Raw genomic sequence first — 576,716 nt, 5'->3', positions numbered from 1 at the left:
CAAAAATGTTATTTTAGTAACACACGATGTGAACCATGATTTTAAACCAAAAATACTCTTCTGGTTTAATGTGAGGTATTTCTCTTATCTTAGAGTGTGGTTATTTATTGCCAGAATTGTCTGAATGGATTAGCTGGAGACGCAAATCTAATAGAGACACACTGTGGAGGGATCAGCCTCTAGGGCAGTGTTTTTGAAAGTGCTCTGTGAAACCACTTTGAGAAACACATTAACTGGCCGCCCCGGTTTGTTTATTTACTGGCGCCGTGGCCACGGAGCCTCGCAGCTCCCATTGGCTCCATTTTGCTCTTTGCAGCCAAGCGGAGCAGCAGGAAGTGGTGGCCCGGCCCACGCCGCTTCCCACAGCTCCCCTTGGCTGCAAAGGATGAAACGGAGCCAATGGGAGCTGCAAGGCTCCGTGGCCACGGCACCAGTAAATAAACAAACCAGGGCAGCCAGCTAATGTGTTTCTCAAAGTGGTTTTGCAGAGCTCTTTCAGAAACAGATCTGCTCTAGGGTCACTGGGCAGATCCCTTCAGTTTCATGAGATTGCACAGATTTTGGCAGACTGGATGTTTCCTCAGTTGATAATATGCTCTGAAATAACTCAAAGGAAAAGACCAGTCTCTGAGATGTAAATATCAAATCTATGGCTGGTTCAGCTTTAACCAGCAGGATACAAGGTCCCATGGTACCTGTTTTAACAGTCACTCAAAGGACCAACAAAAATTGGTTGCTTAACACAGGTAGTCTTCCTGTAATGATGGGACAGAATTATTGTAGTTGTTGCACTCAGAGATATTTTGGATGTTCTCTTAAAAACACAAGGCTGCTTAGTAAGGATGGTATTTTGAATAGATTTCACTGTACTTTGTAGATGAATTTCAGCTGGGACTACCAGCAGAAACCATAAGCTTTGACCTTAAAGCTTTGGCTGTCCTTAGTATTGAGTTCTGTGTGCTGCTGTTACACTTGACTGAGTACCGTATATACTCGAGTATAAGTCGACCCGAATATAAGCCGAGGCACCTAATTTTACCCCAAAAAACTGGGAAAAAGTATTGACTTGAGTATAAGCCTAGGGTAGGAAATGAGGCAGCTACTGGTAAATGTAAAAAATGAAGATAGATACCGGGTCTAGCCCCGGAAGTCGGGGCGAAAGCTGCTCCGGTGCCCCTGGTCTGCTGGAGACCGTCTCCAGCAGACCAGGGGCACCGGGCGGGTTCCCACGCTTCTGAGGCTTTGCCAGAGCAAAGCCTCAGAGGCGCGGGACCCCCCGCGGCTGCGGCTTCAGTCCGGGAGCCTGTGGTCTGCTGGGGACAGTCCCCAGCAGACCACAGGCACCCAGATTGAAGCGGCAGCAGCGGCGGTTCCCCGCGCCTCTGAGGCTTTGCTCTGGCAAAGCCTCAGAGGCGCGGGACCCCCCCCGCGGCTGCGGCTTCAGTCCGGGAGCCTGTGGTCTGCTGGGGACGGTCCCCAGCAGACCACAGGCACCCAGATTGAAGTGGCAGCAGCGGCGGTTCCCCGCGCCTCTGAGGCTTTGCTCTGGACGGTTCCCAGCAGACCACAGGCTCCCGGACTGAAGCCGCAGCCGCGGGGGGGTCCCGCGCCTCTGAGGCTTTGCCCGCCTCAGTTCTCGAGATGCTGACTCGAGTATAAGCCGAGGGGGGCATTTTTCAGCACAAAAACTGTGCTGAAAAACTCGGCTTATACTCGAGTATATACGGTACTTGTAAGTGCTGCCGAGGGCATACTGACTGTGCTCTGTCCTGGGGGTACCTCTCATTTCAATGTGTAACTAATGTTAGAGAAGAATATTTCCATAAGGTTAAGACCAACCGGTAGGTGAAAAAATAACTAACCAGACTTCAAACCCAAACAGTAGCCGGCTACACCTCTCAATACAGGCCATTATTGTCGCCCTGCTTTCCCAAAAGCTTGGTTCAAGCAATGTCTGTTGTTCAGTAAAGAATGCCAGGTGATGTGATTGCTTGGAAGACTACATCTTTTCTGTCAGTGCAAACAGAAAAGAGAACAAAGCCCAGTATATAAGATAAATTAATCCAGTTGCTCTGTGTGTAACTAACTGAATTTCTCTTGAACTTTCCCATCAGGGTCGGGACTGCAATATGCCTATTAATGCCTGCATTCAGAACCCATGCCAGAATGGAGGGACCTGCCATCTCACCGAGGCAAATAAAGACGGATTCAGGTATTGGAGGGTGAATTGTATTTAAAGCAAGATGAGATTAATTTACCTTACATTTGTCTATTGTAAACTAATGAAGTCTAATGGCTGCTTTACTGAAACTGCCATCCATGACAAATAATTCTCTTTGCCAGACATGAAATTAATTTGGTTTCATTGGTGACATATCGTTTCCTCTAAAACAGGCCCCTTATTTTCTCTTAACAGGATTCACTCTAAAAGCTGTTTTGAGCATTTCCCTGATCTGCTTTGTATTATCCAGAGACTAATTCTCCTTAGGGCATTTCAAACACACATACACCCTTTTTAAATTTGTAAAATGAGCATCTGTTGCTAGACAGGCAGATGCAACATATTTTCATGCTGAAGAATCTCATAATCAAAGAGGCTTTAAAGAAACAGTTGAACAAGAGGTTATGTCCATTCATGAGTTTAGTGCCCATAAGAGAATAACCACTATAACTTAACATCTTGGGCTTCAATCTCCCCACATAAACAGTGTGCAGCCTAGGCCTTGCTCGGTTTGGAGACCTCCAACGATTGCATGAAGTGCTGATGGTGGTGATTTAGGAAAAGATGCCTTTGCCTCAGTAGTAGTGGTTTTGCAACTGTCCTGTGCATCTAAGGGACTTTGACTGCACAGAGTGGGTATTTTTCAGCTGAAACATAACATGAAAGCTTTGGCAGCTTATCTGCATTAATGATGTTAGTATGCTTTTTGGGAATGAGTTGCTGCAATCATGAAAAATGCTACTAAAGCATTGATGCTATCATTTAGACAAAATTCACCGTACCGTAGTTCCATTTGCATACAGGACAAAAGACTTTGGTTTCCTGCTGCAGGAATGACTGGTTATGCCTTTTCCCATATCAATGATGGCTAAAGTGAATTGTAAGGGTTACAGATGGGGAAAATGCTCTCTAGGTTGCCTAGGACACCTTCTGCCAGCTCAGGATATAAACCATGTTATACATCCTCAGAGGCATTTTCTAGTCTTACTTTTAAATGCGTCCGGCTTTAACAGCTGATCAGAGAAACCTTTCACAGTATTTTACTGATTTTTTTCGTCAATTTTTTGTCAAAAATTGAAAAGCTTTGTGAAATTGAGTCAGTTTTACCAGAATGTTGTTTAGGGAGGGGAAAAGCAAAAAAGGGTCCAATGGTATCCAAACATCATATTTTGACATGTTGAAATGTCTCGGTTTCTCATTGTGAAATGTCATTTCATCTTTTTATTTTGTATCATATTATATATTTATAAAAAGTCTAAATTGAAAAAACAGAACCATTTTTTCCACAATATATAATGTTTCAGATGACCCATAACCATTTTTTTTTCCTTCATGGACAGTTCTGAAGTTTTCTGCTTTTGCTCCACTTTGGAATAAAGTCAAATTTTGAAATCTTGAAATCCTCTGCAAAAAGGAATGTTTGTCCCCCCCACTTCTCTGCTTTCCATCAATTTTGTTTTCTGTATTCAGTCTAAAACATAGTTACTGAGTAGCTCGCCTCTGTGAGTAGACCAGGCCCACCACCCGCGAGTCAGAGTGAGTGGGCCTGAGTGAGTTAATTAAAGGAAACTGGGCTAAGCCCTGTCAGGGAGCAGAAAGAGGAGGAGTGTTTGGGACTAGCTGTGCCTGCCTGAGAAGAGGAACCACTGTGGGAGCTTCCTGGAACAAATGGCCAAGTCAGGGGGGTAGCCCCACGGCAGTGTTTTCAAAGGGGAGCAACTGGCTGAGAGGAGAGCTGACTGAATGAGATCTGTCTGTGAGGAGGGGGCTAGTTGAGAAGGGAAGACATCTAGGGCTGGTAAACTGCAAAAAGCACCATTACCAGAGACCCTTGGAGGGGAGGCCATGAAGCCTTGGGAGAAAGGGTGAGCTGAGGGACTCTATTTTGTCAGTTACAGGCTTATATTGGAACAAATAAACCTACTTAAAGGAGACTGGGCTTGGCAGTGAATGCTTATTTAGCTGGGAAGAAGATCTGCTGTGTTCCACATGCTGGGAATGCGGCACTCAGATGAGTCCCTGATACAAGAGGTGGATCCTTGGTGACCCATGAAGATGGGGAAAACAGAGTGTTGCAGAGCAAGCTTTGTCCGTGAGGAGTTATTCAGAGGGTGGCCACCATGTTACGAGTACCTGGGGCTCCTGTCCTGCTGGAGATGTATTGTAGAAGTATAAAGCATTATCTAAAGGCATCCGTGCTAATAGAGAAGTAGAGGAGGAAGAAGAGGAAGCAAGTTGAGCTCCTGTTGTCCAGAGGGAAATCTCTCTCCAGTGGATGTGCAAATCTTGTTAGAATCCACTGAAGCTACACGCATAAATGTGTATGCATCAAAATGAGAAAATACCTTTTTGGTTGTATTCTGTGAGGAAGTGAATGTCAAAAAAAAAGTTTTAATGAGAGGCCTCCTTAGAGTTTTTCAGTTGTATGGCCTGTGAAAGAAATTACATCTTCTATAGATTTTCTTCCTTGGAGGAATATATTAATACACAAACTCAGCTGCCAAGCTTATCCAGTCTTTACTCTTGTAAAAGAAACCTAAGACAAAGTTTTCCTCCTTATAAAATGCCAAGCGTTTTAACTCTCAAGTTTCTGTAGTCACAAATGAAAATTTAAATAATGATAAATTGGTGACATAAGCCAGCCAAGGGCAGAAAATTCACAGTTAGGGCTGAGGCTCTATTGTCTCACACATGCAATGCCCTGGCTGTGCCTAGGTAGGGTAAGGGGATCTAAAGAGGAGGTGATTTCACTTCTCTTTTTTGTTGCTGTAATAGCTAGCCACAATGGGGTGGGTGAATGGCTTAGGAACTCCGCTGAAGTTCTCAAATCCATTCTCTTGACAGCGCTTTACTTTGAAACATTTTTTTTCCTCTGAATCATTTTCATGGTGGATTTGTTTTCTGTCCAAATAAATAACTAAGCCCTGGTGTACAGTAGGAAGTTATTTCAAAATAACCCACTTAGGTTGAATTTATAAGCAGAGCATCCACACTACCAAGCCCGTTATTTCAAAATAAGGGGACACTTGTTTTGAACTCTGTACTCCTGCTTTCCTCGTGGAATAACACTAATTTTGAAATAGTTATTTCGAAATAGTGGTAGTGTGGATGTGCCACTATTTCGAAATAACTGTTCCCAAGATTAATTTGAACTATTTACTCCTATTTACTTGGGAATCTGTCGAGGTAGCAGGTCCACATTAACAAAGCCTGCCTTGGACTAATTTTGAGGCTTCCTTGTAGTGAGGACCCTGTAGTGGTCCTATCACTTAATCAACAGCAGGCTAGAGCCCAGAGAATTGTCAATAATAATAATAATTAACCAGCTCTTATATTACACTTTTTCATCCGCATATCTCAAAGCTTTTTGAAACAGCAGCTCATGCTATCTCCATGCTACAAATGGATAAACTGAGGCACGTGGGAGCCACTTCAAGCTAGGAAATGCTGTTGTACTCCCAGCACCTCTAGTTCCAGCACTTAGTCTTGCACCCAGATCTCTGAATCAGCACAACAAAGCACAAACTGAAATAAAGAATGACACATAAATAATAAAGCAAAGACTTGCCCTAGAATAGAGTAGCTGGTTGCCAAATTTCATTAATCCTGGTGACATTTCCATTCTTAACATGAACCTAACAAACCCTCCTATTGCAATATTGCACAGTAACAATCTAACATACTGTAATGTCCCTCTTGTAAACTTTGGTGCGCTGGCCAATTACGATAGCAGTGTTTAATTGCATACACCCAAGCTGACCCCGTCAGGATATGGCAAGGGGCAAATGAAATATTAATGTGCTATAAAAATCACCAGCACAATCTCTTTTTGTTGTTTTGTTTTACATTAAAAGAAAGATCTCTCCCCGCAGACTGGGACCTTGAATGCCAAGTTGCAGCCTGGAGCACATTTTTAAGGCTGAGTTATAAACCCCTGAAAAATGGGGTTGTATAATGGAAATGAGTGACATGATAAATGCACAACGTTGTTCGGTTAGATTTCTTTACCCTTCTTCCACTCCCATTGCCACAAAAGGTGCTGTGCTAGCTCTTCTCTGTCTTATCTGCCTCCTGCGATCCCCTGGATCATTGCAGGGTCAGAAAGAGGACATTTTTTAATGGTACTAATGAGGCAGAGCCAGATAAAGACAATATTTCATATTGATTTATTGTGTTTTAAATTGAATTGATTTGAGTCGTTTGTTTTTAGTCATTTGCTCTGAACATTTTCCCCTCTCTTGTCTCTCTCATACCCTTTGAATGGTCAGTAGAGGTCTGAAGGAATGTAGCTGTCTGCTTCTAAGTTATGCTCTTGTGCTAATCCCCTTCTAGAAGCTCTTCCTGTCGTGACCAGGTCCAGAGTGCGCTCTCTCTCACACACACACGCACACACGCTCACTCACTCCCTCTTTCCATCACAGTTTTTATTCCCTGGGTTTTCACTGGAGTCGATGTTCTGGCTGCCTGTGTTTCTCTTCAAGGTCATGCGTGGATGTTCCTGTGCAGCCAATCCTTAGAGCACAGCAGGAAGCAGAAAAGCCAGTGTCATACTGGGTCCAGGCACCCAGCCTAGAAGAGCTGTGGCTCTTCTAACAGCTACCAAATCCTTCCCTGCTTCCTCATTGCAGGGCGTCCACAAGAGCATCATCCCTTGACTACCTGCCTCAGTCCTGCCCACACCTCCATACTCCCTGACCCCCTAAGCAGTACACACTACCGTCACACACACAAGCCTGGCCTGGATTCAGCACTCAGTGGCCAGCGATTGATATAGCAGCACGATGCTTTCCCTAGCTGGCAGTAGGTAGTCACAATTCTTGAAATAATAGTGCCAAATTAATATTTACCTATTCTTTAGAATCAGTCTCAAAACGCTTTACAAACCTGGTCAATGTCAGTATCACCATTTTAGAGGTGGGGAAGTGGAGGTGCAGAGAGGGGGAGTGACTTGCCCAAAGTTCCCCAGCAGGCCAGTGGCAGAGCTGGAAATGGAACCCAGTATTCCTTAGTGCTCTGTTCACTTGGCTTCACTGTCAATGGCAAGCCAGGATTTGCTTTTCAATATGGTTTTGAAATTTTGCTTTATTGACCCATTTGAAACAATCGCCCCTACCAAATGCCCTAGCCTGTAAGGCAGCTATATAAATTGCTATTCCTTAGTACAGATGAAGCCACATTCTCCCTGAAGTCTCTGAACCAGCCATCTCCTAAACTTTGCAATTCATCCATTTTCCTCATATATGTAAACTATGAAAGCCTGCCTGCCTCCATCCTCAGCTGATTCTACACTGGACCCCACAACCTCAGATCCTCTTTGCTCTTTGTAGAGTTTAAGGTGCTCTTCAAACTCAGGCACATCCCTCTGCATTGTTTTAGACTTGGGTCACATTTTCAAGGTTTTCTTCACAACCATAACAACTAGATGTCCTAAAAATTGGAAGTGGAGACTCTGACAGTGGGTGCACTCTACATTTTCAGAAAATACAGTATTTAGTGCAGTAGTTCTATGTCCAAGTCCTTACAAAGCCAGTATTTCTGCCCTTGCTTATTGGACCATTGTAGTGTGTTACCAAGATAGTCAGAGACAAGGTAGGTGAGGTAACATCTTTTATTGGCTCAACTTCTGTTGGTGAAAGAGACGTACACAGAACTCTTCTTTGGGTATTGGGAGTCATAGATCCTTAGGATGTGGACTGTCATACCATTTAATTTTTCTTTCCCACTTTTAGGCCTGCCAACAGTGTCAGTAGTGGGGGCCAGAATTCCAGGCCCTTTAAGTGGCTGCTGGAGCCCTGTGTGTCCTGCTTCTGATGGCTCTAGGTTGCCTTAGGAGGGTGTGGCGTGCTCTGGACTGTGCTGAGGGCTGCCAAGGGGAAGTTAGCTCAAACTCTGCCCCTTCTGCCTGAGGCCCCACCCCTTTTAAGATTCCCCCACCTGCCTCACCTTGCCCAGGGACCAAGCAATGCTGTCAGCCCCACTGCCTGGTTAATACTTCATGGGTACTGAAGGAGCTGGAAAAGTGCTGGTATCTTAACACTGAAAGTGCTCTGTTCTAAAGAGCCATTAACAAACATTAATTGTTGGAAGCGGAGAGAAGGTGGTAATTAGAAAAAACCTTTCTGCATCATTAGCTCAAATCCAGTCCAGGTTGTCAATGGTGAAAGAGTTAAAACCATTTAAGAGCTTTCCTGTTCAAGTGTGATGATGGGTGTTGGTGTCCTCAGTCCGGTTCTTGGTGAACAGGTGCCACAACAACTCTGTTGTAGCAGTCGACTCCCTTGCTTGCTGTCTCAGCAGAGAAGCCAAGAATTTGATTTGCCTTGGTGAGCGACCTTACCCTGTCACCCTATGGTTGTTCACTCCAGTTCCGGGATGAGGCATATCAGCTAGCAGGGCAGTGGAGGTGCTGTGTGAAGGGAGATTCTTCTGCCCATTCTGTATCTTTTCTGTAGATAGGTAAGGAATCTTACTTATCTCCAGACGTGCCACAATGGTATTTTTCACCAAACTCACTGGTCCCCAATTCACTAGTAATGTGAATGCTGCAGCGTTGCAGCCGCAGAGTGAACAGCTCGCCTGTATCAGTTTTCATCTCACTCCAGTACCTCCTTTCTGCTCAAAGCAAAATCTGGAATCCAAACTAACTTGTCCTCTGTTTTTCTATCTCCTGTCCCCCACCACCACTCCCACCCCCACAGCTGTTCTTGCCCTCTAGGATATGAGGGGGAGAGATGTGAAATCAACCCAGATGACTGTGAAGATAACGATTGTGAGAATAACTCCACATGCATGGATGGAATCAACAACTACGTCTGCCTTTGCCCTCCTAATTACACAGGTAAGGAAGGACCACTGCCAAGGGGCATAGGGTGCCCAGAGGGGCAGTTGAAGGAACTTTCATCCACCTGGGGCACCATAAGAAACTGGTGAACTCCCACTTGGTGAGATTATATGCATGGAATTAGCCTAGGTTCTGAGTAGATTTTAAAGTATCCAAACTGCAAGTGTGTTGTCGGTGAATTCCTGTTCACTGAGGCCCCAGTAAACAGAGGCAAGAAAAGGAGATAGTTTTGCAATGATGCTGCACCAGCAGTATGTCTGACCCTTAATCCAGAGAGATCACTGCTACTCCTGAGTGAGTGTAATTCATACAAGAAGGAAACTTTTGAGAAGAGTCATAGGGAAAAATCTATTACCATCTTGGCATATTTTGCACTCATGCACTTGCCTGGGTCAGAAGTACTCATCCCAGTCACTGGAACTACAGTATAAAATACATAAACAAGACATTCTCAAGTTGATGTGTTGATTAGAGAAATTTGTACTTTTCCACAAAAGTTTTTACTAAAGTGTTTCCGCTACTGAGCTTAGCTCAACATACATCTGACTTGTGTTTCTGAGAATAAAAGCAATTCCTGATTCAAATTATACTGTAATAGTAACACTTGCAAAGTGACTTGCATCTCAAGATCTCAAAGCCTGCATGTATTAATAGACCAACCATGACAATACCCTGGTTAAGTCACCTCCATCGTACAGATGGGGAACTAAAGCATAGAGGCTAAGGGATTTTCCCTCAATCACAAAGTGAGTCAATGAGAGAAAATAGTACCCAGAAAATAGTTGTCTTCCTTCCTGAGTCTTCTGTAAGGCTAGAAACACTGTTAACACAAAGACGTAAAAATCTGGCCTTTCTGGTGCCTGATAGCGTGGATACCTTACTCATCACAAGCTGAACTCCTTCACTCATTCTACAGGGGTGAGAAAATATCCATGTTTGTTCCTCTTTTGATGCTCTGAGATAGGTTTGTTATTCTGTGAGCATGGAGCACTGATGATGGGCTTCTCATACACTGGAAGATATTGCACATCACAGACTTAGTCCATATAAAGTTGGAGCGGATTGGTAAGTGAGAGGGAAGTCTTCCAGAATTTCCCAAACTCTTTTTAAATGCTTTTTGTGGCCACTATGAGAGGCCCGTGCACTTGACTGGGAAAAGCCTTTTGACTTGAATGAGAATTTATTTGAGTTTTTATCTACTTCTGCCAAAATACTTAGCAATGCTTAGATGGGCCCAGAGCAAAGACCTTTGTTTCTAGTGTGTTGAGCCAATTATTCTTATGTGCACTGTATATACGTGAGCCTTGTGTTGCTGATACCAAATAGAACTCCTTATGTGACGATAATGGCTTTACATTTACAAAAGGAAGTGTCTTGGAGCAGCTAAGCAAGAGATAGCCAGCAAGGAACTGAACCCAATGCACATATTCTGTCCTTTTTAACAGCCTCATCGTGGCTTATAGCAGAGAAAAGCCCCAGAAAAGGGGCAGGAATGGGATTTTGCTGCAGATAGTGCCTCTCAGTGAGCCATTTCTGGTCATGGGCAAAGAATGTTTATGACCCTTCGGAGTCACATTTGCAAATATTTTAATCATATTCCATCTCACTCTTACCAGAATGTATGACTGAATATTGGCTATTGTAAGCTGTTCATCAGCTACAATGCACTAGTTCATCACCCAGACATGCAGTTAAATGCCTTGGACCAGATTTTAGTTTCAGATGCATGACACACTCTGCTTGATATAGTATATGATATCTGGGGCCTAGAATAGTAACCTTTTGTACAGAAAATAACTATTTGATTGCAATTGAAACAAATTTTATTATAATTATAAACAAGGCTAAAAGTCTGAAGAACAGCAGTATGCATGGTTTTAGAGCCGCATGTGACAGGTCTTGCATATAACAAAAGGCTGAAAAATTTAGACTCATTTCACCTGGAAAAGAGAAGAATTAGAGGAACTTTGTGTTATTTAAAAAAATGAAAGACCTAATGAAATATGAGCTCTATGTTACTCAAATTAACTTCAGGCTCATTTTAGTACAAAAGAGAATGTATGTTCACACCTTGTAATCATTCTGATGAATTTGCTGCATCAAAAATTCTTGTTGGGTAAAATACTGGTATTGTGGGGATTGGGTGTCAAGGAAACTGAACCCAGTACATGATGGATGTGCTTGGTTAAAACCGTTCAGGTCAAAAGGGATAATGATACCATGGCTATATCTTTAAATGATTGAATAGGATAACCTAATAACTACTGGCATGGGGTTGCAAACTAAAATAAGAATAATTAAATATGTTTCAAAGACTCAGCTGACCAGTGTGAGGTCAGAAAGGAGTTTTCTCCCATATTCAAATCCTCCAATATGGCTGCATACATTCCAGGATTTTGCATTAGGCTGGTCTCTATTGGAAGTATGCAAGGTTTTCATTATTTCCTCAGAATCACCCTCTTTTGTTATTCTGTCTCTTTCTAATTTGACTGTTACACCCTTTTTGGGAAAAATATGCCAAGTATGACTCTTGCTTTCATTGGTTAAAAATAATGAAGGCTGTAAATCTCTCTTCACTGAATAATTTTCCCAATGCTTTCCTTTTCTGGCTGATCCTAAATGAAAAAATGCCCAGGATGGTAAATGATTGTAGAGAGAAGGAATTTCCCACACTCAAGGCCCCATTTTGGTTTTATTACAAATATTCTTGACTCTCTCATATCTCCTTCCCATTCAATGATCTGAAAGTGCTTTACAAGCATAAATGAACTGAGTCTCATGGCCCTTGTTTGAAATAGATAAGAATGATCTACAGACAACCATATTGAGGTACAGTAATGTCATGTGACTGGCTGAATGTGGCAGGGAAATTCAATGGCTGAAGCAAAAGGATAAGGCCAGAACTCATGGTGTTAACTGGAAGATTGCTGATGTTTTTCTTTTTATTCATTAAGCTCAATCAGTGTGCCTATATTTAAGCAATTAAAGCCATATTTAGACTTTGTGACACGGTGTCTTTAACTCCTCCTGCCTCAGATTCCCCCTCACTGGATGGGTAGGTTGGCACTACAGTTAAACAAAAAGCTCTACTTCTTCCAGGATAGACACTTCAGAAGAAGTGTAAATATGGACCAGAAACTAGATGAATAGTTTGTTGGAGCCATCTATGGCCAGAGCATTCTCTTGCTGGTCTCAGTAGTCTTCCCTCTTGATTCACAGAAATGCAAGTGAACTCCTAGCCACAGAGTTGGTCCCTTTTCCAAACTTTCTGATCTTCCTTTGTCTGTGTCTTCTTTCCTCACTCGGCTGGTGTCTTAACTTCCTTCCTGAAACTTAGATTTGTCTTGTATAAAACTATCCCCCTCCTTGTATTCCAGAAAATGGTAGCCCTACCCACCCCAGCAGTGCTGCCCCAGATGTCCTTAACAACGCTCACAAAGTTTCCCTCTCCCTGAAGTTCTTTATCATTCGGTCCATCTTCCTCCAAGGCTTTATTTTTGATCCCCTTGCCAACTTGTTCTCATGTGTGGGTGGGGAGGAGGTGGAGGGTTGAGAGAGAAAGACCCAGATCTTGTTCTTACACAAGACACCACCTCATCAGCTTGCATGTCCTGTCTCACTGTTTTAATGGTGGTATCTAGACATTGTCATCCATGTGGGATTGACAGCTCAAATGATCATACATGAATTTATGTGAACCTTTGGCCATAATCGGACCGGTCCCAAACCTGAGCTTATCTTTGACGTTTTTGAAACATTTTGGTTAACTTTGGTTTGTTGGTTTGTTTGTTTTACTTTCTCCTGCCCCTGCATTCTGTGTTCTTAGTCAGAAAAATAAGTAGATGCTAAAAGGAATTTGGGAAACACTAGAAATTTCTTTTAAAGAGCCTGATGTAGCCAGTTGCAGCAAATATATCCAACCTTCTCTGGTCTGGAAATTAGGATCAGATTTGGAGACCAATTCAAAAAATGGCTCATATTCAAGAAAAGGGCCTCTTTCTAAAACAGATGGCATCCCAGGAAAGAGGGGGCGAGCAGGGAGTGGTTCCTGTACGACTATCATCTTGGAAACATAAATATTTTTAAATACTCCATTTCCTTGTGAAAGATTTGTCCCATTCGCTGGTATCACAGAAAAATCAGTAGAAAGCTTGTCTGGTGTCACATGTTAGCAAGACGAGTCTAATCCATTTTATATCAGGGGACCTTGCAGAGTTAGATTTTGTTGTTGTTCTTCCCCTTTTCATCTCAATACTGTTCATTGTTTGTGAGCAATTACTGCGCCTGCCTCCAGCCCAGCTTATTGCAGGGCTGTTGCCTGTCCAAAACCAAGCACTTAAGTAAGCAAAAATACTCTGGAGGAAAGATGCCGTGTAACTATGGAAGTTTGCAAGTTTGCTTCATACAACTAACCATTGTAGTGAGATGGTCCCGAATAATCTGAGCTCTTTAGATTGGTTTGCTGCCTCGGCATGGTTATAGTTTGTGTGTCCCACAGACAAGCCAGAAGTTATTCAGGGTATGGTTTCAAGTGTTTCTTCTGTAAGTACACCAAGGATTTGAACCATTATATGTGTTGTTAAGGCCTAAACACATTCCTAACTATTAGCCTGTTTCAGAACTAGGGGGCCTTAGCCATAACTGGGTTGAAAAAGAGGGTGAGCGATTAGGGTTTGGTGCACTCATCATTTTGTCCAAGAGATTCTTGTGCTCAGTGAAAGTTTTCCAGTTTAGTGACTTGGCAAATGTGAAATGTGCTTGCTTTCTGTATAGAAGACTGAAACAAGAACCCAAGATTTTGCTCGCAGAGTCAAAGAATGTGAATAGTCTGATTCCTTAGCATAAAAGCCCATGAACAATGCATTACTTTGGTGCTCTTCACTCTACCTTGGCTCCCAGCTGGCTTCTGGTGCCAGTTCAAATCCTTAAACTTAACTCTTAATGCCGCCCATGATTGGGGGCCCAAGTGGCAGACTTCCTTGGCATTTATGGCCCACCAAGAGAACTACATATCTGTGGAACAATGAGACTAACACCTCTAGGAGGATAAAGCTTGTGAGATTTGAAAACAGGGTGCTCTTGGTGGATGAGCTCCAACCTGTGAGTATCCTGCCAGAGAATTAGTTGCCATACACAAACCTAACTGCTTAAAGAGTAAGTTTTAATCTACTATATGATTGAGACAGTTTGTGTGTCTGACAATCTCTCTCTGTGTGTCCAAGTTGTTTGTTGAAGAACTCTTTCAAACCAGTAAGATACCACCAAATTTGGTAAACAGCATCCTCTTATCATAACTTAAAGCAAGGTCAGGGTTTGGTTTTGCCAGGAAACTTGCTTCTCATAAACCCATACAGAAAAGACGCAGAATCACCAGGCAGGGGAAAGAGGCTGGCTGGTGGCACATCCCCCTCTGGGTCTGGGATGGCTCCAGCCCCAAACCTCTCACCACCCAGATGCCCTTTCAGGAGGGTGAAGGATGAGGAGGAGGGTCTGAACCTCCATCACCCTTAATGGCTGTTCTCCTTTGTCAGGGAGCAAGGAGAAAATGCAGTTTGTTGCATTCTTTACTCCACCCTGGGCCCCTCCTCACCACCAACCCTCCCTCTCATCCCCCCCTCCCCACCCTGAGCCTGTCCTCAATCCCCACCCGACTCCTGCACCCCTCACACTACCGGTCCCCTGCCATGAAAGACCCAGGCAATGCTTGGTAAGTCTTCTAATACACACACACACACACTCTGACCCATCAACATCTGTGATCCAGCATGATTTTAGTGAGCCAGATGTCCACTTATTATGGATGTGGTCAAGTTTCTCACGGTCCCATAAAGTTTGTTTGCAGCCACTAGTCCTGGCTTTCTGTTATTTAGCTCTAATTTACCCCTAAATGTCTTCTAAGAGCCCAGTAGTGGAAGTGTTGGTAATGCTGCTAAATAATATTGACCTCCTGTGGTTCAACAAATTCTCCGATTCAGCACCAGTCAGGTTCAACCTGTGTTGGGTGGGTGGGTGGGTGTGTGTGTGTGTGTGTGTGTGTGTGTGTGTGTGTGTGTGTGTGTGTTTTTGCTCTTACCAATGTGGTCAGAGTTAGAGCCCTTTTTTGGCTCACTAAGCAGCGTTAAGAGGATTGGTACATACTACTAAACAATCCAATTCATTCGCCAGCTGTAAAAGTTAGACCAATAGCTAATGACCAGTCTGTTTCCATCCATTGCTCCATCCTAAAACCCACATTACATAAACAGTAATGTTAATGCCCTAAAATCAGGCAACTCTCCCCATGAACACTTTCTTTTTTCCTATTTCATCTTGTGATGTTCTTAACATTTGTACCCTTCGCCCTTAGGTTCTGCAAAAGTTGTTTTCACATGAGGCTGAGAATATTTCCCTAGCTGTGTTATTAATTATTTTGATTAATATTATGACTGAGAGCAAAGGACTGCCTAAGTGACAATGCAGGCAATAACACTGAGGAGCACATGGTACTTGGCAGAAAGTTCCAGCAGAGTGTTAAGATCCTTTCAAAGCTGGGATTTTCTTTTTAAAGATGTTGACACACCCCACATCCCCTTTTTTCCCCATTGGGAAGGAACAATATAATTCAGATCATGACTTTAAAAATCTAACATGCTGTGAAATAAATAGCACATTTGCCAATGTGGCCATTTAAATAACAAACAAAATAATTAAATCAAACCAACTGCGTGCAAAAGGTTTTTGTATTGCTCTGTTGCAGTTCTTATGGTTTGGTTTTGGGCTTGTAGAAGATCACAAAGCTGTATAAACACGCCAGCCTGGCAGCTATTTCTAAGTGGTGAGGCTTGTGAGAAGGGATTACTTTAGTATGACCAGTGTCCCCTCGTGGGGATTTCGCTGAACCAAATAAAAAAGGCGGAATGCTGTAGGAGTGTGGTAATTACTTTGTTGTGGCTTTGGAAGGGTCAGTGTAGTGAACGGTGCCAGATTGACATAGTCAAGCATAGGATAAAGCACAGTGATCCAGGGCATGGTTCATAACAAGGCAGGTTTAACCCATGTGGCTCCACCATGGGGTCTCCACACAAGCCGGAAGGTTCTGGTTCCAGACTAGGACATCAGTTTATTCCCCTTGCTCATTCAGCACTTGGTCTCTGGTAGGCTATGAGCTGCACACGCTACCACTCTGTTCCAGTGTGCAATTCCGAATCTTAAACATCATACATTTAATGCATGTAATGTAATGCCTGGGCACCTGCTTAGGTAAACATCTTCTCTTAGACTCATAGACATTAGGGTCAGAAGGGACCATTATGATCATCTAGTATGACCCCCTGCACAATGCAGGCCACAGAATCTCACCCCCCCACACACACACACACTGCTAGAATAATCCTCTCACCTATATCTCAGATATTGAAGTCCTCAAACGATGGTTTAAAGACCCCAAGATGCAGAGAATCCTCCCACAAGTGACCCATGCCACATGCTACAGAAGAAGGCGAAAAACCTCCAGGGCCTCTGCCAATCTACCCTGGAGGAAAATTCCTTCCCGACCCCAAATATGGAGATCAGCTGAACCCTGAGCATATGGGCAAGACTCACCAACCAAGACTCTTCATATCTTGCCACAGCTTGTTCGCCCAGCTTGATGACTGAGCTAGTGCCCCGCTACTTTAGAAAGGAAAAGGCTGATGGCTCAGTGGTTTTCAGTGAGACTTTCAACTTGCTTCTCCTTCCTGGTCTGACATAACCCTATTCGGCTGACCAGCAGGGTATGCAAAGCCATGAATTCTCATGGGCTTTGGTAGAAAAGGAAGGTGTGGGATGTACAATGTGGGTTTTCTATTGGTTGGCTGAGTAATGAACATGCTGGTTTTACGTATGTATGTTAGGTGTTTAAACCTGTATGTACCTAGGGAGGAATTACATAGGGGAAGTGGGGTGGAAGACGTTGGTGAGGGATAGGGAAGGCATTATCAATGGTGAGTACATTTCTTAGGCCATGTCTACACTGGTGATGGAGTCTAAGGTATTGTGTCGCTGCATGTCATGGTGAAATCTGAAAGCTGGCTGCATCTGCGGTGTGTAACTGTGGAGGCAGTTGTGCAGATGTGGGAGGCAGTACTTTGGTGTAGTGACCCTGTAGGGTACATACCCTAAGGTTCTGGCATGTGTTGACTCTACTCCCTTAAACTAGGCTTCACCATATGCACTGCTATGCATCCCTGTTCTCTGGGGTGGGGGAGCATATACAAGCTGCTGTTAGTGTAGCCGTAGCTTTAATGTAGTGGAATGCCCTCTATATAAAATATTTTTGATAACATTTTCAAAAGCTGCATAGAGCACAGCATATCGGGTGTGCAAATAGATAACAAAATGACACAACACGCTGAAGTATCATTTTGAACCCAATACCACTATTCAAAGAAAAACATGAGACAGATCATTCGTTGCTATAATAACTAGGAGCCCAAAGCCATGCACAGAAGTAAAATGGGCCAGATTTTCCCCTCAGGAACATGCAGGCAGATGGCCAATGAATGATGCATACCCCTGTTTGAAGACAGATTTTTGCCCCAAATATTTTCTAACTGAAGGAAACAGAATCTTTATTTAGATTGCCTTGAGAATCGCCATTTAGAAAATGTGTTCTTTCCCTCCCATGCTGTGTGCCATTCAGTAAACATTGGTGAAGCCTGTTCAGTTATCAACAGGAATTTTCTTCCCCAATATGAGGCTGTCTGAGTTGCATCCCATTCCCAAGAGAAATCTGGAAATGTTGAAAACTGAAATGAGAGAGAGATGAGAAAAAATAAGTAAAGGAAGGTTCCTGAAAACTTCCAAGTTTTCTGTGAACAATGATAAATTAGTTGGATGCAGTGTTTGGTACCATGCCTGAAATCCTCCTACATTTTGACAGTGGTGTTTTCAGCATGACACAGTGAGTCATAATATTTGACAAGTGTATATATTTTGGGGGAAATTTTACTGGATTTCTATGCATTTGTCAGTTTTCCAAGCCAACTGAGAAAAATACTTTAAGAAGAATTATGATTTCCTTTGGAAGTTTACACCACAATTCTGACTTTTCCCAAAAGTCTGTTTTCCTTTAACTTTTTTATCTTTTTTTTTTAAATAAAATTTGTATGGATATTGTAGCAAAGTTACAACTTAAGGCATCTATCTCTAATGCAGCCTATTAACAAAAAAGGATGCCTTTCAAGAAGATACTGGGAGGCTTTAGAGCGCTATGCGTTCCTGTCATTGAACCATGCCATTGGAATGTCTCTTGCATTCGTTTTAAGGAACACTTGTCATGTTTAAAGCTAGTAGAAATAGACGAAAAGGGCAAACTGAGGGAAGTCAGAAGCCAAGGTTGGCCTCACAGGGTATACCTATGCAGGGACCAAGAAGCTGTGGATTCCCTGGATCAGCTGACAAAGTCATGGGGTTGGGTTCTTGGGCTGAAAAATTGCTGTGCATATATTTGGGTTTGGCCTGGAGCCCGAGCCCTGGGACCCTGCAAGAGTGGGGGTCCTAGATATAGACTCTGAATTTTATTTTTCCCTGGGTGTACTGTTCCCTAAGGCCACACCCTCTCTCTGCCTTTTTCCTAACCCCACTCCAAGCCCTCCCCTGCGCCCAGCTTGCCCATTTGCTGCTCCCCACCCTCTCCCAGCCACCAAACAACTGATTAGCCTTGGCTGGTGGGTACTGAGCACATACTGTTTGTGGAGCACCCCAGGAGTCGGCACCTATGGTCCCAAAGCTCAGACTCAATCTGAGCCTCCATCAAAACAGCAATTTTCAGCTTGGCAGCCCAAGCCCTGGGAGCCTGAGTCAGTTGATCCAGGCCAGCTGCAGCCATGCTGCGGGTCAGTTAGCACCATGTAGCCATACCAGGTTATCAGTTTCTCGGCTAGGTGAATAAATTAGGTTGTGGAGGTAAAAGTAAACTCAGCCATTTTGGAGGCAAAAGTAAACTTCCAATTGTTATTGGATGTCTTCAGCAGTCGTGTCAGTAGTCATACAGGCAACAACTGAATGTGCCAGCTTGCTTTGGATGGAGAATGCGGTGCAAGAACAAATATCAGAAACTCAATCCCATCAGAATATTGGCTTTGATTTCTCTGACGTCCCTATGGATTCAAAGATGGAAAGTACTTTGGCATATTGCCCATTCCAAACCAGATGCATTCCTTGTATTTGTCCAAGATATTTCAAGTCCAGTGCTATGTCAGAACTAAGTGATGATTGTCAAACTGTCTACAGTCAAACTAATGACCATGAGGGTTCACCTCTGGTTCAGACTGGCTAGAAAAAGGGCACAAATCCTGAGAAGGCTATTACAGTGCTTTTGGAGGTCACACTTTTTATTTGGACATTGCACCAAACAAACGAACACTAGATAGGGAGGGCTCTGAGCCTTCACAGGGGTGCCCTGGCCAATGCCCCCTTTTTCCTAGTCATGCCTCCCATACCACCAGCTAGGAGAGAAGACAGGGTGGGAGCAGCTACAATGGATGTGAACCACATGAGAGGAGCCCCCATGCAGAGAAATTTTCCAGGGATTAGGTATGTTGGCCTTTGGACCAGTTTGATTGGTGCAGTAGCACACGGCAGGCCTTAGCAGAACCCATGGTCGGAGTCACAGTGCAGAAAACATTGATAATAGTGCAGGCTGCTGTGTTAGATAATAGATAATAGTACAGGCTGCTGTGTTGTTTACTTGCTATGGGGCCATTTTGTGCCACCCTGAACTCGGAAGGCTTTATCAGAGGATGTCCAGAGAACATCACTTTTACAGGTTGGTTGTTACTTCCAGAGGAACTGTGTGCGCACACACATGAACATATGTATGTATTGTGCATGCATGTATCCTTGAAATTGTGCAGATGCAGTCATTCAGCATTACTGCAAAAGGAGTGCTGGGACTGAATTTCGTTTGAGTGTTTCCATAGTGAGGATAGTTGACCTGCCCAGCCTCTTCAAGAAGTTTGTTTCAAAGGCAAAAGTTTATGCTCCGTCTCTGGCAGGTTCTCAAGACCTGAGGTACTGAAGTGTCACCTAATAATTTATGGCTCAGCAGAAGGATAGTGCTTAAATAACCTCTCTGGTTTTGAATAGTTCATTATGAAAAGTTTACACAAATCCAGTGAAAGGCACTGAATTCTGCACACAGTCCCTAGAAACAGCTGACCAGTGCTTGCATTTAAGAACCTTTTATAGAAAACAGTATCTTGTATTAGTACAATAGAGTTAGTGCTCTTCTTGTAAATATTGGGGGTTGTATAATTATGTGCAGCCCTAAAGCTGTTCCTCATTACTGAAAAGCCATTTTTCTGAATGACGTCAGATCATCTCCTAGGGCTATGATTAAAGTATTGCTTGGTGTGAAAAGTTTAAGGATTCTGTTAATGTGCCTATCCACATGTATGTTACGGGTTCTCTTTGATGCTTGTGGCTTTGGGGTCAGCAACTGACCCTACAGTCCTTACTCTGGCAGAACTCCAGCTGAAATTGAGAGGGCTTGAGTGCCAGGGCTTTTGAATCAGGCCTCTCAGGTTTTTATGAGATAAGCTTTGTACCCAGAGTACTCAGTTCTTGAAGAGTGGCTAAGTGTAGCTGAAGTTGCACTGTCCAGTACGCAGCAAGCTGAGCCTTAATCAGTTTGTCCTGCCATAACCACAGTTGTCCTGGGGCTGCCTCTTGACCTGCTGGATCCCCTCAGTTTAGTAAGACCTGTAGTCATAAGGGCAGGTGTGTTTATCATCCCTGGACAGCATGGTTGGAGCGGTTTCAGCAAAGCTGTGTTGGTAGCAGGTGTGTTACAGCCTTATTAATTTTCTTTTCCACAGGTGAGCTTTGCGATGAAGTGATCAACCACTGTGTTCCTGAGCTAAATCCATGCAAGCATGAGTCCAAATGCATCTCCTTTGACAAAGGACTCAGGTGAGTGTTTCTGTATCCTTGTCACACATTGGGGCAGCTTCTTCGCCTGACTTCAGAGCAGTCAAACTGCTGATGACTTTGCCCTAAAGAGCCAAACTGAAAAGTAATATGTGTGAGGTGGTCTGCTCCTCAGAATTTAAATTACGTTATTCCAGAATAATTAGTGTCAGGGGCAGCCCGTCTATATAGGCGAACTAGCTGGTTGCCTAGGGTGCCAAGTTAAATGAGGCGCCAAATAGTGGCGCAATATCATTGAGGGGTTTGGAGGTGGGAGTGCCTATTGCATGGTTCGCCAAGGGCGCCAGTTGCTGGCAGCTAGTCTAGGGCCGCTCCCAATTAGTGTGTTTCCAAAGCTGAGTATTATCAAATAAAATCAAGTGAAGGACAGCAGTCACCCTTTCAAAACACCTGCCACTTCCTCTAGATAACTAATGAGTCCTAGGGACATGTGGGGTCTGTAGGTCTCCCTGTGGTAAATATAATGAAAATGGCAAATACTGAGGTAATAGGCAAGGTTTTAAGGGTGGCCGCTCTGTCAGGCTGACATATCAACATCACTTTAACCTAGGGGTGAGGAATCTCAGGTATCTGGCCCCAAGCTTGTACGAATCTGGCTCCTGAGGCTCAAGGATCCCCAAACACTGAGGAGCCCACGCTGGTGCTCCAGTCCCCCTGCCACCCACCCACAAAATCTACTAGCCTGGGCCCCTCTAGGCTCTGGTCCGTGAGGGGAATGTGAGGAGTGTCTTTTTCCTTCTCAGTCAGGGGCTTCTCACTTTGCTTCTCATGTGTGACTGATTTTTCTGTGGGTCAGTGGCCCCTGATCCAAAAAAGGTTCCCCACCCCTGCTTTAGCCATTCCCACATTGCAAGAGTCCTTTGTTCTCCTTGGTCCAAGGAGAGCAGGATTCACCCCATATGGAGTGACCTCTACATAACGTACAGAATAGATTTCAACACATGGTGATTAATTCTGGCAATTAATCATTTAGCAATTGTAAAGCCGGTGTTGTGATTAGAAAAGCTATCACACACGGTAGATGTAGCTAACAAAAATGACAGCTAAACGTGGCTGTACCATGTATTTTATTAATATTATAGTTATTCATATTTAGATAGCAGAAATGAACTGAATGTAAACAGTACCTATTTTCAAAAATGAGTAAATATTCCCCTACCTCACCTCCAAAATTTAGGAAAAATTCTGGCTAGCCCCTGAAAACTGGATGCCTGGATTAGATTTGCACTCCTTTCAATTTTAGGCATATTAAATCTTGTCTTTGGAATGTCATTCCAGATGGCTACATACTACATTTAGGAATGGGAAAATTGGAAGTAAGGTCATATGACTGCAGAGCATGGCGAGTTACTCAGGGATGGTGTTTCCAGTACAGAATACACATAGATTCATAAATTCCTAGATACCATGTATCCTCTGTTTTGGAACTGCTAGTGCATTCTGATAGCATGAACAGTTCACCGTACTCTTCAAACATATGACGGGACAGAGGACACATGACAGTCTGGTGGTGTTCAAAAAGCCTGCTCTTGCTTGAATGGATGAACATTGTCCAGCCACACAAGAAACAATTTAGGAAACTGAAAATAAGTCTTCTCGTTAGCAGAATGAGTTGGTCTCATATTGATATGGAGAGAAATATAACTGACACTTCCCAGAGAAATGCAACTCCTAAAACCAGGCTCACTTCAAACATTAGCAACAAGAAGTCCTGTTGCACCCTAGAGACTAACAGATTTATTATTCCCAGTCCTTGGATGGTACACTGCCACCACCCAGATGCTCTAATAAATCTGGTGCCACAGGACTCCTCGTTTTTGCAGCTACAGACTCTACCCATTTGAGATGTCAAACACTAAAAAATAACCATGTAATTTTCCTCTGAGAGAGTGTCAATATTTTAAAAAAATCACATTTGCATCAAGAAGAGAAGGATGGTCTTGTGTGTCCAAAGCACAAGGACGGGAATCAGGAGATCTGGATACTGTTCCCAGCTCTCATAAAGACTTCCTGAGGGACCTTGGACAAGTCACTTCTTTCTGAACCTCCTCTGGGTAATGTGAGTGATACTGACCTACAAGCCAGAGGTCAGGGAAGGCTTATGTCACTAATGTCTGTAACGCATTTGGAGAACCTTGGATGGAAGATGCTTGAGATGAGCATGGTACATTCTTGACAAAGATGGGCTTCCAGAAGAAAACAGCGAGAGTGAGAGCCCTACTTCCACTGCTGTTAATAGGATAAGTCACACCAGAGGTTCAAAAATGGAGGCCAGTTGTGGGAAGTTTGGAGGAAACACCCACACACATTCTAACATGGAAAAGGGCAAGGAGGTGGGAGGAGATCAAGAAAGTTTATACAGGTTGACTACTCTGTAATCTGGACTTCCCTAGTCTGGCAACACCCCTGGTCTGGCATCATCAGAGTGACCCTGTGGGGCCAGGAGCATTGCCAGACGAGGGTAAGTGGAACGCAGAGTCTGGGCTGCAGCCGGCTGTTGGGGAGAGACCCTGGCAGCAGGAGGACTGCTGGGCAGAGCGTGAAGTTCCAGGCATGGGGCTGCTGGGGAGAGCATCTGGCGGCAGCAGAGTTGCCAGCTGGAGCGCAGTCCACTCTTCCAGGTGGCAGCAAAGCCACAGGGAAAAAGCAGAATCCTGAGTGGCAACAGAGCCGGGGTGGGGGGGACAGAAGCAGAGCTTCCCCATGGGGAGAACAGAGTCCCAGGTGGCAGCAGCGTGACCAGAAGGAAAAGTGGAGACCCCAGTGCACTGACCTCCCCAGGTCTGGCAAATTCCCTAGTCCGGGACCAGTCAGGGCCCAGGAATGCCGGACCAGAGAGGTGCAACCTGTCGGGAAGCTGAAGCCAGCTTGTGCTGCGCTCCCCACTCCCAGCCAAAGCTGGCAACATAGTGCCTTAGTCCCTTCCTTTTGATAGAAAGAAAATGGGGAGACCATGGAGCAGGGGATTTGCCCACTCCAAACGGGGGCAGGGGACGGAGGTATGTATGCTGCAGTAGCATTCTTGGTCTGACCGTTATGAGGGTCTAACTTAGCATGTGTTGTGGCAAGGAGTTGTGCCTTGTGAAGCACATAACACATTTCTGCTTACTACAAAATAATAAATTAGGATAATGAATTTCATAGCAGTTAAGGGGAGTGAGAGCTAAATTGTCAGGCAGCCACGCTACAAACAGACATTTTCATAGCACTTTCAGAGAGCTGAACCCACGGTATTCTCCACTAACCAGATGTTCCATGCTGGGTCGCCCGGCTTTTTGACAGGTGAAGGACTTCAGGAAAGAGCCCCTTCCAGCTCCTGGAGGCAAGGAAACTCTTAAATGATTTAGGACAGTTCCTGAAGTAACCTCCTTGAGTGGCACAGCAGTACATGCTGACAACCTGACATTGCTTCACACATCCTCATTCAGCTAATCCATCATGTAGTTAATTCATTAGCTGCAGCATGTTACAAAGGGACAGGGAGCATGTCATTTCCTACGCCTGCTTCAAAGTCCTCTGACAGGTTCCAGAACTGAATATTCATAAATTAATTCAAGGTGTTCGGTATCACTAGAGATTTGAGAGGATGGAGACAGCCTTAGACCCCAACTGTTGCACCATTCCTTTGTGTGTTCTCGGAAGTATCCACCGGGGTGGAAAAACCCCGCCTCTCATTAATCGCCAGCGCTGAATGGAGCTAACACACTCCATTCACTCTTTTGCAAAGCAGTGACATTGTAGCAGTTGTAAGTTCTGCAGTGCAGGATATTTTCTTTATGATGTGTGCCATATACAGTGGAGGTCTGACCCTCATCCAGGTACTGCTGTAAAAATAGTAATGAAATTACAGTGCAAAAATCTCCCACAGTGAGATGTATTCAGAGACCAGGCACTTAACAGGTAATGGTGAAGCAGGCTTCTCCACCACTTTGTCTTACATCAGGGTGTGGACTTTGTCCAGGCTTAAGGGTAGTTTAGCTCCTGTGCCCAGCCAGTCCTTGGCCTCTAGTCAGAATGTCAGTTCTGTTTTTTATTGTTACAACGACCTCTGCCCACTCACAAGTAGACTGAGACCACTTCGTGATTTCACATGGAACAGCTTCTGGTTGGGATGTTTGGGCCCTATTGAGCTGGGCCAAATTCAAACCAGCAACACCATGATGGAGAGCATCTTATCCTGTTACCAGTCCACTCAGAAGTCTGCTTCCCTGGTACATATTAAATATCGCTGTGATCATGCCTTGTGTTTAATCTGAGGTACTAAAATGGTGCTATCTACAGAATGACACCGGCTCAAGCAGCAGTGTGGCCATTTTTATCCACCACTTCACTTGTAGACAATAAACCCAGGAGAGAAGTGCCAGTTCGGTCATCAGCAAGTATGTATTTGGACTTATGAAAATCAATTAGTAATTAATTGATGTTTACGATGACCCATGTCTGAAAGTCTTAGGCTACGTCTAGACTGGCACGATTTTCCGCAAATGCTTTTAACGGAAAAGTTTTCCGTTAAAAGCATTTTGCAGAAAAGAGCATCTAGATTGGCATGGACACTTTTCCGCAAAAGCACTTTTTGCGGAAAAGCGTCCGTGACGATCTAGACGCACTTTTCCGCAAAAAAAAGCCCCGATCGCCATTTTTGCAGTCGGGGTTTTTTTGCGCAAAACAAATCTGAGCTGTCTACACCGGCCCTTTTGCGCAAAAGCTTTGCACAAAAGGGACTTTTGCCCGAACGGGAGCAGCATAGTATTTCCGCAAGAAGCACTGATTTCAGACAGTAGAAAGTCAGTGTTCTTGCGGAAATTCAAGCGGCCAGTGTAGACAGCTAGCAAGTTTTTCCACAAAAGCAGCTGCTTTTGCGGAAAAACTTGCCAGTCTAGACACAGCCTTAGAGTACCTAAGAAAACACTGTCAAAGCTAGCGTAGCCTAATAGCTGGTTTAGTAGAACAAACCTCTCCTACCCATTCTCCAAACATAAGACTAAGTAAAATGTCTTTCTAATCCCTGTATTTAAGAGCCTGAGCTCCTGCCCAAGCTGCAACATCCACACTGTGATTTTAGCATGTTAGCTTGAACCCCTCTAGCATGAGTCTATCTGTCCAGACTGGGAGGCTTGTTCCCAGCTGTGATGGAGATCTATCTGAAGAGGCAGGCAATGCAAATCAAGTATAGGCAGACGGGTTTTGCTGATGATGTGATTGGGGATGTAAAAGAGCAGTTGATTAGTCAACTACCCAAGAAGCTAAGATTATCTGGTAGTCAAGTTGACTACTTGCATCCCCTCTTATCCCTTGCTGCCTCTATGTCAGAGGCAGCAAACAGGAAGGGGGAGCTGGCTTAAAAACTGGTTCCCCTCCAGCACCGACTCTGCAATGCCACTTGGCCCCCCTCACACACACACACACTGCTGCCTCTATCAGCAGTGTGGGGGGGGGTCAGGGGAGCCTGATCCAGCAGCAGCACGGTGAGCTGGGACCCCCCATAGACAGGGACTGCTGGATCTGGCGAAGCTGGGAGTGAACAAGCCTAGTCTGACCAGGTCTGAGAACTACCCCTGCTGCAGCTCTGCAGTTTAAATGCAGTAGGAGCCAGGTTGCCTGCATGCCCGGGTCTTACTACATTTGAACTGCAGAGCTGCAGCGGGGGTAGCACCTTCCCTTATCAACTAATTGTGTAGTCGATACAAATTGTATCCACCACACGATTATCAAATTACCTGCCTCTTAACATCCTTAATAGTGATAATAGTAGTGAGGTGGGTTCATGAGGGAAGTGGGAGAGAGAGAGAAAGAGAGAGAGAGAGACCATACACCAATGAGTGCACAGTGTGACCCTGAAGAAAGCTAGAAAGTGTGAGCTTTTGAGTCTGACATTGGCTAGAAGCTTGGGGCTGTAAACTAAGAAACTGCTTTTTCTTCTTGGATCCTCTGGTGTTCAGAGAAGCAGAACTTTGTACATTCCTTGTAAACAGATAACTGGGATATTCCCAAGGCCCTGAAATGTGAGGAGTTGCTCAGGTTGAAAGAAGGTGCCTCGAGTGTTTGGAGGGTTGTTCCAAATTACCCAGCCTAGAGGTTTACAAAGTTTAAAAAAAAATCATTACAGAACAGAAAAGAATTCTGTGCTTCTAAAGGGCCTGGCCACATCACAGCTTGGGAAACAAACTGACACGCTATGTGCTTTTGCCTCCCTGAGCTCTTTTTTCTTTTCTTTTTTTTATTTTAATGCTAAAATTGCAGGTGGCTTTCTTCAGTTCTAGGCTCCAGATCTTTAGTGTGCTGTTCTGATTAGAAGGCCAGATTTCTGTATCCCAGACTAAAAAATTAGCTAATGCAAGGAAATGCCATTAAAAATGATTGCAGGAAAGAAGCATGTTTTTCCACTCACCGTGGCTTTGTTAGAGCACAATATGAATATGGTTTATTATTCCAAATCATGGAATTATTCCCTGACAACATGCAACGGTGATTTAATGCAGCCCTGCAGAGAAAAGTGGTGGTCCCATCATTACCGTGATGGCCAATACACATCACAAAAGTGACACATGGCAGCTTTATCAACAGAAAAGCAACAGGGACTAAATGCTGCATTTCCCCCCACAACGTCTTTAGATGGCCATTATTTGCATGTGTGACAGAAACATCACTGAAAAACATTGCTCAGCTCTTACAGAGGTGGGGGAATGGATGGTCTTCAGTTGTGTTTTATTCTCTCTCACACTATGTTATTCATACTGCTCCTATAGCCACCAAGATGTACTCTATGCCATTAGACTATCAAGAGGTGGAATGTCAACTAAAGAATGCCTATGTATGGTTGTTACAGGACCCTTACCACACTGATATACCTATCTCATAGAGCTGGAAGGGATCTTGAGAGGTCATTGAGTCCAGTCCCCTGCCCTCATGGCAGAACCATGTACCATCCCTGACAGATTTGCCCCAGATCCCTAAATGCCCCCCTCAAGGATTGAACTCATAACCCTGGGTTTAGTAGGCCAATGCTGAACCTAACCATGCCATGCCTCACCTATTTTTGGCCCCTGAAGGCTGCTTCAATTGCAGAATCTAAATAATTAGGTTTTGCTCTAGTGGGGCTACTTTTTAGTTGCATTTTCATATAAGCTTCTTTGACTTTGATTCATTTCACTCAGCCATAGCATAGTGCTAGGAGTGTGACAGGTGGCTGTAGATGCCTAGATACTATGATGCTGCCTGTTTTACAAACCACGTCTATGCATAAAATGTGCCATGTAAGTGTCAATAATATGAACACTTACATATGCTTAAAAGAGAATTTTAATATATGGTTTAACTCACTGCTGGGGCACCTCCTACTGGCCATGTCTGGGGATTAGCACTGCCAGGCTGACACCCCTTCCTGTGGTTTCACCCTGTCTCTCTTGCTATGTCTTACTCTCTCAGGACTGAGCTGCTTCCACTCCATAGCTTGGCCATCTAGCCAGGGCACTGTAGTTTCCCTTTCTGGGGTGGGGAGGGAGTGTTGTGTTCTCAGTCTCTTGGGACCCACTGTCCCAGGTTGTCTTCTCTTTCACTGTCCCTCAAAGGCCTGGTAAGGAACCCCAGGCTTCCCTCTGCACTGGGTTCCACAACAAGCAGCTGAAAGCTGCATAGTCCTGAATCATATTCCTTGGACTACTTCCTACCTTGCCTTCTCTCACTCTGACCAGTGACTGCCACCTCTCTCTGTAGCCCCTTATACTCTCAGCTACTGGTGTCATACAGGTCCTTCCTGTTCCTAGCCAAGTTACGCCCCACCTAGCCACCTTACCTCCCTCAGGCATTGTGTGCAGTGGAACAGGGGCCATTCCTGCAAAGTGGTGCGTGCCCTTGACTCCCATTGCTTTCAGTGGGAGCTCATGGTACTTGGCACTGTGTCAGTGTGGGCCCATATTCCCTGATGAGCGGATACTACGTGATAATTAATCACATACAGGTTCTCATTAAGGAGCAAATCCTAAACCCAGCACCCTGTCATTGTCCATGGAGTGGAAAAATCCTTCTTCTACCCTCCTCCCATCTCCCTCTCAGGATTATGGAGTCTCTGCAGAGACTTCAGTCTAATATTTGAAGAAGCATCTTATAATGCGGGGGCAGGGAAGGACGGGACAGGAGTATCTGCGTAGCAGTGAATCCTCCAGTCCACCTTCTTTGGCTTGCTTATGCCTCAGTCCTTCCTACCCTTGCACATGTCCCCACACATCCTATGTGCCACATAGGGTACATGTCCCTGCAGAGCCTACCTCGATCCATCCTCTTACTGCCCATCCCCAGTGGAGCCACACCCATTCAAGAGCCAGCTAGGAAAGGGGTTACATTTGCCCTTCAGTGTGTGAGAGCTGTGATTAAAATCACTCCCAGGGGTAATCCAGAATTCAGGGAGAGCTAGAGCTAATGTGCTGTAAAATGCACGTGCACATTGGGAGATAATTGGGGCTCCCCCTTTGTTTTGGTTTATGCTTATTATTATTATAAGGGATATGCTTATTATTTTCCAGCTGTGGAATAAAATCCAGCTGGGAGAAGTGAAATGTGGTTTATGGACTAAAATGCCTTCAAGCCAAACTAAAATTTAGTGTCTGCAGGCTCAGATCGAGTATGCTCAACTTTCCAAAAGGATCTGCTCCTGGCCTGAGACCTCGGATGCCAAATTTCAGCCTAGAGCACATTTTTTATGGTCAAGTTATAAACCTCTGAAAATAGGGTTTATAATGGAAATGCTGACACAACCTTAACCCAACAAACTGAACAACTGTAATAAAAAATAATAATAATAATAAAAAAGCCAATGCTTGCAGTTTTGGTTGCATCCCTTCTCAATTCTTCCTAAGGGTGAGTTGCCATCTAATGGCAAGAAAGTGGCATTGCACCAGTATTTCAGCAGATGATGTGATTTGGAATTGTTACTGCTCCCATAGAGTATCTACCATGGAAATACAAACAAGTGGAGGACTAAAAACTGATCATCATCTCCTTTAAATCTGCTTTTGCCTCTTAGAGTTATTTACATGATTGAGTTTTATTATTTGTGTGCAAATTCCCTTTTGTCTGAAGCTCTCTCTGTCCCTTCTGGCTGCTATGAAGTTCAAATCACAGGAGAGATGTAATCAGGATCCTCTTTTCCCATTCTCGCCAGGACTGTACTACTTCTGCAATGTGTCTGGCCACCCTGGCCCGGATCTGTCAGTGTGGCTTCCAAAATAATATTCCTGTATATCACCTGTGTACCTGGCAGCCCTGCTGGGATTCAGAGAGCTGAACAGGTCATGTTAAAATAGAAACGAGAGTCCTCCTAAAGGTTGTGTCAGTAACATGTCAAACACTTGCATAAGCTTAGCCAAGTGAACTTTGTTATTTCAAAGAAAGTTCGTACTTAACCACTCTGAGGCAGACTTGGAAAAGCAAAATTATATGGTATTCTATTTGCTATGATGGCCTAAGATGTGTAACTCCAGCAGTCGGAAAGAGCTCAAGCCATTATGAAAGCTGATGGTTAGCATTGCTGTTTGCCTGTTGTCACAGCGTTATCTCTGCCATCCTTGATCACATTGGGCATTGCCCTGTGTGTGTTATTATCACCATGGACACTAAGCCTCCTGATGATCTTCCTTGTATTTCAGATGTGAGTGCCTACCTGGCTACAGTGGCAAACACTGTGAAACTGACGACGATGACTGTGTAGGCCACAAATGTCGTCACGGTGCTGTGTGCGTAGATGCAGTCAATGGCTACACCTGTGTCTGCCCCCAAGGGTTCAGGTAAGCTAAGAGCTGTGCTTCCCTTTCAGACTGCATGTACTCGCTGCGATAATATCATGTCACATTCTACAGTTGCTTTCAGACTCAAAGATATGGTCTTTATACATCATTGACTGTGTGAACTGATGGCTTGCTAATACTCTTAATCTGGGTGATGGTCTGGGGATAAGAGTTTAACCAGATACTCAAGTATTCTCTCCTTACTTTGAAAATAAAAAAGATCTCAAGGCCTGGCCTCTTGTCCAGCACTCAGATACTATGTGAGAGACCTGGGTTTCAGTGCTGGGCTAGCAGCAGTGAGAAGAGCTTGGAGGGCAGAGGGGGGCTACCCACTCAGACCAGAGATGAGACTGCTTTGTATCACTCTGCAGCAATCCCTGTGTATGACAGAGGCACACCAGTGCCGTCAGATAAGAGGAATTGCATCCAGCCCAACTTGCCATTATGATGCGGGGTACACAAGAAGGGCAAAGTGGGGAGCAGAGAACCTGAAAAAAGTGTGCATGAGGATGAAATTCAACTCTAGAGTGGGGGGCTCTTCACACTGTGGGGGTATGTCTACACTACCACCCTAGTTCGAACTAGGGTGGTTAATGTAGTCAATCGAAGTTACAAATGAAGCCCAGGATTTAAATATCCCGGGCTTCATTTGCATCTTGCCGGGCGCCGCCATTTTTAAATCCCCGGTAGTTTGGACTCCGTGCCCACGAGGTGTAACGGTAGTTCGAATCAGAAAGCCTAATTTGAACTACCTACTCCGTGCCGCGTGTAGCCGTGGGCACGGAGTCCGAACTACCGGGGATTTTAAAATGGCGGCACCCGGCAAGATGCAAATGAAGCCCGAGATATTTAAATCCCAGGCTTCATCTGCAACTTCGATTGACTACATTAATGACCCTAGTTCGAACTAGGGTGGTAGTGTAGACATACCCTGGGATACTAGAGCAAATAAAGGGTTGTGCTCACACATCAAGTGAAAGAGCTAGATTTCCTCTTGTCACTTGTTCTAACTGCTCTTGGACCAGAACTCTCCTACATTATCCAGCCTTCCTAGGAAAGCGGATGATAGAAATAAGCTTACCGTGCTGGCAATCTGCCAACCCTTGAGAAGGCAGGAGTGGTAAACACACTTACTAGGAGTTCTGTACTGTAGTCCAATGAACAGAGGAATCTGAGCATCTGCTCGTGAGGGTAATTCCTGTAGCCTTCATTTAGAACAAACACAAACAAATGCATTGACTTTTCGGTATAAAGTCTCTTATTGTGGCCCCAGTCATGCTGTTCCAATCCCATTTTAGGAATCTCTATAAACTTGCCATAACGTTCATATCAAGAAAAAGTTTGGTGTATAAAATCTTAACCCAGCAGTGGTTTCTTTCCTACATCTCACCTTGCTAGTATCTGTTGAACTCCATGGACTTCTTATTTTCACTGGTGTGTGGGTGATCAGAGTCAGGCTCATATACACTCTGTACATCTCTAGCACTATAGGTATGGCTCTTCCCATACCCTATAAAGACTTATTCCCTACCCAAAGAATTTGCAGCCTAAGGAGACAATCCTGCAGACACCTGGTAACCAGCACTGCACTTAAACCATGAGCAGTCCCTTTGAAATCCGTACAACAGTAAATATTAGTAATTACTGCACCAGGAAGTGGGCATTGGTAGGATCAGGCTCTACACTAAGTCAAGACAACAGAAAATGATTATAAGGCAGGGAAAGAGGAGAGCAAAGTTGTCACTGAGATGATTAGTGTGCATGCTTTGAAGACAACTCTGTGTATTTTTTATATCTGTGTGTGGTTTAACAGTCACACATAAAACACTTGTGTTTGCTGACACACACATGCACAGAGCAGGTGGGTGAAATATTTGCAATGGAACAGAGAACTGCAGGGTTTTTAACTTGGTCCTTTGCTATAAAATTTTCTTACGAACATGGGATCATTTTCCCCAGTGATGTGCAGAGTTTTACAGGTTTCCATGTTTTGTTACCAAATGAGCTGTTTGTTAAATTTCACATGTTTGTAGAAATGACTCTTTGTTATAGGGAGCCTTATAATGAGATCTCATGAGATCCTGGATCCAAGTACTGTGCTCATGCCACTAGATAACATGCAAGTTCCATCAGAAAAACAGCTGGGCTGTTCGAGCATGTGATGGCCTAACATCTTTTCAGTTGAGATGTCTACCCACTGACACACAACATATGCAGCCCTAAAAAGAGAGGAATGTTCTGTGTCTGTTGGTGGAACTCCGCACAAGTCAGCCTGCACATTTCAAGTCTCCAACTCTGACAGCTGCTGATAGATCAGACTTTTGGAGATCTTGCTGTCTGTCAAAGATAAGAGTGCTTCTCCAAACGGATTCACTAATCATTGCCTGAGGTTAGATGCTGGCTTCCTTCCAACTGAATCTTTTCTGTATTTGCAATAAACAGAGAGAGATGGGGGGAAAGGTTACATGAAAGGATCAGCCTGGACAAAACAAAAATTGCATCAGTATTTATAACCCCTATTCTGTGCATGGCAGTTTTTTTAGTCTTCCATTTCATCTTTATTCTTTTTTTATTTTGAACAAGTATTTTTATTGCCAAGCAGTCAGCCTCACATCAAACTGACACTGATAATTATAACAAAGTAAATATGCAGTTTCACAGGACTAAATCTCAAAAAGATTATACAAACCCCTGAATTTCTTAGGCCAACCTTTTCCACCATGTTCCATTCCCTATTTACATCCCCTGGTGAGCACATCCCTACTTGGGCTGAAGTAGAAATGTTCTTGGTAGAATTGCAATCACTAAATAGCATTGCTGTCTGCAAGAATATTCGAGTGTTTGGACTGCAGATCTTGCACCTCTGCATTGGCTTTTAAATCCAGCTCAAGCCAGTTATCAGATGATAATACCTCTAGGAGACTCCAGCTAGATAGGTAATCTATGTTTTAAGAAATGTTCCTTAGTGCTCAAGAGGGAGGTTCAAACAGGTATTTAAGAGTGTATCATCAAGAAATCACTCTAAGGATGACATACTAAATAGAGTTGGTTGGAAATTCTATGATCGAACATTTTCCCATAGATATGTAAATGAGTAAAAAATGAAATGTTTCATGCAGATATTTCAATTTTGACCCAATTGCAATGGAATCCAAGATCATGCATTGCTCATGGAACTGTCTTTGGTTTCTTACAAACTCACCTGCCTGGCTCATTGGTAGCCTGTCCTTTCTGGCTTTCAGCTGTTTGGCAACCCATGAGCCTGGAAGCCCAGCTCCAAAGCACCCGGGCTCCTTGTCAGCTCACCTGGTGGTCTGCCACAAAGTGGGGCTTCCAGGATCATGGGTCCTCAACTGCTCACCAGGTTGGACTGTCCCCAAGGTGGCTACCCCAAAGTGCTCAGAATCTGAGGCTCTGGAATGGCCCACTCTGCACACTGCCTCAGTACTGGGGCTCCCTTTCCTTTTGTGGAGAAGTTGAAATTTTTGGCCATTGTTCCAAATCAGACTGAAATCAGATTTCCAAATATCAAAAGCCATCGCGGTAAAATGGCGTTACCATTTTCTGCGCAGCTCAACGATTTTCCCTGATAGAACACTTCAGCCACAGGATGGACCAGGTAGGCAGCATTATCCTCATTTGACAGAGGAGGAAATGGCACAGAGAGCTTAAGGGAATTCCTCTCAGGCACATGGCAACTTGATAGAAGAGCTAGGATCCTAGAACATTCAGCTCTGTGGTGCATTGCTCTCAACTCCATCACCATCCTCAGGCTTTGATTCTGACGTCCTACATGATTCTACACAGTGGATAAATAAATCACTGTGAGAAAGGTCTGCTTTTGAAATCAGCTTCTGCAATTTTTCTTACAGGTCTTATAAATCGCCTTGAAGGTAGATGCAATCCCAACTGCCAACTTGTGTGAATTGAGTTTGGTGGTTTCCATTCAGATCCTGGTGGTATCCACCGTACCACTGTCCACTAAAATCACTGGCCAACTCACATCCCAGTAGGCTCAGAAAAAGCTTATGGGTTAACAGGGAGTGGAGAATGAGTTTGCTCTTTGAGATAGTCCGCTCTCACTGCCCATGCACAATAGTATCTGGTCTTTTTCAAATGGAGCATTAAAATTCAGCTAACAAAAACGATCTACTCATTATTCTTTTCATGCCTCTGGCCTTTTGTAGTTTCAAACGCACAGCCCTGAAGGGGAGTCTGACTTTTTTTTGTTACGATTGTAATTGCAAACATGTTGAGGGACAGAGTTCGGATCTGTGATGTGCAAGCAAGTAAAATCACCTGCTGTGCATTTGCAAGATGAGTGGTGATGTATGCCATAGGTCTCTGATTACTAAGGGGAAACTTTGCAAATGTTTAAATACTAACAAAGGGAGAGCAGTTTTGGGGTGGCATAAGGAAGATAACAAAGGAACTATGAGATGAAACTGAGCATCGACATGTTTGGATAAATACCAGGGAGCATTTATGGGAGTGTATGGAATAATCTCCAAATAGTGACTATCCTATTGTAATAGAGGCATGGTCCCTCTTAGCTGCTTTACATCGTGATCACATGGGTGGCACAGTAACGGTAGGTTTAAGCCCATATTCCTCTGCTAGGAAGCGAATTTGGACAAGGGTCAGTCACCATTAGCTATAGCAGTCTAGGGCCTCAGCTACAGAGTTAAGCACCTGCTGGTAGATCCTGGTGCATCTGACAGGTGATCCTGACTGGTTTGGCCAGGAAGCTATCAAGCGCTGGCATTTCAGTTGCCCCTTCACCCACTGTCATGCTGCTCCTACCCTCTGCCTTGGAGCTGCCCTTCTGGTCGCCTCCTGCTTGCAGTGCAGGCTGTGGGAAGGACAAGGGGGGGGAGGTGGGCGCTGATGTCAGGGTGTCCGTCCCCCCTACTCCTGTACCTTATCTCCTCACAGAGAGAAGGGGATGGAGGGAGCTTGGCAATGCCAATCTGTCACTCTCACACCCTGTGTGTGTTTCTGTCATTCTCACAACACACACTGTTCTTCACTTTCATGTCCCAACACATACGTGGGTAGTTGTTACTTCTTTTACTGCTTGCAAAGTGTATTATTTTGGGGGTTTGACTGGCCTGTGCATTTCATAATTTTCATTTCTCTCTTATCATAGAATCATATAATCCTAGGGCTGGAAGAGACCTCAGGAGGTCATCAAGTCCAGCTCCCTTCCCAAGGCAGGATCAATCCCAACTAAATCATCCCAGCCAGGGCTTTGTCAAGCCGAGACTTAAAAAACCTCTAGGGCTGGAGATTCTACCACCTCCCTAGGTAACCCATTCCAGTACTTCACAATGCTCCTAGTGAAATAGTTTTTCCTAATATCCAACCTACATCTCTCCCACTGTAACTTGAGACCATTGCTCCTTGTTCTGCCATCTGTCACTACTGAGAACAGCTTTTCTCCATCTTCTTTGGAACCTGGAAGTTGAAGGTTGCTATCAAATCCCCCTTCACTCTTCTCTTCTGCAGACTAAACAAACCCAAATCCCTCAGTCTCTCTTTATAGGTCATGTGCTCCAGCCCCCTAATCATTTTGGTTGTCCTTTGCTGGACCCTCTCCAATGCGTCCACATCCTTTCTATAGTGGGGGCCTGTCGAGGGGTGCTGCCCCTCGCTCGGGACCTCCCTCATCCTGGCCAAGCCTTTTAAAGACCCGCCCCCTGGATAAATACAGCCTTCTGGCTCAGTCTTTGAAAGCTCCCCCTCTTGGGGTAAATACAGCCTTCTGGCTCAGTCTTTGAAAGCTCCCCCTCTTGGGGTAAATACAGCCTTCTGGCTCGATCTTTGAAAGTTCCCCCTCTTGGAGTAAATACAGCCTTCTGGCTCGGTCTTTGAAAGCTCCCCCTCTTGGGGTAAATACAGCCTTCTGGCTCGGTCTTTGAAAGTTCCCCCTCTTGGAGTAAATACAGCCTTCTGGCTCAGTCTTTGAAAGCTCCCCCTCCTGGACTAAATATGGCTTTCTGGCACAGTTTTGGGAAGTCCCCCCTCTTGGGGTAAATACAGCCTTCTGGCTCGGTCTTTGAAAGCTCCCCCTCCTGGACTAAATATGGCTTTCTGGCACAGTTTTGGGAAGTCCCCCCTCTTGGGGTAAATACAGTCTTCTGGCCTAGTCCTTAGGCTGGCCTGCAGGCCCTTCTGGACTCCGGGGCTTTGCAGAGGAGGAAGATGGGGGACCCGGGCCCTCCCACGCCACTGGGTCCCAGCCCAGGGCCCTATTGGGGAGGGGTTCCTCCCCTCAACCTGCTGAGCACTCGGGGCTGTATTACTCCCTGCCCTGGGCTGCTACCTGCCTCCCCGCCTCGGACCTCTCCACGGTCTCCAGGGCCGGGGTTGGCACAGCAGCTGGGGCTGTAGCGTTGGTTCCAGCTGCGTGGACTCCTCTGGGTCAGGAGCTAGCATTTTCAGTCCTTCCCCTTTGGCTATCAGCCCCAAGTGAGCCAGCTCAGGGTCTTTTATAGTGTGGCTCACCAGTGAGCATGCCTGGCAAGGCCATGAGGGAGGGGCACTCTCTACCAGCTGGACCCTCTCAGCAATCTGAGCCCTGCCCGTGGGTTCATTTATAGAGTGGGGCTGGGCTGCCCCATCATAGGCACCCAGAACTAAATGCAATACTCCAGATGTGGCCTCACCAGAGCCGCATAAAGGGGATTAATCACTTCTCTGGCAATGCTCTTCCTAATGCAACCTAATATATATATTGGACAAACATCTCAGACACTTCGCCAAAGGATCAATGCCCACAAAACAGATATTAGACAGGATCACAAAGAAAAAACAGTTTCTTGCCATTTCAACAAGAAAGGACATTGTCTCGACGACTTGATTACCTGCATCCTGCTTCAAAGGCCTTTTCAGACTACACTTGAAAGAGAATCCTCTGACACTTTACGCCTAAGTTTGAATAAAGACTCTAATTATCTTACCCATTACAAAGATAGCTTCCCCAATTATCACTCTAATATCATTAGCTCACAGACATTTACCCCCCCCCCCCCCCCGCATCCCTCGTCTGTTCTGAAATTTGATTTGTCCTTTTCATATGTGTTCATTTTTTTAATTGTATCCTTTGGTATATATGGTTGTGACTATTTTCTTCAACTATTTGATCTGAGGAAGTGGGTCTGGCCCACGAAAGCTCATCACCTAATAAACCAACTTGTTAGTCTTTAAAGTGCTACATAGTTTTTCCTTTTGTTTTTGCAAGGGATGTGAAGGATATCAAGAAAGGTTTCTACAGGCATGTTAGCAAGAAGGTGATCAGAGAGGGTGTTGGGCCCCTACTGGACGATGGCAGTAACCTAGTGACAGATGACGTGAAAGCTCATCACCTATTAAACCATCTTGTTAGTCTTTAAAGTGCTACATAGTATTTCCTTTTGTTTTTGCAAGATCAGACTAACATGACTACCTCTCTATTACTATTCACATCCTTTGCGAATCGCAATTCCAGTTGCTCTTTCGCCTTCCTTATAACTCCCCTGCATTGTCGAGCTATACATTTATACCCCTCCCTAGTCATCTGTCCAAGTTTCCACTTTTTGTAAGCTCCCTGTTTGTGCTTAAGTTCACCAAGGATTTCCCCAGTAAGCCAATCCGGTCTCCTACTATATTCGCTTATCTTACTACGCATTGGAATGGTTTCTTTCTGTGCCTTCACTAAGGCTTCTTGAAAATACTGCCAGCTGTCCTGGACTCCTTTCCCCTTCATGTTAGCATCCCAGATGATTCTGCCCATCAGGTCTCTAAGGGTATGTCTACACTACAAAGTTAATTCGAACTAACGGACGTTAGTTCGAATTAACTTTGATAGGCGCTACACTAGCACTCCGCTAGTTCGAACTTAATTCGAACTAGCGGAGCGCTTAGTTCGAACTAGGTAAACCTCATTGTACGAAGACTAAGCCTAGTTCGAACTTACTAGTTCGAATTAAGGGGTGTGTAGCCCCTTAATTCGAACTAGTGGGAGGCTAGCCCTCCCCAGGTTTCCCTGGTGGCCACTCTGGCCAACACCAGGGAAACTCTATTGCCCCCCTCCCGGCCCCGGACCCCTTAAAGGGGCACGGGCTGGCTATGGTGCCCGTGCCAGGTGCAAGCCTGCCAGCACCCAGCTAGCAGACCCTGCACCTGGCACGGCTCGAGCCAGCCACCCGATGCCCCCCAGCCCAACCCCTCTTCCCAGGACCAGGCTGGCGGCTCCCGGGAGCTTGCCCGGGACCGCAAGAGGCGGGCACCCGCCTGGTCTAGTGCGGACATCGTGGACCTTATCCACGATCTCCGCACTAGGCACAGGAAAGTGGCCGTCTAGGGCAGGAGAGCTGCCAGCCTGGCCACCCAGGAGCAGGTTTGCATGAAAATCAAGGTGGTCCACTGAGACCCCCGACCCTGAGCCCTGAGCTTACAATGGTCGTACTGGGTCAGACCAAAGGTCCATCTAGCCCAGTAGCCTGTCTGCCGACAGCGGCCAACCCTAGGGACCCTGGAGGGGATGGACCGAAGACAGTGACCAAGCCATTTGTCTCATGCCATCCCTCTCCAGCCTTCCACAAACTTTGGGCAGGGACACCACTCCTACCCCCTGTCTAATACCACTCCATGGACCCAACCTCCATGACTTGAGCTCACTTCTCTTTAAACTCTGTTCCAGTTCTAGCCTTCACAGCCTCCTGCAGCAAGGAGTTCCACAGGTTGACTCTTTGCTTTGTGAAGAACAACTTTCTGTTACTAGTTTGAAGCCTGCTACCCATTCCTTTCCTTTGGTGTCCTCTAGTCCTTCTATTATGGGAACTAATGAAGAACTTTTCTGTATGCACCCTCTCCACCCCACTCATGCTTTTATAGACCTCTATCCTATCCCCCCTCAGTCTCCTCTTTTCTAAACTGAAAAGTCCCAGTCTCTTTAGCCTCTCTTCATATGGGACCTGTTCCAAACCTCTGATCATTGTAGTTGCCCTCCTCTCTCCCACCCTCTCTCTTCCCCTCTCCCACCTCTTTTTCCCAGTCTCCCCGAGTTTTGTTCAATAAAGAGAGATTCTATTTTTGACCACACATTTTCTTTATTTTGTACATCAGGAAGGGGGGCTAGGGAAGGGTAAGTGGAAGGAGGTGAGGGAGGAATGGGGTATGAGCCCCCGATGGGGAGGACTGGGCTGGCTCTGCGGGCTTCTGGGGGTGGAAGCTCTCCTGCAGCCCCCCAATTGCCCCCTCTCCCCAGATGGCAGCCTGCGGCAAGCACAGCCGGTCTGATGGCCGAGTGCTGTGATGTGCCCATTGTGGGCACTCAGGGCAATCCAAGACAGGACTGCTTTGTAAGCGGGGAACCCTGAGAACTGTCTGTCCGGGGTGGGGGTCGGATCCCTTTAAGCACAGTCCTCGGCTAGCCCTCGGCAGCAGCTCACTGTTTCCGGCCATCCTTAACCCCTGTTCAGGGTCCACTTAATGTGGACATGCTAGTTCGAATTAGCAAAACACTAATTCGAACTAGTTTTTTAGTCTGGATGCGTTAGTTCGAATTAGCTTAGTTCAAATTAACTAATTTGAACTAAGTTAGTTCGAATTAGCGCTGTAGTGTAGACATACCCATACAGTGCAACTCTTCCTCCTTTTCTCCCCTGCCTGTTCTTCTTGTAGCATCTTCTGTGTGTCTTCTGTCCTGAGTGTGATTGTTTACCCTGCTCATGAGCTCCATTTCATGAAACCCCATCGGGCAAAATCTAACTTGTCAAAAGTTCCCTTTAGCGAGCCACAGATCAGCTGTGTTGTTCTGATAAATGTTGTTTGAGATGGGAAACATCTATTAAGGCTGCTGAGCTTTACATAAAACATGTTGGTTTATGTCACCATTGTGTGGATGTTTCAGAGCTCCCCCTTCGGATACCTTGCTGCAGGAAACACAAGAGTGATTATTCAAATAAATGAGGATTATACAGTCCCATAGAATCCTGCCCTGTGGACTCAGCTAGCCTGGACATGCAGGGGCAGACTTTGACTTCCGGTCCTTAGGGATACAAAAAGGCCTTGGCTTCTAGCCTATAGTTTTGAGGACACACTTATGTTTAAATGGGGAAACATTTGAATAGGTTGTCCAGTTCCTCAGTAAAACTATGCTGTCTGGATAGATAAAGGGCTTCAAGAGAAATGTTCTCCTCAGCCTGCGCTAAGTCCTGTCACTGTGACTCACTCAAGGCACAGCGCATCTGCTCCAAGAAATGGAACAGATTCTTAATTAACTACTACTCTTCCCTGTGTTGTTCCCTAAGCACAGAGAATCCGCGCTGAAGTAGTCCTGTGCACATGTGGAGTCCGGCTGTGTAGCGCGGCTGTGTTTGTGTGGCAGATGACAGAAGCATTTGGTAATACAATAAGAAGAGTGTTGAAATGTAGTTTATCCTGGAAAGCACGGAGAGATGATGGTGGCTGACAAGGCGGAAAGAGTATTTATCCACATTAGTATATTTTGATTTTGTGTCATGCTGGCTTTGGACTGGGGAAATCCCCAGGAGTGATACATGTTGTGAAGTAAGCAGAGGCACCATGAGCACTGAAGGGTGGGCCTGTTGAACAGTACTTTGCCACCGTTTTTCCCACTCCCCCCTTGCAGTCTAATATAATAGATTCCTGTCTGCAATGATAACGCTGCCATGTGCAGGGCCAAGCTGTAGATTTTGCTGAGAGTTAACTAGGAGGCTGTGTCTAGACTGGCAAGTTTTTCCACAAAATCAGCTGCTTTTGCGGAAAAACTTGCCAGCTGTCTACACTGGCCGCTTGAATTTCTGCAAGAACACTGACTTCCTACTGTCTGAAATCAGTGCTTCTTGCGGAAATACTGTGCTGCTCCCATTTGGGCAAAAGTCCCTTTTGCGCAAAGCTTTGTTTTGCGCAAAAAAGCCCCGAACGTGAAAATGGTGATCGGGGCTTTTTTGCAGAAAAGCGCATCTAGATTGGCACGGACGCTTTTCCGCAAAAAGTGCTTTTGTGGAAAAGCGTCCATGCCAATCTAGACACTCTTTTCCGCAAATGCTTTTAACGGAAAACTTTTCCGTTAAAAGCATTTGCGGAAAATCATGCCAGTCTAGACGTAGCCGGAGAGTATCATGGTACAAGTCAAACTCAGCAGACACCATGTGTACAAACCGTGTGGGTGTGGGTGTGGGTTGGGGGTAGGGAGATTATTAGATCCCATATGGTGCTCCTCTGAAGTAGGGAGAGCCCAGCTAATTACTCTTTTCGGCATTTAGCTATTAGCTTATTTTTTCAAGGTTATTAGCCAAAAGAAACAAATGGGAAACTAATAGTAAGAAAAAAGGAAAGCAGAGATTCCCTCTTGCATCTGTAGTTCCCCCAAACGAGAGATGCCCTCATGCTAGCTGTGAAAGGAGTGCTGCAGAAGCAGGGTCAAGTGAAGAATCCAAAATGTAATTAACAACTTACTTACTCTTCTGCTTATGAAACCCTGGGACAAATTCTGCTCTAAATATGATCTAAATCCAGAGTAACATCATCAGCTTTGCTAGCCCTCCGAATTTGATCCATCCACCTTTCCTCAGATACAAATACCTCTATCGTGTGATGCCATGATGGCTTCGTTAATTGCATTTAAGTCCATCACCACGCTAACACGGCAGTGAAAGAATGACTATGAAATAGTGTTTTGCACTCATGACACCTGTTCAGTGAGAAGTCTTCCTTCTCGGGTAAATTTCCTGTAAGGAAATCAGCAGTGAAGAATAGACGGTGCCATAACCCAAGTTCCTTTACTAACTTCTTTCTCTACAAAAGTAAATTCATGGCTAAGCTGGAGTTCCTACTGAATACATAACAGTCGTCCTATTTGTTAATAATAAATGCACTCCTAGTAATACTGCTCGGTAAAGGGAGTAATATTGCATTCTAACTTTAGTTGCTTTCTATATATAATCTTGGAGCGTGGAGGTTTCATCTCCTTACAGAATGAGAGTTTTGTTTTGTTTGTTTGTTTTTAAATAAGAATTGTCATTTGGTGGAATTTCCATGCAGGGCAGGAAATTCCCTGCAGGATAGGTTGACTTAACTCTCCAGAACTGTACCAGGTAGTTTAGCATTTTGTATGTATGAATATGATTTCCATAACCCTCTTATCAGAAAGGCCATAGATACCATGGTTGGAACATGAAGCATCTCTGAGCACTAAGCATGCATAACAGCAAAGCTCTGTTTGCATTCTCTGTGCACTGAGCAAAGATTTTTCATCATTTCAGTGGTTTATTCACAAGCTCCAGTGGTTCCAAATGATCATAGAGCTTTATGCTGTATTCATTAGTACAAAGTTTTGTTGGTTTTGGAAAGCTACTGTAATTAGGAACTTCGGGGCATACAGCAGGTGCATTGATGAGCTTTTCTGCTTGAGCGTCTCAGTGGGATTAACAAACTGCCTGCCTAATGTGGCAGCCTACCAGTGCTCATGGATTGTATGAGTATAGTGGACGTGCTGGGTAGAGATTTTCAGTCTGCTTTTTATTGTTGAGTTTGTCAAGTAGAATTACATTGAAAGATCGCTGTAGTTTTTCACACTCTGCCCCCATCACCACCACAATATTGTTTTTGATATTTCAGTGAAGTTTCATCTTCCTAGCTTGTTAGAGAAGGCAAATAGTATGGAACAAATTCCAGACATAATGGAGTCAGGGAAACAACACAGGAAATTGAACTGTGGCTACAGTTATAGATGTGGGCCCAGCCTGAAAGGCCAGACTGGATCCAACGTTCAGATGTTTGTATGCATGGCTTTGGCTCAGTCTATTAGACAGATAAAAGTCAGACAGAAAGTATAGATCCGGATCTGAATGTCTTCTCCTCACCTCAGCTTTCCTGAATGCTCAGATATGACATTTCTGTTTTCATCCACCTCTAACTACTGCTTACTTGACTTTCCTCAGAACTGTGGCAGTCCTTTAACATAACCAGAAGCTCACCTAAGAGGGATTTGATGTTCCTGTGGCTGCTAGAAGCATCATTGTTGGGAAACTGCCTAGCAAATAACATGGTGTCAGTGCTTTGAGTTTCAGCAATGGATCAGATTGCCAGAGATAGCACACTTCCTTTGTGCATAGAGAACTAGAAGACTTACCCCACATTGCCAGGAATCAGGGCTGTCCTGGGGTAGTGGGAATCATGCTGCTCACCCACCAGCTTCTCCCCAGGGCCGGCCCTGTTGGGGGGAAGGATGCAGGCCTCCCTCAGGCTTCTCCCTGGGACCAGCCCAGGGTAATGGGAGGGCCACACAGGCCACCTGCTGGTTATCTCCCCGGGTAGTGGGGGTCATGCAGTACAATTGGCAGCTGCTCCTGGGGGCAGCGAGGTCTGTGTTGCTGGCCAGTGGCTGTTCTCCAGGGCTGAGGAGCTTGCGGCCCCTCTGTGCTCATTTGTGAGTAAAACCATTCCCACTATTATGCCCCTCCCTTTCCTTTTGATGAGAAACAATCACATTCCAGGCATATCCCATTGCCCTGGCACAACCGAACCCTGACCTTGCTTGAAGTTATGATAAGAGGAAGCTGTCATACCAGATTTGGTGGTTGTCACTCTTACTGTTTAGGAGGAGTTCTTGAACAAATTGACTCACAGACTGACAGACAGACACACAGACAAGTGCGCAAACTCTTTAAAATACATAATAGGTATCTACAGTGTTGTCTGAGGTGATTGCAGCTCAAGTAGGCACACCCATACTAGCTTCATCCACACTAGCACAGCTACACATAGCATGGTAGGCATGGCAGTAGAGGCTGCAGCGTTGGGCTAGCAACATGAGTACGACCCACCGCTTTCTTGAATGACTGTTACACGCTGAATGTACTCTAGCCTCTGCCACAGGGGTGAGCGAGAGAGCCTCCACAGGCCAGATGCAGCCCACCAAGCCAGCTGATCCAGCCCACGGCTGTCCTGCTGCTCTCCCACCCCCAGGCCAATCGAGACCTGGGGATGGGGGAGCACGTGAGTGCGCAGCACCAGAGGGAACCACCAGCTGTTTTTAAACAGCGGGCAGTTCTCTCTAGCTGTCATGTGCCACTGGTGGGGCGGGGAGCAGAGACTTCACACGTTCCCCCATTCCCAGCCCGTGATTGGCCTGGAGGCAGGAGGAGTAGGAGAAGTCTATTCCTGCAAGGGTGCCTAGAGGGAACCTCCAGCTGGTGATTCTCTCTAGGCACTGGGGGCGGGAGCAAAGACTTCACACACTGCCCCACTCCAGGCCAATCAGGATTTGTGGACGGGGGAGCACAAGAAATCTCCTGGCTCCACCCCTTCTGGGGTGGCCCAGGGCCACTTCAGAAATTTGTGCAGTGGGCCCCCCCCTTTAAAAATGTGATAGCCCTACTCTATCACTATTTATAGCCACATTAGAATGGATATGTCCACCCGTGCTGCTCAGAATATGACCCTATTTTCAGGCATGTAATTTGAAATGGCCTCCTCCAAATCTCTGTGAACACTTGGGAGTCACAATGCCATGTGGTTTATTAGATTTGGGGGGGAGGGGTTGCAATACAATAGGATGTTTGAATCTCAGATCCTGACAATGCTGCCTGATCGCTAAAGGGTTTTGATAATTACAGGTGCTTCTTTTTTCCCCTTAAAGCGGACTCTTCTGTGAAAACCCTCCGCCAATGGTTCTGCTACAGACCAGCCCTTGTGACCACTATGAATGCCAGAATGGGGCTCAGTGCATTGTGGTGCACCACGAACCAGTCTGCCGCTGCCTAGCTGGCTTCGCTGGCCAAAAGTGCGAGAAACTCATCACCGTCAACTTTGTTGGGAAGGATTCTTATGTTGAGCTGCCGTCGGCCAAAATCCGGTCTCAAGCAAACATCTCCCTGCAGGTATGTCACACAGGCGAGGTAACGGCTCATCTGTCAGCCCAGTGTCCTTCCAAGCAATAACCTGTAAGTGTTTTTCATCCCGGAGGAAGTGCCTTTATTGACCCACAGAATGTCAGATAGTTGGGGCCGTGTCTAGCAGGTGACGGTAGCGGCTCTGTTACTGTGCTGTCACATCATGGAGCCACTGAGAGCATCCTGGCCCTGGTTTGACCCCCAATTTCTCCACCTTGTTACATCCTGAGACTCGCATAACAAGGTGATATTAGCAGCTTAAACAGAGACGGTGTCTGCAAATTTCCTCGTCTGGCTGCTGATATAAGGGTTAGCCTTTCATCCTTCATCAGTCCATGCTTAACAGTGGGGCGTAGCATTGTAAAAAGAAGTTGCTTGAAATGACTTTTTCCAGAAATCAGACTACTCAGGCATTCCTGTGCATGTTCATGTAGACAAAAGTGTGTACATTTTGGTTAAATGTCTCCTTAGATCACTTCAGTTTGCTTTGTGTTTTGTGCTTTAGAAGATGATGGTTACCATGCCTCTCCTACAGTATTTGTTTCTATTTTCTGGATCACAGATGCTTTGGATTGGAGCCACTAAATCCAATATTAGATCCAGGTCTTTTACATTGCAATTACTCTTCCAGTGGCTGAGAGTAACAGAGGGAAATATCTGCCCCTTTTTACAGTTTGTAATGAAGAGAAAAGAGAGCCATAAAAGTAATCTGTGGTGTAATATATCTCTTCTATATTCCACTGGCCACGCACCTTAACTGTTACTTTTCCAGCCTCACCCTACGAAAGAAGAGTGATAGAAATGTAGCCGTGTTAGTCTGGGGTATTGTATCCTTTGGTATATATGGTTGTGACTGTTTTCTTCCACTATTTGATCTGAGGAAGTGGGTCTGGCCCACGAAAGCTCATCATCTAATAAACCATCTTGTTAGTCTTTAAAGTGCTACATTGTCCTGCATTTTGCTTCACCTACGAAAGAAGTGTGGCATTTTAAGTGATAAATGAAGATATGTGAGAAAGGGAGATTATCACATGTGTCTTCCTTCATTTTACTTTCTCATTTTTAAAAGGAAATGGCTTCTGATGTTGCAAATTCTCTTCTAGAACTACTTGTTAGACCATAAATTTGACACAGTCAGAATAGCAGTGGGAAAGACTTTGACGAAGGGACTAGATTCCAGTATAGAGAACTGATTTTTTTCTGCAAAGGCTAATTTAGAGGCTTTATCAAGTTTGTTCTCTTGATTGAAACAATATTGTAAATTGCTATGGCTGCCACACAAAAAAAAATCTACAAATAAGATTCATGAAGGGTTTTGCCAAAAACCACAAAAGGGCCTGAACCCAAGGTAACTGAAGTTGCTGGGACTCTTTCCACTATCTTTAGTATTGGGCCTAACATTGCCACCACCTGTTTAGATTAATCTCTTCTATCATAGGTGAATTTATTTCAAACTAAAGGAAACATCTGGGACCATATGATCAGTATTTACCATTTATATCCAAGGCCTCAACTTCTGAAAATTCACAGTTGAAAATATAAATAATTTTAATGTGGCGTGACTTGCTTAGCATCTTTTTAAAAATTGCCTTTTAAAAATAACAACTCTTTATTGTGATGCAGATAATGCTGAGATTAGACATATTATTTTCACCTTTTTATTTTTCCAACATTCTTTTATTTCAGATCGTAGTCTCTCAAAAACTCTAAAAAGTCTGACATTCTCAAGGGCTCCACTGCACCATAGGTTAAGTTCAGAGCTTGGAACTCTTGACATTTTTCCTTCAAGTAAAATGTACAAGGAGAACATGTCTTCCAGCAATAACTCGAAGGCCAAGCCTGTTTATTTCATAGAACACACACAGATGGTGTTCTCAGATCTTATTTTCCAGTTTAAATATTGTTTCTCCATCTGTTAATTAATTGCCAAGAAAGTAAAATTGGGATAATTTTCTGGCCATTAAAAAGGGATTAAAGAGAGCCTTCTATTAAAACATACTCGTAAAAGAATGAAAATCATGCTCTGCTATGGAGCAAAGAAGAGCATTTGTTTAGATAAAAATAGATTGAAATATTTAACTGTTTAGTTTTGCTGCTTAACTGACATTAAAAAAAACCTTTTGCAATATTTGTTGCAAAAATAACCCTGAGACAAATTTTGTTCTCAGTACTTCCTCCCCAACATCTTCCACTCTCACTTTTAGAGGTACCTCATGGGAAGGTGGATTCATCATCTATGAGTTTAAGCTTTCTGGTATTTTTAGGACAGCAAAGATGGCAATCTAGGAGGGACTGAAAGGTTCTTATTTTCTGACTGTATGGATCTAGCTCGGAGATAACTAGAGTTGAGTGAATAATTCATAATGTATATAACCTATTGTGTACACTTTAGTTTCTCTTCATGGTCACAGAATAACCATGGTCAGACTGAAATTTTCTCAAATGTATTTGTTATGCAATTTTGATTAACTTAATTTACTTTATACATTGCCTTTCTAAATCCCTAATTCAAGCTGTTGCTTAGTAGGGAGTGTGAAATGAATCAAGTTCTGACAAAAAACAGTCATAGTTCACACACAGAGATTCAACAGAGAAAGGCTGAATTTAGAATTGTGCCCCTTGAACTCTTAAAATACAGGTCTCTACTATTTGAACTAAAGAGAGACTCTGGCTATAGCAGGTCCTTTTGTTTCAAGGCCCAGCTGTGAAATGACATTTCTGCCATTCCCTCATTCACATAAAGATCAGGGTTGATCACATACTCTAGGGAGATGCGAGGTTTTCACAACTGGGTTTTAAGTTCAAATTGCCAGTGACACAGCATTTCATTTCAAGGTGCAACATTTAAAATTCACAGCCCATGAGCATTTGCACTAGTATTATGCCATTGCACAAATGTTCAAGGACTGCAGTGTAAAGGGCCTAAGTAGTTACTTTGAAAATGGGAATGGATCTTAGCAGAACATTATTTGCAAATAATGACTCTGCATGACCGAGCTCATGATGGCAGCTGAATGGCCTATCAAATGAATTTAGCAGCTCCAGTCCAATACCTAGAGCCCACCTTGCAAAATTCATCACTACAGTCAAAACCTTTGTTGGCAGTCTTAGGAGAGACCCAGGGTACATCTACACAGCAACGTTAGTTAGAAATAATTAGTGCTATTTCGAAATAACTTAGTCCACATCTACACAACCGGCAGTTATTTCAAAATAATGGCAAAATACTGTCAAGCTAGAGGACTGTTTATTCCGACTCCTGTAACCCTCATTGTACGAGGAGTAAGGGAAGTCGGTGGAAGAGTGCTCTATTTCGAAATAAGTGCTGTGTAGATGCTCCCATTTTTTAAATAAGCTATACAGTTGATGTACCTCAATTTTCGTAGCTTATTTCAAGTTAAGCTCTGCTGTGTAGACGCACCCCAAGGATAGAGTAGGTGTGAATTATCCCCTTGGCTCATGGTCAGCGGTTTAGGCAGGAAGAATTTGCATTGCTACTGCACTTGTTATAGCTGATTTTTTAAATGTTCATCTGTTGATGTTTCATAGGTAGCAACAGATAAAGACAATGGCATTTTATTATACAAAGGAGACAATGATCCTTTGGCTTTGGAGTTGTACCAAGGACACGTGAGGCTTATCTACGACACACTGAACTCTCCACCCACCACAGTTTATAGGTAAGTCCTTCCTATTACAGGATACACTTTTCCCCATAGCAAGGTGGAACTTGCTATGAAAATCTTTGTCAGAGTAAGTGTCAAGCTCTTTTCTTTTTTACTTATCTGCCACAGCTTGGAATTTTTTTTTTCTTTTCAAATATCCATTATGATTCTTTCATCAACTAGAAATTTTTCGTCTTCACAAACAGCAAAATTAGGATGGTTGCATTAACTTCTGTTAAGAACTCAGTAGTTTATTATCAGATACTACCCAGTTGTATTTGAGTTATTGCTGTTATTTCTTATTTGGAATATAAGGAAATACTGTGATTTCACAGATAGTACCGTGTGGGATCTTTTGGCAAATGCAGACTTTATAGTTGTCCTTTGTAATCAGTTTCATCCTGTTGATATCTATAGTGAGCTCAGAACCTGAGACAGCAATGGAATATAATACCAGTGGTACACCTTTGCAGAGTGACAAAATGGGACAGGCAGAGATTGGTTTTGCTACAGAGCAGACATTCCTAAAACCTCAGATACCTGCATCAACAACAAAATAAAAAAGTTAGAAGATGATATCTAATGAATGTAATCAGAAGAGGAAGTGTGGCACAGGGTCATCTGGTCTCTAGAAACCTGCAATTTGGAATTTTGAACTCCAAAGGATGCACGAGCAAATCATAGTTCATTAACCACGGAAGAGAACCAAAGACTAAAAGGGTATAAACCAGAGGTGGGCAAAAAAATGGTGGCAATTCACCAGGGTTAGACCTGGTGGGCCACTATCACTATATTTGCCAGTATCTCCGCAGGTACGGGCAATCTCAGCTCCCATTGGCCAGGAACGACAATCTACAGCCAATGGGAGTTTGCGATCCCCTGAACCTGCAGAGACAATGGTAAATACTACGGTATAGGGGCCCAACAGGGGCTAACTTTGGTGGACCAGATCCAGCCCACAGGCCAGTATTTGCCTACCCCGGTATAAACCATATCCAAAGTGGTTTTCTTTTATTAGGACCCTGGCTGCATTGCCCACACTCTATGCTTCATCAGAGTCTGCCCCAGACTGATTTTTCTAGTCCTTGGTCTGCCAAACTTGTTCCATATGATCATATCCCTCAACCTACGCAGAATCTTTTGAATTCTGTACTAGGGTATGTCCACACTACAAAGTTTTATCAACAAAATTTATGTCAACACACAAAAATTGCCAGAGGGCGTTCACAGTTGCTCCCTCTGTCGACAGATCATGTCCACACTGGGAGCATCATCATCGACTGTGTGAGCAATGCACTGTGGGTATGTATCCCACAATGCCATGTTGTGGAAAGTCAGAGCTGAGCCCTGCACATCTTGGGATTCTCCCTCAGTTCTCCCACAGCCTCTTCTGCTGCCAGGAGTGGCATCATGAGTAGTTTTGTGAGCTCTCCATGCTGTCAAATATCCACGCAGCACAGCAGTCTGTTCCCCTTCCCCTGCAACAGCAGCCTGCCTGCCCCTGTGTTCCAAATAGGGCAGAACAGGAGGACTCCATTTATTTGCTCTTTGTTTGTTCCCTAAATTAAGCAGCTAGCTATGCTGTCAGATACTTCCCAGAGCTTTGAAAGGGGAAGGGTGCCTGCCTGCACGATAGCAGAGCTAAATGCTGTGCAGAGCCATCAGGGCAGGCATTATGGGATACTGGTGGAAGCCAGTTCTGTCAAAAAAACAAACAGCAGAGTCTACACTGTCAGTCTGTTAACAATAAAGGGAGAGGGGGAAAAAAATCTCTTATGGGGTAGAAGTTTTTTGTGGCCAAAAGTGGGAGTTTTTTCCAACAAAAGACACACTGCAGTGTGCATGTTCTCACTGTTTTGTCACCAAAAGGCAAGTTTTGATGACAAAACTTTGTAGTGTAGACAAAGCCATAGGTGTCAAGGTTTGCCTGCATGGATGTCATAGAAGGATGAAGGCTTTATTTTATATGCTGGTTAGGTTACCCAGCCTGCCTTGCTTTTAAATCATATCACAGCCCAGCAACTTTATGTGCAGGTAAAGAGAATGATACTTAAATTTTTCTCCTAAAGATTTTCTCAGCACTTCATGTGAGATTTTAGTCCCCAGAAACAAGACAGATATATTATCGCCTCTGTTTGCAGTTGCTGTCTCTTCCTTTGGGGAGCCGAGATATACGTAACAAGGAAAAATAAATCAGTGGGCTGCTTTCTATTCTTGTGGTGTAAAGACTAATTAGGCAATGCAATGATATCAGCAGGCCCTTTACTGGAACAGGAAGGCCAGTGATTAGGTCTGTACTATTCTCACCACCCTTGGAAGGAACAAAGGGTTTTGTTAGTGATTTTCACAAGTGATGCAGGCTTAGTGAAAGAGGCATGAAAATTTACCCTTTATTCAGCTGCTAATCCTAATTGATTCCATGTTAGAGCAAAGCCAAAGTTGTTAAACAGTTTTGTGCCACTAATTAGAACATAGGTTAAGGCTCATTATCTGCAGACAGCACACGAGGTGACAGATCCTAGTGGGAGCCTGCTCTCAATTGTCTGTGGCAGAATGGTGTGGTGACAGGGGCTGTTTCCGATATCAGAGTGCTTTATGGATCCGCTGCCTCCTGGCAAAATTGCCAGAGATGTCAGGCATCAGTGTCCTCATTATTCCCGGGCCCTTCATATTGATCAAGAAGGAGGTCTCCATTCAGAAAGACACCTTGTTACCATAAGATTAATGGCCTGCTCTCTACGTTTTGCACCGTGTAATCTGTTGAGAGGGGAAAGCTGCTGGTTAATGCGATGCCCTTTCTCAAATGTCACCCTAATCTTTTATTAGTTTAAGGAGTATAGCAGAATGGGATTATCATGAAGCCTGATGGGAAAAGATTAGGCTGATTGAGAAAAACTGCCAGTAAAGAATGTCAAAAAGAGAAGTCTAAATGGATTAAAACCCCTGTTTCCATAAAGATGGGTGAGGGGGGAGATTCATGTCTCCTTAGATACATGGAGTTTAAGGTCAGGGGGACCATTTTAAATCACCCAGTTTGACCTCCTATATATACCACCAGCAATTAAATTTCACCCAGTTATCTCTATTGAGCTTCAGTAGCTCATGTTTGACTAACACGTAACTTGTGTTTGGCTGAAACATATCTTCTATACAGGCATTCAGAAGATAGCTAGAGATAGAGAACCGACCACTTCCCTTTGTAGATTGTTCCAATGCTTAATCACCCTCATTGTTAAAAATTATGCCTTGTTTTCAGTGGTAATTTGTCTAGCTTCCAATTCCAGTCATAGTTTTATTCTATGCCTTTCTCTGCATATTAAAAAGCCTATTAGTACCTGGTACTTTCTTCCTGTGAATGTATTTGTATGCTGTAATCAAGTTACCTCTCAATCTCCATTATAATAAACTGACCAGATTGATCTCTTTAAATATCTCACTGAGAGGCATTTTCTCCAGCCCTCAAATGATTTCTGTACCAGCTCCAACGTATCAATTGTCTTCTAAGAATGTAAGCACCAGAGCTGCCCACGGTGTTGTAGTATCAGGTCCGCCAGTACCATATACAGAGAAGAAATTGCTTTGCTGCTCCCTTGACTAATATGGTCAAATGAGTTATTAAAGAACTTGAATATTCCTAGGCCCACATTAGATATGTACTGTCTGGCTTGGAGGAACTGTCTCCAAACTTTTGGGCCACATGTAGTCTACCAGTGCCACCAAGTGCTGTTACACCCCAGAGAGGATATACGCTCGGGCAAGGATAAGCAATGTTTTCACTGCTGTCCTCTTTCAGAAGTGTCTACTGTGGGGGGAGTCTTTCCATGCAAGCAGGGGCTCATCAGGAGACTCTTCATCAGCTGAGACTGCAGAGAAGATGCATTCCCTCAGCAGATCACCTGCTTTCCATGCTGCCAGCCCCTGTGCTATTCTGTGACCCTTAGGACTGTCCTGACTTTCGATAGGTCACAACAGGCCCACTAGCAGTCTTCCTACCATTGGTGATTCTGAGCCAGGGCCTATCTAGTCAAGTGAACATGGCCCAGTTGATTGACCACTGTTGAATAGCAATGAAAAAAAGATAATGAGAGACTAATACTGTATAGTTAATGCCCAATGGAAGTAAGATGTTGTCTTGGTTTTCTCATCTGGTGATTTTCAAAAACTTTTCTCTGACTTGTCTCAAATGCCACGTGATCCGTAGTGTCCACACCCTCGCTCTTTTTTAATCTCATCCTAAATACCCATGAATGGCAAATTGCCTGCAATTATCTCCGTTTATCACTATACCTTTTAGAGAGTTTGTTTGTGTTTGATCAAGAACTCCTCCTAAACAGTAAGAGGTAGGACCACCAAATTCAGTATCCTCATATCATAACTTGAAGCTAAGTAAGGGTTTGATTGTGCCAGGAAAATGGGACGTGCCTGGAATGGGACTGCTTCTCATAAATCCAAACAGAAAAGAGATAGGATCACCAAATCAAGTACAGTCCTCAAAACAGACATAATTGAACGAATGTTGAAAGAGACTGAACAAAGATGAGCTAGAAAAACAGGGTGAACCAGCAAATGGAATGCTTTTCAATAAACTTTACAGAAAAGAGATAAACAGAGAAATTTGGCATAGTGCTCTGTTTTGGCACAGCTAAATCGATGCTTAAGGTTTGAAAACTAAAAGACAATGTTATTGGAAACCAAACTGACTAAATCCTGTTTTGTTAAAATATAGCAACTGATATGAATTTATAGGGATGAAGGAAAAAATACACTTTATAAAATTTACACACACAAAAATTACTAAAAAAAAGGAACCGAACAAATTTTAACAATCCCTTTTTTAAAGAAATCTGAAATAAAAATTAACCTAATTAAAAATAACATTATATTTTTGAAAAATACAATAATTTAAATAAAGCATGTACTTTTTCCTTTTATTTAAAAAAAACCTTGACTTGAGCTAAAGACCCGAGCAATACTGGGTAAATCTGCCAGTCTGATTATAATCGGCTCAGATGATTTCCCCCTGACTTTGAACCTGCTGTTTCATTGTATTTCAGAGTTGTGCCTTAGATTATTAAACCATCCTGCCAACTAATCATGGTTAGCAATGCTAGAAAGATGGGTGAGGAGTGCATGCTGAGTTATGTTGGGTTATTTCCCTTCTTTCTAGTATAGTGCCAGTAAAATGTTGTATTCCTCAAACGGTATTGTTAAGAAAAGAGAAATTTATATCTATAAATAAGTTTGAACTTCACTGTATCTGCTTTGGACTTTTGAGATGACATGCTTCCTTTGGGCTGCTACCCTAGAGGATTAATCAAGCAAGGTGAAGCAAAGTGATGGTTGCTTGCTAGCAGGCCAAAGGAGAGTAGCTTATATTGTCTGCTGGACACATTGCTTTGTTGTTGTGCTTTCTGGTTGAATTAGGGAGAACCCATTACAGGATCTTACTTGCTCCCTTCAATGGATTTAAGTAGAATTGTAATGAAAAGTTAGTAATGAAAAGACTAATTGGCTGTTCATTCTGGACTTACTCTACATTTCTCCACTATTGCTTTATGACTTGGATGGAAAGGTCAAAGTTTGAATTAATGTTTTCTTGAGAACTTTCCATAAAATCAGGTAAAAGTCAGAAAATAATTCATTGTATGAGATTATACAAAGTATATTGTCATTTATCACCAAACAGGAAGGAGATGGAAGCTAATGTATGAAATTTGACCTTTAACAGAAAATCTGCCCTATTATTGGTGGGGATCACTTTTGAATACATAAGAGTGGCCATACTGAGTCAGACCAAAGGTCCATCTATCCCAGTATCCTGTCTGCCGACAGAGGCTGATGCTAGGTGCCCCAGAGTGAGTGAATAGAACAGAGGTAATCATCAAGTGATCCCTCTCCTGTCATCCATTTCCAGCCCCTTACAAACAGAGGCTAGGGACACCATTCCTATCCATTCAGGCTAAGTATTGATGGACCTAACCGCCATGTGTTTATCTAGTTCTTTTTTGAACCCTGTTAAAGTCCTGGTCTTCACAACATCCTCTGGCAAAGTAGTTCCACAGTTGGACTGTGCATTGCATGAAGAAATACTTCCTTTAGATGGTTTTAAACTTGCTACCTATTAATTTCATTTGGTGACCCCTAGTTCTTGTGTTATGGGAACAAGTAAATAACTTTTCCTTATTTTGCAAATTAAAAATAACCTGAACATCATGGCAAACCTGTTATAAAAGATCCACTCTGTAGAGAGGCATTGCTATTCATTGTTTCCTCTCATCACTTTAATTACTGTGTATAGTTAAGGAAAACAAAATCTGTTTATGAGCATTCTGGGTTTTAAAGTTAGATTGAATCAGTAAGATAGTCTATATATAACATATTACTGGTCACCCAGTAATTTCCTCAGTGAGGGGGGAGGAATTACTCTTCCTTTTTGTGTTACTGAACACTATTGAACCGAATAACAATTGTTGAACTAGAACAGGGATGGGCAAATTCCGGCCTGTGGACCAAATCCAGTCTATAGAGTTGGTGCCTGGTGGACCTCCACTTCTATGTTTACCTCTGCCTCTACAGGTATTGGAGGATTGCAGCTCTTGTTGGCCGCGAATCACCATTTGCGGCCAATGTGAGCGGCAGGAAGTGACATCCCGTTCTGCCACACTTCCCGCTGCTCACATTGGCACAAGCAACAATTCGCTACCAACCAGAGCTGTAATCTTCTGATACATGTGGTGGCACAGGTAAACAGTGGCAGCAGCCCACCAGCGACTAACTCTGTGGGCTGCCATTTTTTTATTGCCACCTCTGAACTAGAGTGTGTCTTTCAGAAAGATAACCTGGCTCAGTTGAAAAACTGCAAGGCTGTGTCCAGACTGGCAAGTTTTTCCGCAAAAGCAATTGCTTTTGCGGAAAAACTTGCCAGCTGTCTACACTGGCCGCTTGAATTTCCTCAAGAACACTGATGATCTCATGTAAGAAATCAGTGCTTCTTGCGGAAATACTATGCTGCTCCCGTTCGGGCAAAAGTCCTTGGCTACATCTAGTCTGGCATGATTTTCCACAAATGCTTTTAACGGAAAAGTTTTCCGTTAAAAGCATTTGCGGAAAAGAGCATCTAGATTGGCACGGACGCTTTTCCGCAAAAGCACTTTTTGCAGAAAAGCGTCCGTGCCAATCTAGACGCGGTTTTGTGCAAAAAAGCCCCGATCGCCATTTTCGCGACCGGGGCTTTTTTGCGCAAAACAATACCGCATTGTCTACACAGGCCCTCTTGTGCAAATGCATTTGCGCAAGAGGGCTTTTGTCCAAACGGGAGCAGCATAGCATTTCCACAAGAACACTGACAATCTTACATGAGATCGTCAGTGTTCTTGCGGAAATTCAAGCGGCCAGTGTAGACAGTGTAGACAGCTGCTTTTGCGGAAAAACTTGCCAGTCTGGACACAGCCCTTTTTCACAAAAGCTTTTGCACAAAAGGGCCAGTGTAGACAGCTCAGATTTGTTTTGTGCAAAAAAGCCCCGATCGCAAAAATGGCGATCGGGGCTTTTTTGCGCAAAAGCACGTCTAAATTGGCACAGACACTTTTCCGCAAAAAGTGCTTTTGCGGAAAAGCATCCGTGCCAATCTAGACGCTCTGTTCCGCAAATGCTTTTAACAGAAAACTTTTCCGTTAAAAGCATTTGCGGAAAATCATGCCAGTCTAGACGTAGCCCAAGTGATGATGAACTTATCACTTTCTCCTGCTGAGCTGTTGCAGTGGTTAAAACTCCAAATTGGAACTTAGGATTCACTTTTAAAAATCTAACTTCCAGCTATTGGATTTATTTCATGCATTTGTCTTCTAAAGCAAAGAGCTTCCTAATTTCATCTATCTTCTGTTTCTATTATGTTCTTGATCCAGAGCATGACCTCATTCTCTGCCTCCTTCCTCTGATGTAAACTTCAGTGACTTCGGTGGAATAGTTCCTTATTCAACAGCTCTGAGTGAGATCAGACTCTTGCCAATAATCTGATAATGTAATGCTCTCCACCGTAACAAACTGACATGTTGCAAACAGACTGTCACTTCAGGTGAAGAATGAGAAGCAGAAGTCAGTGATCTTCTAAGAAACACAGAATGTGTTTTCATGCAAATTTCCTGGTAGCATTAAAAATATAGAAATTCAAATTATAATTATTAAATCTGGTTCCATCTTGATTATTTCTCTTTCAGTGTCTAATCTCAAATAATGGCAGGGGTGCTTAGAAAATGTAGAAGAATGTTTGGCTATGATCTACTGCATAAAATGTAAACATTTCATAAAATCACGTTAAATAATCTACAAACAGTCTATCATCCTATTTACTTTTGGAAGGTTTCACTGAAACCTTTTCACAGTTGACTGTTGGAATATATACCAAATAGGAAATAATAATTAAAAAGTTAACAACATAACTTTTGGCAGCTAAATTGGCACACACACACACACCCCCAGCATGGCTCCTGGGGGCAACTGTTCCCCCACCATCACCACCCCTTCTTGCTATGCCACTGAAACCCTGTTCATGGTACCAATGTTCCCTCTAAGATGAGGGGCAGTGCAGCTTCACAGGTGATTAACCAGTCTCACCCAGTCAGTCAGCCCTGTGCATGGAGCCTCTGATGGGGCGAGGCTGATTAATCACCTGTGAAGCGGTGTTGCTGTGCATCTTGGGAACACTGCATGGTACATGCCTCATGTAATTGGGTTATGATCTCTCAGATACAGAATTTCTTCCATCCCAAGGCTACAAGCAGAAATGGATTCTTTCATGCCCAGAAAAGGGCCCTCAAACTCCTGGGCTATGTCTAGACTGGCATGATTTTCCACAAATGCTTTTAACAGAAAAGTTTTCCGTTAAAAGCATTTGTGGAAAAGAGCATCTAGATTGGCACGGACGCTTTTCCGCAAAAGCACTTTTTGCCAGTGTAGACAGCTGGCAAGTTTTTCGCATGCTTTTGCGGAAAAACTTGCCAGTCTAGACACAGCCCTGGAGTGTTACTCTGTGCCTGTTGTTGAACCTTTTTACAGAGTACAATGGTTGGTAAGTCAGAAGAGCATGGGATCTACCAGATCACAACCATCTATCCCTGTACACTGTGGCAGTGTCTACACTGGCGCAATCTTGCGCAAAAGCGGCCGCTCTTGCGCAAAAACTTGCTGCCTGTCTACACTGGCCACGTGTTCTTGCGCAAGTAAACTGACGTTCTAATGGATGAAATCAGGGCTTCTTGCACCAGAACTCTGACGCTCCCGCTCAGGAATAAGCCCTTTTGCGCAACTGTTCTTGCGCAAGAGGCCAGTGTAGACAAGCAACATGAATTTCTTGCGGAAGAAAGCCCTATGGTTAAAATGGCCATCAGAGCTTTCTTGCGCAAGAGCGTGTCTACACTGGCATGGCTGCTCTTGTGCAAAAGCACATCTCTTGCGCAAAAGCACGTGCCAGTGTAGACGCTCTCTTCTGGAAGAGTTTTTGCACAAGAACTCTTCCACAAAAAAGTTCTTGCACAAGAAGCTGCCAGTGTAGACGTAGCCATTCAGTGATACTCCAAAGCATCTGATAGGTGACTCCACTGCTGCAGAGCTGGATCAGTAGTGTGCAAATCCTCCCTCAAGCAGTGGAACTGCAGTTCCACTGTGTGTAGCAATCTCCACAGCAGGCAGGAAAGGGGAGACAGGATGCTCTCCTTCTATCTGTGTACCACCAACTATTCATCAAGAAAGAGTAAGATGACTTCCCTGCTCCCCAGAGAGTTAAGAGCCTTACTTCTTTAATGCATTGGAGCTCCACATAAGGAAAGCACTATTGGAGTGTAAAATCATTAATTATCATTAGAATAATGATTAGTTTGTCACATACAATATTCACCACAAGTCTGATTGCAAAAGCTGTCTTTCTGTATGACTGGTCTTTTGTATCCCAATACCTTTATCCCCCACAGTTTGTGCTGTGCTGATTCCCAGTGGAATCTCTATTAGATGCTGCTGAACACTCTCTAAATAGACTGTTTTCAGAGATTTCCATGAGACATCAGCAAGTCCTCACACTTTTGAGTATTTGCAATTCATGTTGTTCTTTCTACCGCATTCTCATTTTTTCAGGTCTCCCTTAGAGATTTTGCATCCAATATAATGAAAGCAACTGGCATTAATCTCTGACCTGAACAGTAAATGTTGTAAAATTCAAATGCAGTTATACATCTTGCATGAGCCATGACAAAGGACTGACAATTCTGGCTCAGGAATCAAATACTTGATTTTGTGTAATTCAGGAACAGTCTGCTTCTGAATTCTTTGAGGGTATAGTTTTATCCTTCAGGAATCAATATAGGCGAAATCCTTTTGGCATTAATGGATTTTTTATGTGTCATTCCCTCAAGTATCTGTGGTGAGAATTTATGCTTAAATGATTTTTCTTACATCTTAGCTATCTGTCTTGCACTCAACACATAATAACAGAGTGCCTAGAAACAATATTAACAGCTAGAAACCAGATCCACATGCTCCATGACTCTGTTTTATAGGTTTATTTCCAACCTCAGTTAAACCAGTATCATTGACTTTATAACAATACCTAGCTCTTTACATCAGTAGCTTTCCAAATACTTTACAAGGAAGGTCAGTATCGCTATGCTAAGTCATAAGTTAGCATTAGCCACATTCTAATTCGCAAATTGCTCTGCAATATTATGTCATGGTATTGTAAAAAGGAGAAAACTACAACACTGTGAAGCTCCCATACCATAAAACAATAAAATTGCATTCTCTAAACAGTGGACAATAGTTAAAATGTAGTGGGGTTTGCAAGGCCTTCTGCCTGAATCAGTTGTTGAGCTGTATTGGTCAAAAGAAGAAATAAGAGGTGGATGTATTTATGGCCAGATACTAAACAAAGCAAATGGAAGGCGGGTGTTGTAATATAGGCTGAATGGGAGAGGGAGAAAACACAGGTTAAATCTTTAAGGATGTAGAGTACCTGTAACAGTGGTAGTTGCAGGGGTTCTGCTTTCCAGGATCATGTCCTTAAAGTCCTTATACAATGAGAAGAAAATGATTGTAAATCAGCATCTCACTATTGCGTTTTCTTTCTGCAGCATTCTGCCTGACAGTGTGAACTGGGGAGGTTTAAGTGTGAGAACAGAAATTGCTGCTAAAGATTGGGCATACTTGTCACCTGTCCCTTGTATTGGGTGACTGGGAATAGCTCAATGCAAGTTTTCGGTTCGGAATTGCATGGCCACAACAGGTAAAACTGTTAAATAAGGAGAATGCCCTCCACCCCAAGTAACAGATTAAGTCTTCGGTCTATCCATAGTACATCATTGCCTTCTTTATGAGAAGTCGTCACTTAAAATATGGCAGAGCAGAGCAAAGTTTTCTGATGCCACAAGGCAAATTGACACGAACTTTCATGGGGATAGTTCTGTTTCTGCATGGGGAACCTTGATCTCATAAGGTATGTCTACACTACAGCACTAATTCGAACTAACTTAATTCGAATTAGTTAATTCGAGCTAAGATAATTCGAATTAATGCATCTAGACCTAAAAACTAATTCGAATTAGCATTTTGCTAATTCGAAATAGCATGTCCACATTGAGTGGACCCTGAACCGAAGTTAAGGCCAGCTGGAACCAGTGCCGGCAGGGCATCAGGTTAGGGCTTCGAGTGTGGAGCTGCTGCCTCTGGCTAGCAGAGGGCTGTGCTTAAAGCGACCCGACCCCCACCCTGGACAGACAGTTCTCAGGGTTCCCTGCTTGCTTGTCTACCTCGATGAGGGACAGCAAAGCAGTCCTGACTTGGAGTGCCCTGAGTGCCCACACTCGGCACATCACAGCACTCGGCCATCAGCCCGGCTGCACTTGCCGCAGGCTGCCATCCGGGGGGGAGGTCAATCGGGGGGCTGTCAGGATCCAGGTGGCCCTGCAGGAGAGCTTTCACCTCGAGGAGCCCGCAGAGCCATCCCAGTTCTCCCCATCGGGGGCTCGTGCCCCATTTTTCCCTCACCTCCTTCCACTTACCCCTCCCTAGCCCCTCTTCTTGATGTAAAAAATAAAGGACACGTGTTCAAAAATAGAAACTCTCTTGATTTAAGAAAACTGGGGGGGGGGGGGGGATTAACCTCTGGGGAGACTGGGAAAAGGAGGTGGGAGAGGGGAAGAGAGAAGGTGGGAGAGGGGAGGGGGAAACCTGGGAGGAGGGAGCTGGAAGGGGGAAGCCAGGGGAAGAAGGAGGAGGGGAAGTATAAAACTATGGTACGCCATATCTTCAGTACTGTATACAGATGTGCTCTCCTCACCTCAAAAAAATATATTTTGGCCTTGGAAAGGGTTCAGAAAAGGGCAACTACAATGCTTAGGGGTTTGGAACAGGTCCCATATGAAGAGAGGCTAAAGAGACTGGGACTTTTCAGCTTAGAAAAGAGGAGGCTGAGGGGGGATATGATAGAGGTCTATAAAATCATGAGTGGTGTGGAGAGGGTGAATAAAGAAAAGTTCTTCATTAGTTCCCATAATAGAAGGACTAGAAGACACCAAATGAAATGAATGAACAGCAGGTTTAAAACTAATAAGCGAAACTCCTTCTTCACACAGCACATAGTCAACCTGTGGAACTCCTTGCCACAGGAGGCTGTGAAGGCTAGAACTATAACAGAGTTTAAAGAGAAGTTAGATAAACTCATGGAGGTTGGGTCCATGGAGTGCTACTAGCCAGGGAGTAGGAATGGTGTCCCTGGCCTCTGTTTGTGGAAGGCTGGAGATGGATGGCACGAGACAAATGGCTTGGTCATTGTCTTCAGTCCATCCCCTCTGGGGTAGCTGGTATTGGCCGCTGTCGGCAGACAGGCTATAGGCTAGATGGGCCTTTGGTTTGACCCAGTACGGCCACTCTTATGTTCTTATGTTCTAAGCTCAGGGCTCAGGGTCGGGGGTCTCACTGGAACAACTTAATTTTCATGCAAACCTACTCCTGGGTTCGCCTGTGGCCTTTGGTGGCCAGGCTGGCAGCTATCCTGCCCTAGACGACCGCATTCCTGTGCCTACTGCGGAGATCGTGGACATTGGAGGCCTCCCCCCAAACCTCGATGAGGTCCACCATCTCCGCACTAGACCAGGCGGGCGCCCGCCTCTTGTGGCCCCGGGCAGGCTCCTGGGAGCCGCCAGCCTGGTCCTGGGAAGAGGTGGAGGGCTGGGTGGCAGCGGGTGCCTGACTCATGCCGTGCCAGGTGCAGGGTCTGCTGGCTGGGTGCTGGCAGACTTGCAACTGGCATGAGCACTGTAGCCAGACCGTGCTCCTTTAAGGGCTCCGGGCCCGGGAGGGGGTAGAAAAGTTTCCCTGGTTGTGCCCAGAGTGGCCACCAGGGCAAGCTGGGAAGGGCTAGCCTCCAACTAGTTTGAATTAAGTGGCTACACAGCCCTTAATTCGAACTACTTAATTCAAACTAGGCGTTACTCTTTGTAGAATGAGGCTTATCTAGTTCAAATTAAGGGCTCCGCTAGTTCGATTTAAATTCAAACTAGTGGTTTGCATGTGTAGCCTCTATTAAAGTTAATTCGAACTAACAGCTGTTAGTTTGAATTAACTTTGTAGTGTAGACATACCCATAGGCTATGTCTAGACTGGCCAGTTTTTCTTGAAAATCAGCCGCTTTTCCGGAAAAACTTGCCAGCTGTCTACACTGGCCGCTTGAATTTCCACAAAAGCACTGACTTTCTACTGTAAGAAATCAGTGCTTCTTGCGGAAATACTATTCTGCTTCCGTTCAGGCAAAAGTATCTTTTGCGCAAAGCTTTTGCACAAAAGGGCCAGTGTAGACAGCTCAGATTTGTTTTCCGCAAAAAAGCCCCGATTGCGAAAATGGCGATCAGGGCTTTTTTGCGGAAAAGCACATCTAGATTGGCACGGATGCTTTTCCGCAAAAGGTGCTTTTGTGGAAAAGTGTCCGTGCCAATCTAGACACTCTGTTCCGAAAATGCTTTTAACGGAAAACTTTTCCGTTAAAAGCATTTCCGGAAAATCACGCCAATCTAGACGCAGCCATACTGAAATCCACATCCAATGAATGTGCAAGAGACATATGCAAACCCAAGCCAGTTGTTTTCTAAATGTCCTAAAATGATATTGGTCCTTAATAAATTGTTCTGTTGTCCACAATGGTCAATACATCATAGGAAGGTACCAGAACCTGTATAATGTATTATAGAATAAAACTGCATGTAGGGAAATAACTTTCTAAGGTTGGGCAGTTTATGCCCAAAGCGTAAGAATGTTCTAGAATTCTTTGTTCAATTATTATAGTAAATTTACCTGGTGGAGAAGTTAGGCTTGCTCTTTATAACTCTAGAGACTTTTTAGCAGTTAGGTAAGATACTTGCTATGCTTCAGATCTCCAAACATGAATGGAGTTTGTTTATACTTACAGAGGAAAGCACATATTTAGGAATACACTGCCACCAGAAAGTAAAGTGGAAACTATTTCATTTCCTGGCTATCCAAGCAGGTTTCTTAATAGACACTAGTTCTTTCTTTGCACAGAGATAGAAATGTAGCCGTGTTAGTCTGGTGTAGCAGAAACAAAAAACAGGACTATGTAGCATTTTAAAGACTAACAAGATGGTTTATTAGGTGATGAGCTTTTGTGGGCCAGACCCACTTCCTCAGATCAAATAGCGGAAGAAAATTGTCACAACCATATATACCAAAGGATACAATTAAAAAAAAAGAACACATGTGAAAAGGACAAATCACATTTCAGAACAGAAGAGGGATGGGGGAGGAGGTAAATGCCTGTGAGCTAATGATATTAGAGGTGATAATTGGGGAAGCTATCTTTGTAATGGGTAAGACAATTAATGTCTTTGTTTAAACCTAAGCGTAAAGTGTCAAATTTAAGCATGAATGACAGTTCAGAGGATTCTCTTTGAAGTGTAGTCTGAAAAGGTCTTTGAAGCAGGATGCAGGTAATCAAGTCGTTGAGACAATGTCCTTTGCACAGAGCTTCCAATTCCAGCAGAATAATTTCATCTGCTCCCTGTCATTCAAGCTGGAGGCATTTTTAGTTACTGTCTGCAGCAGAGATGATCACGGACATCTACAACTGTCAATCAATGGTGTGTACCAACACATTTTCAAAGAGCATAAAAGAAGGAGCATTGTTTGTGGGTTTTTAAGCATTCTTATTCTAGAATGAACTCTTGAAGATACTTGCTAAATTTTCTTGTCAGATGAGGCAAAGGATTATATCATACTGAATACTGAAGCCAGCATTGCTTTTGGTGTTGATTTGACACTAGATCTAAAAATTAAATCCAGCGGCAGTGTTTAGTTGTGAGGCATAAGTGTGCAGGCCAAGTTTTCCCTCTGCTTAGTAGCTTCATTTCTGGGTGTGCTACAGGTGCCTAAATGTAAAATAATTCTATTCTGTGACCAGTTAGAATCCTTACACTTCAGTACTTGTCTTCTACCACTGTTTTAGAGCGACAAGTCACTCAGGCCTTGCAGTCAATCTGTGATGTCTGCAATCATTCATATTTCTCAAGGAAATATATGGGATGCTCATAAATCCTGACATCATTTCTGGATCGATAGAAGGTTATGTCATGAAACTGTCTTTACCCAATTCATGATACCATGATGTTTCCCAATAAAGATACATTGCATTGCAGTGTGCTGACAAGCAACATTAGACAGTCATTTGAACTTTGAAACACACTTGTTCTGAGCAATGGGATGAACTTGTAAAAGTAACAGCCCTAAGGTCTGTTATCAAAGATCAGTCTCTGATCTGAAAAAGAAATTCAGATTGACTTGGACATGAACACTGTCATTACTCCTAGACTTGCCAGCTGTCAACACTAGCCGCTTTGAATTTGCGCAAGAACACTGACGATCTAATGTAAGATTGTCAGTGTTCTTCCGCAAATACAATGACTCTCCCGTTTGGGAAAAAGTCCTCTTGCGCAAATGCTTTTGTGCAAGAGGGCCAGTGTAGACAACTGAGAACCGTTTTGCGCAAAAAAGCCCCGATAGCGAAAATGGCGATCGCGGCTTTCTTGCGTAAAACTGCGTCTAGATTAGCACGGACTCTTTTCCGCAAAAAGTGCTTTTGCGCAAAAGCGTCCGTGCCAATCTAGACGCTCTTTTCCACAAATGCTTTTAATGGAAAAACTTTTCCGTTAAAGCATTTGCGGAAAATCATGCCAGTCTAGACGCAGCCCTAATGTTTCAACCAGTCCAGGGGAAAGCATTCAAGAGATGATGCAGAGATCAGTGTTGGGGCTAGTCTTGCTAACATCTGAGGGGCAGATCCTGGGCTAGAGTAAATTGTCATAGCTCCACTGATTTCAAAGCACGGACAATTTACACGAGATGAGGATCTGTCTCTATAATAATTATCTGGGAGAGGGGTCAAGAGCATGTTAATTACAGTTTGCAATGGCATAAAAAGGCTGTTTTTTCTCTCCAAATGTTTGTAGTGCTATAGTTTTCATTGTTGGCAGGTGTGCTGCAGGAATTTGAATTATAAGTGGAGATTATATATTCACAGCTTGGCCAAACGATCATTAACGGAGATGCATACAGTAATCAATTGTAAGCATTTGAAGGCTGTAAACACCCAGGAGAGAGAGGAACTATTTAGGGTGCTCAAGGAACTATAACTTGGCAAGCTGGGATAAAAAAAGCAATGGAAAACTGAGGCAATGTCTACACTGCAAGGTTATTTCAGGATATGAGAGTATCCTGAAATAGCTATCCTGCATCTTAACAGCAAGCCCATTCTTTCGGGCTCACGCTTCTGACGTCCCTGTGAACCTCATTCCACAAGGAGTAAGAGACATTTCGGAATAGCGGATTATTTAAAAATAAGATCAAAATAAGATACGCAATTTGCTTAGCTCAAATTGCGTATCTTATTTCGAACTACGGTGCAGAGTAGGCGTAGCCTGTGAGACCAGTAGGCTCTGGGACTGATTTGAAATGACAGTCATTTCAACCTGGACTGAACACACCACCACAGAATATACTATGGGAAATAATCCTGCACTGCTTGAGGGGCTAGCTTTGAATAATTTAATAGGTCTGTCACACCTGTGTTTCTGTATTCCTGAGTTTCATTCACATACATTTTCACTTATAAATTTTAATTTGGCTTCAGATGATGTTAGTGCTTGAAGAGACAGAACATTGCAGCAATGGCTACACATGCTACTGTAATTCATTCATTTTGCTTTTGTTGCCATGAGGACGCTCGGGGACTAATTTAAATTATAATTGGAATTAGGAATGGGAAAGAACTGCAAGTAAAACTCAGCGGAGGTACAAAGCTGTTGGAAATGGAGCTCACCATTCCTCCCTCTATCCCTGCCTCACCATGCCTCCGTGTTGCCCCCAAATGATATTTCTTCACCTTAGAACACCTCCTCCAGAGTTTGTCCTGCTCTGCTGTGAGATTGTTAGAGACTGTCGAAGAACGTAGTTCCTTTCTTTTGAACTGCATTTTAGACAGAAAGCCTGGAAATGTAGAGATTCCTGCTAATAAGAATATGCCCTAATTTGCATAGTCAGTGGCTATGTATTACCTCATTTATATGTTTTGTCTTTTTAGTAAAAGCTGTTTTTTTGTTTCTTACCTCTCTTGCCTCTCCTCCACAGTATCAGTTGCTCTGCTGCAGTCAAAGCATCATACATCATATACATCATACATCATATGTCATTAAAATAGTCATGTTACAAGACAATCACTGTAGTTGAAAAAATATTTTTATTTTGTGACAAAATTATGGGGGTTCCTCTCTCTGATAGCTAATGCGGAGGGGTTGTGAGAGACTCAGACAAAGAGAGTGGGGGGGAAAGGGAATACAGTACAGAGGACTTTTTATTACATGGTTTGGTTTTTTTCACTGTATTTTCCTGGTATCATTTAACTAATAAAATTGGATTGATTCTTCAACATACTCCCGTGGCTTGTATGCTGAGTCTCCTCCCTTTTATCTGTTTGTGGTTTTGAGTGTACACTCTTCAGAGCTGTCTCCTGTTTGTACAGTGTCCAGCACAATAGGGCCCCAGCTTTGAGCACCATTATCATATAAGTGATTACTTCTAACTGTGTCCCACAGAACCAGTCAGGAGGAGCTCTGAGGTTGTTGGGCCTTTCAAGGGGAGTCACTTTTGTCTGTCTGTCTGTCTGTCTGTCTGGGGGGGAGGGAGGGAAGGAAGTTTCTGTATCAGACAGGCAAGACAAACTTCTGGCAAGCCACCTCTAGACACTGATCTGTCATTGTTGCCACCAGCACCACTCCCACTATGAAAGCCACCAGCCTAGTGCTGCACCTCAGACACAATCTTCTGAGGTCAGAAAACGGTGGTGAGGTGCTCTGCTAGTCTGTGTGGTCCTAGGTTGCTCGCTTCAGCCATAGGTTCAGCCTTACTGAGAACATAGGGACAGACAATGTGGGAATAGAGATCCCAGGCCTCCCACAGAATTCAAGCACTCAAACACATACCCAGCATAGGCGATCTAAAAACAGGAATCTTCCAAGGAAAATGGGAGACTTAGCAGTTGTTGAGAAACATCACAATCCATAGCAATAAAACTTGAATCTGTGATTTGTCAGATTTTATAAGCTAAACAGAATCAGAACCAAAAAGTAACCGGAGAGGAGACTTCCCACTAATATCTCGATGTAGGGTAAAGCTGTGTTGGTGATTCACTCTTTTCCATAGGCCAGTGCTAACCTAATGCCTCTGCGAGGGGTACAAAGTCACTGCATTGTTGGAAGAAGGATAGTAAAATTAAGACCCACAGCTCTTGAACTGTTAGTGCTCCCTTGGTACTTTTAGCAATAGAGTAAGGTTGCATCTAGGTCATAACTGTTTCATAGACTTTAAAGCCAGAGGGGACTGTCATCAGCATCTGGAATCTCACCCATCCCTGTAATAGACCCATAACCTCTGGCTGACATACTGAGTTTGCCTAATGAACTGCCATTTCAATGGGATGATTCTTCACTTGCTGTTCTCCTCTGTTGCTTGATATATCTATGGGAGAAATGGCTGCACTTAGATGGTGGATGAAATGATTCCTTCACGTAATGTTTGTAAAATGCTACAAGAGGAAGGTTACTGTAAGGAAATCAAATTGTCAGTGACCAATATGGGGTCCTTAATAGACTGCAGTGTTTATGGCGGTTGGGAAGCAAATCCCACATGTGGGCAGGCTCTTTCTGCTGTGTACATTGGGGCAAGTTGTATTGGTAAATCAAATTCATAAAAACTCTTGCTCATCCTTCAAATGTTTACATTTCAAATATTTTCTTTCTTTCTTTCTTTAACAAGTATACATTGTAAACTTCTGACAGGCTAGGGGAATGGCCCACAATACTTGTAATTGTTCCATTGGAAGCTACCCAAGATGAAAAGTTCAGGGCTGGTTTTTAATGAGCTGGGAAATCTCAAGAGCCAGCATTTAGATTTTGTGACTCCAAAGCCAGGGCTGGTTCTGATCCAGCTCACGTTTTGCTCTGACTCTAGTATCTTCACATTTGTTCAGATAAGTGATTATGGTTTAATCATGTAGCACAAAGGCATTTGCAAAAAGGGACAAATTATGCAATCTCAGGCAGCAGGTGTGTGACTTATTTTTAGTCAATAAATTCTAAGAAACAAGCCAAAACAAATTCTCAGCCCCATTCTGTAACTTTTTAATTGTTGTAGTTGTTTGTCCTGACTGTATAAGCTAATGCAATATTCATTTGTGCATCAAGCTGGGGTGGGAAGAGGAATTGGGAAATTACAAATATATCAGTGGATGGTTTCTCAAACTTGACAGTCCTTTCTGTGATACTGCATCTCCATCTAGTGGTAGATTTTTAGAGTACATTGGCATCACCGTGAACATAGCTGCATTTTTTGAGTTCTTGCCTCTGGGTCTTGCAGATACATAAAATGTTTATACCTTACTATTTCTATCTTAACCCTACAGCTCATGTTTGTCACATCATTACTAGCCTCAACATGGAAGATTTAAAAGCTAATGTGCCTCTGGTACAACTTTGTAGAATGAAAATATCAATAAAATGCAACAAATCCCTGAATCGGGTAGGTAGTTATATACTGAGGGCTGTTTCAGGAAAATGAGCTGTAAGACCACCTGATCACCAATAAAAATTCAATTAGTATTTTCATAAAACCTTACAGAAAGCTGGGACAGGAAGAAGCCCCTTGAAAAAAGCAGAGTACAGCAAGTTTGTGCTGAGCCCAGTTACAATGCACTGTTCAGCGTCTGTGGCTTTATTCCCTTTATCTCTCGCCAAGCCACTGTCTCCAACTGTCTCAGACGATTGCTGAGTCTCCAAAGGCCCAAAGGCACACTGAACTCTGAGGAAGAATTTATGTAGCACTTTCCCCCTCACCCTTCCTCTCTGGATGTGTCTAGACTACAGGGTTTGGTTTTTTTTAAAGTGGCATTTTCGAAAAAACTTCCCCTGCGTCTAGACTGCTGCCACGTTCTTGCAAAAGTAAATCAAAAGACTGCAGCGGGGGTTTTTTTCGACTGTGGAAAACCTCGTTTTACGAGGAAGAACACCTTTTTTCAGAAGTGCTCTTTCGAAAAAAGGCGCTACGTAATGCAAACTGCTTTTTCGAAAGAGAGCATCCAGACTGCATGGGTGCTCTCTTTCAAAAAAACGGCTTGCTTTTTCGAAAGTACTGGTTGTAGTCTAAGATGCTCTTTTTCAAAAGAGGCGTGTAGTCTAGACGTCGCCTCTGAGTCTCTCTCTCTCTCTCTCTCTCTCCCCCTCTGAATCCAAAGCCTTTTTAAAATCTCTTCTGTCAACAACAAATGCTTTGATTTATCCACTATCTTTATCCAGTTTTCTCAGAGCCTCTTCGCCTTTGGGTGTTAGTATTTGGCCCTTCATTGTGTATGAGCATTTATTTTAAAAGCAAATGTGAGCTCACACTGTTTTGACCTTGTCAGCATCGTAAAACTGAAATGATTCCTGTTTCGCAAAGTTTGGGCATGAAAGATTAGGCTTTTTCTGGGAGGGGAGTGGTTAAAAGAGAAAAGTTGGAACTTGACAACTTCCAACCAATAACAGTTTTAGAACAGGACCAGAGAAGCCTCCATCCCTCCAGTTCCCCTGTGAAGTTAAAATGTTAGCTTTGAGTACACTAAAAATAGTGAAGAATTAGGGGTTGAAAACTTAGATGCATCAACAGGACACATGGGCCTCCCATTTGCCTGTTAATCAAAGCTCTTAAACCCTAATCTGGAAAACCATATGCTGTGGAGGAGTAAATGATTAATGTCTGTGAAGTACTGGCCCAAGTAAGAACTAGCACTGCCAGATGTGATAATGTTGTCCTCTGCCACATAGTTGCAGCTTGGACTTCTTCAGATAAGAATGTAGTCTTGTTTCATCTTCAGACATCGATCCTAGAGGGGGGTGGGAGCCTGTTAAACAGCCATTTATTCTCTGTCCTCAGCCCATATGCTTTAGAGCAAATATTTTTGCCTATTCTTCTTCCTTTCTCATTGACTTAAACAGTTAAAAATATGCCTTTGTATTTACATAGCATATTTCCGTTGAGAATCTCAAAAGGCTTTTAAATATAAATTAAGCCTCAGAATACTCCTGTGGGGTATGTATAGGATATATAGGAGTCACTTCATCTACCACTGAAACACAGCCATCTCCTCGGTGGAATTTGGCATATATTAGATAGCACACAAGAACATCTAAGCAGCAGTTTATAGCCGTATGTCAACACCACTCTGTCCAACTGACACTGCAGAGGGAATTTCAATTGGTAAAATATGACCAGATGGAATTTATCCAGGAAACTGGTTTAATCTGTTCTGTTGAATCTTTCAGGAATGCGACTAAATAAGTCTTAGTCTTCTGTGTGGTGTGAGGTCTCTAATCCCTAAGGAACACTTCTAGATCTCAGAGAGAACTACAGCACCACCATGTGTGAACTGCCAATTCCCGCCTTCCTAAAAAGTCTTCACTGCATCCTACAAACGTACAGCAATCACAGCTCAGAAGTCTTACTGGAAATGCAAATTCACAAAAGTTCCTTAAGCATCATTTCCATGGGAATTGTTCTGCAGAAGAACTACTTAACATTTTAACATCAATCCGCTATATGTCTGTCTGGTTTCCCATACAATGCCTGAATAACTAAGCACCTGAAACTTCCATAAAATTTCACATGACCTTTAATAACAAGTCCTCTTTCCTCTAGGAAGTCCTCTTCCCAGCATAAGACCTCCACTGCCATGTTGGTCCTTTCTCAAAATGGTATACGTCAGCAGTGCACTTTGTTATTCCTCAGAAGTCACTATATTGGTGTCTTCTGCCTAATTCTGCTTGCATTTTATTTGTTGTATCAGGTATATTATAGATGTTGTTGAATTGTAACTGTTCCATAAACAAGTCAATTTTGGTCATTTTCTCCTTTGAGTACCTTGTTTCTAAAGGTCTCCTCCTAAAGGCCAAAACTTCCATAGACATCAATGGCTCAGGATTGGCTCTTAGATCATTTTAACTTAATTCGCTATATGAAGCTGGGCAAATGGACTAGTTGACTGAGATTAAATGAGATGATGCACTTCTGTTTATCTGTCACCGTGTTTTGAACAGCAATTCCGAATTTGTTTTCTAAACTACGCAACATCTTGGAATGATTCTTTCTCATGCATCTTTTGCCCCCATGCTTTCATGGTAGAACCACCACACAACTGCAGAGTCTGCTCAGGAGAGGCTTGCAGCAGGTTGAGAATGATGTGTAATGGCAGAGCTGAGTGTGTGGGTAGCTTAAATAACACATTATTTAACACCTGCTGTAGCCAGTGCCATTACTGTTAGAATCTCATTGTGTATTAAAGTCCACATGTGTACAATGAAGACTGTAATGTTTTGCTAAATTTGCATCAGTGGAAAAAACTCTTCACTTCCATCACTATGAGTGTACTTTGGAACACCCACTGATTTGTCAAAGAGCAGTTAATCCCTTGCGTATCCTTTGCAGCTTTTTTACCTCCCTCTCTTTTCTTTGCACTTTGGAGTAGAATGAAATTTTCATATTGTTTCAGGGCATCACAGTGTGTAACTTACAGGGCTTAGAGCTTAAGTTGCTAAGGATAGAATGTATTCCAGTGTAAGTAGTGGGCTAGAGTTCAGAAAACATCGGTGCATAATTGTACTCTTAATTTTGTGTAATTTCTCTGACTGCACGTGAAGAACAGATTAATTTTCCAAGTTGTACAAGTGATCCAAACTGACATTTAGCATGTGCAATTATTAGAGAGATTGCATATCTAACTTATTTGAAACTCTAGTCACACACAAAAATATCTGTAGGTGTAGGAACAAGTATAGCGTTCATTTTCACATCATGTTAATTGACTATTCCCCAGCACACACATTGTTTCTAACGCTTCCATCCACCACAATAACTAATGAGCATCTTAAGAGTTGAATCTGAATATGTATTGATTACATAAGAATCGACACATATCTGAAGTTGCAGCTTTTATGTTCTTTACTCTTAGCAAAGTGCTTGATATAAAAAAAGACAGCGGATCACAAAGCAGCCAGCAGTGTGCCATTTTAGATAAATGTGCCAAAGATAAAAATGGCTGATTGCCTGTAAGAGAACAGGCAAGTCACAGCTAAGTCCTTCTGATTCTCTTCCTTCTTTGTTTTCTCTTTTAGTGTGGAAACAATAAATGATGGGCAGTTTCACAGTGTGGAGCTGGTTATGCTGAACCAAACATTGAACTTGGTTGTGGATAAAGGAGCCCCCAAGAGTCTTGGCACACTGCAGAAACAACCCACTGTCAACCTCAACACCCCACTCTACATTGGAGGTATGTTCAGTCACTCTTTGCAACAATAGCTAAGCCCTTGACAATTTTCCAAATGTTTCTTCAGCAAATACAGTAAAACCTGTGTTATCCAGCATGCTCGGGGATTAGGGCATTCCGGTTATCTAAAAATTCTGGTTATCTAAGGATCCCATCAACCTAGGAAAAACCAATGGACAATAATAGTAAAACTCACGTTTTTAATATTGGTAGTTTTGTAGTGTGAGGCAGGTGGTCTCACATTTCTAATTTGAGTTAAAGATGATTAGTATTTCTTAAATAAAAAATCGTTAAGCCAATCATGGTAAACCAAACCAGGTCTGTGCGCCTGAAGATGTAACAGTATTGTGGCTGGGGGTAATGCCGGTTAACAACGTTTTCTGGTTAACAGAGTGCCAGATTAAGGTTTCACTGTAATACAACTGGCATTTCCAAGCAGATCATGTTACTACTAGGAAAATGATTATCCTGGAATAAAAACATTAAGAGATTAAGTAAATAAGCCATTCCAACATGGTAGTCAGTCAAGATGTTAGCAGCCCCTTTAATTCAACAGTCTGTGAAGCTGTGCAGGGTATGTATGGAGATACTTCAGTGATGCACATTGCAGGACCTGATTTGGATAGAGAGCATCTGTTCTTCCGTGGTGCTTTTTCTGAATGAACTATATTTAAATCAAGCACAAATGACTGCAGGTTTATAATGAAGCCTTAAGGGCCAAAAACCGTTGAAGCTGATGGAAAAATTCTCTTTGGCTTCTCTATGTGCTGGATCAGCCCCTTTGTGAATAATTCCTTTCTGATAATCCCTTTTCTATGTGAATTACTATCTGCACAAATCTGAAAACTAGATATTCTTGTTTTGGACAGAGCTGTATCTTAACAATTGACTCAGATTAAGAATGTCACAGATTAAAGAATCTCATGCAGCAGAAATGATCTGGCAGCAGAGCTATGAGAACATCTATCCTGAACCACCTGACCTATGTGAAAGATACAGCTCTATAAAAAAAAATAGTATGCCCTATGAAAATAAAAGAGATAAAAGATTCTATAATGAAACTATAATGGGGGAGTGTTAAAGTAGTCTTGGCTTTTGGTTACTTTCCTTTGCAACTTCAATGTCTTCCTAACTTTGTTCTGCTAAACATAGATCCTCTATAGACAAATTGCAAAATTCTCTCCTTTTAGAATTTAAAGCATAAATGCATGACTGAAAGCATTACTAGTATGATGTAAGTTACAGACTCTATGGCTGTGTCTAGACTGGCATGATTTTCCGCAAATGCTTTTAACGGAAAAAAATTTCCGTTAAAAGCATTTGCGGAAAAGAGCGTCTAGATTGCGCAAAAACATCCGTGCCAAAAGCACTTTTTGCGGAAAAGCGTCCGTGCCAATCTAGATGCGGTTTTGCGCAAGGAAGCCCCGATCGCCATTGTCGCCATTGGGGCTTTTTTGCGCAAAACAGTTTTTAGCTGTCTACACTGGCCCTCTTGTGCAAATACATTTGTGCAAGAGGGCTTTTTCCTGAACGGGAGCAGCATAGTATTTGCGCAAGAACACTGACAATCTTACATTAGATCATCAGTGTTCTTGCTAAATTCAAGCGGCCAGTATAGACAGCTGGCAAGTTTTTCTGCAAAAGCAGCTGCTTTTGAAGAAAAACTTGCCAGTCTAGACGCAGCCAATCATGTTTTAAGCATGATATAAAACTAAATATGTGCCCAGTTACACTCACTAAACATCCCAAATCACTTCAACAAGTATTAGGGTGTTCATTCCAATATCCCATCCAATATAATGAGCTATTCTCTGCCTATCTAGATTTCTCCTGCAATAGTTGTAATTGGCTACAACATTATTATTTCCTGTACTGACTGTTGCATGTTGTTGCTGAGTACTGTTAGTTCTCTTGTTGCATTCTAGAGGTAGCAGCATTTCACTGGCAAACTAAGAAATTCTTATATAAATTCTAAAGAACTTAGGGGTTAAAGTTGCTTTAAAAATATAAATTGAAGAAGCATGATCTAATAGTTGAAAGGCAGGACTGTGAGTCTGGAAAGCTAGACTTTTTTCATTGTTCTGCCACATTTCTTGTGCAATCATGGACAAGTATTTTTTCTTTCTGCCTTTCCAATTCCTCATCTGCAAAATGAAAATAATAATACTGAACTCCTGGAAAGAAGTGTTCTAAAATTTAATTCATTAATTTTCATGATGGGCTTTGGGATCCTCAAAGGTACAGTGCAGTAGAAGTGCTAGACATTATAATTTCTTCTTGTTTATTATTGTGAGTGCCAGATAATCTTTATATTTTGTTTTATCTGAAGGGATCCCAACATCTACTGGGCTATCTTCATTGCGCCAAGGCACAGAGAGGATGTCAAATGCCTTTCATGGATGTATCCATGACGTCCGCATTAATAACGAGCTGCAGGACTTTAAGGATCTACCCCAACAGTCATTAGGAGTCCTTCCTGGCTGCAAATCCTGTAACATCTGCAAGCATGGGATCTGCCGGTCCATAGAGAAGACAAGTGTTATCTGTGAATGTCACCCAGGCTGGACAGGCCCGCTGTGTGACCAGGAAATTGGAGACCCCTGCCTTAATAACAAGTAAGGTCAACTTACTGCTAATGGGAGCACTCTCTTCAATGAATTAACATTTAACTCTATCTTACAATGCTAGCCTTCATTTTCAGAGGTGCTGAATACCCACAATTCCCAGTGAAGCCATGAGGAGTTGTGAGGCCTCTTCACCTCTGAAAATAACATCAATCACTTCTTGTTTAGAAGGATGCCAGGCCAAAGATCTGCTCTCCAGTTTCTGTCTTTGCCCAGGAGAAGTTGAGGCATTTATTTCAAGAGCCACGTTTTCAAACTGTGGGTTTGACTGCCAAAATATAGGCCAGCATTGCATATATAAACCCCACATCGATGCATATACATTGCATTTGATTCCCTGATTGCATATCATTAGCCAGGGATGAGTTTTCTGTAGCAGGATGATGCATATTTTGTTGATGCATCCATATTAAGGATGTGAAAGTATAACCATGCACATGGTTAACCAGGGATGTCAACGTGTAGTCGGCGATACAATCAACTGAAAAGCCTAGGCTTATCAGTTAATCTTCTCAACTACACACATTCTCCCCTTTGCTGCCTCTGTAACAGAGGCAGTGAAGGTGAGGAGGGAGACGGCTTAAAAGGCAGCAGTGGCAGGGGGCAGAGGAGGCTGCTGCAAAACAGCTTCTGTCCACAGTGGGCTCAAGTGCCCCACAGACAGACACTGCTGTGCATACCATGGAACAACCTCTGTCCGTGGGAAGTTCAGATTCCCCATGGACAGGAGCTGCTGCCTCTGTATTATAGGCAGCAGTGTGGGGTGGCAGGCAGCCGGTCTGCACAGGGAGCTGGTTTTTAAACTGACTGTCCTTACGGACCAGCTCCCCCCTACTCCTAGGAGAATTCTCCTGTTGGAGAATCTGTGGGAAAGGATTATTGCAGACACATGGTTTTGACAGGCAGAGTGACCAAACCTGTAATCATCCACGTGTCTGACTGGAACAAAAAGTAATTTCTCTTGGCACCGCACCCATTTACAAGGCAGCAGTGTGGGGTGTCGGGGATCCCTGCCTCACCCCTGGGGACTATCAAATAGTCGTGTAACTGCAAAGATTTCATGCAGTTACATGACTGTTCAATTACTCAATATCTTACATCCCTATGGTTAACCGATGAGCCTGGGCTCATCAATTAATGTTCATGGTTACACGCAGGCTCCCGGTACGTACAGGAAGGAAGCCAGCTTAAAAGTTGAGGAACCGCATATGTACTCATCTTCCCCCCCCCCCCCCACTGCCTCTAATAGTGCAGTGAGGAGGGGTATGCGTGGGGAGCTGGTTTAAAAGCCAGCTCCCTGGAGGATCCATCTGCATCCCCCTTTGCTGCTGTCCCTTATACAGAGGCAGCAGCATGGGGAGAGGGGCGGGCAGGAGCCAGAATGCATGGGGAGCTGGCGGAAGGTGCCTGCCTCCTGCATTTAACCATTGACATTTTCAGTGGTTACACAATTACTAAATTAAATGCATTTTAATATCCCTAATCCACATCCAAAAGGAAGTACTAGAATGTGCTACATGGGGGCTACGTCTACACTGGCCCCTTTTCCGGAAGGGGCATGTAAATTTCACCAGTCGTCGTAGGGAAATCCACGGGGGATTTAAATATCCCCCGCGGCATTTAAATAAAAATGTCCGCCGCTTTTTTCCGGCTTTTAAAAAAGCCGGAAAAGAGCGTCTACACTGGCCCCGATCCTCCGGAAAAAGTGCCCTTTTCCGGAGGGTCTTATTCCTACTTTGAAGTATTTTCCAAAAGATCCGCTATTTTCCAAAAGATCCGCGTCTAGACTGGCACTTTTTTCCGGCAAAGCTCTGAGCCGGAAAAAAGCGGCAGCCATTTTTATGCTAATGAAGCGGGGGTATTTAAACCCCCGCTTCATTTGCAATTGCGATATGTCTAATTTGTATCCCTTTTACGAAAAAAGGATGCAGTCTAGACACAGCCCCATTGTGTGAAGTAAGTTGTAGAATAATTTCTCCAAGTACGCTCTGACGTGGATTGTTCACAAGCAGTTAGTTTCAAGTATTGATATTCTAAATCTAAGCTGTTTTGTTTGGATACATTTTATTGTTTTATCCATGACTAAATGAGCCTAACCTTTGCTCAGGTTTCCCATGAGAACTTTTTATGATCAGTACATTCAAATTTTGCACTCTGTGAATATTACCCAGTTTTCTTTTGCAGTTTCTGCCAGTGCACCTGGCACTGAACTTTTCTTTAGCATACTGGCAAGAAACTGAATGAGAGCTAAGACATCCAAAATAAACATTCCTGGAAAAATTGAGGTCTCTTCCTGCCCTAATTCAAATCCCACAAGCATAAGACAGTTCTAAGCTTTTCTTCTTTCTCAGGTGTATCCATGGCAAATGCACGGCTGCCAACTTCGCTTACACGTGTAAGTGCTTGGAGGGATATACAGGCATGTACTGCGACAAGAAGAATGACTCCTCAAACCCCTGCAGAATTATGAAATGCAACCACGGGCAGTGTAAACTCTCAGAACATGGGGACCCATACTGTGAATGTGACCCTAACTATAGTGGAGAGCACTGTGACAAAGGTATGTCTGGCTACAGTGCCTGGAATACCACTTGTTGTGATTTCTATTCATGTTTGTCTTCCTCCATTTAAGTCTTATTAATGGGACAATGGCCACTCAGAGCAATAGGAAAAAGCAAGGGAAACCATACAAGAGCTGGCCAATTGTTGTTTGAATGTGTGGAAAAGAGTAGCTCTGTTGTAACAGCTCTGTTCCTTCAGCATCCTGGAGGCTTCTGGCTTTGTGGTTTCTTAATGGGTGCCTGAGGGGAGAGGGCAGCCTGTGGCTGCTCTTCTGTGGCATTTTCCCCTTCATACACTATAGGCTGTGTCTAGACTGGCAAGTTTTTCCTCCAAATCATCTGATTTTGCGGAAAAACTTGCCAGCTGTCTACACTGGCCACTTGAATTTCCGCAAGAACACTGACGATCTCATGTAAGATCATCAGTGTTCTTGCGGAAATACTGTGCTGCTCCCGTTCGGGCAAAAGCCCTCTTGCGCAAATCATTTGTGCAAGGGGGCCAGTGTAAACAGCACAGAATACTGTTTTGCACAAAAAATCTCCGATGGCTAAAATGGCGATTGGGGCTTTTTTGCGCAAAACCGCATCTAGATTGGCCACGGACGCTTTTCCGCAAAAAGTGCTTTTGTGGAAAAGCGTCCTGCCAATCTAGATGCAATTTTCTGAAAATGCTTTTAACGGAAAACTTTTCCGTTAAAAGCATTTCCGGAAAATCATGCCAGTGTAGACGTAGCCTATAAGGATTGTCCTCCCAGCACACTGAAACACACCCCGGATGGGGAAGTTCAGAAAGGCAACAGCAGAATTCCCATGAAGCACTGCTTCTCTAGGAACCATGCTATGTAGAAAGAGTAATGTGAGTCGCTCTCATTCCTTCTGTCTCCTGAGCTTTGCAGGCTTGAAATGGAGTCTCAAGAATTCTAAGCTTTTCCTATATTCCTACTGGACTTCTGGGGATGCCAAGCCACTATCTGTTCAGGAAGTTCTAACCTAGTTTCCTACAAATACTACCCACTACACACCCCACAACAGAAACACTAACCCAGGAACCAAACCTTACAACAAACCCCATTGGCAACTCTGTCCACACATTTACCCTAGTGACACCATCATCAGACCTAACCATATCAGTCATATCATCAAAGGCTCATTCATCTACTAATGTGAAATATGCCATCATGTGCGAGCAATGCTATACATTGGACAAACAGGACTGTCTCGTGAAACTGCAGAGCTGGAATTCATATGCAAATTTCGCATCTTCAGAATGTGTATGAGTAAGACTAGGAATGTCTCTCTCATTATAGTAATTTTCCCCTTTTGATATTCTCACATTCTTATAGCTGTTGGTAGTGGGCCATATTCACCCTGATTAAATTAACACTGATATAACACCCATCTCTGTATCCCTGCTATATGATCTTTCACTTCATGTATCTGGTGAAGTGAGTTACTACTTGCAAAAGCTTATGTCCTAATAAAATTGTTAATCTTTAAGGTGCCAGTGGACTCCTTGTTAATCTGATTACTCCACAGTGACTGCACAATAGATTAGGATTAGGAAATGTTGCCAAGTAGACTTGGACAAACCAGATTATTAAAGTCCATACAGTATAAGCCAAGAGTCGGCAAAAGGGCCTCTGCGGGCCGGATCCAGCCTGCCAAGCAGGTGGATCCGGCCTGCAGAGGCCCTGCCGCTCCCCCATGCCCAAACCAATTAGGAAGTGCCAGGTGCTCCTGATAGACTTCATGCATTCCCCCACCCCCAAGCCAATCAGGGCCAAGGATTGGACTCCACTCTGTCCCTGCCCTGCGAGCAGCCTGCAGTGCTTAAAAGCACCATGCGCTCCTGGCAGTGTGGGAGGAGGCTTTGCGTGCTCCCCCGCCCCCAGGCCAATCACGGCCTAAGGGCGGAGGAGCATGCCAATTTTCCTCCACCCTGGCCCTGCCTTGTGAGGAGCGTATGGCATTTCTAAGTGCCACCCACTGCTGGCAGGGTGGGAGGAGACTTTGCACACTCCCCTTGTTCAAGGCAACAGGCCTGATTTCACATTGCCTTGTATAAATACATTCCGGCACAAAGTGAGTCCTACTCTGTCCTGATAGCATTTTATACTTGATACAAAGCTTTGGAGAATTAAAGCTCTATGCGTAGTTGTTTACCTTTAATAGAATAAATGTTAGAACATGCACATGGTTGGTGGGGAGGGATTTACAAGATAATTATCACCTTCCTCATCCTTCCTCTCTCTAACAATCTTGGGGATCATAAATAACAAGCCAGTGAAAGAGAACGGAATAAAACTTTAATAGCACAAACCGGGCATTGTCTCTGGTGAACTGCTGCACAGTGCAGTTACTCCCACTTCTTGCCTCTTGGGCATATCTCCAAAATCCCATGTTCACAATACTGTTCCTTCTGAGGGAACATCTCTAAATTATAATCTTGTACAAACCGGTCTCTATGCTTTCCGTTGTCTTAACAGAGAATCTTTGCCAGGGAGAGATTGTCCGAGAAGTGATCCGTAAACAGCATGGCTACAGCTCATGTGTCACTACCTCCAAAGTTCCGCAGATGGAATGTCGTGGCAGTTGCAGTAATGGGCAGTGTTGTGTTCCCCTCCGAAGCAAAAGGCGGAAATACATATTTCAGTGTGTGGATGGCTCCTCCTTCATGGAAGAACTGGAGAGGCATGTGGAATGCGGCTGCTCAAAATGCTTATAAGCCATTCTCCAGTCTCTTGCCACTTTAATCGACTCAGAAGTGCTCTCAAAATGGGACCTATTTACTTTCAGCGTGAAGAAGAGAAGAATATTAAGTATATTGTAAAATAAACAAAAAATAGAACTTATTTTTATTATGGAAAGTGAATATTTTCATCTTTTATTATATAAAGTATCACATCATTTTGGGTATATGTATCATATAGTGAGTTATTTTTACCATAAAACTTTTTAACAGTTGTTAAAAAAATAAAAAGGTTTTAAAAAATAAAGAAATCATAGCCTAACAAAAGGAGAAACGGGGTAAGTTTATAATCATGCATGATGGCCAAATGTGAAGATATTTCAAGGAACTGCTACAAAAAAATAGATACAGACAGAAAACAATCTTCTCCGAGGTTCTGGTGGGTACAACAGGAAAGCACAGTCTCACATCTGACAGCCATCTCCTCTATCTGTGTACCCTGAAAATCTCCCTTTTGCTTCTTACCCTTGTCTAACAATGCTAGTTTGTGTTTGGTTCCTGTACAGTGGCTCAGCTTGATACTCTTGAAAAAGTCCCTCAAAAAGTGCATCGGTCTGGCAGTAGCCTAAGTCTGATACTGTCTCCATTACTCAAGTGTGATAATACTATACTGCATTTTTTGTTTTGTATTTTGTATTTTTATCTTCCGAATATACTCTTGAGCGACTGTATCTCTATAGCACGGACAGCTCTACCCAAACTGAAGTGGGGCAGAGAATGTGGGAAATGTATTTTGCGACATTTTTGTCCAAAAAGGCAAAAATAAGTGCTTAGTTACTCCAGTTAAGTAACATACTGACTTCTTCTGCTTACCCTTCATGTGCTGCTTCCCAGATTTATGCCTTGCTGCTCTTAGCCTGGAGTTAATTTTTGAATATGAAATGTGAGGAATATATTACAATGAAGTTTGGCAACCTAAACACTGTAGCTTTCAAGTTCATGTATAAGTCCATTTGTAAAAGGTGAAAATATCCTAAGAACCAGAATTTACCATGCTAAGATATTGTACTTTATTCCCACTTTCATTTATTTCTGCCAAAATTTTACTCTTTGCCAGAGTTGTCTATTAATACACACTCTAGGTGTGTTCATGGACAATATGCTGCTTCTCCAGCTGCTACTTCTCAAATTAATGTAAATTGCACTACAAGCATGTTGAATTCCTAGGTTTGCTGTCCATCCCAACTTAACACTTTCATCTGGACTTACGGAGACTTTTGATATTTTCATATAGTGTTGCTCTCACTTTCCACTACAGGCTGTCCTCGCTATAAGTCCAAAAAGCTTGGACTCATAGCAAAACAACTTAAAGCAGGGAATTTGTTTCCCACAGCTGACTTCCATTTGCGCAAATTCAGGAGGGGGTTGCACAACTTAAAAGCGAGGAATGGGAGAACTTGTAATGAGAACTTGCATCAGTTCCTACAAGCATCAACGACTTATTGCTGAACGGATGTATACCAAGGCGACTTATAGCGGGGACGCCCTGTACAAAGATTGGCTGATTGATTCACACTAAGAACATTTGCACCCGCACTGTTGAATATTCTGCACCTGTTCTGTGTGTGCGGAATGAATGCTGAATATGTAGCAGAGATCCATGCAGATGACAAATTCTCAGTGTGAATTTGAGAGGTGACTTTTACTCTTAGGCTGTGTCTAGACTGCAGGGTTTTTTGGAAAAAAGTAGCCTTTTTTCGAAAAAACTTCACCGGCGTCTAGACTACGGCCGCGTTCTTTCAAAATTAAATCGAAAGAACGTGGCTTTTCTTTCGACGGCGGTACTCCTCATTTCACGAGGAAGAACGCCTTTTTTCAAAAGGCGTTCTTGAATGCAAACAGGGCTTTTTCGAAAGAGAGCATCCAGACTGCCTGGATGCACTCTTTCGAAAAAGCGGCTTGCTTTTTCGAAAGTACTGGTTGCAGTCTAGACGCTCTTTTTCGAAAGAGGCTTTTTTCGAAAGTATCTTTCTAAAGTATCTTTCGAAAGAGGCTTGCAGTCTAGACGTAGCCTTAAGGTGTTGGCCGTTTTGCCAGGGTTACCTATTAAAAACAGAAATTACATTCACGGGCAGCCAGTACGTTAGTGCCCTCCCTGTGCACCGGGGCCGGGCGCCGCCCACCCTCCCCGTGATGCTTCCCCCACCCTACCTTCACCAGCTGCCCATGATTACATTACCCAAGCCTTGACGTGGTCTAATACCATGAATAAATTGACCTCCCTGCCAAAATTGTTCCATTGTTTCTTCAAGTACTTTCTCTTTCTCCCTGCAAGAGCATTGAATACAGTGGTCCTTTTTTCAACGAGTCTGTTTGTGTGAAACAGCTATGACAGAGCTTTATACCCCACATTGTGGTCTGATCCAATGCCCACTGACTGTAATGGAAAGGATCAGGCCCTTTAAAAGCCAGGGCAGAGAGAAAGGCTCATCAGTTTATAAATAAATAGATGATACTTTTGCCTGAATGAGGCTTTTAAAAAAGCATGGTCCAGATTCCTGCCATAGCCATTACAAATTTACAGTCCCAGAAAAAGAACAGACACCACTGCAGTTACAATGTAAATCTTTGTCTTTTTTTGGAACCAGAAGCCCTAAGATGCTTATAGACCTTACTCTAATTAAAGCCTATTTTATCCATAACAGTGTAGTCAGGTTTCCTTTTTGTTTCTCAGTGTAATTTGGGCAGGAAGGAAGTGAGTGATACAATAGATGTCTTTCAGAATAAATACTATTACAATGGAGCCTGCAATCAGGGAAACACGAACCAATTACTGTGTGCCAAAAACTGATTGCAATAGTATGGAACAGGAGACAGGACAAAAAAAAACCCTGTTTCATATAGCATAGTTTCACTTTATGTCAAGTGATAATATGTGAAACCAGAAGCACACGGAGCTTATAAAGTTTAAAATAACAAAACAAAACCAAAAAAACCTCCCTGCCCCCAAGCTGTTGAATCTAAAAATTTCCAAAAGCAACTAATTGCACATGCTTGTATAAACAAGGCCTGGCACATCTCTACTATTATTAATTATACATTCGTAGACACAGTTAGCCATTATTCCAGAGAAGAGAAATCAAGACTTGACCAGTGGATCACAGCACATCAGTGTTTCTAATAAAGTCTCATTAGTAAGCTGGATAATTGGCAGCTAGTAAACTGCCAAAACTTTGTGCAGCATTGTCTTCCCCAAAAAACTAACTAAAGTTGTAGTCAATGGATTCATCCAAACAGCAGTATGACTGAGATGAACTGTTTCCTCTCCACCATCCCACACATCCTGACAGGTGTTTATATTGTGACTGTTACCAAAGGCAAAAAAAAAAGCCATTGAACAGCTGATTAAATGACTAAATGTGTTTAGCCAAAACTTCATAGCTACAGTACAGTAGGGCTGGCCCTGTTCTGTTATCACAGTCAAGTGCTGTGAAATACAAGTCAGAATTCCTATTTTTTTAACAAAAAGAAACATTTTTGTATATTTCTAGACAGCAGTTGCGTGACAATCACTGCCATGATTCAGATGAGTGATTTTACTGGTTTAATATGGAATTAGTTTGCTTGGTTTAAAATTTAAAAAATGTAATGGTGCCAAAAATGTGAGGTTAATGGAAGTGTTAATTAGCTCTGGAAGTTTCTTCTGTAACCTGCTGTTACAGAAGTTATCAGCTACTACAGGTACAATGCAGTAATTTTTTAACGCTATCAAGCTTTTAATATAAACTGAAGAAGGATGCTAACCCTAAAGGAAATGAGGGCAATGCAGACTAGGGTGAATTAGTGTATTTTATTAACAGACTCATTGTGATGTAATTTGAAATAAAGTGTTGGGTTTATGGAAGATTATAACATATCTTGTGGTGTGATGTAAATTATTTCTCTCTACTTTATAGTCTGGATCTGATGGTCTGGCTACCAGTGAGGTGACTGAAGTATTGCAATGAGAATGTAAGCCACTTTGGTCACAGTGGCAACACAAAGTCCCATCCACACAACTCCAGTGCAATAAGGAGGTCAGGAAAAATGTAACCATTGCATTCTTTCTTTGGGAATAAAGGGGCTGAATTTACCCCAATGAAGAAGCCATAGTAGTAACATTTACATTATGGGAGCACTATTAGGCCCTACTCAGGCTTGCCCCTCCACTCCCTACCCCCCACCACATGCACAGAGAGCTGTCACCAAAATCAGCCACTGCTAGAGATTTTCATGAATCCAGAGATATAAGGTTACCTTGGCTCAGGCTCTGCACCTCAGCTTTGGCTCTCAGCTCCAACCAGAAACCCGTCAGTATGAGCCTTTGTTGGCAGGGACTGTTCAATGGCACAGCAGGAAAAACTGGAGCGGTTTACCCATAAGATTACCCATGACAAGTATATGAGCTGATAGTGTTTTCGCCCTGATCCGATGCCCTCTCCATACAGACCCTGATTCCCAATAAGGACCTTCTGTGGTGGGCAGGGGGAGTGGGGATATGCTGTTATGAAGGTGGCACTGCCTACTCCTGTACTGCCCAAGGTCGGCAACCTCCGGATCCCCATAGCCTGTGAGTGCAGAGACTACAATATGGCCCTTAATCACCAAATGCTCTTCATGGTTTGCCAAACAATGATAGATACGCTTGTAGGATAAACGGGTTGAATCATAATGCGGTGTTAATGGTAACACTGGGTAGACAAGCCAGTGAGATTAACCAAGTCAGAGAAAGGTCAACAGAATCCAAATCAGTTGGCAGTTAGAGCTTTCAAAACTGATTACTCTGAAAGACGTCTATGGTGTTGTCTAGGAGTGTGTCTACACAGCAGCATTATTTCGGAATAACAATGTGTGCAGCTACACAGCAATTCCGTTATTTCAAAATAAATTTGAAATAACAGATGGCTTATTCCGACTTCTTTAAACCTGATTCCACGAGGAATAACACCTCTTCCAAAATAGCTATTTCGAAATAGCTGTAGTGTGGATACTTCACTGCTGCTATTTCAAAATAGCTCCTCCCCAAGTCCATTCAAAGTACAGGCAGTCCCCGGGTTACATGGATCCGACTTACATCGGATCCCTACTTACAAACGGGGTGAGGCAACACCGCACTAGCTGCTTCCTCCCAGCAGACCAGGGAGACGCGAAGCTAGCGCCCCCCCCTCCCCCCCCCAGCAGACCAGGGAGACGTGGAGCGGCTTTTCTCAGCAGACACCTCAGCTTGAGAATAAAGGACTGAGGGAAGTGAGGTGTGGGAGAATAAAACTGAGCTCTGGAGAAATGTTTGGCTACAGTTTCCCCTACAATATGTACCAGTTCCGACTTACATACAAATTCAACTTAAGAACAAACCTACAGTCCCTATCTTGTACGTAACCCGGGGACTGCCTGTAATTACATCCTATTGCTTCCTGGGGCTCTAAATCAAGGTAGCGCATCCACATTATAGGAGCCTGCCTCAGACTAATTTTGAGATTTCCCAGTAGTGTAGATGTGCTATTTTGAAATAAGCTATTTCAGAGTATTTCTTCCAGAACAGCTTATTCTGAAATAAGTGTGCAGTGTGGATGTACCCTAGGTGACATCTTCCTCCATGATCTGATTAATCCTTCCTAGATGCTGGCGTCCCAGTATTCTTTTGTTAACCCTAGTTCCAGTCTTGACATCAAACACCAGCACAAACCCAGAAAGCATATTTTAGCCAAAGCCCTTTCTCAAGTGGGGTTAAAAGACCAGACTTGAAAGTGAGCATTTAAGAAAACAGCCATGCTAGGCAAGCAGTGTGCAAGCTTAAGTCATATGTTCTTGGCTGCCTACTAATAAGCAGTTATTTCTGTAACAGAAGGTGTAGACCACTCATGCACATCAAGCAAGTGTTGTAAAATGGCAGAGTACTTCTGTGAAATTTAAAAATATGTTCAATATACAGAATGTCACATGATCCCTGCAAAACTAACTGATCATTTTTATTTTTATAGTTCCTCCCTTCCCACACATGTGCCCAACATGCTGTTTGACACATTAATGAATTGTCACCCATTCACACATGATCTAACTCACACCGAATTCACAGAGTCAGATGTTTGTTTCTAGATGTACAACTTTTTCCATAGAGCCCCTTCATAACATAGAACAGTGTTTCTCAAAGTGGTTCACGCAACCACTTTGAGAAACCAGTTAACTAGCCTCGCTGGTTTGTTTATTTAGCAGTACCATGTCCACGGTGCAAATGGACTTTCTTATATAGCTCTTTGTTGACCACTTCTTTTGAATTTTGATGTAGTTTGGCTCTTTGCTTTGAAAAGGCTGCTGACCCTGCTCTAGCAAGTGAGCAGGAGCTCAGTCACATTGTGCAGTGCGTGTCACCAGATGGCGATGTTACACACAAAGGTCTTAGTGATAGAAATGTCGCCATGTTAGTCTGGGGTAGCTGAAACAAAAAACAGGACTATGTAGCACTTTAAAGACTAACAAGATGGTTTATTAGATGATGAGCTTTCATGGGCCAGGCCCGCTTCCTCAGATCAAATAGTGGAAGAAAATTGTCACAACCATATATACCAAAGGATACAATTAAAAAAAAATTAACACATATGAAAAGGACAAATCAAATTTCAGAACAGAAGGGGGATGAGAGAGAGGTAAATGTCTGTGAGTTAATGATATTAGAGGTGATAATTGGGGACGCTATCTTTGTAATGGGTAAGATAATTAATATCTTTGTTTACGCTTAGGTGTAAAGTGTCGAATTTAAGCATGAATGACAGTTCAGCGGATTCTCTTTCAAGTATAGTCTTAACAGCAGGATGCAGGTAATCAAGTGGTTGAGACAATGTCCTTTCTGGTTGAAATATTAAGAAACTGTTTTTTCTTTGTGATCCTGTCTAATAGCTGTTTTGTGGGCATTGATTCTTTGGCGAAGTGTCTGAGACGTTTGTCCAATGTACATAGCAGACAGACACTTTCGGCACATGATAGCATAAATTATATTTCTGGATGAGCAGGAATATGTGTTCTTGATCTTATAACTCACTTGGTTAGGTCCAATAATGGTATCAGCAGAGTGAATATGTGGACAAAGCTGGCAACAGGGTTTGTTGCAAGGGAAGGTACCAGGGTTGGTATTAGTGTGGTATGTCCTGTGGTTGTTGGTAAGAATCATCTTGAGGTTAGGTGGTTGTCTATAGGAGACTATAGGTCTGTCTCTCAGAGACTCTTGGAGTTTAGTATCCTGTTCCAGTATAGGCTGTAGTTTATTGATAATGTGTTGGACAGGTTGAAGATGGAGACTGTAGGTGATGACAAGTGTTGTTCTATTGTTGCTTTTCTTGGGTCTGTCTTGAAGTAGATGGTTTCTAGGTATTCGTCTGGCTCTTTCAATTTGCTTTTTTATTTCTCGGGGGGGGGGTAGTTGAGGTTTATAAATGCTTGGTAGAGATCCTGAGGTTTCTGGTCTCTGTCAGTCTTAGGCACTGCACAGGTGTTTTCACTTCTCAGCCAATGTGAAGCAGGAAAACAAACAGTGGAACTTAAAAGCAAACAACCCTCCAGGCAGCTCCAGAAACCATGTGATTTTAGCATGAGTCTTGCAAAACCTGTTTCTTTCAGCCCGAGCTCCTGGAGTCCTGGAATTAAGTGACAATCTCAGTTTTTGTTTATTTAAAAAATATTTCTAGCCCTATTAGTTGCAGAGAAACTCTAGGAAACGTGGCCTGTGGGCACACTAGAGCCTTGAGGTCAGAAGGAAAAACGATAGAACTCCAAATATATTTGTTAAAAGTCTCATGATTTGGGGGAGGGAGGGACTCGTCAGTTTTAACCATCGTGGGTGGGCAATACTACCACATTAGAGGAAGGAGTCTCTAATGCTGTCTCAGATCACAAGGAAAGTGGAGGGAGTGCCAGCTTTGCTCTTTAGCATGTGAGGCAATTGCTCTCCCTTGATTGCCTCATTTTATCACTGCTAATAAATACAGATACCAGCCTGACCTTCAATGTACTCACATGAAAGGATTTGAGGTAAGGATTTAAAATCCATGTTAAAAGGTTAGCCTGTTAACCGTAATGTTTGACCAGTTAACTGTGATCCTGTGGCAGGATGTGGGTGAGGGGCTGCTCAGCCCATCCAGGCCCACCACGCTGTAAGCTGCTCCAACTAGGCCAGGCAAAGCCTGCTGCACCATGCCATGGGAGAGGGGCTGCTTCAGCCCTGCCAGGCCTGCTCTTCCAGCCAGGCTAAACTGAGCCTGCTACACTGCACTGCAGGCAGGGAGGGGTCTGCTCCCCCCAGGCCCAGCCTGACCAGAGCAGCCCCCTGCCGGTTAACCAGTGACCCTAGTAAGCATGCGGGTAAGCGACATGCTTACCAGATAGCCGGTTAAACCTTTACAACTCTAATTTGAGGTCCTCTTTCCTACGTGTTTGACTGATTCTCAGGGTATCCAGATTTGTAGTCTGGAAAGACATTTTCTGCCAGGTCAGATTGGCAGGGACCTTGAGAGTTTTTGGCTTCCTTTGAACACGGATCCCAGACGCCCACTCATCAAAGCCCACTTTTACAAAGGATCATGGTGGATTCTCCCACTACTGGCAATTTTTAATCAAGATCAGGTTTTTTTAAATAAAATATGTACTCTAGGCCCATGTAATCCAGCCTAGGAGTTCCAAGACTGGGGGAAGGAGCAAGGGAGAACCTGCCCATTCCCATTCTCCAAGCCCCTGCCTTCCTGCTGCCACTAGGGATGTCAAGGTGAAGATGACGAGACAATTAACTGGTAAACCTGTTGACTACACACATTCCCCACCCCCACCTTATTGCCTCCATATCCGAGGCAGCGAGGGGGGGGGAGGCGGGACCCTGTGCCCCCTCCTACTCCCATGTTCCTGCTTCTGATAGTGGGAGGGTGAGGGGGGTAGATGAGTCCACGGAGCCAATACACACAGGAAGCATGCTTTTAAGCCAGCTCTCTGTGCATGTCGGCTCTGTGGTTTCACTTGTCCCACCTCCCTGGCTGGAGGGGGACAGGCAAGATCGGGTGCTGAGGGGGAGCTGACTTAAAAGAGGCAGCGGCGGAGGGGAGGGAGTGGGGAGTAGGGAAGGTTGCCACAAAGGGACAGGAAAATCCTGCCCAGATACAGGCTGAAGCATGCACAGACTCTACTGAGCATTTGCATACTGCATGTTTTCAAAGAATTATAATTTGACTGCATCTCGTGGACTTTTACTGGGATGATAATAGGTACCTGGCAAATTTCAAGTGCTTGCTCCAAGGCATGGGTGTACCAGAGCTGCTGAAAGAAAAGGTATGCTGAAGTATGGCAAAGTGGTAAGCAGCCATAAAACAGGGTTTTGTTATAACAAGTGTTGGGCAACTTTAATAATAGACAATACTCTCAGCCCCATTTCTAATAATCTGCATTTATAATCCAGGATTAAAGTACACTGATAGATAGTGAATGTGCTCAAGTTCATCACACTCCTTAGCCAGTGTAGTGAGAGTGGTTTTAATTAAGGATGTGAATGTTTAACCAATTAACCAGCCAGCCTCACCTTTAATGGTTAACCAATGGGGCTGGAGCAGCTCCCCGCTTGTGGATCGGTTAACCATTTAACAATATGTTTAGCCAGTTAACCAAATAAATGGGATTTTACATCCCTAATTTCAATCTACTTTTAACACAATTTTAGTTAAAGCCATTTGAGATCCCCTAAATGAATGGTGTTTTACCTTCAGAGGGAAAGGAATTAAAAGAGGTGGCCAAGGTTATATAAAGAATCACTGTCAGGAGGATCGATTTAGGACATAGCTTCCAAAATTATCAATAGTGGCCACTTCATTTAGAGGTCCCAACTTGATACCTGAGACTCTTGAGCATTTTAACCTGCTTCTCATGGGACCCTGTACAATATATAAGAGTACAGATCTCCCTCGTCAGGTCAGACTACAGAAAACGTAACTCAATCTCCTGTTCATTAGGCCACAGTGCCTGTTGGCTAAAAGAAACATTACGTTACTTACCTCAGGATGGACCATTTACTGAGCTGTTTTATGATTATTATATTTATTTAAAAATCAAAATATGTTTCCAGATACTGAGCATATAGTTGTGTTCAGCATGTAAGCAAATGGACACACAGCCCAAGTGAAAAGACTCCCTTCCAGATGCTCCCAAACAAAGCACATGTGAATAATAAACAGCTGTTTATATTATGGCTTTGTTTTTATACACTTATCTATTGTCTTAAATGCGTGACAGTGTTTTAACATAATTGCAAAATAATAGCCACAGAAAATGTGGCCAACCTCATTATTTTGCTGTGTTACACCCATGTAGCAGGCATATTAAGAGCTGCTATATAAAAGATTAATTCAAGTCACAGTTTAAAAGCCTCAATTAAGAGCCTGCTAGAACAAATAACCTGTCCTTACCAAACTTTCCCTCAGAATCATCCAAGGGCTTATGTAATGCAAGCAAGAGCATTACACATTCCATTGCCACTTCCAGGAATCATTAGCACAGATCTGATAGCAGATGTACTCCAGCCAAATTTACCAGTCCTGGACGGAGATGGAGGGGAACAACAGTTTCCCAGATAATCACATCCTACACAAGCACATGACATTGGATCTCATAACCAGCACCTGAAACAGGATTTTAAACAAACAGTTAACAAATACAGACCACACAGGGGATAAATGGTTGCAGGGTGCCTGTCCCACAGAGTTTCTTAGCTCTAGAATTTCACCAATTCACTAGCACACACACTGGTTGCCAAAAGCTGGGAATGGGTGACAGGAGATAGACTTCTTGATGATTGTCTATTAATTCCCTCTGAAGCACCTGGCATTGGCCACTGTCAGAAGATAACATACTGGGCTAGATGGACAAATGGTCTGACATGCCCGTCCTTATGTTCTTATACATTATTACTTATTGAGCACCCAAAACAATGTCCGTGTCTCACAGAAGCAAGAACAGATAGTCCCTATCAAGTGCACAAGATTACTCAAGTACATAGAATAGTGATAGAAATGTAGCCGTGTTAGTCTGGTGTAGCTGAAACAAAAAATAAGGACTATGTAGCACTTTAAAGACTAACAAGATGGTTTATTAGGTGATGAGCTTTCGTGGGCCAGACCCACTTCCTCAGATCAAATAGTGGAAGAAAATTGTCACAACCATATATACCAAAGGATACAATTTAAAAAAATGAACACATATGAAAAGGACAAATCAAATTTCAGAACAGAAGGGGGATGGGGGTGGGGGGGGGAGGTAAATGTCTGTGAGTTAATGATATTAGAGGTGATAATTGGGGCAGCTATCTTTGTAAGGGGTAAGATAATTAGCGTCTTTCTTCAAACTTAGGCGTAAAGTGTCGAATTTAAGCATGATTGACAGTTCAGAGGATTCTCTTTCAAGTGTACTTGATTTATAACAGTGATTTATAACTTTGGTATATATGGTTGTGACAATTTTCTTCCAATATTTGATCTGAGGAAGTGGGTCTGGCCCACGAAAGCTCATCATCTAATAAACCATCTTGTTAGTCTTTAAAGTGCTACATAGTCCTGTTCTTTGTTTCAAGTATATAGAACTTTCAATGTACAGTACTCCCACTGAAAGCTGAGTTACTTTTATTGGAAAACATTTATTTCCCCCTCACTCCCTGTAGACAAGACAAGTTAATCTTTATAAAGGAAACATCTTGGGATTCTAACAGCCCTGGGTTGGAGACTGGTGGAGAGGGAGGGCCCGGACCCCCCTACTCCATCAACCCAGAGCTTGGACTAGGCCTCAGGGACTACGTTTGTGCTGGACTAGGCCTCAGGGCCTGCCCTGACCTTGGACTAGGCCTCTGGGTCCACTTTGAAAGGGACCAGACCTTGGGGAGAAGGCGGGGCTGGGGAGCCCGCCACAACATCAGTTCACCTAAATTCTTTAAATGAGATTTTGCCAAGTTAAGATGCAGTTGCGTGAATGAGAAAGATGTTCCCATACAGCTCTTGTGCTGAGCTTGTCACCAGTCTGTATTAAACTGAACCCTTCAGTCTTGCATGTGAAGAGTAGGGAGCCCAAGTCCACATTTTTGCTTCCTTTCTCCCCCCTCTTCCCACGAGTCTTTGTGTGATTTTCTGTGATGACCCATAATGCTTATGTCTCATTCAGATTTATTGATTATATAATTTTTGCTATTCAGCTGTCTACTTTATTTCCATAAAAATATACTTTACACAGCAGGTTCAAACAATGCATTTGGTGTGTAAAAATAACAGCATATAGTACAAGGGCAGCAATGTGTTTTGACAAATGTTATGTATTAAAAGTTTTTTTAAATTAATAAACATTTAAAACACTAAAACGTTTTTATACAGAGCAGTAGACAAAGGGGCCCAGACCAGGAAAAAAGCATTACTGGAAAGAGAAAGCCACATGTGCTAAATTCCTCCTTAATTCCAGTTAGAAAGGCTCTGCATAGCAAACATCGGATGTATTGCAGAAGTGAGAAGCACCATGCATTCTTCAACAAAACAAGTTTGGGTACTGTTTTTCTGGCTTGTGTGTATACAAACAAATTAGGTTTCATTTAGCACATCTCCAAAAGAGGGGTGTTGTCTCATTTACGTTAAAATTGTAAAAGAGAAAGAATGTGACTCATGGTTGAAGCAGTTGAATGAGGACCTGGAAATCTGAATTTTCTCTCTGCCTTTTCCATAGACTTCATAGGTGACACTGGATAAAGTCATTTCAACCAACATTTTTCACAGGTGACTAGAGTTGCCAGATACTTTCACAAAAAATACCAAACATGGTGGGGAAAAAATTCATTGAGCCAAAAAAAAAAAGGCTCAAAGTTGTAGAGCAAAAAAAAAAGGCGGGTGTCGGGGGGGAGGGACCAAAGTTTTTGAGCAACTTTACATGTCTGGTATTTTCTGTTTTTTTTACCAGACAGAGGCTACCAATACTGGACACCTGGCAACCCTACAGGTGACTCCTAATTGCGTGTTCTGTATCTTATGGGTGATCAGTTTGGGCCTGTTTGGCAAAAGTTACTGAGCACTCACAACTGCAACAGTCAATGTTCAGCACACCTGGCAGCAAGGTAAGGCAATACAGCCTGGAGAAATAATCTCCAGGTTCAGGACATCCCAGATTCTAATCTTAGCTGTTGCTGAGTCAATGTGTGGCCTCGGCAAGTCTCTGTTTCTGTTCATCCATCAGTAAAATGGGGATATTGTTCTTTTCTTGTGTAGTGGAAGTGCATTCATTAATTCTCAGGGGACACTCTGACACTACAATTAATGTCCTAGAAAAGACCCTGAAGCCATGATTAATTCTGTGTCAACGGTGGATTTTGGATGGTATGCAGTAAAGAAGAAGGGGAACACTATTTGGACAATGATAGAAATATTGAACAGTTGCCTCATTCCCTAAACCCTGTCCGCTGAGGCTTTGTCTACACTGCAGGGTTTTTGCACAAGAAGTTTTTTGCGGAGAGATCTTCCACAAAAACTTCCTGCACAAAAGCATGTCCACAACTCAAAAACACATGGCAAAAGCAATGTGTTTTTGCATAAGAGAGCGTCCACACTGCATGGATGCTCTTGCGCAAGAAAGCTTTGATGGTCATTCACAGAATGGCCATCAGAGCACTTGTGCTTTTTCTGATAGGCTCTTTTTGCATAAGAAACCCCTGCGAAGCATCCACACATGCCTTTTTGTACAAGAGCTGTAGCGCAAAAAGGAGTTATTTCTCATGGGGAGAGGAATAACTCTATTGGCAATAGTCCTCTGTCCTGTCGATTTACTGTTTTTTTTTTTTTTGTGTGTGCAAAAATGTGCTTGAGGTGTGGACGCTCTGTGGATTTTTGCGCAAAAACGGCCATTTTTGCACAAAAAACCTTGTAGTGTAGATATTGCCTGAACGAGGCAGAGTTCCCGTAGAAAAAATATGTAATCATACAATTAAAGACTGTATCACATGCACACTTAGAAGGGGACAGAATTACAGTTCCATAGGCACACTATATTCTGGAACTTCCTAACTTACATGTGCTTATCGCTGCAATCTAATAATTTTGTACATTCAGTTACGGTAATCTGCCTCTTACACAGCAAACCACAGAACTACAACAGGATTCCCTTCCATTAAAAATGATGATTGGAAATTTTTGCAGTAACTTGGTGCTTACAGGAAAGGGAGGGAAATTTCAAAATACAGCTATGTTTTAACTTCCTCTTAAGAGGAGGAAGTGATTAATACAAAAAGACCTGCAGACAAGCTCTCCAAATAGCCATAATTGTTTTAAAGGAAATCTGTGAACTGAAACCTTATGTCCACTATTTCATTTTCTGTAAACTTTTCCACCCAAATTGATTTTAAAATGTATACAGTCCCCTTGAGATAGTTTTAGACCTTTCCAGGGCTCAGCAGAGTAAGGATGTAAGCAACTAGTCCCTCAACTAGTGGCTTACCCCCATCATTTCCTGCTTTAAAAGCCAGTTCCTCCAGTGTCGCGAGAATCACAGGTCCGATGATGCATACCCAAGGGGGGAAGGACAGAACCAGGTAGACCGTTTTAGCAAATAAAAGATATTTATTTATAACAGTGATGAATGTATAGTATTTATTCTAAGATTTTTAATAGACCGTGTTAATAATGAATTTACAGTATTTATTATATTTTTTCTATGATTTCTAGTTAAACGTGTCAGAAATATAAGGATGGGAATGGCAAGGGGAATAGTTTCTATTCTAAAGATAACCAGCTACACTAATTAAATAACAATGATAACTACAAACTCTATGTACTACCCAAAACAACTACAACACTAAGCTTATACAACAAAGAAAATCAAATCATACATACCAACTTACACAGCACACGGAACATTTCAAAGATATCGGTTCGGTTGCGAAGGCGTTGGTTACACCCAAGAGTCAGGGGAGGTGGCTGGTCAGTTGATCAGGCCGACAGTGCTTTGGAGTATGCAGGAAGGCACACGCACGGAGGTACATGTGTTGCGAAGACCTCCTCGAGCAAACTGTGCGATGGGTATTTATCCCCAAGTCTGCACATCACTTTTCCGCGCTTGCATATTACCATATACGGCTCTTAATACATTTAAAAATCAGAAGCGCAGCAGGGAAGACGCGGCGTGAGCTGGGACAGCTGATTCCCGGCTCATGCTGGGTTCCCCTGCTGTGGCTCCCCCAGTTATCGACTAATCAGTGGAAAATCTAGTTGATTTGTTGATTGAACTAATTGATTAAATCAATAGAAAAACTAGTCAGTTGATTAAACTAAATGTAACATCCCTACAGCGGAGTGAAGGTTTTCACTGAAAAGAAAAATCATAGATGCCTTCCCCCCCACCCTCATTGCAAGAACTTATCTGAAAATGTGCCTGAGAAGTACATATGGATTCCCATCAGGATAAGATGTCGTATCCGCACCCCGGCTCATTACAGGAAGGATGTATCCTCTGGAATCTCATATAATGATTATTAGGTAGCAGTCCATGCTTGTGAGAAGGAGGGAAAGGCTTCTGTCAGTTTCAAACTTTTGCTATTTTACTCATTTAGGAAGTAAACTGGAGGAAACCTTTCAAATTCAGATTTCTGGTATTTTCTTTGTGAAAGTCAACTAGTACACACTTGAATTTCAAGACTTAGTATTCTTGATTTCATGCCTGATCTTGGCCTATTCTGCTCTAAATGTTAGAAGAAGGTAGACCTTTAAAGGTGAAGTAAATTGACCTCTGGAGCTTTTCATTTAATTTTACAATGCTTGCATAAAGAATCAATATTGCATTGACTGCTATAATAGACAATTAAACTTCTCAGATCAAACCCATTAAAAGTGGTACTTAATTCCAATTGTAATAGACAAGCACTTTGATTAAAGAACATCTGCTGAGCATTACAAATATTTTGAGGACTGGCAAGCTGACAAGTGATGGAGCTCTGCTGATGTAGAGCCTAATTAAGCACTCTTCTTAGCTTAATTCCTACTTATGTCAATTGGAGTTTTGCCTAAGGAATTATACAGATTTGGAGCTTAATTTCTTACAAAATTTTTCCACCAGCTGTGTATATGCTTGTGGGGAAGAGAGATACACCCTGTCATGCATTGTCTTTGGGTTTTACTACCCATCTAGCTCTCAAAGGCATTTGGGACTTTGATCCACAAGAGTACCCCCCAGCTGTACTCTTTGTTTCACTCTTGGCTCTGCAGTGGTAGAGAAAAAGACATGGAAAGGTGAAAGGGCATGAAACCCATACAGCAGAGCTGGGTAATGTATCAGATCTAATTGCTCGATTTAAAAGAAAGGAAAGAACCAGTGGCACTCTGTTAGGTGAGTGACCGGGGTCAAGAGTAGGGTATTATCTGTAGTTCTTCCTAACGGTAAAAAGGAGTGGGAGGATTGGTTTAAAATAATAATGAGGGAAGGGTGTTTATTAGGCCTATTTTTATAGAGCTGAAATTGAAAGAAATGTTCTGTTGTACAACCACTCCCCAACTTACGATCACCTCCACTTACAACCATCCACACTTACGACCAAAGCGATCGTAAACGCGGATCCGCGCTTACGAACAGCGCGATCGCCATGTAACTCTATGGGATCCGAGTTACGAACACTTCGAGTTACAGACCAAGTGTTGGTCCGTAGCTTGTTCGTAACTCAGGGAGCGGTTGTAGAGTTATCACCCCAAACAAAAAAAGATGTTTGTTTATTAGTGGCTGTTTCTGTCTAGTGGCCTTAAGCAGTCAACGTTCTAACACAGAGAATTATTTTATGAAACACGGTATACCATGAGTGGCAGTACCAAGGTTTAGCCTTCCCTAAACTAAGTCCTGATCCCAACCATGCTGCATCTTCTCTGCCAAGCTGGCAGGTAGCTTGCAGATAGCTGGGGCTGGTAAGGGGTTGTGGCTTTTGGGCGACCCAGTTTGGCAGCAACACAATGTGGCAGGCCAGTGCTGAAGCCAGATGGTGGCTCAGGGACTAAGAGTGCGTCTACACTGTACCATTTTTCCAGAATAACGGCCATTATTCTGGAAAAACAATACTAGCGTCCACACTGCAATGGCGTTATTTCAAAACAAAATTGAAATAATGGAGGGCATTTTCCGACGTTGGTAAACCTCATTCCACAAAGAATAATGCCACTTCCGAAAAAGCTCTTTTGGAAGAGGGTGTGTGTGGACACTCCACTGCTGCTATGTCGAAATAGCTCTTCACCAGGGCTATTCTAAAGTTATTCCTCCCCAGCACCTTCTGGGGCTCTAAATTGAGATAGTGCATCCACATTATGGGAGCCTGCCTTGGACTAATTTCGAGACTTCCCTGTAGTGCGGCTGCTCTATTTCAAATTAAGCTATTCCAGAAGATATTTTCCGGAATAGCTTTTTCTGAAATAAGCTTGCAGTGTAAATGTACTCTAAGGCTATGTCTAGACTGGCATGATTTTCCGGAAATGCTTTTAATGGAAAAGTTTTTCGTTAAAAGCATTTTCGGAAAAGAGTGTCTAGATTGGCACGGACGCTTTTCCGCAAAAGCACTTTTTGCAGAAAAGCGTCCGTGGCTAATCTAGACGTGCTTTTGCGTAAAAAAACCCCGATTGCCATTTTCGCGATCGGAGCTTTTTTGCACAAAACAAATCTCAGCTGTCTACACTGGCCCTTTTGCGCAAAAGTTTTGCACAAAAGGGACTTTTGCCCGAACAGGAGCAGCATAGTATTTCCACAAAAAGCACTGATTTCTTACAGTAGGAAGTCAGTGCTTTTGTGGAAATTCAAGCGGCCAGTGTAGACAGCTGGCAAGTTTTTCCAGAAAAGCGGCTGATTTTCCGGAAAAACTGGCCAGTCTAGACACAGCCTAAGTGACTTGATCAAAGATGGGCAGTGTAGAGGCGATGTTAATTGGAATTAAGACACAGACCATGCCCATTCCACAGAACATATCCCAACACAGCCCTCCTAGTGTAGAAGCAGGCATTATATACCGATAGTTTTTTCTGCCAGTGTAGGAAAACCACCATCAAAGAATAATGTTAGCTATGCTGAGAGAGGCACTCTTCCATTTGCATAGCTGCACCTACACTTCCTCAGCAGCAATATCTCTAAGGCCCTTGTGGATAAATCTCTGTAACATTTCCATATAAACCATGTATCAGTCTCACATAACTTTGTATTTGTTGGTTCTCGGTTCGGTAAAATGGCGGGAGTCCCAAAGGCTTAAGGCCAAATACCCAGTAAAATTAGCGAATGATGGCAAGACAAGTTTTATCAAAGAAGGAATGATTTATTAAACTAAACAACTTAAAATGAGCAACTACCCAATATTTGCCACAAAACAATTGAACCACAACAATTTTTAAAACTCTACCTATGATACAGCTAAGTCAAAGATATACACATTTCAAAAACTGTTTCTTTAACACTGACAATAGCAAAGGTAAAAGTTACCAGTAAGCAATATATTTTCTAACCTGTCTCTATTAAACCACTTAACAGTGAGGGTAAATTAAATACTTACAAACTCAGCAATGACAATAGCACAAAGACATACAAGGAATAGGACGGAGCGTGCTCGAGATTCGTACACCCCTTTTTAGATTCGGTGGGTGGGAGGCGCCTTTGGGTCCTAAGGCAGACTCTGATTCTGTCTTCCAATATTCAGGAGTCCTTCCTGAGTTTAGGGCTCAGGGGTTTTTATGTTATTGCCTATTACCATATTTGGTATTGTTTGTGCTCTGGGAGTGGCATGGGTGTGGACTGGGTGCGGTGCAATGCCCATATATGGTGTTGAGTGCTGGACTCTGACAAGCTCCATTTTATTGGTAGATAAGCCTTGTTGCTATCCATGTGACTGTTGAGGTTGCTGCGGTTCCCGGCTATGCACCCGAGGCCTGGCCAAGAGAACCCATACTTGACAAGAACACATATTCCTGTGCATCCAGAAATATAATTTATGCTATCATATGCCGAAAGTGTCCGTCTGCTATGTACATTGGACAAACATCTCAGACACTTCATCAAAGGATTAATGCCCACAAAACGGATATCGGACAAGATCACAAAGAAAAAACAGTTTCTTGCCATTTTAACCAGAAAGGACACTCTCTCAATCACTCTCTCTTAACCACCTGCATTCTGCTACAAAGACCTTTTACATCTGCACTTGAAAGGGAATCCTCTGAACTGTCATTCATGTTAAAATTCGACACTCTCCGAGAAGAAATGAACAAACACTCAAACTATCTTACCCATTACCAAGATAGCTTCCCCAATTATCACCTCTAATACCATTAGCTCACAAACATCCCACTCTCCCCACCTCTAATATCATCAATTCACAGACACTTACCTTCCTTCCTTACCCCCCCCCCCCCCCGCATCCCCCTCCTGTTCTGAAATGTGATTTGTCCTTTTCATATGTGTTCATTTTTTTAATTGTATCCTTTGGTATATATGGTTGTGACTATTTTCTTCCACTATTTGATCTGAGGAAGTGGGTCTGGCCCATGAAAGCTCATCATCTAATAAACCATCTTGTTAGTCTTTAAAGTGCTACATTGTCCTGCATTTTGCTCCATACTTGACAGTATTAAGAGAAACTTTATGTCTTTATATAGATTGATCTTGTATAGATCTTTGCTTCTTATAGGCCATAGAAACTCTGTATTAAGCCCTTTATGTTATAGGCCTTAGGGATAGGAAAATGTCTTTTTCTAGGAGTAAAATAGATCTCTCCCCTTTCATTTCCTGTTGAAATGAATGAGGTGTGAATGGAGAAGCCTTGAGAGATAAGCACCTCTAGCAGCATTTGCAAGGGTGGAGAGGGGCTGGGAGCCAGATTCAAAGACAACAAGACTTGTGAAGTGAGCTCACTGAAAAGAAGATTGGACATATAGATGACCTTGGGAGTCAAGCAGCAAGTGCCTGCCCTTGGAAGGACCCTCTTTGAAGCATTAAAAAAGGCGAGGTGATGACTAACTGGCTGAATGAGAGGGATAAATATGATAAATAAAGATCCCGGGTGCTTCTTTTAAGCACAACACCCTGCCAAATTCATGGTCCATTTTGGTCAATTTCACAGTCATGGGATTTTTAAAATAATTAATCTCATGACTTCAGCTAATTACATATAAAATTTCACTGTGAAAGAGGCAGCAAGATGGGGGGAGCAACTAATTGACTAGTGTGTCGACTATCTTATAAGCTTCTGTTTATCGGATAATCAACTAGTCGATTAGTTGCTTACATCCCTACAGCCTTGTAGCCAGACATGAACCCCGTCTTGCTTCCTCTCCCCCCCCCCCAGAGAGCAAGAGAAAGGCAGTCAGCCTTTGATGCCCTGGGAACGCAGGTGTGCTGCCTGTCCCTGACTCTACCATAAACAGAAACCAGACAGTAAATGGGCTAGCTGACAACCCGGGGCCTCCCATTGCCCTGATGGCTAGTACCAGTAATTGACACTCCTGCACTGTCCCAGGAGAGGAATCTTCGCCCATCACATACCAGAGGTGCCCATTGTCTGCATTTTCCCAGGTGTGAATTATGCTTTGCACCCTTCGTGGGAAACTTGGCATTCAAAGCCATTTTTCCTAATTGGCCACTTGAGACCAGGAAGAAGCCTACATGACCCAAGGGGTATAAAGAGGGTTTAGTAGCCCACCCCATTTGAACTCCAATCATCTACACCTGCTGGCAGGTATTGATTGTCTCCCAAGGTCTGTGGGACGCCCAACCTCGCCCTACTTCTTCCCAAGGGACTGAGAGAAAGACGCTGGCCACGCCAAGTCTGGAACGCAGGGGTGAGAATATATACCTGCTAGGTGTCTATTTTGCATGCATTTAATAAGAGCTCAGAGAACCAAAAGGGTTTCATGGTACCTGTAAGTGACTTATTAGTGTAATTTCTGTCCTGTCCTTTATAGTGGCTGTGTTATCTGTAACACAGTAGTAGCATTTAACAGCTAAGTTTACCCTGTAACAATAAACCTGTAACTGTTTAAGTTTTAACCTGACTCCTTCAGTTGCTGTAACAGAACCAAGCACAATTTAAAAGAACTTCAGCCGGTCATAAGGGATAGATATAGGAAGAGCTTGGGCGTTTGGATTGTGTCACTCCTAGGTGACAGATCCGTTGGGGCATCTCTCAGTCTTTCCTAGACTGCCTGCTGCAAAGGGATCCTATATTCTAGCAGCTAAAATCTGAGATGTAATAGGCTCTTCCTATAAACCCAGGGCATCTGTCAGCCTGTTGGCTGCCTTCTGCGACGGGACCCCCGGTCCTAGCAGTAAAGTCACGGACGTTTTTTTTCTCGGTAACACACACACACACACCACTCACTGCCCTGACTGTCGCCTGACATGCCTACACCAGGTGTTAGGTTGGGATAATTGCATCAGTTGGGGTGTGGATTACCCATATCCCTGAGCAATATAGTTATGCTGATGTAAGTTTGTAACGTACACCAGGCCTAGCTTGTGGGTTTTTTTTATTTTTTTAAACAAGTGCTGCTTAACTCACACTGGAAACTAGGGATTTTAAATTTAGTTTAATCAATTAGTTGACTAGTCAATGGATTTTCCATCAATTAGTGGGGGAGTCGCAGGGGGGTTAGCTCCTGGCCCAGGAGCTAACCCTGCTGCAGCTCTGCCTTTTAAAAGTATTAAGAGCCTGTTGACTTTTAATACACTTAAAAGGCTAAAGCACAGCAGGGGGGACCTAGCGCCAGCCAGGAATCAGCTTTCCCAGCTTGCGCCAGGTCCCCCGCACTGTGCTTCTGATTTTTAAAAGTATTAAGAGCTGAAAGGCTTTTAATACATTTAAAAAGCAGAGGCAGCATCTAAGACTGGGCACGAGCCGGGAATCAGCTGATTACTGGCTGGCACTGGGTCCTTCCTTCTGCGCTATAGCCTTTTAAATGTATTAAAAGTCAGCTGGTCCCCAATACCCCCTACCTGCCCTGACCCTCCCCCTCTCCCTCGCCTGCAAAGATGGGGCTACGGGAAACCGACTTTGAAGCCGGCTCCTCCCAGGACCGGCTCCTGATAGAGGCAGCAAGGGAGAGGAGGGGGAGTGACTAGTTGAGGGATTAGTCGACTGTCCAATAAGCTTTTGCTTATCCGATAGTCATCTAGTCACTTACATCCCTATTGGAAACATGATTACAAGAAATTTAGAATATTTTGCATGTCTGAAGAAATCTTTTTACTAGGTGTATTGACCACTAAAGAACTTGGCCACCACTAAAATGGCAAAAGCTAGAAATGGCTATTCTGTCTAGAGTAACAGAATTTAAAATTGATGAGGTGGGCAAGATAGTATCTTTTATTGGACCAACTTTTGTTTGCTAAGGAGACAATCTTTCATGCTACACAAAGTGATTCTTCAGATTTGAGGAAGTTATTCAGATCTGGCATATGCTCGAAAATTAGGTCAGTTTAGTGATCAGCAGTGTGAAAAATTCACATCCATGCCTGGTCTAGTTAAGTTGACCTAAATACCCATGTGGATAGCACTATGTGAGTGGAAGAATTATTCTGTCAACCTAGGGACAAACCTCTCTGAGAGGAGTATTATCTAGGCTTATGGAAGAATCCCCCGTCAGAGCCATCTCACCCATAGGATGGTGATGGGCAGCCCCCACCAGGATCAGGGCAGGCTGGGACATTACCTAGGGTCTGGATTGAAGGGGCAGTAGGGGTCACGCACCCCCTACACTCACCACAACAGAGGGAGCCAGACCAATCCAGCAGCCTGCTCCCCACTGCTGCCATCTCCCAGCCTGCTGAGCTCATCTTCACCACGGCAGCAGGAAGCAGAGTGACCTTGTCCCAGCTCCAAGGCTCTTTACTTCCTGCCCCTGCGGTGAAGCAGAGGGTAGCAGGCAAGGAGATAGGCAGTGAGGTGGAGCACAGCAGGCTGCCAAGCCCCTGCAGGGTTGCAGGGGCTGACCTCTGTTGCCACCCCAAACCAGACCCTCCCAGTAATCCAGTAAGCAGAGGAGGGGTGGGTGCAGGGCCTGCAGCAGAAGGATTGCCCCATACTCCCCTATAGGGATGTGAATGGATAACCAGCTGCCTGGTATGCATCACCCATTAAGCATCACTCTGTTAACTGATACCCAGGAACAGCCTGCTTGTGGTGGAAGGCTGCTCCAACCGAGCAGGGGTCAGGAGCTACTGCCCCCCTCCCATCTTATGTTTGATTCCTGCTACCAGCCACCCCACCCCAAGATCCTGCTTAATCAGTTAACTGAGGAATTTTAAGAGAAATAAGGGATCTTTCGGAAAAGGCTTTATTTTCCGAAAGATCCGTGTCTAGACTGGCGCTTTTTTCCGGCAAAGCTCAGGGCCGGAAAAAAGCGGCAGCCATGTTTATGCAAATGAAGCAGGGGGGATTTAAATCCTCACTTCATTTTCAATTGCGATGTGTCTAATTTACATCCCTTTTACGGAAAAGGGATGCATTCTAGACACAGCCTTAGTGTCTTTATTGTACTGCTATACTGTTTTAAGGGCAGACAAGCCCTCAGAGTGTCTCAGTTAAATATAAGGTAGAAAAGACTGTTAAACATAAGGCATCACATGTTATTAAGAGACCATTCAAGATGAAGTTGGCAATTAACATTTGTGAAATTATTGCACAAAGGAGGGTTAGTTACAGATTGTTGTAATGAGCAGGGCTCGCCAATTGGGAGGTGTCGTGCAAGTTTTCTTTAAGGATGAGGACTGAACAACTAGACATGGAACTATGGTTTTGCAGTGTTTGCCTCAGGTAAGAGAGGGTTATCTTTTTCTAATCTATTAGGCAAGCTCATTTGAGAGTGTAGGGATTGTCTGGCTTCAGCTGTCAGAGCAGCTGACACATTTGGTGAAATAGGGAATGAGGGGAGGCAGACCCGCCTCAGTCTCTCTCAGCTGCTGTGGGCTGCAGCTATACAACTGTCAACTATGCACATAGCAGCAACATCCTGAGTAGGATGTACTACAAATAGGGGCACTGGGCATTTTACGTATCCTACACAATATATAATCAATTAGTAAATATTATTAGAACAACCAACTCTTGCTTTGCTATAAAATGGGCTTAGTAAGAACAATTGATGAGAAGGAACAGGCAGGATTGACCCACAAGCCCTGCTCAATATAATTAGAAATAGGCCTTTCATGCCAGCAACCTAGTGCAAGGCGTTCCATTGCGTTGTAAGAAAAGGAACCATGACCTGGTACTGTAGGTAGCATATGAATGAAGTGTAAGTGAACTAGGCTTTATTATTGTATTATAGCAGATGTTCTATTAATTGCTTTTGCACGGTATTCATTGCTTTAGAATGTATTGACTTTAAGGTTTAAAGTGTATAATAATTGTTTTTCAAGCTTGTAAAACTTAAAACAAGGGTATTAACTGCTTAAAGCTGGCAATAAACAAGACAGTGGTGAAGTAGCCCTGGAGTGTCCTGGTTTTCCTTGGATGTAAAATAAATCAAATCGCACGCTAATCCGCACAACAAACTGGCTACCTGTTGGGCCCTGGGGATGTTACAGGGCCACAGCCACGTGCTGGTTGGGCTGCAGGCAGCCTACGGGCTGGGGGGCTGCACCGACATTGCATGGACGCAATAACTAGCGCGTGAATCTACGGCTGCTTCAGGAGATGGTGCCAAACCGCCGGGGACAGGCTCTTCCGCGGGCAGGAGAGTAGCGACGACAGAGGGAAGGCAGCGTGTATGGGCCTAGCCCTGTGGGGGGGCAGGAGAGCCCAGCTAGGCGGGAAGGCAGCAGGCACACACAGCCCAGCTCCTGGGAGGGCAGCGCGCCTCTGCCCCCCCCCTTCGATTCACTCTCTTAAAGGGGCAGCGGCGCTTCGCCTCAGTGCCTCGCTAGCTCCCCTCAGCCGCACTACGCCGGAAGTGCCTCAACCCTCAAGTGCGGGCGAGGGGCGCCACCGGAAATGCCTGACCACTCACAGGCGGGCGGGGGGGGGGCGCCACCGGAAATGCCTGACCACTCACAGGCGGGCGGGGGGGGGCGCCACCGGAAATGCCTGACCACTCACAGGCGGGCGGGGGGGGGCGCCACCGGAAATGCCTGACCACTCACAGGCGGGCGGGGTGGGGCGCCACCGGAAATGTCTGACCACTCACGGGCGGGCGGGCGGGCGGGGGGGGGGCCCACCGGAAATGCCTGACACCAGCCTGAGGAGAGAGGCCAATGAGCGGAGGGAAGCGGTGAATGGGAAGGGGGAGCTGGAGGAGAAGGGAAGCAGCGGCCTGTGATTGGCCGGGGGCGGGTGAGGTGAGCGGCCTCATTTTCATTCTCAGGGGAGGGGGAAGCCCGGACCGCGCTGCATTGTGGGAGCCGTAGGCAATGCCCCGTCGCTCGCCGCCCTGCCTCTCCCGTACCACTCGCGCGGGCCATGCTGGGAGCTGTAGGACGAGAACGCTCCTAGGCGCCCAACAGGCTGCGGCTCCCGTCATTCCTTGCGTGGGACCCCGCGACGGGGCGGAGGGCAGCGCTGCGGCAGCGGCGATCGAGGCAGGCGGGCGGGCTCGGCGCTGAGGAGCCGCTTAGCCTCTCTCTCTCCCCCGCCCCGTCGTGCGGAGCCCTAGAGCGGCAGCGGCTCCCCGGCGCCGGCCGCCATCTTGTGCTGGTGCGGAGCCCCGTGAGGCGCCCCGGGCCGCCCTTCTTCTCCCAGCCGCTTGGGCCTTGCCTGGGCCTCAGGGCCCCGCCGCGCCAGAGCAGCCCCGAGAGAGCGGCGTCCCCTCCTCTCCGCCGCAGGCTGCCGCTCGCGCCAGCCGCCCCTCGGCGGGTGCTGCGAGCAGGGGCAACCCCTCTACCCCCCCCCCCCTTAGCCTAGCGCCGCCGCCCCTGCAACGAACGAGCAGCCGAGCGGGCAGCCGTGTCCACCTCGCCCCTGACACCCCCCTCCCGGCCGGGAAATGATGCCACCGTCCCCTAGACGAGGCGGGTCCTCCTAACGGAGCCGTGCCCGGCCACCAGGGGCCAGGTCCTTGCCTCTTCCTCCCCCCACCCTGACCGGAGACATCACTTCCTACCCCTGCGCTCGTGCCTCTTCTCCTAAACTAGACAAACGTGTCGGGTGCTGTTGCTACCCCAGGCCGCCACCAGACGGGCAGACGCCCACTGGCTCGGAACTGCTGCTGCTCTGCTACCCACGAGCCCGACGCTCCGGATCAGGAGATCAGAGACCCAGCCCTGACAAACTGCTGACACTTCCCGCCCCGTCAGGAGATCGAAAGAGACCCAGCCCGAGGTACTGCTCCTGCTCCTCGCACCCATCGATATCAAGAGGAAAGCTACCAAGAGCTGCTACAACTGCGAAGAAATGAAGATCAAGGATGCCAAGAAACCATGTAAGCTTGAGTGTAATTACACACACATATTTTGCTTTTTTTAGATTAGAAAGAGATTTATTTTCCATTTGTGGGGTGGGATGGAAAAATTGATGTAAAATCGTGTTCCCTTAAAATTGATATGGCTTATAAGTGCAGAAGTTTTCTAAGATATATGAATCTATCCAGCTCTTGACTGGCTGTTCTAGAAAATCAGTTGAGCTCTGAAATAATGTTTCTTTAGCAACAAGGGTTAATAATACTTTTAGATATGTGGGAGACTGGTGGGGGGAGCTACATAAGTAGTTCAGATAATGAAATGTTTCTCATGGAAGGGCTTTTGACAGGTGGAAGGAAGAGCAGGCATGCTATGAGGGGTATGGGACTTCTTCTGTGTAATCTAATGGTTTCATCAGTGCATCCAAGTTGTCAAGTAATCAATCCCATGTCACTGGCTAGACAGTTACTAGGATAATTCTTGTGCCTTCTAAAGCTTCTTAAATATGAGTGGGTTGGAAAGATGTAGAGGGGTAACCATACTTTACAAAATAAATTAGTGTTATAGGGTGATTTTTGTTACTTTAAGTAGGCTCTTTCACAAGGAGTGTTAGTGATATTTCTTTCTGTTACTACTATTTGTATTATTGTTTATTGTGGTAGCACCTCCAGGCCACAGTTGCTATTATGTTAGATACTAGACATACAGGATAAAGGAAAAAATAGTATTTGCCCCACAAAACTGTATAGGCTTTTGAATAGCACTCCTCAAGATAGCATATGAATTTGTGAGGTATAGGTGAGTACTACTATTTCCATATTACAAATGAACAACTGAAGTACCGAGAAGATTGCCCAGAGCCTGACCTTTCGTGAAGTTCATTCACTTATTTACAGTTGCCATCTGAATTTTTTTCCTAGAAAAGCTTAATGTTTGAAAAATTACATAGTAAATGTCAGCACCCTATTACTTGAACAGCCATGTGTTAAAACACCATTGAGCGTGCACATTGTGGAAGAAATATTAGTTAGGCTGTAGAAGGGACTATAAACCTATATTTTGTTCAGTTATGAAAAATAGTTGTACTATAATCTCTTCTAATGCGTCACATAAATGTTAAGTACTCCATATTGTAGAGTGTTGAAAACACTGAGTTACATCAGTGGAAACTACAGTTGCTGAGTACACTGCAGAATTGTTCTCAAGTAAACAGTACATCTGGCCCATGAAAGCTCATCATCTAATAAACCATCTTGTTAGTCTTTAAAGTGCTACATTGTCCTGCATTTTGCTTCAGCTACCCCAGACTAACACGGCTACATTTCTATCACTAGTACATTAGTAGTGGTTTTAGAAAATGTCTTCTCAAGAATATTTTCTTCTATGCTGTTTCCAAATAAACAATTTTAAGTGCTCTCACTAGTAGGACTTGTCACTAACAATTGAAACTGCTTGAACATAAGAATTAACAATTTTAGGTCTGTAACATCAATGCTCATAAGCATTTAATGAATAAATATTAAGTTTTACCCTAAGTTATTCTTAATTTTGTAACATAACTAGTGAATTTATTAGCTCTCATGGCCATAAGGCAAAAAACCACAGTGATAGTCCAAGCTGTTTTTTTTCTTTGATACACTTTTTTAACAAATCCTATATATTTTTATGTATAAAATGTGTCACTTCAGTTGCAGATACCAGAACAGGGAACAATAGTTTCTGATTTATTTTTTTAAGGGGGCATGGGAATCATTCTGCATCCTTAATTCATATGAGTTCTCTCATTGAAATCAATGGAACAGCTATTAGGTGTAAGGAGTAGGTACATGAATTATGGCTTGAGAATTGGGCCAATAGTATCAAATTTATCCAAATTTATAACTAGACAGTAAGTATCAGTTTTCAGTTAATAAGGGGGGAGGGAATTATGTAAATTCATAGCTATATGTTTTAACTAGCAAATAGTTTGGGGCAGGGGAAGAAACATCAGCCTTGCTTACAAAAGGAAATGTGCCTGTTGCTAACAGATATCAGTAGTGACTATAAGCAAAATGCAGTTAAAAAGCATTAAGTGTTTGCAAGTGTAAACCGGATGAAATAATGTTCAATAGAACTGAACAAAGCATGATTTCAAAATGTAAATTTCCTAGTGTAAATGAGGCTATAATACAGTATTGGCACCCGAGTTAGTAGTCTGTAGCTTTCACAATGATGTTATATTAGGGATATAAGAGAGTAGTCCATTATCTGATAAGCCTAGGGCTTACTGGGTATTTGAGTCAACTATCACTCCCTCTTCCCCAAGCAAGGGGGGCATGGAAGCAAGAGATGGTCCTGAGGAGAGTCAGCTTTTTTTAAAAGCAGGCTCCCCACAATAGTGTCCACAGTGTCACCTGCTCCCCCATCCTGCACTACTGCCTCTGATAGGAAGCAGGGGAGGCTGCTGCGAAGCAGCCCCTGTCTGCAGGATCCCAGCTCTCTGCAGGATCCCAGCTCCCTGCTGGGACTCCCTGCAGACAGGGGCTGATAGACCCCCTGCTCAGTCCTGGCTCACGCTGGGCTTGAGAGCTATCCCCACTGAAGCTCTGTATTTTAAATGTAGTAAGAGTTGCCTGGCTTCTACTACATTTGAAATGCAGAGCCACAGCAGGGGTAGTCTGCAGCCTGGCTTCTACTATATTTGAAATGCAGAGCTAAAGCAGGGGTAGCTCCCAGACCTGGCACGAGCCTGGACTGAGCCAGGCTTACTTAGTCCTGACTCGTGCTGGGTCTGGGACTTAACCCCACTGTGCCTCTGCAGTTCAAATGTAGTAGGAACCAGGTTGCCTGTGTATCTGGCTCTTACTACATTTAAATTGTAGAGACGCAGGAAGGGTAGTTCCTGGACCCTGTATGAGTCAGGACTGAGCAAGGCCTTCCCTTATCGACTAATTGTATAGTCAATAAAATTAGTGAATTATCTGCCTATACCTTATTTTATATGAATTCTAAGAATTGCCCACACTTGGCTTTTTTTTTTATTAAAACATTCTCATGCTTGTACTTAGAACAGTATCTTCACTTATGTTAGAAACAATTAAAGTAAGGCCCAGTTGCACGCAGAGACGATGGTAGTTTCTGATAGCATAATATCACTTTGAAAGCATTGTGAGATGACAGTCACCATGGAAGAGGGAAGTTGTTCATGAAAATCATTGCAGAAGAAATAATGTCCTTCAGCTTCTGCTAAAGAAGAAACTTTGAGCAATGAAGAATAATGTAAAAACATAACTAGTCCTAAAAATGTTTTACAAATTACATGTTGTATCACCTGTGCACAGCATGGAGAGCAGAAATGAATGTGTGGAGCAGTAGACAGGGACAGCTGTGTATGCTGGTGAATGTAGAGGTCAGGACTGGCCAATATACTCTTGACTATTTTGTACTGCTGTAGAGTGAAGTAACACAGTCGGTATTCTGGTGAATGAGGCTCTACAACTTAATTTAAAAAAAGAAAGAAAGGACACCCCCAAAAAAGAGTACCCAGCTTGTTTCTGAGTCGTGTATAAAAGTTTGTGCTTACAGGAAATCAGAACATGTTAACTTATAAAAATGCATGGTTAAAGTGCCCAAGAAAAACCTTAGCTCTGCATTGTACTGAAATCATGAAGTGGATGAGGGGAATTAGATGTATCTGTCCTATACAAACATATGCAATAATTATGTAATTATGGATGGTTTCACTATAGGGCAGAGTTACAGCCAAACAACCTTATGTTTGGATTTCATAAACTGCATATTTCCCTACCTTAAACTTAACCTCAACTTTGTATTTTCTATGTTTGTATTTTTGTTTGAGGAATAGTCGCTATAACTTTTTTTATTTTTAAAATAATGTTAGGTATTCAGTTTTAATTACACATTAATTTTGTATTTTTAATCATGGGTTTCTGTCATTTACAATGTTTATTTTTATTTTTATTTATCTTGTGGTAGAATCTATAAATCTGTCAGGTATGGCTTAGGGATGTTAAATTTAGGTTAATTAATTGAATAGTCGATGGGATTTCAGTTGACTTTGATTAGTCTGTAAGGGAGCCTCCATCTTTGAGTTGTAACAAGTGCCCCTTTGGGCTCTTGCTACAGTTCAAAAGCAGAAGCACCACTGGGAGTGCGGTGCCATCACGGGACTGCTGGGGCTCTTGTACATTTCAAAAGCAGAATTGCAGCATGAGTGGTGTGGAAGCAGGGAAAGGAAAAACGGGGATATGTGTGCAGCCATCTCAGGTTTGTTAGCAATAGAGCAAAAGACAGGCTAACCCTTTCCCTAAATCACACAAGAGTGATAAGGAACACTTTCTTCGCCTTGCTTTAGAGATAAGGATGAAATGCTGACTTAGGCAGGAACCTTGAGATAAGGAAGAATCTGTATAAACAAGGAGACATATCAACGGCTAATGGTTATGTAATGGGAGAGTACATATACTTGTCTTTTACTGCTAGATCTGCTTAGGAAGATTTTAATTGTATCCTTTGGTATATATGGTTGTGACTACTTTCTTCCACTATTTGATCTGAGGAAGTGGGTCTGGCCCACGAAAGCTCATCATCTAATAAACCATCTTGTTAGTCTTTAAAAGTGCTACATTGTCCTGCATTTTGCTTCAACTACCCCAGACTAACACGGCTACATTTCTATCACTATGATAACCTTATGCTTATTGGATAGTCAACTAGTTGCTTACATCCCTAGTATGCTTACGTCCCTGAACATAATAAACAAGTTATAGGATGGCAGAAATAAGGAGTGAAAGAGGGATATAGCTAATCCAAACTAAAATGTAACTTATTGATATAATGAGCCTAAATAGTAACAGTAATTATAACTTGGCATTTGCCTAGTGATTGTTATATATAGCAACTTTTCTTAACCACAGAAGAGGTGACATTTGGAGGTATTTGAAAGAAGGTATGGTAGTTGCTTTACAGATTTTGACAGCTTTCTTAATGTCTCTGGGGCAGTATGAGAGGGCATGTGAAGGTGTTTGTGGGGCAGTCACTTTCTGTAAATTATTGGCTGAATTTTCTGTATCTGATGTTAACTAAGATAACTAGATTATCATGACATTCTTAATCACAACTGACTCATTTGACTGAAAAGCTTGTAAAGAATGAAAGGAGCTTATTTTTTATTTATTTATATAAGAAGAAAGTATTTCTTGATAGCAATTATTAATTCTGTTTAATCACGAAATCACAGGAGAAATAATTTGAACAAGACTGAATACTTGGAAAGACTGATGAAATAGTCAGTGTTGTAGAGATGCCACTGCTCACCTACCCCTGTGCAGTCAGCAGTCTAGGTGGGAGTCAAGACGCAGCACACAGTCACCCCTCCGCCCCCCCTCACCCCAGGACAAGCAGAACAAACTCCCCACCTCACTCCAAGGCCAGCATCCACCCACTCCCTCTTCCCCCACCTACCCCATGCAGTCAAACCCTTATCCCCCTTCCCTTCCCAGCCCAGAATATTTGAGGAGAGTGCTGGGTATCTGCCTCTTTCTTTCCTCGCGTGGATGGGATTTTCCAAACTCGCCTCCCCTCTGACTCCTCGCCAACCAATTACTTCCACCTTCCTCTCCCCAAACTCCCCTATCCTACAACTCTCCTCCCCAGCCAGTTATTTTCTCCTTCCCTCCTCCTTATCTCCCCTCCCTGTCTGCTCTCAGAGCTCCTCCATTTCAAGCAGGCAGCTTCTTTTGAAGCTGCTGCTCAGTGAGATGCTCCTCCGCCTAAGGGTCAGCTGAGCTCCCTGCCTGCACTGGAGCTCTGACCCCTCTGTGCAGGGCTCATTAAAGGGCTGTGCAGCCTACAGGGAACTTAGCTCAGGTTCCTAATAAGGAGTGGTGAGTGGGCTGCGGTCTCTGCGCTGGGAGAGTCTTTCCGAGAGTAGCACCACTGGTGGGTGCCAGGGTGGTGCACGTACAAACAAATGCACTTGACCTCAATATTGGTGCACAAGTCAAATTTACTCCACTCATAGATGGGAAATCTTGGCAGGCACACTGGATATAGTACAGGTGTTTTGTAAAGTGGTCTTACATTGTTAGTTAAATGAAACTGAAATTTTCATGCACGTGCATGAAATTTTGCATTTCACATTTAAAATGTTAAGTTCCTGCTGTATAAGTATGATTTTATATAGGTATCGTTTCCTGATATTTGCAAAGTACTTGCCGACCTTTCTTTGTGAGGGAGATCTTACCTGAACATTGCCTGTCTTTCTGATGCTCTTATGAAATCCAACATCCGAGAATATTACAAGAATTAAAAGGCAAGGCATTGTTTTTAGGCAGCTCTGTGTAGTCTGAGCCCTAATCTCATGGACTAAGAACAGCTTGTTTTCTCTTTTCTGTAAACTGCTTCCAGTGTATTAGGCCCTTGAAAGTGGGGGAGATGTCTTGGAAGGACAAGTACAAGATATATTCTGTGAGGATGAAGGCGGAAATCTGTATCTTATTTAAGTCTCCTGGGAAGACTAGAAAAATCAGAAAAGGAAATTAAAAGAAGGGTCTTCTTCCCCCACCAGAACTTAGTGTGTGAGCTCTCCCCAGCCACACACAGTTATACAGCCATCATGCTTCCAGCATGGTGTTGAGCAATGTTCCCTCTCTTTTTTCCATCCATGTGTGGAATAAATTTTGTTCTATGCACCAAGGCAACTGTAGATGCACACCACCAGTAGAACACATGTTTCTGGCTGTGGGTGCTCTGGTAATCAGCTGGGCCGCACCAAATCTCTCTTGGCGGCCACCCAAGCGCTCAGCTGAGAGGGAACACTGGTGTTGAGGTGTTGTTCTTAGTCAGCTTAGTTTTTTCCTTGTTCTTGAGGTCATACTACCATCATTCTGTCCCCAGCCTGCTCAGCCAAGCGAAAAGTTATGGCCCGTGCTAAATGTGAAAAGGACCTACAAGGACATCCTATGACTGACCAAGTCCAAAGCATAGTATGTGCCGTATCAACTGATCAAAGACAAGAAGACCTCAAAATTAACTCCCTTGATGTATCATGTGGAACATCCACAAAGGCTCTAAGGTGAAAATAAACTGTATCACAGAACATGCCATGATTCAGAGATACAACAGCATCTTAATTAGAGAGGTCATACACTGTAAAAGGAAACAGACATGTTGGTTAATAGTTACTTGTGTATGGCCTTGAATTCTACAAACTGGATGTGAAATCTTCAGCTCGTGTCACAACTGTTCAGGAGGTGGTGATGCAAGTAGGACGTAGTGTCCAGAAGAGGTTAAGCAAACACTTAACCCATAAACATGCCAGTAGGATCTCACTGTGTGTGCAGATCAATGAAAAGGAAACTTATATGTGCTTACCTATATTTCACTTCATGTAATAAAGATCCATATATTGAACCCAGTTTAGGCAACTTCAACTGAGTGAAGGATTCTAGAATGTGAACTGGCATTTTTGCATCTTAAATGCAGCAAAACCATCTCCAGAAATCTCTGTATACTAAGGGTGCAAATAAAAGAAATTTGAAGACAAAAAAAAAGTTAAAACCTGTTGACCAGACCTAGCCAAACTATGTTCTAGTTTATCTGCTGAGGTTGAATAGACTACTATAGCAGAAGCAAAGACTGATCAGTCTAAGGTCTGTAATTTGGTGCCATGAATACCCTCCTTTCAGTGCTGAGTAGTTAGCCTCCAAAGAGAGCTATATTAAATAGAACTGGCTTAAAAATACATTCCAAGTTGAAAATTAGAAGTTTTTCATCTTGAGCAGGCTTTCGCTGTTTCTCAAAGATTTTGTTGTTGGGTTTTTTGTTTTGTGCCTGTTTTTATTGGGTATCCATGAAGCATAAACTACTTGTTGTAATCCGATTAAAGTTTCAAAAACTTTGGGAAGTGTCTAATTTCAATAATGAGTCTCCTGTCTCTCTCCATAAATCTTAAAACATTAACAGCAGAAATCAGGAGTATCTGCTATAAAGATGCAGGGAGTTTCACAATTATTGGGGTAACTAACAAGCAAAAGAATATGTCCTAATTACATAATACCACCTTAGACCAGAAAGGATCTTTTGTACTTTATGTAATGCTCAGGATTTTTTACAAAGTCCCAATTACATTTATTACTGAATGGATTAAAACAACTAAGGACCCTTTCTGGTTGATTGGGTAAATATAACTTTGTCTTTCTTTCTCATGACACAGTTAACTTGAAAGTTTTCATTAAATGTGAAATTGCTTAATAAATCTTAACTCTGTCAGAGGCAGCAGTGCAGAGTGCTGGCAGTGCGGATTGGGTGCTTGTGGGAAACTAGCTGAAAAGCTGGCTCCCTATGGGCACCCACCTACTTCAACCCCCCTGCTTCTGTACAGAGGCAGCAAGGGGAGGGGTGTGTATGTAGTCGATAGGATTAACCAATAAAGCCAGGCTTATTGGTTAATCATTTACACGACTATACGCTAACATCCCTAAACTTGATAGCTGAATTGCTGAGTGGAGATGCTTACTGATTAGCACATTGAAACAAAGTTTGAATTTATGAACTATTTTAAACAAATTGAATAATATAAGATGATAAATTTTCAGAGAGATTAATACTACAGAAATCATTGCTATATTAACACTAACAATTGCGGTATAGTGAAATATTACCTATACTTAAAAATATGGTGCTACTTCTCTGACAAAGGCCCAACAAAAATTCAGCTTCCCAGAGTAAAATTACTTATTCATCTTCTCTGTGGGAGGTTTGGGGAGGCAAGATATCACTTCTCCTCATGTCCAGCAGTTTATAGCAGTGGTAGGCAACCTGCAGCCCATTGGGGTCTACGTGTAGCTCGTGAGACATTTAGTTTACCATTGCTCAAAAACAGAGCTGCCAGATTCTGCTGGCTTTCATCCACATACTTTTTTTTTTTACTACCAGTGTTACAAAAGTGACATGCACTTAAAGCAAGGTCACATGGAGTGAGGCACATGCTGATTGCACACAACATTGTTAGAGCCCGTGCGCTTCCTCTGCATCCGATCAGAGTGCTGCTATGGGTCATTTGGTCACCTTCAAATTCTAGGAAAACTCTCCTATCTGGAGATACCATCTTGGTTACAACAATCTTGTGGCCCACTGAGATGGAGGGTGACTAATGTGGCACACTCACTAGCCTAGGTTACTCCTCACTGGTTTATAGGAACTTTCTAATTCCAAGTATAAGTAATACCTACCTGTGTTTTGGTTGGTGTGTTCCTGTCTTGTATGTACCCTAATATCCGGTAGTTTTCTGTTCTAGTGTTCCATTTTTGCAGATCTACAGCTACAGTTAAGTTCCTTTTCCCTTCCATGTTTTACATGGATGGCCATTAAAACATGCTATTAATGATCTTATGCACATGTCAAAGCTTGCTTCAAGATATTTAATAGTATTTTATAGTATCTAGTCAGTTCTCTTCCCTATCACCACCACTACTAATCTGATACAATTTGGAATTAAATTTTGGACAAGTTGGATTTTTTTTTCATGGAATCATGCACCATTTTCCTTATAAACTGGATCTGAATTGAGTTTAAGATCAAAAGACTGTCCAGAGAAGCTTTGGAAAAATAAGTTACCAATTGTCCCAGTCAGCTTCTACTTGGAGAGGTAAATCATCATGTGATATTCCGAGTTTGGTATTCAGAAAGTCCAGTTGGGAACTTAGATGTTTCTAAAAACAGAAAATTATTGTATGGTATCGAGTGAGATCTGAGATGTGCTGAGAAATATGTTGCAATGAGCATATAAAGATTTGTAGAAGAGTTATGTATTGTGAAATTGAAGAAGGTTTTGCTTTGAAGCATCATGAACATTTTTCAGAAAGGACTGTGATGGCAGTTTATCATCATAAAATAATATATAAGCAGCAGCTCCAGTAACAGCTGCTGAAGAGAGGATGGTAGATCTGGAGAATTTATACATATACATGTCAGAGGTAGGGAGAGTAGGAAATGTTAAGTTAACTGTTAAAAATTTCAAAAAGTAGTAATACAGTGGAACAAGCTATTTTAGGAGTTGGTGGAATAGTCATCTTCAGACATACCTTGGGCTAGATTAGAAATCTCTTTATTGGTGATTTAGAGAGAACATCATCTCTGACACAATAAATGAGAATATACTTGATGAAATTACTCAGTCCTCTCCAGAAGACACAGTTCTGAATACTGATTTTTTTTTTTCACTTGATGCTTGCATATGCCAATTGTGAGCTTGACCTATTGTATAGCATAGGCTTCTGTTTTTGTCCACTGTCACTCCAAATATCTGGAGAGAAGGAAATGTAATTGAGACACAATACCAGTACAGGTAGGACCTCTTTGGTCCAGCAACATCTCTGGTTAGGTAGGACCATGGATGTTGTTGGACTGGAGAGCATTGGCAGCCAGGAGGGGAGACCAGTGGACCGAGGCTGCTAGCCCCCCTGAGAGAGCCTGGCAGCCAGCAGCAGGAAGCCAGAATTGATTTCCCCTGGTGCAGCAAACTCCTCATTGGGTGCCAGACTTGGGAGGCCCAACATGTATTTCAGTAACAGTGAAGAGAAAGGTATGGAAACACTAGCTGGAACTCAAATTCAGTAAAATTCCGTATCTTGCATGCTTGGCACTAGCCATCTGTAGTTTCGTCAGAAATCAATGGAAGGGTGTCTGTTTAGCAGAGATGTCAACATGTAGATGACTACACGATTAACCAATAAGCCTGTGCCTACCGGTTAATCTTGTCAACTACATGCATTCCTGACACTGCTGCCTCTTCCCTCCACCCACCACTACTCTGCTGCCTCTGTCGGAGGAAGCAGCGCAGGTGTGGGGAGGGGACAGGGGAATTTACTGCTTAACATCCCCTGCTAAGGATGTTAAATTGAGGTTAATTTACTAGTCGAGTAATTGATGGAATTTCCATCGACTAGTCGATAGGCACTTCCACATTCCTCCTTTGAAATGTACAAGAGCCCCTACTGGGGCTCTTGTACATTTCAAAAGGAGGAATGCAGAACACCATATGCAGCCTGGGACCAGTGGCAAGTCTCGCTGACTCCCAGCTGCATGCGCATGCCAGCTTTGAAATGTACAAGAGTCCTCAGCAGGGGCTCTTGTGCATTTCAAAGTAGAAGCGCGCTCATGGAGCCCGGAGTCAGCTAGGGACTCCCTAGCTAACCCTGGATTCTGCAGAAATGCCTAGGCCTTTCAAAGGGGCAGTGCCACACAGCTGATCCCCAGTTCCGCTGTGAGGCACTGCCCTTTGAAGTAGCCCTCTTCCCTCTCCCCTTTGCTGCCTCTGTCTGATAGACAGCAAGGGGAGCGGGAGTCAACTGACTATCCAGTAAGCATTTGCTTATTGGATAGTCAACTAGTCTTTAACATCCTTAGCCACGCCTCCCCCCCCACCCATGGGGGTCATGGACGGGGGGGGAGGGGGAAGGGGTGCTGCTATCCCGCACTGCTGCCTCTATTATCAGAGGAAGCAACACAAGATAGCCAGTGGATCCGGTTTGAATGAGGAGTGCTTTTTTTAAACTGGCTCCTCTTGCAGACTGGCTCCTGCCTGCCATCCTGCACTGCTGCCTCTGATAGAAACTGTGCACTGCTGCCTCGGGCCCAGAGAATATCAAATAGTCATTTAGCCAATAATATTTTGATGCAGTTACATGAATATTTAATTACATACTGTCTAACATCTCTAATAATTAGTCTGCTTTGTTGCTAGGCCATGGCAGTCTATGTATTTAAAATCCTTTATTAATGTTAAAAAGTGAAGAATTTGTTTGGTATTCTGTTCTTGGAAAAATTATAGGTAAACTTCCTTTTTAAAAAGCTGTGTGGGGAGTAGTTAGTGGATTTGATTTATCTTAGACCATATGAAGTTGGGTGAAGGAAGGGAGTGGGAGTTTTATCCAGGTTCAGTAGTGTACGTTTTACAAAGATAATTTCAAAGGAGCAGCTAATAACTTCTCATTTTTTATCTGGTACAAAACTTTAAATTGTTCCTTTCTTTTGCATTGAAGTAAAGAAATGGTATTAATTATTTTCTAGTTCACAGAGCATTTGGTCTACATATTCTCAGTTTGTGATATATCATGTTTGCTTTTCAGCAATGTTTATGGAATACTTTTTCTATGTCCACAGCTTTTCCGTGGTTTGGAATGGACATTGGGGGTACGCTGGTGAAACTTGCATATTTCGAACCTATTGATATCACTGCAGAAGAGGAGCAGGAAGAAGTTGAAAGTTTAAAGAGCATCCGCAAATATTTGACTTCTAACATAGCCTATGGATCCACTGGCATTCGAGATGTCCACCTTGAATTGAAAGACTTGACAATTTTTGGCCGAAGGGGAAACTTGCACTTTATTCGATTTCCAACTCATGACTTGCCTACTTTTATACAAATGGGAAGAAACAAAAACTTCTCAACACTACATACGGTGCTTTGTGCCACTGGAGGTGGGGCTTATAAGTTTGAAGAAGATTTTCGCACAGTAGGTAGCCTACCTTCCCTAGTATTGTGGCCTTTGTGAAAAGGAACGTTACAACTGTTCAATCGGTAGCAGATGGGCATTGTCTTTTTGGACAGTCATTTCATGCCTTAGACATGCAAAGGCTAAATAATTACTCATTAAAAGCAGTAACCTCAAAAGCATTCTTTCTCACTTGTTCTATTGCTGTTAATATCAGGCTATATTTTTTTTTTTTTAAAAGGAAGGTGAGACTTGGCACTGTTACTATGGATCTGGATTAAAACTAATTAGCTTACATTAGTGAAATGAGTTGAGACATCTGGTCACTAAGTATAGTGCCTTTTTATATAAAATATTCTTTTTCTTTAACACTGTTTCTGTATTGGGACTATTTGAGATTAAGCATTTAGTGAATGGCTCACTTTGGATCTTTTGTCCAATGCAGCCTTTGATAATTGGCATGTGAGATGTTTCCTCCTAGTTTCTCTTCCCCACAGCAGTGTTGAAGGGTGCTATTCCACTTCTGTGGACTGTCAGTTCAGAGTGTCTAACCTAAAATGGTGGTGTTGAACTCCAACCCAATGAGCATCAGCAGGACAGCCTTTTTCAAGAACAAAAGATCTAAAGCAAAGTGTTACTTTGACCCCCTTCCTGACAAACGTAACCCAGTTTCTAGTTCAGATATTATTTCTGTCACAGGCTTTTTTACACTATTTCAAACTAGGCTTGTAAAGCAGTACTTGGTGTGCAGATTTTTTTTGTTGCATTGCAAATACTATGTTTTAAAAGGTTCCCAGACGTTGCTTGGACTCTCCTTGCAAAGAGTTCAAAAACATGAGTGCTTCAAATCTATAATAATCTCTCTAGCTAGTAATTAAATACCAATTAAATTATATCCTGTTTAATGAAAAGCTAACTTTGCCCATATTTAATAGTGTGCTGCTGGGCCAACTAAACATCCAGCATACTTAGTTCATGAACTGCTCATTTTTTCCTTTTCTTTTTCACAGATTGGAAACCTCCAGCTGCACAAATTGGATGAACTTGACTGCCTTGTCAAAGGCCTGTTGTATATAGATTCTGTTAGTTTCAATGGCCAGGCAGAGTGCTATTACTTCGAAAATGCCTCAGAACCTGAAAGATGCCAAAAGATGCCTTTTAATCTGGATGATCCATACCCATTACTGGTTGTAAACATTGGTTCAGGAGTTAGTATTTTAGCAGTCCATTCCAAAGACAGCTATAAGAGAGTGACTGGAACAAGGTAGTGATTTGAAATCTTAGATTATGATTCTTGTATGGAATAATGACCCCAATGTTTTCTTAAGCTTTCAAGTAAATTCTTTGCATGTCTTCTGTATATGATGAACTGATTCATGTCCTTTTAGTAGGAATGTTCGATATTATGTACTTCAGTAGTTGTGTAACTGCATGAAATGTTAGTGGTTACATGACTATTCGATAGTCCCCCAGGGTGGGGCTGGCAGCCAATATGCTCCTGGCCCCACTCCCAGAGAGTCCCCTGCTACTCTTCACTGCTGCTTCTGTATCAGATATGGCAGCATGGGGTGCCACGGGGGAGCTGGTCTACAAAGGGAGCTAGTTTAAAAACCAGCTACCCATGCAGACTGGCTGCCTGATGTCCCACGCTGCTGCCCTTGATACAGAGACAGCAGTGTGGGGTGGCAGCAGCACCTGTCCACAGAGGGTCTGAACTCCCTATGGACAGAGGCAGCAGCATTTGGAGGCGGGATGGGAGAGTAGGGGAGGCTGCCATGAAACAGTTCCTGTCCACAGCAGGCCCAGGCTCACTGCAGGCAGAAGCTGCTCCATGGGTTGCAAAGCAGTCTATGTCTGCAGGAGTTCAGGCCCATTGTATACAGAAGATGCTTCATGGCAGCCTCTCTTGCCCACCCCACCCCCCTGTGATAGAGATAGCAGTGCTGGGGGGGAAGATGGCTTTTAAGCTGGCTCCCCCCAGCACCGGCTCCTGCCTGCCCACCTCCTCGGTAGGAGGCAGCAAGGGGGGGGGGGGGGGGGGGACAGATGGGTCCATGGGAGCTGACATATACCCAGGGAGAGGGGCTGAGGGAGAGGAGAGGCGTGGATTCGGTGCTCGTGGGGAGCCAGCTTTTAAGTTAGCTTCTCCTGGGCACTGGCTCCTGCTCCCCCACCTCCCTTGTTGCCTCTGATGCAGAGGCAACAAGAGGGAGGTGGGGAGGGAAATGCTTGTAGAAATGCAAATTGTCTATGGGATGACATCCCTACCTGATAGTTTACAGTTAAAGCTGTTAGTAATTAATTTCCATGGCAATAATGAGGATAGTTAATGCTTTATCTGCTGTGGAGGTCTGCAACAGGAGATTGTCATTAATTTTTTTTATTAAATTGCATTACTAGAAAATTTACTTGGCCAGGGGGGTGGGTGTTTGAGAGGGATGAGCTCTGGGCAGGTGAGGAGGGGCTCAGGGCAAAGGGCTAGTAATGTGGGGGGCATGCAGGACTTAGGGTTGGGGGGGCGAAAGGGACTCAGAAGAGGTCTAGGGGGGCAGGAGCTGATGGGGGTTCGTGCTGGCCAGGCGGCAGTTTCCCGGCATTGGCTGAGGAGGAGGCTGGCCATAGCAGGGGCTTGGCAGCTGCTTCTCTTCACTCCTGCCCCTGGTGCCCCAATGGGGTTGTAGCTGTACCTCTCCCTATCTCTGGCCCCTTGCTGCCAGCCCTATGATCATTACACAATGTAGCTGTCCCTTCTGTCAGCCCTCTCCCTTTCTGTGTTAAGAAAAACAATCCCATTCCAGGCACAACCAAACAAATAGCTTGCTTTAACTTAGGATAAGAGGGAGCTATATACTGGGGATGTAAAATCCACGTTAATCTAACTTTTGACAGGTTAACTGATTGACCTAAAGTTTAACTGGTTAACATAGCAGGATCTGAGGTGGGGACTGCTCCAACCAGCTGCAGTAGCCCCAGGCTGCAGGGCTTCTGCCTCCAACCCCATGCTAGGGCTGTCACTGGCTCCTACCACCGCCAGAGCAGCTCCTGTCCACGGTGGGCCTGGGCTCCCTATAGACTGAGACTTTTCCTGCCTGCAGTGCATCTGACCAGAGGCTGTTCCGGACACTGAAGCAACCCCTGACCGCAGCAGACCTCTTGCTGGGCTGGAGCAGTCCACTGCCTGCGTCAGACAGGGATCTGCTCCAACTCTGCACCGGTTACCAGTTAACTGGAACTGGTAAGCATTACCATTTAGGGTGATGCTCACTGGTTAACTTTTCACATCCCTACTGCATACCAAATTTGGTGATCCTAGCTAGGGATGTTAAATATCGGCTCATTGAATAGTCTAGTAACCTCATGAATTTTTAATGGTTAGTTGACTATTCTATAGTCCCTATGGGTGGGACCGGCAGCCACTGTATCAGAGGCAACCGTGCAGGGTGCCAGGCAGAAGTTGGTCTACAAGAGGAGCCCGTTTAAAAGCCAGCTCCCTTTGTGGACCAGCTGCCTGTCACCCAGTGCTGCTGCCTCTGATAATTTGTGCATAGTTAAGCTGATGCCTTTGTAAACATTGTTGCCATGATTTACAGTTGATGGCTTTGCTAAGCAATACCAACCTCTGAGCAAGAAGGCAAACAGAACAGTATTTTTGTTGAAGGAATGCGTTTCTAGATTATTTTGTTTCACTGTATAAGAATGTAGTTTAAAGTCATTCTTTTCTTTCATTAGTTTAGGTGGAGGGACATTTCTGGGTTTATGCAGTTTGTTGACTGGCTGTGAAAGTTTTGAAGAAGCTCTTGAAATGGCATCCAAAGGGGACAGTACACATGCTGACAAGCTTGTCCGGGATATCTACGGAGGAGACTATGAGCGTTTTGGCTTGCCAGGATGGGCGGTAGCATCTAGGTAAGCAAGAGACTTGCTTATTAACTACTAGAAGATTTACCCAGCATCGTGTGGGTCCTTAACTCAATTTTTGGTTTTTGGAAAATAAAATGAACATTGAGTACAGATTTAAAAGAAACAATTTCCTGCACAGAATACGCACAGGTAAGAACAGGCAGACATAGAAGGGGAAGGGCGTGGGAGAGGAGGAGGAATTCATGAAAATATTTGTCAACTTCTTTACTGGCTATTTGGAATGTTTTGAGACTACAGGCAATCCCCGAGTTATGCGGATCCGACTTATGTCGGATCCGCAGTTACGAACGGGGCCCTCTCCCTGGTCTCCAGCAAACCAGGGAGAGGAAGCAAAGCGGCGGAGCACGCGGGCAGCGGACAGCCCAGACGCATCTGGGCTGCCCGCGTGCTCCGCAGCTTTGCTCTGCTTTGCTCCCCGTCTCCCTGGTCTGCAGACCAGGGGGACAGGGAGACAAGCGGCGGAACACGCGGGCAGCGGACAAGAGACGGGGAGACTGCGGACAGGAGACGGGGAGCAAAGCCGCGGAGCACGCGGGCAGCGGACAGCCCAGACGCGTCTGGGCTGTCCGCTGCCCACGTGCTCCGTCGCTTTGCTCCCCGTCCCCCTGGTCTGCAGACCAGGGAGACGGGGAGCAAAGCAGAGCAAAGCCACGGTGCCCGAGGGCAGCAGGACAGCCACGGCGCGTCTGGGCTGTCCCGCTGCCCCTGTGCTCCGCGGCTTTGCTCCGGACACCTGTGGTACAGCAGCTGGGGCGCTGCCGGTTGGTCCCGTAGCGCCGCTCTGGGCGCTACTGGACCAACCCGGCAGCACCCCAGCTGCTCTGCCCCAGGCGTCCCCAAGTCAGCCGCTGCTGAAACTGACCAGTGGCTGACTACAGGAAGCCCCTGCCCCGGGCTTCCTGGAATCAGCCACTGATCAGTTTCAGCAGCAGCTGACTTGGGGATGCCTGGGGTTCTTAAGTTGAATCTGTATGTAAGTCAGAACTGGCGTCCAGATTCAGCCGCTGTTGAAACTGATCAGTTTCAGCAGCGGCTGAATCTGGACGCCAGTTCCGACTTACATACAGATTCAACTTAAGAACAAACCTACAGTCCCTATCTTGTACGTAACCCGGGGACTGCCTGTAGTGCTCTTGCTGTCTGGGCGTTTCCTCACTGGGATACCTTTTAGGATAACCAGTCAGGCACCTATTCAAACCCTTTTGATGTAACCATGTTTGTTCTACAGCATCTCGGAAACATTCAACAGGCACCAGTAAATTAAGTATAAACATACTTATATTGGTATAGTTGCTAGCAAGTGGACATTGAAAAACTCTTCAATTAGGGAAATATTTTTTTGGTGATCTTATTGTAGTCATTGGCTTAATTTACCCACAAAATCTAATACAGCTGTTATAGTCTTAGATGAACCAAAAGCAGGGTTCTATCTGGCTGCATATAGTCAGCTTGTTACTAATAAGTTGGAAACCCAGGTTTTATTTTCAAAAAAGTACTGTAATTATAACAGATGCATATCTTCAGCTTTAAAAGTCCTACAAATTAATTACATCTGTTTATCAGCTCTAAAACTCAGATCCAACACTTGAATACTAGACTGCAAAGTAGTTCTTCATGGTGGTTTATTTGTATGTTTGTTCTACCCTATTAAACATTCAAATTGACTATTCAGTCATTCTAGTTATATTGCTATTATTTCCTTAGCTTTCATCAAGTACAGTTGCTAGCCAGCACAAGATTTCATAATTGCAACGCCTGTCTCAGGATGGTGGGATGGCAAGTGTGAGAATTGGGAATCCTCCAGTGGCAAAGGGTTAATACTTTGTTCTGCTCATTGTTCAACTTGCTCATTAGTTGGCGGCTAATAGAGCAGCAGCTATTTACATTGAAGCAGGAATGAGGGTGGAGCTGAAGAATGAAAATAACATAGACTTGAAACTAGCATTTAGTATGAAGTAAAAATGGGTTTATCAGTCCTGGAAGTGAAAAGTTGAATACTGTTTCTATGGTTGCATGCATTTCTTTTCTTTAAATAGGTCTTGTCCGTCCCCAGGGAGATCTTACTTCTGGCGCTTTTTTTTAACGTGCCCTCAGTTGCAGTTTGTATGCTCCCTACTCCCACTTTTTACCTCCTTTTGAAACAGCAAGTGACTTTAATTTCAAAGGGCTTGGGATGCTTAAATAGTGCTGTTAATTCCATGTTCCACAACTTGGCTTCAGCCACTGCATGTAAAAACGGGGAGAGTTCTTTTCTTTCAGCCAGAAAGAGACCATAGGCAGTGCACAGTCAAAATACTAAGTAGGGATATGAGATGAAGTTGAGGGATAACTCAGTGGTTTGAGCATTGGCCTGCTAAACCCAGGGTTGTGAGTTCTCAATCCTTGAAGGCGCCATTTAGGGATCTGGGGCAAATCTGTCAGGGATGGTACTTGGTCCTGCCAGGAGGGCAGGGGACTGGACTAGATGACCTCTCAAGGTCCCTTCCAGTTCGGAGAAATAGGTATATCTCCATATTAAAGTTTTATGTAGAGCCAGCTGCAAGGCAAAATTCCTAAGTTCCAGGAAAAATAGAATTGTGGCAGCATCAATAAAAACCTGTATGATTTTTGATTGCATAGTCACTTTAAATTCCATGGCTGTTTTACTTTTATACTTGCAATATTTGTGTTGGTAATATGCATTTCTAGAAGGCTCCTAAAGGCAAGATTGGTGCAAAATAGTCTTGTTTAGTGAAGAAGTGAGGCTGGCTTCTCAGAAGCTGCAGAATATATCAGTTAGGGCTCAGAATTACTTTCACTTATTCTGGCTAGTGCTATGGATTAATGTTGTTTAGCTGTGATTTAAGCTGCTCCTACATGAAATTCTGTAGGGTAATCAGAAAGATCTAACTCCTGTGGACTCGTCTTAAAATGTTGGGCGGAAATGTATTTGTTTTTAGGGAATGGATGCAGATAGATACATAACCCGTAACAATCTCAGTGGTCAAATTACTATGTTCAGTAATCATTAGAAAAGAGGGTCAGTTAAGGGTAGGATAAACAGGAGTTGAAATTTCCACTATAGCATAGAAACTGTATTCTCACCCTATTGTAAACGCACATATATCACTTTGGGTTCCCCCCCCCCCTCTCTCTCCAGTTTTGGGAACATGATCTACAAAGAGAAGAGAGAATCTGTTAGTAAAGAAGACCTGGCTAGAGCTACACTGGTTACAATCACCAATAATATTGGATCTATAGCACGGATGTGTGCAGTAAATGAGGTAAACACTCTTTGTTGGGGATGGAAGAGGGAAATCAAAATTTCATATGCGTAGAGTGGTGGCTTGCAGTCACTGGGAGGACTCGTAGAATAAAACAGCTTTCAAGTCCTTTATCAAATTTTTAGCTGAGGCAGTTTGATTCTATCAACTGGGTATCAGTTCAGAATATTTTTAGTACCTTTTGGAAAGTTTCATAAGGCTTGAGAGTTGACTTTGTAATGATTAACAAAGGTGGTGCCAATTCAGAATTCAAGCTCTTGCAGAATTCAAGCTAACTATTTTTAAAATTAAGCTTCTAACTTATTTCACAGTTAACTTTTAAAATGTTAATTTATGTGAAATTAGTGCACTTGTCCTGAGTCTCCTAGAAATTGCTCCATCATCTGTCTACCTTCTCAGAACTTTGCTGATAACGTCAGAATTATAAACGTGGATTAAAACTCCAAAGAGCCAAGCATCTTTGATCAAAACATGAAGAATACGCTGAAACTAGTTATCAAAGGAGCGAATTTGGTAGCTGAGGTACAGAGTAGCAGAAACCTGCCTTCCTTCACTGCAAGCTCAGGATGAGGAAAAGCATTTTCCAATTTCCAGTAGCTGAGCTAGAGTAAATTCCTAAATAGTCACCTAATAGCCAAAAACCTGTGTGAAATATGGATCCTCTTTGGAGACTTGCAGCACAGCATCGTTAGAAATCCAAGCATCTTTACTCCTTCCCCCCATCCTTTAGGAGGTGGACAGTGTGAGTTTTGCATCTGGATGTTGTGTTTTGATATCACTCTTGGGAATTCTCTTCCCTCTTCTTTCATATCTGCCTCTGGCTAGTAAGGTTTTTTTGCCCAAACCTGAGTACAAGGCCAGGCAAATATGGCCCACTGATTGAATCCAAGCCACTGGATCCAGCCTGCTGGGTGCAGCAGGAGTCCCAGTCAAACTCCCTGCCTGCTCTGTCCTGCACGCCGCTCAGAAAAGTCGCTATAGGGCCCTGTTTTTCTGTGAACAGCTGCAAGTCCAGGGGAGGCAGGTTTTGTACACTGCCTCCACCCCAGCATAGTCTTGCAGCTCCCAATGGCCAGTGAAAAGTCCTGAATATATTCACATTGACTTTATCTAGGTGAATGGTCCCAGATATATGTATTGCCTTAGTTCAACATACAGGATGTGAGCTGTAGGTCCCTTGCCGTTACAGCCAAGCTACTGTTTACCTATCTTACTGCTACTGTATTGTTTACCTGTTGTAATCTATTATAATAATCATATAATTAAAACAGTAAGGAAATAAGAAAATATATCAATAGGCAAGCAGGTTAGCCCTATAAGCTACAATACCATGCTTTCATTAACAGCTGAAGAAGAAATGAACATCTGGATTGTCTCACTGTCTTCGGCTTCTTTACAGTGCTGCCTTGTTGCATATGGATCAAGCAGCATTGTACAGGGCTATGAAGGCATTAAGTCTTGCTCTACCAAGAATAAATGTGTTTGATTTAAAAACGAGTAGTCCTGTGACACCTTAGAGTTTGACGCATACGCACGCGCACACACATATATATAGTACCATGAGCTCTCGTGGGCAAAACCCACTCTTCAGATGAGCTTGAGTAGAGAAAAAAGGGGAACTATCAGAATTTGTAACAGAAAAAGAAGAGGGGAAAACATGTACCTGTCAATTGTATTGCAGGTGCTAATGAGTCTGGAAGTGTCCCATACTTAGCTTTTGATGTCAGTGAGGGTTGATTTAGTTGGGATTGGTCCTGCCTTGGGCTAGGGACTGGACTGATGACCTCCTGAGCTCTCTTCCAGCTCTATGATTCTATAAATGTAAGGAAGATTGGTTTTATAATGGACCATCCTGTTAATGTATTTATTCAAGCCATAGGAAACCGTGTAAAATTTGCATATGAACGTCAATTCCACACTCTTGGCTACTTTTAAATCCATTAATGAGTTTCCCTACAGGTTTGTGTGTTAATATTTCTGACATTTGACTTATGTGCATTTATCTTTTGTCATAGGGTAGGGATAATCAGCTAATCGAGTAGTCAATGGAAATTCCATTGACTACTCAATTAGTCGATAAGGGGGGGAAACTACAGAGCTGCTGTGGCTCTGCCTTTTAAATGCATTAAGAGCTGCCAGGCTCTTAATACATTTAAAAAGCGGAAGCGCAGCATCTGTGACTGGGCATGAGCTGGGAATTGGCTGATTCCCAGCTGGCACCTGGTCCCAGATACTGCACCTCTGCCTCCCCTGCTTCTCCCCCGCCCCCTCCCCGAGAGAGTGCTCTTTTAAGGTGGCTCTTCACACACCCCTCCTTTCCCCTGTCCCTGTTGCCTCCCTTGCTGCCTCAGAGAGAGGGGATGCAAATAGTTGAGTCACTACTCAACTACCCAATAAACATATGCTTATAGCGTAGTTGACTAGTCGCTTTACATACCTAATTCTTCCTCTCTGCTCTGAAGCATTCAAAATTTAATCCTTTTTGTGACAAACTGTTTTCTTCTCATCCTAGCTTTTTAAAGCTGCACTCGACAGTGAGGAAACTTGACTCCTACTGTTTTCTTTCCTTTTTTAGAAAATAAACAGAGTTGTCTTTGTTGGCAACTTTTTGCGTGTGAACACTTTGTCAATGAAGCTTCTTGCATATGCACTGGATTACTGGTCAAAAGGCCAGTTGAAGGCCTTGTTCCTAGAACATGAGGTAAGCTATGTATGTATGTGTTGCGCTTTATCCTTAATCCCTGATACCTATTTCATATTACCCCATACCTGTTGCATCCGGTCACCGTGCAATATTTATGAAACACAGTAGTATCACTTCTCTTATTCTTCTTAACCTATAGAGAAATAGTTGGTTTTATGTGATGATTGAGAAGTATGAATAAGAAAACAGAAGGTAAGATAAGTAAGAAAAATGGATTTATTTGTGAGTTTAGTTTTGTGGTATTTTGCATCAGTGAGTTCTGGAGTCTGTCTCCTGTATTGAGGTGGATCATTATGGTGTTCTGGTGGAATAGCTGTTACAGCATTTTATTTATGAAGGGGGAGCAGTAACTAATGGCATTCACATCAGGGGACTTTGAATAGGAGACTGAAGAGGAAAGCTCTAGAATATTGTTTTGCTTTGCTTTCTATCAAGTGAAACCTTTCAGTGTATCCGGCATCTGCCACACAGTTTGATATTGAACTTATCTAGGAATTAATACATAAATCAAAATGAATGACTAGGTCTGTGTCTTGTCCAAATAGGCATTTTTCCATGGAAGCTACTGTCATTTAAAGGAATTCAGATAGCTTGGACTATCTTAATTTGAAGGCAGATGCTCTCAGGAGTTGAAGATGTAAGGGAATACGGTTCAGTTGCAGTGCTTCTCTGTTTCACCCTGCGTACTCTGAGTTTTTACAAGGTTCAGCTTTAACAAATTTCAGCAAGGTACTGAAAATTCCAGAAGATATAGAGCTGGGTGTCTTCTACATACCACTGGCACTTCCTCTTAGATTGTCTCAGCTATTCTCTCAAGAGTTTCTCACTTTTATATGATGTGTGGGTTAGTACCTATTATTGTGAGAATCTATAGTTGAGAGTGAGGAAGAAATAGTTGCCTATGTCAGTTCTCTAGGTTTGATCTGATAGGGGTGAATCCCAAGGGAAGGACTTCAGGTTTTTCTTTTCTCCCTGTACTTCTCGAAGACAGTACAAGGATATTTGTTTAATGTCACTAATTGCTGCAGAGAGGTCCAACAAACCAAATATGGATATTCTTTCTACAGATGTTAGTGTGTAGTCATTTACGTGATTAACCGATAAGCCTGGGCTCATCAGTTAATCCTAACAGCTACACGCACCTTCCCCCTTGCTGCCTCTGTATCACCCAGTCCTCCCCCCCACACACACACTGCCTCCCACAGAGGAAGCAGCGTGCGGGGGGGGGGGGGGGCGGCAGGCAGAAGCCAGTGCTCAGGGGGAGCCAGCTTTAAGCTTATAAGCCAGATTCCCCCTGAGCATCAGCTCCCAGAGAGCTACCTGTCCCCTGCGCTGCTGCCTCTGATAGAGGGGCAGGCAGGAGACTGTACAAACGGGAATCTGGCCTTCAAGCATTCTCCCTTTGTGTGCCGACTCCTTTGGAGTTGGCCCCCACTCCCTGTGCTGGTGCATTTTTATCAGAGGCAGCAGCATGTGGAGAGCCAGCTTTTATGCCAGTTCCCCACAAGCAACATCTCCCCCAGAGCTGCTTATTATAGAGCTGGAAGAGACCTCAGGAGGCTATCAAGTCCAGCCCCTTGCCCAAGTCAGGACCAATCCCAACTAAATCAACCCAGGCAGGGCTTTGTCAAGCCGAGACTTAAAAACCTCTAACGATGGAGATTCCACCACTTCCCTAGGTAACCCATTCCAGTGCTTCACCACCCTCCTAGTGAAATAGTTTTTCCTAATATCCAACTTAGACCTCTCCCACTGTAACTTGAGACCATTGCTCCTTGTTCTGCCATCCATCACTACAGTGAACAGCCTTTCTCCATCCTCTTTGGAACCTTCCTTCAGGAAGCTGAAGGCTGCTATCAAATCCCCCCTCACTCTTCGCTTCTGCAGACTAAACAAACCAAAATCTCTCAGTCTCTCCTCATAGATCATGTGCTCCAGCCTCCTTATCGTTTTGGTGGCCCTCTGCTGGACCCTCTCCAATGTGTCCACATCCTTTCTATAGTGGGGGGCCCAGAACTAGAGACAATACTCCAGATGTGGCCTCACCAGAGCCAAACAAAGGGGAATCATCACTTATCTGGATCTGCTGGCAATGCTCCTCCTAATGCACCCTAATATGCCATTAGCCTTCTTGGCTACAAGGGCACACTGTTGACTCATATCCAGCTTCTCATCCACTGTAATCCCCAGGTCCTTTTCTGCAGAACTGCTACTTAGCCATTCGGTCCCCAAACAATGCTTGGGATTCTTCTGTCCCAAGTGCAGGATTCTGCACTTGTCATTGTTGAACCTCATCAGATTTCTTTTGGACCAATCCTCTAATCTGTCCAGGTCACTCTGGACACTATCACTACCTTCCAGCATATCTACCTCTCCCCCTAGCTTAGTGTCACCTGTGAACTTGCTAAGGGTGCAATCCATCCCCTCATCTAGGTCATTAATAAAGATGTTGAACAAAATTGGTCCTAGAACCATCCTTGGGGCGCTCCACTTGAAACCAACCACCAACCTGACATCAAGCTGTTGATCACTGCCTGTTGGGCCCGACAGTCTAGCCAGTTTTCTGTCTATATTACAGTCCGTTTATCCAATCCAGATTCCCTTAACTTACTGACAAGAATATTGTGGGAGACTATCAAAAGCTTTGCTAAAGTCAAGGTATATCACATCCACTGACTTTCCCATATCCACAGAGCCAGTTACCTCATCATAGAAGCTGATCAGATTGGTCAGGCATGACTTGCCCTTCATGAATCCATGTTTAATATTCCTGATCACTTCCCCTCAGAGAGGCAGCAGCATGGGGGGGGGGAAGAACAGTACATTTGGGAAGCCAGCATTCAAGCTGGCTCCCTCCATGTACAGGTTCCTGCAGAGCTGCCGCCTCACCTCCCTTCCCATACAGTAGGGTGGTGATGCGGGGCGGGGGGAGGCAAGTGGGAGTTGGTGTTCATGGGAAGCTGTCTTAAAAGCCGACTCCCCGTGAGCACCAGCTCCCACCTGCCCCCTTGCATGTAAACGTGTAAGTGCAGAAAAAAATCCAGCAGTTACATGTTTACAAAAACAGACATTTGCTAGCATCCCTAATTCTTTCCAGCTCTGTGGTGCAACATTATCTTGCTGAAGCTTAAAGCACACCTGCGGGATATAATATGATAGCAGCTCAAAGTGCCATTGGATATTTTTGCTGCTCTTGACCAGCTTGCTTTAATATCTGGAAAGGTTGGGAGCTGTCCTAATTACTGATGCTTTTTTTAGGAAGTGGATAGGGAGTTGGACTAAAAATTGTTATAAAAGGTAACCATGAAAATTCCGAACAGTTACACACTTTGCAGGCTCTGCAGTATAACTTTTATACTGCAGAAACCACAGCACGGGGTGACAGCTAGCTCCCCAAGAGCAGGGCCAGTTTTGCAGTGGGCTATTCTCTAGAGCTGCCATGTAACTGTAATGGAAACAGTTAAGCATTCACTTATCGATTAACTGTTGGAACTGTTGTACTTTTACATCCTTATTAGTGAGGTGGTTCTTGTGTTTGTCTATATGCAGCCTAAAAATCCAGTCCAGGGTACAGCTTGCTCTGTTCAGTCCTGGAGAATACTTTTGAGAAACTTAAGGTAACGAGTTGAGAGAAGACGTGCTGAGCTATTGCATTAGAGGTAACGTCCATGTGGATGTTGAAGTTCAGAGGTCAGCCAGCATCTGTCAGCTTTTCTGAAAAGCCTTTGGTTTTGATGTGTGTTCAGATACCACTGTTATGTGCCTTAGAAATATATTAGCTGTTTTTACAAATGAAGGAAGCTAAGTTTTGAGTACTTCCAGTAAACGTCTATTACAAATGTATATTCTTCATACTTAATGTGGGCGTTCCAAGTACTCTGTTGTGGCTAAGAAGGTATTTCTGAATGCTGAATTTTAATGTAGTGTTGAAACTTGGAATAATTTTTTTTTTTTTTTTTTTTTTTGACAGGGTTACTTTGGAGCTGTTGGTGCTCTTCTTGGATTGCCGAATTTTAGCTGAATTACTGGAAGCCACTACACTGAATTGTTTTCCACCTGGATGGCATTATTACTACATTGTTTAAGTCAATGGGAACCAAAGGAAAAAAACAGCAGTTTTGCTGCAGTTCTTAAATTTAAGTGGTAAACTGCTGGCTATTACTGTATTAAGGGAATGGGATCTTGCTACGTAAGGCATTTTTAAGTGAAATACCTGTCGATTTTGCCTTATGATTTCCAGTGATTGTAGCCAGTTTTGAACTTCTAAAATGCAATACATCCTCTGAAAAACAAGCTTCCTAAAGAGAGAATTCCAGCCCTTTTAAGTTTTAATCTTACAATAGTGTAGACTTAAACATGAACCTTTAATGTTAAGCAAGTATCTTTTGTAGATAATTTGATGAAAGTGGTTTATTTTGATTAGTATGTTTTAGTCTCGTTTACTGCATTGTACTAAGCAGAATTTCCCTTGTACTTTTAAAACAATTGACCTGTAAACACCGAAGTGCCATCAACAGAAAGCAAAGCAATGTAGCATAGAAGATTATTTCTCAGTATAAAGTGTTACAGTGCTTAATTATGTTCCAATAATTGCAGAATTTTTATATCTAATGGGAAAATATTTGTTTTTAGCCAATAATATTAAGTGAAAATACAAAGAAGAGCAGCTACTGCTGCATTTCCACATATTTGTACTCTTGTGAAGCTACACAGTTGTCCAATTCATTTGTTGAAGGTAGATAGGGTATTTTGGGAAGATGCTTTTGGATTTAGATTCATGATTCAAGGAACAGCAAGCTTTTACAAAAGGCATCTGACATAACAAAATTCCATTACCTTACATTTTAAATCCTAAATAATTTTGATTTCATTCTCCTCCTACTTGTGACACACTCTGGAAAGATTTCTGATGGCTATCTACTCAAAAGAGGCCCAGGACTAAAATAATAGTACTACAGTTTAATTCTGGTTCTTTGTAAATAAACTTGTACAGATTTCATCCCTCCTCTACCAATTTGAAAATATTTAGTCTTTCATTTAATTAATCTTAAAATATTTCAGTGCTAATAAATTAATCTCAGACCTTTGATTATTTTAATTTATCTTGCTTAGAGTTGGAAGTTTGTTTTTGTAGTTCCAGAGTTTGTATTGCAGAGTCAAAAGGACCAGTGTTTAGTATACTTGGTTAAATAATTCCTATTATTGCAAACAGTGACCTTGGGATAAACTCCATATTTTGAAACTAGTCTTTGTTTTGTCGTCATACTGTACACTCATACTATTTTACAGAATTGACTTTACTGTGTTAAGTATTGCAGCAGCCAGGAGATAAAGATTTTAGGCTAGAGAATTCATTTCAGAAGTTAAGCCAACTATGTGTGCGTCGGTGTATTATTTTAATGTGCCTCAGAAGAAATACCCAGTTTTGCAGTAAGTTAGTTAATATTAAGTGTTTCCTGTGTATGCATTTAAAAAAGGCTGTATCGGACTAGCTCATTGATCTGTTTGGAATTTAAACATGTTTAAATGGATAAGACTCTAAATCAAGTAAATGAGTAAGTATTCCAGAACGTGGATATGCTGCATTACAGCAGCATCTGATATTCTTAGCCATATTGCCTTTCCAACTAATGTGCAAACACAGGACAAAAGATGATAGGGAGAGAATCCCCCTTTGGGGCTTTTTGGGGAGGGAGCATTAGTTGAACTCCATTAAGAAGTCCTGAACTACAGTGACTTTTTAATTGGAGAGGTTGCAAAGAGAAGCCGATGGCCATTTAATTCAACCTAGAGGAGTTTCAACTTCAAATACAGTTTCATTGTTACTGAGTGCCTAAGCTTAACTTTCATTTTGAAGACTTTTAAATTGAGGGTTCAGTCTGGAAAGAAATGTAGTTCTAGAAATGATACTATCATTGAGTGAAGGCAACATCCATTTGTGAAGTTAATATAGCTTGGGGTAAAGTGTCTTTTTGTAAGTTGCTGTTTTACCATGAATCAGTGAAAAAGCTAGTTGTATAGTTGGTATTAACAATCAGTAGTAGGAAGAAGTAATTTAGACTTGTTTTTTTCTATGAACTTTTCACAAAGATTATTTTTCACACCCCAGATGCTTGCCTTTTTTGAGGGCTAGAGATTTAGTACTTCAGCACCATGTCATATAGCTAGGCAAGAAACATTTTAGTGCTGGTCCATATCCATTGTCATAGATTTCTTCTTTCACATACATCCTGGAGCATGAACTTTTGAAGCAATATGTAGAAGTAGGTTATCTATTGAACCTACTGAAAATATTGAAAGTAAATTTAGCTACAGTCTTTTTTCCAGTTCTGTAGCAAGCCAGTCTGAGAAATGATCTTGATAAATTCAAGAAATATCAATGTATTATAGCTCATGATAGATATATTTGGACATTAACATGGACATATGTTAGGAATGCATTCATAAGTAATTCTTGAATAGCTGAATTACTGTACATGTATGCTATTGATCTTCCTCCTGAGAAATTAGATACCGGTCCTGCCTTTGTATATCTCTTGCCTTCAGCTTTGAAAAAGTCTGTTTGGCTTTCTTAGTTTCTTCAGCATAATTCATTTGCTTTTTCCTCTTACCCCAACCCTACAATTCCTCCAGGAGACTACCAGCAAAGCCTTCTAGCCTTCCGCTGCATCCACTGAGATTCATTCTAATAGGCGAGGGCAGGCCGGTGGCCAGAGTGTATTCAGGCATAGTTGCCAGGGTTCATTCTTTTTGGGAAAAAAAATTACAAACCAACCTTTTGTCATCAGAGTTTCTAAAGATTGATTGCATCTTTAAAGGGGTCGCAGACCATTTCTACTTGCAGTGAGAGTATCTTTAAATTTCTTTATCTACACCTTTGTATATAGTTCAAAGGAATCTTGCCAGGGCTAAAAGGCTAACTTCCTTTAGAGTGAATAGCTTAAGTAGATTCATTCTACATACTGCTTCAAAAGTTCAGCGCTTTTACCTTCACATTTAGCATTTCTTTGTGTCTCCACTATTTAGAGCTTAATAGACAACTCAAATAAGCTGTCACATACTAGGCAGAAGAAGTGCAACAACTTTCTTTGTAAGCTTATGGATCCTCATGGCTACAGCTGACTTCTCAAGCAGGGAACAACTTTCTTCAAGAGGTTTTCCCCTTGAAAGAAAAAGGCCAAGCTCATTCTGAATGTAGTGTGTGTCAGATTGAAAGCATGTGCCTTGAATTTCTCACATGGTACCAGTGATGTTTGTTTTGCTGGTACTGCAACTTGATGTAAGAGCATACATGGTACGAGCAAGAACTTAGCACCCCAAACTGACTACTGTAGTTGTGGACAAGAATTGTATCAGTGTTTTTAGACAAACTGCTACATCTGTCAAGATGACTGAGCTCTCTGCCCTCTCGTCATGACAAGCTAGTCTATTTTTGCTGGGGTGGTTACGCCTACCAGTTTCTCCCCTTCCTCCTTCTCCCTCCCGTTTCAATTAGTCTATGCATTATGTCAGAGGGTTTAGCATGTCATTGTCTCCGCTTATTTTTAGCCCCACAAATACAGTACAGGCGATTTCTAGATCAGACATTTCATTTTGTATGAAGATATCATGGGCCTGTTGGTATGGCTGACAAACCTCTACCCGTGCTCAACACCTTTCCAGTTGTGCTTAAGGTAACTGCATTTTGAATGTTAAGCAACTCCTTTTTGCCTACATATTTTGGACCTTTAAGTTTGACCAAATCTAGAATCTTGGCATTATGGTTTTTTTAAGTCTTCTTTTACTGAATCTAATAGTATTGCCACTTGTATAAACTTTTCTATAAAGCATCATTCCATTTAGAATTTAGGAACTTAAAGACTCTAAACGGATCATTTTCCCCCCTTTTATGCCATTAAGAGCATTTGTACTTTCAGAGACATACATGCATCACCAAAACACTTATGTGGTATTGATGCTTCATAAAAGACCTTAGTGCTATTTAAACTTCTGGTATTGAGAGAGTTAAGAGGCCAAACTGTTAACAGTTTTCAATCTCTAAGGGAGACTTAAGAAATGCTTGACAATTCTGGTCCTTCAGTAATATTTTTTTGCCTAAGTATTAGTTTTATTGAGCAGTCTACGTCTATTGCATTCAAGTGATTGGTAGTATCATTCTGTATATAGATGCAAGGTTATTCCTTGTCTTTTTAGTGTGATGAGAATAAACAGCTTTTGTTGGTTTTTTTTATATATTCTACCTGAACTAATGTAGATATTCAGTAAAGTTCCAAAAATGTGGTGGTGTATTTTTACAAAGCTGGCCCGTTCTGAATAATTGGGCAGTAACTTACTTTTAAACATTAGGAAATGTATCTGTGGGAGTTTAACTTTTTGAAAGTATTTCAAGGTGCTTGCACTTAGAGCAAAGTTGTGCTCTTTAAAGACTAATAAATGTCTTGTTATATTTATTCATCATATAATCTTACTTTCATGCCTTTACTGTTTTGTAAATAACTCATTTATTGTATAACCTCTGTAAATGATTTGCTGGTATCGTAAAGAGACTGATTCGTTTAGTTGGTAACAGAATTGAAAGCAAGATGGTCCTGTTACCGATCACTTCAAGCAAAACAAAGTATTGAGGTTGAACCAGTGCAGCTAAATAGGTGTAACCCACTTTCTCCTGCATCTAAATTAATAGGCAATGAAACTGGCTGTTTATGTTCATGTTCACCTAAAACAAAAATTTCTTTTATTTCCCACATCCATATATTTAGAAAACCTGCAATGTGAAGAGTTGTTGGGATTTGTTGGTATTAAGGAATTTAAACAAAATATTGAGGGTAATACTTAAATATTGATAACCTAGCTGTGTATTTTACTGTAATAAATCAGCAAGAGTGTTTGATAAATACAGTTGAAGTTAAATTTTGAGATAAAATTCTTCTTCTCTTCAGGCTAAAGCACAGTAGATTTTTCAGTTAATTAAGAATGGAGTTGGTCAGTTAATTGTCTGCAAAAACTTAATCAGGTTTATGGAAGTTTTTGTTATGATATGGAACTGATGTGGGATATTAAGATGCCTTCTCACAGTGTGGAGTGGTAATTCTCCACTTATATTCCACAAAACGCTTAAGTGCATATTACTAAGCCCTCTTGCTCAGGTATATCTGGCTCTTCTTGACAATATAGTCAGCAAAAATTTAATGGTATTCTAAAATTATATTGTTAAGAAGACGTGAAGATAGAGATCATAAAAGTCTGCAAACAAGCCTGTTTTCTAAGCTGAGTTTACCTACTGAGGCCTCTGATATGTATAGAACACCGTATTACTATATAATTGAATGCCAAATCCTTCTTGTCTTAGTTGCTAAGTAGTCGGTTGATTTAAATGGAAACTACTCTTAGCAATAATGAAACATTTGGTCCCAAAATTCTTTTTAAAAATGTCATTCAGATAGGGAAAATAGTAGTGCTACTTTGCATTTTGCTGCTGGTGCTAAATCATTTGAAAAATTTAGAATCAAAATAAGTTGTAAATAAAAGTATTTATGGCATGGTCCTTTTGACAGACTTGAAATTTGTCTATTTGCAAAGATCTCTCAGCCTTATATCGAGCTTCCTTTGTAATATATTTACACTGAAATTCATTAGTCAAGAGCCAGGGCTGACTTTGTGCTGCTTTCTGTGAAGCAGAATGCATTCAATTTGTGCATTTTATGATCAATCACCTTCCATTTCTAGAATTTAAGTTTTAAAACTATTAAATGTTAATCTTATACTTTTCCATGTTTAGTCATTGTAGCTTAGAGCAGACACAGTTTTATTACTGGCTACTGTGGGCATACTATGTATCCTGTGTGAGCACTGTATTTCAAAAAGTACAGCATTACTGCATTTGCCATTTTTGTTGAAAATTGTGAATATGTATTTAAAGTTTTTAAAGGTATACTTGTTCAGTAGTCTTATCTAGAAAATAAACTGAAATCGGGTTTCTGAATTGTTAATCTGAAGTAATAAGTTTAACCTGCTCACATTTCAGTCTCTTCAGCAAGGATATTTAAGAGCTTTGAAAATACAAAGCCCTGAAGCCAGTTACATTAGTTTCAGATTGAACATTACTACGAAAGATTCATTTAAACAGAATTTTGTAGGGAATGTGAAAAAATTTGCAGTACCAAGAGCCTGAAAATTTGTGGTTTTTGGGTGTCCAGATTGAGATGGAACATAAGCAAAGAGTTATATTTTGTATTTTGATAGCACTATCTGTTTTTGTTTCATTTTAATCATATGTATTTTAACCCTTAATTGCTAGGCACTTGCCTTACCATTTGCAGGCCTTCCCATGACCAAATCACACCCTGAGTTTTTATTTCCTTAGCAAAAGGGATATCAAATCCATAAACTCCAAACCAAGGTGAGGAGGGTATTTCAGTTCAGTTGCCTTACTCAATTGTATTGTATTTATCCTATGTCTGAGCTTATTTGTTTACTGTTCTGACACTGAAGATACGATGTAAAAAGTATAATGTGCTGCAAATTTGTATTAAACCTATTAAATTATACCTTTATGTAAACTGTAATACATCTCTTGTAAATTGTTTAATTTATTTTTTCATTTTATAGCTGCTCATTACTGAATGTACAGAATAGATTTAATGTAATTAAGTATTTTCATTGTGGCCAAATTGATTGTGCCTACAAAGTAATCCATCCCCATCAAAACTGTATATAATTCTTTACTGCTTGCCTGATTGCATGGATGAAGTTTGGATTTAATTTACATGTCTGTACTGTATTGCCATAAGCCAACTTCAATATGATGGACCTACTTTTTTTTAGTTTATTTTTCAGATTTTGTTAATGTTTGTCCAGTATGAATGTTGAAGCAGTACTTTGTCTTTTCCTAATAAATAACTGCAGATTGTTCTGTCATGCCTTCATTGCTCCTTCATTAGTCAATGTGTAGCGTTATATTCTTTGTACTGGGGGTAGGCAAACTCAGGCCTGGAGCCCAGATCCAGCCTGCTAAGCATTTCTGTCTAGTTCACAGAGGTGCATACTTACAGCCAGCTGGCAGCCTGTCTTCAGATTCCCGTCCCCCACCTTGCTCCATCCTGCAGCTGTGGGGCTTCCTAATTCTCCTGCTAGCTTTGCAGGGGGAGGGAGTAGATGGAGGGGGGGGGGGGTGCTGAAGTCAGGGTGTTCCCCTGCTCCTGTGCCCCATCTCTGCAGAGCAGGGGTTGTAGAGGGAGACACACAGTCAGCAGAGCTGCTCCTATCTGAAGCCTGTGACTTAGGAGTACAGAAGGAGGCGGAGGGTGAGGGGAGAGACAACAGAGCAAGATAGAGTTCCCTTAATGACAGAGCATGGCATCTCTCAGAAACTTATCCAACACACACACACACACACTCTGTGGATATCTCACACGCCCAGTCTGTGCCCCACACACTGCTGCACACTAGGGTTGCCAGATGATTTAACCAAAAATACCGAACACCCCTCCCAACCCCCCCCCCAAAAAAGGGGGGAGACCAAAGTTGTTAAAAGAAAAAAGGACCCCTAGAGTTAAGTAAAAATAAATAAAAACCGCATTAAAACAACATGTCCCCTTTAAGTGCATGTAGAGTCAGAATAGGGATAGGAAGAGGAGAGGGTGAGCACTAAGACCCAGGGAAGGCATTGCTTCCCCTTGCTCAGGTCTTTAGGCTTTTTGCCGGTGGCCATCTTGTATTCTTGGTCAAGCCAGAAGGAAGCTTCCCTGCGGAACCAGGTAAGCAGAGGGTCTCGGGCGGCGGGGGTTGGGTCCAGTTGCTGAGTGTGTCGTAGGGTTGCCAGGTGTCCGGTATTTTTGCCTCCTGGCAGGGGGGAAAAAACAGAAAATACCGGACATTTTAGGTATCTGGTATTTTCTGAATTTTTTTTTACCGGACAGGAGGCAGAAATACCAGACTGTCCAGGTCAATACCAGACACCAAAGAAGAGCTGGACAGTTGGTCATATTTTCCCCTACCATTAGGTCATATTAAACAGTACAAAGCAGGGCAATAATTTGCGACCCCCCCATCACTTACATAAATGGTCTGAAGTGCAGCAGGGACCAAAAACCCCCGACTTAAGTCCTGGACGCATTTACGATGGCGCACAGCGCCAATCGTAAATGCAGGTTCGAGTTATGATACCCCTGACTTGCGACGCTTCCCCAGGAACCTATCGTGTCGCAAGTCGGGGGCCACCTATATTGGCATTGGAAAAGGTTCAGAAAAGACCCACAAAAATGATGAGGGGTTTGGAACAGGTCCCATGTGAAGAGAGATTAAAAAGACTTGGACTTTTCAGCATAGAAATGAGACTAAGGGGGAGGAGGATATGATAGAGGTCTGTAAAATTGTGACTGGTGTGGGGAAAAAGTGAATAAGGAAAAGTTATTTACTTATTCCCACAATATAAGAACTAGGGGTCACCAAATGAAATTAATAGACCAACAGGTTTAAAACAAAAGGAAGCTTTTCTTCATTCAGCACACAGTCAACCTGTGGAACTCCTTGCCAGAGGATGTGGTGAAGGCCAGGACTTCAAAAAAGAGCTAGATACATTCATGGAGGTTAGATCCACCAATGGCTATTAGCCAGGATGAGTAGGAATGGTGCCCCTAGCCTCTGTTTGTCTGGAAATGGGTGAGGAGAGGGATCACATGAGGATGACCTGTTGTGTTCCCTCCCTCTAGGGAATCTAGTATTAGCCACTATCAGCAGACAGGATACTGGACTAGATGGACCATTGGTCTGGCCCAATATGGCTGTTCTTATACTGGTAGACTAACTCAAGACAGTTTTGAGAACTCAGGATACATCTACACTGCATGGCTATTTCAGGATACTGGGGGTATCCAGAAATAACTACCCTGCATCTTAACAAGCTGCCCATTATTTAGAAATATTTTTCAAAATAATGGGTGCACTATTTTGGTGATCCTAGTTCCATGAGGGTTAAGGGATGTCCCAAAATAGTGTGGTGTTTTGAAATTTGGCACTGTGTAGATGTGCCAATTTTTAAAATAAGCTATTTTGAAATAGATTCAAAATAAGATATGCAATTTGCAGAGTGCAAATTGTGTATCTTATTTTGAGTATAGAATACTGTGTAGATGCATCTTTAATTACTTATCTGGACCTCCATCGACACCAGATAATAATGCCCCATTTTGGAGAATCTTTTATTTTTTTAACCAAGTATCCTATTTTTATTTAGCCCTGAATTTTTCTGCTGAAATAATGGAAATTGGAATCCTTACTAGAGCTCATAGCTTGTGTGTCCCAATTAGCTAGCTCTGTGCTTTAGAGTTTAGTTTACAAATACAGCCACCCAAAAAAAGAGACCTGATAAATACTGAAATTAACACCTTCAGGTCATTAAGAGGTGTGGCAGCTTCTATCCTGAATCTTGTAAGTTCATCAACAATTCTGACAACTAGCAACTTTTGACCCAAACAGTTATGCAGTTTCCTAGGATGTAAAATACTGTACTACTTTTTCCATCTCTGGGCCCTGGGTCAAAAGAACCATGGGTAGAACTCATGGAGCACTGTAAAAGTTCTTTCCATTTGTATGTTAATCCCAAACATGAGTTTTTAAAATATCCATGCAGAATTGCTGATGCTAACTTGATTTTTTTTAAAGTCTATATGAATTGTATGGAATCCTCTGTCTGTTGGATCTGTGGTCAAAATACTACCTCAAATCACTTTACAGATACTTGTTAAAGCAGTTGTGGACCTCTGTATACATACTCTAGTAGAGGCTTGGTGGGTAGGAGCTGCAGGAACAAGGGATCGGGGCTAACGGTGGTGGCGAATGAGATCAGGATTGGAGGTGGGACAGGTTGGCATTTACAGTTTTGTCTGTATAATGTTAATTTTTTTTCAGGGGGGATTGGTCTAAATTGAAATACACAAAGCCAAATATCCCTGAATCTGCAAAGTCACATCAGATTTTGTGACTGACACAGCATGAATAGGCCATAATTACAAGCTCTCTGTTTCATGTACCTTGGTTTTGCTGATGCCCCTTTCTCATAGCAGGCAACTCTTTTAGCTATTTGTGAAATGTAAAGATTTTTTTGGAGGATTTGATTTTTCTGGTTGCAACTGTGTAGCCATTTAAATGAGTTTGAAGATACTTTGTCGAATGGGAGTTACTGTGTAGAGGTCACTGGAAAAGGCTTTTACATTCAGATGTGAATCTCTGCTGAGATGCTTCAACGCTCATATTGGTACGGACTAGGCATAAACACAAGGAGAACCTAGGTTGCTAACTGAAGTGTAATAAATATTTAGATCTAGCCTAACACTGAGAATTTTATGAAAATCTGAAGTGCAACTTCCTAAGGCCAATGCTGTCCTGCTTACATGAAACTAAGTAACTTTGTTTTTTTAACACATAAGCCTATTCAATAAGTTATCCTAATATAAAGGTAATCTTGTGAACCCAGCAGTATGGCTTTTGAAAATGTAAAAAAAATCAATTTCCACCTACTTTTAAAAATGTAAATAATCCAGTTTCCCTCTTCTCTGCTGTTGGGCAAGTAGAAGCAGAGCTGGAGGAGAGATTTTCGCTTTCATATTTTACACTGCATCCAGGCTTTCCCAGCCAGCTGCTTTCCCTGAGCCATAGCAAATATAAAAGCTACTACTGTGATTCAAGATGTATTCCCTTGCTTGTCCTAGCTGAGAATCTGTTTTCAGGGCCCCGGCGTTGACTACGGTATCTTATGAATCCACTTTTCGTAGGCTATGTCTGCACTGCATGCTTATTTTTGAAATAACTCATGTTTTGAAGTAACAGAGTGCATGTCTACACCGCGAGCTGGTTATTTCAAAATAATTTTGAAATAACAGGCTTCTTACTGTGATTTCTGCAACCCACATTTCACGAGGAGAAAGGGAAGTCAAAGCGAGAGTCAAAGCAGACAGCACCAAAAGCCCAAGTGAAGTACAGTACTTTGACTTCAGCTGCACAATTAACATAGCTGAAGGTGCGTATCTTAACTCGACTTTAGCCCACAGTGTAGACGTACCCTTTCTGTATATCTTTTTTTCCCCCCTTTAATGCAAATAAAGATTTACTTGTAAATACTTGTGGCATCAGCCATTGAGACCATATCTGGAACGCAGTAGGATTTGAAGGGGAACGATCACTTATATAACTAAGGAACCAATGTGGAGGACACAGACATGGAACAAAAGCTATTTTCTTTGTGCCAACATCATTTGCCACATGAACACTATCAGACCTGTCCTTTTGATTTCCTCCAGTAAACAGGTTCATTAGAGCCCATCTCAAAATAGTTCCTGAATGACTGACTTTGGAGGGACTAAATTTGATGCTTATTTCCAAACCATTGCACTTTTAGCCAGCCATGGTGTGGATATGCATTTCCTTAGTTACTTTGTTAGATAAACGGTTCCCTATTAATCAGACTGGTCAGTCCAATGGTACACCATCAGAATTAAATAAAACAAGTATATGAAGCTGAATTAGGAGTGTCAGTTCAGAGTTGTGTAAAAAAAACTAAGCAAGAGAGTTCTATGTGATGTGTGGAAGGTACAGTAATAGGTATTTGTTCTCAAGCATCGCTTACAGCTCTCACACTGAGCCAGCAGAGGGAGCAGAGAGACCACCCATTTTTTTTGACCTCTATACAGAAGTAGAACCATTACTTTGGCACAAAGTCCCTTTTGTTGCTAAGAAAAGTGTTTTTGTTGACACATCCTAGTGCAGCTTGAAGTTAATCTTTGCAAATAGTGGCTTAGGTATACAAATGTATTCTACTCGTGGTTTGGGGATTTGAGATTCCTGCTGTCATACAGGTAATTAATTCATAACCTACTTTGGTACATGAAGGCAGCTAGGGTGCATCTACACAGCACCCTAAACTTGAAATAAGATATGCAATTTGAATTTGTGCTACGCACAATTGTGTATCTTATCTCAAATCCATTTCAAAATAGCTTATTTTGAAGTTTGGTGCATCTACACAGCACCAAATTTCAAAATAACACACTATTTGGAGCCATCTCTTATCCCTCATGCAACGAGGTTTACCGGGATGGTGAAATAGCATGCCCGTTATTTCGAAAAATATTTCAAAATAATGGGTGGCTTGTGTAGATGTGGAATAGCTATTTCAGGATACCTTCGGTATCCCAAATAGACGTGCAGTTTAGACGTACCTCTAGAGTGCACTGAGAACTGGACAAGCTTTAGAGATTATGGTTGTATTCCTGATGGCCACTGACACCGTGTGATCTTCATCAAGTCTTTTAACTAGCTTGTGTATCAATTTCCCTGTCTATAAAATGAGACTAGAGCCTCCTTCAGTACCTCAGATTGCCCCAACTATAAAATGGAATAATTGCCACTCCGCTAAAACATCTTCTGCTCTGTTCTTTAACTTGCACTTGTAACAAAGGTTTGTGATATTAGTTCCAGTCTTAGACCACCTCTAAGAAAATTCGTTCTCCAGCATGGATGAGCTTTGCTCATGGTAGAGGGCTTCATTGTACCAGAGCAGAGTTGTCAACTGTAGGCTTTGTCCTGGAGCTTTAGATGACCTTGTCGACATTCTGGGCCGGGTCATGGAGCGATTTGAAGATAAGGACTGAGGCCTTTAAATGTCATTTGAAAGAATACTTTGGGAAGCCAGAGAATGGAGGACAGGTCTTATGTGGTCACAGTAGCCCGTGTTGCTAAGGAGATGCTCTACAGTGATCTGTACTAGTTGTAACTTAAGTGCTAAAGGCTTCATGCCTGAGGTATACTGTATTGATGTAGTCCAGCTGAGAGGTGAAGAAGGCATGAATATATGAGGCCAGAGTATTCTCTGCTATGTTGGGACAGTCTCATAACCAAGTAGGAAGCATTACACATGGACACTTCTATGTGACACCTCAATGTCATCAGGGAATTCAAGGGCATGCCTAAGCTATGGGCCTTATGATTCAGATGAAGTATTATTTACGTATAGTGTGTGGGGGGGGGGTGTGAAAAAGCAATAATAATTTTCAAAATCAGTAGGTTCTAGGGTTGCCAGGTGTCCAGTTTTGAACCAGACAGTCCAGTATTTGAGCTTTCTGTTTGGGAAACAAATTGAGAAAATATAAATGTCCGGTATTTTCTAAATAAGATGTAATGTAGATTGTGATATAATGTCAAGTGTATCTGGTATTTTTGTTGAAACCATCTGGCAACCATACTAAGATCCAATAATTATTAATGATTTTACCTTCATCTGTTGTTGAGTAAATGAAGTAATAATGGGGGGAGCCTAATTACATGTTGCACTAACAAATCTCTTATTCGTGGACAAAAAACTGTTAGGCCTCCTATCTTTCCACTCCCTTTTAGGGAGATATAAATCCAAGCAATGTTCTAGGGGGAAATCTGTGTATTTAAACAGATTGTTTGTCTCTTCAGTGATACTCTGGGTTTTTTCCTGAGCTGCCCCACAAAGTTTTAAAATTTTAAGTGAGAGCTGGGCCTCAAGCCAAAAATCTTGAAGCCGGGCACTCCCTCCTCCCTGCCCCCCCCCCCCCCCCCCCCCCCCTGCAGTGTAGGGTGTAAAAGAAAAATACAGGATGCAGGAATAGCTGCATCCCAGCATATTTGGTCCTCTTCTGCTGGGAGCTCTCCATTACTATTATTCCCGGATGCCTTGTTAATAAAATGCTCAATCTCATATTTTCTTCTTTGCTGGGTTTTAAGCTCAAGTGGGCTGAAGTAGTCACTGTCAGCTGTCTGCACAGGCAAGCACCATGGCAACACAGCTGACAGTAAATGTGCCATTTTATTTTATTATATTAATAAGGCTGGCATCACATTGGAAAATTATCAGAACAAAAAGGAAAAAAAAAAGCAAACCAGGCAGAAAGATCTGAAAATAGTAGCCAGTCTCCAGCCAGTATCAGGCAAAAGGTTTTAGCAATTGGATTACTGAACTGTAAGAGTGCAGGTAGGAATTTAAGTGGCTACATGTGTGCAAAGTTTGATTCCCATTTACTACATATGCACATCTGAATCACTCCTTTTTACACCCCGTTCCCATGTCCCCAGGGGGAGAGTGTCAGAAACTGAACGGCCTCCTTCCACCTGTCAGTTCCACAGGAGCAATGTCCCAGGAAACACTGAGGAGAGAGCAGGCCTGTCGTCCATACCTGAACGTTGCGGAGGGAGAGTACGCCTGCTAGTGCCTCTCAAAGCAGCAGCAGGTGAATGAGGCTGCTCAGTGTATTTTTACCATTCCTCAAAGGACCAGCTTTGTCAGGCTCTAGATGTGTTCAGACAGCACCAAGAAGAAATGAAGTTTCATTATTTTACCTCTCCTTGAATTCCTCAAAATGAGGCGAGAATTATTTTAAGGAGGCAAAGCAGGTTAGTGGTTAGCAAGAGCTTGCCACCGGTCAGCAAGAAAAAGTGAGTTTCTTAGGCCTGGTCCACGCTAAAGGGGAAAGACGATTTAAGATATGAAACTTCAAGCTACGTAATTATCTTAAATTGTGTTTTGGCACCGTCCACACAGCGGGAGGTCGACAGGAGCACACGCTTCCGTCAACTTCCCTTACTCCTCGTGAGGAGCAGGACTTCAGGTGCCCTCTCAGTTTGAATTAGCGAGTCTTCACTAGAGCCACTAATCTGAACCCCAGAAGATGGAATGAGGCAGCGTCAATCTTCTCTCTAGTGTAGACAAGCCCTAAGAGTGCTTGACACCACAGGTCTAGGAGGACTTTTAAAATGTGTAAGACTAGTTGACAGGCTAAAGCAATTTGGTCAGTCTTGGTCAGTATACTGAGCCATAGCATCAGCTAGCATTAGTCCACCTTAACTTCAGTGGCACGCTGCTGATTTATTCCAGCTGAGTATTTGGGCCATGAGTCTCCACATATGATATATGAAGGACCCCAGGTCCAAATGTGACATCCTAGTTTTCAGGTTCTGGCCACTCTGCAAGTTCAATGAGCTCGAGGGTCCTAAAGTTAACTGTTAGAACTGCTAGCTCCTGTCATAGCTAATGTGTCGGTCACAACCTTTGGGGGATTAAGGGCTAGATTTTCAAAGGGATTTAGATATTTCTCTGCTTGGCTTTGCCAGGCCTAAGGGCTGGATTTGTAAAGGTATTTAGGTGCCTAAAGATGCAGATTCATGCCGGTGGGATTCTCAAAAGTTCCTAGGCTTCTAAATACCTTGTCTGTACACCTTGCAATGCGGAACAGTCTCATGACTAGCTACCTTTACAAATATGAACCTAAGCAAACTAAATTGGCATTGTAGGGTTTCATTTGTTATCTCTCAGGGACACCAGCACAAGCTTGGCATTTTAAAAACGTCTCAGTTTTCAACTGTGCAGCCATTCATATGGATTGCTTTGGGAGCTAGATGTCAGTGTGTTTGTTCATAAACACCTGAACACCTCTGCAGTCCCATTGTCTTTTAGTTCTGCACACCATTCTGTCTATGCTGCCTTCATTTTATCACACTTAGGAAGGTCTCATTTATTGAAGTAGGAGCAGATATCCTGTAGGAGTGGGTATCTGTTTGGTACAGCCCACTGTGTACTTCCATTAATACTTTTGTCATTGTGGGTATGATAGTTTTGAGGGGGCGTTGACTTTTCTGTTATTTTTTCTGAGTGTAAAGTTTCTCAATTCTCATATTACACATAGCTAGCTTTCTCTTTACATGCCTTGTTCATTCTCTGAGTTTCTACTGGCATTATTCTTTTCCCCCCCAAAATTGACACTTGGCTACTTCAAACTCACATCTTCATCTTTGGATAGTACAGTAAATAGTAAAATATATTTCTGTTCACGACAGCATTTTAATCTGTGCATCTATTGGTCTTTATTTGCATTTTAATACAATGAACAAAACTGACTAGGGTTTAACTGAGGGAAGCAATAATTTTTGAAGAGGAGCCACTTCATGGGCCACCCCGGAAGGGATAGAAGGGTCAGGACCAGGAGACTTTGAGTGGCCCGCCGCCCACACACCCTGATCAGCCTGGGAGTGGGGGAGCATGTGAAGTCTTTGCCCTCTACCTGCCAGGGATGCCCGGCACCTAGGGTACGTCTAGACTACATGCCTCTGGCGACAGAGGCATGTAGATTAGGCTACCCGACACAGTAAAATGAAGCGGCTTCATTTACATGGCTGCCGCGCTGAGCCGACAAACAGCTGGGGCATACCTGGGTGGTCGACAAATACCTTTGATGTCGGCAGGGGAGCGTCCGGACTATCGCGCTGAGCCGACAAACAGCTGATCAGCTGTTTGTCGGCTCAGCACGGCAGCCATGTAAATGTAAATGAAGCGGCGATTATTTAAATCGCCGCTTCATTTTACTGTGTCGGGTAGCCTAATCTACATGCCTCTGTCGCCAGAGGCATGTAGTCTAGACGTACCCCTAGAAAGAACTGCCAGCTGCTTTAAACAGCTAACAGTTCCCTCTAGGCACTGCATGCCCCTGCTAATGTGAGGAGACTTCCCATGCTCCCTTCCCCCCTACCAAGGAAGGAAGGAAGAGCGCAGAAGCATCGGTGGGTGGGGCGGGGCGAAGGGAGGCTTTCTCCTTAGTTTGAGAGGCGCCTCCCCTCCCCTCACAGCGCCACACCTCCTAGCCACTGGGAAGTGCCTGGGGGTAGGAGAGCGGACATAGTCTCTGGTTTCCCTGCCCAGCCAGGGGTGCGTGCCCCTGGCAACGGAGTGCGGGGGGAGACTTTGCACGCTCCACTGTCCCCAGGTCTCGATTGGCCTGGGGATGGGGGAGTGTCAGGGTGTCCGCAGGCTGGATCAACCCATTTGGTGGGCTGGATCCAGCCCGCAGATGCCCCTTTGCCCACCCCTGGTTTAAATAGTAAAGGAATCAGGTACCTTGCATGCTCCCATTTTCTGTATTGGATAATCCATGTAGGCCCCAGTGTAATAAGGCACTATACATACACAGTGCCCTAGAGAGGTTACAACTGCAACCCATTTTAAATAGCTGGAGGAAAAATCAATGGAGAGAACAAAGTGACAGTGATGTGGTCATTTAGAGTAAACAGGAGTCATAGCATGCCCACTGCCTAGCCATTGTAGTAATGGCAACTTTAGGCATTCAAGTCAAGGCCCAAAACTCATAAAATTGGCTTTAAAAAGTCATAAGCTTGAGAGAGATTTTTTTAATTTGCTTTCTGGTTTGAGACTGTAGAGATTATGGCATCAACCTTTTTCAAACAAAAGGGTCGACCTTTTCTTTCCATGTGAAAGTTTGAATTCTCACATCTCCTGACTCCAAGGCTATGTCTACACTATGGGTTTTGCCAGAAGAGGCAATGCAAATAAAGTGCCGATTAGCATTTTGTCATGCTTCATTTGCATAATTTATTCCAATCTGGTTTTGCACAAGAGGCTTTTGCGCAAAAACATGCAGTGTGGACGTTTCCTTTTTGCGCAACCCCCCCTTTTTGTGCTAGATCCTTATGCCACGGAGCATAAGGGGTTTTTGAGCAAAAAGGAAACCTCTCCACTGAATGTTTTTGTGCAAAAGCCTCTTGTACAAAAACGGATTGGAATAAATTATGCAAATGAACCATGATAAAATGCTAATCAGCGCTTCATTTGCATTGCCTCTTCTGGCAAAATCCATTATGTAGACGTAGCCCAAGAGTCGGGGCTCTAAAGAACGTAGTACTCCTCACAATTAAGTCATTGGAGTAGGCAACACTGACATTGTCAAGTGATTTGTACTGTTCAGACCTGCCATAATCTGGCCTATTAAAATGAATTCTTACAACTGGCTATTTGAACTGGTCTCAGAGAGGGGAAAGAATATGTTCTAATACTGATAAAGTCCTGCCACCGAAGCTGTTTCTCAAATGGTGGAACCAGAGCATGAGTGAAGGCAGGATGACAGATCTAGAAACACCAACATTCAGTTGCAGGAGGTAGATATGTTTGAGATACCCAGTGCCGGGTATACTCTATCCCTTTCAGACCTTTTATTTAGATACTTTAATCTTTCTTGCAAAGAAAAAAAAAAGAAAAAAGCAGCAAAATATCACAGTATTAATACCTGGAAATGTGTAATTTCCTGTGGAAAAGTGTAATTGAAAGGCCTTGTTGAATCCTGCATTAACTTATGTATGGTGGCTGTGTTCACCAGGCACACTAAAATGGAAGCATGTGATTTAACACTATATCTAGATCCGTATTTTCATGGTTACTCTCTTTAACTTGGAGTTCACAGTACCATCTGTAGGTAACACTGCAATGCAACATGTGCCCGAAACACTTTAACAGATGTGGTAAAAGCCTACCACCCTCCAACCCAGATGTGGTTTTAGATTGGCAAATAATACAGTCATCTATGACATGATCCCTCTGGCAAAACCTTTTCATACCACAAACTTGTGAACACTTCAGTATCCTCCATTTCTTGCTGAGAATATTGCGTTCTTGCTTTTTCTGCCAGAAGGATTTCCAGTGGGGCACCCTAGATATCAGCGATGTCTCAGGTATGCCTTTCAAGGGAAAGAAAAACATCACTGGTGAGAGTGAGTCATTATGTAGCACTCTTCCTCTGTGCCACTATTTAACAAAACTATTATCTCCTTCACTGTGTCTTGTAATGTTTGCTATGCCATGTTTCAGAATTGGCATGTTTCTCCAGCGAGATGGCAGCATTTGCAGCAGTAGTCAAAATGAACTGGGTTTAGATTGCATCAGCTATTTGTGTTCTTTGGGTCAAAGATAATTTAAAAATGCATCAGGTCAAAATTATGGCTTTAACAAACAAGCCAATGCACATTAATTTGAACACAGAATATTTAACCCTGCGGTGACTCTCACAGGGTATGTCTCCACAGCAAAGTTATTTCGAAATAACTTTCCTAGTGTCTCCACAGCCAAAATAGCGGAGCACTTATTTCGAATTTGGTAAACCTCATTCCACGAGGAATAATGCCAAATTTGAAATAGCTATTTTGAAAAGTGCTGTGTAGACACTTATATAGAAATAGGGGGCCTCCAGCCTTCCCAGGGTGCCCTGGTGGCCACTCCTGCCTCAACCAAGAACACTCCTCTCTCCCCCTCCTCCCCAGAGCCCTTAAAGGGGTTGACTATGGCCACAGTGCCTGTGCTAGCTCCAAGCCTGCCAGCCCAGAGCCAGCAGTCACTGCTTCTGACCCAGTGGCCCCAAAACATGAGCCAGCAAGCCACTGGCAGCCAGCCCTCCACTGCTCCCCAGGAGCAGTCTGCCAACTCCCAGGAGCCTGCCAGGGCCCGGAGAAGGCAGGCGCCTTCTTGGTCCAGGGTGGAGATCATGGACCTTATTCAGGTTTGGGGGGATGCCCCCAATGTCCATCATCTCCACACTGATGGAGGAATGCGGCCGTCTATGGCAGGGTAGCTGCCAGCCTGGCCACCAAAGGCCACATGCAAACCCAGGAGCAGGTTTGCATGAAAATCAAGTTGGTCCGGCGAGACCCCCACCCTTGAGCCCTGAACTTCACCTCTCCCTTCTTCCCCTTGCTTCCCTCTTTCAGCTCCCTCCTCCCAGGTTTCCCCCTCCCCTCTCCCACCTCCTTTCCCCAGTCTCACCAGAGTTTCATCTCATCCCGCCCCCACAGTTTTCTTAAATAAAGAGAGTTTGTGTTCATGAAAATACATGTATATTATTTGACATCATGAAGGGGAGCTAGGGAGGTGTATGTGGAAGGATATGAGGGAGGAATGAGGCACAAGCCCCCAGTGGGGCAGTCCGGGGAGGCTCTTAGTGCTCCTCAGGGTGGAAGCTCTCCCACAGGGCCTCCTGGATATTGACAGCCCCCCAATGGACCTCCCGGATGGCAACCTGCAGAAAGTGCAGCCAGGCTCACAGCAATGCGTCCACGAGAAGCACCAGAGTGCCCAGGGGCAGCTCTGGCTTCATACTGCAGAGTGCTGTGGTGTCCCAAGTTAGGGCAATCAGAGCACACAGAGATAAAATGCTTTGCTGTCCCTCATTGAGGGAGGCAAGCAAGCAGGGAAAGCTGAGAACCGGCTGTCGGGGGGGCTCCCTTTAAGTACAGGCCTCAGATAGCCTCAGGCAGCTGCCACACAAAGTAACTCCTGACCTGATGCCCTTCCAGACCTGATTCCAGCCGGCCTTAATGCAATTCAGCATCCACTCAGTGTGGACGTGCTATTTCGAAATGCATTTTGTGTGTAGATGCGTTATTTTGAAATAACTTATTTCTAATTAACTGTTTCGAAATAACATATTTTGAAATAATGCTGTAGTGTAGACATACCCACACTGAGACAAATACTGCATTGCATTTGTGACAAGTTAGCTCCTTGGATGTGGCTAGCCATCTTCTCCTATACTCTTCTCCAACATTCACCCTTTCTTCCACAGAGTTGCTTGCTATCACTCAGATAGTCAGTGATGGGCATGGTGTAAGGATGTAGCTGGCTAGGTGAGTGAGTTATCTTTTCTTTACAGAGGGCCTCTTTCTAAATTATAGGCCATCAAAGCCAGCCTTTTTGTAAAGGCAATGTCAGAAACCTGATCAGCTGGATCACTAGCTCCTAATTTGATGGCAATGAGAATTATGAGTGCTATTTTATTTTGGGCTAAGATTTTTATGAGTAGATGCTCATTTGGGGGCTGCTCATCTTGAAGGGGCTTGATTTTAAGAGGGCTGCTTTTCAGTCAAACCTACAAATGTCCGGTTGGTCATCCATAAATCATCCACTTGAAAACCTAGGCCACTGGGCGCCTTGTTCTAGGCCACCCAATAGGAGACTTTTGGCCAGAGATCTTCCTGTTTTCTGAACCTCACTGATTCAGGCTGTGATCAACTATGAAAGGGAAGAGGTTCCAGGGTTGTGAGGTTAGAATCATAGAGCTGGAAGAGACCTCAGAAGGTCATCAAGTCCAGCCCCTTGCCCAAAGCAGGACCAATCCCAACTAAATCAACCCAGGCAGGTTTGCAACATTCCGTGGTGTAATCCAGATGGATGAAAAGTTGTCTAACCTCTTACACCGTAATCCTGAGGGCATGACTATACTCGGCCTGGGAGGCCCACAGCCAGCAACAACCCTGCATTCTGTTTCATGCAGTGTGAATCGCTGGTCCAAGACCCAGCTTGCAATACCTCAGACTTTCAAGGATCTCCACCAACCTGGATTAACAACTGGTAAGCCGACTCTCACTCTCTGCACCCCTACATTTCCCCAAAGTGTATATTCTGAGATGTCCAGCCTGTCCTAGAAAAATCAAAGGCATGTTAAGGTTTATTACTTCTTTCAAGAGTCAAAACAGTTTATTACTGTAACTGGAGTTACCAAATAGTTCATTATAAACACAGTCTGGATTGGTTTAGTTAAAACAGGTTTATTTAAATACGAAGACAGACTTAAAGAATACAAGTATTGAAATCAGAAATGGCTACAGAAGGAATAAAGGGTAAAAATGCTTTCTAGTAACTAAAGCTTAACAAGATATCCTTGGTTCAAGGTAATAGCCTCATTATCTCTTTTCATTGTTATATATCAAGGGGAATCAGGTGTTTCATTATCTTTGATGTTATGGAGCTAAATGCTTAAGAGTTTTTTATCTCATGGCAGGGCTGTGATAGTACTGAGCATGATTGAATTCATGTCTTCATAGCCAGAAAAAAATAAAAAGTAAGAGCAATCTAGCAGAACCCGCAATGAGATATTTTTTAAAGCATGCAGCAGTTTCCACCAGGAACCTGCCTGCCTCTCTATAAGCCTAATTTTTGTAAGCATGCATGTGAATGCAACCTTCAAAACAAACAAACAGTGATGCACTTTATTCTGATGGGTGAGAACTACACATTTTACAAGCCATACAAACATTTTTGACATTTCCAGGTTCTCCTCTTTCAGCGGCTCTCCTACTGCACTCTGGGAACTGGCACTAATAGCTAGCAAGCTTGCCAATTCAAACAAAGTTCTGTTGCCAAAGGAAGAGGGAAGTTTTAGGCAAACATTACAACATGCTTGGAAGCTCTCTTACCACATGGATATTGTTACAAAATGCTACACTTCATGGTCCAGTTTTGAAAATGAACACACTTACTTTCACACAGTTTGGGTAATAGAGAGATCATGAGTCGCAGTTGTACTTTCACCTGATTTCCATCCTCTCAAGTATTGGATCAGAGAGGCGAGGGAGCAGCCTGTCAAAATTTCATCACCCTGCACCCGGCTAGTCATGCTGTCTTGGCATGCACTGTGGGTGCAGAATGACTTCTCTTAGCTCTGTTTTGCCTCAGTGTGATGAAGATGGTAGGTGAAGTTACCACATACCGTGGAAGCCTTTCTAACTTCAAGGTGTTTTGGAGCAATATCTGCAAATGCCAGTTTCCATGCCTGCTTGCTCCAATAACTGGTTAGGGTGGGTAACCCACCATTCTATTTGTGTGCCCCCTTGATAATGGGAGGCATCACTTCTTTGAAGTGCTGCATCCTGATATAGACAATTTGGGCCACAGTTCCAAGTGGCCTCAGACCACCCCATGTGCCCTCACCAGGCTATCGCATAGCCACAGAGGCTGTCTTTGAGAGGAGGGAGATGTGGAGAGAGCTAAAGCAGAGGCAAAGCTAGCAAGTGCCTGGCCGAGACCTGGGGTTCAAGGAGGAAAGGCCCTGCAGCTGCAGCAAGTGTCTGTTCTTAAATCAGTTAGGAACAGTTCCAAGAACGGATCTGTGGATCCAGTGATCATTCCCCCTCCTTAGCACTAGGCTGTGCTTGCTTCAAGTCTGAGGCCACGTGTTGCCTTAGTGACTAGAAGGTGTTTTAAATTCAAGATATTGCTTTAGGAAACAGGCAAGAGATTATTACATTTACTTAAAGGATACTCACGAGTCTTCACAATGGAAGGCTGTTTGCTACAGCACCGCAGTAGGGCTGTCAGACTAGTGAATCCAGTTGATAGTAATGCTTGGGGGCCCAAGGTTAACAGCTATTTTCTAAGTTCATAACTATTCATCACACTGATAAAAGCTATCAAGAGGACTAATGCAGTCTAGTATCAGATTAACTCATCAGGGCCTGCCTTCACAGGCTCGCACTCCACAAAGTCACCCCCTCCAAGTACTCAGACTAAAGAATGTAGGACCTTGTCCTCCAACTGAAACCAAATAATCCAGACCAGCAAAGCACTTGCTCCTGAAACAGCTGCACTCCAGAAGGATGCCCAGTGTGCGCACTTTGGGCCATGTCTGCACTGACAGATGTAAAGAGCTGATAGTTACAGAGTAACCACGCTCGTGGCACTTTCAGCACCTTTCAGAACAACGCGTTCCGGGCAGCTATGCCACCGAGCATCTATTCCGTTTTGCTGCAAAGGTTTGTGGGGAAACGCGGGGCATTCTGGATCCTGTCCCTATGGTGCATCGCTTCGCATCCCAGCAGCCCCTGCTCTTCCATCTGCATTTGGTGCCATCTTTCAATAACGTCCGTGTTGCATGGACTGCCTCCTCGCTGCAGCAATGGATCCACAGCTGTTGACAAAACTGCTGATAGGACTCATCATGAGTGGCAGTTGATTTATTTTTGAAGCTGCAAAGTGACGATGAGGAGTCTCAGCAGTGTTTGTGCGACGTGAGATTTCTTGTGGCGTTCATGGAGGTGGTATCTTACATTATCCTACATTTTCTTTGAACCACATGAATTTCATGTATTAAACCCAGTAAACACAGGACACCCATGACATATGAAACAAACGTCTGCACTGTAGGAGGGAAGGAGGGAGGACGGGGGAGGCAGAAGGTGAGGCATGCCCCAAGAATTTAACAGGGTTGTATATGTCCACAGTTCATATGCAGCTCCACTGTCTGATATGCTGCAGTTCATTAGGGCTAAGCTGCATGCGGATTGTGTTGCTGCATTCTCAGCATGTGGGAGTCTGCAGGGGAAGGCTGGAAGCATTTAACACCTCATTTACATCAAAAGCCAAGTATGAGACCTTTCCAGCCCACTCAATTAGCCTCATTAGAACTAGCATTACAACCTACAGGTGTTTTTTTCCTTCCCTTCTTTTTCTGTTATAAATTCTAGGTTGCTGTTATTTCCACTCCAGCTCATCTGAAGAAGTGGGTTTTGCCCATGAAAGCTCATGATACAAATATTTTAGGTAAGAGTGTGGGTTCAAAAGTGTCATGAGACAGCTGTAAGGCTTCCTCCTGCTAACTAGAAGGAATGTCCTAGCTAGGTGGCAGACAGACTGTGTTACAGAGAGAGCAGGGGAGGTACCTTTCTACAGTCAAGGATGAGAAATGCTGAGTAAGGAAACAGAACTTCTGAAGACCTACTTCTAGGTATCTTTTCCATCCCTCTCAGCTGAGGCTTCACTTCATCTAGCACTGGGGAACAGTGGAGCTCTCCCAGAACCTTCTCAGAACTCTAGTCTTGGAAGTCCTAGCCAAAACCAACCAAACAAAAGCCACAGAACAACAAGTCTACCTTTATTATTTAGTGCTGACTTGTTCACCTGAAAGCTTTTTCTCACCCCCCAGAAATAGCTTTTCTGTCAGTCTCTCTGCTATTTTTAACCTAGTGGTGCCAATTCCACACAATCAAAAATGGGAGAAACCAACAATCCAAACAGAAAATCCAAGAGATTGAAAATTCAAGCTGATACCAGAGCTAAAATCTTAAAACTACCTGACATTCCAGAAGCGACGAGAAGTCCTGTGGCACCTTATAGACTAACAGATGTATTGGAGCATAAGCTTTCGTGGGCAAAGACCCACTTCATCAGATGTCACTGCATAAAAGCTTATGCTCCAATAAATGTTAGTCTATAAGGTGCCACAGGACTCCTCGTTGCTTTTGCAGATCCAGACTAACACGGCCACCCCTCTGATACCTGACACTCCAGGTAATACAGAACCTGATTCTAGAAGTTGGGCCTTTAAGGCAGGGGTGGGCAATAATTTTTAAACGGGCCACTTCACAAATTTCCGATGTGGTTGCAGGCCTTTAAATAGCAGGAGTAGAAAAGGCTTGCACCTCTCCAGCACCTTCCAGACAACGCACTAGCAGCAGGGACGGGAGTTGCAAGCCCTTTTAATTGTTTCTATTAAAGGGATTTCACCTTAGCCACCACGGAGAAGGCATGAGCCCTTTGAACAGCAGGGCTATGTCTACACTGGCGGGTTCTTGCTCCAGAAATATGCAAATAAGGCTAAACGTGGAATATTTCCGAGCCTCATTTGCATACCTAATGAGCCACCATTTTTGCAGAAGAGGCTCTTGCACCAGAGGAGCTGTCTACACTGCCCCTTCTTACACAAGAAAAACCCTCTTGTGCAATGCCGTTACGCTGATTATTTTCAGGAGTAACGGCATTGCGCAAGATGGTTTTTCTTGCACAAGAAGGGGCAGTGTAGACAGCTCCTCCTGGCGCAAGAGCCTCTTCCGCAAAAATGGTGGCTCATTAGGTATGCAAACGAGGCTCAGCGCTATTCCATGCTTAGCCTCATTTGCATATTTCTGGCGCAAGAACCCGCAATGTAGACATAGCCCAGGTGTTGAACGGCCTCGCAGCTCCTGACCCCACCGCTAACTCGTTGTCCGGGAGCCTCTGGGGTGGTGTGAGTCCTTTCAAGTGCTTCTATTTAAAGAACTTGCACCTGCTGGACAGCTGCTAACACACTGCCTGGCAGCCTACTGGCAGCCACAACCTCTTTAAATAGGAGCAAGTGAAAGGGCTCCTGCCTCCCCAGCAAATTACATGTGGTTCAACTTAAAAGCCTTACCACATGTACCTAGCCTGACAAAAGTCATGTTTTGCCCCTAAAGCTCAAAGGGCTCGTTCTTTGCTGTCTAAGGTGAAAGACTGAACTAGAGAGATAGGTAGAATGGGTGTCAAGTATCAGAGGGGTAGCCATGTTAGTCTGAATCTGCAAAAGCAGCGAGGAGTCCTGTGGCACCTTATAGACTAACTGCAGTGTAGGAGCATAAGCTTTCGTGGGCAAAGACCCACTTCGTCAGATGGTAGAATGGGGTGGTTTTATCCCCTCACATTTGTAGTCCAGTCCCCCTTGAAGTAGATTGTTTGAAACAAAGTTTATTCACAAAGTAAAGCAGGCGCCATGGAGTCATGGAGCGAAGGTGCCTCCATTCTCTTTCTTCTCCCCTGTGTAAGCTGCAACACAGCTCTGCCTTCTCTCCTTACTGTCTCAAAGACCTTGTTTACCACTTATATGTAAAGTGAGGTTAACACACATTCCTTTATTTATGATAGATCAGCTTCACCACTTCTTCTTTCAGGCAGGGCTATGTAGGTTTGAATATGGGCTACCAGCACCATACTGGGGAAATTCATACATTTGTATATACCGTTGCTATATACATGTCACTATGATGGGGATCAGAAGGGTTCCCTGTAAGCCGAGTGCTTGGGCAGCCATCCAGAAGCGTTTCAGATGTTGCCAAGCTGATTAGCAGAGCACCCACAGTGACCACAGCCAGCAGCATGTGTTTCTACTGGTGGTGCACATTCACACAGGCTTCAGTGCACAAAACACAATTTATTCTTTACACGGGTGGGAAAAAATTAGAGGGAACACTGATGACCAGCAACTATTTAGTTTTCAAATGGAAACTCACAAAGCATATTTTGTTGTGTATAGGGTTAAAATACAAGAGTGCAAATACATCTTATCACTAGTTAGGTAGAGCTGGCTTCTCAATGGTGCTTTAACTGTCTCTACATGAGCATTACACTCCTTATTTATCAGTGTACTGAGCACCTGAAATTCCCATTTCTTTCCAATCACGAATATAGAAATGGGTCAGTATCTGACCACAAATGGTGCCAGCACATCATGAAAGATGCCACAGCACTGTTTCTGATAGTGTATGTGTTTTAACAGTCGTGTCTTTTGTTAACTTGTGTAAACTCCAGTAAAGTCTGCAAGTGAAATCTGTAAAAAGATTTTTCCCTCTTACTCTTGCTATAGGATTGCCCAGGAATGTCAAGTTGTTGGCATTGCCATATGTGACAGTGGGGTATTAAAGAGAGCTACTTACAATATGTTTGGAAAGACAAATAAAAGTAGGCCTAAATTTTGGATTTGCTGGCCAAGTGATTATGCAAATTCAACCCTTTGCACTACTACTTAGTTTCCACTAAAATACTAGTGGGTACAATCTGATTTCTTTGCTCTGAGAATGCATGGGTTCTTGTTCTGAATTATGGTAGTTTGACCCACATCCACACTAGCCAAAACCATTTCAGATGTAAACCCTCTGTCACAGTGCTGGGAGGCAGTGGATTCTGGGATAGTTCTCGAAAGCCACCAGAGCACTGTGGATGGAACTATTTAATAGCGCCCATATTGGCAGGCTGAAATGGCTCAGACTATTATTACATTACTGTGCAGGCGTCCTGAAAACAAGTATAATCCAAACAGCATTTGACATGTATGTTACCTACCAGGAGGGTTGTTGAGTGTGGCTGCAAGAGAAACATCTGAAATAGCAGGAAGCGAATGCATGGGAATATTACTTTCATGTATACCAAATGTTGGGCAAAGAAACTTTGGCAGTTGAATAGAAACAATTACTCAAAGAAACAGAACAAAGTCTTAAATGTTTAGTGACAGGATGGTCTGAGGTTTTGTGTGTGTGACATGAGTGAGACAGAATGGACATGAAGGGAGTAAAAGGAAGTTTTGCTTCTGCTTTCCTGTTTAAGCTACAGCAGAGGCTGGGGAATCTTTTTTGGGTTGGGGGGCGCTGACCCACAGAAAAATCAGCTGGGGGGGGCCACACCCAGGTGAGAAGCAAAACAAAACTCCCAAAACAGAAAAAACAAACTCTCACTGAGGTGGCCCCTGACTGAGAAGGAAAGACACTGTCCACATTCCCCTCACACACCAGAGCGTAGGGGAGCCCAAGCTAGTAGATTTTGTGTGCTCAAGCCCTACAGGGGAACAGCAGGCGGAAGAGAGGAGCTGGAGAGCCAGCATGGGGCCACATCCGGCCCCTGAACTTTAGGTTCCCCAACCCTGAGCTATCACATTGTGTTTGTGTATCATTTATTTAAAAAAAACAAACAGCAGAAACATTCATCGAAGGATTATTGGTTGGTCAGCAATGGCTACCATGAAATGGCAGCTGGAGAAGCAGCTGTAATGGGCTACTCTATCAAGAGGGCAGTGCCTCTGAGGGGGAGGGTTGACTAAGCCGTGTCCTTAAATTAGCTGGTGACACATTCCTGAGGCTGTATAGACTAACATTTACAATGGTTCTGGTGCCAGTCTGGGACTACAGAGATCTGGGCTTAGTTCCTTGCTGCACCACAGACTCTAATGGTCTAGGCAGCAAAAAAAAAAAAAAAAAAAAAAATCTGTGGCTGTTGTAACAAGATCAGGCCTCAGGGCTGCTACAGAGTGGGGGAAAAGCAGCCCAAACAGAAGAATTTTTGTAAAGCCTGGTAAGTGTGGGTGAAGGGCTGCAGGGCAATTAGGAGCAGCTGGCAGGGTGCTGGCCTAGGCTGATTGGGGCCAGCGGACTCCACTTTAGGGCTGCAAAAGCTTTCCCAGGGAGAAGGCGTGCTGGAGAGTGAGAGGAGGGACAGAGAGGAGGAGTTTGAGACTAAAGCACAGCGGCTTTAGAGCTAGAAACCACAGGAGAGGGAGTCCTGGAAGGAGTGGCTGGGCTCCCTACCCCAGAAACCAGCCACAAGCCCCAACTCCTCATAAAGGAGGAAGGCTGCTGGCCCAAACAGAGGCAAGGGAAAGCAGGTCCTTGCCACACTGCCCTGTGCCGGCCATTTCAAGCTCCTCGGGTTGGGCTGTGGGGCTGTTTTCTTGCTGGCTGTGGGAGAAGTCTGGGCTCTGGGATCTTCCCAGCCTGTAAAATCCTAGATCTGGGCTCCAGTCTGAGCCTGGAAGCATACACAGCAAGGGAACAGCCTCGCAGCCCAAGCCCTGGGAACTCACGGATGTCTGGTTGCTACATAGGTGTACCCGATGGGACTTTAGCTTCTATGTAGGGGAGGCTCATCAGCCCAGGAAAGTTGAGTCCCAGCCTAAATGAAGAATCCCCCAAAGCTTCAAAATTACATGCATATTTAAGGACAAATTACCTCATTTACATGTCCCAACTCACTCTCTTCAGCAGCAAACCACAAAGCCAGAAAGTGTGAACACTGTAATGTGGTGTGAGGCTCAAATCTTGGGCTAGTTAAGAGGGTCTTCAGAGGCTGCCTCCTTATCATTGCAATTTACAGTGCCTGGGAATTACTTTGTAAGGGCATTGCTATAGTAACCAGTGCTTGGCCAGGCCATTGCAGGATTGTAGCAGTTAAGCCAGGGACTGCAGCAGGTTTCTGGGGGAAAGGATCTCCCTGGCCTCCTCTGCCATGGCTCAGGCCCCATGCACATGCGCCAGGAGATGCCACCAAGCCATAGGCTCACTTCATGCTCGGATCTCCACACCGCAGCGGCTCCAGGGTCCACCTGCCTCTGCTTCAGGTATGCTTTTGAAAGCTATGAAATTATCCATGGGGGAGAGAGGGAGGAGTATTTTGAGACATGCCTTATCTGTTGAGAGTGTCAGGCTGCCATTGCTCCTAAGTGCCCAAATCCATTTTGAAAGAGATTTAGGATCCTAAATCAGTTAAGTGGTGCAGCAAAAGCACCTTTAAAAATCACTGAGCCTGAATATTTCTGTGCCTCAGTGACCAGTTTTACAGATGGAGCCAATACAGTCCTGCCACATGGGTGTTACATGTTAACTAGTGTCATGTGCTCAGGCAGTATGACAGTGGGGGCCATCTTAGATAACTGTTACTAGCCTGAGTTGTATGATGTTTGCTCACTTGTGTTTTGGTCCTTCCCTGATCCAGCCACTGAGGGCCTGTGACATGCACCCACAGCGTGGCAAGTAGTTGTTAAAGCGGCAAATAGTTGGAATGATAGAGACAAATTTACAAGGTATCCTAAAGTGGTGAATGTGCCCTCAGAACTAGATTAGTAAATTAGTAATTCTCAACCTGTTTACCACTGTGGGGTGTAAACGCAGCTCTCTGTGGTCCACACAATATATATACTATCTCTATGGACCTGAATTTCTGTCACATGGGCCACAGCTGTGAGCTGACTGAGCTGGATATACACGGAAGCATCATGGTTCCACCACACTCCTCTGTTGGCTTTACAAATTAGTTGTCAGCTTTGCTGTTGCTATACAAACCTAAATGAGTGAAGCTACTCTGGATTTACATTGGTGCAGTGAGAATCAGAACATGGCCCTAGATGTTTTAAGATGTATGACTCGCAGGACAAACAAATGTTCAGGAGATCTGATGTCCTACTGCTAGGAAGAGAATTTGGGAATCTTAACCACAACATGTGTTAACTGGAGAGCAAAAACCAGCTCCGATCTTTACACCTCCCCCAACCTGACTTTTCCTGCTGTTTTGGTCAGTATGAACAGGGGCTACCCACTGCCCAAATTTGGATGGTGATGTGGAGGCTCAACAGCTAGAGTAATCTCTCTTCTACATCCCAACACAATCTGAGCTTTGCATACACTACAGATGTGTTCTCAATGAACTGCATGTCTGTTCAGAGAAGGCTTCCATTCAATCCGATTGGGAGCTTAGAGAGGGTTGCATGAGAATCTCTCTTGTTTTATGAGAATATTACCAAGGGAATAATCCTAGAGTAATTTTAATACATTAGGGCTAGCCCTATTTGTGGGAGCTTTATGCCAAATTAGATATATAGACATAATGGCTGCGTCTAGACTGGCATGAAGTTGCAGAAATACTTTTAACGGAAACGTTTTTCCGTTAAAAGTATTTCCACAAAAGTGCGTCTAGATTGGCACGGATGCTTTTGCGCAAAAAGTGCTTTTGCGCAAAAGCATCCGTGGCCAGTCTAGATGCGATTTTGCGCAAGAAAGCCCCAATTGCCATTTTACCCATCAGGGTTTTTTTGCGCAAAACAATTCTTCCCTGTCTACACTGGCCCTCTTGCGCAAGTATTCTTGCACAAGAGGGCTTTTTCCTGAGTGGGAGCGGGAAAGTATTTACTCAAGAAGCACTGATTTTGTACATTACAAAGTCAGTGCTCTTGCGCAAATTCAAGTGGCCAGTGTAGACAGCTGGCAAGTTTTTGCCAGTCTAGATGCACCCAATACGTCCTGGTCCATCCATCTTTATCCCCTCTGAACTTTTATACCTACTGCAGTCTCCCTGGTCTGCTGGGGGGGGGGGGACGCAGCTAGTGCCCCCTCCCCCCCAGCAGACCAGGCTTTTCTGCCCAGGACGCCTGGGGCAGAGCAGCTGGGGTGCTGCTGGGTTGCTCCAGTAGCGCCGAGGAGCGGCGCTACTGGAGCAACCCAGCAGCACCCCAGCTGCTCTGCCCCAGGCGTCCCCAAGTCAGCCGCTGCTGAAACTGACCAGCGGCTGACTACAGGAAGCCCGAGGCAGAGTTGCTCTGCCCCCGGCTTCCTGGAATCAGCCGCTGATCAGTTTCAGCAGCAGCTGACTTGGGGACGCTTGGGGTTCTTAAGTTGAATCTGTATGTAAGTCAGAACTGGCATCCAGATTCAGCCGCTGTTGAAACTGATCAGTTTCAGCAGCGGCTGAATCTGGACGCCAGTTCCGACTTACATACAGATTCAACTTAAGAACAAACCTACAGTCCCTATCTTGTACGAAACCCGGGGACTGCCTGTATAACGTAAGCAGTGTCTGAATCAATGCTTCCATTACAGCCAGCTGAAAAGGGAAAAAATCCTGGGTGTGTTTATGTAAACACAGTTTGCCCTTGCTTTGCTTAGGCTTGCTAGATATTCAACTGCTACAATGATGTTTTGCCCATTGTAATAAATTTGTCTGTTGTGGGGTCACAAATTGTTAGCATTAAATGCGACAATTGTGAGATGATCACTGGGCGTAGTGGGGGTGCTGTCTGCTCCGTATCCCGGGATCCCCCTGTGTTCTGATGGGTCATTCCCACTGACTCACCCACGTTGTGATGTAGTGTCAGTACCTTGCTGGTTGCTATGCTCGGGCAGTGGGCTGTGGAGGACCCCCACTGGCCGTTGTCAGTGAGCACAGCCCAGCAAGAGGGGTCTCAGGACAGTGGCCAAACCATTTCTATTTATTAAGGGAAGCGACGGGACAAAGGAAGTGTGTGCTGGGGGAAGAGGCAGTCTTGAGCTGGAACCATGAGGGAGACAGACTGAGGTTGCTGGGGCTGAGGGCTAGGGGTGATGGATCCTAACCCAAGAGGTCTGAAACATCCTGGCCCCGAATCCTGTAATCACACCACGTCTATGCTGTGCTGTATCCTGGAGAAGCAATAAAACCCCTCTACTCTACTGCTGGCGGAATCTGTTCTTGCTGCTACGCGGGTGCAGAATTGGGGAAACCCCAACTCTCCGTCACAATCACCAATGCTTGAAGTTATTGTGGGAATGCAGAAAAGTCAGACTGGGTTTAACTCAATTCAAGAGGAGAGACATTGTCAGGGTAAAGAACCTTGGATGGACAAGGAAGACAGGATACTGGGCTAAATGGACCTTTGGTCTAACCCGGTATGGCCATTCTTATGTTATGTTCTAAGGGCTCGTCTGCCAGCGCTCTGTGAAGTTAAGTGGGGGACTGTAGGACTCTGAATCAGCAGGCTGCATGCCCTCCAGGCAAGAGCAGTAAGACTGGTTCAATCTGTTTCTCCCCCCTATTCTAATGCTAGAATAAGAACAGAATCCATGAGGAGTCTCTCATTATTTTAAACTTACACCAGTGGATGCTGGAATTTCTTGTGGCTGGACTGTGCTTTGGGCCAAGAGCTGAACTCACTGAGAGCTGACATCACTAGGTTTGGCCCAGAGACAAATCCACCACAACCCAGCGGAAAACGTGATGAGAGGCAGTAGCAAGGTGAGGTGAAGCAGAGAGCAGCAAGCAGGTGGATAGTGGATGGTGAGTTACCAGCAGAATGAGTAAGATGCCTCCTTCCTCCCCCCACTTAGGATGGGGTTGAACTCTGCAGATGAACCTTTGAACTCTGGGTCTGCCCTGACCAAGGGCAGTAACTGGGAGTGGAGTGCAAAGAAGGGTTGGGCATGTGAAAAGGACACTGCCCAACCCGGCCCTGGCTGCTGCTGGTTCCACCTGGTAGAAGGGTTACAATAATAAAGTTAATCTGGAGCAACTGTATAGTCAGTAATTTCTGATTGGCTGTGTGTACATCTACTGAGACTTGACAGAGCTATATAAGCTGGCCAGTCACAGTAAGAAGCAGTTAATGTGAATGGGGAAGACGTTTTTGGGTTAGCATCTTGAAACTGGCAGAGTTCAGTTGGGTAGCAGCAGAACTTTGGTTTGGAGGTAATTTCTTAGAAAACTATGTTGGTGTCTGTGTTGTAGAGCCAAGCTATTTGGTCCCAAGAGCTCTTTCAGTTTTCCAGAAACAAATGTTTATACACGATTCTGTATGTTCTGACTTGTATATGGTGTGTATGGATTCTACAGCATGGAAGTGTGTCTTTAGCAGGTTTGTGATGGGTTCAGTTAAAGCCCTAGCCCCAAAGACATTAGATGAAATGGAACACAGAAAAGTTTATAAAAAGCCTTTAAAAGCTTCCTTCTAGTATCTCCAGCTGGGTCTTTATGTGCTATCTTAGACAGTGTTGGTAATGTCTGCTGAGTAACAACTACTTAGGTCTTAAATAGAATGCAAATAAGGAACTTTAATAAACTTGAAGGGCAAATAAATACAAGCTCCAGTTTAAAAGTGATATCTTTGGTGGGAAGCTTACATTTGTATAAAAATGGGATCTCTCTGCCTGTCCCACTGAAACTCTAGTTAGTGCAAAAGAAGGGTAGTGGGTAGCGTCGGTGCAAACGTTCTTTTCAGAAGCTTTGTGTGGAAATTTCAAATTAAATAAAACTTCATGAGATTGGAGAACTAGTCCATCTCTTACTGTGCTAACAAACATATCAAACTACAATAGTGATAGTGAACTACTCTTCAGCATGGGTAGAAAGAGCATTTCATTTTCTAGATCTGTACCATTTTAACTTAAAATTCTGCATGATTCCAATTGTACTGCATAACCTAAACAGAATTAGAATCAAATGCCTGTATGTGTCCCTGGGATGTAAGTCAGTTGTACTTCCTAAGCCTTTTTTTTTTTTTTTTAAAGAATGATTTAATCCTAAAGTCTTTGGCTGTGTCTAGACTGGCAATTTTTTTTTGCGGAAAAACTTGCTAGCTGTCTACACTAGCCGCTTGAATTTCTGCAAGAACACTGACTTCCTACTGTCTGAAATCAGTGCTTCTTGCGGAAACACTATGCTGCTCCCGTTCGGGCAAAAGTCCTTTTGCGCAAAGCTTTTGCACAAAAGGGCCAGTGTAGACAGCTCAGATTTGTTTTCCGCAAAAAACCCGATCACGAAAATGGCGATCGGGGCTTTTTTGCAGAAAAGCGCGTCTAGATTGGCACAGACGCTTTTCCGCAAAAAGTGCTTTTGTGGAAAAGCGTCCGTGCCAATCTAGACACTCTTTTCCGCAAATGCTTTTAACGGAAAACTTTTCCGTTAAAAGCATTTGAGGAAAATCATGCCAGTCTAGACGTAGCCTTTGAGATTTTGACATTTGTTTCTATTCTGACCCAAACAAAATGAAGAGCAATGGATGCAAAATTGTGAGAAACATCCTAGAAGTTTTGTGGGGAGAGCACATGCCTAGGATTTAAGAGAACTAAGTTCAAGCTCATCCTCTGAATCAGACTGAGCAAGAACTTGAACTAACTAGCAGGATATTAGAAAGCTAGCTCAGAATCGCTTTCTTTAACAAATGTTTTTACACAAAGTTTTGATATCAATAATTGTTGTTTTTAATGAAAAACCATTTTTGAACATTCCTAATCTGCCCTGCTAAATCTCTCTCTTCCTCTGTAGGAAAATTTCTTTAGAGCAGGGGTGGGGAAACCGGAGGCCCAAGGGCTGGATGCGGCCTCTGGCTTGCCTGGATCTGGCCCCCAAGGCTCAGAGTCCCCTCCCCCAGCATTGGGGAGCCCATCTCATGCTCCAGCTCCCCTGCTGCCCTCCTCCCCCAGGAGGGCTGGAACATGCAAAAACTAGGCTGGGCCCCCCAGGCTCTGGTGTGCAAGGGAAATATGGGGAGTGTCTTTATCCTTCTCAAATGGGGGGGCACGTCAGAGAGGGGGTTTTGTTTGTTTGTTTGCTTCTTGCTTGTGTGTGGTCCCTGACTGACTTTTCTGTGGGTCAGTGGCCTCTGACCCCACCCCTGCCCAAGAACATAATCAGTTGTTGTCTTTCATATATTTCCTGATCCATAACCAAATACAAGGGCAGGGAATGAATCATGAGAATCTGTTGGACTCACATGGTTCATGGTAAAACTCACAGAACTAGCCTGTGGTTTTGTCAGACTCTAATTATACAATATACTCTAGTTATAATGAAACTATCCAGAATAGATTTTTGGCTTTTTGTATTCTGTTCCAATTCCTCTCCAGCATAAACCATCATATAGTACAGGGGTCTCAAACTCAATTTACCTTAGGGCCAGTGCTAGTCCTCAAATTCTCCTAATGGGCCAGCAGACACCCCTCTTGGAGAGGCTGCAGGGGGAGGGATTTCCTCATGTCCTCCCCCACTCCCATGCATCTCCCAGCCCCGCCTGCTCTTCTGCATGTCTTCTCTGGCCCCACCACCACAAGTAGCACAGAGGGTCTAGAGCAGCTTCCAGCTACTGGCTCAGTGTCACTGCTGGCACGTCCCTGTGGCCCAGGGGGTGTGTGCAGAGCCATTCCATCCATAGGATAGTTCAGCACAGCCGCCCCAGCCCCCTCAGTGGCTGCTGGGCAGGCTGGGACCACCAGCAGGGGTTGGGCTTTCTCATCACCATGGTGGCAGAAGGTGCAGGAAGCAGAGCTGTGCAGCAGCCTGTTCTGCTGCACCACCAGCTCTCAAGCCAGCCTGCACTATGGCTGGGCACTCCGCTTCCCGACGCCACAGTGAAGCAGAGCAACCGGAGAGAGCAGTGGAGCAGAGACTGCTCTATCACTCCCCTTCCCTACACCTCCCACAGTGAGTGCAGAGGGACCCAACCCCAGCTGCCACCCTGTGCCAGCCCTGCCCAGTAATCCAAGGCCACATCCCTCAAGGGAGAGGGTTTGCGGGCAGGGGTGTTATGGGCGGGAAGAGGGAGGAGCAATGGTGGAAATAAGTGGAGCAGGAGCTGGATTTGGGGGACTTACATGCCAGAAGACGTGCATGAGCCAAATTATGGAACTGCTCAAGCCACAGATGGCCCATAGACCGCAAGTTTGAGACCCCTGGGATAGTACAAGAAATTTATCTGGAAGAAAAACCTGGTTTAGAGCCCTATCTTCCTATTCATGACCTCTCTAGCATTAAAAATAGTGCAAGCGTCTTCCTGGTACTTCTGGGAGACTCTGATTAAAGGCCTGTTGGGCTTCAGTAAGCTTTGGATCAGCCCCCACATGCACGGGATGCCAGTGCCAAGTAGGAGTGGAGCTGCTGAACTCTGTACAGTGAATGCCAATTTGAATTTGATCAATTAGGTGAAACAACTCATATTTGGAACTTCCTCTTCCACCACATTTCCTAACTGTAGACTTGTGCTCAGACCCTAAGCCCTGAGGTTTGCTAGGAATAAATACAGGCAGGTTTTGGAACTGCAAAAGCAAAATTAGGGTTGGGCCAATTCTAGGTCACATTTTAATGGAAATGCCAATATGTGAGTTGCGGCTAGGTGGGGCATGTTTTGGATATATAGTTATGCTTGGCATCTCTGTACTAAACTTCACTCATCACTGAAAGTTACTAAATACATCTTGTTTTTTAAAAAGCACTCTTAGCTTGGGCCTCCTGACTAATGAGGAGAGCAGGAATGGCTTTTTTCAAGCCATGTTCTTAGTTTTATAGTTGCTGCTCAGACGGCCTGATCCTGCAGTTTGAATTAGGATCTCCTCAGTGTGGAAATTCAGGTTGTTTAGATTGGGACCTGAACCCTCCTGAAGTACAGCAATGTTCAGTTCTGAGCTGCATGGTTCTGTCTTCTTCTAAAATAGGCCTCAGGCCTGCAAATGCTTGTACACATGCTCAAATGTGACAGCCGTGTGACTGCTCTCAGTGCCCAAAGCTAAGCACATGCTTAGACTAGGTGTACACTTGAGACGTCTGCTGGACCATATGGCTATGGAAATCAAAGGTGTGATCTCTGACAAATATCACTGTCAGCAAAAGCCACTAATGCAGAGCCATTTACGCCAACAAAGCTTTTACTGGTATTGCTCATTTAATGTATGGGCATATGTTTATACTGGGCCAGTATAAGACCACTGTTAAAGTGTTTCTAGTGTAGACCTTACCTAAATTAAGACTTTGCAGGATTGGGGTCATAAAGTCTGAATCCTGCTGGAAAGGGATAACAAGTGGAGTTCCGCAAGGGTCTGTTTTGGGAGAGGGAGGGAGAGGGAGAGGGAGAGGGAGAGAGAGAGAGAGAGAGTGTGTGTGTGTGTGTGTGTGTGTGTGTGTGTGTTTGAAGTTGCAAGGCTGGGCACGTAGGGTATGTTTAGACTACACCTCTCTGTCAACAGAGAGATGTAGATTAAGCACGTCGAAATTGCTAATGAAGCAGGGATTTAAATATCATTAGCTTCATTAGCATAAACATGGCCGCCACTTTTTTTTGACACGAGCTTTTTCGAAAAAAACCAAGTCTAGTCGGGGATCTGTCAAAAAATAAACCCTTTTTTGACAGATCCTGTATTCCTCAAAAAATTAGGTTTACAGGATCTGTCGAAGAAGGGTTTATTTTTCAATAGATCCCCATCTAGACTGCCGTTTTTTTAAAAAAAAACCTTCGTGTCGAAAAAAAGCAGTGGCCATGTTTATGCTAATGAAGCATGGGATATTTAAATCCCTGCTTCATTAGCAATTTTGACCTGCCTAATCTACATCTCTCTGTTGACAAAGAGGTGTAAGTCTAGACACAGCCATGGTGATGAGTCATCAGACTGCTGCTCTTCTGGACCAAGAGAAGTCTGGGCATACTCTCTGGTGACAAAGGTGGATGAGTCACAGGAGCTGTACGGAGGCAATAAAGGAGAGAGCAGAAGGCCTCTCTTTCTTTTTCCTCTTCCTGAGAAGCTCCTCTTTCTACAGCCAGTCTCTTTCCTGACCAGCTCCCCAGCCATGTTCAGCAGACAGACCATGCAAAGCCAGCATGCCTGGCTCCTTCTGCAACCCATATGCCTGTGCAAGTGTGTGATTGCCTGAGGGCAGGAATGAATGTGTATGAATGAGCAAATGAGTGAAGGTGTGTGTGTGAGAGATAGCTGGTTCCCTCTTTAGTTTAAACCTTTGGTGGCAGCTCTGTCGTCTTTAGTTTATCAATAAACCCATGCTAGTGTAACCCTGGGTGGTCGCCAGTGGGAATTTTTTGCTGTAACACCTCTATACCCACCTTGCCTCAGTGACCAACTGCCAGTCATTGTCTAGCCATTGCAGTCTGAGGCTGTCTACCCTACAGAGTTTTTGCGGCAAATGGCCATTTTTCCGCAAAACCTCATGGAGCATCCATACCTCAAGTACGTTTTTGTGCAAGTAAATTGAAAGATCAGAGGGGGTTTTTGCACAAGTGGTAATCCTCATTCTGCAAGGAAGAATACCTTTTTGCTCAAGAGCTCTTGCACAAAAAGGTGTGTGTGGACGGGAAATGGGTTTTTTTGCACAAAAAGAGGGAAGAGGAAAAAGCACAGGTGCTCTGGTGCCATTCTGCCTATAGCAATCACTGCTTACTTGCAAGAGACCATCCAGGCAATCTGGATAAAGCTTTTGTTGGAAGAGATCTTCCAAAAAACTTCTTGCACAAGAGAGCATCCACACTGTAAAAGCTCATTGAAAAAGCGATGCACTTTTGCAAAAGAGAGCGTCGAGACTGCCTGGATGCTCTCTTTCGCAGAAGTGCATCGCTTTTGCAATGTGCTTTTGCAGTGTGGACACTCTCTTGTGCAAGAAGTTTTTGCGGAAGATCTCTTCCAACAAAAACTTCTTGCACAAAAAGACTGCAGTCTAGACGTAGCCTGAGATGCCCACTTTTGCTACTTTTTCCTGCCCTGGCTGCTTCTCTGCAGCCCTAGTATTTCCATGGGCCCCAGTAACTGGACCTCAGCCTGGAGTTTATTCATACCTGAGCTCCCCTGGCTCACCCTGCCTCCCCTAACACTGGTCTGTCCAAGGTATCCCATTAGCAGGCAGCTAGGTCCCTCTCCCACCAGAGCTGGAGCCAGAGTGTGCTCAATCTGACCAGCCATCTTTTTATACAGCCTTGCCACGCTTTGATTGGCTGCCACTAGCCCCTTCTCCTAATTGGCTCCTGGGATCAACCCTTTCCTAGAGCTGCTTTAACCCTTTACACTCCAGTGCAGGGCAACCACCCCATCACAAGTTCAATGAAGAATTAGATAAGAGCGTGGAGGAAAGGTCCGTCAATGGCCATTAGCCAAAATGGTCAAGGAATGCAACCCCATATTCTGGGTGCTCCTAAACCTGTGGGTGCCAGATGCTAGGAGTATTTGATAGGACAAATCACTTGAAAATTACCCTGCTCTGTTCATTCCCTTTGAAGCATCTGGCATTGGCTATCAGAAGATAGGATAATGGGCTACATGAACCATTGTTCTGACCAAGTATGGCTGTTCTTATGCCTTTCCTCAGGAGTCTAGGGCATGGCTGCTATGAACCTACACACCTTCAGCATCAGGGGTGTCAGTTATGTGCCAAGACTGCCATCCAAGGATCTGACTAGCCTGAGATCAGTACTGGGATGCTAATGTGACTGAACTCTGAAACTGTTAACTGGTTGCAGTTGACCCTAGCTGTGACCAGGATCACTAACACACTTCAGGGAGTTAAATTGTCTCTGCTAGATGCTAACTGGTGTTACAAATTGTGTTAAACTACCTTTTATCTAGTCTGGGCACAAGTCCATGGAATGCTGTCAGCACATCTTGAGAAGTGCTAATTCAGAACTTCTTGCCTGTCCCCTTCTGGGCTGCTTCACTTACTTTGGAGGTTGCATTGGTTATCTGCAGGCCTTAAAGTTTAGGGCTTGGGTCAATTTACCCAAGTGAATCCATGCTCCAAGCTGATTTTTCTATCCTCACCATCTGAGGATCTGACTCTACCCTTAAGCTGCAGTCTTTTGAAAATGTGTTTCAGCGTCGGGAAGCTCTGTAGAGTTCATGTTGAAGTATAAACCAACTTGTGTGTGTGTGTGAGAGAGAGTGCGACCGCACTAGGGACAGAATAAATATAGCAGCAATGAAACACCAAATGAATTGGATGTACTTATGAAGCAAACAAATTCCTCTTGATTTAAAAAGAAAGACCTAACCAGAGTTTTTTGGGCTCTATCCAATAATTGTTAGCTTGCTAATGATTGATATACATATGAAATGTGTGTCAATAACAGTTTATTGGGAATTGAATATGTGTTGGATGGCATTTTTTTCTTTCTACTTTCTATTGCAGCTGGGCACTTCCTGGCAATGCAGCAAGGACTGATCTTATTCCCAGAGGGAGGGTTGTCATGATTCAGAGATAGGCATGGGATGTGGGAGGCAGGAAATGTTGAATGGGAACCATATGCCATTCATCTTTGCATAACTTCTGCTTGTTTAGCATTGGCACAGTTATGTTGAAGGAGAGGTGATGTATCAGCTTTCTAAAGCTCTTGTGAGTTGTTCTTGTTGCATATGTTTTGACATTTTGTAGTATTTTCTATCAATGTAGAATATGACTTGATAGAACTTTCAGTCACACCTGTTCATTCATCACAGGTCTGCTCACATTCCTGTTAGTAAATTATATAGGAATTTAGGATGTATGTGTGGGGGGGAAGGGGGCAGAAATCTTCCCTATGAAGGAAACTTCAGTGCTTCAAAACTACTTTTCATTCTGAATCAGGGAAAATCAATCCCTATAAAAATCCTGTTTAGAATATATACTTCTAAGTGACTTTTTAAGTTCGAATGAACAATTAGACACATTGAAACAATTTATTTTGAAATGCTGATTTTAAGGAAGACTCTTCGTTTTCAGAACAGCATTCCAAATGTCATTCATGTCTATGCTTTCTCTGCAGAGGTGTTTGTTTAAAAAAAACACATTTTATAAAAGGAAAATGTTAGAGATGAAATATATCAGAGTTACTAGAGCTTGATGACTTCACATTTGCTATCTTCTGGGGCAACGTAGCCATTTTAGACATAACCTAAACCTCACAATCCAGGTCTAAGATTTAATCTTACCCAAATTTTGAACTATTTAGACCCAGATTGATATCTTGTTCTGGTAATGTACAAAGATTCAGCTCCTTCTTACACCAAAGCTCTAGTGTATGGACCTCGCAATCTGAAAAGTAATTCAGGGAAATAACTAAAAAGTTAAATTCTAATTGCACATAACTTCAGTGGAGCTGCTTAGACTTTACAACAGCTTACTTTAAAAATGGCTGTTGGCAGATTTCATTTAGGAAGAAACTAAGCAAATACTTCACATGCAGATATGCTATACTTGGAAAAAATGCATACGTTTTACATTAAAGGCACTATCTTACAGGTTATGGAGACTTGCAATCTGTATGAATGTTTGACTCACTGACAAACTCCAGGGATACTTGCTTTTGAATGACAAATGCCGTGTTTTGAAGTAGTCCACACTACTCTTACCAGGAGGGAGGGAATAGTGTGCAAGGTCAAGGTGACTTTTTTGGACTGGTTTTCAAAGACAGTATTATGTAGTAACAATGAGGGAAAACAGCAAATTAGTAAATGATCTATCTGTGTGAACCTTTTGCAATGAAATCTGAAACTTTGAACTGTACTTTTTTCTGTGAACAAAATGTTCAGCTTTCTGGGCCCCATGAAACACTCAGTGAAATGTTTTCCTGTCGACAGAGCCATATAAACTAGCTTACCTGACAGTCAATGAAGCGGGATTTAAATAATCCCTGCTTCATTAAAATAAAAATGGCCACCGCACTGTGCCGACAATCCTACACAGCACAGGAGTCTAGATGCAGCGTGGTCGACAAGGGAAGCCTTTGTCGACCGCTTCCTTATACCTCGTGAAACGAGGTTTACAGGATCGGTCGGCGAAGACTTCCCTTGTCGACCGATCCACGTCTAGACTCCCACGCTGTGCCAGATCAGCTGATTGACTACGTCGGGTAAGCAAGTTTACATGGCTCCGTCAACAGAGCCATGTAGTCTAGACGTACCCACGTAGGAGACCCAGGATCCAGTTCTTCTGTCCCAGTGACTCTTTAATGGTTGATAGAACAATGAACAAGGAGAAACTGAGGGATCCCCACTTTAGATTATCCCGTATCCAGTGGTTTGAGTACACAACTGAGGGATGGTTAATCCTGTTCAAATCCCTTCTCCTCAGTCAGAGGTGGATTTAAACTGGTGTGCGTCTCTCTCACGTCCCAGGTGAGTACCTTAAGACAGTGAGCTAAAAGTTACAAGGGAGGTCTGCTGTCACTTTTTGCCAGAAATGCGTTAGGTGCCTGATTCCAGGAAAATCCCAAGAGAGACAGGTGTCAAACTCCCTTAGAGTTGTGAAGCTTAGCACGCTCCCGCTCCTCCTGGTATCGCCCATTGGCTAGCTTGGATGGCTCTCAGCTCTACATGCTTCCTTTTGTGAACACTTTTCTTAGGTGCCTGACTTTTTGAAGTTGCCTTGTAAATATCACTGAGGTTTTTCTAAGCACTTTTTAAAAAGTTAGCTATTGTGGTGGTCAGTGTGTCAATGCCCAAGTGCGGCCGAGGGGTAGACGTGTTAGTCTGTAAGTTTAAAAACGAGTAGTCCTGTGGCAACTTAGAAACTAACAAAAATATATAGAATCATGAGCTTTTGTTGACAAAGTGTAGCTATGTCTAGACTACACTGATCTATTGGGAAAAGGTACACAAATTGTGCTCTAGACATTGCGTACCTTTTTCCGATAGTTTATTCGGAAGAGGCTTTTTCGAAATTTGGCCCGTCTACACTGGGCCAAATTTCAGAAACGCCTCCTCTTTCAGAAGTGCCCTTCTTCCTCATGAAAGGAGGAAGACTGGGCTTCCAAAAGAGCACGTCTGCTCTTCCACAAAAAAAAGTGGAAGAGCAGACGCATTCCCTGGATGCAGCAGAGTTTTTCTGGGATACCTCCAATATCCCAGGAAAAACCCCATAATGTCGACATAACCCCATCTGTGAATCTAACCCTCTGTATCTGAGATGCTCTATAGTTGTCTCAATTCAAAATAAATCTTAATGTTTGAGCCACAGTAGTACTAACACTCCCACTAAATGACACAAAGTGGGCCAAATAACGCACAAATCTGATTCTCTTCCTCTCCAGCTATGGCCTTTCATCTTGATTTTCCTTTGAGGGGGATGAAACTTATTGCTGGTTTAGCCCACCAGTCTTGTGGGAAGCTGCAGTTGTTTTCATTTCTCAGTTTTGTAACCTGATCATACTACAGCTGTGAACCTGTGTCATGTGCAGTCCAGTCGCATATTTCTTTTGCAGCTGATAGTCTTTGTTTCACCTCAGTCTTCTGCAGTCTGAGTTGTCTGACATCCCGAAATATATCAGGACCACCCATCATGTCTTTGGAATTGCCAAGCTTTTATGTTCGCATGTGACTTTTAGTACACAGGACTAACAAAAGCAAACCCCCATTTATATTAAGCTTTCTCAGAGTCACAGGAAACTGACATCACCTTGTGAAAAAACATCTGCACTTCAGTTCTGGAATACATGCTTCACTGCAGCTTGGCTACAGGGAGTTTTTGGTTGAATTACAGCAATACACTTTCTCTTTGTTTAAATATGGGTTGAAAATGATTCCCTTTAAATACAGCCTCTGCAGTCAGTGATAAGAGAGAGATAAGAAGAGAGGAAAGGAGGCTTTGTGAAATGTTAATTATTATTTCTTTAAGGATTTGCACTTGCAGTAAACAAAGTTCATTTCAAGGCATATGGATCTGTATAAGACAGTCTGCACCATTTCAGTCCCACATGAAGGATTGGCATGGTGCAATGATTTCTGCATTAGGATGAAGTCTAGCCTGTAAGCACAATTAGAACCCATTCCCCCCTACTGATTATAAAATAAACAAGGAGGAGTATGTGAACTACCAGTAGGGACTAGAGTAGGGCACCTTCAGCCACAGCTCCTGGGTATTGTTAATAGCTTTGTCACTGATTTGTAACATTGCAAGTATTGTCTCAGTATTCCTGTCTACAAAATTGGTGTAATGCTTATTTCACAGGTGGTTTTGAGGAGTAATTAAGATATACAGTATGAGATGCTTCAGCAACCGTGTTTTATATAAAAGTGCAAAGTATTATCTTTGCCACAGTAAGAGGCTATAGCCGAGTTGACAAGCCTCCTATTGCCATCTTGATTTTCAGTGTTGTTGAAATTAGTTCTTTGGAACTCTAGCATTGCCAGACTGCATCAGAACCCTGTTCCACCTATTTCAGTTTCTTTCCAGTTGTGGCCTGTACCAAATCCTTAGAGGAAGGGGAAGAAACCTGCAACAGGCAGTTAGGAAAAAAATCTGCCTGCAGGGAAGGTTGCTGATCCCAATTTATTTCAGGTTGCTTTATGCTGTGAGACATAGGGGCTTCTCTCCCTTTCAGGGATTGGCACTCTAACACTTCATGGCCTCAGAACTGCTGCTGAGCTGTTGGTGGTTGGCCATAAGCTACCAACGCCTCAAGGTTCCTCACATTTATATCATGGGTCACATCTCAATGTCTCCTGAAGGTGCACATTGGCTATAATACCTAGAAGAAAGCCAGTTAATTTATATTAACAAGTTTGTGGAGTTCTTGAGTAGGTTAAATATATTGAACGAGTAAAAATAAGTACCATCCACTTTATTATCAAGCCTTAGCCAAAGTCAATATTCTGCTTGTATGTTGCATGTCTCTTCTTCCCCAGTTTGATCTGTTAGGTTGCATAAGTGTCTGAGCACAGATTATGACTCCTCTGCAGTATGGTGAAAGCCTGTCAGGCTCTGGGTGCTATTTATTTCCAGCGGTTTTACTTGTATGATAAAGGGTTTTATTTGTCAGTGGCTGGGTAGAGCACTTCACCAATCCTACAGCATGGGTTTCCATGCCTCATCTGGAATCCCCTGTATCCTAGCAAACAGCTGAGACTTCCCACTGTCTCCTGGTCTACAAGTGGCTTTCTGTATTGGCCATTGTTGGCTGAGGGGCTCCTGGGAGTATATAAAAGCTTTCTTGGCCTTCGTGTAAGCATTACCATGTCTCCTGACACAATCTCCCTAGCCTTTGCTGTATTATAAATATGTATTGCTGATATCACTAGCTTTGTAGCCTCAATATTATTTCAGGGTTCTCTGATAATAGGGCTCCAGAGGACTCTGCCCTTGTTCCAGTTTGCTGATTTCCTTGCATTTGAGGATGAATGTTTAAAGATTCTGGAAAAATCCTGAGACTACTGCAACTACACTTACAACTGTGTCATCACCCTAAAAAGACAGGGACCCATCCTTTATAACAAATATGTATTTTTAAAACAATCTGTGGGAAAGCTTAATTTACAGAGACTCTCTTCAGCGGGAGAAATGGATATTAATAAAACTAGGAATGTGATGACTTGTGTCTGATGTGCTTTCTAGGCATCCTGTTCAGGATGGGAAATCAAACATCAACAATGGGAGAGAACTACTGAGCGAGAGACCTTCAACTCTGTATGTACTGCCATTTGAGTCTGAGCCTTTTATCTATCATGTTTGGGGCTTAAGTCCGTGAAGTCTGGAACACCCTACGCTGACTTCTGTAAGAGCTCTGGGTGTTCAACATATCAACAAATCAGGCCCCATGCAGAGCAGGGGATTTTTTAAGGGGGGTGGTCGTTAGCGGATGGAAGTTGTTGTGACTCAGCTGAGACCTCCCCAGTTCCCTCTGCTATGATACTGTAAATGATGCCAGATTCATGTTTTTCCACAGTGGAAAAACACATTAAGTCATTTCCTTGTCTTAAAAACATTAACTGAAAACACAAACCCTCTCCATTCTTCCCCACCCACAATAAATCTGCCTGGGGAGAAACGTAAAAGTGAATGTAGGTATCTCATGACTAACTCCAGTATGGCTCTGTCTCTGAGGTCTATTTAACAGTAACATGCTTTGGGAATACACATTACTGAGTTCTCCCGGCGTTTCTTTTTGCCATCTGAAAACACCCATCAGTGCCCCTACTGAAGTGGAAGGAAAGAAAGCCATCCAAAGATGTGAATCATGGGCTGATGTCACTAGTTTTGTAGCCTCAATGGGCCACTTAAGATTTAGACCCTCCATATTCTCCAATTAGTGTTCTCTTCGAAAGAGAACCTGAAGGGAGAACAAGGTAATGGATTTGGAACACACTACTTTGGAAGAGTGACATTAGCTGGGTTAATGTGGCTCAGGCAGGCTTAATGCGCAACCTGCTATGGTGGAACTAGCTGTAACACTTACACATAGCTGAGTTTACATTCTGGGCAGTGTACTGTCTACAAGAATAATTTTCAATTGGCTGTGTCACAGAAGAAGCTACACTTTTTTTAATATATAGTTAATTCTAGCGATGTTAGAAATTGTTTATTTTAATAATTGTGTAAATGCAACAATTCTTAGTGCTGCTTATTAGTTAACAGTCCAGTTAGCCACAACACCCTCCCCTCTCATGTGCAATTGCTTATCAGCTAACCGGTTATCAAATAGCCCTTAGCATCTCTGCCGAACACTAAGAACCTGGGTGAGCTATAGATTTCATTTGAACTGAAAACCAATTGTTCACCTGTGCATTGCTAAGCAGTTTTGATATTTAAGGCATAAATTCACACAGATTGGTAATTACAGGCAGTCCCTGAGTTACACGGATCCGACTTAATGTCGGATCCGCAGATACGAACGGGGCCCTTCCTCTCCCTGGTCTCCAGCAGACCAGGGAGAGGAAGCAAAGCGGCAGAACACGCGGGCAGCGGACAGGGCTGTCCGCTGCCCACGTGCTCCGCGGCTTGGCTCTGCTTTGCTCTGCTTTGCCCCCCGCCCGTCCTCCTGGTCTGCAGACCAGGGGGGCAGGGGGCAAAGCAGAGCAAAGCCGCGGAGCACGCGGGCAGCGGACAGCCCAGACGCGTCTGGGCTGTCCGCTGCCCGTGTGTTCCGCCGCTTTGCTCCCCGTCCCCCTGGTCTGCAGACCAGGGGGACGGGGAGCAAAGCAGAGCAAAGCCACGGAGCCCGAGGGCAGCAGGACAGCCATGGCGCATCTAGGCTGTCCCGCTGGCCCGGTGCTCCGCAGCTTTGCTCCGGACACCTGTGGTACAGCAGCTGGGGCGCTGCCAGTTGGTCCCGTAGCGCCGCTCTGGGCGCTACTGGACCAACCGGGCAGCACCCCAGCTGCTCTGCCCCATGCGTCCTAATTCAGCCACTGCTGGTCAGTTTCAGCAGCGGCTGAATCAGGACGCCTGGGGCAGAGCACCTTGGGTGCTGCTGGGTTGGTCCAGTAGTGCCGAGGAGTGGCGGCGCTACTGGACCAACCCAGCAGCACCCCAGCTGCTCTGCCCCAGGCGTCCCCAAGTCAGCTGCTGCTGAAACTGACCAGTGGCTGACTACAGGAAGCCCCTGCCCCGGGCTTCCTGGAATCAGCCGCTGATCAGTTTCAGCAGCAGCTGACTTGGGGATGCCTGGGGTTCTTAAGTTGAATCTGTATGTAAGTCAGAACTGGCGTCCAGATTCAGCCGCTGTTGAAACTGATCAGTTTCAGCAGCGGCTGAATCTGGACGCCAGTTCCGACTTACATACAGATTCAACTTAAGAACAAACCTATAGTCCCTATCTTGTACGTAACCCGGGAACTGCCTGTAGAGGCAATCTGTGTGGTGTTTGAATTCTGTGTGATTAACTCTGAACAACTCCACAAAACAGCAAGAGGCAAGTGAAATTCAACCAAAACAACAGAAATGTAACAGGCCAAAAAAGTATCAGACTATTGTCTCATCTGTGTCCTTCCTTTGGTATAAATAAACCTCTCTAGAGCTTCACTTTCATGATTCTTTACTTCTGATGTAAATGCTTTCGACAATACTTAGTGGGGACCCCAAATGTATATAGAACAGTTAAATTTGGAGCTGTGATAGGTGATGTATCTAGAATTGATAGTTGTTTTGAGAGGACATGTATTTTGGAAGACTAATCTTCAGACCACTAGTTTATAAACTGTTCCCATTAACCATTCATAGAATCTAATTAATAGAGCTTGTCAGGTTTTTTTTTTATTCAAAACACTTTTCAGTGGAAAAAGGCATTCATCAAAAGGGTCATGTCTGTCTTTGTCAAAACACTTTTTAAAAAAAGTTTTGCCCAGCCAGCAAAATCTTTTGGCTTTCTGTTGCTGAAAAAGGGGGGGGGAAATGTGTGGTTGTGGGGTTGTCAATGGATTGTTCACCGTCTCCCCTGATTAGTCTCTGTAGCAGGTTTCCACTCATCACCATGGTGCCTCCTACTGGGCAATCCAGGAATTAGTTATTCCATCGGATTTCTTGCCGATTGTTACCTACCTTTTCCTTGTTTTCCGCCATGTTGCATCAGGCCCCATGTTCCTCCTGAAACTGTGGTGCTCCTTCCCTAGGTACTGCCCTGTGACTGCGCCCATGCTCTGGGATCCTCCTCTCCCAGGGAAGTCCAGTAGCCCTAAGCCACCACTTACCTCAGTGACCCCGACTGTAGGGGGACCCCACTGCTGCAGCCACCCTGCACCAGATCCTCACGGTAATTCCTGAGGCCAGGACAGGGTGCCATGGAAGGGAGAGGAGGGGTAGCGGCTTGGGGGACTGGTATGGACACACGCACCTTGGGCCACCAGTTCTTCTGGGCTGGATTGTGAATATGCTCCTGCCCAGAGATGGCCCATGGACTGGGAGTCTGGGATGCCTGGTTTAGCCCTTTCCTTCAGGGGCAAACTGCAGTCTGAACTGGCCACTGGCAAGTGGGGAAGGGCTGCTGCCCATTCCTGCTCTGGCTGCTCCTCTGCAGCCCTAGTATCTTCCTGGGCCTCAGTCGGGGCGTTATTCAGGCCAAGCTCCCCCTGCTTTTCCCAGAACTGCTCTGTACGAGGTACCCTTGCCAGCAGGCAGCTAGGTCCCTCTGCCCCCAGAGTGGGGCTGAGAGTGTCCAGGAGCCCTTCTTATAGGGCCCAGCGAGGCCCTGATTTGGTTGCCTCAAGCCTGATTGTGATTGACTCCCAGCCCATTCCCAGGGCTGTTTTAATCCCTTATGCACCAGTGTGGGGCAACCGCTTCATCACAGTCATGCTGCATATTGGTCATAATCATCTGGGAATGAATTGTTGTGTTACAACTGGTGGACCAAAAATTCTTGAGTTATTCTTGAGTTCTTTTATTGAAGTGTGACAAGCTTGTTTTAAAACCCGATTTTGTAGAGCAGTGCCAGGGAGATGCTACCATTAAGACCATCCCAAGGGACATACCCTCTGCCCCAGCCCTTGTCCATACCCTACCTCTTCCTGCCCCTATTCCATGCCCAGCCTGCCTCTTCCTATTTCTACACCACCACCCCAACCCAATTGCACCTCCCCTGAATAGCCTCCTCCCCTGAGTGATGCAACCAGGGAGGGGGGAATTCCTGGGGGGACCTGGTGCCAGCTGTGGCGGTGCCAGAACACTCTGGTTGGGAGATGGTGGAATGGGGCAGGCTGGATTTGAGTCACTCCACTTCCCACAGCTGCTGGTGAGTGTGGGGGTAGAGCCAACCCTACTGCCAATGCCAGGCCCCCTGTAAAATCCCAGACTGCTCTGACCTCTTCAGGACCCCCCTTAGTGCTCCCAAACTGTCCTATAGCTCTTGCTATAAAATGATCTCAGATAGCAGAAGTAGCTCCTCAGAGCAAGCAAAATACAACTTCAGTATTTTCACTCCCAGGTGGTAAAATGATGAATTGAGCCCTCTGGAATATACCCCATACTCAAAGCACTGACAATTCCCAATCCTGAACATACCCATCCTAGAACCTTGGCCGCGATATCTTGCTTCTGCCTCGGGTATATGAGTATAATAGACTCATTATTTACTCCTAAGTGTTGGAGCTTTTAAGACCAGTTGATACAGAAAATCATACATGACAGTAGTGACATCCAACACCAAGTGGCTATCTGGTTAAAGACCAATATTAAGTTTAATGGATAAATGGTTTTAAAACCCAATGGTTTTAAACTCTTTTAAACCCAAAGAATGGAATGTGGGTGATAAAGTGCTCAGAGAAAGGTCACACCTTTAGTCCAAGGTGAGTGGGTCCAATTCAGATTACAAATAAAGCAAGTCCAGTGGTCTATGAGCTTGAGCTGAAAGGCAGTAAGAGAGGGAAGGCCTGACTGAAATGGTTCCATTCTAACCAGATTAAAGATCGGAAGGGTGACTGATTGCACGATAGTGTGAATGTAATCATTGTCTCTTTCTTCTATCTCATAGGAGATTTGGATCAGCAATTGCCTCATGGGTGTAATGTATTTTATTATCTGTGGTATATCAACCCTGTGTATGGCTACTACTGTGCATGATGGTGACAGTTACTTTTGTACTCTGACTCCTGTTCCAGGAATAAGAGGTTCGCAACCCCGTGAGCCTAAGTCTTGGGGTTTCCCTTTCATGCCTACAACCGAGGATACTACAGGTCCTATTTCCATATTTGCTTATAAAATAGAGAAGATTGTATGCTACAGTGGAAGGCGGAGAAGGGTAGTAGAGCAAATATAATTCTGGCGTACAAAAATGAGCAGTGGGCTCAAGAAATTTTACCCTTAGGTAGAATCTCAAAAGTATCTCAGAGCTGTAGTTGGGAACTCCAGGATCCAATGGTCACTGGTTGCACAGGAGGCCTTGTGAGAAAAAGTCAATTGACGTGTGCCTATATTTCTTCTATTTTAGCCAGTCGTATTAAGGAAGGGATGTTTAATGTTACAGTCTATTCTAATGGACAGTTTTTTGTTCCTGTGCAGAAAATGAGACTACATACTCCCTCTCGTATTTTATTAATCTTAAGTGTGAAGTTGGTGCTTATCAATATTGTAATTCATTGGTAATGTAAATAGTCTTTGTCCTGTATACTTGCTGTCTATAAACAAAGCAAGTTGTATGGGACAGTTAAATATTTCCACAGCTGGTAATGATTCAGGAGTTTGGATCCTGATAGGAGTGTTGGATCCAAATAGCATATCCAGGTACAAGTTATTCCAAACCTAAATGTTAACAACCACTGGTTAACAACCATAACAAAAATATGGTTAAAGAGGATCTCAAGCACATGATGGTAACACACCTTCGGTATGCCTTACAGAAAGTTACTTTAGATCTGCAGGCTTCAATTTAGTATATCTGATCTGCATGTGGCCCACTTATCACATCACTTCTACAGGGATGGAATTCCTGGATAGACAGTTTGATACCCAGATACCCGAGGCAGAAGTGAGATATCACTGCCAAGGAATACTAGAACTGGATGGGACCTTGAGAGGTCATCAAGTCCAGTTCCCTGCACTCACAGAAGGGTCAAGTATCGAGATCATCCCTGATAGATGTTTATCTAACCTGCTTTTAAAAATCTCCAGTGATGGAGATTCTACAACCTCCCTAGGCAATTTATTCCAAAGCTTAACCACTGTGGGAGAAAAATCATATAACTCCAATTGTGTCTAAAGGGGGGACTGTGCAGGAAATAAAAACTCTCTAAAAGAAAACTGCTGTAAGGGTTAAAAGTTTTCCAGGCCTCACTCCCTGTTACAGAGAGAAATCAAATTAACTCTAATCAAGACCCTTACAATGCCTATCTCAAGTTCATGAAGACTCCTAGTCTGTCACAATTTGTCATGTAAACTCTCTCATGTGCCTTTGTTCTGTAAAACTTACTTCTAGCACTCCTGGGCTGTGTCCAGACTCAGGGTTTTTTTTGAAAAAAGTAGCCTTTTTTCAAAAAAACTTCACCTGTGTCTAGACTGCAGCCGCGTTCTTTCAAAATTAAATCGAAAGAACGTGGCTTTTCTTTTGACGGCGGTAAACCTAATTCCACGAGGAAGAATGCCTTTTTTCGAAAATGCTCTTTCGAAAAAAGGCGTTCTTGAAAGCAAACAGGGCTTTTTAGAAAGAGAGCATCCAGACTCACTTGCTGCTTTCTTTCGAAAAAGCGGCTTGCTTTTTCGAAAGTTCTGCGTGCAGTCTAGATGCTCTCTTTCGAAAGAGGCTTTTTCGAAAGTATCTTTCGAAAGATGCTTGCAGTCTAGACATAGCCCTGGTGTGAACAGAAATATCTCAGAGTACTTCTGCTGAGACTTTGATATGTTAAAGAAAAACAATCAACAACTACTGTCTGAACATACTGTATAAAGAATCCCTGAAACTGTCTCTCAGGCTGGCTGCTAACTCTGGTAGCGGTCAGCCTGCATGCATGCATAATAAAGTTTTCCTTCTAGGTTTCTCTCCTGCCTCACTGCTTTGACGTCCAGCCTCGGACCCTTCTGGGGGCTCTGTACCCCAGGGGAGCGAGATTTCCCCTACACCACCCAGACAGGAAGTTTTTCCTAATGTCCAACCTAAACCTCCCTTGCTGCAATTTAAGCCCATTGCTTCCACGGGCCAGATCCGGCCCACCAAGTGGGTTGAACTGACCCACAGAGGCCCTGCCGCTCCCCCACCCGCAGGCCAATTAGGACCTGGGGGTAGGGAGAAGCACACAGTTTCCTCCACCCTGCCAGGAGCACGCAGCGATTTGAAGCACTGCATGCACCTGGCAAAGTGGGAGGAGACTTCGTGCACTCCCCCATCCCTGAGCCCATAAACAAAGTCTGTGAGTACATTTCATTTATGCTATTATTAATCATCATGTCAATTATCAATAATATTAAGTTGTATATTTTCAGTCATGCAAATGGGCATTCTTTTATGGCTCTTTGTTGATCACTTGTTCTAAATTTTGTTGTGGTTTGACTCTTTGATTTGAAAAGGTTGCCAACCCCTGTTCTAAGTGCTTGCTCCTCTGCCCATTGAAGTAAATGGATATTTATATAAAGCCTAGTAAAGTTAATGGAAAAAGTTAAATCAGTTATTCATTCTACCTTGAAATTACTCAAGTGACCTTTGAACACTTCTTGTGACAATCTATTCATCACTGCAACGTATCTGTTTAAAATATTTTTCCAATAGTAAACCTAAATTATTATGGAGCTTCAGGGGGTAGCCAAGTTAGTCTGTTAGGGTATGTCTACACTACCACCCTAGTTGGAACGAGGAGTAACGGTAGTTCGAATTAGAAAGCTTAATTCGAACTACGTACTCTGTGCCGCGTGTAGCCGCGGGCACGGAGTCCGAACTACCGGGGATTTAAAAATGGCAGCACCTGGCAAGATGCAAATGAAGCCCGGGATATTTAAATCGCAGGTTTCATTTGCAACTTTGATTGACTACATTACCCACCCTAGTTTGAACTAGGGTGGTAGTGTAGACATACCCTTACAGAAAAGAACAACAAATGGTCTGGTAGCACTTTATAGAGTGTTACCAGACCATTTGTTGTTCTTTTCTAAATTTAACAAATGCATTCAAACCACTGGTGTACATTCTACAATTCAAGAATTGCTGGCAGAAAGTTTTCACTAAATGCTGACACTTGAAAACAATCAATTGGCAGTGAAACAACTGGAGATGTATTAACTCATATCTCTTTTAGATTTTTTCCTCAAAGAAACTTCTATCATGCCTGCAGTTCAAGCATGTAAACCCATATATTTGTAGGCTATGGATATTAAGCTCTTTCCTCATAAACCAACGTCCTTATAGCTCTCTTCTGAATTATCTCCAATAATTGTCATGCTTCTGGCCTTGACATTATCCAGAAGTAAATGCCATACTCTGACAACTTGCTGTTCCTATACGGAGAAGAAGAGCAATGATTCCCTGATCCCAGATTCCATGTTTTTATATAAGTTTTAAAACTAGAGTGACTTCTTGTTGCTACGCCACATTGTGTAATTATCTGACTTCCTGCTCACTATTGCTCCCCAAGTACCTTCTGGATTCACTGCTTTTTAAGAAAAATACCTCCCATTAAATATACAGTATGTGGGGATTATTTTTTCCAGGTGTATTTGCTTGCAACTTTCCATCTTAAATCTACTTATTTCCTCCCACACTAACCCCTTCAGTCCCTTTTGCTTTCTTTCTGCACTGTTTGCAGCAGTTTCCAGTTTAGCAACTGAGTGAATTTGCACTTTTCCTTTTCTTGCCTAAAAATGATAGGGGTAAGACTGGACCAAGTGATGTTCTAGACGTCCTGGGACAATGTCTTCCAATGCTCTGCATTCTTTGTACTTTGTAACTGGCATGTACAGAACCGTCCCATACATAGGGTGTTTGGGGCGGCTCCCACAGGCCCTGCACTTTTGGGGACCCTGCAGTGGCCACCCTGACTGTCCTGTGGACAGGACCCATGGGATTACCTGGGGCTGGGCTCCTACTAAATGGCAGCAGGGGTCGCCCCTTACACTTACTGCAGCAGTGGACACTGGAGTGATCCAGCAGCCTGCTCTGCTTCACCCCATTACCCTCTCCCCAGCCGGCTGCACGCAGCTCCTCAGTAGCCACGAGAAATAGAATGCCCTGGCCCCAGGGAGCTCCACTTCCCACCATCATGGAGCAGTGGAGCACAGCGGGCCGGGAGGGCGGCGGGGTGCAGTGCAGTGGGGTAGGGTAGAGTGGAGCTGACCACTGGGCTGCTCTGGCTCCCTCCACCATGGCGAGTGGGGAGTGGGGGCAACCCTTGCTGCTGACATTCCCCCACCCCCTCCCAGGCCGCATTGCTCAGGGGAGGGAGCAGAGCAGAGGTTGGGCTTGAGGAAGGGGTGGGGCGGGGGCAGGGCCTGTGCTGGGAGGGTTGCCCCAAGCCCCTTGCCTCCCTCAGGACAGCCCTGGTCATGTAAAAATGATTGAGGCTTAGATGAACTTGGAACTGCCTAACAACTCACTGCAGAGAATTGAAAAATAGTAAGATGCCAGCTCTTATCCAGTCGTGACGGCCTTACAAGCAAAGCCATTTGCTGTTATAAAGCCGTTCGGAGGATCTGCAAGCTTGAGGTGTTCTAAGCGCTTTGCCAAAACAAATCAATCAAAGGGAAGCTCCCAAACCTGGGAGACTGGTAAATGCTACATTCATTTTACAGAAACGTCCACTGGCACGTAGCTGGCAAGTTCAGGTAGCTCTGAGAGAAGATTTGGGTCTATTTCTTTGGTCCTTACGGCATCTGTATCCTGTTAAATTTGTAGTGGCTTTAAAGCAGTGGTGGGGAACCTCAGGCCCGGGGACTTGATGCGGTCCTTGGCTTGCCTGGATCTGGCCCCTAAGGTTCAGGGCCCCTGCCCCAGCATTGGGGAGCCCGTGCTGGTGCTCTACCCCGCCCCCTGCTGCCACCCTGGGGCTAGAGCGCACAAAATGTACTAGGGCGCCCCCTCCCCCCAGGCTCTGGTGTGTGAGGAGAATGTGGGAGTGTCTTTCTCTGGCGGGGGCCACAGAGAGAGGGTTTTTTCCCTACTTCTCCCTTGTGTGTGGCCCCTGACAGCGGGTCAGCAACCCCCGACCCAAAAAAGGTTCCCCATCCTTGCTTTAAAGCAACAACTGCACATTGATTTGTTGTAGGGCATCTTCTGTAAGATACAGTGTGGGGGAAGGGAGATGGTTGTGCATGGGCTCAGACTGATACTCACTTGGCAATCCTGGCCAGAGAACTTTAGACTCTTGAGGCTAATCTATCCTGTATTGGGGGCTGGTTCTCCCCTTAGCAGCACCCAGGATCAGATTTGGCCATTCGTATAAGTTTAAAAAAAAAAGAGTCAGGGTGCACAAGAAATGAAGGCATGAGCTCTTGCAGCACTATAGGTCAAAATTCCAGGTAACTGTGTATCTCACTATTGCAAATAGCCAAATCCTATGTGTTGTCAGTTCTGGTATAGACATGGTTAGAAAACTTAGATGGAAGTCTTCAGAGTTCCAATAAAGTCTTCAGAGTATTTCTACTCTTCAGTATCTCACAACTTACTATATTACTAAGGAGGCTCAACTTCTGCAGAACAGAACTGAATTCTAGAAGGCAGTTTCTTCATGTGCAAGTAATTGGCCTCTGGAGGGCCCTGACCTTTTTAGTAGAAACCAAATGCTTTGCTACAGCTCGCATGGCGTTAAGGTCGTGAGAAATAGAAATGAATGTGATAAGATTTTAAACAGAGGGCCAGATGCAAGTTCCCCAGACCTACATGGGGACCAATTTCCTGGGGATCTGATCTGAAGTTCAACATTAATAACAACCCTCTATAGACAAGTGCCAGATGCTTGTTTCCTCTTTCTCCTTCTTCAACTGCCAAAAAGTTGGAGAAATAAAAATCTGTTGATTTACAGTGAATACCTGTGGTAGGAATTATATCAACAATCTGACCCAAGTTGTATCACGGTAGCAAAAAATTTTTTACCAACACACATTAGCAAAGGTGACTAAAAAGCAATTTAAATATTACCCCTGTTCATTTCTCGCCAGGGGCTTTTCTGAAAACTTCTGTTACAAATCAACCAGCTTTTGGATGAAATCGTGGTCTGCAGAGACATGCAGAATCTCACTGCAGTTTTGTAACTGTAGAGGTTGCAAGTGCCCTTGTTCCAGGCTTCATTTCTAGCCCTGCATTCTATGCTGGCAGCTGGCGGCCAGTGTTCTCCACAGCAGAAGCAGCTGCATTTTTGTACTGCTGCATGTATTCAATATGTAACACATTCTGGGTGTCTTCAAGTTAGAAGACATTATAGTCATATAAATACAGCTGTTTAAGGATCTATTGATATCTCGTGAAAGACTCTTCTGTTGAGAGAGAGAGAGTATTACCATGTAATGGACTAAATTCAGGTGCGCATGGGAGGCAAGCCAGTCCTTGCTTACAGGCAGCTCCCCAACCTTAAACAAATAGTCACCCCTAACTATACTCCACACAACGGAAACACTAACCTAGCAGCCAATCATTGCAACAAACCCTGTTGCCAGCTCTATCCACACCTCTATTCTAGTGACACCATATTGAACCTAACCACTTCAGACATGCCAGCAGGGCTCGTTCACCTGCACATTTACTAATGTGATATATGCCATCGTGTGCCAGAAATGTCCCTCTGCCATGTACATTGGACAGACCAGACTGTCTCTATGCCAGTGTTTCCCAATTTTATTTGGCCACAAACCCTTTTAAACGCAAAATAATTTTGTGGAACCCCTAATGACAGTCTTATATAGAGAGCTGAAAATGTAGACTCCAAATAAGTAAGGATAATATAAACAAATGCTAGACAAGGTCATGATATGTAGATTAATCTATCATAGTCAATTTATATTTGTCATGGTTAAATTTTTAAATACAAGAAATCAGGTGACTACACTGAAGTAAACTATTCGCGAGAGCACTGCCTGCACACTCCCCTACAAGCAACTGGTTTGACAGCTGAAGATTCGACTTCAGCTAATATATTCATATTCAGTAACCCACATGATCCACGCTCCCTGAGAGTGAGTATGGGGATTTATGGTGCTGTTATTTAGGTCTAATTTACCCCTAAATGTCCTCTAAAAGCACAGTAAGCAGTGGAAGCGTTGGTAATACTGCTAGAAAACACTGACCTCCTGTGGTCAGGAAAACTGTCTCATTCGGAACCGGTCTGGTCCCGAGGGTGCCGGAAGAGAGAGGTTCAACCTGTATATGAATAAATCCCTGCCAAATGAGGCTTCAAGCTGCACCTGACAAAGTGAGATGTGACCCATGAAAGGTTATGCCCTAATAAACTTGTTAGTCTTTGAGGTGCCATAGGATTCCTCATTGTTTTTGTTCAAACAGACTAACATGGCTACCTCTCTGAAACTCAGTATCTAATGAGCCTAGGTAGCCCTAATGGAATCCAGCTGATGTAACTTACGTGCTACCAAATTGGAAGAGCAATTTGGTAGGACAGGTAGATGATTAAGTGTCAGGCTTGTGGGGGACTGACTATGCTGAAAATTCTCTGAGCGTGACCAAAAGCCTGAACAAGTTTCTTCTGAGTTGAGTGCTAAGCAGTTAATGCTTTCTCTTTAGCCCTTCAATCTGACCATCACATGCTCTCATTTATAGGCCTGGCCTTAGGACAAGGTGAGCAAGGCGGTTGTCTTGGGCCCTGTGCTTTCAAGGTCCCATGGTGCTTGCTGCCCTGGCTGGGAGCTGCATGGTTGCACGGTGCAGCCAATCACAGTGTGCCTCTTTGGCTGGGCCTGTTAACTTAGACTTCTTTATACTCAGGGTACGTCTACACAGCATCATTATTTCTGAATAACTAACATTATTTCAAAATAACAAAGTGCACATCTACACACAAACAGTTATTTCAACATAATGTCTAAATAATGTCCAGCCAGAGGACTTCTTACTCTGACTACTATAACCCTCATTTTACGAGGAGTAAGGGAAGTCAGAGGAAGAGCTCTGTATTTCAAAATAAGTGCTGTGTAGGTGTACCCAAATTTGAAATAAGCTATTTTGACTTAAGCTATGCAATTAACTTAGCTCAAAGTTGCATAGCTTATTTCGAGTTTAGCCATGCTGGGTAGACGTACCCTCAGTTACCAACATGTAACCACCTCCGGAATTTTCCCCATTGTCTTACTTTTTTTCTTCTATTGTAGGGCCATATGCCTAAACACCCATGGCCACAAGTAAAAGTTTTGGTAGTATTAGAAGGTTTCTTTAAATTTTATTGCTGGCTCTTTACAGATAATACAAGACAGAAAAGTCTTATCCAAAGGCTTTCAGATACTTTTACTAAGGAGAGGCAGTGTTAGCTACATAGAGACTAGTGAAAGGCACTGGAGACCTGGGCTCTATTCCTGACTCTATTGACTTAGTGTGAGAATGGGTAAGTAATAACCTCTGTTCTTCAAGCTCCGCAATGGGACAAGAAAGACAATGCATTTGTAAATGAAAAGTGCTAAGTTCAGTCTTGGTTTTAATTGGTACGATCATCCCCCGCTGCCACTGAAATTAGCAGGACTTGTGCAGAACGCTGTGGGGCAGGCTGCTGCAAACATGGTAGGTACGACTCCTGAGTCTGCAAACTATCGACATTAAATTAGATACCTATATCGCAGAGGAAATGCCTGCTGCGTGGCAGACTCTAGCTTACTGAACCACAGCATGAAGCTGCGTCTGCAGACTGGCCAAAGCCCTAGTTATCACAAAAAGCAGACAGAACTTTCTTAAGCTCTGCTCTGAAAGGATCTTCCACAGCAAATTGCTTCGAACTCCAATTATATCTTATAAGGACAAGGTTGGGTCTGTGATTCTTAGGAATCTCGATATTTGAGGTATGATTCCCTGGAAGGGCACATCTTGGTGATCAAGCTCTCTTGGTACAGAATCTATTGCTATGAAAGAAATGATACATTGGCTTTAACTGAGAATTACAAAAGCAACTAAAACTGCTGCAGAGAAAACTGGAACTTCCAGTCTTGTTCCGTATAGACTGATAGGAGTGTTGGCCTCTTCCATTTCACCACATGGAATAGATTAACAGATAATCTGGTAATTTTCCACATTTTTTTCTCTTTGTTAAAGATAATTTACAGCATGTCCCAGCTAAACTGGACAGCTTGTTTACAACAGACTTAAAGAACAATAGGATATTGTAAGAAAGTATGACATTTTTCCAAGGACAAAGGCTCTCAATTTCTATCTGCTTTTAAGTGAAAGTTCTCTTCTCCCCACATCATAGCCTTTGATGATAGTGGAAATTGGAAGGCATTCTTGGTGTGAGGCCTTGGTCCCCAGAACTCAAACCTATAGACCTATAGGGCATATTGCTAGAGCAGGGCCAGTCCAAGGGTTCCTGGAGCACTAGGTAAACTATGACTAACCCCTCTCCACATTCAATATTGAGAAAAATTAGAACTCTGGACTGAAATTTTGCCTCCCTCCCCCTTGTTCCCTCTCTGGGTGGGGGGCTTTCTCTCTCCCCCCTGGACCCTGCTGGGGTGGGTGGGGCCAGTGGGGGATTTCTCCTTTTCCCTTCTCCCCCCTTCCCTCTCCTAGGGGGGAGGGGGAGGCGGCAAGGGCTTCTCCCTACTCCCTCCATCCTCCTGGGATGGAGCCAGTGGGAGGCTGTCTCCCATGAAGGGGGGGCTCTACTTATCTGGTCAGGTGGCAGGCAAGATAGCAATCCCCATCCAGAGCTGGTTACTCCTTTGGTGGTACAGCTGTCCTCAGTGGTCACTCTGCAGTGCTCGCTGCCCCCAGTGTATAGCATCCCTCTGACCAGCCCGTCTATTTTCATGGAACACAGGCCCATTCCCTGCACTTCCCATTTTCCTGGCACAACCAAACCCTGACCTAATATTTAGCTCAAGTTGAGATATCGTATATCATGGCCTTTTTCCTGGAAGGTATTTGTGGTATCTGAAATGACTCTTCCATTAGCAGAGTTTGAACTCCTTAAAAGGCTTGAGCATCTCTCCTCCTGGAAGGTATCATCAAATTGTAGAATCATAACCCCTGATGCTGGTTCCACCTAGGCATTAAAAGATCCAGGATCAGAAGTTCCATTTCTTGGTGTCCCAGCCAGCAGTCACGTGCAAAGCCTCATTACCTACATAACGGGAATAATACCATGTAATACAATCTGCCGTAATGAAGCATGGTCTTAAACCAGACTCCTATGCACAGATATGAGCGTTCAAGCAAGCCACTTTCTAGTTATTAAATTAGCTTTGTAAAATAAATTCCACTCTGAATTTTCCTTTGGGACTGGCATACAGCTTTGTACAATGCAGACTAGAATGTTCATGATGTCAAAATTTCTGGAGAAAGTCACTCAATAGCCATTAACAGCACTTTCCATGAGGCAATTGGCAGTTGACAGATAATTAGCATTTGCCTTTCACTGTCTAGGTTTAACTTATTAGAATTAGTAGATTGTATTTTTCACTTTGACTATCAGAACTATCCCCTGTATATGTGGTGAACTGAAATGGGATGATCTAGATGGTGATTGGTCTTGCCGCGAGGGCAGTGGACTGGACTTGATGACTTTGTGGGGTGCCTTTGAGTTCTAGTGTTCTATGGTTCTAAGTGTGGGCACTAACCCTATGTTCTAAGATTCCCCAATTACATACAGAAATTAACATATGCCTAGAAATAACATCTATTTTATGTGACAAGTCAATAGCTGAGCTCTCTCCATCACATCTTTCTCAACAAGGGATACTTTAGTCATGTATTGTATAAGCCATGCCAAAACTTAATCCCACCAATTCTAAGCAGCTAACCACATATCTACTGTAGGGTTTATAACCTGTAATAAATAATAATCTCATAATCTGTGTAATAAAATGTGTAAGTGTGTTATCTCAGAAGAGGAAATTCAATCCAAGTTATTTGTGTCTCTGTAGTTCTTGCACAAAGCCGCCAAGATAAAGAGCAAGAAAATCAGACTGAGTGGTGCCGGTTACACAGCAGGTCATTGTCATTCAAATTCTGAAGTGTGGGTGTTAAGAGCTCTTGTCCCAAAGCTAAGGAAGTGCTGTTTCTTATCCAACTCAGGAGACAGAATTAAGAAAAGAAAGAAAATACATAATGCTTGAAACTCCACATACCCACTGACACTGTCACAACCAGAGACATGCGGGCTAACACTGGTGATTTCGTTTGCTGTAACATAGGACTCATTTTTTCCAGCTATTCTCACATTCAAGGGCCATTCCCAGTATCATCTCCCTTCTTTGCCACACTGAATGGATGAGTAGCCTATTACTCTGGTAAGTTCATTTCCAACCATCCCACAAAGACCTGACAGTCTCCTCAAAGGTGCAGGAGTTTCCTCGGGGGGAGAAGGGCTGAAAAGCTGTGGACCATGTGGATAGGTGCTCTTCATATACTGCTGTGGATCCAGCAAAGTTAATGAAGTCTCCAGCTGTATTAACGCCTGTGAGGACTTCCTCTGAATTGTGCTATATCCTTCTAGGAAAATTGCCATGGGAAGAGGAGGCAGGCATTCCTGGCAGCACAGTGCAAAGAGGAGGACTGTGTGGGAGTGCTGGATGGAGATGATATGGAGGATTGAGCTGTAGTATAAATTGAACTAAAGTTCTTCTTCGAGTTGTGTCCCCTTGGGTGCTCCACTCTAGGTGTCGTGCTCGTCCCGCACCACACATCGGAGCATCATCAGCAGTAGTCCAGCCGGACCGCATATGCACAGGAGACGTTGTGCGCCATTTGCACCGACTCTGAGTGCGCGTGGTCCAACTCCCACCAGTTCCTCCTAACCATCTAATGGCTGCAGACGGAATTCATTCTTCTCCTGCAATTCTGACAGAAAAGTTGTACATAGTGTTAGTTTAGTAGTTCTAGTTATTCCAGTTTAGTAGTCTTCGTTGTTCTAGATAGTTATAGTTTAAAAAAAAAAAATTCCTCATAGTTAACTAGTCTCCTCATAACATAACATCCCGGGATCCCCCAGCTTCAAAAAGTATGTGACAAGTCAAAACGCAATGCCTGCCTCGGACGGGCATTCGCGATGTATTAAGTGTTTGGGCAAGGGCCATCTCCCTCAAAAATGCCAACACTGCACCAAACTCACGGTGCGAGCCAGGTGACACCACTAAATGCGGCTCAAGATGCTCCTCTTTAATAATGCCCTGCAACCGGCTGACTCTATCACTTCTCGGCCTCCGGACCCACAGGAAATGGATAAGCAGGATGTCCCAAGAGTGACTGGAGGGATCTCTTCTCCACGCCACCATGCTCCATCTAAGCAGATCAGTGCAGCAGAAAAGCCGGGCACCTCGGGAATGGGCCTCTCCTATTGCCCTGATAAGCATAAGACTGCCCGCAGTACATCAGTGCTGAGTTCTGCCCTTTCAGGGAAACAGGAGTAGATAATGCTGTTGACAGCTAGAGCAGAGCTGGCACCGGTAGCAACACCCAGAAGGTCTTCTATGCCAGCGCCGAGAACTACCACAGCACTGGCCATGAAGCAGGCACCGGAGATGAAGCCAGCACCAGCGAAGAAGACGACACCGACAATGGCCCCAACACTGGACTTACCGGTGTGAAAGGAGAAAGAATTATATTGTAAGAGGAAGATGAATTATACTAAGTTGAAATAATACTGTTTGTCTTTGAACAGGAAAGAGATTGTTTGTAGATATTCAGATCAGAATGAAGCCAGGTGAGCCTGGGATAACAGGAAAAGGTGTTAGGTAGAACGTAATTGAGGTAGCCAGAGAGATATGAACAGGAGATTGCTATGTGCTTGATGTGGAAATGAAGATACTTGACTAGTCTCATACTAATCGTGAAGTTTTGCCACCTTTTAATCTTGTTAAGTTGGCTTTCTTTTGACTGTATAAATAAAAAGGGGTTTGAGCCCCGTATGGTACTCACATTTGCTGGGTGTATTAGCAGAGCGGCTTTGCTAATAAACAGAGCGGTCTGACAAATCTTGTGAGTCCTGTCTGACTTTGACACCGGCACCGACGCACCAAACCGCGCTGAGCGCGGCACTGACCACAGCGCTGAGTGCATTTGCACTTCCGTTGGCACCGACATCGCCGGTACTGCCGATGGAACTGGAGCCACAAGTGCTGCTATACCACCACTCTGCACCGGCACCATCCAAGGCATTGCACAAATCCAGGAGGATTATCACTCCCTCTCTTAGCCCGGAACTGGTGCCCTTTCTGCCTGTGCCTTCCTCCGCCGACAGCAGCACCTGGGAGCACTGAGAGCCCTGCACCACATCCTCCAGAACTGGGTGCAAGAAGACCTGGAGCTCCAGCAAGAGCAGCTTGCCCAGGGCTGTGCCATCTGCCAACACCTGCAAGCGTGCTGCCGCCTGCTGCCTCCCCAGCTACCGCTCTTTCTCTTCCTCTCACTTCTTCCCCCTCCTCCACACCCTCCATCTCCTCCCTATCCCCCCGGGTACGCCGAGGCCCCCGCATCTGCGGTGCTAGGACACAGTTGGCACAGCAAGACTCCCACCCCTGAGCCCTGAGCTTTCCCTTCCCCTTCCTCCCCTTGCTTCCCCCTTCCAGCTCCCTCCTTCAAGGCTTTCCCCTCCCCTCTCTTACCCCTCTTCTGCTTCCTTTCCCCAGTCTCATCAGAGTTTCATCCCGCCTCCCCAGTTTTTTTAAATAAAGACAGTTCGTGTTTATGAAAAAATGTGTACTTTATTTGATATCATTGAGGTAGACAAGCTGAGAACCGGCTGCCTGAGGGGGTGGGGGGCCTTTAAGCACAGAGCTCGGTTACCTTGTGTGGCTGCTGCCTGAGGCTATGTCCTGACCTGGTGCCCTGCCGAGCCTTAAATGCGATTCACAGTCCACTCAGTGTGGATGCGCTATTTCGAATGGCTCTATGCTAGCAGGCCTGGAGCTGGCACAGGCATTGTGGCCAGATTCTGCCCCTTTTAGGGGCTCTGGGGCTGAGGGAGAAGAGAGTAAGTTTTCCTGGTTGTGCTCAGAGTGGCTACCAGGGCATCCTGGGAAGGGCTGGAGGCCCCCTATTTTGAAATAAACATCTACACAGCGCTTATTTCGAATTAGCTATTTCAAATTTGGCATTATTCCTTGTAGAAGGAGATTTACCAAATTGGAAATAAGCGCTCCGCTATTTCGATATAATTTTGAAATAGCAATTTGGCTGTGCAGATGGTAGGAAAGTTATTTTGAAATAAGGGCTGTTATTTTGAAAGAACTTTGCTGTGTAGACATACCTATACACACAAAGGGAAGTGAGAAAGGGGGCAGAGAAGTGAAAGGAGCAGAATATCTTGGTTTCCAGCTCTTAGGGATTAATCAAAGACTTCTAAAAAGTCAGACCGAGGCAGCTTTAAAATTATGAATTCCAGGTCCAGTTTTTAGTCGTTTTATCACCTCACTATGCAAGCTGCATATACTTTATATACACAAAATCAATATCTGTAAAGCATTAACGTCTTCTGTACAGGGCTGACTATTGATTGTCTGAGGGGAGTTCTTGCTGGTTTATGCTAACTGACCCTGACCCAGTCTGAACTGCCTCTTTGCATTTTTGAGTTACTCCCAGGAAAGCATAAGCAAAATATTTATGCTGAAGTGATATTCATTCTTTAAAAGGCTCCAAATCCTGCCATCTCAACTCAGGCTATATCTACACTAAGGGGTATTTCCAGGACACCAGAGGTATCCCGTAAAAACTCCACCATGTCAAGGGAACCGTCTGCTCTTCCGCTTTTTTTTGTGGCAGAGCAGATGCGCTGTTTCGGAAGCCCTGTCTTCCACCACCCACGAGGAAGAAGGGCTCTTCCAAAAGAGGAGATTTTTCCAAAATTTAGCCCAGTGTAGACGGGCCAAATTTCGGAAAAGCCTCTTCTGAAAAAACTATTGGAAAAAGGTATGCAAATTGCACCCTGCAATTTGCATACCTTTTTCTGATACATCAGTGTAGTGTAGACATAGCTTCAGTCTTTACTCCTTGAAATCCAAAGTGTTTGTTAATGGAGCATGGACTTGCAGTTTTGAACATGTGAATCTAAGTGTATATTTCTTGTGATCCCTTTATTGAAAATATATTGTATCCGCGTATTATGAAGACATGGTCCAAAAGACTGTAGTAATGTAGTTTGTAATAGTGATGGTTAACTGCAGTTTAGATTAACTAAATTTAAGACACAAATTCAAAATAGGGAATTCTTTGCCTCTGGAATAATCTCTGTGCATAAAACTGATAACTGCATGCGTAGCTGAGAATTTTTTCAGGCAGTTAACTGTGCATGTAAAACAGGTATCTTGTTTTGCTGCAGATGTGTTTATGAGGACATCCTTTGTGGCCTCATCTGCTCATTGCTGCCAAAGGTTTTTCAGCATGATGTATGAAAATATCTGTTTACTCCTGCCTTCAGGCAATTTAGTTTATGTTAATTAAACTTGCTGCCAAGTGACCTAAGTGTCCACAAAACAAAACTGAACCAGTTTAACTAACACAATTAACTTCAAACTAGTGTGATTTCTTTGTAGAAAAAGCTCTAAGAAGTGAGACCCAATCCTACCACAAAACAGAACTACCAAAAATACAGTCTCATTTTCAATCTGCACCAGTTCCCTTGTCACTAGTTCTGTTTTTCCCTTTTCTCTTGCTCTGCTTTAAATGGTTGGACCTAAAACCTGCAGGGACACTGCCGGACCTTGGGAGCCGCTGCTGCTGTTTTGATGGCCACAACAAATAAAGGTTTCAGGCCTTCAAAAGAACAATAAATTTAGATGTGATTCAGGAATATGAATGGCATGCACGGCCACTAAAGGAGGCAACAATTTGTAGATTTTGGTATGATCTGTTACTGTCTTATTTAATATAAATTACCAGTACTGAGTTCTCCTTAGTAATCCTGTGATATCTGACATACCCCATGCAGACTCAAAGATTTGGTCACCATTGGAATGAATATTTCCCCATACAGATATTGGCATTAATTGTGGCCCTGATCCTGAGCTTCCAGCATTGATACTTGCACCCATACAGAATCTTGCTGAACTCATTGGCTCACTTGATGAGTGCATCTCTTTGTAAGAAAGAGGCTGAAGAAAGGGTGAGTGTGATCAAGCTAGGCCCCTCTGGGCTTGGGGGTTTTTCTGACTTCTGACAAGTTAGGCAAAGGTTGCAAAGGTAACAAAAGATTTCACAGATGCTTTAAGAGCTCCTGGATCTGTTTGGGAGAAGGAGCCTTGGTCTAAACATCCATGAGTTATTCATTCTGTCGCCCTTGTTTGTTTATGCAGAGTGGGCTTCATCCATAAAATGGAGAAGGAATTGTGTGGGATACATGGCCTATACTTTGACTTAGAACATCTTCTGTTCCAGTACTTCTTGACTCTAGGCGTACATCAGCGGTAGCAAGGAGCGCCTTGCTGGATTTCAGCTAGGGGCATCTGACTCATCAGGAACTTCACTCTGCACCAGTGTGCTTAGGTATGTGTAATACACAAAAATGAGGAGTCCCTCCAGAAGAGCTTTGAAGCTTTGAGTAAAGCTATATTTTGTATGTGGATGAGGTCTTTGTTCCGTTGCTTTCTTGACCCCTGCCCCCTCACTCAAACAAGAGTCCAGGCTCCTCTGCAGACTGGCGCATACCAGTTTCAAAATGCTTGAGACGGAGAGGTTGAAAAATGTGGGTCAGTTACTGTGGTTACTGGTGCAATATATAAAACTAGATGAAAATTATATGCAAGTGCCTTCCCTGAGTCATAGGAGGGGAAGGTCCTTCTCTCGGTATAATCCAAGGAACATAGTTTAATGAGCTAGGGAAGCAGTCTACTCTGACAACCCTGAAACTTGTTTACTAATATGGTGACCTAAAGGGACCTGGGAAGACACACGTGGCCCTGAGAATGTAAACATAAAATAGGGGCGGTCTGGTATACATATAACTTCCTCTCTAGCAGTGAAACAATTCCCTTGTTACGGGCTGCTCCTGGCTCTTTGGGATACTTGGTTATGGCAGAGCTTCTGGTCTTAGCCTAAAGCAGGTGAAAGAGTGGAAGTGTCTCTTGGTTTCCTGAGTTAGGCTATGACTAGACTGCCGCTGTTTTTTGGCAAAAGGGTATGCAAATTACGCTCCGCATTTTGTATACCTTTTTCTGATAGTTTTGTTGGAAGAGGCTTTTCTGAAATTTGGCCCATCTACACTGGGCCAAATTTTGGAAAAACCTCCTCTTTCGGAAGAGCCTTCCTTCCTCATGGAACGAGGAAGAAAGGGCTTCCAAAAGAGCACGTCTGCTGTTCTGCAAAAAATGTCGGAAGAGCACCCGGGCACCTGGGAGGTGGGGCCACTCATGCGCCGGGCGCCCGGGAGGTGGGGGCCACTCACGCGCCGGGCGCCCGGGGGCGGGGCCACACGTCCGGGGGCACGCCAAGAGACTGGGATGCTCTTGCACCCGGCGCCGACGTGTGCCCCGGGGCTGGGGCCGCCCGAGCGCCTTGTGCCGTGGGCCTGGGGCCGGCGCTGCCACCCGAGCCACACGCCTGGGACCGGGACCGGTGCCGCTCGAGCACTGCGCGCCCGAGCGCCTGCATGTGCCCCGGGCTAGGGCCGCCCGAGCGCCGCACACCCAGCGCCGCTGCGTGTCGCGCGCCTGGGGCCGGTGCTAGGCTGGCCCAGGTAGTCGGCGGGTGCACACGAATGCCCCGGCGGGCGCCATGGCGCCCGCGAGCACCACGTTGGGGACCACTGCCCTAGGTCTTTTGGCCATTTTGTGCCGGCAGCCTTGATGAACCAGGTAAGCATGGGGGCTGGGGTCAGGGAGCTGGGGGTTTTGGGAGCTGGGAAGACTCGGGGGCAGGACGGGAAAGGCCGGGTGATGAATGTTTGTAGGGTTGCCAGGTGCTCGGCATTTTCGCCTCCTGGCAGGGGAAAAATTCAGAAAATACCGGACATTTTAAGTATTCTCTGAATTTTTTTACTGTACAGGAGCCAAAAATACCGGACTGTCTGGGTGAACACCGGACACCTGGCAACCCTAACACACAGATTAATATTTAGTGTGTTCTTTTCCATCTGCTTTGTGGCATGTAAGAACTAGACTTAGACCAAACACTTTGTAGACAAGACACCATCATCATAATTGGTATTCTTTGGCTCCATCCACATGAAAACAAAACTTGGTTGGTTTGACGTGTACAAGCCACTGATCTTCCAAACATATCTTGTTCTGGAGTATGCAATTCGAATTAGAATATAGCAAACTTTTTGTGGCTAAATACAGTGTTTGGGCAGCACGTTCTAGTGCCGAGCAAGGGAGAGTAAGAGTTATGAGAACCTGACTTTTTCACCTGCTTACTTGGGTAGTGATAGTGGACAAGTCTATTTCCTCATGACTAAATGAAGAAAAGTATGTGCAAGATGCCTCAGGAAAGGTAAAACTGAGGAGGTGCATATTGTCCTTCCCTCCAAAAATGAAGGGAATCTGAGACCTCTATATAACTCTTCCTGCCTCATCTTCTGCATGGCAAAGACTATAAACATGATGGCTGTGTCTACATTGGCATCCCTTTCCGGAAAAGGGATGCTAATGAGACACTTTGGAATTGCAAATCCGCAGGGGATTTAAATATCCCCCGCGGCTTTTGCATGTACATGGCTGCCGCTTTTTTCCGGCTCGGGGTTTTTGCCGGAGAAAAGTGCCAGTGTAGACGCGATTCTCTGGAAAATAAGCCCTTTTCCGGAGGATCCCTTATTCCTACTTTCAAGTAGGAATAAGGGATCCTCCGGAAAAGGGCTTATTTTCCAGAGAATCGCGCCTACTTGAAAGTAGGAATAAAAGGGATCCTCTGGAAAAGGGCTTATTTTCCGGAGAATCGCGTCTACACTGGCGCTTTTCTCCGGCAAAAACCCCGAGCCGGAAAAAAGCGGCAGCCATGTAAATGCAAATGCCGCGGGAAATATTTAAATCCCCTGCGGCTTTGCAATTCTGAAGTGTCTCATTAGCATCCCTTTTCCAGAAAGGGGTGCCAATGTAGACACAGCCGGTGGGTGTCAGAGGCAATGCCCACTGCTGATTGCTGATTATCTTGGAGTGCAGCTGGCAGACCTGGGCCCTTGAGTCCATACATAGGCAAAGTACCTTTTAATGGCATGCTTTCAAAAAGCAGAAGCTTAGGCTACACTTCCCCCTCAACCGGGTTCAGGCCAGGCCACTTCTCCCTTTGTCAAGTCTGCATCTGCTGAAACACCGGGGAGCCTTCATACTGGGCTATTCTTAGACAAGCAATCTTGCCTTGTGATGTTGCATGTGTCATGCCATAAGCTTTGGTCTGCATCTTCTCTGTTTGTCTGCAGTGCTCAAGTTCCCAATTTACGGGAGGAGAGGGGGAGGTTCATGTCACTGCCAGTAAGCAAAAGAGAAATCAAAACACTTGAAACAAGGTCTAGGTTGGCTACAATGGCAGCCAGAAGCAATCTGCATATGGGACACATCTTGACTGCCCAACAAAATGCCTCAGGTGCTTTTGGCTAAGAGAGAAATTGTTATTTCTTAGCTTCCAACTGTAGTTTTGCATTGATACAGACAGACATGCTTTTGCATGTAAGCTCTCTTTAAACTTGTGCTTCTCTCTCAAATTAAGCATAGTCATTTAAAATATTTTTTCTAACAAATAGCACAAGCCAGCAGTATCAAAATAAATGGATTCCAGCAAGAGCCAATTCAAGCTGGAGAATGGCACCCCCTCACCCTCACTCCCGCAGTCCAAATCTAGAAGAGACAACCAGATGAAGGCTTGTGGTGCTCTTAATAATGTAATGAAATATTAGACTGTACATAACAATAATTGCTACTGTGGCCTTTATTTCTGTGCAGAAATTCATATTGTCTATGCAGCAGACATTTGAATCACAATTTTGGCTTCTTGCTGACTCTGACAGTAGGGAATATCGGAACAAATGGCATAGGCAAATATTTTCAAAAGTAACCTCTGATTAAGTATCCCAGTTTTCCATGCCCAACATGAGACCTCGTTAAAGGGGCCTGATGTTTCAGAAGGGGCTTTCAGCAACCCTTTAATGTTTGTCTTGAGATGCCTTAAAAGTTCCCATGTCTCATTCTTGGCCATGCTTCCCAGTTCTGTTTTTATAGAGGTATAGAGCAGGTTTAGTTCTTATTATTTGAATGTCAGTCCTGCCTAGCTTTTTGCTTAAGCTTTGGTTCTTCATGTTAGACTCACTGGCTGTGTCTACATTGGCACCCCTTTCCGGAAAAGGGATGCTAATGAGACAGTTCGGAATTGCAAATTCCATGGGGGATTTAAATATTCCCCGCGGCATTTGCATTTACATGACTGCCGCTTTTTTCCGGCTCTGGGTTATGCCGGAGAAAAGTGCCAGTCTAGACGCGATTTTCCAGAAAATAAACCCTTTGAAAATAAATCCTACTTGAAAGTAGGAATAAGGGATCTTCCGGAAAAGGGTTTATTTTCCGGAAAATCGCGTCTAGACTGGTGCTTTTCTCCGGCATAACCCCGAGCCGGAAAAAAGCGGCAGCCATGTAAATGCAAATGCCGCGGGGGATATTTAAATCCCCCGCGGAATTTGCAATTCCAAAGTGTCTCATTAGCATCCCTTTTCTGGAAAGGGATGCCAATGTAGACACAGCCATTCTGTTTGGCCTCTTCACTGTCTCTGTAAGGTTCCCGCTGATTATCTTGGTTTCAAGGATCAAATGGAGCTGAATAGAACTCAGTGTCCAGCATAACAGGAAGAGATCACAATCACTGTTCCTTTTATTCAGGGTGCTACTCAATAAAAGCTCATCACCTAATAAACTTGTTAGTCTTTAAAGTGCTACATGACTGCTTTTTTTTTACCAAGATCAGACTAACACGGCTACCTCTCTGTGACTATCAGCTTAAGAAGGACAAAGTTAATTTGAGCCATTGATGATGGAGTTCTAAAGTATTTTTCCTTCTCTCCACACAAAAGGAGAAAAAGAGGGCTGGGCCAGGCATTCTGTGGCTCTTGTTGAATGTTTGCTGAGAGTGTTTAACTGTAAATTGTGCAAGAGACAATCTAGAGAAGGCAGATACACATTGGTGCTTACTAACCTTCATCATTCCTTTTGATTCTTAAATCCTATTGTGAGTGTTTGGGCTTGAAAGGGCCTCTTGACTCATATGAATAAGGAACAACTGGTTAGAATACAGTTCTGAGAAATTTCAAAACATTTTCTATTCCAGGGTTTATAATGGTTACATTTCGTCTAGTCTACAAATTTTTAACACCATTTTTTTTATGAAGAAGCCCTGTAACAAATTTTGACTACTTTATCAACCAGCTCTGGTGAAAGGGGGCATTATTTGATATTTTCCATCTCTTCCCCACACTCCATGATGCTCTTTCCTATCTCAGAGCAGCAGAATTTTCTAATTAAAAGTGCTTCATGATAAGCCCCACTGAACTGCTTTTGCTCTGGTGGGAATGAAGCCCAGTTCTTCACTGACAGGACACAACTTTGTTTTCTTGCCAATCCCTGAAGCTGTGCAGACTTCAAAATACAAACTTTTTTTTTATTTTAAAGGGAATATGAGCAGGCTTGGGGTCAGTAAGTGCTGGATATTAACTTGGGTGAAACCTAGATAATGCACCATAGCTTCTTATGCAAGTGCCATCCTGTCTCACAAGGGTCCTCCAGTTGGGGTTCAGGACCTCTCAGGAGGCTGGAAGGTTACAACATGGGGGTTGCAAACTGTCAAGCTCCATCTCAATCCTTGTTTTGCTTCCACCCCAAACCCCACTTTGCCTCCAGCATTTATAATGGCGTTAAATATTGTAAAAAATGTTGGCAATTTGTAAGGTGGAGGTCACACTCAGAGGCTTGCTATGTGTAAGGGGTCACCAGCAGAAATCTTTGAGAACCGCAGCTGTATCATATCCAGATTCACATTTAAATGTCTTCAGATCCCTTTTTAATAGGAAGATGTTGCATACAGAACCATAACATGATCTGGGCCGGTAGTCACCAACCAATAGATCGGGATCAGATCCTGGAGCCTCTGAGAGGTGATCCTGACTGGCTTGGCTAAGAGGCTATCAAGTGCCGGCACTTCAGCTGCCTCCTCACACTCCTGCGCATCTCCTGCCCTTTGCCTTGGAGTTGTCTTCCCTTTCCCCCGCCCCGCCTCTCCGAATCACTTGCTTGCTGTGCAGTGCAGGGGAGGGAGAAAAGAGGAGCTGATGTCGGGGTGCCCCTCTCCCATCCTGTATTCTGTCTCCAGAGAACAGATGGGGGGCACAGGGCTTAGGATGGAGGGAGTTTGCTGGCTGCTGTTGAGAGTGGTCCAGGGCCAGTCTCCCCAACCCCAACCCCTGTCCCAGCCATGAGCTCCTTGGACCCAAACTCCCTTACAGAGCCTGCACCTATAACCCCCTCCTGCACCCCAACCTCCTGTCCCAGGCTCAGCTCAGAGCCCTTCTCACACTCCAAATCCCTTAGCCCAAGATGAGAACCTGTGTCCCAACCCACTGCCCCTGCCTGGTGAAAGGGAAGGAGGATGGGGGAAGGAGGGAGGACGGAGTGAGCAGGGGAAGGGTGTCAGAAGGGGCACAAAGGAGCCTGAAGGAGGCAGGGCAAGGGCATTTGGGTTGAGGTAGATCCTGGATTGCTCTTAAATTCAAAAAGTGATCTTATGCTTAAACAGGTGGGAGACCCCTGAGCTGGGCACTCCTCATTCTTATTAGTCTCCTTGGTGTTATTGGGAGAACTCATGTATATGCACTAAAGCTGATGTGCAAACTATAGAACTCAGTTAGGCATTTGTGGTGGAAAGAATATATTATGGTGGGAGCGGGCATGCACGTTCTGAGGGGAAAGCATCACTCTTTTCTTATGCAGGTGCAGTGCTTGAGCTCCAGCACAATAAAACACTGAGGTCCATGCTTTGTTGAGGAATGCTTAGGCATTTCATAATCCTGCACTAAGTGTTGCTCGGCAGCTACTTGGCACCCTCTGACCACACTAAGGGGATGTTATCTACCTTGGAGTAGGAGTCTGGGAATTGGGAGGTTTGGATTCCATCCCTGCCTGTGTGTGACTGGGAGCAAGGCCTTTACATTTCTCTCTGCCTCAGTTAACCTCTTAGTTAAATGAACATAATAAATACCTACATCTCAGGCGTTGTAATTTCTACACCTTTGTGGCTTGATCTGAAGCACTACACACCAAATTTCAGTGTCTTAACATTCATGGAAGAATCCAGGTCAGTTAAGTGTATGAAACTGTGATGAGGGCTAATATTTCTGGAAGCCAGATCATTACTGGAATCCAAAATTAAGCACTTCCCCACAGCTTCTTATTTTAGCTTTAAAATGTTTTGCCATTTGAAAAGGTGATAATACAAATGAGTAATAGCAATGGAAAACTGGCACTCCAGTGACTCGAGATGCCAACATAACATACAATCACAGTTGTAATCTGATATTTCTTCTCCTTTCCTGGGTGCGTCTGAGCAGAAGTGAAATAACTAGTAAATGTCACATCTGAATTAGATCCGTTACGTTAAAAGTGAACCTTTTTTAATGATTAGAGATTATTTGCAACTCTTGTTTCAGGCTGTCTGCAGAATCAGGTAGCCATTGCTGCTCTGGTTTATTTTTGTGATAGCCTTAAAAAGGAGACACAGCTTTGCTAAATCTCTCATCTTCATGGTTAAGATAATGAATAACAATATGGTACCCCCTAAGGAAAAAAGGGGCCCTTTTGCTGGATCACTGCACCCTATCCCAATTTAAGCTGTGGTGGGAATTACTATCCCTTTTTGCACCCTATTCCTGGGCAGAGTATATCTGGAGTGAACTATTTAGCTTGTGGCTATCACTTGACTGCCTGGCTCTCTAGATGGATTTGGCAAACTGGAAGGTTTGCAAGACCGAGACTGAGACAAGCTAAGGGGTGATAGCTAGTGCTAAGAGCTAAAACACATGCTGTGCTGATAGAGCAGGCTATACACAGGAGGTATGAAAAATATACAAAATGACATGCAATGGAGGGTCACTGTGACTGCCAGCTACTAAATCTTGCTAGTTTTGCGTTTTCTTTGGGTCAGCTTCCAGAGGCTTGCAGTTGAACAAAATCCAGTCTCTGAGGAGTCCAAGCTTTGTGCTAGAGATGGAGGCAAGGGAGCTAATGAAAGCCCAGTCAGTCCGGCAGAGGGGGGAGCCCTCGGAAGAATCACATTTTGACCATTATCAAAATTGTCTGGGTACTTCACCTTCTTCTGACATACTCTGCGCTAAGGGCAGTTCCGCCAATGGGAGGGAAGGGGGCAATTACCTGTGGTGATACCACAGCTCCCAGCTGCTATTGCTGCTACTGCGGCAGCGGCTGGAGTCCCAGCAGTACTGACGGCTGCCTAGGAGAGGCGCCGTGCTCTCTGGACAGTGTTGAGGGCTGCCTAGTCCCAACCTGCTCCTGTTGCCCAAGGCCCCATCCCTTCCCGGGGCACAAAGCAGGCCCGACCCTGCACAGTCCAGTGAGGCTGTCGGCCCTGCTGGCTAAGGGTTTTAAAAAATGTTTCCAATAAAGGCATGATCCTGCAAGGTGCTGAGAACCCTCAGTTCCCATGTAAGTCATAGGAGTCTCTGGGCCCCTCCAGGATCAATTTTCATCTACCACATAAGGGTCTGTCCAAGTTTTCAGACAGCGGATACAATTCTTAGTAAAATGTCCGTTATCTCAACATAGCTATTGCTGATGCACACTTAAATGGAGGAGGAAGACATTGGAAGAAGTCCAGCCTGACAACAGACCAGAACATAGCTGTGTGTGCTTCATGAGCATGCAAGAGGGCAGAATTCTCTGGTAAAGTGGTGCCATTTCACTTACCTCAAGTGGCTATCTGTTGTATAAACAGAAAATAAGCTTGTATCACTGCTGCTTCCAGATGAAATGGGGCGCAGACAGCTATAGGAGAAATTCCTCTTCTCTCCAAGCACTTTTCCCTCCCACAAAGGCGCAAGTGTCAGAAGGATATTACATGGTTGTCTCGAACAGGCAGAGAACCAGAGATAAGAAGGTGGTGGGAATTGCCATGCTGTTGCTGTGGGTCTAAAACTTGTAAAACTTGATGACACCAAGAATCACTAGCTAACTAAGGGTATGTCTATACTACCCTCCTAGTTCGAACTAGTGGGGTAATGTAGGCATACCGCACTTGCAAATGAAGCCCGGGATTTGAATTTCCCGGGCTTCATTTGCATAAGCGGGGCGCCGCCATTTTTAAAACCCCGCTGGTTCGAACCCCGTGCAGCGCGGCTACACGGGGCACGAACAAGGTAGTTTGAACTAGGCTTCCTAGTTCGATCTACCGTTACTCCTCATTCCACGAGGAGTAACGGTAGTTCGAACTAGGAAGCCTAGTTCGAACTACCTAGTTCGTGCCCCGTGTAGCCGCGCTGCACGGGGTTCGAACCAGCGGGGTTTTAAAAATGGCGGCGCCCCGCTTATGCAAATGAAGCCCGGGAACTTCAAATCCTGGGCTTCATTTGCAAGTGCGGTATGCCTACATTACCCCACTAGTTCGAACTAGCGGGGTAGTGTAGACATACCCGAAGTTTCCTGTCTAACTGCTGAGTCCTTCTTTGGGGTTGAGAGGGAGCAAAGCTGACATGGTCTAATTTGCTCCAGCTACTAGATCACCAGTGACTTATTTGAGCTATGAAGGAGCAAAGCGGTGCCAACCACGTGTAGTTCTGAGCACCAGTGTGGGGTCTGAATCTAACTAGAACACATGACTTCTGAAAAAGGTTCCTATTTATATTTATGAATAACTTGCTCATCAGTGCAGGCTTCTTCCTCTTTTCATTGTTTTCACTCTAGTTGGCAGGCGCTGGCACTCAGATGAGTGTCTTGCAGAAGCTATATAGATGAAGAAGGGTATCTTTCACTGGATAAGTCTCACTTATCCAGGAAGGAGGGAATACAGGAGTATCCCCATAAATCCCTGCCAACTGCTAACTAAATGATTCAATAATGAGTACGTAATGTCACCTACATCTGAACATTACTTTGCTAACTCTAGGCAATCTTTATTATGTGCCAGCCTGTAGCCAACAAAATTATTCACTGCTTCTGGCTAGGCCCTGGGGTACTGCCTCCATCGGAGCAGCTTTGCCTCGCTCTTACAGGCAGCTCTGGGAAACACCCCCAGACCTCCCAGCCCCTCGTCCTGAGCTGCCCCACACTCAACCCTCTGCCCTGAGCCCCCCCCCCCCGCCACCTACTAACTCCTGCCCTGTGCAATCATTTAAATAAAGCATGTATGCTTTTCTTTTAATTTCCAAAAATAAAAATCCAGTACAGTTAAGGACCCAAGTAATACTGGGTTCACCAGTTAGTAAACTATCCCTGCCTCATCCCCCGCAAAATATATTCAATCTCTCTCACCAATCTTCATTGGGATCTGAGGCTATGTCTACACTGTAGCATTTTGTCAGCAGAGGAAATGCAAATGAAGTGCTCATTAGCATTTCTCATGCTCTCATTTGCATAATCTCTTCCGATCCATTTTGCAGAAGAGGTTTTTGTGGAAAAAAACGCAGTGTAGACGGGGCCATTTTGCGCAAAAAAAACCCTTTTGCGCAAGATCCCTTATCCCTCAAAAAAGGAGGTCTACAGGATCTTGCGCAAAATGGCCCCATCTACACCGCGATACTTCCAATTTAGTATATGCATGAGACGTGAGAGGAGGAGGAAAACCGTGCCACTTCCCTGCTTGGCGGGCCTGTACTGTAATCTCCACAGACACAAGAAAATGTGATAAATTATACACACATACCAATAAAGTTGTCATGCAGTTATCTGTACTGTACACATTAATTGATCTTATAAACCAAGAGACTTCAAAGGCCAACTAATGTTTTTATAAATAAAGCTATTTATTAGCAATGCAGAACTAGTCTGTTATGCCCATGAATCAGTATATTCAAAGTAAACTAGCAGATATGTGAGGCATAGTTGAATTTTGGCTTGCCTAGTACCTCAGAGGCAACACTGTTGCTTTGACTCTTTGGAAGCCTTTATTTGCTCTTGTTTATGTACTCTGGAAGAGTTTACTTTTGTTTCTAAAGTCTTGGTTCCAGTTAAAATACCATCTTAACAGTCAATCAGTCGTACAGCATTGATTTCTTTAAACATGAAGATGAACAGAGCAAGTAATTTCATATGGCACTTTGTTCCCAGGGAGAATGAATTTCCTCTGTGAGCATTACATAATAGGCAGGAAAAGCACTCCGGAGTCCAGAGCAGCAGAGCGATTTTTTTATTCAATTTTAAACTGAAAATCTGCTTTTTTACACACTGGTAAATATCCTGCAGTGAATTGAACTCCACTAAACTCAATGGAGTTTGTTTAATTTAACATCAGTTAAATAGGAGCAGAATTCAGTCCAATATTGTAAAAATTCTAGATAATGTTAATTGAGGCACTTGGGGAGCCACTTATAGTACTGAATCTACACATTTATGAATGCTTTTATATGCTGGGAGGTAGATTCAGCAAAGTAAAACTTTCATAGTTGCTGATACAAAAAGTTGCCTAAATGCATGTACATTTGTACTGGAAGATTTGGCCGGCATTTCTTTGGTCCTTCAGGGCAGAAGCCTGGAGGTGTAGGGGAGTGCAGGAGTCATGGTAGGATCTTGAGTCTATGGGGAGGCTAAGAGCAGGAGTTGGTGGGTTAGGGGGTACAGGAGTCAGGGTTGGAGAGTGAGGAGTGTATCAGGACAGGGGTGAGGGTGCAGCAGCCAGAGCAGGATCTGGGAGGCATGGGGGTGCCAGGGAGGGATAGAGAGTGCGGAGGTGAGGGGGCTCAGGGCAGCGTTGGGAGCGGCTGGTATACAGGCAGTCCCCGGGTTACATGGATCCGACTTACATCGGATCCCTACTTACAAACGGGGTGAGGCAACCCTGCACTAGCTGCTTCCCCCCAGCAGACTAGGGAGACGCGAAGCTAGCGCCCACCCCAGCAGACCAGGGAGACACGGAGCGGCTTTTGTCAGCAGACACCTCAGCTTGAGAATAAAGGACTGAGGGAAGTGAGGTGTGGGAGAATAAAACTGAGCTCTGGAGAAATGTTTGGCTAGAGTTTCCCCTACAATATGTACCAGTTGCGACTTACATACAAATTGAACTTAAGTCCCTATCTTGTACATAACCTGGGGACTGCCTGTAGTAAGATAATCCAAATACAAAGGAAAAGAGAATTAACAAAGGAAAATTCAGAATTGCTCCATTTATCTAAGGCTAAAACGAAACTCAGAGTACCTTTACTGTCACTTCTGCAAATCTTAACACTTTATCACAAATGATAGCCATTCTAAAATCTATTGTTTACCCATTTTAACTCACATGTCTATACCAATATGGAAGAGATCTTGATCACTGTTGCCTATAGAATTGTTAGGGGAAAATAGGAAAAGTTTAACAAAATGACAGCTCAGCTAAACTGACTTAATTCATGTGCATTAAAAAGCTTCAGCAGAAAAGTATCTTCGTGAATATGGACAACAAGATCATCAATGCTAAATCTTTCTTGCTCATTTTGCTTTTTTTGGGTAATGTTCCCTCTATTTTTTTCTATCCATGTGAGGGATACATTTTGTTATGTGCACTAAGGCATATGCTCATGTGCACCACCAGTAGAAACTGTGGGTGCTCTGCTAATCACCTGGGCAGCATTTGAATCTCTCCTGGGTGCCACCTAATGCTCAGCGTATTGGCAACACTGTTTACTACTATAGTCTCTATTTAACATTCCATCTTCTGTTACTTATGATCATTTTAGGAGAGCCAATACAAATCTTGACATTTGAATTCCACCTCCATGCAAAATCCCATATTAATACAATGGAATTATTGACCAAGAAAGGAGTTTGGAATTGGGACAATACTCAGTAAAAGTTGGCAAAATGAATATGCATTGGTTAGTGCTCCATAAGAACCTACAGGATGGAATGGCTCACTTTACTCACTGGGAGGAGTCAGGTTAATAGCATTCTACCTCGTTCTAAAATGGGAAAGGGCACATTATATTACCTGCTAATGGCCAGATTGCTAGAGCACAGGTATTTTCTAGTCTTTTCAGATGAGTGATAGCCAAGTCAAAAAATAAACACCCATTTCCCAAAGACTGTGGGCTAATCAAACGCCCCATGGGAAAGTCTTACGCTTATAAAGATTTGCATGAAATCCTGAGTTATCAAACCAGTAGGATAAAATTCTAAATAATTTGCATGGCTATAGCACCTGCCTTCCTGTTTGCCTTGCTAATGACGACTGCACTCCGTACTCTGTGGGCCTGTGCTAACTTTGCACCAGAACTCTAGAGATAGCTCGTAGGGCTGAAAAGCACATCATCAAAATGATTGCCACACCTTTCAGCTAATGTATCTCCAGTAGCAATCGGTTTCTTTTTGCTTGGGAACAATACCTACTGGAGACACCGATTCAATAACATGCTTCCCATTTGAACTGGGTTTGCAGCTTCACTTAATCTCATACACACATTGGTTGCTACAGCACCACGTCCCAGACTCCATGGTGCAACTCTTAGAGAGCATGTCTATACTAGCCCCCTAGTTCGAACTAGGGAGGCTAATGTAGGCATTCGAAGTTGCAAATGAAGCCCGGGATTTAAATATCCCGGGCTTTATTTGTATCTTCCCGTCCGGGCACCATTTTTAAATCCCCTTAGTTCGTACTTCCTCTTCCAGTCATCTTCTCCTAGAAATTGTCTCTGTCCAGAAACCAGGATGGGCAGGACCTGAGCCAGAAACATCTTTTTCTAAGCATATGACATAGCTATAAGGAACTTTCAAGGTTAGATGTATGTTAGGTACTTTTCAAAGGTTTTTATGGCTCCCCATGAAGTCTGTGATAGGAATGGATACAAGACATAGTGACCAATTTAGTAGGGGTGGTCTAGATGATTCTTGGTGCTACCATGAGCTCAGTTCTATGATGCTATGATTAAAACAGAGCCTCCAAACTATTTTAGGAGTGTTTTTCTCTAACATATCACATGCTACTTATGTGACACTGAAATCAGTTGTAGAAGTTTTGTTCTCTTCCGGGTTGAGCTGCTTAACTCATGAACAACGTCGCTCATCGTTTATGAGTAATGTAGCCATCCCAGATGCATGCCAGCAGAACTTGTCCACTGCTTCACGCCCTGTATATATAAAACCAACAGTTGACCAGATTCTGCTCAGTGACACTGATGGCAACTGGGGTTGTTCTGGTCTCACTGTGATCACTTTTATATTATCAGGTAAATGGCTTGTGTAAAGTTCTGAGTGACATGCAGTGGGGCTGCCAGCCACCATGGGCATCAGGGCAAGCTGTTAGGGGACAGCTCCGACCCCCAGAAGGGGCGGGGTCTTGGCAGAATGGGCAGAGCCTTGGTGTAAGGGGCGGGGCCTCAGTCAGAATTTAGTGCCAGCCAAGACCGTGGTGCTCTCACACAGCCATCAGAGCCATGCAGAGTGGTGCTCGAGCACTCCAGTGGCAGTTCAAAGAGGCCTGGGGTTGCAGTGGTAGTGAATGGAAATTCCAGAAGTCTTTGAATCTCCAGGCCCCAGGGCACTTGCACCATTTGCCCGCCTCCTGATAGGTGGGCCTGACATGGAAACTGAGGTGCTGTAAGTGCCTTTACATAGTAGCTGTGTGAGAAGCAGTACTGTGTTAGGGAGGTAAGTAAAGTAATTCATCAATCAGTCTTTATGGACTGATCCAAAATCCTTTGAAGTCATTGGGAATCTTTCAGTCAAGCCCTCTGAGATTGAGCTGATAATAGAGGAAAAACTTCCCATCATGAAACTTGAGACCCTGGACTCTTCATTTCAAATCATTTTTAAATATGCATCCCAAATAAACAATTGCAACATAGTGAAGAAAACTGCAGGCACGAGCCTTCCCTTACTCATAGAATGTATAAAGCAACTACAGAAGGGTTCTGGAAATGAGGAAGCCGTTCCCCATACAGTTAATGAAAAGAAGCTGGAAACGCAAGGTACAGTGCATTGTCTAACATTTCATTCCTGTTCCTAGTGACGCCTTGTTGCCTAACTTGTTATTTATGGCTTTGCGTGGCGGACGATCAAGTCTGTTTATAAAATGTGGCTGCTGAGATGCAGAACTGCATTTTGCTCTGAGGCACAGAGGACCTGAGTGGGCTGCTATTTCCTTTTCAGCACTGCCTGACCCCAGATTGTTTCGAAGGAGGGCTCTCTCTCACACACATTCTGAGAGGGGTGTTAACAAAACACATGCAGACTTTTCTTAGAGAGTAACTTTAAGCATCCAGTCTAAGAAGAGAAAGCTGGGAGAACTGAGTTCTCAGTCCGCTGGGATTTTTTTAAAGGCTGTTGGATCTTAATGGGCTAAAAGTGCCTCTGTGGATTTGATAGCCAGGATGGCATATCCAGGGAAATCTCGTCTGAGGAGATCCTTCAGTGAGCATATCAAGGACTCAACCAACAAAGCATGGGATGTATTCTGGAAGAGCACGAGAGAAAAACGCTTATCAGGTCAGTCACAGGGGGCACTTATTCAAACTGATGCAAAATAAGGAGTGGAAGTGGCAGAAAATGAAAATAGATGTGCCCCTATTCCAACAGAAGAGGCACCTTACATTTATGGGTTGCACTTGTATGCCATTGTAGAAGGTCCTGGCTGTTGCTATTTCACTTGTGTTACCGAGTAGATGTCTTAGACTGATAGTCAAGTGTGGACACCAATTTGCTGATGTCCCAGATAGTCTACCTGAATTTCTACCGCTAAATATCCATATTGCTTTTCATTTTGCTAAAGTTTGAAGACACTTTCCTGATTTGGAGGCATTAAGTTTATCTAACTACGATAATCATAATTGATAGGAAATGAGACTGTTAATTCACAATAGAATTTCTCAAGCACCAAGAAACTACTTTGAATCAATTGTGCTGTGGTTTTATAATCTCTGATGGACTGATCTCTATACATGGCATACACATTCAGCACGTATTAGTGTGAGACAAGTATGTAATAAGAGTTGCATAATTTGGAATTCTGTCAAATTCTATATTGCAAAATCTGCTACATCCTATTTTCTGTGCACCCAACAAAGTTGTGACCATGAACAGCTGCAAGGACAAGCCCTGAAACAAATCTAATTTTTTTTCCGGGACCCAAAAAAGGGAATTAGTATCTTTTTGTATGTGAAACACAGTTTTTCTTTAGACTTTGGGCTTTGGATTAATTTGTTTTAATGTTCAGAAGCATATATGCATGACAGAACATCTAAATGATTACTTGATAATGCAGAGACATATTGATATCCTGACACTCTAAACAAGGTGTGGGAATCCGTATTAACATAAAATCAACACTTGTGAAATATACTCAATATAAAGCCTATTCAAAGAACACTGCTGTTATTGGGAAAAGGAGTCTGAATTTTGCATTTCCAGCCTGACATTCTAGCGCAATAGAACATGCATGCTTCTTTAGAGGAAATAAATTATATATGATAGAGGAATAGGGCAAGTTTCTCCCAGAGCTTTGACTTCAAAGTTGTCAGGTTTGTGAATCAAGTTGGTGTAAAAGTTCTATGTAAATCCAGATTATATGAGGTTAGTCCTTCCCAGAGCTCTCTTCTTTGACTGTAAAATCTAGGAATGAGGCATGGCATATTTTGCACAATCAATACAGCATTACAAGACAATGTTCAGACTGGGTTGTTTTCATGGGAATTTCTAATTGTATGAGGAGAAAAAATCCTCCTCTTTACCAGAGCCGGCCCAAGGTATGGGTCAACAGGGCTACCGCCCAGGGCGCCCCATTGTAGGGGGCGCCACGCAGAGCTGCTGGGCTGGGCTGGGGTGCAACCGTGCATGCTCTGTGCACCTGGGGCAGCACCCCGCATGCATGGGGCGGAGCCACGCATGCGCTGGGCGCCCGGGGGTGGAACCGTGCATGCGTCGCACTCCTGGGGGCGGCGCCGTGCTCCCGGGGCCCAGGGCGCACAAATGGCTCGGGCCAGCCCTGCCCTTTACTGAACTTTGGCTCTGTCCTGACTCTAGTGCAAGCTGATTTGTGTAACTGAACAAGAGCCTCAGATTTAAACCCTTGTTAGGGTTCAGAATCCCAAATTGAATCTTTTCTAGTGAATTTCTGCAAGCGTGCACTAATTCTCTCATGCCAGCCAGACAGGCCAAGTGTGAAAGGCATCTAGAGTAAATGACCCAGGAAGCTTGACTAAAATTAGTAATAAGACAATCATCAGTCTTTCAGTCTGGGAATCACCTGTCAGTAAGAGTCAGGTAAATGAACAAAACATGCAATAAAGAATCAGAAGATGAGTAAGACAAACTGGTACTCTCATTAGGCCTGCTTCTCACAACATCACAAACCCAGTATTAGTAGAGCTATGACAAATCTGACCTGCGTCGCTAGCCCTTATCCTTACACAAAGCAGGTAGTTGTTTGGATCCAGCCATTAAATGTTCATATTCAGAGCCAAAGTAGTCAGCCAGTGTAACCAATGGCAATACATCAGTTCACATCAGCTGAGGATTTGGTGCATTATCCTGTGATTACATGTCTTGCAAATGTTGGTATAAATATCTCTTTATTCCTCATGCACTTGAAGCACCGCTATGCTACACAACTGCATCTTAACAATGTAACATTGTATTGCTCTGTTAGAGTTGTAGGGGTATCTTGAAGGATGTAAGTAAGGGTACAAGGAGCTGTGGTTCTAGGTCTGCTCCAGGTTTAATATAGCTGGCGTGGATAACACAAGTAGCGAGAATGTGGTGGTGTGGATTAGCCACCTCAGTACAACCCAACTAGAGACTCTGGGAATGTACTTGGGTTGCTTCTCTGTGCCACATATCTTTACTGCTATGCTAGCTAGATTAAAATTAGCATGGGTATGTCTACCAGTACGGCAACCACACTTTCGTTTGTGGCATAGATGTGGCAGGGAATGGCAGGGAATGTTTAAATTCCAAGCACCTCCCAGGAACCGGTTTATAGTCAAACTCCCATTGAAAGCATGCCTGATTCTACACCTTGCAGCAATCTTACCTCATTACCTGACTACTACATTCAGGTCCCGTCTGGAATCATATGAAAAAAACCTCTTAAATTTCTCATATGAAAAAATATACCTATGTTTTATTTGGCCGAAAATGGGAATTTTTCAACCCTCTCACACAAACCCATGCACTGCTCTGAGAAGGGTTGCATCCTTTTCCAGATAGGACCAAAATTGTGAGGATCTACTCATAAGGGGAAAAAAGCCAGATTTTACTTTCTGAGACACTCTTCTGAAAGAATTATAAGCAAGAAGCATGTAATTGATAGGGCAGCTGTACAGAATGCTTATACTGCAGTGTAAACACATCATTCTAGATGTAGAGCTTCCTGTTGAAAAGTCTCCTAATGTCCAGATCTGTTCAGATCAGGGAATTTTGACCCATCTTCATGGTGCTTGCCTTAAGATTTCCGTTTTTGCTGTAGATAATTAACCATATCTCAGCATCTGTAGCATCTCCTACATATTTCTTGTTTCAGTAAGTTTAATTGATATGTATCAAGCCAAGGCAAAATTGGGAAGCTTTTAAGCTAAATCGGCTTCCAAAATTTATTTTCTGTAATCCTAGATAAGTCCCAGAAATTCTATCCCTGCCCTTTTTTCTGCCTTCGTGTTTTGTTTAAAAGTATACATAAATGTTTTGAAATATAGCTGGCTGAGTCCAGCAAAAACAGTGCTTGGAAACTCTATCAAATGCAGAACAGCTGTGTATTCATGTCCTCTTAACTGTTGCTCATGTGACAAGGTGGTTGGTTGCATGGTGAACAGCCATTCCTACTCATTAGCACATATGTATTTTCATGCAAGCAAAGATATTCGTGAATGTATACTAGGGACTGTGTGTGTGACCAAGAGCAAATATCATGGCAAGTTTTCGTTTTTCTATTTGCATATTTTAAATTCTCCAGTTGGTTGACTGAAACAGAATGTGACTTATCTTCCATTCACATGCTGCAAATAGCCCAAGTTGGCAAGGAGCTCATAAATGAAACCTTGTGCATATAACCTACAGTGCAAATTCGTTTATTAGTCTAGCTGATGGCAGAGAAGGCCTGGAGACCACCAGTAAGTAATCTGAGGCTAGGATGGCCGGGAGAGTATAACATTTTTGGATGGTTAGCATGGATGCATCCGCACGTGCAACCCATCCTATGACTTGAGATCTTCTGTTATGATAGTTATACAAGTAGCATGGGACATACAGGCATTCCTATATAGATGTCCAATCCAAGACAGTCAATTTCCCAAAGATCTATATTTAGAAAAATACAATGCAAGGAGAATTGTTGTTGTTCCTATTGAGCTGTGTTCTTAGAATTCTTCCCGTGTCTCTGGATGCAGAAGTTCTGGACTTGGATTGCATTGTGTCGTTCACAGCCTCCCTCATACTGTATGTGAAAGCCATCAGTACAGATTTCAGAGACACCAGAATTCCTCTCATATATTTATTGGAACATGTGGCAATTGCAAATTACCGCACTGGCAACCATTCAAATGTATCAGATAGCAAGAACATCTCCAAGGAGGGGGCAAAATCTCCCAGCTGTTAAGCTTATGCGCCATGGAGGATAAAGAATAGCAATAAGTGAAGCAGTTGAGGTTCATGTAAGTAGTAACTGGAGCACATCAGACCTTTACATTCCTTACAAGTCTTTATTGGATGTTAAAAGTAACAGAAGCAGTGTAAAATCATTTACAATCAAAGTTCTTAGACTGTATGTTAACAGGTCCAAAGGGACATTGTTATTGGTCCATCCATACTGATAGAATGGTGGGGTTAAAATCTGAGAAGTAACTTTAAAAATGGCATTTTCTTACTCCATTTCTTCCGGTGGGTATTCAGGCACTTCTGACTGTTTTATCGATGAAAGCGTATTCATTCCGTCAGTATTGCAGAGAAGGGATCTGGAGTCTATTCTGGCTTGTGTTTTCCCAGGTCTAGCATGGATCTTGGTCAAACCATTTGCCCTTTTTGTACCTAAGGTCAGACTTGATGATCATAACAACCCCTTCTGACTTAACAGATAGGTGGATGATTCCCAGATTCTAAACATCAGCCTGGCGATTCCTGCTGGGGGAGAGGACTGAAGGCCCCTGTACATAAGAATGGCCACAATGGATAAGATTAAAGGTCTATTTAGCCCAGTGTCCTGTCTTCCAACAGTGGCCAATGCCAGATGCCCCAGAGGGAGTGAACAGAACAGGAAATCATCAAGGGATCCCTCTCCTGTCATCCATTTCCAGCCTCTGACAAACAGAGGCTAGGGACACCATTCCTATCCATTCTGGCTAATAACTATGATGGACCTACCTCCATGAATTTATCTAGTTTGTTACTGAACCCTGTTAAAGTCCTGGTCTTCACAATATCCTCTGGCAAGGAGTTCCGCAGGTTGACTGTGTGCTGCATAAAGAAAAACTTCCTTTTGTTTGTTTTAAGCCTGATACCTATTAAGGGACTTCCTTTCCCTTGATTCAAGCTACATAACAGAGCAAGAGGTGTGATTCATGTGCATATTCATGCACTAGTGAGCAGTAGTATAAGTAGCATTGCAGCTGCAGTGCTAACGATGATGGCAGTAGAAGCGTAGCTTAGATGTAATCCAGGAAAATCACAGAACAAAGTCACATGCAGACAATAGGCTGTAAAGTTACATTAGGGTGACATTCAATTTACTGAGCTTCAAAATTACTTAGCCAGAAATAAAATAGATTGTTCCTCACTCTAGAAAGTGCCAGTTCTCTCTACTTCTGATGAAAAACACATCCATCTGTCTCTTCAGGACATAGGTAGCTTGTTGTTCAACAGCTGCAATTGCTCTCCTATGAAATAATATCTATGATTTCCACTGATGGGAGATGCTAGACTAGTTCTGCAGTTAAATAAAATGTTATGTTCATAAAATAAATACAAGTTCTATTGGCCATGACAGTAATAAATGTTCTAGTTACTTAAATTGGTTTTATAAATATTTTTCTTTAAGAAGCTTTGAGGGTTGTTGGTAGCACTGTGGACTGCTTACATAAACTGCTTGTGTTTAACCTCTGCAAAGGGAAAGAGAAGAGATTTATATGGTATCTACGCCACTTATCACTCATCAGATTTCTTGTAAGGATCATTCTTCTTCCTTGGATGTCAATGATAGGATATAGAACGGTGCTTCCAGAGGAGAAGCACTGAGCAGAACTCCAAAGTCACACAAAGCTCTGTGAAGTGAGAACATTCATAGTTTTTGTTATGGTCCCCCAATGCCAATGAAACATAGCTGAGTTTGGAATCCACTATATGCTAGAAATGCCATCTACTTTTACTTGTAAAGCTTATGAACTGTCATAGGTAGACTCACCACTGCATCGCCTCCTGCTGGTAGCTCTGGGAATTAGCTCTGTTGTCAGCAGGGCGCCTCCCTTTGGCCAGGGTCTCGACTGTCACTCCACTCTGTCCTCGCTCGCATTCTGGATCCACGTCGCTCCCTGGACCATGTTGTCCCCTTCAGAACACTGCCCTCTGGCACTGCCCACCACTCTGGGGGTATGTCTACACTACCCCCCTAGTTCGAACTAGGGGGGGTAATGTAGTCATATGGAGTTGCAGATGAAGCCCGGGATTTGAATTTCCTGGGCTTCATTTGCATAAAGCCGGCTGGCGCCATTTTTAAATGCTGGCTAGTTCGGACCCCGTGCCGCGCGGCTACACGCGGCACGAACTAGCTAGTTCGGATTAGGCTTCCGAACAAGGTGTACAGCTAGTTCGGATTAGGAAGCCTAATCCGAACTAGCTAGTCCGTGCCGCGTGTAGCCGCGTGGCACGGGGTCCAAACTAGCCGGCATTTAAAAATGGTGCCGGCCGGCTTTATGCAAATGAAGCCCGGGAAATTCAAATCCCGGGCTTCATTTGCAACTTCGTATGACTACATTACCCCCCCTAGTTCGAACTAGGGGGGTAGTGTAGACATACCCTGGTTTCTCACTCCCTTCTGAGGGGTTATCAGCAGTCCTTAGTCTAACGCCTGCCACCATGGCCAACTGCAGCCTCAGTCTAGCCCATCACTACAGGGGCAAGCCATAGTCCTTCCAGATCACACGTCGATAGCCGTTAGATGCGGTGCAAAGGGGAATGGGGGGAACCCAGGCCTGCCCACTACTCGGGTCCTAAATCAGGGACTCTCCAATGGCAGCCTTGTCCTGCCCTCCTGTACTCTCCCTCCACTGCCTCTTGTCTCCTGGGCCACTTCCCCTGTGACCCTTTGTACCCTCCTGGCCCTTGTAGCAAGGCCAGCAGCCTGGTAGGTGTCCAGCTGGAGCCTCCCTCTCTAGCCCCCCAGAGCCTGCCCAGCACTGTTCTCCCAAAAGTGCTTCTCTGGGAATCAGGTCCTGCACCTTCCCTGGTCAGGGCCTAACTTACTACGCTCTGCTGATCAACTCCTTTTATATAGGCCTGTCCCAGCAAGTTATATCCTGATTGGCTCCTCTAAACCCTTCCCTGATTGGCCAGGTTTCTGCACAGGCTCCCGCTAGCCTGCTTTAACCCTTTTCAGCCAGTGTGGGGGCAGTCGCCCCACCACACAAGCCTTATGAGCAAAACTAATTGAGGCTGATTTAATTGTTTTGCAGCAAAACAAGATGAAAGTTATTGGTTTGGGCTGATTTTCACATTGAGTTTGGCATGGGTTTGTGTGGTGAGGCCTCATGGATATGTCATGGTGTCCTATCACAATAAGTTATTTTGGGAAACCACAGAGGCTATCATTCCAGGCTGGCGTTTTGCAGTAAAGCTGTAAAAGGTTAAGGAAGGATCCAGCAGTGAATTTCCTTGTTTCCTTGTTTCCAAATCATAGTGCTCAATTTATTTTTAAGTCCTTCCCCTGGAGTAAACAGGCATGTTGGCTAAATGTGGCTAATTCTGGAAGGGTATGTCTACACTTGCACCCTAATGAGGAGTAATATTAGTTCGAACCAAGGGGTTTGGTTCGAACTAACACATCCCGGCATGCACTTTCACTTTCAAAACAGCTGGCATTCAGAGTAACGCACCGGTGAGATCATGCTAATGAAGCATGGGATATTTAAATCCCTGCTTCATTGACTATTTCGAATGCCTGCATTTGCATCCCTAGTTTGAACTAGGGTTCAACTGTAGACATACCCGAAGGGTTTGCTATGGGCCCTGATACAAAATCCATTGAAGACTGTGTTTGTGGGCTTTGGATCAGATCCTGTTTTCAGATGACAAACCAAGAGCCCAGTGGGAAGTATCTAAAAAACATGAAACGATTACAAGAAATGAAATAAATATGCATCCTTTTAAAGAAATTTTCCTTTATTTTGTAATGCATTGGCAGATTAAAGAAGGCCAATTCAAAGTATCTTTGATAGATATTTCTTTAAACATTATCACAATCTCTGGGCATCAGACAATTACCCAGGGCTATAACTCCTTTTGATTTTTGAGATAAACATCCATTTAAATTTTGCCTTAATTTGCCGTCATAAAAACCAGAGGGTGGGAGGCTGCCCATAAATAGGAAACATTGGCCTGTAGAACACATCAGGTGCCATCATGTTTGGAAATCTCCTAATGGAATCAGAAGGCCTGTGTCCATTACTTTTCATAAAGGGTTTATTACTCCTTTATATCTTGTAAGTGCATCACTTGTAAGTTTTAGGTGAACAAACAGCCATTATGTGGTCCAGGAACATATTACATTTCACCTATGCTATGTTAGGGTTGTGATCCAAGTTAAATAAGATTATTGGGAGTAGAAATCCTTTCTCCACACGGCATTTATAGACCTGAACATTGGAATGTGAGGGCCTGTGCAGCCCTTCTTGTGTATTGTTTCACTTGGCCATTTAAATTACACACTGAGCTCACGTTATTTTACACCTATGGCTGACCTCATCTCTTTCCCCTCTACTTGCGTGTTGTGCATGTTAAATCGGTTGGATTTTAAATGGTGACAGACAGAGAGGGAATTAAGTCTTCAGCAAGATTCCACCAATCCTTTGTACCTAGACCCACTGTTTTGGAATATAAAAAAATGGTTATGTGGACAGAGCAATCTTTCTCTTCCCTAGTACTCAGTAAATACAGTGAGGAGCAATATCAGCTATGGGAAGCCATCCACAAAGAAAAGTCATCATTGTGTCTTTGCTACAAGTGTAGAGGGCAAAATTCCCTTCTGGTCTGTTCGGATAGCAGGGTGCTGGTGGCAGGAGACGTTTTAGTGATGGGTCTTTAACTTTGGAATTGGCTCTTCCCTTGCTCGGATGAAGCCTCGTATTTTTTAACTCAGGATTAATTTCTTTCTTCAGGGCTCTATTGAAGAACCTGGTTGATGCCCACAGCCCAACATAATTTGACTGGAGTGGGGACTCTGATGTGGGGCTGAGGATGAGTGCTTTGGGATGTAGGAGGAAGCTCTGGTTTTGGGAGGGGCAGGGCTGGGCCAGGACGGGCTTACCTTGAGTGGCTCCCAGTTAGCGGTGCAGCGGGGGTGCTAAGGAAGCTTCCTGCCTCTCTTGGCACCACAGACCAGGCTGCACCCCAGAAGTACCAGCAGCAGGTTCCCAAGAAATGGGAGTGCGGAGCTAGTGCTCAAGGCAAGGGCAGTGTGCAGAGCCCTGTGCGCTCTCCCCCCTCCACCACCTAGGAGCAGGCCTGCTGCATGACAGGCAGGTAGCTGCCTTAGCACCACCGCTCCTCACCTGGTCACCCAGCAGCAAAGAGACTCAGTGCCTGACATTCCATGACCCATACTAGGTCATGACCCATAGTTTGAAAACCACTGATTTAGGCTTCAAAATGGGTGGATCTGTAAGTGCAGATTTGAGGCATGTTGTTTTCATTGCAGCATGTTAGCGTTAGCAGATATCAAGACAAAAGCTCACTGTGGTTTTCTGTTTCCAATTACTCAAATATATGGAAAAAGCTGTGACGTCAATTGCAACAAAGTGGTGTGTTTGCTTAGACTAAAAGTAGTAACTTTTTGTCTAATGATACTTGTAAATGTAATGAGCCTAAAGCCACGTGCTTTAAAAACCATTTAACAAAATTGTTATTAGCGAGAAGTTGGGTCTAAACATCACATCTGATACTCCTAAATCCAGTGCATTCAAACTGCTGCAGGAATAGCTCATCCCTTCCAAGGAATTCACAATGCCATGTTGTTCATTCGCTCTGGCTCTTACAGGTGTGATCTTCAAACCCAAGCCATGTCTGCTCTTCATAAATACATACAGAACTCTCTCCCCATCTGGCACCTCCAGCCTCTTATAGCAGTGTGGGTTTCCCATTATACGTTTGACCAAAGATGTGTCATTCTGCTCTGTTGTGAATCCTGAAAGTACGTGGCTGCCACTCCAGCGGTGGTGTTGGATGCCTAGACAGTTGTTGGCAAAGTGATTTGGGATTAAGGGCTTTTATAGGCAATAAATGTAAAATGTTCCATGATCACACCCTCAAAAACTGAGCATGTTGCACAGGTGAGGTTACACTGAAGAAGGATTGGTTGGATGGGGATCAAACATAACTCATTTCTCACCCTGTCTAATGATAGTTCTAATTGCAATGAGCCTAAAGCCATGTGCTTTAAAAACTCATTTAACTAAGCTGATTAAAACTCTTTAAATAGTAGCGAGAACTTGGGTCTAAACATCACAAAGTAATGGTGCGTAGTGTCATTTCCTTTTACCTGGTGCAATATAAAGATATGGCTAAGCCATCATAACTGACCTTGATCATGCCTCAGATATGCTTCTCATTAATGACTTGTTAAACCAATGGGGAGAGCACAAAAACCAGCCAGAACTCTCCTGCATAATATTATCACATGTGTTCTCCATTTAAGACAATGTGTTAAATCTTTCCAGGGAAGAAATCAGGGGAACTAGTCAGTGCTCTTCTTCCTGTTTAGAATGATTGGTTTTAAAAAGGGTTAAACCCTAGTGGGTCCTTCCTCTCCCTCCCCAGAAAAACAACATTCCTATCCCTTGGAAGTGGCTTTTGCTCCCCGTGTTTCAAAGAAACTTCTGTCCTGTAAACACAGTTATAAATGTTGGGTCAGACTTCCTCTTGTCCTAGTCATGTGGTTCTGATCTGTACAATACGCTCAGCATTATAGATGACAAGTGACCCACTCCATATGTTAGGCCTTCTGTTGTAACTATGGGGAAAAGAAACTTCAACCCTTACTCCAGCGCACTGTTTGGAATATAAATGAGCTATAACAAATACAGCCATGTGGCAGGGTTTTGAACGGATAGTAATGATATTTGAAAAGCGAATAGGATATGAAAAATTACATTTCGTTAGCACCCTCTGAGCACCACTTCATTTAACATGGCATTCTCTTCTGGCTGCCCTCCAGGCAGTGTGAGGTTCAGCTCATGTTTGAAGAAAGAGAAACTCCTACAAATAGTTACAGTTTCAAATATTTGTTGCTATTCTGGTCCATAATGTAAACGACATGGAGAGTTTGTGAGGGGAGGAAAAGCCAAAGCCTGCGCTATAAATCACTTTATTGCGCCAGTTGAACCAACCTGTGGAATGAAGGGCCCCAGAGTAAAGATTTAACCGAATATTATTCAGGATTTGCTCCTTCTACAAATCACATGGTTCCGCTCACTCTCCTCCTGGACTAGCGAGAGGTGAAAGGTGCGCCTCATGTCCCTTCATTTTCTATTCATTTTGATTTAAGTTTAGGAAAACGATACCTATCCAACACACCAGGAATTGATTCCAAAGTGCACTAGCATCAATGGCAGGCCTTCCATTGTTTCCAGTGGGCTTTGACTTAATCCCTGCTTGCCCCAACAGCTGTTACATGAGATCTCTGTAGTGGAATAATGACCCAGGAACATGGCAATCCTTTCCGCCCTTCTCAACATACTCCAGAAACCAAACCAAAACACTCAGGCACCATGTAAATCTAAGTGGTAAAATATGCCTTTGCCCTCCTCCCCCAGCCTCCCAATCACATTTCTCTCCTCTATATTCCCTTTCCAGGAAGGCTAATAGATGGTTTGAAAAGTCATTTTTGTCTTGATTTTTTCCATGAGAGCGCCGTTTGATTTATGACATAATACAAAGCTAAGTTTTCATAATGCTGTATCTGGCCCCTTACAAATCAGTAGCATGAGATCACGAGGTGTTAATGATGTCCATATGGGTATCTTGTTCTGCTTGAATTTGATTAACTTACAAAAGTAAAAGATATAAGACAATCCTTTTCTCGTCTAATGTTGTTTAAACAGAATCCAACTGTCGTTGGATGAGAAGCACATTAGATCTGCCCCCCAATACACTATATCTCCTCCCCATACTCACTTTATCCTGCCATCAGGAGAAATGGCTGTCAAGTTTTAAAATGAAATTACAGGCAATCCCCGGGTTATGAGGATCTGACTTACGTCGGATCGGTACTTACAAACGGGGCTTTTCTCGCCTCGGAGGACGTGGGTGGCGGGACCACCCAGACGCACCGCGGTCCTGCCGCCCACGTCCTCCGGGGCGAGAAAAGCTGCTCCGCGTCTCCCTGGTCTACTGGGGGGGGGGGGGGAGGGGGGGGCGGGAACCCAGCAGACCAGAGAGACGCGGAGCAAAGCCGCGGAGGACCCGGGCGGCAGGACCGCCCAGACGCGCGGCGGTCCCGCCGCCTGGGTCCTCTGCAGCTTTGCTCCGCGTCTCCCTGGTCTGCTGGGGTGCTGCCGGGTTGGTCCCCGCAGCGCCGAGGTGCGGCGCTGCGGGGACCTACCCGGCAGCGCCCCAGCTGCTCTGTCCCAGGTGTCCAGATTCAGTTGCTGTTGAAAGTGATCAGCGGCTGATTCCAGGAAGCCCGGGGCAGAGAAACTCTGCCTCGGGCTTCCTGTAGTCAGCCGCTGGTCAGTTTCAGCAGCGGCTGGATCTGGACGCCAGTTCCGACTTACGTACAAATTCAACTTAAGAACAAACCTACAGTCCCTATCTTGTACGTAACCTGGGGACTGCCTGTATAGTAGATATTTACATCTGACAGGGCATCCTTTCCTCCTGATGCTCCCTCTGTTCTGGCCCTGGTGATCTGTGCTGGCAAACTTAAACCATAATGACTTGATTTGCCATGGCATTGCAGAATGCATGTTTCACAGCAGCGTGGTCGCATGTTACACACTCTGCCTTAATGATGACATATGTACATGGCAATGGTGAATCAGCCTACTCACTGACTTATCTTGAATAGTAGGAGCAGACAAACTGTTTGTCAGAAAATGTTCCTGCCCTCACCTGAATAGCTTTGGCAGAGATAGGTCTGAGCCAAAGCTTCTGAGTCTGACCACCCCCTCCAAATCTTGCAAAAGTTCCAGGATTGTTATGAAGTGCAATGTTGCAGCCTACCTTAAACTTTGGTCTGGACCTCGAGATCCTTTCTCAGATTTTTCTCAGTTTTCATTCAAACACAACTCCTATTCACGTCAATGAGCACTGAGCCAGGGGAAAAATCTCAGGATTTAATCTTTTGTCATTGGCTTAAACCAACTCCCAGATCATCTTTCAGAAAGTTTGGTTTTGTACTTCAAGACTTGGGCCTGTCCCTGGTCCTTTTTAATGAAAGAGAGAGAGGTGGAATCTGGACAGAGATGACAACAAGTAATATCTGGTCTCATTCATGTAATTTTCCAAGAAGTGTCTGCAGCCCTTAGTTTAAGGAAAAGAGCCGAAATAAGAGCCCTTCAGTTCATGTGCCTGTTCTCTTCTCTGAGGCTAGGCAGAAGAGTAAATTGGATAGCCCAAATAGGCATATACTAGGTGTAATGAATATCTTTTGCCACTAGAAGGTGGTGCTAATTGGTTACCACGGATGTGGAAGGTGTGCCAGGTGAGCAGCATTTCACACTTACTGGGACTGTGCCAGTAAAGATCTGAACTCTGGTTTCCTCAGTAAAGATCTGAACTCAGTTTTCCTAGCATGGCTGTGGTGCTTAGAACCAGATGTTGATGGGTCGGGTCTGTGGAACCCTCATGTGTGAACACTGAAAAATCTTAGGGAGTGGAAATTGGGAACTGATCCATCAATCATGCTCTTAGGGCTGCCTCCTGTCCACCACAGTGCTGTTGTGCTAGGGAAGAAGACTGTCCATGAGGCTTCCTCCTTTGCCCCAGGTATGCGTTAGTCAGTGGGGTATCCAGTCCCTTACTTGCAGTGTGGCCGTGCTGCAATCCTCAGCAAGTTTTAACCAGGAAGTGCTTTGCCTCTGTCCCAAAGAACAGTATAAAGTGTTGGCTACACAGTCCATGCCTTGGTTCTTCATGAAGAATCCTACCCTGGGTAGCAAGAGTCCCCATGCAGAAGCTATGCTAATCTTTCCTGATGAGCTACACAACAGTGGCTTTCCCCTATAAACCTAAAGTAAAAAAAGAGGATTGGTTTCTCCACAACTCCATACATTTGCAAGCTGCCTACATCAATCTATAATAAGAACTGGGCCAATTCACTGAAACACAGTGCCCCTGAAGTGTGGATCCAGATTGAGCTAGAACTTTCCAGCTCTGACCCACCTCTAGCAGTCCTGATGTTCAGAAACTATGAGCCCTCCAACAGCTCTTATTAGCTTCCTACAACGACAACATCTAGTTGGCCACATCTGTTGACCTTCCTTGAGGCTCCTCTTCCTGGCTGAATTGTACCAGCTGATCACATACCTGGTCTCAGTTCAACTGCATTGGTTTCCAACTATGCAACTATGATCAGTTCTTCACTTTTGGATGATACATCCTATGTTGACTCATTCTGCCCCATGTGACCTTGAAGAATAGACAATTGCTTACATGCAGTGCTGGACTGTGAGAAAGTAACTAGCATGGAAATATTTTTAAAATGCCGATTGTGCAAGAGGAACTGTGGTCAGTATTTTCCAATCAGTGCTGGATATGGCACATTCACACAACTCTACTATACTGCCTCGGGCTGTGCAACGGCCAACACAATCAGCGGTGTTGGCTGTGTCTCCTGGCTGAAGAGCTGGGCAGGTCTCTCGGATGTTTCTGACTTTGGCAGGGAAAAGTGGCAAAACACATAGTGCAAAAGAGCCCAGAGGAGTGTTGTTGGCAAGCTGGGAAGCAGTCAGCACTGGTGGCCAAAGAGCTGGGGCCAGGAGCAGAGAGAGTGAGGTACATTTTCCTTTTAAATAAGGATGAAAATCAGTCACTGCTGCTCTGCCATGTGGGGCCCTACTCAGTGAAAATAAACGAGAAAACCACTCACCAAAGTGCAGAGTGTTCCTATCCATCCCACCGGGAACAGCTGTTGCCCCAGTGACCCTTCCAGTCCTCACAAGAAGGGTCCACCCTGCACAAGGCAGAAGCAAGGGGGGGGGGGGTGCCCAGCAACCTCAAGAAGAAGAATTCAGGGAGAACTCTGTTTTTTTTTTTGTCTCCAACAAAATAATGGGACACAGCAGAGAGAGACTTACAAGGCATCCAAGGAAGTTCACCGTGTCCCAGCTGAAATACTGACCGTGACCTGCTCTCACGGAAGAAGACTGAGCCTCCTACCACAAGAGGGGAATGAGGGCTTCATAAGAAGAAGAGAGGCTTGGGATCTGACAGCCCTGGAGGAGAGTGTTTCACAGGATTGCCAGCCCCCAGAAATCCGAGCCCGAGCCCCACAAATCATGCGATGTTTTTGTCTTTGTGCCCTTTAACTCACCCCTATTCCTCTGCCCGTTCATTTCAAGTTAAAATGAAATGCAGTTTCAATGCACACGACGCAAGCCTCCCCACGGCTGCTTCATTTGCCCTCTCCCCCCCTCCGAAATAAAGGAGCCCACTGTCCATTTCCTTTTACTGCCTGGATCCCGCAATGACACTTCTCTGCCTCCTGCTTCCCCAGGACTGCTCTGCCTGGGTCCCAGCAGCACCATTTCCTCAACTTCTCTTCCTTCCCCCGGACCCTCTTTCTGCTCTGCAGCCATACCTGAGGGCTAGCTGTGCCCACGTAAAAATCCTGTGAGAGACCCTTGGGATGTACTTGAGGGCCTAAGCAAAGCTACTGCCCGTGGCTCAGCATGCGAGTTTGACTGTTGTGGCAGGGGAGTTGGCCTGACGATACAAAAGGGCCGGGAGTTCCCTGCCGACACTGCTGCTACTGTAGAGATTTGTGTTGAAATCCTGGCACTATACATGTCACTGAGAGTTTTTTTATCTGGTAACTTTATGTATTTGAGGGAATATTGAAAAATTAGCAAATCGCCATTTTATCCCTCAATATTATGTTGATTGTGCTGTTTTGTAATGCATTGCAATAGCAGCAACAGATAAAAGGTTGCTTGTCTGAAGTCTGTCTTAGCCTTCATATGGCCATGAGTGTAAAGGGTGATGGCATTTCTTCCTCAAAATTGTCATGTCTTGGTAGGCCCAGGTAGCCATCCCATTCTGAGCACTTCTTCAGGTGCGTCCTCCTTTTCAGGAGACAGCTGATTCTTTCAGCAAAGCAGAGCACATCTGTTTTAATTTATAGACTTTGCTGCCTGGTCTGGGATGTGGAATTGTGCAGAATTGTACTAGTAAACAAGCTTGTGTTGTGTCCCAGCCAAATAGATGAACATGGTCATTGTGCTCCAGAGTGTCTGAGTAATTTCTGCCTGGATATTCCCATGAACATACCACTAATTATTCAGAGGGACAATGATTTTCTTTTAATTTCCTCTCGTAAGGCATAACTTTCAACAAATCAGTCAGTTGCATACATACTCATGTCCCTAGGCCCCTTGATCATTTTAACAGGGGGGAGTGGATTGTGCCTTTAACTTTACAACTTTTTAAGAGCACTTGGTAAAAACAAGTGTGTGTGGGGGAGGTGTGGGTGGAATCTGATGGATGTAGCATTTAGTAGTAAAATAAAGTATTTTCTCAGAGCAATCAGGGTCTGCAGTTTCCGCTGGGAAAGGAACACAGCTGTATTTCCATGGGCCAAAGCTTGGTACACTAAAAACGTTCACACTGAACTATATTTTAAAAGGGAAAAACACACCCGGGAATTGTAAGTGGCTATTGCTTTTCCTTCTACATGCTCTTGCACAGGGCTTTGACAAGTACTCCAGACCTCCTTGGTATTTTTGTCCCCATTCACTGCACTCAAATCTCTTAAATTGAGCAAAGGTGTTTGGTTTTAAACAGACACCCCCTTCCCCTCGCGGCTAATCTCCTCGATCATTTGGAGCAAAATAAACATGTAGGTGAACACAAGGTCAACCAAGGCTGACTGAAGCCCATGCTTGAATAATTCTACGAGCACCTGGCGGGCAATATTGAAGTTAGAGTTGCCAGATGTCCGGTATTGTACTGGACAGTCCGGTATTTGCGCGCTCTGTCTGGTAAAAAAAATCAATGTGCAGTGTCCAGTATTTTCTGATTTTTTCCAGCTGTGCACTGGACGGAAGCCTTGCGTGGGCGTGTGGGAGTGACTGGGAGTTCCAGCTGGGAGGCGGGGCCGCAATTGCTGCTGGGAGCCCTCAGTCGGTTGAGTGTGAGGAGGAGGGGAAGCCTCCTCCTCACTCATGCGTTGCCAGGAGCCTGCACGGGACAGGCAGCAAGTGCCCAGGTCAGTCCTGCTCCCCGCTGGCCAATTTGCTCCTCCCCCCCTTTCCAGCCAGCCGGTTCTCCCCCACTTCCTCTCCTGATCTTCCCCGGCCAGCCCCCTGCACTCTGCCCAGCTCTGCTTCCCGCCGGCCCATTCCTCTTCCTGATCTCCCCGGCCAGCGCCGCTGCACCCCCCCCGCCAGCTCTGCTTCCCGCTCCCCTTCCTCCCGGCCAGTGCTGCGGCCCCCGACCTCCTCGCCAGCTCTGCTTCCCGCTCCCCCTTCCTCCTGGCCAGCACTGCAGCCCCCGACCCCCCTGCCAGCTCTGCTTCCCGCCCCCCCTTCCTCCCGGCCACCCTTGCGGCCCCCGATCTCCCCCAGCTGTGCTTCTCACCCCCCTTACTCCCGGCCAACTCTGCCCCTCCTAGCTGGTCCCTCCTCCCCCGATATCCCACAGCCAGCCCCGTTCCGCCCGACCCTCCCCCCCATGACTAGCCCTGCTTCCCGTTGGCCCCCCATCTCCTCCGGCCAGCCCCATTGCCCCCCCTCGTTAACTGTTTCCAGGCCCCCCCTTCCTGGCCAGTCCACCCCTCCGCCCCCATGAAGCAAGTCCAGGTTTTTGTGGGGGGTTTTAAATGACCCTAGCAGTGATCCAGAATCTTGTAGATTTTTTTTTTTTTTTGCTCAACAACTTTGGTCCCCACCCATCTTTTTTCCTTCAACAAAATTTTTTCCCGGGTTTTTTTTTGGGGGGGGAGGGGGGGCGGAGGTGTTCGGTATTTTTGTTTCAGCCATCTGGCAACCCTAATTGAAGTAGGCAGAAAAGCGTGTAGGGCTGGGATGGGGAAATCATCCTGCTTTCCGGACCACTAGACTAGGCTGGGCCATGATTCTCTGGACCCCTGATATTTAGAGAAGATTAGGGATTTAGAAAGGCCATGAGGGAGGGAGTTGTAATAGTCATGATAGGGAATGAATAAGTATCGCAGTGGAGAGAAGGCCAAGGCGATGAAGAATTTTGGCAGTGCTGGAGGGGAGGTAGTGAGAGACAGATAAAGGAAATGTAGGAGGGAAAAGAAAGTTCAGAGTCAGGGATTAATCCAAGATTCCTGACCTTGGGAACAAAGGGAAGGTCTGAGTTAGACATCATGATAGTGCATGCAGAGACAGAGCACTTTTCCCCAGGAAAATGTCAGTCTGTGAAAGCTAAGTAGTAAATAAGAGTTGACAGTGAGGAAAAGAGCCAAAGGGGTTAGACAGCAGAACAACTGCTGCCTTGCCTTCGCCAGAGCATGAAGTTAACTTGGTACTATCCACCTAAAATGGGAAACCCTGGCTAGCAGGGATCCCTGCTGGCAAGTCGCTTGCTTCCTTAGCAGGGTCACTTTGAGCACTAAGATGAGTGGAAGGAAGGCAAGAGAGTCTTGTGCTGCTTTTCTTTATGCTGACCAGAAAAATAGTTTGGGGTTTGTTTGGGAATGAACTTGCCTTCATGTTCCAAAGTCCTTGTCTGACACAACCGCACACCCCTCTGGTCATGTACTGCAGTAAGAGCAGTTGGTCTCTGCAAGAAAGGGGGCCATGAGAGTGGAACTCCAGTGTCCTGAACAGACATTGCCAATGTAAAAACAGAGCTTCTGCTGTAAATTGTGACACTTGTGAGAGTAAACTGAGGGGTCCATATCTCTGCCTGCTCAGAGCAGAAGGGAGTCTTGTCTGTACCTGGCTGCCAAAGAAAACCCTCCAACTGCTGGCAACACAAGCACTCTTTCCAAAGTCAGCCTAGCAATTTACACACCCAACTTGGTTACACCTGAGTGCCCAGTACCTCGTCTTCTGGACACTCAGCGATCCACAGCCTTTGTGGAAGCAGTGTACCCCAATTCACTGGCTTCACCTCCATTCAACACCTTCCTTAGCACAAGGCACTTAGACATGTCTAGAGTAAAACCAAACTGAAGTTTATTTAATAGAGCATGATGAGATCATAATTCCTATAAAAGCTGGTTCAAAGGATTCCAAACATAAGGTTACAGGTAGAAGAAAAACATGGAACACGATCTGTAGTCTGTACTTACTAATACGTTATTCCCAGTCTAATAAAGTATTTCTAAGCCAATGGTCGATCCTCGCTGAATGACTAGTCGACTATCGGATAAGCAAATTCTTGTCCAGTCCGGAAAGCTGGGATCTACCTTTCATGAGACACAACCACTGGCAGAGTGTCTCCTCCATAACATGTCCCTTCTCCTTCTCTTGGGGTATGTCTACACTGCCACCCTAGTTCGAACTAGGGTGGCTAATGTAGGCATTCGAAGTTGCAAATGAAGCCCAGGATTTAAATATCCCTGCATCTTGCCAGGTGCCACCATTTTTAAATCCCCCTTAGTGCGGACTCCGTGCCCGCGGCTACACATGGCATGGAGTAGGTAGTTTGAATTAGGCTCTCTAATTTGAATTACCGGTATACCTTGTTCCTCCTGACCTGATGCCCTGCTGAAACTGGTTCTACGATTCAGTATCCACTCAGTGCAAAATGCATTTTGTGTGTAGATGCGTTATTTCAAAATAACTATTTCAAAATTAGGTATTTCGAAATAACGCTGTAGTGTAGACGTACCCGTACAGACTATTTTCCTTTAGCACAATGGGTCCCCTATTCAGAGACATTTCTTGGGCTTCTTTTGTCTTTTTTTTTTTTAAATACTCAATCCTGCATCTGGTCCAGTCAATGCAAGGCTTGGGCTGGGTCCACAAATGTCCATTGTTGTCAGTGGTGATTGAGTCAACATTGAGACTCGGGATGTTAAATTTAGATGAATTGGTTAATGGAATAGTCGATGCAATTTGCATTGACGATTTGATTAGTCAATAAGGGTGCCTCTGCCTTTAATGTGTAGCAACAGCCCCAGTGCTCCCTTTGGTGTTTCAAAGTGGCAGCACCGCAGAGAGCCCAGGGTCAGCTGGGGACTCTGAATCCCCAGCTGACCCCAGACTAGATGCGGTGCTGCCACTTTGAAATGCCGTGTGCAGCTTGGGTCAGCTGGGGACTCCCCAACTAGCCCCAGGCTGTATGCAGTGTTTCAAAGTGGCAGTGCCATGTGGAACCCAGGATCTGGCCCCGGGCTCCATGCGGCACTGCCACTTTGAAGCACCCTCTCCTCTTTCCCCCTACTTGCTGCCTCTTTCTGAGAAAGGCAGCAAGTAGGGGGGGAAACAACTAGTTGACTAGTGTGTCAACTATGCAATAAGAATTTGCTTATCGGATAGTCAACTAGTCGTTCACATCCCTAGATGAGTCTTCCCTGCATCAGGTGACAAGTTTCACTTCCAGCAGTTTTGAAACTCAGTATCCCATGTGCTACATAACTCTGCAAGGGCATGTCTACACTAGGGGAAGAGTGACTCTCTGGAGGTCAATCTTCTAGCGTTCGATTTAGCAGGTCTAGTATAGACCACAAATTGAATGCTGAGGGCAGCCCTTGTTGGTGTCCTGGACGCCCCATTCTGTGTGGAGTAAGGGAAACCGATGGGAGCATGTGCTCCCTTAGGCCGCCTGCAGTGTAGACGCTGCAGCAGCTTGGCTTAAGATAAGGGGAATCCAGCTACACGTTTTGCATAGCTGGAGTTGCATACCGTAAGCTGGCCTGCCTGGTCTAGTGTAGACTAGGCCCAATTGTTTCCTGAATAAATGTCTTGCAATAATCATGACCTTGGCTAATTCTTGGCTTTCTCCATAGAGACCTCATACAACCCACTTTGGTAAAATATTGAGAAGCTGGTCAGACATAAGGGTAATATGCCTGTGTGCGTGAGAGTGATCATCACTTGGACTTCTCTGTGCAGTAGCTACTACCTGATTTCATATGGATGTGAATGGACAATTGCCTAGATATGGAATTAAAGTGATTTCTGTGTACTTATCGGTATGTTGTCTGAGCCACTGTATTTGAACCACAGTATTTGAGCTGCTTTGGCACCTACCTTACTATTTATAGAGGTTCTGAAAGGAATTTTTCCTCCAGGGTCTGTTGATTAGTGGGTGGAAAGGGGGAAATTCTCCTCCTGCGTATGGAACAGTGGTCCTGTTAGGATCACACTATTGATTACCTGTGATTTCAGGGCCTCAGCCATTTGCATCTTCTATTTGCACTTCTACAAACAGCAGAGGAAGGCAATGATGGATCATAAAGAAAATGTGTGAAAATGTCTCCTGATTTCTTTTCAGTGCCGTAGGGCATAAGCTAAAGTACCAAAGCAATGGAGAGCTTACTGTTAACCAAACTGTATTAATTAGCCATAGAAATAGATTCAGCATGCTTCTGACTGTCACACAGCAAACTGGTCCAAACCCAGAAGTTATCATCATTCAGACTTAGAATATGAATTATGAAAAGGTCATTTTATAATGTGGACAGTGAATGGAAAAAATCTGCTCCCATTTTTGCCTTGGCTTGTCTTCGGAAAGTTATTATTAGTTTTTAATGCACTTAGTTGCAAGAGGGAAGTCTAACAAATGTTTGTAAGGATCCCGTTCTGTGAGGTGGATTTGGAAAGGGGGCACAGATGTTCTGAATCCACCTCACAGAACTGGGTTCATACAAACATTTGTTAGACTTCCCTCTTACAACTAAGTGCATTAAAAACTAAGTCTGATTTTTTTCCCCTAGGCAACCAAAATATGTGGCTTTAACACCTGTGAATTTAGAACCATCTATTAATAATTTTCTTTAAGGCATTCATCCGTCATGTAAAGTAAGAGTAGGCCCTGACTAAAGCAATTATATTCCTCGAGATCATAGTGTGTTGAGTGATGCAGGCTTTGAGACAATGGCTGCCTTCTCCAAGTTATTCCAGTGCTAAAGTGCAAATAAGATTTTTCTTGGATCCCTTTCCTGGAAGATGGCCCATGTGAGGGGTGTATTTTTATTCCTCCTGATTGGCAGAGAAAGAATTGACTGTGTTCGAAGATCCCATTTAGAATTACGAGATAGAGCCAGAGTTGGTGCCCAGTACAACAATGTAAATTTGCAGTTCCTCTAGGAAAGGCCACGTAGGCGAGGGCACAACCAGTTTCCATGAAAACTGACAGGGTGACTCAGCAGGAGAGCTGATCCAAAAATAGGGGTGTTTTGAAATATTGCCCAATTTCTGATAAATTGTTCCGCCTCCCCTCAAAAAAAAGTTGGATCACCTCAGTGGGTTGTATTGGGGAGAAACAAAGAGCACAGATGCAGTCTGCCAGGGCTCTTCCCCAGAAATGTTTCTAACTGGAGATCAAACAAAACAAAACCATGCTCCAGAAAACGTCCCCAATCCTAGAGCAGTGTGTGTGGAGTCCTCCCCTCTTACTGTTTCTCCTCTCTGTTTCCCAAGCAGCAAGTTTATAGTCTTCCCCTGAGCATCTGTGCAAGTGGAGGGAAAATGGAGCTTCGGAGAAAAAGGGAATTGATTTTCTTGTGTGTTGCTGCATTGGACTGCCCATGCAGGAGATCATAGAATCACAGGACTGGAAAGATCTTGAGAGGGCATCCAGTCACGGCAGGGCTAAGTATTAGCTGAATCATCCCTGACAGGGGATTGTCTGACCTGCCCTTCAAAGTCTCCAGTGATGGAGATTCTACAACCACCCTAGACAATTTATTCCAGTGTTTAATGTTCCTACGTCTACCCTAAACCTCCCTTGCTGCAATTTAAGCCCATTGTTTCTTGTCCTAACCTTGGATGTTAAGAACATTTTTTCCTGCCTCTGTGTAACAACCTGTAGTCTAGTCCGGCCTCTGCCACAGTCTTCGTTAGTTAGCTTGGGAAAGTCACTTATTCCTTTTATTCTTTTGTTTTCCCTACTTGTGAATAGGAATGATATGTCCCTCCTCCAAGTCAGTCTTCTGTGGCAACATCCATGAATTGTTAGAGTTGCTCAAGTACTGCTCTGGTAAGCGGGCATATAACACACTAGCTAGGTGGGTCAAGTCCTTGTTCATTGATGACCATGCAATCTGTAGCAGTGCATGTTAAAAATTCTAATAATGAGTGGCAGTTCAAGGAGCAATCTGGGATACACTAATGGAGCAACCTAAAATGTGGTCTTCTTTTGTCCTCCTCACCATCATACATTGAAACGTAAAAATGTTTCTTGAATAGTCCCAAAATGACTGAATGGAGTTGCCTTGTTGTTTATTATTAATCTTTAAATCTTTCTTTAATCCCTCTTGGTCTGCGATAAAATATGGAAAATGTCAAGTAAAAGAGAGACTGGTTCTGAAAATGGAGTAAGTGAAAATGGATAATTAAAGCAGGGCCCAGCCAAACTTCCCTTCCAAACAACCCCAAAACCAACAGTGGTGACTTAGATCAAATGGAGCTCAGCTCTGAGCTGCAGCTGGTTTGGGGTTTCATTTTGCGGAGCCAGCCCAGAACATGTCAATAAAAAGGGTTGTAGCATCGTCTGTTACAACTGAACGTTCAGCGTGGGTGATTCTTTGTTATTGCAAACAAGAATGCAATGTAGTGATTGTTTAAAAATGGAAAATATCTTCAATACAGAGTGCAGCTCAAGTGCAGAAGTACCAGCTCGGCAATGTTTTTGTTCTTCACTTTTGCAAATGTTTGGTGGTGCCAATGGTAAAATTCAGAGCAACAGACAAGAGCGGGCTTTGTTCTTTAGTACTCAAAAAACCTGCACTATACCTAGGTATTTACTTCTAACTCTTCCGTGCCATAGCTCATAGGCTCTCCTACTGTTCTAGTCCTTCCCATACCTTTCATTGCTTTATCCCTTTCTTTGGTTTCAATTACAGGTCCTTGGGGACAAGGATCAGTCTCTACTGAATCTTTACCATCCACATATATAGCACAGTAGAAATCATATTGTCTTGCAAACTATGTTGTTGATCCTGAAGCTGACTGGCTATTTGTGGTTGTTATGGCTTCTAATAAATAATGCAGAGACAAGGAAATGGCAAGTCAAAAGTACGAAAGAGATGTGAAGAATGTCTTGGAGGAGGCTGAAACTTTTGGAGACATTTCAATGAACTATGTTTTTTTCCATCTTTTCATGGAGGGATTCTCCACCCAGCCAGGGGTGGGATCCTGACATTTCTGTTTAAAGCCAAACAGGCAATGTTACAACCTGTGTTTCCTTAAAGCTGGATTTACATTGGGTGGCTTTACATTTTCCTTACAGGAGAGTGGCACATTTCAATTCACTCTTCACATGGAAGGTAGGAGGAGGTTTACTCTCTTTCTTTGTTTATTCTGTTCTTTCAATCTTGTTGCATGAAGAGGAATAAGGAGTGTGGGTGGAAAGGAGAGGAAATGAATCTTAATGGAATACTAATACAGTTCATACTTACTTTACTGGTAAAGTAAAAGGGGGGATGGGAAGTTGAACAGAGATAGAATGTGTGGTACTAAAAAATATCAAAGTAATAAATAGAGACAATGAAATTCACTACTCCAGTTCCTGAAATGTTACAACAAATCTAATGTCTTATGCAGCTGTGTGATAGAATTTAAGGGCCTTTTCATTAACATTAAAAGCAGATTCTTCCCCTAGAGCGTAGCAGTTACCTTCTCTCCAGTAGTCAGGCCTGTTCTCTATGGAAAATGCATAAGGCATTTGCTATCAATGTATATAAATAGGACTTTGTATTTCATAGGATGTTCCTGCCGTAATTGAAAAGCAAAGCTGTAAAGGGTATGAAAGCGAAGAAATACTTAGCTTTCACTCAAGCTACTTGAATGAGACTTCTTGTGCTTTGAGGTTGTTGTTTTTTAACCTCTCACAGCTGTATCACAAGTTCCAGAGAAACAGAAGTTGCAGATTGAATAGTATCTGGGTTTTATTAAACAAATATATATTTCCCCACTGAATATATCAACAACAGAATATGCTGTCCTCACATGGGGAGGGGTGTGAGAGACAGCAAGCAGGAGGGAAGAACAGCAAATGTTTCCAAAATGAAACAGAACTGGGATTGCTTTAGGACAGTGGTTCTTAACCAGGGGTAATTGTATGCTGGGGGAATGGTGGTTTAGAAAGGTTGAGTCATTGGTTTAGGACATGGAGTATCTCCTCATCAGAAATGGAAGGTCTGAAGGTGTCAAAAGGGGTCTTTCTAATAGGTCTCACTGCCTGAATAGCTAAAGACCTCCCTATGGACACAAATAGAAAACAATGTAGCTGGATTTGAACAAGCTCACAAAAGAAGTGATGTTAATGTGAGACATGCAAGTGGCTTATAGTGTGGGAATGGAAGCATGTGTATTCCATCAGGAAGAGTTAATTGCCTCTTCGGAAAATATCAAGAGTGGAAAGGAAATCAGACTAAACGCAGTGATCGCAACACAGAAAAAAAGAATTTTTAAGGGTGGGCTCTGCAGCTGAGCTGTGAGTGGCATAGCAAGGGTGGGTGGCAGAGCTGGTCCTATGTCTCCTCTGCACCCTTATCGAGAGTGGTGCAATGCAGAAGTGAGTGCCACGGGATGGGAAAGGAACGGGGCAGAATCTGATGCTAAGATTTCATCTTTAGTGTCTCACAAAATCTGCTTTTGTTCACTCTTGGAGGAGTTCAGCAACGTTAATTTCTTTCCTTCCCATCATTTTGTCTTCTCTTTCTCTGTCGGGGCTATGGACTGGCAACACTGCTAGTGCTGGTGCTGCTGCTATCCATGGTTGTACTGTGGTCTAGGACAATGAGGAGCAACTTGCAGCCCATTGGGGTTCTCTGTGACATTTTGTTTCACGGTGTCCATGCACAGGGCTGCCAGATTCTGCTGATTTTCATCCAGGTCCTTTTTATTCCTACTGTATTACAAAAGTGACACACACATAAAGCAGGGGAACATGAAGTGAGATGTGTGCCGATGGCACACAACATTGTGAGAGCTGTGTGTTCCCTCGGCCTCCAATCAAAGTGCTGCTACAGTTCAGTCAGCACAGCCTGCAAATTCTAGGTCCACAAGCATAGTTAGCAAAACCACTCTCTCCCAGAAGACCCTCTTGTTACAGCAATCTTGCGGCCCACGCACGTGGCCCACTCAGTAGACCGGGTTGCCCCTCACTGCCCTAGGAGGTCTCCTGGTTTTTCTAACAGTTTGTTCAGGGGAGGGAAAAGAATGGGAAAGAGTTATGGACAGGATGTTGCTATCCACATAAAATATCCAGCAGCATGTGTCCTGCTTATGCAGCATTACTCCCAATTCCTCTCTTCCCCCAGGGGGATATTTTTTAGAATCTGTTTGCTATCTCCGCCTTTTTGATATACTGAGATCCAGCAACTGCCCTCTTGCTTGTAATCCCCTACCATTGCATTTGAATTGGATATTCATCTTCTCTGTTCTCTGCTGGACTCTCACAGACCATTGCTGACTGTTATAATGGTAGCTGTGTTGTACCCCAGGAGTGGTTGCATTGTCATGAAACACCACATCATTCCCATCTGCAAAGCAAAGAGAGAAAACAATGTCTAGATACTACATAGCTGTTCAGGAAGTCTGAGCTCTGTCCCTGGCTTTGCCAAAGACTTCCTTCATTGCACTGGACAAGGCTTATAACATCTCTGCAATCGATTTTCCATAGGTAAAATGAGGAGAATACTTACCGAACTTGCAGAGGTGTGGCAGCCAATTTCATGACTGTTTGTAAAACATTGTGTGCTCTTTGCACAGGAGGTGGAAAGCATTAAATGTGCTGTGTTCTCTGAGCCACATGCCAACTGTGATAAATATCAATTTAGGATGCCAGAAGTTCCAAAGGAAATTACATGCAGCCTTCCTCAGCTGCAATATCGCAAGGTTATAACACCTGATGTAACCTGTAGCACCCAGCTTGATTGCATGTTACTGGACTTATGTTTTGGCAACTCGAGAGCAAAAGCCACAGCAGAGAATAAATGTGCATTTATCACCCTTCTCCCCACCGTAACCCTCTCCACTTGTAGATGCTCTTTCGCCAAGTACTGACTCAATTTATTTCCTCAGTTTGAGTCAGCTTGGCTGCATGCCACGGAGTATTATCACTATGATGACATGAGATTAGTTTGCAGCATTGGAGAGCCAGGGTGGAGGGCCCGTTGGACAGGCAAGGTTTCCAGGAAATGGAAATTGTATCGCTTTCCCCCAAGAAGAACAATACATAATTTTTTAGCAAATGAATGAAGTGATGAAATCATCTCAGAGAGGCTATAGCATGATGGTGCCAGATAGTCACACAGAGGGGAAGATTTTGCAATCGACCTACAATGCAATAAATGAATTGCAGAGTAACAGAGATGGAATGCCAATTTTAATACAGCAAACGCCAGAGCTCATTTACCTTCCATTGCCTGGTGGGTACTTGGGGCTCAGAGTTGCTTTGCTTGCTTGCCGAGGAGAACCAAGGCTTGTTCAGTACTGGTACGCAGTGGAGTCACAACCTCTTCATCCCTGTGTAGGACAAAGCCATCATTTTGCTGACTGCACTCCTGGTATTGGTTGAGGAGGACGGGTGCGGGAGCTGTTAGTGCTGGCAGCAGCATTGAGCAGTCTGGCAGGATGTCACCCACATACCAGGCAGCATTAGGAGGGCTGTGCTGGGACCACATGTGCTTCCACTTTGACAATGGAGTAGCCAGGATTTCTGGGGATCAGAGTCCTGCCCAGTGGCAATATTTTGCACCCCTTGAGTGAGGTTCTGCTTGTAGGAGCATTAATCTGGCCAATGGTGTTTATTCTGGGAGGTAAAAGTATGACAATAACACTGTTGCTTTTAATACTAGCTGCTTTTAATACCCCTCCTACCCAGTTCACCAAACTAGTGGCTCAGACCAGGTACTATTGAGTGACACTATTGAGTTACATCTACTGAAGCTGTGACCCTCACTGTTTATCAATAATTATCACAAATTCCCTACCCAGACACCAACCGATCACCAAGATTTTATGTTGTGAGGTCAGAGGTGCAGTCTTCATCAACAAAATCATTCCAGGATCCTGCCCATCCCTCTCCCATTCGAGAACTGAAAAATGTTCAGGGCAAGCTGGCTCCTCCACAGTCAGTGGGGAAGGAGCAAGATTTGGCAGGTGTAGGATACACGTGGTAGTTTGTAATTAATACCATTGGTTACTTTTTATCATAAAAAAAAAGTTGGAGGAATAAGGACCAACTTGAGAAACTGGCAGAGATGACAGTCCTCATGCATGTCATGAGTTCCCAGCTTCTGGAATCCTTACATTGTGCATCAGCTTCTTTTGTCTTAAAAAAGTTCTTTTTCCCAGATTGCACGATTGCGTGGAAATGCTAACAAATGTGAAGGAAGCGCATCCAAACTGCTCAGAAACCAGAACGCAAATAAAATCAACCCAACGTTTATTATTTTAAAACATCTCAGGAGTTTTAAGCCAATGTCATGCCTTCTGTGGGGAGGCAGGCTGGTGATTTTTTAAAATATTTGGGATTGGCCATACTAGAAATCATCATTGTTTCATTAGTGGAGCTGCAGAAATAATGGATTTTTCAGTTTGTTGGGAGTTCTGAAAAATTAAAAGAGATTGTTTCATTTCAACCTGAAAATGAAATTTTTGCAAATAAAAAATGCATTAGATCAAACAAAGCAAACAAAGAGTTCAAGACTTTTATGGGTTTTGTGTTTTTTCATGTTTAGAAATAAAGTTGAAGGAAATTCCAAAACAAAACACTGTTCAACCCAAATGTTTCTTTTTAAAAAATGTCAAAATGTTTCAACTTTTTTGAAATGTATTTGAGGGTGAGAGTTGATTGGCTTTACCAGTACAGGTCTCTGAAATTGACACAAATTCATGACATGTTCTGTTGACACAAATCTGCCTTTTTTTTTTTTAACTGAAAAAAGTTGTGGAGAAAAGTTTTTGTTCAGTTCTACTCATTAGCAATCAATCATACGGCAGGCTAGCAATGCTGTAGAAATGCAGAGCGGCCTGCCAGCATTATATGCAGAGAGGTCTGTGTTTGGAAACAGCTTGGTCCCAGTTTGCTTTACTGAACTCCTGGTCTCATGCTGCACTAAGTCCCTTCTAAAACTTGACCTTTCACCAGTTCCACTCTTCTTACTATAGTAATCTCTCAGGCATGTATTTGCAACTGCTTTGCTTTCATCGTGTAAAATTGTGATTCATTAGTCGATTTCCCTGTTTTTCACTATCTAATTTCATGTGACTCAGAACTTCTAGTTTTCTGAACCCTTTCCACTGGTTATGCAGACTGAATTGACTTCCACACAATTCTGGCTAGCATTGCATAAGTCACTGATAATGATTTGTGAAATTGAGCCAGCTCTGAAACAGAAGGCAAAATATTAGTGATCCCTTGTAAAAAGAAAGAAATCAAATTGGGGCTGCGTCTAAACTGGCATGATTTTGCGGAAATACTTCTAACGGAAAAGTTTTTCCGTTAAAAGTATTTCCGCAAAAGAGCGTCTAGATTGGCACGGATGCTTTTGAGCAAAAAGTGCTTTTGCGCAAAAGCATCCATGCCCAGTATAGATGCACTTTTGCGCAAGAAGGCTCTGATGGCCATTTTAGTCATCAGGCTTTCTTGCGCAAAAAATAAAGGTGCCTGTCTACACTGGCCCTCTTGCACAAGTAATCTTGCACAAGAGGGCTTATCCCTGAGCGTCAAAGTATTTGCGCAAGAAGCACTGAATTCTTAAATTAGAACGTCAGTGCTCTTGTGCAAATTCAAGCGGCAAGTGAAGACAGCTGGTAAGTTTTTGCACAAAAGCTGCTGCTTTTGCTGAAAATCTTGCCAGTCTAGACGCACCCTGGGTGTTTAATATGTGAGAGGGAAGAGGAAAATTAACACTTTAGTAGCTGTCCTTGTCCTTTAGTGCCAGCCTTGTGAGGCAGTAGAATACATCAGCCTTCTGTGAAGTGTTTACATTGCCCATCATCATCATCATCATCATCATCATCATCAACAACAACCATAGGCTTAACACCAATTGGGGTACGTCTAGACTACAGGCTTTTGTCAACAAAAAGCATCTAGACACATTCAGTTCTGTCGACAAAGCAAGCTGCTTTGTCTACAAAACCCTGTAGTCTAGACACAACCCTACATGCAATAACACCTTCTGTCGACAGAACTCTGTCGACAGAAGGCGTTATGCCTCGTAAAATGAGGTTTACCAGCGTTGACAAAACTGCTGAGTTCTGTCGACGTTATGTCGACAGAACTCAGTGGTAGTGTAGATGCAGGTATAGTTTTGTCGACAAAAGTCCACTTTTGTCAACAAAACTCTGTAGTCTAGACACACCCTTGGAGACCAATGCCTTCCTCACTATATCCTTCCATCTTTCCCTGTCCAGTGCGGAGTGGCTTAGTTTCTGTAGACTAGCTCCGCACCAATCTACTATATCATCTACCCATTCTCTGTGGGGTCTACCTCTTCTATTCAGACCATCCATTATGCCGAATACCAGGGTCTTAACTTTTCGCTCATCGTTCTGCATATTCTGCAGATATGCCCGAATAGCTGTAACTTCTGTTGTATAACCTTCTGCAGTAGGTTCTTTTTCGGCTGTATCTTCCCATATATTTCCTCGTTGGTGACCTTCTGCATCCATCCTATTCTCAGGATCTTTCTATTACAACTCCTCTTGAATGCCCATTGGAGCTGGTCAAATACTAGAAATGGCTGGTCCATTAAATAAACTATCGGAAGAATAAAGGAAACTGTGTCAAACAGCGAATTGACCAAATTGTATTCAACCTTATCTAGTGTCAATGATACATTAAAGCCAGAAGACATGATCCATGGGCCAGCACTAGGGGATGCATTTTACTTAACATGTATGTTGTAAAGGGAATATTACTACTTTCTCTTGCTTCTTACAGCTGTGAGGAAAGCAAGAGTTATCTATCTAGGAACATATTTTGTCCCTTTGACTGCAGCCTCTACGCACCTGAGCTATGAAAGCTTGGCTTCCCTAGTGCTCCCTATAGAAAAACTTCCAGGGCAGCCAGAGGGACGACGTGATCTTAAGGGAAAATATAGGCCTGCGTACAAATTGGAATGAAGATTGTTTCATTTGGGATAACGGAAACCATAAGTTTCATGGGTATTCCACCATCGTCTCAAAAATATGAACAGGAATCAGTGTTTTGTTTAAATGACCCACTGAGCTTGAGAAACAAAAACATGATTTAATTTAAAATCCATTTCCTAAGGGGTGATTCATCCAGCCAACTCCCGGTCCACTCTGCATTAGACGGAAAGCCAGGGGAGCAGGGTTAATGACTCACTTATTTCATTTTGCAATCACATGCAGATGGCAGAAGCAATATTACGAGAGCTCATGGAGAGAGGCAGCTCTGCATACTTGGTGAGAGGTGCCAAAGGAGACAGAGCCCAGAGGAACCAAAGGCTGCGTTTTCAAAGCTGTATATGGAGAACTGTTGAGAGAGAGGCAGGAGAGGAGGGAAACATGTGAGCAGGAAAGGGCATTAACTCAGAGGGTGATTGATACATGTGTGGGTAAAGATGACATAAAAAAGCAAGTGTTTGGGCCAGATGTCTTTACCCCAGTGTTAAAGGTCTCGATTCACAAAGAAACTGAGCCTGGCCAAAAGACCTGCCACCTAGCTCAGCTTGCCTGGGTTAGCAGATTCAGGCTCAGGGGGCTAAATATTGTTGTGTAGATGTTTGGGCTCTGGTTAGAGCTCAGGCTCTGAAATCATTCCCCCTTGTGGGGTTCAGAGCCCCCAAATCACAGCAATTTTATAGCCCCACGGCCTGAGCCGTGCCATCCTGAGTCAGCTGACCTGGGCCAGCTGCGTGTGTTTCACTGTTGTACAGTTGACATTTTTAGGTGTGGTGAGGCGTAGACAAACTTTCAGGAGCCTAGAAAATGACTGGAATTCACAAAGCCTTCGTTAGGCACCTAACATACAATAAATGAGAGCGGCAGCTCTGCCTGAGATTCCCAGAAGCCAACACACTGGATGATTCTTGCCTAAGGCAGCCAATGGGAGATGCTAAGCCGCACTGTACACCTTTCACAGAGGTAGGCATGTTTCTGGGCTGCAGGGAGAAACCACCTTCGAACTGGGATTCTTAGCTGAGGTGTTGGCGAGAAGGTGGGGCTGTGGAGACGAGCCTCCTTAAGACTTTTATCCCAGTGGTTAAAGAACTCACCTGGGATGTAGGAGATGCCTGGTTTAAACTCTGCCCTCCCCCCCCAGTGGATGAAGGGATTTCAACAACGATCTGCCGCCTCTCCTATGAGTGCTCTAACTATTGTGGGATATTCAGATGCAGGGCTCCCTCTGGGTTAATCTACTTTAGCCAGTTTTGTCTCCAAAAAATCCTTTCTGGCGACAAAACCCAGAGAGTGTTCACATTGCAATGCGACACGAGTTGTGACAAATGCCCAGTTTTGGCGACAAAAACTTTCCACTTCTGCAAGAGACTTTTGTCTTTTCCCCTCAGTTACTGTCAACAATCATGTCGTGTGTCCTACAGTGGGTGTTTTGTCGAGTTTATTGACCTCTCACATGTTTCCCATTATATCCAATTAGCCACTGTGGCCAGAGCTTTGAACGCCGCTGCTTTGCAGTCATGTAAACAGGTAAACACATCCCACATCCCACAGTGTCTGGCGACTGGAGTGGGCAAATTCCAGCCTGCGTGCTGCATCCAGTCCACAGGGTTAGTTCCTGGCAGGCCCCCACCTCCATGTTTATTTGCACCTCCGCAAGCATCGGTGGATCACAGCTCTCGTTGGCCACGAATCACCATTCGTGGACAATGCGAGCGGTGGGAAGTGGCGTCCTAGTCTGCAACACTTCCCACCACTTGCATTGGCTGCAAATTGCTGTTTGCGGCTGACCAGAGCTGTAATCCTCAGATACTTGCTGAGATGCAAGTAAACATAGCAACGGCGGCCTGCCAGGGACTAACCCTATGGGCTGCTGTTTTTCTATTGCCCACCCATGTGCCAGGCATATCCAATTTGCTTTGCTCTTTCTGTCAATGAGCTAACAATGTGGCCTTGATATATAAACAGAGGGTGGCAGTGCAAACATGATTTGACAACTTTCTTTTTGGAGACTTATGAATGTCGACTGGACTTTCAATGCCAAATCTTTCCAGTGTAGACATAGCCTCAGTTCCACTTGTTGAAACTGTTTCACTGTATATAAATACTTTAAAAAGTCATTGGAGCAGGGGGACTGGATCCCGGGTCTCCCAGGTGTTTTCTAACCCCCATGCCACAGCATTATTCATGTGAATGTGCGTGTGTGCTCTCTCTTTTGCTCTTCCTCCTCCCTTCCTCCGCCCCAATGATTCTTTCCTTATTTATCTGCAGTGTAACAGCTTCACTACTAGGTGAAAGAGAGGATGAGGGAGCATGTTCATTCATACGTTCATGAATTCCAAGGGAAAAAGGAACCACGGGACCACTTCGTGGTCATCTAGTCTTACCTCTGGTATAACGCAGGCCATAGAACTGCCCCCAAAATAATGTGCAGACCAGATCTATGAGAAAAACATCCAATCTTGATTTAAAAATTGTCAGTGATGGAGTATCCACCATGGCCTTGGTAAACTGTTCCAGTGATTAATTGCGCTCAGTGTAAAAAGTATGCACCTATTTCCAGTCTGAATATGCCTAGCTTCCACTTCTAGCCAACGGATCAGTTAGACCTTTCTCTGCTGGATTGAGCGTCCTCTTATTAAATATTTGTTCCCCATATAGATTAGGGATGTGAATGGTTAACTGGTTAACCAGTGATGCTTATCATGAACTGGTTGGGGGTCTGGAGCAGCTCCCATCCTGCCATGGGCAGGAGGCTGCCCCATGTGGTGGGACCCGCTGAGGGCACGGGACACGCCATCATGGCTGGAGCAGCCCTTGACCGCGTTGGGGATAGAGTGGTCCCTCTGCCTGCCCTCGTTTTACCAGTTAAACAATACATGTAATTGGTTAACTGATGAAATGGGATTTTACATCCCTAATATAGACACTTAGGGTATGTCTAGACTGCATCCCTCTGTCGGCAGAGGGATGCAGATTAGGCAGGTCAACATTGCAAATGAAGTAGGGATTTAAATATCCCCCGCTTGATTTACATAAAATGGCTGCCGTTTTTGCTGACTCAGCATTTTGTTGGCAAAAAGCAGCAGTCTAGAGAGGGATCTGTCGAGAAAGAAAGCCTTTTTTGACAGATCCTGTAAACTTCCTTGCAGGAGGCATAAGGGATCTGTTGAAAAAGGCTTTCTTTCTTGACAGATCCCCCTCTAGACTGCCGCGTTTTGCCGACAAAATCTGAGTTGGCAAAAACGGTGGCCATTTTTATGCAAATTAAATGGGGGATATTTAAATCCCTGCTTCATTTGCAATGTCGACCTGCCTAATCTTCATCCTTTACCTTCTGGGCTTTCAGCCAGCTAGATCAAACTCTTTGAACCTATCTCTGCCAGGCAGGTTTTCTTATCCTCTTATCGTTCTCATGGCTCTTCTCTAAACCTGCTCCAATTCAATCAAGAGTTCTAGCAGTGAAGGAGCTGGACAGGGTGGGAACTTTCTCTAGCATAAATCCTAACCTGCCCCTTTACAAAATCCTCATTCAATTCCAGATCTCTTCATTGTTAGCTGTCCCCTTGTTCTCAGTCTGATTATTATTGTATTAATCATATTTATTACAGTCGAGTCCTTTTGTGCTAGGCACTGAACACACAAATAGTGACAAGGAAGTGCCTGGCCCAAAGAGCAGTCAGTCTGTCTATGCAGGGCTTTGCATGGATTGGCATGTCTTGCATGGGAGTACTGTGAGCGAGTTTTGGAAGTGAGAGGCAGCTGGTCACTATTTGGAGGCAGATACTAGTTAAAGAAAAGAAGAGCACTCTGGTTAAAGCAGATTATTCTGGACAAGAGGCCAGTGTTTTGTGCTGGCACTTTTGTAGATTGTCACATTTGAGCTTTAGAAAGAAATGCCAATGTGTGCTGTAATAGTCTAAGAGAATTATAACAACCTAGGAAACTGCTGCTATACGATACAATAGCCTTTCAACAACATTTGGTGTTCATTATCCTCCTTCTTCCAGCCTACGTTACCACTCCTGAAGGGACAAAATAAAAGCAAAAATAAAAGGTACAAAATAAAAGCAGTTGGAAAGATGTTAATTTGACAGAGCCATGTACCCATTTTAGGACAGAGCCAGCAATATCACTTTAATTTCCAGTGTGAAGGTGCTGGATTACTTGAGTGCATCTCCACAGCACCTGAAACATGAAATAAGCTATTTCTAAATTTGGCACTGTCTACACAGCACCAAATTTCAAAATAAAGCGCTATTTCATACCATCCCTTAACCTCGTGCAACGAGGTTTACAGAGAGAGTGAAATAGCGCATTCGTTATTTTGAAAATTTCAAAATAACAGGTGCGTTTCTAAGATGCAGAGTAGCTATTTCAGGAACACAGAACAAATAGACAGCCCCTGTCTCTGAGATCTTACTATCCTTTAGTTCATCCTTTTAAAATTTCCAGGAACTTTGCTAAGCCTGTTTTCATAAATTTCATCCATGTAAGTATGATAAGGGGTGGATATTTGTGAAAGGGATTGCAAAAAGACAAGTGCCATCTAAATATAGTAAAACCTGTGTTATCCGGCACGCTTGGGGATTAGGGCATTCCGGTTATCTAAAAATTCCGGTTATCTGAAGGTCTTATCAACCTAGGAAAAACCAATGGACAATACTAGTAAAACTCAAGTTTTTAAAATTGGTAGTTTTGTAGTATGAGGCAGGTGGTCTCACATTTCTATTTTGAGTTAAAGATAATTAGTACTGCTTAAATAAAAAATTAGCCAATCATAGTAAACCAAGCCAGGCCTATGCACCTGAAGATGTGACAGTATTATGGCTGGGGGCAATGCTGGTTAACAGTTTTCTGGTTAACAGAGTGCCGGATAACAAAGGTTTTACTGTATACTACCCTCCATGCCGCACTTTTTCAGAGCAGTTCTGTCATCAGGTTATTGTTAAAGTGCACACGAAGGGGCTGGGCAGAATGACTGTGATATAAAAATCCTTCCTTTTTAACATCTATAAAGGTGGGTATTGAAAGCATTTAAAATGCATAATAATTATTAGTGAGTCTGTAGCCATTCATGAGGGGATAATATGAATGGGTTATGAAATGCACAGCATTCACAGAACCACTGTTTTATTATGTGATGTCTTGCCACTAGATGTCGTACTGTGTTTGATTTTGTAGGAAAAGGAGTAGAAATGTTACTACCTATACTATTATAATGCTGTGCATAGGAAAGTCTGACGCCGATGAGATTACCACTTCGTTAAGGTGTGTCTGTGACACACACACTATTTCATACAGTGTTCTCCTGTCTTATCTGAGGCGAAGCAGCCACCCTTTTCTTGGGGCATTATTTTGAAATAATCCTGGTCTTTGTGGAAGCTTCTTTGATGCCTTTCAGCAGTAATAGCAATGCGGTTATTGGAGATGGATTGGACTTGTGAACTATAATAACAAGGTGCAGGATTTTCACAACAAGGCTGCAAGTTCAAATCAAGAACAAGGTGGTGGTGAGTCAATCACTGCCATCCAATTTATCCATCATAGGCCAATATATGCAATAAGTTTCGTGCTCACAGTCTACTTCCTAGTGGATATTATAAAACCCATCATTGCAAGTGGTATTAATTGGCATCCTTGCTGCTGCTCACAGTAGATCAGCCAAGGTCTGGACAGGTAGACTGGACTACACTCAGGTCTAGAGAGCTATTGTTAGGCACTGACATGAAAATTCTATTGTTGTGGCCTTTGCTCTATGCTTCAAAAGAAGCTGTCTAGCTCTAAAGCTGGCATTCGGGCTCCTTTTGCCTATGTGATATTCAGACCACCCACGGGCTCTGCCAGTAGCAGAAAATCCAGCAATAGAAAGGTTGCAGTGACAGAAGGTGGTCACACTGTTAGGGAGAAAAGCAGGCAGGGCTGGCAGAGGTGGGACATGGCTAGAGTAGCTGAAGGATGCACTACGATCCTATGAAGCCCCGACAAATTTTAATTATACCTTTCCTAACCCATCGGGATGTCAGCAGTGGACATAACTTGTCCCTTCACCTGAGATGTTTCCTACTTGACTTGTTGCAAGTCTGACTAGTATAGTTTGCATCCTGATGCCATCAAGGATGAATGTCTCCCAGTGAAAAGATTAACTAGTGTGTACGTGAAATATTACAAATCTTCTGCTTGAGATTTGGGCAGATCTTTTGACTGGGATACATTCAAACTTCAAGGTTTCATATTCCAAGAGGAGAATGGACTGCTTTAATATCACCCACTCACTGGTTATTCAAAGGGCCTGCTTCTGCTCTCTGAACAGTCATTGGCAAAATGCCCTTAAACATCAGCAGAAGCAGAATTGGGTTCAATATCTTAAAATGAACCATCTACAGCAACCTACATCTTACAGGACACATGCAGCCCATTGAGGTTCTATGTGTGGCCTGCAAGACATTATATTTACAGTTGCCCACATGCAGGGTTTCCAGGTTCCTCTGGTTTCCACCTCTAGGTTTTTCCCTACTGGTTTTACTAAAGTAACACGCATGTAAAGCAAGGGCACGTGGAATGAGGTGCATGCTGACTGCACACAACACTGACTAGCCACTCTCCCTGCATCCAATCAGAGTACGGTTCAGTCAGCCCATCCCTCAAATTCTAGGTACGCAAGTGCAGTTAGCAAAATTACCCTATACCAAGAGGCTGTCTTGCAGACTGCTGATATGAAGGAGGGCCACTTTGCAACCCACTCACTAGCCTACTAGCAACCCACTCACTACCCATCACTGACCTATGGCCTGTTTTGCATTTTGGAGACTATGTTGTACTAACCAGTAAAGAGGACACATTTTGACTGCAGATATATGTGAGCAGTGACTTTGAATTAGAGTCACAGGTTAGAACTGAGGGCAGAGTGTGTCTAGATGTATCTGCTGAACTCTGCATAATCCCTGTTGCATGGCTATTCATAGTCATGTACAGGAAGCTTCATTTCACCATGTGTTTCCTATCTCTTCTGAGCTGGTTCCTTAGCCAAGTCTGTAACATTAGTCGTGTTAGTTTAGTTTTGAGCCTGCTTTCCTTTTTCGAACATTGCTCTGTACAATAGTAGAGCATACTGGTCATTGAATATGTGGGATTTGGGTAGTTTGGAATGACATGTACAGAATCTACTATATATCTTAGGGTATGTCTACACTACCCCCCTAGTTCGAACTAGGGGGGTAATGTATGCATACCGAACTTGCTAATGAAGCCCGGGATTTGAATTTCCCGGGCTTCATTAGCATAAAGCCGGCTCCGCCATTTTTAAAAGCCGGCTTGTTCGAACCCCGTGCCGCGCGGCTACACGCAGCACGGGCTAGATAGTTCGAACTATGTAGCCATTCCAATCTATCTGTATGCCTCGTGGACCGAGGTGTACAGATAGATCGGAATGGCTACATAGTTCGAACTATCTAGCCCGTGCCGCGTTTAGCCGCACGGCACGGGGTTCGAACAAGCCGGCTTTTAAAAATGGCGGAGCCGGCTTTATGCTAATGAAGCCCGGGAAATTCAAATCCCGGGCTTCATTAGCAAGTTCGGTATGCATACATTACCCCCCTAGTTCGAACTAGGGGGGTAGTGTAGATATACCCTCAGAGAGTTTGTGTGTCTGAGTGTCTGTCTGTCCACTGTAAGTGTGTTTGTTCAAAAACTCCTCCTAAATGGTAAGAGCTAGGACCATCAAATTTGGTATGGCAGCTTCCTCTTATCATAACTTAAAGCAAGACTAGGATTTGGTTGTGCCAGGACAATGGGATATGCATCAAATGGAAAGGGAGGGGTGTGATAGTGGGGACAGTTATACTCAGAATGACCATGGGGGGGCAGCAAGCTTGGGGGACACTAATACTCACAAATGGTCATAGGGAGCAGCAAGTGCCGCAGCCCCAAGGAGCAACTGCTGGCCAGAAGCATGGGCCCTGCTTCCCCAGGCTTTCCCCCTGGGAGCAGCTGCCCACAGTACCATGTGACCCCCTAGTGCTCCAGAGTGGGCCCAGGGAGAAGCCAGCAGGTAGCCTGTGCAACCCTCCACCCCCCAGGCCAGTCCCAGGGCAAAGCCAGCAGGAAGGCCACATAGCCCCCACCACCCCAGGCTGGCCCTGGGGAGAAGCCAACAGAGGCGCCCATAGCCACTGACACCCTGGGCCAGCCCCAGACTCAGGCAAGGCCGGGTAAGTCGTCTAGTTGTTTTATAAAACTGCAAGGATTTTGTGAAAATGTATCCATCCTGTTAGAGGGCTTTTCCCTTAGGGTACCTCTACACTGCATCCCTAGTTCGGACTAGGGATGCAAATGGAGACGACCGAAGTAGTTAATGAAGCGGGGATTTAAATATCCTGCACTTCATTAACATGATCTTGCTGGCGTTCTAGTTCGACTCACAGCTGATTCAAACCAGGAAGTGCGCGCTGGGACGCATTAGTTCGGACTAAAGCCCTTAATCCAAACTAATGTTACTCCTCAAAAAATGAGGAGTAACATTAGTTCAGACTAAGGGCTCAGTCCGAACTAACGCGTCCCGACGCGCACTTCTTGGTTCGAATCAGCTGTGATTCGAACTAGCGCGCTGGCAAGATCATGTTAATGAAGCGCGGGATATTTAAATCCCCGCTTCATTAACTACTTCGGTCGTCTCCATTTGCATCCCTAGTCCGAACTAGTGATGCAGTGTAGACGTATCCTTATAGGCTAAACCGCAACAAATTCACAAAACATGCAAGGGAATTGCAATCTCTAAAGTAGATTGCACTGTTGTAAAATGTAAATGTATCAAATGGCTGACGAATATGAACACTGTACGACTATTCATTTCCATAGACAAAAACAGGAAAATGTTTGATACGTGAAGATAAATGTGGCTACAGGAGCCCATGATAGCAAGTTGCATTGCAGGATCACAGCCAAATGTATCATGCCATTGTAGATGCTTTTTGTGCATTGATTAATCTTGGTCATAGAACCATTAAAATGTAGGATTGTAAAGGATCTCAGTATGTCATCTAGTCCAGACAAGTTCATCTAGTCCAATCTAGGCAAGATGAGGCGAGGCTAAGTACTCAACCATTTTTGACAGATATTTGCCTACCAGTTCTTAAAAACATCCAGTGATAGAGATTCTATATTCTACCTAGGTCATTTTGTTCCATGCTTAACTACACTTAGGGCATGTCTACACTAAGAAATTATTTCAAAATAACTTATGTCAAAATAATAACTCCCAAAATAACTATTTTGAAATAAGCTTATTCCCCAAAGAAAGCAGGAATTATTATTTCGAAATAACCACCCTCTTATTTTGAAATAATGGGCTTGGTAGTGTGGATGCTCCACTTGTTATTTCGAAATAAGGGGAATTATTTCGAAATAACTTCCTAGTATAGGCCAGAGCCTACAGTTGGGAAGTTAACCTAAGTCCATCACTTCTTGTCATGTCCTCAGTAGTTAAAGGAGAATAATTTACTGCCTTCCTTTTATAGCAACTTTTATGTACTTGAAGTTTTTTTTATTATGTTTGCCTTCCATCTTCTCTTCTCCAGATTGAAGAAGTATTGTTTTAATCTTTCCTCATAGGTCATGTTTTCTAGTACTTAAATCATTTTTGTTGTTCTGCTCTGGACTTTCTCCAGTTTGTCCTCATCATTCCCCAAGTGTGATGCAGAAAACTAGACACAGTATTCCAGTTGAGACCTTAGCAATGTTTGCTAGAGAAGAAAAATTACTTCTCATGTCTTGTTCAAAACACTTGTTAATACAACTCAGAATGATGTTTGCTTTTTTCCCCAGCACCATTTACATTGTTGACTCAGATTTAGTTTATCTGCTGTTACCCCCACATTCTTGTCTGCAGTACTGCCTTCTTGACAGTCATTTCCCATTTTGTATTTGTGCAATTGATCAATCCTTCCTACGTATCATATTTTGCGTTTGTCCAATTGAAATTCATCCGATTTATTTCATACCATTTCTCCATTTTGAATACTAATCTTGTCCTCCAAAGTGCTTGCAACCCTTCCCAGATTTATTAGTGTGCTCCCTATACTATTATCCCAATCATTTATGAAGATACTGAATAGAATTGGGCCTAAGACAGATCCCAACAGGACCCTACCTGATATGCCCACCCATACTGCCTCCATCGCTTTACCTGCTCTCCCCACCCTCTTCCTAAATTGAAACAATAAAAGATATCCTCACCCACCTTGTCTTTCTTCCAATCACATGAGCCAGTATCAAAAGCCTTACTGAAATTGAGCTATATAATATCTACTGCTTCCCTCTAATCCACCAGGGTATGTCTACACTACCCCGCTAGTTCGAACTAGCGGGGTAATGTAGGCATACCGCACTTGCAAATGAAGCCCGGGATTTGAATTTCCCGGGCTTCATTTGCATAAGCGGGGAGCCGCCATTTTTAAAACCCCGCTAGTTCGAACCCCGTGCAGCGCGGCTACACGGGGCACGAACTAGGTAGTTCGAACTAGGCTTTCTAGTTCGAACTACCGTTACGCCTCGTGAAATGAGAAGTAACGGTAGTTCGAACTAGGAAGCCTAGTTCGAACTACCTAGTTCGTGCCCCGTGTAGCCGCGCTGCACGGGGTTCGAACTAGCGAGGTTTTAAAAATGGCGGCTCCCCGCTTATGCAAATGAAGCCCGGGAAATTCAAATCCCGGGCTTCATTTGCAAGTGCGGTATGCCTACATTACCCTCCTAGTTCGAACTAGGAGGGTAGTGTAGACATACCCCCAGGCTTGTTGCTCTGTCAAAAAAGGATATTAGGTTATCTAGATATGATTTGTTTTTGATAACTCCAGGCTGACTGTTACCTGTCACCTTATTATCAACTCTCCTCATTAAGTAATGGGTCTACCCTGCCCTTGGGCTTCCTCTTATTTCTAATAGACGGTCTTGAAAGATGCCAGACTGACAATACTGCAAATATAAGTACTCTGAAAGAGCCAGTAGACAGGGATGAGATGTCAGCCAGATCTTTATGGCCTACTAGCTTCTGGACCCCTCTGTTGACTGTCAGCAAAGACAAAACACACATCAACTGTGGGTGGTCACTTCTGACAAAGCAATCACTCTGTATTTGACTTCTCAGTCCTCCTATCACAATCATGACTGGAGACGTATTAATTGGCCACTTCACCTGAATGGTCCCTTGAAATATGTTTTAACTACATATGCTAAAAATCTGTTCCACCTCCTATTTGGCTGTGACACTCTTGAGTACATTTTCCAGAAGTGAAGAAAAGCTCTGTGTAAAGTCAAAAGTCTGGCGCTCTCTCCAACAGAAGTTGGCTCAATAAAAGATATTACCTCACGCATCTTGTCTCGCTAATGTCCTGGGACTAACACAGGCACAATAACAATGCAAACATGCCAGTAAAGGGTTCAGTTGGTATCACTTATTATGGTAGTTTGTGTGACTGGTTACTTACCCTCTTTACCACACCCACCCAAGAACCACCTCTATGTCATTAATTCCATGGCTAGTTTCAGATGATCAGCCTGAAACTTCACCTACTCACTAATATCATGTGCTATTCAGTCCCCTTACATTAGAATATAGGTTGATACCTGAATAGAATCTTACTTTTATGGTTATCCAGTTAACTTCATTGGGACTATGTAAACATTGTTAGTATGGGTGGCAGAAACTGGACCTTATAGTCTAGATTTCCAAATGTCTCTGGAACAGTCACTGCCAGTGTTACATTGTAAACTCTCAGGAAGACAGTGATTACTAGCCTGCACTTTGGATGATTATGTGCTTAGAGGTTACCTATAAAGATTCCAGCCACAAAAGAGTCCTTTCAAGTGTTCCTGTGGTGGGCAATATGTCTTCAGAATCTCTGCCATCACAGAATAAACTGATGAAGCAATTTTTGCCTCATGCACCACACTTTTTAAAGAGTATGTTTTTCTTCAAATTCTCCTCTTTTCCGCAAGTCCAACACAGACATGCTGTTCCCATGCCATTTAAGTACGTGTAATGTATCATGGCGAAAGTCAATATGTCAGTGAGGAAGACTTTTGAAAAAAGATCCACCAATTTAAGAAAAACATTCCTAAAAAGACTGTGGTTTTCAGAAATTTCTTTAAAAGAAGTTCTCTTTCAATTTAAATTCTCCTTACTCATAACAGATTTAGCTTGTGTTGAGAGCACCCATGTAAATGCCCAGATAGAGGCTCCAGCATCAGGTGGAACACAGTATATCTAATATTAACCAAATGTAGGAATTTACATTTCAAAGCATTATACAGCCTTAACTAATTAGTCTACTAATTAGAGATGCAGGAGAGTCATTTGAAGCAGATGGGAGGAGAAATAAGGGATTTTCCTTGAGCGACTTCCGGACTTGATAGTCAGTTTAAACAAGGGGAACTTTATATTTGGGTACATTTAATTATTATGATTATAAATTCTAACTACAGGCAGTCCCCGGGTTACGTACAAGATAAGGACTGTAGGTTTGTTCTTAAGTTGAATTTGTATGTAAGTCGGAACTGGTACATATTGTAGGGGAAACTCTAGCCAAACATTTCTCCAGAGCTCAGTTTTATTCTCCCACACCTCACTTCCCTCAGTCCTTTATTCTCAAGCTGAGGTGTCTGCTGAGAAAAGCCGCTCCGCGTCTCCCTGGTCTGCTGGGCGGGGGGGGAGGGTGCTAGCTTCGTGTCTCCCTGGTCTGCTGGGGGGAAGCAGCTAGTGCGGGGTTGCCTCACCCCGTTTGTAAGTAGGGATCCGATGTAAGTCAGATCCATGTAACCCGGAGACTGCCTGTATCAGGCATCACGTTACAAATATATTGTGAATCCCTTTCTCTTTGCAGCGACACAGAACTATTTAAACATTACCACATGCATTTTCTTGATCTAAAACACACTCAATGTGGTTGGCAGGGATGGCCTTTTAAACAGCACTAATCCAGAGTACATGTAAATCACATTCACTTATGCTCTGTGGAAAGTAGCTGACAATTGGCGGTTCAGAATTAGTACAAGGAATCTTCCAAAATATTTCTCTTTCTCCATCTTTGCATTCCAGGGTATCCTTCCAGTGCCATCCAGCTATAACAGCTGCCATGAAAAATGTATATTAGTAAATTCTGAATTATTCAGGTCGGCCCCACCCACAGCCCTTAACCTCAGTTATTCGCTCAGTTTTATGCACCATCAATGCTACCTATTCTTAAGTGCCATATATTGGTACCGTATAAGTTGACTAACTAACTATGGATAAAAAGCTTCAGAGGGGTAGCTGAAAGACTAACAAAAAGACTTTAAAGACTAACAAAACATGTAGATGGTATCATGAGCTTTTGTGAGCAAAACCCACTTCTACAGATGACCATAGTATAACGATTCCAGATCCAAGGATAAATAAGGGAAGGCGGGAGTATATAGTTCAAGTAATTATAGGAGTCTGTTAAGAACCATTAGCACCTCCATTGTTTGTTTGTTTGGTTAAGTTATTAAAAGGTGGAAGATAGCGTGTGAGTCATCCAATATCTTTGTTTAGACCATTAGCATAAGAATTAAACTTGTGAATCAAGTTAAGTTCCACTATCTTCCACCAAGAAAAAGAGAGACAGTGAGTAGATAAAACTTAAAAAACAATAATCAGTCTAGCAGCTCTCTAAGAACCAACAAAACATGTAGATGGTGAGAAGATAGTTCAGGTCCTATAACTACTGTCACCTTCCCTTATTTATCCTTGGATCTGGAATCTTTATACTCTGGTCATCTGGGTTTTGCCCACGAAAGCTCATGATACCATCTACATGTTTTGTTACTCTTTAAAGTGCTACTAGACTATTGGTTGTTTTTTAAGTTTTAACTATGGATAGCAAGACAAGGTGGGTCAAGTAATATCTTATTGGGCCAACCAGTGTTGGTGAGAGACACGAGCTTTCAAGCTTACACAGAGTTCTTCAGGACTGGGAAATTAATTCACTGTTTTCCAGATTTGAAGAAGAGCTTTGGGTAACTCGAAAGCTTGTCTCTCTCATCAAACAGAAGTGAGTTCAATAAAAGTTATTAGGGGGCTGCACCCCCTGCTCACCACACTCACCAACCCCATCTCTCTGGTGGCTTTCACAGCCGGAGAGCATGAGAGCTACGCTCACCAACACCCCTCTCTCCGGGGGGAGGTGTCTGGCCAGGAAGAGGGGGCAGGACCAGAGGAGGGGGCAGGAGCAGGCTGGGGGTGCAGGTCTCAGTGGAAGGAGTAAGTGAGGGGGCTAGGGGTGCAGGGTCTCAGTGCAGAGTGTGTGTGAGTGGGCTGAGGGTGTGGGGTCTCAGTGGAGGAGGTGTGAGGGGGCTGGGGATGCAAGGTCTCAGCAGGGTGGTGAGTGGGTGGGCTGGGGATTCAGGGCCTCAGCGTGGGGGATATGAGTGAGCAGACTGGGGGTGCGGGGTCTCAATGGAGGGAAGGGAAGGGGGCTGGCTGGAGGTGCGGGGTCTCAGTGTAGAGTGTATGTGAGTGGGCTGGGGGTGTGGGGTCTCAATGGAGGGAAGGGGAGGGGGCTGGCTGGGGGTGCGGGGTCTCAGTGTAGAGTGTATGTGAGTGGGCTGGGGGTGTGAGTGGGCTGGGGTGCAGGATATCAGTTTGAGGGGGTATGAGTAAGGGGTTGGGGGTGTGGGGTCTCGGCAGGGGGATGAGTGAGTGGGCTGGGGCTGTGCTGGTGGTCCAGCTTCACCTCCCCCAGCCAAGACCCTGCACCTCCCCCGCTCCCTCACCTCCCTGCTGATACCCCACAGCCCCACCCCCTCACTCACCAGCTCCAGCTCAACCTCACGGGGGCCAGAGGAGACAAGGCTGGAACGCCAGGGCAGCCTCCCTGCTGTGGAGGGGAGCAGAGGGGGGCTGAGCTGGAGCTGGTGAGTGAGGGGGTGGGGCTGTGGGGTATCAGCAGGGAGGTGAGTGTGCAGGGTGGGGGTGCAGGGTCTTGGCTGGGGGAGGTGAAGCTGGAGCGCCAGCACAGGCTCCCAGCGCAGCCCAAGCCTACTCACTCACCCCCCTGCCAAGACGCCACACCATCAGCCCCCTCAGACATACCCTCCACTGAGACCCCAGACCCCCAACCCCCTCACACACACCCTCACTCCTTGGGCGGGGGGGAGGAATCTTGCCAGCCCCAACAGTGAAGGGTTCCTGTCCTGTCCTCATCCATGGACAGCGCTTCCCCATCTGACTGCCAAGATAGACAGAGAGAGAGAGAGAGATTACCTTGCTCACCTTATCTCTCTAATATCCTGGGACCAACATGCCCTGCATATAACAACCTTGCATATTTACATAGATACAAAGTGCTCTTGTAACACAAACCGACATGCTAGTTCCTGGAACAAGGACTGATCCTAATTCACATGCTCAGCATCTGTTGCGCAGGATGAAAGAGAGACATTGTTACAGCACCATTCTTCTGTTAACCAACCTAAGGGTCTACATAACTGCATCTCTATGTGAGTGAAGAAGACAAAATGAAGGACAGATAAATAAGGAGAAACCAAGGAGTGTCTCATGCTGACAGGTTTATACAGAACTTTCAAGTCAAACCCAAACAGTTAACAGTGAATGAATAATGTAAGCTCTGCCTAAAGAATAAAATAGCTGCCAAAAGGGGAAGTTGTGAAGCCCTCTGACGTTGAAAGTGACAGGCATGTGAGAGTGACATTTTCTAAAAGAGATATTTCTATAGAGGACTTAGAACAGGACACTCATTGCAAAGTGCTGATATTAGAGGATGTCTAATTCTCTGTAATTTCCACCAATCCCAAACTCATTCTGCAGTGTGACCTCTCTCAGCAACCTCAAACTCCTGGAAAACCTGGAAGGCAGTCTATTTATGTATCCTCTATGAACATGATTTCTGGAGTAGAGGATGTCCTAATGAAAGGACAGAAACCAGTAGGATTGGTATTGGCAGCTGGCAGTGATATAGGTTTCTGATATTTTCACTGGAGTGGCTAAAGTAAATGCTTTTTAGGAAAAAAACATGCATATGCATAGATGTATGTAGGGGCTGGTTTTACCATGTGTTGTCCCACTGACTTCATTACTGCTGATTTATGCCAGTGTAAGAGCAGAATCAGGATTCTGGTAATTAAAACTCAGCAAATATTTTAAACAATAAATTAAACAGCTCCTAGGCTACTGGCATAATTCTTGTTGTAACTACGGGGAAAGTGAGGAAAGGGTGAACAGGGCTGTGGTGACACATAGAACCGGTCTATTTCATAGTAAAATCAAATTACCCAAACCTGTGTCCTCCCCACAAAAATGGCTAGAGAAGGAGCTAACAGCTGGTGTCCTAGCAGAAACATGGCCTAGTCTAAATTGTATTCAATCAATGGGAGTCTTTCAATTGATTTCAGGGATCATTCCCATAGGGTATGTCTACACTACCACCCTAGTTCGAACTAGGGGGGGTAATGTAGGCAACCGGAGTTGCAAATGAAGCGCGGGATTTGAATTTCCCAGGCTTCATTTGCATAAAGCCGGGCGCTGCCATTTTTAAATGTCTGCTAGTGCGGACTCCGTGCCGTGCGGCTACACGCGGCACGGAGTCCGCACTAGCGGACATTTAAAAATGGCGGCGCCCGGCTTTATGCAAATGAAGCCTGGGAAATTCAAATCCCGGGCTTCATTTGCAACTCTAGTTGCCTACATTACCACCCTAGTTCGAACTAGGGTGGTAGTGTAGACATACCCATATTGATTCTCCCTTTAGTTCATGGTTTGGAATTCCAAACAGCTTGCATTAAACTCAAGATCCTGTCTATGTAGGCTCAGATGCTAACTGAAATTTGTACACCATCAAGTGCAAATAAAGACTTGGGAGCATGCAGTGGGTAAATATTCCGGGCTCCAGTGTTCCCTGTCAGCCCAATGTTTGGGTAGCCACCCAGCAGAGATTAAGGTGCCACCCAGCTGATTAACAGAGCTCCCACAGCTGCTCACAATGGACAGTATGTGTTTATATTGGTGGTGCACACCTGCACATTCCTCCGTGCACATAACAAAAATTATTCTGCCCAAGGATGGAAAAACTTAGAGGGAACCTTGCAGGGCTTTTTAAATAAGGATGTTGATTTCTCTGTCTAATGAGGTCACTGAACATTTCAGTTCAGGCTGCGCCCAACAATGGGGGTATGCAAAGTGCAAACTGTGCAAAATCCAAACTGCTTCCAAAACCACAACACAAAACATAAACTGTCCATTATAAAGGGTAATAGAGCCCATGACATCCACCTTTTGGCATGTTGTAGATTAACTCCAGCAGCTGGCACCTAGGCCGCATTCCAGAGTGGAGGGCACAGAACGTTCAGAGAGAAGAATTCAGGTTTTTTCTTGTTTAGATGTTTCAAACAACACTTAAATGTTAGTGGAAGAATGACTGAGGAAACCATTCCAATTAGGAAACAGGAAATTGCCTTTACCAGAAATATCCTTGGAACATTTGACCTGGAGGCTACATTGTGATAAAGCAAATCTGAGAAGTTTGGTGCAAATAGATGATAGATGATAATGGCAGCATGGATATGTGATCCAAGTTGCTGTGTGTCTTTCATCTGACAATCTCGAAGCACATTGCTCACATTAAGTAAGACTCACAACATGCTTTCCAGGTAGGCAAGTGTATGGATGGGGAAGGTGTATGCCGAAGAGAGGTGAAAGTATTTAACCTATAGTTAGTCAATAGCAAATCTGGAGAGAAAACTCAGGGGCCAAATTCTCTGCTGAGGTTGTGCCTGATTATAGCTGGCATGAAATTAGCTCTTCATATTTAAGCTTAGCCTTGCTCTTGATTTACTGCATCACCGTCAGCAAATCACTGCATTTCCCTGGACTCCTTTTTTCTACAAAGGCTAAGGCGGTATAATTCTGGCTGAAGTCAATTCAGTTGATCCTGTTTGGATTAGCAATAAATAGGACCTCTAAGCTCTGCTCATGTCTCAGCTGCTAATTCACTGTATCCTTGAGTGCATCGTTTAAAGTACCTGCACATCTATTGTACATATTGTACTTTTTCAAGGAGTTGTGCTCACTTATGCCAGCCATCAGTTTCGGTGGTGTCCTGGTTCCCAGACTCCTGCTTTATAGTCTGCCTAGTTCTTCATGTTTCCAAACAGCGCCACCTACCTCCATGTAATTGTCCATTGCTGAAGTCTGTATCTTTGAGAACTAGAGTAAACGTTTTCAGACCCTCAGTGACTTAGGAGCCTAAATACCATTGAAATCCAACGATCATTGATGGAACTGATGTCCCTTCAATCACTCAGGGACTTTTGGAAATTTTATCCTAGCACTATCCCTAGAAAGACATCCTGCAGGCTATGAAGGCTGTTAAGTAAGCCATTAAAATCGAGGGCCTCCATGATAGTACTCTCTGAAAGGTTTTCAGTTCCATGCAGGGGGCTAGGTAGACAGGCAGACCTGTCAAATCTAAATGCATGGAGGAGATGGTGGTGTTGAAAAGAGGGATTTAGATTTATTATGCATTGGGGAATCTATTGGGAACGTAGGAACCTGTATAGCAAGAATGGGCTCACCTAACCAAAATGAGGCCTGGTTGTTAGCATATAAAATGTCTTGGAGGAGTTTTTAAACCAAGGTCCAGGGGAACTGACATGTCCGAAGGACACATGGTTAGGAAAGAGACATTGCTTAGGGGAGGGTTTATTAAAAGAGATACTCTATCATATATATAGTAGCCCAATGTCTGTGACTCTGGAACACCGTAGCGTTATAGTCTTGCCTCTGGGGGGGTGCTGTTTCCTCCCATTGTGGCGCTTGGCTGACTTCTGCGCTGCTCAGCTGGGCCGCCGCAGGGGAGCAAGCGGCACAAGAGACTGTTTGGGCTCCGCGGTCCCAGTGCTGCATAGAGAGTGTGGAGCCCAAACAGCCGCCTGTGCTGCTTGCCCCCACACGGGCTACGCGGTCCCCCGAGTGAGAGGCAGGAGGGGGAGAAGAGAAAGAGAGACAGAGAGAGAGACAGGAGGCGGAGGAGAGCTGAGAGAGAGAGGGGGAGGCAGGAGGAAGAGGAGAGAGACAGAGACGGACATGGAGGAGAGACCCCAAAATCCCGTTTTATGATGGACTATTAGTTAGTATTCTAATACCAGAGTGGCTAGAAGTAGACTGGGGCGCCCTATGGACAGGATGGCTCTGAACACACCTCCCCGGGCCACAAGAATGTGCCAGAGGCAGCATGGAGCTAGCAGCCAGAAGCCACTCTAGCCCCACTGTACTGCTGGTGGTGGCGGCAGGGGCCCCCATAGTGTTTTAAATCTCCCACTGGTGGCTGGTGGGGCTGCGGGATGTGCAGGTTGGGGGAGGAGAACATGGGCCAGCAGTGGGGAGCCGGGTGATGCACGGGGACCGAGGAGTCTGGAGAACCCTGCTCTCCCCTCCCTCCCCGAGCTGCTGCCAGAGTGAGGTGCCCGCTGGCCCACTAGGAGGATTTGAGGACTGCCACTGGCTCTAAGGTAAATTGTGTTTGAGACCCCCTGTCTTAGCAGGATCACACTCTGTGTCAGTAGAAGGGACTTCAAATTGGCGTTACACTGAATTTTGGATCAGGTAGCTGAGATCAGAATTAGGCTCTGCGCATGCTGCTACCTTTCTGGGCCCAATGATTAAAACGAAAAAGGATTTTTTTTCTAGTAAATTGATCATTTTGAAATTCCTTGTACTGTACCTTGAAATATGTGTCTCTCTGCTGTCAAAGAAAACCCTTATTAGGTTTCATAACAAGTTTATTCTGCAGTTGAATTAATACCTCAACCTGCACAGCTAATGTAGCTGTTATTTATTGCAGCTGATGAGTTGAGTTTATCTCCAGTAAGAGTTTGGCTAAATCACAAATTCCTATCTTTAGCATTTCTTCAGCTTTTGTCCTTATCTGCTTTGGCTCAACTCCCTAAAGCCCATGCCCTTATGATTCAAGTGAGATTAGTCTACACATAAGGTATGGTATGAGCTTGCCGGAAAGGGGGCTTTATTGTAACATGACATTTAAATTCTATTGATTGGGCATGAGAGAATGTTAAAAATGTACTTAAAAGAAGATCAGAGGATTGGCAGCAGGATACCATCATTTGCTTTCAAGTCACTGCTTTGAATCTGGCCCATGCAGTAAGTTTTTCTTATCTGACCAATGTTTTGATGGCTGATATGAACTGAGCTGTGGTTTCAGTCCAGTTGCGAGTGGGCTGGTGTGTCGCCAACACAAATACCACCGTGACAATTGGCACCCTTAGGCTATTTCTCCTCTCCCAGGATGTAAGACACTGAAAGCGCAATCAGTGTGGGTATTTTTCATATCCTCAGGTGGGAGAATCTCTTTTGGATTGTTTGCAATCTCTGCACAAGAAGTGCCTGTATGTGCTTGGCTCCAATGTTAATATGCACGTGCAGATATTCAGTCAAGATTTTCAGAGGTGACTTGTGGTGCTACAGATGAGCAACTTTAAAGAGGCCTGATTTTCAGAAGAGGCAGGCTCAGCACTTCCTCAAAATAGAAAACCACTGCAAAATCACTAGCCAATCAGAAAGCAGATATAAAATCTGAATGAACCTATTGCTCCTTCCAGGTGTTCCCTCCTGTGCAAGGAATATGCTCGTTTCTTCATATTGCTAACGTGTGAATGTTTCTGTAAGTGCCATGACAGATACACTGCAGTAAAATCAACTCAGTAACGCTGTACCTTACCAGATAGTAAAGTGGGACCCTAACCTTGAAGCTGAGTGTTCTGTCTTGCACTCCCTAGCTTATTAAGAGGCTGTGCACTAAAAAGTCACCTGCTCTGTCTCCAAGGCCTAGTGACTGCATAGCACTCTATTACCAGATGGTTCATGTACTGGCTGGTCCAGAAGAGCATTGCGTGCCCCACAATTGGTGGTGGGAAAGGGTCCACGTGGAGGTTACTATGGGGAAGAGAGAAGGCGGGTATAAAAAGAAATAATTGCTAAGGTGTTCAGGGTAGAGAGCGCCCCAGACTCTATGCAGCCAGAGGAAGGGTGAGGAAGCCTTATAGGGGAGAGAGTAGCCAGTGTTCATGTGGGAAAAGAGGCAAGGACTAGACAGTAGTAAGACAATGGCTAAATTCTGCCCCTAGTTTTACCTGTGCAATTTTAGTGCAATCGGTGTGTGCAGAAGCGAAGAGTCGGGGGATTTGATAGCAGCCTTCAACTACCTGAAGGGAGGTTCCAAAGAGGCTGTTCCCACTAGTGACGGGTGGCAGAACGAGGAGCAATGGTCTCAAGTTACAGTGGTGGGATCTATGTTGGATATTAGGAAAAACTATTTAACTAGGAGGGTGATGAAGCAGTGGAATGGGTTACCTAGAGAGGGGGTAGAATCTCCTTCCCTAGACGTTTTTAAGTCCTGGCTTGACAAAGCCCTGGCTGGGATGATTTAGTTGGGGTTGGTCCTGTTTTGACAGGAGGTTGGATCCGATGACCTCCTGAGGTCTCTTCCAACCCCGTGATTCTATGAGTATCTAGCAGAATTACCAACACTTCCACTGATTATTGAGCTCTTAAAAATATTTAAGGGTAAATTAGAGCAAAATAACAACACAGAACACTGAGAGCCAGGACTGGTGGCTGTAAACAAACTTTATAGGACTGCAGGAAACTTGGCCACACGCATAAGTGGACATATGGCTTGCTAAAATCATGCTGGATCATGGATGTTGCTGGACCAGAGAGCTTCAATCTGTACAAGCACACACTAGTCGTGAGTAGCATAGCCACTGGGCCACTTGTCCTAGCAGTGCAAGTCTGTGTCTATTCTGGGCAGTTTCCTTTTAAAGAGCTTTCTCTGCCTTGTGCCATTGCAAAATCCAGACACAGAGTCTCCTGACCCCGGGAGAATTTCAAAGGGACCTGCTCTTTTGGAAACATTGTCTTCCTGTTCTCACTCTTTAAAATATTTGTCGTGACTTCATCTTCCGATGCTTTGTCCACCCACTCGCTGGCAAAGGAATTCACTTCCTCAAAGGGACACTTCCCTATCACAGCCACTGCTGCATTGAAGTAAAGAGCTGGATTCTTCTGCACTTCGGGAAATAAAGTTGTGAAACCTTTGAACTTCCTGAGTTTGGGGAATATGTTTATACATTTTATTTCAAGTTCTGTCTTCCCAAGACCGAGATGGAAGTGCAGTTCAGGGGACACAACTTGACGTGGAAGGTGGCAGAAAAGGAGCTTGATAACATGATGCTAGTCAAAAATGCTTTTGACACACCCACCTCAGTCAAAATAGGCACCTCCACGTATGGTCACAAGGACTTATCCAGCACCTATGCAACTTTCTTGCTGCCTCATTATGCATGAGGCCATTAGTACAGTGCATTCACTAGACAAAGGCAAGAGAGTACTACAGTATGGCTACATCTAGACTTCATGGCTTTTCCAGGATTCCGCAAGGAACGCATCCACTTTTCCGAAAAATTTTTCTATAAGGCATAAGGAATGTGTCGAAAGAGCACTTTTTTCCGAAATTTGGTGCCATGTAGACGCACCAAAAAAATTTTCTACAAGGCATAAGGAATGTGTCGAAAGAGCACTTTTTTCTGAAATTTGGTGCCATGTAGACGCACCAAATTTCAGAAAAGCCTCTTTTGAAAGTAAATCAGAAAAAGATATGCAATTTGCACTAGGTCGTGTTTGTGCACCTCCTCCTATTGATAACCTCCCTATTGTACTCCATTTTGAGAGCTGGACTATCAGGCTATGTCTACACTACAGAGTTTTGTTGGAAAAACAGCTGTTTTTCCAACAAAACTTGAGTTATGGCCACACTGCCATCGCGTTCTTCCGAAAGTAAATCGAAAGAACTGAGGGGCTTTTCTGGCATTGGTAATCCTCTTTCTACGAGGAAAATGCCTTTTTCTGAAAGAGCTCTTTAGGTAAAAGGTGTGTGTGAATGGGGAAGAGGGAGTTCTTTTGAAAGAAGAGGGAAGAGGAAAAAGCACAGGTGCCTTGCTGGCCAGTTCATCCATAATAATCAAGCTTAAATGCAAGATAGCATCCATTCAGTGTGGACAATATGTTTTGAAAAAGCAGCTCACTTTTTTTATGTGCTTTTGTGTGTGGATGCTCTCTTTCGGAAGAAGTATTTTCAGAAGATTTCTTCAGAAAAAAGGTTCTTCCAAAAGAAGCCTGAAGTCTAGACATAGCCTCAGTAGGTGTGTAAACCCTCACCTTAAGGGTGGGTAATTTTGTTATAATAACCTGTAACTAAAAATAAGGCTGCACAGAGATGAAATGCAGAGGGGAAAATTAATTAAAATTTCTGGGGAAAGCCTCTTTGAACTCTCTCAAGCTATGGGATTGCCTTCCAGGAACAGAAGGGTGGTACCCATCACAGGGCATTTAAAGCTAGACTGTCTCTGATTCTGAGAGTAAATTAGAATATCTTAAATCCTCAGATCACTTCCAGTTATTCTCTCCATTGATTGACTTCCTATCAGAAAGGCTCTTGTGGTACCACACATCTTTCAAGACAGATGTTTTCACTTAAACTGCCAAAAGTTGGCAATATGTTTCCATTTAAGCTGTACAAATGTGTTATTTGAAAAACACTTTAAATAGCTGAAATAGACACTGCTAATTGGCCTGTAGTATAATAGGGCTTTCAGACTCATGGCTCATTGTGCATTGGCATTCTGAGATTTATAGCCATCTTGATGTGGCAGTGCAATTAAATCTGCATACCATTAGTGAAAAATCCCCTGCAGTACATGCCTGGGAAAGTGAGCTGAAATCATCCCCGAAAAGAAAAGGTGAAGGTGTTTAAAAAACATCCAGAAACAATTTTCCTCTTCGTTTACTTGTTTAACACCTCCCAGGATAGCGGTGCAGCACTTAGATTTAGTGCATAAGTTACCGTCCTGGGTACAATCTGAAATATCAAAATAATGGAGTCGGTTGGAAATTTTTTGCAGATGAACAACTTTCTGTCAGGAAATAAAGATTCATTGAAAGCAAAGTATTCCATGGGAATTTGCCACTTTGGGTGGATTTTTATTTTATATTTGAAGGAAGCCAAGCAGAGTTCCTGTCAGCTCACTCCACCAACTCCTTGGCAGCCCACCTGGTGACTGCTGGGTTTCCAGGCTCCTCTGGTTCCTCAGAGACCCACCAGATAGGCTATCATGGAGCTAAGGCTCCAGTTCCCAGGGACCACAAGAACGCAGGGAACATATTTTTGTTTGGAAACACCTAAATGTTGCAATATTCCACTTGGGCAAAAGGTTTTGAAGTTTTTCTGGTGGTTTTTTTCAACCTCAATCGAGCTGAAATGGTTTCCAAAATCTCTTCTTTTTTCTTTTCTTTTTTTTCAGAAGTGGAATTGGGTTTCCTAGCCAGATCTCCCAAGTGAGAGATATAATCAGTATCTTTTGATGCTTTCAAAAAACAGCACGATCCAATGGGTGTTATAGTAAGACTTCAGTTCTGTGCCACTGACCAGCATGGGCAAGTCACTTCACCAACCTGTGTTCCTTCCCTCCCTTTATCTTGCCTCTTAAGGGATCTAAGGGTACGTCTAGACTACAGGCTTTTGTCGACAGATACTGTCGACAAAGCTTCTGTCGACAAAGAGCGTCTAGACTACATTCAGTTCTGTCGACAAAGCAAGCTGCTTTGTTGACAAAACCCTGTAGTCTAGACACAACCCTAGATGCAATAACACCTTCTGTCGACAGAACTCTGTCGACAAAAGGCGTTATGCCTCGTAAAATGAGGTTTACCAGCGTCGACAAAACTGCTGAGTTCTGTCGACGTTATATCGACAGAACTCAGCGGTAGTGTAGACGCAGGTATAGTTTTGTCGACAAAACTCTGTTGTCTAGACACATCCTAAGAGTTTAACTGTTTCACTGACATGCATCAGCTTATCCATTTTGATTGCAGTTAAACTCTTCTGTCCTGCACAAACATGCCAACCACTGCCACATGCTATGGGCACTGATTTTTCCTGAGTCTGCAGAGTGGTGCTAACTGCCAGCTCCCCAGAAGCGGGGATGGCAGCCAGGAGCCTGTGTGTATAAGCTGGCTCCTGGTGCGAACTGGCTCCAGCTGCCAGCCCCGTTCCCGGGGAGCCAGTTCTACTGAGGGATTTGCAATATAAGCCTTATACTGCAGAGCCCACAGAGGGCACCCCTCCGGCATCCTTCTCTCCTTAGTCCCAACCAACCAAAAGCGCAGGATTTGGTGGTGATGGGGGACTTCAACTATCCAGACATCTGTTGGGAAATGTACACAGCAAGTAACAGACTATCCAATAAGTTCTTGGACTGCATTGGAAACAATTTTTTATTTCAGAAGGTTGAAAAAGCTACCAGGGGGAAGCTGCTCTATATTTGATTTTAACAAATAGGGAGGAGCTGGTTGAAAATTTGAAAGTGGAAGGCAGCTAGGGTGAAAGTGATCATGAAATCATAGAGTTCATGATTCTAAGGAATGGTAGAAGGGAAAACAGCAAAATAGAGACAATGGATTTCAGGAAGGCAGATTTTGGTAAGCTCAGAGAGCTGGTAGGTAAGGTCCCATGGGAAGCAAGACTAAGAAGAAAAACAACAGAAGACGGTTGGCAGTTTTTCAAAGGGGCATTATTAAGGGCTCAAAAGATATTCCACTGTGTAGGAAAGATAGAAAGTATGGCAAGAGACCACCATGAATTAACCAGGAGATCTTACATGAGCTAAAAACCAAAAAGGAGTCCTATAAAAAGTGGAAAGTAGGTCAAATTACAAAGCATGAATATAAGTAAACAATGCAAGTATGTAGGTCAAGATTAGAAAGGCAAAGGCACAAAACAAGCTCAATCTAACTAGAGACCTAATGCGTAACAAGAAGACATTCTAAAAATATATTAGAAGCAAGAGGAAGATCTAGGAAAGGGTAGGCCCATTGCTCAGTGAAGAGGGAGAAACAATAACAGGAAACCTGGAAATGGCAGAGGTACTTAACGACCTCTTTGTTTTGGCTTTCACCAAGAAGTTTGATGGTTATGGGATGCCTAGCATAGTGAATGCTAGTGAAAATGGGGTAGGTTTAGAAGTTAAAATAAAAAAAGAACAAGTTAAACATTTCTTAGAAAAGTTAGATGTCTTTAAGTCACCGGAGCCTAATGAAATGCATCCTATAATAGGGAGCTGACAGTGGAGCTATCTGAGCCTTTAGTTATCATCTTTGAAAAGTCATGGAAGTCGGGTGAGATTCCAGAAAACTGGAAAAGGGCCAATCTAGTGCCCATCTATAAAAAGGGAAATAAGAACAACCCAGGAAACTACAGACCAGTCAATTTAACATCTGTGCCAGGAAAGATAATGGAACAAGTAATTAAGAAATTCTTCTGCATACACCTGGAAGATAATAGGGTGATAGGTAACAGCCTGCATGGATTTGTAAAGAACAAATCATGTCAAACCAATCTGATAGCTTTCTTTGATAGGACAATGAGTCTTGTGGATAAGGGAGAAGTGGTGGATGTGGTATACCTAGACTTTAGTAAGGCATTTGATACGGTCTCGCATGATCTTCTTATAAAAAACTTATAAAAAAACTAGGCACATTCAACTTAAATAGGGCTACTATAAGGTAGGTGCATAACTGGCTGGATAAACGTTCTCAGAGAGTAGATATTAATGGTTCACAATCCTGCTGAAAGGACATAACAAGTGGGGTTCTGCAGGGGTCTGTTTTGGGACCGGTTCTGTTCAATATCTTCATTAAAAGCGGCAAGGAGTCCTGTGGCACCTTATAGACTAACTGCAGTGTAGGAGCATAAACTTTCGTGGGCAAAGACCCACTTCGTCAGATGCCTTAAAAAAAGGAATAAGGGATCTTTCGGAAAAGGCTTTATTTTCCAAAAGATCCCCGTCTAGACTGACGCTTTTTTCCGGCAAAGCCCCGAGCCGGAAAAAAGCAGCAGCCATATTTATGTAAATGATTTAAATCCCCGCTTCATTTGCAATTGCGATGTGTCTAATTTGCATCCCTTTTACGGAAAAGGGATGCAGTCTAGACACAGCCATACAGAATGGGAAGCGACTGTCTAGGAAGGGGTACTACAGAAATGGATCTAGGGGTAATTGTGGATCACAAGCTAAATATGAGCCAACGGTGTGACGCTGTTGCACAAAAAGCAAACATGATTCTGGGATGCATTAACAGGAGTATTGTGAGCAAGACACAAGAAGTCATTCTTCCGCTCTACTCTGTGCTAATTAGGCCTCAACTGGAGTATTGTGTCCAGTTCTCGGCACCATATTTCAAGAAAAATGTGGAGAAACTGGAGAAGGTCCAGAGAAGAGCAGCAAAAGAATGATTAAAGGTGTAGAGAACATGACTTTTGAAGGAAAACTGAAAGAATTGGGCTTGTTTAGTTTGGAAAGGAGAAGACTGAGAGGGGACATGATAGCAGATTTCAGGTATCTAAAAGTGTGTCACAAGGAAGAGGGAGAAAAATTGTTCTCCTTGGCCTCTGAGGCTAGAACAAGAGGTAGTGGGCTTAAACTGCAGCAAGAGAGGTTTAGATTGGACATTAGGAAAAACTTCCTGCCTGTAAGGGTGGTTAAACACTGGAATAAATTGCTTAGGGAGCTTGTGGAATCTCCATCACTGGAGATATTTAAGAGCAGATTAGATAAACATCAGAGATGGTCTAGACCAGGGGTCCCCAACATGGCGTCCGCCGGGGCATTTATGTGCACTCGCCTAGTGACCAGGGCCGGCCTGAGCAATTCTTGCACCCCGGGCGCGCAGCGCATGTGCAGCCCCGCCCCCGGGTGCCTGGCAGCCCCAAAAGGTTGGGGACCACTGATCTAGACAGTACTGGGTCCTGCCGTGAGGGCAGGGGACTGGACTGGATGACCTCTCGAGGTCCCTTCCAATTCTAGTGTTCTCTGATTCTATGAAAAACATACAGAATTAGTGATTACAAGGTTATTTTTTAAAAACCTTTTTTACACTCCCCAGTTTAGAGTGAAAGCTCTGAGCAGAGACTGCTTCTTACTAAGTGCATAATTTTGGTTTGGAGGGTGAATTGAATAACAATTTTAAAAAACTGAATTTTGTTCCGTTTTTTATTTCAGGTTGTTTTGGGGGGTGTTTCTCTTTTTCCTTAACTACATTTCTGAACAAAATACTTTTTCAATAAGAACTGTGTATCCTAGGAATTTATATAACCCTCCCCCATCCTCCTCTAAAGTGACTTTCAGTCAACCAATGTATTATTAACCACATTAGTCATTATTAAAACCCCATCACACACGGGGAACTGAGGCACAGTGGTTTTCAACGTTTTTTCATTTATGGACCCCTGAATATTTCAAATGGAGGTGAAAACCTTTTTGGAAATCATGGTCTGTGAACTCCAAGGTGGTTCATGCACAGCAAATTGAAAACCACCAGAGTAGATGATTTGGCCAAGGTCACAAAGGAAGTGTGTGGCAGAGCAGGGAATTGCAATCAGCTCTCCCAATATCCATATTAGCATTCTTCCTCTCCAGGGCATCCATCCAGCACCTTTTATGAACATGGCATTCAATATCCAAAAGAAACACAGGTAATTAAAATATATGTTGCCATGGTGGCTCTTATGGCTGGGTGGGGTTAGACGGAAACACCAAAAATCCATTTGACAAAGAGGAAGAAGGAGAACAAACATTCTGGAAGATTATTTCTTCCCATCTATCTTTTTTTTCCCCAGTCCAATATATTCAAAATAAAAATTTTGCAAACAACCAAACTCCATGGGTAAAATGTTCAAAAGAACCCAAGTGTCATTTTCAGAAGTGATTTTAGGCACTTAAAAATTAATAGAAGACTATTACAGCTTGGACCTTCCTGGTCCAGTACCCTTGGGACCTGACTGATCCTTAATGAGGGATTTTGCCAGACCCGGGGAGGTCATTTCTGGCCCTCCCCAGCCCGGCATCTCCTGGCCTGGCTGCCAGCCTTCCCGCCATCTCCCCTCCTGCCACCAGCCCCACTGCCTTGCCAGCAGCAGGCCCCACCTGCACTCCCGTCCCACCAGCCCTGCTGCGGGGGCCCGCAGTCTTGCTGCCGGGGCGCCCAGACCCGCCACACTGTTTCAGCAGAGGTAAAACTCCCTGAGCATAGATAGTGGATTTGACCACCTACGTAAGAAGTTTAAAACTAATAAAAGAAAGTTCTTCTTCACACAGTGCATAGTCAACCTGTGGAACTCCTTGCCAGAGGAGGCTGTGAAAGCGAGGACTATAACAGAGTTGAAAGAGAAGCTAGATAATTTCATGGAGGTTAGTTCCATAAAAGGCTATTAGCCAGGAGATAGAAATGGTGTCCCTGGCCTCTGTCAGAGGCTGGAGATGGATGGCACGAGACAAATCGCTTGATCATTGCCTTCAGTCCACCCCCTCTGGGGCACCTGGTGCTGGCCACTGTCGGCACACAGGCTACTGGGCTAGATGGACCATTGGTCTGATCCAGTATGGCCATACTTATGTTGCCCTTGTATGGCTGCATGGGGCAAAGCTGGCTGTAACTGAGGCAAAGCTTTTAGAGGAGGCCTAATCTGTGAAAACTAATACAAATTAAAGTCCACTCAGTTTTGCCTGAAGCTGTTTTCAGGTGTAAGGCAGTGGGGATAGTATTCTGAGGTACTAGAAAAGTACTGGATCTGGACTACTAATCCTGTCATCTGAAGAAGTGGGTTGTGCCCACAAAAGCCCATGATACCATCTACATGTTTTGTTAGTCTTTAAGGTACTAATAGACTATTGGTTGTTTTTTAAGTTTTTCCTGTTACAGACTAACTTGGCTACCCCTCTGAAGCTAGAGAAGAACTGACAGACTAAACTAATAGTTGTCAAAGAGAGTGAATTTTGTGGAGCCATGTTTCTGGGAATCTCAACCTGTTATTTCTGCTAGAATGAAAAAGGTAGGGTGAAACATAAATATAGAGAATATACCACGGTTAAAATAATCTAGAGGTGATGAGTTAAAACTAAAAATAAATGGAATGAACAAAAGTTATTTAAAAATGTTTAAGAAAACTGAAAAAAAGGCACAAGTTAATAATACCCTAAAAAAGACTGGTATCAGCAAAGTGGGGGTAAAGTAGCAGAAATAGGAATGTGAAATTATTTTACAATCTTATTGTAAACGGGTCTATAGGGTGCCCCGTTGGCACCACGTCACCCCCCCTTGGCCCCGTGCTTCCTTCACCCCTTTTTGAGAGCCCTCCGGCATTCAAGTTTGTCTTAACAGTAGTTCATAGGGCTTCCCCTAGGTTGGGAGTTCACTGGCCCCTGAGGCGGGGAGAGGGAGGGTCTGGGCCTGCCCCCTCTCACGGACCCCAGCCCAGGGACCTAAGGACACAAACGCCTATGCCGTCCAGTCCGGCTAGCGGGGCGTTCGCTGTAACTCACCAGCCCACAGGCTCCCTTTGCCCGCCCTGGGCTACTTCCTCTCTCTGCCGTCACCACTTCCCGTAGCAGCCGGGCTCACCACCTCACTTTGGGTCCCATCCGTCACTCCTCCTTGTTACAGGCTTGCTCCCTCTGAGCTCCCTCCCTTCCCCGGCATCTCCTGGGGTTTAAATCCCCACACCGGCTCCCAGCCTGCAGGGCCCCGCCCCTTCCGGTGTGGCCACGCTTCCGGGCCAGCGGCGGGGCCGCGTGATGACATCACCACCCCTGCGCCAGCGTCCAGACTCCCCGCCGTGCCCGGGCATCCTGTCGGGGTGGCCACCTGTGAACACCCGGCGCACCGTCTGTAGGCTGTCCCTGGCGCCGCTTGATCCCCGGGCTGCTCCGCCCCCTGCCCCGAGAGCCGCCAGGAGAGCGGAGTGCCCCCTCTGCCCCGTCACACTTATATTGTGTTCCTTTGCCTCTCCCCTTCCCTAGAAACTGTTCTTAGTAGATAAAAGACCCTGAAGAGCGTGAGATCTGTCAGCTTGGTGCCTTCTGGGGCATTAAGTAAATAAATAAAATACTAACAGTTGAAGAGCTGAGGAGACTGAAATGCACTTTGTGTGACTTTTGGTATGGAAATTCTAGGTTCTAGTTCAGGAGTGGGAGATAATTTTTGAAGGAGGGGCCACTTCTCACATTTTGGACGTGGCTGTGGGCTGCCCCGAAAGAGGCGGGGTCTTGGGCGGAAGGGAGGGGCCAGTAGACTTTGCATGTTCCCCTGCCCACAGACCCTGATTGGTCAGGGGCAGGGGAGCATGTAAAGTGTTTGCCCCCCGCCCCCGCCCTGACAGAGACACGCAGCACCTAGAGAGAACCACCAGCCATTTTGAACAGCTGGCGGTTCTCTCTGGTGCTGTGCACCCCTGATGGGGGGGAAGAGACTTCACATGCTCCCTTATTCCCAGGTCTCAATTAGCCTGAGGCGAGGGTGTGGCAGAGTGGCCGCAGGCTAAATCAACCGGCTTGGTGGGCCAGATCCAGCTATGAACACTGTCTTGCCCACCCTTGTCCTAGTTAGTACAACTTAAAGAGAACTGAGGTCAAATCTCTTTCAGTTCAGTTTCCCCTTCCCTTTCTTCACCCTCCCAGGTCCCAATCACAACCAAGTCTATGTGTGATATTCACCTTGGGATCTACCACAGTAGGTCAGATTATTGATCCATTCAGCCAGGTAGCCTTTCTCTTTGGCAGAAACCATTACTAGATGCTTGGAAGAAAATAAAGTACCACCCCAAATGCACCTACCCATCTAGCAGTAAATGAAGAGAGGGGCATCTGACCCCCACGGTTGTTGATTTACATTCTGAGGCCTGAGTTCTGGTTACTTGTAGCTTATCATGCCTGTCTACAAGGATAATTATTACTACTATTCGGTTTAGGATTATCCAACCATTTTAAAAAAAAAAATTCAAGCCACGGTGCTTGAATTCTATCATCACCTAATTACACATCCTGGCTACACATAGCATTAAGATGAATTCCCTTTTAAATATACTTGCCATTAATTTAACTGAGCAGCTCCTTGCTCTCGTATTCTGAGATGATGGATTGTGAAATACTCTCCTTTAAATGAATCCTGGCTCCATATTTCTGTGGGGCACAGTAGTCTCTCTTGGGCGGTATGCGAAGCATGCTTGTAAAAGATACCGTAAATATGAAAGCTACACACTCTGGTGATTTTAGTGTTGGCACATTCTTGATGTTGCAGAAAAACAAATTCAGCTCAGCTGTGGGGTTTTTATAACCCTACAGAAATAATCATTCAAATATGATGGTATGGGTGAGAGTAACACCCTCTCATTAAAGCATCATCAATTGAAAATGGGACTGTGTAAAGCTTGTAATACTTCAGATTGCTGAGTGGAAATATATTGCCTTAAAGAGCTTTGGTTTTGAGCCTTTAATGGTAAAATATGTCATCTGGCTGCTGTCACTGTTTTCGCTGGTTTGACTCTGTGAATAGTGCAGTGTTTACATTTTTTTTATATATAAATTATTTTACTCCATAAAATAGGGGCATTCCCTAAAGGGGGAAAAAAACCTTTGTGTTTCTATAGACTCTTCCATGTAATGATCCATAAGTTGTCTACCAAAGTTAATTAAATAGAGATGGACATAAGCCAACCCACTGGAACCTAACAGCCCTCAATTTCTGACTCACACAACAAAAATTATCTGAATTTCACAGCTAGAAACTACTTGGCACTTCCCAGCAGCAGCTGCCTGTACAAGCGTTCCAGCCCTCCTGCTCTAAAAGTACACACCCTGCCCTCTTTTGTGTAAGGAAAATCTCACTAACCTGTTAGCTCTATATGGCTTATGATTGTTACACACTCTTGAAGTTCTGAAACTATCCATTAGAGGGCAGTTCATGTATACTGGCCAGCTCATTACATTGGGATCTCAGGTTTCAGAGGTAGTAGCCCTAGTCTGTTTCAATAAAAACAACACGGAGTCAGTCCAGTGGTACCTTAAAGACTAACAACTGTATTGTGGCATAAGCTTTCGTGACAAAAGCTATAAGAGGTAAGTAGAAGAGCTGTATAACTTCAAATGAGGCTTCCCAAGTCCTTTCAAGGCTTTTTGTTTGATTTTATTAATTGCAGATGTTAATGCTGCGCTGTCCCTTTGAAACGTTGCTGGGACTCCCCAGCTGACCCCAGGCTACACTGCACGTTTGAAACACACAGGGGCAGCATTTCAAAGGAACAGTCACCTCACAGCTGAGCCAGGGATCAGCTGTGTGGTGTCTGCCCTTTAGAAATGCCACCTCCATGTGTTTCAAAGGGGCAGTGGAGCCTGGGGTCAGTTGGGAACTCACCAGCTGATCCTGGGCTCTGTGCGGCATTTCCTCAGAACCTGGGGTCAGCAGGGGAGTCCCCAGCTGACCCCCAGGCTCCACGGCTGCCCCTTTGAAATGCTGCCACTTTGAAGTACCCCTTCCTCCCACTTTGCTGCCTCTATCTGATAGAAGCAGCATAGGGTGAGGGTGGGGGGCCGAATCGACTAGTCCACTAGTCTTTAACTTCCCTACTAGGAATCGACTAGTCTTTAACTTCCCTACTAGGAATTGACTAGTTTTTAACTTCCCTACTGGGGATTAGCTAGAGTGCCCAGCTGATCCTCAGCTCCTGGTTGCACTGTCCCTTTGAAGTGCCGCTCCAGTGCTTCAAAGGCACAGAGCAACGTGGAGCCAGGGATCAGCTGGGCACTCCAGCTGATCCTGGGCTCCTAATGTACTGCCTTTTGAGGCGCCAGGATGGTGTTTTCAAGAGGCAATGCAACCCGGAGTTGAGGATCAGCTGGGCACTCCAGCTGATCCTCAGCTCCGTGTTGTGCTGCCCCTTTGATGCGCCACCATGGCGCTTCAAAGGGGGCAGCGCTGCATGGAGCCCAGAGTCAGCTGGGGACTCCATCTGATCCCAGGCTCCATGCAGCACTGCCCCGTTGAAACGCCGCGGCAGCATTTCAAAGGGGAGACGCACGCGATTAATCGCGTGATTAATCACGATTACATTTTTTAATTGCTTACAGCCCTAGTTGTAAACAAAGAATAGGAGGAAGAATGGGATAGAGAGACTTTATCTAGACAAAGATTTGGAAGGTGTTAGCTAATACTTAGCTGGTACAAGGCAGTGTGTTTCTGCAAGATATGCAGCTTTAACGCTCTCATCAGATCACCTCATCTGAAGAAGTGGGTTTTGCCCATGAAAGCTCATGATTCTCTCTCCCTCTCTCTCTCTACACACACACACACACACACACGCACGCACGTGTGTGTGCGCGCGCTGCCCTTCTGAGGCTCTGACACATGTTACAGTGCCTACAATAGGCTGTTAACACTAACCTGTTCCTAACACCTTTCAAATCCTAGTCTAGACAACATGTTAGTGTTAAGTCTTGTGTAGACAAGGCAGTATGCCTCTCACAAGTCTTTCAATGGTCAAATTAAAGCTTTACATCAATCATCTTAGCATGTATGAAAAATACACTGCCTTGTCTAGATCAGGATGGTAACACATGTTAGTGAACACCTTCCAGATCCCAATCTAGACAAAGCCTCAGTGACTTGCAGCAGGTCTGTGGTTCTCTACGCTTTTGTTATTTTGATTTAGCCACCAGACCATGCTTCCTGTTTTAAAAAAAGAAACCTAGGAGTTCCAACCTGCTTTGCATCATAGGCGCTGATTCCAGGGGTGCTCTGGGGCTGAAGCACACACAGAGATAAATTAGTGGGTGCTCCGTAATCACCAGCAGATGTGCTCATCCCTCTGCTCCCATCCCCACCAGCACCTCTCACCTGCTGGCAGCCTCCTGATAAATCCTTACCTCCCTCCCAGTGTCTCCCACCTGCTGCAAACTGCTGTTTTGTGGCATGCAGTAGGCTCTGGGAGGGAAGCAGAGGAGCAGAGACAAGTGTCCTCGGGAAGATGGTGAGAAGAGGTAAGCTGGGGAAAGAGCAGGGGCAGGAAGAGGCGGGGCAGAGGCTTGGGGTTGTGGTGGAGGGGGTGCAGGACCTAGCATGGGGGAGTGGTCAAGCATTCCCCAGCGCCTGTGCCTCACATTCCAGGTGCTCAAAACTCCTTCCTCGCTACACCTCCTCCCGGTGTAACATAGCCACTCCCAATCACCAGCTCCAAATCCTAGAATATGGGCCAGTCCATCCATTTTTTAAATGATTTGACTAAAACATCCACCTTAAACAGTGTGTGATTTGATTAGAAGACACAGTTGTATGTACTTCTGTTAGCTTATTCGTCACAAGCTTTTGTTTTCTTTTTCAAAGCCAAGGCTGGTACTCCAAGGCAGCTACAAGAGGAAAATTGAACAGATTTCAAGGGCCATTAACATTTACAGTACCTGGGTTTAATAAATATTCGGTGCAAAAGTTCTTGCTTCAGTTAGCTTAGTAGCAACACTGGTCAAACCCACACGTGTGCAATTTCTATATCTCCACTGTTGTAAATCTGTGATGGAAGTAAAAGCTGTGAAAAACAAGTAGTGTTGTATGCCTTACAGCCGTGGTATGTTGCTGATAAAAGAACTGGGCATAAAGGTTGCTTACATTAGGCCTGGACTCTGTCTCTTTCCTGCCTTTTGTATGCCTGTAGACTTCCTATGATAGGTGGGAATGTTACAGAAAATGTCAATGTGAATGACGGTTAATATCTCAGCTGGGATTTTGCCAAGTTATAAGCCTGTGAGAAATGAGTTGCAGCAGTTTTAAGACCTAAACCTACATCCTTCTTAATGAATTTGCACAAAACCATTAGTCTGTGGTGAGAAGTGGTATTTGCCACTAAGGGTATGTCTACACAGCAACATTGTTTTGAAATACCTTAGACCGTGTTTACATAGCAAGCAGTTATTTCGAAATAATGTTGAAATACGTTCAAGCTAGAGGACTTCTTACTCTGACTCCTGTAACCCTCAGTGTACGAGGAGTGAGGGGAGTCGGAGAAAGAGTGCTCGATTTCAAAATAAGTGCTGTGTAGATGGTACCAATTTTGAAATAAGTTTTTCAAAATAAACTATGCAATTGACATAGCTCAATTTGTGTAGCTTATTTTGAGTTAAGCCCTGTTGTGTAGACGCGCCCTAAGAGAGTCAGACTGGAGTCAGGGACAGAGCATTTAAATGCTTTGACAGAGGTCATAGAGTCAGAGCCAAGAATAGATCCCTAGAGTCTTGACTTGCAAGTTCCCTACCATAACCCCTATATACGCCTTTTGACTGTGACCTATGATTATTAGGGGCGGAGCAGTGGTGGGATGGTGTCCTCACTTACAAAGTGACTTAAAAGGATTTTCACTTGATTTATTGAGGACTTCTTTTATTCGGGCTTCTGAGAGCCATCTCTTGACACTGCCAGGGACTCTGCATGAGCTGGTCTTACTTGACTGAGCTTGTGGAATGTCCCATAAAATCCTTCCAGTGCCGTGCTTTAACCAACTCCGGTCCTCTTGACATTTCTGGATGTTTTCTAAACATCTCATGCCAGCAGCAATGTGTCAAATAAGCAGCATTGTGACGCCTGATGGATATCTGGATAAGGAGTGTGCCTCAGTAAGAGAGGAAGAGGTCAACACGAGTTATGTACACAACTTGAACTGGCAGAAAAGAGACATGTCCCTGTAGCCATAAAACAAAATGCAAAACTAGAAGCCAAGTTGGTCAATGACTGCACTGGCCCAGAGGGGGGTCATGTGGGAGAATGAGCTGGGAAGTGGAAAGAGCGTAATTGAGTATGATTGAATGAATATTAGTTGCAGTTACTGTACTTTGAGCCCTGCTGAGTGAGAGTGAGAGGTCCAGGCACACAGCTGCTATTGCCATGGTTCATGCTGTGACTTGAACCATTTGTAACCAGCTACTAATATGACTAGTACCCAGGCACAACCTGAAAGCCATGGTGAATAATCATTGCAGCCAAGCACATATCACCCATGCCAGTAATCTATCCTACATCTTCCTGTAACCAGCTTGTAACACTAGTTAACTGACCAGAAGAGTAACTGTACTCATGTAACTAGACTTTCCTTCATCTCCTCAGTCTATGTGGTAAGAAATCCCAGAAAGCATTGCTCCATAATCTGCTGGGGGTGGCCTTTGAGCATAATCTCCTGCCACTCAATCTCTAGCTGAAGCGTCATGGATTAGCTTTCCATGGTTTTCACAGTATGCACTGGTACCAAAATTATGTTTTTTGGGATGGGGTGGAACTTACTGTGTGGACCCAATTAATCCATGCTCATTTCATGAGTTCTAGTGATGTGTGTCAGGCTCTCATTACAAGGAAGGGCACAGGTTACTTGACATGCTTACAGGTCTCAGAGAGGCAATGTGCACCTTCCAGTTTATTCCACACTCTGTGACTTTGTGTCAGGTTTTCAAAAGTTTTTAGAACCCTAAAAAAGGAAAAAGGCACCTGACTTTCATAAGCTTCAGAGGGATAGCCAAGTTAGTCTGTAACAGGAAAAACTTTAAAAAAACAACAGGTCGCACTTTAAAGACTAACAAAACATGTAGATGATATCATGAACTTTCATGGGCACAGCCCACTTCTTCAGATGATTGGAGTGATAGGCATCTCAAAAGCACCTGTCTGCCTCTTCAGGAGCCTAAATCCTGTTGGAAATCAGTACTGCCTCATCAGCTAGTGTGCTAATAAGATATTTCAGCAACAATGCTGGCTTTCAGTTGATTGTGAATTTAACCTTGTAGGGCAAGTGGAATGAAAAAAAAACGGCACTTTCGCAAGATTACAACAAACAATATGTTTTTAAAATGTTTATCACCATCTATTGGAATCTTCTTAATTGAAATTCTTGTCAAATTCTTATGAGATTGGTTTAATTTTAGCTAGTGTTTATATACCCTCTTATTTGCCAAAATGTTTCAAATGTAAGTACATTAAGCTCCCCTTAGTGCAATGCAGAAGCCAGTCCTCTATCCCAGGAATGAACTTTGATCTGGAGGTAGCAGGTGCCTCATGTAGATATAAGGAGGTGAAAAAATGAAGTTGTTTGTGTAACAATCCATCATTTTAATAAGCATTAAAACATAAGTGAGGAATGCTACTATACATGTTTCACGTTTTTTGTGCAGCAGGACTACTGATAATATTGGACTCTAATGTAGCCTCGTGTTGTGCTGTACCATGCAGGTAAAACAAAGGCAGTGACACAGAATCACCTTTGCTAATTATCTGAAGGACAATATTAAGAATGATGAATTGGATTTAGATAGTCTTGAGCAGGGGTGTCCAAACTTTTTTCAAAGAGGGCCAGATTTTATGAAGTGAACATGCGTGAGGGCCGACCATTTTGCCTGACATTCTTTGAATGTCATTAAAATTAAACGCAAATTAACTATTTTATGCAAAGTTTATTGCAAACGGCATACTTTTCATTTCGTCACATGGATGACAAATCTAAACAGGAGTTAAATCACTCTGCCTTTCATATCTGAAGGCCAGATTAAAAAAAAATCCAGGAAGCTGAAATATATGTCAGGAACATTGTAAAGTACATTACATATTATTGGTAATAAAGGTTGTCTGTCAACTTTTAAGTTAAAAAAATATGAACAGGAACATAACACCAAGTATACATGTTGTGTCCAAATATATTTATAACTGATTTAGACCAACTGACATTAACTGAGATTTTACAATGTATTCATCTCAATACATATGGATTCGTTCGGGGCCATAAAAGATAGATATTGCCAAATTACCTGTGGGGCCGTATTAAACCGGAACACGGGCCGCAATTGGCCCGCGGGCCGGACTTTGGACATGCCTGGTCTTGAGCCTCTGGAGAATGAGGTTGAAATCCAGTCTTTTAAAGAGGAATAGAAGCAGTATTTAAGTCAGGACTAAGCTGTGTTGGACAGAACACAATGGTGAATTGTATATGGTGCTGAGCTCAAGTTAATTCTGTTAGCGCTGTACTTTTGTGAGCTTTAAAACAGCCACAAAGTTTTTTAAAAAAGGCCCTCAGCCATCGTCTGTATCAAAATCTCAACTCTGTGCAAAATTGAACATGTGGTTCAGCCCATTTGAGAAAGACTGTTAGCTATTCAGTTTGGATCCAGTTCTAAACTACTCATACGTTGGCAGTTGCATGGCACTCAGACTTTATTTGGGACCAATCTCCAATCTATTTTAATGAGGCATTAACTTTTTACTTGTAGATGTTGAATATAATATTAAAACAGAATGATCATCTCTCCTTGGTTGTGATTTTCCCTGTTATGGCAGAAACATTTGGAAAATATTCTTTAAATTGATCAGTACCCAGGATTTAGGGTCTAATTCTGCTAACGGACCATCCCCAAAGGTGCTAAGAACCTTAACTGCCAATTAAAATCAATGAGAACTGAGGATGTTCAGAATTTTCAGAATCAGCCTGTAGGTTGAACATGTTTCTGCACAAAGCCTATGAGCATAATAAGACATGAAGTGCCATGTATTTTACAGTGGCATAGAAGTAATTTGTAATACATAATTTATGCAAAAAAAAAGTGACGTGTCTCCATAGAATGTAAAGCTGAACATTGCAGATGAATATCTCATGAACCTTCTTCCATCCAGAGGAAAACATGCTCTGAAAAGCTTTTTTTAAATCTCTATTAAAAACCATTTATACTACCTCAACCCCAGTAGCTTAGATAATGAAAATGTAGTTGATACCAGGAAGGGGGCCTGCTGCTGACTATAGATTTTCTCACCCCCGTTCCTTCCTACTTTTGTTGTGGTGCTGAGTCCAAGTCCAAAAATGCTGCAAGCGCCAATACCTGGTAATTTGCCCCTCCTATTTTTTTCCTACAACAAACAGTGCAGAGGGGCCCTCTTTTGAAAGTCTGAGAATTAGTGCCAAGGAAATAAAATATTACTCAATTTTCTAACTTGCATACATAACTCATCAAATAACTCATCACCAATTTAATTTCATAATGCAAATGGATTTAGATATATTGGGTAGATACTGTAACCAAGGACATGGAGTGGGTAGGGTACCTGTGAAATATGTACCTGTCAGCCAAGGTTAATTAAGATACATTGGCTTCTCACAGGGAAACAGTCAAAAGAAAAAGCTTCTCTTTCGTCTACAGACCAATACAGATTATATTAGGGAAACCTCAGCATTTTCTTTTGTAAGGATTCTACCCAAATAAGTCTCTTCTCTCTCCCCAACCCACTACTTCAATGTAAAGGCCTTGGCAATTATTTGTATTGCCCAGGGCATGACCCTACTCTCTCTCAAACCATTGAACATAACTTGGCATTGCTCTTCAAGACTATGCTATGACTTGTTCTTCTGGATTTCTCTCAGGTGACATTCCTCTGGGGAGCACCTTGTTACTTCAGAATTCACTACAGATCCCAACCTGACTGTGGCATGTAAAAATGCAGGTATCATGTTAAATAACACTTCTTCACGTCAAAAACAAGCAAAGCTTTCCCAAAACACCAATATTAAATGTCCTTTCCTGTTGGCCATTAGAAAAGCTAAATATTATTTTCAAATCCAGAAGTGTTTGTCAACATAATCTAAGTTGTTTTATTTTGCAGTAACAACACTGCAGTCTAAATATGATAGGTATGACAATATTTGAAAAAAAACATATGGAATTAAGTTAAAATACTTAATAGGGTCCAATGTACTAAAATGCAAGATTTTTTGGGACAATCTGTAGGAAGTGGATTGACTAGGAAACATCTTTGAAGTTGCATCTTAAATCAAAAAAACATTGTTTTGTTTATAACATATTCATGGTTTCTTCTCCAAAGGCCCAAACTTGATAAATTAAAGATTTACAGAGTCGTGAGTGTTCTTGTGCTGAGCAAAGAGTGTTGTGAACTGGAAGTTAGAGGAAAACTTCTAGGGTTGACAGGTGTCCAGTTTTCGCCTAGACTGTCCATTATTTGGGTCCTCCATCCGGTAAAAAAAATCAGAAAATACCAGACATGTATTTCTTGTTTCCATCAGATGGAAGCCCCTCCCCTTTTTCTTAACAAAATTTTTTCCCTTTTTGGGGGGGGTGTGTTCAGTAATTTTTGTTAAACCATTTGGCAACCCTAAAAACCTCTGTGTGTGGTTTTGAAGAACTTTTACTTACCACAGTGCATTTTAGAACTGGGTTGAGCCCTGGTAAATGTATTAGCCTGCATGCAGTTTCTTTTATTGTTTTAACTTGTTTTTTCTATGATGTTTTTACCTTAAGAATAAAATGTGCTTGCTTAGAAATAGCTATGTGGTAACTGTTCCTGTGACAATTATACGCTGTTCTGTCTCTGTAGAGAAGGCAAAAGAAGCTCACTTAGGCAGTCTTTTGCTGGGGATACCAAAGTATCATCAGGAAACTGTGCAGCCTGGAAATACTCCAAGCAGAGAAGAGTGAGATTCGAGTCTCCATCCACGACAGAAAGGGGCACTACAGATTGAGTTGCCCTGAGCTGTGACACTAGCTAGCTCTGACTGAACTGCAAAAGTTTTGGAGGTTTAGTTTAGAGGGATGGTCTAGATTGTTTATGTTTGCTTGTCTGAAGGTCTTAAGACTGCAGAGCTATGCTGGAAATCTCCCAAGATATTGTGAGATTTGTTCTTGTGATATCGGAAGCACTTCTAATGGTGGCTAAATTCAGAAATGTCAAGCTACCATAACAGAAGATATTTAACCTAACTTGAAGTAGGACACAGGGGAATGAAAAATTGCCAGTAATGACACTTTTTCCCTTTAGTATAAATCAACTAAACTTTTTCAAACCTTCTTGGTTTTTGCATTTGGGTCAACCTGAATTTTGGCCCGTTGTTTATTCAAGTATTATCCGAAGGAAGAACTGAAGTGTAAGCTTCCAGGTGTTGCTAACAGCATTGCAAAACAATAGATTTTACATCTTGAATGAATACATATTATGTTAACAATGCTCATTTAAGGCACTATTATGATTATTGGTAGTTGTTTGTATTCCAGTAATATGTACAGTCCCTGCCTCAAATATAAAGAGTTTGTGTGAAGGAATATGTTTTAATCAGAATCTAGCCTATTTTAAGCTATGTCTTCCATATAATATTATTATTATAGATACTTTGATTCTATTTACAGTGCACTTCAGTTTTTATATGAGTATTTAAAATATCTAGAATACAAGCCCGTGTACTGCAGGCGGCTCTGAGGGTCGACTGACCTCAGCCCCGTACTTTCTGCCTGAAGCCCTCCCTTTCCAGGAGCATGCATCTTCCCCACCACCACCTTGACCAGGGGCCTTGCAATTCTGTCAGCCCCAAGGCGAAAGCCTCAAAGGTAGACAACATTTAAGGTGTGGAATACCAGTGCCAATAGGTACGGGAAACAATATTCCATAGTCACAGAAGCACTATGCTTGGAATGCAGCATATTGTGAGTGTTTGAAGGCTGAAGAGAAAAGGGCAGAGGCAGAAGAAAGAGTGGCAGGGAAAGAGGAAAACAGATGGAACTAATACAGATATTAGCTAGGGCTGTTACAACAACAACAACATGTGCTTGCTTGGGTCCATTTTAAATAATTCCTTGGGCTCAGGGAACATGGTCTTACAATTCAGACTAACATAGAGCCACCTCCTATTATGTATTATGAAAACAAATAACCCTTTAAAATCCAAGACTTTTAAGGAGAGTTCATATACAGAAACCATAGGTTGGGTAAGGAATACTTCCCAGTACAAGGCAATTGCAGTCTATTTGTAATGGAGTCATTCATCTTCTGAAGCTGGATGGGTACCTATGTTCCAGGAATAGGCTGGCTTGAACGATTCCCTATATAAGGGTATGTCTACACTACCCTCCTAGTTCGAACTAGGAGGGTAATGTTGGCATACCGCACTTGCAAATGAAGCCCGGGATTTGAATTTCCCGGGCTTCATTTGCATAAGCGGGGAGCCGCCATTTTTAAAACCTCGCTGGTTCGAACCCCGTGCAGCGCGGCTACACGGGGCTCGAACTAGGTAGTTCGGACTAGGATTCCTATTCCGAACTACCGGTACACCTCGTGGAATCCTAGTTCGAACTACCTAGTTCGAGCCCCGTGTAGCCGCGCTGCACGGGGTTCGAACCAGCGGGGTTTTAAAAATGGCGGCTCCCCGCTTATGCAAATGAAGCCCAGGAAATTCAAATCCTGGACTTCATTTGCAAGTGCGGTATGCCTACATTACCCCGCTAGTTCGAACTAGCGGGGTAGTGTAGACATACCCTAAGGGAGGAAATGCTTACTAACCCTTTACTTATATTGTGACCCCTTGGCAGCAGCTGCTAATTTCATCTGGTAAGTGAATTTCATCCCGTCTTTTGACTTCAGGATTTGTAGCAGGATGTTTTGTCCTTATTTAGAAAAATATTTTTAATTTAAAAAAATCCATATTTAATACTTTTGTGAACTTTGGATTTAAAAGCAAGCCCTTTGTTGTTATCCAACAATCTGAGCTCATCCTAAAATCCTTAAAAACAAAGCCAAACAAACACAGGGCACTCAACATTCTTACGTAATAGCCTCAGGTTTTTGGCAAAGATCAGCTGGGAAGCAGCATGGAACTTTCATTTATATAACTTTGAAATTGGGTGGACTTCCTTTCTGGGTTCACCTCTCACGACACCAGTGAAAACGGTATGATGAAGCTCTGCTTTCATAAGTGATTTTTAACAAAAAGTATTTCCTACTCTTGTTTGAGTTCTTTACAAGAGTTTCTTTGGCTTGGAATCAATGTTCTATCAACAGTGCCGTGAACGGAGGAAATTCTGCCTCCTGGAATGTGGTGGGAATAATAGTTCTCCTCTTTCTCCAGGGCAGAATAAACACAGATTATCAACCAACTACTCTGTACAGCCGCTCTTGTCACTGGCAACAGGATGAAATGAGGGGTTCCCACCTTCTGTACCGGAGACCATCATGCCAACAGTGTGGATGCATGTTGCTCATGAAATATCCACCCTCATGTCTGATGTTGGAGAAGGCCTTAAATAATGTAGGATAAAAATTAAATTTCCCTCCCAGAGTGATACTCAACTGAAGTGTGTGTGTGTGTGATCAAAATGAATTGTCTGTAATTTTTAGTTTACTCTGGAGAGAGCCTTTGCTGCTGCGTGAGAAGTTTGGTAAATGACAAATCAAGAAGACTGTCAGAATCCACTTCATCTTTGTTCATAGTGTGGACTGGATCTTCCTAGTCAGGCTGACTATCTGAGACAACACTCTTCCTCCATTCATAATTGAGTATAGCAATTCCTTACATGGAAAAGTGATATTAGGATAATATGTAATGTATTTTTAGCTGTCTTTCAATACAGCCGTCTTTCTTAAAGTGTGTTCCGCGGCACACACTGTGAGGCAGATGGGGATGTGCTGCAGAGGGAACAGAATTCAAAATGGCCACACTTAAAGGGACAAGTCTCCTTTTTCATGGGGGCTTCTTTTTTTCTTAAGAAAAAAATCCTGGGTGTTCCACATAAAAAAAAATTATTGTTTGGTGTTCCTCAGTCTTAAAAAGTTTAAGAAACACTGGTATAGTAACTGGAAGCTAGGAGAAGAGCCAGCATCGTGTAACCAGCCACCTCTTCATAGGTCACAAATTTGAGTCTGAGAACACAAGTTTGAGTCTCAGTTCTGTGCTACTTCCAAGCAGTGTCCTTTTTTTAACTGCGAAGAGGCTTGCATTACTTTTGTGTCTGCTCTATTCAAGAGTCAGACCTCAAAATCAAGAGATTCTTTGTATTGGGTTATTTTTATGTGTTCTTTGGCTTCTGAGACTCTAGACTACAATTATGTCATTTTGCAATATTTTGTCATTTTCTGTGAGGGCTAGAAACATTATCACAATGAAAACATGAGATTTTCACAAAATCATTTGATTCCAGCAGCTGAGACTTTGAGAAAAACACCAAATACCATGACTAGGGCTGTCAAACGATTAAAAAAATTAATCGTGATTAATTGCACTGTTAGACAGTAAGAATAATAAGAATACAGCCCCCCTGCTCTAACCCAATGCATCCAGCCCTCCCCCAGAGCCAGACACCCCCAGTTCCCCTGCTCTAACCCAGTGCCCCTGCTCTCACCCAGAAACAGCTCCCCCCACCCCCCTGCTCTAATCCAGTGCACCCACTCCTCCCCCAGAGCCAGGCACCTCTAGCCCCCTCCCCCTCAACACAATGCCCTTACCCGTCCTGCAGAGCCAGGCACCCCCAGCCTCCCCGCTCTAATCCAATGCTCGACCCCTCCCACAGAACTGGGGACATAACCTAGTGGGGCGGAGGGTAACGCGGTGACTCTGTGGTAGGAGCCAACCCCCCCACACAGATTGGACCTGTCCTGGGTCTCACTGGAGCCACCACCACCACTGCTGCTGCCACACGCTCTTCCCTCCAGGCACTGGGGTGCATGCGCAGAGCAGCCATGAATAGTCCGGGCTTGTGGCTCTGAATGTTCCATTTGACAGGCATGTGCCACCACCCTCTCCCTGATTCTCTTTGCAGAGCAAAATCCCAAACATTTTTTGCCATTTAAAAAACTGGCTGGATGGAGATTTAACAACTGAAAATGAGGATATGTCTGGGAAAAACTGGACCTATGGTAACCCTAGTTTAACATGCATTAATTTTTTTAACGCATTAATTCTGTCCTGAGTTAATCACCGGCATTAACGCGCGTTAATTGACAACCTTCATAATGACACGTAATTAAAATCATGAACGTTGATAACACCATTTATCTGGTGTCCAGTGCTATCAACTCTTGGTTAACACTACTCAATTCATACTACAGAAAAACCTCACTTTAGGTCTATTTTCTGGAGGCTTTCAGTTGTTCTTTACATTCTCTTAAGCAATATAGGAAGTTTATGTTCTTATTTTGATTTAGGAGCTGGGTGGAGAATAAAGAGGGATTAGCTAATTTTTTAAATATAAACCATTTAAAATTCCTTCCTTGATCATTGAGGAGGTTTAGCGTAATCATACCAGTATCCGGTAAATCTAGATAAACTTCTATGGAAAACAGCTTATATCACGGACATAAAGAATGTTTGGAGGGACTTCAATCCATGGCTTCAGAACAAGAAATCCACATTTAGTGTCCTGTATAATTATCCCAGTGTGGAAAAGACATTACAGTAGAAACAGTGGTGTTGAATTGTAATCTCCAGGGTTTTGAATCATTGGTATATATTATAGTACTGCTGATAAGAATGGCCAAGATGTAATGCTTATATTAGCTTTATTTTGTGAACAAAACAGAATTACTGGTACTTAACATTAGTTCACAGAAGTCAACAAGAGCAGGGCCTCTAATTTGCTAAGTGTTTTACAAAACAAACCGAAAATGGGGGCCTGCTCCCAAAGTCTAAAAGGCAAGATGCCAATGGCTGATGGGACAAACAAGGGGGCTAGAATAGGAGGTGATGGAGGATAAAAATAATAGGCTTGAGGTCAATTCTTAGTCATCGTAAGCCGCAATCCCTTAAAATATGATTTGTCTCACACAATAACACTCTATCTTCAAAGTGGTCATGTCATATCATAACCCTTTTGTGGCAAGAGCTGTCTTTTTATGCAAAAAAATGGAAAATCTTATAGTAGGTTATGGGCACTAACATACTAAAATCTCATAGTATGTTATGATCACACTGTAGAGCTGACCATTTTGCTTCTAAAACATGGTGCTTGAAACATCAGTATTTAATGTATGTGCTTATACTTAAAAATTGTCACGATGTCCTAAGTTACACCATTAACCTAGAGACCGGGCAGTTGCAGCGTCCAATATGAAATAATAGAATATGAAGTTAAGCTTGAAGACCTTGCTTTGCCCATCATACTCAGATGGGAGTCCAGAGCAGTCACTTAAACATAAATCTCACAAAAGCTTATGCACCTACTTATCTTAATGCATAGCATGTGGTCCCATTGATTTTGATGGGAGTAATTGCAGTGAGAAGTTATACATGCGCTTAAGTCATAGGAACATGAGAATGGTCATACTGTGTCAAACTAAAGGCCATATAGCCCAGGATTCTGCCTTTTAACCTTGGCCAATGCCTGGTGTTTCAGAGGGAATGAACAGAACAACTAATCATCAAGTGATCCATCCCCTGTTGCCCAAAGTCCTTGCAGGAACAACACATAAGGGAATCCTAGATATCCATTACAAATTCCTCTGTTTCCTGAGCATTTAAAATCAAATAATTTCATTGTGTGTTGAAACTATGAAACAAAATGTCCAGTCCTTCACTGACTGACCTACATTTAACAACTTCATTATAAATTTGTTTCTTCAATTTGTTTAGTCTGATGGTAGAAATTATAGCTGGAAAAATTCCTGGAACTCGTATTGTAAGCATATTTTTTTCTCCCTTTTAAAAATGTCAAACTTGCAACATGAGAGAGGATGAGTGTTAACTTGAGTCTTGGATTGTACTAATAATAGAAGCACTGCACAATGCTAATGGTTATAGGCAAGCAGATTTTAAGGATGGAAGATGGAAAGTCCATTCACTTAAATTGTACAATGCAATACTTTCTGCCCTCCAGCCATTAGATCTACTTTATAACACAATTTAGAATAGCTGCTACTATTGCAGCTATGGATAGTTTTTGCATATGATGTAGATAATAACTATTTCCTAGGAATTTGCAGGTATAGGAAGGAGTATTTTCTTCTTCCCTTGTGACTCATTATCCTTTATTGTGATGGAGGGAGAGTCCTTGACTTTCTGGAGCTTATGCAGTGCATGGTAGTGCGGACACTTTTCCAGAGGTGGTTTGTGGTGTTTTCATCCAGCCCTAGATGGCTGAGTTTGGAAGTGAAGGTGTGGTGGTGAGCATGATGGTTGAGCTGACCTCTGCTGCTGATGGAGAGAGCTCTTTGCAAAATCAGGTAGGGTTCACTGGGTGAGCATTGGAATTCCAGCCTAGTTATGCTTTGTATGTAACCAGGATAAACCCAGTTTTGAATGACTGGGTTTGAGACCTTCACCCTGAAATGCTGAACGGGGGATGTATTCAATTCAACACTGGTGTTCTCGGTGTCTTTTTCAACCTTTATGGAGAACTCTGTCATTGGTGTTGGTGGCCTGCCGAATGCTCTTGCCTTGCATCTCTACTCTCAGAGCATGTCTATGCATATGTACTATCCGAGGGAGATTTGTAAAGGCACAAATAGCAGTTAGAAGCCTAAATCATCAATAGGGACCAGGTACCTAATTATCATTAGCGCCATTGAAAATTTCCCTCTCTGCATGTTGATTCACCCACTTTCTCCTCCTTCTCATTTCTATTCCCTGCAAGATATTCATTTTTACTGTACATTTAAAATAGCCTCACTACTTTAAACTTTGTGATCAATTTCATGCTTACAAACTGATGTTCTAAAGAGTTCCAGTATCTTAGCATGTATCAAGTGGCTATCTACTCACCCTAATATGTTCAGATATGTTCTTGCTCAGGAAGAATAGGCAGGGAAAAAAAGAAAGAGGTGTTACCTTATATATTAAATATGTATATACTTGGACTGAGGTGGAGATGGACATAGGAGACAGACGTGTTGAGAGTCTCTGGTTTAGGTTAAAAGGGGTAAAAGACAAAGGGGATGTCATGCTAGGGGTCTACTACAGGCCTCCTACCCGTGCAAAAGAGATGGATGAGGCTTTTTTAAACAACTAACAAAATCATCCAAAACACAGGACTTGGTGGTGATGGGGAACTTCAACTATCCAAACATCTGTTGGGAAACTAATGCACCAGGGCACAGACTATCCAATAAGTATTCAATGACTTCTTTGTTTTGGTTTTCACCAAGAAGTTTGATGGTTATGGGATGCCTAGCATAGTGAATGCTTGTGAAAAAATGTAGTAGGTTTAGAAGTTAATATAAAAAAAGAACAAGTTAAAAATGTCTTAGAAAAGTTAGATGTCTTCAAGTCTGATTAAATGCATCCTAGAATACTCATGGAGCTGATAGAGGAGGTATCTGAGCCTTTAGCAATCATCTTTGAAAGTCATGGAAGTCGGGTGAGATTCCAGAAGACTGGAAAAGGGCCAATCTAGTGCCCATCTATAAAAAGGGAAATGAGAACAACCCAGGAAACTACAGATCAGTCAGTTTAACTTCAGTGCCAGAAAAGATAATGGAGCAAGTAATTAAGGAATGCATCTGCAAACATCTGAAGAATAATAAGGTGATAGGTAACAGCCAGTATGGATTTGTAAAGAATAAATCATGTCAAACCAATCTGATAACTTTCTTTGACAGGATAACAATTCTTGTGGGTAAGGGAGAAGCGGTGGACATGATATACCTAGACGTTTGATACAGTCTCGCACGACCTTCTTATTAATAAACTAAGGAAATACAACCTAGATGGGGCTATAATAAGGGGGGTGCATAACTGGCTGGATAATTATTCTCAGAGATTCATTATTAAAGGTTCCCATGTTGGAAAGACATAACAAGTGGGGTTCTGCAGGGGTCTGTTTTGGGACAGGTTCTGTTCAAAATCTTCATCAACAATTTAGATATTGGCCTAGAGAGTACACTTCTTGCAAATGATACCGAGCTGGGAGGTGTTGCAACTGTTTTGGAGGATAGAGACATAATTCAAAATGATCTGGACAAACTGGAGAAATGGTTTGAAGTAAATAGGATAAAGTTTAATAAGGACAAATGCAAAGTGCTCCACTTAGGAAGGAACAATCAGTTCACACATACAGAATGAGAAGCGACTGTCTAGGAAGGAGTACTGCAGAAATGGATCTAGGGGTTATAGTGGACCACAAGCTAAATATCAGTCAACAGTGTGATACTATTGCAAAAAAAGCAAACATGATTCTGGGCTGCATTAACAGGAGTATTGTGAGCAAGACACAAGAAGTAATTCTGCTCTGCTCTGCTCTGCTCTGCTCTGCTCTGCTCTGCTCTGCTCTGATTAGGCCTCAGTTGGAATATTGTGTCCAGTTCTGGGCACAACATTTCAAGAAAGATGTGGAAAAATTGGAGGACTAAGAAGAGCAACAAAATGATTATAGGTCTAGAAAACATGTCCTATGAGGGAACACTGAAAGAACTGGGCTTGTATAGTTTAGAAAAGAGAAGACTGAGAGGAGACATGATAGCAGTTTTCAAGTATCTAAAAGGAGGAGGGAGAAAAATTGTACTCCTTGGTCTCTGATGATAGGACAAGAAACAATTGGGTTAAACTGCAGTAAGGGAGGTTTAGATTGGACATTAGGAAAAACTTCCTGCCTGTCAAGGTGGTTAAACACTGGAATAAATTGCCTAGGGAGCTTGTGAAATCTCCATCACTGGAGATATTTAAGAGCAGGTTGGATAGACACCTGTCAGGGATGATCTAGATCAGAGTTTCCCAATCTATGGGTCTTGACCCAAATATGGGTCTCCATTACATTTCAAAAGGATCATCAAGTATCTCCCCAGGTGGTGCTCTTAAGGAGACATTCACACATTTGAAACCCCCCCCCCCCCCCCAGCTCCACAGCTGGCTTAGTTTTAAGGAGCCATTCACCTGAAGTGGAACTCAACTTAATTGATTTAACAACCTTCAGGCAGTTAAACCAATTAATTGAATTGAATACCATTTCAGTGACTCAGAGCAGAGTAAGGCAGTGGTCTCCAATCTTTTAAAGCTCGAGATCACTTTTTGAATTTAAGTGCAATCCAGGATCTACTTCAAACACCCTTGTCCCACTTCCTTCCTGCCCCTTTTCTGAGGCCCTGCCCCTGCTCACTCCGTCCTCCCATTCTCCCTCCCTTTCACTAGGCAGAGGGTTGGGGCACAGGCTCTGGTCTTGGGCTAAGGCAGTGGTTCTTAACTCATTTCAGTCCACGGACCACCAGGCAAATCAAAAAATTTTCGTGAACCACCTCCTTTTTGAGACATGATAAAAAAGAGCAGACAACAAACATTTTGGTTTGAAATTTATTTTTTACTAACAGATTTTTAGATTCTCTTCTCACTGACAAGCTTTTCAGTGTTTGGAGTGGTCCCCCAGAGTGGGAAGCACAACGAATATCACTTTCCACTGCAAGCCGATTCCTCTGTTTGGACTTAAAGTGCAACAAACATGAAAATCTAGTCTCACACATATAAGTTGATGCAAATAGCAAAAGAAATCTGACTGCATGTGCTGACAGATTTGGGTAACTCCCGGTCACGCTGGCCCAAAATTTCTCTATGGTAGACTGCTGGTACATGTCTTGAGCTGCAAAATCATTTTTCAGATCCAAGAATTCCTCCTGCAGATCCTCTGGAACACTAGAACACTATTAACATCTGTTGTAAATGGATTCCTGATGAAAGATAATCCATCTCTTGTCCTGTCTATCTCCGTAAAGTATCGTTGGAATTCGTCTCATAGCTTCTGTAAATGATTGAGAATTTGTGCCTTTACAAATGGCTTCCTTTTCCCTGAACATGGCATCCACATTTGGAAATTGAACCAAATTATTGCCTTTGACTCTTAAGATCCAGAGTTCCAATTTGTCAAGAAAAGCCTTGATGATGCTTTGGTGAGAGAACAGATTTGCACCTTTCCCTTGCAGCTGAAGATTCGGTTTGTTCAAGATTCCAAAAATATCGACAAGATACGCAAGTTTTAAATTTGACCGCATCAGCGTATTTCGGAATTCCTCTTTTCCTTGAGCCTGGAGAAATAAATCCAACTCCTCTCTCAGTTGAAAAACTCTGTTGAGTACATTCTCTGCTGACAACCACCGTACAGAAGTGTAGAACAGCAACACATCGAAGTCGGAACCCATGTCTAGGCAAAATCTTTTGAACAGCCTGGTGTTCAGAGCCGATGATTTGATGTGATTCACCACTTTCACCAACCCTTTGAAAATGGCGTTCAGTTGATCAGGTGATGTTTTTGACACCAAAGCTTCCCTATGAATGAAGCAATGAACTCCGGTTACCATTGACGTGCACTGCTTCACCAGCATTTGGAAGCCCGATCTTGAGCCCAGCATGGCAGGTGCTCCATCAGTGGTGACACCCACAAGAGTTACCCAATCCAGACCATGTACTTCAAAGAAATTATTAACAATTTCCATCACATCCTGAGCCTTTGTGGTGATATCAAGAGTGTTACAAAAAAGAAACTCGTCTTTGAAGTCTCCCTCAACCATGTATCGTGCGAACACCAATAGCTGAGAGCACAATGTGATTCATCCAATTGTATGGCAAACAATGGAGACGTCTTTATTTCATCCACAACTTGTTCACTGATGTCCTGTGATATCTCATTTATCCATCTCGATACTGTGTCGCTAGAGACAGATATATCAGTCAGCTTCCTTTCTGCTTCCTTGCCAAGAACAAGCCACACCGTCTCTTTTGCACAGGGGAGCACAAGTTGCTCTACAATGGAATGAGACTTCTTGGCCTGTGCAACTTTGTATACAACAATGTAGGAAGTGCGCACTGCATTGCTTGTCTTATTGTAGAATACACTTGTTGAGTTGAGGTGCTGCTGTTTCAGACCTGATAACCGCTGCTCAAAATAATCTTCATCCTTTTGCAACAAGCTGGGGTGACACTTTTCGAGATGGAGTTTCAGCTTCGCCGGCTTCATTGAGTCATTCCCCAAGACTTTGAAACAAATTGATTGGACTAAAGAAATTACGGATCTTAAAGTGGAGGAGGCCTGGAATTATTTTAAGTTAAAGTTGCAGAAGCTGTCAGAAGCCTGTATCCCTAGAAAAGGGGAAAAAAATTATAGGCAGGTGTGTTAGACCAAGCTGGATGAGCAAGCATCTCAGAGAGGTGATTAAGAAAAAGCAGAAAGCATATAAGGAGTGGAAAATGGGAGGGACCAGCAAAGAAAGCTACCTTATTGAGGTTAGAGCATGTAGGGATAAAGTGAGAAAGGCTAAAAGTAAGGTAGAGTTGGACCTTGCAAAGGGAATTAAAACCAATAGTAAAAGGTTTTATAGCCATATAAATAGGAAAAAAACAAAAAAAGAAGAAGTAGGACTGCTAATTACTAAGGATGGAGTGGAGGTTAAGGATAATCTAGGAATGGCCCAATATTTGAACAAATACTTTGCTTCAGTCTTTAATGAGGCTAATGAAGAGCTTAGGGATAATGGTAAGTTAACAAATGGGACTAAGGATAAGGAGGTAGATATTACCATATCCGAGGTAAAAGCCAAACTTGAACAGCTTAATGGGAGTAAATCCGGGGGGCCAGATAATCTTCATCCAAGAATATTAAAGGAACTGGCACATGAACTTGCAAGTCCATTAGCAAAAAATTTTAATAAATCTCTAAACTCAGGGGTTGTACCATTTGACTGGAGAATTGCTAATATAGTTCTGATTTTTAAGAAAGGGAAAAAAAGCGACCTGGGTAACCATAGGCCTGTTAGTTTGTAGTATGTAAGATCCTGGAAAAAATTTTGGAGGAGAAAGTAGTTAGAGACATTGAAGCTAATGGCAATTGGGACAAATTACAACATGGTTTTACAAAAGGTAGATTGTGCCAAACCAACCTGATCTCCTTTTTTGAGAAAGTAACAGATTTTTTAGATAAAGGAAATGCAGTGGATCTAATCTACCTCGACTTTAGTAAGGCATTTGATACAGTACCACATAGGGAATTATTGGTTAAATTGGAAAAGATAGGCATTAATATGAAAGTTGAGAGGTGGATAAGCAACTGGTTAAAGGGGAGACTACAGCGGGTCATACTGAAAGGTGAACTGTCAGGTTGGAGGAAGGTTACTAGCGGAGTTCCTCAGGGATCAGTTTTGGGGCCAATTTTATTTAATCTTTTTATTGCTGATCTTGGCACCAAAAGTGGAAGTGTCCTAATAAAATTTGCAGATGACACAAAGTTGGGAGCTATTGCCAATTCGGAAAAGGATCGGGATATCATACAGGAAGATCTGGATGATCTTGTAAATTGGAGTGATAGCAATAGGATGAAATTTAATAGTGAGAAGTGTAAGGTTATGAATTTAGGGATTAATAACAAGAATTTTAGTTATAAGCTGGGGACACATCAGTTGGAAGTAACGGAGGAGGAGAAGGACCTCGGAGTCTTGGTTGATTATAGAATGACTATGATCCGCCATTGTGACATGGCCGTGAAAAAGGCTAATATGATCTTGGGATGTATTAGGCGAGATATTTCCAGTAGGGATAAGGAGGTGTTAGTGCCATTATACAAGGCATTGGTGAGACCCCATTTGGAATACTGTGTGCAGTTCTGGTCTCCCATGTTTAAGAAGGATGAATTCAAACTGGAACAGGTACAAAGAAGGGCCACTAGGATGATCCGAGGAATGGAAAACCTGTCTTATGAAAGGAGACTCAAGGAGCTTGGCTTGTTTACTTTACCCAAAAGAAGGCTGAGGGGGGACATGATTGCACTTTTTAAATATATTAGAGGGATAAATACCAGGGAGGGAGAGGAATTATTTAAGTTTAATACCAATGTGGACACAAGAACAAATGGATATAAGCTGACTAGTAGGAAGTTTAGACTTAAGATTAGACGAAGGTTTCTAACCATTAGAGGAGTGAAATTCTGGAACGGCCTTCCAAGGGAAGTAGTGGGGGCAAAAGATCTATCTGGTTTCAAGATTAAACTAGACGGGTTTATGAAGGGGATGGTTTGATGAGATAACATGATCTTGGTAACTAATTGATCATTCATTATCAGTGGGAAATAGGTCAATGGAGGGATGATAGGAGTTACTATAGAGAACTTTCTGGGTGTCTGGCTAATGAGTCTTGCCCATATGCTCAGGGTTTAGCTGATTGCCATATTTGGGGTCGGGAAGGAATTTTCCTCCAGGGTAGATTGGCAGAGGCCCTGGAGGATTTTCGCCTTCCTCTGTAGCATGGGGTACAGATCACAGCTAGAGGATTCTCTGCATCTTGGGGTCTTCAAAGTATTTGAAGGCTTCAATATCTGAGATATAGGTGAGAGGATTATTCTAGGAGGGGTGGGTGAGATTTTGTGGCCTGCACTGTGCAGGGGGTCAGACTAGATGATCATAATGGTCCCTTCTGACCTTAAAGTCTATGAGTCTATAAATAACACATGGCAAATCCACGCCTTTTTTTTTCTTGACAAGCAAAGCCTCAGACAGAAGTTACTGGCAACACAACGCAGTTGCATCCTAGGTGACGCTATGGATGATGCGCCGCATGCTTGTGAACACGGCGTAAAACAGCCTGACAGCAGCGACTGCTCACACTGTGTGACTTTGGACAATGTTCCTGTGGACCACCGAAAAAGTCACCATGGACCACCAGTGGTCCATGGACCACCACTTGAGAACCACAGGACTAAGGGATTTGGAGAGTGAGGGGGCTCTGAGCTGAGCCTGGGGCAGGGAGTTGGGGTGTAGGAGGGGGTTCAAGGTACAGGCTTTGTAAGGGAGTTTGGGTCTCGGGGGGTTCAGGGCTAGGGCAAGGGCTTGAGTTGTAGAGGGGGGTACATGACCTCGGATAGGGCTTCAGAGCTGGCTCGAGTGGTTCTTGGGTAGTGGTGCAGTGGAGCTAAGGTAGGCTCACCCCTGTCCTGGCCCTGCACCACTCCCAAAAGCAGCCAGCAAACTCCTTCCATCCCAGGTCCTGTTGTCCCCCTCTCCCCGTTCTGTGGAGATAGAATACAGGGTGGAAGAAGGGGCACCCTGACATCAGAACTCCTCCTCTCCCTTCCCTGCTCTGTACCACAAGCAGGAGCAGGGGCGGATATAGGGCAGGGAGAAGCCCCGCGCATGCACCGTAGCAAAGGGGGGCCCCGCGAAAATGTGCTGCCCCGCGAAATGGTCATCTGCCCCTGAGCAGGAGGTTCCTGGCGGGCAGGGGAAAGCTCCCTGGCAAAGGACAGGATGTGCGCAGCAGTGTGGGGAAGGGCAGCTGAAGAACTGGCACTTGGTAGCCTCTTAGCCAAACCAGTCAGAGGCTCCAAGATCTACCAGTAGATCCCATCTACTGGTTGGTGACCACTGGAGTAAGGAAATATCCCTGGACATGGGGGGAAAGAAGTTATAACGCTAGGGAGTGCAGAGAAGAAGCAGCGCTCAGCTCGGGTAGGTGGGGGTGAGTGTGGGGGTGTGGGATGAGTGTCCGGGCATCCAGTTGAGAGGTTTCCAGCCACCTGGCTGGGGTTTCTGCGGCTGGCGTTGGCCAGCCAGGGCAGAGTCCTAGCCCGCTTGCAGCCACGGGGAGCCAGGGTAGGAGCTGGGACTGTGTTTGGGAGCCTGGGGTGGGGGGAGAGGCTGTGCCACAACAATTCTGAGGATACAACAGTTAGCAAAGCCAATGCAAATTCAACCGCCCCATTAATTTACGTTCAGGTGAAACTGTTTGGTAAAGTACTAAATTTTATTGGTTTTTTGAATAATGTGTATTATGTTTCTAATATTTTTGTAACACCTGTGTGTGAGACTCCCAGGCCCAGAGTGTGCCCCCCAGGCCCTGACTCCCGGCCCCTGTGTGTGTGACTCTCTGAGTGTGACTCCCCGCCCCTCCAGCCCCTGAGTGTGGCTCTCAGGTCCCTGAATGAGTGTGCCCCCCAGACTCCTGACTGTGAGACTCCCAGCCCCTGAGTGTGACTCCTCCAGCCTCTGAGGATGGGGTTTAAACCAGGGGGGAGCGGTTTGGGGATGAGTGTCTTTCCCCTACCACAATTCAAATACATGTAGGGTTATTTTATTAACATATTTTCAGTTTTTCTATGAAATAACTACTATGAATATATAAACAGGAGGGGGCACAATTTTATATTCTTGCCTCAGGTGCAAAATTAGCTAGTTACGGCACTGCTTCCCCCTCCTCCTCCCCCACTCCGTTTTTTAATTGCCTTGGGCACCAAGTCTTCCTGAATTGTCAAAATGGGTCCCCATCTGGAAAAGGTTGGGAACCGCTGATCTAGATGGTGCTTGGTCCTGCCATGAGGGCAGGGGACTGCACTTGATGACCTCTTGAGATCCCTTCCAGTTCTAGTGTTCTAGGATTCTATGTAAGAATCTAGTGATTAAGAACATTTTCATGACCTTCAGATTTAAAATTAAAATAGAAATGAGGAAAGTGAGGCTGAGAGGGTAGGATGACCGAATGCTGTTTTAGGAAAGTCGCTGTAGATCTGTTCTTTTTTAAAATTAAGGAGCTATACAAATCCTGTATCGCAGCACCACTATCATAATCTTTTAAAATGTCTATTGAACCCATTTATTTCTTCCCCATTAATTTCCACAGGGATATTCTGAAAGGAATATGATTGCCAGGAAAGAGACACAAGAAATTCCAAATACACTAAATTGTTTCAAAATCATTCATTTTTCTATTACTTTTGCACCAGAATTGGGAACTGTATTTGAGTAGAGCTGGTCAACAAATAATTCTTTTTACATTGAAAGTTTGACTTTTTTGTTGAAAAAATGAAAAATGCTAAAAATTGTTTTAGTCCAAAAACATCTTATTTTTCCATCAGAAAAAAAAAGCTATGAAAAATGTCCAACCAGCTACATAGTAAGTTCTATGATCTAGGGTTAATAAGATTTGTCTATACACTCACTTTCATTCCTGGCTGGCATTGGTTAGGCAAATAATGATCTGCGATTTTTGCTTTCCTGCTCCACCTTATTCATTTGCCCCAGTCCTCCGGCCCCTTCTTGTCTGCTATTAATCTATTTTGTCCTCTTGTGTGTAGTCTGACCATGTACAGACTGTGAGACCTCTGGAGCATGGACTGTCTTGTTGGTCTGTGTTTGCAGAGCACCTAGCAAAGTGAGGCTTTTTAAGATATTTAAGTGCTATTGTAATTCCATCAACAATTTTTATGCTAATTGGTGTAAGTGAGATTTAGCAAGTGTGTTTCTTCCTTGCTTCATGCCTGTGTAGGATGGGCAGTAATAGAAAATGTCACAACAAACACTGCACTTAGTTCCAAAAAGCGGCAGTCTAGAAGGGGATCTGTCGAGAAAGAAAGCCTTTTTCAACAGATCTCTTATGCCTCCTGCAAGGAGGTTTACAGGATCTGTCAAAAAAGGCTTTCTTTCTCAACAGATCCCCCTCTAGACTGCTGCTTTTTGCCGACAAAGTGCTGAGCCGTGGCAATTTTTATGCAAATTAGGCATGGGATATTTAAATCCCTGCCTCATTTGCAATGTCGACCTGCCTAATCTGCATCCCGCTGCTGACAGAGGGATGGAGTGTAGACATACCCCCAGTTTCAAGAGATTGAAGGATGTTCAGAGATGGGACATGAAAATGATTACAGAAGAATTCCCATCTGAAAGGAAAGTGAAAAAACTCTTAGGACTGATTAGTTTAGAGAAGAGGCAAGTTAGAGGGAATGTGACAGTAATATATAAAACAATGCATGACATAAGGTAAATAAATGACTTTTTCACACTTTTCTGTCTTATAGAACAACCAGGGAGCAGCCAGTGAAATTGAAAGGCAACACATTTTAAAACTGATCATTGGATTTTTTTTTTGCATGATTAACCTGTGGCATGACTGAGAATGTGTGACTAGATACAAAAGGCTAGTTTACTTTTAATGATTCATAAAAATCTCCAGTTACATTAGAAAAGATTTTTTTTTAAATAAGGATATTAATCCCTTGGCTTTCAGGACTGAAGCCAACAACTAACTGAGAGAAGCAAGCAGAAACTTCCCCTATGGGAATATTATTAAATAATTGTGCATTATCGGGTCCCAGAACCCTCCTCTGGAGCACCTGGTACTGAATACAGTCCAGGTACAAATAAGAACTAGAGATGAATATGCCCTAGTATGGCAATTCCTACCAAGTGTCTCAGGTGAAGAAGAGATCATTTGTGTGTGATCTCTAGAAACCCAAATACATGTAAAAACAATGCAGTATTGCTTTGTATTTTCTGTGGAAGTGGGTGGGGTGGGTTATAAGGTTAAACTAATGATGGATGTGATTATATATAGACATGGTCTTATAAACAAAAAATGTAAATAGGCAAGAGGGAAACAGCTGGAAATCCTGTTCTTTAATGCAGTCTTCAGTATGTTGCATAAACAGCAGCATGTCATGTGTCAAAGAAGCAGCTATCATATGTAAGTTATTCTGTCCTTCGTATTTTCAGCCAATAAATTCAGGTAGTTGGAACGAATGGGGAGATAATGGGAGATTTTTGGGAGAAATAAATATCTTTACATTTGGAGATAAGGGGAAAGAAACCCCTTGTGGATCTTGCATGTTTATCATAAATTTAGGTCTGGACTACACTAAAAAATTTGGTTGGTTTAACTGCAATCACTCAGGTGTGAAAAATCTATACTCCTGAGAACAGGGATGCCAATGCTTGCAGTTTCACTGTGAATCTCCTGGAATGCGGCTTCACCTCCGGGAGAAACTCAGATGTAACTTCACACACTTGGGTAGTTCTGCCATCTCAGTCTGACTACTCGCACATAAGAGTATTTGCATAATTAGGGTCTCCCTGCCCAGAAGGCTGCTGCAGATTTGGTATTGGGAACAGGCTAGAAATTGCTTCCTCCTTCCCACTTCAGAGCTTAGCTGACAGGTGGAGAGGTTTCAGGGCTTGGACACATGCAGGCAGAGCAATCTCATCCATAGAATGAATAGGGGCAGCTGCCCCAGACCCTGTGTTTTCGGGGCCCCTCCGGCAGCCACCTCAACCATCCTATGGACAGGAGGACCCGGGGAATTATGGAGCCTGGCAGGGGATGGGCAGAGCATGGACAGGGCTTGGGGAAGGGGTGGTTGGGGTGGGGCAGAGGCAGGTACAAGGCATGTGGCAGGGGAGCTGCCCTGGGGCCTGTACCTGGGGTACTGGGGGCAAATTGCTGATGGACCAGCTGGGGCTTCTTCCTTGCCAGCACCCTTGGGCTTCCCTGGGCAGAGGCCCAGCCAGAGACAGTGGGGGAAGGAAGGAGCCTGCCAGCCAGGCTGTTGGTGAGCTCCGTGCTCCAACCGGGGTCTGGTCACAGCACTGGGAGCAGGACGTGACCTACCAATGGGGATATGGAAGAGCCATGGAGCCAGTGTGGGGGTGAAGGGACAAAGTAGGGGGAGCACTTAAAGGGCCTATGGGCATGCAGCAGAGACAGCACATAACCAGCTGCTGCCTAACACCTGCCTGCATTCACCAGCCACCATAGTGTGCAGCCAGCGCCGGCCAGAAAGAGGATGAGGGGAGTGGGACCCTGCTGGCTGAGAGCCCACACACAGTGGGGCCTGTGCTGATGGACCAGCAGGGAAGTGGCCCACCCCCAGGCACTAAATCTTTGTCCTGACTTGTGCATCCACACCCACTACTGACCACTGCGCCCTCCCCCAGACACACCACTGACCACTACCCCCCCCACATACCACTGACCACTGTTTCCCCCTGCACACACACACACACTTCTGAAGGGCTGATGAGCAGGGAACTAAATAAATAACTAAGAAAAATTTGAACAAACAAACAAAAAACCCCATGCCATTCTTATGATACACTAAGTACATCTGGCAAACTTACTGTGTATGAAAGGTCAATTGACTAGAGCAGAATTTGGGGCTCTGTATTGCCAATGCAGAGTAGCCCGTTAGTCAATTCAGGGCTGTTAACTTATTATTTTTTCTTTCAGCAATATTTTATTTCTAATTTAAATGTATTTTTCTTCAGTACACTTCCCCGGCCCTTCTTTCTGTGGGTGGCCATGTGCAGAGGCTACAGATTAGCTAGACCAGACAGCAGTGTAATTACTCATTCCTTCCTTTCCCTGGCTTAGAAGACTTTTGAAGAGTCAATCAAAATGCAGGCTGCTCCCCATTTACTAGTCTGGACCAGTGACTGATTACTTCTAACTGGAGCAAAGGAGAGAAACAAATAGTAAAAGGTGATTAGGAGTCGTAAATCCCTCCCTCTGCCTCGAGGATTAGGCGTATTCTATCCCTCACTGAAAACTAGAAAGAGATAAATAAATTCTGCAGCAATTCTGCATGAGAATACCATACATGTGTATTATATATTTTAAGAGATTTTTTCATAAGGAAAAATAGCATCTCCTACCTGAGAACATTGTTCAAAACTGCCAGATCAGTGAGTGTGCGCATGCACGCAAACATACACATTTCCCTGATAATGCTGTGTTTAGGGCGAGAGCAAATGGACCATGCATAAGCATTAATGTGATTTTCCCCCTTCCTCTGTAAAGAGTCTTGTATTTGAACTATAATAGTGTGAATAACCCTCACTCGGTTAAGCTGGGGAGTATGCACATTTAAGTATATGGTGTTTATTCCAATAGTATTCCCGAGTGCCTGCACATCTTAACTATTCTAGGCATGGAGTGGAGACAGGGTAAATGGAGACTATTTGTCTTCCTAGAAGCATCTGGAGCCAGCTTTTGTATTAACTACTGAAACAAAGAACTGATTCATGTGTAGTGATCAGTACGTCAAAACGTGTAAGATTTCACAATGTTGAACAGAGGCCTTAATTTGCCCTACATAAACAGAATGTTTTGTCCAAAGCAAATAACACTTTTACTTGGAGGCACTAGGAATTGTAAATAATAAAGGAATGTAATCAAATGTAATTCAATATAATTCATTCCAGTGCATTAGACCCACAAACTGAGTACCAAAGTTGTCATCTTAGCTAGTGGCTCTTCTCGTTTCTCTCAGTATTAATTGTTACATAGATATGTAATAGATAAAGACAAATATTTCAGTCTTAATATATGTAATACATGATCATCTAGGAATACAGAAGAATGGCCATTTGGGGTGTGAAATTAATCAAAGTGCTAAGGTGTTCAAACAAGCTTGACCATTTAAGACATAAGTATTCATCTCAGGTGGTGCTATAGAGATCATTGCATAAGTCCTCTGCACTGAGTTGAATTAACCTGAAGTGAACTCTAGTGGAATAAAATTCTCCTCATATAGGTAAAAGTCTCTGAACTGCTTCAGAGATTTGCAGTATTCAAATTCCAATTCTGTTAGTCTACTTCTGTATTACAACAAAGTTAAGATCTGGGTCTTATGATGCTAAGCAATCTATGTAGAAATAAACTGAATACAGTGTAAATAATACATCCCTCATCTAAATAGACCAGATGGACAAAGCATGGGAGAAAAAAGATTGTCCCCACTTTTTACAGATGGAGGTTTGAGGCACAAACACGTTAAAGTCACACCTGACTTCTGAACCCAGTACTCCTTAGATTCAGACACGTGGCTTAACCACAAGACCTTCCCTTTTCACTACTGAAGGAGCTTATGGGGTTTAGGGCACCCATAGTGACATTGTTCCAAGAAATAAAAAATATGACTTGATTCCAGCAGTTTTGTGGTATGAATTGACTCACATAGCAATGTACATTAAAATACATCTGTGTTCTCCAATTAACTTTTACAAGGAAACTAGTTCAATGAACTGTTGGAGTGGAGACCTGGTAATAGCTGAGGTTTCAGACTTAATTTTGAGAACCTCATCATTCTGTGAAATGATAGAGCCTGGAAAATTTCACTGCAAAAGCTGGACTCTGTCCCATGATTTTTCCTGGAATGCTTGAGGGGAGAAGGCAGGAAGCCTGAGCTGTTTGAGTGTATGGAAGGTGCTCTCTCTTCGCACCTCTCCCCCTTTCTATAAGGTGGTGTGATTTTTCAGAAGTGTTAAACACTGCACAACTCTCATTGAAGTAGGCTGGAGTTTGAGGTGTGTGGCAACTCGGACAATCAGGATATGTATTTAAGTGCCTGACTCAGATACTCAAGTTTGATGGCTTTACCCACAGGGACTTATCCAAGGATACATAAGAAGCTTAGAGCAGAACCGAGAACAGATCCCAGGGTGCCGCTGTGGCAGACCAGAGACTTATCTGCAGACTATTAGGCTGCAGTGCCTCTCAAGAAATTGATTTAAACGTGTGCATAGTTAGACATTCTGCAAAATGAAGTTTTGCAAGTCTGCCTCTGTGGGTCACTTTGAGATTGCTGGATGAAAAAGCTCTAAATGTTTCAGAGGGTGCCTGTAAAAATAGATATTCATTGGGTACATCTACACTGCATTTAAACACCTTTTGCAGGCCTGGATCAGCTGACTTGGGCTACTGGGCTGTAACGTTACTGTGTAGAAGTTTGGACTTGGGCTGCAGCTCCGGCTCTGGGACCCTCCTCGCTCTAGGACACTTCTGCCCAGGCTCTAGCCAAGGGGTCGGCAACCTTTACAAACCACAGAGCCAAACTACATCAAAATTCAGAACAAGTGGTCAACGAAGAGCCGTATTTTCCATGACTGAAAATATACAACTTAATATAATTGACATGACGATTAATAACAGCATAAATGAAACATACTCACAGACTTTATTTATTGGAACTTGTGCTGCTGCATCTGTTTGCACATTTCTTTGAAGTTTACATCATAACTGGTCAAATCCTGCTTCATGCGCACATTCAGGCTGTCTTCTGTCAATTGTATGGCAGGGGACTGGGTATGTGGGGGTGCTGGAGTCTGGATTGGGGCATATAGGGGCTCAGGGCAGGGGGTTTGGGTGTATGATGGGCTCAGGGCACAAGGTTGGAGTAGCTGGGGGTGCAGGAGTGTTATAGCAGGGGGTTTGGATGTGGGAGTGCAGGAGTCTGTGTTGGAGTATATGAGGGGCTTAGGGCAGGTAGTTTGTTTGTATGATGGACACGGGGCACAAGGTTGGGGTGTGTAGGATTCTAAGAATTTCAGTCCCGCCCACCTCCTCAGCAGAGCCTCACAACCGCTGCCCCAGCTGCTCCTGGGGGCAGCAGTTGCCCTGCCCCAGGAGCAGCTGGGCAGCCACCAGACATCGAGCCGTTGATCACTACCCATTGAGCCCAACAACCTAGCCAGCTTTCTATCCACCTTACAGTCCATTTATCCAATCCATGCTTCCTAACTTGTAGGCAAGAATTATGTGGGAGACCATATCAAAAGCTTTGCTAAAGTCAAGGTATATCACACCAATTGATTTCCCCATGTCCAAAAAGCCAGTTACCTCATCATAGATGCCAATCAGATTGGTCAGGTATGACTTGCCCTTGGAAAATCCATGAACACTGTTCCTGATCACTTTCCTTTCTGCCAAGTACTTCAAAATGGATTCCTTGAGGATCCCCTCCATGATTTTTCTGGGCATTGAGGTGAGGCTGACTAGTATGTAGTTCCATGGATTGTCCTTCTTCTCATTTTTAAAAATGGGCACTACATTTGCCTTTTTCCAATCATTCGGGACCTTCCCCAATTGCTACGAGTCCAGGAATTTAACTATTAAAAGCATATTAACAGAAGACCATTATATTGACTACTTTTTTTTGTTTTGGTTCCCAACTGCGGGCCACCTGTTCAGCAGCCCTGATTTAAATGAAGAAAAACAAAACTTATGTGAGTTAATAAGGGGGGGATTTGATAAAAGCCTTCAACTTCCTGAAGGGAGGTTCAGGATGGAGAAAGGATTGAGAGAGGATGGAGAAAGGCTGTTCACAGTAGTGATGGATGTCAGAACAAGGAGCAATGGTCTCAAGTTACAGTGGAAAAGGTCTAGGTTGGATATTAGGAAAAACTATTTCACTAGGAGGTTGGGGAAGCACAGGAATGGATTATCTAGGGAGGTGGTGGAATCTCCATCCCTAGAGGTTTTTAAGTCTCAGCTTGACAAAGCCCTGGCTGGGTTGATTTAGTTGGGATTGGTCCTGCCTTGGGCAGGGGGCTGGACTTGATGACCTCCTGAGATCTCTTCCAGCTCTGTGATTCTATGATTAAGGACTCAAGCAACACCAGGTAAGTCTTCTAGTTTTATAATAATTAGAGGCTGGCTTAAGCCCTGAAGCATGAGAATTTCTGTCACTCACCAAAGTTTCTTTGAATATTAACTATAGCCATTCAGGATATTTGTTAGCCATGCAATGTCCAGTTTGCATTTTGAACATATCCTTTCCATCGGACATAACGCAAAAGGGAACCCTTGCAACATACAATGCTGAATGTGTCACAGGTGGCAGAAAATACAGTGTGGTGTGTGGTGAACTGCATTTAACTATATAGTAATGGAGACATTTAGAAATGTGTTCAGCCTTAGTCGTGGCCCTTTCTGCCTTTTGGGTACTCAGGGGCAAACTTCATTTTACATGAATATAGTGCTGGGTAGTTCTTATGCACTACTTTTAAATGTGTATGCTGCCAACTGCCGAACATCAGCCATTCATTTTATCTCTTAGGCTACGTCTAAACTATGAGCCTCTTCCACAAGAGGAAATGCAAATGGAGTGCTCATTTCATATGTTGCACTCTTACTTGCATTTCCTCCTCAGATCCTTTCTGTGTGAGGAGTTTTTGCACAAAAAAGTGTTGTGTAAATGGCGCCTTTTTGCGCAAAACCCCCCTTTGGTGCAAGAGCCGTTCTTCCTCATTTTTTGCGCAAAAGGGATCTGAGGAGGAAATGTAAATAAGAGAGCAACATATGCAAATGAGTGCTCCATTTGCATTTCCTCTTGTGGAAGAGGCTCATAGTTTAGACATAGCCTTAGAGAGAGGGAGAAAGAGAACAATTGGGATGATTTTAAAAGTGTGCTGGGAAGATAACCTCCTAAATGGGCAAGTGGCACTAGCAGCATATTTTGCTGCCATAAGCAGGAGAAGGGATGAAGGAGGTTATCGGGTTGCCACATTTCCTTGGAATGATGTTACAGGAGAGTTACAGCAGAATCCTAGAATTCTCTTCAGAGGTGAGAAGAGAACAGAACCCCCTCTGAGATTGAGCTCAAAGAGATTCACCTCCAATCTGTAGCCAAAGGAAATACCCCCATGACTCAGGAGTCTATGTGGGATGGAGGTGGAGTATGAGGATCCCAATGGAGTGTCTGAAATAAACCGCAGGGCCTCTGCTTTTGAAACAGCAGTTCTTCTTGTCTATGATTATGAATGTTTTATCTAGACACTTGTGTATTATAGATCATAGAGTATTACGGCGAAAGAATACTTCTCTGTAGAACACGCTTCACTAAAAAAGATCCCAGAAGTTAATCACAGCTGAAATGAAATTGGCTTTGTTTCCAGAATTAGACTTCAGGACATTCCTTTATACAGTTCTTCACTTGGGGGCGGGGAAGAGACAACCAGGGAGAGGTGATCTGTGGGATCTCTCATACATTCATGTTTACACGGGAAATATTCCAATGACATGGGGGTTAAAATATGCAGTGGGTTGGTTTTTAATGAGCTGTGACTCCACTGACTGGGTCAGTGTCTGAAGTAGCTTGAGTAACTTTCAGAGCAATTTCTACAATTGTGGTTCAATATAAGGGAGGAGGAAAGACAGGGAAAAGCTCATTTCCATTTTGAAAGGGTTAATTTTGTTAATAAAATAGTTCATGAATTTGTTTTAAGTGAGCAGCGTCAAGATGACTGGCTGAAGTATCTTTCACCATATTTGGGTAATTTAGGAGTCTTAGCAATCCAGAATGCTTCTGATTTGGAGATACCATGTGTAAAATCTCTACCTATGTTGGCTACAGCAGTCTGACAGTGTTTTGTATTGTAAAGGTGATGATGTGTCCTTAATACTTGCAAAGTGGTAATAGGGTATCTACCTGTGCCATCCAGCACCAGAATTCCACCAGTGTCAGGCATTCCACAGAGATAATTTATGAAAGTGGCTCCAATCCAGTGGCATTGGGCTTCAGTCCAGTAGGTCTGTTCTGGATGCAAGACGGGAGAAAGCAGAAGGCTAATAATTCCTGGATATGAACTGGAAGAGAGGACATTTAGCACCAAAGCATTATTCTAGCATTTGGGGTGTAGCAATATATAAGGTGAGTGATTCTGTGTTAGTGGGAATGGATGGGCTTTGGAAACAGGAATTGTGAAGAATAGGAAAGTGGGGAAATTATCTCCTTACAATCTCACCCTTCCGCCGGCATTATCTCAACAGCATGTGTCACCGGAAATGACTTGGCGATTTTGATTACTTCTATAAACTAGGGGGCTGTGCCCCCTGCTCGCTGCTCTTGCCAACGCCCCATCTCTGGGGATAGACAGGCCTAGCTCTCCCCCCCAGCTGCGGGGGAGGGGAGGGCCAGGGTTGCACATCAGCCCTGGCCTCTCGTCTTCCCGCTCCCCGGCTGCTGGATAGGGGAGCCGGGGCCTCTGAACCCCGCTCCCCTGCAGCCAGCCCAGGCTTCTGGGAGTGCCCACGGCCAGCGGAGAGGGGCCAGTGTGGTGCAGGCTGTGTTCTGAGCTAATGGGGTTAGCAGCAGGCAGGAGGCTGGGTGGCTGGGGGGGGCGGGGGGGAGAAGGGCTGTGGGACGCAGAGTGACGTAATGACTTCACTGTCATCCTGCAGGAAACTTTTTTAATATCTAGAGAGATATGGTAAGACTTAAAGATCTCATCCAACATTTAGTACAAGTGAGCCTTGACATGACAGCACACACACACAGTTCAGGGCATCGACAGCCTTGCCAGGCACTGTGCTCCTGGAAGGGGCAATTGCTCCCTTATCTCCCTCCTGGTCCTCCCTCCCTCCATCCATCAGTGGGCCTGCACTCAAGGAACATTAAAATCTAAAGTCCCTGTGATGCTGCACTATGAAACCCCTATGCAGGCACAGTCCCATTTACCTTAATGAAGCAATTTGTGGGTGCATGGGTCCACCCATCTCCACCATAGTTCTGGATCAGCACCTGCATACTTAAAAATGACCTCAAAGGCCTTCTGAAGTCCTTTACCATTCAATGATGGCTGAATGATACTAGATCAGGCCCTACCATATTAACTTTTTTTCTGCCTATCTGCTCTCAATCAATTATATAATATGAGGCTTACATTCGAGATCTTTGTAAATATTATTCACTAATAAACTAACCCTTTGAAGTAGTATTAAATGCTATCATTTCTTCCTGTCTTGTTACATACTGGCAACTGTTCAAAGGAAAATTACAGTGGGAAAAAGACTAAATTATCATATAAATGGAGCATTTGTTTCACATAGAAACCACCCTGTCTACGGATGTTATCCCCAACTGACAATAATACATTCTGTCTTCTTAACACCAGTGCATAGATGATAATTTAATCAGTGCAGGGTGTGTACTTTTTACATTGAATGGGTGGATCTGTTACTTGACTGGCAACAGTATCTAAATTAATCACTATTGTATACCCTAAATCAGATTTATATAATCTCATTTATAGCACGTGCTCAGTGAATCAAGACCCTAATAATACAGTCACTTTATTTTGTCATAAAAAATTGCTAATTTAGAAACCAGTTCCATTCAACTTAGCTTGGGCTCCTTCACAAGGCTGTACAAATTTTAAAATACCAAGTTTTGAGGGACACTTTTGCCATGTGGAAACCAGATGTAATTTTAACTAACTGAGTCCTTAAATTGGAGCTTTATCATAATATCACACTCAGAAATTAGGCAAAATGGACTGGTTAGAAACTTGCATGATCTTGCTTTTCAAATCTTCACTTAACAATGAAACAAAACACAAAGGGAACTTTTATTTGAAGTTATTTTATTATTTCATTATCGTTTATTTTTATTTTCTATTTTTATCAGTTCATGTCAGGTTCCAAACTGGAATTGCCTAACCATTACAAGATATTATTTTACGGAAATTTCTAGCCCAGTTTTGCAATATGAAGTGGTTCATTGACTTTGGATAAATATCTGAACCTGGAGAATGATCAAAGCATGTCATCCTTTCTAGGGTCTTCCCTTCCTCCTCATAATATTTAACAATTCAAAAGTCACCAAATGAACCTTGATTTAAAGTGTATCAATAATAACCTAAAATATGTTTTTGAAGTCAAATTGCATGATAATCCAGTACCTCATGGATCTATGCATCCATAAAGGTGGTTTCAAATATTTGTATTATAATGCACCATGGCATGTGATTTAACTTGGCTCCAGAAATAGTAGAGAGTTTTAATGTTTTGAATTTGCAGAAATGTGGCCTCTGCAATTACATAAAAGGAAAAGGTTCACAATTTTGAGATCAGCCACATTAGGGAAATGTCATATATCAGGACAGTTAATTAAATCCTTTTAGTTTATTAATATATAATCAAAGGATACACTGAAAACAGCCTACAGCAAATGCAGAGAAATCCATGATCAGTCAAAAGTTCAGAATGTTTTAACACATGTGCATTGCTCAACAGTGTGCACATATTTCAGACCACAAACTATTTTTGTCTAGACTAAGTTCACATAAGCAAAATAATCTGAAAATTACTGCCTATTCCATAAAATCAGTTATGCTAATTGACCTGATAATAACACAGTAGTCCCATGATATGATTCAGTCTGGCAATGTACATGGGACCCAAAGTGGGTTTTAATCAGGAGCCCAAATCTTATCTCTTGCAAAAGTCAAAGGAATCCTGCCTAAGAACATGGCTCCGTCCATTGTACACATCAAGACAAAAATGATCTAATAGTGTATGTGCACGTAAGGAAAGCTAAACCTATTTGTAGATCTGGTCTTAATAATTTTGCCTATCCAAATCACTCTAAAAAAGTCACTCACTAAAGGTGGGAATAGAGTGTAAATCTCCTGATTCCCTCAGATTTATAATTAATAACTAATGGATTTTAGAATTTTTCTACTAGCATCTTTTAAATCTTTTTCTTAATCAGAAAATTACAACTTGAGAACTCTTAGTTTGTGATTACTATCAGAATCTAAGCTCCACAAAAAGGTGCAAGACACCCTGAGAAAATCAGCTGCTCAGATGAAACAAAGTTGTTGACATGTAAAATAGCCTCTTTTAAAACCTGGAGTTTCTGCAAGATTACCTATATCTGATGGAAAGTGAAGGGAGTAAATCTGATTGAAAACTAACAAATCTTAATTGAAAAATGTGATAAGTTTAACAGCTGACTCATTTTGTGCAATAGATTTTTTCTAAGAAACAGGTGTAAGTTGTTAGTATATCTTGTCATATAAGAATAGTATTAACAGGGTATTGATATCAGACTGTGAAGCTACCCAACTAAAGCCGAAGTCATTGGCATGTTAATTATATCAACCAAATGAATTGTGGAATTTGTTGTGGCAATTAATTCTCAGTGGATGCAAACAGAATCAGTTGGCCCTTAAATGAACACAGCTGGGTAGTATTGCAGCTGTTAGTAACTCATTTTAAACACACCTGAGAGATCACAAATCCTTAATCCATGTAATATAGCATGTCACAGAATTATACATTGACAAAAACAAGAAAAATGTATCTAGATGTATATATTCATTCCAAGGCTAGAAAAGACCACTGTAATCTTCTAGGCCTGGTCTATGCTAGCAATTCATGTAAGTATAACTTCCTCTCTCCAAGGTATGAAAAATCCATGTCCCCTGAGGGACGTAGCTATGCTGACCTTATCCTAGGCATAGACCAGCACTAGGTCAGTGAAAGAATTCTGTTGTCTTAGCCTATCAGCGAAGTGGTTTACCTGCCCATTGGCATAGGCAGCTGTGTCTAAGCTGACATGCTACATTGGTGTGCACACAGCTGCACCTCTGCAATGGGTTAAGTGCAGACGTATCCCCTAGTCTGACCTGCCATATAATGCAAGCCATAGAACTTCCCCTAAATAATGTCTAGAGCACGTCAGTTAGAAAAACAAAACACTGGTTTTGGTTCAGGATCATTTTTACTTTTATATCCAAACAGATATTGATAAGGTCTAGCAGGAGTCTTTCATCTGTTTCCTCACTTTTATTGGTTGAAATATGCTTTTTACATTTGTCTTTTTAGTGACAGAAACATTTATTATTTAATATTTGTATTGCAATCCCAGTGCAATTACAAATATCTTCTCAAACAGGACCCAATATATTCTTCATGGCATGTTAACTTGTGTCTTGAATATTGACTGAGGGATAGCAACACATGCCCATAGAACATCCTGGTGCATATTTGAAAGCCTTGCAACTGGGCTGTTGAGAATTCCCTCAGGTGAACTATATTGTGTTGGTGCCTTCATCAGACAAGAGTCTAGAACAGGAGTCTCCGACCTTTTAAGCATAAGATCATTTTTTGAATGTTAGTGCAATCCAGGACCCACCTCAACCCAAATAGCCTTTTCCCACCTCCTTTGTGCCCCTTCTCTGAAGCCCCTCCCCCAGCCATGTGTGGACTGTTGGCGAAGTATGTTGGGCATCTGTTATGTTAAAGGGATAGTATGAACTTGATATCTAGATTGCTTAAAATAGAAAGCTGTTTCAGGTACTATACCTGACCTTTTGTCCTGCAACCATACCTTCTGGAGGATGACACAATTGCATTTCCTTTTTGAAAAAATATTTTGTCTCTCCCTTGCTGTTACGTAAAAAATCTTCACAAAAAGGAGAAATAAAAATGATTATACACAAAACACTCTCAAATGTACAAAGTATAGAAACTGAAGTTCCCCAATTTAATCTTTACTTTCAGCTGCCCCAGACATTTTCTTAGGCTGTGATTACATTGGCATGATCTTGCTCCAAAGTGGCCATTTTTGCGCAAAAACATGCTGCCTGTCTACACTGGCAGGGAGTTCTTGTGCAGGAACACTGACGTTCTAATGTGTGAAATCAGTGCTTCCTGTGCAAGAACGATGATGCTCCCGCTCAGGAATAAGCCCTCTTGCGCAACTGTTCTTGTGCAAGAGGCCAGTGTAGATAGGCAACATGAATATCTTGCACAAGAAAGCCCGATGGCTAAAATGGCCATCGGAGCTTTCTTGCGCAAGAGAGCGTCTACACTGGCACGGATGCTCTTGTGCAAAACCACATCTCTTGCACAAAGGCACATGCCAGTGTAGACGCTCTCTTGCACAAATACTTTAATGCAAGAACTCTTGCGTTAAAAAGTATTTGCACAAGATCATGCCAATGTAGACACAGCCTTAGGTTATGTCTACGCTGGTGCGATCTTGTGCCAGAAATATGCAAATGAGGCTAAGTGTGGAATATCGAGCCTCATTTGCATATCTAATGAGCCGCCATTTTTGTGGAAGAGGCTCTTGCGCCAGAAGGAGCATCTACACTGCCCCTTCTTGCGCAAGAAAAACCCTCTTGCGCAATGCCCTTATTCCTGAAAATAATCAGCGTAGCGGCATTGCACAAGAGGGTTTTTCTAGTGCAAGAAGGGGCAGTGTAGACAGCTCCTTCTGGTGCAAAAGCCTCTTCTGCAAAATGGTGGCTCATTAGATATGCAAATGAGGCTCGGCGATATTCCACGCTTAGCCTCATTTGCATATTTCTGGCACAAGATCGCGCCAGTTTAGACATAGCCTTAGTGTTACACCATTGCACTTTACAAGCATAGCTCCATAATTAGTAACAGTGGGAGCACTTGTGCTGATAGGCTGCAGGTGTCAGTGTTGTGTAAACCAGCTCTAGTAAGGCATAGACAAAAAAGAAGTTAAGTCAACTGCAGTGATGGTAACAATAATGGGAAATTTTAAGGAAAAACTTCTAATGCAGATGCAGTCTAATCCTAGAAGCAGCCTGTAGGGAAAAGGGATTCAGAAGTGTGAAATGATGATTAAACTGTCTGCATCCTTTTAACACCCAATCAAGAGAGTGACACATTACTTGATGATACTCTAAAGGCCATGTGATATTCTGTCTCTCAGCAGTTGAGTGGGTAATTCCCAGCACAAGGAAAAATAGCAGTGTTGCCATGGCAGTGTGGGTGGTAGTCTAAATATAATTCCACCCCAACATCATGTATGTACTCAAGGAGCTGCCAGACATGCTGCTGTTTAGTGTACCAGGCCAAACACATCTAGTGAGTGCTCACCTGTGCAGGGAAGCACCCTTGGAAAGCCTATTATGCCAGTGTAAAGTTCAATTTATAGGTCTTACTATGCATGGTGGCTGTAGAACTCTTCTGATCTCATTTACACCAGTTTCACAGTTAAATAATTGACAACAGACTCTAACCAATGTGAGAGAATATCTCCAGTCACTTTTTAGTTCTTCCCATCCAAACAATACACAGTTGCTACTATAAGTAATCTAACATGGTGGTTCTTGATTTTAAGGCTTTTTATACAGCTAGTATTTTTATGTACTATGCAACAAAACCCATTTACAAACAAGCTCAAGTGGGTTATACAGGTGCACTTTATCAATAGCAGAGAGAGGAGAGACTGTCCTGTAGTTCAGGTGCTAGCCTGGGACTTGGAGAGTAGAGAACAATTCCCTGTTCTGCCATAGACTTCCCATGTTACTTTGATCAAGTCATCTACTGCCTTGGTTGCCCATCTGTAAAACAGGGATAATAGCATTGCGCTGCCTTGAAGAAATATTGTGAGGTTCTTCTTTTCTGTGGCAATAAGGCTATTGAAGAACCTAATACAGAACATGCAACGGCAGTAGTTGAAATCTTTGGTCAACAAAACAGTGTCAGCAAGAATGTATGACAACATTTTTGTGAGAAATCTCTGAAAATAAGGAGTTACTATAGAAAAAACTGATAGACTTGACTATAGTGGATTTTCAGCAGCATAGGTATATGTATTAGGTGTATCTCACTCCTCCCCACACAATCCCTGTGCTGTACAGTAATATTATAGTATGCTTAAGTTAAAGAGCAACTATTATTTTTGATGCCACATAAATCAGAGGGAATAAAAAAAATTCACTCCCATTTTTTGCTGGAATTTCATTTTTGTTGAAAAAATTCCATTCAGTTACTCTTTATTAGGGCTTGTTGACACAGAGGAATAGCCTACTTGATAAATATCATGAAAGCACTTTGGGGCTATGTCTACACTCACGGCTTCTTGCACGAGAAATATGCAAATGAGGCAAAGTGTGGAATATCACCAAGCCTCATTTGCATACTTAATGAGCCACCATTTTTGCAGAAGAGGCTCTTGCACCAGAAGGAGCTGTCTACCCTGCCCCTTCTTGTGCAAGAAAAACCCTCTTGTGCAATGCTGCTATGCTGATTTATTTTCAGGAATAACGGCATTGTGCATGAGTGTTTTTCTTGCACAAGAAGGGGCAGTGTAGACAGCTCCTTCCTGCGCAAGAGCCTCTTCTGCAAAAATGGTGGCTCATTAGGTATGCAAATGAGGCTTGGTGATATTCCACACTTAGCTTTATTTGCATATTTCTCGCACAAGAAGCCGCGAGTGTAGACATAGACTATGAGTGCAAAATAAGAATATCTACACACCAGGAGCTAGTGTAGAATCGCTTTGGAACTTGACATTCACATTTTACCTTATTTGCAGTAGCTGCTTCCACATATGGACAGGTTCTTCAGCCCAGATGTTTTAAAATGAGGTAGCATCAGTGACTAAAGTGACATAGGAGTCAATATCGCATTAATTATCAGTAGGCGAGGATCTTAAACTTCTAAATCAGTGAAGCAGGGCAATTGTGAGCACAGAAACACCTACCTATCATAAAACAAATCGGAGGCTTTAGAGATTTATTTAGTGACCCATAAGAAGCGGTGGAGTCCTGTTCCAGTGGGATCAGAGCAGCACAACGAAGTGCATCCAGTATCTCAAGCATGGTTCACGCTTTTCTAGGGGTGTACACTTGTTCTGGAGCACAGCATCCCTGGTCAGTGCCCTATAGATATTATAGGGCACAGTTCATCTTGTGGGGAGGGATAGCTCAGTGGTTTGAGCATCGGCCCTGAGTTCAATCCTTGCAGAGGCCATTTAGGGATGTGGGGCAAAAATTTGTCAGGGGTGGTACTTGGTCCTGCTGCGAAGGCAGGGGACTGGACTTGATGCCCTTTCAAGGTCCCTTCCAGTTCTAGGAGATAGGCATCTCCATTATATTTTTATACTTCAGTGACACGCAATGTAAATCGACTGGCATAAAACAAACGCCTCAGCGCAATTGGTACCGCTCCTAGTAAGTAGGTGCACGGCCCAGGAGGCTGGGAGCAGCCCGGGCGGCGCTGGGCCATTGCAGGGCAACGAGCGGAGCGTCTCTAGTCCCTGCACGCGCCTCCTTGGCCCGCGAGGGCAGGGGCAGGTCCCCGGGGGCGGGTCTATGCCCGGGACGATGCGGCCCGGCGGCACAGGGAGCGCGCGGGGCCGGGCCGGGCCACGCCCTCCGCCCCGGATTGGAGGGCGCCGCGAGGGCCGGGCCGCGGGCGGCTCTGGGCGGCGGCGCCCCGCACGCGCGGGCCAGAGCTGGAGCCGCGGCGGGGAGCCGGCAGGATGAGAGTGACACGTGAGCCGCGGGGCGGTTGAGCGGCGCGCGCGGGGCGGTTGGAAAGGGGGGGGGGCGGCTCGCCGCCCTCGGAGCCGAAGTCTGTTTGGCAGCGGGGCGGGTGGCCAGCTGGGAACGCGGGTTTTGTGCCTCCGGGCGTTATCCCGCCGCTGAACAGCGGCTCGCCTGGAAAAGCTGCAGGGGCGGCGGCCTAGATTCTTCACAACCCCCCCCCCCTCCCCCGACCTTGAAATCACTGATTGGGAGTCTCCTGCAGGGCCCGCTGCTGGGTAAACTGAGGCACGGAATGATTCAGGGACTGCCAGGCGTCAGCTCCCTCCATCCTCCTTGGCAGCGTCACATGACGCCGGATCTTTGCGTGCGGTTTGGTGCCTAACAAGTAAATAGGCTAGGCATGTGGAAGGGGGGCGTGGGGCGTTTCTCCCCCCTCCCCCCTCACCTGGCCAGGCAGGAGATGATGGTTTAAATGTTTGGTAGGGACCGTCCAGCGAGCCTGGGGCATGCACAAGGGGCTGTTCCAATTCATAAGGTTCCAGGGAAGGTTCCAACGGAGCCAGAGCAAATAGTTGTGTCTGCAGGATCTACAGGAAGACTTGACCCCCAAGGACAGAGTTGTAATGTGGGTGAGTGCGTGCTGGCAGTACTCAGAGAAAACATACTTTTGGGGGCAAAAAGGAACTGTTGAGAGGGTTTGGATTGACATATACACCTTTAGTTGAGGTGGCTTGTTTATAAGTACAGGTATTTGTGAACATCTGGTTGGTGAGAATTCAAATTCATACTGCTGTGTCTTTTTAATGTTGCTTTTATAGTAGGCTATATCCACTTGATTTGTAGATTTTTATATACATTTTTAAAATCAGTTTATTGTAATTATTGTTTATGCTAATCTTCTGTCAGTGGCTTATTCTGAGAGATTTGCTCTTCTGCCTATGGGAAATTTCATTAGTTAAAAACTCATTAGCTTATTTTACTCTGTGCCTTTGAAAAATAAACAGCTGCATTAATATACAGTATATAGGCAAAGATAGAGGCTTGTATTTCAGAGGTAGAAGTAGAACTTGACATTTTGCAGATCAGCAGCCAGTGTTACCATATCACAGGATATTTGCTGGGATTAGTTCACTTGTAGAACTGAGGACTGGATAGGTTTATATCCTCAAATATTGATGGTCTTACAGAAGTTCACACTAACCTGGCCAGCTTGCAGTAGTTTCTTAGTGGCATCAAGCTCTCCTGCTAGATAGTTGATATTTAATACTTTTCAATTAGTTATACAGTGTCACATTCCAGTGACCCAACAGAAGCAATAACATTATCATGAAGTGAGGAAGGAAGACCAAATCGTTTTGCCTCTGCATTTGTGGATGTTAAAATCAGTAACATAAATTAATCTGGCAGAATCTTATTGCCTTTACTGTCTAGGGGAAATAATTTTTGTTGGGCTAATAAAATAGAATTAAGTTTATGAATTAGCATTAGGTGAGAGTTAAGTGAATATACACACTTATTCCCATTCCCACCTCCATGGACTCAGAACCTTACAAAACTAGGGATAGTTTGGCATACTGTTTTAAGCAGTGTCAGAGGGGTAGCCATGTAAGTCTGTAATTGAAAAAACTTTATAACACATAGTCTTGCAGCACCTTAGAGACTAACAAAAAATGTAGATGGTATCATGAGCTTTCGTGGGCACAACCCACTTCTTCAGATGGAACAGGTCAGTAGAAACTGCTTTGCAGGCAAGGCATTCCAACCTTGGGCATTGGTTAGAAAAGTCTATTGACACATGTTGACCCTAGTCGAATTGACACCTTATGGTTCTGCAAGAGGTTAGAAATCTAATTTGTGATACCTGTTTGGATGTTGGTATATAGCTGGGCTACACATTAGGTTTTGGGTGGATCTAGTCCAGTGGATGTGTTTCTCACAGAACATATGCAGGCAGGAATTAGCTATCTTGGAGCTGAAGTTTATGGAGAACCGATGCAAAATTTTATAGATGCAACACAAAATACAGACGCAGGATGCTAGGAGGACTAGTAAGTTTATCTGCAACCTGGTCCAATATCAGCCCGAGAATCAACTCCGCATCTTGAAACACAGCCCTCAATGAATGCAAGGGGCTTTCTGAAGAACCTGTTAGCTTAGTAGGTGCTTGGATAGGCTAATATGCTGTGGAAAAAATGCATTCTAGAGTTTGGCATCTGGTTGCTGCAGCTGCCAAGCATGTCCCATATATGTTGACTCCAGTTTTGGAGCAGATGGAGGCATTTGGGAAGGACAATAGATTCAGCATTACCAGTAACGGGAGGAGGCATCTGATTGAAGTATTGAGGCCATCTGCTTTGCTGCATTTTTTTGTAGGTTTGTCTTTTGCTGTCACAGTAAGCTTAGTGTATTATGGATCACACAAGGATCAAGAGTGAACAAAACTCTTTTGAATTATTTCTATTGCCTCACAAATTGGCAGCCTATCCTAGTCATGTAAAGTTAGAGTTAATCCTACACTAATTGTTCTCTCCTTTGTACCTGCTGTGAATGAGGAGGAGATGCCATGCTTCTTGGTGAGCTGGGAGTGTTGAGCAAATCTTCTCATAATGATTTCTTATGCAATTTAGGGCTGATGAAATGGAGAGTCCTGGGATAATTGGTATAGAGTTGCTGCAGACAGCAGGAATGTCCATAACAGTTCATGCACATCTGCAAGGTCCTGGAACAATTTCAGATTTAAAAACCCTCCCACTTCAATGTACAGTAATTCCTCATTTAACACTATAGATATGTTTCAGAAAATGATCGTGTTAAGTGAAAACATGTTATGCAGGGTCAATTTTCCCATTGAAAATAATGGAAAAGGTGGGGGTTGTGTTTCAAGCGGTGGTGTCTGTTGGGACCGGGACATAAGGTTGGGGGAGAAAGGGGACTGGGTTACAGCAGGAAGGGGAGGTGTTTGGCTCTGGGGAAGGGGAGAAGAGGGAAAGGGGATTGGGTTGGGAGTATGCCCCTGTGACGGGTCTGACGGGACCCACACTGCATCTGGGGAGAAGGGTGTCGCTGGGGAACAGCGCGGCGAGCAGCGAACCCTCTGCTGCTTTGCAGGGACGCGGGGGGTGGGGGAGGAGCCCCGCACAGCTGCTGGCGTCGGGCCAGCTGGGGAAACCCAGCCGCTGGCCTGGAAGGCGGAGAGGGGGAAAGGTGTCTGGTGAGGGGGAGTCAGCAAGGAAAGGCGCGGTGAGCAGCGAACCCTCCGCTGCTTTGCAGGGAGGCAGGGGAAGCACCGTGTAGCCGCCAGCAATGGGAAGGCTGGGAAAATCGTGTTGTTCTGGGGACAGTCGTGTAATTAAAAAAAAATTGTGCTATCGCGGAAACTTGTTAAGCAGGCACGTGTTAAATGAGGAATTACTGAACTTAAATCCTGATCACCGTAATTATTATCCATCAAAACTGGGAAAATGCATTTTGATACAATGAAGGTGAAAGATTTGATCTTAATAATAGAAATGTTATAGTTTTCAAGCGCAGAAAATTGGTACTGAGGGACATTTAAAAAATCCCAAACAGTACTTTAAGTATGAGATTTGTGTTCAGTATATTGCAGCAATACTGTGGAGTATAGCTTTATATGCTGTAGTTTTAAACAATGGTTCCTACCTGTTACTTAAATTATTAAAACAAATAATTTTTAAATTCTAAAGTACTAATCACCATTCATGCTGCTTGTTTACTTGAAGGACTTCATCAGTTTAGACTGAGATGAGACTAGTTTGTTTCATATGGTTTCTGGTTAGCTTCATTTTCTGCCTTTCCTAGAGTAGCACAACGCTGCTGTTCTTGGTCATCAAATGCTGCAGCGGATATGTTTTTATAAATCAGATCTTTATTGACTTTTAATAAAATAATGAACATTCATTTTAATGTAAGCATCTGTTTGATTTTTGAACTTAACCAAAATTTAGAAGAGATAAAAGATTATGTGATAACCAGCCTATGTAACTCTCTCCTACAGTCCCATATGGAAAATTGACATAGGTCATGCATTTGTGTTTTGCTTCCCAAAAAACATTTGGCAGTGACCCTATCACCCTTGGCTCAAGAGAAAACAGCCAACTTTAAAGTGCTGTCTCTAATCTCTGATAAATTAATGGGACTTGCAGGAAATGGAAATTTTCCAACTGCTTAAATATTTATAAAACCAGAGTGTATTTAATGCATGTGGAGGAGTTGCACGCTTTAAGTCACTCTGGTATTTCATACCAAATGCAGATAATCCCATATGATCTTTAGGAATCTGCCTTCTCAATCCTGAGAAACAGGATGTAATTGTAATAGAATGTGGAGTGTCACTCCTGTGCCAGATTTTCAAAGGATCTCCCGTTTCCTGCTTCTGTTAAGAAGGGCTGCTGACTATGAGCAGCAGTATTGGAATAAAAAAGAGTAAGCACTTAGAATCATCCTGTGTTTTCTAATATATCTATTTTTAAAATATGGTCAATAAGTCTATTGATAGATCCTGTAGTATTGTCTGTGTAACTGACTGTACAGTGTCAACCAATCCTAATAATGTAGTGAGGTTGTACACGTGTTACAGGAACTGCACAGATATTAATTAATCAATCACCATGTCACTTTAAAGTAAAATGCATTTCTTAATTTCACAGTTTGGGGAGACCTGAGACTGGGAGGAGCAAAGTAGCATGTCTTTTTCTTCTGCATAAACCATTAGCTTATGCTGTTTCTACAACAGAAAAATAGCACAGGTGTCCATTTAAACAGGTTAAATAAGAATAAGAATAAATAAGAATAAGAAGATGGGCTCTGTTCTGCATAAAAGGATATCTGACTGCAGCTTAATCCTCAATGATCTTGGCATCTCTTACCTACACATTTAAAGCACTGTATTAGTTTGTGAGCAGCAATAATTATGATTTTAAACCAGGATTTAGAAGTGCCTTGTTACATTTCTCATGCTTGGTGCCCAAGGTTGATACTATATTGTGGATGCAATAAAGGGCTATGCCTTCAAGAATATTGTTCTTTCTTCAAGCTTTAACATTTTGGGGGCATTGGAACTCTCTTGTGCATCCATAGAATACATCAATTTAATATGTATGCTATTGTTAAAGTATCTTTTCATATTGAGGATGTTGAGGTGAGTAATTGGCTAATCATGTAGTTGATGCAGTTTTTATCAACTATGTAATTAATAAGGGAAGGCGCTCTGTCCTGACTCACACAGAGTCCAGGAGCTAGCCCTACTGCGGCTCTCCAGTTTAAATGCGCAGGCAGCACACCTCCTACTACATTTAAAATGAAGAGTCACAGCAAGGGTAGGTCCTGGACCCGGTGCGAGCCGGGACCTAGCCAGGTTTGCTCAGTCCCAGGTTGGGCTGGGTCCAGCAGCCTGTGTTCACAACCAACAGCACTGACACGGACAGGGGCTGCTTCACAGCAGCAGTGCCGGGCTGGGACAGCCTAGCCTGGCCATGAACACAGGCTGCTCTGGCCGTGGTGGTTAGGGCTAGCCATGAACAGAGGCTGCTCTGGCAGCAGCCCCTGTCCGTGGGGTGGGGGACCCAACTTCCTGCTGTTACCATCCCCCTCCCCTCCTGCATGGGCAGAGACTGCTGGGTGAGCAAGTGGCACCACACATATGGTGCTGGGGGCAAAATGGTGGCTTTCATATGCATTGGAAATAGAATTACCTAAATTAATCAAACTGAGCTAATTTTCATTTAGTAATAAAACAGATTCAGAATGAGATTTGAAATTTACTTTATGAAGAAGGAGCAAATCAGTAAATTTGTGAGAAACTCAAAATACATAGATTAAATCCTTAAACTTTCTGAACTGGTAACTTAATGCCAAATATTTCAAGCAAAATCAGGCCACACGTTCCTTTGTGTAACCGTATGGAATGCTATTATGCTTAGAAAACCAATTTTAACAAATCAATTTGTTCCTTCAGTATACAGTAATATGCCAGATTCTGAAGCTCTTTTTAAAGATTTTAGGCGAATGCATAGGGATTGTCTCTGTCATTCAAGCCTTGGCACTTTGGTTGGAGTCAGCTAGAAGTATCCCTAGGAGGAAGAGTGCAGTTTAAGATTCCTCTCCTTCACAACACACACCAACAGCTTCCAGTATTTGCACAGTGTAGAGGCAGCTGGTATGTGCTCTTCCAACAGCTTGCTAAACTTGTTTACATTTTTAAGGCATCTGGTGATTGTTCCGTATTTCTGTAAGGTTATGATTTGCCTCTGCTCCTGTGGGAATGTTATAGCTTTGGCCATCGGGCTTTATTAACTGCTATAAAATGAGCAGTTGAATCCTGATCTCTGTTGTGTTAAAGTAACTGCCAAGTAGTTCCTAGTAGGCTAGAAATAAAATAATAAAAGACCTTACCAATGGCTGCTACGCTGGGGCTAATTCTTGTTGCTAAGAACTAGTGAGTGGTGTTCAGTGTTACTAATGGGGTGCTGGTCTTCCAGTTTTAACTAATAAATTAGTATTTTCTACTATGTGTATGTCCTGCCTTCATGCCTAAGTCCGTATGTGTGACTGGCCGTTGATCTCTTGGACTGGTAGCTAGGCGTATATATTCTGCATCTTTTTGGTTCATTCACATGTATAAATCTTTACCGATGGATGATGTAGACTGGTACACTCTATAGCAAATATACACCACTTCTATCAAACATGCAAATAGCTACTGAATCTACAGTAGAATAATTATTCTTTGTATGCGTACATGCTTGTGAATATATGTATGCCATAAAATAAATTCTTGTCCTTGCTTGATCCATCAGAAATCAACCTTTGTGAAGTTATTGCGTATAACTTTGCTTATTTAATAAGTCCACCCTCACTTCTTGATCTCTAAATTTCTTATTCTTACAGAAATTGAAGCCAAAGAAGCCTGTGACTGGCTGAAGGCTGCTGGTTTCCCCCAATATGCTCAGTTATTTGAAGGTACAGTACCAATCCATACATTTGATATTGAGTTCTGCTGGAATCACTTACAAATCTTTTACATCCTCTGACCACACTTATACTGTGAGCACAGCCATTTTGTAACCCGTTCATAGACATTTCATTTGATTCAGCTTACAAGTAAAACATGCTGCTGGGTTGTGAACATGGAAACTATGTCTTAAGTTAGTGTTTGTGCAGCAATGTAAAGTGTTTAAAAAAATTATTTGGGGGAGAATATGGATGATTACCATTTAGGTTGAATTTCAGTTTCACTACTTTGAAAAAGTTCAGAGCTATTAACATCTTATTCCTTTTGGGTTGAAATTTTCCATGTTTTGTGTTTTACTCCCGATTTTCTCTCTCCACGCTCTCAAGAACGCTTGAACAAAGTTGTTTGAACCACTTTAGTGGGGAAGGGAGGAAATGCTCTTCCAAACAGAAATGTCTTAAATAGAAGTTCATATCAAATAGAAGAAGATAGGAAGTTCAGTCTTAACTAGTTCTACTCATGTTATTGGGCTACAAGGATTATGCCAAGTTTTGAATAAATTATTGCCATTTTGAAGTTTATAAACATTTTTAAAGCAGTATATTAGAATTTGTGTGCAAATTAGAATGTGTGCCCATCAGAATTATGCTTTTAATATTTGTGTCTTTACTAATCGAAACTTTTGATTTAGGATATCTGGATTAAGGCGAAATGAAACAAATAGCTATAGATAGAGAAATTTAGAAATACTGCTGGCAACACTTCCTTTCTTTCAAACAAGACAGTAACCAAATCAGTAATTGCAACATTAAGATTAAAAAATCAAATAGAGCTAAGCCTGGAAGTCATATGCCTTAAAATGTGGGGTCTCGAGGTATCCTTTGTCAAACTGAAATATATAGTTGATATAAATTAGCATTCTGTATACCTTACATTTTGTATAGACATTCAGTTTGCCATACTGTATTAACCTGAGGATGAAATGCAGTGTTCTGATTTCTCTTGATGTTGAAATTTCAATAAGAACTATAAAAGAAGCCATGAAAAACATTGCCATTGGAACTAACAGGCTCCTTGATCTGGGAGCATATATCTCAATCTGGGCCGTCAAACTTTAATTGTTACTTTTGAACTGACTTTATTCAAGTATGGCATGTGTTATTGATCTCATTAAAACTTAAACAGAGTGTCTAGGTTGCAGGAAATGGTACGGACTGGGACACTACCTCCTGCAGCTCCCATTGGTTGGGAACAACGATCTGTGTCCATCAGGAGATTCAAGCAGAGGTGTAGGTAAATAAAATTGTGGTGGCCCGCCAAGGGCTACCTCTGGCGATTGCGTCCGGCCCATAGGCTGGTTTTTGCTCACCACTGCTCTAGGTTGTGTGCTGTGGGCAGGTCCTTACCATAGGCAGGATTTTTTTTTTTTATGTAAGAGATTCCAGTGTTATACTAATAAATAAATACATGTAGGCAGTATTGCAGTCTCGTGACCTTATCGTTACTCTAGTGATATTGGTGGTTTTTTTTAACAAAGATATTAGACTCTATCTGATGTCACATTTCAGTTTAAGTAAAACTAAGAACCTTGGTTTTAATGCAGCCTAATAGCCTAGTCTTGTAAACCCTGAGGGCCCCAGTCCAGCAAAGAGTTATACATGTGAGTAATCCCATTGATGGCATAAAGGCATAAAACTACTCATCTATAACTGCTTGGAGGACTGGGCCTTCAGTTATTTGCATGACATTTGCATATGTGTATTTATAGTTTAAATTGAAACGGGGTGGCAAGTACAGGCAGTCCCCGGGTTACGTACAAGATAGGGACTGTAGGTTTGTTCTTAAGTTGAATTTGTATGTAAGTCGGAACTGGTACATATTGTAGGGGAAACTCTAGCCAAACATTTCTCCAGAGCTCAGTTTTATTCTCCCACACCTCACTTCCCTCAGTCCTTTATTCTCAAGCTGAGGTGTCTGCTGAGAAAAGCCGCTCCGCGTCTCCCTGGTCTGCTGGGGCGGCGCTAGCTTCGCGTCTCCCTGGTCTGCTGGGGAGAAGCAGCTAGTGTGGGGTTGCCTCACCCCGTTTGTAAGTAGGGATCCGATGTAAGTCGGATCCATGTAACCCGGGGACTGCCTGTACTGCTTAACTTTGTTCATATTATGATCCTTGTGAAAAGACTAAATAGGCTTGGCAGAATTTAATTATTTGCATATCTATTATATATTTTGAAGAGTTTGTTTGAAGATTTGTTTTTACAAAATCAAGTCATAATTCATGATTGCCTACAGATAACTATTTAAACCTTTCAACCAGCATATTAGTGTGTAAAAAGTAGTGCATTCAGTTAACTTAAGTGGCAGGATTGTTTATGCAAAATGTGTTATCTTGTTTTTCATTGGAAAAAATCATGACTCTTAGGATTAGAGTTCACAAAAAATTTGCTAACAAAATTAAAATTGAGTCGCCTATTCAACTGTCATTTTAGTGCAAAGAAAATTTTTACTGTTACAAATCACAAAATAATTCAAATTAGTTACAGAAAGACTAATGCAAGCTTTACAAGTTTCTGATTCAAATGTACTATGTATAGTAATTATTCAATAAAATGAATAATGTTTGAAGTTGAAATCCTACACATTTAAAACTGTTCTTTTACTTCCCTTCTGCAAGCATGTTATAAAAAATTCTATTACATATATTTAATTTCTTGTACTTTCCTAGAAGAGTAATTTATGCAAAATGGCTTTGCCCAGTCAACGGCAGGCTTTAACTGCTAGTTTTTATAATTTTAACATGGTGGTGGTTTTAAGCATTTTTAAAATAATCTTTTTCAATTTTTGCAATTGTGGGCGATTATTGGGGGAGGTCATATAATGGAAAAGTCAGACAATTATTTAATGACTGAAGACATGAATTAGTTGTTTGAATGGTTAACTTTTTCCTTCCTAACACAAATTATCAACATCATGTATCAAAATATATAAAGTAAATATACTTAAATCAAAATCTTAAGTTCTCAAGTAGCATTTTTATTTCTTTGCCTAACTCTAAATCTCTAATATTAATGGATATAATTTTTGTTGGTTTGTGTTCATACAATGAAATTGATGTTTAACCATCTTTACTGATAAAAATCTAAACTCTCCAAGCTTAATTATAAATACTTTGTATTCACAGATATGCAGTTTCCTATTGACATCAAAACTGTGAGAAAAGATCATGAATTTTTAGATAGAGATGCTATTGATTCTCTGTACAGGTAAATATTATTAGTTTGCATTTTCCCCCAACCTAGCACACATGAAAATTATGGTTATAGTGCATTAAACATACTCCTTGTGCGGGTATAGTTTTTTCTTTAATAGATGAGTCCCTGACACCGCAGTTGAGGAAAGCTCTTAAGCACATAATCGAAGCATGTGCCTAAATGCTTGCCTGATTGCTATTTCCTCTGTGTATAGGGTGAGATGGAATAATACTCTTATCACTTTCTCTATTCAACATCAGAATCAAATTAGAATTATGTCACTTTTTGAAAAACTGGAACTACTTTTTTTTAAAAACACATTAATTTCACTAGGATGGTGGACACCTCGAGGGATGGAGATTCCACCAAGTCCTGGCTTGACAAAGCTGTGGCTGGGATGATTTAGTTAGCATTGGTCCTGCTTTGAGCAGGGGGCTGGACTCCATGACCTCCTGAGGTCTCTTCCAGTCCTTTGATTCTATGATTCAAAGCGATTACTCATGTGCTGAAGTATTTTGTTGGTTTGGGCTTTACAGATCCTGCAGTTACGCCAAAATGTTTAAAAAAAAAAAAAAAAAAGCTAAGAAATTCCTACTGATCTTAGTGCTACCATTTTTATTGTGTTTTATAACATTAATTTGACCAATTTTTTTTTCTGTTCCAAAGTCTTAAATAAATGTATCATCCTTCCCAATCCTTAAAGCTTTCACCGCAGAACTAGGTTAGTCATTTGGGGGCATTTAAGGAACACTGAAAGTCAGTTATTACTGGCAGAAGTTCAAACTCAGTGTTTAAGCGTTCAAGAGCAATTATAAGACAGACTTTCTCTCTCTCTCTCAACGTTTTCCTGATGGACAACAGAATGATATCATCCAGAAGCGGGGGCGAGCACACACCCCAGGATCAGGGCAGGAGGCGACCATGCTGCTCCAGCCTCCCCAGCCCCCATGAGGGCGGGCGCTAGGGCAGCAACACTCTGCCCCCAGAACACATACAATAGGTGTTCAGGGGGTGGCAAGTGGGTGGGACCATGTGTGGCAGTTTGGGAAGGCAAAACTTTCCCCTGCCTAGGCTACCAGAGGCCCATAACATCATCACAGTCAACAGGCTCTCTCACAAAGTGAAAATGGCCACAGAGAGGGGGGTTGTCGCATGTAGCAAGCAGTGGGTGCAGCCGCCTAGTATTTAAGAAAATAATTTGTTAAAATTTTCAGTCCTTTTTTTTCCCCCCCTTAGACGATTAAATACTTTGAACAAGTGTGCAGCAATGAAAGTGGAAATAAGTCGTCAGAGAAAACGGGTATGTCATTAAATTTGATTGTAATTTTGGGTATAATATAAAAAATTAGTCAATGGTATTCAAAACAAGTGGCAGCCAAGTTTTGAAGAAGATCCATTAGGTATTAGCAGTTTTTTACCTTTCTGTTGTCTTGATTTGATTGGCCAGTGAGCAAACCTGTCCTGCAAAACACATGCCTTTTCTTTTGAAGAAAGTTGAAGGTAGGGATCTAATTTGAAGAGTTTGTACAATCTTCATTTCATTATTTGGCCAACTAGAACATTTAAAAATAGCATAACTTCTTACACATGTCATTGTCTTGTAAGAGAAAAGCTTTACTCATAGACTTTTGTTGCGTATGAGTTGACAAATGGAAGCTTAAGTGCTTCCTGGCTACTGTATATCACCTGATCTCTAGGGGAGGTTCTGTGGTGGTGGTGTAGCTGTGATGGTCTCAGAATGAGAGAGACACAAACTTTTGAGCTTACACAGAACTTTTACTCAGACCTGAACTATTACTTCTGGCCTTCAAACAACCCCCAAGCTCATTATCAGAAACAAGCTCTGAGCAGAGCAGGACTACTTTTGTGCGGGGAAGGGATAGTTCAGTGGCTTGAGCATTGGCCTGCTAAACCCGGGGTGTGAGGGGGCCATTTAGGGGTCTGGGGCAAATCTGTCAGAGATGGTACTTTGTCCTGCCGTGAGGGCAGGGGACTGGATTCAATGAGCTCTCAAGGTCCCTTCTAGTTCTATGAGATAGGTATATCTCCATATATTTATTATTATTATTTTCACTCAAAGCAGCAACCTATCCTGTAAAACCTGCAGAAATAGCTCCACTGCTATGATGATCAGAGCCCCCCGCCCCCACAATGCACCTTTCAAGATTCATGAGTCTTACACATGCTTAAAACATGTGGTGTACAGGCAGTCCCCGGGTTACGTGGATCCGACTTACATCGGATCCCTACTTAAGAACGGGGTGAGGGAACCCCGAACTAGCTGCGCCCCCCTCCCCAGCAGACAGCCGAGATGCGCCGCGGCGGTCCTGCCGCCCGCGTCCTCCACGGTGAGAAAAGCTGCTCCACGTCTCCCTAGTCTGCTGGGGGGGGGGCAGCAGACCAGGGAGACACGGAGCAAAGCTGTGGAGGACGGGGGTGGCGGGACCACGGCGCCCCCATCCTCCGCAGTGAGAAAAGCCTGGTCTGCTGGGGGGGGGGGGAGGAGGGGCGTCCAAATTCAGCCACTGCTGAAACTGACCAGCGGCGAGAAAAGCCTGGTCTACTGGGGGGGGCACTAGCTCCTCCCCCCCCCCCCCCCCCCCCCCCCGACCAGGTTTTTCTCACCGCTGGTCAGTTTCAGCAGCGGCTGAATCTGGACGCCTGGGACAGAGCAGCTAGGGTGCTGCCGGGTTGGTCCCCGCAGCGCCACACCTCAGTGCTGTGGGGACCAACCTGGCAGCACCCCAGCTGCTCTACCTCAGGTGTCCCCAAGTCAGCTGCTGCTGAAACTGATCAGCGGCTGATTCCAGGAAGCCCGGGGCAAAGCAGCTCTGCCTCGGGCTTCCTGTAGTCAGCTGCTGGTCAGTTTCAGCAGCGGCTGAATCGGGGATACCTGGGGTACAATATGTACCAGTTCTGACTTACATACAAATTCAACTTAAGAACAAACCTACAGTCCCTATCTTGTACGTAACCCGGAGACTGCCTGTACTTCACCAAGGCCACTAAGGGACTGTGGCGTAGTGGGGGTACTGTCTGCTCTGTGACCCGGGGTTCCTCTGTGCTGTGATGGGAGATTCTCACTGACCCTCCCTAATGTATATTAACCCAGACACCCAGGCTCAGCCTCCCAGGGAGGGAGACAAAGGAAGGAGGGCGGAGACCAACACCTGGCTGGGGGGCAGGGCTGGGAGCGGGTTTTTAGTTTGTCTGGAATGATGGAGGAAGCAGCCTAAGCAACAGGCTGGGATTTAGGGGCCCAGTCTCCCCCATCTTAAGGGGGGCTGAGGCATCCTAGGCCTGCCCTGCAACCAGATTACATCTATGCTGTGCTGCATCCTGAAGAAGCAATAAACTCCCTCTATACTACTGGCTGGTGGAGTCTGTTCGTGCCACTGCTGGGGTGCAGGAGACAGGGAAACCCCAACGCACCGTCACAGGGACCAATAGCAACTGTGGGTGAAATGAGATCATCACCATGCTCTTGAACTAATTTACACAGAAAAGTAACAGACAGGAATATCAGATCACCTGTAAGTGAATGCCTTGGATGTGAGAGATCCACATTTGAGTCACTTCTGTCTGATTCAGGGACTTATACCTGGGTCTTCCACATCCTTAGCTAGTGCACTAATCACCAGCCTGGAGACAGACCTGCACTCCCCACTGTATGCTCCCATTTACCCAAATTTCTCCTTTCCAATAGAAAGAAGGTCTGTAAAAATGCGGTTAAAAATGTAACCGTGTAACCGCTAAAAATCATAGCGGTTATAAAGCATAGTGGTTATACGGTTACACACACTACGGCCTCTGCAGTATAAAGCTTAGATAAGCTCTATACTGCAGAGCTTGCAGCGAAGCCTCCCCAGGAGCGGGGAGGAGGCTTTGTTGTGGGTCCCTGCCAGCCCCGCTCTCAGGGAGCCAGTGTTTAACTTGTGGCAGAGGGCCAGGGTGTGGCTGGGCTAGACACAGACAGGGACTTCTCCAGCACGTGCCACAAGGCTAGAGCCAGCCCCCTGTGTGGGGCAGGCTGGGAGTTGCTCCAGCCCCTACTGGTTAACTGAAACCAGTAAGCTTTGGCTTTTAACCGATTAACATTTTACATCCCTAATCAGGCTTTGATCTGAAAAAATACGGGTCTGCAAAACTTCACTTTCATTAAAATGTTCAAGAGGCTTTGGTTTTGATCCAATGTTGAAAGAGATTGGAATTTGAAAATTGCTATAAAACAGAATTGTCATTGTCCAGTCAGTATACAACTTCTAATGTGCTTAGTTGCTGTTGCTCCAACCCTTTCAGTTAGCAAAACAGAGCTCGTACTGGAAAGCTTGAGTGACCGTTGTTCCAATGTAGGACTCTAAATATAAAAGTATTGCAATGACTAAAAAAGTATTAAAATTAATCCTTTTTCGTTGCATCTTCGATATTTTAAAATTTGCTCAACTTCGCCTCTTGAACTGTAACTTCTTTACTTTAAGAGTGATGAATCTGAAGATGAAGAACCTTGTGCGATAAGTAACAAATGGGCTTATGAGAGATGCAGTCAGAGATGGTCTCGCCTGGAGAGCTTTGAAGGTTTCCCTGTAAAAGGTCCTAATTCATCAGTCCCAGACAGTCCAAGACATAAGAGCACTGGTAGTGAGGAGATCTCCTTTTCAGACCAAGGAGAGAAACATGATGCGTCATCAATTCACAGCAGTACCAGTGGGGACAGTGACATTATCAGCTTCCCTAAGACTTTTGAGGATGTTGAGACCAGCACTAGTTCCTCCAGGTGTTCCTCAAGTAAATTGGTCTCTCCTGACTCTACCTTTAGTTGTTCTCCTTCCCCTAGTGACTTCTTAAACATCATCAGTGAGGAGCAGCTTTTGGATAAGCCACCACACAAAAAAGGGAAGAGCTTTCTTAAGAAAATGGAGAAACTGCGCATAAGGAGCTCCAGTGTAAAGAGAGATGCTCGGTCAAAGGCCAAACCCATCATCGGTGAACCTGTTCTTGTGGAGGGACTGAATGAAGAAAAGCTGAAGAACCTTAATTGTGTGGATATTTGTGACCTCTCTGGCAGCCAGATAAAAAAGGATTCTTCTTATTCTCCCCCCACTTGCAGTAGCAGCAGCCAGTCTGAAAACAGCAGCACTGTGAGCACTCCAAGTCCTGTTATCAAAGTCAGGAGCTATGCTAAACGGGGAGGCGTGCATGCAGAGGACACTGACTCCAGCAAGCTCTCTTTGTGGAATGATGTATCGGAGCAGAACTTCAGAAATGAAATTAACTTGCATGCAAACCAAATGTTTCACATCCCACAAGGCCATAAGCCTGGAACTTTCCCCAAAGCACTTACAAACAGTTTCTTATCCCCAACAGACAACAGTTCTGTGAACTGGAGAACTGGAAGCTTTCATGGATGCAGGCGGAACAGAATTAGAATTAGTGCTAAGGAGTCTGAGACTCCTCTGAGTCCTTTGTCATGTATAGATAACAGACTGAGTATATATGACAATGTGCCCAGCATTCCTGTTCATCTTAACAAGATGGAGGTGCCGGACGTTGGTGATGATGATGTTTTTTCAGAACTAGACAATGTCATGGAACACGTCAATGGGCTCAGAAAGTTGGTGAATCAGTGGACTGAGAAGTTCTCAGATGATGGAGACTCTGATTTTGCGAATGACTCAACCTCTCCATGTCCATCTTCCCCTAAAGAAATCCACCTTGAGATAAAACAGCATTCAGCAGAGAAACTGGCAGATCTACCAGTTGCTGATGGAAAACAGAACTGCAATGAGCTTGATTCCCCAGAACTGATTTATGTAGGAGATTCAGAAATGGCATCCTCGTTTTCACATTCCAACAGGTCAGCTTCCTTTTTCTTTACAGCCTTATTCTTACCTTTCTATCCTATCTCCAAGAACTTCTCTGTCATCCCCTCAGTCCAAAGCCGTCTGAAAAAAATGAAAAAATTAAATTCATTTAACAGAAAAGAGTCCTGAATAACCAGATCCAAGCATTAGGTGCTATGGTATTCCAGTGATGATGGCCCCACAGATGCTGAGAGAATTCCAGATTCAAATTTTGTGGCTCATTCCTTTCTCTAACTTGAGCCTTTCACGTCAGTGCAGTACCTCGCAGATTAGATCTTTTATGTAAAATGCAACCAAAATCTGCTTGGAAACGTTGGGTCACTTTTGAAGTGATTGATGGGACAAAATGTTCCATAGGTGTTCCATTGCTTTAGGCAGAAACCTGACATGAGCTATGAGAACATTCCTTTAACCTAAACAATGTTTACTCCTTAGACATGAGAGGCGACACTGGTCTACAGAGGAGACTGTGAACTTTGAAAGCCCTTCTGTACAAATTGATAACCAGTCAGCAGCCCACCTAAACCGAATACAGAAACTTGCTTTGTTGAAACTCACTGCTTTAATGGACAAATACTCTCCTTCCAGTAAACAGGGCTGGAACTGGTAAGTTAAAATACTCTAATTCAGGACAGATGACATTTGGCAACAGCAGGTGGATCTTTTACCCTGCTCTGGATTGAGTATGCACATCTGGAGTGAAACTGTAGTCTAGCTGTCTCAATGGGAATTTTGCTGTTGATTTCAGTGGGGCAGGATTTCGCCCTGACTGTCACCATTTCCTACAGTTTGGCATTATTGGATAACTTAAATAATAGTCCAAACTTTAGTCTTTGCTTTCTCCTGAAGTTTGCCCATTCATAAATCTTTTCTCTGAAAGACCTTCTGTGAGACAAAGGGAATTAGGGACACAGAGCCACTTCCAGCCCCTTCTATCCTGGCTGCAACTTAAATAAAAATCACCTGCCATTGTGATCGGCTATAGCAATTCTGCATCTTTATGCAGGGTTCTAGCACTTGAACTTATAAGAATTTAGCAGATTGTGTCCCTAAGCATGATAATGTATTCTGCAAGAGTTCCCACTTGAAATTAGGATTTCTTTATGGCAGCTGCACCCTGCTAAATTTAAGGAACTTATGCCACACAGCCCATGATGTCATTGTATTTTTAATTGTTGGTTTCTTTGTGCTGCTCTGAGTGTAATAGGGCTGCAGGAGTTGGGGAAGGAACAAAGGCGGCACACTCACATAAAGAGGGGCAGGGGTGGGGGGAAAGATCCGCAGTGCCCCTTGTCTGAACTTCACTGAGTAGCACTAATGATTTGATTGCATTTATTTTTGTTTTCAGGACTGTTCCAAAGTTCATTAGAAAAATCAAAACCCCTGACTACAAGGACAAAAGTGTATTTGGGGTCCCATTACTGCTAAATGTTCAGCGAACAAGCTACCCACTTCCAAAGAGCATTCTCCAGGCCATGCAGTATTTAAGAAGCCACTTTCTTGACCAGGTACAAATAAAAAAACCAAGCCTAAATATGACTTGAATGACACTACTTCATCCTGTGGATGCTTTTAACTTGGAGCCCTTCCAGAGGTGCCACCATGTTCTTTTGGTTTGTCAACCCTTTGAAGGGTATTTGTTCCTATCCAAGGCTTCTCTCAGTGCTGTGTGAACAGGCTTGAATGAGCACCCTAGTGGGAACAGCAATATCGTCCTCTTTTTCTAGACATCTTATTTCCAACCCAGTATAAATGTATTTGCCCTTTGTTTATAGCACCTGTGGCAGTTCCATTCAATTGGCAAATGTGGACAAACTCATAGACTTTAAGGTCAGAAGGGACCATTATGATTATCTAGTCTGACCCCCTGCACAATGGAGGCCACAGAATCTCACCCACCCACTGCTAGAATAATCCTCTCACCTATATCTCAGATATTGAAGTCCTTGAAACAATGGTTCAAAGACCCCAAGATGCAGAGAATCCTCCCGGAAGTGACCCGTGCCCCATGCTACAGAGGAAGGCGAAAAACCTCCAGGGCCTTTGCCAATCTACCCTGGAGGAAAATTCCTTCCCAACCCCGAATATGGCGATCAGCTGAACCCTGAGCATGTGGGCAAGACTTACCAACCAGACACCCAGAAAAAAGTTCTCTATAGTAACTCCTATCTTCCCACCATTTTCCTATTTACCACTGATAGTGAAAGGTCAATTAATTGCCAAGATCATGTTACCTCATGAAACCATCCCCTTCATAAACCCATCTAGCTTAATCTGGAATCCAGATAGGTCTTTTGCCCTCACTACTTCCCTTGGAAGGCTGTTCCAGAACTTCACTCCTCTGATGGTTAGAAACCTTCACCTAATTTCGAGTCTAAACTTCCTAATAGCCAACTTATATCCATTAGTTCTTGTGTCCACATTGGTATTGAGCTTAAGTAATTCCTCCTTGGTGGCACGTCAAGCAAAATCGAACATCTGTAGCACACTTTCTCTGCTCTAGACAGTTTGAAAGTATTGCAACATCTGAATTTTCATTTCACTTCTTTAATAACTGAACTGTATCTTTTTATGGCATATAATAGGACTGTAAATAGGTGTTCTTTGTAAGCTGAACAGTTGGGTGGCCATCCAGGAGAGATTCAAATGTTGGCCAGATGATTAGCAGAGCGCCCACAGCCAGCAGTATGTGTTTCTACTGGCAGTGCACATGACAAAATTTATTCTGTACATGGATAGAAAAAGAGAGGAAATACTGCTTTGAATAACACCTTTTTTGTGCCCAACTTAGGTTTCTCCACTGCTCTGAAGATATTTGCATTTGTAGATTAGGGCCCACAGTTATGAACCACATACTGTGTGTGGTACCTCTGTAATAAGGATGGGGAAAATCTGTAAAATTATACATTTTCCATCCTTCTCCAACTGTTTGGAGTTAGGGGTAATCTAGTTAGGGGTAATTTTTTTTTCTCATGTAACTTAAACCGATGGAGGGTTGTATTTTTTTTTTAAGAGTCATTCCGTTCACATTGAAAATTATTTTACATGAGTACTGGATTTGGGATAAAGTTTCTCTTAATTGAAAACTAAACACTGTATTGATAGTTCTCCCTTTAATATGCACATGATGACATGTGCAGTGACTCCCCACTCTAGCTAGTTTAATCTGCAGGTAGTGGACACCTATATAACCAAATATTATTATGCAGAATGAATCAGACCTGAAAGGAATCTTGAGAGGTCAAATCCAGTTCCCTGCATTTATGGCAGGACCAAGCAACATCTAGGCCATCTCTGACAGGTGTTTGTCTAACCTGCTTTTAAAGATCTCCAATGATGGAGATTCCCCAGCCTCCCTACAGCAATTTATTGCAGTGCTTAACCACTCTGACACAGTTTTTCCTAATGTCCAACCTAAGCCTCCCTTGCTACAATTTATGCCTATTGTTTCTTATCCTATTAGGAGTTGAGAACAATTTTTCTCCCTCCTCCTTGTAGCCACTTTTTAGATACTTGAAAGGTGTTATTGTGTCCTCTCTGTCTTCTCTTTTCCAGACTGACTAATCCAAGTTCTTTCAGTCTTCCCTCATAGATCATCTTTTCTAGACCTTTAATCATTTTTGTTGCTTTTCTCTGCATCTTCTGCAACTTGTCCTCATCTTTCCTGGAATGTGGTGCCTAGGGGGGAAAAAAAGATCTAAATATATATTATGGAGTTAGTATACAAATGTATACGTTGCAGTTAAAAATGGAATCTATATTTTGTGACAATGTCAATATATGTCATTTCAATACAGGTTAACCCTTTCTAGTCTAGCACCCTCAGAACCTGACTGGTGCCGAACCAGAGAATTTGCTGAACCATGGGAGGTCAATATTATCTCGCAGTATTACCACCAACACTTTTACTGCTCTTAAAAGACATTTGGGGTAAATTAAAGCTAAATAACAGCACAAAATACTGAGAGCCAGGACTGGTGGCTGTAAACAAACCTCATGGGACTACAGGAAACTTGGCCACACCCATGATAAGTGGACATCCAGTGAACTAAAATCATGCCAGACCATGGATGTTGCTGGACTAGAGAAGTTCTACCTGTTGTATCACTCTGATTCCTTTGGCTTTAATTTTATATTACATTAAAACGTTAACTTACTGTAAATTATATAACACTACATAGTTTAATATTCTAAAAGCTGAAACAAAATTAATCAAAATGATACTATGGAAATGTAACTTTTTTTATAGTATCCAAATAAAATGTTTCAGAATTTTTGTCTCCTGGAAATTAAAAAAAAAATCCAATTTTCATTTCAAATTGAAATTAACCTATTTGAAATACTCGAATTTCCAACAAAATGGAAACTCTAAAAAATGGGCATGTGAAACTTTATGCTATTGGATAGCCTGCTGAATGGGTAATACTATTACTTGGATATCAATTTAAATTCATACTTATATACAAACCCTTTTCTCTTTGATAAACAATACTCAAAGTGCACTGATAACTTTGCAGCCCTGCTGTTAAACTAGCCTATTGATGTAAACTTAGAAAGCCAATATACATTGATTTAAAGGAGGGGAGGGAGGAGAATCCTGCATTTAGAAGTCTTCAGTGTGGACTCTCACATCTTTCACTCTGTGGGTATGTCTACACTACAAATGACACAGCCGTTAGTTTGAATTAACTTTCATAGGCGCTACACATGCAAACCGCTAGTTGGAACTTAATTCGAACTAGCGGAGCGCTTAATTCGAACTAGGTACACCTCGTTCTACGAGGACTAACGCCTAGTTCGAATTAAGTAGTTCGAATTAGGGGCTGTGTAGCCACTTAATTCAAACTAGTTGGAGGCTAGCCCTTCCCAGCATGCCCTGGTGGCCACTCTGGGCACAACCAGGGAAACTCTTCTGCCCCCCTCCTGGCCCCTTAAAGGGCCACGGTCTGGCTACGGTGCCCATGCCAGTTGCAAGCACCCAGCCAGCAGACCCTGCACCTGGCATGAGCCAGCCACCCGCTGCCACCCAGCCCTCCCCCTCTTCCCAGGACCAGGCTAGTGGCCCACAGGAGCCTGCCTGGGGCCACAAGAGGTGGGTGCCCGCCTGGTCTAGTGCGGAGATCGTGGACATCATCCAGGTTTGGGGGGAGGCCTCCAACGTCCACAATCTCTGCACTAGACACAGGAAATCGGCCATCTAGGACAGGATAGCTGCCAGCCTGGCCACCAAAGACCACATGCGAACCCAGGAGCAGGTTTGCATGAAAATCAAGTTGGTCCAGTGAGACCCCCCGACCCTGAGCCCTGAGCTTAGAACATAAGAATGGCCATACTGGGTCAGACCAAAGGTCCATCTAGCCCAGTAGCCTGTCTGCCGACAGCGGCCAACACCGGATACCCCAGCGGGGCTGGACCAAAGACAATGACCAAGCCATTTGTCTCATGCCATCCATCTCCAGCCTTCCACAAACAGAGGCCAGGGACCCCATTCCTACCCCCTGGCTAATAGCACTCCATGGACCCAACCTCCATGACTTTATCTAGCTTCTCTTTAAACTCTGTTCTAGTTCTAGCCTTCACAGCCTCCTGTGGCAAAGAGTTCCACAGATTGACTATTTGCTTTGTGAAGAAGAACTTTCTTTTATTAGTTTGAAGCCTGCTACCCATTCATTTCATTTGGTGTCCTCTAGTTCTTATTATGGGAACTAATGAAGAACTTTTCTTTATTCACCCTCTCCATACCACTCATGATTTTATAGACCTCTATCATCTCCCCCCTCAGTCTCCTCTTTTCGAAGCTGAAAAGTCCCAGTCTCTTTAGCCTCTCTTCATATGGGACCTGTTCCAAACCCCTAATCATTTTAGTTGCCCATTTCTGAACCCTTTCCAAGGCCAAAACATCTTTTTTGAGGTGAGAAGACCATATCTGTACACAGTACTGAAGATATGGCATACCATAGTTTTATACTTCTCCTCCTCCTTCTTCCCCTGGCTTCCCCCTTCCAGCTCTCTCCTCCCAAGTTTTCTCCTTCCCTCTCTCTTCCCTTCTCCCACCTCCTTTTCCCAGTCTCCCCAGAGGTTCATCCCCTCCCACCCCTAGTTTTGTTAAATAAAGAGTTTCTATTTTTGACCACACGTGTCCTTTATTTTTTACATCAGGAAGGGGGGCTAGGGAGGGGTAAGTGGAAGGAGGTGAGAGAGGACTGGGATGTGAGGAGCCCCCGATGGGGAGGACTGGGGTGGCTCTGCGGGCTCCTCGGGGTGGAAGCTCTCCTGCAGGGCCTCCAGGATCCAGACAGCCCCCCGATTGACCCCCCCCCCCCCGATGGCAGCCTGCGGCAAGTGCAGCCGGGCTGATGGCTGAGTGCTGTGATGTGCCGAGTGTGGGCACTCCAAGTCAGGACTGCTTTGCTGTCCCTCATCAGGGTCCACTCAATGTGGACATGCTAGTTTGAATTAACAAAACGCTAATTCGAATTGGTTTTTAGGTCTAGATGCACTAATTCGAATTAGCTTAGTTCAAATTAACTAATTTGAATTAAGTTAGTTCGAATTAGTGCTGTAGTGTAGGCATACCCTGTGTTAACTGATATAAAAAGAGTTCCCGTGTGGTTCAGCTGGAAAATAGGGAATCTCCAAGCTGTTTCTAGAGAGATCAGAGTTCATTGGCAGTAGCTGACTTTTCAGAGCGATGCTTGCAATATATTTTAATGTACTTGTGAATAAAATAATGTTTGTATATATGGTGTCTGCATGGACAGCCATCGTTAAGTACTTCAGTGTCACGGTTAAAGAGAAAAATTGCTTATTTTGACAAAGGTTTTGGCTCTTATATCTGTCTGTTTTCTTAATAGGTTGGCCTGTTCAGAAAATCAGGCGTTAAATCTAGGATCCTTTCTTTAAGGGAAATGAATGAAAATGACCCAAACAACGTAACTTACGAAGGGCAGTCTGCGTTCGATGTGGCAGATATGGTAAAGCAGTATTTCCGAGATCTTCCTGAGCCAATATTCACTAGCAAGCTTTGTGAATCCTTCCTCCACATTTACCAGTGTATGTAACTTTTAATTTTTCATTGTTTCTTGGACATTTAGGCCAAAAGTAACCTCTGGCTTTGTCTGCTCGTTTTTTTTTTTGAGAATCCAACATCATGCTGCTGGGAACATGACTTTTCAGTAGTTCTGAGCATCTTTAAGCCCTGTTGAAGTCAGTGGGAGCTGCAGGTAGTCAGTACTTCTGAAGTAAGATCCACAGTATCTCAAGATGGACTTCTAAAATCAAAGTGAAAATTAGTGGTCTCAGATTATACAATAAACATTTTCTTCATGCTTGTGGCTTTCTTTCCTTTTAATAATACTCTATGGTTGGTGTTCTGACTTGATTTTTAAATTGTTATTTCTGTATATTAAATTAGGGCATAATTTGTTACCCTCATTGAGAAGCACCTGATTATGCAAGTAGTCTGTTCATTTCAGTAAATTGCATTTGAGATCAGGTACTTCTTAGCATGAGGGTCGGTTCTGTGGTGTATCATTTTCATTGGAAATACCAGCTGATTCCTACTTGTTCTGTGAGCCTGTCTGCATTTAAGATTGTTTGTTTGAAAAAGGAATAAACCATAAGGCAAACAAAGCAATGGCAAATGATGTAGAATTAATTCAGTCTCCACTCTTTTTATTAACTGAATTCATTATGATGCAGCAAGAACACGTTCTGGAGGCATATGATGTTGGTGCCTCAAGTTTTTTAATGACAGTCTTTTCTGACACCTGGAAAAGGCATGTAAATGTTAAATAAGCACAGTCTTTGAAAACAGATTACATCTTGGGTTTTGTTGTATTACATGACTTGACTTTGACATGAGGAACATGTACCCTGCTCCCTCCAGGCAAAGCCTTGATTACTGGAGTACTAGTTACTTATTTCCTGTCTGTAGAATACGGAACAATATCCCAAATCTCTAGGTAAAGCTGGGGTTTATAGAAATTTTAAATAAAAAAGCTATTTTTTAAAGTGATCAACCAAACTGCTGTTCCTGTTTAGCCTACCCTGGTGGGCACTCTGCTTCTGGAGTTATTCAGGAAGAACTGTCCTTTAATAACTCCAGATGTAGACAAGCCCTTATTTGTGTTTTGATCAACCTTATTTCAGTTTCTTAAGTCTGTTAGGCAGAGCTTTAAGACCAACTGAAATAAGCCATTTGCCAACCTGATGTAGAGGCTTAATTTAACTGGCTTTACTGAACTGGCCTTTTAGGTCTCTGCCATCTCTGAGGATTGTTCTGTGATCCTGGATATGGAAGAGCTGGTGTATGGAGTTGACCCCTTATTTAGAGTCTAGTGTGTCCATTGTTTTATTTTAATGATTGATATTATCAGACTCTCATGAGTTTCTCAATTCTTTGGTCTTCAGATTTGCCAAAGGATCAACAGTTTCATGCAGTGCAGGCTGCCATTCTTCTGCTCCCAGATGAAAACCGAGAGGCTCTGAAAATCCTTCTCTTCTTTCTCAGAGATGTAGTTGCTTTTGTTGAGGAAAACCAGATGACTCCAACCAACATTGCAGTCTGCCTGGCACCATCCCTGTTTCACCTTAATACCTTAAGGCGAGAGAGTTCATCATCATCTAGGTATCCTTGTCTTAACAGCTGAACTATTGTTTAAGAGCTTTTCTGTGCCATGTTGACTCTGCATATAGGAAATGAACCAAACACTTACCTTGTCTGTTAAAAATCTGGAGGTGCTCCAAATTTGTCCCACATGTGACAGCTCAGCCCTTAAGGGAGATGAGACATCACCCTTCTACTCCACTGCTTCCCTGTCAAATGTGAGACCAGTTTTAAGGCCCTTTTCTTCAAAGCCCTAAGTAGTCTGGGCCCCAGTTCTTACGAATCCACTCTTCCCTCTGTGCATGCTCTCCTTCTCCTCCTCATACACTTAAGACAACTTTGCTCTTTGAGGGTGTGTAAAGTATGCACAGCTGCTTTACTGTGCTGTAACTTCCTTCCTCAGAGGTGTGTGAAAACACCCCTACCCCTCAAATGCAGCAAGTTACAGCTAAAGTTCCAGTGTAAACAGGCTCCCAGCACTGTGAGCTACTCCCCTCACGCTGCTGTGGCTGTGATTTAAACTTAGCAGTGTAGACAAAGCCTTAGTTAACGTGGGCATGACACAAGATTCTGAAGGTGGCAATACCTGTCTTTTGTATTGGCTTAGTCCAATTCCACTAAAAAAAACTCAAGGATTAGGTTCCTTGCAATGTCTATGCCAAAGGAGTTAGCAAAAAAGCCACTTGTTCTGTACTTTATGAAGTGAGGGTGAGAATAGACTTCCTAACAAACTTTGCTTTTTATAATTCTGCTTGTACTTGGGAAGCACGCAATGACTGTGTTACAGAGAAATGGGGAGGTAGAAGATATTTATTTAAGTAGGCTTCCAAACTCCTGTTAGTATTTACATATAAAAATCCAGCTGCAGATTCAAGCTTCCAGACCTAGTTTCCAGCTCGTTACTAATTCAGGTACTAACTCTGGTAATATGGATGCTAAGGGAACTGAGTGATTTTAATTTTAATAAGCAACAATATCTTAATTGTCTAACACTTACTGGCAGTTCATATGGTGATGAAGTAACTTCTAGGTAGAATCAGTATTGTGACCTCTGAGCATTTCATTTTGGATCTAGTTTAGCAATGCAAGGCCTTTTTTGTTTGCTATACAGTATGACTGTGCTTGTGGATAAACTTGTTCTGAGGGAGGAAAAGGCTGTTTTTCTTTTGACAAAAACATTATGCCCTGTCAAAGCAGATACTTCATCATCTTATGCAATCTAATGATAAGGATAGAAGTTCCATTTAGGTGAGGAAGTGTGTCACATGCATGGTATTTGTGCATTTCAGGTTTAATGACACTTTGAGAAAAGTAAATAGAGATAAAAATGTTAAGAATTTGCTGTTAAGAAGCACAAAACATCTCGAGATGCATATCTGCCTATAAAGCAAGTCCTGTGATGCTCAGAAGTGCTAACTCTAAAGCTGAAACAATGATAGCGTTGCAGATCATAGAGAGAGAAGACGTGCGTGGAGCCAGGAATGTGGCAGAGTGATTGATAGCTTTTTCAATTGCAAATCCTGACCAGAATTAAGCAATCTGTCATTTTTGGGAGCTTGAGATTCATAGTTGGAATGGTTGGTACCATCTGAATTTACTTTTAACTCTACATTGCAACAGCAAGTAGCCTAAAATCATTTTAGAAACAAGGATGCTTTGAACCTTAAATTCAAATAATTAGTTAATATTTTACCTTTGGATTCAGTCTTCAAAGGGACATGCTCTAAGGAATAGTCGAGGGTCCTTATTGCCTTCTCTTTTTAAAGTTGTTTCGTTGGAATGTTCCAAGATAAAGCTATTGTGAGTGTTACTGGTGTCCTATAACAATTATGTCCTGGAAAGAGGCAAAATGCTGATAACGTGAGTTAGCAAGATGGCAGTGCTTTTCTGGATCTGATTGGATGAGCTCAGAATTAAGTCTTTAGTTACATCAACAAAGAGAGCTCATTCATTTCATAGGCTAATCTTAATTACTTTTCAGTAAAAGAACTTATTAGCTTGTAAATTTTGATAAGCCTCAGTTGCACTAGTGTTCCTTGGTATCTCAGTCTACCATTTCTATGAAGCTTACTAGTCACAATTACTGTGGCTTTCCCATTGTTGTCCCTGGCAACAAAAGTGATGACAGAATTTGTTTGGTGAAGTTGTTCATATACAGAACTCGTCATAACACACAAATTCAGACACCAGAGTAGATGAGAAAATTCCCTAGAGCTTCCAGGCTGTGGTGATGTGCTTCTCCTCTTACTTTTTTGATTTATTCTGCTATGTCTTTAAAAAAAATCCTTATTTACCTTCTCTCTAGATCCAGCCAGAGGAAGTACAGCCTGGGAAAACCAGACCAGAGAGACTTGAGTGAAAATCTGGCGGCTACCCAAGGCCTGGCCCACATGATAATGGAGTGCAGCAGACTCTTCCAGGTCTGTCACTTGTTATAACACCTACTGCATTACAACATTGTAGGAAGTATTGTTAGAAAAGTGAATACAGGCAGTCCCCGACTTACGTCGGATCCGACTTACGTCGGATCTGCACTTACGAACGGGGTTTTTCTCGCCCCGGAGCTCACGGGCGTCGCGTCGCCACCCGTATCCTCCGGGGCGAGAAAAGCTTCTCCCGGTCTCCCTGGTCTGCTTGGGGGGTCCAGCAAAGCCTGATCAGCAGACTAGGGAGATGGGGAGCAAAGCCTCGGAGCACGCCAGCAGTGGGACAGCCGCGGCGCGCCTGGACTGTCCCACTGCCCGCGTGCTCTGTGGCTTTGCTCCGTGTCTCCCAGGTCAGCAGACCAGGGAGACGGAGCAAAGCCGGGACTGCCCAAGTCCTCCACGCCACCCCCATCTCCCTGGTCTGCTGGGGGGGGGGGGGGGGGGGGTAGCTAGTGTTCTCCCCCCCCCCCCCCCCCCCCCCCCCCCCCCAGCAGACCAGGCTTTTCTTGCCTACCCTTGGGGAGCAGCTGGGGGCTGCCGGGTTGGTCCCGCAGCGCCACTCTGGACCAACCCAGCAGCACCCCAGCTGCTCTGCCCCAGGCGTCCCCAAGTCAGCCGCTGCTGAAACTGACCAGAGGCTGACTACAGGAAGCCCAAGGCAGAGTTGCTCTGCCCCAGGCTTCCTGGAATCAGCCACTGATCAGTTTCAGCAGCAGCTGACTTGGGGACGCCTGCGTTTCTTAAGTTGAATCTGTATGTAAGTCAGAACTGGCATCCAGATTCAGCCGCGGTTGAAACTGATCAGTTTCAGCAGCGGCTGACGCCAGTTCCGACTTACTTACAGATTCAACTTAAGAACAAACCTACAGTCCCTATCTTGTACGTAACCCAGGGACTGCCTGTATACCAGTGAAATGTTCCAGCCCTAAAGCTTAAGCTGGGCATGCCTGCAAGTTCTTTGCTGCCTGTTGGCGAGAGTAAAAGTCCTTTTATTTCTTGAATTCCGTCTAAAAGAATCCAGACTACCCCTGAAGCAAACCCTGAAGGTTTATTTTTATTGAGGATGAAAGTTTTCTCTGGGTCAAATTATGATTCACCATCCTGTTGCTCTTAGTTCTGCTTCCAATTCTGAATGCTTTAGCGTGGTATCTGTGTCCCACTGACCTTAATACTGGGAGCATTCTTTGTATTTGCTAGAGAGTACTTAGCAGTTTGCCATCCGTTTCCTTCTTCCTGTGAGAAACCCGGTCTTCCATGATTGATCTGAGTACTTGGGAGATGGGCCTAAGCCATAGAGGCTGAGGTGAAGTTTAGGTTTTCGTTCAGCCCCACAATATCGAGACTTCAGAATCAGGGCTCTTTTTAAGACAACTCTATAAAGAGTTTACTTAAAATGTCCCATTTCTGTGCAGTTCTTTTCCCCGACTGGCTTGGTTTAGGACCACTTTTCTAAATGTATTACCAGTTAGGCAGAGAGAGAACTTGGTATCTGGCAGTGCTCACTCCACAGTCCTGTCCCCAGAAATGTTCTGTGTATCTAGCACGTGACTGACATTGGAAGAACACTGCTACAATCTTGAGCTGAGTGTAGCACGGTGCAGGCAGTGCCCAGCCCCTTCTGTGTGGGATGCAGGGCTCCAATGATAAGCACGTAACATCCTTCGCATTGGGAAATGTGAGTGTTCTCCCTTGCTGCCTTCCCCCAGGGCTCCAAGCTAATTGCATCCTCTCCTCCCTAATTTTGACTCTTCCCGTGAAGGCTGCTGTCAGTACTACAGAGCAGACTTGCTGGCGGCTGGTTGCGCTCCCCCCACACTAACTGGTTTTCATGTGGGAGTCTACAGTTATGCTGTTTAGGCAAGAGCTGGATAAGGATCAAGAAGCAGTCTGGCATCCAGGCACTTTTGCCACTCCCTTGGCAGCATTTGCATGTGTATTAATTGGTGCCAGGCTGTCCCTTCCACCTTGGTGCTGAAATGGCTCCTTGGAAAAGCTTTGGGCGAGAGGGGCCCAGAGGAGCTTTCTGAAATACCTTTGCATGCCAAGAGGGTGGGATGTTCCAACTCTTCCAGCCTCCTCCCTTGGCTTAGGTGTGCCACACTCAGCATCAGCCTGCATTTGAAGGGTGAGCATGGGAAAGAAAGTGTGCAGCATGGGGATGGGGAGAGGGGAATAGAAAATGGATGGGGTGGGGAGGGAAGCTGCAAAGAACGGAGGGAGAAAAAGAGCCAATGTTCCCTCTAATCTTTTCCATCCATGTGCAGAATAAATTTTTTGTTATGTGCACCAATATGTATGAAAATATGCACCACCAATAGAAACACAAAACCTACCTGTGGGTGCTCTAATCAGCTGGGCAGCATTGGAATCTCTCCTAAGTGGCATCACAAGCACACAGCTCACCAGGAGCACTGCCTGCAACAGACTCTGGTGTATAACATGTATTAACGCAGGAGGTAGTGAAAGTTCAGGGCTCCTTTCCCGGCTACTGGCTGTGTGTGACCTTGTGTTGGGCAAGTCACAGAGGCCTTCTGATGCAAACTCCCAATGTAGATTCAATATGTCAATGTCTTGGTAAGCCCCACACAAGCAATCCCCTTTCTGAATTGGGGCAGGTTGTGCCTGTGAGAGGTTTGCACTGGTCTCACTACCACAGAACAGCCTATGACAGCGTTTCCCAAACTACGGGCTGTGTCCCAGTACCGGGCCACGGGAAAAATAATACCGGGCCTCAGCGTGGCTGCCAGGGTGTTCCGGGCTCCCAGACTGCCTGTGCAGCGCTGGGTCCCCCAAGTCCTCAGCCGGGCTGGGTGGATGCAGCCGTACGTTTCAGGCTCCCGGCAGAGGTATAGTGAGGGTTACCAGGTGAGTTCTTATTGCTGGCTGCCAGGGGATTTGGATATGGGCCGCAGGGAAGCAGGGTTGGGGCAGTGGAGCTGCCCGGGGGAGATAGGGAGGGGAACCGGCGGGCGGAAGCAGGGCTGGCCGGGGGGGGCAGGAGCAGCTGGCCAGGAAAGATGGGTGGGGTGGGGAGAACCGACCAGCGGAAGCAGGGCTGGCGAGGGTAGCAGGGCTTGCCAGGGGAGATCTGGAGAGAAATGGCTGGTGGGGACAGCGGGGCTGGCCGGGCGGCTGGGGGAGAGAATTGGCCAGCGGGGAGCAGGGCAGTTCAGGGCGCACGCAGATTCTGAATAAAAATGTAAAAGTAGTACCTTTTAAATATCCCCACTGCTGACAGTGAGGTTTAAAGGCACTACAATGTGTCAGAATGGAGAGAACCCGGTGCATTCACCATCCACAATGAGAATATGGATAAAAAAATTCCAAAGATGATGTCGGCTTTCTGAAAATAAATGAGCCCCTTTTCAATACACAATGTGGTGGTGCAGGGTTTTATTGGATTATGCTGGCCTGGGGAGGGGGGAGGGCTGGCCGGGAAAGATGGGGGCGGGTGGAGAAAATTGACTGGAGGAAGCAGAGCTGGTGTGGGCAGCAGGGCTGGCAGGGTGAGATCAAGAGAAGCGGGGGAGAACTGCCAGGCTGGCAGAGGGTCTGGGTGAGCAGGGATGGGAGGGGGGGGGGGAAGCAGGGGGAAGAGAATTGGCCACCAGGGAGTGGGACTGATCCGGGTGCACACAGATCCTGGGGCGCTGCCCGTCCCGTGCATGGTCCGGGCGAAACACGAAGGAGTCTGGCCTCCTAGATTCCATTTTGCCACCCCTGAGTAGTTGCAAACTGCCTGGCTGATGGACACACTCACGCAGCACGTGTTGACCAGCCAGGAAGTTAGCAACTACAAACTGATATACCTAATAATAATAATAATCAGGGCTCGACAAATAATACAATCTACTGTGGTGAGTAGATTGTATCCCGGAAGAGCCAGGTTCGGGCGATCTGCGCATGTGCAGATTGCCGGACAGCATGGCTGGCAAGCGGGGCTTGCCGCGGTTCAGTGAGCCCTGATAATAATGATAATAAAACGTACCTAATTAGAAAATACTGGACATTTTCTATGTCTGGTATTTTCTCTATTTGTTTCTGGACAGAACCCTCAAATACCAGGCTGTCTGGTACAAAACTAAACACCTGGCAACCCTATCCCTCCTAGTACCCTCACTCCTAGCCAGATACCCTACCCCAATCTGCTCCTGCTCCCGCCTCCTGGAGTGCCCGTGTGGTGCTGGGTCCCCCAAACCCTGGCCTGGGTTGGGTGGAGGATGCAGCGAGTGAAACAATGAAAATGTATTCATTTTTCATTTTTTTAATATAATTTTATATTTTTGGGCTGCAAAAAAAAGTACTAAGAAAAACCCAGGTTCCAACTAAAGTAAAAGTTTGGGAAACCCTGGTCTAGCCAGCTTTCTATCCATCTTACAGTCCACTTTTCCAATCCATATTCCCTAAACTTGCTGATAAGAATATTGTGGGTGGTCGTATCAAAAGCTTTGCTAAAGCTGGCCCTGGAGGCTTTGGGAGGACCAAAACCAACATATTTGCATATTCCTTATTTGCTTAATGAATATGCAAATGAATGTTACTGGTCATCTGAAAGCTCATGAATGGATTTACTGGTCCCCGTGTCAAAAAGTTTGGGAACCCCTGACCTATGATCATTGTGTCTGTAAGGCAGTGGTCTCCAACCTTTTTTACACCCAAGATCACTTTTTAAACAGCAGGGCAAGCCAAGATCTACCCCTTCCCTTCCCCAAGACCCCACCTCTTCCTTGAGTCCCTGCCTTCTCCATTCCCTTCCTCTTCATCATTTGCAGTCCCCAGCCCTTATTCACTCTCACTGGGTTGACACAGGAGGTGTGGGCTCTGGGGTGGGAATGAGGAATTTGGGTGTGGGAAGGGGTTGGAGTGCAAGCTCTGGAAGGGAATTTGGGTTCAGGAGGAGGTGAAGAAGGGGATGCTGGCTCAGAGAAGGGGCTCCAGGCTAGAGAGTGTTGGGGTCAGGTGGAGGGGTGGGGTGCCGAGCCAGCTGCAGTTTTGTGGATGTGAGGGTGCAGGAGTTTGGGTTGGAGTGCATGAAGGGCTCAGGGCAGGGAGGGTGGGAGTATGATGGACTCAGGACGCAGATTTACAGTGTGCGGATGGTGCAGGAGTGTTGTGGCAGAAGACTGGGGATGTGAGAGTACAAGTGTTTGGGGATGTGAGGGGTTCAGGGCAGGGGGTTCAGGTGTATGAAGGGCTCAGGGTCGCTGGGGGGTGTCGGAGTGTGGTGATGCTGTGGCCAGATATGGGCTTGTTGGCCAGGCTTCATTTTCAAATAAAATATTGTGTCCAACACACAACGTTTCAGCATAGTCTGTCTTTATGGGAGGGACGGGGAACCTGTTTTGGGTCAGGGGCCACTGACCCACAGCCGCTGAGGGGGGATATGATAGAGGTATATAAAATCATGAGTGGTGTGGAGAGGGCAGATAAAGAAAAGTTATTTATTAGTTCCTATAATAGAAGAAGTAGAGGACACCAAATGAAATTAATGGGTAACAGGTTTAGAACTATTAAAAGAAAGTTCTTCTTCACACAGCGTGTAGTCAACCTGTGGAACTCCTTGCCAGAGGAGGCTGTGAAGGCTAGGACTATAACAGAGTTTAAAGAGAAGCTAAATAATTTCATGGAGGTTAGGTCCATAAAAGGCTATTAGCCAGGGGATAGAAGTGGTGTCCCTGGCCTCTGTTTGTCAGAAGCTGGAGAAGGATGGCAGGAGACAAATCGCTGATCATTGTCTTGGGTCCACCCTCTCTGGGGCACCTGGTGCTGGCCACTGTCGGCAGACAGGCTATTGGGCTAGATGGACCTTTGGTCTGACCCAGTATGGCCATTCTTATGTTCTAAATATCAGTCAGGGACCACACAAGTAAGGTGAAAAAAACAACCCCTCCAAAAAAAACCCCAAGCCTCACTCATGTGGCCCCAACTGAGACTCCTCACTCCCCTGGCACTCCAGCCCAATGGAGTGGAGGACAGGTGGGGCTGAGCTTTAAGGACTCAGGCCAGATTAACTCTTCTGGGTTCCACGGTTAGTGAAATTTATGGGGGTCTCTTACACTCAGAGGTGGGGCCAAAAATGAGGGATCAGTGTGTGAGACAATGCTGCCAATAAGTGGGATAAGGATGGGGGATGCAGAATCTGTGTGGAAAATAGGGTATAGGAGCAAGGTGGGGGTAGGTGTCTGGCCAGGAGGGAGGGGGCAGGAGCAGGGTACTGGTGGTGGGTGTCTGGCCAGTGGATAAGAGCAGTGTGCTGGATGGGGGGTCTGGCCAGGAGGCAGGGTGCTGGATGGTGACTGGCCAGGGAATAGGGGGCTGGTGGTGGTTTGGGCAGGGTGTGGGTGGGGGGTCTGGCTAGGGTGCTAGATGTTGTCTGGCCAGGGGACAGGGTGATGGTGGGGGCCTGGCCAGGGGAGGGGACAGGGACAGCTTTGCCTGTACCTGAGGGTCCTGCGGCTGTGCACCAGATCCAGCGTCTTAGGAAGCATGCGTGCTGATCCTCCTCTCCCCACAACAGTGGATGCGCTTCCTGAGAAATCAGATCTGGTGCACAGCCGCAGGACTTCTCCTCCACCCCACCACATGCCACAGAAAGGCAGGCAGACAGCACAGGGAAGGAAGTCCCATGGCTACACACCAGAGCCAGTGTCTCAGGAAGTGCGCTAGCTGTTTTGGGGAGGGGAGGAGCAGCGTGTGTTTCCTGAGATGCCGGATCTGGCACACAGCTGCAGGATTTCCACCCACCCCTCGCACCTCCCCTGGCCACAGGAATCCGGCACTACCTCCATTTTCACAAGAGGTTGTAGCACCAGGGTAGGCTCTCTCTTGGGGGGGACTGAAGGGAGGCTGGAAACACCTCTCAATCGGCTTGGCATGCCTCCATGATCGATGGGTTGGTGACCACGTCCTTAATAGGATGATAACGACCCAGCTCCCAGCCAGTGAGCTGGGTCATTATTTGCAAAGCATCTTGGGAGCCTCAGGTGGAGGATGTGGTTTGCTTAGCATTTGCCTAGCAGTTTGCCATCCACTTTCTTCTTCCCGTGAGAAACCCAGTCCTCTGCAATTGATCTGAGTACTTGGGAGGTGGGCCTAAGCCACAGAGGTTGAGATGAGGTTTGGGTTTTGGTTCAGCCCCACGGTATTGAGAGTTCAGAATCAGGGCTCTCTTTAAGACAACTCTATAAAGAGTTTACTCAATGTCCCATTTCTGTGCAGTTCTTCCTATACAAGCATACACACAACATCGGCCACAAGTTATTACCGCTTCTTGCAGGCTGGCAGGACTCCCTCACTGAGAGAGAGGCTCCCTTATCAAGAAGAATTCTCAGCCCATTAAGTCTGTCTTTTATGGTGAAGGAGTTGGATTCATTGGAGGGAGGACAGGCCTCCTCCTAGGGAGAGTACACACAGTTGGGGAGTGAGCACTCCAGTGTCTCATTAAAAAGCACAACCAACACCCTCACAATAATGGATGTGAGGGCTGGCTCCTCAGCCTGGGCAGACATAGTATAAAAGATGTAAGCAGCTTCTCAGGTATGCGCCGTAAAGCAAGGCAAGTCATGTACATGCAAAGGAGATGCACTAAGCCAAGGCATTCCTTCCGGAACCTGACGCCATCCCTTGCTATGAGCCAGAAAATGCTGTAACCGCACTGCCTGGAACGTCTGAGGCTGTGCTATTCATCCAAAATTGATCTAGATAGTCTGCCCTAACCCAAGAAAGTTGGGATACTTTGCCTCAGTTTCTTTCTTTGCAGAATTGATATAAATCTTCCTAGAGGGGTTGGGATCAAATGAGTATAGCTTTCAGACCTGTTTATAGAGAGACTAAACTTTTAATGGGACTGTAAAGTCATTTGATTTTCTATGATAAGATTATATTGAAACTCTCAACACTCTGACGAGGTAAATACGCTTTCTAATTTTACAGTCGGGTCTGAAACAACTAGCCCCATGCTGCATTCTAGAGTGATGGATAAGCCAGGAACCATCATTCCCAATACTCCAGTTGCTGAGAGAGGGCAGTGGGTTTTATAGTGGTACAAGGTGTGTCGGGCTGCTTCTGATTGCTCATCATTCACAGTCTCCTTGCATTAGCAAATCCAGCTCTTTCAAGGAACTGTTCAGAATATTTGTTGCCACTTTCTCTTGCGCTTGTAACTTTTACATGAAGAGTCTCCCATAGTGAGTTCATAGGATTGTTGTTGTAGTATTCTCCCAGAGTGCATCTAGACTTGCCAGCTGTCTACGCGGGCTGCTTGGATTTGCGCAAGAGCACTGATGTTCTAATGTAAGAATTCAGTGCTTCTTGCGCAAATACTTTGACGCTCCCGCTCAGCGATAAGCCCTCTTGCGCAAGATTACTTGTGCAAGAGGACCAGTGTAGACAGGCACCTTAATTTTTTGCGCAAGAAAGCCCGATGGCTAAAATGGCCATTGGAGCTTTCTTGCGCAAAAGCGCGTCTATACTAGGCACAGATGCTTTTGCGCAAAAGCACTTTTTGCGCAAAAGCATCTATGCCAATCTAGACGCTCTTTTGCAGAAATACTTTTAATGGAAAAACTTTTCCGTTAAAAGTATTTCCGCAAAATCATGCCAGTCTAGACGCAGCCTCAGGGTAAGAATCAATGTGATAGGACTGTGCCTAAACATCTCCTCCCATTGCAGATGCCTGACTATTGCCTGGATCAATGTGGTGATGATTTATATGAACAGAATGGCCTGTGTGAAAAGGCTACTCTCACCGCCTCAGTGGGGCACTCCATGCTGATTTCCCTTGAGAACGCCATGCAGGACTTGCTGCGCGATGCCAAGGAAAAATTCAAGAGCTGGGTTACTTGTCCAAACTTGGAACGTGTGGAAGTAGCAAATAAAAAGGTAAGTCTGATGCTGGGGTGTTAGCAAAGATGGCAGTTGACAATTACTCACTTTTTAGAGCTTGGGGTGTGGTGAAACTAATTGTGTTTCTGCCTAACACCAATTCAGCAGCTACCCCAGAGCCACAATTCCCTAGTGCCTTTTATTTGTAGTCTGTAATGTCTAATATTTATCAAAGTTGAACTGCCCATTTGTGACTTGTACACCCTTTATCAACAGCACGTCCTTATGCAGGGCCATCGCTAGGGGGCGCAGGGACCAGGACACACCTGCCCACCACAGGTTTCTCTGCCACATCAATGCAGAGCACGATGGGCGGGAGAGGGCAGTGGGGTGGAGTGGAACAGGCTGATGGATTGCTCTGGCTCCTGCCGCCATGGTGATTGCAGGTGGGGGCTGACCCCTGTAGCCAGGCCCCCCATAATCTGCCAGGCCACCCTGGGACTCATCCATAGTATGGTAGAGGCGGCTGCCTCAGCTCCCCCAAGTGTAGGGAATGGGGTGGCCACCCCAACCGTCCTATGAACAGGACAGCTCTGTCCATATGTGGGCAAGACATCCATTTGATAGGAAAAAGGGGAACCTTTATTGTAGATACCAGAAACATGAGTACTTGTTATCTGTTTAGTGGGTAGTTTATTCATATTGTAAAGCCCCTTTACTACACTTTGGCTTCTAGAATAATTCTTTATATTACACACCATGTTGAAAGGCTGTCTAGGTTTCAGTTGGAAAGAGAGTGTGGTGGAAGGGGCAACAGATTACTAAATCAGCTCTTAGTAGACTGTGTCTGTTAACTGACTTCTAAGGTGGAAGATAACTATCATGTCCGGTTATGGAAAGCATCCACTGAAATAGAAGTCGGTCCTAAAGTAATCCTCCAACGCATACTGACTGAGCAGCATCTGTGGGACCCAAGTCTACAGCAGGCTAAAATCCTAGAGACCTGGGATGAAGAAACGGATGTTTATCACTACACAACAGAAGGCATGTCACCCATCTTGCCACGGGAGTATGTGGTTTTGAGGTAATAGTGATGTGAGTTTTCTCATTGGTTTCCCAAACACAACTTGTAGCCCAAGCGGTGTGTTACTTCCCTAGATTTCATGTGACTCAAAGGGGGTGCAACCACCTCTCTAATTATCTGTTACTGTGATATTATGATAGTGTGGATTATAGTATTCAGTCCCATTTGCGAGCCCGTGTGCCAATATAACAGTAACAGTCTTCCCCAAAGAGCTTACTGACGTAGTAGGAGGCTTACATTAATACGATTCAGAAGTTGTTTCCACATTCCTGCCTCTTTTCTAAAAATTATAGCAGAACTGCAAATGTTTGTCAAAGCTGTACAGTCCCACCCCGTGCGAGAATCCTTGGTTTGTGTCTGGGGAAAATGTAAATTCTAGTCCAGTATGTACAAACGACAATGTATGGATCCTATTCTATCACTTTTTTTCTAAGGAGGTATAGGTGGAAGACTTGGATTGATGGGGGTTTTTCTCAGATCAGCTTACGTGATTTAGGCCCCTGAATCTGCTTGAACAGATTGTTGTGTTCATATGCAGAGTCGTTTCATGTGGATGCATTGGAACCCTTAGGGCAGAGCTACTTAACTTTGGAAGCCACAGAGGCCACAATGCCAGAGCACATGCCAAGGGCTGCAACTTAAGTGTGGTTGCATATTTATGCAAATATTTATGCAGATGTATGCAAATAGCTTGTTTCACACTGACAGCCATGAATACAAAGATTAAGGCAAGACTGCACAACACACAGGCCCCATGTAAGTCAGTTCTGCTGATATTAATAAAATGCAATATTTGCCTGATTTCCACACACATGACAACACTTTTAATGAGCAATGATAGTCCAGGAATGTAACTACTAAAACACCCATCAACAGAAGACTGTTATATTTACTACTTTTGTAAGTACAATCAGTGTGAAGTTAAAGGCACCGAGGGGAGAAGTGGCCTGTCTAGAAAAGGAACTCAGGAACCCTGCTTCCCAGAATCCCTCCCTTTCCCCTGCCCACCCTGCCAAGCACCAGCTCCCACAGTCCTCACAGAGCAGAGACTGGAACCCCCAAAACTAATCAACAGACCCACTACCCACATACAGGAAAGGAAAGAAGCCAGAAATATTAATGCCCAGTTCCCTGCTGTAACCCAATGCACCCACCCCTCCCCCAGAGCCAGGTACCCTCCAGAAACCCCTCAGAGCCAGGCACCCCAGCCTCCCTGCTTCAGCCCAATGCCCTTCCCCTTCCCTAGAGCCAGGTACTGCCTCCCCCACCGCCCCAACCCTCTGCTCCAATGCCCCATCCCTCCCTCAGAGCCAGACAACCTCAGCCCCCCTGCTCTAATCCAAAGTCCTTTCCTTCCTGCAGAGCCAAGGATATAAATCTAGCGGGGCGGAGGGTAACACCCTAGGTCTCACCGGAGCCAGGCACTTTTCCCTCCAGGCGATGGGGCCTGTGCACAGAGCGGCTGTGGACAGTCCGGGTGCGCAGCTCCAAACGTTCCATTAAAGGCACGTGCCACTGCCCCCTCCCCGATCCCCTTTGCAGGGCAAAAGATCCCGGACACTTTTTGACATTTAAATCACCATCTGGATGAGTTTTTTAACATGTGAAAACAAGGTCATGTCTGGGAAAACCGGACTTGTGATAACCATCCCCAGGCCCCAGTGCAGACCTTTCTCACTCCAGCCTCGCTGCCTGGCTCCACTGCTGCCTCGCTCTCTTGCTGCCCAGTTCTGCCACTGGCTTGTCATGTGCCTCACTGCCCAGCTCCCCCGCTGCTTCTTGCTGCCACAGCAGCTCCTGCACATGCGCTGCTGCAGCCTGGCTTGGTGCCGCACCGTGGGGCTCCGCTCGTGGGGAGGAGCTGCCACTGTGGCCAACATGTCAGGCTTGTTCTGCTGCTGCTTCTTGCCACCCCACCCCTACCCCCCACTGGCCGGCAGCTAGCAAAATTGATTTATACCTAGCAAAATTAATTATACAGCAAATAGAGCAATTAAAGAATCAGAGATCCTGCAGACAAACAATAGGGAAGTGGGGATTTCACCATAATTAAGAAATGAGGATTTCACAACCCCATCTATTGATAAATAGTTTCTTATCTGACAGAATGCTGTCAAGTTTTGTTCTTAACCATCTTAAGGGCTGTGTCTTTTATCTGGTGGTGATTGGGTGCCAGCAGGACAGGGTTTCCTCCTTAACAGCCTGATTACTCTACTCTAATGTAATTTAGATTGATTGTGAGGATGTGATTTCCTGCTTCTCAGCTAATGGCTGCTTGCTTTTTCAATCTGGCTTCAGTAGAAGGCTGTAGGCTTTAGCCCAGGGGTGAGTAACCTAAGATCCAGGGGCTGGATGTGGCCCCCAGCTAGCCTGAATCTGGCCCCCATGGCTTGGGGCTCCTCCCCAGCATTGGGGGAGCCTATGCTGGCACTCCAGCCCGCCCACCTTGGAGCTGGAGCACCAAAATCTACTAGCCTAGGCCCCCCTCAATGAGAGTTTTATTTATTTGCTTCTCACTTGTGTGGCCACCAACTGATTTTTTTTTCTGTGGGTCAGTGGCCCCTGACCCAAAAAGATTCCTCATCTCTGTTTTAGCCCTTATAATATGGCTACAGAAAAAGGTCTTCTCTTTACACTTACAGGTGCACTGCTGCAGTTGTACCACTGTAGTGCTTAGTGAAGATGCTGTCTACACTGATAGCATTGAAAGTAATCCACCTCCAAGAGAGGTGGGAGCTATGTTGACAGGAGCCCTCCCGTCAACATGGCCTTTTCTCTATAGGTCAGTATAACCAGGGCTCGACAAATGCGCTCGCCTGTGGTGAGTAGATTTCGCCAGCTGGCGAGTGCAGAGGCGGACTGGCCCGGTGGGCGGTTGTGACGGACTGGCCGAAGCCCACACTACGGGCGGCGCAGCCCCATCCAATCCGCCAGCTGGCAGAGGAGCAGAGCGCTGCCGGGGAGGGGGAACTGCGGCGATTCTCAGCGCCGGGCTGCCTGCGTGCAGCTGCGGCACGAGCAGGCGGGGCGGGACGCCAGGACGCTGGCGTGACGTGGCCCTGCCGATTGTAAAGGGCCGCGGCAGCTAGGCTCTGGCTGTGTCCCCGGCAGTTGGCTGCGGCGCTCGGCGGAGCCAGGCCCCACCCCACCGGCTCCAGTCCTGCCCCGGCCCCAGCCCCAGCCCCTCGCCGGCGAGAGACTCTCCCTGCCGACTGCCCGGCTCGCTGCGCCCGCCCCGCGCCCCATCTGGCTCCCGCTGCCCATTTCCCACGTCGCCCCTGCACCCCGGATCCCCTGCTCTCCCTCTGGCTCTGTGCCACCCTTGCACCCCGCATCCTCTGCCCCTCCTGTTCCCTGCGTTCCATTCCCTGTGCTTCCACCCTACCCCACACTGCTCCCCCGATCCCTGCGTCCTTCTGCTTCCTGTTCCCCGTGCCATCCCTGTCCCCTCTTCCCCCACTGTTCCCTGCACCCTTCTGGCTCTGTGCTGTCCCTGCACCCTGTTTCCCCTGTAGGTTGGGAGCGAGGGGTGCTTGCGCATAGGGAGGGGCTGGACAGGGCAGGGAAAAGGCTGCTGTGACCCAGCAGCAGTGAAAGGGGGAGTTCACTTGAAGCGCCTTTGCTTTTATGGAGAAAAATGAACGAAAATTTATAGGGCTAAAATGCTGGGACAAAATGAAAACAAAAAAAAACCCCATTGCAAAATGCAAACGTGTAACAGACAACAAAAAAGTGGGGAGGAAATGTTTTGCTTGGCCCTGGGCGAGGGGAAGCGGCTGGGCTGGGCTGTGGGGAGGGGAGGAGAGGGGAGAAGGTCAGGAGAAGAAAAAAGGGGAAGGCACCAAGGGACAGGGGTGCAGGAGAGACAAATCCCAGGGGGCCAAGTGCAGACAATGAGGAAAAGGGCAGGAGGGGAGGTGTCGGAGGGGGGGGGGGAAACAGGGTGATGCTGGAAGAGGAGAGGGTAAGGGCGCTGGAGGATAGAGGGAGGAGGGGAAGGTGCTGGGAGAAGGCTTGAAAGAAGGGGTGGGCATGAGGAAGGTGGGAATGGAGCAGGGCATGTGTGAGGGCACGGGCATGAGGGGAATGGGGGCAGAGGGTGCTGAAGGGGAGGGTATCAGGGAAAAAGAGGGCAAAGGGGGGCAGTGAGGGAAGGGGGAGGAACGATAGGGTGCAGGTGCCAGGAGATTCTGGGGGTGAAGCAGAAGGGCAGACACCTGCAGGGGAGGGACCAGCCTCAGAGGAGAGAGGCAGGGCAGGTGTGTAGAGGGAGATGTTAGGAGGGGGAATGAGGAGGGGTAGCTCACTTGATCAGAGTGGGGCTACTGGAGAAGCGGGCACGGGGGGAGAGAAGGGCTGGTGGAGGGGGGCAGGTCTCAGGAAGCCTGAGGGCAAGGAGAAGGGCAGGAGTCAGGACAGCAGAGGAGGGTGAGGGGTTGGGGGGCAGCAGGCACCAGGGGAGCTGATGGAACAAGGGGAGGAGACATGGCAGCAGAGGGAAAAAGTAGAAGTTTATAAGATATTTATTAATAACTTGGGTGATATTTATTAAGAACGTATTAGCAATTACTGTTCTTATTAGGAATTTATGCCATTAAAAAAACCACTTTCGGGGGGGGGGGGGGGAAGGTGGCGAGTCCCTTTTTTGTCTGGAGAGTAGGGTTTTCCATAATTTGTCGAGCCCTGAGTATAACGGTGTAGCCGAGGGGGTGTGGATTTTTCTCATCTCTGGGCAACATAGTTATACCAACATAAGTGTGTCATATACACCAGGGTTTAGTTAGATCCTTCTGTATGTATTGTAAATTGTTCTGGCCAGGAACTGTGTTTATTCATTTGAACAGTGCCTGGGACAAAGGAACCCTGATTCATGACTAGGGCCCGAGTACATGCTAGTGCAAATAGTTTATGGCAGTAAAGAGTTTTATTCATGTTGTGCATTACCTGAGCTGGTCTCTGACTGTCAGAATGTTGCTTCACACCACAAGCAGAACATCAGCTGTGTCAAACACCCTAAAAATGCCTTTCTGTGTTCTAGGACTTGGCGAACTGATCCCCAAAATGGCACCTGTATTTTGGCAGCTACCTCAATTGACAGTGAAGGAGCTACTCTACATGGGATTTTGGCCCATGTCCTTTTGTGTCAGTATCTCATAGAACCAGTTGGCTCCCAGAAATGCAAAGTGACTCACGTCTGCCGAACAGACATGAGGTATCATTTTAGTTTGTTTCTTTACTGTAGCCCTATGGCACTTCTGAATGCTCAGCTCACCTTTCAGCCACCAGTATGTTCTGCCACATGTATTACACAGTAACACATTGGGAGGAAATTTAATATAAGAATAATACTTAGCACTGAAGTGGAGAGGGCACGGGGCTGGGCTCTGGTTTTAGTTGCTGGCTAAACCGCTTATTTTTTCTTCCTTGTAAAGGTTCTCTCTTGTGTAATGAGGATAATGCTACTTTCTACCTGTGTAAAAACGCTGTGAAGTCTTTGGCCAACAAGTGCCTGTTGATTTGTGTATACACATACACAGCTCTGCCCAGTACATTGTCTCCCAGATTATCCAAAACACTGTTTTTGCATTGGAACGGATGGTATTTAAAATCCCACATAATCTTTTACTTAGATTTTTTTTAACTGTGAATTCTGTATTAATTGCCTTGAGCACAGTGAGTACTGTGAATATTCTTCATATCCTGAAGCTGTCGCACAGTGTTTCTGAGTGCTGTTTTAATAGCTCTTCTATGACCTTTATGGCTACATCTGGACTGCAAGCCTTTTTCAAAAGAGACTTTCGAAAAAGAGCGTCTAGACTACAACCAGTACTTTCGAAAAAGCAAGCCGCTTTTTCGAAAAGAGAGCACCCAGACAGTCGAAAGAACACTTTTGAAAAAAGGCGTTATTCCTCATAAAACGAGGTTTTCCGCAGTCGAAAAAACTGCCGCATTCTTTCGATTTTACTTTTGAAAGAACGCGGCAGCAGTCTAGACGCAGGTGAAAAAAAGACCTTTTTTAAACCCTGTAGTCTAGACGCACCCTACGGGGAGAGAGATAGAAAAGAGCAAGCAATGGTGAAAGTCTAGCAGCTGTAATGATTAGTGCACTGCAAGTCAATGGCTAGCCGCAGGTATCCGCATCTGCAGATGTGGATGCAAATATCTGCAGCTCATTTTTGCAGATATGGATGCAGATAGAAATTTTGTATCCACACAAAGCTCTAAAGATTGCTTCATAGTCTCTGGTGGGGAAATCAGTGCACATTCTCATGAGTTATGAAGGGGGCTGCATGTTAGCTATACTTGTATAAATCAAGACGAGGACTTGCTGATTCGTCTCCCTAAAACAACATAAGGTACAGGCTTACCCCCAATATCCTAACACTTGAAGTGGGAATTTCAGTTACACACAAATGAGTGCTGCAGGATAGGCCTTGCTCCTGACCTGCAAAGGGACACAGCGCACAGTTCTTTGGTTTAACCCAGGGGATATAACCAGGAGCAATAATTTTTAAAAGGGGACCACTTCACAAATGGGCTGCCCTGGAAGGGGTGGGGCCAGGAGACACCTCCTGTTTCCCCACCCACAGACCCTGATTGACCTGGGGTAGGGGAATGCTTGAAGTCTTTGCCCCCTGCCCTCCCAGGGCCTAGAGAGAATCACCAGCTGTTTTAAAACAGCTGGTGGTTCCCTCTGATGCCACATGCCCCTGGTGGGGGAAGGAGACTCTGCATGCTCTCCCCATCCCCAGGTGTTGATTAGCCTGGGGACGGGGGAGCGGAAGGACAGCCACAGGCCGGATCCACGGGCTTAGTGGGCCACATTTGGCCCACTGAGGCTCCTTTGCCCACCCCAGGTTTAACAAAGGCAGGTAAATGGAGTGTAACCTGTAGCAGGACTTTCTCCATGGTGTTTCAGAATAAATAAGCTAGTGGAAGTGACTCCAGTCCTATGATGTTGGAGGAAAGTTAGATTTGACTCATACACTAGATAGTCTGCCCAAGAACAGTGAATTCTACTACCTCCAGGCTCTCAAGAGATGTGACTTACTCTGTAAGGGAAGGTCTTGTTGGGGAGATGCATAGGTCAGCTTTAAATTGCATGTCTGAATTTTAAAATTACTTGAGGCATAATGTAATACTGCAATTCCTTTTTCACGTGTGTTTTACCTCTCTGCATGACTCGCTTTGTGCCAGAGCTCTGGAACTCTCCCAGAAATATGAGTGAAATTTGAGGATGCTGTGAAATGTCCAATGGACTTGAATTGCTACATTTAGTTTCAATTAACCAAAACCTAAACAGGCGAGAGTCACAAGTAACACAGCACCTCTTTGGCTAAACAATCTGCTGCAAGCTGTGAAATAGCCACTGATGCCACTCAACAGAAAAACAAGTGGGACTCTGTTGGGGACCAGCTGCAATCACTGTGTAAATAGCTAATTATATTGCAATTACTTGCCTTAATGAGGACACCATAACCATCTGGATAAACCTCATTTTCGTAAGCATGGGAGTGACTCTGTAAGTAAATCGGTTACTAATTTTAGGCTAGAGAGCTGGTCAGTGGGAAAAGGTGAATGGAAAGGAATTCTTTAGCCCAGGACTGTTCCCTAAAAGACAAGTCCCAGAGAGACTCCAGAGTGTGAACACTGATAGTACAAGTTAGATCTCCCTGGTCCAGCACCCTCAGAACCTGACCGGTCCCAAAGAATGGAATTTTCTGGACCAGGGTAGGTCCTTTGCCACTGACTCCCCAACCTGCTACCCTACCCCTGCTGCTGCCGGCTCAGCTTCCGGTCCCAGTTGGGTGGCCTCCCGCCTGTCTGAGTTACTGGCTCTGCTGCTGGATGCCAGATTCCCAGCGCCACGACTGGATGCTGGCCCTCCTCCCACCAGACTCCCAAACTAGAGAGTACCACTGTTGGCAAGTACAACCTGTATTTGAATGGGCATACGCTGTTGAACATTTAGCATCCCAGGAGTCGATGTGGCTGAATTACATATCTCCGCATCTGAGGTGATGTTGCCGAGCTCTGTCCTAAATGACCAAATCTCCAGCTCCTATGCGTGAATGTGAGCTGTAGCTCTGATCTAGGATTGCGTTGTCACCAGCTAAAGCATGGTGGATCTGCTGGAGATAGAATAATGAGGTTTTGCGCGGCGTCTGTCACCTCATCTGTTACTTGTAGCTCTATAATGGCAAGATGCCTACGTTGTCAGAAGTGACTGGTGATTGCCACTCCCTTTAACTGTGGGCTTGGCATTAAACACTTTAAGGTGCCTTGGTGGCTCAAAGAGCTGGATTCTCAACACTTTCTGAAATGTCTAATGGTGGACACTCATTTCTGAAGTAGTAGACAATGGCACCTGAACTGGATGTTGATATATTTAATACTCTAAAACATGGGTTCCCAAACTGGGGGTGGGGGGCATGAGGCCCCAATCAAGTTTTTTTTTTTTTTTTGCTCAACAAGTTTTGCTGCTTTTTGGGGGGGCGTGAGGGTTTTTCAAAAAGGGGGCATGCTGCTGAAAAGTTTGGGAAAAGTTTAGTTGTTGCTCTAAAACAACTTGTGGGAAAAGAACAGAAATGATGGCTCATTTAAAGGTCTGATGGATGTATCCATTGGAAAGACATTTGCAGTAGCTAGCAAAAATTGTACTGCATGTGATGTTCCAAAGTTCCTCCACTGAAATTAGTGCATTTTTGCATTAAAACCAGCTCTTTCCCAGACCTAGCCGAACTGTTCTTCAGGTTGTTTTACAGGGAGAAGTGTGGCCTATGTGTGTATACACAATGATGGAGGGGAGATGTAGGCATTATTACAGTACAAATTAAGAATAATTAGGTGTGTATGTTCTAGTGATTGGTTAACTTTTTACATGGTAAAACTATAATAAGCCTATTGATTAGCATTCATGGTTACACACAAGCTCCTGATGCCTCTGTATCAGCAGCTGGCTCCCCGAGAGTGGGGCTACAGGCGGGAGCCGGCGTATGCCAGGAGCCAGCTTAACTGTGAAATCTTTCAGCAGTTACATGTTTACCCAATTATCCACTTTTTAACATCCCTAGTATGTACTTATAGATTAAGAATGTAGTGGATAGAAAGAAAATGAATTGCTTTGACCTCTTTATGCATCTTTTAAGGGCTGCTAATGTACTGTGTTCTTGATTTGCAGGGGACGAACAACAGAATGGTACAACAGGGTCTTTGGTCATATGTGTGCTGCAGAACTGATGAGGATAAAAGACTCCTTCAAACCTCTCAGTGCTGGCACAAAGGAAACCAAAATCTAAAAGCGTCTGGTTCTAAACAGAGGCTGGTGCTGAGGAATGAGCTGCTCTTGTGCTGTCATTTTAAAAGCTACAGACATAATAGACTTGCCTATATTTTAAACCAAAAAGTAATTTGTAATGGCCTATAAATGTAATATAGTAATTTCATAAAGCTGCTTTTTCTTTCCAGTTTCAGGAAGATGTTCTTGAACTGGTTGCACAAAGATGGCTAAGAGTCAAATGTGTGTATGTATATATGCAGTTATAAAATGCAATTTTTACACCCAGGAAAGAGAAAAAATATAGTTCAAAATTATAGTTATAAAGTAAATTATTAAACTAAGAAATGGTATTTCTCCAAATATACATTAAGTATTTTACAAGATGTGGAATTTTATGCATTCTAGAGTATTTTCTCTTGAATTATCTTTTTATTGAATAAGGTGGTGGAGATGTGAAGTTAATTTTAACCTCTTTACAGTTGAAAATAGGGCTGAAAACCCTTGTCTTTTTAATAGGGGAGCTAAATACTTAGCATATGCTGTTAACTCTTGATACTTCCTTTTTACATAATAAACCAATCGGGGAGGGGGAAGGTTGTTGAATGTTTTAAGTAGAGTTCCTGCATTTGCCTATTTTGCCCATGTTGAAGCTTGTAATAATTCAGTTGTTAAAGGCTGTAAGCCAATTTAACCAAACTAAATTCTAAGCGGAGATTATGTGATTGGCATTTGAATGTAACCTGCAACTTAAGTCACTTGAGCTAAATCCTAGGCATTGTGCTTGTCTACTGAATTAGAATTATGGTTAAACACTTATGTACCTTTAATAAGCTGCTCATCATAAAAGGCAAAAAGTGTGCGAGTACAGCTAATTAAAGTGCTACTCCTACGTGAAATGTTTTATACAGCAGGTGTGCAGGGGTGTGTTCAGTCTTTTGTTAGTTGTTCATTGTGAAACTAACTTGCCCTTGATTTAGAAGGACTTGGAGCTCATTCACAGTTGCATTTGTGATTAAAGAGTTGCTGAGATGTTTGCCATGCAAAGCAGCAGTATTACCTCTTTACAGCTATGGTTGTGTAAATTGTCAGCGGTTTCCCTGCACATACACTGTTCAGAACATCTAATAGTAGATTTTATAGTGCTACATAAGATAGCTGAATAGTAGGCATATCAGTCACTGGCCCTGAGTCAGGTGCATTGAACATAACTGGAGTGGTAAAACACAGGACTGAAGACAGTTGAATAAAAAAACCTACTAAATTATCACGTCATGAGTGACTGTAGCCAAATGCTATATGGCTAAGATGAGTGAATAGTGTCTGGTATTAAGTGAGGATAATAATATAATAGACATTACAGAAAAAGCATGGAATGACAACAACAATAGAACACACTGGCTATATAAACACAGACTGTGAATGGCTGGCTAACTACAAAAGCAGCTTCTGCTCTCTTGGAATTCACACCTCCAGATGAGCTACTAGAAGTGGGCCTCATCCTCCTTGATTGGAGCCACGTGTCATCTCCAGCCTGATCCTGGCCTGCATATTTATACCTGCCTCTGGAAATTTCCACTACATGCATCTGACGAAGTGGGTCTTTGCCCACAAAAGCTTATGCTCCTACACTTCAGTTAGTCTATAAGGTGCCACCGGACTCCTCCCTGCTTTAGCCAATAATAGCAGAGCCTAAAACACAAGGTGGTAATACTAGGGGGAAGGGAGCAATGATACTTCATTGCAAGGATGAAGTGAGGCAAATACAGTGGATCTTAAATAACTCAAACTGCGGATAGAATTTGCATGCTTTGAGAGTATAGCACCAGGAAGGTATGGCTTTACCAGTATGGTCATTGACAGATGCTCTGGGAGACTAGAGGGGTTATAAAAATAGAAAACTCTGCCCTATTGGAAGATTTCACTTATCCCCACATTGACTGGATACATGCCAAGCTGGGATACAAAGAAAGACCTAGTTTCTGGACATCACTGCCTTTCTGGAGCAGCTAGTTCTAGAACCCAGAAGAGGAAGCAAGTGTTAATACTAAATCATCTGTTCTGCTCAGAGATGAATATAGCTATCAGCAAGCCCTAGTATAAAAACATTAACAGCACTGTTAGGGGAAACACCAAAGTGATGAATATGGCTGTGCCCCATTTGCATATGTTCATGTGCAAGACTGGCCAGTGTAGATACAGCCACAAAAGTTAAATGCCTGCAAGCATTTTAAAACCTGACAATGGAGGCCCAAAGTGACGGTATACATAAAAAACATAGATGACCAAAAAAATAAAACTGCTATAAAGCAAAAAGGCATCCTTTAAAAATCAGAAGTGAAAGCCTACTGAGCAGAACAGACAGGAATATAAATGCTGGTGAGTCAAGTGTAAATAAATATGCCACCAAAGTACTTTGAAGAGCAAAACACAAACAGCAAAAACAAAAAAAAAACCAACCCCAAAATTTAAAACCAGCTGCACCGTCAGGAAGGTAGTGGATCAAGCTGCAAAAAGAATATACGAGGAAAAGGTTAGTGTCAAGAAGTTAAATCAATTTTTTCCTTTCACAGCCTCTGCATTAAAGTGACTCAGTCTCACATCTGAGTCATTTGTTTTAAGTGACAAAGATGAAGAATGGTCTCAAATTAAGGGGGAAGAAAGGAGGTTTCTGGAACAAACAGGAACAGCAGGACCAAAAGGCAGTCATCTAAGTTGGGAAGGAACTCAAATATGAAATTGCTAAGTGTGGTATGTGACCTACTTGAACCAACTTCTCTACAGCCAGACAAAAGGCTTGTTGTACAGGCCCCTTTAATGAGAACAAGGTAAAATTTGCACCAGTAATGCATAGGTGAAAACCTAACCCCATCTAAACAGACAAAATTAGGTTAAAATTAGCTGTTACTGCTCAAGCGAGACATTACATGATTGTGGAGTGATCTCGTTGAGCTTTTTTGATTGCCACTGTATGTTGAGCAAATGTCTGGATGATGCACTACATTCATGCTAGCTTCACTACCACATGCAGGTCTAATAACCTCATGGCGAAGAAAAAAAAAAGTAAAAACCACACTTGTGGCTGGGCTGGGTCTAGACTGGCCAGTTTTTCTGGAAAATCAGCTGCTTTTCTGGAAAAACTTGCCAGTCTACACTGGCCGCTTGAATTGCTGCAAAAGCACTGATTTCCTACTGTAAGAAATCAGTGCTTTTTGCGGAACTACTAGGCTGCTCCCGTTTGGGCAAAAGTCCCTTTTGTGCAGAAGGGCTGGTGGAGACAGCTGAGATTTGTTTTCCGCAAAAAAGCCCCGATCGTGAAAATGGCAAAAAGAGGGCCCACTGACAGAGTACATTTCCCCCTGAAGAAGTAGGATGACCCATTATAACTGGCCTTGGGTAGTGTGGCAGTAGTGATGTAAGCCCCAAGGAAAACTAATCCTTAGAAGTTGCCTAGGAATGCTGCCAAATTAACACTATTGCACCATTGGCAATGTAGGTTGTGACATATGCTTGTGCTAGAGATGAACTACTTAAAAGTTGTGTTAGCAGATAAGTCACACAGCTAAACCTGGAGCCAGGCATCCAATCCTAAAGCAGCTTTTAAAAATACTCAAATCAGATTAAGTACATAAACATTTAGCTGCAAGAACAATGAAAAATGTGTGTAAAATATAATATGGGCAGGGATGCGGCAATGAGTTTTTTTAATAGGTAGAACAAGGGACTTTCTAAAGCTTACTTATTACAGAGATTTGTTTTAAAGTCCAGTGTAGCATATGTACAATTAAAAGTGAAGTAGTTTAGTGTTGTGCAATAAGGGCTAATGATTTTAAATGCCCCCAAATGAAATTTTTTGTTAGCTGGAGTTAAGCTATGCTTAATTTAAGATAGTTCTAGTTTACTATAGTTTAAATCCCCTCCTCGCCCCCCCCCCCCCCCCCGCCCCACACACACACCTAAAACCCCTTAGACTTCAGTTGCATAGTTGACCACAGCTGTAGCTAGTCATTTATGATGGCTTTGACACATATGTATACTTTACAATAGTATTAGAAACAGTGTTTTACTGGTGTTCTTTACAGGCTTTGAGAAATGAGAATGCATTTAAACTGAGCAATGGGTGAAAAACTCCACAGTAGTAAGGTACAAACCTACCCCCCCTGCTGAGGCCACAGGGAATTAGTAAAAATCTTAAAATGCAAACAATGTACAGATTCAGCTGCACTTCACTCATTCTTCCTTCAAATTAGCTTAAAGATCCGGACTAAAATATACTAAGTCTGTGGTACTCAGGCTGAAGCTAGCAAGCCCCAATGGCTCTTTAATGCATCTCCTGCACTTCTTTATAGGTGTGATTTAATTAACCCTTCAGGATCCTTTTAAATTATCTTATGAACCAGTGGTAGCTAATAAACTAAGACTCCTGGGTCAGTCCTTTTGCTGTGAGACTAATATATATGAAAACTAAATATTTCCAATCACACTGTTTAAATATGATTTAAAAAGAAACAAGTCACACTACTAAGGTTCTTTTGGGGACTACTGATCGCTAACTTGGCTCCTGCAGCCCCGGTTTGAGAATCACTGGTCTGACTTCAACTGCATCTTTCTAAAGAATTAAACTTTAGCAGTTTAAGCTATTAAAAAACATTTATATGAGACTATGCAACATAGGGTGCATAGGACAGCTTCTGGTACATATGACAGTTGGGAATGTTAATATGAGTAAGAATTTGACCACTTTCTTATTCCTATGCTGTAAATACTTTTGGATGAAGTACTGAGTTTGTAATAGCCTGGACAAAGCACCTCTAATAAAGGTGCAGCTCACAAACATTGTCAGTTCTGTTCTGTCTCTGTGTTCCAGGTTATACCACTGATGCATTCTTGACCTTGATTTTATGGACCTATTCAGGCACCCATGTGTAAAAAGTTGTTTCCTTCAAAACAACACTGACAATATGCCACCCTGCTATAGGGTAGGGATGTAAGTGTGTGCTTACTGATAAGCATGTGCTTACTGGGTAGTTGACTAGTAACTCTGGTAGTGGAGGTACAGGGCTAGGAGCAGGAGGCCCATAGTAGGGTGAGAGCCCAGTTCCTCTGTCTCCCCCTTATGGCAGAACTGCAGAGGGGTTAGCTCCTGGGCCAGGAGCTAACCTCTCTGCAGTTTCTCCCCTTATCGACTAATGGAGTAGTTGATGGAAATTCCATTGACTACACATAATTTAACATGCCTAGTACAGGGCAGTATACATTAACTCAATCCATGAAATATTGGCAGTTATTTATTTCTGAAGGAGGTTTTGAATAAGACTTCACTATGACAGCTGAGAAAACTAGTTTAGGAAAATACAAGTGGTCCAGGTGCAGGGCAGTTACATCTTCTGGACAGGTTTGATGCCCAGGATGTCAAACCCTTTGGCCATGATAGCAGCTGTTGCTTCACACAGCAACATTCTCCACATGTTCACCTTCATTATCATTCCTGAAGAAGAAAATAAATAATATGAGTGTGAATGAGATGGGTCAGGAGTCACTGCACCCACTAAAAGGTAACAATGCACGAGTTTCAAGCGGAAGTACAGCAAGTAGTGTTTTTGCACAAGAGATGATCACTCTGATATAGTTTTCTGTTACAAGCGCAAGCACTTGTAAGCTGCTTTGATATACAGGCAGTCCCCGGGTTACGTACAAGATAGGGACTGTAGGTTTGTTCTTAAGTTGAATTTGTATGTATGTCGGAACTGGTACATATTGTAGGGGAAACTCTAGCCAAACATTTCTCCAGAGCTCAGTTTTATTCTCCCACACCTCACTTCCCTCAGTCCTTTATTCTCAAGCTGAGGTGTCTGCTGAGAAAAGCCTCTCCACGTCTCCCTGGTCTGCTGGAGGAGTGGGGGGGGCACTAGCTTCGCGTCTTCCTGGTCTGCTGGGGGGAAGCAGCTAGTGCGGGGTTGCCTCACCCTGTTTGTAAGTAGGGATCCGATGTAAGTCGGATCCATGTAACCCGCGGACTGCCTGTATATGGTGAATTTCTTTTTTTAAATAGAAATGGGTTTTCTATAAAGCAGCAGAAGAGAAGTCGATGTTGACCACAGACTGCCTTCCTCCAAATATGGCAATAGCTCTGTTCTTTGTATAGGCCAAGACATGCATTGGTTTATAAAAATCAGTAGCACTTGTCATACAAACCAGATATTATTTACTATTAGCAGTACCTCTGCAGAAAGAACAAAAAGTTGCCTCAATATGCATGTGCATCTTGTAGTAAAAAATTACTGGAGTAGCAGCCTTGTTAATGCAAAATTAAAACAAATCCAGATGTGAGTAGTTTTAATGACCTTTCAGCCTGGAATGCTGGTGCAAACCTGATCAATTGCATCATCAGAATCCTCTAATTATAATCTCATAGGGATGTGGCTGCTGCAAGTTTAAGGGATGCACTCACCAGTTTGTCTGTCTTTTTCCACACAATAACAGTTATCATAGAACTCTGTGAAGGTGGTGGCCAGCTCGTAGAGGTAGTCACAGAGCGTGTGTAGTAAGAGGTCATCCAAGATCTTCTGCAGAATCTCAGGAAATCTCAGAATACACTTGCCCAGTTTCCACTCCTTTTCATGGTCCAGCAAGATCTCTGTTTCTCTAGCTGCTTTCTGCAACATCTCTTCATCAATGTTGGCCAGGCGTGCTATAGATCTGACAAAGAAACCAGCCCAGCTATGGTCATGTTTATGTATAGAATTCTGCAACAGGACTGAAGGGCCGAAAGCAAAGGGATTATGATCTAGCTATGGAGTGATAACTCAAACAGATACTAGAAAGCAGCCTGAATTGCATAGCAAAATATTCATTTTCACCAAGGATGCGACCATGCACTGGGTGGAGACAATAGCGAAGGGGCTGGACATGTCTACAGGAGAAAGAGGGGATGACAAGCAGAAAAGCAGTAACAGATGGGAGAGGGAAGTAGGGACAGGTACCCAAAAGAGGTGAGAGGTGCAGAGTTCTCGGGAAACGAGCTATGCAGTATAACCCTATATACATATTCAATCAGGAGAGAGCTGTATATCAATCTGATGCCTGCCTGGAAAACATCTCCATACACGTGCACTGAAAACATACCTGCCCCTTAGTGACCATTTTCACTAAGTAGGATGCATCTAGACATAAGGCAGAATTGTGCCACACTGCTAGAAAAAACTGCCAGCCTCTCCACCCAGCTTAAGGACAGCCTGCAGTGACTGCCAACAACTGATTTCCACTTCCATGACCTCTCAGAAGAGATGGGGCCTAGATCACAGCATCTGACAATACTGAAAACAGGCTTAGGCGGATGAAGTGCCAGCCCAGCACAGAGTTCAGGCTGAGCTACTAGGAAGCATGTACGGACTTTATACTGAACAGGGCAGAGCTTTCCAGACGGGGCCAGCTAGGCTTCTTCTTTGGTATCTAAGGGCAAGCAGCTTGTGAAACAAAATGGAACATACTTAAGGCCCCAAACACAGAGATTTTTTTTTTTTTATGAAGGAGCAGGAGAGCAAAGGAAACCACTGCTGAGATTCTTCCCAGGAATTCTGTTGGTTTTAGTTAATTGGACTAGAACAGATATATTAGACTTTTTGCAGCCTAAAGGGCAACTCATTGTAAGGTAGGTCTTTAAGCAAATGAAAAACCCTTGAGCTACCTGATTCGAGTGAAGGCATAGAGCAAGTAAGCAGCTGTATTTCCTCTGTCATCCAACATTTTATCAAAGGAAAAGATGTAATCGTTCATCCTGTTATGGGAGAGATCAGCATATTTAATGCAGCCAAAAGCAACCGATGTCTGTGCAGCCTTCAGTTCTTCTTCAGTTAGGACCTATAAAAAACCAAAAAGAAAAAAATCAGGTTGTAAGCAATTTAGGAATGTTAGAGTTTAACTGATTAACCCAGTAGCCAATAAGCTGATTCTTATTGGTTAATGGTATCGGATAAACTCAGCCGGCTCCTGGGGAGGCGGCTTTGCTGCGGCAGGACAGGGAAGCCTTCTCTCTGGGAGCCGGGCCGGTAGGAGCTGGCAGCCCTGCTCCCAGGGAGGCTTCGCTGCAGACTGCAATATAAAGCCTGCAGCGCGTGTAACCGCTAAGATGTTCCGTGGTTACATGGTTACCATGTTATATGATTGCTAACATCCCTAGTAACCATTCTGTCCCCGTGCAGCATGCTGGGCTTCCTCCCAAGCCCAGAGAAACAGACAGGCCTCAGTAAGAGCTACTCTAGAGGCACAGGCTGGACAAAAACATGGTTGTTGGTTCTGCTGTTTCTAGAGGGCAACTAGCTGGCTAGAAACAGTTTCAAAGCACAGATTGTTCAGTCAAATTTCCTTAGCTCTTAAGTGAATTTTGTATTTCATCAAGGCTTGCTATAAGGTGGATACACAACACTTCCTGCTGCCAAAGTGGCCCCAGGCAAGTATTGTTCCTGTGACACTTAAAATTAAGGTCCTATTCTCTGTGTATGGACAGCAAGATTAATGGTTGGGCCTAGTGCCTTTAACCGAAATGTGGGCTGGTTGTGGCCTCCCCATGCAATTAGAGGTAAAGTTGAATATTGGTAAAATGCTTTGGAAGAGGGAAAATGACACCTAACTGTAAAGTAGCACTATTCTGCCCCACTCTTTGACCTCAGAGAGGTTTAGAAAGAAGTTAGCATCTCTCCTATTCTGCCTCCCCCTATCACCAGAACAGAATGGTCTGAAAGTCAGGACTCATATTTCAGTTAATGAGGAGCTCTTCAAAATCAGTTCATCTGACATTGTGGAACAAACTTAAAAAACAACAAATGGTCTGGTAGTTCTTTATAGACTAACAAAACATGTAGATGGTATCACGAGCTTTCGTGGGCACAGCCCACTTCTTCAGATGACCGGAGTTTATCTGAAGAAGTGGGCTGTACTCACGAAAGCTCATGATACCATCTTGTTAGTCTATAAAGTGCTACCAGACCATTCGTTGTTTTTTAAATTTATCTTGTACAGACTAACTCGGCTACCCCCTGAAGCTTCCATAGTGGAGCAAGGCCGCCCAGCTAAGGCTACGCAAGAGAAACTGCCCTATCACACATTTCTGAAGCTATTTTGAGGCTGTATCATTTTTACTGAAATCAGAGGGTGACCTGTCCACAATTCAGGCTCTTCTATAGCTTCCTCGCCTCTGCAATCTCCTCATACATGACCTGCTTGAATTCCAACAATTCCCAAATAACAGGCTACACCATAGGAGTTGTTTGATCACGCAGAGGCTCCAGTGAAATGTGCCACAGAGCCAGTCAAGAGAGAAGAGGTTTGAGCTATATTATACAGCCTCCGTACCAGCGACCCTGGAACTCACTATCTCAATATACCTCATCGCTCAGTGCGGCAGCAAAGGCTGCGCTGTATGGAAAACTGCACTGCTGTGTTCTGTATTCTACCACCACCTGCTGGACCTTTAAAGCATCGACTGTTTACCCCATTGCATACAGTAGAGATTTAAGGCCCTCTTACAAGGCAGGGACCTCTCCCAGGCAAGGAATATGACCTGCCCCAACTTTTTTATTTTTTTTAATTGTTTCCACCTTGGCCAGGGGCAGCTGACAGGGTGTTCCTGGTGGAAGTTCATTTTTGTTTTTAGTGTAGCAATCTCTGCCCCTGCTCCTCTCCTGCCTAGGGCAGCTTCTCACCTAACAAACCTCTCCCACCTCCTCTGCTGCCAAGAGAATTTCTGTCCCAAACAACAGGGCCAAGTCCCAGAGCTGCTTACCATCCTGCACCCAGCTGGCTGACTCTCTCTCTCTCCTACTCGCCTCTCAGATTTTACCTCCTTTCCCTGTTAAAAATCCCTGCTTTCCCAGCAGGCTCCTGGCCCCACACTGGGCAGTCTCCCACAGCTCAGATTCTGCTCCCGAAGAGCAGCTTGCTCAACATTCTGCATCAACTTCAGCCAAAGCAATGAGAGGGGCAGGGCTGACTACAGTAAATTCTTCTAGCACTGAGTGCTTTAACATCCTAATCTGTGCTCCCGGATCCAACAGGGCAATAAGTATTTCAGGGCTTGTCAACCCCTGGGAAGAGCTGAGAGCAGCTAGTGTGGAATGCACACTAACTCCCCGCACCGCCCCTCGTACTGTGCACTAAGGGTGTCTTCTTGCTCTGTAGCTTAACGCATTTGAGAAGTGCGATAGCTAAACTGCCTGAGGGCACTCAGCAGTCCACCTACAGAATTATACAGAAGAGCTAGTGGGTCTTTAATTCATACCCTGGCTTCCTGCCCACTAACTTCCCATGTAGACAAGCCCTCAGACTGGGGATGTGAACAGATAACTGGTTAACCGATTACTGGTTAGTGTCACCCTTACCAGGTTATATTTACCAGGTAATGCTTAACTGGTTCTCCGGGAGCAACACTGCAGGGCCCGTGTGAGGTCAGGGGCTGGCAGCTCACCTAGTGCGGGGCTGGGAGTGGAAGTCTTGCAGGCTGGTTGGGAGCTGCTCTGGCCAGGCTGGAGCGGTCTCCTGCCTGGGATCCCACTTAGTCAATTAACGGGTTAAATGTTTAGCTAACCTAACGTTCATCCAAGTAACTTATTAATTGGGATTTTACATCCCTACTCACACACTGTATCTTTCAAAGCTACAATGTCCAGTCAGGACTGAGGCTTTGCTGGAAGTGCAATCCTGCAGGCTCAAGTGAGCGCTGATGAACCAAGAAATACACTAAATCCGTTAGGAATTAACATCAGTGCCTGCTCCACAGTGCAGGGAAAAGAACGGTTACTTACCTGTATCTGTTCTTCTTCGAGATGTGTTGCTCATGTCCATTCGAATCAGGTGTGCGCACCACGTGCGCTGCGTCTTCCGGAGCATTTTCCCTAGCAGTACCCATAGTGCCAGCAGGGCGCCCCCTGGAGTGGCGCCGCTATGGCGGAGCATAAGTACCCCTGCCGGCGCTCTCCCTCCTCAGTTCCTTCTTGCCGGACGCTCCAACGAAGGGGAGGTAGGAGGGGAATTGAATGGACATGAGCAACACATCTCGAAGAACAACAGTTACAGGTAAATAACTGTTCTTTTCTTCTTCAAGTGGTTGCTCATGTCCTTTCGAATCAGGTGATTTCCAAGCCAACCCCACTCCATGGAGGAGGGGTCGGAGCACCCAGAAAGAGAAGTCCAGGAAAGATGAACAACCCAAAACATCTTTATTCAAGTAACATAACACGGAGAACTGTTGAATAAAGTGCAATGTGGTACAGAGAAAAAAACTAACATATTTACAATACAGAGCTGAGACCCGCAGAGCCCAACCCCTGGCCTGCTGTGTCAGCGCATAGTGAGCCATAAAGGTATGCACTGAAGACCATGTGGCCGCCCTGCAGATTTCCGTAATTGGAACCTGCGCCCCCAAAACTACAGAGGACGCCTACGCCCTGGTGGAATGTGCTGTAACCTGGGGCGGGACCTTCCCGGCCAAGACATAACACTCCCTGATACACCCCGCGATCCAATTGGACGACCTCTGGGTCAAGATAGGGAGCCCTTTCATTCTGTCCGCGAAAGCAACAAACAGTTGTGTGGACTTACGAAAGGGTTTCATTCTATCAACATAAAAGGCTAACGCCTGCCTAGCATCTGGGGAGTGGAGCACTTGCTCCTTAGGAGAGGCATGGCTTTGGAAAGAAAACCGAGAGGTAAATTTCTTGGAACAGATAGAATGGTGACACCACCTTGGGGAGAAAGGCCGGGTGAGGATGGAGCCTCACATTATTGTCCGAGAACAGTAGGTAGGGTGGATTTACAGTTAGCGCCCTCAGCTTGGAGACCCTGCGAGCCGACGTAATGGCCACAATGAACGCAACCTTCATAGAGCGGGGCTTCAGAGAACACATAGCCAGCAGCTCAAAGGGGGGTGGCATCACTCGCTGCCTTCCATGTTGGATCGACAGGAGTCTCTCTGTTCTCTGACCATGTGGTCAAAAGATTCCTTAAGGGTTTTGATAAGTTATATATCTCGGTTAGACCCCCTCTCCCTGAGAGGGAGTCAACAATGACTTTTCCTTGTTGAGCATGAGGCCCAGTTTTACGAAGAGAGTCCTTGTAAGGGAAACTTGAGCCTCAACTTTTTCTTAGGATCGACCACGAATCAGCCAGTCGTGTAGGTACGGAAAGATGTGTACCCCTTTTTTGCGGAATAAAGCTGCTACGACTGACATGCATTTCGTGAATACCCTGGGTGCTGTCGAGAGACCAAATGGGAGCACTGTAAACTGGAAGTGACAGCAGGATACAATAAAGTGGAGAAACCTCCTGTGGCTGGGTCTTACTGCCACATTAAAGTAAGCGTCCTTGAGATCAAGAGTTGCGTTCCAGTCTCCTAACTGTAATACCGGGATAACAGAAGCCAGGGTTACCATTCTGAATTTGGATTTTACCACCATCTTGTTGAGGTCCCTGAGGTCTAGGATGGGATGAACCCCGCCCTTGGGGTTTGGGACAATAAAATACCGGGAATAAAACCCCTTGCCCTTAAATGTGGATGGACCCTCTCTACCGCTCCCTTTTGGATGGAGAATGCCTTCATGAGAGGTGTCCCTGAAAAGGGACGGGCGAGTTGGAAGGGGGTGAACCCAGGAAGGGGATAGTATAGCTATCTCTGACTATTCTCAGAACCCAGGCGTCGGTGGTGATTCCTACCCAGGCACGGGCAAAACGGGATAATCTGGCCCCAAACAGGGGCCTGGGGGGGGAAACTGGTGCGCAACGCTCTAGAGGACCGTCAAAATGGGTGCTTGGACTGTTGAGAGGGGCCGTGTCCAACCCCACGGGGTTATCCCCTCTTGGGCGGTGCCGACGACCTCTGGCCGATGACGGGGCCACAGCCACCCCCGCATCCCCACTGGGAGCACGAGGATGGCATCTCCAGTAATCCCCATGGGGGACCTGGGACTGCGTTCTCCCCTACTGTCTGTAGGGAAGCTGACATCGCTGAGGAGCCGGCATGTGGATCCCCAAGGACCGGAGAGTAGACCTTGTGTCCTTGAGCGTATGGAGCCTCAAGTCTGTATGCTCCGAGAATAATGCCTTGCTGTCAAAAGGCAGATCCTGAATAGTAGTCTGGACATCAGGAGGTATTCCAGACACCTGCAGCCAGGCACTACAGCGCATAACTACACCTGACGCCATGGTGTGGGCTGCAGAGTCAACAGCGTCCAGTGAAGCCTGAAGAGCTGTACGGGCGATAGTCCTGTCCTCTGTGGTCATAGCCGCAAACTCCTGACATGCCTTGGCGGGAAGCCTATCTTTAAACTTATCCATCGCCTGCCATGTGTTATAGGCGTATCGGCTCAGCATTGCCTGCTGGTTAGCACTGCAGAGCTGCACCCCACTAGTGGTATACACACACCTTACGCCCCATCAGGTCGAGGCGTTTGGGCTCTCTAGCCTTCGGGGACAGCCCCGACTGCGGAAGTCTCTCCTTCTGGGCCGCAGCTTGGACTACCAGGGACCCCAGGACAGGCTGGGAATACAGGTGCTCGTGCCCTGACTGCAGGACATAATAGCGACTTTCTACTCCCTTTAAGGTAGAGGTTAAAGAAGCCGGGGTCTGCCACAGGGCGTTACTGATCTTAGCCACTGTTTTGTTGAGTGGCAATGCAAAACGGGCTGGCGCATCATCGGACAGGATGTCTATCATGGGATCCGTGTCCTCCACTACTGGCTCCACTGGGACACCCAGATTGGAGGCCAGACGCCGGAGCAGATCCCGATGCGACCAAGAATCTATTGTCGGCATTGCCGATGCGGGATCCGCTAAAGCTTCGTCAGGAGACGAGGACGATGACTCCTGGAATGGCACCGGATCCAGCATAGGGCCCGATGGAGGGGGCAGCTGGGCAGGCGGCACCACGGCCGGAAGCGGGTCCGTCACTGAAGCCTGCGGATCTCTAGCGGCATCGATAGTAGCAGCCGTCTGGGCCAAGGGAGGGGGTCGTGACAGCGACGCCGACAGAGGTGCCTGGAGACACTAGACACCACGTAGCGGGGCACAGGCCCTTGCCACTGGTGGTATGCCTACGGCGTCCAAAAAGGCCAATGCGGCTGGGGTGGCCAAGTCTGCTGCACACGTGAACAGTCACGCCAGTGCTGGGAACGGGATTTATGATGTGACGAAGCTGCCGAGGACTCCGACCTGAAAAAGCCCACATCAGAATCTGAAGAGAAGTCAGACTCAGGCCAGGGTGGTGCCAATGATGAGTGCCCTGGCACTATCGGAGGGGTGAACCTGGCCATAGATTCTGGCTTGCCCGCGTGCGTGTGGTGAGGGCGTACCGGTACTGGTAAGACAGGCCCCTGTGCTGCATGCAGTGTCGACGCAGTGCATGTGGACGGTGCCGGTTGTGGGCGTGGACCTCTCAAGTCCAGTTGCCCCAAAGACAGCACCCCCATTGTTGCCCCGATGGATACCACAGCAGGCAGGACAGAAGGCGCTCTCAAAGAAATGGGCATTATCGGCGTTGGTGGTACTGGCATGGCCCACTGGGCTGATGCCGGTACCTGAAGTGGTGCCGAAGAGCCCGGTGCCTGCACTTGCATCAGTGCCGAAAAGCCCGGTGCCGAAGACTGAAGCAGCAACCCGGTCAAGAGGGTCGGTGCCGTTGACGGTGCCATAAGGCTTGAGTAATATGGTGCCGTTGATGATGCCATAAGGCCTGAGTAATACAGCACTGGGGCAGCCAAGACCAGTTCCAGGAGAGGTCCCAGCACCGACAGGGGTCGAGGCCAGTCAGGCACCGCGTGAGGCCTGGTGGCCCTTTGTCGAGGCTGGCACCGAGGTAGAGGCAAGCGGTACTGGTCCCACTGCATATGTGAGCGGTGCCGACCGATCCAACCGGTGCGGAGGAGAAGCCAGTGCCAACATGGATCCCAGCGTTGAAGATCTCGACCTCTCCGCCTCAATCGACGACAGAGGGGAGGTAGTGAGGCTAATCAGGTCCTGCGCCGCCGCAAAAGTGTCCGGCGTCGAAGGACGATGCGAGGGTAGCTGACCTGGACTTGATGGTTGTCCAGCTCTTTTACACTGCACCATAGTACTCAGAGACGCCTGCACTGGGGATTCGAGGCAACGGTGTAGGCCGGACCTGGACTTCCGGCTCGGAGACCTACCCCGTGAAGACCTTGACTTCTTCGGCACCGGGGAGTGAGAGCGGTACCGAGGCCTCGGTACCGAAGTCTGCGCATGGGATGGAGTGTCTCGTGTCGACACCAGCACACTGTTGAATGTCCAGTCGGTGCCGGCTGTAAAGCTGCCTCCATGAGAAGCTTCAAACGAGAGTCCCGCTCCCTCTTTGTGTGCGGCTTGAACGACCTGCAGATCTTACAGGCATCTGCTAGGTGACCCTCACCCAAACACTTTAAACAGCTATCATGAGGGTCTGCCTCGGGCATGAATTTAGCGCATACAGCGCAAGCCTTAAAGCCTTGTGGTGCAGGCATTCCTCAGTCCCGAAGGGGGAGAAGGAAAAAACAAAGAACTGCTAACTATATAACTAATTTGAACTATTTACAACTATCTACAACACTAAGAGAAACGGGAACCATTAACTACTCTAACAGAGAGACACGCTCCAACGACCGTCACGGGTGGTAAGAAGGAATTGAGGAGGGGGAGTGTCAGCAGGGGTACTTATGCTCCGCCACAGCGGTGCCACTCCAGGGGGCGCCCTGCCGGCGCTACGGGTACTGCTAGGGAAAATGCTCCGGAAGACGCGGTGCGCGCGGTGCGCACACCTGATTCAAATGGACATGAGCAACCATTCGAAGAAGAAATTGACATACTTCAAAGGTAGAGGGACTCTCTTACTGGCATCAAGAACAATCCCAGGCCATAAAACAGGGCTGCTTGCTAATCACAGCTTGCAGCAGAACAAGCCAAATAAGCCATGTGATGGAGGAGAAAGACTTGCTCTGAATATATTCTCCTTCGGCTCCATTATACAGAAGCAGGCAGTAAAGATTAAGCCCACTTACTTTTCAAGAAAGAAAGTAAAGCATCATAATCACCTTGTCACGCTCTTTGTCCTTCAGTTTGTCCATTGATCGTTTCAGCCCCTCTTCCAGGAGATCAATGAGCCGCACTGTATCCCCAGAACGAGTTTTGAACTTTTTCCTGAAAGCACATAGACAAAAATCTTGTTTGGCTTGATAGAAACCCCGCAAACCCTTGCAGAACTAAATCTTCCAATTTCTTGCTTGGCTCACATTCCTCAATAGTTTAATAGATTCAGCTGCACATTTCAATGGCCTCCACATCTAAGTCAAAAGCATAAAACAGTCAAAACTGGTGCACCTATGAGTGGAGGGGAACTGTAATAAAACTGACAGGGGAAAAGAAATGTTGTGATTGCCTGGCAATTGTGTCAGTCGTGTGGGTAGGACTGTTTTCATGCATCATCAAAGCAACCATTGTCAGAAAAATACCTCAAAATAGTTCCCCCTATTTTAATAGTGAAATGCAACAAAGGACACAGCCTGTGGACTCAGAGCTACACACAGCTCTTGCAGAATGCATGGGTTTGATTGCAGTTTCATGTAAGAGCAGCTTGGGATGACGTTCAGAGTAACTGGTCTAGAGACATGGGCACTGGGATCCCTTTCAATCCCTTCATGCAACCAGAGAGAGATGGGGAAGGTGGAATGAAAACCATCCCTTCATCCTTCAGCAACGAGAAAGAGGGAGACAGACAGACACAGCTTAAGAGTCACAGCTAGCCACAGTGCAACCCTTGAGCACATTGTGTGAAACGCTCCTCAAGTCACAAAGTCCAGGAAAGCAATGCGATGCCATGAAAACCAGAAGGGGAATTTCAAGCCATGCTACAATCAGCTTGTGACCCTTTGTGGGCCGCGAACACTTCTATTTGTAGCAAAGGGATAGAACTGGATTGCAAAGAAGACTGAATTAGCTTTAAATTCCTTTCATAGAGTCTATGGGACAATTCTGTGGTTTTGTTCCCAATTAGCAAAACAGAAACACAAACCAGACATGGAGGACACCGAACAATCTTGTCAAAGAAAATGGATCTAAACCTACAATCTAGCCAGAGTGACTGGGCCAGCTTGGGATGGAGTTCTAAGTATTTAAATATTCGAAAGTTCTAAATATTTAAATAAATATTTTTCTTATAGAAAATAAATTCAGATTTCTTAATTTGCAGTTACTTTACCAAGAAACAACAAAACACTGGCTTGCAATGTTAATGAACTTTGTTTAAAAGAAACTGGGGTATTTTTAGGTAGAATTTTCTGAGGTGAAAAGAAAGCAGATCTACTTCATTTGGGAAAAAGCAAGGTGGCTTTAAAAAAAAATCCCTGAACTTTTTAGATTCCAGAAAAATGTTCATTTTTATAAACTAGTAACAAAATACAGTAAACTTCCAATAATCCGGCACCTTTAGGACCCAGGGGGTGCCGGATTATCAGATATGACGGACTATAGCTGTGGTCACCAACCAGTAGATCGTGAGCTACCGGTAGATCTCAGGGGCTCTAAGAGTAGCTCTTGAGCCCTCTCTGAACTGCGCACCTGCTCAGTACATTTACATTAGATTTCCTCATTTGAGGTGCAGCTACTCACTGAGCAACAACACAGGTGAGTAGCTGCGAGGAATGGTGAGAGCTGGGAGGTCGGGAGGGCTGAAACACCCCAGCCAGCTGACTGTGGCTTTCACAGCTGGAGCTAGGCGCAGCCTCCCTGGGCTGAGTGCAGGGCAGCCGGGCTGGAGGGATGAGAAGCTGCCTGGCCTGCTGGCTGTGGCATTCAGCCCAGAGGAGGCTGAACCACGCTCCAGCTGATTGGGCGGCTTCCCCTCTGCGCCTGCCCACATGGAGCTTGGTGGCACCCTGGCTGAGCACCATGGCCAGCTGGCCAGGCAGCCGCTTTTCTTCGCTCCAGCCCAGCTGCCCTGCAGTCAGTCCAGAGGGAGCGCAGGTCGGAGGCTTCCCTCCGTGGCTGGTGTAGGGAACTCCCTGCCCCCAACCTTGTTCCCTCTCCTCTGCCCCAAACTTGTCCCCGGCCCTCCTGGCCCCCTGTTCCCTCTCCCTTGCCCCCCCGACCCTGCTGCAGAAACCTGCCCCCCCCTGCAGAAACTTGTCCCCCGGCACCCTGCCCCCCCTGCAGAAACCAGGGGGTTTCTGGCACCCTGTCTCCTACTACAGAAACCTGTCCCCCTGCTCCCCTCTGCAGAAACCTGTCCCCCCCAGCACCCTGTCCCCTGCTGCAGAAACCTGTCCTGGCACCCTGCCCCCTCTTCCTTGCCCCCATTGGCACCCTGTTCCCTGCTCCAGAACCCACTAGTACCCCTCCGCAGTACTGTGTCCCCTGCTCCCGAATGACTTTTCTATGGGTCAGTGACCCCTGACTCAAGGCAGGTTCCCTGCCATTCTCATAAATAAAGACAATGCAGAAACAGTATTCTATTTAAAAATGAAGCCTGGCCAACAAACCTCTCCAAGCCAGTGTCCCCTCCTCCACCTCCTCCTGCATCCAGATTTCCTCCCAGAGCTTGCACCTCTCACCCCTTCCCACACCCAAACACCTCATTCCCACCCCAGAGCCTACACATCCTGTCTCAACACAGCAAGGGTCCAGCTAGACTGCAGGAGTTTTTCAGGATTCTGGAGATATCCCAGAAAAACTCTTCTGCATCCAGGGTTGCGTTTGTTCTTCCGCTTTTTTAGTGGAAGAGCAAACAGGCTTTTTTGGTCACCCCTATATTCCTCTTTCCACAAGGAGGGTTTTTTTTCTGACATTTGGTCCAGTGTAGACAGGCCAAATGTTGGAAAAACCTCTTCCTACAGAAGAATAAAAATAAAAAAAGCAGCAGCAGTATAAGGATTGAGGATAGCAAGTGATGGAGAGGAGGAGAATAGAGAGGGCGGGGCTTCAAGGAAGGGGCGGGGCGGTAGATCTTGGCTTGGTCTGTCATTTAAAAAGTGATCTTGGGTGTAAAAAGGTTGGAGACCACTAGACTATAGGAAGGGGGGACTACGTGGAGTCTGGGGTGGAGAGGGGTGATGCGCCCCTCGGCGCTGCGGGACCAACCCAGCAGCACTCCAGCTGCTCTGCCCCAGACTTCCCCAAGTCAGCCGCTGCTGAAACTGACCAGCAGCTGACTCCAGGAAGCCCAGGGCACAGCAGGCTCTGCCCCGGGCTTCCTGGAGTCAGCCACTGGTCAGTTTCAGCAGCGGCTGACTTGGGGAAGTCTTGGACAGAGCAGCTGGGGTGCTGCTGGGTTGATCCCGCAGCGCCGAGGGGTGACGCTACGGGACCAACCCGGCAGCACCCCAGCTGCTCTGCCTCCGGCTTCCCTGAGTCAGTCGCTGGTCAGTTTCAGCAGCGGCGGAATCTGGGAAGCCGGGGGCAGAGCAGCTCCAATTGTCCGGCTGCCTGGAGCACTTCCGGGTTCCATATAGTGCCGGATCCACTGGATGCCAGACCACTGGAGTTTTACTGTATATGGAGTCACAGCAGACATGCAAAAGCTCCTTAATAAATAAAATTTGTTTTTTCAATATTTTCAATGTCAACATGTAAATCCAACTATTCAAAGTGCAAGTACTTGCATGATAGTTGACTGGTACGTGGTCATACAAGAGTATGTCTTATAGACACCTTGACAGCATCTACTTGACTCTGACACTGAAAATGGCAATATGATCTGGCCTCTTTTTGTAAAGTCTGATGCTGAGACAGTATGGCAAGTGAAATCACAGCTCCCATTAAATGTGCCATGACACAGACTATTCATTAAACTTACTTATCTTCTCCCAATACCACTCCAAATGCAGCATGGACTACTCTGGTCACCGTAGGGTCATACCAGCCAATCATCTGTCCTGCTGCAAATACCGTCTGCAAGTGCACCGACTGCAAAAGGAACAGGTAAATAAAAAGCAGATGTCAGTTGCATTTTCCAAGTATGTGTTTATTAAGGTTTTAGTATAAATGCTGTTAATATTTGTATAGGAGGAAAGAAATTACAGGGCATCCCCGCTATATGTCCAAGATACGTTAAAAAAAATGACATAAGGACGTAAAGAGGAGAATTTTTTCCCTGCAGGTGACTTCTATTTGCACAAATAGGTTTTGGGGTTTTTTTGGGGTGACGGAAGAGCAGGGAATAGGAAGACTTAAATGGAACAGTTCCCACAAGCATCAACGACGCTAGTGCAGAACCAACATATACAGGGGCGACGTATAGTGGGGACGCCCTGTATAAGGAAACTTTTCTTAACTGATCACATCCACCTTTAGATTCATTGCACAGAAGGCCTGTAATGATAAACCCCTGGTGTCATCTGATTCTACGGACAATCCTGATTTCAAAAAGTGTCAATGCATCATCATTTTAAAGCTCCCCACTTCTTGGTACACAAGAGTGAGACAAGTACATCACCACCGACTGTAGAAGTAAATGTAAATGCTGGTGAAAGGTACTAAGCCAAGAGCCCTGGAGATGCCACAGATAAGGCAATGCGTGCAAGTTTTTATCACTCTCTCCTTGTCGTTCAGATTCAGTGCTGACCTGGACGTGGGGATAGTTTAGTTTCCCTGCTTGTTTAATACTTGGGCTCTGCCCAGATGGACACTCATAGACTCATAGACTCATAGACTTTAAGGTCAGAAGGGACCATTATGATCATCTAGTCTGACCCCCTGCACAGTGCAGGCCACAGAATCTCGCCCACCCCTCTTAGAATAATCCTCTCACCTATGTCTCAGATATTGAAGCCTTCCAATACTTTGAAGGCCCCAACATGCAGAGAGTCCTTCAGCTGTGATCTGTGCCCAATGCTACAGAGGAAGGCGAAAAACCTCCAGGGCCTCTGCCAATCTACCCTGGAGGAAAATTCCTTCCTGACCCCAAATATGGCGATCAGCTAAACCCTGAGCATGTGGGCAAGACTCACCAGCCAGACACCCAGAAAGTTCCCTATAGCAACTCCTATCATCCCTCCATTGACCTATAACTGGAAATGAATGGTCAATTAGTTACCAAGATCATGTTATTTCATCCAACCATCCCCTTATCATAGAATCAGAACTGGAAGAGACCTCAGAAGGTCGTCAAGTCCAGCCCTCCGCTCTAGGCAGGACCAATCCCATCTAAATCAACCCGGCCAGGGCTTTGTCAAGCCGAGACTTAAACACCTCTAGGGATGGAGACTCCACTACTTCCCTAGGTAACCCATTCCAATGCTTCACTACCCTCCTAGTAAAATAGTTTTTCCTAATATCCAATCTGGACCTCTCCCACCACAACTTGAGACCATTGCTCCTTGTTCTGCCATCTGTCACTACTGAGAACAGCCTCTCTCCATCCTCTTTGGAACCTCCCTTCAGGAAGTTGAAGGCTGCTATCAAGTCCCCCCTCACTCTTCGCTTCTGCAGACTAAACAGACCCAAGTCCCTCAGCCTCTCCTCGTAGGTCATATGCTCCAGACCCCTAATCATTTTGGTTGCCCTCCGCTGGACCCTCTCCAATGCGTCCGCATCCTTTTTGTAGTGGGGGGCCCAGAACTGGACACAGTACTCCAGATGTGGCCTCACCAAAGCCGAATAAAGGGGAATAATGACATCTCTGGATCTGCTGGCAATGCTCCTCTTAATGCATCCTAATATGCCATTAGCTTTCTTGGCTACAAGGGCACACTGTTGACTCATATCTAGCTTCTCATCCACTGTAACCCCCAGGTCCTTTTCTGCAGAACTACTACTTAACTGGTTGGTCCCCAGCCTGTAACTATGCTTGGGATTCTTCCGTCCCAAGTGCAGGACTCTACACTTGTCTTTGTTGAATCTCATGAGATTTCTAGTGGCCCAATCCTCCAATTTGTCCAAGTCACTCTGGACCCTATCTCTGCCCTTAAGCGTATCTACCTCTCCCCCTAGCTTAGTGTCATCTGCAAACTTGCTGAGGGTGCAATCTATCCCCTCATCCAGGTCATTAATAAAGATATTGAACAAAACCGGTCCTAGAACCGAACCTTGGGGCACTCCACTAGAAACCGACCTCCATCCTGACATCGAACCGTTGATCACTACCCGCTGGGCCCGGCCTTCTAGCCATCTTTCTATCCATCTTACCGTCCATTTATCCAATCCGCATTCCCTTAACTTGCTGGCAAGAATATTGTGGGAGACCGTATCAAAAGCCTTGCTAAAGTCAAGGTATATAACATCCACTGACTTTCCCATGTCCACTGAGCCAGTTACCTCATCATAGAAGCTAATCAGATTGGTCAAGCACGACTTGCCCTTTGTGAATCCATGCTGACTATTCCTGATCACTTTCCTCTCATTCAAGTGTCTCAAAATGGACTCCTTTATGATCCCTTCCATGATTTTTCCAGGAACCGAGGTAAGACTGACCGGCCTATAGTTCCCTGGATCGTCCTTCTTCCCTTTTTTGAAGATGGGCACTACATTTGCCTTTTTCCAATCATCCGGGATTTCGCCCGATCTCCACGACTTTTCAAAGATAATGGCCAAAGGCTCCTCAATGACATTTGCCAACTCCTTCAGTACCCTTGGGTGCATTAAGTCTGGACCCATGGATTTGTGTACGTTTAGTTTTTCTAAATAGTTCCTAACCTGTTCTTTACCCACCAAGGGTTAAACTGGGCTGGCAAATTCTGTGATTGGATCATAGCCCATGAGCTACTGGACCAAAACTCCAGATAATTTCATATAAGGGCCAATAGAGGGCCAATAGGTGGTGAAACTTTCTAGCACCTGACTGAAAAATAAAACAGAGATCTGGAAACTCACCTGCCCACTATCCACCACATAAACAATTATATCAGCATTTTCCTCAAACAGCCTTTGCTTCAGAGCTGCTAAGTCAGATGTATCATATGTGTAACCTCCGTCTGATTTCATGATTGTTAAGGGAACAGAGCATCCTGGGACAAACACAATCTTCCGCCCATCATCCACCTGTACATATCCTAGGGAAAGAGGTCATCCGGGGGTAAACATTAGAAAGGAAGCAGATCGGAAGGAACACTTTGTCAGATGTTGCACGTAAGAAGTGACAGTGCTCTGAAGCTTGTGAAAGCCAGGTGCTCCTATCGATTCACATTCTTGAAAGACATTTTGTGCGGGGTCAGATTTAATGCTTGATTTCTTTTAAAAATCATGATTTGCTAGAAGAGCAGGGATTTATACAAATCTAGCTTTGCTGGTGAAATAATAGGCTAATATTAACAGAGTTCTAACTTGATTTTAAATCCACTGAATATTGGTATCCTGATGCACTAGGACCACTGTAAAGAGGTGTTTGGAAAATGAGAGATTTGAAAGGGGAAAACCACCTAAACAGATGCAGGATGTGGAACCCGACAGTGATCATAATGCTTTTATATTATATTATAGTGATTATAATTTTCAAAAACAAGCTAGAAGTATGACTAGCTGGGTCTATGGACGGGTACAGATTAGGTACTGTTAAGGCCAGAGAAATATGTAAAGGCAATCTCTAGGAAAGGGGTCTGTATATTATTTGTATCCCACTGTTCTGACGCTAACAAAATCATGGGAATGGAAAGTGTCCATTACATCACAGTGTTTTTTGTGAATTGCCCACACTTATTCGGACCAATCTAAGGTTCTGGTGCATTTCTCTGTTACAGTGTTACTTGACTATCTTGGTCCTACTGAACATAAATATTTGTAATGTCACATCTGAGCTCCTGGTAATTTCCAATACAGATTTTTGTCTCAGAGCCCTGAATTCCCAAACCTTTCTGAATGACAAGGATTAGACTATGTCCCTTAGCAAGGGAGCATTTTCTAGTAAAAAACGTAAAGGAGGGAAAAACAAGAAAAAATGAAAGGCAGTGTCTAATCTGGGGAACATAAATCTTGAAAGTGTCTCCAAACAACCCAGAACAAATTCATACTCTTTCAAACTAAAAAAACAAACAATTCCCCCCCCCCAAAAAAAGTGCCCTGACAATTGTTGTGTTTTTGATTATGTTAAAGAATGTGTTACCTTTTTCTTCAAATTCTTGCACAATATCTTTCATCCTGTCTTGGTAGTATGATTCCCCTCTCTCTATTAGCGTAATATCCAAGCAGTCATAGATTTTTTGGAACTCTGAGTAGAGAAACCAGAGAGAACGATTTAAAAAACACATACACAATTCTGACTGACTGTGTTTAGGACTTAAAGCAAATAGGCCCCTGACTGCAATGAGAGAAGAGTGGTCTTGACTTGAGGGTAGGCCAGTGGCCTGGGAACCAAAAGATCTGAGTTCCATTCCAGTTCTTTGGCAGACAATCTGTGACTTGACTTCTGTGCCTGACTTCCCACCTATAATAGAGTTACTGTACTCCCTTACCTTAGGAGTGGTGGGGAGGCTGAATCTATTAGTAAATGTGAGGTGCTCAGATAATAAGGCTATAGGTCAGCAACTTAAAATTCTGAGCTATACTGGACAGAGCACTGCATTACAGAGGTGAGAGAGATGACCTGACATATGGAAGTAACAGTTGATAAATAAAACAGGCCACAGCGATACTATACTATTCAGTAAAAGTGTAAACATCTCAACAAGCTGTCAGAAAGGAACGAAAGGTTCTCTGTCTCCTTCTGAAACACAGGTAATTAAACAGAGGTGCAGGAAAGAATGGGTCTCAGATATTTTCTTTGGAAATGAGTGATTGATGACCACCATTCCAGACAACACTCTCAATACCGTTTGGGGCAAATCTGAGGATCCCAAGGTTTTCAAGTGCAGCTATATTCATTTTAAGTAAATGTTGCAACCAGCTCTGATGTTCTGATAGGTACGATGGAGTTCTATAGAGCAAACCTTCCTCAGCCATATGCTCTTTTTTATCAGAATGAATTTTATCAGCTTCCAAAGAACAACTTTACGTCTCAGATCCACATAAAACAAACATTGGTTTAAAGAAAAAGGCACTAATTCTAACTGTTACCTTTCCGAGATACATCACAGATCAGCTTCCATGCTTTAATGAAGTCTGGATTTTTGCTCTGTAATAGGACCACACACTGGTAGGCACGTTTCTTAAATTCTTCTTCTGTATCAAATCTCCGCTTAGATTCCTAGGTTAAAAACCATGCACAAGAGTAAGTATCTCTCCTACGCCAAACCGGATTTCTGACATTCTGTTTTAGAGCAAATGTTTACTTGATGGAAGGGAAGCAGTGTGGCCTAAGGGATAGGGTAACAAATTATTTTTATTAAACTAGCACACAATTCCTGAGACAGATACATGTATATCATAAAGTATCAAACTACAATAAACTAATAGTTTACTTCTTTAACAAATCCAGTTACAATTCATTTTGTTTCAACAATGTTATGCTGATCATTGACAACAGTTCTTAATTATTGCTTGATTTAAAAGTAAGAGGAGAATAAGTGAACATTTTAGCTAAGTACCTTGTAAAAGGCTTGGAGATCTCCAATGGGGGGTGAAACAGTCAGGTAATCGGGAAATTTATCTTGGAGATGAGCAATGAGCATTCCAAACTGGGTACCCCAATCTCCTAAATGGTTTAATCTGGCCAACAGTCAAAAAATGCAAAACAAAATTATGCATCATGTGAGAAATCAGAACTCAAACAGGCTGAACACTGTGGGAGGGGAAGGGGTTACACTCAACTGTGTGGCCACTGAGGGAATTAGTTAGGATGTAGTTTTAAGTTGTACCAAGGCTGGCTAGAGGATTTGGACAGCAGAGATGTAAAAGGAGAGCTGGTTAACCTCGCTCTTAACAGGTGAGGCTTATGGGTTCCAGTTAACCGGTAGGGGCTAGTGCAGCTCTCCACCCGTCCTGGGCCCATGTGTGGCAGGCCAAGCTGCCTCTTCCTACCCTCCGCTGCAGGTCGCACGCTGGCTTCCTGGGAATGAAACCGACTGCAGAGCCCACAGCAAAGCCTCCCAGGAAACGGGGCCAGCAGCAGAGCCTCTTCCCCGGGAGCGGGGCTGGCAGCAGAGACAGCAGCAGAGCCTCTTCCCCAGGAGTGGGGCTGGCAGCAGAGTCAGCAGCAGAGCCTCTTCCCTGGGAGCAGGGTTGGCAGCAGAGACAGCAGCAGAGCCTCTTCCCTGGGAGCAGAGCCTCTTCCCCGGGAGCAGAGCCGGCAGCAGAGCCTCTTCCCCGGGAGCGGGGCTGGTTCCCAGGGAGGCTTCGCTGCGGGTTCCGCAGCATAAAGCTTATTTAAGCTTTACACTGCAGAATCCGCAGTGCATGTAACCACTGTGATTTTTTAGAGGTTACACGATTACATTTTAACCACGCTTTTATATTCCTACGGGAAAGGCATTATTGGTGCACAATCTGAGATAAACAAACGTGTCCCCCACACTCAGCTGTGCTCACCTCAGAACATCATAGCCCACAAACTCAAATAGACGACACATGCTGTCTCCAATAATAGTTGAGCGCAGGTGACCAACATGCATCTCTTTGGCAATGTTAGGGGAAGAGAAGTCAACCACCACCTTGGACAGGGCAACAAACCAACAGGGAAACACATGATTAAATGCTGAACCATACGACGTACTGTTCTCCAGGGGAGATTTTCAAAGTTGGGGATATGCGCCTCATGAATATGTGCAATCACCATACTGGCATATGCAAATGAGGTATCTGCACGTGGCAAACAATCCATTTCAACTGACCATTTGTGCAAGTTCAAATTTTCTGTGTGTGTATATCATTTTGCACTTTGGGGCTGGTTTGCAAATCAGGCTTTAAATGTCTAGAGCTCTTCTGGCTGCACCATATTTTTGTCTGAAAATCACACACATCTCTTCTTACATGCTAAAAAAAATCTTTAGTAATTAAAAATAAACATTCCCCTTTTTCACATTATAGGACAGGGTTAAAAAAGTAGAACAGCCACCCAGTAAGCTGGCACATCAAATGGCCTCTAAATGTGGCTTCAGCAAAGAATTCATAGCAAAAACGCCCTTTTAGTCTCAATCCTGCAACTCCGATCCATCAGCACAGACCCGGGTATCCCAAGGAAACTTATTCAATTGTGTGTGAAGGAGGAGCATTTAACAAACAAGAAGAATCTACAGAGATTTTTTATGTTATATATTACGTACAAAAACATATGTTAAAAGAAATGATTAAGGTGGTACTCAGAAGTTAGGAAATGCCAGATGGGAGGCCAGACTCTGTGTGCATTTTCGTTACAATACACATTTCAATTACATAATGACGTGTTATTTTTCCCTAGGATTCCTGCCTGGTTCAGTGCCCAGGATGGATGGTGTTCACTTAATGAGATGCTATTCAGTATTTTGTTTTCTCATTATTTAGTGTGTGGCCCTAGGTCTTATCTGCTGCACACTAATCAAACCCCTCTCTGAAGACAGAATTATTACTCTCCTCATGGGCTTTTCCATGGCACTATCTCTATAGCATCTGAGAGCTTCGTGTACAATTTTCACCCATATGCAACGAGGGGATATCAATCCTGTTTTACAGAATTGGGGCAGAGAGATTAAGGTTAAAAGTTTCCACTAATTTGGAGTGCTCAATTTAAGGTGTCTAGGACATGATTTTTCAGCACACACAGCATTATATATGACTTTATGGCTGCGGCTAGACTGGCAAGTTTTTCCACAAAAGCAGCTACTTTTGCGGAAAAACTTGCCACCTGTCTACACTGGCTTCTTGAATTTGCGCAAGAACACTGACAATCTAATGTAAGATTGTCAGTGTTCTTGCGCAAACACTACGCTGCTCCCGCTCGGGAAAAAGCCCTCTTGCGCAAATGCTTTTGCGCAAGAGGGCCAGTATAGACAGCTAAAAACTGTTTTGCGCAAAAAAGCTCCGATGGTGAAAATGGCGATTGGGGCTTTTCTTGCGCAAAACTGCGTCTAGATTGGCACAGACACTTTTCCGCAAAAAGTGCTTTTGCACAAAAGCGTCCGTGCCAATCTAGACGCTCTTTTCTGCAAATGCTTTTAACGGAAAAACTTTTCCATTAAAAGTATTTGCGGAAAATCATGCCAGTCTAGACGTAGCCTATATATTTAGAGCATAGCTCCCATTAAATTCATTTTCAGCTGTCAGTGCTCAGCACTTCTGCAAATCAGACCCCTGGGTCTCACGCCAGACCCTCAGAAAATGAAGAACATGCATTAATGACACCTGTGAAAAGTCTGATTCAAACACATTTCTTAGCATCACAACAACTCTGGAACAGGCCAGGATAGAATCCAGTTCTCGAAGGCAGCACTAAAATGCACAAGCATCCTTAATGCTGGCATTTCTGAACTTTTGAAGAGTTGACTTTCCAACCTCAATAACATTCTTAATAGTTTTTCAGTGTGTAGATTCCTAGATTTTTCAAAGCAGCAAACTGAATACACCAGAAACACCATCCTGTGGCATCATACTGATGTCCACATGGGTCATCAGCAGGACTGAAACCTTTAGCTCTGCTGCACAGCCCTCCCCCTCTTGAGCTGAGTAACTGGCACAAATAACAAGGTGTCATCTTCTATGTGTGCACCACACAAGGAGATGAGACAAACACTTTGCCCATGGTCTGCTGATAGCAAAGGAATAGTGAGACTGTCCCTTTCCCCTTGGCAACTCAGTTGCCACTCCTCAGGCTTTTCATCGGAGTCTCTTTTCAAGTCAGTTCTAGTCTCCCTCTCTGCATCAAGAGCGACAGACTGGCCCTGTTAAAATAGTAACTTGTGTATTTGTAGTTGGAATGCGTGTCAAAAGCTCAGTAAAAAAGTACATGCATACCAAGCAAAATCGTGGTCATAACCATTCATCAGCACTGCTATTGGACTGAGTGCAGTATTGAGACTTCAGTGAAAGTTTACTAGCATACCTTTTTCCTGTTTTCAATTGCTGGTGGTTGAACTCCATTCACCAGTAAACTGCTGAGTTGTTTGGACACAAAATCCTTTCTCAAGTGCACATTAATAAAACCTTTAAAGGAAAAACATCAGTTGTTGGAACTGTAAAAGAACCCTTGAAAACCATCTGATTTTGTTCAGTACCAAAGTTTTCAGTTCACTAGATAGAAAGAAAACACTGTATTTAAAACTAACCCCAGAATGTCTTAAACTTCTTGGGTTTTTTTTTTTCTGTTACAGAAACATGATCACACACTGAAAAATCAATTGAATTTTCCGGTTTTGGGAGACTCTTTTCCACAAACAAATACCTAGTAAACAAATAAGTCTATAAACTATACATTTCAAATGCTACAAGATCACTAAGAACATACTCTGTTTTGGGGATTTCGTAGTCAAGCGTGAACTCAAAAGTGAGACATTTGAAAAAAAATATTTCTTGGGGTGTTTAACTCTTCACTACATCTTGCAAACACATACACATACACATTACAGTCAGCTGTCCCAGTGAGTTATGTCTATACTTGCCCACAGGATGAGGCCTTACTATGTACAAGTGCAATCAATTCCTACATATTTAAAACCAAAGTGTCACATTTAGAAAAATTCAGACTTTGCAGAACATTTGAGCACTGCTTTGATTTTCCTGAGTTGCAGGACTAGTAGAGATTCTCTTCTCCATTCAGCCCCCAAATACATCATTTTATTCAGGGCTTATGAAAGGGGTCAGATTGAAAGCCAAGAAGACTGAAGTCTTCCAATGTTTCAAGCATGAGCAGTAGCAATGTAATCCTTTCCACACTTCTCTGCCATCCTGCCTTACCTCTGAGCTGGAAATATCTCCTCTGAGGATGTGAGTACAGTGTGGGTTGGGTTCCAGGCCCAACTGTTTTCTCCCAAGACAGCCAACAAATGTCTTGGGAGAAATTCTGATGGTGATTAAATACTACTGAAAAAACCTAGAAAATGACAGGGGGGAATCCTGATCCCAGTGAAGCCAATGGAAAAATTCCAATTGGCCTCCATGGGACCAGGATTTCACGCAATGATTCTAATACACGTGCTATTAAGTAGATTGTATGCTGCCAAGTTAATCGGGCAAAACTGAATTTAATTCAGATTTTAATTCTGTTTATAAAGCTAAAAAATAATTAAACTAGATTTTGTCCCCTTTTACGGCTAGTTAGCAGAACAGCTGCAAAATCAAAATTAAATGTTGGGAAGGTACAAAAATAGAGTGATCATACCAGGACCAGCAATTTCAACCTTCGCAATGTATTCATTGTCAGGAATGTGTCTGGAAATGTTTTCAGCAATTTCTCTTGGGCTCACTTTCTGTTCGTTGGTTTTGGAAAGCATCTGAAATGGAACGAGAGGATTCAGTACCATCTAACCCTGGGGGAATCTGATGGAAAATAAAATAGAGTCTGGGCTGATACCCCATTGACAAGACCCACTAAATTCCTCACACCTTATAATCTCTGTGGCATATTAAGTAGGGATGCTAGATATCGTGTAATTGAATAGTCATGTAACAGCATGAAATCTTAGCAGTTATATAACTATTTGATAGTCCCTAGGGGCGGGACCAGCAGCCAGTGTGCTCCCAGCCCCACTCCTAGGAAACCCCTGCCATCCTGGGTTGCTCCCTCTGTATCAGGGGTGGCAGGTGGGAGCTAGTCCACCAGGGGAGCCAGTTTAAAAACCAGATCCCTGCGCATGCCAGCTGCCTGCCGCCTGGTGCTGCTGCCTCTGACATAGAGGCAGCAGGGAGTGGGGGGAGATGCGTGTAGTCAACAAGACTAACCGATAAGCCCAAGCTTATCAGTTAAATATGTAGTTGACTACACAATGACATCCCTAATATTAATGACTTAGTTCTGTACGTGTGCTACACATGGCATTCCCATGCGAGTTAATAGGAGTGCTATGCCGGATCCTGTGTCTTGGCGGGCAATATTTTGCCCAGGCCTGGTCTAGACCCTCCCTGATAGATGTCTATATAATCTGCTCTTAAATATCTCCAGAGATAGAGAATCCACGGCCTCCCTAGGCAATTTATTCCAGTGTTTAACCACCCTGACAGTTAGGAAGTTTTTCCTGATGTCCAACCTAAACCTCCTTTGCTCCAGTTTAAGCCCATGGCTTCTTGTCCTATTCTCAGAAGCCAAGGAGAACAATTTTAATCCCGCCTCCTTGGAACACCTTTTTAGTCCTTTCCAAACTAAACAAGCTCAATTCTTTCAGTCTTCCCTCATAGCTCATGTTCTCTAGACCTTTAATCATTTAATCATTGGACCCTCTCCAATTTCTCCACATCTTTCTTGAAACGTGGAGCCCAGAACTGGACACAATACTCCAACTGAGGCCTAATTAGCACAGAGTACAGCAGAAGAATGACTTCTTGTGTCTTGCTCACAACACTCCTGTTAATGCATCCCAGAATCATGTTTGCTTTTTTTGCAACAGTGTCACACTATTGACTCATATTTAGTTTGTGGTCCACTATGACCCCTGAATCCCCTTCTGCAGTACTCCTTCCTATATGATCACTTCCCATTCTGTATGTGTGAAACTGTTTCTATCTAAGCGGAGCACTTTTCATTTGTCCTTATTAAACGTCATCCTATTTACCTCAGACCATTTCTCCAGTCTGTCCAGATCGTTTTGAATTATGACCCTATTCTCCAAAGCAGTTGTAACCCCTCCCAGCTTGGTATCATCTGCAAATTTAATAAGAATACTCTCTATGCCAATATCTAAATAGTTTATTAAGATATTGAACAGAACCGGTCCCAACACAGATCTCTGCAGAACACCATTTGTTTTGCCCTTCCAGCATGATTGTGAACCATTAATAACTACTCTCGGAGAACAGTTATCCAGCCAGTGATGCACCCACCTTATATGTAACCAGCTAGTTTCAAATATTGTCTTTGATCATCATATGCCTGCTTTCACACTGCTCAAATATAGGTAGTGAGGTCTCACTAGCATATGTAAAGTGTTAATTTGCATATGCTGTGTGAACCCCCAGAAAATCTTCATGGCTACTTTTGAAAGTCCCATTCATCATCATCATGGCAAATCTCAAAGGAACACGTCCTTCCTGGAAATTGAGCACCAACAGATTGATCTCCAGGAAGGTGCTTTAAGTGGTCTGATTATAATGTCAATCTCTGGCAACCTTGTTGTGCCATCAAAACTTTTGGCACCTATGTGATTACTGGTACACGTACTTCAGAATTCATTGGTCTTCTATTCTTATAATATGTGCATACCTAGCAAGCTTCTGAAACTGAACCAGTGCTGGTGGAGGCAGCTGATCGGTTTGGCTTCATATGTAGTTTCTGATATTGTCCTTCACCGAAAGCATAGAACACAGCTGACAGAGACACCGCTGAGGCAAAAATGATCAATGAACCTTGCAAAAAGTCATTCAGGTAGCCCGTGTATAGGGGACAAAAGGATGTCTGGAATAGAAAATATCCAAAACAGCTAAAGCTATGCACCTCGTCAGTTGCAAATAATGTTGAGGATGATATATTTTGTTCCTAAGTCGCCCCGATTAAACGCTTGGGCATCTGAGCCTTTTCTAGGCTTGAGTTTTGTTTGTTTCAGATTACAGTAATTAGTCAACCTGATTTGAAGCACCATACAGCACCTAATGAACGCCTTTTGAACCATGCTAGTTTGTCTTAGCTATAACCTGAGCTCCTTCATGGCTACCCTATAACCAGCTAGTGTGATTTGAACTGTGCTTACACTAAGCATGGAATGCAGTTTCAAATCATGTTCACTAACTGACGTTAAGATAAAAACAAAAGCACTCCTGAAAGCACAAAATGGGAAAAGTAACTTAACATCACTTTTAAAAATAGTAGTGACTAATTCCCCCTCCATCCTGGACAAATACATTTTGGGGATTTTCTAACCATTCAAACACATGTGAGATCACTGTACTGAGTAAAAATGACATGGTGCAAAAGTGCTTTGAGTAACTTTGTCTGGAGTGGAATGGAATGATATTTAGAAACAGTGAGGGCAGCCGTGTCTGGTGTGTACTGCATTATACAGCAATGTGTTTGAACATCCCACTAACTCAATCCCCAGTCTTGAAAACAGGTTATTAAGTAAGTAAGTTCTGTCCACATTGTCCCTCAAATGTTTCACTTGTCTAAAATCTGGGCATGTCGGTCCTCTATAAAGCACCAAAGCTTCATACAAATCTTCAAAATGTACTTTACGAAATGTAATGAAGATCAGATTTTAAAACAAACATTCCCCTGCCCAGTTTTTAACTTAGACATCACAACAGTGTGAGAACCAGAATGTGAAACTAACTAGAAAAACAAGAAAAGTTAGAAGAATTTATATGAAAAATAAATATGAAATATAAGCAGAGATGGGCAAATCAGAATTTTAAAATGTTTATTTTTTATAATTTAAGATCTTATTTTTAAGAAGTGAAGGAAATGTTTTATATAGCATTTTTTTCTACTAAACTTAAAACAAATGGGGGTGTGAGGCTGGGGCTGGGGGGATCCTCTCCAAGTTTACAAGTCCCCTGAGTCTTTGAATCTTACAAAATTACCCTTTAAGAGGGCTCTGATATTTAAAATTGCCCTGGAGGGCCTGAAATTCTGTGCCTGAAATCAATTCATTGAACAAACTATGCATTCATGTGGTGTGAAATCTGCCATAAAAATGTGTTCCATCGAGTCTGATTTTCTTCAGTCATTCAGCAGTGTTTTCAAAAATATCAATGACCTTGTGAGGTAAGCACCATTTCACCTCAAGACCACAAAATGTATTATTTTCCAAGCGATTTGGAGTCCACACTCTTAGGTGTTTATATAGTTAACTTCCAGTCCACCATGAAATGTATCAGCTTCACCAGTTTCAGATAAAATGCAGCGCTATATGATTCAATTGATCCCAACATCAATATAATAGGGCCTGAGTAAAGCTTGAGAATAGGCAAGGAAAACCCCCTCTCTTTTCAGCAGCAATAACTTTAATCAACAGCTCAACAAAGGATAAGCTGCCAAAACAGGAGAAATAAAGATTGAGCCAACAATGGATCACAGGTGATGGTATCCAAGTCTTTATGAAAGCAATAACCCATGTATCTGTTACTCTAGCAGTGTTCTGGCTGAAACCCCACTTATAATATGCTAATGTGCTTCCAGAAAGACAAAACACATTTGTGAAGGCAGTTTCCACATTGGCAGGTCAAACTGAGTGGCTGTTGGCTGGCACGTATCAGTGCTGTTTACGGGTCAAATTCATTCCTGCTACCGCACAGCAGCAGTATACAGATTTCTGCCTCTTTTGGAAGCAGTTCTTGGTAGCCACCTGATTTAGCAAGGATTAACCAGAGTTGGAATCATTGTCCTTTGTGGGGGAAAAGGTCACATGGCCTTTACAATTCCATAGTGCCAGCATGCTGTTAGTCCTATACGAACAACAGCGAATTCTAGAGCCATGCGTAAGGGAAGAACAGTGCTGTATGAGAATCCTAACAATGACTTAATTGGGGTAAAGTGGCGGTCAAGAGATATTAAAAAAGGCAATCCTCTGAAAGTTTGTATCTGTGCAGTCACCCAAGGACTTGTTACTCTAGGAGACAGTCAAATCTTCTGGCCAAGACCATCATAATATGCTAATGAGATCTCCGGAGGACAACACACATTTGTGAGAGCTGTTTCTGCATTGGCAGTTCAAACCAAGAGGATGCTGTCTAGCACGTATCAGTGCTGCCCAGGAGTCAAACTCTGTGGGACAGGCAATTTGCACAGCAGCCACATATAACAACCCCTGTAGACATGCCATGGGGACATAAGTATTTTTCTTATTACAACAAGGGCTCTCATATAAAGAGAGAGATGATGCTTAATAAGTATATATATAGTAGCCCAATATCTGTGACTCTGTAATGCTGAAATGCTGGCTGTTCCCTCTGGGCGGTGCTGTCGCCTGGGTCATGTCCTTCGCCTCCCGCCGTGGCGCTCGGCTGACTTCTGCGCCGCTCAGCTGGGCCGCCGTAGGGGAGCAGGTGGCGAAAGTGACCGTTTGGGCTCCGCGGTCCCCCGAGTGAGAGGCAGGAGCGGGAGGAGAAGAGAAAGAGGGGGGGAGGCAGTAGGAGGAGAGAGAGAAAGACACGGAGCGAGAGACCAGAGGCTCAGGAGAGAAGACCGACATGTAGGAGAGACCTGAAAATCCCATCTTATAATGGGCTAATTGGCTAGTAAATTAATAAACCCTAACTAATGAAAAAAAACTTGTAAAAGAGGAAAGCTACTTCTGTTGAGAATTATAACGTGGAAGACGTATATTTGTAAAGAGATAAAGACATGAACACACGGGAAGTCTGGATTCTTTTACAGCTAGAGTGAGATTCACCTTCCAGTAGTTCACGATACAACTCACTAATTTTTCCCCAGAGCCTGATTTTGCTTCCTTATTATAACTCTGCGTCTTTTGACTCTTCATTTGCTTCCTGTTTAATTTTGCTCCTTTATAGTTGAAATACAATCTGAAAAGTGCAACATTACAACCAGCAAGGAACCACATAATATTTTAACCAGGTACCAAAGAATTTATGCACACACACTATATAGGTAAAGCAACAGCAATTCCTATTATTAAAGATGTCTAGTAATTTCCATTATAACTCCAGAGTTTTCAGTAGCCTACAATGTTGACAAACTTTTCAGGCTGAAATTTTCCATGCTTGATGTGTGCCTGAGGAGAAAGTTTAATCAAACCGGATCAGCCATTCTGAGACCAAGTCAAAGACAAATCAGTAGTTTTGGCTAAGATAGAATAGGTCTGACCATTTAAAAAAAATACCTCTAGCACTGCAGTAGTATGGAACAAGGATTTGAAAGATGGCAGGGAGTTAACCAAACATTAACAAAAGTACCATACTTTGTCTTTATCTATAGGTTATATAAAACAAATAGATATCTAAACTAATACAGAATTGGGGATAGGTGGAACAGATCAAAGGTAATCTAAAAGACAACTATCAGATACCTCAGGACTTTTGCGAGAAGCTGTTTTTTAGGAGAGAAGTCAGTTTTCTTGATTCTTTGCACAAAAGGCTTGTTTTCAACTTTTCTTTTTTTCATGAGATATTGATGATTTAATTTGACTTTACCAGAATTGTTTCCTTTCTGCTCAGATCTGAAATTGCTTTTAAAAAATCACGCGTATCTTAAAAATGCGTTACCCAGAAATTACAGACGCCAAACCACATTCCTTCTCGTGGGGAAAAAAAGTAGCTGCAATAATCAAACACACTTGCAAGATGCAGCAATCTGGAGTTGTTCACTCTCTCATTTAAAAACAAAGAGCATTTTCCGCAAACCCATAGATCTGCGCCTTCACTGTAGAGTTAGCCAGGCTCTTGCTTAGGTACTGTTCTTAGCCCAGCTCCTGTTCACAAACAGTAATCTCCGATCTGAATTTGATGGTACTTTCCACCTGGGCCAGCTGGCTCGTCTTGGCGTACATACTTGGGCTAGTATCCTGCACACTTTACAGTGACCAGGAAGGCAGAACAACTGATTGTCCTTCAACATCTTCTCACAATTCCTCTCATGTGCCCAGAAGGACAAGTTCTTCCACAATTCACTGGGAAAGAATCATAGAATCTCAGTTTACTGCAACACTAAGAATCTTGAGATGTACCCCAGAAGTCTTAGTGACACAGCTGGGTAGTACAGCCCCAGCAAAGACAAGTAACTCAAGAGTGGCTGCTTACAACCGAGGGAAGTTGGCTCTGGTGCCCATTGCCTGGGTTAACTCTTCAATGAAAACATTCTCTAAAACAACTCAATGCCATGCATTCTTACTCGACATCCTTCTCTCCATTATTCTTTCTTCTATATTACTTTGCTGAATAATGGTTAATATTGCTGCTTTCTCATAGGTAGTTTGCAAAAAAGTGACAGCAGATTATGCAGCACATTTTGCTATGTTATCTTTTGTTAATGATGTGCTGCAAAATGCATCATTTTGAGGCATACTTAGTCTGACATCATTGACTTATATTCATTTAATAACATGTCAAAGTACTGCATTTGTGCATCAGACCACATAGTCCAAATACAGGAGAACCCTGTTCATCTGATCTTATTGGGACTGGGGCCACACTGTATAATCAATACTCCGGATAAACTGGAGTGCCATCTAGTGGCCACAGAAGGGCGGGGGGGTCTCCTAATTCTGGTCCTTCAATCCTGATTGTTTTGGTAAATGTGGAGAACCAGTTAAAAGAGGGTTGCAGAAATGGGGCTTTCCTTTATTAACAGTTGCTTGGCTGACATCTGATGAATACAATTATAGTTACATGCATGTTTGGAGTGAGAAAAAAGAATGGATTATTTTATGGGAACAATTATGAAGCATTTATAGCAATAAAATAATTAAGTAACAGATCCATGTATCTTTAACTTGCAATTGAAAAATACTTGAACTGTTTGAAAGAGCAACACAAAATTCCATGAATGCACAATCACTGCCCCTTACCTAGCTACAAAAATCTAGACTTCAGAGGCAGGTAATCTAGCCTTGATGGTCTTCAGAATCCTGTTAGTCTTGCACTATTCGTCAAAATGGAAATTCAAGGGCCTATTCCTATTGCAATCCAAATTCCTCATGCCTAATATAGAACCTGATATAACTTTGGATATATCATTACAGAGCTTCAGACCCCACAGAAACCCCATCCACTAGGATTTTTGTAAACAGATTTACCTTTGTTATGCTCATAGCGCTGTTACACTGGTAATCCCCAAATTTGGGCTGCTGACTTGGCGTGACTGCCAGTGGAGGCTTTTCTAAATCAGGATATGCAGCTTTAATGGCATCTCCAAATATCTCCTGAAGGCGGCTGTTGATATTAATCATGCTTTTTGTTGACTTATTTCTTTCCTCTTGGAGACTCTGAAGAAAAACAGAACACAAAACATTCATGTCACAACATTCTAGGAGGCATTACTTCACACTCTCACTCAAAAGCTACAGTAAACTTCCGATAATCTGGCACCTTTAGGATACAGGGGGTGCCGGATAATCAGATATGCTGGACTATCGGAAGGGGGGGCTATGAGGGGTCCGGGGTGGGGGGATGCCACCCCAGAGCCCTCTTATCCCCCCCTTCCGATAGATGGGCTCTGCCCCAGGCGTCCCTGATTTAGCTGCTGCTGAAACTAACCAGCAGCGGCTGAATCGGGGACGCCTGGGGCACAGCAGCTGGAGTGCTGCCAGGGTTGGTCCAGTAGCGCTGACCCCTGGCGCGGCGAGACCAACCCGGCAGCACCCCAGCTGCTCTTGGGGACACCTGGGGCAGAGCAGCTGGGGTGCTGCTGGGTTGATCCCGCAGCGCCGCTCCTTGGCGCTACTGAACCAACCCGGCAGCACCCCAGCTGCTCTGCCCCAGGTGTCCCCAAGTCAGACACTGCTGATACTAACCAGCAGCTGACTCCAGGAAGCCGGGGCAGAGCAGCTCTGCCTTGGGCTTCCTGGAGTCAGCCGCTGGTCAGTTTCAGCAGCAGCTGAATCGGGGACAGCTGGGGTGCTGCCGGGTTAGTCCCGTAGCCCTGAGGGGCAGTGCTACGGGACCTACCCGGCAGCACTCCAGCTGCTCTGCCCCCGGCTTCCCCGATTCAGCCACTGGTCAGTTTTAGCAGCAGCTAGATCGGGGAAGCTGGGGGCAGAGCAGCTCCAATGGTCCGGCTGCCTGGAGCACTTCCGGGTTCCTGATGGTGCTGGGCCATTAGGAGTGCCAGACCATCAGATGCTGGACCATCGGAGTTTTACTGTATATGCATTATGAGTGACCCGTGATACATAGGGCTGTGTCTAGATCCCTCTGATTGGCATGAATTTCACCCCATAAGTGTATTTATTTACTACATCACACTCTGAACTATGAAAATTATTTGTTGCTTTTAGTCAACATCTTAGTCCGTTTTCACTACTCTCTAGAATGATAAAATAGTTTTTCTTACCATTCTCACTTAAGGCTTCATTCCCAGATTTTTAGTATAGAACCCCTACTCTTGGAACTCAACAGTGGTAAGACTTTCCCTTGTTCAGGTATAACAAACCTTTTCATACTTTTATGTATGTGCCCATCAGCTGATCACAGATGGATCTCAACTCTAACAGTAGTAGGCTACTTTAAGAACACAGAAGAAATTAGAGGGCATGGTTGGCAGTCTGCAGGCAATTATACTGAAATGTTATCAGAAAGCCACATTGTCCAAAGAATTGTGAAAGAATTCTCGCCGGGGTTTGTCAAGCCCTGAATATACCTGTAACAAAATCAAATCTCTGATGCTGATGAGAAGGAAAGCATATACCATATACCAAAATTTAACACACTGTCAATACCTGTTTCCTCCCTTACCTTTTGAAGAACCTTTCGCCGATACTTAAGCTTTGCGTTTTCGTCTCGCAGTCCCTCCAAACTTGGAGATGTTTCCAAGCAGCCAAAGTTCTTCAGTCGATCAATCTCTGCAACTAAGATCTTGATCTCTTTTTCCTGGAAAGCAAAATAAAATAATGACTGTCAGCTGCTGTGTTTGTGTCTGAAGTAACTCTTGGAGCAGATTGCATCAGAACTTTGATTATTAGCCCACTTCTTTAAAATATAGCCCAAAAGGAAAACATAAAATTGAACACTGCTATAAGAGAGTAATTAGCAACAATTAGCACACATTTATTTTGACAGACTGACACTGATACTAGTATATTGTTAATGAAAATTCAGAGTAATAATAGGTCCTGATCTCCCACACTAGTCCTATTAGCCTCAAAGACATTACTAGGACTTTAATAGCATCTGTAGAGTGAGCTTTTTTTTTTCTTTTTCTTTTTTTAAAAGAGGTTTGACATTTTTGCAGATGAAAAAATGTGCTTTACGTACCATTACTACACACAGCAAAAATAGCTCTTTAATTAAAGTCTGAACAATAAGACTATTTTACCAAAAGTCCGCCCAGGATGAGTCTCTTCACTCTTCAGACCAAATGCAGAGAGTCACCCTTTTCCACTAAGGACAAATACACATTAGGTGGTGTAAGCCCAAGCCTCAAGAAGTTTGAGGTGTGTCTACAAAAACCCCTAAGTGGTGGAAAGGATATCGTTCACCCTTCCTCCCCTTTTTGTACAGTTCCAAACTATCTGCACTTGGCTGAAATACACATTAAAAATCTTGCAAAATGAAATTAATCTTACAATTTTATATTTACGTTTTTCCATAGAACAACACAAATTACATCACAGAGAAGCTAAAATACCCAGAAGCAGTATTGTGAACTCAAATTTAAACTCCAGAAAAGTCAGTGCATATGTTACTAAAAGCAAACACACACACGCACACTATTTTTAACACTGTAACACTGTACACAAACTAAAATCTTCATACAATACCTTTTCTCTCACAACGTCTGCAACAGCTTCAAAGCAGTGCTGTAACAACCTAGGTGGTCAATACTACCAGTGAATTTTCAGAAATGAAAATGATCACCCTTATTCAGGAATTTAATTTCACTTTTTAAATGAATGCAAGTCAGGGCCCAACTGCTTTCATTTTTCCAGGGCAGAAAACAATTTAAAGGGCAGGGTAATGCCGAAATATTTGCTGCTGTGTGATTATTCTGCATGATGAACAATCACGAACCCCGTTCCCGGCTTGTGAAAGGAAAATGCTCAAGTTATTCTTGTGGAATTTCCCCCCAAATCATTGTGCTGGGGACAGTGTGAGGACAGACAGGTTTTGTTTTTGTCCCCATAGTCAGGATCCTATCAGAGATTGGGGCCTAGTGCTGAAAAGCTCCATATGACGTTCCCAATTGCCTGAATGAAATGATGGCAGCAGAGCCTAATCATGTGGCGTTTGAAGAGCAGAAAAGGAATTTTAAATATTCAGAAGAATTCACAAACTGACCTTTCCGTTCCCCAACAATCTTCACCTATTTCCCCATAACTGAACAGAAACAAGATGTCTGCAGCACCAATGTACTATGCACTCATGGGGCAGTCGCAGTGATCTGATTAAAGGTTGATGTGTCAGCCTGGAATGGCATTTGCAACATCTCCTCCTTCCCTCCCCCCTTTATAATGTGTTAGCTAAACCCTGGACATTACTTAAGTATAGGGAGAAGCAAACAGTTTTATAAGACAGACTGGCAGGATACACTTTGCTGCCACTGGCAGGCCTCAGTATTTGCTCACAAGCTGGTATAAATGCAACAGGGGGCTTATTTAGCATTCAGCATCAACAAGACTCCTGCTCAAGTGCAGCCACCTCTTGGAAGGCTCGCCTGGGAAATTCTGACTCCAGGGTGAGTGTCTTGGAAGCATGGGCCATCAGGCCTCAGCACACCACCATACAAATGGCAGCAGTAGGAAGAAGGAATTGACACAGATCAGTAGCTGTCTCAGAGACTAGCCAAGGCCACCGTGGTTCCCCATTGGTCCGTGGAGAGCACAGACTGTCACCCATCCCTGATTAGCACTCAGGTAAACTGCCAGCCTAGAACCTGGCCACTTAATAAAGGTCTGTCTATGTGAAACCACTTATTCCTGCGTAGTTACAGCCTAACCAGGGTGCCTGCCTGAATCAACCTAGAACAAAACTTCACATTTTGATTCTTTTGGTCTGTCCTGTTACGATGCAAATCCTGTGATTTACCTAGCCCTATAGGTAATCACTTGTGAATCCCTATTGGCAGTAATGAGATACTATCAATTCTCTATCCTCCGTCTGAAATTATTACCATCAAACCTGTTTGCATAAGTGCATTTATGCAAAGGCTTAATAAATCAGCACTCTTGGATCTGTGAGTTCTGTATTATATTATCATCAGAGCTTGGAAGATCAAGAGTGGAAGACGACATTAAATGTGTAATCAAGAGAAAGAAAACTAGGAGAGGGACAGAAAAAGCACCATCTGTTTCACACTGCCATGGAAAGGTAACCTTTCCCTTAGCCTCAATACACCTTGTCCACAGGGGGTCCTACGTGATGACCACCTAATGAGAAGCTGTGGTGAATGCATGAAGCCATTTTTGAAGTATCTTTGGACAGGTTCTCTAGAACTCTTCCCCTCACCGGGAGCATGCAAAAGGTATGCATTGCAATGAAAAAAGGTAAAACATTTTAAACAAGCTCAGCACTGCCCTTAAACGTAGTTGTTAATGCCTGTTCCACACATACCAGCAACAAATGATGCATCAAAATAGCAAGCCCATATTAAACTATAAGGGTTGCCTTTATTTGTGAGCAGTGTGTTCCTAACAGCACATACACACCCAATCAAATATAGAAAAGCCAAGGGGGCTGGGGTAAGAGGGAGATTAGGGAGAAGTGTGTCCTTCCCCCACTCCCCTTCCTGAAAGACCAAATGTTTGTCTCCATAAACATTTATTTCAGCTATCAAAAGGTAACTAGCCCTCCTTAAGTAGATCAACAATCAGAACAGTCACATGGAATCTTTCCCCTAAAAACTGAGCAATTCTCTTTTTCTTTGGGTCTTTTCCTGTTGTCTAGCTATATACTATTTACACGATGGTTGTTACTCTGGCACTTTAGCACCTTTAAATTTAACCTATTTTCCTTCCTGCACACACTAACCACCCTTCTGTTCCTGTGTTTCTTTCTCCTCCTGTATCTTTGTTTCGCTATTTGTATCAAGTCTTGTATGGCCATGCTCCTCATTCCATCTGATGGACGCAAGCATCTCCATGTCCATCCATGAGCAAGAGATTAAACGATTGTGAATGTATGTGTTGCCACTACACCCCTACCACAATTCTTTCTTCTCCTGTTTGAGTAGTCCTGGCCTCTCCTCCAATTTCCCTTTGCCTTACCAGCACTGCTGCTCCTTCATATAGCACAGGGGTGGGGAACCTTTTCTGAGTTAGGGGCCACTGACAAACAGAAAAATCAGTTGACCAGAGGGCAGTGGAGGCTGGAGTGCCAGCACAGGCTCCCCAAAGCTGGGGGAGAGGGGTGGAATCCCTAAGCTCTGGGGTCAGGGACTGCATTTGGCCCTTGGCCCTTAGCTTCCCCACCCCTAATACAGCACTTCACTGATGATGATGGTGCAGAATAGCAAAAATGACATGAACCATATTAGTTTGAGGCTGCCATAAGCAGAAATGGTAGCAATAGTAAAAACAGGGCAAATTCTAATTGCTGTTCAGCTGTGTGAGGTCAACACGGTAGAGAAACAAAACAAGAGGTTTATATTGTGAGTGTGGCATGGCGATATGTTAAAAAATAATTCCTGGTATCGAACATCAGCAACACGTGCTACTTTGGGCAAGACCAGAACAAAACCTGCCTGAACAAGTTAGCCAGAAACCCACAAAAACAAAATGAAAGAGACCAGACTTATAGTGTTGAGGAACATTTGTCTGTATTTTATAGAGCTCACTACAGAACCTGGCAGGGCACAAACATCAGCTATTCATTAACACGTTTAAGAGATCTTGAAGGGAGAATCCAGTTAATAAAAGATCAAGAAATTCTTTTTATTCCCAAAGCAGGAAATGGGAACTAAAAATGAAACAAAACAAAAAACATTTATCGGATAAGAATATGGTCAGAATGGGAATTAGTAGCCTAGCTCAGTCTCTAGCTCTGGAGTCAGCTGTGGCTCTTTAGTGCCCACACATGCAGCTCTTATGGAGTCCCTAAGGTAGTTTGGTGCATCTTTTGTTCGTCCTGATCTCAAGCAGAATGAGTGGAGTACTAGGATGACTGCTACAAACAAAACAGTATTAGGAATTCTGAATAAACATATTAGAGCTGCTAGGATATCCCAGGCCCAAAAGCACTACCAAGGAAGAGGGCAAGTATAGGAACACATCAGGAGAGGTGGTGTCAGATGAAGTCAGAAACACACAAAACAATCGGAATTACAATCAGATAACTCGCTGCAATTTTTCGCCATGTGTCAGTCTGCATCATGGCCAGAAAAATGTACAAGACACTTACAGGCCAGAAAGCTCAGTCACAGGCAGACAGAAACGATAACCTGTGTCTGTACCAATGAGTTCCAGAGGTGAACCGTCACATGGGATGAGGAGTTTCTGGCAGACAGCTGTCTCTGGACTTGATCACTATTGGTCTGTGCTAGTAGATATCTGGAAACCTGAATTTCCACCCATTCTAATTCTCGAAAGGGGAAAAAGCTTTCTGCCTCCCCTCCCCGCCTTCTAAGTTTCCTGGCAACATGTCATCTGCACTTGAAAGAGAGAGAGCGAGAGAGAACACAGCATTTGACTATTCCACTCAACCCCAGAGCAAGTCTGCTGACTCCAGACTATGGAGAGCCTCTACTCCACCACTGTCACAATTTCCATTTTTGGAAGTCCTCCCTCAGATGAAACAATTTCTGATTCTTCTGCTGGTCAGTTTTCCCAAGCAGCTGTGGCATGAAAATAACATGACTTCTGTCCATTTCAAAGGGCTCTGAATACCAGCAGCCAATCTGACCACAGGATCTCTGATCTCACATGGCCATTGCATCACAAAAACGAACAGATTCATATCTGTGAAATGTTCTTACCTACCATCCCTGACAAACTTTTTACTTTAATCAGTGCGTGAGTTTCAATGATGTGGGAATTGGTGAGTTAGGGTTCACTTAGAAATGCCATGTAAGTCCCTGAGCCTTAAGTCCCTGCAGTTTTACCGGCAGCACCGCACTCAGGTAGGGATGTTACCGGGAGTAGGGGTGTTAAAATGTGGGGTTTTGTAAACGCCACCCCTGAAATGTGCCCTCAGAGGGAGCGGGGGAGGGAGGGGGCGCCACAGGAGCCGTTGTGCACGGGGAGTGAGCTGAAGCGCCGGCTCCCCCCGCTTGTGTGGAACAACGAAGGTCGGCCAAGGCGCGCGGGCTCCCCCGTGACCGTTTAACGGTGACGGGGCCCGCGCGCGGCTGTTAACTGCGCCCGCACCTCAGCCCGGGCAGCCGCTCCCGCGCGCCCGGCTTCCCCCCAGCGGCTCGAGCCGCGGGCGCGTCACGGGGCAGCGAACCGTGAACTCACGGCCGGGGGGGCGGGACCCAAGCCCGCTCCCCCCACCGTACTCCTTTGGTACAAGCCGGGCCCGACCGCCTCCCCGCAGCCCAGGCGCGAGGGGGAAGGGCGCGAACCGCAGCGGGGGAAGGGGGCGGAGGCGGCGCTAACCTGCTGCAGGAGGCGAGCGGAATATTGAGCCACGTGAGCCTCCATTCTCACCGGCGCCGCGGAGTGCGGCGGTAGCGGAAACGGGTGCGCGGCGGAAGCGGAAGGAACGTGCTGCACGTAGACGGGGAGAGGAGAGGCGAGGCACGTGCTCTCGGGTGCGTGGCCTGCCGGCCAGCTTGGCTCTGAGCGCGTCACCGGCAGCGCGGCGGGCACGGAGCGGGCCCTGCCGGCCGGGAGGGTCCTTCCGCCAGAGCCTGCGAAGAGGCGGGTGGGGTCTCGGCTCTCGCTGCCCCGACTGCTGGGGGAGACAAGCGGCGCAGCCACCCCCAGCTGGTGTGATTTTCCATTAAAAGCATTTTCAGAAAAGCGTGTCTAGATTGGCAGGACACTTTTCCGCAAAAGCACTTTTTGTGGAAAAGCGTCCGTGGCGGCCAATCTAGATGCGCTTTTCCGCAAAAAAGCCCCGATCACCATTTTCACGATCGGGGCTTTTTTGTGGAAAACAAAGCTGAGCTGTCTACACTGGCCCTTTTGCACAGAAGGACTTTTGCCTGAACGGGAGAGGTGTAGTATTTCCGCAAGAACACTGACAATCTTACATGAGGAATAGTGATAGAAATGTAGCCGTGTTAGTCTGGTGTAGCTGAAACACAATACAGGACAATGTAGCACTTTAAAGACTAACAAGATGGTTTATTAGATGATGAGCTTTCATGGGCCAGACCCACGAATCTTACATGAGATCGTCAGTGCTTTTGCGGAAATTCAAGTGGCCAGTGTAGACAGCTGGCAAGTTTTTCCAGTAAAGTGGCTGATTTTCCAGTAAAACTGGCCAGTCTAGACCCAGCCTCTGGCTGCTTTGTCACTGACAAATACCCGCACTAGCCTGTCCCCTCAGCCACTGCGAGGGCAGTGCCCATCCCACCCTCCTTCCTTGGCGCAGCCCTGACTCACACCTGAGCGCGCAGGGCTCTCAGGCACCGGGCAGCACCTGAACTGATACAAGGGAGATAAACTGAGGGAGCGAGGCACGGGGGTGCTGCCACAGAACAAGAATTTACAGGGCATGGGGGAATTGGGGTCAGTGAGGCTGTAGCTGGAGAATAAGGATTCTTGATATTACAAGAATTCTAGTTTCTCCAAGCAGCTTTGCTCGTTACCAGCAGTAGTGCATCCCTGGCCCTGCAGTTCCTGGAGAGAGCGCACCGGGAGTCTTTGTTCCCCACTTTAGCCACAGGGGAGCCTGCGCCCAAAGCCAGTCAGTCCTGGTCTCTCCTTACAGCTCATACACCCAGGAGGCCTTTCCCCCACCCCACTTTCTGCCCTAGCCCTCACCCCCTTCCCACACTTACATGTATGAATATGGAAATGTCACACTAGGGATATTAAGCAGATATTTAATCATGTATTGACTACTGGAGTAGTCAACAGGCAGCTGGGTCATTCCCAGCACATGGTGGGTACGGGACCAAACCCCACTGCTCCTCTGCAATTTAAAAGGCAGGAGAAGCCGGGTACGCTGTCCCCCAGTTCCTATTGCCTTTTAAATTCAGCTGCAGTGGGATTTGGTCCCTCAGCCAGTGTAAGCCCGGACTGAGCTAGGCTATCTGCCCAACTGGCTGTGGCCCCTGTCTGTGGGGGGGTTGTAGTGAGGAGTTGTTACCCCCCTGCAGACATGGGTTGCTTTGCAGTAGCAGCTCCTGTCCACTCTCCCTTCTCCTCCTCCCCTCCCCCCCACCCCCCCGCTTCTTCTGAGAGAGGCAGCAAGAGGGAGCAGGCAGCATCACAGAGATGGTTAGGGTTGCCAGGTGTCCGGTTTTGAACTGGACAGTCCACTATTTGAGTTTTCTGTTTTGTTTCCTGGTTAAAAGACAGGAAACAAAGAGTAGGAATAAATGGTAAATTTTCAGATTGGAGAGGGGTAACTAGTGGTGTCCCCCAAGGGTCAGTCCTGGGACCAATCTTTTTCAACTTATTCATAAATGATCTGGAGAAAGGGGTAAGCAGTGAGGTAGTAAAGTTTGCAGATGATACCAAACTGTTTAGGCTAGACAAGACAAGCAGACTGTGAGGGACTCCCAAGAAGATCCCACCAAACTGAGTGATTGGGCAACAAAATGGCAAATGAAATTTAATGTGGATAAGTGTAAAGTAATGCACATTGGGAAAAATAACCCCAACTATACGTTCAGTATGATGGGGGCTAATTTGGCTACGACAAATCAGGAAAGAGATCTTGGAGTTATCGTGAACAGTTCTCTGAGAACTTCCACGCAGTGTGCAGCAGTTGTCAAAAAGGCAAATAGGATGTTAGGAATTATTAGGAAAGGGATAGAAAATAAGACCCAGAATATCTTACTGCCCCTGTATAAAACTATGGTACACCCACATCTTGAATACTGTGTACAGAGGTGGTCTCCTCACCTCAAAAAAGATATTTTGGCCTTGGAAAGGGTTCAGAAAAGGGCAACTAAAATGATTAGGGGTTTGGAACAGGTCCCATATAAGGAGAGGCTAAAGCGATTGAGACTTTTCAGTTTAGAAAAAAAGAGACTGAGGGGGGATATGATAGAGGTATATAAAATCATGAGTGGTGTGGAGAGGGCCGATAAAGAAAAGTTATTTATTAGTTCCCTAAATAGAAGAACTAGAGGACACCAAATGAAATTAATGGGGAGCAGGTTTAAAACTAATAAAAGAAAGTTCTTCTTCACACAGCGTATAGTCAACCTGTGGAACTCCTTGCCTGAGGAGGCAGTGAAGGATAGGACTATAAGGGTATGTCTACACTACAGCACTAATTCGAACTAACTTAGTTCGAATTAGTTAATTCAAACTAAGCTAATTCGAACTAACGCATCTAGAACTAAAAACTAGTTCGAATTAGTGTTTTGCTAATTCGAACTAGCATGTCCACATTAAGTGGACCCTGAACCGGGGTTAAGGGTAGCCGGAAGCAGTGCCAGCAGGGCATCAGATGAGGACTTAGAGCGTGGAGCTGCTGTCTCAGTCTAGCCGAGGGCTGTGCTTAAAGGGACCCGACCCCCACCCCAGACAGACAGAGTTCTCAGGGGTGCCCCACTTGCAAAGCAGTCCTGGCTTGGAGTGCCCTGAGTGCCCACACTGGGCACATCACAGCACTCGGCCATCAGACCGTCTGCACTTGCCGCAGGCTGCCATCTGGGGAAAGGGGGAAATTGGGGGGCTGCAGGAGAGCTTCCACCCCAGAATCCCGCAGAGCCAGCCCAGTCCTCCCCATCGGGGGCTCGTACCCCAGTCCTCCCTCACCTCCTTCCCTAGCCCCCCCTTCCTGATGTACAAAATAAAGAAAACGTGTGGTCAAAAATAGAATCTCTCTTTATTGAACAAAACTTGGGGAGACTGGGAAAAGGAGGTGGGAGAGGGGAAGAGAGAGGGTAGGAGAGGGGAGGGCAACTACAATGATCAGAGGTTTGGAACAGGTCCCATATAAAGAGAGGCTAAAGAGACTGGGACTTTTCAGTTTAGAAAAGAGGAGACTGAGGGGGGATAGGATAGAGGTCTATAAAAGCATGAGTGGGGTGGAGAGGGTGCATCAAGAAAAGTTCTTCATTAGTTCCCATAATAGAAGGACTAGAGGACACCAAAGGAAAGGAATGGGTAACAGGCTTCAAACTAGTAACAGAAAGTTCTTCTTCACAAAGCAAAGAGTCAACCTGTGGAACTCCTTGCTGCAGGAGGCTGTGAAGGCTAGAACTAGAACAGAGTTTAAAGAGAAGTGAGATCAAGTCATGGAGGCTGGGTCCATGGAGTGGTATTAGCCAGGGGGTAGGAGCGGTGTCCCTGTCCAAAGTTTGTGGAAGGCTGGAGAGGGATGGCACGAGACAAATGGCTTGGTCACTGTCTTCGGTCCATCCCCTCCAGAGTCCCTAGGGTTGGCCGCTGTCGGCAGACAGGCTACTGGACTAGATGGACCTTTGGTCTGACCCAGTACGGCCATTGTAAGCTCAGGGCTCAGGGTCGGGGGTCTCAGTGGACCACCTTGATTTTCATGCACACCTGCTCCTGGGTGGCCAGGCTGGCAGCTCTCCTGCCCTAGATGGCCGCTTTCCTGTGCCTAGTGCGGAGGTCGTGGACGAGGTCCACGATGTCCACACTAGACCAGGCGGGTGCCCGCCTCTTGCGGTCCCAGGCAAGCTCCCGGGAGCCGCCAGCCTTGTCCCGGGAAGAGGGGGAGGGCTGGGGGGCATTGGGTGGCTGGCTTGAGCCGTGCCAGGTGCAGGGTCTGCTAGCTGGGTGCTGGCAGGCTTGCATCTGGCACAGGCACCGTAGCCAGCCCGTGCCCCTTTAAGGGGTCTGGGGCCGGGAGGGGGGCAATAGAGTTTCCCTGGTGTTGGCCAGAGTGGCCACCAGGGAAAGCTGGGGAGGGCTAGCCTCCCACTAGTTCGAATTAAGGGGCTACACACCCCTTAATTCGAACTAGTAAGTTCGAACTAGGCTTAGTACTCGTAGAATGAGGTTTACCTAGTTCGAACTAAGCGCTCCGGTAGTTCGAATTAAGTTCGAACTAGCGGAGCGCTAGTGTAGCGCCTATCAAAGTTAATTCGAACTAACGTCTGTTAGTTCGAATTAACTTTGTAGTTTAGACATACCGTCAGTGTTTAAAGAGAAGCTAGATAATTTCATAGAGGTTAGGTCCATAAAAGGCTATTAGCCAGGGGATAAAATGGTGTCCTTGGCCTCTGTTTGTCAGAGGCTGGAGAGGGATGGCAGGAGACAAATCTCTTGATCATTGTCCACCCTCTCTGGGGCACCTGGTGCTGGCCACTGTTGGCAGACAGGATACTGGGCTAGATGGACCTTTGGTCTGACCCAGTATGGCCGTTCTTATGTTTAGGAAAAATTGAAAAAATATAAATGGCTGGTATTTTCTAAATAAGATGTAATGTAGATTGTGATGTAATGTCAAGTGTGTCCAATGTTTTTGTTGAAACCATCTGGCAACCCTAGAGATGGTGCTGGGGGTAACTGGCTTTGAAGCAGGCTTTCCAACACAGACTCCTACTTTCCTCCCCCTTGCTGCTCTGATACAGAGACAGCAAGGAGGGAGGGAATGCCAGTAGTTGACTACCTGATAAGCCTAGGCTCATTCCCTATGTTTCACATCTCAACAGAAGTGCACAAAAGTGTGTGGGAAGAATTAAAGGAAACTGCTTGGGAGTCTGGAAGATCAGGACCTATTGGTCAGCCAGGGCCAGCAGCATTTGGATTTGCTACCTGAGAAGACTTTGTACATCTCCTCCATTTCCTGGGATTCTGGCCTCTCTTCTGCCTGCCCTATTGGCCCTCCACGCCCTTTGATCACAGATGATGAAGCACTGGCTTACAAGAGCTCACTGAACATGTCCTTCCTCATCCTCTACTTTTTCCTCATCAGGGCCAAGCATTCTGCAGGTGTGGAAGGGACATTCTTTTCAAGACCATCACAGTAGAAGCTTCTGTCAGACACATATGGATCATTGAATTTGAAGTCACAGTTGAAAGGAAAGATAAGTTTCAAAGCTCCCCTCGTTTATTCCCATAGTCACCTACAAAGAGAATTATCGATGCTTCAGCATTGAAGCACTTCTACCCAGCACCACTCTCCAGCCCTGATGACTTTTGGTTGCACAGTGCCATTGTAGTCATCATGCCATGGCTAGAGGCAGTGGTGTTTTAACTGACATCTCATTGCTATGGGTGGGAAAGGTATAGAGAGCACCGCTGCTGTTGACACCATGAGGCCTTGTGGGAAGACTCCCTGCCACTCGCCTCATAGCCCACTAACCTCTTCGCTGTATTGGTGCTGGCCACCTTACCAGGGCGTGATGTGGAATAGTGTTCTACCCCCAAGAAAGAAATAAAGCAGTCATCCCTTTGGGAGAGGGTTGAGTATTATCTCTGAAAGTGCATTGAGGATACAAGAGACATTTCTATGTACAGAAACAAGATGCTCTCTGAAACCCTCCCATCTACTCCCCCAGCCTAACAACAGCAGAATGAAAAAAGTAGATGCCAACTGGATCTCTGTGTACTGTGCCTATATTCTCATACAAGTAAAACAATGAGAAATCAATACCCATATTTAACAAGTATGCTAGGCTCTTATCTTTTAATTGAAACAGTAAGGAAATATGCGCGTGTGCGCACTCTCTCTCTCTCTCTCTCATATCCAAGTCTTTTCCCCTTTGGACTCACATGTAGAGCCCTGCAAATCCACAGGTATCCACTTTATATCTGTGGGACTGACTAAATTAGTGATCCCCAAACTGTGGGACATACCCCCTACTGGGGCACAGAGGAATATTCAGGTCACCACACCACCTATTCTCCCCAAAGGCCCAGGAGATCTAATGCCTACTGTCTGTTCCAGGCAGGAGCATGTATACTGCATGGAGCAGGCATGTTATGGTGGACAGCTGTACACAGCTAGGTCAAGCTCCTAAAATATTGGCAAGGTGGGCAGTCAGGCAAAGGCATTTCAAAACACAGAGGACTTTAAGTGGGGGTTTGATTTCTGGTCTCTGTAATCCCTGGGCACTGGAGTTTACACTTTTGACAAGAGCAGTGATTGGCGCAAGGAATGGGGCATTGTGGAACAGCTGCTGGAAGATGATCAGGTTCAACACAGGTCAGGCAGCATCTCTTCTTGCACTGCATCAGCCTCAATAGATAATGGCTCAATGCTGTTCGGGAAGGTGATTTTACTGTGTTGCCGCAATGGGACTCTTACGTTAGCTCAGGACAAACTTGAGTGTAGACACATGCACAATTTACATTGACTTACCTTTGCAGTGTAAACTAGGCCTAAGTTTCTTCAAGCATGTTACTTCCATGCCAGCTGATTCTAAAAGATGTGATTACAACTCAGCCATCTTTAAGGTTATCCGGAAATGCTTAAAACAGAATAGTTTTCGTTATAAGTATTTCCGGAAAAAGAGTGTCTACATTGGCAGGATGCTTTTCCGGAAAAGCGTACGTGGCCAATGTAGACGCGCTTTTCCGGAAAAGAGCCCCGATCGTCATTTCCGCGATCGGGGCTTTTTTCCGGAAAAGACTACTGGGCTGTCTACACTGGCCCTTTTCCAGAACAGTGTTCCGGAATAAGGACTTATGCCCGAGCGGGAGCAGCGTAGCTTTTCCGGAAAAGCGGCTGATTTTGTACAGTTCAACGTCGTTGCTTTTCCGGAAATTCAAGGGCCAGTGTAGACAGCTCGCAGCTTATTCCGGAAAAGCGGCTGATTTTCCAGAATAAGTGGCCCAGTGTAGACACAGCCGAGATGTTTCTCCATGGATTCTACATATAACTCACTTATCAAGCAGTGAGAAAGTCTTTTATGATCTCTCCTGTCAAGAGACTTTTATGAATTATGCTGTACCGGGTGCTTTATTTGTTCACTCTAATACAGGGGTGGGAACCTTTTTCAGGTTGGGGGCTCATGGCCCATAGAAAAATTGGTAGGCGGGTAGGGGGCTCACACAAATGAGAAGCAAAACAAAAAACCCCACCGCAATGATGCCCCCAACTTCCCACATTCCTTGCACACCACAGCCTATGGGGGACCAGGCTAGTAGATTTTGTGTTCTCCAGCCTCACAGTGGGGCAGCAGGGCACAGGAACACCAACGCAGGCAGGGAGCCCTGAGCCTCAAGGACAGATCCAGGCAGGTTCCCCACCCCTGAACTAACATATCTAATCTAGATTTAAGATTTTTCTATAGTTTTCAACACTGTAATAATGGAACTCCTGAGGCTTTGGGTTTTAAATGAAAGCTACAGGGTGAAGCTGTTTATGAATAAGACTGTAAAACTAAGCACTTGTGAGGTTTGGAATGCATCTGGCATACTGTGAAAGGTAAATAAAATGGTCAGAGATCTATGAGCAAGCTATTATCCAGGTTCAATCCCCAATGAGCAGGTCCACCTGTCATTTTTCTTCAAAAGATTCCTCACCTCTTTTACCCCACTGCAATGGGATGCATAGATTCCACCGAGTGTTTGGCATAGAAAGTATTAAAACCCTGTGTCCAAAAGTCTATCGGGAACTATGCCCAGACATCCTCAGCCACCGTTGTTGCTTCTTCTAACAGATGATTTCTATATTAAGTGTCCACATGAAAATTGATCACCTGCTTTACATTACAGTTAAGTACAATTTTTTGAGTAATTTGTTTTTAAAGACTTAGTGCAGGTTCATGACTACTTAAAGTTAGTTCTGAAAAATCTTCTATTCCTACCCCAAATATACGAGTGTTTAGACCAACTATATAATTTTGTAGAGTTTTTAATTACCATTAATTCTGACAAAACCATTACAATATACATAGGAAAAAATGTATAGTTGTTGCTTATTAAAATGTTTCACACATAGAAAAATAGTATATACATCAGGAAACCTGCATTTTAAAAGTATTTGTCAGTTTTAATGGGCAGAGATTAATGTAACTTAGTCTTTATTCTGAACTTAATTGCATTCTCTCCCCAGTTCCACTGCACCATAGGTGGTGTGCAAAGGTTAGAAGTTTTTCAGTAAATAAAAATTAGCACAATAAAACCCATTCAAATCAGCATTTTCAAGTTCAATTATCCAATACTATATTACAAAGCAACTAGTTGTTTGATAAAACTTAGCTATTCGTTACAGTAATTCTCGATAAAGTAGTCATCTGTCTTTCATACATTTTGTAGAATGTGGCAAGATTGTAAATATTTTTAAAGCAGCATAATTCAAGTACTCAATCCTAGGTCATTTACTACAAAATTATAAGATGTTAAGAGCATTTTGATTTTAGCAGCAATACATCAAGTTTCATAGTTTATTTTTACTGACTGGAAATCCATTATTGGACATAAAATAATCTTTTACAAACAGCCAATTGCAAGTCTGAGAAGAGAAATGCATTGTATTGACCTGGCTATGGGCCTAACTCCCATTAAAATTAATGGAAAAATTCTATTGAATGTAGTGGCAGTTTGATTAGATCCTAAAATGATTGGTGGGATTTTCCCACTCCTACAAAACAGAGCAACTTGTACTGCTAAACATTTGAATTAGATTATTGGCAGTACAATACTGGATCAAATTCAGCACCGGAATGCTTGTGACTTCAGCCAAGTTACACCTTCTCACATGGGACTAACCGTGGCCCTTCATCAATATGGGCAAGTTGTGCCCTCAGCCTTCACAGAGTTTACTCATTGATGTCTTTTTTGCATCATATGATAGGCTACATAAAATCATTAGTGCTCTGTTCTGTGAGGCACTTGTTCAGCCACCAAAAGGAATGCATATAATTAAACTTTGTGAGAAGGATTTCCATCTATGGGAGTGCAAGAAAATAAATAGCATCTCTAATACTATGAAAAGAATCAAAGGGGTAGCCGCATTACAATCTCTTTTGATACCCTGGATCCAAACTTGCCATTTCAGCATAGTATAGACTGAGCAGTTCAGCTCTTATTAAACACCCGTATGTGGATTGAACAACACCACCTAAAAGCTGGGCTCAGAAACGCATGTGAATTAAAGAGTAAACTGTGCACAGAGATGAATTAGTGACAGAAGCTATCACATATATCATGCAAATCAGTTTGGATGTGCTAGATGGGATGGTTAACACTGGTGCCTTCACTAGAGATGTCAGCGTGTAGTCGGCTATATGATTAATGGATAAGCTTAGGCTTATTGGTTAACCTTGTCGACTACACACATTTCCTCCCCCACGCCACAGAGGCAGCAAGGGAGGGGGGAGCAGGAGCTGGCTTAAAAGCCGGCTCCTCATAAACACTGGATCCATCTGCCCCACCCCCACACTGCTGCCTGTATGTATCAGCTCTATGGACCTGCCTGCTTCCCCCACCTCTTGCTGCCTCCTACAGAGGCAGCGGAAGGGAGGCAGGAAGGGACCAGTGCTGGGGGGAGCCGAATTAAAAGCTGGTTCTTGCCAGCATCATCTCTGCAGTGCCACCTGCCCCTACCTCACCCATGGGGACTATTGAATAGTCGTGTAATTGCATGAAATCTTAGTGGTGTATCCGCTAAGATTTCATGCGATTACACAATGATTCAATTACACACTATCTAACATCCCTAGCTTTCACACGTGTTTGCACATATATTAGTTGCTTTTACTGCATTTTTATTATTTTAAGTGGTAGAAAAATAAGTAACAGCATACTCCTTAAGCAACTGTTGGGACTTCTCTTCTTTATAGGTAAGGACAAACATCTTTAAAAGCACCTGAATGACTTTGGGGCTTAAGTCCCACAGAACTGATCTTGCTAAAAGATCTTGCTAAAAGATACTCTGAAAATAGAGTTTAAATATCCCAAGTTAGTGATTAAAAAAGGAATGAGTTAGCTGTTCCTCACTTAATGAGAATATTTGTATTAAAAAAATGAGAGAGAGAGAAAGGAGAGAAAAAGGAAAGTTTGTCCAGAAAGTTCACTTTATTAAAAGAACTAAAATGGACTTACTTTCTCTACAGCCCTCCTCCCACAATGGGGGTTTCAATGAGCTTTTGGAACTTGTTAAACAGATCCATTATAAATGTGCACTGAAAATACAAATATCAAAAAGTGCAAGTATTTCAACTCCACACCCATTTGTATGACCTACCAGGAAATGCACACACTTCACAGCTCAGAGTATTTGTTCACAGCACTTTATAATCCAAAAATGGTTCCCTGCATTCTCTGTATTGTACAAAATGTTAACTAGGAAGAGTTTGATGTGTTATAGCCATAGAACATAGCAATGAGGTTCCTTCAGATTTATTTTATTGCAGTAAAACCTCTAAAAGGTAGAGCTGTACAAAATAAGTCTAAACAGAATATTATTTAAGAACAGCACTTCAGGCTGCATTTGTTCTTATTTAAAATTCTTTCCCAAAAATACATTCCTAAATATACAAACTATACATTCTTGTCACTTTAATGCTGGTTTTTCTAATGATAGAACAAAACTAAAAAAGTCTTTAGACATTAAAAAACTGACAAAAGCTCTACTGTACAATGACTTGGTACCTTCATAATACCACATAAATAACTTCAGAAAAACCAAACTGTATTTATGGAGTGGTTGGGGTAAACAAATACTTTATGGTGATTAAACATCATCTGCAGAGAGAGTTGGAATGTTTATCCTCGGTCGTGTGAAAAATGCCATCTTCTCTCTAAAAAGAAGACCACCATCAGTTGTTAATACAATAAAGAATCTACCAGAGATTTAGTCATTCTAAGAGAAGAAAGACTGCCCAGGCAACTAATACACACAAATAAAAGCCCATGCTTCACCACACAGAATACGCTCCTTTTATTTACATTCAGAGACAGGCATTTTAAATAGTTACAGTAAAGCTCTCAAAACTGTACTTCTTACAAAAAAAAAAAAATTACTTTGCAACTCCCGAACCATTTTAAGTCTGGGTAAGTGTATTATAATAAGACAGTAGTAGGGGTTTTATTCATTAAACAAAAGGACAGACCAATTCAGCAGTACCTTGCTTTTCCCTAATAAGGAAAATATTAAGGCCCAATCCTGTTCTTATTAAAATCAATGTGAATTCTGTTGATTTAAACAGGTGCAAGATTTTACTTTTGAATAAGATAATACAAATCTCTTTAACTCATGCAGCACATTTGTCATCTGAAGAAGTGGGTTGTGCCCGCAAAAGCTCATGATACCACAGTAAACTTCTGATAATCCGGCACCTTTAGGACCCAGGGGGTGCCAGATTATCAAATATGCCGGGCTATCAGAAAGGGGGGATATGACGGGTCTGGGGTTGGGTGAGGGGGATGCCACCCCAGACCCCTCATAACCCTCCCTTCCAATAGTCCAGCTCTGCCCCAGGCATCCCCGATGTAGCTGCTGCTGGTCAGTTTTAGCTGAATCGGGGATGCCTGTGGCAGAGCAGCTGGGGTGCTGCTGGCGCTGCGAGACCAACCCGGCATCACCCCAGCTGCTCTTGGGGACCAACCCAGCAGCACCCCGGCTGCTCTGCCCCAGGCGTCCCCGAGTCAGCTGCTGCTGAAACTAATCAGCGTCTGACTCCGGGAAGCTCAGGGCAGAGCTGCTCTGCCCCGGGCTTCCCGGAGTCAGCCGCTGGTCAGTTTCAGCAGCGGCTGAATAGGGGTGCCTGGGGCAGAGCAGCTGGGGTGATGCCGGGTTGGTCCCATAGCGCCGCCCCTCAGCGCTGCGGGACCAACCTGGCAGCACCCCAGCTGCTCTGCCCCAGGCGCCCCCAAGAGCAGCTGGGGTGCTGCCGGGTTGGTCCCGCAGGCGCTACGGGACCAACCCAGCAGCACCCCAGCTGCTATGCCCCCGGATTCCCTGATTCAGCCGCTGGTCAGTTTCAGCAGCAGCTGAATCAGGGAAGCTGGGTGCAGAGTGGCTCCAATTGCCCGGCTGCCCCAGCACTTCCGGGTTCCTGATGGTGCTGGACCATCAGGAGTGCCGGAACACTGGATGCTGGACCAATGGAGTTTTGCTGTATTTATATATTTTTATTAGTCTCTGAGGTGCTAAAGGACCATTGTTGTTTTTTAAAGTATTTTTAGTTACAGACTAACACAGCTACTCCTCTGAGACTTTCAAGCAGCACAGTAACTGTCTTTTGTAAAGGACACTGGAATTCATGGAGAAGTGAAGTTATCCAAAAGAAAAAAAAGTAGGATTTTTTGCAGCAATAGCTTTCTCCTTTTTAGAAATGTTCTTACCTGAATGATTGTACCTCCAAGGGCTCCTTGCGACTCTGTCCTCGGAGCCTGTGTACATCCTTTGCAGCTGCTCTCATCATTTTATCTGCTTTCAGCTCACACTTATTATGTTCTGGTTTCTCTGCCTAATTGGGTGATGAAACAAGTGAAAGCTTACATACAATATAGAAAATACCAACTGCTTCTTCCCTAGCCCAACAAGCTCATGTCACATTAAAAAGGTTCCATCATGGGTATGCTGAGGAAAGAAATAAAAGTATTCTTGTGACTTCAACTATGTGGGGCCATAAACCACAGAAGCTGGAATAAGATTTAATAGGAGTTTTCCACTTTTAATATGCCCAGTCACTGTGAATACAATGCAGCTCTTCCACAATGTCTACTCCAGCTTATTAGCGGAAAAAGAGTTAGGATTGAAAACTTTATTCTTGTTATATTTGTATTTTAGGTTTAGCAATATAGTAATGTAGTTTAATAATGTAGCAATAATATAGTAATATACATTTAATATTGTATTGAATTAAGTCCCTTTAGTTAAATGTCTATTCCTTTGCCCTAGAAGTCAATTTAGTAAATGGGCCTAAGCGGAAAGACAGTTCTGGGTATTGTGTCTGTGTTAATAAGATTAGAAAAATGTTGCAGGCCGAAGCCTTAATTGCTTGATTTATAACGCCTCTTTGCTTTGCCTGATGCAGATATATATAACCTCGAAAGTCCTTGTAACATTGCTCATGTGTGTGAGAGGAGTGTGAATGTGTTGAGATAAGATGCAAAGTTATATTGCTTAGAACCAGATGGCCAAAGAAGGGGGGTGAGCGAGCATCGGCGAAGGCCAGAAGACGAGACTACCTGGCTGCAGAGAAGCCATCTATAACCATTGATGTGCACTCCCTACTCACAAGGGGACTGGAAGAGTGGCAGACTGACGAGCCTTGAAGCAGAGCGAGCACCCCCGAAAGACAACTGATTACAGGATAAGCCTTGGAAGATGTTTGGGAACGACTGACATCAACAAGATAACATTTTGGTCACAAGCTGACAGAGCGGAATCCATGGATTTCAACAGAGAAAAGGGATTATAAAAGCAGGGTGCTTTGCTATGGAACTTTGGGTTCGTCTGCCACCATCTCCAGAGGAGCATCGGATCGATCGACTGACAAAGGCCCTACTCCCCCCGGCCACTAGATTGACACACACTCTGGACTGGTAACTATGACATCATCTGGCAGGACTGTGTATGCATGATGTTTTGTGTGTGAGAGTGAAAAGCATATGCAAGTGTTGTATTCTCAATAAATGCAGTGTACTGCCGTTTCCCCTGTAAAAGATTGTGTGTGCTTCGTTTAAGCATAACAAAAGTGGCTGCTGACCTGCAGGCAACCCCTGTCTGGGATTTGAAGCTGGTGAATCAACTTCAATTACATCCAGCAGGCCCCACAGCAGCTCAACTCCATCAAACAAAATCTTTGCACAGCAGATGCAAAAGCCCCCCTGCACATCAGTCCTGTCTGCATCAGTTCCAATATAAGGGGCCCTTGCAAAGTCTGAGTGGTGTAGAAGAAGCTGGACACCTGGGTGAATTTCGTGCAGAACAAGTAATATGAGCCAATGAGACTGTGAGTGAGTGAGTATGTGGCAGCATTTACAAGATTATGATGCTGAATTATAAGAGGGAGGATGTGTGTGCTTTTCATATGAGATGAAAGAGATGAAAGCATTGTGCCTCTAGATGCACATTCTAGGGCAGGTCTGGGCAAAATACGGCCCACAGTTGGATCTGACCCACCAAGCCACTGGATCTGGCCTGCGGAGGCAGCGGGGAACCCCAAGCAGGCTCCCTTGCTTGTCCCACAGCCCTGCATGCTGCTCAGAAACGAGGCTGCCAGACTCTGTTTCTGTTTCAAAACTGGAGGGAAGGGGAGAAAGCCTCCAGCACAATCCCATTAGCCAATGGGAGCTACTGTTTGAATAACAGAGGCAGCCAAGAAGAACCAAGAAGAACCACACCTCTGTTATTCACTTAGGCACATGGCCGGGCAAGCAGGCTTGCTGGCTGGGAAACGTTTTAAGCTTTGCATGCCTTTAGTTCTGCAGATAGACAGGCTGGTTTGGCTGCTGGCTGGTAAGTCTCCTGTCCAGAGCCTGCCTCTGCCACCCCCAATCAACATACCCAAACCCTCTGCCTCCCTCTTGCACCCAAACTCCCTCCCAGATTTGGCACCCCAATCTTCTGCCCCCGTCATAATCCCCACCTACTCTCGGTCACATCCCAAGCCCCTGCACTCCAGTCCCCTGTCCTAGGTCACTACTGCCTCCTTCACCCAAACTCCTTTCCAGACTCCATTCTCCCTCATGCACCCCAATCCCTTTCCCCAAGCTCCCTTCTACACCCAACCTCCATCCCAGACCCCACATCTCCTCCATTAATACCATGGAAGAGTGCGGCCCTCAACCACTTTCCAAAATCTTGGAGTGCTCCCTCCACATCAAAAATTATTGCCCACGCTGCTCTAGGGACTAACATGGGGAACTGTTTAAGCTAAAGAAAAAAGCTGAACATTTAGCTAACAGAAGCCTAACATTAATTTGATTATCTTATAAAAAGCAGTCCCTTTTTTTATGAAATGTGCCAGAAATTGGTCCATTTTGCTATTATTTCTATTCGGGGTGATTCAATTTCTGAAGCTTCCCCCACCCTATCTGTAATTCCCATTCTTTTTGAAGCACTACGTTTTATTTTCAAACTTTCCAGAGAGAAAGAGGAATGCATTTTTAACACAAAGGTACAATTTGGAGATAGCTGCACTAAAGATTTGAGCTGTCTGGTTTCCAGAGGTTTGGGAAAATGTATTTGACTGAACACGTAAGCAAAAGTCCAATCAGAATGACTTACCCGTTTTTCTACCAGTCGCAGCCAAAGCCGGAATCTTTCATCATCCTTCATCCATTGTGGCAGCTCTTTTTCACCTTGACCTTGAGCTTGTTCTAACTGTTCTTTCAGCTCTTTCAGTATGGAGATCTCTTGCACTAACTGATCGTGCCAGGTCCTTGATGCCTGCAGGTCTAGCTCCAGATCTAGCGAAGTACGGATGAGACGCTCTGAACCAAAGGACTTAACCGAAGGCTGGAACAGAAGGGATTTCTGATTGGAATAAAAAGCATCCAACAGTTTCCATCTAGTCTGAATATGTGCAATGATCACTTCCTTCTTTGAGAATGAAAGGCTACATCTGTGATAAGGCTGCTTTTTCAAACTGGCCGCTTACCCAAATTTGCAGTTTCGTAACCTAGCAAAGTTTTACATGAAGGCTTGCCCATGCTTCAGCTTCTATGAACACTAGAGATACCTGAAGTAAGCCAAAGGCTTCCATACGTAGCTGATAATGGGAGTATGTTCCTTTCACCATTACTTAGAATATAATTTTACTTTAATACTTACACCTCAATCATCAAAATATTGCAAAAAGCTGCAAGATGACATATTAGCATTGGGTTTCACACCACAGGATTTTCTCCTGCTCCCAATATCACAGATATTAGCATTGAGGAGTGCATGAGTGAGTATTTCAATCGGGCAGTGACAGTCTGCCTCATGCAAAATGTTTCAGTGGCCTCCTAAAGACAGTAGTGGAATTCCACCCCATTCGCATCCTAGATGAACATGCTCAAAGAGGTCACTAATGGGGGGCAAAGCTTCATTAAGCACTGATAGGTTTTAATGAGCATCTAAAAAGTGATTTTTAAATTGCTAACAAATTAGCTATCCCACCAATTCTTTTGGTGTGAACATGAGCACATTTTATATGCCACATCTAAAAATGTGGCTAGCTTTGAGTTCACTTTGGAAGGAAAATGGTGAGAAATTATTTTCCAGAGTTGGAGTACCCAGCAACTCAGGGGAACAGACGTTTGTCAATAGGCCGCTAAGAACATTTCAACCAGAATGGAGATTTTTTTTTTAAAGGCTATGAGCATATGAAGACAGGAGGTTTATAGCTGAAATTAATCTGGATTATCATTTCTAATTCCCTTTTTAACAGAAAATCTATTGGTAACTCACAAACCAATGCTTTAAGAACGTGTGTGTTTTCTTGACTACCAGCTAAGGAAAAAACACGTAGATGAAGTTTTTACCCGCTTCATTCTGACGCTTCGCCTCTCCACAGCATTCCGAACAAAGGATGGTTTCTTGGACAGCGTTGAACTGTCGCTATCACTGCGATTTAGCTGAAAGAGAGAGACAGAAGTAATTGTTATTAAACAAGCATGCAGTGCAAGGCTAGGACAAATGAGCCCATGGAGCTGCAGAATGGACTGAGAATTATCTGAAAATGTGGCCATGGGATGAAATCTACCCAAATCTGGCTGTTGTACCCTGACCACTGTCTCTTCCTGGCCTCCTCCCCACTGCTCTTCAGTGCTGCCAGTTGGAGAAGAGGTTGGAAGACACCGTCACTTTTGTTTAGAACACTGCACAGGTTACAACCCAGTCCCCTTTTCCGACTCAACTGCAATAATTAGGTCAGACAAGTGACTAGACCAGTGGTCCCCAACGCAGTGCCCGCGGGCGCATGGCACGTGCGTGGCCCCACCCCCAGAAGCGCGGCACATGAGCGGCCCCACCCCCAAACGCCCGGCAGCCACGAAAGGTTGGAGACCACCGGACTAGACAAATAAGCTGTAATGAACAATCTTGTGTTGGCTGGGGATTAAATCATTTCCATCTAATTTCTATGAACAAGAAGCGCATAACATTGGAGAAGGATTAAATATCTGTTTTCCTTTTCAAACAATATATATAAAACTAACTTTGTGGAGCATGTGGACACGTTGGCTTTTTTCAGGTTTTTGTTCTAGCATGTTATATATTTGGGGTCAGATTGTGCAGAGCAAGAAATCTCTCTGCTTTGTGTCTGCCACTTCCGTAGTGACTGGACATGATCCAGGCTAAGGCACAATTCTCTCCTTGTGTACCTTTGGGCTAGACATTCAGGAGAGCACATGTCTGCATCTAAAGGTAGGACAAGCAGGCGCCTGCCTCCTGCATGCTAGGGAGCTCCAGGAGAGGATGGGAGAGGACAACGGGGAGGGACAGAAAGGGTTACGTGCCTCTCCACATATGCCTGAATGAGAGAGACATTCACCACAGCAGCGAAAGGTGCAGTTCCTCTGGTGTGGCAATAGCCCATCCACACAGCTGCGTCTCCTGGGGTCCATGTAGCTCTGCCAGAGGACAGAAGTGGGGTGGCAGGACAGTCACATGGTGCACTGGAAGTGCTGGGCATGGGGACAGCAGACAGCTGGGCCAGAGCCAGAAGGGAAGAGACAAGGGGTATGTCTACACTACAACGTTAATTCGAACTAACTTAGTTCGAATTAGTTAATTCGAACTAAGCTAATTCGAACTAACGGATCTAGACTAAAAAACTAGTTTGAATTAGCGTTTTGCTAATTTGAACTAGCATGTCCACATTAAGTGGACCCTGAACCAGGCTTAAGGATGGCCGGAAGCAGTGCCGGCAGGGCATCAGAGGAGGACTTAGAGCGTGGAGATGCTGTCTCAGGCTAGCCGAGGGCTGTGCTTAAAGGGTCCCGACCCCCACCCCAGACAGACAGTTCTCAGGGGTGCCCCGCTTGCAAAGCAGTCCTGGCTTGGAGTGCCCTGAGTGCCAACACTGGGCACATCACAGCACTCGGCCATCAGACCGGCTGCACTTGCCGCAGGCTGCCATCTGGGGAGAGGGCGCAATTGGGGGGCTGCAGGAGAGCTTCCACCCCAAAAGCCGGCAGAGCCAGCCCAGTCCTCCCTCGCCTCCTTCCACTTACCCTTCCCTAGCCCCTTTTCTTGATGTACAAAATAAAGGAAAATTGTGTTCAAAAATGGAATCTGTCTTTATTGAACAAAACTGGGGTAGACTGGGAAAAGGAGGTGGGAGAGAGGAAGAGAGGCTGGGAGAGGGGAGGGCAACTAAAATGATCAGGGGTTGGGAACAGGTCCCATATGAAGAGAGGCTGAAGAGACTGGGACTTTTCAGCTTAGAAAAGAGGAGATGGAGGGGGGACAGGATAGAGGTCTCTAACAGCAGGAGTTGGGTGAAGAGGGTGCATACAGAAAAGTTCTTCATTAGTTCCCATAAAGAAGGACTAGAGGACACCAAAGGAAAGGAATGGGTAACAGGCTTCAAACTAGTAACAGAAAGTTGTTCTTCACAAAGCAAAGAGTCAACCTGTGGAACTCCTTGCTGCAGGAGGCTGTAAAGACTAGAACTAGAACAGAGTTTAAAGGGAAGTGAGATCAAGTCATGGAGGTTGGGTCCATGGAGTGGTATTAGCCAGGGGGTAGGAGTGGTGTCCCTGCCCAAGGTTTGTGGAAGGCTGGAGAGGGATGGCACGAGACAAATGGCTTGGTCACTGTCTTCGGTCCATCCCCTCCAGGGTCTCTAGGGTTGGCCGCTGATTTTCATGCACTCCTGCTCCTGGGTGGCCAGGCTGGCAGCTCTCCTGCCCTAGCCGGCCACCTTTCTGTGCCTAGTGCGGAGATCGTGGACGAGGTCCACGATGTCCGCACTAGCCCAGGCGGGTGCCCACCTCTTGCGGTCCCGGGCAAGCTCCCGGGAGCCGCCAGCCTGGTCCCAGGAAGAGGGGGAGGGCTGGGGGGCATCGGGTGGCTATCTCGAGCTGTGCCAGGTGCAGGATCTGCTGGCTGGGTGCTGGCAGGCTTCCACCTGGCATGGGCACCGTAGCCAGCCCGTGCCCCTTTAACGGGTCCGGGGCCGGTAGGGGGGCAGACGAGTTTCCCTGGTGTTGGCCAGAGTGGCCACCAGGGAAACCTGGGAAGGGCTAGCCTCCCACTAGTTCGAATTAAGGGTCTACACAGCCCTTAATTCGAACTAGTAAGTTCGAACTAGGCTTAATCCTCGTAGAATGAGGTTTACCTAGTTCGAACTAAGCGCTCCGTTAGTTCGAATTAAATTCGATCTAACGGAGCGCTAGTGTAGCGCCTATGAAAGTTAGTTCGAACTAACTTTGTAGTGTAGACATACCCAAGGCCAGAGTTACACTGCTACCAGCTACGCTGCCTGGGAGGAGCCTTAGAAGCCACAGAAGGAGCCTATACAGGAAGAATGGGCTCCACCTAAACCAAAATAGAACCAGATTGCTGGTACTTAACATTAAAAAGGTTGTAGAGCAGTTTTTAAACTAAAGGTTGGGGAAAGTGGACGGGTGCGGAGGAGCAAATGGATTGGACAGAGACATCTCTTAGAGGCGGATCTATTAATAGAGATTCTCTCTGTTCTAATAAAGAAGAAAGGATAGAAGATGATAAAGAATGGGTAAGTTACCATGAGAAACAATCAAATGAAAATGTCTAAAACATCAAGAAATGGCAGACTTATAAACAGTGACATTTTTAAAATGCTTATACACAAATGCTAGAAGTCTAAATAATAAAATGGACGAACTGGAGTGCCTTGTATTAAAGGAGGATATTGATACAATAGGTATCATAGGAACTTGGTGAAATAAGGACAATCAATGGGACACAGTCATACCAGGATACAAAATATATCAGAAGAACAGAACTGGTCATGCTGGTGGGGGAGTGGCACTATACGTGAAAGAAAATGAAGGAAATCAAATGAAAAATCAAATGAAGTAAAAATCTTAAATGAACCAAAATGTTCCATAGAATCTCTATGGATAGTCATGCTCTAATAATCAGGGCTCGACAATTAATGTAATCTACAATTAATGTAATCTTGCCACAGGCAAGTAGATTACAAGCTGGCACAGCTGCGCAGCGCGGTCAGCACATGCACAGTGCGGTCTGCACATGCGCAGTGCGCAGAACCGCACGACTAGCAAGCGGGGTTCGCTGCAGCTTGGTGAGCCCTGCTAAGAAGAAGAAGAATATAGCAGCAGGGATATATTATCGACCACCTGACGAGGACAGTGATAGTGACTATGAAATGCTAAGGGAGCTTACAGAGGCTATCAAAATAAAAAAACTCAGTAATAGTGGGGGATTTCAACTAGCCCCATATGGACTGGGTTCACGTCACCTCACGCCGGGATGCAGAGATAAAATTTCTTGATACCTTAAATGACTGCTTCTTGGAGCAGCTGGTCTGGCTAGTGTTTCTCCTCTAACATGACAGATTATCATGGAAATCAGAAAGCAGAGAACCACTAACTTCAATTAGCAGCAATGAGAGCATATGAAAGACTCCACTGCAGTGTGTTTGACACTAATTAAATGATCTGTGTACTGAGTGAAAATGTCAGTGCCACCTCTTGGATTAAATATTTATTCATAATTAACTAGTTCCAGGATTGAGGATCAGGATAGTCCACGGTATTATCTGATGAATTAAGGACATTGTACTGTCACTAAGGAAAAACCATTTACAACAAAGCCTGGGACTGTGGTTTCCTTACCCGGCATACGTATTGACTCTGTGGTCCTGGTGAAAAGGTTTTGGAGCGGATTATGGTGTTCCCTCTGACAAACTGAGTTTGCGGTGGGTTAGCTGCTTTCTTCTCTTTTGGACGAACTACAGTAGAAGATTGTGCAAAGCTCTCTGTGTTTGTCTCTTTATCCACCTGAAAGAAACATACTTTAATGAACACCAGAATAGTTACACTGGGTCAGACCAATTGTCCAGCTAACTCAGTATCCTGCGTGACAGATGCTCCAAAGAGAATGAACAGAATAGGGCAATGATTAAGTGATCCACTCCTTGTTGTTCAGGCCCAGCATCTGGCAATCAGAGGTTTAGGGACACAGAGAGTGTGGAGTTGCATCTCTGATCATCTCGACTAAACAGCCACTGATAAAGGTATCCTCCAGGAGATTATCTAATTCTTTTCTGAACCCAGTTTTGGCCTTCACAACATCCCCTGGCAATGAGTTCTGCAGGTAGACTGTGTGTTGTGTGAGGAACTACTTCCTTTTGCTTGTTGTAAACCTGCTGCCTTTTAATTTCACTGGGTCATCACTGCCTCTTATGTTATGTGAAAAGGTAAATAAGAATTCCTTGTTCACTTTCTATATACCATCCATAATTGTATAGATTGTTACCACATACCCTCTTAATCGTCTCTTTTCCAAGGTGAAAAGTCCTAGTCTCTTTAATTTCTCCTCATATGGAATAAGAATGTTAAGGACTAGTCAATTCCATGCCCCCCCCCCTTGCTGTGTCTATCAGATAAAGGCAGCAAAGGTGGGGGGGAAGGGGGGAAGAGAGGGTACTTCAAAGTGGCAGCACCTCACAGCTGAGCCCGGGATCAGCCATGTAGCGCTGCCGCTTTGAAATGCCGAGGAGTCATTCAAAGGGGGCAGCACTGCACAGCTGATCCCCGAAGGAGTGTTTCACAGCAGCAGTACCACATGGAGCCTGGGGTCAGCTGGGGAATCCTACTTACAAACGGGGTGCGGCAACCCCGCACTAGCTGCTTCCCCCCAGCAGACCAGGGAGACGCGGAGCGGCTTTTCTCAGCAGACACCTCAGCCTGACAATAAAGGACTGAGGGAAGTGAGGTGTGGGAGAATAAAACTGAGCTCTGGAGAAATGTTTGGCTAGAGTTTCCCCTACAATATGTACCAGTTCCGACTTACATACAAATTCAACTTAAGAACAAACCTACAGTCCCTATCTTGTACGTAACCCGGGGACTGCCTGTATTCAACATGTAGACATATCATGGATTCTTACAGTAGCATTACGATATTCACTGTTTTCTTATCTATCCCCATAACTGTCTCCCCACAACAAACTATCAATGACAATTGCTTTTGTGTTTCAGTCTAAAATTTATTTTTCTCCCTTCACACTCAGAGGTCACCTTTTCATGAATTAAACTACAATTTAGTGTAGACAAAGTTGCATCTCTTTTTCTTGGCTCTCCTTATATAATACACTGTAGTATTGCTCTCTCCAAACTTGAGAGCAATTTTAACAACTATGTCATTTCCTACAGACTCAGTTGCAAGTGATCTGTGTAAATCCTGAGTGACTCCACTAAATGTTCAGATTTACACCAATGTAGAAGATTAAAAAAAACAAGCCTTTAAATTCAGATTATCCATTAAAAAGTACCCTCTGTTATTGCACACTCTCAACTGTCAGAGACATTAAAACAAGCCCTTCATTAGGCAAATAGGTGGTAATTAGATAATATCATTCAGGATTACATTAAGAGATCTCGTTTGTTAATCATCTTGTCTGACAGTGGTAGAGGAAGAATTCTTTCAAGACCAGAACACTAGGCATTTTAGGTTAAACGGTATTTCATAAATGTAGTGTTAGTTAAAACTGAGGTTTGACTGTAATGTGAGAGATAGTCACCTATCTTAAATTTCATGTCAATGATATTGCTCTGCTTAATTCAACATTGGCCTGGTCACCTCTGCAGCAGATAATAATTAGTCCTGCCACGAATGCAGGGAACTGGATTAGATAACTTCTCAAGGTCCTTTCCAGTCCTACAATGTTATGATTAACACAAGACCAACACAAAAAATTATGAGTAAATAAGACACGGGGAAAAGGATGAGATCAAGAAATGTGAAGATGTTCCACTCAGAATTTTTTAGCTCTTTTTAAATCCTAAAATCAAAGTAGCAGTAGAAAGATACAAGCAATTCAGACTATGACAAGTATGTATTCCAAAACAAGACATTAGAAGACTATATGTTGGAAGCTGTGGCAGCAAATTTTCCTCAAAAAATGCAAATTCATGGGCTTTCCCCTCAAAATGAATTTGATGCAAATGTACAACCCTGTTGCAACAAAAGCCTCTATTTGCATGAGTAAATCAGATAACTGAACATGGAAGCATGTGAATGACCTGATTTGCTAATGCACATACAGGAGGTTTTTGAAAAATGCAAGGCAGGTGAACACATTACCATTAGCGCTGATAACTCTGTGATAAATCTTTTGGGCTTAGTGACAAACAAAAAAGACATACATAAAACAAAACAAAAGGAAACATTTCCAAATTGAAGTGGAACACCTTCCCCTCACAGTCTTAGAGTCATAGAGCTGGAAGAGACCTCACAAGGTCATCAAGTCCAGCCCCCTGCTCTAGGCAGGACCAATCCCAACTAAATCAGCCCAGCCAGGGCTTTGTCGAGCCGAGACTTAAACACCTCTAGGGATGGAGACTCCACTACTTCCCTAGGTAACCCATTCCAGTGCTTCACTACCCTCCTAGTGAAACAGTTTTTCCTAATATCCAACCTGGACCTCTTCCACCACAACTTGAGACCACTGCTCCTTGTTCTGCCATCTGTCACTACTGAGAACAGCCTCTCTCCATCCTCTTTGGAACCTTCCTTCAGGAAGTTGAAGGCTGCTATCAAATCTCCCCTCACTCTTTGCTTCTGCAGACTAAACAGACCCAACTCCCTCAGCCTCTCCTCATAAGTCATATGCTCCAGCCCCCTAATCATTTTGTTTGCCCTCCGCTGGACCCTCTCCAATGCGTCCACATCCTTTTTGTAGTGGAGGGCCCAGAACTGGACACACTACTCCAGATGTGGCCTCACCAGAACCGAATAAAGGGGAATAATGACATCTCTGGATCTGCTGGCAATGCTTCTCTTAATGCAACCTAGTATGCTATTAGCCTTCTTAGCTACAAGGGCACACTGTTGACTCATATCCAGCTTCCCCCAGGTCCTTTTCTGCAGAACTACTACTTAACTGGTTGGTCCCCAGCTTGTAACTATGCTTGGGATTCTTCCATCCCAAGTGCAGAACTCTGAACTTGTCCTTGTTGAACCTCATCAGATTTCTTGTGGCCCAATCCTCCAATTTGTCTAAGTCACTCTGGACCCTATCTCTGCCCTCAAGCATATATACCGCTCCCCCTAGCTTAGTGTCATCCGCAAACTTGCTGAGGGTGCAATCCATCCCCTCATCCAGGTCATTAATAAAGATATTGAACAAATAAAAGATATTGAACAACCCTGCAGTATGATAATTACTCCATCAAGCCTCCTATTTCCCCTGAAATGCTGCTTGCTGAGTTGCTATGAGAAACAGAAAAATATTTTGTGTAATTTTCCAAGAAAGTAGGAGATATGCTGAAGTGCATCAAGTCCAGACATTAGGAATGATAATTACAGTGAATAATGTAGTGTTTAACTCATCTTACTAAATATCAGCCTTTTGGAAGTGACAACATTTACTCTGGGCTTTACCTTTACTGCTGCCAACTCAGCATGCCCTTGCGATTCTGGATTTTCTTCTACCTCCCAGAGTGTTTTTCCATCATAGAATTCTTCCTCCTCCTCTTCTGCTTCATTGTCACTGTTCCCATCCTGCTCTTCTTGCTCAGCAGCCTCCTCATCTTGCCTGTCATATAAACTGCTTCTGTTACTGGGTTGGACCCACTTGGACAATACCTCCATAGCATACCTAAGTATGCTGATCAAAAAGCACCTCTATTTTTGTCAGTTGTATCAGGTACATCATGATGTCCCATAGAGCGTGGGACTAACAAAAGCACACTGGAGTGGAGTGGATGACCCAGCAGTAAAACAGGTAAAGGGAATTTTCTCAATCTTTCATTCTATGGCAAGGTGATAAATACGTTTGAATATATTCTTAATTTAAAAGTTTGAACTATGTTAAACAACATGGCTATGTCTACACTGGCACCCTTTTCCGGAAATGCTTAAAACGGAACAGTTTTCCGTTGTAAGTATTTCCAGAAAAAGCGCATCTACATTGGCAGGATGCTTTTCCGGAAAAGCACTTTTTCCGGAAAAGGGTCCGTGGCCAATGTAGACGCGCTTTTCCAGAAAAAAGCCCCGATCGTCATTTTCGCGATCGGGGCTTTTTTGCGAAAAAGACTACTGTGCTGTCTACATTGGCCCTTTTCCGGAACAGTTTTTCTGGAAAAGGACTTTTGCCCGAACGGGAGCAGCATAGTTTTTCCGGAAAAACACTGACAATTTTACAGTAGATCGTCAGTGCTTTTCCAGAAATTCCAGGGGCCAGTGTAGACAGCTCGCAGCTTATTCCGGAAAAGCTCATTCCGGAAAATGCTCTTCTGTTTCACTGACTACAGGATGTTTCCATTGATGTAGAAAAAGATGCCAGAAAAGATCAAGAACTTTGATCAGCTACTAGACAGTAAGGATGTTAAAATACGTTTAATGAAGTAAACATATAACTGCTGAAAATGTCAGTGGTTACATGTGTACATGTGGGGTGGCAGTTGGTTCCCGCCTGCCCTTTGCCTTTCCCACCCTGCATTGCTGCCTCTTATACAGAAGCAAGAGCAGAAGGCTCCCTGGGAGCCAGTGCGCACTGTCTGCACCCACTGGAAGCACTGCATGCAACTGTGAAGGTCAACCAATGAGTCCAGGCTCATTGGTTAACCATATAAATGGTTACACTTTCCCATCCCTGCTAGACACATTGCGATATTACATGATTGCACCTATGTCTGCACATTAAACTTTGATTCATTGGCAACCTCAACTGAAACACACTGCCTGAAATACCATAGAACCCACAGACTCTCACAGTAGGAGAAGGGAGTAGAATGCCACCTACCAATTCTCGCCACTTGTTAAAGTGCTTCTGCTTTCTCCCAGCTTCTTCTCTACTGCTTCCAGTTCAACAACTGTTTGCTCCAGCAGTGCAGACACAGAGTCCTGTACAGAGGAAAAAACAGTATTTCCCAGTAAACCCCATCAATTATCAGAGGCTATGTCTACACAGCAGCACTATTTTGGAATAACTGATCTTATTCTGAAATAACATAGTCCACGTCTACACAACAAGAAGTTATTTCGACATAATGTTGAAATAATGTTGAGCTGGAGGACTTCTTACTCCAACTCTTATAACCCTCATTTTATGAGGAGTAAGGGAAGTTGGAGGAAGAGTGCTCTAATTTGGACTTCCTACTGTGTAGACAGCGCCAAAAGCCGAAATAAGCTAATCCAACTTCAGTTACGCATTTGACATTGCTCAGGTTGCTTATTTCAGCTTTAGGCCTGCTGTGTAGATGTGCCCAGAGTGAGTGATCCATATGACTCACTGTAAATCTGAGCAAAATGGGAAAAGGTCCATCACTCAGGTAAAAGATTTCATCCTGAATCAAACTTTTAGTTTTATTTGACCCATTTAGTATCATAACATTTTTACACAAAAAAAATATCTTGCAACCACACCACTTTTCTTTTCAGCAATGTAATATATTATAGAGGTTTATGCAAGCTTCCCATTAGTACTTGTTCTTACCGTTTTTTCAGTGCAGGATACTGCAGAACAAATGTTCCCTTGTTTGTGCTTTCTACTTTGCTGCTGAAGATATTTATAACTAAGAAGGTTGTACCAGCGTGTTAACTTCTCACCAGATCTACATATTTCAGCAAGGCTAATTTGTGCTCCACCCTGTTGGAACCAAGAAAAAAAGAGTTGTGAACCCAATATCAGAACAAAGTGACTGCAGCAATAAAATGCCAGCAGAAATATGTAACAGCGAAAACCAAGGCTTTGGAGCTGAAGGTTAACTGTAGCAAGGGAAAACCACCATCACTAATTTTCACTTTCTATTTCAGGCATCATCTTGGTAATGATTGGATGCTATTAAGTTGAACCATATTGTTGGGGGCTCCCAAGGGTCAGTATATCAGAAAGATTCATGTTAGCAGCTGCATGCAAATAAGTATCAAGTATGACGAACAATTATGTTGTGACCATGGTAACTTGCAATCACTTTCAATTAGCAAGAATAAAATACAACAATTAAAAAGATATGGATTCTTTGCTAATGTAGGCAACCTCAATTGTTCTTTTCGATCTAGGTGCTTGTGACTGACCATGTCAAAGGGTTCCACTTGTTTCTGTGTCCACTCAGACTAGATCCACTGTGAACCCTCATTTTGTCTTCTTTTATTATAGTGGTATATGCACTATATTTTGCAAATCCATTATAATTTACATGGTCTGTGCTTGAGCAGACACTATTTCATTCATTGCATTAGTACCATTTATTTTATACTGCACAGATTTCCTGTGATTAAATTCAGCCCAATCTGGAATTTACCAATGCACTCAGGCCATACAGAAGCAGGTGGGCTATCAGATTGGAAATCAGTGTGGAATACAGCTGCAGTTTCTTAAGCCCAAGTGTGGTCTGCAGGTGAAGGTTCCAAAGGAGAAACACCATAAAAAAGTGTGCTGGGATTCTCCAAGTTCATGTCACAACAGCATATCCCAAGGAAGGTGTGAAAGACTCCAGGAACATACAAACCAATTTAACTTTCTGTTGCTTTGTAATTACAGTAAAACTCCATTAGTCTGGCATCCAATGCTCCGGGACTCCTGATGGTCCGGCACCATTAGGAACCCGCAAGTGCTGGGGCAGCCGGACAGGCTTCCCCCATTCAGCTGCTGCTGAAACTGACTAGCAGTTGAATCGGGGAAGCCGGGAGCAGAGCAGCTGGGGTGCTGCCGGGTTGGTCCCGCAGCCCCGAGGGGCAGCGCTACGGGACCAACCGGGCAGTACCCCAGCTGCTCTGTCCCAGGCGTCCCCAAGAGCAGCTGGAGTGCTTCCGGGTTGGTGCCGTAGCGCCGCCCCTCGGCGCTGCGGGACCAACCCGGCAGCACCCCAGGTGCTCTATTGCAGGCATCCCCGATTCAGCTGCTGCTGAAACTGACCAGCAGCGGCTGACTCAGGGACGCCTGGGGCAGAGCGGGACTATCGTAAGGGGGGGGTCTATGAGCGGTTTGGGGTTGGCATCCCCTCCCATCCCACTCCAGACCCCCCATAGCCCCCCCCCTTCTGATAGTCCGGCATATCTGATAGTCCGGCACCCCCTGGGTCCTAAAGGTGCCCGATTATCGGAAGTTTACTGTACTTCAGCTCCAGCTCTACAGGCCTTGCTCATATTAAGTAAAGTAAGTTACTCAGGAAGCAGTTCCATTAAAATCAACCGCCTTACTAAGGGCACACTGACCAATAAAAAGAACAGCAGAACTGATACCAGCAGAATTCTATGGAAGTTCTAGAATTCTTTACAAAATATGCTTTTCTGCAGACTAGAAGAAAATAATCACATTTTCTAACAGGATTTTGTAAAAATCCTACAGAATTTAATAAAACTGTTTTCATTATAAAATTCTACAGCTTTTGAAAAACCCTCTAGCAGGTTTTTCTATTAATTCTTCAGGATTTTCCATAAAGGGTGGATGCAAATCCTGGTTCACGCTCTTAAGTCAAAAGGGAAGAGAAGTCTAGTCATTTGAGGAAACAGGTTTGTAATGCAAATCTTCAGTCACTGTACACATTGGCATAACTGGGATTTTCCACCCTAGTGAAAGTCCATCTCTACAGGGTCTTGTAGCTAAGGACGATAAGGGATGTGATGTCACTGACAGAATCTTAAGTTTTGGGAGTGCTAGATATTTGTCAAATTAACAGAAAGGATAGAAAAAAGTCAAACAGAAATGAATGCTAACCAGGCATTCCTCAAAGTGAGACGTATCCACAGTGCATACATCAACTCTTAAAGTCTTCTGGCGTAAAGCAGGGTAAGCGATTGAAACCCAAAATATTTCATTGTATACAAGACTGTCTGAAACTTCCATGGGTCTTGTGCGGAACAAACAGCTTGTGCTTTCAGAGCAAGGAAGAACAGCCACACGAATGTTCCTATTGAAAAATATTTTAATTAGTGTTGAATTAACTTGCTGTAAGCATCTGTTATAAAATCACCATAAATCACAACACACTATGATTTACCCAATCTATTGAGAGAGCATCTATCATAATCAGACTTTCCTCTTTGGAATACACATCTCAACTATAATAGTGAGTAATTTTTAGGGCACATAAGTTGTTAAGCAAACATGAAATGTATTATAATTTTAGGACAGGTGGAGAACAAAATTATGCTACTTATGTACCTAAAAACAAGATTTAGAACATTCTTAAAGTCACAGACTAGTCAGCGACATTTAGATGGGGGGGAACATTAAGAGAGGAATTAAAATGGACAAAGTTAGGAATTTAAATGCCCTGGTGAGAACTTCTGATGTGTTTGTAATGCTGTACTTTTGATGCTCAAAAATGAGTTGCAAATGGGGAAAAAACTGCACCAAAGTGTGGGACTGAAAAGGCTGGAAATACTGCCAAACGGCTGCTGGCTACACATCCACGGCACTCCCAGCACTTTTGATGTGAAAGCACATGCTCCCTTTCTTTTATTGGCAGCAGTGAATGTGATCTACTGAGTTAATGCTTAATTTTTCGTTTGAATGGGACTGGCAAACCATGAAAGCCCACGTATCTGGACTCTGCACACCCTCTGCTCAACTGCACTGAACAATCAATCACAGCTGAGAATCTTGCCTGTTAGATGTTAATTTCATAAAAGTTTCTCCTAACAAGGAAAAAAATGAATCTAGAGATTATTGCAAGGGGAAGTTCGCCTTCATTTGCATACATGAATGTATGCGCTCACAACAGGTGGTAAATATAGGATTAAATAAAAGGGATGTGCTTAGAGGTCATGGGACATTATATAATCTGGAAGATTTCTGAGATGTAAGATGGAGTCTACTACAACCATTGCTAGTATGTTTATTTCATTTACTTACACTTTCTGATCTTGCTGTAACATTAGAGCAGGAACGTTATTCAGCTGCATGACTAATATTGCAAATTGTTTATTTTTGTCATCATACCTGAATTAATTGGAAAAAATGTGAGAAAACACATTAGCAACAACAAAATTGCCTTTGACATAGTGAAAGACTGTTCTGCTTTCAGGACACCTCCAGAGATGCTGATTTAACATTTGCTGCACTAAGATATTCAAAATCTGAAAAGATAAATACATCCTGGGAGCCTACAGATTGTTTTTTCTGATAGCTTGTTACATATAATTCAATCACATTCTAGTTATTTATAACATTTTTGTATAACTTCTCAGGATATATACAATTTAAGGCATTCAAATAAGGTGTACTATAAATTTGAACCATTCAGGTAAACTGTGGAATTCCAAACCTGATTTTGATACAGAGAATCATATTTAGGTAAAAACAGCATCATAAAAGAAAACCAATTATATTTAAGGACGTCCAGTGGCTCAGGCATTTTAATGCTGAAGAAGTTAAGAGTAAACAACCCATAACATCAAAACAAAATCAAATAGTGCTGTGCTAGTTATTTTTCTCAGAGCAGTTTCTGGTGTGCACCTCTTGTCATTTGAGTAAGGGCCTCTAGATCTACTTCCCATCCTGCTGCTAACTCCAATTGCTACTCTTATTCAGCCAGGATACCCAATTTAGCCTGCCAATTATTATCAGAGTTACAAACAGCCACCTTATTAGTGGGTCAGTAGCAGGGGTGTAGCCATGGGTTGAGCTGAGTGGGACGCAGTCCAGTGACAGGCCCCGATTTAAGGGGAGGTGGGGAAGAACAGGATAGTGGGGGCAGGAGCCATTGGCATCACCTTTCCCCTCCACTCCAGCCTCCTGGGAGCAACAGACACTCTGCTCAAAGGCCTTGGAAAAATGGGTGGGAGGGGGGGAGGTGAAGAAAAGTGCACCCACCCCTGCGGTGTCTCCTGTTGGCCACTCCAGCTGGGGAGTGGGAATGGGGGCTTGCCCTGCTCCACCCAGTGCTCCAGCCGTGGAGCAGGAGCAGGGTACTGGGACTTGCCCAGCTCCAGCAGGGGATAGAGGGTTGGGCTGCTCTGCTACCCCACATTACAGCTGAGGGAGTGAGGTTTGGGGGCTTGCCCTGCTCTGCGCTCTCTGCATTACAGATGAGGAGTGGGGGGTTGGAGACTTACAAGTCCCATACTCCAGTCTCACTCCTCAGCAAAAACACCAGCGGGAGGAGTTGGGCAAGTCCCTGACCCAGCTCCACGGCTGGAGCATGGGACAGGCTGAGCGGGGCAAGCTCCATGCCCCAGCCAGGGTGGTGGAGCTAGACAAGCCCCACACTCTGCTCCCACTCCCTGGCAAAAGCGGTGGGTGGGCTGAACGGGTGAAGCACTGTGCAAGAGCGGAGCTGGGACACGGAGCGGGGTGGGCCTGTACGATATGTGGGTGGGCCACATGGCCCACTCAGGCCCACCTGTGGCTACACCCCTGCTGTGGCCCACCCGCTTACCATGAACCCCCCCAGTCCCAGCACTGCTCCTGCCTAGTGCTTGCCCCGTTCCACCCACCCCAGGCTCCTGTCAGGGAGCCGGGTGGGAGCACAGGGGCTTGCCCCACTGCCCGCCCAGAGTTCCAGCTGGTCAGGGTTGAGGCACAAGGCTTGCCCTGATCTGCCCACATGGTGCTCCAGCCATGGAACAGGGTTGGGGACTTGCCCACCTCTGCCCGACTCGTGCTCTTGCTGAGGAACCGGATTGGGGCATGGGGGCTTGCAACCCCCAACCCGACTCACTCCCCAGCTGGAGCGTCAGGGCTGGTGGAGTGGGGCAACACCCCCCCACACACACACACACACCCCAGTGGAAGTGGTGGGCGGGCAGGCGGGCGGGCAGAGGGGAAGTGCAGGTAGGGAGTGCACATTTTTTCAGGCCCTCCCCTCTCCCATGCATTTTCCCAGGGACTTTGTCCAGAGCGTCCATCACACCCTGGGGGGGGAGGGGGTGGGGAGAGGTGGCCCCAATGGCTCCTATCCCTGGCCTCCTTTCATTGCTCACCTTCCATAAATCAGCACCCACCCAAGTGTCCCAGTCTGCCCACGTCACTGGTCAGGAGGGGATGGGAAGAGACAGCGAAATGGTTTCCAGAGACCAAGTCCTGCTTTTTCCAAGCTGCACCTAGTCTGCTGAGGCCACGAACAAAAGGTCTCAGTTCCCTCATTGCTGATTTAACTCAGTGAATGTAGTGCCAATAGATGGCCACTGCTGTGAGTGAGGCAAAACCAGGCCCAACGTGTCCAGAGAACAAGGTGATACCCACACTTGAGAGCGTACATTCAGCAAGATCAGACCAGTAAGACAGAAAAAAAGATATTGAAAGAGCTAGAGAGCACAGAAGTCTTACCAGAACAAGATAGATCACCAACTATTAAGATCAGAGTCTCAAAAACAACAGAAACCACCCAGCTTACTTCATAGTGATTTGCACTTTGGCAGTCCCAGCTGCTTCTGTATCATCACTGTCAAACATGATCATTTCTGACACACAGAGTCTGAAAGAAATGAAGGACAATTAAGGGCTTGTGGAACTTCAATAAGACACAGTTAATTTAGGGGGCATGGCCTTTTCTCCTCTCTATGCAGAGTTTGGAGGGAATTGGGCATATGGATCTATGAAGGGGGGTTGCTTTCTCTTAGGATTTCTTTCAGTGGGCATGGAAGATACATGTTAACAGAGAGTTACAAGTCTCCCTCTGCTGCCAGAAACATGTGAAATAGGAGGCAACAAAAACCCAACGGCTACGTCTAGACCGGCATGATTTTCTGCAAATGCTTTTAACAGAAAAGTTTTTCCGTTAAAAGCATTTTCGGAAAAGAGCGTCTAGATTGGCAGAGACACTTTTCCACAAAACCACCTTTTGCGGAAAAGCGTCCGTGCCAATCTAGACGCGGTTTTGCGCAAGAAAGCCCCGATCACCATTTTCGCAATCTGGGCTTTTTTGCGCAAAACAATACCACGTTGTCTACACTGGCCCTCTTGCGCAAAAGCATTTGCGCAAGAGGGCTTTTGCCCGAACAGGAGCAGCACAGCATTTCCGCAAGAACACTGACAATCTTACATGAGATCGTCAGTGTTCTTGCGGAAATTCAAGTGGCCAGTGTAGACAGCTGGCAAGTTTTTCCTTGCGGAAAAACTTGCCAGTCTAGACGCAGCCAAGGGGTGGAAGCTACACTGAAATGCCCCCAAGCCAGTAAGTAGTGACCTCCTAAAGGAGAGGACTTGTTTTCTGGGTTCCTGAATAGGGTACAAATGCAGTATTCAGATACCTAACTCCCTGTTGTACTGACACCAGTAGAAGGCTTCACCATTTGTGCGGCCTTATAAGCAGCCAGTTTTTCAGTGCATCCAAATAAAAAGGTCCCAGACATGTTAACGGTGATGTCTGATTGGTCCTTTATACAACAGCTAGCTGTGTCTTTTCGTCTCTCATGTATTATATTTGCAAACAGCATGCACAAAACTAACTGAGAAATGAAGTGCCACCAACGCCACTGACCTTCACTTTCACTCTACGAGGTGTAAGGCACTGCCAGCACCACTGACACATTACAGGCAGCAGGATTATGCCTCTTGTTGCAACACACCCAAGACTGAATAGAGTTGAGCGTTTTCTAAGAAATCCAGCACAAAGTGTGATGCATGTTAACGAATTCTGTGCTGAGATCAGTAACTCAGTTTATTAAAAGGCACGAATTACTTAGTACTACCCTGAAAGTTTCTGTTTATTTTGATGTAAGGGCAAGATGCTTTGCCCTCTGTTCGGATCACACACACTTTCACACCACCCTTCCCCCCAAATCCCCTCACATTTTGTTATGATCTATAAATATTAACACCACCAAATCAAGCACTCTGAAATCAGGAAATTAAGGGTGCCTGTGCCACCATAATTCAGCCTGTAGTGCTTATGCTGTGTTCAATTACATGGTCATATAGTCAGGGCTAAGGGGTGAGCTAGCCGGGCAGCTGCCCAGGGCGTCAACCTACAGGGGACACCTGGCTCCCTGGGCAGTTGCCCAGGGCGCCAACCTACGGAGGGCACCTGGCTCCCTGCGGGCTGCAGCTGCTGCCCAGGGCAGGGACCGTGTTAATCTCCGCAGCACCAGCCAGCAGTGCCCTTCCCCCAGTGGCTGCAGGGCCCTGCACGGCTAGGCGTGGCCGCCCTAGGCTGCGTGCCATCGGCGGTGGCAGGCCAACTGGACAGCGCATGCGCCGTGCGTCCACCCACATACCCCGGGGGCGGGCCCGTGCATGCGCCATGCGCCCAGAGGCAGGGTCGTGTGCCCCGGGGGCGGCGTCATGTGCCTGGGGCCCGGGCCAGCCCTGCATATAGTACAGGGACTCTAGTCTGGGACTCTCTGGTCCAGCAACATTGGGGATTTCAGGGGGTGTTCCAGGGTTGAGCCTCTCAGAGAAAAACTGACACAGCAGGACCACTGGTGTTGCTGGACCAGAGAGACAGACCAGCCGCTGAAAGCAGAGCCAGCAGGAGGAGGCCAACAGTCAGGAGCAGAGCCCATCAGCAGGAGTGGAGCCCGAGGGCAGAGGATCAGTGGCTGGGGTCGGAGCTCCGCAGCCACAGGTGGCCTAGAGCTCAGCGGCTGAGCCGGGGGGCTAGAGCCTGGAAGCTGGGCCCACACGTCATAGCTTAGGACCAGGAGTGGAGCCCAGAGGTCGGCAGCAAGGGGCCGGCATTAACCGCCCTTGATCTGGCAAACTCCCTGGTTCGGGGCCAATCAGGTCCAGAGGTTAACGTACCGGGGAGGTCCAACCTCTATTTATTCCACAGGGCCTCTTCCTCATTCAGTGCACAGGACAGACCTGCTCTGGGGGTGAATCAGGGTGATGGAATGAAGGAGGCTAGAATGTAGGAACTAGACTTGGCTGGGAATTTTCTGATGATGTTCTGCTTAGTCAGAAAATACCAATTAGCGGCAATGAAATGTTTTGAGAAATCTATTACAGATTCACATCTCCCCAGCAGGTTCTCAGCCCCCACCTCCTTGGCCAGACATTCCCAGGTACCCCCTACCTCAACTCCCAGACCAGTTCTCCTCCAGTCTGCGCCTCTCCTCCCATCCCAGCTACTCCCCAAGGCTCCTTGTCTCAATTTGAACGCCTATCCCCACCGGCCCTGCTCTCATCTGGTCTGCATTTGAATCAGGCAACTTCCTCCTCCACACTGCTGGGCCCAGGACATATTGCACAGGACAGACACCCTCTCTGTTCTCAGTGCTGGTGCCGGGTTTCAACTCGGCTCCGGGGAGGTCCTGCTCAGCCTCAGATTGGAGCATGCTCAGTGCTGACAACCTCCAGGGAGTTTAGCTGCTACAATCTAAGACAGTGGTCCCCAACCTTTCAGAGCTGCCGGGCACCCGGGGGCGGAGCCACTCACGTGCCCGACACCCGGCGGCGGGGCCGTACATGCGCCTGGGGGTGGAACCACCCACACGCCGCGTGCCCGGTGCTGGCGCCACCCATGCGCCACACTCCCGGGGCTGGTGCTGGTCCTGTGCTGCATGCCCAGGGGTGGGGCTGCCCATACGCCACACACCCGGGGCCGGTGCTGCTCCTGTGCCGCACGCCCAGAAACGGGGCCACCCATATGCCGAGCGCCCGGAGCCGGAGCAGCCCATGCGCTGCATGTCCGGTGCCGGTGCCACTCCCGTGCCATGCACCCAGGAGCCGACAGCGCCCATGTGCCGTGAGCCTGGGGCTGGCACCACTTCTGTGCCATGTGCCCAGGGGCGGGGACACCCATACGCTGTGCGCCCGGAGGCGGGGCTGGCCCTGATCACCTGGAGGGCGCACAGAAATGGCCCAGCGGGCGCCATGGCGCCCACAGGCACCACGCTGGGGACCACTGATCTAAGACATCTCCACTGAGCATGCGCTAAAGGCAATTTTTCAAAGACTTATTCCTGACCACATTTGGGCAAATTTTCATGCAGATGGCAAAAGTCACTTGCCTGACCCAAAGGCCAACTCACAAAAATGTAGAGTCCCATCTCTAAAGCATGGAGGCCCTAGCACTTTTCAAACAGCAGCTCAGCTTGTGGTTGTCATTAAATACAGTATAAACAGAAAATACTTTCCCCCGGCCTCACTCTCAGAAATGGCTGAACCTTTTCGGCTGAAGTTTTCCAGATAAATTCAGCCTGAGGCAGACACCTGGCATGAAATATTTCAGCCCAAACAGTTATGTCTAGCAAAATTATGATCTCGTTTTCAGTTGCTCATATGATGGAAAGCATCAAGCAGCCTTAACAGGCAGAGCTGTGTGCCCTACCGATCATTTCTGCAGAAATTTGGTAAAATACCATAGGCAGTAACCTAACCAAATTACACAAAGAATTACTACTATATCTGATAATGCTGACTCGACATCTCGATCACAGCTTCTTATAGTTTACCTTCGTACAGCTGCCTCATACACCCCGCTGTCTCCAGCAACAGATTCGTCAGATACTGCAGCTGACACACATGCTACTTTCAGGGCGGCCCCTCCAGCTGTATTTACACCTGTGATAAAAGGAAGGGAGGAAAAGCAAAGGTGTTAATGAAACAGAGCTGAGTGCATCAGCAACTGCAGCTTTCAAGGCAAGTGTCTCTCTTTCACTCATGTGTCAAGTGATAATAGGCTTCAGACTCCGATGGAAATGTTCTCTAGCTGGTGTGAAATTAGTGCTGGTGGACAGGGCCAGGCTGACAGCCTTGGTGACTGAAAAGCTTCTCTAACCTAAGAAAGCAGAAGGAAGAGCAGTATCTTTGTTTCCACTCATGGAAGTAGAAGCTCACAGCTGACACTGCACAGCCAGCCACAGGACAAGCCTCTTTGCATAGCCCGAGGGGTACCCCAACTTGAACCCCCAGACTCTACAGAGAAACATATAGACCCTAAGAAGGATGACAGAGGTGCATGGTAGGACATGAACTTTATCTGCCATAGCTGGATTTAGATAGCTCTCTTTAGTTATGCAAACAGTACTCAAGTCTATTTTTTGGAAGGGAAAGGGTGAAGGATTTGTGGTGTAGGTTTAAGTGAAGATCTTCTGCGTGTACACTGTACCACTGTTACCCTGGGAGCAGCAGCTTTGGCAGTGAGACAGTGTAAGATGTCACACTGGATGCTCCAGGACCACCATACAAAAAAGGTCAAATTTCAATTTTTAACATTCAACACCCTCCCCCCTCCAATTCCTCAAACCTAGCACAGCTTGTACTCCATTAAGGGCTGTATCCAGGCCACATTTCATGTTTGACCTAGTCAATAGGCTGTACTCCTACTCAAAGAATGCAGTTTGACTTTTCCCCATTGAAAAATATATCCTAAAACACATCTCTTTCTTCACTCTCCTTTAACTCAGACTCTCAAACTGAGGAAAGGATTTTGTTAAAACTTCCGCAGACTTGCAAAAAGTCACTTTCAAATAGGGACCGATCTTGGAAATTTCAATCCAGAAGATGAATATATTATAGATGGAAGCAGGGGCTTACAAAATAAACTATTTTATAGTTAACTGCAGATGGCGCTCCAGGCAACGCCTATAATTACTGATGACTTTTGCAAAGATTCAGCTCAGAAATGACAACACGCACTAGTACCAATATTATTCTTATAAGATGCTGCTGGGGAACGTTTTCCATTGCATCCCTGTATAGTAAAAAGCAATCTAAGCTGTCCCTCGCAGAATGTACAATCAGTTAGCAAGAATTCAAGGTGTAATTGATCAGTCCTAAAATAAGGCAGATGATGAATAGGCTGCTAAAAATGACATTCATAGATCAATTTCCTTGTGCTTTATTTTCATTGAAATCCATGGAACTATTGAGGGTATGGAATCAAGCCCCACACATTGCTCAGAATAAGGGTGGACCATTAATCTCTAGTTTTTTTGTTTGTTTGTTATTTTAAACTGTAGGATAGCCCTTATTCCCCAGCCTTGAATATGAATGTTAAACTGCCTGGGTAGCCTGCTTTATACCCAGTCAGGTGAGACTTACACATTGCCTCTCAAAATAAATGTGGGTATTCTTCAGCCACAAAGCCTCTAGTTTTTGATCACTTCATCTGAGTAATTTGTAGCCCAGAAGAACAAAGTCCTCCTATTCAGGATTACTCTTCAGGATACTGCTTCAACAGACAGCATCCTTTCCCTTACTAGCTCAATCACTATGCCTTGACAGCCACCTTCTTTTCCCCCCAGCCTGCCAACTCACACGCCCATCCTTCTCTGAGTAAGGGAGACTGTTTCATTCTACATTATATTTTGGTTTTGTTTCTGTTTTCTCTCACTTAAATATTCTGTGCGCCAAGTTTCTTCAGGTGCCAGGCATCACAGAACTGTGCTCCCACTGCAAATTTTCCCAAATGGAGACAGCCTGAGGTCAGCCCTTGTTACAAGAGCTCCATGCCAGCTCCTGGTGCCAACAAGGGTCCTTTCCATCTGTGCTTCTAAAAAAGAAAACTGCTAAACTGGAACTCAGAAAAAGTAATCCAGAAAAATGGGTCTGAAATACAGGGAAGGGAAACAAATCATCCCAAACCACCACCAACTTATGCAGACTATAAGGATAAAAACCCTCATGTTCTTCAAGGCAAGAACATACCAATGACCATACTGGGTCAGACCAAAGGTCCATCTAGCCTGTTCCCAGCTTCTGACAGAGGCTAGGGACATAATTCCTGCCCATCCTGGCTAACAGCCATCAACAAACCTCTCCATGAATTCTTCTAGCCCTTTTTGGAATCCTATTATAGTCTTGGCCTCCACAACAATCTCTGGCAAGGAGTTCCACAGGTTAACTGAGCACTGGTTGAAGAAATACCTTGTGTTTTAAACCTGTTGCCAATTAATTTCATTTGGTGACCCCAAGTTCTTGTATTCTGAGGAGTAAATAGCACTTCCTTATCTACTTTCCCTATACCAGTCATGATTGTATAGACCTCAATCATATCCTCCCTTAGGTGTCTCTTTTTCAATCTGAAAATTAAGTGGATGGGGGGAGTTTTCCCCAGTCAGTTTACAGCATGGGTCTCTGACCTTTTTGAGCAAGAGATCACTTTTTTAATTTAGATGCAATCCAAGTTCTACCTCAAATGTAAATAATCTGGGCCCACCTCCTTCCTGCCCCTTCTCCAAAGCCCCGCCCCTACTCACTCCATCCTCCCACTCTTGCCCATCCTCACTCACTTTCATCAGCCTGGGGCAGAGGGTTGGGGTGTAGACTCTGGTCTTGGACTAAGGGATTTGGAGTGTGAGGGGCTGTGAGCTGAGCCCGGGGCAGGCAGTTGGGATGTAGTAGGAGTTCTAAGTGCAGGTTCTGGGAGAGTGTTTGGTTGCAGCAGTGCTCAGGGCTACGGTAGGGGCTTGGAGGGCATGAGGGGGTTCATGACTAGGTAGGAGTTTGGGATGTGGGCTCCAGCTGGACCCTGCTGATGGCTCCTGGGTGGTGGGGCTAAGGCAGGCTCACCCCTGCCCTGGCCCTGACCTCACTCCCTAAAGCAGCCAGCAAACTCCTTCCATCCCAGGCCCTGTTGTGCCCCCGCCCTGCTCTGTGGAGATAGGATACAGAGGGGCAGAGGGGGCACCTTGACATCAGCATCCCTCTTCTCCCTCCCCTGCCCAGAAGGTAGAAGATTTCCCAGGGGAAGGGGCAGCTCCAAGGCAAAGGACAGGAGCTGTGCAGCAGTGGTGGGAGGGGCAGCTGAAGTGCTGGCACTTGATAACCTCGTGGCCAATCCAGTAAGGATCCCCTGTCAGAGGCTCCAAGATCTACTGGTACATCCCGATCTACTGGTTGGTGACCACTGGTTTACAGCATCTGCACTAGCAGTGCAGCTGTGCCACTGTAAGCTCTGTCGTGTAACCATGGCCAATGTTCCATTGCGGATTGATCTTTTCTGATGACAGGCCTACGCTCTGCCCTGAGACAGGGCTGTGCAGGCTCCACTGTGTACAGGAAATGTCAACATAAATCTGAAGTTTATTATATTCAGTCACCCCATTCAAATGGATTTTATTTCTGTTCTTAGTAGGATTTTTCTTAATCTCTGACATGTGTAAATTCAGCTGGTTTCAGAAAAGCAGCTGTGGACCATATGAACATCTGAAAGCAGAGTGCAGGGCTCTGACAGGGTTCTCTATGAACTAGATTCTGTTCAGCTGTGTGTGTGTGTGTGTGTGTGTGTGTGTGTGTGTGTGTGTGTGTGTGTGTGTGTGTGTGTGTGTGTCAATATACACTTGTCATGTACACATTTGATACTTATCAGTGATAAGTAAGTAAACTCTAACCACACACATTTAAGCAAAGACTTAGTCATTTTTTTTTTTTTGTTAAAAAAAATCCCCTGGGCTATACGACTTAATTCTACTTACAAAAACTTGAGCACATGTTATCCCATGAGGCCAAGCCTAACCTGACCATAAAATTCAGCCACATCGTTTTAGTGTTACATTGAATTGTGTGAGTAATGCCTCAAGAGTGAAATCTCTCCTTACTGCCCTGGAATAAACCACTTATGGTGATTACTTTGTCTGCTGACTGAATAATGGCAGTAATCGCTTAATCTGCTTAACACCTTAGCTTTCATTTAACAGCCTCGACAATAGTGAAACGCTAAAAAGGTTAAAACAAATCATCATCCAGTTGTAAGGGGGAATAAATACTGTTTCATATTCAGATTTAAGTATCTGTCACAGAGGGTGAGAGTACTGTCACTTTAGGGAATTTGAATGATCAAATGAAGCCTTAAAATGACAACGGTTTAGATACAAAATCACATCAGGCGGTAATTACATTTTACTAGGTCTCTCCATTCACGTAGGTCTTTTTACACATCCACAGAACATGGTGCTAGATGGATTGGAAATCCATTGCCACTGCTGCAGTTTGCAAGCTCATGTAGCTCCCTGCAGCACTAGTGGTGACTTTCTACTTTTTTTCTTCACTGAAGTAGAAAGTAAAGCCCTTTCATTCACATAGGCCCAACCTGCACTGAAACCTGACAGGCACTAATGTCTGCCCGTGAGAGTCGATTGTATTAATTGGTATCTGATGCTTTTAATCTATTTGCACAGGGCCAGAAGCCTCACAAAGGAAAGTGTTTGCTCCGATATCAAACACTTTCAGCAAAGCATCCAGTGTCTCATTTTTATCCAAACAAGTTATTGTTGCTAAGAAACGTTGCCTTTGAAACAGCTAGTTCTCAAAATATAACAAAACCACCCCTGCTCTCCTGAAGTCTGTGGAAGGGTAACTACTGAATTTCCCGTGAGCGCAGTCAGATTCGGTGTGCTCCTCCTGGGATTTTTTGGTTCTTTCTTTAATCATAAACGACTTTCACAACCACCTTGCAGATTTCAGCTACTGAGCTTTTTTACTATGCCCTTGATCATCTTAAGGCACTCAAAGTTAAGTTTAGGCAGTAGGCCCCTACAATAGGGATTTGGGTTCTGACGTGCCAAATTAAAAATCCCGATGGAGAACTTGGCACACTAAGTTAGGCATTCACATTTCAAAATTAGCTCCACGCTATTTAAGGGTGTGGCTTGGCAGCATTCAAATTATATTATTTGTTGATAAATGTCAATTGCAGTGGACACACTGAAATTGACAAAAACAATGCACCCATTGCTATGATCCGAGCACAGCCTCCATGCCTTGCGGGCTGCAGGGACCAGGTGTCACTGGTCCCCCAGGAGTGCAGAGACCCCTTTATAGCTCCTCCTCCCCTGGTTCCAGTCCCATGAATTCATGCCCTGAGCTTAGGGTTGCCAGATACTTTCACAAAAAATACTGAATATGGTGGGAAATTGGTTGAGGGGGAAAAAAAAAAAAAAGTGTTGTGTGCAAAAAAAACAAAAAAAAAACAAAAAAAAAACCCCAAAACAAAACAAAACAAAACAAAAACATACCACCACCACTGCACAAAAAAAGAGCCATTGCATCTTTAAATCCCCACGCTCCCCGCTCCCCACCCCCACCAGGCACGCAGGGGAATAATGTCCCAAGCAGCCTTCTGTCTGAAAAAAACATTTTACATGTCCAGTATTTTCTGTTTTTTTTTTACTGGACAGAGGCCTCAAATACCGGACTCTCTGGGCCAATACCAGATACCTGGCAACTCTACCTGAGCTGCAAAGGGCCTAAGACAACCAATACCTGCAGGTGAACGGTGTGGGGAAGGCTGTAGAATACCCTGGCCAGCTCTACAAGATGAGGAGGACACCTGGCTGCTGACTGGCTCCATCCCTGAGCAGGAGCCCTTCTGCAACAAGCTGGCCTCCCCTGCAGCTGAGGAGCTCTGCTGTCCCATCCCTGAGCTACCCTACCGTCGTCCTCACCTCTTGTGCCTGCAGGGATGGAATGTCACTGGCTCTGCAGCTGAGCAAAGAGGCCTCTGCAGCTCGGCTGTCACAGCCCTGCTCACTCACGTACTAGCCAGGCAAGTGGGGACCATCCCCTGGCAAGAACTGTTCAGCCACCTCCGAAGGGCAGGGCCTCCTCCTCCTCCTGGCCATCCTGACAAGAGGTCTTTGCTGCGCTGGGCCAGGGCTGTAGCCTCCCCCACAACTTGGGGGACTGGTAACTGAACTGGGCCTCTTGGCCATTCAAGGGACTCCCTGTAGCCTTGCTGTCAGAGCGGTGAGCCCTGTGCAGACCTACTACCTGGCGCTTTGTTTCCAACCCTTGCTCCCTTTAATTCCTCACAGCTGTAAAACCAAACACACTTTAACATTGATTAATAATCATTAGGAAAAAATAAAAACCCACTTCTCCTCATTAGGGGCTGATTTGGGTGGGAGAGGTCTGATTTCCTGGATATGAGCCACCGCTTCCCGCAGCTCCCCCTTGGCCAAAACGGGGAACCGGAGCCAATGGAAGCCACGAGGCCATGTGGCTGCAGAGCCAGTAAATAAACTAACCGCAGCAGCCAGTTAGCTGGTTTCTCAGAGTGGATCCATGAATCACGGATGTGATAACTAAAATATATTTTTTAAAAGAGGCTTTTCAAGATACTTTGAGGTTGAGCCGGTACCATACCTTGGCCTAGATGTTTATCCCCAGTTCTCTGTTCTTCCAATCTGTAGCTGCCACTTCCAGCATTTAGAATGAGTTCAGAAAGAGTTATATTTATTTCTGGATCTTCAAAGTCTGTTTGGTTCAAAAAAGCATCTCCGGTTAGGACGAGGGGGGAGCAGGGTGGAGAGGGAGATGACAGAGATGACCTTGGAGATAGGGATGTCATTGATTTAGGGGTCCCAGACAAAGATCTCAGAGCTTGGATACGACTGGTGGCATCTGTTTTGTGAGTTTTTGCCACCTTGTTCTCATGAATAGTGGTGATACAGCCGGAAGGCCTAAATCCAGCGGCTCCCTCCAAGAGTAAGAAGTCCACTTTGTTCTGATAATCTGAGTCCAAGTGTTCCAACTGCTCACAGTAGAGATCAGTAAAACTGGCTGAGGTGGAAGAATCTTGGCTGGAGGTGGCAAGCGATCCTCTGCTGGATGCGAGCGAGCCAGGGCTACTGCCCGAAGAGAGGGACAGCATGCTGGCAGAGAGGCTGCAGAGAAACACAAACATGTCAGAGAAAACACGACTTTGAGATCATTTCAGTGAAAGATACAACTACGTTTTTATGTCTACACTCACCAAAACGCTAGTGCAATTTGCTATTTTAGCTCTTGGCACCCTGACAATTTGGAATTATAGTCCACACAGGAATTGGCACCCAGCCATACAGGTAACTGAACATTTCCAAAATGCAATCAAAACAGGTGTTGTAATTTGCATTTTTCAATAAGCTGAACACATCATCCTATGAGCTCTCTGACACGCACCCCAATAATCATCAGGTCATAGAAACCAAGGATCAGAGTAACGGCATTCTTTGTTCTAGTGTGTGGCGGCTGGGGCCCTCTGGTTCTTCTTAACCTTCAAGGTGGAGCATCAGGACAGATCCTTTGCCCCACAGAGGAAAGAGGAGTTCAGTGCCACAGTGAGGAGATGACAATCCCTTCCTGTCACAGGGATCGTTTCCAGTTGTCTGACCTCCAACCCCAGCCCAGTGACTTATTATAAAGTTCAGCCTGCAACTTTCTGGGGTGGGCTCAGTAACCAGTTGTTCTGAGCTGACTCACCGGAGTCATCCATGTGAAAAAATTAGGATTGACAAGCAAACTCAGCCTCAGTTATCCCAGTGTCACAAGAGTGAGGAACTAAACACAGCTCTGACTAGCCACTTACCTCTGGAGATCTGCCTCAAATCAGAATACATCTCAAGCAAAGTAAAGGTAAGCTGAGGCCTTGGAGGATGCTTGATCACATAACAAGACCCCAATAATTCAGCGCTGCTCAGAAAAAACTCAGCACCGACAGAAGAGATATTCTCAATTGAGCAGCAATACATTGGCAGATGTGTGTGGGAAGACAGTACCAGGTCTGTTTTAAGTCACCCTTAATTGGCTTTCATTTCACGAGTGAGAAATTCACACAAACTTTTATTTAAGAGAAGCAGAATGCAATGAGGATAAAGTATGTAAGAGGGTTTTATTGACGTAAGAATGCTGGACTTGCAGATTTATTTTAACAAGATAATGAATCATTTGTATTTTTGTGAAAGTTATGAGATCAGCAAGAATAAAATACCATTCCTAAATTAAAACAGAAGTATTTAACACCTTAGGCCTCACATATGTTACTAGCAAGGAGTTCTTGGTGCATGATCCTAGAAACACTTAGGTTATGTCTACACTGGAAATCTTTGGCGACAGAAGTGCCATCGACATGCAAAAGTCACCAAAAAGAAAGTCGCCAAATCATGCTTACACTGCCAACTTCTGTCAACATATCATGGCCACATTGTGAGCTCCCCCACTGACAGAAAGAGCAGAGCAATACGAGTAAATATCCCACAGTGCTTAATGTCTCCTTCAGTTGCTAGGCACTGCGGGAATGTGCAGTTTTTTGAGGCATAAGGGATCTTGCGCAAAACGGGGCTTTTGCTCAAAACGGCCCCGTCTACACTGCTTGTTTTTGCGCAAAAACCTCTTCCACAAAACACATCAGCAGAGAATATACAAATGACAGCACAACAAATGCTAATCAGCGCTTTATTTGCATTGTCTCTGCAGACAAAAGGCTGTAGTGGAAAAACAGCAAAGTAATCAAACAGCAGCTGTTAGCCGAGTTGACAGAAAGCCTATTTCTCCAATGGATAGGCCAACTCTTTATCAAGTTCTCAGGACAATTTTAGTGCCTGAATATGTGTACTTTGCCTGCAAAGCTACCAACCTTTTTCTTTTTCAAGGCACCATGAATACAAAGGGCATGTTTACAAACAGGAGCAGAAATCTGAAATCCACTTTCAGAGATACATATGCTGTGAGCGTCATAATCATCAGGTACGGTAGTGCACGCTTACTTGTCTAAGGCAGTGGTAGGCAGCGATGGGCATCCTAGGGGACACGAGTGCCCCTTCATCTCAAGGAGTGGCAAGACTGTTGTAACCAAGACGGTCTCCCGGGATAGGGTAGATCTGCTAACTATGCTTGTGGGCCTAGAATTTGTGGGCTGTGCCGACTGAACCGTAGCAGCGCTTTGACTGGATGCAGAGGGAGCTCACAGCTCATACAGTCAGTCAATGTCGTGTGCAATCAGCACACACCTGGTTTCAGGTACCCCTTGCTTTATGTGCACTGCACTTCAGTAATACTGGTAGGAAAAAAATGATGCCGACAGAAACCAGCAGAATCTGGCAACCCTGGCGTGAGCAATGGTAAACAAAAGGTCTCACAATCCATACAGAGAACCCTGATAGGCTGCATATGGCCTGAAGCCCACAAGTTGCCCACCTCTGGCCTTTAGCAGCATCAACTTCTGTGATCAGTTATCTTGTGGCTCCCACCCCTCAGTCAAATTATTTCAAACCCTTATACAACATTTGAGCATGGTGGTAAGGGAGAAAGGGCAATCACATGATACCTACGTAAAGCACATGTACAACTCTGAAAGACTGAAAACTCACTTTTTCAGCTGGGTGTGTAACATGACAACTAATCGTGTTGTTTCCTCCAGTTCACGGACCAACTGATTTCTTTTGCTATTCAACTTCAATCTAGAGAAGACAGCAAAGAAGGACAATAAGTTAAAATGACATTTTGAAATTAAAATAAAGACTAAATTGTGCTCTTACTATGCAATTCTACTGAGACTAAGAGGAAGTTAATTAGGATAGTTATCAGCCCTAGGTAAGTCAGTTTTATACTTTTTTCCCCCTATGTGTTTTATTTGGTTGTTTTTTTAAACAGCTTCAAGAAATACTAAAATCTTCGAATATTTATTTCCATGAGGTGTAGCAAGCACTGGGCCTGGTTGTCTTTTTAGGCCAGGGGTGGCTAATCCATTCGGGGCAAAGAGCCAAGATAGCAGCAGATCCAGCGCGAAGAGCCGGGGCAAAGTTGTTGAGGGAAAAAAAAACCCCCACACACCAACCCCTTTAAGAAAACACATTTAAGTTTGGAGGCTTTCTGGTCACAGCAGGTTCCTGACTCTGTCTTTAATTCTCATCTTTCATGGCCGTGCCGGATGGCTCCCCTGCCCAAGTCAGTACAGGAAGCCAGGAGGAGAAAGCCATTTTTGGGTTGCAGGGGCGGTTATGGAGGGGGGGGGGGGGTTCGCGAGTCGCATGTGGTTCACAAGCCTCGGCTTGGCCACGACTGTTCTAGGCTCTGTCCATAGACATTTGGTAGTATTGTTGGATAACTCACATGAGGCATTTTGCCAGTCACAAAGTTAGAGTCTTATAGTCAATGCATCAAAAACATGGATTTGTGAATTATCCTTTTGCTTAGTTTCAAAAAAGCAGTACTTTTTCATGTAAAGTATTTCTCTAAATAAAATAAGTTAAAAAAAAAATCACATCACCAAAGACATTTATGACCAGTGTAATTTCTGGATTTAAAAACTGTATTTCTAAGCATTCCAACCCTAATGAATACACACAGCTCCATTGTTTTCTTTCAGCTGCTTAGTGTCACCAGAACAGTTGTAAGCAAGCTAGAGTAAACCACAGAGTCTGCCTTTATAACTGGCCGTGACGATCGGGTTTTCAGTGGAAGATTCTCCACACACAGGCCTAATGGGGAAAGTGGGTTTTTCAGGCACTTCCCCTCCACATCTATCCTCCCACTGAAGAAGCTTTACTAAAAACTCCTCTCCACAGTACATGGGAATCTATTTTATGTGATCAGAAACGAAGAGGAATGCTAGGTAGTATCCAGACTCTGTCCAAGGCTACCTGCACCATTGAGAGACTGAATCCAGTCTAGGTTAAACCAGGCTTGTCTATGCAGCTAGTTAGTCTGTGCAGCTTGTCATGCATCAACTTGCCAGGTGGACCCTGTTTGCTGCCCACCCTGGCTAGCTGCACACTTGCTAGCTGTGAAGACAATCCCCAGGATTCAGAGGAAAGAGCCAGAAGAGCTCCCTGTCTAAAATGGCCAAGAAGGTTGGATCACTTAAAAACAAGTTCTAGACCAAAAAACCACCTCCCAAGAAATCACTGCCAGAAAGAGTCAACGAAGAGACTAATAGCAGGACCAGGGGCAATAGCAGGACCACTGGCTGAGTTCTATTTCCAACACTGTCACGGAACTTCTGCTTACTACTAGGCATGTTCTTTATCTCAATTTCCTCTCCCATCCTCTGTCCGTTGTCTAGAAGGTCTGTGGGGGAAAAGGTTGGCAGAGGGGAGGCGGGATGGAATTCAAGCCCATCACCCTGTGCTCCCCAGGCAAATACACTATCCCCTAGGCCACTCGGTATAGTACCTTGTGCAGTTTGATTTGACCCTCTTTGGGGCGGCTAACCATTGCTATAACACCAATAAAAACAGATAGCCAAGTTGGGGCACCTGTAAGTGCATTTACGGTTATAAAAAGTTAAAGTCTGTGGATGCTACCAAACAGGGAGGGGTTGCAAATGTTTTGGAGGACAGGATTATAATGCAAAATGATCTGGACAAACCAGAGAAATGGTCTGAAGTAAACCGGCTGAAATTCAAAAGTTTCCGCAGAGTAGCCGAGTTAGTCTGTAAATGGGAAAACTTAAAAAACAAGGAATAGTCTCGAAGGTGCTGCAAAACTAAGAAAACATGCAGAGATGGTATCATGAGCTTTCGTGGGCACAGCCCACTTCTTCAGATTAGATTCTGTAAGGACAAAAATGCAAAGGACTCCACTTAGGAAGGATCAATCAATTGTGCACGCACCAAATGGGAAATGATGGCCTAGGAATGGTGGCCTTTATGTCTCTGGAGCATAGCAGATCACAAGCTAAACTTCCTCTTCTGCTGGTCAACTGTGTTGCAAAAAAGCAAACATCAGTCTGGGATATATTAACAGGAGTGTTGTAAGCAACACACAAGAATCAATTCTTGCGCTCTACTCAGGGCTGGCAACAGACTTCGCTGGGCCCTGGGGAAGGGTGGGGATAGGGTCTTGGCTCCAGGACCCCCAGAAAGGGCGGGACCTCAGGTGGAAGGGGCAGGCCCAGCACTAGCCTCCCACATCCAGCCTTCAGTCCTGCCCAGACGCGGTACCTTTGGTAGCAACCCAGAGTCCCAGGGCAACTACCCTCACCCCTTCTCTCCTGCTCCCCCCAGCAATCCTGGCTCTTCTCCTCACTGATTAGGCCTCAACTGAAGTATTCTGTCCAGTTCTGGGCATCACATTTCAGGAAAGATGTGGACAAACTGAAGAAAGTCCAGAGAAGAGAAACAAAAATTCTTAAAGTTCTAGAAAATGTGACCTAAGAGAAATTTTGGGGGAAAAAAGATTTGTTTAATCTGGAAAAGAGAAGACTAAGAGGGGACATGATAACATCTTTTGAGTACCTAAAAAGTTGTTCCAAGGAAAAGGGTCAAAAATTGTTCTCCTTAATCTCTGAGGATATGTCAAAAAGCAAGAGGCTCACATTTCAGCAAGGGAAATTAGGCTAGACGTTAGGAAAAACTTCCTCTCTGAGTGGCTAAGCATTCTAACAAATTGCCTAAGGAGGTGGTGGAATCTCCATTATTGGAGGTGCTTATGAACAGGTTAGACAAACACTTGTCAGAGATGGTCTAGTATAATATAGTCCTGCCTTGAGTGCAGGGGACTGGACTAGATGCCTTCCTGAAGTCTCTTTTAATCCTACAGTTCTATGATTTACATCACAATCATATTATATATAATAAAGCAAGAGAACTTTGCTTGAAGCACTAGGATTACTTCTGATTTACAATGCTGTAAGAGCAAATTTTGTATTCATGCCCTTTGTAGAGAGAAAAGTGGGATAACCCAGGCAATCAAAGTTGCGGGTGTTAGCTAGGCATTAGAAAGCAAAATATGATCACTTAGCCATATGAAATTCACATTGAACCCAGTCCTTCCACATAAAGAAAACTCTGCACAAACACTGAAAGCAAACTTTCAGGGCTTAGAAGCATTTTGCAGTGTGGAAACAAGATGGAAATTTTAAATGAACTCACACATTTGCATTATATGTTTCCTATTCTAATTATATGAAAACATCTTCAACTTCATACGGTATAATTTCATTTGAAAAATAGAAGCCGTACCCTGACAGCTGTTGCATTGGAGCAGCTTGGAGGTTTTTCTTGATTTATACCTTTGGGCTGAGGGTAGTTTTAAAATTCATTACTAGAATTTCATCTAGAAATTTAGTCTTTCATCCCACTTCAGAAATACTAATTAAGTTCATAGCTGTACACACTTCAAAGTGTACACATATATCTGAATACGCTGTGCTTCAGAGGGGATGAAAATTTGATTGATGCAGAAGTCAAATGAGATTCTCAGCGGTATCCTTAACAAAAGGGAGATGCACTACAGAGTATGTCTCAGTAAGTTTTTCCTCTTGGTTCCTACCCTCCATTCTTTTGTGACATCCCAAAATGAGTATTTCCATAAACTCCAAGTAAAGGTATTAATTTTAGAATGGCAGTAAGAGTTATTTATTTAGCTAGAAGTGTTTCACAACAGTAAAAACTCATGCAATCAGAGCTCTCTAAGGTGTCTGGAATTTGTCCAATACCACAAATGCATGAACATATTTTTAGCATAATTGTGTAGGATAGCAGCTAATTACGCAGAGTAAATGAGAATATAAAACCACCATGAAAATGCAGACAGCATGTACAAGTACACGTACAGTCATGAGAAAACAGCTATGCATAACACACTGTGAGATTCTTAGCAATATCCACCCACATTAGTTTGTCTGCAGGTTGCTGACTACACTGAGGCATAGCCTAGACCATTTTACACCATTACTACTGTACTTTCCTGAAGGATCTCAGAATGTAGTTGAAGTAATCAATGGGGAAAATAGTAGGTTGCATTTCTTTTAATTAACATGTTCCTCAGACTGGGAAATATGTCCATCTACTATCCCGCAAACATCAGGCCATGTGGAAACAACATTTCAAAATGCACTGGAGTGAAAAAACAGGCTTTAGGATCTGTTTTAAAATTCACTCAGTTTACAATTCCTAGACTCCAACCTGCATAACAATTGAAGGGGCTGCTGCATGACATCAGCCTGAGCAAAGGGCCGCCCCTCCCCCCCAGTCCAAGAATGCAGAAAGGCATTTCTTACATTCCCTGGAACAACTGGTTTGAAAGCAGGGTTGATACAATGCAGCATTCCTAGGCACTTGGGTAGAGTTTCAGGTAATTTATTGGGGGAGGGAGGAAAGGCTGGGTGTGGGGGGAGGTTCTTTCGGAAAAAAGAAAGTCCTAAAAAGCAGAAGACTTCTCAGCTCAATGTGGACATTCCTAAAACTTCAGGGCAGTTTCAGATAAACTTTTGATTATTTATTCTTATTCTCTCTCTAAACCAGTAATTTAAGCTTTGATCTGCATCTGGTTACATACCTCTCCGTTAAGGCTTTGCTTTGAGTATCTCTTGCAGCTTGCAGGTCTTCCTCTAGACGTTTTCTCTCCACCTCCAATCTTTCCACTTCACCTCGAGTCCACTTCCTGGGGCTAATGAACCGCATTTCCTTTAAGAGCTCCTCCTTCTCATTGATTAATATTAGCCGGTCCCGTTCTGAATCCAGCACACCTGGCCAGGCCTCACTATCCAGTTTAGCCAGATGTATTTTTAGGTTTGCTATTCTATAGAAAAAAATAAAGTTCACTTCACGTATGGTGTTTGTATTTAGTGGCCTGATCTCAGCTGCTACTGGACATAGGTCCACGTGACAATTAGCATCCCTGCTAACCAGCTCAGCTTGGAGACTGAACTATCCTCAGCTGCTGGCATTGATTACAGTAGGATTTTTCAGATCCATGATTGTCAACAGTGCAGCACAACAGATGGCAGCACCAGAGGAAATTGCAATGGATGTAAGACCCTGATGTTTTTCACCATGACATCTTCCAATAGTGGTAGACACTGGACCCTTTTGAGAACTGCCTGCATTACTGCTTCCATTAGTTGGTGCTGTCCCCAATAAAAGTTACGGGAGTTAAAAACATCTTAGTGTAAACTCGAGAGATGTTCTATCCAAGTCAGAGCTGATACACACAGGCAGCGTGGGGAATACTGAAGTGCACTGCCAACCTCCGGCTCTACCACTTTCGTAGCTGGAGAGAACTTGGTACTTCAGAGCTGAGAAGTGCTCTCTAAGGATCCCAGATTAAGCCCCGACATGTCAAATAAAAAAAACCCCCACCCTGATTTGTATTGACAAAGCTAATGCAAGGCTAGCTAGTACCAAAAGCATTGGCATATTGAATGTTGAACAATTTTAGTAAAGCACATTTTTAGGTCACATTAAAGTCCAGTAAGATCATATATTGTTAGTCAGAAGTGTAACCATATGAGTGGCTATGTTAACATTTATAACCCTAATTAATGTATCAGGATACTGTGTTTAATGAGTTTGTTCCTAAACTGTCAGTTCTGGGTTTCATGATTCCTACATTTTGAACAAGATTGCTCAGTACAAGTCTAGATTTAAAAAAAAATTAAAGCATTAAAACTTAATCCTCAGGCAGCAGCAGTGCAGGTGTACATAACAGTCAAAGTGTGACAAACTTTCACTCTGAATCACTAGTCACTTGTTTGGATACTGCATAAAAACTATTTCAATTGAAGACATTATTCCAAAGCCCAACATGAATGTTACAGTCATGGTACTTCAGAGCTGCATCATATGTTCAGGGAACGTAATAAATACAATCTCAAGTAGAGACTAATTCCAACCCTGATTGGCTTGTCAGAGTTAGCAGGATCACAGCAAAGGGGGCAGCCACCGGGATGTCAAAGGCTCTTAGCATTCAACTTCAGCTCTCCAGCTCCAAAGCCCCATACATCTCTGGAGTTCTACAGAAGAGAGGATACCTGTCCAGGTTTAAGACCAGCTTATTTATTCTTATGACCCTAGTGTGCGTGAGTGACTCGCAGTAGTACTCAGGAAGTGCACCACCCCCTGTAACCCTGCCAAAAAGATAATTGCTAATTGGGGTGCTCCCTCAGGCCCCTCTCTGTTCTTCTGCGTGGGCCTCCATGCACCTCCTCCCCCGCCCTCCGCAGGCACCAGTCACCTATGCTAGTAAGGACCTTAATGCTTTTTTGTCACTTTTCTGCACAGAAGCCACTTTTTGGGGCCCCATTTTTACTGTAGAGCAAACTACTATGGCAAGGTTGCATCTTCCTAATTAATTTAAATTCTATAATTTTGAGAAATTCATCCTATTTTTAGGCCTCCTTAGAGCGATTTTGTTTCTGGCTGCCTGATTAAGTGCAAGTGTACAGCAATGACGAATTCACAGAGGCATTAATTTATAATCTGAGAATTCCTCAGTGCATTTGGAAGGAATATACATTTTATAAGAGGATTACTCTTATATTAATCTGATCACTCCTGGCATACGTCTGCATATTGATGTTATTTTTTTTCAGTGGAATTTGCTCTCAATGCTCTGCACACATTGTTACACTTTTTAAGAACACTAATCCTGAATTTTCCCCTGCTATGCAAGCAGACATTCTTTGGGGTTTTTTTCGGGGGGGGGGGGGGGGGAGGTTTAAAAAATAAACCCGCTTTTAAAGTCCAAACATTTTCATCATCATGGAATAAATGGTTTGCAAACAAATTTTTCAGCTAAATGCCAAGCCAATCACCACAGACTGAACAATTAAACCATATAATTCATGAACCGGTCGATATTTGTATTACAAAGAAATCAGCAATCCTGGGTTCTAAGTGCCGGACACTTTGAATGCCTATCACTTCTGAGGCTGAAGGAAATGAAGGAAAGGATGCTTAGTTTTTATTTTTAACTACTCTTTTTAAATAGAACAATCATTCTGGATTGTTTGTTTGCTATCCTGATATATAATCTGACTCCTTTATTGCCCCAGAGAAGTGACTCCCTGTTTGCAAGAGCAAATCAGAGCACTTCTACCTGTCTGCATTCACAATCACTTAGAAATTCAAGTAGTCAGACCAGCATCTGTACTTGAATGGCTGGTACAAATTGCACCACCAAAATGGAGGTGGCCCATTAGGGACTGTGCTCTAAAGTGTGCTTACAAGAATATACCTAATCTTTTGTAATGCTCCAACTGCTGCTCTATTAAACCATTAAAACATCCACTTAAGACCTTAAGAAACAAGTTTTGGTCCAGGGCTAAGCCACAGAGGCTTGCATCTGCTATCCAATTCCAACTTTGTTATCCCAATTTGATTAAGGCCTGGTCTACACTTGACATTCATGTGAACACAGCTATGTAGCTCAGGGTCTGAAAATTCAACACCCCATAGCAATGTAGCCAAGCTATGCTGCATGCTGCTAGGATCCCAGGATCAGCTGGGGACTCCCCAGATGATCCTGGGCTCCCCACAGCATTTCCCAGGGCGCCTGGAGTCAGCTGGGGAATCCCTCGCTGACTCTGGGCTCCCTGCTGCTATCCCTTTGAACGTGCAGATGAGTGGTTCAAAGGGACAGCCACCGCACAGCTGATCCGGAGATCAGCTGTGTGATGGCTGTCCCTTTAACCCATGCATCCATGCTATTCAAAGGGGCAGCTGCCATATCCATAAAATGAGTATCTTTAGAAAAAGCGCCCTATTTTCGAAAGAACCACGTCTAGACTGCAGTTTCAATTTTGAAATAGTGCTTTTTCGAAAGAGCGCCATTATATGATTATGCAAATGATTCACGGGATTTTTAAATCCCGGCTTCATTTGCACTTTCTAAGTGCTTCATTTACATCCCTTTGCCAATAGAGGGATGTAGTCTAGACACACCCCTAGTGTGGCTCACTGTCCTCTGTAGTAACACTTAGACCACTTACAGCAAGAGATAAGAACAAGGGAGCTCTACAGTCTAAACTGAGAGCCAACTGGCTTCATAGTATAGGAGCCTCTACAGCTTGAGCTAAACTCCAAAGGTCCCGGGTTCAAATCTGCCTGGTGGTGTTACACAAATAGTAGCCAGGCTTGGGATAGGATGGAAGGATGCACTAACAGATCTAATGCCTATTATAAAGGGCATGTACCATGGTTTACTGTTCCCCATTCAATTTTTATATTAAATGGTACTGGGCCTATTTTAAGGGAAGCAGTATTTTGTCCCAAATTTTGAATTGACCTGTGTCCTGCTACAGGCAAATATGGTTTCATTGTCCCAAATGCCTTTGAGTCTGGAATGTCCATATGGGATTTTAATATTTTTTGTCAGTAGGAATATACGAGAGATTAGCTGAAAATTAAAGTATTAAGTTCTGGGCATAAACCAAAGTATAATAGATAACTGGCGACCACTCTACTGTACAGGGCAAGTCTGTTTCTTATTTGTTTATATACTTTAAAGTCAAGTGATCCGGCATGATTTCAGTTAGCTGGATGTCCACTTACTATGGGTGTGTGGCCAAGTTTCCCACAGTCTCATAAAGTTTGTTTACAGCCCTCAGTCCTGTCTCTTAGGGTATGTCTACACTACCACCCTAGTTCGAACTAGGGTGGTAATGTAGTCAACCGGAGTTGCAAATGAAGCCTGGGATTTGAATTTCCTGGGCTTCATTTGCATGTTGCCGGGCGCCGCCGTTTTTAAATGTCCACTAGTTCGGACTCCGTGCCCCACGGCTACATGCGGCACGAACTAGATAGTTCAGACTAGGCTTCCTATTCCGAACTACCATTACTCGAGGTGTTACCTTAGTGTTCTGTTCTATTATTTAGCTCTAATTGACCACTAAATGTCCCAGTAAGTAGTGGGATTGTTGATAATGCTGCTACACAACAGTTATCTCCTGTGGTCCGGCAAATTCTCTGGTTTAGCACCAGTCAGGTCCTAACCATGCCAGATTAGAGAGATTCAACCTGTAGTTGCTTTATGCAGGGCAGAGTTGGGTGAATGCTCTACCAAAGCACAATGCCTCCATGTTAATTATTAGGTGCAATTTCAGAGTATGACTTTACATTGGCTTCCAAACTTAAGTTTGGAGGAACAGCTTAAGTCTAAAATGTCAAAATTTTCAAGACTTTCACGTGTCTAACGTCTGCATTCTTGAGGGTTTCAGGAACTAGGTTGAGTCAGGATTTAGAATTGAAGCTACCTGTAAATAATCCGGTATAAATGCAATGAATGTGTCTCCCAGGCCCTCAGATTTAAAGTCGCTTGAAGTACAGGCAGTCCCCGACTTACGCGGATCCGACTTATGTCGGATCCACACTTACGAACGGGGCTTTTCTCGCCCCGGAGCTCACGGGCGGCGGGTCGCCACCCGTGTCCCCCGGGGCGAGAAAAGCTTCTCCCGGTCTCCCTGGTCTGCTGGGGGGGGTCCAGCAAAGCCGCTGGACCCCCCCAGCAGACCAGGGGGACAGGAGCAAAGCCGCCTAGGCGGCGGGGGTCCCGCTGCCTGGGCGGCTTTGCTCCCGGGCAAACGAGCAAAGCCGCCCAGGCGGCAGCTTTGCTCGGATGTCCCTGGTCTGCTGGGGGGGAGGGGGCACAGCTAGTGTGCCCCCTCCCCCCCCTAAGCAGACCAGGCTTTTGTTGCGGGACGCCTCGGGTAGAGCAGCTGGGGTGCTGCCAGGTTGGTCCTGTGGGAACCTACCGGGCAGCGCCCCAGCTGTTCTGTCCCAGGCTCCAGATTCAGCAGCTGTTGAAACTGATCAGGCTGATTCCAGGAAGCTGGGGGCAAAGCAACTCTGCCTCCGGCTTCCTGTAGTCAGCCGCTGGTTAGTTTCAGTGGCAGCAGCTGAATCTGGAGTCAGTTCCGACTTACATACAAATTCAACTTAAGAACAAACCTATAGTCCCTATCTTGTACGTAACCCGGGGACTGCCTGTACTGAATACTAAGCTAACGAGGGGACTTCACAGCTCTGTTTCAAACACAGTGGGCTCATTACAAGGGAAGGCCTGGAGGCATTGAGACACACAACCATATGCCATCAGGTCCACCCAAACTTGAAGACTTGCTATTTTGTTATCTAAGAAGTATATAAAACTTTCCCCAATCTTGACTAGAATCCTTGTAACTCACTAGTTCAATAATTAGTACATTGGTTACATAGCAATAATGTTTCAGTTATACAGACCATTACTTTTATTTGCCTAGTCACTGGCAAAAAACAAAGACTTAATGTGAAATTAATTTTCTTTATAGCCTAAGTGAGACAATTTATTGTTAACTTTTTAAATTTCATGTTTGTTTTATAGGGTGTTTTAAAAGTTAAGGAGAAGGGTAAAAACTGTGTTTATCTTCTGTACTGTGAAGATTTACAACTTTGTATTTATCCTAGTGTTCTGGTTAATTACTAAGACACTATCTTAACATTTGATTTGCATTTGCAATTCCATACTGCCTTTATTGTCATTAAAAGCTGGAGTCTTTCAAAAAAGCAATTGCTGCATGCTGTCCTGAGCACAAAAGATTTTTCAGAGTCCCAATGAAAGCTCCACCACCACCACTGAAGTTCTAATTGTGCTCTTAATGGATTTTCCCCTCTATCATAGATATCTGTTTACATTTTGAACTGTACAGTCCGGATGGTAAGCAACAGACAAAACACCAACTACCTTCTCTTGGCTTCTTCATATCGGAGGCGTAATCTGACCTTCTCAGCCAGCTGATTATTAGTGCTTGTAATAAACTAGGAAATAAAAAACAAAACCGGAGAATTCATAAATAGCTATTATGCCTTGTGACATTCTACACTGAAATGTTAGTGCTGGTTACTTGTCAATTAAATTTAATTCATAGAGTCAAGCGATTATTAGACTGAAAATTGTTTCCTTTGATATTTTTACGATTATGTGCTTTGGGTATTTAAAAACGGATTCAAGATGCAATAATTAACTTGCTCTCCACTTACAGAGCACAGCAGAAACTAATTCACATTTATGATTGGGGCCCAGATTTTCTTGCCCTTCCATTTAAAACCACAACTGGGGACATTTTGTGAGGTAATTTTTACTGTCTCCCTCTTGTGAAATGTTACAATATGTCTTATGTTGGCCTGTGTTATTTAGACTGAAAAATATGCAAGGCAAGGAACAGAAAGCTAGCAAGGGCTAGTCACTCTAGTGAGGACTGGCCGGATTGGTCACCATGATACCTTGTTGCACCTGTGCAGAGCCTCAGTGACACTCACTTGATTGCACTGAGCTGATCACCAGACCAAGGTCTAATGTTTGAGAGGCACCATGGAAAGGAATGGTGTCAAAAGACACTACCCATTTTTTAATTTTAATACTAAACTATACTTCAGCAACTTGCCATTCAATTTTACTAAGATGTAGTAAGAAGCCATCCTTTTTGTGCATGAAAGTCAAGAAGTGTCCATTAGACGGTTCTACATATCTTTGAAAGTTAAGGATATTAACCAACAGATATTGGTAGAATTCACCCCAGAAGGAATAATTAATTTTAAAGCCCTGAGGATTTAATTCTCATTTACAATAATAGAATTCAAAGATAAACTGCAGTCTGGTGGAGGTCCAACACCAGCGTTATGTCCCACTTAAGTGTCTTCTACGTTTTTACGGGCACATGAGCCTGCAATCCTCTTCTTTACAGGGTTGCATTGTAACACATTGTAACAAAAAGTAGATTTAAAAAAAATGGTAACATTACTTATTTACAATTCAAATTCTCAGCTAGTAGAAATTAACTTCATGAAATGACCCAGCTCTGATGGTTTGTGATCTTCCTCAATGCTAAATCCTTAGGTAGCCTTTAAAAACGTCAGTGTGTCACAGTGCTTGTCTTAACCTGCAAGGATTAACAGAATATTCCGTGTCTCAAGGAAGAAATATTTAGGGGATGCCTACAGCAGAACACCCCACCTGGCGCTTGCTGGAATGGCGCACCAGGATGCACCACCTTACTGTCAGTTGTGGCTCTAACTCCTGAGTTGCGTGATATTCTCATGAAGCTGATGTGCTGAGGCTGAATAACAAAAGAGTGATTAGAATGGGGGGCAGGGCCAGACTGAGGGTCTTCCACCTCCCAGGTAGGTGTCCTAATCCCTGAATTACAGAGCCACTCCCACACTCAGGCCCAATGATAACTGGAGAGAGAGGAAAGGAAGGATGGAAGAGAGAGAATATCTCTGTAGTCCAGGGATTAGGGTACCCACCTTGGAGTTAAGAGATGCCTATTCAAATAATCTTTCCTCTGCTGTCAGAAAAGGGGGGATTGAATCCAGGCAAGTGCTCTGACTAGGCTTAAAGTTATAAGACTTCAAGGCCCCATGATTGCTACCTTCTCCTCCATTTGGAATGGAGTTGCCATTAGAGTTACGTGAACAGGTCAAATGAAACTTCAGCGATACCACTCTGATGTTGAAACTCTGAAGGGCCATCAGTTAATAGTTCTGTGCCCTACATTGAAGATTTGCAATATAGCAACACTGATCTCCAGTGCAGAGGAACATTTTTGTATGTATTTGTGTGACACGTTACTCACATTTCCTGAAACGTCCGTTTGGGAGCTAACATCCAGATACTGTGCAGGTAAAGAAAGGCTGGAGTTTTCCAAGGATGCACTGCTGGCCCAGAGGTCTGACTGTGATCCTCTGTCAATCACAAAGCCATCCTTTAACCTGGCTAAGCTCTAAAACAAGAATTCAGAAAGTCATCTCTTCTCTTGCCAGAAAAATATCACTAGCTGCACAACATCATTACATTGCATGATCTATTTAAGCTTGAGTAAAAATCACAGTGACCCTCCTTTGATAAATAGTTTCTCATTAGGAATGTGTCTCAGAGCAAGCTTTTCAAGGGATCTCTTTGATGTTCTTGCCTTCATTTTAGAGATCAGGAGATGATAAAGTGATTTAATTGAAGCCAATATCATATCATACCCTCTTTGAGTTTGTGATCAGTTGATAAAACTGAAAAGATGACAGCTCCACTACAAAGGTCACACTTGGTCATATTAACTCCTGAACGAATAATTATTTTCCTTGAAATAAAAGATTTAGTTTGCCCTAGATATTGTGAACATTTCTGGTTACAATAGATCAGCTTTGCAAGAGTGTTTCATAGCCATTTTCTAGTTCTTTTCATCAATAGCTCATCATTTACAATTATTTCAATACCTGAATGAGATCTTGTTTTTCCTTCTCTCCTGAAGTGATCGCTTTCTTGATAGCCTTCATTTCACTTAATATGGCTTGTGCCTCATCAAGTTTGTATCCACCTTGAGTATCAGACATTTTCATGTCAATTCTGCATTAAAATGAAAGAGACTTAAAACACTCCAGATTTGCCTGAAATAATGTAGGCATATGACTCTGTAGTTCAAGCTTATTGAAGACATTTTCAATGGTCACATTTCAAATGCTAAAACACATGCAACTTTCTAAGTCTACTTCCAAACATGTAAACACTCTTAAATATGGGCTTTCCTCACCCAAAAGAAGGGGAGAACAGAGTTAGTGAGTGATCATGTTTTTTCCCCCTCTTCTGAATAAGTTACTTCATGATCTGCAGTTACATTAACCTTGAGAATTCCACTCCTCTGAAACTAACTAAGAGAAGCTACTTTAATGCCATCCCTTTGTTTTTTGACACACCCACAATGAGAAACAAGTGCAGTGAAATAAAATTCCTACTATTGCCAACATTATATGTTGGATCAAATACCAGTGGAATTACTCCAAATGGATACACACATAAGAGCAGAATTTGGACCATGGATCCTTTTACTTGTCTTCCTTCATGTGGTAGGAATTGTCAACAGAACAAATATCATGAACACATCTATCCTAGCTCTGTGATATCTTACAGCTTGACCCTGCAAACACAACTATTCACAATGGTCACCATACTACATTGTCCCATTCACAAGATAATAAGCACTTTCAGAGTCAGAGGGCCCTAAAGTCACGTTCCAGGAAGAACCTGGCCCTGCTGAATAGTTCAGGTCTGGTCTTTTCAGATTTCTTGATAAGAACCCCCTCAAAACTGAAGAACATCACAAGATCTCCACATAGAGAATGGCAAAATCAGACTAAATTTATATTCAAAATAGTGCAAGGGAGACACTTTTGTCATGAATTTTAGAGACTATGCCCTTAGTTAGTGTTCAGAAACTGGGCATGAAGCTTTTTTCTGTATCTGTTATTTTCTGTATTACTTATGGTACAGCAATAGACTATAAACAGTGGATTTTATAACATACATCATGAAAACATGTAAGTAAACTTGTGTAATCCAAAGACTGGTATTCCTGAAGAATGCCAATTAAATGTGAAAATTGCAACCTAAAGTGTCAGCTCAGTGCACTAAAGTTAGACACATTTTAACAGCAAAGTATGTTAAACTACTGTCACCTCAGGGTGAGTACAAAACTAAAAACATACAGAACCCCCTCCACAGTAGTTTCTTCTCAATTCTAGTAACAGAGCTTCTCTGTACTTCCAAGTACTTTTAAGCAGGACCACTGCAGATGGGGGTAAGGGAGGAGTAAGAGAAAGTATTTAGCTAGAAGTATGGCTGATGTTACTGCCTCAAACAGCAATAGGCAGAGATCTGCAGCCTTCTGGGAGGCTGTGGGGGCAGCTGCACTGATCTGCCACACAGTGAATTATGCTTGATGCATTTGTGCAAAAGCTGCGCCTCTATTTTAAAATAGATTAGGATGGAAGTAGCACTTAGGCATTAATGGATACAAATAATATTGTACACAGAGATAGATCTCCAACCCACATCTGGTATACACTCTTCCTCTATGCTTAAGACAGGGGTAGGGAACCTTTTTTGGGTTGGGGGGCCATTGACCCACTGAAGAAATCAGTTAGGGGCCACACACAAGTGAGAAGCAGGGGGACTGGAGCACTAGCACAGGCTCACCAGTGCTGGAGGGGGGCCCTGAGCCTTGGGGGCTGGAATAAGGCAAACCGGGGGCCAAATCCAGCCCCTGGGCCTTAGGTTACCCACCCTGGCCAAAAGTAACAATTACAGACTCCACAACTCATCAAAAGTTATTATCCATCCATTTTAGACTTACTGATGATACAGGGTGTGAATTTCAGCAGGGCATCATCATGGTTTCTGCTGGTCCGGGCACTTTCGGCATGCTAGCACCCATGTGCAGCCACAGAAGGTGGGATTTGCATACACAGATTTCATCACCCAAACACATAGGTAGACTCTACCACTTGCACTAGGTGAGGTTAGTGCAACAAAGCACATGCAGGTATAAGCCAAGAGGGCTGATCTACACGATCACAAACTAATTTATGCAACTTCAGTTACATGACTAACACAACTGAGCTGGCTACACTGTGCTGTGTCCACAGGAGAGCATCTCCTGCAGACTTCTCTTATGCTTCTTGGGGAGATGGGCGAGTGCTCTCTCCCATTGATTTGATGGATCTTCACCAGGCCTGCTAAATCGATACTCGCTGCATCAATTGCAGCAGTGTCAATCTACCAGCAAGTGAAGACATACCCAGAGAGTTATACCCAGAGGTCTCTGACATCTGCAAACAAATCCATGCAACAGAAATTCCTTTTCTTCTTCCTCCTTAGTGGTACCCTCGCACTGATTTTTCTCATGGTACTGTGCTCTCTTGACAACCTTACAGTGTGACAAACGTAGAAGCCTTTGTATACATCACCAGAAAATAGAAATCAAACTCCACTAAGGTAATATATTCCTTTCTTCAATGTGTCACTGTTTAATGACAAGTGAAGTGAATCACTGCACATTTTCCCCACTTCCACATGAAGATCTTCCTCAGTACACAGGATAATTTCATTTCCTCCTTGAATTCATCAAGAGAGGAGAAAGACTGGCAGTCTTGGATATAAAGAGCAACTGACAAAAGCTGTGGAAAAGTCATTTTGGTCTATATTTGTGCAGCCCCTAGCACAACAGGGCTGTGGTTCATCAGCAGGGGTTCTAGGATGTATGGTAATACACATAAATACCCCTCAGGGATGTGACATATCTGAAACTAACGGATTAGATGCTAAGCAACTGGTTTATAAACTCCCAAGGAAAAGCTTCCTACACATTTGCATGGAAACCAGATTCTACATGTTTTGCATATTAAACAGGGCACAGACATCATACTGAAGTGATGCATTCTCTTCAACAGAAGTAGGCTAAATAACTCGACAGCTGGTCTCTCCTTCCTCCCAAGGGAATTCTACTGTGAGGAGCTGGCACATCCATGGATTTTTAAGTGGTAAAAGTGAACCACCTACACTGTATGCCTCATTACTAAGGAAACACCAACTGTTATTCCTACAGTGGTATCAGGGTCCTTGTCTTTTCTACAGCTTTTCCCCAATGCTCCTTAAAACAATGACCCCTTGAATCAAGACCATGGGCCCTACCCTGGCATCAGTGTTAAACAATACTAGATGCAGTGGGCAGCACTGTACATTAAATGATGACAATGTGGCTTCATGACATTGTTGGAAGAGCTCTTTGGAACTAAGCTGTTAACTGCCCATATTTACTACAATAGCACCTGTGTGCTATGTGTGATGCTTTTCTGTCAGGCATGTGCCCAGCTGCTAGCACCCCAGGAGCACACAAAAGCAAAGAAAAGGCTTGCATTATTCAAGCAGCTAAAGAACCAGGGAGTGCTGGTTGGAAGGGAAAATAAAACTGACAGTGCATTAAACTTACTTCTTTAGTGTCTGGAAGCCATGTTCTTTGTACTGCAGTTCCTGCCTCATATGAGCTACCTCTCTCTTCAATTTATTAACCTGTAGTAATTGGAAAAGTAAAGTGTTACATTTTCAGACTGATACATCCATTAATATTAGAAGTACAATATTAGCCACACCATCAGAACATTCTTAATCAGCAGAGGCATATCAGGCTGAATCACCTAAAAAAACCCATTTAGCACAATCAACAGCCAAAACTACTACAGGCAGTCCCCGACTTACGCGGATCCGACTTATGTCAGATCCGCACTTACGAACGGGGCTTTCTCGCCCCGGAGGTCGAGGTGGCGGATTGCTACCTGCGAGCTCCGGGGCGAGAAAGCCCCGTTCGTAAGCTGCTCCCGGTGCCCCTGGTCTGCTGGAGACCGTCTCCAGCAGACCAGGGGCACCGGGACTGAAGCCGCAGCAGCGGCGGGTTCCCGCGCTTCTGAGGCTTTGCTCTGGCAAAGCCTCAGAAGTGCGGGAACCCGCCGCTGCTGCCGCTTTGCTCCCAGTGCCTGTGGTCTACTGGGGACAGTCCCCAGCAGACCACAGGCACCGGGACTGAAGCCGCAGCCGCGGCGGGGTCCCCCGCCTCTGAGACTTTGCCAGAGCAAAGCCTCAGAGGCGCGGCACCCCGCTGCCGCTGCGGCTCTGCTCCCCGTGTCCCTGGTCTGCTGGGGGGGGGGGGGGCGCAGCTAGTGTGCCCCCCCCCCCCAGCAGACCAGGCTTTTGTTGTGGACCCTGGGGCAGAGCAGCTGGGGTGCTGCCGATTGGTCCTGCAGCGCCGCTCTGGGCACTACTGGACCAACCCGGCAGCACCCCAGCTGCTCTGCCCCAGGTCCTGATTCAGCTGCTGCTGGTCAGTTTCAGCAGTGGCTCAATCAGGACGCCTGTGGCAGAGCAGCTGGCGTGCTGCTGGGTTGGTCCAGTAGCGCCGAGGAGCGAGGAGCGGTGCTACTGGAGCAACCCAGCAGCACCCCAGCTGCTCTGCCCCAGGCGTCCCCAAGTCAGCCGCTGCTGAAACTGACCAGCGCTGACTACAGGAAGCCCGAGGCAGAGTTGCTCTGCCCCAGGCTTCCTGGAATCAGCTGCTGATCAGTTTCAGCAGCAGCTGACTTGGGGACACTTGGGGTTCTTAAGTTGAATCTGTATGTAAGTCAGAACTGGCGGTCAGTTTCAGCAGCGGCTGAATCTGGACGCCAGTTCCGACTTACATACAGATTCAACTTAAGAACAAACCTACAGTCCCTATCTTGTACGTAACCCGGGGACTGCCTGTACTTCATTTGGACAGTGTTATAACATCACCCCTTACTGCAGAGAGATTCTTCCACTCCCTAGAAGTTTAAGTGGCATCAAGTTAGGAGCAAGAGATAAGAAATTCTTAGCTCTTAAAAAGGCAAGTTGACACAAAGATTAAAAGGTGACATATGGAAAGCAATGAACGTCATTTTTATTCAATAATGTTTAATGTCTTGACAGACTCTTTAAAATGGTTAAAACAGACTGTGCTTAATTGCAATGATAAAAGCCACTTACTGAGTTGTCCCAATTAAGAGATTTCATTGTACAACTAACAAAGCAGGAAGAGAATACAAATTGTGACTACATGGACCCAGTAGTTTTCTCGGTCATGCTTCTCCTCAGAAGCCTGACTCACCTACTTTACTTCTGGTCATTTTTGTTTCCAGTCTAAAATCTCCAGAAGAGAGGATCACATCCTAACAGTCTGCACAAAAGAGCTGCAACATTCCTAAGCATTTGCAGTACACAGTCGCCATCTAGTTAAATACCTCATACTATCTATAGCAACTTATGCTCTATTAGCTTTCAGGCAAGCTCTGAGCCTTCAAGAAAAATGATTACAGCTGAACTTTGGGACAGTGGTTTCAGAAAGGCAGAAGCATTAGCTTCCTCAACTGCCTAGGAATCCCCCTCAATATTTATCATGAGGTTCTGAAGCTTCTTAAAGATTACTGGTGGAAAGCAAAGGTCCATTTACACTACTTACCCTGGATTTTGTAGTAGCAATTTCAGCTTTAAGGATCTCCGGGTCATATTTAGAACTAGATGATGAGCCAGAGTGCACTGGAAGGAAGAGCATATGTTGAATTAAGAATTTTATTGTATGGTAGCATGAGCTTTACAACACACCACCCAAACCTGAAAGGAGGAATCCAACATTGTACGTACAACCTGAAGATTAAATATTGATTCGCTGAGCACTAATGCTCTTTCCTGAGAAGACCAATTTATTTGTCTTCATCTTTGCTTCCCTTCATGCTCCAGCTCTCTCCGCATATCCCAAGTAAAACAAGACCGTCTCAGCTCTCCCCCACCTCAACCTCCTCTTCTTCCCCATGTTGCTTCTGCACCTCTTCTTGCATGTGACAGCATCCAGTAGCATGGTCAACTTATCACACCAGGATGCATACTGGAGAAGGCTGGAAATGAAAAACCTGCTTCATCTGTAAGTAATGGCCTGGCACCAGTCCCCAGTAATCAAGATCGCTCCTTTCTATGTAGCACAGTGCCCAAACACTAGGTCTATGCCCAGTTGCTTGTTCTCCAGATCCATTAACAACAGCAAAACACCCACACCACACCCCAGAGGCAGGAGGCGGTCGGGGGAAAGCATGTAGGATTTCAATTTTAAAATAGGTTTTTCTTGTAAACAAATCCATCAAATACCCAACATAAGAAAACTGAAGAATGAAATTCAGCCTTCTGGAAGGCCTGAGGAGGTGACAGACCATAGGATGTGCCACTGTGGATTAGACCAATGTTCCATCAAGTGCAGCCTCTTGTGTTCATCAGTGGACAAAGCCCTTATGCTTCAGAAGGCACAGCACTGCACAACTGGGAGCTATTTTAAGGGGTGGCTAGGGACAAGGAAAATGTTTTCTGATCTGTGCAATTATCCAGTTATGCCCTGCAGCATAGAGCTGTAGTTTGGCTTTCAGAGACACTGGCAGGATGCTATCAGAACCCTTCAGCATGATCATACCCTTTATCATTCAGAGTCCTAAGTAATATACAGCAGAAGTGAATGGGATTCAGAGACAGGTAAAAGCTTCAGGAAGAGACTGGAGTGGTTTACTTAAGAGATGAGACACGGGACATGATGGCATACACAGTGGAATGGTGGCATATGGGACGGCTGACAGAACTGATGGAACTCTGGGCAAGGTGTGTGTTGGGGAGCCTGGTTCCATGCCCCTAAGGAGGGACAGGGCTGGGGGCCAGCCTCCCCCTGCCAGTCTTTCAGCACCACCTGGAGCATGCTGCCGCCCAGGGCTCTTACAGAAATGTAAAGGCCTGGGTTCTGGCTGCCACCACTGCCAGGAACCCCAAGCCCTTTTATTTTACTGACCCCTGGGACAGCTGCACTCTTCCCTCTTCCTCCCTCCCTCCCCTCAGTGGGCCTGGGGCCATAGCAAAGTTAGGCTATGTTTATGCTGGGAAGGTTTGGTGACAAAAGTGCTGTTGACATGCAAAAGTTGCCAAAAGTGAAAACCGGTCAAACCAGGTTTTTTTGCCTCCCATTGTTGACATTCTGTGGCCACATTACTAGCTCCCTGTCACGAGAGAGAGGAAAGCAATGCGAGTAAGGACCCCACAGTGCAGTGTTGTGGGAAGGCAGAGCTGATTTCTGCACTTCTTGGAATCCCCTCGTAGCTCTGTGAGCTCTCTGTACTGAGTAATGTCAAAGAAGCACAGAAGTCTCTCCAGCTCTCCCACTGCAGCAGCAGTCTGCCTGCTGCTGTGTTCCTAGTACAGGGAAGAAGAGAAGCATTCCAATGATTTTGCTCTTTCTTTGTTCCCCAAACAGAGCAGCTCTAGCTGTGAGATACTTCCCAGAGCTTTGAAAGGGAGGAGTCCATGCCTGCAGGGAAGCAGAGATCACACAACACATGAGCAGAGCCATCAGGGCAGGCATTGTGGGATACTGGTGGAAACCAGTTCTTTAAACAAAGAAAACAGCAGATTCCACACTGGCTCTTTGTCAACAATAAAGGGAGGGGAAAAGACAAAAGTCTTTTGTAGGGATGGAATTTTTTTGTCGCCAAAACTGATATTTTTCCCCTGCAAAAGTCACATTGCTGTGTAAACAGTCTCACTGTTTTGTTGCCAAAAGGCAGTTTATAGTGACAAAACATGCCAGTTTAGACAAGGCCTTAGATTGGGCAGTTCGATTCAGCCTCTTAGTGGAGAAGAACATTTCAATGAAACTGAAAGGCAGCAAAATTTAAAATGCTTGATTGCCTTTTAATACAGTTGATATATCTGTGAAATAAAAAATGAACCTTTGAATTTGAATGACATTTGGCTAATCCCCATAACAACAGTTGTTTCAAGGCCAGAGTTTCAGAAGCAATCCTCGCTTTCGCTTGCCTTGAAACACCACCTGGAGAATCTTCAAGGGTGTAGAACAGAAAGAGCCAGTTCTACTCTACTGCTCATCCAGCCCCATTGTAAGTAATATGTGTGGGCAAAGCTGCCTGGTCACTGAAGACAATTACACAGCACCCAGGGAATTGCCATGAATGTGAGTACCAAACCACTCCTTGACAGCCCCAGCTTTCAGAGGAACAGAGAGGTGACAGCCAGGCACGTCTGCCCATGTTACTTAACTTTCCCACCACACGCTGGCAGAGATAGCTGGGAATCTAGCATTAATTACATTTAATTAATTTACATTTTGCTGATCCCCACCCATACTGATAAATTGCACACCTGAGACACTGGTGACTCTTCTCTTCAGCAGTGACTGAGTAGACCATAATGTAGTGAGATTTCATATAAAGTGATTGCAATACTTATACAAAATAAATGCTAAAAACAGGAAATAATTTTGAAGATAGATAAACCAGTGAGAAGAGGCAAGACACCGCCCTTAATGTAAGAAGTGTCTCCTATCAGGAGCAGGCTGCAAAGAGTTAACTTTACCCCAAAACAAGTTTCACAACCAGAGTTTTATTACAAATGGTTTCCCTGCTTGTATCACAATACTGTTTCCCACTTGCTAGAGAGTTTAATACTTACGACTGATCTGAGAGCCTACTTTGTGCTCCCAAACGTCATGTAGCTGCCTATATTCCTGCTGGGCCAGTTCAAGTCTCTGCTGTTTCACCTGGTAGATCTCTTTCTGAGCAGCGATTGCCTCTTGGGCCAGCACCAGATAGTCCTTCAGCATATGTTCTTGCTCCCGTCGCCATTGCACACGAGGGTCCTCTATCTGTGTGGTTTCTTAGCAGATATAAAAATCCTTACTCAAAAGATGGACAGGATAATATCACTCAACACAAAAGAGAGACACCCACAGAACAAGTGTGCTTAGCATGGGTCACTTCACCTCCCTGCACTATGCCAGTATTTAGAATGTAACTCTCTACTCATTGATGTCTATTAATTGTCCAACAATCTGTTGATCTGAAATGAAATTGGTTGTGTTAAATTACAGTACAAAAATGACACATGGTAAAATAGTAAGTGCTAGTTTCAGCAATAAATTCTAGTTATCATAAAAGTTATCATGGAACTCTTTCTAGTCGGAACATTTTTTTAAAGAAACATCAAAAAAAATATTGAGGGCTTCAGACTTTTCCCAGCTGTGGGATGGTTGTTTTTTATTTATTTTTTGGGGGGGAGGGGTGCATCATCTGTTCTGAATATGTAATTTATAAATGCCACTTCACAAACTAAGAATTTTAAGGAAAACATTATTACAGATGCAACACTAGCCATGTGACTTCTCTATAGTCACAGAAAAAAAGAGAGCAAATTAAAATGTTTGGCAATGAAGGACTAAATCTGTAGGGGGAGGGGATCAAAATTGAGAATATAATTCTCCCATATATATTAAGTCATTTAATGTGTTGTTCCTACAACAATGGGGAAAAAACTCCTATTGCTCTAGCCTACATCTATACCATGGCACTGTAGCAGTCTTGACATACTACAGGTTGCATCTCCAAATACCGGTACTCTCTGATCTGGCAACATCCGTGGTCTGGCAGGGCCACATATGCTCCTGGACCAGAGTGGCCTGGAACCTAATAGAAGGAGGGCCAGCAAGGCTGGAGGAGCCCCACAGCAGTGCTGGGACAAGGGAATGGAGAACACCGGCAGCTCGCAGCAGCAGAGCTAGGGCCTGGTGAATCCCAAGCATCCGTGGCAGCATGGGGCCAGCAGCTGTAGAAGCCTGGGTTCCCATGGCAGTGAGGGGTCAAGGGCTGGAGAAGCCCATTTTCCTACAGTAGCACAGGCCAGGGTCAGCAGGGTTGGCAGGTGTCTGGTATTGACACGGACACTCCAGTATTTTCGCCTCCTGTTCAGTAAAAAAAAAAAAAAAAAAATTCAAGAAGTACCAGACACTTGAAACATCCGGTATTTTCTGGTTTTTTTTTTCCTGCCAGGAAGCAAAAATACCGGACACCTGGTAACCCTAAGACACACTCGGCAACCGAGCCCAGCCCCCGTCTCCTCCCCCAGGTCCCTGTCTTCCCTCTTCAGGCCCCCAACCCTGGACCACACCCCCCACCCCACTTACCTGGGAGGGGGAGGGGCTCGATCAAAAAAACAAGATGGCCTCCGGCAAAAAGACCTGAAGCAAGGGGAAGCAATGCCTTCCCTGGGTCTTAGTGCTCAATCTCTCCCCTCTCACACTTAAAGGGGCCATGCTGTTTTAATGCTATTTTATTTTATTTTTTTGCTTAATAACTTCCGGGGTCCTCTTTTTTCTTTTTTTTTTTCTTTTTTTTGGCGCAACAACTTTGGTCTTCCCCCTTTATTTTGGGGGTTTTTTGGAGGAGGGGGAGAAAGGGAGTTGGTATTTTTGGTTAAACCATTAGGCAACCCTAAGGGCTGGAGAATCCTGGCCGTTAAAGGCAGCCCAGGGCTGGCAGCAGCAGAGTGGGGGAAATGGGGCCAGAGGCAGGGGACACCTCCCCTGGTCAGGCAAATTCTGTCTAACCTGTATAAGCATGACCTAATTATGTTGTATTATTAGTGCCTTGAGACAGGAGTAAACTTCTATTTTCCACATTTAAAGGTTGTACAGCATTATCATTCTACTGATTTTAAGGGCAAAGGAGAACTGTAATAAGGAAAATCATTTTTACAAAATGGAACTGTTGTTATCCTGGACAGTTTAATGGACACTGTAACCCCATTACTCCAATACAATGAGTTAATTCATAGCCTTCTGGGTGTCGATGAAGAAAAGTGCACAGTATACATAAGTTGCCATTCTTAATACAACTTATATTTTAACTTCTATTATTCTATTTTGGTGGTGTGAGCAAGTGTTTGAAAAATACCTCATTTTTATTCTCAGCCCTACTATACGTGCTGGTTTGAAGCCTTAAAACAGAAGCTCCCATTGTTCACTGACTTTAAATGCTCTAGGATGCCTGAACTTATCACGCTTCAATGAGGATGTCTAGTTACCACATATTGAATAATTAATAAAAAACGGCTTGGTGGAAATCATCTGTGGGATACTAGTCTGCATATTTTAAGAGTTTCTTTAAATATTCAGTGGAAACTGCCACAGCTGACGCTCAGAAGAGGTTTCCAGTCAACCAAAGGATTATCTTCATAGTTGGAAGATACCGGATCAAGAGAATCACATACATTTTGATGAAAACCCTAGATAGAACTCTAAATACTTACAGCAGTACAACTAAGGCATCAACACTGTTGGCTACACTACAGGGGGGGACACAATTACACAGGGAAAAGCCCCCTGCCCATTCCCTCAGGAATGTGTTTTTAAACAAGTGCCTGATCTGCACATGTCGCTAGAGATGTGCAGCACACACACGGCAGTTTAAAGGAGCAAATGTTGTAACGTGGTAACTGGCACAGCTTCAACATAAAAGTTACAAAAACAATACAAAGCAAAACCCCAAGAGATGCAGCAATCTAGTTTAGATACAGCCTTTTCCCACCAAAGTTGAATATTGCTTTAATTAATAGGGTTGCCAGATGGTCTCCCAAAAAATACCAGACACCCAGTATTTTTTGGTCGAACAACAAGAACAATAAAAAGCGGCAATCACAACCCCGTCTCCCAGCTGGGACTCCCAGCCACTCCCCCCGCCCCAGCTAAGTTTTTGAAGCACCCAGAGCAGCAAGTGCGGCCCTGCCTCCCAGCTGGGACTCCCCACCTGGTAGCGCTCTGGGCGCTTTAGAAGCCTTGTGGGGGTGGGGGGAGAGGCTGGGACTCCCAGCCACTCCCCCAGCCAGACTTCTGAAGCACCCAGAGCTGCGATCACAACCCCACCTCCCAGCTGGGACTCCTAGGCTGGGAGAAGGGGGTAGCCACTCCTCCCACCCCCGCCAGGCTTCTGCGCAATCACAGGCTCCTAGCGCCAATCATGGCTCCGCCCTCCAGCTGTTCCCCCCACCCATGCCAGGCTTCCATCCGGTGCACAGCTGGAAAAATCAGAGAATACCATTTGGATAATTTGAAGAAAAGAGACCGAAGAGTTGCCACTCTGTAGGGACTATTTCATATTGCACTGTAGGGGAAGGAATTTTCAATGTGGCAACAGGTTTAAAATATTTCAGTCTAATTAGAAGCAATATACCCAGAGACTGAGCTAAATTAAATCTAACGCCAGCAACCAGTCAGATGAAATGAGCTAAAAACATCTCTAACTTTTACTCTCTGAGATAAAGTAAACATAATTAAATTGAATTATGTACCCAGAATATTATATATCCACAGGACATTATTAATGAACTTCCCTGATTAATACTTCTCAGACTGCAATGAAACTTTTCAGAGGTTCGTTTGAGATAAGAAACCAAAAGTCTCTTGCCAAGTGATGCCAACACAGTGAAACTTTATTCCTCAAACATGAAACCATATCATGATTCACGTACAACAAGCTCTGAATCAAACTATAGACTCAAGCAAAGAAAGCAAATTACAGAATAACTTGTGTTTGTATGAGCTCTTCATCTGACAATCTCATGGCAATACCTTATAACAGCTGGGATGCTATGAGGCCTTTGCCTGATTTTTATTGATCATGATTCCAGAAGTGATAACTGGAGCTCAATTAGTGCTGCAACTGGAGGAATGTAGCTTAATGCTTTGATTACTAGTTGTGATGAGTTAAATGGTTTTTCAAGCAATAGAGAACAAATTGTGGTCTTCCTATGCAGTAGCATAGTTGATCTTCTGTATTAGTTTCCTGCCAAGTGTCGCTTACCTGGATGAGTCACATTTGCCCTTACTGTATCTTATGTCAGGCAGGCCTGCCAATGGGGGAGAAGGGGTAAAGGGAGTGGAAGTTTGAGGTGTAAGGGGGTGCAGGCTCTGGGAGGGAGGTTGGGTGCAAGAGGGGGCTCCAGGTGGAGGCAGGGAATTGGAATACAGGGAGGGGGGTTGAGGTATGCGGGAGGAGCTGCTGGCTACAGGAAGAGGCTGTGGACTGGGACAGAAGGTGCACAGGGGTGCAAGCTCTTGTTCGGGAGATTAGCAGCAGGCCTGAATTAATTCTGGGGGCCTAGTGGCTATTAGATTTTATGGAACCCCCTAGGCTCTGGGATGGGGCCAAAAATGAAGGGTTGAGTGTGCGGGAAGGGGCTGGGGGTTGAGGCAGGAGGAGGTGAGGGCTCTGACAGAGTGTGGGCTCGGGACTGGCGATGAGACATTTGAGGGGCCCAAGGGGTTTGGAATGTGGGAAAGGGCTCATGGCAGAAGGTTGGAGTAAGGGGACCAGGGTTTGGGAAGGCGTTAGGGTGCTGATGGGAGCTCAGGGTTGGGCTGTGGGGTCAGTGAGGGAGTAAGGGTGTGGAAGGGGGCTCAGGGCTGGGGATTGGGATGCTGAGGGGGCTCAGGGCTTGGGCAGAGGATTGGTATTGATAAAGTTTCAAGACAGCTCTAGTTTTCAGTAAAGAAGAGGTCACCAACATATCTGCAGTATTCTTTAAACTGTCTGGTGCCCCAGTATCTGGGCCTTTTAGAGTAACAGTGATCACTCAGGCCTCAATCCTTCAATGAAATTTGCATGAGCAGAGCTGCACTGAATTCAACAAGGGTGTGCCAATGTGAATCAAATGCAGTATCAGCAGCCTAATGCAACTCCGGAAAAGTCTAGTCTACTCAAGATTTACGAAGCAAACAGAAAAGTATTTCCAACAAACTTCAGTGAATGCTTCCTCTGCACGGAATAAAAATAGCCACTTTATTATTTGTCCCCTTCAAACCAGATGATTAATAGCTGCCTGATCACACTATAAGACAGGCTACTGTATATAAGCCATACCTGGTTACAGTGAATGAGTCAGCAAGAACTAACAGGCTGTTTTAAAATTTTTCTAAAGACCATGTTAATTAGGGAGAATGAACAGTCAGTGGGAACATTTTTGTAGGAGTTTTCCATGCATGAAGAGTTGCCACGATGAGTTCTTCTGCTAACAGTCAATGATGAGAAATAGCCGGCTAAAGCTGGTTTGTATTCCTTCTAGAATCCTGCTGGGAAGCTTAACAGAGTGACGTTCCTTCCAGTTTAATGGTAGAATTGCCTTCAATACCTCTGCCTCTAATATCCCTGTCCAAAATATTTCTCTGAGCATCTGCTAGCAACAGTCTGAATGAATCAAAGCAAGTTAGTCTATTCCACAAAGCAAGGCCTACTTTTCTCTATCTATGCCAGAGCAGGCCTCTCTGTTGTATCATGCAAGCAAGGTACTAACAAACTTCAACAGGACTTTATTTTCCAAAAGTGAAACCTCTTCAAAAAGTGCTGCATCACTCAGTAGCTCTCAGTGCCGCCCCAGTAATCTTCTCTCCCCTCCTTCCTGTTTCCTGTGCTTCCAGACTCCCAACAGCCAATGCTCTCAGTTCTAATAATACCAAGGAGTATTACATCTAAAACACTGCATTCCCTCCTGTCTTAAGAAGTGCTCTCAATTATAAAATAAACATTGTTGTTCTAGCCACAGCAACAATTATGGGTCAAGCCACTATTCTGTTGGCAAAAATGTTACACTGAAAACACTCTAAATACTACACAGACATAACATAGTCTCTAGTCCAAACAGGTGGCCATCTGGGTCTGCCAGACCATCTCTCTCAAACCCCGTTTCTCGTGCAATGTCTTATGATGGTACTACGGTGAAGTCATCCAACATAGACTGGGTGTTGGCATCATCCCCTCTTGGTGCATAGGCAGGTGCAAGATAAGAAACGTTCCATACACGCCCATCAGAAAGTCGATAGGTACAAGGTCCCCTCTTCTCAATGATTTTAAGAGGAGATGTGAATTTATGGTCCCCTTTGCGTAGAATTCCAGGTTTTCTTACTCTAATGAAAGAGCCACACTCAACCTTCGGTTCCTTAGCACCCCACCATTTGTCTGTGAAAGCCTTAAACTTTTCTTGGTTCAGTTCAACTGTTTTTCCTCACATCATCCTCTTTTGGTGTATCAGGTCTTTACTTTAACAATCCAGCAAAGTTCAGTTTAGTGTTCATCTGTTTTCCATGCAGTAACTCTGCGGGTCATCTTTGAGTTGTGGTATGTCGTGTAGCCCTGTATGCTTGCAAGAAATCAGTAATGAAGGTCAACCATCATCGCCCTTCCAGTTTAGCTGTTTGCAAACTCTCTTTCAAGCTTCTGTTAAACCTTTCGATTTCCCCAGTGGCTTGAGGATAATACAGGGATGATCTTCTATGTAAAATGTTCCTCTCTGCTAGAAACATTTCAAATTCCAGAGAAGTAAATTGACTACCATTATCCAAAACCAGTTCTTTGGGGTTACCTTCCCTGCTAACAACTGTAGAGAGGAACTTAATTACCATAGCAGAAGAGATTTGTGATGTAAACGCTACTTCAGGCCATTTACTGAAATAGTCTATTACAGTGATGGCATAACGACAGTCAATTAAAGCAGTATCAAAGGGTCCTATGATGTCAATCACACCTTTTTCCCCCATGCAGAATCAGGAAAAGGAACAGGCTGTAATGGTGGGGTACATGTCACTGATGTCTTATGCATTTGGCAAGTGACACAGGATTTTATGATTGCTTCAGTTTGGGAGTCCATCCCTGGCCACCAATACAGATCCCGTAGTCGTTGTTTGGTCCTGATAATTCCTTGATGAGTATTAAGTGCCAGGTGTATGAGTTTTGACTGTAATTCTTCTGGCACAAGTAGCTGGTGTGTACCTCGCTTAGCCCCTCAGCTAATCTTCTCTCCCCTCTTTCCTGTGCTTCCAGACTCCCAACAGCCAATGGTCTCAGTTCTAATAATTACAAGCAGTTTTACATCTAAAACACCACACTCACAACTTCATTGTACTGCGACCCCCTTCTGACAACAAATATTGCTGTATGGCCACAGGAAGGGGGACGAAAACCTGAGCCCCACCACCATGGGCAGAGGGAGGGGAAGTCATAGCTCTGTAGTTGGGGGCAAAAGGGAACAAAGGCAGGAGAAAGGGCAAAGCCAAAGTTTGATGGCTTCAGCTTCAGCCCCAGGCCCCAGCCCCAGCCCTGGTAGCACCATGAAAATGGGTTTGTGACCCACTTTGTGATCCCAACCCACAGTCTGAGAACTGCTGTGCTATAGTAAAGTGATTTCATTTCTTAATGGCCAAACCTATTCTTTTTCAGGCAGAATCCCACTGAGTCAAGCTGGTCCCTTGGCTTCATTGGGAACTTATGACTAAGTACAAACACAGAATGCAGGTCAACCCTTCTCTATAGGCAACCCCATAGAAGCAGGCTCCCAGGAATCACGCCAAGGCTCCCCTAGTGGAGGTCCTTTGTAAATCCATCTGGGCAGGTTTCCCTATCACCAGTAGAGGTTCTGGGTCTCACTTAGCTCCTGGCACAGCCTCAGGTACCCATGGGAATCTGGGCCATTCACGTCTCGGTAGTGCCTTTGGCCCCCCGCATCCTGGTAACAAGGACCCCTGGAAAGGAAAGCCCCAGACTATTTTGTAGTAAGTCTCCGTAGGACTGAAATAAGGAACAGAATATGTCCTTCTGCAGGCCAGCATTCTCTACCCTCCTCCTATGCACTTGTCCTGCTGGCCTTACTGGTCTCCTTCCCTCTGCACCCAGCAATCAGCAGTGTTTGGAATACAGGTCTGGGGGTGGGGGAAGTTACAGAGGTATTTTCTCCCACATGAGTGAGTTCCAAGCACAGAGGATTTGTTTAGTTTGTGTCTATGGGCAGCAGAGGGAGCAATCCTGGCTCAATAAAATGGAGCAAGGACTTGAGCAGGGATGGGGAACGCCGGCTTGGATGCCAGGCTGGATGCTAACTACAGCTTGCTTTGATCCAATCCACAAGAGTTGGGACCTCCTCCTCTTCCCTTGCAGAGGGATGAGATGGCTCCAGACACGCAGGGTTAGTTGGGGCAACTACCGTATTATTTTTGGCAACAATAAAAAATAACTTATACTTGTTTTATTTTTAAATACACAACAATGTTATCACACACTATTTACTTGCAATTTGTTTCAAGGTTACTCTCATGAAAGGCAGCAGTCTCCCAAATTAGCATATTTGTGTATGTGAGAACATGTATTTTTTTCTGTGAAAATGGATAAAACAGCAACACTTTCAAGTCAGGTCACTGCAGCTACATGGCCCATCTAGAATTAACCATATAGTTTGCCCAAAAAAAACTAATCACAGGTTTCTCAGCCATATTTTCAGGCAAGTTAAAAATTTGGGCCTCCCGACAAAAAACAAGAAACAAAAACAAAACAACACAACAGTTGAGCAGTGTCTCAGCTGCTTACCTACATCCCAAATAATACTCTTTTCTTTTGAAGGACACGAGAAATTAAATTGCCAGAAAATGTTGTTTTCAAATTCTTTGTTGAAGTACTAGGGAGCAAAAACACTTTCCTCTCCACCCTCCTACCTCCAGTGTACAAGCTTCAGTGTAGTTCTATTTGGGGCTCAACGTGTTTGGCTGTTGGAGCTTATTTCTAATATGCATCGATAATATGTGCAGAACGAATCAAGCAATAAGTGAGCTACATACAATAATGTATTGCAGAACATATATCACTTACTGGTGTTGTGGTCAATGTAATAAACTCCAACTTGAGCATCATAAGCCTCTTCCCATCCTAACGGCAATTCATCACTAATGCAGTCAGCAAAGGTTAATGGTTTAGTATACCTGCAATGCAAAACAAAATTGATCTAACACACTAAATTCCCAGCTAAATACTTTATAAATATATTAACCTTTATTGAAAAGAGTCAATAGGAAAATTATGGGAGCCTACATTTTAAAGGTTTCATTTTTTAAGTGATTCTCCATACATTGTTCTATTTTAACAGCAAGATGAATTCACGTTCTGACAAAATTCCCAGGCTTAGTCTGGTTCAGCCAGTATTCTCCTGTTGAATGAGTACTAAGAACTTTGCCAGAAACAATTCTGCTCCCAAACTGAAAGACTGAAAACTCTTTGCGGACAAACCATGCATTAAAAAAAATTGTAGACAAATAAGAACAAGATGAAAAATGTGATTTACAAATGTGACTATTTAAAGCTGCATAATCAATAGTAAGGAGGCGAGGAATGTGGGCCATTTGCTAGATGACGCCAGTCACCACATGACAATACATTCTGTTTTCTGAATGACATTCAAATAGCTTAGTTTTACAAAAATGGGTAACCTGCCAATTGAAACATAGAGTTCTTTTTATTCTTTTAAGGTGACAAATCTGAGATACTGACCAAGCTTGAGATGTCAATAGAGGCTATGGAACAACAGTAAGTCACCAGGAGCAGATGGTATTCACTCAAGAGTTCTGCAGAAACTCAAATATGAAACTGAAAAATTACTAAGCGTGGCATGCGTCCTATTGCTTAAATTTAGCCTCTGTATCAAATGACTGGAGAATAGCTTATATAACATCATTTTTAAAGGGTCTTGAAATGATGCTGGCAATTACAGTACAGATATATACAACAACCGCACAATATTTTGGGAAAGGGTCAACATGGCTTTTGTAAAGGAAAATCATGCCTCACCAATCTATTATACTTCTTTGAGGGTATCAGCAAGCATATGAACAAAGATGATCCAGTAGAGATAATGTACTTGGACTTTTAGAAAGTCTTTGGCAAGGTCCCATACCAAATGCTCTTAAGCAATGTAAAGAGTCATGGGATAAGAGAAAGTTGTCTCATGGATCAATAACTGGTTAAAAGACAGGAAACAAAGGATAGGAATAAATGGTCAGTTTTCACAAAGGAAAGACATAGATCGCAGGGTACCCCAAGGATATGTACTGGGATCAGTGCTGTTTAACATATTCATAAGTGATCTAGAAAACACGTTGAACAAAATATGCAGCTGATATAGAAGTATTCAAAATAGTTAAGTCCAAGAAGACTGTAAAGCGTTACGAAGGGGACTCATTAAATTGGATGACTGGGCAACAAAATAGCAGATGAAATTCACTGTTGATAAACACAAAGTAATACATATCTGCTCAATTTGCAGCAGCAGTAAAAACAACTAACATTGTTAGAAACAACCAGGAAAGAGACAGGCAATGAGAGAAACAATATAAATTCTTAGGGCACCCACACCTTGAATACTGCATGCAGTTCTGGTCACCCCTCTTTAAAACGATACATTAGAACTGGGAAAAGTAGAGAGAAGGGCAACAAAAATGATGAGGGTGTGAAACAGGTTCTATGTGAGGAAAGATTAAAAAGACTTGGATTGTTCAGTTTAGAGAACAATTAAGGAAGGATATGACAGAGCTCTATAAAATTATGAATAGTATGGAGAAAGTGAACAGAAAAGTGTTATTTACCCATTCACATAACATAGGAACCAGGGGTCACCTAATGACAGTAGGTTTAAAACAACATGAGGCAGTATTTCTTCACACAATGCATAGTCAACCTGTAGAACTCATTGTCATGGAATACTGAGGCAGCCAAAACTATAGCTGGATTCAAAAAAGAATTGGACAATTTAATAGAGGATAGCTCCATCCATGGTTATTAACCTATATGATCTGGGATATAGAATACTAGAACTGGAAGGGACTCAAGAGATCAAATCCAGTCGCCTGCCACATGGCAGGACTAAGCACCATCTAGATCAGTGGCTCTCAACTTGTTTCAGTCCACGGACCACCAGGCCAATCAAAAAATTTTCGTGGACCACCTCCTTTTTGAGACATGATAAAAAAGAGCAGACAACAAACATTTTGGTTTGAAATTTATTTCTTAGGGTACGTCTAGACTACATGCCTCTGTCGCCAGAGGCATGTAGATTAGGCTACCCGACATAGTAAAATGAAGCGGCGATTTAAATAATCGCCGCTTCATTTAAATTTACACGGCTGCCGCGCTGAGCCGACAAACAGCTGATCAGCTGTTTGTCGGCTCAGCGCGATAGTCTGGACGCGCGGGTGTCGACGTCAAAGGTATCTGTTGACCACCCAGGTAAACCTCATCCCAGGAGGTTTACCTGGGTGGTCGACAAATACCTTTGATGTCGACACCCGCGCGTCCAGACTATCGCGCTGAGCTGACAAACAGATGATCAGCTGTTTGTCGGCTCAGCGCGGCAGCCGTGTAAATTTAAATGAAACGGCGATTATTTAAATCGCCGCTTCATTTTACTATGTCGGGTAGCCTAATCTACATGCCTCTGGCGACAGAGGCATGTAGTCTAGATGTACCCTTACTAACAGATTTTTGGATTCTCTTCACTGATAAGCTTTTCAACGTTTGGAGTGGTATTTGATAATGCACAACGAATATTGCTTTCCACTGCAAGCCGATTCCTCTGTTTGGACTTAACGTGCAACAAACATGAAAATCCAGTCTCACACATAAGTTGATGCAAATGGCAAAAGAAATCTGACTGCGTGTGCTGACAAATTTGGGTAACTCCCATCACGCTGGTCCAAAATTTCTCTATGGTAGACTGCTGGTACACATCTTGAGCTGCAAAATCATTTTTCAGATCCAAGAATTCCTCCTGCAGATCCTCTGGAACACTATTAACATCTGTTATAAATGGATTCCTGATGAAAGATAATCCATCCCTTGTCCTGTCCACCTCCGGAAAGTATAATTGGAATTCATCTCAGTTTCCATAAATGATCGAAACTTTGCGTCCGAATGGCTTCCTTTTCCCCAAGCATGGCATCCACATATGGAAATTGAACCAAATTATTGCCTTTGACTTAGAGTTTCAATTTGTCAAGAAAAGACTTGATGATGCTTTGGTGAGAGAACAGATTTGCACCTTTCCCTTGCAGCTGAGTATTCCGTTTGTTCAATATTCCAAAAATATCGACAAAATACGCAAGTTTTAAATTTGACTGCATCAGCACATTTTGGAATTCCTCTTTTCTTTGAGCCTGGAGAAATAAATCCAACTCCTCTCTCAATTGAAAAACTCTGTTGAGTACATTCCCTGCTGACAACCACCGTACAGAAGTGTAGAACAGCAACACATCAAAGTCGGAACCCATGTCCAGGCAAAATCTTTTGAACAGCCTGGTGTTCGGAGATGATGATTTGATAAATAAATAAATTAAATAATGGAGATTGCCTATCTCCTAGAACTAGAAGGGACCTTGAAAGGTCATTGAGTCCAGTCCCCTGCCTTCACAGCAGGACCAAGTACCATCTGTGGCAAATTTTTGCCCCAATTCCCTAAATGGCCTCCACAAGGATTGAACTCACAACCCTGGGTTTAGCAGGCCAATGCTCAAACCACTGAGCTACCCCCCCACACACACTTTCACCAACCCTTTGAAAATGGTGTTCAGTTGATCAAGCAATGTTTTTGACGCCAAAGCTTCCCTATGAATGAAGCAATGAACTCCAATTACCATTGGAGCGCACTGTTTCACCAGCATTTGGAAGCCCGATCTTGAGCCCAGCGTGGCAGATGCACCATCAGTGATGACACCCACAAGATTTACCCAATCCAGACCATGTACTTCAAATAAATTGTTAACAATTTCCATCACATCCTGAGCCTTTGTGGTAGTATCAAGAGTCTTACCAAAAAAACCCACCCAAACCTCATCTTTGAAGTCTCCCTCAACCATGTATCGTGTGAACACCAATAGCTGAGAGTACAATGCGATGTCGTCCAATTCATCCAGTAGCATGGCAAACACTGGAGACATCTTTATTTCATCCACAACTTGTTCACTGATGTTCTGTGATATCTCATTTATCTGTCTCGATACTGTGTCGTTAGAGACAGATATATCATTCAGCTTCCTTGCTGCTTCCTCACCAAGAACAAGCCATTCCATCTCTTATGCACAGGAGAGCACAAGTTGCTCTACAATGGAATGAGGCTACTTGGCCTGTGCAACTTTGTATACAACAATGTAGGAAGCGCGCACTGCATTGCTTGTCTTATTGTAGAATGCACTTGTTGAGTCGAGGCGCTGCCGTTTCAGACCTGATAACCGCCGCTCAAAATAATCTTCATCCTTTTGCAACAAGTTAGGGTGACACTTTTCGAGATGACGTTTCAGCTTAGCCGGTTTCATTGAGTCACTCCCCAAGACTTTGAAACAAATAACACATTGTGGCAAATCCACGCCTTCTTTTTCTTTGACAAGTGAAGCCGAATTTGATGTAGTCCTCCGAATACTTGTGCTTGACATTTCTTCCTGTCATTGCCATTATAAACTACACCACACCTGTAAAACAGCACATGTAGCACAGGACAAACGACACAGCAACCACTTAGCACGATGACAGCAGCTACACTGACGCTCAGAGCCTCAGACGGAAGTTACTGGCAACACATTGCGGTTGCGTCCTAGGTGACACTATGGATGACGCGCCGCATGCTTGTGAACACGGCGTAAAACAGCCTAAAGGTGGCACCTGCTCACGCTATATGACTTTGGCCAATGTTCCTGTGGATCACCAAAAAAGTCACCATAGACGACCAGCAGTCCAGGGAGCACCAGTTGAGAGCCACAGATCTAGATCATCCCTGACAGATGTCTATCCAACCTACTCTTAAAAACCATAACTTCCTGTGATGGGTGTCCCTAACTTCCAGCTGCCAAATTCACTCAAGATTGGGCTGTTTTCTTCACTGCCTCCGAAGTATCTGACACTGACCAGCATCAGAAGCAGGATACTGGGCTAGTCTAATATGACCGTTCTTATGTACTTCAATAAGAAATATTCTGACTAGCTATTTTCTAGTAGAGTCTATTTGTGATCTATCCTCAACTGCACTTATATAGAGAACACAACAACATACCTACTCCCTGAAAGCATTTGGAGTTAGTTCTGCTGATTTTTAGCCACTGAAGTAATTTCAACTGCAAATTACATTTGTTGTTCTGCAGAGCTAGCAGGAAGAATGAGCTGGAATCTATCTGGCTCACACATTAACAGATATATTAACTATATACCTATTACAGCATTTTTATTACTGGTGGGAGACATGCACCTGGATGAACCCAACATGGCTTTCAGACCCAAGAGCAAGTCTGCAAGACTAGCAGTTGGGTAATGTCTTTACTTGTAAACTGAGCAAATTTAATCTAGGGTCACAGAGGGTTCATCTACACAGCACACTTATTTCGAAATAAGCTATTTTGGAACTTTTTTTCTGAAATAGCTTATTTCGAAATAGCACGTCTATACCACTTGGAAGCCTCAAAATTAGTCCAAGGCAGGCTTCCCTAATGTGGACATGCTACCTAGAATTAGAGCCCCAGGAGGCACTGGGGAAACATTACTCTTAATGGCCCTGGGAGCATCCACATTACTGCTATTCCAAAATAGCTATTTCAGAATAAGCATTATTCCCTGTGGAATGATGTTTACAGATTTTGAAATAAGCCGTCTGTTATTTCAAAATAACGGAATTGCTGTGTAGACGCTCGCATTGTTATTTCAAAATAACTGTGCTGTGTAAATGCATCCCGAGTGACAGGCAAGGAACATCACTTCTCCCCATTCTGGATAGCTTTGCTTTTCAGAGTAGAGCAGCACTTTAGAGCAAACAGGCATTTTATGTGTCTGGTAAAATCAACATGTTAAAATGTGTTTGACAAGGGAAAAAATAGAGTTTGTCACCATCTGTGTCTCAGGTTTTCAGACCCTGAATCTTGATCCCACGTAAGAGCTATGTAAGATGACAAGAATGTCTCTAAGCCTACTCTCTACTGAATTTTAGTTTTACTTTATTAGAAGTGTTGCCCTGAAGCAGTTGATCTGCTGTAGCAAATTGTTAAATAAGTACCCCTAGCAAAAGTGTGCAAATAGATTCCAAGAATTCCCTGCAGTAGAGAGCTGCTATAAATCACCAGGTAAACAGCTGTAAAATTCTATTGCAAATATTTCAAAACAAAGAAATCTGTCCCTAGATCATCTTTATGATCTTATCAGTACTAGATTTCATTCTTCTAACCTGCTGGCTACAATGTTGTATCTTTGGGTCAAGTTATTTTATTTCTAAAACCTGCATGTTTACTCAGAGGATTTTATGGCTTTTCAGCAGTGCATTAGCAACTAAAGTACCTCACCAAGTTATAAGTCCCCAGTCATAACTAGCACTTCACTAGCATTTCTTATCCACAAAGTGAGGGGGGGACAGAAACGGCATATTCTTTCCAAAATAAATGTACCTTGTGTAATATATTCAACTGGACTTCAAAAATGTTTTGAGAAGTCATAAGATATACTATCTAATCAGATTTTTGGAAGTTAATCATTTTAGGGCACATCAGCCTCCTTAGCATGGACCAAATTCTTTGGCATGGTACCCTGCCCTGCCACCCCCTCGCCCCAAGGCATTGGCCAGAGGACCAACCACTCTGCATTTGACCTCTCCAATGCTATTCCACTTCCTTTGCATCTCACTGTACTTGCCATCCCTCTCCAGGCTACAGAACATCCATTACTGGGTGGGATCGAAGCCAGTGCGTTCAATTGTCTGGAGATACGGTTCTCGCAAGAGCTATACTACTAAGTCCTGGAGGAAGTTGGGAGCCAGCATGGAAACAAGATCTGCCCACAGATCTTGGGTGAGATTTTGGCACCAAATTCCATTATTTCTGCCAACAAGGAGAGTCTAATCTGAAATGAGAGAACGTAAAAGGAAGCTTCCCTGTTCCCTGGGCAGAAAGAGCACATGCAGGAGGTGGCACAGCCTGTGAAACGTTTAAAAGCAAAGGTTTCAGACTCTCCCATTAGGTCACTGAGCTGACCCTCCAACAAACAGCATATTCCAAATAAATCTAGAATTTTTCTTCTTGCTTTATTGTTTTCCTCAATAAACTTTACAATGTTTAACAAATAAGCTGCTAGCAACCTAAAAAAAAATGAACCAAGAAAAAAAATCAGTATAATCTTACAAAAAAAAAAAAAATCAGAAAATCCTGAAGCAAAACTATTTTATCCCAACCGGTCTGATTGCTGTGATAGTCTATATATCAGTTTTCCTATTCATTATGTGTTTTGCTTTACAGCGCTACACTTCTCCGCACTTCATGGCTCATTCGCTTTGTATCCTCCTCCTCCTCCTAAGAACGTCCATACTGGGTCAGACCAAAGGTCCATCTAGCCCAGTATCCTGTCTGCCAACAGAGGCCATACCAGATGCCCCAGAGGAAGGGATCACAACAGGTAATCCTCAACAGGCATATGTTTTCCTTCCCCAGCATGGATCAAGTCTTGCATTCCTTGGGCACCACGCATTCAGATTAGATTCAGATATTAGACGCGAGTATCAATTTTTCATTAAATGAATAAGAAAATGTAATACATACATGCACCAGGGGTTTAGCTACAGGTGGGCCTGGATGGGTCATGGCCCACCCCCTGAGCATCCAGACCCACCACCAGCCCTGGCTCTGATCTGCCACAGAATTAGCTCTGCCCAGACCTGGAGGATGCTGCATGCCAAGTGTACACATACCCTCAGCCTGACTGGAGGGGGAGGGTCTGCCGCAGAGTGCCTGACAAGCGCACCTCACATGCATGCAGTCTGCAGCAGGAGGAGGAGGGGTAGCCAGTTGGCCCCTCCCGCAGCAGTGATCATAGTGCCAGGAGCCATGTGCACTAGTGAGCTGTGTCTCCTCCTGAAGCTGAATACATTCCAGTACATACACCACCCCCCGCTATGTTGGCTAGGCCAGAGACCTTTAAGAATGCAATTAATAACAATTAGATGTGCAAAACCAAGTATATTAAAACAGGTGAAAAGACCTTTCTGCTCCAAGCATGCTGGCAACCTCTGTATCAACTAAACTTCAATTGTTTGCAAAAATTAGGTTTAGCGCTCACAAAAAAATAGTTATTCAATACAATTTGAGGGTTCCTATCTGGCCCTGCTCCTATCTTCTGAGTGCCCAGAAGCTATTAGGCTCCACGGTGGGGCAAAAAATGAGGAGTTCAGTGTGTGGGAAAGGGCTGCAGGTTGAGGTAGGAGGGTGGGTGCAGGAGGGGTGAGGGCTCCAACTAGAAGCACGGGCTCTGAGGTGGGGGTGAGGATGAGGCATTTGGGGTGCAAGAGCGGGGTACAGGCTGGGGCTAAGTGCTTTGGAGCGTGCAAGCTGACCCATGTTTGCCTGTAGGCACTGCCCCCCAGCGCTCTCGGTTCCACGATTCCTGGTCAATAGGAACTGTGGGGCATGGAGAAATGGCAGTGCGCCACGTCGCCTCCTCCCCCTGCCCTGCCAAGAAGGGCTGGCCAGGAACACCTTAGCTTGGAGCCCAGGTCTACAGCTTGTAAAGCCCCTTTCTTAATCCTGCCCTGCTCCTATCCATACAGGCTTCATGTAACAAGTATGCCAAGCGATCATTTACAGCTTGCGTACATCATGCAGATCAAACTGGCCCCACAATGCTCATACAGTGCAAGCTGAAGTGATGTCTTTTGTTTTTCATTCTGATCTGCTTCTATTAATTTCCAAAAGGTTAAAGTGAAAATGTCATTGGTTATAAAAAGTAGCAGCATTAACCACTTTGACTTCATTTCACATGAAAATGCCGAATTCTCTCCTCAGCAACTGGATCTTACATGCCCAGGGATATATTTGAGGGGGGAATTCAGGTCAGCCACTACATACCAGTTAAGCTATGCTGGCCCAGAGGGGCCACACAGGCCCCTACAAGTTGGCCATGGGGCCCTGCAAGATGAACTGGAGGGAGTGTGGCTGCTCCATGTCAATTACCTCCTGTTGCAAATACAAGATAGGTAATTCTATGAGGTGCAAATTAGAGCAGCCCCAGAGCGGTCCTAGCCTTGCCTTGGCCCTCAGCATCAGACAGTGCTGGAAGGTGCAATCAACGTTCCCTTTCTTCCAACACAGGGATTAACCTGGCCCCGAAGATCCAGTCTTGCAGCCCTCTCTAAGGCAAAACTGCCATAAAAGGCAGAGATGCTGATAATGAAAACACAGAGCTTTAATAATGGTTTCCCTGATCAGGATTAATACAGCATAATATGAAAGGTTATTAGCCATGTGATAATAGAGATGGTTACATACAATCCTGTGAACTAGGGATGCTAAATATTGGTTAACTGAATAGTCGAGTAACCATGAATTCTTATCGGTTACTCAACTATTCTGAAGTCCCTGGGGGTGGGGCAGGCAGCCAGTGCACTCTGGCCCCAACTCCCAGGGAGCCCCCTGCCACTTGGGGTTGCTGCCTCAGTATCAGAGGCAGCAGTGTGGGATGCCAGGTAGGAACTAGTCTGCAAGGGGAGCTAATTTAAAAACCAGCACCCCTCACGAACTGGCTGACTGTTGCCCTGTGCCGCTTCCTCTAATACAGAGGCAGCAACATGGGGTGGCAGCAGCCCTTATCCAGGGTGCAGGATGGTCTGAGCTCCCGGGCCCGGCGTGTCTCAGAAATGAGCCAGGCTGCCTAATACATTTAAATGCAGAACTGCAGCAGATGTAGGTCCCAGACCCATCGCAAGCGAGGACTGAGCTGGGCTGCTGGCCACCCTACTACAAATGTACTGGTGGGGCGGGAGGGTGGGGGGGAAAGGGGGCCGGAGGCAGGCAGGCAGGAGATGAGTATAGTCTATAGCATTAACCTGTAAGCATCTGCTTATTGGTTAATTGACTACACTATTACATCCCTACTGTGAACTACACTTGAGATATACAAAAGCACTTGTCAGGGTCCTCCAGTTTCCAATATGACCATCACATTTTACTCAAGTATTTATGGCTGCCAAGTTAACTCAGGAAAAATCACGTCTACAGAAACTGGAATTCGAACCCTGTAAAGTAACTGTGAAAGTATTTGAGATAGAAATGTAGCCGTGTTAGTCTGGGGTAGTTGAAGCAAAATGCAGGACAATGTAGCACTTTAAAGTAACAAGATGGTTTATTAGTGATGAGCTTTCGTGGGCCAGACCCACTTCCTCAGATCAAATAGTGGAAGAAAGTAGTCACAACCATATATACCAAAGGATACAATTTAAAAAAAATGAACAAATATGAAAAGGACAAATCACATTGCAGAACAGAAGGGGGATGCGGGGGGGTGGGAAGGGGGAGGAAGGAAGGTAAGTGTCTGTGAATTGCTGATATTAAAGGTAGGGAGAGTGGGATGTTTGTGAGTTAATGGTATTACAGGTGATAATTGGGGAAACTGTCTTGGTAATGGGTGAGAAAGTTCAAAGACTTGTTAAGTCCTTGTTGGTAAGTGTCGAATTTTAACATGAATGACAGTTCAGAGGATTCCCTTTCAAGTGCAGATGTAAAAGGTCTTTGTAGCAGAATGCAGGTGGCTAAGTCATTTAGAGAGTGTCCTTTCTGGTTAAAGTGGCAAGAAACTGTTTTTTCTTTGTGATCTTGTCTGATATCTGTTTTGTGGGCATTAATCCTTTGGCGAAGTGTCTGAGATGTTTGTCCAATGTACATAGCAGACGGACACTTTCGGCACATGATAGCGTAGATTATATTTCTGGATGCGCAGGAATATGTGTTCTTGATCTTATAACTCACTTGGTTAGGTCCAATAATGGTATCAGCAGAATGAATATGTGGACAAAGCTGGCAACGGGGTTTGTTGCAAGGGAAGGTACCAGGGTTGGTATTAGTGTGGTATGTCCTGTGGTGGTTGGTAAGAATCATCTTGAGGTTAGGTGGTTGTCTATAGGAGACTATGGGTCTGTCTCCCAGAGCCTCTTTGAGTATGGTATCCTGTTCCAATATAGGCTGTAGTTTATTGATAATGTGTTGGACAGGTTTAAGTTGGGGGTTGTAGGTGATGACAAGTGGTGTTCTATTGTTGGTTTTCTTGGGTGAAAGTATTTACACCTTTTAAAGAAATTTCTAACGATGGGAAATAAATAGAGGCTCTTCTTGGCTCAGTATCCCCGCTTCACAGCCCCAAGTGTGCAGAACAGGTGTGAAGAATTTTCTGAGAGAGAAGAGTTCAGCATGTTCTGTTGGCTCCTCTCTGTTCTCAGAGGTTTAGGGCTGTTTGCACATCCCCTCCAATCCCTTGATCCACAAATCCAGAGATAAACAAGAAGGCAGCAGAGGATTCTAAAAGTCACATTTTAAACATAAGCTACATGCTTAATTATTCTTCTCATTCAAGCTTAAACAAGACATTGTGTTGGCCTTTCCTTACTGCCTTGGGTAATTCACATGCATGCTTGTAATAATTCAGACCGCACAAGTCCCAGGATGGCACTCCTTTACCTTCAGGCTCAGAGAAAATGTTCACACGGTTAACAAGCACACAGAGTTCCCCCTTTAAAGAGTGACAATCCAGATAGGAATTTCCTTAAAAAGAGTTATGTCCTACGAGTCTGCACTTTTATCCAGAATTAAAAGGTTTCCTTAGATTTATTGATGGCTGCAATAAGAAGTTTGAAAAGTGAACCATTTCCTAAACTGTTCACTGTACACTTTGTGATAATTCACCACATAGTATCTGAATATGAAAGCCTCAGATGGATGGGCTCCCATCTGGGGATCAAGTAGAAGAATTACATTATTGGATGCTTTATTAGGGCCTTTGTGTATTACATTTCTTTGTTCCTTTCGGGGCGTTGTTTTGTTTATTCCCTGCTCACTGCAAATGGGGCTTTTTAACCATTGGGATTTCATTCATTCTGGATGATAAGAAAACTTGCTTCATTACAATTCATAACCAAGTCAAATCACTCCATCAACTTAAACTTAAATTATTTGCGAAAACTATGGTTAGCACTCACAAAGAAAATAGTTATTCAATACAATTTGAGGGTTCCTATCTGGCCCTGCCCCTAACTTCTGGGTTCCCAGAAGCTATTAGATTTTGTGTGCCCACCTTAGGCTCCAAGGTGGGGCCAAAAATGAGGAGTTCAGTGTGTGGGAAGGGGCTGCAGGTTGAGGCAAGAGGATGGGTGCAGGAGGGGTGAGGGCTCCAAGCAGAAGTATGAGCTCTGGGGTGGGGCTGAGGATGAGGCATTTGGGGTGCAAGAGCGGGATAAGGCTGGGGCTAAGGGTTTTGGAGTGCGCAAGCTGACCCATGTTTGCCTGTAGGCACTGCCCCCCGGAGTTCCCTGTTGCATGATTCCTGGCCAATACGCACTGTGGGGCATGGAGAAATGGCGCTGAGTCGCTTCCTCCGCCTGCCCTGCCAAGAAGGGCTGGCCAGGAACACCTTAGCTCGGAGCCTTGGGCTACAGCCCATAAAGCCCCTTTCTTCATCTGGCCCTGCTGCTATCCAAAGAGGCTTCAGGTAACAAATAAGAATTAAAGCCGTGATCATTTACAGCTTGTGTACATCATGCAGATCAAACTCAGATCACAAGTGACCCCACAATGCTCAGACAGTACTCTAGAGACCTGCATCATTATTTTCCATCAAACATAAGAATGTATTCAATTAGAAGACTCCTGGGACACCCTCTCCCTGTCTCTTGTTCCAGTCGTTAATCTTGTTATGTTATTTTAGACAAGTGACTTGAATTTCTCTCTCTCTGTTTCCCCATCTATGAAATGGGCCTAATACTAATTCCTGTACTGATTACACAAGGATGCTGCCAGTCTTTATTAGATTATCCCATGGAATGTGCCCTGCAAGTGCAAATTGTGTCTTTCAAATGAAATTTCCATTACGCTCCCCTTCATGGAGTGTGTGCTGTGATTGGCAGGTGGAAACCGTTGGCGTCTAATTAAAGTTTGAATTCTAGAAGCCTCTGCTGATTGGCTGAGCCTTCGTGTGTCGGGGGGCGGGAGGGGGACTTTCAGGCACTCCAGAGCTTTATAAGGCAGTGGGCAAGCGACCAAGGAGTTTGCAAACAGGTGAGTGCTAACAGGGAGTTTAGAGAGGGAGTTGGGAAGGGGAGAGGGAAAGGGGCGAGGTTCTCGTCTTTCTTTTTAATTCCCTTCTCCAGGACAGCAGCGATGAATGGTGATAGGTCTGCTGTTGTTATCTGCACGGAGTGTGCCATGTTTGTCTTCCTCCTGGAAGAAAGAACGGATTTCATCTGCACTAAGTGCAAGCTGGCTGCCATTTTTGAAGAAAAAATTAGAGGACTGGAGGCCCAAGTGTCGACCCTACGCTCGATCACAGAGGTTGAAGACTTCCTCGATAGAAGGCAGTGTTTGATCCTTCAAGCATGGCAGGTGGAAGAACCAGAGAGGGCAATATGGGACCAGGAAGAGAAATGGCAGGAGGGGTGAGAATTCCCTTCTCCAGGACAGCAGCGATGAATGGTGATAGGTCTGCTGTTGTTACCTGCACAGCCATGTTTGTCTTCCTCCTGGAAGAAAGAACGGATTTCATCTGCACTAAGTGCAAGCTGGCTGCCATTTTTGAAGAAAAAATTAGAGGACTGGAGGCCCAAGTGTCGACCCTACGCTCGATCACAGAGGTTGAAGACTTCCTCGATAGAAGGCAGTGTTTGATCCTTCAAGCACGGCAGGTGGAAGAACCAGAGAGGGCAATATGGGACCAGGAAGAGAAATGGCAGCATGTATCTTTGAGAAGGGGTAAAAGGCCAGCACGGGAATTCCCCAATGCTATAGAGGTAAGTAATCGCTTTCAGGCTCTCTCCGCAGGCTCTGCAGTGCTGAATGCTTTGGAAGGGACCTCACAAGGAAGAAACCGGAAGGGAACACCATCTACTGGAAGGCATGGGATGTGTACTTCTAGGGATGGGGTTTCCACGGCCACCACCCCCAAAAGAAAATAATGGGTAGTGGTGGTCGGGGACTCCCTCGTAAGAGGGACTGAGCCATCCATCTGCCATCCGGACCTGGAGTCTCGAGAGGTGTGCTGCTTACCGGGAGCTCGCATTCAAGATGTGACTGAGAGGCTTACCAAACTGATCAAACCTTCAGATTGCTGCCCCTTCCTCCTTCTCCATGTGGGAACTAACAATATAGCCAAGAACGACCTTGAGCAGGTTACTGCGGATTATGTAGTGCTGGGAAGAAGGATCCAAGAATTCAGAGCACAAGTGGTGTTCTCGTCCATCCTCTCTGTTGAAGGGAAAGGACTGGGCAGGGATCGTTGAATTGAGGAAGTAAATGTGTGGTTGTGCAGGTGGTGTCGCAGAGAGGGCTTTGGTTTCTTCGACCCTGTTCTCGGCACAAGGATTGTTAGGAAGAGATGGGATCCACCTAACCAAGGGTATGTCTACACTACCACCCCAGTTCAAACTAGGGTGTTAATGTAGGCAACCGGAGTTGCAAATGAAGTCCGGGATTTGAATTTCCCGGGCTTCATTTGCATGTTGCCGGGCGCCGCCATTTTTAAATGTCCGCTAGTTCGGACTCTGTGCCTGCGGCTACATGCGGCATGAACTAGGTAGTTCAGATTAGGCTTCCTATTCCGAACTACCTAGTTCGTGCCGCGTGTAGCCGCGGGCACGGAGTCCGAACTAGCGGACATTTAAAAATGGCGGCGCCCGGCAACATGCAAATGAAGCCCGGGAAATTCAAATCCCGGGCTTCATTTGCAACTCCGGTTGCCTACATTAACCACCCTAGTTTGAACTAGGGTGGTAGTGTAGACATACCCCCAGAGAGGAAGGAGCATCTTTGCAGGCAGGCTTGCAAACCTATTGAGGAGGGCTTTAAACTAGGGTTGTTGGGGGGTGGTGACCAAAACTGAGGGGAGTGGGAAAGTCGGATACTGGGAAGAAATGCAAAAAGGAACAAGCAATGGTCTCAAGTTGAGGTGGGAGAGGTCCAGGTTGGATATTAGGAAAAACTATTTTACTAGGAGGGTAGTGAAGCACTGGAATGGGTTACCTAGGGAAGTAGTGGAGTCTCCATCCCTAGAGGTGTTTAAGTCTTGGCTTGACAAAGCCCTGGCCGGGTTGATTTAGTTGGGATTGGTCCTGCCCAGAGCAGGGGGCTGGACTGGATGACTTTTTGAGGTCTCTTCCAGCTCTATGGTTCTATGATTCTATGCTAACTTGAGAGAGGGATCTCAGCAGCAAAATTCTGAATTGTACTCCTCCAAAGGCAAGGACAATCTGCTTTTAAAATAAGGGCAAGTTACAGTTCATACCTAGGTGCTGCTTGGCGGTAAAAGCAAGGCTACCAGGCTCCTGGTTGTGCTGCCAAGCAACCCCATTGCCTCCCGGTCTTGCCGGGCAGTTTCACTGAAGGGCTCCAGCTCCACTGCAGGGCTCCCGGCCATGAGCCCTTCCCCAGGACTCTCCGGTCTTGAGACATCCCTGGTCCTACCCGACCAGGGTTGTTGCCAGACCAGAGAATCCCGGTTAAGAACAGTTCAACCTAGAAGCCATTAACTGTGGTCATCACCTACATTACTAATTAAATAAGAAGCACTCTCAGTAACCCAGAGGGCACAAGTAAGCTCAGCCAGACAGTGACTGACAGGAATGACTGTGACATTCTATTCCTTGGGGAAGCACCCTCTAACCCCCAGATTCCTCATTTGTATATAATTGTGATATTGCACATAAACATGCCTTGTGAGGTATCAGAGGAAAGGTTATGAACTGCTGAAACCCAGGGTGTCTCTAGACTACAGGGCTTTGTTCCTTTCAGGGCAGCAGTTTTTTTGACCCTGGAAAACCTCGTTTTATGAGGAAGAACGCCTTTTTCCAAAAGTGCTCTTTCGAAAAAAGGTGCTATGTAATGCAAACTGTGATTTTTTCGAAAGAGAGCATCCAGACTGCCTGGGTGCTCTCTTTCAAAAAAGCGGCTTGCTTTTTTGAAAGTACTGGTTGTAGTCGAGACTCTCTTTTTCAAAAGGGGCTTGCAGTCTAGACATAGCCACGCTGTCCTTTCTACACATACACTAAAGATATTCATATTGAGTTATGAGATGGTTGTATGATAGCTACTAAAACATGCTGTAAATTGGGGAATGAGTCAGATATTAGCTTCCCAGAGACAACAGCAAGGAAAGGAACCAACGCCTGGGCGGGTGTGAAACAACCATTAACAGTGAAGATCCAGCAAGGACTCATCTGCATAAGGCCACAACAGGGGAGTTGCTCCCCCTTTCCTGGGGACTCAGAAATGCCCACCAAAAATGCCTGGACTTGTGCTACCCAAGCACATGGACTAAAGATATAAAATAGAACATAGTGGGGGATGCTTCACCCTTCTCCGGCCCCCATCCATGCTGCAAGCACCAAGGACACTGAGAAAAAGACTGAAGACTCCAACCGGGGAGACTGGTCAGTTTTAAGGATTGTAATATCTAGAGGGGCAAGAAAAACTGCTTAATCTAAATGTTGCTCAGGCACGTAGGGTTGAGAGTTTAGAGTACATGCTTGTATTTTATTTTATTTAGGTAACCACTCTAACATTTTGCCTTTTTAACTTACAGTGACCTAAAAAACTTTTTACTGTTTATGTTTACCGATGGCTTTGCCAAAAATCTTTGGTAAATTTATTCAGGTTTCACAAAGGCTGATGTACATCCACTTTCCACTGATAAGGTGGTGAACTAATTAATCAATTTGCACTGCTCAGTATTCCTGAGGTACCAGGCTGGGAGCTGGAGGGATTCGGTTGGTACCCGTTTATGAGAGATTCAAGAATAGCTGGGGAGCATCAGGAAATCTAGCTGGGTGAGGGGCTTCCTGTACCATTATTCTGAGTGATCAGAACATCAGAAGGGGTTTGCAGCTTGTCACTAGCAAAGCATTGTGACAGACAGCCCAGGCTTGGTAGTTAAGGGGGCACAATAGTCCCATAGTCTCAGGCAGCACCCTAGAACACGGTCACAATGATATTCCTGTAAATTATAGCCTGAGTGCTCCCGGACCACCAGAAGTTATTTACAAGCATTTACATTCATCTCCTCTCTAGCTGCCTTACTTCTGATTCAGGGAGCGAAAAGGCATCAGTGTAATATTTTCAGTTGGAGTTTCAAAACTCATTTTCTTGGCATACAATATGTGTGTCAGTTGTTACACTGCTTTCCTTTCTCTTTCTTAATTTCCTCTTCAATCAGCTCCAACTTCGATGCAATTATCTCTGGAAGTGATACCCTAAGAGGAACTGATCAGTGAAATATTTTGGAATCTAATATTTGGAGGCTTTCAGGAGGCCCAGAATTACTTGTTCTGAAAAACTTGTTCTTTTAGCATTTCTCAGTGGTTAACCATTCTGTTGAATTGTGCATAGTGAGTACAGGATATAATATGCTAACAAGACTGGTCTTTGCAACAGCAATATAGTTCATTGTTGCAAGTTATACTGGGTTTTAACATTTCAGTGCTTTTACTGCATGTTTGTATTTAACAAGGAAGTTAATGCTAGTTGATTAATTTTTATTAATTCCGATATTACATAAACTCATACACAAACATGAGTAAACATTATCAGATCAGAGAGCCCTTCCTTCCAAATTCAGAAAGTCTATATATTCCATCAAGCTCCTCAGCTGTCAATCAAAACCTCAGATATAAATCTGATGGTAAATACAGGTACAAAGATGACTTTTGTTTGATAGGCAGTTTGTTTCACAGAGCTGTAACATCACATCCACATACAATGAAATTTTTGACTGAAGCTGCAGAATAATGGAATTGTATCTCTATATATCAGAATACTTTGACATTTACTTTAAAAGCTCTTTTATATTTTAAGACACAAAGTCATCTTTACAACCTTTTGGTTTCAGTACTTCTTGCAGTGCCCAAAAACCATAGCTAAAACCACACACATTACTTTTGTGTACTGTGATATGCCTACATACTACACAGTCTGTGTAGACCTCAGATGCGTGTGCATTCCTCAGAGAACAATGCACCTTCGAATTTTTACATATCCCTTAAAATTGTCTTTAATCCCATGCCACTTGGCTCCTCTTATACCTTCAAAGAAATGAAAGGGAGGTTTAAATTTGTAGTTTTACTTAATGAATTCAGAATTATTTCTCAAGTAGGTCACATAGCCTCACATAACTTATTTTATGGTGCTAACTATCTGTAAGTGGTGGACTTTGAGCTTAGGGGATTTCCTGCAGTTCACTGGACTGATAGTTATAGCCTGAATAATTGACAAATATAATCCTTGGATCATTCAGGTGCATTGTGTCAGTTTCTACTTAAGGCTACAGCATTAGCATCAGAATTCAACAGCTAAAGCAACTTGTTTTTTTTTTTTTTTAATTTCCTCTTTCCCCAGATGAGTTTCTTACAAAGTCTGTTTGTTTCATGGGCAACAATTCAAACACAGCTATGTCAGGACTGTCAAGTGAAATGTCTGCCAATCCTTGTGCTACTTTTACTGCAAAACTGAATGTCTTTTTGGACCTTGGGTTTGTGGATGAAAAGCAGGAGCAAGAGTTTGGTTTTGGTGGGGAAAGCGGGGGGGGGGGGGGGGGGGGGAGAAGAGAATCTGGTTATAGCCTCAAACTTCTTCAAGGTCTTGTCCCTGTCAAATAACAAAATCCAAATACAACTCAATTTGAGTAATGTCAAAATGCCCGAGTTGTAGCCATGCTGATCTGTAAATTGGGTATAACTGGGTCTGCTGCCTGCAGGGGGTTGGGGAAAAGGGGAAACTGCCCCTGAGCCTCGCAATTCAAAAGAGTGAGGGCTCCGGGTGCTGCTACTGCAGCAGCAGTGGCGCCTCAAGCTGCATGCCCTTTAAATCGCCGCCAGAGCACCGTTCTCCAGGTTACTCTAAGGGCTGGGGGTGGGATGGTCACCCTGGGTGGTTCTGAGAGCTGGCTGCCCTGGCTCCTACCCCTTCCAGTCAAAGCCATGCCCTTCTGGGATCACAGAGCCAGGTCTCCATCACCATTTTCCCAGGGAGACAGTGTGGCTGTCAGCTCCCCTGGCTGTAACAAGTAATACGGTATCTATTACATGGGTGGGGAGGCATACTGTTTGCAAAGAGCCTTGACGATGCCTGAGGAAAGGGAATATTAAACTACAAATAATTTTTATTTTACAGATCTCAATCCTTATAAATAAATAAAAGTAATGCTGCTAATTACTGCTCCCTAAGACTACAGAAATCCATTCTTTACAAGAGCAATTATGAAGTATACACACCTACACATTCATTATTCAATTCTCTGCTCCAATCCTCAAGCACATCAGAGCAGTCAGTCACTATAGTAACTCGATTTCCTTTCTGAGTGCCTTCTCAAAGGAGATAAAATTACCTTTGAAGGCCATAGGGGAAGCAGCAAAGAAGCTCTTTTTGATGGTATCATAGTCAGGTCTTTCTTCATCCAGTCAGCAGGAACCTAATACTACAAAGTACTCCCTTGGATTCCAACAGTTGAGGGAAAAGGTGATGAAAACAGAGCTCAAAGCCCATGATCACTAACCACACAAGTGAAGCCACTGCCATGCAGGTGGCCAAATTGTGCCCTTAGTTACATCAACCTAGTGAGACCTTGCTAAATCTTTTGCTAAAACATTAGCATAAGAATTGCCTAACCCCATGTGTTTTAGGTGGCCACGGTAAGGGAAGAGATTTGTTACGTGTTTCTAGGATGGGGTTCACCGTTCAATACAGGCAGTCCCCGACTTACGCGGATCCGACTTATGTCGGATCCGCACTTACGAACGGGGCTTTCTCGCCCCGGAGGTCGAGGTAGCGGATTGCTACCTGCGAGCTCCGGGGCGAGAAAGCCCCGTTCGTAAGCTGCTCCGGTGCCCCTGGTCTGCTGGAGACCGTCTCCGGCGGACCACAGGCACCGGGACTGAAGCGGCAGCCGCGGGGGGGTCCCGCGCCTCTGAGGCTTTGCCAGAGCAAAGCCTCAGAGGCGCGGCACCCCGCTGCAGCTCTGCTCCCCGTGTCCCTGGTCTGCTGGGGGGGGGGGCACACTAGCTGTGCCCCCCCCCCCCAGCAGACCAGGCTTTTGTTTTGGACCCTGGGGCAGAGCAGATGGGGTGCTGCTGGGTTGGTCCAGTAGCACCGAGGAGCGGCGCTACTGGAGCAACCCAGCAGCACCCCAGCTGCTCTGCCCCAGGCGTCCCCAAGTCAGCTTCTGCTCAAACTGACCAGCGCTGACTACAGGAAGCCCGAGGCAGAGTTGCTCTGCCCCGGGCTTCCTGGAATCAGCTGCTGATCAGTTTCAGCAGCAGCTGACTTGGGGACGCCTGGGGTTCTTAAGTTGATTCTGTATGTAAGTCAGAACTGGCGGTCAGTTTCAGCAGTGGCTGAATCTGGACGCCAGTTCCGACTTACATACAGATTCAACTTAAGAACAAGCCTACAGTCCCTATCTTGTACGTAACCCGGGGACTGCCTGTACTGCATCCTGGAGTGCAGTATTCTGAAGCATCCAGTGGTGAAAGAAATTTAACATTTCTTACAGGTCCTGTACTATTGCAACCCAGGTCCCTGCCAGCTTTGTAAATAGCTCCCTGCTGGCTTTTGCCACAGTGCAACTAGTTCTTGCCCGAGCTGCGCACCAAGGCTCACCTGCTTCCTTTTACCTCTGGAAGCATCAGAGAATAAGAGGGACATCCTCCTGATAAACCCTGAAACTGGAGACCCTAGGAACCATTTCTAGTGCTTGTCCAGGTATAAATCACAACCTGCCTTTGCAATTTATGAAGAAGCTATGGGCTACGTAGCAAAGAAAAACCCATGGTTGGCCTATGCCAGCACAATCAGGTTTGTGAGGCTGATTCTTCGTTGTGTAGAGTTTTGGACCCGAGCTGAAGGCAAGGCTCTGGGACCCTGTGAGCTGGGAGGGTCCCAGAGCTTGGACTCCAGCCTGGAAGTCTACACAGTGATGAAACAACCCCACAGCCTGAGCTCTGTGAGCCTGGGCCAGCTGTGGGTGTCTAGTTCCTACATTAACATGTGCTAAATGGTAACCCTCATTTCCAAGTCAATACTCCAATTCAAACAGGTGAATATCCCAGCAGTCATTAGTCACGACGTGGCAGGTTTGTTTACCTACATGGAAACTGCTCCTCCAGGATCTGACTGGTTATTCTGTAAAGGGCTTTCAAGTACACGCAATGGGAGAGGAGCTTATATACAGAGAGACAGCAATGCCAACTTCTCCCACCCAACTCTGGGATCAGATGAATTTTGGGTGGTGCCTGTAGTAGCTCTAAGGCAATTTCAAAGGTGTTCCATGCAAGAATGTTTTATACAACTAAATAATGTATATCAGTGTATTTTTCAAGGTGTGATGCAACAGGGTTGCCCAATGGAATAGTTTTCTAATCCAATTTGTGCAATCACTGAAAGTGAGCAGCCTCTTTACCTATTCCAATCACAACTTTCACCCAAGCTATTTCTTAAAAACGTGCAATACTTGGGAACGTTCTTAATAAGGTATGAACAGCAGCAAGAGCATTGTGAAATGCTAATAATCCTTGAAATAGATTAATGCTTCCAGACACAAACAGTGAGTCAGAAAGTTCTTTCCAGGCAAGCAGGGAGAAATGCTGTGGGACTCAAACATGAAATTTACACTTCCTTATCTACAGCTTGGGGAATTTTCCAGCCATGCTTTCATATAACCATGGAGAGCACTGAATGAGAGATCAAATGGCTCAAGATTTCAAAGATTTTAACTTGGACTTTGCTCTAAGCTTTGAGCGTTGGTGCTCCTGCTTCGCATTCTCCCTGAAGTTCTGGCTCACTAACACAAAAACAATTTTGATGCTTATAAACGTGTATGGCACTACTGGCCTGATCTGGGCAAGGGCAGAATTGCTAGGTGTCCAATTTTTTATCAGAATGCCCAGTTGAAAAAGGACCCTTGTGGCTCCACTCGGCACTGCGAAGAAGGGCCGTTAAAAAGTCCAGTTGATGGTGTAGCAGGGCTAAGGCAGGCTCCCTGCCTGTTGTGGCTCTGTGCAGCTCCCGACAGACAGGGGACTCCACATACTGCCTCTGCCCCACATGCCAGCTCTGCAGCTTCCACTCCCTGGGAACAATGGCCAGCACTGCCGGAGGGGCACCTGCGGATGGGCTGTGCGCAGAGCCACCTGGCCACATCTCTGCGTAGGAGCCGGAGCGGGGGGAGGGCATGCCACTGCTTCTGCAATCTGGTTGAGGTAAGTGCCGACTGGAGCCTTCACCCACCCCTGAGCACCTCCATACCCCAACCTCCTGCCCTGATTCCTCTCCTGCCCTTTGAAACCCTCAGTTCCAGCCTGGGATGTAAAGGGTTAACTGGTTACCTGGCAAGCATCACTCTTACTGGGTGATACTTACCAGGTAAGGGGCTAACTGGCGGACTGGCTGGGCCCACTGCGAAAGGGTGAAGGGTGCTCCAGCCCAGCTGAGCCCATCACCTGTACCTCCAGGCTGGCTGGGCCCATGGCGCAGCGGCATGGAAAGGAGAGCCACTCCAGCCTGGTCATGCCCGCCATGCCACACTGCAGTTAGTGTTCCCCCTCTACGCTGCGCCGCAGCACAGGTGATGAATCAGTCCCGCCCAATCAGAGGCTCAGGGCTCCATGCCGACCCCGGAACATGCACTCTCAGCCCACAACCTTTACCCTCCTCCCACACTCTAACCCCCTGCCTCTCTCAGAGCCCCCCCACCGCATTCTCCAAACCCCTTGGCTCCACCCTCAAGCCCAGAGACCGTTCTTGTACCTCAAACTCCTCATCCCTGGCCTACTCCACAACCCACACTCCTATCTGGAGCTCTCACCCCTTCTCAGATCTCAGCCAACTGCCTCAGCCTGCTGTCCCCTCCTGCATCCTGAACTCCTCATTCCTGGCCCAACCAGGGCCCTCACTGCTCCCCAGGCCAGCTCAGCGAAAATGAGTGAGGATAAGGAGGAAGCAACAGAGGGAGGGGGGATGGACTGAGCAGAGGACGGGGGCTCCAAGAATGGGTGGGGCATGTGTATTGTGATTTGTGCAGTAGAAAGTTGGAAATTCTCAGCAAGGCTGAGCAGGATCATGCCCTTTATCTACTTTAAGGCTCAAGTCATGCAGGTCATTTTTAAAGCTTTTGTTTGAGTAAAACAAATCTGAGATTTATGTCCTGTAGTTATTAAACTGAGCATACACAAAACAAAAAGGCTTTTACAAGTGACACAAGGAACACAAACAGGGATATTCCTCGTGGCTGGTTCCCTTTACTGGCATTACTATTAACACTACTCATTCTCCAACCTCCTGAATGTTGCAATAAGGTGAGTTCTTTCTTTCTTTGGGCCTCTCTTTCCCTCTGTGGTGAATAGCTCCTCTGTCTTCCTGCACAGCCATTCCTTTATTTCCCAAGGAGTCGGGGAATGAAACTGACTTAATTCCTGACAGTTTCATTGGATTTCTGAGGGACTCAATAGCAGGAAAAATGGGCTATTCTTAAATTTCACTCTGCAACCCTTGGCAAAGCTACAAGCAGCAAATGGGTGGTAGTCATCTTTGCATAGACTCAAGAAACCACAACTTGTGGGAGGGTCCTTTTACAACTAAAAAAAACTTAACTGAGCTTAATGTTTTCATAATTTTTGAATTCCTTATCTTATCCTCGAGGTGTGTGGTGAATTTTCAAGTCCTGTCCCATTCTACAAAACTCACTATCATAAATGGCAGCACCAGAATCTATACAACACCATGCCTTCCATTCTAACTGGTAGCCTGAGTTCCAAAGTGTTGTGCAACTTGTCTCTCTATATTAGCATGAATTATAACTCTATAGCTTTCTCCCGTCAGGTGAAGCACAATAGAAAATCCAGTCAGAAATGGCTAATTTTGTGCAATTACCTGGAATGTTTTACTGTGCTGTGTTACATGAGGAAACACTATTCTTGCTTTGTGGGAGACTAACCTGCAACTGGGCTGCTTGTTTTAGGTCTCGAAGGATTATTTTTCAGCACAGATTATACCAAAACACTTCCTTCAAGTTTCCCAATGCTGCTGCCAGTTCTAGATGCACCAGCGTAAGCTAAACACAGGCAGGCCCCAGTTCTGATCAGCACAGTGGTTAAAGGGTTGGCATACAGTGGTTAAAGGGTTGGCAGCTGGCCTACATCAGAACTCTCACCATGAAGCTACAGTGGGAAGCCTTAAATTCAAGTCTAGCATAGGCATGTTCAAAATACACTTGGTTATAAAACAATGTCATTAGGTGTGAAAATAACAATGTCTTGATGGTGACACATCAAGCAGTGATTTACAGGGAGCAGCTTATGTGAATGGTATAGATTTGGCAAGCTGTGTAGCCTCCAGATTTGAAGCACAAAGTCACAGAACATAAGCTGGCCACTCCAGACATCTGCTGATAGGGGCTCCAATACTACTGTTAGGAGCTCAGTATTAGAGTTGCATACAGAGACTGGCACATACTCAGGGTTTCAACTACTTTCTTTGTTCATTCCTGACATCTTCTTTCACTCTGTTCCTCATGTTTGGAACAGCTCCCCAACTAAAGTGAGCAACGTACCCCTCCCTTTCCCTTTCAGAAAGCCTCAGAATATCCTGTTCCACAAAACACACTGGCTCTCAAAACTATGTAGCCCTGTCCTCATTCACAATGCTCTTAGTGAATAGGAATGTGCTGTAGGTTTGCAATATATTTGTACCCACCTCTCCCCATTCATGGTACTAATGATATATCCCACAATTGCTTATCTACAGGAGTCATCCAACTGGCCAGACCTCTTTATCCCTCCTGTGCTTGATGCTTCTGGAGCACGTATGAATGCTTCCATCCTTCAAGTAATTACTGTCTTGCATACTGAAACACTCACATTTCTAGAAAATGTGGTACAACGTACTCAGACTACAGGAATTCACACTGCAGGCTCCAGCCATTACTTTATGTAGTTGTGCATACCACAGCATCTTACAGGCCACGTTAATTGTACCCAGCGCTAGTCAGTGTCTAGTAGGTGATACTTGTTTTTTAACACTTCACTTTTATTTCTTTTCAAAAAACCTTTAGCATCTGCACTACAGCTCCTATTTAGCATAAATTAGGGTTGTTAAACATCGGTTAACTGAATAGTTGATTAACCTCATGAATTCTTATCCGTTACTTGACCATTCTATAGTCCCCAGGGGAAGGGCTGCAGTCCCTGCGCTCTCGCCCCACGCTTGAGGAGCACCCTGCCACTCCATGTTGCTGCCTCTGTATCAGAGGCAGCAGCGTGGGGTGGACAGGCAGGAGGTGGTCCATGAGGGAAGCCAGTTTACAAACCAGCTCCCCTCATAGACTAGTTGCCTGTCACCCCACACTGGGTGGGTCTGACCTCCCAGACCCGGTGTGAGCCAGAACTAAGCCGGGCTGCCTGCCTGTCTCTTAATACACTTTAAATGCAGATCCGCAGCAAACGTAGGTCCCGGACCTGGCATAAGTGGCCAGCCTGCTAAAAAATTTACTGGAGGGGAGGGAGATACATGTAATCTATAGTATTAGTCGATAAGCTTTTGCTTATCAGTTAATAGACTATACTATTACATCCGTAGCATAAATAACGAGGAGTCCTGTGAATAAACAGCTTTATTTGGGCATACAACTTTTGGGGGCAAAAACACAGTGTTAGATTGCATCTGATGAAGAATTTTTTACCCAGAAAAGGCTATGCCCAAATAAAATGTTAATCTTTAAGATGCCACAAGACTCTTTGTTTTTGCAGCTACAGACTAACACAGCTACCCCTCTGAGACATATTTAACATAGTATACAATGAAAGTACACTTGGATGAATAAAGAGATGGAAACTTACTTTTAAAAAGATAACCTCAGGAAGCAAAAGGCTATGGAGTTACTTACACAGAAGATTGCCATAAAGTCACTGAGGGATCTTTTTGATCATGCCCATAGATGAACTGGTCTAGAAAACATGCTAAGTTCAGGAGGATGGTTGTGTCTGTCTAATCACCTAAATGCAAAAATCCCCCAATAGCCTACGTTGGAATATTGGACCCACCGTCAGAAAACAGACTTACTAACATAGTGGGGGAAGAAACTCTTGAACCTGCCATCTTGCACACCCTGCATGTTTTATGACAGATTAAATAGCAGATGTAGCTCTGTGCAGCCATTAAGATATACATATAACACAAGCCAGAGAGAGAAAATGCAACATGGTCAAGGTCAAATGTCCAGCAGACAGGAAATTCAACTGTTCACAGCTTGATGTTGTATTCAAACAATTTTAAATTGAAGGGTTTGGTTTTTAATTGGGTTCTTCCAGGCTCAGCTGCAGGGCTTCCAGAGCACATAATCTGAACGATGAATTCATCAGTTACTCCTGATCCTGTTCTTGCGCACCTGAGTAGGCAATAGGACTACTCTGGTTAGAGGGCAGGGATTAGCCTTCACTCAACATTTAGGGACAAATCCTGTTCCCCAACACCAAGCCCGTTCCTGATCACATTAGAGAAGGCATAGCCTCGAGGAAACTCTAGTTTTGAAAAGCCACAGTCTTTTCGTCTTGCAGCCTGAAACTTTACTTTTCTGATTTGCTGTCTGAGCAGTGTGGCTGGCTAGAGTTTATGTTGGCAAAATGCCCTATAGCTAAAGAAGCCTACAAAACAAATTTTCCAGCTGCACCAGAGAAGAGTGCCTAGTGCATCATCACAGAGGAAAGAATCTGAAGGTACTGCAAGAACAAAAGAGGTTTGAGGCTATGATATTGAAGGGTGTTGTGGTATGGAACACTGTACCTAATTCAAGACAAAAATATAAAAGGGCATGTCAGAAGATGGCCAGCTTGGAATGGTATCACTGCTTTGTTCATGTTCTTCCCCTGCATTAGCAACCAGAACCAGCTCCATGGACCAAGGGGCACGGAACAGCAAAATGCAAAGAGGATATATGTTTGTTGAACTATGACTGCAGGGTCCCCAAAAATTAGATTCAATATAAGTGTCAACAGCCTAGGAGTTCCCTGAAATAAGGATACTATTGGCATATTGCGTGCCTAGTGGAAGCTACTCAAATCAAGCTAACAACTACAGGAACCAGACACATTTGAAAAGTTCAAAACAGTGATTTGCTTAAAAGCTAGGGCTGGGGGTGCATGACCTGGGATAGAGTTTGAGTGTAGGAGAAGGCCCAGAGTAGCAGAGGGAGGGAGCATGTGGGCTCTGGGGTGAGGCTGGGGATGAGAGGTTCGGGGGAAGGGCTCTGAACTAGGGGCAAGGGGTTTGGGAAGTGGAAGGGAGTGCTGGTCCAGACAGTGTTTACCACCTAAGGCGGCTCCTGGGAAACATCCAGCCAGCAGGCAGCCCATTGGCCATGGTTCCTGGCCAATGGGATCTGTGGAATTAGTGCTTGGGGTGGAGGGAGCACATGGAGCCTCCCTTCCCTCCCATATGCCTAGGAGCTGCAGGAATCTTCCAGCCACTTCCCAGAAGTAGCTCAGAGTCAGGGCAAATAGGGAGCCTGCCTTAGTGCCACTGCACTGCCAAATGGACTTTTAATAACCCAGCTGGCAGCGCTGACTGGAGACATCTGGATCCCTTTTTGACAAGGCGTTCCATTCAAAAACTACATGCTTGGCCACCCGAGAACAGTAATCACAGAATTGGGCCCCAATAATGCTAAATTCAAGTCCAGAGCCATAGACTGCGACAGGCCTTTAAACAGATACACAGGAGTAGCATGCAGGGAGCGTCTGGTTCTCTTCACATGGCCCACATAAGGGCCTGCAATAAATGTAGTGTCAGAGTTAGTGCTTTTGTCCAAAAGAGGGCACTGGCCCAAATACCTAGGCCAGGTGCACCAGAGGAGGCAAGCTGTATCTTCCTAAAGGCCATGTAGCAAGCTTAGAGCCAGCGTGCACCACGCAGGAGGGATTGCATCCCAACGGGACAAAGTTTCTCCCCACACAAAGTTCAGCTTTGCACTGCTACTATACCCACACACACACTTTCCTCCACCATGGGATGATTTACTGCCATAATTTGGCCCTTCTGGGTTTCCCCCACCTGCCTCATACAAAATTTTTCCATGCTCAGTTTATATTTAAGGATCTCATTTTATTTTATATTCTCTTGGCAGATACAGGAAACCTTTGCCATTCAGTGCCTTCCTGGCATCACCACAAATGGCGAAATTTGCAAATACCAGCTCCCAACCCCCACAGTGAGCTCCTCACAGCTCCCAAACTCACCACAGTGATCAGGAGCCACAAGGAACTCACCGCAGGGAACTGGATGCTGGAAATCGTGGTGAGTTCCCCCCAGCTCTCGGATCCCATCCCACCCCCTTCTGGCTGGGACAGGAGAACCCCACGAATAGGGGACTGTCAATAGATATAGTGAGGAAATACCCATTAAAGCACATTGCTGGATTCTACACGAAGCAGTCAGGTAGGAAAAGCCTATACTGTATCTCAGTACAGGCTGAGTAACATACGCTCAGTATGTAGCCGCCACTGCCAGCAAAGACAACAGACAGTAACCAGTGAAAGTTTAGTGACATCAGTGATTAACAGTCACCTGGAGCACTGCACATTTCTGTACCTGAACAGATATAGCAGAAAAATAGTAGCCTGTCTGGAGACCCACAATGAAGATAGGAGCACTGGGAGACGGAAAATATTAAAAAGGAAAGAAATCATGAACTTGGTATACTCTCAAGGCTTCTATCAATCCTCATAGTACAGCAACAAGGAACAAGTCAGTGAAAAGCAGTTCCCTTCAAAACTAAAGAGGATTTTAAAAAATGCAGTACATAGCATGTGGAATTCAGTGTTACACCACTGAGGCCAAAAGCTTAGGAAGACTCAAAAGGAGATTACGCAGTTGTACGTATGGGTCCCTAGCATGTTAAAGTAACATCCAGAGTAGCATTACACAGGCTAAAACATTTATCAGCAATATGAAACCTGCTTCTTCCCCATGAGGCGTATCCAGTTGTCAGATACTTTCACAAAAAATCCCAAACATGGCGGGGAAAAAATTGGTTAAGGAAAAAACAAACAAACAAAAAAAAACCCCATCCCCCTCCCCAAAAAACAGGGGACCAAACCTGTTGAGCAAAAATACTCCCCCCACTCCTACTAGAAGTGGCAGGGGAAAATGTCCCCCCTGGCCTTCTGTCTGAGAAAAACAGAAAATACCAGACACTTTACATGTCCAGTATTTTCTGAGTTTTTTACCGAACAGAAGACGCAATTACTGGACTGTCCGGATGAAGACTGGACACTTGGCAACCCTGGTATCCAGTGGGGAGGCATGGAGGTTCCCCCTCCCCCGCAGCTGGAAGCCATGCTGGTGCTCCAACCTTCCGGGGCGAGGGGAAGGGTGCAAACACCAGCACAGGCTTCTCATTTCAGGGGGGAGGGGAGGGGCTCAAGCCGCAGACCACCTGCAAGGCGTCCATGGACCTTTAGCAGTCTGTGGATCCCAGTTTGGGAACCACTACTCCAGAGTTTAATAGTTTTAGCCCTGGCACATCAATTCCCATGCAATTTATTATATTTGTGCTACAGAATTTATGAAAGCCACAACACTCATGGATGCAAAGGCTGAAATATTTCAGAAAAATTGCTGTATTTATAGTAATCTGTATAGTTTTGGAAAACCAACAAAAATATTTGTAGGTCTCAAGAGAACTAGAAATCATATTTGAAGTCCTAAATCTTTTAATTAGGCAAAGGGAAGGGAGGAACAAAATACAGGTTTGGGGTTTCATAAAGCATTTGGAAATGTTTGATCTGTGCTTATATTCAAATAGCATCCCTCCAAAACCTTCATGACCTTAGAGATGGTTTCTACATCTTTTGCATTTCTTCAGACTTCGGGCCTCCATCCTTTCAATAAGAGCGTGTCTACATGGGGAAATGACACTAGGATAAATAAGGTATAGTGTGGATTTAGACAGCAGGTGGCCGTTCTTATTTCATAATAAAATTATTTTTTATGTTGCTTTTGAAACAGTTTAAGGGAAGCCCCTTCCCACCCATTTCTTTTCTGGAATAAGAAAGAGGATCCCCATGAGGGAATTATACAGGTGTAGCTAGAAAAAGAAACCTCTTGTGGAAACAAGTCCTTAAAGCAGTGTCAAAATCAACAACTGGCACTTGCTCATCTTACATCCCACACCCCGTCTGTTCAGATCCTATCACAAAAAACTCCTAGCTTCACATGAAATAAAACCTTGTAGGGCATGTTAGAGCTGTTCTCACCACTATATGAATGCAGAGACACTAATGTAATTTGCAGTGGGGGTTTAAATGGCATCATATATTTGCATGGCTGTTGTCTTCCACACCATTTTTATAAAATAAAGGTTTATTACAAAAATGCGAAGACCAGGATGAATTGGAAAAAGGCAAATTTAGTGCCCATCTTTAAAAAAAGGGAAGGACAATCCAGGGAACTACAGACAGGTCAGCCTTACCTCAGTCACTGGAAAAATCATGGAGGAGATCCTCAAGGAATCCATTTTGAAGCACTTGGAAGAGGGGAAAGTGATCAGGAATAGTCAACATGGATTCACGAAGGCAAGTCCTGCCTAACCAATCTGATTAGCTTCTATGATGAGGATATGGGAAAGTCAGTTAACGTGATATACCTTGACTTTAGCAAAGCTTTTGATATGGTCTCCCGCAAAATTCTTGCCAGCAAGTTAAGGGAATATGCATTGGATAAATGGACTGTAAGATGGATAGAAAATGGCTAAACTGTCGGGCCCAATGGGTAGTGATCAACGGCTCAATGTCAGGTTGGTGGTCAGTTTCTAGCAGAGTGCCCCGAGGATCGGTTCTACGACTGGTTTTGTTCAACATCTTTATTAATGACCTGGATGAGGGGATGGACTGCACCCTCAGCAAGTCTGCAGATGACACTAAGCTAGGGGGAGAGGCAAACATGCTGGAGGGCAGGGATAGGGTCCAGAGTGACGTAGACAGATTAGAGCAGTGTTTCTTAAACTTTTTAAGACTGAGGAACGCCAAACAATAATTAAAAAAATAATAATTAAACACAACAAAGCACCACAGGACCAAGGAGACCTAGGGATCGAAATGCACCACTACTCGCCCCCCTCCTGGAAGACTGCCCTAATGACAGTCTGGTACATGAAGCTGAAAACATAGACCACAAAAGAGGAAGGATAATAATAAACAAATGCTAAATATGGTCACGTGTCTGGCCAGGAGGGAGGGTAGAGGAGGGTCTCGGGGCAGGGTGTCTGGCCAGGAGGAAGGGTAGAGGAGGGGTCTTGGGGCAGAGTGTCTGGCCAGGAGGGAGGGTGCAAGAGGAGACTTGGTACAAGGTGTCAGAGCAAGCTGGGAAAGCGGGGTCTTGGCAGGGGGAGGGCAGTGAGGCGGGTTTGGGTGCAGGGACTGGGCATGAGGGGGGATTCTTACCTGGCTTGGCACCCTGCTTCAGCAGGGAAAGCCTCCAGGGAGCAAGCTCTTGTTCCTCAGAGGGTGGAGTGGGGTGGGGTGGAGAGTTCAGTTCGCCCCCTGCCCATGTAGCAGGGAACCCAGCGCAGCTGCAGCACCAGGCCAGGCTTCCCACTGGCAAAGTGGGGGGAGTAGAAACTCTGACTGTCCCTGCCAGATTAAACTCTGTCACTTCCCCTGCAGGCTGGGGAAGGGCGCAGGAGAGAGAGAGCAGTAGCGCATGGGGGACAGCAGAGCCCGAGCACGCCCCAGGTGGGGAGGATGGCAGAGCCTGAGCCGGGTTCCCTGCAGGCAGCAGTTTTAAAACACCATAGTCTGGGAGCAGCTCCTCTGCTCCGGTCACCCCTCCCATCTCAGCAGTAGCTGTAAAAGCAGCCACCTGCACACGAGGAGGAGGAAGAGGAGGAGGCGGCAGCGGCGGCTGTGCAGCACTGGAAGCCCTGTGGGACAGGGGCTGTCCTGCAGGCTGGAGGGAAGGGGAGGGGGCGCAGCCACAGTGGGAGCTGTCTACAGGCTCTGCAGGGGACGGGGGAGCAGAATTTTTTCTGTTCTTTCCATGGCACCCCTCTCACTGCCCCAGAACACACTTTAAGAAATGCTGGATTAGAGGACTGGGCCAAAAGAAATCTGATGAGGTTCAACAAGGACAAGTGCAGAGTCCTGCACTGGGGATGGAAGAATCCCAAGCATTGTTACAGGCTGGGGACCGACTGATTAAGTAGCAGTTCTGCAGAAAAGGACCTGCGGATTACAGTGGATGAGTCAATAGGGTGCCCTTGTAGCCAAGAAGGGTAATGACATATTAGGGTTCATTAGGAGGAGCATTGCCAGCAGATCTAGAGAAGTGATTATTCGCCTTTATTCAGCTCTTGTGAGGCCACATCTGGAGTATTGCATCCAGTTCTGGGCCCCCCACTATAGAATGGATGTGGACGCATTGGAGAGGGTCCAGCGGAGGGCAACCAAAATGATGAGGGGCCTGGAACACATGACCTATGAGGAGAGACTGAGGAATTTGGGTTTGTTTAGTCGGCAGAAGAGTGAGGGGGGATTTGATAGCAGCCTTCAACTTCCTGAAGGGAGGGTCCAAAGAGGATGGAGAAAGGCTGTTCTCAGTAGTGACGGATGGCAGAACAAGGAGCAATGGTCTCAAGTTGCAGTGAGAGAGGTCTAGGTTGGATATTAGAAAAAACTATTTCACTAGGAGGGTGGTTTGGAAAAAACTGGAATGGATTACCTAGGGAGGTGGTGGAATTTCCATCCCTAGAGGGGGAGGCAGCAGAGCCTACTGTGCAAAGCAGCCGCCTGCTACCCAAAGCAGAGAGAGGCAGACCCAGGGACAACACAATGGCATGGCGGGGGAGGGGCGGGAAGGAAAGACGACAACCATGGGTAGGAAGGTGACTCCCCCAGAGCCAAGTCTTCAGATGTCCCAGTGGGAAGCAGCAGAAATTCCACCCCACTCAGTTTTGGCTGACAGTCCTGCGGGCTTCTCTCCTGGACTATGGCACCACAACGCGCTTGAACAGTGCTCAGGAGCAGGGACAGGGCTTCTTCTCTTCCCCAAGGCATCACTCCTCCTCAAACACAATCAGCTGAGGGCTCCCAGCCACTCCCCCCAGCACTGCCCAGCTGCTGCACGCAACCAGAGGCTCCCAGTGCTGATCGTGGCCCCACCTCCCAGCCTGGGACTCCCTCTGGTTGCGTGCAAAAGCCTGGCGGGGGTGGGAGGACTGGCTGGGACTCCTAGCCACTCCCCCCTCCCCAGCCACGCTTTTGCATGCTACCACAGGCTCCCAGCGCCGATTGCAGCTCCGCCTCCCAGCCACTACCCGGGGCCCTGCCAGGCTTCCGTCCGTCGCCCAGCCGGAAAACCAGAAAATACCAGACATTGCACGTGTCCAGTATTTTCTGCTTTTTTTTTTAACCGGACAGAGGGCGCAAAAACTGGACACCTGGCAACCCTAAATTTAAATCACTATTTAAATCACACCAAAAAAATCACTGATTTAAATCAAGTTCCAAAATAGCTAAGACAAACTATGCTTAGAGTGAACTTGCTTTTGGAGTAAGCCCCATTGAACTGACTGGCAATTTTGTTTTTTGAGAACACAAATATAGAATGGGGGTGCCTTGGAAAAGGTGAGTTATGCTGAAGTAAAATAGGGAATAGCGGCTATAGCACCACCATTGTGGTCTGTGGCCATGATGTTCCAAAAGAAGGGGCATGTATTATGCAGTATAAAATAAGAAAAGGACACACAATGTCAACTGGAAAGTCTTAATTTCTCTTACTGCAGCCTTCTGTATTGTATACTTGAGTGACAGACTCTAAACCTAGTTAACTAATTAAACAAGCCATTATGATTATTCTAAGTTAAACTTTATTTTTAATAGCAACATCCAACACAGCAGACAGCCTGGGAATTTACTTGTCAAATCACAATTCCACTAAAAGGTCTTGAAGAGAGAGTCTTGAAGAATGACACTTTGCAAAGAATTATTTAAGTTTCTCACCACTGATCCTGATGGTCCACATCATTTTCTCCCAATAAGCATTTTTCCTTATAATGTTTCATTCTTACAGCTAGGCCCTGCATCATTTTCTTGCACTGCTCACACTTGGCACATTTTTCTTTTTTACCCAAGGAACAAATTTCTTCAAAATATTCCCACACAGGGTCCCTCTTTTGCCCAGAAGCCATGACAGTTTTTTTGAGGCAAAAGCAGGGAGGAATACAGGAAGTTATGCTGAATTATGTCTTCCTTTTTTCTTTCCAGTCCACTCCACTGCTCCTTTCTCGGCTGCCTCCATCTTTTCCCATATATTATCTCTCTGTCTTTAAAACAATGTCTTAACTAACTCCTCTGCCATGCTTGGCCCAGGTCCACTACCACGTAAGCACAGAACAAAAGCAATCCTATCCAGCTTGTGTCTTTCTTTGCACATGTGCGAGAGTGTAAGTGTATGTTTAGCATATTTATGATGAGATTTAATTGTAACTTATTTTTAAATGAGAAATGTAGTATTATATTGACAATTTTAAAAAATTTAAAAAATCTAATTTAAACTTTTTAAAAAATCTGACAATTAAAAAAAAAATCATCAATTTTTATCCACCCTGGGGACTGCAAAGCTTCAAGGAAAAAGTTAAGTGTATATACAATGTCCCTAAAAGTATCTATCACTTTAACCTGGGCAAGGGACTTCTCTGGCTTTTCCATTCCAAACTAAAGAGATTTCATAGGAATGATGGAATATGATTAGGGATGTAAAATGTTGATCATTTGGCTAATCAAATAGTCGACGCAATTTGCATCGACTATTCAACTAGTTGTTAAGGGCTCTTCCACCTCTGAAGGGTAGGAACAGCCCAAGGGCTATTGCTACACTTCAAAGGCGAAAGCGCTTTGGGGAGCATGGAGCCAGCATGGGACTCCCCCACTGGCCCCGTGCTCCCCGCAGCGTTTCAAAGTGGCAGCACTGCATGGAGACTGGGGTCAAAGTCCCCAGCTGACCCCAGGCTCCACACATCACTGTCCCTTTGAAACACTACAGGGAGCACAGCATCACGCTCCACACAGCATTTCAAAGCAGCAGTGCGCATGGAGACTGGGTTCAGCAGGAGAGTCCCCAGCTGCCTCAGCAGTCGCCAGGGAAACAAACTGCTGGGACTCTGCATGCAGCCCAGCAAGCCTACCTGTGGCCAGACTTCCATGTGTCCCAAAGCTTTCTTTTCCCCCGCAGCCCCACACACCTGCCTATGGCTGGTGCTTGGTCCATTCTGCATTTCCTTCCCTGGATGCAGAGTCACGAGAAGTTTTGCATTTCTTCAGCCAATGAAAAAATGTGCTGAAAAAAAGCCAATGAAAGAAGCTCTGGCCAGCTCCTGCTCCTGCTTCCACTCCATGTGAGGCTCTGCCTCCCAGCCCACATGGGCTGCGAGCTGGCAGCTCCTTGCCTCCTCCGCCTGTTCTCCCATCCCCCACTGCTGCTGCTTCCAGCTCCTGCCCCTCAGTAGGAGGCTTCCGACTCTCAGTCCCCACAGGCTGCTGCCAGGTAAGGGTTAACCATTACCCGGTCAGCATCACCCATACCAGATGACCGGTTACCTGTTCACATTCCTAGCACAAAGCCTGACATCCGCAACCCCTCACCCACATGCCCTGCCCACAGCCAGCACTTCTAGCCACAGGTAAGTCTGCAAGGCTGCAGGCAGGGAGTGCACATCATAAAGCTGTCAGTAAGCAGCATGCTGTTACCAATATCCAAATTCTACTAACACTCAAGTCAAGGGGATGCAAAATGTTGCAATTCACCAGAAGCTGTTAATATCAGGAGCCCTATAATGTGCATTAGCCCTATAATCCCTGATATTGGTTTCGATATATTAGTTGTCTTTCCATGCCTAAATCAGAAAGAGTGATAGAGATGTAGCCGTGTTAGTCTGGGGTAGCTGAAGCAAAATGCAGGACAATGTAGCACTTTAAAGACTAACAAGATGGTTTATTAGGTGATGAGCTTTCGTGGGCCAGACCCACTTCCTCAGATCAAATAGTGGAAGAAAGTAGTCACAACCATATATACCAAAGGATACAATTAAAAAAAATGAACAAATATGAAAAGGACAAATCACATTGCAGAAAGAGAAATTCAGATAAACTATTGAGAAAGTCAAAACCAGCAGAGGGCATGGGGTGTATGCCCCATGCAAAACTGCAAAAATATCATGGGAGATTTAAACTCAGGGGTCAAAGAGACAGGTTCATCAATACAACCTTGGTCTTACTCTCATGAACCAGATCATGGATTTATAATAAAGTCTAACTGGTGAAACACCTGAAGTGCCTCTGTAATTTGACTGATACAAAGAAGGGAAGCTGCATACAGGTTCTGGTGCAAAAAATTTTTAGCCATCCCAAGCATTAGTGCAAATCATCAATTACTGAAATCAGTAAATAGACACCACAAGAAAAGATTTGCATCACCGTGCAAGTTTTATTCAGTTGGACAACCATCATTTAATTGTAATTATTCTGAATGATCCTTTGTACCACACTAGCAGTATATTTATTGAATTGCCTTTGCTTGTGGGCAATTCACAGTCACAGGGAAGGGAAAAATACCTTTAAGAAAAATAGAAGGAATGTGTTTATAAAAAACCACAAAAATTGTCAAGAAGAAGCGAAAAATTCTCCTGAAATGTAGGGGTTTTGTTTCTGAGTGGTCCCCCTTTTGGGGCACATAAAATTTGCTTATATTGAGTTGCCAGCACACTTCTAAAGTTATACACTTAACTCAAATTTGAAACAAAGATTAAATATTTTAAACAGTTACCATGAAAATACTGTACAATGTTTAGAATTCCAGTAGAAACAGTTGCTTAAAAAAATGTATCCCCACTACTGCAGCACTGAGAACCTGAAAGTCAAATTGTCTGTGAACAAGGATTACTGACTTTATTAGTTTTCTTTGTCCTTCTTAAGAGAAATACAAAAATTCAAACTATGATAGCTAAGTACTAGTAATAAACCAGCCTTTGTTCAAGAATCGTAAGTGGGCACCAAAACCAAGAACATCAGAAGAAGCAGTGTGTGTCTTCAGTTCAAAGGAGGATTTTTTTTTTTTTGGCCTATGCATTAGCTAGCCTTCTGCAGATAAGGCATCTTTCATTTTTTTCCTGTGAGATACGGGAGATCAATCACAAGCTAGCTACCTCACAGTATAAATTACAGGTGCAGTCTCCACTAGGATTCTAACCTATTCTGTGATCACAAACCTACTTTGTTGGTAGTGAAGACAAAGCCCAAATGATTTGGGCACTACTACCTGCATTTGATAAATGAGAGATGTGGCTTTCCAGACATCAGCAATTTGTTTTATTAAGAAAATGGTAACAAGACAAGAAAAAAAATGTATTTTGTCAAAAGTATTGAGACACAATCTGGAGTTTAGTACTGGTCTGTCCTAAACATAAGAAATATCTCTTACCCCTTCAGTTCTTCTGCCTGTGCTACCTCACTGCTCGAGGACACTTGATCTCTGTCTCCCTCATATGAGCGCTGGACACTAGGGTTGCCAGATGGTTGAAACAAAAATTTGGACCTTCCGCCCCCCCCAATAAAAAACACAGGGGAAAAAAATTCTGTAGAAGAAAAAAAAGGGGGGGGGAGACCAAAGTTGTTGAGCAATTTAAAAAAGGGGTGGGGGGGCTCCAAAATTTAAGCAAAAACAAAAAATTAAAATTCAACAGCATTAAAACAGCATGTCTCCTTTAAGAGTGAGTACAGGGATAGGAACAGGGGAATGGTTGAGCACTAAGACCCAGGGGACCTTAGTCAGCAGCCATTTTGTGCTGGTAGCCTTGCAAAACCAGGTAAGCATGGGGTCTGGGGTTGGGAGTCTGGGGGTGTTGGGAGCCAGAGGGGATCGAGGGGGGAGGCCGGTCACTGAGCGTTTGTAGGGTTGCCATGTGCCTGGCATTTTCGCCTCCTGGACGGGGGGGAAAAAATCAGAAAATACTGGACATTTTAGGTGTCTGTTATTCTCTGATTTTTTTTAACTGGACAGGAGGCTAAAATACCGGACTGTCCAGGTGAATACCGGACTGTCCGGGTGAATACCGGACACCTGGCAACCCTACTGGACACATTTTTCTTCCAGCTTATATCCAGGATTTGCCACATTTGATTTCTGCCCTAGCACTCCCCCTTTCTTAGCCATCAGCTGCTCCAGTCATTTCCTTTTCTACAGCCTTCCTGAGCCATGTCTGAGAACACACTTCAAATGCCTTTGGATATACAGGTGGGGCCGAACTCGAAGTTAAATAAGAGTCACACCTATGCATTTAAAGAATGGTTTGGCCCTGAGCATCTACGCTATAATCAAAGTTTAATAAATATTAGAGTTTTAACCCTGACTGCTCTGCACAAAGTCTATGGAGTTTTATAGAAATCCTCCAGCAAGATAGGAAAACACTATATTGCATGGCGCCAGTCATTCTGCTTTGCCACGGTATCTTTGATAAACACTATCACTCTCTAGAGTCAAAACAATTTACTAAATGTTTATTTAGCAAGTTGCCTTCCTTCAACTTCCTACTATATAGACAGCACCAAAAGCCAAATTAAGCTATTTTGACTTCAGCTACGTACAGGCAGTCCCCGGGTTACGTACAAGATAGGGACTGTAGGTTTGTTCTTAAGTTGAATCTTTATGTAAGTCGGAACTGGCATCAGCCGCTGCTGAAACTGATCAGTTTCAACAGCCGCTGAATCTGGACACCAGTTCCACTTACATACAGATTCAAGGTAGGAACACCAGGTGTCCCCAAGTCAGCTGCTGCTGAAACTGATCAGCAGCTGATTCCAGGAAGCCCAGGGCAGAGCAACTCTGCCTCGGGCTTCCTGTAGTCAGCCGCTGGTCAGTTTCAGCAGCGGCTGACTTTGGGACACCTGGGGCAGAGCAGCTCGGGTGCTGCTGGCTTGGTCCAGTAACGCGGCCGCTCCTCGGAGCTACTGGACCAACCCAGCAGCACCCCAGCTGCTCTGCCCCAGGCATCCTGATTCAGCCGCTGCTGAAACTGATCAGCAGCTGAATCAGGACGCCTGGGGCAGAGCAGCTGGGGTGCTGCCGGGTTGGTCCAGTAGCGCCAAGGAGCGGTGCTGCGGGACCAACCAGCAGTGCCCCACCTGCTCTACCACAGGCCCCCGGCTTTGCTCCACGTCTCCCTGGTCTGCTGGGGGGGCACTAGCTGCGTCCCACCCCCAGCAGACCAGGGAGACGTGGAGCAAAGCTGTGGAGGACCCGGGCCGAACCATGGCGCTTCCAGATCAGCTGAAAGCGCTGCGGGTCCGGCCCCGGGTGCTCCGCCGCTTTGTACAGCGTCTCCCTAGTCTGCAGACCAGGGAGACGCTAAACAAAGCAGAGGAGCACAAGGCAGGACCCGCGCCGCTTCTAGCTGATCTGGAAGCGGCCGCGGGTCCGGCCCCCGGTGCTCCGCGGCTTTGCTCCCGTCTCCCTGGTCTGCTGGCAGAGCCAGCAGACCAGGGAGACGGGGAGCAGCTTTTCTCGCCCCGGAGAAGGCGGGCGGCGGGACCAGGCGTCCTGCTGCTCTAGTTCTCCGGAGCGAGAAATCCCCGTTCGTAACTGCGGATCCAACATAAGTCGGATCCGCGTAACTCGGAGGCTGCCTGTATCTTAATTCGACTTTTGCCCTGCAGTGTAGATGTGCCCAAAGAAAGCAAGTCACATTGAGTTTGCCCTGGACCAAGTTCTGATTTAGCTCTTTTCACGTGTGGATCTCAAAGCACTTTACAAAAAGAGTTACCCCATTTTACAGATGCGACCATTGAGGCATAATGCAGTAAAATGACTTTCCAAAAGTTAATCAGCAACTCAGTGGCAAAGCCAAAAGTAGAACTTAAGTTTCTGTGTCGCAGTGAAGTATTCTCTCCGCTAAGCCACACTTCCTTCCTATTTGTAGTTCTTAATTGTAAAACCCAATACCAAATTCTTTCTATTTAAAAAAATGTTGCAAGATGCAAGCTGCTTATTACAATGTGATCCATGACCATTTACCATTGACACATAGTAACTACACAGGTTCAGCACCAGAATGCAACTCTTCTTTCGGTTACAAAAATACAACTATTAAAATCAAGAGGTGATGAACATGAGAAAACTGTACCACAGATCTACTTTGCCATATCCTTGAGGAAGCTTTATAAAAATGGGCACAAAACAGAATTCATTTAAGTGCATAGGAAAGTGTGGACTACAAACGCGCAGGTCCTAGCTGGTTCTTAATCACTATCATGAAGATTCAAACTCAGAGCACTGAATGCAGCTGAAGCAATTAGTCCATCAGCCACAGAAGAAATTTGTGTTACAATATATGGATGACCACACAAATGGTTCATTTCAGAATTCAGAGGTAAAAGGGTCAGTTTATTTATGCTTTCCTTCCAGTGATTTGCTAACATAGTAGCATGTCTGATTATTCATTTTGTGTATTATTAATAATTCAAGGGATTATACAATTATAACCTACCAAAAATAAGTTTTGTGTAGATTTAAGTTGAAGTAACTCCTCTGGTTTAAATGAGAAATACAGGGCATTTGTAAAAGATTACATACACAAGAAATCACAATGTCGACAGAATAATTAAAATATAATATTTGGGCTAAGACTGCAGAAGGCTAGAGAAAAAATATTCCTCTGAGATCAAAGGTACATCAGATTTGTAGCTTTGAACATTGGCTCAGGGCCATGCACAAGCTGGGAGAGGGGAGGAAAGAAGCAGAGACACCCCACTCCCTATCCCCAATAACTGGCAGTAGCACTGAACACTTCCAGTGTTGAGGTTGTGGTGAGGAGAGCAAGATTCTCTGGATCTGGGCTGTGAACAGGGAGGGTGGGAGGAGGGCATAGAACGTGCCCCTCCAAAAGAGCTCAAATTTTTATGCCCCTGGCTGGTAGTAATTTCAGAAGCAGCAATGTTTGTTTGTTTCTTTCTCTGGCTTCTCCTGCCTTGTATATAATGAGGCGTAAAGATGTTTGACATTACCTGCACAATGGGTCCTCTATAACTTTGGGAAGGCTAAGTGGATAGTAAGCTACTGAATACAGGGACAACGTATAAATTTCCAGGGTTGATTAACAATGTTTTGACAGTGGCACATAAACCTAAGCTTTTTTTTTTTTTATAGGGTTCAGCTCTTTCTGCATCTGTGCAGCTGCCCTGATTTTCTTAGCCTCAACAAATAAGCTTACAACTTATTACTGAAAAATGAACTTAAGTATGCCCTTCATTCTCCCACAGATTTCACAGTACAGGCAGTCCCCGGGTTACATACAAGATAGGGACTGTAGGTTTGTTCTTAAGTTGTATTTGTATGTAAGTCGGAACTGGTACATATTGTAGGGGAAACTCTAGCCAAACATTTCTCCAGAGCTCAGTTTTATTCTCCTACACCTCACTTCCCTCAGTCCTTTATTCTCAAGCTGAGATGTCTGCTGAGAAAAGCCGCGGAGGACGTGGGCGGCGGGACCGCGGCGCGTCTCGGCGGTCTGCTGGGGGGGGGGGCGCAGCTAGTGTGGGGTTGCCTCACCCCGTTTGTAAGTAGGGATCCGATGTAAGTCAGATCCATGTAACCCGGGGACTGCCTGTACTTCTAAATAAGCAAGAGGCAAACAGTTTAGCAAATATTTCTTCTACTGTTCTGCAACAGACATATTCAGAGTTTACTGAGATCAGGATGAGGCAAAGGGATTATTACTACTGACTTAATCAGGAGCAAGAAAGAGCCCACACAGCACAGGAAACATTCTCCTTCCTCCCTCCAGAAAGATAATAAAAATAAAATAGATTTTTAAGTAGTTTTTATCAGAGGCGTGCCTCTTGTTCTAAGCTAAATGCCAAGAATGCCGTATCATCACATGCCAGCTGCAAAGCTATTTGTGTTTAATGGAATGCGTGTATTTATGATTTTGTATTACCCATACGCACACAACAGTGACAAGTTATTTGTCATGAGTTGTGACATTGCCCAAGTTACTGCTATTCAAACAGTCATGTGCGCATACATTGCATAGTTCTGGCAGATTATTGCAAGCGATTTTGTGGTAAGATAGTAAGCAAATCACCACTACTGAAAGCAAGTTGGAAAGTACAACAGCTGGAGTGGGGGAAAGAAGGAATTTGAAGAGAACACTAGTAGGCCTTTAGTTGTGTCGAAAGCATTTTAGGAAGGGATGAATATTACTCTTCCCTGCATATTGGTTGAGAGATAACCAGTGGGGTAGAGCTTAGAAAATAAGTGTGTACTTAAGGATAAATGTACTAGTGTGATTGTTTTTGATACATTGGTAGAGAAAAGGATTTCTCCCACTTGTCAGTGCAAGCGTAACCCACACATCATCTGGGTGTGGTGTACTGTCCCACCATACTCAAAGAGGCTCTGGGAGACAGACCCATAGTCTCCTATAGACAACCACCTAACCTCAAGATGATTCTTACCAACCACCACAGGACATACCACACTAATACCAACCCTGGTACCTTCCCTTGCAACAAACCCCGTTGCCAGCTTTGTCCACATATTCATTCTGCTGATACCATTATTGGACCTAACCAAGTGAGTTATAAGATCAAGAACACATATTCCTGCGCATCCAGAAATATAATCTATGCTATCATGTGCCGAAAGTGTCCGTCTGCTATGTACATTGGACAAACATCTCAGACACTTCGCCAAAGGATTAATGCCCACAAAACAGATATCAGACAAGATCACAAAGAGAAAACAGTTTCTTGCCACTTTAACCAGAAAGGACACTCTCTAAATGACTTAGCCACCTGCATTCTGCTACAAAGACCTTTTACATCTGCACTTGAAAGGGAATCCTCTGAACTGTCATTCATGTTAAAATTCGACACTTGTCAACAAGGACTTAACAAGACTTTGAACTTTCTCACCCATTACCAAGACAGTTTCCCCAATTATCACCTGTAATACCATTAACTCACAAACATCCCACTCTCCCTACCTTTAATATCAGCAATTCACAGACACTTACCTTCCTTCCTCCCCCTTCCCACCCCCCCCACATCCCCCTTCTGTTCTGCAATGTGATTTGTCCTTTTCATATTTGTTCATTTTTTTTTAATTGTATCCTTTGGTATATATGGTTGTGACTACTTTCTTCCACTATTTGATCTGAGGAAGTGGGTCTGGCCCACGAAAGCTCATCATCTAATAAACCATCTTGTTAGTCTTTAAAGTGCTACATTGTCCTGCATTTTGCTTCAACTACCCCAGACTAACACGGCTACATTTCTATCACTGTCCCATCTAGTGGCACTCAGACCACTTACAGAGAGAATAACGAGCCATTCTCCAGGAGAAGTGCACTTTAAAACAACAGGGAAATGTTTATAACCTCCTCTCAGGAGCTACAGAATAAACTGGCTTCCTCAGGAGGTTACAGGACCTCTAATAAGAAGCAGTTTGTTACAGATCTGCAGGTTAGGTAGTGCCCAGTGCAAAGTGCATTTCTTTAGGAGGAATGTGCTCACTGATTACACCTTTTATCTCGATAAGGATTTGCCAGCATTTCAAGGTCATGGTCACTTCTTTCCTGTCTCAGCTGAAGTGAAATTCCAAGAATGTAGCAGTAGGCCCTTGTTTATATTCCCACCCTCTAAGTCTCCTGGATACCAGCTCAACCTGTCACATTCCATTGAGCCAGTTAACCTCAGCCTTGTTATTTGCTTTAAAGTTGGCTATCTAAGCTGGTCTACACCTTCCTCTTCAGAGGTGATGAGCTGAGGAACATTACCTGTACTTAAGTATAAATGCCCAATTACTATGGTTCTGTAGAGCAGGGGATGGAGACAAGCATTTAAATGCATCTAAAGGACACTTGCAAGTTAACAAAATACTTCTTTGTAGAGCGAACAGGAAGGTGGTACAGTAGGAAAAAAAACTCCTGACACTGTGACTGTCGAAAAGGCCTGCAGTCACACACAATTCCCACTGTGCGCTCTACAGGGTCTCAACCAGTGACCCTTAGGGGTACTCGAGAGAAGTCTGGAGGCTACGTCAACAACTGACATTTGGAGAAAACTGAATTTGTGTTTTAAGTTTTACAGCATTTTATTATTTTTGTACTTTTTACACCCAAAAATTTCATTACCCGCCCAGCTACAATTAAGGTGTTTAAACAAATGCATTGCAATGGTAGAAAAAAATTGTGTGTGTCTGAAAACCATAGGTACTGGGGGAACTTTTTTTTTTTTTTAAAGAGGTACTTTATAAAAAAAGGTTGAGAAACACTGCTCTACAGCATATATCTGCACAGAACTGATCTGACCTATCTTAAGCATAGCAGCTGTTAGAAACTTCCCTACCACCCCACCCCAAATACAGACCCCCTCAACAGACTGATCTGCAGGACAGGACAGACTCAGAGACTCTGAATCAGAAGGGAACTTCATGATCATCTAGTTTGACCTCTGCCATTTGTATTCATTGAAACTTGAAAGTGCCCCATTCCGCAGTGGAAGGCAAAAAATTGCCAGGATATCTGCCAATCTGGCCCTGGTGAAATTTCCTTCATGAACCAAATATGGAGATGTGATGGCACATGTGGGTGAGGCCCATCAGCCAGACAACTGGGAAAGATTCTCTGTAGCGACTCAGAGACCTCCCCATATAGTGTCCTATCACCAGCCATTGCAGTTACTGCGGATAGCAGTCGCAGATCAGCCACCTGCCATTGTAGGCACCTTCATCAAACCATCCTCTCCAAAAATTCATCATCAAGTTCAGTCACTGCACAGATGTGAGGCTAGAAAGCCCTTTTAAAAAAAAAAATCAAAACCATGGCCACTTTTAAGATATAAAAAAGCTTGAGAGAGAGTGAAAATGGTAATTTGCTTTGCTTTAAGGGCAGAATCAGTTCAGCTATTAAGCACCACTCATTCTCATGCAACTAATCAAGAGTTTAATCCCAAACTGAAGTCCCTCCTGACTTTGCTTTGGCACAGGGGGAATCCCTGGGTCGCTATGACAGCAGCCACTCTGAGCTGTTAAGAAGTACAGTTGAGAGGATGCCAGATGGAGGGAGGTACTTGTCCTCGGGATTTACCAGACAGATAATGCTGTAAATTGTCAGCCTTTAAAACCCTGGGTTTTCCCTTTGATTGCTTTATTTGTCCTTATTTGTAAGCACTTCTTCCTGCTTCCATTGACTTCAGTATGAGTGGGATTCACTTTGTTTTTTTAATATAAACTTTAACTGTATGCAAATGGATAAGCAATATAGCCTTTAAAAATGGGCTGAGTTTGCATAAATATATAAGTCCATAACAAATTTGGAGCCACTACCTACAGTGCTCATTGAGTCCCACTAACCCTGGGTTTGCACGGCAGTGTTCACATACCTCACAGACCAGCAACAAGTTCCTTACAGATGCCAGTCTGCCACAATAAGTCCATTAAGCCATCTGAACCAGAGCCCATGAAGCACCAATATGGTACACAAGGTTTAAGTGTGGCAGTACACCTATAACCCAATAGTAATGCACACACATTTCTCATGCTAGGCGTTTCCTGGTGGTTCCTGCACAGCTCCCACCTGTGACTGTTCAGAATGTCTCTCTGTTGCTGCCGACTAGATCCAGGACCATTCGGCTGGACCCTTATGCTGTATCTTTACTTTCACCAGAGCACTTTTTTGAGCCCTATTGTTGCTGACAGTTCATAGAACTGCTTCTTGGTCCAAATGCCTTTTTCTCAGCTGGCTGACATTGGCACCCACCTTCAGAGACCAGTGGAGGGTTTCTCCCAGAGTCAGAAACAAGATCAGACCCCAAGTGTGTCTACTTGACGTAAAAAAGGCCAAATTGATACCCCTTAGGTCCAGATTTCTAGACCGACTAAGCACCCACAACTCCAGCTGAAGTCAGTGGAAGGGAAAGAGAATCATGGAGAAACTGGCCCAAGCACTTCTCTGCAGGGGTGTTGTTCAAGAGAAACAGGGTAATACCAGAGGGTGCTGCAATTCAAAGCCCCTGGCTGACCAAAGCCAGCTGACTCGGGCTCACAGGGCTCAGGCTAAGAGACTGTTTGAATGACCCAGCTCACAGAGACCCAGAGCCCAGGCCCCATCACTGCAGTCAAACAGCCCCTTAGCCTGAGTCCAAGTCAGCTGCATGGACCAGCTACAGGCATCTCTAATTGCAGCATGGACATATCCAGAGTGAGAGAGTTGTGCTGAAGTGTTGACTACATATGCACTAGCAACAGTGGGCTCTGGTTTGCCATCAGCACACTCCCACAGTAGTAAATAAATAACACAAAATTTATTCATGCCTATGTCCTTACACGTCTATTCTTCCTTACACTGCTGTAGCTGCACGGATGGAGGGTAACCGATCTTATTTTTCCTAGCATAGACAAGGGGCTGGCAAGAGGTGGGAAGAAAGGAAAAGGGGGAGCTCATGTAAAGTGGATGCTAATCGGAAGCGTCTGACTCCACATTAAACCTAAGGGTTTTGCTAATCTACTAAATATTTGAGAGAGCGTATGCATCTTGTGTGTGTGTCCATCTGTCCCGGAGTCTGTCCTAGCGCTTACCGTTTAGGAGGAGTTCTTGGACAACTAAATTTGGTATGGCAGCTTTCCCTTATCATAACTCAAAGCAAGACACAACCAAACCCTGACCAGGACAATGGGATGTGCGTAGAAACCGATTGTTTCTCATCAAACAGAAACAAAAGGCTGTGATGGCAGGGACAATTATACTCCTGAATAACTGCAGGGGGGCAACAAGCACTCCAGCTCTGGGGAGTAGCCACTGGCTGGCTGGCTAGTGCAGTCCCTGCCACCCTCGTGTGAAAGCAGGCTCTTTGCTGGCCAGGCCTCTCGCGCGTATTGTCATCCAAGCAAAAGGTCAACTTCCCCTTGATGAAAAACTTTACACTATGTAACTTAAAGATCAGCGACGAACAGGAACCAAAACAAGACCTGAAAAGTTCATGCTGGTTGTGCTGACTGTGCCATGCCCGATAAGGCAGAAAAGGAAAAACAGGAAACCATCTCACCCCCTTACTCCTGTCACTTAACAGACAGGGTCTGCTAGCCTATCACAAAAAGTGCGCAAAAGCTTTCTCTGTAAAATAGCTTCCCCTCCTATATCAAATTGAGGAATCCCGAATAAACATTGGAAGGCAGAATATGAGCCAAGTCCGAGGACTGATCACCCGAGGGCCACCTTCCACTCACTGAACCAAACGAGTTCCTGTAGAGCGTAACGTATACCAAACATGTTGTTATTGTTGTAGTTTGTGTGTCTGTTAAATGTAAGTATTGTTATCTGAAATTGTTTAGAGGTATTGTTAAGTAGTAGTGTTAAGAGTTTTAGATAAATGATTAGTCTTATAAATAAGACTGATGTAAATGTAACTGTTAATAATCCCTGGTCCCTTGTTAACAACTATTGGGATTTAGAGAAACCTCAAGGAAGTGTCTTTACTGTATTGCATTTTGCTTATTGGACATTCTAATAATTATTTGGTGCCTACGTATGTAAGAAATTGATAAAATAATAATTTATACGTAGCAGCCCTTTAATAAAAGTTTAAAAGATATTTAGTAATAGTTCACCTGTTTCTGTGCCTCCCTGGGGCTAGCCACATTTCCGAACCTTTTACTTTAAACCACACCTGGGCTGGGCAGTGTGGCCCCTACCATCCCAGGGTGGCCCCAGGGAGCAGCTGCTGGCCAACCAGCGTAGACTCCACCATGCCAGGCTGGCCCTGGGGAGCAGTCAGCAGCTGCCCCCACCCCCTGCCCTGAGCCCATCACCTCCACACCTGAGTTCCCCAACCCTCCCAACTCCTGCTCTGACTCCTCTACACGCACCTCCTGTCCTGAGTCCCACCTCAACCCCAACCCTAATTCCCACACCACCCACAGCCCCCTGCCCTGAGCTCCTCCTCATCCCCAGCCCTGACTCCAACACCCCCATACCCCAGTCCCTTGCCCTGAGCCCCCCACATACCCAAGCCCCTGCCTTGATTCCTACCATCACCCCCCAAATCCTCAGCCCCCTGGCCCTGAAGGACCCAAGCAACTTTGGTTAAATCTTCTAGTATAAAAACATGGTAAAAAGATTCACAACCCTGACCAACATTATTATACGGTAAAAATTCCTGCTCGATACCTAAGCACCTCAGGATCTGTCAGTTTGCAGTCTGGAAGATAGTAGAATTAGGAGGTATTCACAGTTGTGGATTTTCCCCTGCTAGCTCTGGGCCACCAATTACCTAAAATACAGGTATGTGTCCTATTGGATTATCAACTCCTGAAATAGTCCATCTCCCAACCCACTTCAGCTTTTCTTCCCCTCTACTTCCTTGTCTCAGCAGTTTCTCTAAGTGAGCAGGTGAACATCTTATTACTATGCACGTTGGAACGAGATTTTGCTAGTGTTGCACCAGGTGCTAATATTATTCTGTGTTTGCATGCTCGAGGTGGTAAAACTGTGAGAATGCGTTTGTTACGCTAGACTTTTAGAAAAAAAATCTCTGAAGCATTTATATTTATATGTTTGTGATTTTAGAAAACCAAGTAGTGGAAACATATCTAGCCACACTGTTTTGAACATGAAACTAATTTGAGAAAGTATCTACACTTACAGCCTGCATATTTTCACCAGTTCAGCTGCTTTGTCTAACAAGCCACGTGAAATTTTTGTCCTGTTCTGTCATGGCTCCTTCCCCACTCTGTCATGATAAACGCAGAAGTGGGGGCCACCAAGTACCCCAAAACCTTATCTACCAGGCTTTGGTATAAAACTTCCCCACAAAATCTTAAGCTAGATTTTGGAAATAAAACGTCTGCTGCCCCCACCCACGTATTGATGCAAAAAATCAGGGGAGAGATCACTTGGGAAATCTCAGCACTAAAGTACAAAGCAGGACACAACCATTAACCAATACCAGGTTAATAAAAGGAGAGAGAAAACTTTTATTATCACCACAATATTCCTTTTGCAAGCACAATGCCTACATGGAAAAGTAACAAATAATATACTCATGGAGAAACTCCATGGGCCTAGAACTTAGTTACAAAGAAAAGCCAACCATTTCTTAAAAAGTGCACAGACATCAGATCTCATACCCAAACCATAAAACAATAAAACCTAACAGATTTATTTCAACTTTACCCTGCTTACAGAAAGTGGAGAATTGTTCCTTGGAGGGAGAGACGTGTCTCTCTCCCTCAGTAGCTGAAGAGAACTCTCCAGAGAGAAAGGAGAGGGAAAAACCAAAAATTCTTTTCTCCCAGTTTGAAATTCATACCTACATTCCTTTTGGCCACTCCACCTGGCTAGGTAAGGGACATAGTTAACCCCTCAGTCCCCAGGCTGCTGGCTAACCCTCATGATCATGACACCTTCCAATTACCCACTAAAAAGACCCCTTTGATACTTTTGTCTAGGTTGGGGATCCTGAGATCCTTGCTTAGAGGTCAATGATAATTACAGGCAGTCCCCGGGTTACGTACAAGATAGGGACTGTAGGTTTGTTCTTAAGTTGAATTTGTATGTAAGTCGGAACTGGTACATATTGTAGGGGAAACTCTAGCCAAACATTTCTCCAGAGCTCAGTTTTATTCTCCCACACCTCACTTCCCTCAGTCCTTTATTCTCAAGCTGAGGTGTCTGCTGAGAAAAGCCACTCCGCGTCTCCCTGGTCTGTTGGGGGGGGGGAGGGGGAGAGGGCGCTAGCTTCGCGTCTCCCTGGTCTGCTGGGGGGGGGGAGGCTAGCTTCGCGTCTCCCTGGTCTGCTGGGGGGAAGCAGCTAGTGCGGGGTTGCCTCACCCCGTTTGTAGGTAGGGATCCGATGTAAGTCGGATCCATATAACCCGGGGACTGCCTGTATTTCATTTACATGGCAAATAAGGAGATTCAGAATACAGAAACATCATTCAATGGACATTCATGCTGTTTCATTTCTATCACGGAGCGCAGCGAGCAATGTTTTTAAAGATAAGTATAAAACAATAAAGGTCTCCTGATGAGTGGTCCTGTAAGTTGTGTGCTTGTGCGGCTACTCAGGAGAGATTCCAATGGTGCCCAGCTGATTAACAGAGTGCCCACAGCTAGGTTTAGGTTTAGGTTTAGGTTTATGCTGGTGGGCATACTTGCATATGCCTTGCGCACATAAAAAAATTATTCCACACATAAATGGGGGGGGGGGGGAAATCTACATGTGGATGGAAAACATTAGAGGGAACTTTGCTCCAGACTGATCTTTGCCCATCAGATTCACCTCTGAATGAACATTGTACCCACACAAGAGTCTACAGATGCAAAAGGCTTTGCTGGCCTTCCATCACATAGGTAAGTTTCACCCACAGTGGACACTCTATCCCTGTATGTATTTTCCTTCAGCTACCAGAATATTATTTCCCTTGTCTATCACTTGTCTGATAACACATTGTTTAGGAGAAAACGTAAAAAAACATTTACACTGAGTTTTGTAGTGAACTTCTGAATAGGTCCATTGCACCACCTTACAGCATTTCAAATGGACATACCCTTTGTATTAGACATTCGTGTGGTTTATGGGATGCATATGATATATCATAATTCAGATGTGTTAGTATCCTAGTTGCAGGAGGCTTGCCTAACAATCAATAAACAGGAGTTCTCATTAAACAGAATTTTACTATATTCATAATCCCCAACTATGTTCTGCATACAGAAAACATTTACTATTACGTGTGTCAGTCTCTGCTTCAGCTATCCTATCAAAGACTTACTGGTTATTCTTATGAAAATGGTTTGCTTTTCAAAATGAGCAGACACTGTTAATAATGTTTACAGAAGTTAGAGATGGAAAAGGTCCACTGGGTCATCTAGTCCATTCCCCAACCAGTGAAGGGTTGGTACACATAGGATGCCATCAACTTCAGCTGAAAGACCACTTATTTGTACAGAGTTTAGATGGAGAGGTTTGTTAATTACATATATATATATTCATATGCCATTTATCATTACAACAGAAATATCATAACATTTCACCAAATAGACTGTGTATTCTCTTTTGCCTACATATGCAATTCCCAAACAAGTCTAATTTGATCTTTCATTTCCTGCTTTAAAAATAATTTAAATGGGTTCCAAATACAAGACACAAGTTTATGAACTGTATAAAAAGAGTCTTGAATTTGTAGAGTTCAGTTAGTGTTGCCATATCAGGAGGTTTCACAGAGACTTGAAATGTGCCTTAAATGTGGTATTAAAAGTAGTGAGCAAAGACATCTCAACTTACATGGGAGAAAACTTATTAGCAATAAACACTGAAAGCCTTCACCAAAGCAGGGAGATATGAAAGTGAGGCATGACAAATGAATCTCTAGTCTTGGACTGGAAGATGCATCTAGCCTGTATAGTTAGAGGAACCAAAAAGCCTTGTGCTTAAAATTTTGTAATTATGGCTGTATAATTAGGTTCATAGGGTCCAATTTTGATCTAAAGCTAGTGTAATTCTATTAGTTCAGTGGAGTTTGTTCTGAATTATGCCAGCAGAAGAGGAGAATCAGCCTTCAAAATCAGATATTCTTTAGTCACAGCAAAAACTACAAGTGAAACATGAAAATGTACTTAATCATTTGTGTATACTGGAATAGAAACAATTAATTTAGATATTTCATTTCAAGTCTGTTTGTGAATACATTTCTCATTTTAAAAGTTCCCTATGTAACACTGTATTGTTAATCAGAAAAAAAAAATCATAGTGACTAAATCAGATCCTCAGATATTGTACACTGAAATAAGTGTAAACCAACGCCAAGAAGGGTGTAACTTGAAAGAGAAGAATAGATGTTGGGCACTAAGTCTGAAGCACCATCCAAGCGTCTTTAGGGATGGATTCTGTCACTTCTCCCACTAAACGAAGAGAGGCCCCAGACAGAATGAGGCAACAGATGGAGGAGCACAGGAGAGCTTGGATTAAGTGGGCATTAAACATTATGGAGAAGCCAGCTCTAAATGTAATGATTAATAGTCTGGTTGACAGAGAAATTAAAAACCGTTATACAAAGACCTTGCCTTTGAATAGTTTGCAGATCACAAAAGTTAAATCCACCCTACTCAGAGTAGGGATGTGAAAGGATAACTGGTTAACCAGTTCCCTGAGAGCAACCCCTCATCCACAGCCTGCTGCAGGTGAAAGGCTATGCCAACAAAGACAGCCAGGTCTGTGTGGCTGGCGGCAAGGGTGGGAGCCAGCCTGCAGCCACTCCAACCCCAACGCGGGGACCGGAACCAGCTGGCGGCCAGCCCCAGCACAGGAACCGGGAGCCAACCATCGGCCAGCTCGAGCCCTACCATTGGTGCTGGGAGCTGGCAGTCAGCCCCAGTGCAGGGTTCTGGGAGCACACAACTAGCCCCAGTGCAGGGCTCCGGGAGCAGGAGCCCTGCAGGCTGGGAGCCGTTGAGTCCTTCAGTCAGGATCCCGCTTAGTCGGTTAACCAGTTAAACTTTAGCTTAACCAGTAAAATGTTAGGTTAACTGGTTGATCGGGCTTTTATATCTCTAAGGCAGAGTTTAAAATAACAACCCTATTTTGCAAGAAGAAGCCAGCAACAGACTAAACAGAGTGGCTGCTACCCAATTTATTGCAGAGTGCAAAACGTAGGAGTACTACTTATGTGTCCAAGCCATTTATATATGCACTCTGAGCAGCAGCTCGTTGTCTGTAGAGCACAGATTTGCTGAGCTGAAAGAGAAGCGAGGCAGAACTGTTTAAATACATGGCTTAAGGATACTGTTCCGTGGGCCCACCTTAGAACAGGCCTGCTCAAATGGAGGACTTGGGGAGGTGGAAATGAGGGGCACATACCCTCCTTCAAAATGAGAGAATGAAAAGGATGATTCCTCTTGCCCCAAAGAGGTTGCTCTAGGGAATGGAATTACCTACATCCCTCGTGTCAGTGCCTAACTCTCTGTTTTGGCTACACTGTGACCCACAAAATTGCTGCTGAACCTTGTAGGAATCTATTCCTCACTCAGAGACCATTTTTTGCCTCAGCATGCAAATTATGGGTGCCCTCCAGGCATCCAATCTCTCCTCCCCCACACCCCCGCACTGCCACCGCTGCAGAACTTTTAGCCCTGTGTTCAGAAACCTTGCCTGGGATGAAGGAGACCAAGATTCAGTTTCCCCTTCTCAGCCGCTGGAAACCAGCAATGGGAGCTGCAAGATTTTGCTATGGGCAGGGTCAGCATGAGATGCCACTCTTCTTTCCCCAACTCGCACCATTCACAGACATACATGGTTCCACAGCTGGCTTTTCTGAGTGCTGAGTGGAGGCGAGGCAGGCAGGGAGCCTGACTTAGACTCACACTGTGGCTTGGCAGGCCAAATTTGGCCCATGGGCCATATTTTACCTGTCCTGGTTTAGGTAGTGCTTGGTCCTGCCATGAATGCAGGGGACTGGACTTGATGACCTCTTGAAATTCCTTCCTGTCTAATGATTCTATGATAGCCAACTTATGAATGTGTCCCCTACTACACCAAGGAGTCGTGTGTGAAAAACTGGAATCATAAAAGGTAGCAACAGAAGGTATTATGAATAGTCTCAAGAAAAACAGATAATCAGAGAATTGTAGAATCCTAGGGTTGGAAGAGACCTCAGGAGATCATCTAGTTCAACTTCTTGCCCAAAGCAGGAACAAATAAACAGATACTTGGAAGAGAGAATCCTCCTGGGTCACAAACACTACTTGAATAGATCCAGAAAATACAATACACAAGTGGACGTCAGAGAGAGGAAGTGTCATATGATCAGATGAAAATAGGTGGCAACATTCTGAAGGAAGTTCTGGTCTGAATAGTGTAAAACTTGACTAAAGAGCTTTAAAACATTCTAATCTTATTGTTGTTAAAGAATAAAGCAACATCTCTTGGATTAAACATGAATCTTACCCTGTGTGCACTGAAGAGCTAACACTGTCAGATCACTTTGCCGTTTAGTGACATGAGATGCAGGTGTAAAGCACATGTATGTTGCCTCGGAAACTTGAACCAACTCAAGGTAATTTAAGCAAACTGAAAGAATGCCCTGAAGAATGGGGAAGTGGAGAGGTTTGACTCAGCTTCAGTGTATCTAGACCGGTGGTATCCAACCTTTTTAACCACAAAATCACTTTTTCAATGTAAGTGCAATGTAAGATCCACCTCAAACTAAAATACCCTTGCCCGGCTTCCTTCCCTCCCTTCTCTAAGCCCCGCCCCTGCTCCCCCCTTTCTGAGGCCTCACCCTACTCACTCCATCCCCCTTCCTCCCTGAACCTCATTCACTTTCACCAGGCTGGGATAAGCAAATGGGGCGCAGGCTCTGGTTTTGGGCCAAGGAGTTTGGAGTGCGGGAGGAGATGCCCTGATGGTAGGAAGGTGGGATGGATTCTGGAGCGGCATAAGGGATAAGGTAGGGTTGGGGTCCTGAGTCTCTCCCTCCCACCTCTGCCCACCCTGGGAGCAGCCAGACAGCCAACACAGGCTGCCCCAGGGATGGGCCTGGTCTTGCATTACGAAAGCAGGATAAGAGATGGCCTGAAGTTAGGGATGGTTCTGGAGTGGACATGGGCATAGGGCATTTGCCTGGGGAGCACAGGGTGGTGGGCTCAAGTCCTGCCTCCCACCCACGCAGCCAACACAGGCTGCCCCAGGGATGGAGCTGGCTCCTGCATTTGGAAAGCAGGATAAGGGACCCGCTGGAGGTGGGGTGGGATCCCCAGTGAACTTGGGGACAGGGCATTAGCCTCTGGAGCACAGAGCAGTGGGCTTGACCCTGGCCAACTCAGGCAGCTGCTGGGCAGCCAACACCGGATTAGGGAAGCAGGATAAGGGACCCTCTAAAGGTAGGTACGTAGATGGAAGGGCTCTTGAGTGGACTAGGGATTAGAGCATGTGTCTGGAGAGGGCAGGGTTGTGGGTTCAGGTCCCACTCATCCTCTCTGGGAGTGGCCCAACAGCTGCCCCAGAGATGGACCAGCAGAATTAAGGCAAGAGCAAGGGGATACCCTGGCCCTCCACTACCCCCAAAAGCAGCTGGCATGTACAGCAGTGGCTCTGTGTGCTGCCCCTCATCTACAGGCCCCAACAACACAGCCTTCACTGGCCATGGCTCTCCATAATTGATCAATGGCAGCCGCAGGAGTGGTGTCTGCAGGCAAGGACGCTACATGGAGACCCCCCTGCTCTGACTTTCTCAAGGGCTGCTGAGACGTACCAGCTACCTCCAGGAGCACAGTTGCCACAGGGATAATTACTCCACCCACAACAGGTTAGACATTTTAGAACTCGCTACTCAAAGAATTAAATTTAAGCATGAGAGAAATGAAAGTTATGAAATGCAGAGACAAGTCAAAAACTAAAAATAACCCATTTTGTAAGCAGTAACAGAAGTAACAACAACCCCCCATATAGGTGTTGGGTCAGGAGATGAGAGAGAAGGACAGTGTGTGTTTGTGAGAATGACAGAGACACACAGTGTGTGAGACAAAAGACAGAACTATGCAGCTCTTTAAAGACTGACAAGATGGTTTATTAGGTGATGAGCTACAGACATTTGCATTGCCAAGCTCCCTCCATCCCCTTCTCTCTGTGTGGAGAGAGGGTACAGGAGTGTGGGAGGATGGACTCTAACATCAGCATCCCCCCTTTCTCCCTCCCACACTCTGCACTGCAAGCAGGGGGCTCCCAAAGGGTCAGCTGCAAGGCAGAGGGCAGGAGCATAACAACAGGTAGAGAGGCAACTGAAGTGCCAGCACTTGACAGCTTCTCAGCCAAACCAGTCAAGATCACCTGTCAGAGGCTCCAAGATCTTCTACCAGTAGATCCCAATCTACTGGTTGGTGACCACTGATCTAGACATATCTGCTTGGATGTTGGCAACAAGTAGAAAAAGTCAAAAGTAGAAAGAGTATGCACAAGTATTTGAATGCTATCATAATGCATGCAACAGGAAAGGCCACTTTAATATCAGAGCAGCCAAAAGGCAACATACAGAACGGGGGGGAGAGAGTGTCTCAGGGTCAGGGGACTAGAACCCACTGCCTTTTGGGGGTGGGAGCTTGGGAAACTATAAAAGATGGACTGAGGCAAATTAACATGGCTGCAGTCCTGACTGTTCAATAAAATAAACCAAATTAACACACAAATGCTTTGACAGCCCAGTTAAATAGACAGCTAAGTAGTTCAAGATAGTTGGCACATTAACAGTTTATCTCCCAAACAAGACGGACGGACAGACGGACGGAAGGAAGGAAGGAGATATAGAGATGGCTCCTTCAATCTGCTCATGCTCTATGGGGTGCAAGAAGGGCAGTAAGTAAAAGAAATGTATAGGAAAACAGAGATAAAAGGGAAGAGTGACCCAAACAGGTAAGGCTCAGCAAACATTTAAAAATATTATGAAAAGGGCAATAAAACTGACAGGCTTTTAACCAAAAATTTTCAAAGAGGAGGAATAAATCAGATCTCCTCTGATTAGAAATAAAAAGTGAGATTTAGGAACTGGCATCATAGATCTCAGAAACATCTGCTAACTTTTAGCATGCTTTGTACACTTCAGAACATCCAAATCCTGAACTTACAGATATCTGAGAAGCATGAACAGCATCAGAAGATGATGTGGCAGCTCTTGATGGGCAAATCGGTCCAGAGGAAGCTGTCATTAGGAATTTAAAATCCAAAAAGCTTTTAAAGGGGGGCGACGAACAGGGGACATACAGCTCTGAAGCAAGTGATAGTACCTATTTCAACTGAATTGTTTAATGGTATATTGAAGGGGAATTAGATTCCATATTCATGGGAATGAGACAAATGTGTGGTCATTCCTAAAGAAGGAGAAAAAGGCTTAACAACTTTGCATTATACAGACCTATTTCTCTAGTTAACATGGACACTAACATTTTTGCCATGGTGCTAGCAAAAATGCTGACGATCATTTTGCCCAGATATGTTCACATTGACCATCTGGGTTTTTTGCTGACAGGTATTTTATCGGATATCAGAATAACTCTGAATTTGATCTATAATGCTAATTCTAGCAATACTTTCAGTCTGCTGCTTTCTTTGGATACCGAGAAAAATTTTGATCAGCTGGAGTGAGTGTACCCAAGGCAGATTTTGGTATGGTTTGGTTTTATAAGTCGGTCGTTATAGGCTTATAGGTCCTGTATGCTAATCCTTGAGCTTTTTATTTGATTAATGGTAATCAATTAATCCCATCCTTTAAATATGTCTGGTGGTACCAGACAGGATTGCCACTTAACCCTCCTGCTGTTTGGTTTGGCAAAGAAGGACTTTACTAAAAGGTTGTTTCTCACACTTATTGCAAAGAACATCAAAACATTTTCTGGCTTAGAACACACACACAAAACCCTTTGTTTACAATTTATTATAGTTGCAGGATCTGTTATTCTTAAATATTATAGAACAATTGACTTTGGAAATTGGGAAGATACCAAGCTTCAAAATAAGCTATGCAGCACTCTACTAGGATATGAAAGGTTAACCAGTAAGCAGCACCCTAAATGGTTAATGTTTACCAGTTCCAGTTGATTGGTAACTAGTGGGGGGCTGGAACAGTGCCCTGCATGCCACAGGCAGAGAACAGCCCTGCAGGGGGCCCATCATAGACAAGGGCTGCTCTCATCGGGAGCAGGCCAGGGCACACTGCAAAAGGGAGTTGCTCCATACACCGGAGAAGTCTCTGTCCACAAGGAGCCCAAGCACCCCATAGGCAGGGGCTGGTCCTAGGGTTGCCAGATGATTTAACCAAAAATACCTAACACCCGCCACCCCCCCCCCCAAGAAAAAACTGGCAAAAAAGTTCTGTTGAGGAGAAAAAAGGGGGAGACCAAAGTTGTTGAGCACGCACACACACACACACACACACACACACACACACACACGCGCGCAAAAAAAAGCGGGGGGGGGGATCCCCGACAGCAGTTATGCAAAAAAATAAAATACATAAATACAAATTAAAAAATCAACATGGCCCCTTTAAGAAGAGGCTTTTTTGCTGGTGGCCATCTTGTTTTTCTGTTCCAGCCACAAGACAAGGCCCTACGGAACCAGGTAAGTGGCGGCCGGGGGGGAGGGGGGAGGAAATAAGGGGCTTCTGGGGAGACTGGGGGCTGGGCCCAGTTGCTGAGCATATCGTAGCATTGCCAGGTGTCCAGTATTTTCACCTTCTAGCAGGGAAAAACCCAGAAAATATTTTAGGTGTCCAGTATTTTCTGATTTTTTTTTTAAAACCAGACAGGAGGAGAAAATACCAGACTGTCCGGGTCAATACCAGACACCTGGCAACCGTAGCTGGTCTAGCAGGGGCTGGGAACTAAGAGCTGGCGGCAACCCCAGGACAGGTGAAAGCCAGCAACCCCAGCACAGGGCTGCTCGAGTTTGGCTGGAGCGGTCCCCAACCCAGGATCCCACAAAGTCTAATTAACCTGGAATTTACATCCCTACTCTCTACACTGCAGTTAGGTCAGTGTAACAAAGACACTTGGGGGAGGGAGGATTTTCCACACCCCGAGCACTGTAGATAGAAAGACACCAAGGTATAGCATAAATCAGTGCTAAGTTTCTAGACAGAGGCAAATATTTATGCCATCTCTGCAATTTAACATATGACCATGGTGCACATTGCCATTAATTTCTTAACTAAAGGGTTAAGATGAGCAAGAATCTCTCTGGAACAGAATCAAGTCTTAGCAGCTTTCATCTGAATTACACATCTCCTTCCCAGTGGGGGCAAAGAAAGATTTGTCCTTGTACGCTCCTTTTTTCAGCCTAGTGAAGCTCTCTCAGAATCAAAATATTTTGTAGGTATTTCAGTTCACACTCTTGTCATTTGGCCATGCACAGGGGTGGCCCGTGCGTACAGGCTGACTCGGCCGTTGCCTAGGGTGCCGCCTTCAACGGGGCACTCAATGATGATGTCATGCCATTGAGGGCCATGTAGGCGGGGGGGGGGAGGGGCACCGATTGCGCGTTCCGCCTGGGGCGCGAGCTGCGGGCAGCCCGCCTCGAGCTACCCCTGGCCATGCAGTGAGATCAACGAGGGGGTAGGCAAGTAATGCTGCCTATTCAATATGAATCTTACACAGGAGAAAAAACACGTAGCTTCTATAATGCTGAAACAAAACTAGTGACAGATCCTATAGCCACAGTAGTATACTTCAGAGGCTAAATTGCAAGATACATGACTAATAGATCTGAAGAAGTGGGTCCACAAAAGCTCATGATTTTTTTATATTTTTTATATTTTTTTATATATGTTAGTCTCTAAGGTGTGTTTTTAAAGTTACAGACTAACATGGCTACTCCACTGAGACTTGTACTACAGGTAATCTTTGCAACACAGATAAAATGATCACAAATTCCAATGTAGGGTTTGTCTTGTTAGTCTTAGATAAGCAAAAGAAAGTTCAATTTACATGACCTAAGAGTTGATTCAAGCTTCCCATTCAAATTCTGATTCACTTACTTCAATTAGAAGAACCTCCTGAGTCCTGACCAATGAAATTTGAAAGCTTCAGAGGGATAGCCGAGTTAGTCTAACAAGAAAAACTTTAAAAAAGTGAATAGTCTGGTAGCACTTTAAAGACTAACAAAACATGTAGATGGTATCATGAGCTTTCATGGGCACAGCCCACTTCTTCAGTGGGCTATGCCCACGAAAGCTCATAATACAATGAAATTTATTTTATCTTGGAAGATTCAGAGTTTCCAGTTTAAACAAAGTCTTGAATGCCTCAATAATTCTGCTTCTGTATCCTCCCCCTTCAAGCATGACCAGCTTGGCTTAGCAGTGAAATCCTTGGCAAGCTTAAAACACAAAAAGGAAGCTCACAAAAAGTGGAAACTTGGACGGATGACAAGGGAGGAGTATAAATATATTACAGGCAGTCCCCGGGTTACATGGATCCGACTTACATCAGATCCCTACTTACAAACGGGGTGAGGCAACCCCACACTAGCTGCTTCCCCCCAGCAGACCAGGGAGACGCGAAGCTAGTGCCCCCCCCACTCCTCCAGCAGACCAGGGAGACGTGGAGAGGCTTTTCTCAGCAGACACCTCAGCTTGAGAATAAAGGACTGAGGGAAGTGAGGTGTGGGAGAATAGAACTGAGCTCTGGAGAAATGTTTGGCTAGAGTTTCCCCTACAATATGTACCAGTTCCGACTTACATACAAATTCAACTTAAGAACAAACCTACAGTCCCTATCTTGTACGTAACCCGGGGACTGCCTGTAATTGAGCATGCAGGGGTGTTATCAGGGAGGCCAAAGCACAACTGCAATTGAAGCTAACAAGGGATGTGAAGGGTAACAAGAAAGGTTTCTACAGGCATTAGCAATAAGAGGGTGATCAGGGAAGGAGTAGGACCCTTACTGGATGAGGGAGGTAATTTAGTGACAGATGATGTGGGCAAAGCTGGAGTACTCAATGCTTCCTTTGCCTCTGTCTTCACAGACAAGGTCAGCTCCCAGACTACTGCACTAGACAACGCAGTATGGGAAGGAGGTGGGCAGCCCGCAGTGAAGAAAGGACAGGTTAAGAAACTATTTAGAAAAGTTAGGCATAGACAGATCCATGGGGCTGGACTAATACATCCAAGGTTGCGGAGGGAGTTGGCAGATATCACTGAAGAGCCATTGGCCATTGTGTCTGAAATCTCGTGGCTACTGGGGGAGGTTCCGGACAATTGGAAAAAGGCAAGTGTAGTGCCCATCTTTAAAAAAAGGGAAGGACAATCCAGGGAACTACAGACCAGTCAGCCTCACCTCAGTCCCCAGAAAAATCATGAGGAGGACCCTCAAGGAATGCATTTCTAAGCACTTACAAGAGAGGAAAGTGATCAGAAATAGTCAACATGGATTCACCAAGGGCACAATATATCTTATCAACCTGATTGGCTTTGTAGACATGATATTCCTTGACTTTAGCAAGACTTTTGACACAGTCTCCCACAGTATTCTTGGCAGCAAGTTATGGAAGTATGGATTGGATAAATGGACTAAGGTGGATAGAAAGCCGGCTATATTGTTGGACTCAATGGGTAGTGATCAACGGCTTAATGTCTGGCTGGTGGTCAGTAACAAGCGGAGTAACCCAAGGGTCAGTACTGAGGCCAGTTTTGTTCAACATCTTTATTAATGACTTTGATAAGGGGATGGATTACACCCTCAGCAAGTTCACAGATGACACCAAGCTAAGGGGAGAGATAGATATGTTGAAGGGTAGGGACAGGGTCCAGAGTGACCTAGAAAAATTTGAGGTTTGTCCAAAAGAAATCTGATGAGATTCAACATGGAGAAGAAGTGCAGAGTCCTGAACTTGGGATGAAGAATCCCAAGAACAGGCTGGAGACTGACTGGCTAAGCAGCAGTTTGGCAGAAAAAGACCTGGGGATTGCAGTGGTAGAGAAGCTAGATATGAGTCAGTGTGCCCTTATAGCCAAGAAAGCTAATGGCATATTAAGGTGCATTGCCAGCAGATCTAGAGAAGTGATTATTCTCTTTTATTCTACACTGGTGAGGCCATATCTAGAGTACTGCACCCAATTCTTCTTCCCTCCCCATTACAGAAAGGATGTGGATGCACTGGAGAAAGTCCAGCAGAGTGCAACCAAAATGATTAGAGGACTGGAGCAATTGCCTTACAAGAGAGGCTAATAAGGGATTTGAGTTTGTTTAGTCTGCAGAAGAGTGGGGAGGGGGGGGATTTGATAGCAGCCTTCAACTTCCTGAAGGGGGGTTCCTAAGAGGATGGAGAGAGGCTGTTTACAGTAGTGACAGATGGCAGAATGAGGAGCAATTGTCTCAAGTGACAGTGGGGGAGGTCTAGGTTGGATATTAGGAAAAACTATTTCACTAGGAGGGTGGTGAAGCAATGGAACAGGCTACCAAGGGAGGGGGGTAGAATCTCCATCCTTAGAGGTTTTTAAATCCTGGCTTGACAAAGCCCTTGCTGGGATGATTTAGTTGGGATTGGTCCTGCTTTAGGCAGGGGGTTGGACTCCATGACCTCCTAAGGTCTTTTCCAACCCTAGGATTCTAAGCATGTATGTACACACAAAGATGTACCAACCCACCCAACCCTACTTCTCTGGAAAAACCCCCACCACAAATGTATTCAATTTGAAGAACACAACCCTTCCTCCTACCCCCACCCAAAACTGTAATAGGGAAAAGGAACGGGATTTCAGTTCCCTTTATCACTCACACAGTAAGGGCTAGATAGAGTCCTGTGAAAAAGTCCTCTGGCACTTAGCAGTAACTTAAACAGAGTCCTCTTTATAATGAATTAAATAACTATCTTTGGAGAGTGTATATGTGAGAGGGAAACAGATTCACATAAACTACAACCGAGTATTTGGCTGACTACCAATAAACAAGGGCAACAGTAGGCATTAGGTTAGGAAAGCCTGCAGCTGCATAAACCACATTTCTTTCTGTCTTTCAATATGCATGCTGAAAGTAGTCTGGAAATGAAACAAAAGCAGAGGAGAGATGCCCCACATCTTTGAGATTTTTCCTTCTCACACAACTGGTTTTCATTTGCAAATCAGCACTGCACCATTATAAGTTGTGCTTCTCACTGCCCTTTTATTTTGAGGCATTTGGAGAGCTTTCACATTTTAGTTAGCTAAATTTAATTGCATTCCACTGAAGCAGATTAATGCACTGAGCTGCCAACAGCAGAGATGGACAGTGAACCACAGAGCTATACTTATGGCTGTGAAATTTTGTTTCAAAAGTAAAACCAAGAAGAGGAGCCAAAATGACACACTGAAGTATCACACCACATTTGAAAATTGTTTATGTGCAGACTATTGAAATCTGTAGATACATACTAGGTATAACCCTTCTATAGCCAGCATTTTCAAAACTAAGTAACTCCCAAATTCTGAAGATTTGGTTCAATCTTAATCCCTGTACAAGAAAATTTAACATGTAGCAAATAAAACTTCAAAATCATCACTAAATGGCATCTTTATTCTATTAATCATGTACTCCTGGAAGTTCTGTTCCCTTTCAGAAGAGTTATAATTGTTCTTTGGGCTCATATAGCCCAGGCTTAGAAATCCATTTGAACTTGGAGTAGAAAACTATCCTGGGCAAACATCAACTTCTGCAAAATCTAAACTCTCAATTTATAAGGCCTTTAGAGTTGAAGAGATTACACTCCACATTTGGAAGGTTAACCGATGTTTGTTGTATTCCTGAGTCTATAGACAGTTCTAGTGCCTCTGATGCATGTTGCAGCTTTGCTAACCTTCAGAAATGTAAGAACTAGCCAGAATCTTGTTAATTTTCACTGCCTAATGATCACAAGTGAACTGATCAGAGTCCAGTTGATATTCTGAGGTAGCCTTAGAAAATTGTGAACCATGCCATGGCACATGAAGGCACAGATGAGGATGTAAAGTTGGAAAAAGCAGTGGAGGGCATGCTCCTCCATTTAAAGGGTTTCAGACTGATCAGATTCCTGCTATTCATAGGCTTCAAAGATTGAAATATACCCCCATTTTCCCAGCAAGATCGAGGGAGACAATTCCTTTGTTAAAATCAAAGTACTCTTCTTGTCTCAATCAAGCTAATTTTATACTGGTACAATTCCTGATTTATAGGTATGTATAAGATCAGATACCAGCCTGAACTATCACGCTTCTGGGATTTTGCTCTCATCTTGTATTAGAGCTAAGAAGTAATAATATAAAATCTGAAAAGCTAAGGGCCTAAATTACTATGTACGTGTGTCTTCTGAATTAGAAAAATGGCCCTGAGAATTCTAGTTCTAGTGTATCAAGAGGTACATTGATGGTCTGTCTCAGCACAAAGGAAGCTGTCACTCAGAGAACACAATAATTTCAGGAACATGCGTTTTATTGAATAATACAGGTCTTTGGAAAAGCAGTCTGCAGAAAGCCTAGTCCTCAATTAGCCCTAAATGAGGAAATTCATCACTCCTAGTTTTATAAATGGTGACACTAAAAAGGTTTGGTGACCAAAGTGCTGTTGATATGAAAAAGTCACCAAACCTAAAACTAGCCAAACCTTGTTTTTCCTGCCACCCTTTGTGGGCATTTAATGGTCACATTGTTAGTTCCCCCGTAAACAGAAAGAGCAAGGCAGTGTGGGTAGGCGGATTCCACAGTGCTTGGTATCACCTTCAAATCGCTAAGCACTATGGGAATGCTCAATGTAGCTCTAGGCATTTTGGGAACTTGAAAAATGTCCAGTTAGCCACCTCTTTGCTTCCCAGCCCTTCTGGGGCTTCCAGCTCACTTTTGAACCACTTGAATGACAGTCATTGCTGCAAACTCCAGCATCCTCTGTGAGAAATCACAGATCTTACAACTCGCTCCCATGTTGCGTTCAATGTGCTTAGGACATCACACATTGCAGCACAGCTACCTATGCAATTAATAGCAGAGGACAAAGACTCAGATGTGGATGACAATGTAACAGGGACAGCAGTGAAATGGCATTGCATTGGGCACTCACAGAGCAGGTGTTCACTGTAGTGCATCACTTTTTGGCTAGAGAAATCAGCACTGAGTGGTGGGATCACATCATCATGTAGGTGTGGGATGAAGACCAGTGGCTACAGAACTTTTGGATGCGTAACGCAACCTTCCTGGAGCTACAAGGAGTCCTGCAGCACTTTAGAGACTAACAGATTTATTAGGACATAAGCTTTTGTGGGTAAAACCCACTCCATCAGATGAAGTGGAGTGGAAGTTATAGAAGCAGGAGCTATGGGCTGAGCTGGCTCCTGACCTGCGGCACAAGGACACCTGAGTGAGAGCTGCTCTCTCAGCAGAGAAGCGTGTTGCCACTGCTTTGTGAAAGCTGACGACTCCCGATTGCTACCGTTTAGTTGCAAATCAGTTTGGAGTGGGAAAGTTTACCATCAGAGTAGCACCTGTGCAAGTGTGCAGGGCAATAAATTGAATTTTGCTGCATAGGACTGTGACTAGGAAATGTGGGTGACATAGTGGCTGGCTTTGCTGACATGGGCTTTCCAAACCATGGTGGGGCAATCAAAGGTACACATATTTAATGGGTAGCAGGTTTAAAACTAATAAAAGAAAGTTCTTCTTCACACAGCATGTAGTCAACCCATGGAACTCCTTGCCAGAGGAGGCTGTGAAGGCTAGGACTATAACAGAGTTTAAAGAGAAGCTAGATAATTTCATGGAGGTTAGGTCCATAAAAGGCTATTAGCCAGGGGATAGAAATGGTGACCCTGGCCTCTTTTTGTCAGAGACTGGAGAGGGATGGCAGGATACAAATCGCTTGATCATTATCTTCGGTCCACCCTCTCTGGGGCACCTGGTGCTGGCCACTGTCAGCAGACAGGCTACTGGGCTAGATGGACCTTTGGTCTGACCCAGTACGGCCGTTCTTATGTTATGTTCTTATATTCCCATTATAGCACCACCCCACCTTGCCTCACAGTACATCGGTTGTAAGGGGTACTTTTCTATGGTTCTTCAGGTGCTTGTAGATCACTGGGAGCATTTCACAGACATAAATGTAGGGTGGCCAGGAAAGGTATATGATGCACACATTTTCAAGAATAGTAGCCTGTACAGAAAGCTGCATATTTCACTTTCTTTCTAGATCATAAAATTATAGTGAGGAATGTGGAAATGCCCACATAGTGATCCTAGGTGATATGGCTTACCCCTTCCTCATGAAGCCCTACACAGGGCACCTGGACAGCAGAGCGGTTCAACAACAGGCTAAGCTGATGCCGCACGTTTGTTGAACATTCCTTTGGCAGACTGAAAGCGAGCAGGCTGTTAGAAATACCTGATAGTTTTCTAGTCTAAAACTTATGTTGGTGGAGGAACAGAAGATTTACCATCATGTGAACATCCATTAGCATATTATATATAACACAGAGTAAAAATCTATTTGCATTGCAATATTCATATGTTAACATTTGTATGCAACTAAAATTCCATACAAGCAATTTATTACAGTTTCTTATTTTTAATCTTTGTCCTTTAATCTCAAAATAGGAGTTTTAAAACGTTCTTCCACCCCTAATGTTTCTTCAAGGCATTGAGTCCAATTGAGAGAGCAGACATACACTCCTCACACTTGTTTCTGCTTTGACCATCCTAAGTTATGGATTCAAGGTAGAAGGCACCACTGTGATCTCCTTTCTAATATAGGCCATAGCACTTCCCGGAAATAATTCCTGCTGCATTACCTTGCAGGAAAATATTGATCAGCAGGAACTGCTATGGGGGTGTATTGAGCACCAATTTCCTCAGAATAGCAAACAATTATAATATGAACTTCCCTTGTTGTACTTCATCCAACTTATCCAAGGACCTCAGAAATCTGTAGAACGAGCTATTAATACAACTTTTCTGGGTATCCTTCCCCTTAAAAAGAGAGACAGCAGAACCGAGGCTCAGAACAATCAGTGAGACTGGGGTGGGAAACCAAAGGCCTGGGGCCCAGATAAGGCCCCTGACTTGCCTGGATCCAGCCCCTGCAGCTCAGGGATCCCCTCAGTACTGAGGAGCCTACGCTGGCACTCCAGCCCCCCCACCGCCCAACCATGGGGCTGGAGCACACAAAATCTGCTACACTGGGCTCTGGTTTGCGAGGGGAATGTGGGAAGTGTCTTTCTCTTTCTCAGTTAGGGGCCTGGTCAGTGCGATTGGTTGTTTTGCTTCTCCCTTGTGTGCAGCCTGACTGATTTTTCAGTGGGTCAGCGACCCCTAGCCCAAAAAAGTGTCCCCAACCCTGAGTTAGACATATATCATATATCTATCTTCCTCATCACTACACAAACCTTCAGGGCTTTGAAATTCAGGCCAGCTTTAAAAGGCACCTCTCTTGCAGCACATTATACAATCTTGGTTAATTCTGTTTCTCATGAGAGAATTTCTGAATCCGTATTGCTGTCACATAGGTCTGCTTATACAAATAAGCAATGAGATGCTGTGACACCATGCTTTTCATGGGCAAGAGAATGACAGGCTGTTAAAAATGCCAGAGTCTCTTCTACAGTGAAACTGGATTTCAGTAGATACAAATAACTCTAGTCGTTCAGCTGATTGTTAGATAATTATAGAACCTTCTTTTTGCCTGTTACTTCTCCGAAGTATCTATAGTTGCACTGGAGTTTCGCCATGTTTGCATCCAAATACACGTAACAAGCTTTAGACTTAGCAAGCTTAACATAATACGTCTAACTACAGTTTTAACATCAACTAATATAACAAAAACTATATACACAAACTTAACCACTATGCCCATGCAATATCCCTAATCATATTTTTTACACTAAATTAAACTGGAAAGAGATTTAGGGAAGCTTTAAAACCTGAGTAGTTTGTCGTTAGTTACCAGTTGAGGCTCACTGAGTGAATTGACCAGATATTTATATGGACATTTTCAACTTGAAATCTTGCCAATCTGCAGAAATTGAATACAAAAGGAATTTAAAGTCATATCTGTATCCACTATAATCTGTGGTTTTACAACCAACCGCTTTTTTATGAATTTCTGCATGAAAGACCCATCTCTCAAAAAATAGCAAAGCTCACTATTTACAAAGGGTTATCCATGGCACAGTGACCTCTGTTATAGTAATATTAGGGGTTACTTGTAATGATACTAGGTTAAAAATATCATTTCCCTCTGAAAATATGCTAGGCCTGGGTCTCCTTTAAACTGCTGTTACTCCAATGACTTTAGTAATTATGCCTAATTCATACCAGTAAAAGAACAGGTTCAAGTAGAAGACTTATCAATATTATATGGTATTAAGAAATGTCATATATCTATCTGATTGTTTTGTAGAAAATGGTGAAAACCTGGCTATGAGTAGTAAATACACAGCCCATGTGGAGCAGCAACATGATCGTATTTTGTTTTAAACAGATGGGCCAAAATCAGGTACATATCTATATGCTGTAATTGTTTATATTATATTAAGATTGCCTATATGGGAAAAGACCAGGACTTTTAGATGCTACTATTAATCCTCGCTAGAGCTAACAGATTTTTGGTTTGTTTTTATTTTCATTGGAAGAATACAGGTGTACAGAAAACTGTTGGGATTAGTTAGTATGGTCTCCCTCTTACTAAAAGAGGGCAAAAAGCTGGCAATAACTGTATTATTGGCAACTTTTCAACCATGTTACTGAAAGGGGAAATCTTAAAATGAATTCCTTACCTCCAACAGATTACTTTTGTATACAATATACACACAAAAGATTACTCCTGAAATGCAGATGCTCCCTGAAATCCTGTAAAGTTTTATAGGAACTGGACAAATAATTTGTTTTCATAGCTTTCATAGCATAATTTGTTTGATAAATAACTGGATTAGAATCAAATCAATATGTGGCCGTCTTAATTCCAACAAATATAATGGAAAAGCTTAAACAAAGAATCAATTGTTGGGGGGGGGAATAATCAATTACAAAAGTTAACTAGAAACAGACTTCTAATTACCACACAAGACAGACTCCATTTAACTATTTAAAATTATTACAGTAACATTCTGAGACACCTTATGCTTGTTATAGTTGTTTTGGACTATGAATTTCTTTAAAAAAAAGTAAGTAAGTCCAAGAATCCTGAAACTTCAGCAAAGTTTCACATAGTGTACAATTTTATAAATTTAGATCACTATAGCATTTTAGAAGTGTTAACATAGTATTTTGAGGCACAAGTCTCTTCAGTTGCAGTAATTGTACAACAATTAAAATGTGTTAAAAATCTGTCTCTTCACATGATCTCCTAAAGAAACAGTATAATTGACAGTTTCAGTGACATTTCTACAGATTAGCAAGAAAACTGAATTGATCACATGCTGATAATTTTAACTGCAATTTTTTAAGGAGACCTAAGTTGACAGAACATTCAAAAAGTAACTGGTATGGTGACTCACAGCAGATGCTTTTAATATCTTGAGCATAATTTATAATAATGATCAAAAGAATAATAGTGCACACTTCAAAGTAAAGTGGGTCAAGAAGGAAACTGAGCAGTAATACAAGGAGATATAAGAATGATCAGAGAAGCACTATGGGACATGACTAACTCCATGAATATCCTATGGGAATTTAAAAACAAGTAGTTCTGTGGCACCTCAGAGACTAACAAAAATATATTGGATCATGAGCTTTCGACTTCATCAGATGAGTTAGAATGAAAATAACAGAATCAGAGCAGTTAGTCAATTGTAGGACCTATGAGAATGTTAATGGGAATTTAGGTCATGATATTTTGTTTTAAAAAGATGGGTCAAAACATAGAACATGTCGTAATACAGCACTAATATACTACAGCACTGATCTTAGATCCATAGTCTCTGTCCAAAAGTCTCTAGGTGTTTGTAGAGCACACCACAATTTGATCCCAATCGTGATTCGAGTCTTTGAATGTTACTACAATCCAAATAATAATTTCAACATGCTTGATAAGAAGATTAGTGTCTATGTCAGATCTGCAAGAGCCCTGAAGTAACAAAGGGGACAAGACTCTTCTGTGAAACGAAATGGGAAACAAGAGCCAGAACAAGGACTCTTTGCCCAAATATTTATAATGCCACTTAGAAACCACAGTCAAGGATCAGAACCCCATCATGCTAGATACTGAACATTATGCAACAAAGAGAGTCCCTGCCACAGAGAATTTACAGTCTAGGTTTGAGGGATGGATGGAAGGGTGAGGAAACCAAAACAGTGACAAAACTGACTACTTTCCCTACCAATGCCAAAAAGAAATGATTTCTAGACATGGCAGAAGCATGTTTTAAAGAGTTTTTAAAGACAGTGCAAGGATTAGAAGGGAAGATAGAGACATAAGAGAACTGAGTAAGAGGTTCATTATAGCATACAGGACAAATAGAAGGTCATGACATCAGTCAAGGGATGTCTCTCACTTCCATTAACATTCTAATGGTTACCAAGTAGCTGTTAAACAGTGGCAAGCTAAGTGGCAGTGTAACACAACTAAACAAAAGGCTAAAGTCAAATCTTGAGTGTCAGCAGTGCAAATATAATAATGTCAGGTTGCACCTGCAGAAGTTGGCCCAAAACTGCAGACTCTTGATCATCTGACAAACTTATAGCAACCAGGACATTTCCAGGACACACTTTATATTGTGAATATATTATAATGCAGGTGGTCTACTTACAAGTCAAAATGTAAGAAGTCACTTTTTTATGGCTTAGGGGGCAAAAACGAACATTATAATGATTGCTCTTAGTAGCCAGAGTTAGGGGAACTCCTTCTCTTCCATCAAAAACAATAAACTGAATAATCTCAATGGAGTCAAATTGCATGCTTGGGATGGGACGGTGTTCCAGTTAGGCTAGGGACAGCATGGAAACATTTGAAACAGTAAAGGTCCTCTTTCCGGGTACATCTGACTGAATCAGGTAAGACCTTGATATTATTCAGTTAAACATCAGCTGTGTGAATTAGCCTTTCCTCAGCAGAGGTAGCAACACACACACCTATGAATCTAAATCCTCATCCCACACATTGAAAGGTACAGAGAATTTAGTCCTAACAGGTATTATGGTACCAACCATATTTATGAATTGATCAATGCATTTATTCATCAATCAAAATCAAATCACTTGTTTACTAAACACTTTATCCAGACTAGCACTAAGAGTCCCCGAAAATACTTTCTGGTCTACAGAGCAACATGCAGTTTCCCCACTATGAAAGTCAGTACGAGTCACCTTCCAACCTAGCAGTGACCTGAGAAAAGATTGTGCGGCTCAAGCAAAATGCAAAGTAGTTTTGTCCAGCCTCTTGCCCCCTAACGCTGAAGTTACGAGCCGCTATAGCCTATGCAGTGGAGAGAGCTCCCTCCGCAAAGAGAAGTGGTTTGGGGGGAATCAATGTAAACGTGCACCCAGCGCTGGGGGCTGTTACACATCTTGGTCAGGAGGCCTCTTTGGTCTGCGCCACTGGCAACTGCAGCAACAGAGGCTGAGCACACGCACCCCCCAGCCCTCTCCCGGGCCAGCCGTCGGGGGGTCCAAGGAGCCAGTGCTCGTTAGCATCAGGCTCTTTGTGCTCCGGCGCTGCCCCTGCCCTGCGCGGCGGAGCAAACGCCTCTCGCCCTGCACCTGCCTGGCTGCCCCGACAGGCAGCGCGGGCGCGTCCAACCGGTCCGGCCTCATACCTGTCCCGCGGGTCGATCCAGCTGGTGCTCTGGCTGGTGTGGTCGATGTAATAGACTTTCCCGTCGAAGTCCCGGGCCTCCTCCCAGCCCGCTGGCAGAGGCAGCTCCTTCCTTGGCATCTTCTCCAGGCCGGCCTGAGCCGCCCCATGCAGCGCCCAGCCCCGCGCCTGGCGCCGGCAGGAGCAGCCGGGCTGGGGGGCGGCCCCCCCTTGCAAGGCCCGGGGCCTGGGGCAGCGGCGACCCGCCCAGGCGCTGCGAGGAGGACGCGGCGGGAGTCACATCCTACGCCCGGGGGAGCCGGAGATCCCGGCGCGGGCTCCCCTCACGCCTCCATTTCCAGCGCGGCTCCGGCCGCTCGGGGGTGGCTCCGCTCCTGCCGCTCCCGGCCCAGCCTGGCACCGCCGCGGCGGGGCGGGGGGTGTTGCTCCGCCCCGGCCCGAGCGCCCGGCCCGCCCCCAGGTGCTCCGGCGCGGCAGGTACCGGCGCGGCGGCCGCTGCTCCTGTAAACACGGGCGCACCGCAGGCAGGCGCCTCCCCATCCAGGGCACGGGGGTGGGCACAGCGCAGCCCCTCCCTCTGCCGCGCGGGGGGCTGGGCACCGGGCGGCACCTGCCCCGGACGCCGGCTGGGTCGCTCGGCGCCCCCCTGTGCCCAGCCGGGAGGGCGGGGTGCCCCCCCCCCCCGAGCCATCTGCTCTCCCCGGCAGCGAGGGGCGGGGGCGTCTCGGGCTAGCGCGGCCCCAGGCAGAGCGGGCTAGTGGTTAGAACAGGGCACAGGTGAGGCAGGATCCCGCCCCTGACTCTGCGGAGCCTTCCCCGGGAAATTACCGGCCCCAGGTAGTCATGGCCGTGAGCTGGAGCGTGCACGGGGTTGTTTGTGGAGCCCAGCGTGGCAGCCTTAAGCAGCCACAGCCCTTACCCCAGTGCTACAGTCAACCAGTCCAGGAGGTCACCGCTCAGCGCACCCCGCAGCTTTTGCTTGCTTTAGGGTGATGGGTTTCCTGGTCATCCCTCCCACCCCATTCCTTTTATTTTTTCCAGATAGAAAGCTTTGGGTGGCATATTAAAATGGCTGGATTTAGCCAGTGTGCTCAGAGGAGACCCAAGGGCCCGGATCCACCAAGGTGTTTTGTCACCTACCTTGCAATTTTGGCTCCACTGCATAAATAAACTGAACTCTTAGGTACCAAAACTCACTTGGCACCTACATTTTTAAAGTGAAAGTTCCCCTGTATTGCAGACTGGGCATCCACAGGCCTGTGCCCCAGAGCAATTAATTGGATGTGGGGCTTGATCCAGCTGACAAGCTCAGAAGCCACCTACTGAATTGAGTCCATTCAAAATTCGGAGGGGTGGAGGGGAAAACAAAGTGATACCCAGCTTGTACTTTTAGCCCAGTGATTAAAGCAATTACCTGCAAGGTGGGAGACAGGGTCAATATCCCCCCATCCCAGAGGGGGAAGGATTCAAAACGGATCTCACATCCCAGGAAAATGCTCTAACCATTGGGCTAAGAGGGTGAGAGGTGCACTACTACCTCTCCTTCCATTTTGTGTGGAGTGAGGCAGGGGCACACTCATTTCCTCTAGCAGCATCAGTGGCACCATATAAGGTGACCATATTTCCCTATGTTGGATAAGGGGCACCTGGTAAAATTACTCATATTCAAGTGAGGTCAGTGGCAAGCAGAACTATGCAGTACACACGTTCAAATTAACATCAAGTTGACTGCGCTCCTATGAAAAAGAAATGCTGTGTGGCTGGAATCTTTTTATTTGCCTCCTTATCTCTAAGGTTTGACTGTGACACACACAGTCCCGTAACCTCTCTCACACAGTCATCATTCCCCTTTATTCGGCTTTGGTGAGGCCGCATCTGGAGTATTATATCCAGTTCTGGGCCTCCCACTACAAAAAGGATGTGGACGCATTGGAGAAGGTCCAGCGGAGGGCAACCAAAATGATTAGGGGGCTGGAGCATATGACTTATGAGGAGAGGCTGAGGGACTTGGGTCTGTTTAGTCTGCAGAAGCGAAGAGTGAGGGGGGATTTGATAGCAGCCTTCAACTTCCTGAAGGAAGCTTCCAAAGAGGATGGAGAGAGGCTGTTCTCAGTAGTGACAGATGGCAGAACAAGGAGCAATGGTCTCAATTTGTGGTGGGAGTGGTCCAGGTTGGATATTAGGAAAAACTATTTCACTAGGAGGGTGGTGAAGCACTGGAATGGGTTACCTAGGGAAGTAGTGGAGTCTCCATCCCTAGAGGTGTTTAAGTCTTGGCTTGACAAAGCCCTGGCCGGGTTGAGTTAGTTGGAATTGGTCCTGCCTAGAGCAGGGGGCTGGACTTGATGACCTTCTGAGGTCTCTTCCAGTTCTATGATTCTATGATTCACAGGGATAGGGGTGAGTAACCAGCCTGATGCAAGCCTCCCTGCACAGTACTGTCTACACTGGCTGGGCTGCCAGGATGGATCCACCTCTTCTCAAGGCAACATGTGGGGGGAGGGGGGGACATGAAGGGTTACTGGCCCCTCCCCAAACTTCTGTCACAGTTCACACCAGAACATGGCCAGTAGCAGCCTTTCATCCCTGTGCAGGAGGGAACGAATGGGAGCTGCTTCCAGCTGAAGGGAAATGGGGAGGGAAGACAGGGATGACCTGGCCCATGTTTTTTCACAGGTCATCTCTCCCCCACACACACTGCTTCTCTGTGGCTAGAAGCAGCTTGTGCCTTCCTGCCAGCATAGTGTAGAAAGGCAGTTCACACCTCCAAACTGCCACTGGCCACCAACATAACCCAGTCACCTCCTGTCCCCTGGTTACAGTTCTGGCAGGAAGGAGTTAAGCCTTAAGATGTATTGAGCATCAAAGCATAGGGAACCTGACTGCAGGGCTTCCCTGAACTGGGCCAGAGAGGTGGCTCAGCACAGGGTGTCTAGGGTAAGAGCAGGTACGAGGTGTGGAACGAGGTATGGCACGGGGTCCGAACTAGCCGGCATTTAAAAATGGCGCCGGCCGGCTTTATGCAAATGAAGCCCGGGAAATTCAAATCCCGGGCTTCATTTGCAACTCTGTATGACTACATTACCCCCCTTAGTTTGAACTAGGGGGGTAGTGTAGACATACTCTAAGTTATTATGAAATAGCGCTAGTTATTTTGAAATAGTGTTGCAGTATAGACTTTAAGTATTGTAGCGGGGGTGGCAAGACACATACATTTTTCTTTTCCTTTGTAGAGCAGACATCACCTTCTACCAGGCTTGCCTGTAATATCTGTTCCCCTTGATTGGCTGCATCCTCTAGGTCCTACCTACTCTACCGTTTCATTTGATGAGGCAAAACTGGGGCATGAGGAAACATTAATCAGGAGAGAGCCCTTTGGGCTCTTGAAAGGTTCATATTACCCATAACAGATGGTAAATAAGTCACTATTATTTCTTTTGCTGATGGCTGATGACAGAAAAACAAGGAGGCATTCAATGAATTTAAAGACAGTGAATTTTAAAACTGATAAAAGAAAATATAGGTTTATTAAATACACAAAGTGTGTTTAACCTGCAGAACTCATTGCCACTGGATATCACTGAGGCCAAGGCTTTTAGTAAAAAGGCCTCTATTTGTAGATAATGAGAGCACCACCATTAAAAAAGAATTTAAAAGTGAACTTTAAAGGGGATAGACAGGCAGAGCTCCAAGGCATGAACTCCCTACTGATTAAAATGAGTGAGAATGATGGTTCCATAATAATCCATATTTGGATATTCAATTATTGTTCACTGTTGAGTTTCTTACAACTTCCTGTGAAGCATCTAGGATTGGCGTCAGAGCATCAGAGAAAGGATATTGGATTGGACGGTCCCCATGATTGATCCAGAACAGGAATGCTTGTGTCCCTATGTTAAACTACTATTCACTCCATTAGCGAATGATCAAACTTGTTTACAGAAGTGCAGTCCACTAGACAGGATCTTGGAGTGGGAGTCAGGTGGTATGGGCTTTGTCCGCCATTCTGCCACTGATTTGTTATGGGCTAATGCTTCAGTTAATCATTTTTAGATTGGGTATAGTGGTACTCATCTCGCTTTGCAATCCACATTGAGATCTATATATAGATGAAAAGTGCTATAAGAGAGTTAGGTAATATAGCAGAAAACAATCAGCAGCAATTAAAAATTGCATTGAAGGATGAGAAAAAAGAACAAGGAGATTAATGAGCTCAAAATACATGTGTGTATTCAAATAGGATAGTGTTCTCTAGTAATGCACACTATCGAGTTGTATTTATGCCTTTGATGTGTTTTAAAAAAAAATTATTTCTAAAAAAATATTTCTAGACATATTCAACTTCCAGTGAAAACCCTTTATTATTCCATTGTTTTTAAAGAAAAAAATTCCTGACTGTCTGTTCATTAAAATGCATGCATGTACGTAGGCAGGCATTTATTTCATTGTAACTCTTCCCCTTTTACCACTTTTACTCATAACAAAGGAATTCAGTGTTATCAAAATCTGTTTGAAGTATGAAGTCATGGATAAACAGGTGACTATTGCCACACAAGCAAACAAAATGATTCATAGGTAAGTTCTTTCCATACGTAAAAGGAAGGGCTCTGTGTAGGACAGGCCAAGGAACAAGGCTCCCTGTCTCGGTGCTATCCAGTGCCACTCCATTGATTATTGCTATACCATCAGTGTACCTAGAAACCCAATTGTGCCAGACCGTGTAGCTTTGTATAGTCCATTTTAATAGACTATCTTGGAAATTATTAGATAACAGCATCTATTTTAATACTATGATCTCTTTAATATGGTAAAGAGTAAGTTGCTGGCCAAAGCCTGGTGTGTGGTTTTTTATTTATTTAAGAATCTACTTATGTTCCAACCTAAACACTTACTCGAGTGTTTACAGTTGTGCTCCTAGTAGGGTGTAAATAACAAGGTGGTGAAAACACCAGAAGCCACCTGTCTCAGAGGTTGTATGTATATCCCACACTGCAGTAGGGGATAAGAAGCAGGCAGACAAGCCAGGGAAGGGAAGGCCCAAAGAACCTGTGTTACCTGCCAATTATGAATTAGAATCTTTCACTGGATCCCAGGAAGGCTGGTATTTAAACAGGAATTAGCCCTAGAAGTGGCTTTTCAGAAGGAAAAGAGGGTAGGCTTAGAGTACTGCTAGTCCAGTGTGGAGCTTGCTGGAGCTAGGAGAACCTCAGGAGTGATTTGGATTTTTTTAATTGTTAGGGCTCCTTCACATGGGGAAATTGACCACACTAGCTACACTGGAATAGTTCCCCAAGCGGATGATCATTTTATTCCACAATTATTCCGATTGGAAAGTGCACTAATTATTCTGGCATAAAGTTACTTTTGTTCTGGAATAGAGTGCACACAGAGAGCAAGTGATTGAACTCCTTCCAAAAGGGCCTGCTGATAATACTGGTTAATTCTTTGTTTGTTGTGAAGAGTGAAAGGAGCCTGACAGGGTTAGCTGTACAGACTTGGGAGTCTTGGACATTTTCCTCGGGAATAGGCGAGAGCCTGGGCCTTAATTTTTGGGCTTTCCATTCCCACCCCAGGTAACCTGACATAAAAGCATAGCTCCCATGGATCCCAATAGTACTAAGTAGGAATTTCAGTTTTGCCAGTCTCAAATAATGAGTTGAGAGGGCTACCCCAAAACAACATTTAAAAATAATCTTTGTTCTCTTTACCTGTTTTCTAAGTTTGGAACCTTTCTGTTTTATGTTTTAATTTATTTTTCCCCTCAGCAACCACAAGAACTAGAATTTTTTTTAATAAAAGCTGAAGTTCTGAAACTTTTGCACAATTGTCTATTGTTGAGGAAGCTCTGGTGTCTGATTTGATTGGCTCATATTTAAAATGGGGATTTTAATCAGTGCTTCAGGATGTAACAGTGGGAGATGTGAGAAGTAATTACACAAAGCTTTGGGATCCCACTGTGGAAAGCTAATGTACAGTGTTAAATGTTTCAGTGTAACGGGTACAACACAGATATGCGGTAGAAGGAAATGCAAAATGAAACCCTAAATCAGTGGTCACCAACCAGTACATCAGGATCTACCAGTAGATCTCAGAGCCTCTGACAGGTGATCTTGACTAGTTTGGCCAGGAAGCTATCAAGTGCTGGCACTTCAGTTGCCCCTCCACCCACTGTCATGCTGCTCTTGCCCTTTGCATTGAAGCTTCCCCTCTGGGAGCCTCCTGCTTGCTGTGCAGGATGTGGGAGGGAGAAGAGGGGAAGTGCTGATCTCAGGGTGTCCCTCCTTCCTCCACTGCTGTACCCTATCTCCACAGAGAGAAAGGAATGGAGGGAGCTTGGCAAGGCAAATGTCTGTCACTCTCACAACCTGTGTCTCTGTCATTCTCACAAGCACACACTGTCCTTCTCTCTCATCTCCTGACCCAACACGTATATGGGGGGTTGTTGTTACTTCTGTTACTGCTTACAAAATGGGTTATTTTTAGTTTTTGACTTGTCTCTGCATTTCATAACTTTCATTTCTCTCATGCTTAAATTTAATTCTTTGAGTAGCGAGTTCTAAAATGTCTAACCTGTTGTGGGTGGAGTAATTATCCCTGTGGCAATTGTGCTCCTGGAGGTAGCTGGCTTGTCCCAGCAGCCCTTGAGAAAGTCAGAGCAGGAGGTCTCCACGTGCTGTCCTTGCCTGCAGACACCACTCCTGCAGCTGCCATTGATCAATAATGGAGAGCCATGGCCAGTGAAGGCTGTGTTGTTGGGGCCTGTAGATGAGGGGCAGCACATGGAGTAATGGAGCCACTGTTGTACATGCCAGCTATTTTCAGGGGTGGTGCAGGGCCAGGGCAGGTGTAAATCTGCCTTGGCTCCTGCTCCCAGAGTGGGTGGAGTGGGGATGGGACATGAGCCCACCACCCTGTGCTCTCCAGGCAAATGCTATATTCCCTGGGCCACTGCAGATCTGACCCTACCTCCCGCAGGTCCCCTATCCTGCCTTCCTAATACAGGAGCCAGCTCTATCCCTGGAGCAGCCTGTGTTGGCTGTCCCGCCAGTCCCAGGGTGGGCGAAGGGAGGCAGGACTTGAATGCAACACCCTGTGCTCCCCAGGTGAATGCCCTATCCCCTATGGCAGTGTTTCTTAACCTTTTTTTTATAAAGTACCCCTTTTTCAAAAAATAATAATTATAAGTACCCCAAGTACCTACAGTTTTCACACACCATTCTTTTTCTACCATTTTAACACATTTGTTTAAACAACTTAATTGTAGCTGGGCAGGTGATGATATTTTTGGGTGTAAAAAGTACAAAAATAATAAAGTGCTATAAAACTCAAAACAAAAGTTCAGTTTTCTGTAAGTTTCAGTTGTGTTGATGTATCCCCTGACTTCTCCTAAGGGTATTGTATCACTGGTTGAGAAACACTGCCCTATGGCACTGCAGAATCCTTCAAAGGGTCCCTTGATTCTGTGTTGGCTGTCTGGTTGCTCCCACAATATACTGAGGGTGGATAGGACTTCAACCCACCACTCTATGATCCCCAGGTAAATGCTTTTTCCCCCAGTCCACTCTAGAGCTGAGCCCACCTCCCTATTGTCAGCAGGTCCCTTATCCTGTGTTGGCTGTTTGGTCACTAACAGGGTGGGCAGGGCTTGAACCCACCAACCTGTGCTCCCCAGAAGGATACGCTAGCCCCTAAGCTAGCACAGAGCCCACCCGCTAGCCTATCTTCAGGACATCCCTTATCCTGCTTTTCTAATGCAGGAGCCCTCTCCATCCCTGGGACAGACTGTGTTGGCTATCTGGCTGCTCCCAGGGTGGGCAGAGGTGGGGGAGACGTGAATCCCCAACCCTGCTCTCCCCAGGCAACTGCCCTATCCCCTAGGGCACTCCAGAGCCCATCCCACTGCCCTACCTTCAGGATGTCCCCTCCCACTCTCCAAACCCATTGGCCCAAGACCAGAACCTAGACCCCTATCCCAGCCTCTTGAAACTGAATGAGATTCAGGGAGGAAGAGGGATGGAGTGAGCAGGGTGAGGCCTCAGAAAATGGGTGGAGCAGAGGCAGGGCCTCAGAGAAGCGGGGGAAGGAAGCTGGGCCAGGATATTTGGGTTTGAGGTGAATTTTACATTGCACTTAAATTGAAAAAGTGATCTTGTGGTTAAAAAGACTGGAGACCACTGCCCTAAGCAGATGCTTGGCTTATTATGCTTGTTCATCACAAAGAAATCAATGAAGGATTTTGAAAATGAAAGGAAATTGATCAACCCACTTCCATAGTAGTTTCATAGTGTTTATTTTTGGATAGACTTACACTTGTGCATTTAAAGTAAGTAGTGGACATGTTGTTTATCAAGCGAAGAATTAATAATATAGGCCATAATTCTGCAAATCAAACCAAATTGAGGAGTACTTCCAGCCCTAAGCATTCTAAAATAATGACTCCAAAAATCAAAAGATTAAAAAAACTCAATTGTAGCTGCTCTACTAATTACCTTACAGTTTTTGAGGCTGTAGGGTACACATTGGCCATGTCCTCAAGTTTTTCATTACAACCATAGACGTTGAGACTCATGTAATCACATGAATCTGAGAGCTGGGGATTTAAGAAACAGCAAACATCTCCTGATATGTTATAGGATCATATTTGCAACACTTAGCTGGACTTGATAGGGGCTCTGCCCAAAGACATCCTTTTCCAGGATGGGGACCTTACTCCAAGGTCTTTAGGTGCCTAAATCCCCTTGAAATCACTGATAGTTAGGATCCTAAACACCTTTGAGTCGTAGTGACTTAGTCTACATAGTCTGAATCCAACCTAGGCACAGCTCCATTGATATCACTAGTTTTACAGTAATAGATACTATCTAGAGCAATGGAAAAATGGAATGTCTGGTATAACTGCATCCAGTTACTAAAGAAATCTGATTGTAGTAATAAAAAAGACTCCTTAAGAAGTTTCACATAATACATGGAGCTGTTTATTTCCACTTCAGCATAAGACTGTGGAGAGACTGAGGGGTAAATAAGGAATCAAACATATTAAATACTGAAGAAGATTTTCTGTTAGTTGCAAACTCTGAGGAATCCAACAAGTCTGGTTTGGAACAATATGCTATTTTTCTCTTAACTTGTTGCCTTTTTCTGCATCTCATGTGATTCCAATTCAATGTTATTCTCCCCTCCCCCAATTATTATTTTGCAAACCCTATCAGAGGCTGCAGCTTTTATCTAATAAATAAATGTGCATTGAAGGAATATTAATTGGCTTTCACATGGATCAATATTTTCAAATGGAAAATATTTTGCTGCTCAATTCATTGGGCATTTTGTCTATCAAGAATCCTGAATGACAAGTGCATGACTGAGCCCATAGTCACATAACTTTAGTTATGTAACCAAGAGCAGACTGGCTACGTTCGTAATTATGGCAAAGGGCCCCAGCACTGTCCAAAGAGAAGGTTCTATGAGACATGTTGTAAGTATTTACAACAAGGGCAAACAACTACTTGAGAGCTTTAATGACCTACGATATGGTACGTTTGGGATGGCTTCTTTCTTAAATCCAGAGTAAACATTCTTGAAAATGAGCTTTTTCCCAGTGCAATGTGACTCACAAGAGGACACCTGCTGTATAAGCATAAGTCATGTGGAATTTCACTTTTGGGGCTGGTGTTTACAAGTTACTCGGCTGTCTGTTTGCTACATGTCACCTTTGCAATCTTTGGCACTTTGCACACCTGCATTAAAAATATATTTATCTCTTGGCAAACAGATATGCAGAGAGGGAATAAATTCCTCCAGGTGTTGCAAGGTCACCACCTGTTTTTCTTCACCTAAAACAATTTGCCTTTTACACTCTGCCCTTTATTGTCAGTATTTTGTGAGCCCCTCCCTATCACGTTGTCTAGAATGGTTCAGACCACGAGGGCTGACCCCAGAGCGGACGGTTAAGAAACAGGGTAGAGACTACAGATTGGTTGTGTGAAATGTAATTATAGAATGCCAACCCTGTAACAAATGGGAACCCCTGAAGCACTGTAACAATCTTACCAATGAGTCACAGTCAGTCCCCTGGGGCATTCCAGTGTATCTTGCCATCCAGGCAAGCTGGATTTAGTGGAAAAAATGGCAGTGTAGATGCGGATCTGTCAAAAATAATATCTTTCAGGGGCTTAATTATTTTGCTCTAGGTAAAAATTTTTCTTGTTGGATGAGTTATAAAATTGAAAAATGTCTGTTCTGACCTATGAAGCACACACAAAGGCTACGTCTACATTGGCATGATTTTCTGAAAATGCTTTTAACGTAAAAGTTTTCCGTTAAAAGCATTTTCGGAAAAGCATGTCTAGATTGGCAGGATGCTTTTCCGCAAAAGCACTTTTTGCGGAAAAGCGTCCGTGGCCAATCTAGACGTGGTTTTCCGCAAAAAAGCCCCGATCGCCATTTTCGCGATCGGGGCTTTTTTTGCAGAAAACAGTACTGTGCTGCCTACACTGGCCCTTTTGCGCAAAAGTCTTTCGGAAAAATACTTTTGCCTGAACAGGAGCAGCACAGTATTTCCTCAAGAACACTGACGATCTTACATGAGATCGTCAATATTCTTGCGGAAATTCAAACGGCCAGAGTAGACAGCTGGCACGTTTTTCTGCAAAATCATCTAATTTTGTGGAAAAACTTGCCAGTCTAGACACAGCCATAAAGAATAATACTTAAAGCACTGGCTGCAGACATTATAAGTTGGATTTATATGTATGTAGCAACTTACAAGCATTTCATAAAGTCTAAACACTGAATCTTATACTACGTCTGGTACCCATCTTAATCATACTACCACCCGGGTGATCTGGACTAGTTTCCACCAATGAATTTGTCAGTATCTGGCTGAGATCTGCCAACATCACATTCTCATGCATGTTAAAATGATTGAGGTGTACAATTGGTAGGAAGGTTGGGCCAGCTCTCTGCCCTGATGCCCTTTTAAACCATAGAGCATAGGCCCCCAAACTGTAAGGTGTGTCCCCTAGCGGGTGTGGGGGAACATTCAGGGGGACACAGATGGAGTCCAAGCCAGGAATCATGGGGAGTGAAGAGGATGCACCACCCAGCTCCATTCCTGGCCTCAGCCCTGGCTTCCCAGGTGTTGACCGCATGTTTCACTTCTGGTCCCTAGCCATCAGCATCCCAGCCTTGACTCTCAGGGCTCCAGCTCTGCTTCTGCCCCTAGCCGTGGCCCCTGTCTTGGCCCATTCACATCCCTCTCTCTCCTGGAGATATGGCCCCACTCCTGGCTACACTCAAGGATGGAGGGGGAAAGGACAGGCGTGAGCATAGGGTGAACAGTTTGGGGACCACTGCCTCAGATGGCAGGAGACTGAACAGTGAGGTGCTTAATGCTTGATGTACACCTTTATAAACACAGTGGATTAAAACTGGAGAGGAAAGATGTGTGGGAGCATGAGAATCTGTTGTTAGTCCACACCTAACTTAAAATGAGATTTTTGTGATACAGGACTAGACTGCTCCCACTGAATCCATTGGTGTTTATGCCCCTGGCTGCAGGGGGATCAGGATTTGGTCCATAATGCCAGCTCCGTGTTAGTTAAAAAAAGCAGAGGTCAAGCAAAATGAGCCTCCCACTCTAAATAAACTTACAAAAGAAAATAAACTCTGTGGATCAGCACAACCAACATAGGAGTCTTAGTCAATTTAACTTCATTTGTAATTCCTGCTGTCTGACTGCACTTGCCCAGAAGATAAGGAAAGATACTTCCTATTGGCAACGTTTTCTGATCACGCGACAACGCACTTTCTAAATAATCACAATAATATTGTGCTCTTTGGAAACTCTTTAATATGTCCCTTAATTTTTGCATTATATTGTAACAATGGGCCACAATACAAAATCAAATCAGAAAACAACACACTCTTAAAATTACTATCCTCTGTATTGGTGGAATAATTTGAAAGAAAACAAAATACAAAAACGTATCAGTAAGTAATGTGGAAAATATAGTTCATATTACTCAAAGTACATATCTGAAGTGATTTATCTGAAAAGATCTCATGTGGAGCAAAACATGTGGATTTAGGTACGGACTAGGGTAAGAGAGAATCTTGTTCATGGGCCTGCATGAAATTAGACATTTACCTGATTTTTGTAACAGATTTAATATGGAGAAAGTAAATAAGGAAAGGTTATTTACTTGCTCCCATAACACAAGAACTAGGGGTCACCAAATAAAATTAATAGGTAGCAGATTAAAAAAAAACAAAAGGAAGTATTTCTTCACACAACACAAAGTCAACCTGTGGAACTCCTTACCAGAGGATGTTGTGAAGGCCACAATTCCAAAAAGAGTGAGATAGATTCATAGTCTCCTATAGACAACCACCTAACCTCAAGATGATTCTTACCAACAACCACAGGACATACCACACTAATACCAACCCTGGTACCTTCCCTTGCAACAAACCCTGTTGCCAGCTTTGTCCACATATTCACTCTGCTGATACCATTATTGGACCTAACCAAGTGAGTTATAAGATCAAGAACACATATTCCTGTGCATGCAGAAATATAATTTATGCTATCATGTGCTGAAAGTGTCCGTCTGCTATGTACATTGGACAAACGTCTCAGACACTTCGCCAAAGGATCAATGCCCACAAAACAGATATTAGACAGGATCACAAAGAAAAAACAGTTTCTTGCCATTTCAGCCAGAAAGGACATTGTCTCAATGACTTGATTACCTGCATCCTGCTTCAAAGGCCTTTTAAGACTACACTTGAAAGGGAATCCTCTGAACTGTCATTCATGCTTAAATTCGACTCTTTACGCCTAAGTTTGAATAAAGACTCTAATTATCTTACCCATTACAAAGATAGCTTCCCCAATTATCACCTCTAATATCATTAGCTCACAGACATTTCTCCCCCCCCCCCCCCCCCCGGCATCCTCCTTCTGTTCTGAAATTTGATTTGTCCTTTTCATATGTGTTCATTTTTTTAATTGTATCCTTTGGTATATATGGTTGTGACAATTTTCTTCCACTATTTGATCTGAGGAAGTGGGTCTGGCCCACGAAAGCTCATCTCCTAATAAACCATCTTGTTAGTCTTTAAAGTGCTACATAGTCCTGTTTTTTGTTTCAGCTACACCAGACAAACACGGCTACATTTCTATCATAGATTCATGGATGATAGATCCATCAATGGCTATTAGTCAGGATGGGAATGAATGGTATCTCTAGCCTTTGTTTGTCAGAAGCTGGGAATGGGTGACAGAGGATGGATGGCTCACTTGATGATTGCCTGTTTTGTTCATTTTCTGTGGAGCATTTGGAATCGGCCACTGCTGGAAGACAGGATTCTGGGCTAGATGGACCTTTGGTCTGACTTAGTATCGCCATTCTTATGTTCTCCCTAGAGATGGCCCTACTTATTCTTG

The 576,716-nt window shown here is 44.3% G+C and overlaps 5 protein-coding genes and 1 long non-coding RNA gene across 17 annotated transcripts in view; 3 read left to right on the top strand and 3 right to left on the bottom strand.

Annotated features, from left to right (window-relative positions):
• The window catches only part of SLIT3 (slit guidance ligand 3), a 791,947-nt gene extending 706,903 nt beyond the window's left edge, over positions 1–85,044 (top strand). Inside the window, exons 27-36 of the mRNA XM_006115755.5 lie at positions 2,115–2,212; positions 8,920–9,059; positions 20,900–20,993; positions 30,653–30,790; positions 45,441–45,681; positions 49,243–49,373; positions 73,103–73,257; positions 75,584–75,869; positions 78,230–78,438; positions 80,926–85,044. Of these exons, the coding sequence (XP_006115817.1) occupies positions 2,115–2,212; positions 8,920–9,059; positions 20,900–20,993; positions 30,653–30,790; positions 45,441–45,681; positions 49,243–49,373; positions 73,103–73,257; positions 75,584–75,869; positions 78,230–78,438; positions 80,926–81,164 (1,731 nt within the window). The 3' untranslated portion in view covers positions 81,165–85,044. The remainder of the gene's footprint in view (positions 1–2,114; positions 2,213–8,919; positions 9,060–20,899; positions 20,994–30,652; positions 30,791–45,440; positions 45,682–49,242; positions 49,374–73,102; positions 73,258–75,583; positions 75,870–78,229; positions 78,439–80,925) is intronic.
• A 21,310-nt stretch (positions 85,045–106,354) lies between these two features.
• PANK3 (pantothenate kinase 3) lies at positions 106,355–140,843 on the top strand. 3 transcript variants are annotated; one of them, XM_075900169.2, is made up of 8 exons: positions 106,355–106,490; positions 107,314–107,569; positions 119,712–120,064; positions 121,054–121,307; positions 123,773–123,949; positions 127,104–127,227; positions 129,803–129,928; positions 133,902–140,843. In XM_075900169.2, exons 2-8 carry the CDS (start codon positions 107,542–107,544, stop codon positions 133,950–133,952), a joined length of 1,113 nt encoding a protein of 370 aa, XP_075756284.1. In that variant the 5' UTR covers positions 106,355–106,490; positions 107,314–107,541; the 3' UTR covers positions 133,953–140,843. The 3 variants fall into 3 exon arrangements, with proteins under 3 accessions (XP_075756284.1, XP_075756283.1, XP_006115815.1); XM_075900168.2 differs by lacking the exon at positions 106,355–106,490 and adding an exon at positions 106,572–106,845; XM_006115753.4 differs by lacking the exon at positions 106,355–106,490 and having other exon boundaries at positions 106,572–107,569.
• A 74,754-nt stretch (positions 140,844–215,597) lies between these two features.
• Positions 215,598–373,579, top strand: LOC102454521 (rho GTPase-activating protein 7-like). Of its 5 annotated transcripts, XM_025181064.3 has the most exons (15): positions 322,672–323,031; positions 323,130–323,275; positions 329,553–329,624; positions 332,795–332,876; positions 334,101–334,164; positions 337,343–338,718; positions 339,161–339,331; positions 340,074–340,233; positions 345,580–345,778; positions 347,138–347,354; positions 349,639–349,753; positions 358,430–358,639; positions 359,449–359,666; positions 364,705–364,878; positions 368,848–373,579. In XM_025181064.3, exons 4-15 carry the CDS (start codon positions 332,797–332,799, stop codon positions 368,963–368,965), a joined length of 3,102 nt encoding a protein of 1,033 aa, XP_025036849.2. In that variant the 5' UTR covers positions 322,672–323,031; positions 323,130–323,275; positions 329,553–329,624; positions 332,795–332,796; the 3' UTR covers positions 368,966–373,579. The 5 variants fall into 5 exon arrangements, with proteins under 5 accessions (XP_014425341.2, XP_014425342.2, XP_075756286.2 ...); XM_014569855.4 differs by lacking the exons at positions 322,672–323,031; positions 323,130–323,275 and adding an exon at positions 215,598–216,224; XM_014569856.4 differs by lacking the exons at positions 322,672–323,031; positions 323,130–323,275 and adding an exon at positions 239,476–240,555.
• On the bottom strand, positions 241,176–278,070 carry LOC112544586 (uncharacterized). The gene is made up of 3 exons (XR_003087930.3): positions 277,868–278,070; positions 243,651–243,760; positions 241,176–242,775 (listed from the first exon to the last, which is right to left on the bottom strand). It is a non-coding gene; the product is annotated as an uncharacterized LOC112544586 (long non-coding RNA).
• Positions 373,580–374,218: 639 nt separating the features above from the next.
• On the bottom strand, positions 374,219–414,237 carry RARS1 (arginyl-tRNA synthetase 1). Of its 3 annotated transcripts, none has more exons than XM_075900172.2 (15): positions 414,100–414,237; positions 408,305–408,439; positions 406,648–406,836; positions 399,129–399,240; positions 397,854–397,954; positions 395,369–395,490; positions 394,429–394,549; positions 393,959–394,088; positions 393,009–393,113; positions 391,784–391,962; positions 388,770–388,879; positions 385,015–385,120; positions 376,631–376,803; positions 375,395–375,642; positions 374,219–374,431 (listed from the first exon to the last, which is right to left on the bottom strand). In XM_075900172.2, the coding sequence occupies exons 1-15, from the start codon at positions 414,142–414,144 to the stop codon at positions 374,322–374,324; spliced, it is 1,986 nt and encodes a 661-aa protein (XP_075756287.2). In that variant the 5' UTR covers positions 414,145–414,237; the 3' UTR covers positions 374,219–374,321. The 3 variants fall into 3 exon arrangements, with proteins under 3 accessions (XP_075756287.2, XP_075756288.1, XP_075756289.1); XM_075900173.2 differs by lacking the exon at positions 414,100–414,237 and adding an exon at positions 409,847–409,943; XM_075900174.2 differs by lacking the exons at positions 406,648–406,836; positions 408,305–408,439; positions 414,100–414,237 and adding an exon at positions 401,163–401,524.
• An 8,148-nt stretch (positions 414,238–422,385) lies between these two features.
• Positions 422,386–563,800, bottom strand: WWC1 (WW and C2 domain containing 1). Of its 4 annotated transcripts, none has more exons than XM_075900176.2 (23): positions 563,271–563,800; positions 491,798–491,907; positions 482,790–482,993; positions 479,755–479,831; positions 477,718–477,797; positions 474,170–474,299; positions 473,536–473,682; positions 471,645–471,718; positions 465,483–465,725; positions 460,571–460,660; positions 457,587–458,107; positions 450,953–451,061; positions 446,950–447,030; positions 444,468–444,554; positions 443,328–443,520; positions 441,105–441,257; positions 440,412–440,512; positions 439,049–439,214; positions 435,277–435,441; positions 430,972–431,064; positions 429,731–429,979; positions 426,838–426,962; positions 422,386–425,291 (listed from the first exon to the last, which is right to left on the bottom strand). In XM_075900176.2, the coding sequence occupies exons 1-23, from the start codon at positions 563,387–563,389 to the stop codon at positions 425,225–425,227; spliced, it is 3,384 nt and encodes a 1,127-aa protein (XP_075756291.2). In that variant the 5' UTR covers positions 563,390–563,800; the 3' UTR covers positions 422,386–425,224. The 4 variants fall into 4 exon arrangements, with proteins under 4 accessions (XP_075756291.2, XP_075756293.2, XP_075756292.2 ...); XM_075900178.2 differs by having other exon boundaries at positions 429,731–429,961; positions 563,271–563,798; XM_075900177.2 differs by having other exon boundaries at positions 439,049–439,202; positions 563,271–563,798.
• Positions 563,801–576,716: the final 12,916 nt, after the last annotated feature.

This window comes from Pelodiscus sinensis, chromosome 16 (genome assembly GCF_052426305.1).
Source record: "Pelodiscus sinensis isolate ZL-2025 chromosome 16, ASM5242630v1, whole genome shotgun sequence".
Classification (NCBI taxonomy): domain Eukaryota; kingdom Metazoa; phylum Chordata; order Testudines; family Trionychidae; genus Pelodiscus; species Pelodiscus sinensis.
The sequence above is the reverse complement of the archived record's forward strand: the minus strand, read 5'-3'. Positions and strand labels throughout refer to the sequence as shown.

Excerpts from the sequence above, each read along its gene's own strand:
- PANK3 (XM_075900169.2), top strand. The coding sequence starts at position 107,542 with ATGAAGATCAAGGATGCCAAGAAACCAT. Across the intron at positions 120,065-121,053 it reads TTGAAGAAGATTTTCGCACA|ATTGGAAACCTCCAGCTGCA; the intron begins GTAGGTAGCCTA and ends TCTTTTTCACAG. Across the intron at positions 127,228-129,802 it reads GGATGTGTGCAGTAAATGAG|AAAATAAACAGAGTTGTCTT; the intron begins GTAAACACTCTT and ends TTCCTTTTTTAG.
- WWC1 (XM_075900176.2), bottom strand. The coding sequence starts at position 563,389 with ATGCCAAGGAAGGAGCTGCCTCTGCCAGCGGGCTGGGAGGAGGCCCGG. Across the intron at positions 447,031-450,952 it reads TATGAGGCAGCTGTACGAAG|ACTCTGTGTGTCAGAAATGA; the intron begins GTAAACTATAAG and ends CATTTCTTTCAG. Across the intron at positions 444,555-446,949 it reads AAAGTGCAAATCACTATGAA|GTATGATGACAAAAATAAAC; the intron begins GTAAGCTGGGTG and ends CAATTAATTCAG.
- RARS1 (XM_075900172.2), bottom strand. The coding sequence starts at position 414,144 with ATGGAGGCTCACGTGGCTCAATATTCCGCTCGCCTCCTGCAGCAG. Across the intron at positions 395,491-397,853 it reads CAATTGAAAACAGGAAAAAG|GTGGTGGTTGACTTCTCTTC; the intron begins GTATGCTAGTAA and ends GCCCTGTCCAAG. Across the intron at positions 393,114-393,958 it reads CTGTGATGTATCTCGGAAAG|AGTTCCAAAAAATCTATGAC; the intron begins GTAACAGTTAGA and ends TTCTCTACTCAG.
- LOC102454521 (XM_006115749.5), top strand. The coding sequence starts at position 323,119 with ATGTTTGGTAGGGACCGTCCAGCGAGCCTGGGGCATGCACAAGGGGCT. Across the intron at positions 323,276-329,552 it reads AGGACAGAGTTGTAATGTGG|AAATTGAAGCCAAAGAAGCC; the intron begins GTGAGTGCGTGC and ends TTATTCTTACAG. Across the intron at positions 332,877-334,100 it reads GCTATTGATTCTCTGTACAG|ACGATTAAATACTTTGAACA; the intron begins GTAAATATTATT and ends TCCCCCCCTTAG.